Consider the following 576716-nt stretch of genomic DNA (forward strand, 5'->3'; position numbering starts at 1 on the left):
TTTGGCCCAGGGCACGATTCTGGAGACCCCGGATCGAGTCCCACGTCGGGCTCCCGGTGCATGGAGCCTGCTTCTCCCTCTGCCTGTGTCTCTGCCTCTTTCTCTCTGTGTGACTATCATAAAAAAATTAAAAAAAAAAAAAGATTTAGTCAATCATGACCCTGTAATGAAGCATCTATATAAACCCAAGAGTTCATTTTTGGGTCTTTTTATTTTCAGAGAACCTCCACACTTGGGGAACCAGAATGCTTCCGTGTGTCACCAAACACCACCAACTCCCATGGGGACAGAAGCTCCTTTGTTCAGGACCTTACCCTCATATCTGGTCATCTGGCTGTTGATTTTTATCCTTTATCCTATCCTTTAGTAAACTGGTAAATGTAAGTAAGTGTTTCCCTGAGTTCTGTGAGCTACTCTAGCAAATTAATCAAACCCAAGGAGGAGGTGGTTGGAACCTCCAATCTGTAGCTCTTTGGTTAGAAGCACAGGTGGCAGCCTGGGGCTTGTGACTGGTATCTGAAGTGGGGCTGGGGGACAGTTTTGTAGGACTAAAACTTTAACTTGTGGAATCTGATACCATGTCTGGGTCGATAGGATCAGAGTTAAGTTGAATTTTAGGATGCCCTGCTAGACACCCTGCTAGTGTCTGGAATTGCTTGGTGTTGTGGTGGAAATATGTGTGTGGGGTCTTTCCTTGCCATGTTGGAATTGGATCCAGAAACCTTAAGAATCCCACATAAAATTACCTTTACTTCAGATGCTAGCCACAAGTTTTAGGGGTTCTCTGTTACCCACACTTCTGGCCAATTGGCTTCAAATTCAGGGGTTCCCACAGCCTTCAACAGGTTTGATAACTCACAAGAATGATTTACAGAACTCAGGAAGCTTACCATTACAGTTTTAATATTAAATATTCACATAGAGGGTGCCTGGAAGGCACAGTTAGTTAAGCGTCTGCCTTTGGCTCAGGTCATGATTCATGATCTCAGGGTCCTGGGATTGAGCCCTATGTTGGACTCTCTGCTCAGTAAGGAGCCTGTTTCTCCCCCTCCCTCTGATCTTCCTTCTTGCTTGTGCTCTCTGTCTCAACTAAATAAATAAAATCTTAAAAAAAAAAATTCACATAGGGTGAAGTCTGGGAGAGTCCTGGATTTGGCCTTTCCATGTCCTCCCTCTGTGGAGTCCAGATACATTATGTTCCTGGAACATTAATGTGTTGTTTTTTGTTTTTTGTTTTTTTTTACATTAATGTGTTAACCAACCAGGAATCTCCATTGGGCTTCAGTGTCCTGAGTTTTTACTAGAATTTTATTATGTAAGAATGGTTGATTAAATCATCGACTGTGTGTGTATTTGTGTGTGTAAGTGAACTCAATCTCCAACCTACCCTCTTCTCTCGAGGTTGCAAGGACTAGCTAATATCCTGTGGCTCCAAGCCTCAGTCTTCTAATCAGTTGGTTCATCTTTGTGCTGACCAAAGTGTACTACATTACACATTTGACCCCCAGCCTAAAGCTGTCTGGAGACCCATCATGAGTCACCTCGTTGGCAAAACAAAACATCCTATTACTTAGAGAATTCCAAGGGCTTTTGAAGATCTTCCAGGAACCCAGGTCAAAGACCAGACAAATTTTTATTATACCGTAAAATGATGTGCATGTTTGAGCATAAGCTCAGAATTTCATTAGTGTTAATAGCTTCTGTACTTTATAATATCAGTACTTTCAGGACAGCAATTCTGTCCTCTTATGAAATTGGTAACCAGTTGGTGTTCTTGCTCAGATTGGATTTGCTTCCAACTCTTCAAAGAGCTGGACACTTCCCAAGCTAGAGAAAAGAGTTAAATCAAGGCTCAGATTTAGTGATTTAAAAGCATCAGTTTTGGAGACAGTCCTGACAGATGTTTACATAGCTAAGCACTGATAAAATTCTTGTCTGAATTAGGTCCTTCAGCCTATCCTTTCTTTTTTTTTTTTTTATTTTAAATATGATAGTCACACACATAGAGAGAGAGAGAGGCAGAGACATAGGCAGAGGGAGAAGCAGGCTCCATGCTCTGGGAGCCCGACGTGGGATTTGATCCTAGGTCTCCAGGATCGCGCCCTGGGCCAAAGGCAGGTGCTAAACTGCTGCACCACCCAGGGATCCCAGCCTAGCCTTTCTTAAACAAGAGAATGGCACAAGGAAACTGAAGTGATACCATGAGTTATTGGTAGCCTGGTTTACCAGATTCTTAATTTACACACACATACAGTATTAACATGATGAAAACAATTTAGGCGATCCAGACTTTAAGACTTCAGGAAGCATGCAGTCTCCATCCTCAAGAGTCCAGAGAACTGTGAGGTGTGTGAGGCAAGTTTTTGTGCAAAATGAAGAAGGAAGAGAAAAATTTTAAAAGGGACAAGGAAAACATTGGAGTTACTTGGTGTTCAGGGATCAGTCTCCTGGATAAATGTGGCTTCTGGGCAGATGGAATCCTTACAAGCATGTGAAATTTTGAATGTTAGGTTTGGGTTTGCGGATCTAATCTCCCTGAATTGATATTGCCTGGTCTACTGAGGAAACTAATGTTCTTAGGTACACATTAACTTAAAGTGGCTGCTCAGCCTCTGTTAGCATTTACCTAAGTTGTATTTCTATCATATAAGGCTCTCTGCCTTGCCTGCTACTGCTATAGTCACTGTTTCTATTGTCACTCTTATATCATCATCTCGTATCCTTGTATCTTTGTAGTCTCTTTGCTTTTGCATACTGATGTACTACATTACACTTTTTGACTATGAGACACTTCTTTCATTTCATTAATACAACTGACTCGCCTTTCCATCTGTTGCACTTTGCAATTTCTGTGCTGTATTAGATTGCATAGGCCCTTTCCATAGGCTAAATGTTTGAAAGACTGGGTAATGCTGCTTTTTTTCTGCTTCTCTCTTGGAGAGGTCTTGGGCCTTCTGTCTAAAAAGACACTTAAATGATGACCCCACTTTTTTTTTTTTTTTAACTATTCCATTTTGGCTTCCTGACTATCTTGAACCATTAACATCTCCTCCAATCCATTTTCCTGATTATCTCTGACCTTTGGATTTCAGTGTCCTCTTGGGCTTTGCACCAGCATTCTGAGAGAAGCTTTTTATTTGGTTCACATACTTAGGAGGTGAAAAATCAGGATATCTGAAGTAAAATTAACCCCAACAGGAAACAATGAACCCTTTTACAATCATTTCCTGTATTCATATTAAATATTTCCTATAGTAGCCACTTAAAAGTTCCCAGACTTGCATTCTCATGGTTTCAGCCTTGTCAGTATTTTCTCATTCTTTAGCCATTTCTATATCCCTGGATATATGTTATATACATATCCTGCTTAGACCCACTTGGCTTGGCAAGGATTTTAATGACACTGAAAATTTGAGATCTATTCAAACTCCATAGAAATCTATTTTGTTATCCTTATTCCCACTTGATAGCCTCTTTAATTTTTCTGAAAGTGCATCTTGGACAGTATCCCTTCTCTTGGACATTAATGAATTTGTCACAGTATGGTAATTGATGCATACCTCCTTGTGACTCATTCTTAGAGGAATGATGAAAAGAACAAGTCTGTCTAGAAGTCCAACAGAAAAGAGGCTGGAATGGCTATTAGATATACCAGTCATGGATACCACCATACCTATTGTGTGGTCATTGTGCCTTCATGGCATTTGGAAACTTAAAAAAAAAAAGTTTCAGAAAACAGAATAACCTCTTCTATTTGTGTTAGCTTTTCTGGTAGGTTACCTCCTGAGCAAAGAGAAGCCTCCATCTCCACAGAAGTCAAAGAGACTGTTCTGGGCTGATGGGCTGAATTGTGCTTCACCCTTTGCCAATTCAGATATTGAAATCCTAACCCCCAGGACTTTAGAATCTGGCCATACTAGAGATAGGTCTTTAGGGAGGTAGTTGAGTTAAAATGAGGTGATTGGGGTGGGCCCCAGTCCAGTATGACTTATGTCTTGAGAAGAAATTTGGACACAGACATGTGCAGAGGGAAGACAGTGTGAGGAGGTGGGAGAAGATTGCCATCTATAAGCCAAGGAGAGAGACCTGGGACAGGTCCTTCCTTCATGGCCTTTAGAAGGAACCAATCTGATGATACCTCCAGAACTGTGAAAAAATAACATTTCTGTTGCTTAAGCCACCCAGGCTGGGATACTCTATTATCCCCAAAACTAATTGGTTCTAGAAAACTAATACAAACTCCAAAAAAACTCCCCAGTTTGGCCACATTTCTCTTACCCCAAGTATTAACTTCTAAATGTTATTTGTTTTCCTAACACCAGTTTTTCAAGGCAGGTAAATGAAGTTCTGACAGGTCAGGACATCTGAGGAAAGTTACCCAGCCTTTGGTGGATTGCAGGTCAGCTAGTCACATCATCTTTCCCTTATGAACTTAGTTTCTTCAATGGGAGAAAGAAAAAAGCAGCTCATGATAGCCAAGAGTTGGCACTAATAACCAAGCTATAGTGTTCTAGGAACCATTTTAGAGAATGTTCATACCAAACAAAGCCACAGATGGAATTACACGTGCTTCCTTAACAGCACCCAATCCAGAGCAATTGCCTGCTTCCTTGATCCCCTCACTCCTGATCACCTAACACAAGCCCAAATCCTGTAATAAGTTCTTCCTAACATTTCTTGGGGAGATGCCTCCCAATTCCCCATAGTATGCTGTCACTCTTGTGGCAGTGAGCCAGCAAGCCTAATCTTGTTCCTAGTTGTCTTTGACCAAAAGGCATTAACAAGAGTATCAGATCTTGGATTTCATATATAATAATAAATAATAACATCAGTATTGGTAAATAATAATAAAATTTAATAAAATAAGCATGTATACAGTATTCTAAGTTTACTTTCGTTTCCTTATGATTTTCTTAATAACATTTTATGGTTAATTTATTGTAAGAATACAGTATATAATACATATACAAGATATGTGTTAATCAACTCTTTATAAAGTTATCAGTAATGCTTCTGGTCAAAAGGGAGTTATTAGTAGTTAAATTTTGGGAGAGTGAAAAAGTTGTACATAGATTTTCAAGTGCATGGTAGGGTCGGTACCCCTAGGCCTTGTGATATTCAAGAGTCAACTGTAGTTCTTTTGCCTTTATTGGGCTGTATTTCTAGTGCACTGTATAGTCAAAGTAATGAATTTAAGATTAATTAAAATAATTTTCTCTTGTGGTTATGCCACTAACTTGAAATGGAGTCAAGTATGTTTCTTTCAGTTTGCTTTTGGTTTTTAGGGACTGCATTTTTTTTCCTGTTAGATTTAATGTTTTATTTTTATTTTTTTTAAAGATTTTATTTATTTATTCATGAGAATACACAGAGAGGAGAGAGAGAGGCAGAGACACAGGCAGAGGGAGATGCAGGCTCCATGCAGGGAGCCTGACATGGGACTCGATCCCAGGTCTCCAGGATCACACCCTGGGCTGTAGGCAGTGTTAAACTGCTGAGCCACCAGGACTGCCCAGATTTAATGTTTTAAAGTTATATAACATTTACCAAGTTTCAAAATCAAATTTATAAAAAAAAAAGGTATATTCAGAAAGGCTTACCTTCCATCCCCATACTCTCCCTCCTTCTATAGGTAACGATTTTATTTTATTTATTTTATTTTATTTATTTTTTATTTTTTAATTTTTTTTTTATTTACAATAGTCATACAGAGAGAGAGAGAGAGGCAGAGACACAGGCAGAGGGAGAAGAAGGCTCCATACACCAGGAGCCCGACATGGGACTCGATCCCGGGTCTCCAGGATCGCGCCCTGGGCCAAAGGCAGGCACCAAACCGCTGCGCCACCCAGGGATCCCAGGTAACAATTTTATTACCTTTTGGTTTATCCTTATTTCTTTTTGAAAATATAAATAAGAGTACAATATACACATTCCTCCTATTACACAAAAGATGTCAGATTTTACACATTGGTCCTTACTTGTGCGAGTAGGGGTGGACATATTGGTGGGCAGTGGGAAAGGGAGAGAGAATCTCCAGCAGTATCCCTGCTGAGCACAGAGTCCTGGCTGAGCACAGATTCTGGCCTTGGCCTCAATATCATGACCCTGAGATCACAACCTGAGTGGAAAACAAGAGTTGGAGGCTTAACCGACTGAGCCACCCAGGAGCTGCGCTCACTTGCTTTTTTCACAGTGGTACATCTCACAGTCCCTGCATGGCAACACACTGAGAAAATCCTCCAGGGGAGGAACCGTGGAATTCGCAGAGGGAAGCTTAGCCTTGGACCAGGAATTTGTCTCTTGGAGGAGGGATGTGGAAACTCGAGCTGGCCTCAGAACTGACCAGTCTTGCTCTGGGGAGCCAGGGAAAGACACCATCACAGGTCACAGCTTGATTGTTTCCAAAAATGGGGATCCATGGGAATCAAGTCAGGAGCCCCTGATGTTAGATTGTCTGCTATGGGCATTCCCAGCGTGTGCCACTGCTCCCTGTGCAGTGGCAAAGGCTCCAGGGAGCCCACCGAGTCTCTTTGCAGACTTTGTCCTGGGAGAAAAGGAGGCAGATTCATCAGAGGTGACCCTGTAATGAAGCCATGGGTCTTTGGAGGGAAGGGCACTCCTGAGGACAGTGTGGTGGTTGTTTCTGGGATCTTTCTGGGATCCCTTCCCTTCCCCTAGACACATGTCTAGCTCCTGAGGTAAGAGAGGCAGTAAGGAAAATCTGCTTTCCCCATTGCAAGCTATGCTGGAGGGCCCTGGTTTGTTTGTTTGTTTTGGAGGGCCCTATTTACAAGGTAACAACACAAAGGGAAATCGTGTTTCCTGGCTCCCTTCTCCACATACCATCCAGGGTCAGACTGTCCAATGTGGGAGGCAGCAGACCTGCTCCTAGTCACATGGGAGAGACTCCACAGGGCCCCCAGAACCCTTGGCAAGATAGGAAGGAGGGGCTTATCAAGGGGTCAAGGTTTTGCATCAGCAGGTGATGTAAGGGTCAGGTAGTTCTGAGTTAGTACCGGTACTGGGTCTTCTGAAGTACTCAGATTGGGAAGAACTGGGCAGCATCTGGGACGCTATAAATCAGCTTCCCAAACTGCCCCATTTCCCTCCTCAAACTTTAGCATGGTGGCCAGACTACTCCATTAGAGGTCATGCCCTGCAGTGTCCTCATCCAAAAAGAAAGGACTGTCTGGACAAGTTCCAGGGTGCTCCCTCCCAGCACGGACATTATATGGTTCCATGATTTCGACAAAACAAGCTGAAGTCCCCTGAGAACAGTCTGTGTCTTACTCAGAACCCTGAGCCTTGGATTGTAATGTTCTTGCCCCCAAGCCTCCATAAAAAAAAGCATCCATAAAATTCACCGAGGCCAATGGGTCAGTTAGTCCTGTCTGGGTAGAGTGGGATGTAGGGGGTGACTTAGAGTCATAAAAGCCCTGGATCCTCTGCCCTGGAGAGCAGTGTGCCCTTGGGCAAGTCAGTTAACATTATAGTCACTCATCTGTAGAAGGAGCTAAAGAAACCTGGCTGTGTCAAGATCCAAAGAACCATCCCATATGGGAAATGCTCTTCAAATGTTCTAGCTGAGGGCCAACCTCTCAAAAAAGGGCCAAGGGTCTGAGAGCAGCACAAAGTAAAGCCGGCCATGGTTTATGGCCTCCCTCTTGTATGGAGGATCTAGGGCTATAGGGTAGCCCCCCGGGCACAAATCTAAATGCCATCCCCAGTCCGTGGTGGATCAGTGCATCTTTGTCAGAGGCCTGTGACCGCTGGGTTCCTTCATTTCCCTCTGAGGCCCAGCTGCGGGGACCCTAGCTCTTGCCTCAGCTTTTTTCTCCTTGGTAAAGGACTTAAAGCTACCCTGAAGAGTAGGCTGCTGTGGAGAGGGAAAGGTAGAGAAGGAGGGAGAGGGGGAGGAGAGAGCACTGGTGGACTTGGATTAGCTGGTCCCAGTTGTCTCTGATACCAGCCCTACCCCTGCCCTTCCCCAGTTGTGATGCCCAAGCCTGACTTATATTTTGGGAACCAGTACACTTCCATTTTGCTGAAGAGTTCAAATTGTTTTTTATTTCTTACAAATGAGAAAGTCCTGGCTCATCCAGACAGTCCGAGGGGAGGGGGCGTGTTTTTTTTTTTTTTTTTTCTCATCATGAGATACTCCTTGATCTCCATCACCTATACCTCCTATACCCCCACCCACTTCCCCTTTGGTAACCACTAGTTTGTTCTCTAGAGTTAAGAGTCTGTTTTTTGGTTTGCCTCTCTCTCTTTTTTCCTTTGTTCCTCTGTTTTGTTCATTAAATTCCACACGTGAGTGAAATCATACGGTATTTATCTTTCTTTTTTTTCACTTAGCATTATAATCTAGAGGAGCCACATTTTATGTCTTCTCCCTCCCTGCCTTCCATCATCTCTCTCTCTCTTTGTGTGTGTGTGTGTATAACATATATATATTTATGTACATGTGTGTACACACATACATGCATTACCTAGATTTACACAAATGTGTGGGTTTTTTTTTAAGATTTTATTTATTTATCCATGAGAGACACAGAGAGAGGCAGAGACACAGGCAGAGGGAGAAATAGTTTCCTTGCAGGGAGCCTGATGAGGGACTGGATCCCAGGACACCGGTATCATGGCCTGAGGCAAAGGGGGATGCTCAAACACTGAGCCACTCAGGTGCCCCCAAATAATGTGTTTATATACGTACATACACACAGCTTTTTCCTGACTTATTTGGAGAAAGTTACCCTTCTACCCCTTAATACTTCAATTTGCATACTTAAAAATAGGAACATTCATGTATATATTTACACAGTACAATTAGCCAAATCAGGAAACTAATAATGATAGAATATAATTTAATTCACCTCGTTTAAATTTTATCAATTGTCCTAATCAAGTCACCATCTACTGTGCAGCAAGGCTGTGAACCACCAGTCTAAGCCACCGGCTGTATGTTAGAATCACCTTAGGGGCAGGGGTTAAAAAATACAAATGCCTAATGTCTATCTCTAGAAATTGGTTTCATTTATTTAGCGTGTGTGTCCACTACCAAGCCTTTTTAAAAAACCCAAGGTTACTCTAAATGTGCAGCCAATGTGAAAACCAGTTATTTAAGCTGTTAGTGGTCATTTTCTTTCATTCCTTTCTCATGTTTTTGGCGATTGGTTTTGGATAGGTATGCTGGGTTGAATAGTGTTCCTCAAAAGTTCATGTCTACCTGGAACCGCAGAATGTGACTTTATTTGGAAATAGGGTCTTTGCAGATGTAATCAAGTTACGATGGGGGTCATACTGGATTAGGGTGGGCCTAACTTCAGTAACTCGTGTCTTCATAAGGAGAAGGAGATTGGAAAACACAGAGAGATACACAGGGTAGGTCATGTGACCATGGAGGCAGAAATTCAAGTGGTTCAACTATAAGCCAAGGCATATCACGGATTGCCAGGAGCCACCAGAATCTAGCAAGAGACAAGGAAGGATTCTTTCACTGAATCTTCAGAAGGAACAGGGCACATTGCTGACACCTTGATTTCTGACCACTTTTGGCTTTCAAGGACCATGAAAGAATAAGTATCTGCCGTTTTAAGCTACACAATTTGTGGAAATTTGTTAAGGCAGTGCTGGAAAACAATACAGTGGGCATTAATTTGACAACTCACCCTGAGAAATTCCTTCAAAGATTCACAGGTTCTAGAAGATTCCTTAGAGCAGGTTGGCAAGTACTGTTGATTTTCCCTCCTCTGGGCACCTGGGAGGGCTACATTTTTCTGTCACTTGGAGTAGGTGTGTCATGTGAAGGGTGGTGCTTGTCACTTCTGGGGTACCTTTTCAAGTCGGTGGTCAATTTGACCTAATTTTGTACTCTGATGCTGGGCCAGTGATGCTTCAGATGGGTGTTGCCGGGTCTGTCAGGCCCCAGAGTGACAGGTAACTTGCTGAGAACCCCAAAAATCCATCCAGAGGTCTTAACAGGGGTGTAGGGCAGACTCTTGTCATAAGGGGCAAAGGGTAGAGGTAGAGTTTTCTAAGTTTTAATTGGCCTTTGTTGGTCAAAACACTTCTGTTTCATCTTTTACTGAAAGGATTTGGGGAGCAGTTGCCTCTTTTGACTCTGAAAGTCCCTGGATTAGTGGACTCTCTCTATTCCCTTTCACCCCTGATTGCAAACTTCTCAGTTATTTCTAAGTTCATCTCTTTCTTATAGTAGTTTGTCAAACACAGCCAATAGCAGCCAGCAGCCAGAACAGACAATGATGACACTGTCTTCCCCACATCCTCTCCTGGAGCAGGGAATTCATTAGCTATGTGTCTGTTGGGTACAGTTTTACCAAATGTTTGACACTTCCTAACATGAACTTTCTTCTGTCTGGTTTTGGTTAATAGCATCCTCACTGCCCCTCCTAATCCCTAAGCACATTTTTTTTTTTTTTAATTTCAAAGCAACATTTTTCCAGTAGCTTCTAGGATAGACTAGGTTGCAGGTGGGTAACAAACAATGCTCCAAAAAAAAAAATCTTAGTGGCTTATAACAATAAAGATTTTTTTTTCCTCACTCAAGCTGCATGCATTTAGTAACATGTTGTTAGCTTATAGATCTCTGAGTCAAAAGGAACCACACCCTGACTTGATGGAGAGACCACTGTGCATCCCCCACTGGCCTGAAATTTGATTTTGTGACACTATGGGAATTTGGTTGCCTCCGTTGAGGAGTGGATAGTGTATTTGTCCATAGAAGGGAGAGTGAGACAAATATTTGGCTAGATTTAGTAGTCACTCGTGGGCACAAAGGGCAAATTTAGTCGTCACTACTGCTGCTCACAGATTATTTTGGGTGTTGGGTATCTGGGCATGTCCAGAATGGTACTTCCCTTCTCCCATAGAGTCAAGAGTGAACTGCACTGGCCAAAGGATTGTGAGTGGAGATTACATGTGTCATTTCCAGCTGGCTGCTCTAAGAGCCTTTGTGGCCACACGATGGTGGCTGTCCTGTCTGCTGGGATCTAGAGTGAGGGAACATTGGGATCCCTGGGTGGCGCAGCGGTCTGGCGCCTGCCTTTGACCCAGGGCACGATCCTGGAGACCCGGGATCGAATCCCACGTCAGGCTCCTGGTGCATGGAGCCTGCTTCTCCCTCTGCCTGTGTCTCTGCGCCTCTCTCTCTCTCTGTGTGTGACTATCATAAATAAATAAAAAAATTAAAAAAAAATCATTCTAGAGTGAGGGAACATGGAAGAGAACACTCATGTGCCATGAATAAGAAATAAATTCTTATCTTTAAAAACTCTAAGGTTTAGGGGTGGTTGTGGCCACAGCACACCTGGAATAGTTTGGGGGTTGTTTCTTGCTACTATGCTATCTTGACTCTCCTTCTGCCTGGCATCATGTGTTGCTTAGAGCTTGAGTACCCATCTTATGACTGAGGAGACAAGTTAAAAATAAATAAATAAAGATAGCACACCAAGAAAGGATAGAACAGAAGGATAGAAAGAAAACATGGTCCCTGAGTAGAGCTACTGAACTAGACTTTGGCACTCTCCTACCTCCAGGCTTCCCCTGTTATAGGAGAAAACACTTTTATCCATCACATTTGGTTGGGTATTGTTACTTGTGGCTGTACAGATGGCATGGTAGACAGAATAAAGGCCCACCAAAGATGTTCATGTCCTAATCCCCAGAAGCTGTATGCTGTCTGATGTGGGAAAAGGGATGTTGCCGGTGTGATTAAACTACTGATTTTAAGATAGAGATTACCCTAGATTATCTGGGCGGCCAAATGTAATCACAAGAGTCCTTATAAGAGGAGGCAAGAAGATCAAGTCAGAAGGAGGGAATGAGCAATAGAAAACACTGAAAATGGAAGAAGGAAGGAGCCAAGACCCAACCAATTCAAGTAGGTTCTAGAAGCTGGAAAAGATAAGGAAAGAGACTCCTCCTCCCCCAACACTCTCTCCTCCCACTTGGAGCCTCCAAGGAGTCTAGGTCCACTAACACCTTGATTTCAGTCCTGCAAGATCCATGTTTGACTTCTGACCTCCAGAACTATAAGAGAATACATCTGTGTTGTCTTCAGCCACTCAGTTTGTGGTCATTTGTCACACAGCCACAGAAGACTGATAGACAAGTTCTCCACTCACCTAATGACAGCGGACAGAATCAATACCGACTGCTTCACCCCCACCCCCCCAACAGGTCACCTCCTTGTAAGGGAAGAGCTAACATTTCCTTTGTATTTAAAAGGAGAATCAATACAATATGTGAGAGTTCTGCAGAGGAAAGGGATAAGGAATCACCACTAAGTTTCCTACTCCCCACAACAAAAGGAGGGGCCTGGGAGATGAGTTTAGTGTTCATGTTCAGTGTCCTGCTCTGTCTGCATATTCCAACTACTCTGCCCTGCAGTGGTTGCAGGCCTGGGCTACCCCCAGATTACAAATCATATTAAAGTTCACTGTAATGCCCAGTTTGGGCAGCATGGAATCGAGCTGAGCTGCAGCTGAGCCGGAGCCTGAGTGGGACCAGATCGTCTTGCATCCCGGGAATCGGCTAAGAGGCTGGCATGCAAGATCTGCTGAGTAAAATGTCTTGGCTCTGAGCAGCCAGGACTTCCCGTACCCACATCCACCTGACCAACTCTCTCTCTAGGGTTCTAACACTTGCTTCTTGTGCGCCCACAGACTGGAGGCACAATGGAGTATAGGACATGAGTGGTAGAAACTAAAGTTCCAGGGCAAGGCAGTAGACTGAGCTTCCTGGGGAGGGCGAGAGGAGACCACGATAGGAGCCCGGACTTCCTGGACAGCCTGTCCCTTGTGCCCAGGAAGCAGTGGGGGGGGGGGGGGGAAGGTCTGCTCGCGAGGGGTGGGGTGGGGGGAGGGGACAAGAAGATGAGGAGGGAGGAGACAGGCTCCGCAGCGCTCGCGGATAAGAGAGCGCGCTCGCCCGGGCCCCACGTGCGGGCAGCGGGGCGGAGGCGCGGAGGGAAGTGGCTCCGGGCCCCCAAGCAAAGCCAGAGGCACTGCTGCGCGATGGAGCCGACCCCCGTCCCGGGGCTCGGGGACTCGTCCCTGCACCGCTACCTGGACGGCGAGTTCTGGAGCCTTAAGAACGAGCTCAGCACGCTCCTGGGCGGCAGCCCGCTCTTCCGCCACAGGTACCGTGTCGCCGCCGGGCCGGCTGGCCGTGTCCCCTCGGTCACCGCGCTCCGGGGCGCTCCGGGGCGCTCCGGGCCAGGGCGAGGCAGCGCCGCCCTGCCCCGTGCAGATGATGACTCTCCTCCCCAGAGGTGCGGGCCCGCCCACGGCCGCCCACGTAACGCGCCCGCAGGGAGGGTGGCCTCGGGCCGCCCAGCTCCCTCCGCCCAGAGTCGGGGCGCCGGGCTGGGCCCCGCAGCGGCAGGCGTGGTGCTCCTCCGGGACTCGCGGCTGGAAGGTGGGGCTCTGCTCCTGGACCTCAGTTGCTGGAGCGCCCGCCTCTCGCGTCCCACACCGGGTGGTGGGAGAAGGGGCAGACAGACTGGGATGCGGTGGGCGTGGACGGCGCCCCGGGCCACCGTGCCGCAGGGTCCGGAACAGGTGCGCCCGAGCAGGTGCGCGGGAGCCCGCAGGACAGCGTCGGCCCCGTGGTGCCTGCCCGGAAGAGTGCACATTTTCCCGGCACGGGGATGGACTGGCCCTGCACAGGACATATTGGATGTCCGGGGTGGGGCAGGCTCGCAGAGGCCACCGAAGAGCACGGGGGGCGGGGGGAGGGGGAGCCGAGTGCACAGCTGCAATGCAGTGGGGGGACTTTGGTTGTAAGGGGGGCTCAAGTCTAGATCATTTGAGGCCACGACAGCCCTGAGAAGTGGGCAGAGGGGCTGGTGCTTCTCAAGTTTACACATGGAGAGGAGTACTCAGTGACCAGCGGTCAGGACCAGAACTCAGCATGTGTGTCCCCCTGGGGCTCTTTCTCCTGTGCTCTGCTGGGCAGCTGACCCCTTCGCGGCAGTCTGGAGAGCCCACCCTTATTTTTGGCTTAAGACTTAATTAATGAAACGCCAGTGTGTTGCAAAGGAGGATTAACTTGTTAGCCCGTGCCCAGTCAGCCCACGTTTAGCTTATCGCTCAAGAATGAGCTGGGCTGAGGCTGAGAGATGCCTTGCCCTTGCAGAAGAAGTCAGGGTTCGTGCCCTGGAAGGGGGTGGATTTAGGGAAGGTGAAAAGTGAAATGTGTAAGACCAATCTGTGTCCTGGAATGTCTTCCCTGCTTCTCTTTCCCTCTGCTTCATACATAATTCATTTATGTCATGGTTCTCAAAGTATGGTCCAGGGGCACCCAAGACCGGTTCAGGAGATTCAAAGTTAAAACCAATTTTATAATGATACTAACATGTTATTGGTCTTTTCATTCCCATTCCCCTATATAATATCCCAATAGATTAAATGCAGAAGCAGATATGAAAAGTCAGCTATCTTCTATTAATTCCTCCAATTAAAGGGATTTGTAAAAATGCAGAATAATGCCCACTCTTATCACTAAATTTTTTGGGGGGAGGGGTTGGAAAATATAGTTTTCTCATCAAAAATAATGAGTTTATTAGTTACTTTCAAATGATAATATATATTCAAATATTTTGTCATAATTTCTAATATGGTATATCAATAAATATTTGGGGGCCTCAATAATTTTTATGAGTTAATTTTTTTCTAGAGCCATTTTAGGTTTACACCACAATTAAAAGTATAGAGATTTTCCATATACTGCCTACCCCCACACATGCATAATCTCCCTCATTATCAACATCACCCACCAGAATGATACATTTTTCTTTTTTTTTTAATTTTTTTTAATTTTTATTTATTTATGATAGTCACAGAGAGAGAAAGAGAGGCAGAGACATAGGCAGAGGAAGAAGCAGGCTCCATGCACCGGGAGCCTGACGTGGGATTCGATCCCGGGTCTCCAGGATCGCGCCCTGGGCCAAAGGCAGGCGCCAAACCGCTGCGCCACCCAGGGATCCCATACATTTTTCTTTTACCAAGATTGAACATCACGATCACCCCAAGTCCCTAGTTACATTAGGGCTCACTCTTGGCACTGTCCATTCTATGGTTTTGGACAAATATACAGTGACATGCGTACATCATTATGGTGTATTATACAGAGCATTTTCACTGCCCTAAAGATCTGTGCTTTGCTTATTCATCTTTTCCCATAATTCACCCCTGGCAACCATTGAACTTTTTCCTCTACGGTTTTGCCTTTTCCAGAATATCACATGGCTGGAGTCATACAGTATATAGTCTTTTCAGATTAGCTTCTTTCACTTAGTAATATGCATTGAAGCTTCCTCTATGCCTTTTTGCAGCCTGATAGCTCCTTTCTTTTTAGTGCTGAATAATATTTCATCGTCTAGATGAGCCACAGTTTATTTCTACGTTCACCTACTGAAGGGCATCTTGGCTGCTTCCGAGTTTTGGCAGTTATGAATAAAGCTACTAGAAACATCTGTGTGCCAGTTTTTGTGTGGAGGCCTCAGTAGTTCTTAAGAGTGCAAAGAGGTCCTTTGAGTTTTACTTCTTTCTGCCATAGCCTCTCACATCTTGACACAAATCTGTTCCTGTATTTCTCTGTCTTCTGAGTGTAGTTCCTGGGCTGTCATCTCTTTGCCCTTTGCAATTTAGGGAACTGCAGTTTAAAATAGGGAACAGAATTCTAATATTCTAACTGATGACCTGGGCCAAGCAAAAGGTACTTCCTTGTGAATTGCACAACTTGCATAGGCATCGAGGGAGAGGCACACCAGCACGTCGGAAAGCCAGCAGGTAGCTTATTTCCCCTATGCTCACCATCAAGTCATTCTACCTTACTGAGCTGACATTTGCTCACCCACAGGATGGGGATAGTATCTGTGCTGCTAGGTTAAACAGCTGAGATGAGAAACTGATGAATAGGTGTTCAGTGATGCTGGCTGTGCTGTGACACCAATCCCCCTGCCCCGCCCACCCCCCCACAAAAAAACTCACCAAAAAAGCACCAAAAAAGAAAAAAAAACCTCCATTATCTTAACAAACACTTTTCCATTCTTTCCAGTGCTTGTTTATTGATTTCATAAATTTGGAGTTGTAACAAGAGGCTAGACTAAATTTCATATCGTTTTCCCCAAGTGATTCAAGATTCTGATACGTATTTGATAGGTCACACTGTACTCTCAGATTTGATCTTATCATGTGTTAGAAGACACCGATCCTGATTTCTTGGTGTTTTAACATTCTGCTGGAATAGAACGCTCCATAGGAGACCAGAAATAAAATTTCTCCATTCACTGGTTCACTGAGGCAATGTTGCATCTCCTGTGACTAGTCTTCCTCCCCAGGCCTTTGAAGTTAAAGTGGGTGTTGTGGGGTGGGGTGGGGTTTGTGGCCACAAGGTTCTGTGAGTGCTGTGTGTGTACAGTGGGAAGTTTGTACAGGGTCTGGCACTCCCACGACATGAGAGGCCACGAAATAGTTTTATGCCAAAAGAACAAAGATTGTGTAATTTCCGCATACATAATGGCTACCTCCTCAGCACGGGTTTACGACACTCTGCTCCCAGGTATGGTGTGAGCACAGTCCAGGTTCCCCTCCTAAGGAATGGCTTGCCCTCTTTCCTAAAGCTGGGTTACCAGACTGATTCCACACTTTCATTCTGTTAAAGAGTCCCCCAGGTCCTGGGGATTTTGCCCTGGTTATTGAGGGCCATGTGACAGCACCCTGTTTGTTGTGACAGCAGGAGGATTTGGGGAGACTCAGGGTTCCCCACTGGGGTTTGCAGGGAATGCTTAAAAGCAACATCTGAAATGAGACAAGCTTTTAAAATATTTTTGAGTTTTTTTCCTTGACAAACTAGAGCCCTTTCCTAAGGGCCAGGCTGGTGGATTGGTGTGCACATGTAAAGGCATGGCACACATCCTCAAGAAAACAATCTACAAAGCCCCATTTGATATGGTTGGTCTCCTAAGACCTTCTCCCTGCCCTGCTATGAGGCTCCCCTCCCTGGTTTTGCTGTGCTCGCTCCCATCACCCCTGCTTTCTCTCTACTTCTTTGGCTTTCCTTCCTTAGAACAATGCACATTTCTCCTCCTGACTGTTGATGGTTTTCCCCCTAAATATTATTCACATATGCAAGTATTCATGAAGACGTTCTCATTGTAAAAAGCCAAATAATATAGAAAACTTTAAGCTTTCCTAAATCATCCCCTCCCCAACTACTTTGTTCACTGTAGTAAAATGTACATATGATCAAATTTACCACTTTAATAATTGTTAAGTGTACAGCTCTGTGGCATGAAGTACACTCACTTCCTGTGCAACCACCACTATCATCTCCAGAACTTCTTCATCTTCCCAGATAGAAATTCTGTACCCATTAAACAACAGTGCCCCAATCCTCCCTCCCTGCCAGCCCCTGGCAACCACCTATTTCTATTTTCTCTCTCTTGACTGTTCAGGGAAACTCATATAAGTGGAATCATACAATATTTGTCATTGGCATTTGGCTCATTTCACTTAGGGTATTGGCATTGGCATTTGGCTCATTTCCCTTAGGGTAATGTTCTCAAGGTCCATCCATGTCATAGTACGTGTCAGAATCTCATTTCTTTTTAAGGCTGAATAATGCTGCATTGTGAAGGTATACCACATTTTGTTTTTCCATTCATCCATAGATGGACATTTGATCCCCCAACCACTTTTCATACTTTAGTGTGTTCTAGGGTTTTTTCCTGCTTCTTTTTCTATTTTTCTATGAGTTCATATAGACGTGAACGTTATGTCTTTCTATAAAGAGGATCGTGCTGTTTATTCTACTGCTTATTCTTTTACAATTTGATTCTTATTTTTGTTGGTGTGATGTATAAACATTCTTTTTTTAAAAACTTATAAACAGTTCACAATTTTATTTTCACATTTCATAATACAAATGAAAATTGCTTTTTTTTTTTTTTAAGTCCCACTACTCCCCTGCCAAAATTATTCCCTCTTTGAATAGGAAGGGGGAGCAAGTCTTCCTTTTTCATGTAGTTAGAAAACACCCAGAGTCACAGTACTGCGATCTGGTGAAATAGAACAAGTAATATAAAATGGGCATAAATGATTCCCATCTCTCCTAATCTGTCTGGTCGAGTCATTATTGACTGAGTGGGCACCATCACAGGGCAGGCAGGCAGGTGGGAAATCTCATTACAGGGGGCCCTGGCATCATTGGCATGTGGCCTCCCATAGGCAGCCTCATTTCAGGAGCAGGTCCCATCAGTGGCATCATTCCAGGAGGAGGAGGGCCCATCTTTGGCATCATGGCAGGGACCCCCATAGGGGGTACTGGCATCATACATGGCAAGGAGGACCTGGAGACTAGGGAGAGATGGAATCATTGCCCCTGCAGGAGAAGGCACAGAGAATGGAGTAGGAGGTATCTTTCCTTCTCAAAATGCAGTGGTTGTTTTGTCGATCAGGCTCTGAGCCTACTCTTCCATTTATTTCTGGTAGTAATCTTACACATTCTCTTCACGTTTCCCACCACTGCAGTGTGTCTTTCTCATGGATGGAGACTCATGGGTGAGGTGTGTGTCCCAGTAATCACAATAAAGCAGAGAACCAGATTGTTTCACCAGATTCTTATGTTATCGACCTCCATATTCCTAAATAAACATGCTCAAACGGCCACTTCTTGACTCACTATAATAGAAAGGGAAGATTCTCACTATTGCACCACTTTCTTTCCCTAGTCTCTGAATATTAGCATGTCACCATTTTTATTTAAATCAGTATCCAGCGTTCACATTGTTATGACTCTATAAATATTATTCCCAGCCATGCCCCATGACATATCCTATTTCATTACCTTTCTTTTACAACTTTTTATTTTCCTTGGAGATAGCAGTTCCCCCCCCCCTTTTTTTTTGCAGTTTCCCCCTTTACTCAATTGCTGTTTTCTATAAACTTATCATTCACTGACCCCACACTTTGGGATAGAACTATTACACTCCTCTCAACCTGGTCAAACCAGTCAGGTAATTGGCAGTTCCCCTTCCATGCCCCCTCCCGCCCCCCAAACCCCACAAAGAGCACAATTATCCTGGAGACCTCCTACTAGGGCTTCCATGTGGACTAGCTTTCTTTCTTTCTTTCTTTCTTTCTTTCTTTCTTTCTTTCTTTCTTTCTTTCTTAGATTTTATTTATTTATTCATGAGAGACCCACAGACAGAGGGAGAGACACAGGCAGAGGGAGAAGTGGGCTCCCTATGGGGAGCCCAATGCAGGAATCAATCCCAGGACCCTGGGATCATGACCTGAGCTGAAGGCAGACGCTCAACCGCTGAGTCACCCAGGCGTCCCCTGGACTGGCTTTCTACACCTCTCTTCAGTGTTATGTTGAGAATTTTCTTTGCATCTCCTCTGTAGTCAAGTCACTTTTCCCAGGCTTTCTTTCTCGGTTACCCTTTCTGGGGGAATGGAGGTGGCCACAAATTCCTTAATGCTACTCTTGCTGAGAGGTGTGATTGTGTTCTCTCTCTTTGAATCTGGGTGGCTTTGTGACTGCTTTGGCCAACAGGATATGGCTGTAGTTACAGTGTGCCAGTTACAGGACTCAGCTCTGAAGAGACTGGTACCTTTCATTTCCTGTCTCCTGACATCTGGAGCTACCACGTAAAAAGGTCTACTAGCCTGTAGCTGCCATGTTGTGAGGATACCCAAACTAGTCCATGGAGAGAGGCTGCAGAGAGAGAGGTAAAGAGTTGCCAACCCATTCCCAACTGCTCTAGCTCCCAGCTGTGAAGTCATCTGAGCTGGGATCCCAGACATTGTGAGGGAGAGACAAGCCATCCCTACTTGTTCCTGTGTGTCCAAATTCCTGATATAAAGCATAATGAGAATATTAATGCATTGCTATTTTAAGCTGCTAGGTTTTGGGGTACATTGTTACACAACTATGGATAACCAGAATAGTCTTTCATTTAATAGCTTCCTGAGAAAGAATACGAGAGAATTATATTTTTGGGATTTAAAAAAAAAGATTTTATTTACTCATGAGAGACAGAGGGAAAGGCAGAGACACAGGCAGAGGGAGAAGCAGACTCCCTGTGGGGAGCTCCATGCTGACTCGATCCCAGGACCCTGGGATCACACTCTAAACCGAAGGCAGACACTCAACCACTGAGCCACCCAGGTGCCCCTGTTCCTTTTTTTAATAGCGCTTGTTGTTTTCTGTTGCAAAATCTTTTATTTTTTGAGATGTTCTTTTCTGTTCTATGCTTTGTTTCCTTTGCCTCCACCCTCCCCTTTTTTTTTGGATTTGTACTTTTGACTTCTCTCTTTTGTGTTAGAGGCTTTCCTTAAATGTCTAATTCACTTTGGGCATTTGCTCATAGTAGGAGCAAAGTAAATAAGTAAAATGCTGATTATAAACAGGCAGGGGTGTTGGCCACAAGCTTCCCTCATCATAAGAATATTCTTTTCAGTGGCAGATCAGTTTAACTGTTTTTAGACTGAGTTAATTTCTCCAGAGATGACTCTTTGGGTTTCCTGAGGAATGGTGGGTGGTGAATGAAGGACAGGCAGGTCCTAATCCTGGCTGCCAGAAGTGATCGTGAGCAGTGCTCCTCCCTATGTGACTTTAGGCTGATTAAAAAACACTCCTCTCCCAAGACATTTGACTTCCATTTGCTGGAAAATACTTGCTAACTCTGATTTTGTTACAACAAGTCATTTTATGGTCATCTGCTGGGAAGTTGTCAAAGCTGCCCATGATATGCAGGCCATCTGTGAGGTTTGGTTAAGCCCTGTGTATTGGTAAGTGGGGCCTGAGGCTGAGGGGTCTCCCTTTGGCCTCTCTGTTTTTGGTGTGGGGCCTCTCTGTTGCCCTCATTCTCCTGACAGTGAACCCCCAGGCTTTGATGGGCTTGGGCAGGGACTTGGAGCCGTCAGAGGTGCCTAGAGCCTCCAATTCCCAAGTCTTAGTGGAGTTCTGTTGCACTAGCTGATTGGCTTCTCAGCCTTATAAACCTACCATTCTCTGTTCTAAGTCAGCTACCTGTGCACTTGCCTGTTCACTTTCTACCTGCCAATATGTTACTACTATTGCTTGTCTGCTGTTAGTTTCTCTCCAGTTCTTGATTGGCCCATATGGATAGTCACTCTTGTTTTAGTTGTAGAGAGGAATATGCAGCTTGCATTGGCTCTAGGCGTGGAGGCTGGAATTCAGGCTCATGGGTGATGCTGCCAGGAATCCCAGGCTCTGCTCTTTTCACATCCAGACAGGTCCTGTCCCCCTTGTGGCCATCAGAGCTTTGGGCTCAGCAGCCAAGTGGGAAGAGAGGGCTTCACTTGGCATCCAGCCTGGCCCAGGCCACCCTCACCAGCCAGCTGGTTGTTGCCATTGGCTTTCCTTGAAGTAGGCACTGGGGCATAGGACCATCAATGAGAACCATGTGGTTGGTGGAACAAATGGGAGACTGCTAAAGAAAAAGTGGGGTGATAGGGCTCAGAGAAGGGGAAATGCGTGCCGGCCAGACTAAGGTGCTAGGCACCCATTGTTGGCTTTTCCCTTAGTCTCTGGATGGTTGTAGGGATTGAAGTATGTCATGGAAGAGGCCCTGGGAAGTCACGACTCTGCCTTAAATGAGAAGTTGAGCTTCCCTCTCCTTGTTGGCATGATTTTGATCTGAAGATGAGCAGTATCTTGGCTTTTCTGGGTAGGGACTTGCTGACTGATTGCAAAAGCAAATGTTATAGTGCATGGGACCAATGTTTGTGTAAAGACATTAGGGAATATGGGCACTTATTCCTCACTGCTTCAGGAGGAACTGTCGAAATTTCTGAGGATTCCTGAGCCCAGTTTCTAACTGAACCCATTCTTACTGTGTTGTGAGATCTCTGAACTGTGAGCTGCTCTCAGAGCACCTTCCCATAGTCCGGGGAGCAGTTCAATCCTAGCAATGACCCCGAGCCTAAGAGGATAATAGACTATGGCTGCCCACCACTTTGGTCTGTCCAGCCTCTGTCCCCTTCTCTCTCTGCAAAGCTGTTGAGATTCTCCTGCAACCTCCTAATAGGGTGCATATTTATTTTTATTTTTTATTTTTATTCACCTTGTGTTGTGCCGAGTTATGATAGTATCTCTGGTCTTTTTAAGTTCACTTCTCTCCATCACTAACTTAAAATGTCAAAGTTGACAGCATTTATTCTCTGTCCTCTATCCATAAATAACACTTTGCCAGTGAATTGAATCCAGGAGATGAGAAAAGGTCTTACATGATTATGACTGTGGACAAGTGATGACATTTGAGCCAAGCAACAGCCTCTGATTACTTGTCTTTCTGTTCGTTTTTTTTTAAAGATTTTATTTATTTATTCATAAGAGACACAGAGAGAGGCAGAGACACGAGGCAGAGGGAGAAGCAGGCTCCATGCAGGGAGCTGGACATGGGACTTGATCCTGGGTCATCCAGGATCACACCTTGGGCTGAAGGCGGCGCTAAACCACTGAGCCACCCAGGCTGCCCTTGTCTTTCTGTTCTTAACGATGACTTTATGGACCATGTGGAAACCTCTGGTTATTTAGACACTATCTGTGGGCTTACTGAGAGGGCTGTGGACTCCCAGCGTCCCCGCCTTCCCACATGCTCCCCCCACCGCTCCCTGGCTTCCATGGGTGAGTACTGACTTAACCTCTTCTTGACCCTTCATGAATCTCAGGCTTTGATGTCTCAGTTGTAATTAGCCCCTGAGGGAATCTCCGTGTCTACCTTCCCAGTTCCCATTTACTTGTAAATGGACAGGAGTGGACAGGAGTGGCCAGGAGGCTTTCAGGGTCTAACAGGGGCCCCTGGCTCCTGTGCATATTGCTTGACCCACTGAGGGTGCTTCCTACTTAGTTGAATGGGTGCTTGATGAAGATGAGAGATTTCCACTCTAGATCCCTGCAACCTGTGTGTATTGGTGTTCTATCAAAAACACCCTTTGGTTAACCAACAGGAAACATGAGGCCTGGCTTGATTGCAGAATCCACCATTCCATGGGCAAAGCATGGCCTTAGGAGAGAGCCAAGGCCTGGTTATATCTGTAGACCACAGTTCTAGGCTCCTCCAGTTAAACTGAGTTAAGTGGCACCGCACACTAATTTCTGTTTCTCAGCTAACCTCTCTTGTGTTATTTCAGCTTCATGCACACTAAAAATATAACCCTCTATGTTTGAAGTATCAAGTCTCATTTCTACGCCAGATGCTGTTCCGGAGGTTGGGATCACCACGATAGCCTGGGTCTTTCAGGAATTGCCCCTTTGGCTGAGTGGATGCAGAACCCTCAGAATCCTGGGGTTGGGTCGGGGTGGTGGTGGGGAGGAAGAGTCAGAAGCAGTGTCTGCCACACATACCTTTACCTAGTGAGGAAGCCTGTCTGAGTTTGTTGAAAGTTTGTATTTTTGTCTTGGGAGATTTTATCTGTTTCTGTCCTCTGCTCATCTGGCCACATTTCTCCCTCTACTTCCTAGTCTCTTCCACCCTTTCTCCTTACATCCCCTCCCTGCTCCATCCCTCCTGAGGACTTCTCCCTGCCACAGACACCCCACTTCTCAGTGGATTGTGCAGAGAGACCAAGTGCTTGCTCCTCTGCCTTCTCATAGCCTCTGCAGCACCAAGTAAGGGTAAACACCCTTACTTGAATAGTAAAATAGTAAACCAGAATAGTAAAATAGAAACTGGAAGCTTTCTATTCCAGAAAACAACTATGCCATCCCTGGGGAGGCAACAACAGGCTCTGGCCTCTTGAGGGCTAATGATAATGTGTGACATTTTATTGTATCACATTGTTTGGGGACCCTCCATCTACCCTTGTGTCTTCTAGGCTAGAGTCTGAGCTCCTGTGGGGTAGGAACAGGCCTGACTTGTTTTGAGTTCCTTGTTTTTAAGGTGGCGGGGATGCTTGATGCAAGCTGGGGAAGGAAGGCAGAAAGAGAGGACTGAGAGGTTCAGTCACTGCCTGGCAAGCCAAGGATGTGGTATGTGGATTAGAAGTTCCTCCCGTCAGGGATTCCTGATGACTTTTGTCTCTGACTGAGAGGATCTTTTCTTCCTCTTCCTTCCTTTCTCTCCATCTTCATGCCTTCCTCAAGCTACTTGCCTAGACTTTGCCAATCAGAAGTAAGTGTACATCTCTGTGGTTGAGTGAACTTCACAGCTACAATGAAAACCGCAGTGCTTAGAAAACCCTCCCTTAGTATTTTCTGTCACCCTTGTAGGTTCAGAGCCCATAGTCTTTGACAGTTACCACAGGATGATTCTATGGTTTCTGTTTCCACTCAGGGTTAGGTCATCCAGGCTGTGCAGGGGCTCACAGGGGTGGGCGGAGGCTCTGGAGGTGGGAGGTCAGGTTGTGAGGTAGCTGTGGTATTTGCTAGAAGACGAGGGTTTCTCTGCTCACTGCCTCAGGGGATCTGTTCTTCACCACCTCCTCTCATTTGTGTGAGTGCTTGGCAGCCAGGTTGTACCTCACTTTCTAATGAAGATGAGCATTTTGATTTTTGCCATTTTCAACAAGAAGAGATTGATGGGGGAGTTTATCCTGGGCCCAGCTGGAGATGTCTCCTAAAGCAAAATTATAAAATTATAACCTGGACCAGAATGATGGTACAGGTTACTGAAGCAGAGCCATGCTGGGAAACCAGAGTTGATTTTCAAGTTCTTGTCCGAATTCATTCCAGCAACATGGTTGCTGCCTAGAATCACGTGATGGTCCAAGACTGGGCACCATGGATATTTCTTATCAGGAAGGCATTCAAATTTGGTGTATGAAGATGCACTTTCTATTACACCCAAACTGATTTTGAGAAAAAAAAAATACACAAACCACTTCTTTAAAGTGGTTTTTTTATTGGTTGGGTTTTTAAAAGGTTTTTCATAAAATGCAAAAGAACGTTTTTGTTGTTGATACTGTTGCCTTCTTTCTTATCTCTTTTCAAAATGGACTTTTAATTTTGGAATAATTTTCAATTTACAAAAAAAACTGTGAAGATAACACAGAGAGTTCCCAAAAACCCATAACCTCTTTCTGGACATGAGAGAAATAGCAGACAAGCCAAACTGAAGGATATTCAACAAAATACATGACCAATGCTTTTCAAAAGTGTTGAGGTGATGAAAAACATGGGAAGATTGAGGAACTGTCACAAATCAGAGGATGCTAAAAAATCATATCAACAGGGGGATCCCTGGGTGGCTCAGCAGTTTAGCGCCTGCCTTTGGCCCAGGGCACGATCCTGGAGTCCCAGGATCGAGTCCCACGTCAGGCTCCCGGCATGGAGCCTGCTTCTCCCTCCTCCTGTGTCTCTGTCTCTCTTTATCTATGATAAATAAATAAATAAATAAATCTTAAAAAAAAAATCATGTCAACAAAACGCAGTGTGGCATCTTGGATCCTGGAATGGAAACAGGACACTGGTGGAAGAAGTACAAAAATTCGAATGAAGTCTAGATTTTAGGGAATAGTAATGAACCAAAGCTGCTTTCTTAGTTTTGACAAACGCGCCAGGGTTATGTAAGATGTTAACAATATGGGGAAACTTGCTGAGGGGTATATGGGAACTCTCCCAGAGGAACCACTGTTCTGATTTTTTTCCTACTGTGTTTTAATTTTGTCAGTTTTAGAATTTAATGTATGTGAAATCACACAGTATGTTCACTCAGCATATTTTTGGTGGTATGCTAATTCGATTTAATCTTCTATAGCAGTGAAAATGAATGATTTACAGCTACGGTAGACACCAAAGATGAATCTTATTAGTCGTGTTGAGCAAAAGAAGTGACACACAAAAGAATACATAAGGTCTAATCCCAGTTCTTTAATATTCAAAAGCAGTCAAAAATAATTTACAGAGTTCCAAGTCATGAGAGCAGCTAGCAGTGGGCAGGAGAGAGGGAGTAATGATTGATAGGGAGACTCTGTGTGCTGAGATTCTGGAGAAGGGTGACTCTGTGTGCTGGAGATGTAATGTGATTCTCCTTGACTTGGGTAGGGATTGTACAGGTGTGTTTTCCTTGTGAGAATTCATTAGGCTATAATTTTATGATTCGTGCCTTGTTCTTGGTGTATTACATTATTATTAAAGTGTGTAAAAGTAAGATACTAGTTCATGCCCATCAGTTGTGTGTGTGGGCATGAATACACAATATTGTATGACAATACCTTGTGTATTATCTATTGATATGTAACAAATTACCTCAAAACTTAGCATCATAAACGGTAATGTGTATTATCTCACCTGGTTTCTGTGGGTCAGGAATTTCAGAGCATCTTAGATAGGTGGCTCTGGGTCCGTCATGAGGTTGCAGGTAGGATGTTGGTCAGGTCTGAAGTCATATAAAGGCTTAACTGTGGCTGAAAGATTCATTCTCAACATGGTTCACCCACATGACTGTTGGCAGGAGGCCTCAGTTTCTCCCTGTGTGGACCTCTTGATAAAGTTACTTGGGTGTCCTTATATCATGGCGGCTGGTTTCCTGAAGAGCAAGTGATTCAAGAGAGCTCAGCATAATGTTTTCTAGGTTTAATAGATGTCATGTATGTGTATCACTAGTACATTCATTTTTATTGCTAAGCAGTATTCTTTTCCATGACTATACAGGTTTCTTTCTCTGTTCTCTTAGTGATGGATACTTGGGCTGTTTCCAGTTTGGGACTATTATGAATAAAGGTGATATGAACCTTCTACTATAAGAATTTTGTGAGCATTTGGTTTCTCTTTGGTAAATATCTAGGAGTATAATTGTTAAATCATAAAGTTAGGTATATGTTTAATTTATGAGAAATTGACTGACAGACCTTTCCCCAAAATGATTGTGTCATTATATATGTTCACAACAAATTATGGGAGTTTTGGTTGCTCTACATTCTTGTTAACATATTATTTTGCTATTAAAAATTTTTTTTTAGCCATTCAGGTGGGTATATGGTGGTATCTCATTGTGGTTATCATTTCCATCTCCATGGTGACTAGCGTCGCTGAGCACTTTCTTGTGTGCTTATTGGCCATTTGTATATCTCTTTTGTGAAATGTTTGTTCATATCTTTTGAGAGGACATCTATTTGTGTGTATGTGTGTGTGTGTGTGTGTGTGCATATGTGTGTGTGTCATTCACGCATATAGTTTTGTGTAGCTACCAACACAATCAGGACATGGAACTCTTCCATCACCACAGGAACTTCCTAGGTTTCTCCTTTAGAGTCAGATTCTCCCCATTACTCTACCCACTGGTGGCCACCGATGTATTCTTCATTGCTATCATTTGTCATTTTGAGAATGTCATAAAGTTGGCACCGTATGTGATTTCTTGAAATTCACTTTTTTCCTACTCAACACAAAATCTTTGAGATCTCTTCAAGTGGTTGTGTGTACCAGTAGTTCACTCCTTTTTATTACTCAGTAGCACATTGTATGGCTATACCACACTTTGTCCCCAGTTGAGGGACATTTGGATTCTTTCTAGTTTTTGGCAACTGCAAATAAAGTTGCTATAAACATTCATGTATAAGTGTTCATGTAAGCAGATAATTTAATTTCTCTTGGGTAAATACCTGGGAGGGGGATTGCTGAGTTATATAAATCTATCTTTAATTTCAAAAGATGCTGTCAAACTCCTCCAGAGTGGCCATACCATTTTTTATTCCCACCACCAACAAAGGAGCAATCCAGTTGCTCAGCATCCTCCTAAAAACTTGATATTGTCAGTATTATTTCCTTTAGCTATTCTAGTAGGTGTTTATGATTAGATTTTTATTTTTAATTTATTTTTATTTTGTAGTTAGTACCTTGTAGTTTGGTCTTGATTACACATGTGAGACTTCCCAGAGAGGTGTTTTACTCATGCTGGATGTCTACACCTCACACCTCTCTCAGGGAAGATGAAATTAGTATCCCATTTCAGTTTTTGCTTGTGGCATACCCTGGCAGAGGTTTTCAAGTTTGTTCTTAGTAATGGCACTGTTCTGTTTTGTTTTGTTTTTTCCAAGCTAACTCCTATACAGAACACCAAAAGATAAGTCAGATGATGGTGATACTGCTAGGGCCCTCTCTATATCCCCACAGCTGTCCTCAAAGTGTCCCTCACCTCCTAATATTGACACTAATGCCATCCATCCAGGATCTTGCCAAGGCTCTTATTTTTTTTTTTTTTTTTAGGCTCTTAATTCAATAGGGCTTCTGTCTGTTACCTGAGTCATGGAGAATATTTGACATATCTTGAATCTTAGAGATTGGAGGTAGATTCGAGAAGAGAGAAAAATTATATATGTTAAAATACCAAAAAAACATTGTTTATAATTTCTACCCCATTGTTATACAAATAGCATCTGAGATGGCCTATTAAAATTGTTAAATGTGGAGGTTGATATTTAAAGATAGAAAACACGCAGATATTTATGTTGTGTAGGGGTTTAGAGAACTCGAGGAAGTGGGGAGTGTTCCTAAAATCCTGATTTTTTTCCCCATCGTAGAGATTGTTACCTTTTTTATTGAAAAATGTTAAGAATTTACATATCCTTATTAAGCTAATCAGGTGCTCAAGCTTTCAGGAAGTTTCTAAGACTTCTTCACCTAGCTTTAATTTTTTTGTTCCATGAATACTTTACGGTGGCAGATCAATGAAGAACAATTGCCATCTAGTGGTCATTTTAAATGTACAATTTAAAATATCTAAAAAAGATAATATTTTTAAAATGTCTTTTTTCAAAAGATATTTTAATATGTTTCAGAAGTTGGAACACATAAAAAGGTAAAGTACTATTTTCCATTTGCCACATTTCCCCCACGTCTGCCCCTCATATGCAAAAAGTAAACACTGTTAGTAGTTTATGGTGTGTCCCAGAAGAGAATAAAAAAATAGCAACAACATATACGCAAGCAAATATGTAGTCTTCTTCCCCATCCCTCCCTCACTTTGAATACAGAATTTCTTTAACTTGGGTATTTATCAGTAACCCAGTTTTTCTTGAGTTCTATTTTATAGTTTTCTAATACTTTCTCAGTTCCTTTGGCCAGTGTGTGTATCATTGTGCATTCACTGTCCTCACCTGATCTTGCAGTAAGTAGGTCTTATTTTTCTGCATAGATTAATGTAAAATAATTATTCAGACTTGAGTCCTATGTGATGCTTTGTATCAGTACGAGCACGAAGCTTAATTTAATGTGAGATAGATGTGAATTAAAATTTTAAAATAGATTAATAACAACCATTTTATCGAAAAGTTACTGGAATGGAAACATGAAGAAAATAGCTAATAACTTATGTTTTAGAATCTTGTCTGTATAACACACTTCATGGCATTCCCATAGGCTTTACTACCTACTCTTCATAGTGTGAAGTGTCTCTTGATCCACATTTTTCTTTTTTGACTACAGAATTCGTAATTAATGAATACTAGTTTATTAAAAAAGAGGATATGTAGTTTGTATTACTCTATAACCTATATATGCTCCTTACATGTGTGAGGACATCCAAAGAATAAGTTTCTAGAAGTGGAATTGCTAAGTCAAAAGGTTGGTTCATTTGTAATTTTGGTAGATACTGTCTAATTGCTGTGTGTATAAATTGGTACTATTTATATACTCCATTCTCATCTCCCCCCACCAGGCTAGTGCATAAAAGTATCTACTCTTCAAAACTTTGCCAACATGGTGTGTTATCACACTATCTGGATTTGTTCATGTAATAGGTAAAAATTGATATTTCAGTGTATCTTTACTTTGTGCTTCTTTTATTGCATATGACAGCAGAAATTTAAAATATATTTGTGAAAATAAATAAATAAAAATGTATTTGTGACATTTGTATTTCTTATTATGTGGGCCATCTGTTCAAATCACTTGCCTACTTGTTGGTCTGTTTTTAATAAATTATAGGAGCTTTCTAATTAGGGAAATTGGCTTCTATGCAACAACATCAGTAATAAATATTTTGTTCCATTTTGTCATTTGTCTTTTGACTAGTCTTATTGTTTTGTCATGCAAAAGTTTTTGCTATTATGAAGTTACATTTATCATGATTTTCTTTATGGCTTCTAAATATTATAAACAATTTTTTGCATTATGATTATAAAGCAGTTCATGTTTTATTTTAATACCTTGTGGTTTTATTTCTCCCCCATATGCAAATAATTGATCTACTTGGAATTTATTCTAGATGTGGTGTGAAATAGGAATTTAACTATTTTTTTTCTCCCTGTTGGCTACCCCACTGGAACATCTCAATGTCTTGTTTTTTCTAATAATTTGATGTCCTACCTTTGTCTTTACATATATTAAATTTCCATAATAAGCATTTACTTCTGTTTCTTGACATTCTATTTTTTTAAAAAAGGTTTATTTATTTATTTATTTACTTATCTATCTATCTCTCAGAGAGAGAGAGAGAGAGAGAGAGAGAGCAGGGACAGAGAGAGAATCCTGAAGCAAACTCCCTACTAAGTGCAGAGCCTGATGTGGGGCTTGAACTCAGGACCCTGAGATCATGACCTGAGCCAAAATGAAGAGTCCGCTGCTCAACCAGCTGAACCACTCAGGCACTCCTCTTAATTTTCTAGTTTGTTCATTGGCCTGTCTGCCTATTTTGCATTAGTTTAATTACTCATCTTATCTGATAGAGATCATAGCTCTGCATTTTTAGAGGTTTTTTTCTGGGTATTTTTGCTTTCTTTTATATACAAACTTCGTATCCTTTATTGGCATTTTTAAAATTTAGATCATATTGGATGTATAAATTAACTTAGGAAGAAGTTATTTCTTTATGGTATTGTCTTCCTATTAAAACATACAGTGGGAAAAAAAAAAACATACAGTGGAGTGGGCCTGAGTGGCTCAGTTAGTTAAGCAACTGATTTTGGCTCAGGTCATGATCTCAGGATTCTGGGATGGAGCCCCAAGTCAGAGTCAGGCTCTCTGCTCAGCGAGGAGTCTGCTTCTCCCTTTCCCTCTGCTCCTTCCTCAATTCATGCTCTCTCTCTCTCTCTCAAATAAATAAATAAAATCTTTTAAAAAACCCACATGGTACATATTTCTGTTTGTTCAAGTCTTTTCTTGTGTTCTTTAGGAGTGTTTTACAGTTTTATTCATATAAGTACATCTAAAAAGTTTATTCTTAAGTATATTTTTCTTTTATTTTATAACTTTTGCAAGTGGAATCTTTTCTTCCATGTATTTTCAAACTGATTGTTTACATATCCATATAAAAGCTACTGACTTTCATTAATTATGTTTCCTGTCAAACTCTTCTTGTTTTCAGTAATTTTAGTTGGTTGTCTTGAGGGTTCCAGGTATACAGTCATATTGTATCAGTTAGCTATGATGCAAAATGTAGTGCTTCAAAACAATAAGCATTTATTATTGATAATGAGTTTGTAGGTGGCTGAGAGGTTCTTCTGATCTTGGCTGGGCTCATTGATGAAGTCAGCTGTGGATAGGCAGCTCTTTTGATCTTGACCAGGCTCTTCCAATTTGGGCCTTGCCTGGAGGTACGCTGATCTAGAATGGCCTTGGGTGAGATAACTGGGCTCTCCTCACATGTCTCTTACTTTATATCTCTTGTCCACATGGCAAACTAGCCTAAGCATTTTCCTAGATTATTTTCCAAGCTTTTGCTTTTCTGAAATCTACCAGTATTTTATTTTATTTTTTTTATTTTTTTATTTTTTTTATTTTTTTTTAATTTTTATTTATTTATGATAGTCAGAGAGAGAGAGAGAGAGGCAGAGACATAGGCAGAGGGAGAAGCAGGCTCCCTGCACCGGGAGCCCAATGTGGGATTCGATCCTGGGTCTCCAGGATCGTGCCCTGGGCCAAAGGCAGGCGCCAAACCGCTGCGCCACCCAGGGATCCCTATTTCATTTTTTTTAAAGATTTTTATTTATTCATGAGAGAGAGAGGCAGGCAGAGACACAGGCAGAGGGAGGAGCAGGCTCCATGCAGGGAGCCTGATGTGGGACTCCATCCCAGGACTCCAGGATCACGCCCTGGGCTGAAGGCAGGTGCTAAACTGCTGAGCCACCCAGGGATCCCCACTACCAGTATTTTAATGATGAAAACAAATCATGTGGCCAAGCCCAGACTGAAGGGGTAGGCAAGTATACTCTGCCTCTTTATGGGAACTATAGTGTCATAGGGCAGGGATCAGAGGAGGTCTAGCATAGGGCCATTAATACAATCAATGAAACATATGGATCATCTGTACATAGTTCTGTTTCATTCCAATTTCATTTTCTCTAATTTCTTTCCCTTGTCAAATTGCATTGGCTAATACTATCAGAGCAATGTTTTTTGTTTTTTTTTTTTTTAAATCAGAGCAATGTTTAACAACCACCTCCTGTGCTTTTTTTTTGCAGAGCAAGATTTTGGATTTATTCATAATTTTTCTGTTTCCTAACTGATTAATTTTCTACTTTTCTTTTAATAATTTATTTTTTCCTTTCTTTTAATTATTTTTCTGACTTACTTAGTCATTAGCTTAGCAGGTAATACCCTACCCTGACACTCTACCAAACCTGTACACTCATCTACTAGCTGCTGTCAGTGTTGACTGGTATCAACTCATAGCTGAACTTCCATGGAATTGTCCTTGACTTATGAGAGTTACCTTCCCAGGAAATGGCTGTTATACTTTCTGCCCATGACTGAAGGACAGGATGGGACAATGCCATGGTGCCATTTATACTCCAGAATGTCCCACTGAATCAGGCTAAGGCTAGACTTTAGCTGAGCCCATATTTTACAAGCTCCCTGACACCCTGTGTGCTCTGAAGGCCTCCTGTCCTCACTGATGCCCAGAACCCTACTGGACACCTACATTGCCAGTTGCCAGTGGCTTGCTCTTTTTCTCTATTTTTCTTATAGAATTGTCTATGCTAGTATCTCTTTATTACTTATAATTGGATGATTTGAATATAATTGGATGATTTCTGGCTTGGCTTTTTTAAGAGGTTTCAGGGTTGGGGAGCCACAGAAGCTGAGATAGTGGTCTGGGATAGCTCCTTTACACAACATAGAGCCTTTTCCCTTCCCTGCTGCCACAGAGATAGGCTGCTTCTTTCAAACATGGGCTGTCCATGTGATTCTGCATGTTGCACTGACCCTAAACCTAGCTCAGGGACCAGTGAGCCTTCTTACTTGCCAGTTTGGTTTACCATTCCTGTCTTGCTGTTCCAGATCAGAGCTACAAGTTTTACATCTCAATGTGTTTACATCTTACGTTTAGAAAGTGAATTTTTACATGCATTTTTGAGAGTTGCCACCATTTGGCCCTTGTGCTGTGAGATCTCTTTCTGTGGTTCCTCTTGCCACTTCCTCTTGCCCCAATCCTGCATCAACTCACACAGGTTTTGCTTCTATGTTAGTATCTGGAGAGTTTTCCCGACTCCTAGTTTCATTGACAATGGAATGTTTATTTTCTGTTCCCTTAGGGAAAATGCTGATTTTATGCAGTAATGCTTATACTGAAATCCCAACTAGTTGTTCTGAGATCAGGTCTATTAGCTGACTCAAAAAAAAAAAAAAAGATTGTTTGGTTGGGTGATTTCTGTGTCCTTTCTTATTTTTGGGAGAGTGGGTGGGTATTTTTTCACCTTCAAGGATGAATGAATGGTAAGTTCCCCTTGGATTTTTTTGTTATCTGCCAACTGAATGGTTGAGAGAAAACTAGGATGGTTGAATTGGTTCTTTCTTGGTCTGGGGCAATTGGCCAACAGGTATTTAGGAAAAATGTTTAAATGTGAGACACTGCACTGGTCCTGAGGGGCTACACAGTTCAAGACTTGGGACCCTACACCCATGCAGTTTGTATTTCCTGTTGGAAATGAACTTTATATAAGGATAATATGTGTAGTTGGCATGCTTTTTTGGGACATACATGAGAACACTGTCTCCAGGATCTAGTCATGAAACTATAGGAATCAAAGAAATTTAAGTTCAAACACCATTTAATGGGGTATACTGTCTCCAGGCCGTGGATTTGTGCTGACACTGTAAATACAGATCTAACACAGTTCCTGCCCTTGAGGAGGAGAAGGAAGGGTATGGGTATGAATAGAGGTTTATATTATTGAGCACTTACTATATATATGCAAGCACTGGGAAAAGCATTTGAGGTGATAATTCTTTGAGTTATATATAATTATTATTCTCATCTTACAGGTGAGAGAACAGAGGTACTGGGAGGCCAGGTCTCTTGATGTTGGTTGCACATTGGTGACAGAGCCAGGAATCAAACCTGAGTGAGATTTCTTCCAGGCTCAGGCTCTACTTTGCATTTAAACATTTTAAGTAGGGATCCCTGGGTGGCGCAGCGGTTTGGCGCCTGCCTTTGGCCCAGGGCGCGATCCTGGAGACCCGGGGTCGAATCCCACGTCAGGCTCCCTGCATGGAGCCTGCTTCTCCCTCTGCCTGTGTCTCTGCCTCTCTGTCTCTCTCTGTGTGACTATCATGAATAAATAAATAAAATCTTTAAAAAAAAAAAATAAACATTTTAAGTGACAGAGTGGAACTTCCCCTCCTGTGTCAGTTTAAGTTCATTGAGAAGCAGACACCAAGATGGGACTAGATGAGCAAATGATTTATGGGGTGGGGAGTGGGGGAACACTCAAATCTGTGAAGGATGATGGGAGGGAGCTAGAAGAAGGTCAGGGGGAAAAGCTTCAGAACGTGTGTAGGCAGACCTGACACCATGAAATGAGAAAGCAGAGAGGGCACAATGCTGTGATAAAGTCTCAGTGGGTCAGTGTGGGGGTGGGGGGGTCTCCTGGTATAAGTTGCCTATTGGGCAGTAATTGACCTAATCTAGAAGCTTGCCCTACTCAGTTGCCACCAGCTGGGAACAGCCTGAGAGGAAAATCGCCTGGTGTGAATGCCACAATTAATTCCGAGGTATGGCAGCTGGAGGTTGTTGGAAAACTCTGCTCCCTACTGTGGGTGCTCTTGAAGGATACTCTAGGTGACACTTCTCATGGCTGCTACAGTCCACCCTTTGTGCCACACAGATCACTCCCTCCTCTCCCATCTCCCCAAATGCTGCTCTTGAGTCATCTCAGAAACATGAAAATCTTTTGCCCCTGCAGAAGGGATGTTGAAGTTTTGTTTTAAGGTCAGCCTGTCAGGAACTCCCTTCCTTCCTTCCTTCCTTCCTTCCTTCCTTCCTTCCTTCCTTCCTTCCTTCCTTCCTTCCTTCCTTCCTTCCACGTTGACCCCACTGTATTGAACACATGGCCTGTGTGTCCCACACAGCAGGTCTTCTTTGACATGCAGTATTGCAGTATTGCACAGGAGATGTAAAGAGATGTAACAAAGTTGTCTGTTCTATCATATACCTTGGTCCAAAGGCTCTACTCGGAGTTACCACGTCGATGTCTTAACACCAACTGTGTATCTGTTCTTCACAGGTATGATTTAAGTCTGGATGAAATGAGAGCATTGACATTTCAGAGAGTGAAGTTTATCATGGGTCTCCCTCTGTTAAAACGTGCAATTCAGGAACAGGTAAGCTTCATTATTACTTTGCTGTGATGTGTATATGAGTAAGAGAGAGAGAGAAAAAGATTTTATTGTTGTTTTGTTTGCTTTTGTGATTTGTGGAAACATGTTTATTTAGTCCCAGGGAAAACTGTCATCAGTATGGGGGAATACCTTCTTCAGCCCCCTTTTTTCTGCCCCATTCCCCAATAACTTAATTGATCTTCTTCCCTTGCCCTGCATATTCACGCCTCCCCAGATCACAGGCTAGGGGGTAGGGGAATTAGCAGAAGTAATGAAATATATGTTCACAAAACAAATATTATTGGGGGCATAAAATTTAAATATCTGAGAAATGTAATGAACTAATTTTATAGGCTTTTAAAGCATTTAGACTTGTCCAAAATGTATGAGCTTGTCTAAACATTGACATTCTAAACTCAGTTAAATTATTTTAGTCAACTTAGCCTCTTTAAAAAGAAAGAAGAAAGAATACGTGATTAGAGAACTCTTCCATGATGCAAACATTAGGAGCTATGTTTTTAACCAAGTTTAAATTGATTTCCATTTCATTCAGCTTCATGGCTTCCTTAAACCTAACACTTTAAACACAACGAAACAGGGGCGCCTGCGTGGCTCAGTCGGTTAAGTGTCTGCCTTCAGCTCAGGTCATGATCCTAGGGTCCGGGATCCAGCCACATAGTGCTCTCTGCTCAGTGGGGTGTCTGCTTCTCCCTCTTCCTCTGCCCCTTCCCTTTACTTGTTCTCTCTCTCTCAAATAAATAAAATCTTTAAAAAAAAAATTAAAAGAACCCACAATGAAACAAAACAAAATTCCTGGTTAGACCCCTAGGAGAGGATCTTGATCCAAGGATAAGCTTCAGCTTGTAGATAGCTGAGGAGTGGCAACTATTCTGCAGGGAGCCCGGCTCTCTTCCTGCCCAGCACAGTCTGTGAGGAGAGAGTCCGAGGACTGAGGTAGTGGGAGTCTTCCCCATTCAGGAGGCCACTGAAGGCTTAGTTCTCTGTGGAATATAGATCAGAGCCAGTGAGAGTGTGGTGGGGGTGAGGTCCATGTGTGAGAGTAGATCACTACCCTGTGTCCCCGCTTTGGTTGGCTGTCCTGGATGAGGCAAGGACAGAACTCAGCATTTTCTTGTCAAAAGGCAGAGCTCTGGCACCCCCTGTTGAAGTAGTGTAGCCCCCTCCAAGGTGCCTAGGGCATACTTAAATGGAGAGGAAGAGAGGAAAACACCCACATAATGTGCCTGCAAAGCCTGAAAAATCATTTCATACCAAGCAGTTTGGCAAAGTGGTTTTCAAGCTAGTAAATTGTCTCTTGATAGAACATACATTTAGAGCTGTGAATACAACCAATAATAATAATAATAATAATAATAATAATAATAATAATAAAAACCACAAAAGACCTCAACCCTTTTTGGTTTCAGCCACTTTATGAGAGTCTGGCCTCCAGGACATCTGGCATGAGGCTGATTGGAAGGTGAAATCTTGACATGTGGTCAGTCTCCTGGACTTTTAATCAGTTCAATATGTCCATGGCTTAACTTAGTGTCAATATTCAAGATGAAGGTTGATCCTTTAATGAAGTTTACTAATTGCTGCTTATCCCACTGAGTCTGAAGGATTAGCCTGTGTAGTCTTGCTCCTTATGAAGCTGTTGATCCCTGGATCCAATTATCTTCCTATTTTTGTGGTTCCCTTCGTGGTCTGAGGCAGCCCAGACAACTCTGTCCTGGATGATTAGATGTAGTTCCTGCAGGAGCCACAGGATTGGCCCTAGTCTATTTCTAGGATTTATTTCTAAATCCCCCCAGTCTATTTCTGTGAATTACTTCAGCCTATCTGGCGCTCCTCTCTGTGTGAATTTGCAAAAGCCAATGAACCTGAAGGAAATTAAACTAGTCGGTCATCAGTGTGGCAGGCTCATCTCTTTGGGTGGATGTCATGAAACTCAGCAGCACATCTGTGTTTGAAGGCTCTCAAATTCCACCCTGTAAACAGCTGGAGGAGCTGTCCACATCCAGTAATTCTAGAAGAAGTGTTACATGATTCATTCTGCCTCTTAATAAAAATATTGAGTCATGGCTGTACTGCCTGTCCAGAGAGCGTTCCAGGTCTTTCTACCCTTCCCTGGCCCCCATTTCGTGTTGCTGTTAGCTTTTTGTGGATGATCTGATGAACTCCAAGGCAGAATGCTGTGTGTAATGTGTAATGATGATGTTCTCAAGGACAAATGAGGAGTGAGTCTCATTCGTCCCAGATCTCTATGGACAGTCCATGGGCCAAGAATAAGCCATTAAAATATTTCCACTCTGCGTTTTCCCCTCTGCCATCTGCAATAGATTTGAGATGTTCTAATAATTTCAAAAGGAAAAACAATATCTGAGTGTGACTACAGAGTATATACACATGTGTGTGCACACACATAGTGTAAACATCATTGCATCTCGCTGGTTTTTCCCACACCTGTTTCCAGTGATATCACATTTGTGCCCTTCAGCCAACTGTTTTCTTCCTCTGCGAAAATCCTGGGTGGGTGGGTGGGGAAGTCACTGCCTCCCTGTGTTTCCAGAGATGGGGAGACAGAGGAGCCAGGTGGGAGATCTATTGGAGCTTCCAGAGGCTGCCCGCCTGCACCAAAATCACCATAACCAATATAACAGCTCAGACTTCCTGAGTACATCTCTTATGCCAGTCACAGTGCTAAGAACTTTAAGTGGATGATCTCATTTAATATCCACAACATCCAGAATGGTATTCCCATTTTACAGGTGAATAAGTTGAAAACCAGTAATTGGTCTGAGGTTATACAACTAGTAAATTGTATATATAACTAGTGGAACACAGATTTAAGCCCAGCTGGTCCTGCTTTCTGAGCCTGCTTCAAGCTGGTGGTTCTTGCCCTCTGGCTGCACACTAGCATTGCCTGGGGAACTTTCCAACCTCTGCTGTCCGGGCTTTCCCTCAGGCTGATCAAATCAGCATTTAAATTTCTCAGGTGATTCCGTGTGTGTCCTGGCTTAAGTACTATTCTCCACTCCTTCTTTCCTGGTACTCTACCATCTACCTCGGATTTTTCCCATTCAGCATTTGGTCTCTGCCAATCATGGTTCAGGGCTGACTTATAGGAATGTTCCATCCCAGCACTTCCTTTCCAGGAGGAAGACAGTTGGGATCAGGCTATTCCTGGCCAACAGGAGTGAGGAGTGGGAGGAAGATATTTGAATAATGAAGTACCCATTCCATGACTGACCCCCACTCACCCCCTCCCCATCATCCTCTCTCTCACTCTGAGTTCTGCTTGTCCTCATCCCCATGATCCACAGGAGTGTTGGGCATGGCATTATTATCTAAACCAGTGATTCTCAAAGTATGGTCTGAGGACCCCTGGGGTACCTAAGACCCTTTCAGGTACTATCTGAAAAGCGTATTTACAACTATATATGAACAACACCAGATTTTTCATCATAAACTTCAACCAAAACAACATATGGCAACAGATTGAGTATAGAAACAGAGAGTCTAGCTGTCTTTCATTAAGCCAGATGCTAAAATAATTTGTAAAACAGTAAAACAATAAAAAAAAGTAAAACAATGCCATTCTTCTTATTGATTTTTTTTGGTTTGGAAATTATGGTTAATCTTCATAAGAATTATGAAAATTATGTCATGGGTATAGTGATATTTTTAAGTGAATAAAAATTTTTAGAATTCTTAGTTTTAATTACTAGTCTGGCAAATTGATGGACATAGCCCACATAAACAAAAGCTCTTTGGAATCCTCGATAATTTTTAAGAATGTAAAGGGGTCCAGAGACCATAAAATTTGAGAACCACTGATCTAAATCATCCACTGTTTTCTCAAATTAGCTTAAAGGGGAACTGGCAGGAGATTTATATTTATCATACTATAACGTTACATGGCCTTATATTTATATTATGTTTATTATGCTATAATTATTATTTCAACCAGAATTTTAGTTTCATTTTGGGATGGTTTTTGTTTTTCTATTTAAAGAACTACCAGGTGAGTGATCATATCTAAAATGGAATAAGACTCTGAAGTCAGCTCACCTTAGAAGGCATTTGGAAATGGGCAGAATGGTTGCATTCCTAATTAACCCCTAAAAAAAGGAGCAGCCTTTCCCAGGAAGTTACACTGAAGCCATGGGTATGTTGTGGAAAAGGAGCTTAGTAGAGAATATGCCAAGCAGGTGCGTATGTCTTCTTTGCCACTAGCCCTTTATACCAGCCCATCCCACCAAGGCCTGCTTTGCTGCCCACAAGAACTAGTGCCAGTCCTGATTGGTCCTGCAGACCATGACCAAGTACACTTCCCCCACCCCATCCCAGTACTGGTTCCTGACCTATTTTGAGCTCTTGGCTCTAACACCCTAGCCTTGGCTCTGCCCTTGGCCCTCTGGCTTCTGTTTGTACTGGAACCCAGGCTTTTCCTAGTGGGCTGTGACAGGCTGCCCCTGGCTCTTGGTCTTGTATGCTGCCTTTGGCAGGAGTCCCTGTCCCAGCTCCAACTCTGCAGACTTGGACCCTGGCCACTTGGCCAGCACTCTAGCCAGGCCAGCCCTGGCCACAAGGGATGCCGTGGAGGATGTGAGCAGAGATGACAGGACAGAGTGGCCTGTTTACAGAAGTTCCTCTGTGTAGATTGGCAGCTGAACTGAGTTGTCATCTATCATGGCCACAGGAATTACTTGAAAGAGCATGACAGGGAGTGAGTTGGGATCCATGATCCACTGAGAGACTCTAGGGTAGCCGGAATCCTGGTGTTCTTTATTTACTGTACTGTAAACAATTTGGCTTAATGAAAACTTCTTATTTTCAGGGTTAATTATTATTCTTGCAGTGAAATGTGTAAAATAACAGTAATTATTACTGACTATAATTTCCTAAGTCCCTTCTATGTGCCAGGTGAGGCCATTCACTCATTTTACAACCATTTATTGAACACCTACTATGAGTCAGGCATTGTTCAAGAGGCAGTGATCCAAGCAGACAAAAAAAAATCTGTATTTATGGAGCTTATATTTTAGTCTGGGAGAAAGCAGACAATAAAATAATAAGTAAATCTGTGGGACATCAGATGGTTGTCAATGCTGCAGAAAAAAATCAAACATGGTGAATAATAAAATTATTGGAAACACTTAAAAAAATCAAACATGGTAAACTGGAAAAGAAGTGATATTATCTTTCTTCACAGACAACATGGTCTTAGATGTAGAAAACCTTTTTATGTTAAAATTAATGTAAAACAATGTACTTGCCGTTAACCTACAAGTAAGCTCATACATTAAGGTGATCATCAATATGATACATTCATCATTACATGCTGTCAATATTGATAAATTATATGATTACACTAATAATAAAAAAAAATCCAAAGCAGGCAGGAATTTAGTAGGAAGCATCAGCTGCCAAGAGAAGAGGTATTAAATTTAAGGCAAGAATTTGGAAAATCCTAAACTGTCAGGCTACTTCACTGATGTTGTAAAGGGAGAAAAAATATCCTTAGGCAGAGCCATGGGAATGTCACCTTTCATTGTTCCTGGTATTGGGCTTTCCTGGAGTGGTCAAGTACCCTGGGGAGAGCAGAAGTATAATGGCTCCATCTAGCCTTTGTTATAGACTTCTCCCAGTGCCCTACTATGTGGCCCCAGCAGAGGAAAAGCAGAGAATAAGGAAAAGCAGAGAGTAAAAAAAGACTGATGTGGAGGCCATGGTTAGATGTTTGGATTTTCTTGCAAAAGTAACTGGAGTCATTGGAGAGTTTCCACAATGGGGGCTTTTGGGGAAGCAGGGAGCCTAGCATGATGCTTATTTTTAAAATATTATAGTGCCTTGATCACAGTTTATAAATTGGTTCAGAAAACATATATGGAAATGCAAAAACCTGAAATTGTTAAAGCAGTTCTGAAAAAGGACACATTTGGAGGACTTCACACCTTGATTTCAAGACTTATTATAAAGCTACTCAGGATTATGTGGTATTAGCATAAGGAGAGACAAATCGATTAATGGGACATTATGGAGAGTCCTGAAATAAACCCATACATATACAATCAATTAATTTTTTTTAATTATTTATTTATTTATGATAGTCACAGAGACAGAGAGAGAGGCAGAGACACAGGCAGAGGGAGAAGCAGGCTCCATGCACCGGGAGCCCGATGTGGGACTCGATCCCGGGTCTCCAGGATTGTGCCCTGGGCCAAAGGCAGGCGCCAAACCGCTGCGCCACCCAGGGATCCCTAATTTTTTTAACAATGTTGCCAAGGCAACTCAATGGGAAAAGAAAAATCTTTTCAATGAATAGTTCTGAAACAAGTAGTTAAATATACATAAAAAAGCTAACCTTGATCCCTATCTCATACTACACACAAAAATAATTTGAGATGTATTATATACCTAAACGTAAATTCTAAAATTACAAAGTTAGGAGAAGAACAAAGGAGAATGTCCTGACTCTAGGATGGGCAGAGATTTCCCAAAATGCTAAACATGTCAAAGAAAAAACTGATAAATTGGTCTTTTCAGAAACTGTTTTTCATCAAAAGACATCATTAAGAGAATAAAAGGGCAATCCAAAAACTAGGAAAAAATATCTGCAATGCATTTATCTGAAAAAAGTTATGTTCAGATATAAAGGATTTGTACCAAGAATATATAAAGAATTCCTAGAGCTCAATGAGAAAAGACAAGCAACCCAATCTAAAAAATGGGCAAAGGACCCGAACAGACAATTTATAGAAGTATATAAATGGCCGATAAGCATATACAGATGTGTTCAGGATCTTTAGTCATCTAAGAGATGCATATTTAAGCCCATAACGTGATGACATTACACTCCCTCCAGAATAGCTAAAAATGAAAAGATGCACACTACTGACGAGAATGCAGAGAAACCAGAAGGCTTCGATATTGTTGGTAGCAGTGTGAAATTGTATAACCATTTTGAAAAACTGTTTGCCAGTTCCTTACAATATTAAATACAGACCTGCCCTTTAAGCCAGAAATTGCATTCCTGGGAATTTACAAAAAAGAAATGGGAACATATGTCCATAAAAATATTTTTACATGAGTGTGTATATCAGCTTTACTCATAATAACCCTAGACTGGAAAGAACACAAATTTTCATCAGTATGAGATTGGGCAAACTGTGGAATATTCATAGATGGAAGATTACTGAGTCATGAGAAAGAACTACTGACATACAAAACAACATAGACGCCTTATTTGCATGAAAGGAGGCAGCCACAAAAAGGTACATTTTGTGTGATTCAATTTATGTAAATTAAAGAACAGGCAAAGGCAATGGATGATGATAAAGTCAGAACAGTGGTTGCCTGTGGGGAGTGGGGACTCTTGAAAAGGTGCATGAGGGCACTTTCTAGGGGAGATGGGAACATTTTATAATCTTAATTGGTGTAAAGGTTACAGGTAGATAATTGATCAGAATTCATGTGCTTAGGCTCTGTGCATTTCACTATATGTAAATTTTACCTTAATAGTTATAAAAAAAGATCATGATGTCTGATTTTTGGGGCAGAATAGAAACAGGGAGGCCAGCTGGGAGGCTGTTATGATAGTCCAGCCACAAGACAGTGGTGGGAGACGTATGAAGTGGCTAGACTTGGGATCTCTTTACAAGGGAGGGTCAAGGACTGGTTAGTCCAGTTAGTCCATCTAGGGCCTTTAGAGCTAAGGCCCTAGATGACTGAATCCCTGAAGCCCATTTATTTTATTTATGTATTTTACTCTGACCCCTTCTCTTTCTAAAATAATTTTTTAAATTTTATTTATTTATTTATTTATTTATTTATTTATTTATTTATTTATTTATTTATTTTTTATTTTTATTTTTTTTCTGAAATAATTTAAGGCTAATTATAACAAAGGATATGTATTCGATAAGACTGAGAAAACATAACTAAAATAGAAAATTGAAACCAGGGATCCCTGGGTGGCGCAGCGGTTTGGCGCCTGCCTTTGGCCCAGGGCGCGATCCTGGAGACCCGGGATCGAATCCCACATTGGGCTCCCGGTGCATGGAGCCTGCTTCTCCCTCTGCCTATGTCTCTGCCTCTCTCTCTTTCTCTCTCTGTGACTATCATAAATAAATAAAAATTAAAAAAAAAAAAAGAAAATTGAAACCAGAAGGTAGAAGAAGCAAATAAGTCAGTTTGGGGACTGATAATAGAAAACTAAAGATCAGGAAACTCTGTCCAGTACCCTTGGCTGGGCTGCAAATGGATTACAAAGAGGGTGGTGAGGGTCTTTTATATCAGAGAAATAGATGGCTCAAGCAGTGCTGAGTCAAGATGATTTTAGTTGAAGAAGAATATATGACTTTTGGAGACTCTCTGGGCTTATAAAACCAAAATTTTATATTTTTGTAGTGAGAGGCAAAGGCAGGCAGAGGAAGAAGCAGGTTCCTCGCAGGGAGCCTAATGCGGGACTGGATCCCAGGACCCCGAATCACTACCTGAGCCAAAGGCGGATGCTCAACCGCTGAGCCACCCAGTTGCTCCTAGAACTTGATTTATAACAGAATATTGCATCACAAAAGCCTGATACATCAAGTGCTCTCCAAAGAAATAGGGGATATTTTAGGGAAAACTACCTTCCGTCTGTCTGGGACAATCTATTATGCAGAAATATAAATAGCATGGGTATAATTTAGGATAAAATACAAGCTTGAGCATATTCTCCATAATTTATGGAATTATCATTTAAAGTTAATACAAACTGTCATTCTGACATGGGAATTGGATTTGGTTTGAATATATCAAGTCTAAATAAAGGCAGCTATTGATACGTAGAAATACTGCAAAAATGTATATCAAAAAATACATGTTGATTATTTATTGATCATTATCAGTACAATTTATTAGGTTATCAACTGAATGAGAGGGGAAACTTGTCAATAATAGACATTCTTTAATTAAGAACAATTAATGAATCAGAAATGAAATAACTGAATAAAAGAATTTAAGTGTGGAGAAGATGTTAAAAATATATGCCAGTAAGGCAGTCAAATCCAATTAAGCCTAGTTTTAGTTCTGGAACTTTTGCTGGACTTCTTAAAATAGACCAGTCCAAATGAATGCTTAAATCACCATCAGAGAACTCATGGCAAACTCATATTGGCATTGCCCATCAGATCTAATAGCAAAGATTGCTGTCTCATGCAGAGACTGGGGAAGGAAAATAATCATCATAAATAATTCATAATGGACAAGATGGCTAAGTTTGGGGTTCTTTAGCAAATGTGATTGAATTTATTTCAAACTGGTGAGTAAAAATGACCACAGTTGGACAACATTAATGACAAAGGTATGTTCTTGCATCAACAGTATAAATGGAAGGAATACAATATGAAGAAAACTGTGAACAGTTGGGGATTCTGAGGGATTTACTTACTCCTGATGGTTTACATTTGGCCATAACAGAGCAGGTGGTTTAGGATAAGGAAGGGTTTGTTGTAATGATGTAGTATGGAATGACTCTAAGGAAGATCACTTGGTCATTGGAATGTGTTGATGTCAGGTGCCCTATGGGGATGAGGCTGATGGTACAAAAAAGGGGTGCGGTGGCAGTAAAGTCTGGGCCACCGAGAGTCACCTGGGGCTTCTGTAAGCTTAATTGTGAGGCGTGGGGGGAAGATGTCCATATGAGGAGCCCAAAGATCTTGTTCCAGGTTCTTGCTTTTCTATTTACTAGGTGATCCTGGTTGGATGAGTCTGTTGACCTCCCGAGTCCAGACTTTTCTGTTACATGGGATCTGTACTTCCTTTCTTGCTTAGCATCTCAAGGAGGGTTGTGAGGATCCACAGGACAGAGGATACATGGGCCCTCTGAAAAAGTCTGCACGTATCTGCTACAGTTGGTTTTTTGTTTTTGGTTTTTTTATTTGCTGGTAACTAACTCTCCAGTGTGAGCTGAAACTGGAGCCAGGCAATGGTTCATGCTTAAGCTGGAGTTATTTTAAGAAATAATCAATACAAGATGCATTGGGTTGGAGCCACTCTAAGAGTCATAAATCTTGACAGTCTTCTATTTGATAAAATTAATACTGTTTGAAAGAAACATTGTAAAAACCTGCAGGAGGGGAAAACCTAGTGCGTTCTGGGGAAAGAGCTTAAGCCATTGTGGAAACTGAGTCACTCTAGGAAGACTGGGTGACCATCCTGTTGCTGGTGGGGCAGTTTTCAGGCACATGTCCACACAGGCACGCACACAGGTGTGCATGCACCACACACGTATACACACGTACACAAGGGCAACAGGTACCAACTTTGTTGGCTGGGTCTCAGAAGACTGGAGAACAAGGCCGCCTGGCGTTAATTCCAACAGTGGATAATTGCAATTTGCGCACTCAGGGGCCTACCATCTTCTAAGGAAATGCCGCCTGCCTCTGAATTTTAAACATAAGATGGCCTCGGGTTTTTTGCCCTGTCTCATTTCTAGCTGGTGAAGCGCATGCCCTCCTAGCCTTGGCATTGGTGGCTGTTGTGTACAGGCGCCCCCTGTTGGTGGGAGCATTGGTTATGCGCGAGCAAGCCTCTGTTGCTAGGCAGGACCCGCGTTGCTAGGCAGGACCCGTGTTGCTAGGCAGGACCCGCGTTGCTAGGCAGGACCCGGGTTGCTAGGCCGAAGCGTGGGGGAGGGTATCAGGCTCCGGGAAGCTCAAGGGACAAACTTGGTTGAGGCAGCACAAGGCGCCAAGGGAGCCTGTCAGGACCCTGCCTTCCGTGGGGATGCAGCCGGCTCTCCTTGTATGCATGTGGTCAGGCCACGTTAAAAAAAAAAAAGAAAAGAAAAGAAAAAAAAACACAACAAAACTGGATGAAAACATTTATTTCAATAGGGTCATCAGAGTATTTCTAATTAAAAATTGTTTTTATTGTGTTGAATTTTTATTATAAAAGTAACATACGTTTATTATAAAAGATGTTGTTACATTAAAATGTTTAATTAATTTTAAAACCATAAGGAAACCTTGACATTGGGTCTGTCATGTTTTCAGGCAGAGAAAACAAAGAATTTTGTCAATCGAAGCCTGGTCATAGGAGAAGTCCTCTCCACAGCGGACATGGCCACAGGAGTGAAGGTGAGAGGCTGTGGGCACCGCGCGCCCTTCATGAGCTGATACTTAGTTTTAAATAACCCAGGAGTACAAAGTAGAACCCTGTAAGTATCAGGTGTTTACTGGAATAGATGTCTGTAAAATGGTACAGCGTACAACCCACCCCCCGACTTCCTCTTTAGCCATTATATTCAACCTCTTGCTCATTTGTTCTTTGCTTTTCTTTTTGTTTAGTTTTATTGCACTGTGTCAGACAATTATTTTTACTTGTTCTCATTTTATAAAAGCGGTTTCATAGTCATTCATGATTTAGTTTCTTCACTGAAATGTTATCACTAAGATAGATCTGTACTGTGGCATGCCACTGCATTCATATATTTTTTTGATCTTTTTATTTTGAAATAATAATGCTCACAGAAAGCTACCAAAATAGTACATAGGGTTTTATGAACTCTTCACCCAGTTTTCCTCTGTGGTGACGTCTTATATAGCTGTAATGCAAGGTAAACCAGGAAACCACCCCTGCTACAGTACTGTTCTAGTACGGTGCTAGACTACAGACCTATACTACAGACCTTCTTCAGATTTCACTAGCTTTTACATGCACTTCACTGTGTGTGTGTGTGTGTGTGTGTGTGTGTGTGTAATTCTATGCAGTTTGGTCCCATATATGGATTCATATGACCACCAGCACAATCAAGATCTAGAGTTGTTTCATCAGCACAAAGGAAGTTTTAGTGCTACCCATTGGCACCCAGTCCCCACCCTGTTCCTGTCCTTTGGCTACCACTAACCTATTCTGTCTCTATAGTTTCACCATTTTTTTTAAAGTTTTTTTTTTAATTTATTTATTTATTATAGTCACAGAGAGAGAGAGAGAGAGAGAGAGGCAGAGACATAGGCAGAGGGAGAAGCAGGCTCCATGCACCGGGAGCCCGACATGGGATTCGATCCCGGGTCTCCAGGATTGCGCCCTGAGCCAAAGGCAGGCGCCAAACCACTGCGCCACCCAGGGATCCCAGTTTCACCATTTTAAGAATGATATATGGATGGAAATTCATTTGTTTTTCATATTCCTTTATGTGAATTTGCTACAACACATGGAATTCTTAGACTTCCCCATTTTTGTTGTTCATATGGGTGTAACGTGGTATTGCACTGTGGGCTTGCTTTGCGTGTCCCACCTCACCAAGAATGGTGAACAGAATAGTTCAGCTGGTGTGATGGCCATGGCTCATCATGGTACCCTAAGTCTCCAGTGGAGGGTCATTTGCATGGCCCTGCATATGCTCTCTTTTCCTTCCTTGGCAACTGTGCCTCAAAATAGGTCCCTGCATCCAAACATTCAGTCCTGATGTCCCCGAAGGGGAGAAATAACTAGAATGCGAAGAGAGAATGAACAGACAGGAAGCCAGGTCAACTGTTGGTGAGTCCAAAATGGCAGTTATTTTTGTTTTGCAGTGTAGATATTTAAAAATGGGTAGGAATTAAAAACAAAGAAAATTGTTAGTTCATCTGTGGTGAAGGCACCCACCAGTACGTCCTTTGGGGGAGACTGGCTTCCATGTGATTTCAGCCAGGCAGGGTCTCTTCCCTCCTACTTGGGTTGGCTGTGGCTTCCAGACAGAAGAAATTCAGCTTAGATGCAACAAATAAATTCTCTTAGAAATACTAGAGGTTCCTGGTCTAAACTCATGATCCTCAGTTTATGTTGTTTCCATATTGCTCTCTACTTCCTTTTCAGCAAGCTTGTGGTAGGATGTGACCATGCAGAAATCACCATTGGGTGTTCCAGCATTCTAGATGGGGAGCTGTCTCCTTGGCATCTTTGGGTCTTACACTGACCCTAGTGCATAGAACTGCACCGGGAATGTTTGAATGAATAAGGGAGGGTCAGCCTGTGGTTTAAAGCAGACTTAAACATTTCAACCACTTGCAATGTGTGGATAGTATTTAGATTCTGGTTTAAACAAACTGTAAAGAAAAACTATGTACTAGTTGGGAAAATATAAACATTGGATATTTGGCGATATTAAAGAATTATTATATTTTTAGGTGGGGTAATGATTTTAGGGTTATATTTTTAGAAAGAGTCTTTATCTTTTACAGATGTATAGGACATAGTTAGGGATGAAATGGCAGGATGTCTAGGATAAACTTCAAGATTATGTGGGGTATAGAAGGGGAAAGTGGGTTGGGGGAAAGATGAGGCAAAATGGACCATAAGCTGGTCATTGTTGCATTCATTATACTCTTGTATTTTGGCTGAAATGTTCCAAAATAAAAAACTTGTAAAAAAGTTTTGCTCTGTAGTATCCTAGAAGAAAATATGAATAGATCTTAAGACATAGGTCTTGGGGCACTTGGGTGGCTCAGTGGGTTAAGTGTCTGACTCTTGATTTTGGCTCAGGTCATGATCTCAGGGTCGTGGGATCGAGCCCTGCATCAGGCTCTGTGCTCAGCAGGAAGTTTGCTTGAGATTCTCTCTCTCTCCCTCCCTCCCCATTTTCCCCTCCTGCCCAAATAAATAAATAAATCTTTAAAAAAATAAAGAAAGAAATAGGTCTTTAAAAATGCTACTCTGATCATGTCCCTCCTTTGCTTAAAACTTCTTTCCCTTATGCTTATAGAAGCCCTCCTAGGGATCCCTGGGTGGCGCAGCGGTTTGGCGCCTGCCTTTGGCCCAGGGCATGATCCTGGAGACCCGGGATCAAATCCCACGTCGGGCTCTTGGTGCATGGAGCCTGCTTCTCTCTCTGCCTGTGTCTCTGCCTCTCTCTCTCTCTGTGACTATCATAAATAAATAAAAAGAAAAAATATTAAAAAAAAAAGAAGCCCTCCTATTTTTGATATGGTCCACGGGTCCTTGTGTGGTTTGGCCCTACTCACTTCTCCAGATACCTATTGTCTCACTTTGTCTCCTCCTTGGGGGGCCTGACATGTTGGCCTTCTTTCGTTTCTCGCATCCACCTTTGGACCACTCTTGCCATCACCCTAGAATGGATTTTTCCCTCTCCTTCACCTGTCTGATACCTGCTCGTTCTTCAAGTCCCAGCCCAACTGTCCTCCCCTCAGGGAAGCCTCCCTCAAGTCTGCAATTTAAATCCTATCTACTCATCATCTGTCTTTGAACCTTTGTACCTTAGTTTGTCACAGTATGTGCTCTTTTGATCTTCCGAATTCATGTGTTTGAAAGATGTATGTCTCTTAGCACCACTAGAGGGCAAACTTCTTGAAGACAATCATCCCCTACATTTTTGTTATGTGGTATCACTACATGAGAATTAAATGAATACATAGGCCTTACTGGAAAGGTTAAGTGTAGAATTAGGGTATGACTCAGGAAATCCATTCCTCTGTATATACCCCAAGAATTGAAAAGAGATAGATACTTACTCAGATAGATACTTGTATGCCAGTGTTCATTGCAGCATTATTCACAATAGCTAAAGGGTGGAAACAAACCAAATGTCTGTCACACAAGAATGGATAAACAAAATGTGGTACACACATATGATGGAGTATTGCTCAGCCATAAAAAAGAATGAAGTTCTGGTACATGTTACATCATGGATGAACTTTGAAAACACGATGCTAAGTGAAATAAGCCACACACAACACAGCAAATATAGTATGATTCCACTTACATGAAATTTCTGGAATAGGCAAACTCATAGAGATAGAAAGTAGATTGTGGGTTACCAGAGGCCGGAGGAACAGGAGAATGGGGAGTAGTGGCCGGGCACAGAGTTTCTGTTTGGGGTGATGAAAAAGTTTTGGAGATAGGTAGTGGTTATGGTTATGCAACAGTGTGAATCTAAATAATACCACTGAGTATACTTAAAAATGGCTAAAATGCAAACTTTATGTTAAATGCATTGTGCTAAAAGGTTTAAAAAAACCTCTTAAAATTTAACAAAAGTTACGTTAATCCTGTTTGCTTTCACATACATCATTCGTTGCAGAGGACTAATTTTTCTTGTGCATGGATATCCTAGAAATTTGAAGGAAGGGGTAGATTTTGCTCCTGAGTCTAGCCTGTCTTTCCTGTGAGCAGGGGAGGGAGATGTGGTGTGCTCAGAACAGTCCCTGGGAACCCTGGGGTCGTCATGGCAGCCCCAGATCTCACTTCTAGCCCAAGAGCAGCTGGTGGCCTCTGCCTGCTTTCCTTTACACCTGCACATAAGCTGGCTATTGACTCAATGAGGGAGTGTCAGCAGCAGTTCTAAGTCATCTGTGCCCCACAGGCCTGGGCCCCTTTTCTCTCTTCCTCCACATCTGTGTTATCCAAAGGCTCTGGGTGTCCCTGAGAGCTTCAGACAAACATCGTTGGACTAACACAGCCAAGTGGTGGCAGGGCCAGGGGCTGGCTCTGAAAGTGACTCACAGTGAGGTTGAGGGGGGTGTAAAAGTGAGAGGTGCCAGGAAAAGGTTTCCTTTACTGAGGGCTTTGAATCCCTGCTTTAGCTTGGGAGCCAGCCCCAGGTCTTCTACCAGACACGCTGATGCAGTTTGAAAGGACTCTAGGGCCCAAAGAGATGTGACATGCTTCCTTTTCTTCTTCCCCATGACTGTTACCCTTTTTCTTTATTTGAACCACCCTACTATCTGTCCAAATTGCTTGGGCTGCCATGATAAAATACTATAGCTCATGTGGCTTAAACAACAGAAATTTATTTTCTCAGAGTTCTGGGGGCTGGTAATATCAGGCTCCAGCTGATTCAATTCCTGATGAGGACTCTTCCTATAGATGGCTGCCTTCTCACTGTTTTCTCACATTGGGATTCGGCATAGAGAGATAGAAAGAGAGAGCACTCTCTGGTATCCCTTATAAGGGCACTAATCCCATCATGAAGGATCTACTCTCGTGACCTCATGTAAACTTAATTAGCTCCCAAAGATCCCATATACTAATACCATCACACTGTGGGTTAAGACTTTAGCATATACATTTTGGAGGGAATCCAATGTAGTCCTTAACACTATTCTTTCTGGGGTCACCATTGTCTCAAAAACCACCTGCAATGCCTCAGTGTGGTTCCATTTGCTCTTGGAATGAAAAGAATCTGAATCCACTCGAAGGTTCTTTAGGGGACCCACTGTTGGACTATTGTGTAGAAAGGGACTGGAAGGGGGGAATCCCTGGGTGGCTAAGTGGTTTAGTTCGCCTTCAGCCCAGGGAGTGATCCTAGAGACCTGGGATTGAGTCCTGCATCGGGCTCCCTGCATGGAGCCTGCTTCTCCCTCTGCCTGTGTCTCTGCTTCTCTCTCTCTCTCTCTTTCTGTCTCTCATGAATAAATAAATAAAATCTAAAAAAAAAAAGGGGGGGGGCGGGGACTGGAAGGGCCTGAGAGACAGAATGATGTGGGTTTATGTCCTGTCTCTAGGACTTCGCAAAGTTCACTCATGTTCCCTCTACGTCTAAGCTCATGATGGGTGATCTTTATTTTCTCTTTTGTTTAGGTGGTGCAGCTAATGATCATTCATGGACTGTGTTCAGATTTAGATTGATGATGCCTATGAGGAGCTGCCTGCCATGGCTGGCATGTAGTAGGAGCTTGATAAGTGGTCGGGATGGTATCCCCCAAGATGTGGCCCGGAGCCATTCCTGGCAGTCTTCTAGGTAGTGGCTCAGTTACTGGATTGAGGTGAAATCAATCAGCATTCCAGCTCCAGCCCACTAACTTTCCCTGCCATGGTGGTACATCTTTCTTGCTAGTTATCATTTGGAAATTAAGAGGCCCCATCCTTGAACCCCTTCAGCCTGTCCTGACCACAGTTCCCAGCCCCCAGGTAGCTCTGACTGTGGCCTACAGAGCCTATTGCCAGCCATCACTGGGCATGTGGTGCTCATGACCTCATGTCCCTGATGTAACTGTCCTTTCACATCTTCCAGATAAGTGAGAAGGAGAGAGGGAGCTTTCCCAAACAAGCAACACAGGTACACATACATTTGGAGATTTTGTTAGGTGTCCTCTCCTTTGTCTTATTTCCTTGCCTCTGCTTTCTTTGGTCTTTCTCAGAACAAATGGGCTTATCTGGGTCTTGTCTGCTGAGGAGGCCTGGAGGTCAGGGTGCCCACTGGGCAATGATGACAGCAGTAGACACGGTGCTCCTGGGGAGGACGCTTTACCCTGCTCCCTTGTGATGGATTAGTGCCATTCTTCATTCAGTTTCTGCATCTCTGTCTTAGTGAATTCGTCCCTTCCTCCCTGGCTCCTCCTGCAAGCAACCCCTCACCCAGTCCCCACCAAGCAGGTAATGGGCCTCCATCCATTTAGAGGCTCAGGCCAAAAACTCAAGTGTCACCTGGAGTCCTCTCTTGGCTTCTTTTCACAATTCCAATCCATCAACTCTGTCTCCAGAATCTACTTTGAATGCCCCGCTTCTCTCCCCCTTCACCACCATGGTCTGACCACTGCTCACCGGTTTACCTCACTGGCCACTCGGTGGGCATTCCTCTCTGCTGACTGGGCTGAGGTCCATGCTCCTCCCAGGATGCACCTGGGGAAAGCTTGTGTCAGGCCAGGGAGTCATCTTCTTGGAACCCTCAGGTGCTCCCCCTGCTTCAGCCCCAGTGGGTCAGATTATCTGCCTTTCAGAGAATGTGGATTTGGCAATACACTTATGAGTACCACATTTTAAGTGACCATGTGGATTGGGATCATGCATACACCACCTATGTTAACTTCTGTGGTTTCTGCAAACCTAGAGATTTCATTCACCAGCCCAGTGCTCCTACTAAGGACATTTAATGAATGGAGGTTTTTAAAGTGTAGATGAAATATTCTCTCCACTCCCCCTTTCTAAAGAGGAGGAAAGGATTTAAAATCTAGAAAAGGAATATATTTGTAAAGAATGCATTAACCACCAGCCAGAGAGATTTAGGGGTGGAAAATTCAACCTGTTTTAGAAAAACACTTTTCTTTAACTTGATTTCCAAGATGGTGTATGGGCAAAAATTACTATTTGGATTGATTGCATCTTTCTGGGCTGGAATTAGCAATGTGATTTGCAGTGTGTCAGGATGATTTCAAGGATGCTTTATCGTTCTTCAAATGAAAGCACTTCATATGTCAGATGTGACTAATGAAATTCATCTGTCATGTCAGAGCTGTTAAAGTTGGTGAAGCATCCTTTCAGACAGCACCAGGCTGGTCACACATGTGGAGTGCAGAGACTAGTTCTTGCTAGAGGCTGGTGACAGCTCTTGGATGGGAGCATCTGAAGCTTCCATTCCCGCCATTTCCCTTCCTGCAGGGTCTTCCTTGGGGTTGCTGTGTCCACTAAAGCTCATTCAATTGTAGTGACCCCAGGAAAAAAAGATACCTATTGGTTGTAACTGAAGAGGTGAGAGTGCAGCAGGCTTCTGGCGTGGACCTGTGGGACCTGGTCTCTCTCATGTTTCTGCTTTGTCTCCTTCTCACCACATTGACCCCATGTGTTGTTTTCATGTACCAGCTCTCGTGATGGCAAGAGCAGCCAGCAGCACTAGGCCTCCATGCTTCCAGATTCCATTGCAATGAAAAGAGAGCTCCTTTTGCCTACCAGCTTACCCATGTGTCCCAGAGGATGCTCTGGTTGGACCTACCCAGGTTGTGTGTCTATGCAGAAGCCATCCCCTGCGGCCGTGATATTATACATATCATGTAGATCAACCACTTCTGGGTCCCAGGCTCATCATAGAGCTGGGGATGGGGGTCAACATCAGCCACAAACCACTGACTGTGGAAGAGGAAGGCTCCCCAGAGGAAAGCCAGGGTTGTGTGTCTGGGGGAGAGGAAGGCATTCTAACCTGCAGACCCAGTCAATGTCTATACACTTGAGCTCTTCTGTCTTTGTCATTAGTCCCCTACTCCCTTCAAATGGCCCTGTTCCAGCTACCCTTCCTTCTTGTCTTTCTCCTCATCTTTCTCCTCCTCTACTTCCTCCTTGCCAGCAACACTCTTCCAGGGTTTATAAAAGACCAAAGTACTTGGCACTTGACTGTCACTGAATTCTCACAACAACCTTATGAAGTGCTATTAGGCATTAGACAGCTTGGGTTTGGATCCTAGCCCTGCTTACCATCCTAGGGTGCAGCCTTAGGCATGTCACTCCCCTCTCTGAACCTCAGTGTCCTTATCTGTCAAGTAAGGGTGATGATGTGTTTTTCCCAGGGTGGTTGTGAGCATCAGTGGGCTTGTGTATATGAAGCTCAATGCTTAGAATAGTGACTGCTCAGTAAGTGGGAGCATTCATCCCTCACTGCATTTGTCACATGTGGAGACTGAGGATTGCTATTTGTCCCAGGTCCTATAGCCAGTGTGTAACTGAGCTGGGCTTTGAGCTGAGGCCATCTCATCCGAGGCATTTCCATCAGCTTTTCCTGTTTGTTGACTGTTTCTCATGGTCGAGCTCACTTTGCAGACTGGGCCAGTGCCTGGAAGCAGTGCACAAATACTTTGTGACACATCTTCTATATACCAGGCACTGAGCTAACCCCTGAGCAGACAAGGCAGACTGCACATTCAAAAGTGTCATTTGAAAGCAAAACAAAACTGGAGGTATCAGAATTCCAGATTTCAAGTTATGTTACAAAGCTACAGTGATTCAAACCATATGGTGCTGGCATAAAAATAGACATAGATCAATGGAATAGAACAGAAAACCCAGAAATAAACCCACAATTATATGGTCAATTAATCTCTGAAAAAGGAAGAATGAATATCCAATGGGAAAAAGTCTCTTCAACAAATGCTGTTGTGAAAACTAGACAGCCACATGCAGAAGAATGAAACTGGACCACTTTCTTTCATCTTACACAAAAATAAACTCAAAATGGATTAAACACATAAACGTGAGACATGAAACCATAAAAATCCTAGAAAAGAGCACAGGCAGTAATCTTTCTGACCTCAGCTGTGGCAACATTTTTCTAGACATATCTCTTGAAGCAAGGCACATATAAGCAAAAATAAATTATTAGGACTACATCAAAACAAAATGTTTCTCCACAGTGAAGGAAACAACAAAACTAAAGTCAGCTTACTGAATGGGAAAATATATTTGTAAGTGACACATTCAATAAGGGATTAAAATCCAAAATATATGAAGAACTAATACAACTCAATACCCCCAAAACAAATAATCCAGTTAAAAAATGAACAAAAGACATAAATAGACATTTCCAAAGATGACATACAAATGGCGAACAGACACGTGAAAAGATGCTCAACATCACTCATAATCAGGGAAATGCAAATCAAAACTACAGTGAGATATCACCTCACACCTGTCAGAATGGCTAAAATCAAAAACACAAGAAACAGGTGTTGGCAAGGATGTGGAGAAAAAGGAACCTTCTTGCACTGTTAGTGTGAATGCAAATTGGTGCAGTCACTGTGAAAAATGGTATGGAGATTTCTCAAAAAGTTAAAAATGTAACACCCTACAATCCAGTAATTGCACTACTGAGTATTTACCCCCAAAGTACAAAAACACTAATTGGAAGGGATACTTACACCTCTATATTTATAGCAGCGTTACCTATAATAGCCCAACCATGGAAACGGCTCAAGTGTCCATTGACAGATGATGAATGGATAAAGAAGATGTGGGGGATACACACACACACACACACACACACACACACGTATATGTAAAATGGATATAATGGAATAGTACTCAGCTATAAAAAGAATGAAATCTTGCAACAACATGGCTAGAGCTAGAGAGTACAATGCTAAGCAAAACAGGTCAGTCAGAGAAAGACAAATACCATATGACCTCACTCATAGGTGGAATTTAAGAAACAAACAAAAAAAAATGAGCAAAGGAATTAAAAGGGAGAGAGACAAACCAAGAACCAGATTCTTAATTATAGAGAATAAACTGCTGGTTACCAGAGGGGAGGTGGGTGGGGAGATGAGGAAAATAGGGGATGAGGGTTAAGGGGTGCACTTATCATGATGAAATAAAATAAGATGGAAAAAAAAGAGTCATTTGGTGAGCTGAACTGGGCAGCCCTGAGGATGGAGAACTGACATTTTTCAGTGTTAGGGTGGCCCCTCCAAGAGAGACAACCATGGGCTATGTCTGCAGAGAGGAACTGGAGCATCCCAGGCAATGGAGGGGAAGGGCATGGATGCCTTACCATTTGTGGGACTTTTGTAAAACTTGATGAGCTGAACAAATGCTCCTCGAATGGAGTTTGGCCAGGGGTTTAGTTGTCATTAACCTCTTGACTGTTGCTAACATTGGTCTATATTGTCCTTGTTTTCAGTGTGGAATAATTTATTGGCTATTTGGCGGTGCAGTCAGGAATCTTGGAAGCCCAGGACATGTAACTAAGTGGCTTCAGCCACTCCAGGTATGGCGTGTACCTCAGTAGATGTCTTCTTCTATGGAGAGCCTTTAAAATTCAAAGAAACAACATGTGTGTGTGTGTGTGTGTGTGTGTGTGTGTGTGTATGTTTGCAGAAAAAAGATAAGAGAATTAGTGTCAGCAAGAATCTTGTTCAGAATGAGAATTTCAAGACTGCCTTATAAAAACTTGTGTTTTTATCATATTAGCTGTCACCAGGCTGAACTCCTAGTTTATATCTCCAGCTCACCTCCCCTCTTTCTCACTCACATTCTTGACTATCAGAGGTCTGCAGCTAGAGCAACCATCTGACTAGCTAATTCCCTTCTAATATCTGGTGAACTCCAGGAGCAGAAATACACCGGGATGTTTGCCATGACTGAGAGGGGCCATGGGAGCAATGTGAGAGGGATCCAGACTGAAGCCACCTTTGACCTCTCTGCGCAGGTGAGGATGCTGCCCATCATTCCGCAGTTCCGGGCTGCGGGAAATCTGTTCAGAACCAGACTCTCCTCCTTCCTGGGGCCAAAGTCTCCATATCTTTAGCTTCTACTCCCCCTGAATAAAGAAACTATTTACTTATTTCACTCTCCTTTGCAGTTTCTCATTTGATATTGGGTTTTTCTAAGAACTACAAAGGAATAAATACATTTTGAAGTTATTTCTTGGCATGAGTTTGGGTCAATATATGTGTGCAAGCATGGGGCATGAGTGTAAGTGTGGCTATTCTTCCCATTTTCTGAGTTTGTTTTTTAGAATCTGAATTTTTGCTAGGAGGTTTTCCTGACCCACAAATGCTACTTAGAGGTGATTGGGGTCTAGAATAATAGATTCAAGTAAGGGTTGTATTGGAATATGTTCATCCTTTCCTCCTGCCCATATGCTAGTTCTCTACAATAGTCAGTGATGTCCAAGGTCATAGCAAGAATAATGACTGACATGTATTGAATGCTCACTATGGGCCAGGCTCTGTGTCAAGTACCTTCTGTATAGTTTACCGTATTCCCTTGCAATAACTATCCCATAAGGTGATGGTAAGCCACGTCTGGTAATTTAGCACGTGTGTGCTAGACATCAGGATAAGCACTCTATATATAACATTGTTTTAAATATCTTATAGTTTTCTAGGAAGATACTATTGTCCCTATTTTACAGGTGGATAAACTGGCTCACAGAAGTTAGGAAATGGTCTACGAATATGCAGCTCATGAGCCAGGCTGCTTCAAGTGGGACTGCCCCTAAGAGCTTGGCTTTCCTGCTAGTGGTGGTATGCTGACCGGCCATCTTTTGAGTTTTTGGTTGGTCAGTTTTTTCTTTCCCTAAACCATGATACTGAGGTTGCCTTGCTGTCATTAAAGGGGGAAAAAAAGAAACTCCACCCCAGAATTCTTATTTCTTTCTTATTACAGTTTTTTTTTCCCCCACAAAAATCATTTCCCTGGGTGGGTCCCATTTTCCCCAAACAACATAAATGATTTAGCTACTTGGTGTGTTTCGGCAGCTGTTGCCTTCTGCAGGGGAGTTGCAAAGTTGAAATCATAATGATGAGGAGACTCTGGTGAACACTCTGCCTCTGGTGGGAGTGAGAGAGAGAATAAGCCCATCATAAACTTGAGCCACTGAGAATTGACATAGCATTCATAGCAATGAATTCTCCTTCATTGCATTCTGTGTTTTCCCCTTCATTTCCCTTTTAAAATGTGAGAGCATATCAAATGAGCCTCTCTCCCTTGAGAACTGTTTCAATCTCTTACATTTTTTGGTTATTCATTGCTGTGGGTTGGCTGTTTTATTTTTTATTTTTGGACAGTGGTGCTGATAGTGGTAGGGATAATTAAGAGGTAAAAGAGAGTTTTATTTTTACATTTTATGTTAAATAGCAAAAATAAATGGAACTACGGGCTCTCTGGTCACAGCTTTTCTTTCTTTTTTTTTTTTAAAGTGCTTTACACTGCTGACCATTTTGTTGGCCTTCAACCACTAATTATGGTAAGAACCAACACACATGGTGTGCATTATTTAGATCCTGCTTCAATGCCAGCATTTTGGCTTATGCAAACTTTCCCAAATCAGTATTTTTGCCAGAAGTGACAAACCTCCTTTCCCAGAGTGTATCACATGTTAAAGGGGATGGATGGCCTCTTGTCTCTCTCCCTACCCCACCAGATCTTTTCTGCCAGGTCAATGTTACTGTGCTACTCCCCTTCCTACCCTCGAGGGTAAGGGTGCCTTTACCACATGTTTGTTTTTGTTTTGTGGTATTTTTGTTGTTGTTGTTGTTACTGCACCCAGCCTCAAATAATTCCTTTCTTTGAGAAATCCTGACTGGCCTGATAAGACAAGGGCAGTCTCCAGAGACTTCTCTTAAAAAGATTCAGCTTGTCCATTTATGTTTCTGAAAAGCGCTTGCACATGTTAAAAGTTTCCTTGTGCAAACATATGTCAGAGAGTGTTTTCTTAGGCTTCAAGAATGTATTTCTTGGCCAGCGGGAAAGTGTAGTCTATATACTTTAAAATCTGAACTCTGAGATAATTTTTACATGATCAATCGCTCGTTGGTTTAGTTCAGCCACATCTTCGATATTGTCAGCTCCAGTTAAACGTGCACTTCTGCTCCTTTGCCATTTTCCCCAACCTGTCCCAGGTACTCTGTATTCAGAGCTGGCAGTTATTGTCAGTTCTCCTTGACATGAGGTTTCAGGGTAACCTGGGTAATGAGCAAAATTAGAAGTAAAGGAGATGCCTGGGTGGCTCAGTGGTTGAGTGTCTGCCTTTGGGTCAGGGCATGATCCTGGGGTCCTAGAGTCAAGTCCTGCATTGGGCTCCCCGCAGGGAGCCTGCTTCTCCCTCTGCCTATGTCTCTGCCTCTCTGTCTGTCATGAATAAATGAATAAAATGTTAAAAAATAAAAGAATTAGAAGTAAAAGGGGGAACATTTACATTGTGATTCTATACTGGCTTCCCGAGAGGAGAAGAAAGAAGACCGAGGTTGAGCAGAGCCTGAAAACAAAAACCCTGCATCTTCTTAACCAATGTTAATTTCAGACTGTTTGGAGCTGGAATCCTTGGTCATATTATGGAGACAAACTGGGTGGCATATTCTAAGATTCTTTCCCTTATAAGGTAGAGAATTATTTACGAATGCTTCAGTTTAAGGTCTTACGCGTTTTAGGGGAACTTTTAGTTATTATATTCATTGATCAAGAAAGTAGAGAGGCAGGATCTGAAACAATGATCCAAAGGCTCAAATGAGGGTTTTTCCCTTTATAAAAGTCAGAATTGTGTGGGCTGAGATTCTAAGGAATGGTGGGAATAGGTCATGGTTGCTTACTAATCTTGCTTGCATCCTGGCATGCAGTTTTGGCCTTCATTTACTTGCTACTTAAACAACAGAGCCATATCAATGAGGTAGAGATTTTCAAAGCCTATACAAGAGTGAAGGGCATGAGGAACCAAGTGATTTGTCCAGAAGGGGCAGTGCCCAGCAGATAAGATAAAACACACAGACATGGATTCATCCAACTAGGGGCCCCAGATCATTAGATGAGCCATCCTTTCTTGTGAACCTTGCTGGTGGCTTACATGGGAGAGGCTGAGTATATATCACTAGGGGCATGGGGGTTTAGTCTGCTCTTCTGCTTTGAAATCTTCTGAGTGTGTCCTGCTACACGATGTGGATCTGTTTCACAGTATTCATTGCAGTGAGCCAAGGAATTGAGATGAGCCACTGGAAAGGAAAACTCTGTCATTCTTTTTTTGTGTAGGAGTTTGTGATTGACACACCATGTGAAAATGCTGAGAAGATGTACATCGGAAATGCGATGTATGGGAATTATGCAGCAGTCTTTGCTCAGCTCATCATAAATGGAAGATCACAAGGTTTGTGCTGGCACAGAAAGCTGGAATACTTTTCTTTACTCTTATGATTTTCCAGTAAGTACTTTACCTTGAAAGTGCACTGCACTGGTTTTATTTTGTATAAACTCAGTATCAACTTTATTTCTTAAATCTACACAATGCCTGAATTTATTATTACATTTTGGCATTACAGTAGTCCTCCTCCTTGCCCCCTTATCGACGGTTTTGCTCTCCACAATTTCAGTTACCTGCTGTCAGCTGTAGTGTGGAAGCAGATGATCCTCCTTCTGATGTATGGTCAAAGGGTCAATAGTAGTGTAACACTGTCACATTGCCTACCTCATTCGCTGCATGTCATCTCATCACATAGGCATTTTATCATCCCACAGTGTCACAAGAAGGGTGAGTGCAATGCAATAAGGTATTTTTGAGAGACAGAGACCACAGTCACATAACTCTTATAGCATATAGATGTAATTATTCTATTTTTTAAAAAAGATTTTATTTACTTATTCATGAGAGACACACAGAGAGGCAGAGAAGGAGAGGGAGAAGTAGGCTCCCTCTGGGAGCCTGATGCAGAACTTGATCCTGGGACCCCGGGACCATGACCTGAGCTGAAGGCAGATGCTCAACCACTGAGCCACTCAGGTGTCCCTAATTGTTCTATTTTATTATGAACTATTATTGTCCATTTCTTACTGTGCTTGATTTATAGATTAAACATGATTGTAGGTATGCAGATAAAGGAAAACACTTGGCATACCTAGGGTTCAGGACTATCTATGGTTTCAGGCATCTACCAGGGTCTTGGAACATATCCCCTGTGGACAAGGGGGTATCACTGTATACACTATTATGCACAGTGCACAGTCCTAGAACTGACTGAATTGCAGAATCAACACAACTGTATACTACTCCAGGAAATGAATAAAGCTTTAATTGTATCTTTAGAAAAGAGAGTTTGGCAACTGTCTCTTTGCCTTCCTCAGGCCCCCACTGTTTTATCGTTCCTATCCGCGATGAAAAAGGAAGCTTGTACCCGGGAGTGACAGCTATTGATATGATGTACAAGGAAGGTGAGTCCCCAGATGACACTCCTTCTATCCTCATTTGCACTTCCTGCCTGCTCTCAGCCCTACCCAAGGAGAGTCTAACCTAACTCACCAAAACAGTGAAGGCAGCAAAGACTCTCTGATTTTGAAGACTGATGAGTCTTTTATGTCAGAACTGTTGGGGAATGTTGAAGATTGCCATTTATGAATATACATTGGTCTTATTTTCTCCCAGCCTCTAGTGTTATCTAGTCATAAGGCAGCTTTGCCCTGAGTAATTTTGCCTCCTCTCCTCTTCTTGGACCAGTGGGCTCTCAGAACACAGATTGAGGTTCTCTCTTTCTTGCTCCTGAGCCACAGTCTGGTTTTGGTGCCTAGGAGGCCCTGATGAATCCCTAGGACTGACTCCGTGGATGAGTTTGCTGTGGCTCTTGTACCCCAGACCAAGTGGCTTAAACAACAGAAATGTATTGGCTCACAGTTCTGGAGGCTACACATCCAAGGTCAAGGTGCTGACAGGGTTGGTTCTTTCTGAGGGTTGTGAGGGAGAATCTGTGCCAGGCCTCTCTCTGTAGATGGCTGTCTTCATGCTTACATGGTCTTCTTCCTCCTTGTATGCATGTCTGTGTGCAAGTTTCCTTTTTGTAAGGATGCCAGTCCCTTGGATTAGGGCAACCCTAATGACCTCTCTCTAACTTGATTATCTCTGTAAAGACCCTGTCTGCAAATAAGGTCATATTCATAAGTACTAGGGGTTAGAACTTGAACATGTGAATTTGGAGTGGGAGACACAGTTCAACCAATAACATTGGTGAGAGCAGACCGTACCTGTGGGCTCTGCTGGTTGTCCCCAGCCAAGGCCAAACCAAGCCAAAGAAACAGGTGGGAGGAGAAGGAAAAAAGAAAGAAGAAAGAGAAGAGGGGGAATAAGATGATTCTTTGGTGGTGGAGGAGACAGTCTCACCTTGTTCAGCCCCTCAGTGTTTATTGACCACTGTCACAGTTGCAGGAATGGGCTACAAGTGGGGTTGTGAGTTCTCTAACTGTATCTCTCCGGATTGACTGAGGCCAGGAAGGCCTCTTGAGTCAAGTACTGCTGAGAGCAAAGGGCCCAGCTCTTGTGAAGTGGTGCCAGACATTTAAAACACCAGCAACTTCAGAAAGTCTGCTTTGGTTTCCTTGTAAGCTCCTAAGTGCAACTGTGTCCTTGTCAAGGGGTATTGTTCTAAATAAGGACATTTACTAAAGATTGTTTCCCCCTTAGATTAAATCTTCCTAAGTGTGAGATGAACAAAAAGTAGACCCCAGACTCTGACAGGTGTCATTAGGAAGTAAATCAAGTGGCTTTCAAAAACCTTCTGAGGAGTTGGGTCACCCTAGTCACTCACTGCTGTCCTTGTGGCCATTTTCTCTTGAGTCTTTCAAGGCATTTGACTTCACAAATTTACCCCTTGTTCTGGAAAGGAAGTGCTGGGAGGGAGGAGAAATTTGACTTCTGTATTACTGGGGGAGTAAGTAGCTTTGCTGCCTTCACTGCATTCAGCCTGACATTCCTTCTATTGCTTAGAGCTCTTCCTTTCCAAGTCGCAGCACCCAGATCTTCCACCTGAGCCCAGGAGCACAGAAGGCACAGTTCTTTAAGAAAACAAATACAGAGTGTTCCCATCCTTATCCTAATTAGAGAAGCATCAGCCATCCTGGGAGTAAAAGAAAGTGTTTTGGGTTTTAGTCGAGACAGGCCTGGGAAGTAACAGGAATCATAGTTCTGATACTAGCATGGATTTGCCTCCTGCAGCTGTTTTCTGCTCTCTCTAGGTCTTCATGGTGTGGATAATGGGATTTTAATATTTCACAAGGTTCGGATACCAAGGGAGAACTTGCTGGATAAGTGAGTAGTTTTCACTTTAACTTGGATTGGCTGTACCTATGATCTCATTACTTTCCCAAGCTAGGCCTGGCACCTGGGTCTCATGGGCTGCATATCCAGGCTGTCTTCCAGCCACTACTACAGATTTATTGACCATCCATTGGAAAATGTACATAAGAAAACAAAAAAAAAATTAAGGTTACCCAAAATGCTATTACCCAGACATAATGATTGTTATGCATACTTTAATGTGTAACTACCTAGACTTTCTTCCAAGCTGGTGTATCAACAGAGAGAGGTGTGTTTGCTTTTTACTGAATGAGATCCACTTATAAATTCTATTTCTTATAACTTGTAATTTATGTTTAACATGTCAAATGTGGGCTTTTTTTAAGATTTTATTTATTTATTCATGACACACACACACACACACACACAGAGAGAGAGAAAGAGGCAGAGACACAGGCAGAGGAAGAAGCAGGCTCCATGCAGGAAGCCCGACGCAGGACTCAATCCCGGGTCTCCAGGATCATACCCTGGACCAAAGGTGGTGCCAAACCGCTGGGCCATCAGGGCTGCCCACGTCAAATGTTTTTATGCAACAGGAAATACATATATACATTATAATTTTCAATATTGCCATAATAGGCTGTTAAATAAATGATCTATAATTTATGCAATCCATCCTCCTTGTTGGACATTTAGGTTGTTTCCTTAAAACTTTTTTTTTTTTTTTTTGCTATTACAGACCAGGTAGTGTTATTGCCTCCTTTGTGGGTGGCAGGAGGTAAGGTACCACCTTTTAGCTTAGGAGGCTCTTGTAACCAGTGCTGCTTGGATGGATAATGTCAGAGGTGCTCAGTGTCATTTCCCAATATTCCACTGATGTCAGGGTGGGTTAAACCGTGAGGGGAAGGCTACTTCTTCAGGTGCATTTTAGGAGTGAAGCTCTAGGGGTTCACATTACCCTTTGTGGAGGCAAGAAACTCCAATTGCCTTACTTTTCTCAAAAGCATTTCATTTATCCAATAAAAATCCTGACCTATAGTCAAACTGAAATCTGTGAAAAAGCAAGCAAACAAGCAAGCTCTGCATAGTCAGCTTTACTATAGATTTTCCTTTAACATTTCACTCTTTTTTATTGCCTGAAAGCTCTTGCCAGCAGATAGATGTCATAGATGCCAAAAGTTTAGGAAAAATGTGTGGGAAACAAACTTTAAAAGGACCATTCTGGTAAATTCTGCCCCCCTCCTGGCCCTGGGAATTGGTAGGAAATAAAATGGAAATAAAGAAAGCATCTTTGCAGTTATCCTGGTGTGTGGGGAAGCCCTTAGGGCCCCTCAGGAGTCACCAGCACCCATAACAGCAGGTCTGAGCACCACCAGCCTTCCTCAGAAGCATCTGCACATTTTCTGGTCACTTAGCAGCAGCTCTTCACTCTGGGAGATGGAGAAGATGGAAGGAAAACCACAGATGTAGAGCTCCTCATATGTGACCCACCCTCATGAGATCTCAGGGGCCTGACCAGTCTTCCAGAAGCTAGATTCATTGGCTTAGCATTCATCCAATATACTATAGATTAGAAAGTTAAATCCAGCCAGAAAGAAAAATGATAGTGAGCTACATGGTCCATAGAAGACATGAGAATATATAGATTTTTTTTGATAAGCAGGATTTGATTTTAAGCCATTCTATTGGCATATTAAGCTGCCCCCAATATGTCAGAGAGCAGTAGTGGCAACACAAGTATTTTGAAGGAGGCGCCCCATTTTTGGGATGTTGATAAAAAATGGACCAGTAAATAGATGTTCAGATTCATTGCAATCCTTGTCAAAATCCCAGTTACCTTTTTTTTTTTTTTTGGCAGAAATTGAGAAACTGATCCTAAAATTCATATGGCAGCACAAGAGAGTCAGAATAACCAAAACAGTTTTGCTAAAGAAGAACAAAATAGGAGACTCACTCTTCTGATCTGAAAATTTACTACAAATCTACAGTAATTGAGATGGTGTCATATTATAGTGGATCCCCCTGAAAGCAGGTGGGAAACAAAAAAGAAAGAACAAAGGAAAAAACCCACTGTAGTATTGGCATAAGGATAATAGGTGGGCAATGAAAGAGAATGGAGAGTCTAGGAATAAAGTCTTACATTTATGGTAAGTTAATACTCAACAAGGATAGTAAGACAATTTATTGAGGGAAAGAATAGTCTTTTGAACAAATGGTGCTAGGACAACTGGACATCCACATGCAAAAGCATGAAGTTGGACTCTTTTTTCATCCCGTATACAAAAATTTTCTCAAAATAGATCACAGATATAAATGTAAGGGCCAGAACTGTAAAGCTCTTAGAAGAAAACATATGTGTAAATCTCTGTGACCTTGATTTAAACCAAAAGTACAAGAACCAAAGAAAAAAAGAGAAAAATTGGACTTCATCAAAATTTAAAAACCTTTGCACCTCAAAGGACACTATGAAGGAAATGAAAAGAGAATGCACAGAATAGAAGAAAATATTTGGAAATTGTATATATTGTAATGACTATGATACATATATTATCTATATAATTTGCAATATACATATATATATACACACACACACACATATTATCCAGAATATAAAAGGAACTATTATAGCTCAACAATTAAAAGACAAATGACCCAGTTGAAAAATGGGCAAAAATGTGAATAGATATTTCTCCGAAGAAGATAAGCAAATGGCTAATGAGCACATGGAAAGATGCTCAACATCATTGTCATTAGGGAAATGCCAATCAAAACCACAATGAGATACCATTTTGCACCTGGTCAGATGACTATAATAAAAGAGGCCATGATAAGGGTTGGTGAGGATGTGGAGAAATTGAAACCCTCTTACATTGTTGGTGGGGATGTAAATGGTGTTGGGGATGTAAACGGTGTTGCTAATTTGGAAAAGAGTTTGGCACTTCTTCAAAAGTTTAAATTTTTCATATGAGCCAGTAGCAATTCTGCTCCTAGGTATTTGTGAAAACATTGTTCAGAAGAGGATTGAAAACATGTCCACACAAAAACATGTACACAATTTTTCACAGCATAATTACTCATAATAGCCATAAAGGGGGAAATGACCCAGATATCTGTCAACTGATGAATGGAGAAACAAAATATGGTGTTTCAATACTATGGAATATCACTGGGCCATAAAAAGAAATAAAGTACTGACATACCGTTACAACATGCATGAACCTTGAAAACAATGAGCTGAGTAAAAGAAGACAGACACGAAAGCCACATATTGTACAATTCCACTGATGTGAAACATCCAGAATAGACAATCCGTAGAGATAGAAAGTAGAGTAATGGTTGCCAGGGCCCGGAGTATGATGAGTATGGGGAGTGACTGCTAATAGTATGAGTTTTCTTTTTGAGATGATGAAATGTTTTGGAATTGGACAGTGGTAATATTGTATGAGTTTGTGAATGTACTAAAAACCACTGAATTGCACACTTTAAAGGGGGGAATTTTATGGAATGTGAATTATATATCAACAACAAAAGAGTGGATTGATGTGTGGTTTTCACATTCTAGTGTTGGTTTAATGATGGTGGTCCTCATGCTTTTTTTTGTGCCAAGGGCCACTGCTTAGTCACGAGCTGGTGGTGGCGTGGCATGAAACCTGCTTCTACTTTCCCTGAGTAAAGCCTTGGTCAGAATCTTCTGGGGAGGCTCTTGCTCTACTCTGATGTCTCAGGGCAGTTCCTGCATCTGGAAACCCTGTGTATGCATACGGCACTATTTCTAGTGGGGCCATGTTCTTCCTCTGTGTTAACTCTATCCCCCTTTTCCACCTACCTCTTCCCTCCCATAGGTTTGGTTCTGTGGCTCCAGATGGGCAATACCATTCACCTATTAAGAACAAGAGTGCAAGATTCAATGCGATGCTGGCAGCGCTGACTCCTTCGAGATTAGCTGTGACTTTCCAAGCTATGGGTGCCATGAAGGTAGTTGACTCTGATTTTAATTTACATCGCAGTTTGTTCTCTGCATTTTCCAGGGATGGGTAGGAATTTCAGAAGCTGAGCTTCCTGAGCCACAGTTGGTATAATGTAGCTAGGGCTAATGGTTAGATATGAGAGGTACCAGTTGGCCACACACAGAGAACATTTCTGCACCCTTCTTATCATGGGATCCTATCCATCTGTATCTCAGATGTGCTGCTGATTATGGGGGATAGAACATAGGCATTATGGTGAAAGAGCCACAAAAGATGACCCTGGAGGGACTGGGTCATTCAGAACAAATGCATCTGCTGGAAAAACAGCTAAGAGCTGACACATGAGGGAAGGCCAGCATGTCTCAGCTGAGTTCACTGGGGAGATTTGATGGTCATGTGGCTGTTTGGAGTGTGGCATTCAGCCTCACAACTTAGAGTCCATGAAACCAGACCCCCAGAAGACATCTCTAACCTCCCCTCTTCCCACACCTTCCCAAATACTGATTTGGAGAGGCCAGGAGAGGAAAGTTCTGGAAAGCCCTTCTCTTCTTCCTCTTCCTTCTCTTTCCCCATCTCCTCCTCCTTCTCCTCCTCCTCCTCAAGGCTCAGCATTGTCTGTTCTCCGGGCCTTTTCCATCCCTTTGCATGAGGGAAAAGCCTGCCTTAAGCTTCACTGAGCTTGGTGAAGTTGGAAGAAAAATTAAGAAACCCATGAATATACATTGTAACTTGAATCCAACGTTTTCCATCAAGAAGGAATAAATTTCATTCACCTGACTCCAGGCCTGGCCTCAGCACACAGTTTTCTGACTAGAAGGAAAATTCTTTTTTACTCTTTTCCACCAAGCTAATCCTGCTGTCTAGGAAGCCTGCCTGATAGGAGTTTCACTGTGTTTTGCTTTCATACCAATTGGTACAATTGTGATACTATAGACACCCACCCTGGGTATTATTAAGCCAATGTCCTCATGCCCAAGGCACTGCTTCCTGTACTTGTTTTCTGGTGGTTCTTAAGGGGTTTTGAGTTCTGAAGTCTTACATCAGGAATGGCTCAGCTGGTTGGTCCCCTTAGCTGAATTGTCTGGCAAAGGAACAAGATCCCCAGGGAAGCCTTGTGATGAAGGCAGAGAGATGAGGCCAAGGCTCTAGCACAGCATCAGAGTGCTAATGAAGACTTCTTCAAGTCTGTAGAGAAACTATTTCAGCCATGTCATTACTTCAGAAAAAGGCAAAGGGGGAGAAGTCATTGAGCTGAGAATGACATTGTAGAGAAGCTGGGACAAAAATCAGATCCGGGATTATCTGGTGCCTCAATGGCAGTATCTGCACATTAGCTCCTCTGCTGGTAGTGGCCTTGGGGTCTCTCTGAGGAGAGCTATCAGTGAACATGAAAGCACTTGCTCCTGGCTATAAGACAATGCAGAAAGCCAGTGCTTTATGTTTCTGAGTGGGTGATGGTGTGTGAAGGATGCCCACATTGCCATCAGCCCCATTAGCTCATCCAGGCTAGTAGCAGAGTCCTGAGGGAGCAGGCACAGGATAGCAGAGGCAGGGAAGTGGCAGGGCCTTTTGGAAGAGACTTGATTTTAAGTATCTCCAGATCTGGAGCTGGAAGAGTGGGAGAGAGGAGACAGGGGGGCTGATTTCTAAAAGGCACTCATTCTCCATTCTACTGAACATTGGCAACATAGAGGCCTTATCTTGATCATAGAACAGAGACCGGAGGCTTCAAATCTCAGCCTGGACATGACTGGCAGTGGGGTCTCAGCGAATCAGGAGGCCTCCTTAAGCCTCAGTTTCTTCATCTGTAAAATGGACATTGTGAGGTAAGGCATGAGTGAGTAGAGGTGTGTGCAGTGCTGGCACAGAGCAAATGTTTAGTAGCTCAGAGCTGTCACTGATGTGGTGCCCATTGCCATACTGCTGTTACTGGGAAGATAGGAGTTAGCTCTAAAAAAGGAATAAATGTGCTTTTGTTGAAACAGATGTCATCTTGGACTCCAGGTACCAAGGTAGTCTGAAAGGTTTTGCAGAAGTACATAGTTTCCTTCTGATCCTTATGTATCTGAAGCAAAACAGAGTGGCCATGAGTCAGCACCTGCCCTGCCGGGAAGTAGATTTGCCCTGTAACAGGGAGATCCCCTCTCAGAGCCTGTGAGCCCCGAAGGCTGCATAGTTTGGGCACTGCCGATGTGGTCCAGCCGTGATGGACAGCGACCCTGGCCACCGTGATCTCATCGCAAGCTTCTCGGGCAAGGATGATCTCACCAGTCCTCTTGGCAGCTCCTCCTCTCCTATGGCTCAAACACATGACAGATGTTTTCTCAGCTGAAACCTAAGATGGTCCCACTTGTTCTGTTCTAGCTGATGAGTGGAAAAATGGATCCTTTTCTCCTACGTGCATTCCTTATGTATTAGAAAACTGTCACCGTGGCTCCCCATGGTGACATTTGCTCAAGGCTGAGCATGCCCCGTCCTTTTAAACTTTGCCCAGATGCCTTATTTTTCATGGTTATCTCTCATTTTCATAATTCCTCAGTACTTTCTGATTTTTTTCTTAAAGGCTTGCCTTAATAAGCCTTCCTCCAATTTATGTTCCAAGTGCCCTGCCAGGTTAAATGATTAGCAGGAACAAAAGGAAAAGGAAACGGAAACCAAGACTTTTGGCTGGGGTGGGAGGTAGGGGCTTGGGAGAGCTCTGTAGCCGAAGTGGGGAGGCTGGGAAGCCTTTTTAGAAGGGGGAAGGAAGGGAAGGGAGAGAAAACTGAGTGAGAAAAAAATCAGAGAGGCAGACAAACCATGAGAAGCTCCTAACCCTGGGAAACAAACAGGGTTGCTGGATGGGAGGTGGGTGGAGGATGGGGTAATTGGGTGATGGGCATAAAGGAGGGCACGCGATGTGATGAGCACTGGGTATTATACACAACTGATGAATTATTGAAAATGACATCTGAAACTAATGATGTACTATATGTTGGCTAATTGAATTTAAATTTAAAAAAAAGAAAGAGGAAGGAAGTTGGGGAAGTCACTGGTGATTTCGGAGGCAGAAGTAGAAGGAGTGTGAAATGTGAAGGAGGTCTAGGCCATCGTGTTGGGTTGATGTTGCATGTAAGTAAATATTTCAGCGTAAGACAAGCTGGTTCCCCATTTTCAAAAGAGTCTCTGTAGTCTTTTAAAGTAGGTGCTACAAAGTAGCTGGGTCCCTCTCCCAGAGTTCTGAGCAGCTCTGGGTGATGCTGGCGCCAGTGAGTCTGCATTTCCAGCAAGTTCCCCGGTGATGCTGACATTACTGGTTGGGGATCACATTTGGAGAACCGCTGCACAGAGCAGATGGATACAGTCACAGATTTCTGGCCCCATCCCAGCCACCTTGTCACTGTTCTGGCCTCCTAGTTCCTCCATGGTCATGGCCCAAGTTCTTTTCCCATCTCCAGCACCTTGCATGACCTCTCACCCAGCCTTCTTCTTCTTCTTCTTCTTTTTTTTAATAAATTAATTTTTTATTGGTGTTCAATTTACCAACATACAGAATAACACCCAGTGCTCATCCCGTCAAGTGTCCCCCTCAGTGCCCATCACCCATTCACCCCCACCCCCCGCCCTCCTCCCCTTCCACCACCCTTAGTTCACTTCCCAGAGTTAGGAGTCTCTATGTTCTGTGTCCCTTTCTGATATTTCCCACACATTTCTTCTCCCTTCCCTTCTATTCCCTTTCACTATTATTTATATTCCCCAAATGAATGAGAACATACACTGTTTGTCCTTCTCCGATTGACTTAGTTCACTCAGCATAATACCCTCCAGTGCCGTCCACGTTGAAGCAAATGGTGGGTATTTGTCATTTCTAATGGCTGAGTAATATTCCACTGTATACATAAACCACATCTTCTTTATCCATTCATCTTTCGATAGACACCGAGGCTCCTTCCACAGTTTGGCTATTGTGGACATGGCTGCTAGAAACATCGGGGTGCAGGTGTCCTGGTGTTTCATTGCATCTGAATCTTTGAGGTAAATCCCCAACAGTGCAATTGCTGGGTCGTAGGGCAGGTCTATTTTTAACTCTTTGAGGAACCTCCACACAGTTTTCCAGAGTGGCTGCACCAGTTCACATTCCCACCAACAGTGTAAGAGGGTTCTCTTTTCTCCACATCCTCTCCAACATTTGTTGTTTCCTGCCTTGTTAATTTTCCCCATTCTCACTTCACCCAGCCTTCTGTTCACATGCCATCGTGCTGCCTAGCCAGCCCACTCTCGCTTTTCACATAGTGTTCATGTCCCCGTCAGAGCTCAGGCAAGTGTCTCTTCTTCAGAAAGGTCACAGCCTACATGGCATCCCTCTGTCATGTTTTCAAGGCATTGCACTTCCCCTTGAAGTGTTTCTTCACTTCATTAGCTGGTTTTGACCAGCTAATGGTGTGATAGAGCCATTTCTGTGTCCTTGCTAGCCTAAAAGATCCATGTAACCAGAGTCCTGCTGGCCGCATTTACTGCTGGGTATTCAGCTTCCCACATGGAGTAGGAACAGAGCAAATAGGAGCTGATGGAATGAATGGAGAATGAATCAGGGTTGCCTGGATGGCTCAGCCAGTTAAGCATCTGCCTTCGGCTCGGGTCATGATCTCAGGGTCCTGGGTTTGAGCCAATTGGGCTCCCTGCTCAGTGGGGAGTCTGTTTCTCCTTTTGTCCTTCCCCCTGCTTGTTCTTTCTCTCTCTCTCTCAAATAAATAAAGTCTTTTTTAAAAAGAATGAATCAAAATTCACAAATTGAACACCTGACATAGTTCTTGGTAGAGGTAAGTGTTTAATACATGTCTGTCTTGTGCCCCACACCCCAAACCCTCAGCCTATTCCAGGGTGATGGGAAAGAAAGATGTTGCTACCTCCTCCTTCTGACTCCACATGTAATATGTACTTTACAAGTGTTAACCCATTTCTCCTCATAACAGCTCTGAGAGGGTTCCATTGGTATGTGGGGAAACTGAAGCAGGAAGATGTTAAAGAAATTTGCCCAAGGTGGGCACTGAATATACATAGGTTGATTCTTCTGGTCTTTGTTAAGGGAGATGGCTCCATATATGGAAGGATGGTCATAGCATGTTGTGTAGATAAGACCGACATGTAGATGGTATTGAAAAATATGGTTGTATTCAATGGGAATAGGGACAGGGCAATGAAGTACATGAATACTAAGAAGCTGGAGATGCTTGGGCATGTTCATGAGCTGCTGAATTAGCTGAGTTACAACTTGAGTCTCAGAAGGCTACGAGCTGGCCTGTGAATCATTAGGTTAGGAAGACCCTCACCACTGCCCCTAATCAGGACTGTATCTGGTGCAAGCATCACTTTATCCTAGTGCCATTGCTGAAGCAGGCAAAGGGATGATGCCCCACATAAAGTTGTTTGGTTGAGATGTGGGATTGACATGGAAACAGCTGGAATGTTGTGCTTACTCTAGACCACAGCAAGACCATTAATAGCATGGACTCTGAAACTGGCCTCTTGGATTTGCAGCCTGCCTCTGTATGACCTCAGCAAGTTACTGAGCCTCTCCACACCTCTAAAAATAATGACAGCACTCCCTCATAGAGCTGTTGTAAGGCCTGAGTGGGTCAGTACCTGGAAGGGGCTTCTACAGTGCCTGCATGCACTAAATCATCAATACATGGAGACTGGTATTATGATTATAAGGGATAGGGGAGCTTATATAATTAAGTTTAGGGTTATTGATCATGAAAACAACATCTGTGAAGCTGTGAGGATACCAAACTGGGTTTATAACATGTACTCAGCCATCTGTGGTAGTGGTGCTTAAGCTGACAGTGGAGACTCATGAAGCTGAGCCTAGATGTGGCTGAAAAATGTCTGTGGTCACGGTTGGCTGTGGATATGGGATGGGGAACAGTGAGGTCTGTGCCATCTGGCTGTCTTCCTGGGGTTCAGTGAAGGACACATGGTCTTGAGAGAGGAGTGGAGGGAGTGAATGACCATCTTTGAGTCATAAAAGGTTGTGGTATGTATGATGGTAGATAGCTTTTCCTACTTCCTGGGGCTGAAGGGAGAGTAAAAGGCAGAAATTGGTTTCACGTGGGACACTCAGAACTTGTGATGGGAACATGACCTTTTCGACATTGAGCATTGTCGGACATGAAGAAAAGGCCTGAGGAAGGTGGTAGAGTCCACTTTTTCAAGAGAGTCTCCCTATTGATAGGGGTTTCGGGATATTGTGGCCTTGAATGACCTTTTCAGGACCTTCTGACTATAAAATTTCATGAAGCAGTAGAACAACAGCGAAGAGGAGGTGAGGGATATCTGAGTCTTCGGAATCAAAGATGGCTCTTCAAACCACAGGGGCCATGATGGTGCAAAATATTTTGTGCCCACGCTGTGTCGGGTGAACATAGAGCAGAGCTAGCTGTGTGTTCCTGCTGTTCTCAAGGTCTTACCTTGAGTCTTCTGCTTCACCCAGACTTTGGCACATCCCCAGAGATGTCCCAGATGTGTGTTCTCAGCCTGGTGTTTGGCTCCTGCCTCTGACTCTACAGGGCCAGGCCTGTGTACTTAGTCACTGGGTGGAATTGGGGCTGGGGCTGGGCAGCTGGTGTTGGAGTTTGACAGCCTGCCTACCCTGAAACCCATGAACCAGATGCTGTGACACCTTTCTCTGAGTTGAAGCTCACTCAGTCCCTTTAAATTAATAACCTTAATTCCTGTAGCTATCATTATAAAACTATCAAGTTTTTGTTTAATTCTTGCTATAAGGTCACGTACTTTAGTTTTCTTCTGGAAGCATTTTATGTTTATCTCTCCTTCTTGTGACTTCGTTTGATCTCATTTTTATCATTATTAATAGAATGTTTAGTGGGCACAGATTATGTGATTTTATTTAGTCTCAGTGTAGGGCCTAATACAGCACTAAATGTCACAAAGTATACTCTTTCCTTCCTTCCTTCCTTCCTTCCTTCCTTCCTTCCTTCCTTCCTTCCTTCCTTCCTTCCTCTGTTTCTTCCTTCCTTCTATCCATCCATCTATCTTCCTATCAATCTATACACTCATATACCAACCTGTCTATTCATCCTTCTGTCTGTCCATCTATCCACCCATCCCCTTCCATCCATTCATCCATCCATTTATCCACTGATCCACTCACTTATCCATCTATCCATCCACCCACCCACCCATCCCATTACAAAGACTCTGAACACAAGGGGGATCCATTCATATATGATTTAGTAGTTAACGGAGAGCTATGTAATGTTCTAAAGAAAAGCAGTCACCTTTTCAATGGACACATATTTTAGAAAACTCCCTAGGCAGGAGTGCATAAGGAGAGGTCAGATCCTGGTCCTCCAGAGCCTGGTCCTCTGGAGCCTGGACCTTGTCCAGCATTAAGGATAGAATAAGAAGCATCTCTACAGGGCTTTGTATGCATGAGGGCTTGGTGTGGGAACTGAACTGAATGGGATTGGATGGAAATGGAAGCACTCTGACAATGAGCACAGGGAGACCTCTGCTTCATCAAATAGTGTGGTGTAAGGGAGAGCAGAGTGTAGTAGGGTGTGGGGTCCCTAGAGCAATGTCTTGAAAATGTATGGTACTCACAAGTGTGTGTGTATCATTGAAATTGATGAGGTCAAATTGGTTGATGTTTATTCTATTGACACTTTTGTAATGTGGCCAGTCCTCTGTTATCACAGGGAGTTGTAGAGTTGAAAATGGGGCTCATCTTGTGTCAGTTGTCTGCTTCTTTTTAGATGCATTGCGTATGCTTTGAGGAAGCAGATTCACATTGCTCGTCTTGTTCTACTCAGGTTGACATTATTCTTACTTTAGTATCTTCACACACTCATACACAAGTGTAAGGAGCAGAGCAGCAGGACTTGCTCAGATGCTGGGGAAGTCCAAAGGGATAAAGGATTTGGTCTGGATGATCCTCAGAGGGGCCATCTGTGAAATAAATATGTGCGGTTTTGTTTTCCCGTGTAGAAAATTCCCAAGATTGACCACCAGAGGGTAGCAAATACCAATAATGACTTGCAGATTATTTTTTCCTTTATATATATTTGCTGTTGTATATAAGAAAAGGCTGGAATTTTGTTGTTCTCATCAGTTTAGCATCTTGTCAGCTCTGAGTGTTGATTGTTACAAAGTGGTCAATATAAGGACAGTGGGGGTGTATCAGCTGAGTAATTAATTGTCTGGCTGAAGACCAAGACTGTACATAGGATATAGAGTTATCTGGATGACTCCTCAGGATATAATTTGACTCACAAGTGTCTTAAAAAATAAGTTTGCAGCATTTTGGGTGGGTGTGAAAATAGTTAAATTTTTTTGTGTATGTTTCCATGGCAGTTTACATTTTTAACAACTGAAATTTAAACATTTATTTTTTAAAAAGTACGTCTGCTGCCTTTTTCCCCAAAGAGCAAATAGCTAAAGATCCAGTACAACTCTAGATAAGTAGCACATGACATGAATTTTTGAAATGCTTATTTTAAAGAATTGCCATTTTGAATTTACTTCAATTCTGTGAACACATGTTGGATGAGTCGCCGTGGGCAGTGAGCAAAGATATCCTGGAACAGGTGTGCACCTTCCAGGAGCTCATGGAGCATCCAGGTAACTGAGACACTACAGCGCTGCGAGGGACTCCACTGTGAGGTGGCCTCCAGGGGTTATACTGGCAGGAAGGGGAAGGTGGTGATGGTAGTATTGAGAATAACACTTTATAAAGAGAGGGTCCTGAGATTTCTGTGGTTGGAAACGACCTCAGAGATAAGAGTCCATTGCACATCTTTTATGGAGACATTTCTAAATGAGGCCCTGGGTCTCTCAGGCACAAAGATCTAGAAGTTGACCTCCAGTCCTTCCACCCTGGGCAGTCTCTAGTCACATCTTCAGATGGACAAGCCAAGAGCATGTGGTGGTGTTTGGAGTTTTCTGTACTATAGGAGAGGCATCCCTCCCCCTTTGGTGTGGCCTAGGGATATGAGATGTTTGCAATGATGATAACATTTCAAGGAACAGAGCTCCCTTGAACTAAGTCATCAGAGGCTGGGCAAGCCCTGTAGGAAACCCCAGTCTCTTCAAACCCTGCATTGTGGCCATGGCAGCTGTGAGAGTGGTGGTGAAGCTGTTGCCAGTGGAGACTGCTTCCAAGTTGCTCTGAGCCTGAGTCCTGCTTAAGAAGGGGGCTTGCCTATAGTAGTCTGCTCACCTAGGACTTCTAGAAATGGTGCCCAGCCTGCAGCTGTGAGGAGCTTCATCTGCCCTGTCGCCTGCCTCTAGGGAGCATCATTTGCACCACTCGAAAGGTCAAGTATGGAAAATTAATGGCTGACTTGCTGTCCTTAGGAGTTTTTACACCTGAAACTTGATATTCCATGTAGCGCAAGTGCTTGTACAGGTCACTGTCCCTTTTCCATACTCCACATTTCATGAACTCCATTCTTCCTCTGCCATGAATCCATCTGTTGGGAGTTTCTCTGAGAAAGGCGACTGTAGTTCAGGCTATCACCAAATAATAACTCCTTGTTCTGAGTGCTTCCTGGAGCATTTTAGGGATAATCACTCCTTTAGTCATCACAGTGGCCCTATGAGATGGATGCTGTCATGATCCCCGTTTTCTGTATGAGAAAACTGAGACATAGAAAAATGTAACAGTTTGCCCCAAATTTCCCAAGCCTTACAATGTGACAGCCTGGTGCTGGGACCCTGCCTTACCCACAATGGGATGGCTTTTGTAATCCTCAAGCAAGGAGTTCTGTGAGTCCATCACAGACCCTACTCACTGGCGTTCCTGGACCACTTTGATGCACAATTGTGTTTGCTTTGGTTAACCAAGTGAAACCAAAAATTAAAAAAAAAAATGTCTACATTTAAAAATGTGGCGATTCTACTCAAACTGGGATTTGGCAGATGCCAGTTGCTTAGCGGCTGGGCCAGAATCCCAGCTTCCTTCTCCACTGTGGCTTAGGACTTGATTTGTTTCTTAGTGGCACCACAGACTTTATATGACTGCCATGTGTCATCGTGGTCCTGAGCATCTATGTGTGGGGAATATGTAGGGTGAGGGAAGACAGGCTGGTCCAGCCTTTATTTAGAATGTATTTTTATGGGGAAAAAGTCTGTTTATAATGAACATATGTTGAGTGTGTACAACTCTGAGCTCAGTCCAGTGGGATGATTTTTGAATACCTCTGCGTACTCACATCAGATTTGCTAGTGAAAAGTCAGATATTCCCCTGTTTGAGACCTCTACTTGAGCTCTGGAAGTGGTTTGGCTTAGGTATATGGAAATTTCTCAATGATGTGTCTAGATCTGGTCTTTCATTTTATCCTGTGTGTCACTTGGTATCCTCTTTCAATTTGAAAACTTTTCATTCTGGGGAACTTTCTTCTACTAGTTCTCTGGTAGTTCTTTTTTACCCATTTTTCTCTGTTTTCTCAGAACTTGAATTGTTTGGAGTTTTTTTTTTTTAAGATTTTATTTATTCATTCATGAGAGAGAGAGAGAGAGAGAGAGAGAGAGAGAGAGAGAGGCAGAGACACAGGCAGAGGGAGAAGCAGGCTCCATGCAGGGAGCCTGATGTGGGACTTGATCCCGGGTCTCCAGGATCATGCCCTGGGCTGAAGGCGGCGCTAAACCGCTGAGCCACCCGGGCTGCCCTGTTTGGAGTTTTTGTCTTGATTGCCTCTCTCTTTTCCCCTTAGAGTTCTCAATAGGATTTGCCCTATGTTCTAGAACTTTACCTATTATACATTTTTTTATTTATACAATTACTTTTAATTTTCAAGAGCTCTCTTACCTATTTCTTTTCTACATTGTTTTTTAGATGCAGTTGCTTCTGTAATCTAGATCAACTGGAGTTTTTTTTTTTTCAGAGTTCTATTCTCTAAATTATCTTTTTTTTTCCCCCTATAGGCTCGGTTGAGGTCAATTAGAGAGAGAGAGGGTTGAGGGGCAGAGAGACTGGAAACCATCATTACAATCAATGTGGGGTCTGTGCTATAAGGGTGTTTTTAGCAGGACCAGGCCAAGGGACACCAGGAATAACTTAAGCTATTCAGAGGAGAGTTCCTCCAAAGACTTCACACTGATTTTTGAAGAGTAAGTAGAAATTGGTTGGGAAATAGAGTGAGGGAAGAACATTCCATGCATGATGGCATGGGGGGAGGGGTGAAAACCAATGAAGCCCATTATGGATAAACAGAAGGCTTATCATGGCCAGAGCTTCCATGGTTTGCTTGAGAAGTTGTGGTGGTTATACACCACACTGACCAAGCTGGCAGGTGAGTGAGAGCCATAATGGAAAAGGACTCAGGAGCTTTGGAGAACCTGTGAAGGAAGAATTACATGCAGGATAAAGACGTGACCAGAATTGCATTTTAGATAGAGTGTCATGGCAGATGGGTGGAAGATGCGGGGTGAAGTGTTGGCAATTGGGACTATGATAATGGTCCACATGAGACATAATGTGTGGAAGGGATGGAGAAAAGAGGAGAGGATATTGGGGCTGATTGGATGTGAGAGACCAAGGATGACAGCAGGTTTGGCTTTGGTGACTGTGTGACCTTCAACTCATTTAGGTAGTTAAGAAGGGGTCCCTTCCTATGCTTTCACCAATAGAAATTTTCCCTTAAATATACAACTGGCTTGACTCTAACTTTAACTTACACTACTGCAGGGGCTGTGAGGTGACCTACCTCACTGGGAAGCTACATATCAAGACCTTGGGGCTTTTGGAAACCTGCTCTCCACTTTCCCCCTACTTCAAAGAGCAGGTGTTGAGAGCTAGCCCTAGGGAAGGTGCCTTCTCATGGGGAGGCCACGCTGTGTGGCACTACCAGGACTGCATGGCAAGTGTGTCTAAGGCTGGACTGTGGTATTAGCAAGTCCTTCCTTCAGCCACTTCCTCTAGCCTAGTTTGAATCAATATGAAAGATGATATTTTGGCCTGTGTCTTCTGTTCCTTGGTTTATTCCTCAATTTGTATAAAAGCCAGGTGGGGGTGCCTTGTAAACCCCAATGTAGGGACCATAAATATGTTGTTCATATTTAAAACGTATAGGCCTGATGAGAAGCACAGTGCCCCACTTCCTTGAGGATATGTGGCCTGACTACATTATGACACAGTTTGGAGTTGAAGGGGGATCTTGTCTATGTTGTAGGCAATCACTACCCTCTGGATCAGACTTGACCAGAGTTTGGAGAGGTTGTAGCTGGAGCAGGAGAGGTAAACTGAGGGATGGGCACTCCCTGCCTACAAGGTTGGCCCTGGGTGGAGTGCCTGCTTGAGCGCTTCTGTGGAATCATCTTTAGTTGCTGCTCAGACTCAGAAGCAAGCAGGTCTTGCCTGGGGTACCTGACCTGTGAGGTCAATCATTGGGAATGTCAGCTTCAAGAGAGCAAGATTTGTGTCTTCTTGGTCTCTGTTGTCCCCTCTGGACTTAGAACAGGGCCTGACACTTAGTGAGCATGTAGTGAGTGAATGAATGGGTAGATGAATACATGAATGCCTATAGTGATGAAAGGAAGAGAATAAATAAATCAGTCCAAATCACAGCTCCATGGAGATCAGATGTATGTCATTTGGAGGCATTTTAAATGAATTAAGGGCACTGAACCCTGATCTGAATCTTTAAAAAATTAAAAGCAAGCATTCTCCATTTCTTCTGTGTATGTCCAGACCTTCATTTTATAACTTGGGAGTTGCCTACATCCGGGTATTTTCCATCCATGCAGGGGAAAGACTATACAGGCAGAGACTATTTTGTTTTTTATCTCCTGCAGAACTGACTTGCTCGCTGGCTCACCCCTTGCAGATTGCTCACGGGTGAGCCTCATGGGTCTGACGACATTGTCAGTGTGACTGGAGTGCTATTCTGGGCAGATGACGCACAGGTCTGGGGAAGGTCTCTCCTTCTCTGGAGATGGCGGTGTAACAGGATTAAAGCTTCGGAGAGCAGCTCTGGTCCCCGGCTGTGGAGGAGCTGGGTTAAGGGAGATTCTTTCTGGGCAACAGAAATGATCTCATACTCAGCAATATAGATCGGATTGCAGATCCTCAAACAGGTCACATCTTGTCACTTCTGGGCTCTGCCCATGACCTCCTGCTTTTCTTTCCTGTTCACCATTCTGTCTAAGGGTAGCTGTTCTTTCCTTGGGAAGCTTCCCCACTCTTCCTGCATGGCACTCTCATGGCACCTTGCTTGTCTGGCCCCAGGTGTGAATAGTTGCCTGCTTCTCCATCAGACTGTTAGACTGGCATCTAGGAGAGAACAGGGGTGTCACACAGCACCAGGTACAGAGGATGCCCTCAATAAATATTGTGAACTGATTCAGCCCTGGGGACTCCCCAGCCCATTACCAGCATGTTTGTTCTCAGGAAATCCAGGAGAAGGGAAAGGGAGCTGCCATGTGCTGACTGTTCACTGATGGGCCAGACATGTGATGCTCTATGTGCATTTGCTCACCAAGGGCTCACAACAGCTTTACCATGATTATCATTTTACAGAGAGAAGACAGAGGCTCTGTGAGGTAAGGTAGCCTGGCAAGGGCAAACAGCTCATGTGGGGCAATGCAGTGTTGTGCCCAACTTGCCAGAATGACTTGAGAGTCCCCCCAGAATAACTCTTGTCAAATGCCTCTTTTTCATCTTTTTCTTTTTAACTGAAGTATAGTTGATACATTATTATATTAGTTTCAGATGTACAACATAGTGATTTGACATTTATATACATTACTCAGTGCCACCACGATAAGTGTGGCTACTATCATTGACTATATTCCCTGTGCTGTATTTTCATCCCTGAGACTTAATTATAACTGGAATTTTGTATCTCTTAATCCCCTTCACCTGTCTCACTCACTCACTCATCTCCTGCACTCCTCCCCTCTGGCAACTATCAATTTGTTCTCTGTATTTATGAGTCTTTTTGTTTGTTCATTTGTTTTGTTTTTTTAGATTTCACATGTAAATGAAATAATATGGTGTTTGTCTTTGTCTGTCTGACTTATTTCACTTAGCATATTGCCATCTAGACCCACATCATGAATAGCAAGATTACATTCTTTTTGTGGCTGAGTAATAGTTCATTATGGTATATATATATATATATATATATATATATATATCACATCTTCTTTATCCATTCATCTATCAATGGACACTTAGGTTGCTTCCATATCTATTGTAAATAATGCTGTAATAATGGAATATATCATTTTTTAGCATATATCTTTTTGAATTAGTATTTTTGTTTTTTTTTGGCAAATACTCAGAAGTGAAATTACTAGGTTTTAAGTATTTTTATTTTTAATTTTTTTGAGCAAACTCTGTACTGTTGTCCATAGTGGCTGTATCAATTTCCCACCAACAGTGCACAAGGATTCCCTTTTCTCCAATCCTCTTCAATAGTTGTTATTTTTTGGTTTTTTGATATTAGCCATTCTGACTGGTGTGAGATGATATCTCATGGTGATTTTGATTTGCATTTTCCTGATGTTGAGTGATTTTGAGCATCTGTTCATATGTTTTTTGGCCATTGGTGTACTGTCTTCATTGGAGAAATATCTACTCAGGTCTTCTGACCATTTTAAAGTCAGATTGTTTTCTTTGGTGTTGAGTTGGATGAGTTCTCTATATATTTTGGATATTAACTCCTTGTCATAAATATCGTTAGCATTTGTCTTCTCCCTTTCAGTAGGTTGTCTTTTTTTGTTGATGTTGTGCAAAAGCTTTTTAGTTTAATGTAGTCACAATTGTTTATTTTTGTTTTTGTTGCCCTTTTCTGAGGAGATAGATCCAAAAAAAATATTGCTAAGACCAATGTCCAGAAACTTACTAACTATATTTCCTTTGGGGAAATTTATAGTTTAGGTCTCACATTTAGGTCTCCAGTCCCTCTGAGTTTATTTTTATGTAATAAAATCTCATTCTTTTTCATGTAGCTGTCCAGTTTTCCTAACACCATTTATTGAAGAGACTGTCTCTTTCCCACTGTATATTCTTGCCTCCTTTGTTGTAGATTAATTGACCATTAAATCGTGGATTTATTTCTGGGCTCTGTATTCTGTTATCAATGTATCTATTTTATTTTTATGCCAGTACCATATTATTTTGATTACTATAGCTTTGCAGTATTGTTTGAAATCTGGGATTGTGATATCTCCAGCTTTGTTCTTTTTCAAGATTGCTTTGGCTATTTGGGGTCTTTCATGATTCCATATGAGTTTTAGGATTATTGGTTCTAGTTCCATAAAAAATACTATTTTGATAGGGATTACACTGAATCTGTAGATTACTTTGGATACTTTGGACAATTTAACAGTATCAATTCTTTCAATCTATGAGTATGTTATATTCCATTTATTTGTGTCACCTTCGATTTCTTTCATCAATGTCTTATAGTTTTCAGAGTATAAGTCTTTCATTTCCTTAAATTTATTTTTTAAATTAAATTTATTCCTATGATATTTTATTCTTTTTGATGCAATTGAGAATGGGATTATTTTCTTAATTTCTCTTTCTGCTAGTTAGTAGTGTAGAAATATCTGTATATTAATTGTGTATCTTTTAACTTTACTGAATTCATGTATTAGTACTAATACATGAATTTTTTGGTGGTGTCTTTAGGATTTTCTATATGTGGTATCATATCATCTGCAAATAGTGACAATTTTGCTTCTTCCTTACTGATATGGATACCTTTTAATTTCTTTTTCTTGTCTTATTGCTATGTCTAGGACTTCCAGTACTACATTGAATAAAAATAATGAGAGTGGAAAATCTTGTCTTGAAACTGGTCTTAGAGGAAAAGCTTTTAGCTTTTTATCATTAAGCATGATGTTAGCTGTGGGTTTGTCATATATGGCCTTTAGTATGTTGAAGTATGTTTCTTCTTTGCCCATTTTTTTAAAAAGATTTTATTTATTTATTTATGTGAGACACACACACACACACACACAGAGAGAGAGAGAGAGAGAGAGAGAGAGAGAGAGAGGCAGAGACATAGGCAGAGGGAGAAGCAGGCTCCACACAGGGAGCCCGACGTGGGACTTGATCCCGGGTCTCCAGGATCACACCCTGGGCTGAAGGCGGCGCTAAACCGCTGAGCCACCCGGGCTGCCCCAGATTTTTATTTTTTTAAAGTAACTTCTACACCCAATGTGGGGCTTGAACCCATGACCCTGAGATCAAGAGTTTCATGCTCCACCAGTTGAGCCAGTCAGGTGCCCCTCTGCCCACTTTATTGGGAGTTTTTATTATGAATGGATGTTCAATCTTGTCAAGTTTTCTTTTCTGTGTACATTGAGATGATGTGAGTTTTATTCTTCATTTTGTTAATGTGGTATATCACATTGATTGATTTGTGGATATTGAATCATCCTTCCCTCCCTGAATAATTCTCACTTGATTGTGGTAAATGCTTCTTTGAATGTATTGTTGAATTAAGTTTGCTAATGTTTTGTTGATGATTTTTTGCATCTGTGCTCATCATAGATATTAGGCTATAATATTAGGCTATGCTCATCAGGGATATTAGGCTATAATTTTTCTTTCTTTTTTTTTTTTTTTTTTGTAGTGCCTCTGTGTGATTTTGGTATCAGGTAATGCTGATTTTGTAGAATGAATTTGGAAGCATTCTTTACTCTCTCTCTCTCTCTCTCTCTCTCTCTTTTAGAGAGAGAGAGAGAAAGAGCATGAGTGCAGGGGGGGAGGGGCAGAGAGAGAGGAAGAGAGAGAATCTTAGGCAGACTTCATACCCAGGATGAGGCCCAATGCGAGACTTGATCTTGCGACCTTGAGATCATGACCTAAGCCAAAATCAAGAGTTGGGTGCTTAATTGACTGAGGCACCCCTCCTTCCTTTTCAATTTATTAAATCTTCTTTAAATATTTGGTAGAATTTACTTGTGAAGCCATCTAGTCCTGGACTTTTGTTTGTTGGGAGTTTTAAAATTACTGGTTCAATTTCATTACTAGTAATTGGTCTATTCAGATTTTCTATTTCTTCTTTATTCCACCTAGAAGGTTTATGTTTTTAGAAATTTACCCATTTCTTCTAGGTTGCCCAGTATGTTGGTACAAAATTTTTTTAATAGTTGTCTCTTATAATCCTTTGTATTTCTGTAGTGTCAGTTGTAACCTCTTCTTTTATTTAGTTGCATTGTCTCTCTTTTTTTACCGATGAATCTGACCAATTTGTTTATCTTTTCAAAGAACTACCTTTAATTTTTACTGATCTTTTCTAGAGGCTTTTTTCAGCCTCTATTTAATTCATTTTTCACTCTAATCTTTGTTACTTCCTTCCTTTTACTAACTGTGAGCTTTGTTCTTTTTTTTCTAGTTCTTCTAGGTATAAGGTTAGATTATTTATTTGATTTTTTTGTTTCTTTTCTTTTTTTAATAAATTAATTTTTATTGGTGTTCAATTTACCAACATACAGAATAACACCCAGTGCTCATCCCATCAAGTGTCCCCCTCAGTGCCCGTCACCCATTCACCCCCACCCCCCGCCCTCCTCCCCTTCCACCACCCCTAGTTCGTTTCCCAGAGTTAGGAGTCTTTATGTTCTGTGTCCCTTTCTGATTTTTTTGTTTCTTAAGGTAGGCCTGTATTGCTATAAACTTTTCTCTTAGAGCTACTTTTGTTGCATCCCAGAGATTTTGAACCACTGTGTTTTCATTTTCATTTGTTTCAAAGTTTTTTAAAAAAAACTTCCTCTTTGATTTCTTCATTGACCTGTTACTTGTTTAGTAGCATATTATTTCATCTGCATGTGTTTTTTCTTTTCCAGTTTATTTCTTGTAGTTGCTTTCTAGTTCTATACTGTTTTGGTCAGAAAAGATACTTGATATGATTTCAATCTTCTTAAATTCATTGGGACTTGTTTTGTGGCCTGACATGTGATCTATCCTGGAGAATGTTACATGTGTATTTTAAAAGAATGTGTATTCTGCTGTTTTTGGATGGAATATTCTCTGTATATCTGCTAAATCCATCTAATCTAATGTGTTACTCAAAGCCACTGTTTCTTTATTGATTTTCTGTCTGGATTATCTATCCATTGATTTAAGTAGGATGTTAAAGTCCTCACTATTATTGTATTACTGTCAATTTCTCCCTTGATATCTGTTAATATTTGCTTTGTATACTTAAGTGCTTCTATTTGGGTGCATAGATATTTACAATTGTTATATCCTTTTTAGGGCTGATCCCTTTATCATTAGTAATACTCTTCTCTGCCTCTTTCTATAGACTTTGTTTTAAAGTCTGTTTTGTCTAATATGTGTTGCTACCCTAGCTTTCCTTTCTTTTCTTTTCTTTTCTTTTTTTGCTTGTATTTGCATAGAATATCTTTTTCTATCCCTTTAACTTCAGTCTGTATGTTTCTTTAGGCCTGAAGTTGGCAGCATATAGATGGGTCTTGTTTTTCTATCCATTCAGTCACTACTTGAAAGACTATTTTGAGGCTGTACTGGAGAAGGAGTGTTGGACATGGGCCCCTAAAGTGTAGTATCTTAGATTTCTGGGAACTTTCATGCCTCTTGCTTGGGTAAACTGTTTGAACCTTTGAACCCATCCTAGAATGTGATATTCTAAGGATTAGATTCTGTCTGTCTTTTGTGTTTGGGCAACCTTAGACTCAAACTGAGTTTTGTTCACTGGACATCATAGATCAAGTAGTTAGGGTGATGAGCATTAGCACCAAAGTGACCCTTTTGGGCTGTGTTTTCTTTATTAATTTTCATCTGATGAGAATGTTGTAGTGAGTAGACTTTTAAAAAATATTTGCATATCTCATTTCTCTGTCTAATTAGCATTGTAAGTAAAATGTCCCAGTTTTCATGCTTGAATAAATAACTGTCATGGTATAAGGCGCTAAGGGGCTCGTTCACTGCAGCACTTTCCCTTTCTAGCATTTGGCATCTCATCTAAGCTTTGTTTCAATGCACACTCCAAACATTTCTTTTAAAAAAACTAATCTTGTCAGCCAAATAATACCTTCTACTGCCATGAGATATTTCCTAAATTTAGAGGACACTTTTGTCATTGTTGCAGCATGACTCTAAGCATCAGCTCACAGGAGATGCTTAATCAAAAGTATACTCTATGCCTATAGTCCATTTTTAGAGTAAGTGGAATTTAAAAAGTGTGGGGGGGTAGGTTAAATATGGCCTTTCCTCTGACATAACCCCACATTTATATATGACCTTACAAATCCTCTGGTTTATTCACTTAATCCACTACATAGACTAAAGGCATGACAGTATTTTAAATTTCAGAGGATAGAACATAGATATCTATAAGTCCCTGCATGTAAAGGGTTTCAGTCCTGTTTGAAAAAACAGAATGCAGACTTGAAAGGATCCTACATTAAAATTGGTGTCCTGGGAGCATGATGAAGCTGTAACAAGCACAGGATCACTTGGCTTCAATGCTGTAGTTAGAAGCCTGCCTGACTTGGCCTACTGAGAAGGAATGAAGAGAACACACTGTTATAAGAAGCATATTTTTCAGAACACTAGAGGGGATAGTTCCACTCAGTGACTGGATTATTGTTGAGTTCTGGGTTTTATTTGTAAATAGAGACCCACATAAATGGAGCCAGTCTGGAGATGATACCCAGAATAGTAGAGGGATTTAACAAAATACCATTCTAGGAACTACTGGAACATCTTGGGATGCTTAGCTGAGAAAGAGAAGATCTTGGGATGGAGAGGCATGACAGCAATCATATAATAAACTGGGGATATTGGAGGCAGCTGGGACACTGGTTTGGCTTGGATGATGGAGGGGTTTTCTTGCTTTGTTAAATATTTTGCACTTTATTCTCTTGGCAATGAAGCTCTATTGATGATTCGTAAGGAAGGAAGCAGTGAGAAATAGCTTGTGGTTCAGGGAACACCTTGGTTTGGAATGGAGAACACAGAGGTGGAACAAGTTTAGGAAGGAAAGCATAAGTTTACAGAAGCTTCAGGCAGAAGTGTGGAGGCTCTGGGATGCATTGGGTAAAGCTGGGGGGAGTAGGTCACATCGTGCATGAGGAATTCTGGGAAAAGCCTACATTTAAAGTAGCTAAAGGACGTGATAGGAGAATGCAAAAGATTGGTCAGGGAAGTAGGAGGAAAACCAGAAGATTAAAGCTTCACTGAAGCCAGGAGGAGAGAATTTCAAGAAGGAACGTGTAGTTAGTGATTCTACAGTAATCATCACCATTTGTTGAGCTCATTCACTGAGTGCCAGTTATTTTGTTACATGCTCTCCATACATCATTTCCTTTAATTCTTATAGGAGTTCCATAAAGGAAACACTGATGTTGATATTCTGTAGGTAAGGGACTGAGGACCAGTCTTGGAAGACAAAATGTGAACTTTAATATGAAACAAACTGAGTTTGAGTTCCACCTCTGCTTTAATTAGGTGTGCATATTCATACAGATTACTTAGTTTTTCTTTTCTAAATGAAGTGCAATGACCCAGTTTCCTAAGGATGTTGATGGGATTCTATGAGCTATTGTCTTTTTGTAAGTGAAGCCCTTCACATGTGCCCAATATGCGGGAGTCCTTCCATAGATTTTAGCGTGGTCTTGGTTATTCCCCAGTGCTACCTAGCTGGTGAGTGGTGGATCTGAATTTGAACTCAGGTCTGTATGGGACCATATCCTGTGCCATGCCTTTAACCAAGGAAAGTGATGTGGGACCAGACTTTAAATGCCTGTGGGGTGGAGGAATGATGTTTTAGACGTAGGAATAACTTGAGGTTGTCTGATCTCAGAAGGGAAAGAGGAAGTATGAAGAGAGATATTAATGCTGCCAGAAAGAGGGGAATTGCCTGGTGGGAGGGTCATGGGGAGACAGATGACAAGGCATTAAAACGCAGATAAAGTAATGACCCTGAAATCAAAGCAGATGTTTCTTCTTCAGAGATAGGAGGAATGAAAAATCTGAAGAGAGGAGGAAACAAAGAATTTTCAAGTAGGGGTAAGAAAACTGGGAACACCCTAACAGATGATTTCTATTCTCTCAGGAATGCAGAGTTAGGTCAAGGTATGAGGAAAGGAAGCAGGGGTGGGGTGGAAACTTTGGAAGAGGATGTTCAGTGTTTACAGCCATAGAAGGTGATAGTGTGGGAAAAAGAGAGGTAAGGAAGAGGAGGGTTTGTAGAAATTGTTGAAAACCTCATCTTGAGTGGCTTGCTGTGGTGTAATGCACATTTATGACCAGGCAGTGTGATGATGGAGTTAGTACTTGGGGCATTGGTAGAGGAATGGATGATTGGGCTGGCCCAGATTTGGAATTGGGTTGTAGAAGGACAGAGTGTCATGACGGCTGTCATGTCATGACTCATGTCAGAGTGAGATGATGGCTGCTGGGAAGGTGTGAATTAAGGGAGTCTAGGAGATGAGAGTGAAAGGGAATGGGACAAAGGGACACTGGGGTCTGAGGGAAAATTTTCTTTCTTCTATTGTTGTTGAATACCCAGAATGATTAGGAACCTCTGATGAATAATATATATATGAGTCACTTTCAGATCTTGTGTTCCAAAAAATATAAGGCATCTGTATGCAAAATTTTATACCAAGAATTTTATCCCTTCTAAGCTGGATTTTACTCAGATTGTTGCCTCAAGTACAATCCATTAAAGCTGGGCTCTCAAAACCCCTGGTCCCATGGTCATGTACCCTAGTTTTAGGATCAGTCATTTTTCAAGGATTCCTGGTTCTTTTTGTTAGAGAATGGTTTTAGAAACCAAGATTTGAGTGCTAAGTACTTTTGTTGCTACTAGAGTGTTGTTACTTCTTTGTCTTCTCAGTTGGCAGAGCAAAGAAATGTATGTTTTTATACTAAGGTGTGTATATACATATCTATATTAAGCTAAAATAGAGTTCATACTGATGTCTCGACTCTAATCCATTACCACATAGATGATTCTAAACTTTTCCCCTACCTTATCTGTAACCTCCTGCTCCAATAGTGAGAAACCTAGCTTCAGTCATTTGACATCCCTTCACTTAATTGTTCAATTCCAGTATACGTGTATAGTGGTTTGAGAACTGCTAACTCATGCCCCTATGGGAAACAATTTTATCATCCAGAGTACAATGCTTATGTTCAATTTATTTTGCTTTTGGTTTTACAGTCTACACTTAATTCCAAAGTACTTACTTCAATACCTTTACCTCCCACCTCCTTCAGTGAGGTCATTTTATCATTTTATACGTTTTTGATAGGTTTTGTGATCACAGTCTGAATTCCATTCTGTAATCCCCTTAACTTTTACATGGTTGAAAAAATTACATACATTAAGTTTTATTCTCTGCGTTGTAAGTTCTATGGGCTTTGACAAATGTATAGTTTCATGTACCATTACAGAATATATAAGAATAGTTTCACCAGCCCCAAATAATACCTTATGCTTCACCTATTAGTTCTCTTCCCTCCCCAAATCTGGCAGTCACTAATCTGACTACCATTTATAGTTTTACCTTTTCTAGAATATCATGTAAATGTAATCACATAGGGTATAGCTTTTTTCAGACTGACTTCTCTCACTTAACAATATGCATTTAAGATTTATCTGTGTTTTTGCATCGCTTTTATTGCTGAATACTACTCTACTGTATAAACGTACCAGTTTGTCCATTCACCAAATGAAGGGCATCTTGGTTGCCTCTAGTTTTGGGTAATTATAAAGAAAGCTGCTATAAACATTTACACGCAGATTTTTGTGTGGATGCAAATCTTCAAATCATTTGGGCAAATACCTAGGAGTGCTATTGCCGAATTATATGGCAGAACTATGTCTAACTTTGTGAGAGACTGCCAAGCTGTGTTCCAAAGTGGTTCTATCAGTTTGTATTCCCACTGGCAATGCATGAGAAAGTTCTTGTTGCTCTGGATTTTTGACAGTTATTGTCAGTGTTTTAGATTTTAGCCATTCTAATAGGTGTGTAGTTGTATCTAATTGTTTTAATTTGCATTTCCCTGATGACATATGAAGTTGAGTAGCTTTTTATATGCTTATTTGCTCTCTGAATATATATACACACATATATATATTTGGTGAAGTGTCTCTTTAGATCTTTTGCCCATTTTTATTTTATTTTTTTTAAAAAAATTTTATTGGAGTTCAATTTGCCAACATATAGCATAACACCCTGTGCTCATCCTGCCAAGTGCCCCCCTCGGTGCCCATCACCCAGTTACCCCAAACCTCTTCCCATCTCCCCTTCCACTACCCCTTGTTCATTTCCCAGAGTTAGGTGTCTCTCATGTTTTGTCACCCTCGCTGAATATTTTCACTCATTTTCTCTCCTTTCCCTTTATTCCCTTTCACTAATTTTTATATTCCCCAAATGAATGAGACCATATAATGTTTGTCCTTTTCTGATTGACTTATTTCACTCAGCATAATACCCTCCAGGTCCCTCCACGTCGAAGCAAATGGTGGGTATTTGTCGTTTCTAATGGCTGAGTAATATTCCATTGTATACATAGACCACAGCTTCTTTATCCATTCATCTTTCGATGGACACCGAGGCTCCTTCCACAGTTTGGCTATTGTGGACATTGCTGCTAGAAACATCGGGGTGCAGGTGTCCTGGTGTTTCACTGCATCTGTATCTTTGGAGGTAAATCCCCAGCAGGGCAATTGCTGGGACGTAGGGCAGATCTATTTTTAACTCTTTGAGGAACCTCCACACATTTTTCCAGAGTGGCTGCATCAGTTCACATTCCCACCAACAGTGTAAGAGGGTTCCCTTTTCTCCACATCCTCTCCAACATTTGTTGTTTCCTGTCTTGTTAATTTTCCCCATTCTCACTGGTGTGAGGTGGTATCTCATTGTGGTTTTGATTTGTATTTCCCTGATGGCCAGTGATGCGGAGCATTTTCTCATGTGCTTGTTGGCCATGTCTATGTCTTCCTCTGTGAGATTTCTGTTCATGTCTTTTGCCCATTTCATGATTGGATTGTTTGTTTCTTTGGTGTTGAGTTTAATAAGTTCTTTATAGATCTTGGATACTAGCCCTTTATCTGAATATCTTCTCCCATTCTGTAGGTTGAGTTTTAGTTGACTGTTTCTTTTGCTGTGCAGAAGCTTTTTATCTCGATGAAGTCCCAATAATTCATTTTTGCTTTTGTTTCTCTTGCCTTCATGGATGTATCTTGCAAGAAGTTGCTGTGGCCAAATTCAAAAAGGGCATTGCCTTGTTTTCCTCTAGGATTTTGATGGAATCTTGTCTCCCATTTAGATCTTTCATCCATTTTGAGTTTATCTTTGTGTATGGTGCAAGAGAGTGATCTAGTTTCATTCTTCTGCATGTGGCTGTCCAATTTTCCCAGCACCATTTATTGAAGAGGCTTTCTTCCAGTGGATAGTCTTTCCTCCTTTGTCAAATATTAGTTCACCATAAAGTTGAGGGTCCACTTCTGGATTCTCTATTCTGTTCCATTGATCTATGTGTCTGTTTTTGTGCCAGTACCACACTGTCTTGATGACCACAACCTGAAATCTGGCATTATGATGCCCCCAGCTATGGTTTTCTTTTTTAAAATTCCCCTGGCTATTCGGGGTCTTTTCTGATTCCACACAAATCTTAAGATGATTTGTTCCAACTCTCTGAAGAAAGTCCATGGTATTTTGATAGGGATTGCATTAAACGTGTAAATTGCCCTGGGTAACATTGACATTTTCACAATATTAATTCTTCCAATCCATGAGCATGGAATATTTTTCCATCTCTTTGTGTCTTCCTCAATTTCTTTCAGAAGTGTTCTATAGTTTTTAGGGTATAGACCCTTTGCCTCTTTGGTTAGGTTTATTCCTAGGTGTTATCATGCTTTTGGGTGCAATTGTAAGTGGGATCGACTCCTTAATTTCTGTTCCTTCAGTTTCATTGTTAGTATATAGAAATGCCACTGATTTCTATTTTGCCCATTTTTAAGTTGAATTGTTTTATTATTGAGTTTTAGAGTTCTTTGGATATCAGTCCATTATCAGAGAAGTTTTGCAAAAATTTTCTCCTAATTTATGGTTTTTATTCTCTTAACAAAGTGTCTTTGACAGAACAGAAGTTTTAAATTTTAATAAAGTTCAATTGATTTATTTTTCTTTTACGGATTATGTTTTTGTTGGTGTGTCTAAAACTCATCACAAACCAAGGTTATGTAGATTTTCTCCTATGTTTTCTTCCAATAGTTTCATGGCTTTGGATTTTATTTTATTTTTTAAAAGATTTTATTTATTTACTTGACAGAGAGCACAAGCAGGGGGAGTGGGAGAGGGAGAAGCAGGCTCCCCACTGAGCAGGGAGCCTGATATGGGACTCAATCCCAGGACGCTGGGATCATGACCTGGGCTGAAACCAGATGATTTACCGACTGAGCCATCCAGGTGCTCCCATGGTTTTGCATTTTACATTAGGTTTGTGACCCATTTTAAGTTAATTTTGTTTAGCATTTAACGTCAGTGTCTTACTTTTTTGTTTTGTTTTTTGCATATAGATGCCTAACTGTTCCAGCCCCATTTATCAAAAAAATGATCCTTTTCTTAGCTGAATTGCTTTTGCAGCTTTATCAAAATTCAGTTGACTATATTTATGGGGAACTATTTATGAGCTCTCTATTCAGTTTCATTGACCTATGTGTCTACTTCTCCAATATTATTCTATCTTAATTATTGTAATCTTGAAATTGAATAGTAGGAGTTCTTCAGGTTTGTTGTTCTTCATCGTTTTTTGGCTCTTCTAGGTCCTGTGCCTTTTAATATATTTTTTAGAATCAATTTGTCAACATGTATAAAATAACTTCTTGGGAACTTAATTGTGCTTGTATGGGGATCTTAAGAACTAACATATTAACAATAGTGAGTCTTCTGATACAAGAACATAGAGCATCAAAAAAAAAGAACATAGAGTATCTCTATTTTATATCTTCTTTGATGTTTGTTTTTTAAAATCTTTTTTTCTTTTTTCTTTTTTTTTTTTTTTTAATTTTATGATAGTCACAGAGAGAGAGAGAGAGGCAGAGACACAGGCAGAGGGAGAAGCAGGCTCCATGCACCGGGAGCCCGATATGGGACTCGATCCCGGGTCTCCAGGATCGCGCCCTGGGCCAAAGGCAGGCGCCAAACCGCTGCGCCACCCAGGGATCCCCTTTTTTTCTTTTTCTTTTGGATAATTTATATTAATCTATCTTCAAGCTCACTGACTCTTTGGGCATTTCCTTTCTGCTGTTAAACCCATTCATAAGCCTGTTATATTTTCAGATATTGTGTGATTCCATACTAAAATTTTTATTCATTTGTTTCTGTTTTTATCTTCTATTTCTCTGCTGAAATTTCCTATATTTTCATTAATCAGAGCATATGTTTCTTGACCTCATGGGGTATGGTTATAGAGTTGACCCTTGAACAACATGGATTTGAATGGTATAGATCTAATTATATATGGGTATAAAAAAGTACAATACAGTACTGTAAATGTATTTTCTCTTCCTTATGATTTTTTTAAAATTTTTATTTCTTTATGATAGTCACAGAGAGACAGAGAGAGAGAGAGAGGCAGAGACACAGGCAGAGGGAGAAGCAGGCTCCATGCACTGGGAGCCTGACGTGGGATTCGATCCCGGGTCTCCAGGATCGCACCCTGGGCCAAAGGCAGGCGCCAAACCGCTGCGCCACCCAGGGATCCCCCTCTTCCTTATGATTTTTTTAACATTTTCTTTTCTCTAGCTTGCTTTATTGTAAAAATACAATATATAGTACATATAACATACAATATATATATTAATTGACTGTTTATGTTATTGGTAAAGCTTTCAGTCAACAGTAACCTATTAGTAATTAAGTCTTGGGGAATCAAAAGTTTTATGTGGATTTTCAACTGTGGAGGGGATTGATGTCCTTAACACCTGCATTGTTAAGGATCAGCTGTAATATTTTCTTGAAATATTATCTTATAATTTCAATATCTGGATCATTTTAGGGTAGACATTTATTATAGTCACATTTTCCTGGTTCTTCATAAAATGAGTAACTTTGGATTATATCCTGGACATTGTGGGTATTATATTTTGGGGACTCTATATATTCTTCTGAAGAAAGTTGGTGGTTTGAATTAAACTGGTTAGACTCAAGGCCTAACCTTGAGCTTTGTCTTATCTTCCATGGGTTTGTCTCAGTTTCATACTTTAAGCCTTTCCTGCACTGCTTTGTCCCTCCAGTGCATGCTCTGGAGATTCATCCAGAGTTCATGCACCGACTTAGGGTATCCTTTTCTACTCTTGCTTCTCAAAGATTCCTCCTCATACTCTTGTGACAACAGTTGCCTTTACTTATTTCTCTAGGTTCTTTAGGCAGAAAGACAACAGGTTTTCTCTCAATTTTAGCCACCTATACTGCACTACTCCTCACCCTTGGCTGGCTTTCAGGGAAAAAAAAAAAAATCCAGGAAAAAAATTTGGGAAATTCACCCTGTGCCAGTTGCTACTCTATAATCTGTTTGTTTTTACTCTCCAGAATTCTCAGTAGTTGTTTTGTGTATTTTGCCTAAAGTTTATAGCTGTGATCTGTGGGAGGGTGGATTTGGAGAGAGCTTACATTACCATACCAGAAGTGAATTTCTGCCTCCTTTTTTCACCCAACATTACTTCTTGGAGATCTTTCCAAGTGAACATATAGACAACTTCATCAAACTTTTTAATAGTAGTCCACTATAACCAAACCCCTCCTCATAGATATTTATATTATTTTCAAAGTTTCACTTTTAGAGATAATGCTGCATCAAAGGTCCTTGTACCCCTATACATTGCTCTGAGGTCCTAGTGAGAAATGTCTTGGGCCCTTCTTAAGGATTTTCTTGGAATCTTGAAGAACATTAATTTCCTTGGTAGCAGTATGATTTCTGTTTCCTCCTATGGTTGACTGAATCCTGGGTCATGTTTCTGGGCATTTCCAGTGACAGGAAGATGTGGAGGAGAGGAGAGATAATGAATGCCAAGTATTCCAGAAGTCTCAGAGCTTGCTCCACAGCACTCAGCTGAGAGGAGTTAGGCCTGATGGAAAAGGACAGTGACAACCTTAACCCACTCCCCCCAAAATGGGTGTTTTATTTAATTTACTATTTCTGAATTGGTTATTCATCAACAAAGGATAAAAGGAATCTTTGGACAAAAATATAGCACATTAAAACAAAGCTTTCTCTCTTTGCTTCTTTTTCTTCCAATTCTTCTTATGCAAAGGCCAAGATGAATTTTTCAGAAACATCACAGAGTTTGTCCCTACCTCATTTAGTATCTCTTGATTGTCACCAGGATCACGTTCGCAATGTCTAACATTGTACTCAAGACCAACCATACTCCAGTCCCAGATATACCCAGGCAATCACCTGATAGCCAAGTGACCTTAAGCAAAGTAGCATACTTTCTGAATATTCCTCTCCCCAACCAAAAATGGGAGAAGTCATGCTTTCTTCTCAGAGTTGTTGATAGGCTTAGATGAAGTGATGCTTCTGCAGCACTTGGCACCATATTTGACTTATGGAAAGTTCTCAGTGGATGCTGCCCAGAGGTGTAGTAGTATTGCCCAAACTTCCTGACTCACTCAAATTCCTTACTGCTAAGCTATTGCTGATGCTGAGGTCCTCACATGATGCCCTCCCCTATTCTCCATAGCTATGTGAATCCTGCCACTTCCGTGAGACCCACATCAAGCCCCAGCTCCTTTGTGAAGGTTTCTTGATCAGTCTCTCTTACAGCAAGATCACCCTCCCATGAACTCCTAGAACCTGGCACTTCACACAGTGGGTAGTGAAACTATTTTCTTGGTTTATGCTGTGCTTTCTGAGCTCAGGGACAATGCCATGTACCTCTTTATGCCCTCCTCAGTGTCTTGTACACAATGGGCTTTTTATAAACATTGATGATGGATTTGAAAACCTGCATTTCACATGCATTAAATGGACTGTTTTCAACGTAGAAAAACATAATACAACTTTGTCATCAGTGGCCATTGAACCAAAGCAATGCAATGGTCATGCTGGTGAAACAAACATGTCAGATTAAAGTTTGAAGACATCCAAACAGTCTTCTGAGTTTTGAGGATATTGTTTTGCTCTTTTCTCTCTTGACTTTTTTAAAATAGCAATTAGGATCTTTGGTGTACATTTCATCCTGTAATCTTTTCTTAGGTTCTTGGAAAAATAACCCAGTTGGGTGCTTATACAGACATGTCTCCCTCACCACGGTGAGGATACATAATGTTCTTGGCTGGTATGTGGCTGTATCAGAACATAGAGGCCACTGGGTTGGCTGTTCTGTTGGCTGTCCAAGTCTAGGGGGAAAATACAGATTTGATGTGAGTTAGAAACATAGACAACTGCATAAACACATTAAAGAAAAAAATGAAATACAAATATAAAGCCCATACTTTAAGCAAATGCTCACTGACCTCCTGTACATCTGATACTAGACTAGGCATGAGATGGAAGATAAATATTCCATCCTCCAAGAGCTTGCAGAATGGTGGGAAGAGATCGGTGTAAAGGTAGTAGCCCTTGCATATACCATGCAGAAGTAGCCAGATGATGAACTGATAAAAGCCAGAGTGGGATATAGAAGCCTCCTAGGCATTGTGATATCTCAAGGAGTGTATAGGATGAGTGGGAGTTTTCAAAAGTGAATGAGGAGAGAAGAGCATTGAGGGAGATGGGATGGAATATGAAAGGAAGTGAAACAGTACACTGTTTGGGAGTCTATGGTGATTTTATATCCTGGATAGGAATGAAAGAGATAGAATGGTTGAAAAAAGGGGCAAAGAGGCAGGTGAGGTAACCTTAGAATCTTGGTTTTATCACAGGCCCATTGGGAGTCCCACGTGGGACTTCCACAAGATTCCCTGGTGTGATCATTTCTAATTTTTCATCTGAAGTAAGGCAACCCCTTGAAAAGCTCTTGCTGTACTTTCTGTGAGGAAAAGTGACATTCTCAAGGAGGTGGCAAGGGGCTAATGGGAAGGAGCAGGGCTTAGAGCAACTCATTTGGAGTTTTTTTTTTTTTTAAATCTGAAGATATTGACTGGGGCTAAAGAGTGGTTAGGTGGGTGAACTGAGGATGAGGATGCTTTACTTTTTTATGTGGTTGTAACCTCAGTGTTGAAATGCTTATTGCTTATGTTCTGCCTTTTTTATACTACATCCTGAGCTTGTATCCCTTGTTGCTATGTGTTTTTTTTTTAATTTTAAGTTTTAGTGGCAACAAAATATTGAGTTAAAGTGTTGTATTGACTTAATTATTTTTGTAATTTTAGTATTTACATTATTTCAAAATTTTTTTTATCTTTGTACATAGGACTTTAGTGTTCATCTTTGGGTTTTCTCTTTTACATTATTTCCTTAGGGACAATCTGAAGGTATTAATAGTGTCATGACTCCTTGATCCATTTTGTCAAATTGTCTTCCAAATGGGCTATGCCAACAGGTGTGAATGTGCTCCTTCCACTACTGGCATTTGTTATTACCAGACTGTTTTTTTCTAGATAATTCCTATTACTATCAACAATGACTAACAGATACTGAATGCTCATTTTGTGCTAACTTTGTAGAGTGCTTTGAGTGCATCACCTGAGACAGTAACAATTGATATTCTCAGATTAGAGCAGAGAAACTGAGGCACAGAAAGATTGAGTCATTTGCCTAAGGTCATATGGTTCAGAAATGCTGAAGCTGTGATTGGAATTCAGGTGGAGTCTTTGGGGAGACCTTACCATGGGTAATCCCAACTTGTACTGTCTCACTGTTTAAATTTCCATTTGAGAGGTTTCTGATGAGGTTGAATATTTTTCTCTAAGTTCGGTATTTCTAATATTATTTTGTGACTTTCCCTTTTATATCTTTCAGAGTTTTTTATTTACTAAGCTTTTCACACTCTACTTCCATCCCAATTCGGAGTGCCAGTGCATTACAGTCTAAGTAGCACCCACTTCAAGTGCTAGGTTTGTGTTTGGGTCTTTGTTGGGTCAAGGTGGCACTTCACATTGGTCTCGCACCTCACTGATAGCCATTGTATGTGCTGGTCTCCCCTTAGCTGTGTCATTTGAATTGGTTATTCTTTGAGAAGTTTGTTCTTTCTCTTCAGAGAAAGAGAAGACACTCTGGAGTATTGTTCCTAGAAATACTGAGAAAACTCAGAATGTTTCTTCTGTCTCCCAATGAAGCAATGATGGGTCATAGCAATGTCTATAAACCAGTGAAGGTGTTTTTACTCTTGTGTCTTCTGCTCCATTTCTTCTCTGTGACCACATGATCACACTTCAGAAGGACTCTCTTTGTCTAGTTGTGTCCTTCCATTAACCTGGTCTGAGGCAGGGGAAAAGAAGAAAGATGTCTTTATCCTTCTGTGCTGGGTGTGTGTGTGTGCAGACATATTAGTCACTGCTTCTCTCACATCCATCATTTTAGACAAATTTACTTCTCTGACATCAAAGTCTGAGGTTATCCCCTTTAGATTATACTGATCTAAAAATTCAAATCATAACATGGAACCTTTGTGAGAATTTGGGGTGGGGATGACAAGCTTATTTGCAAGAGATTATAGCCATGGTCTTTTACTTACCTTCCTTCCTTCCTTTTCAGAGAGGAGGTGAGAATAGGGAAGGACAGAGAGAGAATCTCAAGCAGATTCCATGCCTAGCATGGATCCCAATGCAGGGCTCAATCTCATGACCCTGAGATCTTGACCTGAGCTGAAATAGAGTTGAATGCTTAACAGACTGAGCCACCAGCCTCTTTTACCTACTTTCTTGAGTCTTTGTTTTAAATTTTTGTCCTTTTTATCCAGTGTGAATATGAGTAAAGTTGGAACATAGTTTAATAATACCTCTCTGCCAAGGCATTCATGTTTTAGGCTGACAAAGATGGCATCTTAAGATAGAAATCACATCCAGGCATACAAAAATGCACATGGTTTATAGCATATTGCAGTGTTATTTTTCCCCATAGTTTTTCTTTATTAGATATTTTTTGAAACTCACCATTCACTACCAGCTTATGTTAAAACATTCAACTTATACACTAAACAAGAGTTTAAAAAAGTGAAGCTCCTTTTCTATACCGTCCCTTCCCACCCAATAATTTGGTAGTTAATCTTCCAGACTTCTTTCCTTATAATTATATAAACAATCATCTAATATCAACTATTGTCTCAACACATATATATTTACATTGTATCTGCAGTTGATTTGTTTTTTTTTTGTTTTTCACTTAAAATATGTTGTGTTTCTTTTTACAGTGAGTCTACTACACTTTTTTTAACAGTTGTGATCATGTTTTATGAAAAGCTTCATCTCTATATAGCCTATGCTCTCTATATATGTGGACAGAGGACCTGTTTTTTACATTTGTTTTGTGTAATATTTTTTGGTAAAAATTAAAGGAGATGGTATGGGGTACTTAGAAGGAATATAGATGTTTTTAAGTGAGTATTTGGCAAAATTCAACCTCCATTCATGATGAGAACTCTCAGAAAAATAAGAATAAAAGGGAACTTCAACTTGAAAAACCATCTACAAAAGAAACTGTAGATACCATTATACCTGATGACAAAGGCTAAATGCTTCCTCACTAAACTTGCCTTGTTCGGCAAGGATGTCTGCTCTCACTACAAAGAGAAAAGGGTGTATAGATAAGAATAGAAGAAGTAAAACTGACTCTACTTGCAAATGACATGATTGTCTACATAGAAAGTCCATGAAGCCTATAAAAAAAACTCCTCGAACTAATAAGTGAATCTAGCAATGTTGCAGAATACAAGATAAACATACAAAAATCAATTGCATTTCTATATATTAACAATAAATATGTGAACACTTGAAAAAACAATACCATTTACAATTGCTTTTAGAAAAAAGAAATGCTCAGGAGTAAATCTAATGAAATATATATAGGAATTATATGCCATTTAGCTTACAGAAAGGAAAACTTACATTCATGCAAATTCCTGCACACGAGTGTCCATAGCAGCTTTATTCTAAAGCTCCAGACTGGGGATCCCTGGGTGGCGCAGCAGTTTAGCGCCTGCCTTTGGCCCAGGGCGCGATCCTGGAGACCCGGGATCGAATCCCACGTCGGGCTCCCGGTGCATGGAGCCTGCTTCTCCCTCTGCCTGTGTCTCTGCCTCTCTCTCTCTCTGTGTGACTATCATAAATAAATAAAAATTTAAAAAAAAATAAAGCTCCTTCTTTCTTTGAAACAAGCTAATCCTCAAAACTGTTTTTGTATTTTATGTTAAAAAGAAATATCCTTTCCTGGGAGTTTTACTCTTGATCCTGATGGGACTCTGGGGGTCAGCAAGCTATGGTGGGATCTCTAAGCTCCTGTGACAGGCTATGAACAGTCTTTCATTTTCTTGTATTTGACAGCGCCAAATCCACCCTAGAAATGCCCTCAAATATTTTTGTTATTGTCTGCGTTTGAGGGCATCACCTATTTTTTTCCCTCTTGTACATTTCCTTTTCTTCTCTTCAGTCTCCTCCTCCTTGCCTCTCTAACTCTTTGACTTAATAATCAAGTTTTCACTTAAGTAGTATTTGCCATGGAAAGTTCCAGAGCTTTCCTGGGTTAGGTATTCTGTGATGTAGGCTGCACACAAAAATCCAAGTCCACTGTCATGCTGATTTAAATTGAAGTTAGGCTTTCTAGGAAAAGAGGGTGTGGTTTATGATATTATCGAATACTCAACCATTCATATCAAGAGAAGCAAAGAAACCAAAATCCACAATGATTTTGTTTGAAACCTATAACCTAAAAAATACATTCATGAACACACTGTAAGCATCAGAGGAACTGCCTAGAGTGAATTCAGTTGTTCGCGAAGCTGACTATTTGGCAGCCCTGTTTGTCCAGCTCTGGGTCCCAGGCACACAGAGAGGAATCAGGCCCTGCTGCACATTCACTGTGCTGTGACATAGACCGTGGCCACTTAATGACAACGACAAAGACAACAGCCAGCCTCCTGAAGCCCTTACCATTGCCAGACCCTGAGAGCTTCCTCCCCTGTGGCCCCTGGGGACTACAGTTCCTGTCACCTCTGCAGAGGAGGGCACTGAGATAGAGGGCAGGGGGTTCCTCCACCTGCCAGAGCCCCATAGCTCACGGAGCTCGGTCCCTGGAAAATGCCTAGCAGAATGGGTCCACGGTGCTATAACTGTGGGGCAGCAACTCGAGACTAATACATGTTTTCATTTTGGATGAAATGAGGACCAATGTAAGTCCTTGTGAAAACCCATCTACTTGTTTTTTAAGCAGTGTTGTAATGTTTAGTCCAAAAAGATAGCGTCTGGCTCAGGTTCTTGCGGACAGCGATGAGGAACAGCACCATCATTGCTTTTACCTTTTCAGTCATTTGGGGCTTAGAGTCTTAAAAACAACCTGTTTTCTTAGGTTGGTTAAACAACCGCTGCCTACATGTCAATGTTTGTTGTATGTTAATTTCCATTGATAGAGCAACTTATCTCTTACATCAGGTTTTGAGAGTTTCAGATCTGAATTGTTAGGTTTCTGGCAAATCTGAAAAGATCCTACACATTATGCATGTCTTTTTCTTTTCCTAAACTTTAGTGTCTCTTTTTGTGATTTTTTTTGAAGTGTTTTTTTTTTTAATTTTAAGGGACCATGGAAGGATAACATCACAAAATAAGCTCAGTAATGAAAAATATGTTGCTGTTTTTCTTCCTCCTGCCTTTCTTGCTGTTTTCTCACTCTTTCAAGGGGAATGGCATATGGAAGGGAAGAGCTGCAGCCTGTAAGGCTCACCCTTGGCCTCCAGGATACTGGCCCACAGCAAACAGTGGGTCTCAGCAAAGTGCACACACCTCTCCTTGCTGAGTGGGTGCTCACCTGGGAGCTCCAGGAGGCCTCATTTCCCAAAACATAACCTCAGGCCTGCCCATGAGCCTGCCTGAACTCCCAGAGATGACAATCCCTGAAGTTGAGTGTAGACTGAAAGGACATCAAAAGCATGTAAAATGAAAATAGCTTTACTATGTGTTATCATCATCATTATCATCATCATCATCATCATCATGGCAGTTAGTAATAGTCATCATGCCAAGCATATTGCTACATTCTTTCCATGTATCATCTCATTCAGTGCTTCTAAACCTACCCCTGGAGGAATGGCTAAAACACCCCCAGAGTTTCTGATTCAGTAGGATTAGGGCTGAAGAATTCGCATTTCTCACAGGTTCCTGTGAGACAAGGATCCTTGCTAGTCCTCATCTCTTAAATCTAAATTAATCTAACACAACCCCATTTTACATTGAGGAAAAGGCAAGAAAAACCAGGGAACTTGACCACAGAGCTCATGGTGGCTGACCGTTAGCATCTGTTCAGCGCAGTTAATTTTTTGGAGGATGTAGTAAGTGCCTAAGAAAGCCCTAGACAGACCCCAAGGCTAAGGACTAGTGAGTTGTGGCATGTATGGCATAGGTTTGAGAATCAGGCATCGGAGGCCAGGAAGATCTGGGGTGATGCCTGTGAAAAGAGCAGCCTTGGAGGGTGCTTTTATGGGGAGCATGGGGTCCTGCTATTATCAGGAGAGAACAGTGCTGGAAAGACAGCCAGGGAAGGAGTTAAGGACCCATTTGGTGGATTACTTTCTCCCTTTGCTGGCTTCCTGGTGTCAGCACACCATGGCTCTGTGTGGGATTCTGTCCACACCATGCCCCTTCTTCACCCCTTTAGGCTCCTCTTCCTTATTTCCCATAAAAGGGGAAGGGATAGTTGAAAAGTGCAGGAAGAAAGCAAACAACAAGTTTTTCTTTTTGATTTTGTGATAGACCCTTTGGACACATGAAATTTATTTTTATTTTTTTATGATAGTCACAGAGAGAGAGAGAGAGAGAGAGAGGCAGAGACACAGGCAGAGGGAGAAGCAGGCTTCATGCACCGGGAGCCTGACGTGGGATTCGATCCCGGGTCTCCAGGATCGCGCCCTGGGCCAAAGGCAGGCGCTAAACTGCTGCGCCACCCAGGGATCCCGGACACATGAAATTTAAAAAGAAATAAACTAAAGAAAAAGTTTCGCATAATTATAAGAAAGGAAAGAAGACTCATGAATAACATGAAAGCTTTTTCTAGATTTGTCACAAACTAATTAATTCAGATTGGAAGATTTGAGAACCCAAGGAAAGGCTTGGCAGTATGAAAAGGTATAAAGTGAGGTTGCAGACTGGTGGCCCCCTGGCCAAATTCCACTGATATGTTTTGTTTGGCTCACATTATTTGAAAAATATTCAAATCAGTTTACAATGTGGGAGTTTTCATACGAAAGCCTTTGGTTTACACCTTTTCATGAGGAATAGGGAGTGCTAGTATCAGGGTTGTGGCAGGTTGGTAGCTGATCCTGTGAAAGGATATGGTTCTTGGACCCAACCCTGGCCAGCATATCACCCTAGTCTAGAAAGTTCTCGACCCAGACTTGGAGCATCACCACTCACCAGCTGGGTCACTTTGGGGCCGGCATTTGATGGACTCTTCCTCCTTACCTGCCCCCAGCTGCCTTGTGTGTGTGACAGCACATCATAAACACGAAGCACAGTGGACCTGTAAGGGGGATTCGCAACAACACAGGCACTCTTGGTCAAGTGGGCATTAGGAAGAGATGCTTAGTGACAACCTGTGGACAGGGAAGGGAACCCACATAAGGGAAGTGCCCTGCTAAGACAGTGCCGTCCATTTATTTCCTTAAAAATTTTTTTTAAAGGTGTTTTAAAAATCTGTTTTCTAAAATTATTATGATTATTTTACAAGATCCATGCAGTCTACATGGTGCTTTATAGGGCGTATCCAGCTACAGCTGGCGCACTTCGGGGGGTTTTATGGCAAATTATTCTCGGATTACTCTTTAATGCAGCAAGGTCTGCCTGTTGTCTGAGCTCCCTGGGTCATATAGAAAACCCTCAGACTTGATACAAAACAGCTGCCTTAGTCAGCTGTTCCAAAAAAGGAGCATTTTTAGGGCAAAGCAGCAGGAAAAAGGTTTTTGTAACTGGTGGACATTTTGAAAAATGTTAAATTACTCTTTCCTTGCCATTAAAATGTGATTTAATTTTGTTATTAACAAATTGTGTAAATCTGAAAAGAAGTACTCTGAGTGGGAGTTTGTTAAATGCATTCTGGCAATACTTACAGTATGTTCTGAGGGGGTTGTTCTCCAGGGAGGGCACCAGCACAAAATTCCAGCTGACCTCCATGTCCCTGGGCCTCAGCCCTGGCTGGCCTGGGGTCAGGGGGCCAACCCCTCTGCCTCTCTCCTCTCTCTCTTCTGGGTTCCTGCTGAGACCAGCAACAAAAGGGTCAATTGTTTGAGGCCTCCCTTTGTCTCAGGGGGCTCTCTGGGCCTCTCTGAATGCCAAAGCATCTCTGTGCACGTGGGTAAGTGCATGTGTGCACCTCTGCATGAATGTGTGTATGTGCATATGTGCCAGTGCATACATATGTTTGCATCTGAGTACTGTGTAAGCATGTGTGCATGGATGTGTGCACATAACACATGCTTGTTGGGATATGTGCACACATGAGTGCTGTACGTGTGCATGCATATGTGCAAGTGGAAATGCATATGCATGCAAAAGTGTGAGAGCACACATGTGTGTATTGGGTCTAAGTGTGCACATGTGTGTATATCTGCATGCCTATGCGTGTGTAAATCAGTCATAAAGTGTGCACATGCGCAGGTTGCATGCATGTCTGTGCAGACACAGGCAGTAGTGAGACTTGTTTAAAGCATTTACGAGTTGCTGATGCTTCTTAGCAGGGCGGGGGCTCAGAGAAGCCTATCTAGCTAGGTTCCTAATGCCAGGGAAGAAGATTATCTCTGGCCCAACTCTCAGCAGATTACACAGTTGCCTTTATCTTGTATTTGCTATGGTATAGAAACCTCAGAGAATTGTCTACCTCCCCTGCTTTCTCTAGGGCCAGATAATATGTAGGAGTGAAGAAGAGCAGACATAAAGAGTCTCCTGACTCATGTTCCAACCTGAGATGTCATGGCAAGGCCTATTAGGACTTCTCTACACTGTTCCAGCATCTTGTCAGGGCTGCCTAATTGGATCCAATCCCTTTGCTTGGGGTTCGGATCATCTTGTTCCCTAGCATGTCTTTACCTGGCCTGTTCACACAGAGCCGTGCGGGATGCCATGGCTGGTCTGGTGACTCCATGATTTGTACTTTCTTCCTTCACAAAGATGTCCTTTTAAAAATGACAACAGAACATATTTGATTCTGAAGCCAGGAAAATATGAATAAAAGTGCTTAATTGAAATTTATCTCTCTGAAGGATTTATCACCCAGCTCCTTTTAACCAACACGGCCATCACCAAAAACTTCCTCTGCTTTTTTATTTTTGTCTCTTCCATGCCCATTTTCTCTCCCTGCTCCAGCAAAGTCATATCTTTCAACTGTGGAAAAGCCACAAATTAAGGAGTACTCTAAAGCTTATCAAAATATTCAGTTAGTAAAATTATCTTATAATTAGCCTAACTGTAAGCCAGAACTTTTTAACTCCAGGAAATGTAAAATTACATGGCATGTGAAATCGTAAATTACTCATCCTGACCTTTTGGCTGCAGTTTCTGTTTTTATTTCCTTCCTAAATAATTTCCTCCTTGTTCTTTAAATTCTTGATTATCCCTGAGGCATCTTCCTTTTTCGTTTGGCTTAAATCTCAAAAAACTATACTCCTGACTTAGTTGATAGACAATTGTATATATTCAGGCGAATGTGATGTGAAATCAACTTGATGTTCTATATTTCACGCCTTCACTTCTAGATAATCTTTTTGTAAAATTAAGCCTATCCTTTCTGAGTCCTGATGGTTCACTGATGTCGGTTCTGCATTTGGGGTATGCATAGTGATAACATACAGCTGAATCATTTGGGAGCTGAGCTATTCTGACAATAGTTGAGGGATTCTGCAATGTGTCTAGCTAGACAGAGATGTTGGGTTTCCTTTCTTTCTTTTTTTTTTTAAATTTAATTGAAGTATAGTTGACATATAATATTATATTCATCCCAATGATTTTACTTTTTCCAATTCTCCCTCTCCTTGCCTCTTCATCACCCCTTCCACCCTCCTCTGCCCAGGGACCCTTGTGTCATCCAGGGTCCAGGAAAACCCCATGGAAATAATCTCCCCACCCCACTACCAGTGGAGCCGACATCAGGAAACTGCCAGTGATGTGTTGGGGATGTAAGAGTTCACCTTAGGTAGACTTTTGCCCAGATGATGCTTGGATTTTTAACTGCTCTCAGTTCCTTAAACTAGTAGTGCCATAGTTCAGCCACAGTGAGTTGATGAGACATATATAGGCATGATTGAGGCTGATCATTTTTACATGATACTTTCTAAGTTCCAAAAATTAATTTAGAAATTAAATTTTGGAAAATGAAGAGTGGCTTAGTCAATTGAGCATCCAACTCTTGATTTTGGCTCAGGTCATGATCTCAGGGTTGTGGGATCAAGCCCTGAGTTGGACTCTGCGCTCAGCAGGGAGTCGGCTGGGAATCTCTTCCTCTGTCCTCTGTTCCTCTGCTCTGCAGTCTCTTTCTCTCTGTCTCTTAAAGTAAGTAAATAAATAAAATCTTTAAAAAAAATTTGGAAAATGAAAACATTTTCGTAAATGGGGTATTGCCTATATATAATGGTAGTAGTGGTAGTTACTATTTACAGAGTTTTTCCTACCTATATCTATAAGCAGTGTGCACATGCATGTGCATGCACACAAAAATAGAAAAACTGCTTAATCCTTACATGAGAAAATAATTATTTGCCCATTATATAGTTGCAGACACTGTGGCTCTGAGAGTTTAAATAACTTGATGCCCATGCAGTCAGCAGTTGAACTCGTGTGGCCTGACTCTTCTGGAATCTGCTACTGATCTTGCATGAACTAGCTGAGGTCCATGCCATATGATTGGATCCCCACTTATGCTGGAGAGGTTTCCATGACACTCTCACAGAGTAAAAAGGAAATCACAGTGTCACCTTGGTCTCTGCTTGTTGCTGTGTCCAGCGATCCTGTGCACTTTCTTTTGATGCCATATATGTAGTATGGGCTCAGTCTCTTTGCTGTCCTCAGAGGTGCAGTTTGCTGGCCTTGAGCTTATGGAATCAGTGTGAAAGTTGTACAGATCGCCTGGCAAGACTCTGGCCTGGGTAATCAGTCCCCCTCATGGCCTGGTCTCTACTCAGCACTCCTGGGGCAACAGGGTAGAGAAAGGGCTACTCCCGGGACCCGGGTATGGCAAACTTCAGAATCAGCCACACACTGAATCCCATCCTTTCACGGCTTTGTCTCAGAGCTGAAAGAGCCCTGTTTTGCTCATACAAACAGGGAGTAGAATGGTGGTTGCTGGGGGCTGGGGGTGGGGGAAGCAGGGAGATGTTGGTTAGAGTGTATAAACTTTTAGTTGTAAGATGAATAAGCTCTGGAGATTTAAGGCATAGCATGTTGACTATAGTTAACAATACTGTATTGTATACTCGAAATTTGCTAAGAAAGTAGATCTTAAGTGGTCTTACCAAAAAAAAAAAAAAAAAAAGGAAGAGAAAAGGTAACTATGTGAAGTGATGGATGTGTTAATTAATGTGATAACATACAGTAATAATTTCACACTGTATATGTATATCAAATCACCATATTGTATACATTGAATATATACAATTTATTTGCCAATTATACTTCAATAAAAATTTTTTTAAATTCAATTAAAAAAATGTAAAGAAAAAAGGGGAAAAAAGCAAAAAAAAAAAAAATCTCTTATAACAGGAAAGTCTTTCCAGATGAGAGACACATGAAATATTTTAGGTGTCTCTAAGACCATTTCAAAATATGACTATCTTTTAAGATCTATGTTGAAATGAAAGATCTATCATTAAAAGGTGTTATTTATGAAGCATAAACAGTAGGAAATTTTAGGAAATGTTTTAAAAATAACGGACCATAATAAGTTAATTTTCCTGTGAATTCATCATACTTTTAATATTATTTAATATGCATTTTCCCTCTCTTTTTAATTACAGCTTGGGTTGACGATAGCCATTCGCTATAGTCACAGGTAAAGTTAAATTTTTTTTTCTCTCTTAAGGGATAAACTTACTGGTTTATAGCTTTTGATTTGCTCAAGTCTGTGGGTTTTTGAGCTTCATTTTGTTTGTTTTTTTTTTTTGTTGTTGTTGTTTTTTTTTATTTATTTATTTACGATAGTCACAGAGAGAGAGAGAGAGGCAGAGACACAGGCAGAGGGAGAAGCAGGCTCCATGCACCGGGAGCCCGATGTGGGATTCAATCCCGGGTCTCCAGGATCGCGCCCTGGGCCAAAGGCAGGCGCCAAACCGCTGCGCCACCCAGGGATCCCTTGAGCTTCATTTTGATGGCTACTCTACCCATGGTATCAGTTCACAGCAATTAGAATTGTTCTAGTTGCTTGATTGGTGAGGGTTACTGGTAATTTGGAGGAATAGGGTTTTTACATAAAAGTGGTGGTAGGTAGTATATTTCTTTTAAAACAAAAATGTGGAGATCCCTGGGTGGCTCAGTGGTTCGGCGCCTGCCTTTGGCCCAGTGCATGATCCTGGAGTCCCAGGATCAAGTCCCACGTTGGGCTTCCGGTGTGGAGCCTGCTTCTCCCTCTGCCTGTGTCTCTGCCTCTCTCTCTCTCTGTCTATCATGAATAGATAAATAAAATCTTAAAAAAATAAAAATAAAACAAAAAATGTACTGCTGTAGGGGAGGGACACAAGTGATTTTTGGGTAACGTATTCCGTGTAGGAGTAAGAACAGAGATCGGAGATGTCCTGCATGAGAGATGGAGGCCAGGCAAACAGAAAGCTGGGTGAAGCCTTGTTAGTGAAGCCTCTGAGCTCCAATGGGGGCCCCCGTCTTGTCTTAGGTACATCTTAGAATGGCTAATAGCTCCATTTTTTGTCTTCATGATTTCTGCCTTTTTCTCAAGTGCATCAATCATGTTTATGAAAAACGTTGATTTCTTGTACTAATATTCATAAAAATGTATTAAGATGTTGAACTTGCTTAATATTCCGTCTCAATGGAGGGGCAACAAACAATGACCCTCCTGCCCTTACAACAAATTGCTCATGCCTGAGTGAAAAGTGCCACCCACTGATCAGTGTCATCTGGCCAGCTCTCCACAAACAAACCGTAGTTACTTCAAATGAGATTGCCTCTAACAGGTTGTATGTACTTGTTTACATTTAACTGTGACTCGAGCCATAAAGCGGGCAATCATAGAAGCCTCAAAAAGTTGCTGGTGCCCTGTGTGGGGTAAAGCGGGAAGAAGGCAGGACTGGGCAAGAACTACTCAGAACCGGGAATGAGTGTGTGGGAAGAAACGTGTTCGTGCTGGACATTTCTGGATACTCTTGGGAGAAAGCTGCTCCAGGGAAGCTCAAGATTTCTTTTATGCTTTGGGATCATAGGTGTGCCTGGGGCTTGCACATGGCCAGGCAGAGCATCCTGCAGAAGCACCTGTTCTCTGGCTAGCACAGCCAGGCTGCTCCCAGTGACAAGATGTACTACTGCTCTGCACTTAGGAAGCATGGTGTGGACAGTGGATCCTGAACTGCTGTGGGCTGGGTACTGGGTGGGTGTGTGTGTGTGGCGGGGACAGATATTACCCTTTCCATTCTTTTCCTTTGGCAGAACTTATCTCATATCTGCGTCCCTCTTATCATGAATGGTAGCTGCCTGTTTCTGCTTGAGAGCTAAAGGTGTCTCTTCCCTAAGAAACCTAAGGTCTTGCTCTAGTTCGGAGAACAAACGTGTGCTCATATCTGCAATGGTGAGGGTTACTCTGTGGCTCTGTGGAAAGTTCTAACTCGGGCAGAAACTTAGAGTATATATGGAGCTTGAGAAAAAAAGCTTTTTTTTTAATACTTGGTGAGGCTGAGGGGACTTTTGCCAACCATTGACCTTTTCGAATCAGGTAAGGTAGCAGAGCAGGGTAGACCTGACAATAAGATAGCAGGTCGGGGCAGAATGGTGCTTTTGCCCCCGTGCTTATATGGGGTCTGTGTTGTGGAAAAGATTCCTGCTCACCTTACTCTCGGCCACGGCAGGTGCCTGGCATTGTTCTGTATGGTTATCAACACCTCACTTCATTAGTGGGGACTATTCTCTGGGCTGAACATGTTCTTCATTTGGGAAGGGAAATGTCTTCTTACCCCTGATTGGGTAGTGATTTAGTTATACCTGCCTTACTGTGGGATTGTGGCAGTGGGTGGTCTCTGGAAGGAAGCCCTTTGCTAGGATTATGAACGGAATCTCCCTTTGGTTCTACCTTCCCCAAAGTGGCCCAGTCTTGCTGAAGAAGTGCAGTTAGTAGACAGTGGTTATGAGTAGAAAGATGGACACTCTGAGCCATGGTCCTTCAGGAGCTAAGGATAGGAGCTCCATTGCCAAAAAGAGAAAGAATGATGTTGGGGCAGTTAGCAAAAGTCTGTTTTAGAAAGGAAAGAACTTTGGAATTATTCATCCTGTGACCACATTTATGGAAACCCAGTTCCTATGGCTGCCTGATATCACTGAGCTACCATTAATCATGCTTGCATGTTCTGTGGGATAGGGGTTTGGAAAGGCAGTGAAGATGGCTTGTCTCTGTTTTGCAGGGTCTAGGGCCTATGTTGGAAGGCTCAGGGCTAGGGACAGAGACTTCCAAAAGCTCATTCACTTGTGTATCTGGTGGGTGATGCTGGCTGATGGCCGGAAGTCTCTGTTCCTCTCCACACAGCTCTCCATGTGGTCTCTACATGAGTTAATTTGGGCTTCCCCACAGCATGGTGGCTGGCTATCTCTGAGTGAGTGTCCTGGAATGGGAGAGCCTGGTGGAAGCTGTTTCCTTTCTGTGATCCAGCCCAGGAAGTCATATAGCATCACTTCCACCTTATTCTGTTGGAGCAGTCACAATGGCCCATTGGCATTCAGAGGGAGGAAGCAGAGACCCCACCTCTCAGTGGACAGAGTGTTGGTCACATTGTAACAAGAACATGAGATGGGAGGAGGGGGGAAAATCATGTGGCCATTTTGGGAAAATACTATCTGCCACAGAGCCCAGCTGACTGATGGAGTACTTATTTAAAGCCCTTGTGAAAGGAAGTTTTTAAAACATTTTATTTAAATTCAATTTGCCAACATATAGTATAAAATACAATGCTCACCTCATCATGTGCCCTCCTTAGTGCCCGTCACCCATGAAGGGAAATTTAAGACACTGTGCTGGCTACATGGTGCTTATGAGATGGGGATGCACAATGAGTATGTGTGAAGAAGACTTAAGGATAGACACAAATCTTATGAGAGAAGGCAAGTCAACCAAAGGAGGCTTCTTAGAGGAAGTGAATCCTAAACCATCCTCATGGAAGGCAGACTCAGTGGGCTCAGGCAGGTGCTCCTGCAGGCTGGTAATACTGGTCCCGGAGGCACACATACTCTTTAAATGACTGACACTTATTTGGAGGAGAAACAGTGTGTGAGGAGAGGTGTGGAGAGATGGAATAGATCCTGGCTGCCTTAGCTTGTCTCCAGTAGTTCAGCCCCAAACCCAAACTTAGGAGCTACCCCTCAAAACAAAAACCCTGCACTAAAGTGGATGGAATGTACGGGGCAGATTTGGCCACTGCCTGTCACACCTGGGCATACCTCTTTGGGGTCCAGGGATCCACCTGACGGTAGGACAATGTGCTTCTATTCTCTTCTGGCAGGCCACCTACTATGCTCTCAGGAGATGTCCCCTTACTGTGTTTCCAGAGAGGTTTGCCTTCAGCTCTCCTATCCCCCATCTTGATTCTGAGGTGTTCAGTTCAGAGCAGGGAGACATGGAAATTTATATAAATGCAGCAGACAAACAAAAATCTACATGAGTTACAATGGAAAGTAATGAGTTGAGGAGGAGAAGAGAAGACATCTGCTGAGACTCTCTTGCAGGCCCCAAGTTCCTTCATCATTTACCCTGGGGCCTGAGGACCCTGGAGACAGTGGAAGCCCAGCAAAGCCAGTATTCACAAAAGGCTCCTCACACCAGGTGGGTATCACCTGCGCAGAAGTCTAAAGACTTTAGGAGCAGAAAAAAATAACTGGAAGTGATTGCAGTAACTCGGACAATGTGGAGACTTTTTTTGGCTTGGGTGAGCCTCTGGCAAAGTGTAAATATCCTTTTCACACATCCTATTCACCTAAACATGAAGGAGGTTATTGAGGAGCATCTGACCTGTCCATGTACCAACATCTTAGACACAGTGGAAATGCAGAAGGCATTAGCAGAGGTTGTATTTTCCAGAAATGATTTCTGAAATATAAGGAATTCTTATGTTAAAGTTCCAGGAAGCACAACAGTATCTGTAGATCTGTGATGGTGAGGAAACCATCTTCTGGAAACCCCCAGTTTGCAGGAACCAATGACTCTTAATTAGGTATCATGAAGAGCCATTGGCAGGTCAGGCTATACCACCTGGCCCTCACCCCATGTTCTTTGTCTTGTCTCTGGAATCAGCGGCCACAGGAGGAATTGGCCTTCCTTCTCAGAAGCCTGTAGATCATCAGGTTACCTGGTGGTGGCGGCTCTTCTGGCCCTCTTGCTGCCTGGCCCTGTCACCCACTTCTGTCCTCAGAGAGAAGGAAGAATGTGAAGTGTGTGGGTTTTTGATTGTGTCTCTTCTTTAAAAAAATCCTGCTAGCTTATTAGATTAATTGAAGCTTCAATATTTTTGTTGATCACTTTTTTTCTGGTAAAATATACCTAACATAAAATTTATTATTATAACACTTAAAATAGGTTAAAAAGTATACAGTTCAGTGGTATTAAGTACAGTCACATTCTTGTACAACTGTCACCACATCCATCTCTAGAACTTTTTCATCTTCCAAAAGTGAGACTCAATAAACATTAGTGTTTTCCCCATCCCCTACTACCTTCAGCCCTTGGTAACCTCATTCTACCTTCTGTTTCTGAATTTGACTACTGTAGGAACCTCATAAAATATTTGTCTTTTTGTGTCTGGCTTCTTTCACTTAGCAGAATATCCTTAGGGTTAATTCATGTTGTAGCATGTGTCAAATTTCCTTCCTTTATAAGGCTGAATAATATTCCATTGTATATTGTGTGTGTGTGTGTGTGTGTGTGTGTCTATATATCTATGTATCTTTTAAGGCTGAATAATATTCCACTTTTTGCTTATCCATTCATCTGTCAATAGACATTTGGGTTGTTTCTGCCTTTTGGCGATTGTTAATGATGTTGCTAATAACATGAATATGCAAAAATCTCTTTGAAAATTTGCTTTCCATTCTTTTAAGTATATACCCAGAAGTGGAATTGCAGGATCATATGGTAATTATATTTTTAGGTTTTTGAAGAATCTCCACACTGTTCTTCTGTTGATTAGTTTTTAAAGTGGAGTTGTATCCTACGTGTATGTTGTTCTGTTCACTTCAAAAGCTCACACTTGCTATTGAGAAATGGTTTTCATTTTTATTGTCATGTCTACCCAGAATCCTGATGCTGAAATTGAGGGCTTCCTATGTCCTCATAGGAAAGTGGGTAAGGATACTTTTGGAAGCAAGTTTTGGGGCTTGAAGTTCTAATCACCAGGTCTGTTTCCCAAATTCTAATAGGAGTGCTAGGGCAAAGAGCGATGGTGTGACCCTCCTGTAGTAGATGAGGGTGCGATGAAAGGAAGGTAGTAGGTGAACGTGGCTCCCAATGGCATCATTGGAGGTGGGTTCACTTAGGAGTGGGTTGAAGGGAGGGACTTAAAGGACATGAGTGTGCAGAGGGGAGGAATTACTAAATCCTATAAACTTGGTGGGCAGGCAGTGCCTGCCTCTCAGGCTCCCATGGACAACTGGGGCAGGGCAGCCAGGAACAGGGGGCCCTTGTGTAGCAAAAGAGAGGCTTAAGGCCCAAAGGATATCTGGTTTTGTTTTTATACATCTGCATTTTTGCTATAACCATCAAATCTCCCTTGTTATGATGAACAGAGTTAGAATATCCTTTCCCCCGATTCCCATACTAACACTTGCACACCTCAACCACTCCTACCCCTGCCCTCAGACATGCTGGTTCAGCCTTTAACTCCTTCTAGACCAGTAACACTAGACCTGGTTGTGTGGTGTAGGAGTGTGTGTGTGTGTGTGTGTGTGTGTGTGTGTGTGTGAGAGAGAGAGAGAGAGAGAGAGAGAGAGAGAGATGTCATGTAGGGTCAGGTGCTAAGGGGTCAGGAGGTGGAGAATGACATAGTCATATTCTGATGGTATAGATGAACCGAGCAAGGAAGAGCCTTCATTGTCACCGACTATGCATTTGATAACAGGTCCTGGACACATTTCATTTATTGTCATGGTGTTTTAATTTATTTTTGTGAAGTCAAGTCATTTTCACAGAGTGGAAAAATTGTCTCTTGATGTTCATTCCCCACTGCTTGGCTTGAGGTTTTTGAGTGGAATCCACACAGTGGTGACAGCTGGGTAACCCCCAGAAGTGCCCTTTGCAGATAACAGCTCTCGGGGCCCCACCACCCACACAGTGGGGAAATTGTTCCCACTGTGTGGGTGTTTTGTTTTTTTCTTTTTCTATAAGTTTGAAAGAGAGTTTAGAAGTTCTTCCTGTCTGTCACTGTGCACTAGCCAGGAGAAACCTGCTCCCTCCTGGTGGGAGCTCCTGGGCAAAGATGAAGTGGCTCAGAAGTGATCTTCTTGGGGATCCCTATGTGGCTCAGGGTTTAGCACCTGCCTTCAGCCCAGGGTGTGATCCTGGAGTCCTGGGATCAAGTCCCGCATTGGGCTCCCTGCATGGAGCCTGCTTCTCCCTCTGCCTGTCTCTCTCTCTCTCTCTCTCTCTCTCTGTCTCTCTCTCTCTCTCTGTCTCTCATGAATAAATAAATAAAATCATAAAAAAAAGAACTGATCATCTTCCCTTTGACTCTCACTTCTCTGATACAATGGAGAGGCTCTGTAAACCCACAGCATGGCATTTTGGCACATGGCACTTGTGTCCACGTTTCTAAGAATAGCCCACGGAAGCAGGGTAGGAGAGCAGTGAACTAGCCCTTGACAGAATTAGTTTGTTATTTGTTTCTGTTGGTTGTTTCTTTAATAAACAAGGAAGGAAGCAAATTTTCCACTTGGCTCTGTTAAAATTGAATGGAAGTTCACAGAGGTTTGTCTTTTAGATCAAGCCTAAAGATGTTTCTTTCCCACAACTGACTTTTCCTGTCAGTCTCTTATAGGTCCTAATAGGGTCAAATTTGGTATCCTGTCACAGGCCTTTGACCTAACCCTAATTTTGGAGTTACAGGTGCCAACCCCCCTAACAGGCTTTGGTGTTCTCAGAGGGCTGATGAGAAGGAGGAAGGATTGGGGAGCTTGTGTGTTATCATCAGTCCCAGAGAAGTGGGCAAGTTGACAGTTTCACGATCCCTGAGCTGGACTTTGGAGGGCATGGCCTTACAATGAAAATGCAGACCCCATGATTAAATGTCATTCTGAGACTGCCTTAGGGTGTTTGCTTTGAATGAGCCAGAGGGCCTAGCAAGAAGTGAAGGGGTCATGTACTTTTGTGTTCTGATTTAGATTAGAAGTGGAGTTTGAAGTTCATAGATGAATCAGAATGCTTATTGAATGGACAGGCTGCCTCAATGAACAAATGAAATTGTCATCTTGAAATACAAAGGGAGGGAAAGACAAGAAACAGGGCCATCAGGCTTATTGGACTTTGATTTCAAGTGTTGGCAAATACTTAGCAACTCCCATTTGGAGCTGGTTTGATCTTGTGGAGACAGCTGGGGGACACTGTTGTTCTCCAAATTTTGTAAAAATAAACAAAGATGCCTTTCTGCCCTTTTTCCCCCTTCCAGGGAATAGTTGTTTCTGTCACTGTGGCTTTCTGGCTGACTGTTCCATCTGTCTCTTTTTTAGACTTCACAGTGAGGCCCCAGCCAGATTTATACACAGGGTTGCCAAGAAATTTATTCAACCCCAATGGCATAATCTTAAAAGCAAAGCCGTCTTTTGGAAGGTGGCATTTTTAAGATAACCTTAACACAAAATATGGCCCCTGAAGAGCAGAATATGCATACTCTCAGGGTGTCTGAATTATATGATCTTAGTGAGATCCTCCAACACTGCAGATATGTTGTTGGCATTTTATGGCTGAGCTCGGCCTGGGCATGTGGATGTGCCTGGAGAGTGGTAGATATCTTTAAGGTCCAGGGGAATAAGGGATAGGGAGATGTGCCTTCCTGGGCCTCTCCCATCCCCTTTAATCTTTTGTCTGGTTTTAATTTGGTGGCCTTGTTCTCCAAAGGCATTTTGGTCCAGGCTCTCAGCCATTTCCCCAGTCAAACCTGCTTATCATATGTCTGTTGCCACACCCATAGGATAATCTCTGGGAGGATATTTTGCCTGCCAGTAAGAGGATCTTTCTCAAATACATATCTAATTCTGCCCCTCCAGTCAAAAGCTTCCATAGGCCACCAAGCAGAATTCTGACCCCAGACTTCATCTCCAACCTGTCTCCTCAAATTTTGGAGCCCTGAGCGTCCTGCCTGTTCCACCCCTGGCTCTTGCTGTTTCCTTTGAAGAATTAACTTCTCTTTTCTCTTATGCATTTGTGAACTCCTCCTCCATTGGCCCCTTGGATAGGAAATATGTCACCTCATTTTTAAACATTTGTCAAAGAACCATGCTCCTGTCTATTGTTAGGGCTCAGGGCTGACCTCAACTTTGTGTCTTTTCCTTTCTATATCAGGGAGCAGGGTGAAGAGGCAGACTGCATTCTTGTCTCCCTCACACATCAGAACACATAGACTCAACAACCCTGCACTTAGAGCCAGGGCCATTTGGCAAAGCTATTTTGTATAGATGAGTTTGGAAGGAATTGGTCAGTCTTTCTTTTAAGAATGACCACTCCCTTTTTTTCAAAAGGATAAGGCACCTAACTTAAATTGATCCAGAGATTTGACAAAACTCCAATTCAAACATAGAAACATAAATGTAAATATTTTGCATAATGATAAGCTAATTCAAAGAATGACAATCTAATTAAAAAATTTATATGTAAAGGCAAAAACAATTTTGAAAGAATTGAAAGACTTACACTACCCAACTTCAAGATTTACTATAATGCTATAGGAATCAAGACAGTGTGGTGCTGATAAAAGGATAGATAGACCAGTCAAACAGAATGAAGATCCTAGAAGAAGACCCACACATAAATGATCAATTGATTTTCAAGGGAAGCCCTAAGATAACTCAATGGAGAAAGAATATAAATGGTACTAAACAACTGAACATCCTTTAAAGAAAAAAAACCCAAGGCCCTCAACCTTTACCTTACAACATGTATAATAACAAACAAAAATAGGTCATGCACACAAAATAAAACCTAAAACTGAAAACCTTATAGAAGAAAACATAGCTGCAGATCTTTGTGACCTTGGGCAAGGCAAAGATTGCTTTGGACACAAAGAGCATAAACTATGAAAGAAAAGTTGGTAAAATGGATTTTATCAAAATTAAAAACATCTGCTCTGTGAAAACCACTGCCTAGAAACTACAAGCCACAAACCAGGAGAAAATATTTTCAAAACATATCTGATAAAGGACTTGTATCCAGAATATGTGTAGAACTCTTACAGGTCTTTAAACAAGAAAGCAATTTAATACATGGGCATAAACTCTTGAGCTGATACTTTACCAAAGAAGAGACACAAGTGAGATGGCAAAAGAGATGGCAAATAAACACATGAAGAGACACTCAACATCGTTAATCATTAAGGAAATGCAAATTAAGACCACAATGAGATACCGTTACACATATATCAGAATGGCTTAAACACAAACACACACACACACACACACACACAAATCCCCTCAAAACAACAAAAACACAAAACCACAAAATCCTGACAATATAGTATGAAGGTGCTGATGAAAATATGGAGTAATGGTAGCTCTCCTACACTGTTGGTGGGAAAGCAAAATGGTGTGGCCACTTTGGGAGATACTTTGGTAGTTTTTTGTAATGTTAAACGTCACCTTACCATATGACCCAATGACTCCACTTCCAGGTAGTACTTACCCAAGAGAAATGAAAACATTAGCCCATACAAAGACTTTATGCAAATGTCTATAGCGGCTCTGTTCACAGTTGCCTGAAAGTGAAAACGGTCTCAAATATCCTCCACCTGGGAAGTGGATAAACCAACTGTGGCCCATCTACACAGTGAAATAATATTTGGCAATAAAAAGGCATCATGTTGAGTAGAAGAAGCCAGACTCCAAAGAAGCCAGATTCCTGTATGCTCCAATCATATAGCACATGCTGTATGATTCCATTTGCATGACATTCTAGAAAAGGGAAAACTCTGGGAAGAAAGTGGGGAAGGGGAGGGGTTAACTAGAAAGTAGCATGAGGAATTTGTGTGGGGAGTGATAGACATATTCTAAATCTTGATTATGAGGATTACATGACAGTTTGTTTTTTCTAAATGCATAGAACTGTAACAACACCTGAAAGAATTGAATTTTACTGTAAGTGAATTAAACCTCAGTGAACTTGAATTAAAGAGAGCTAAGATAGAGGAGAGCTTGGGCCATTCTTGTGCAAGACCACTTTTTCTGAGGCCACGTTAATAGTCCTATGTCCAAATGCTTCTGAGTATGGAATTGTGTTTGGTATGTCCAGGGTGAGGAGTCAATTTCATCGTTTTTCTCACATGATTGTTTTCAATGAACATGAGCTGTTGGGGTGTAACTGTATGCAGTCTAACTTGCTGGTCTTTCTAAGGTTTTCCATGTAAACCAGTTCACAGGTGCAGTTAGAACTTTTGTCAACCGTGGACTTTTCAGAGAGAAAGCTGCTCGACCGAGGCCCTCGTAGTGGGGGCAGTTCAGCCTGAGGTGGTTGGGTTTGACCTTATCCTTCACTCACTTGGTTGCTGCCAGGAAGGGGGTGCCCAGGAGGGGCTGCAGGGGGCTGCCAGAGCCCGCCCTCCATGCTGTGGTTCACTGAGCCCACAGGGGGCGCTGGGATGACATGTTGGGCTTAGCCTGCGCCCCTCTGTGGAATGGCGGTCCCCAGCGCAGGTGCCTGAGGTCACGTTCCAGGAGGCACTGCTCATCTCATCCATCTGGAAAACTCATCGACTGGCTGGTCTCTCCCTGGAGACTCAGGGAATGGGGTGCAGCTGTTTCCAGATCTCACCAATGAAAGAATAGTGAGAAAACAGCTCTGCGCCCTGCCCCCCTCTGGCTGCTGAGGCCAATGTGGCAGGTGTCACCCCAAGTCCCACTTGGTTGATTTCCCCTGAGCACTGGGCAGGGGGCAGGGCCCCAGACACCCAGTGAATGGGCTGTGCAATGCACCGGGGCTAAGGGCAGACAGGGAAACCAGCCTGGGTGAAGATCACCAGCACACTCCTCTTTGTGCTGAGAGGAGTGTCCAGTCACTGAGGGCCAGGGAGACAGCTCACAGTACACTGTCTAGGCTAGTGTTTATGACAGCCAAGCTGGGCGGGGGGAAGTGCAGGGTCCTTCTCTATATTCCCCTGACTGGGAACATAATGCCCTGGTCCAGCGGACCATCTATAGTGAACAAGCAATTGGTCATCACCCATTTTATGGGAGGAGAGTTTACTAAGGCCCTGGTCATGTTTCTGTTAAGTGGGAGAGGACAGAGGGGTTTTCTGATCAGCCTGATGTGTTGGGGAGCCTGGTTCACAGGCTGATTTTCTATGGCAAGCTTGGCTTAAGGTTCTACACCCCCCTCTTCCTGAAGACTGTTTCTCAAGTTTTAATGTACAATTAAGTTGGCAAGATATAATCCTGAGGCTCTGTTAAGCTAGCCATAGAAAATTCTAGATTTACTTCCCTTTAGTCACCAGGGTGACTCATTTATAGGTAGTTTTTCCTGTATGAAAGATGCTTTGGCCTCTTATGTGACTCAAACTATCTATGCATCTGGAACATTCTATACACAGAGGACTGGGCCTGTGGAAGACCTGAGGAGTCTCCGGAAGGGGATGGCATGTATGCCATCCGCTGTGGGCCCAAGGGGGAAGGAATCATGTGAGGTAGCTCTTTTTTCTGATGTATCTTATCACTTAGATTTTGCTTCCTGCTGAGGTTGGTAGAGCCTCAAGTGCCACACAGAGAAGGAAATATGTAAATATACACTCCTGGGTCTTGTAGATGTGACTGCTTATCACAGTGGCTTGTTCTGTTATACAAGACAGATTCTACCTCCTTTGAGTTTGTGGTGGGTGGAGATGGTGATGGGGTGTTAGCAGTACAGACAGAGCCACATTTATATCCTCATGTGTAGGCATCCACAGATGTCCACAGCATTCCTCCTCCAGAGAACTAATTGCTCCTTTGTCCACATTCCCAACTGTGTTGGCCTCTTACATGGTGGTACATCTTGTGGTTATTTATTTATACTCCTTCTAGACGGTAGTTCTAAATCAGGGGATTTTGTGCCCCAGGGACATTTGGTGATGTTTGGTTGTCCCAACTTGGGGATGGGTACTACTAGCATTCAGTGGGTAGAGGCCCAGAGATGCTGCTGAGCATCCTATAATACACACAGGATAACTCCTCACCACAGAGAATGATCTTTCCTAAAATGTGAATAATCCCAAGGTGGAGAAACTCTGCTCTAACCGAGAGCTTCTCAAGGTCAACGCAGTGTTTATTCCTCTTTCGATCTTCAGGGTCTGGCATGTGTTCAGTCAGCAGAGATTGATTCAAATCCATTATTAAGAGGCTCACATGCTATGTTGGCTTTTGTGTTGACAAAATGCTCTCCTGAAAACCTCTTTGTCCTCTTTTGTTTGCCTGTTTGTTTAAACATGGAAATCAAATCAGCTTTCAATTAATCATGCTAATGGGCAGGAGAGAATGGTAGCCTCTCTTACATGGCTATCACCCAGAATGCATTTATGGTTGTCTCTGCAACGGTATAGAAGTACAAATCAACAGTCAGACTCATTTGTCACTCTCTGGAGCCAGCCCCCTTCCACCTTAGTTTGGCTGTCATTGGAGACACATGGGAGGGCTCTGCCCTGTTGATAATCCACAAGGTGTGACAGGTAATCAGGAGGCAATTGATTATTTTACCTTGACTGTCCTATTTCCAGTCTTCTCACTTCTTCCCCTTTATAAAATATAAAATGAAAAAAAAATCCAGGACACTAAAAAAATTCCAATTGAATGTAAATTCATTTGTTTGTTCATTCATCTAATATTTACTGAGTATCTACCGTGAGTAGCTAAAGGTGAAAGCATACCATGTCTGCCTCTGGTGACTCTGGTGGGAACACTGTATGGTAAGGGTGCTAAAGGAAGCGTTTGATGTAATAAGGCATGAATGTATGTATGTGTGTGTATTTGGGGGTGTGTGTAGTCAGCTCTGCCAGATTCTATAGGATGGGCTGGAGGCAACTTCTGAAGGAGGAAGGGGAGATTGGCAGGCAGATGGCAGGTGGAGGATATGATTAACATTGCCAAATTCTAGACCCCCTCCTATCTGTAGCTGTTTGTGATTGTCCATGCAAAGACTATTTCCTCACAAAGGAGGTAGGATACAATGGTTTTATACTAAGTAGCTGTGGGGATTCGAACTCATGCCTCTCCCAGCAGAAGACATGTTTCCCAAAGTGTGTCACCAACACCACTAAAAGTCCCAAGGATGATTTCATGTGACCTCTAGCTCTATTTCAAACTCAACCCCAGAGAGGACTCCTTGTTTTCTGGTCACTCACAAGGGGTTTTGGTCTGGTGGGAGAGCAATTAGATGATGTTTGGGCTGGAAGGGACAGTTAATGCTGATGGAAAAAGACTTTCTGGGCAGGCTGTGGCAGGAACGCACCTGGAGGAAGGAGAAGGAGGAAAACCAACTGGGACACCTGGGTGGCTAATAGGTTGAGCGTCCGCCTTTGGCTCAGGGCGTGATTCTGGGGTCCTGGGATTGAGTTCCACATCAGGCTCCCCGCAGGGAGCCTGCTTCTCCCTCTGCATATGTGTTTGCCTTTCTCTGTGTCTCTCATGAGTAAATAAATAAAATCTTTAAAATAAAAAAATAAAATAAAATACATTTACTTAAGTAAAAGCTGAGTACATGGATAGAAGAGCATAAAGAAGACTTCAGGTGCTGTGATGATGTGACAGAAACAAGGGCCATCCATGTAGTGGTAGTCTGGAAAGTGCCCACTCAACCCCAGGGGAGAGGTCATCCAGGAGGGGCTAGAATTTTCTGCATTTTCATATTCTTACTTGAGAAAGAGGAGGGAGGCAGTGGTCTCTGTCCCACTAGTGTAGGGTAAAGGATTCAGATACCACTGCTCTCTGCTCAGCCTGCCCCCACCCCCAGTCCTTCACACCTGTTGGGCAGGCACTGGTAGGGTGGGGAAGACAGCTACCCACCTGTATTCCAAGAAATTCTTTCCCATTTGAAATAGTTGACTGAAGGGCCTATATTATTTGAAAGGAAACCATTTGGGATATTTTCTGTAATAAAATTTTTAATTATTTTTTATTGTGATTAAAGCACATAAAATTTACTATATTAACTATTTTAAAGTGTACAATTCAGTGTCGTTTAGTACATTCACAGTGTTGTGCCACCGTCACCACTATCTATTTCCAGAACAATTTTTTTCATTGAAGTATAATTGACATACAATAATCTTATTAATTTCAGGTATACATCATAGTGAACTGATTATTTATTTATTTATTTATTTATTTTTAAAGCTTTATTTATTCGTTTTTTGGGGGGGAGGGGCAAAGGGAGAGAGAGAATCTCAAGCAGACTCCCTGCTGAGTGTGGAGCCCCACTGGGGCCTCGATCCCAGGGCCCTGAGATAATGACCTGAACCGAAATCAAGAGTTAGAGGCTCACTTGACTGAACCACCTATGCACTCCTCAATCTTCTTTTTAATCACATATACTTTGTGATGAAAGCAGATAGGAAAAAAAAAAAGATATGTGAGGTGTTGGAAGTGAAACTAATAGAAATTTGTTACTTTTTTTTGGTATTCATGAAAGCAAGGGTAGAAGAATAAAACAGTGATTCTGTCAGTTGCCAACGGTTACCCTTGACCTTAAAACCAGTCTTGATGTGGATGAAATGGCACTGTGCCATGCTTTAGATGCTTCACTGCATGCTTCCCCATTTAAATCTCTCAGCTCTTAAAATGGGCATTATTAATTCTGTCTTACAGATAAAGACATTAATTCTCAGGAGGTTGAGGGATTTTTCCAAGACCACAGAGCCACTTAATGAAGTCCATGCTCTTTCCAGTATACAGGGAGCCCTTGCTGACCTGGGCATAGCTATGAATATGAGGTGCCATTTGAGGAAATGCTCCAAACAAATGGAAGAGCAACTTTACAGGAGAAGATACCAGGAAGTATCTGATTGGTTGGCAAAGAAATAAAATATACAATGTGTGCTGTGAAATAAGAGAGAAGATCCTATGAACTAAGGGGAAATGGAATGTTAATCTCAACTCCTATTTGGGATTACAACAACAGTGATTTTACTAAGACTCAAATGACTCAACTAAGACTAGTAATTCTCCCCATACGTCTGTCTTCATCCATTCTTTCCTTCATTCATTGAGCAGTTATTTTGTATCAAGTAGGATGCCTTTAGCTATGAGTAACAGGAAACCCTGGCTCAACTGTTTTAAACAGTAAGTGGGTTGTTTTCTCACTTAATGATTCCTGAAGTGAGGCAGTTTCAGGGTGGTTATTTCAGTAACTTAGTGACATCCTCAAAGACCACGGTTGCTTTGATCTTTCTTCTCTGCAACCCTCAGCAAATTGGTTTTGTCTTTGGCTGACTCCCTCCTGGTCACAAAATGGCTGCTGAGGTTCTTGCTGTCACATGCAGATGCAACAAATTTTAGCAAAAGAGGAAGACCTATCTCTTCCTATGTGCCACTTTGTAGCAGCATGGGAACTTTTCCCCCAGAAACTCTTCAAGAGAATTCCCCTCTTCTTTCATTGGCCACATAAAACATCTGTCCATCCCTAGGGTTAGCACTAGCAAGGAGGAATGGGATGACTGTGACTGGCTCAGTGAAGCACAGTGGCTCCAGAGAGAAGGGTGAAATACATGAACAAAATTGAGATTCTATTACTAAGGAGAGGGGAGGAGGAGTTGGTCCAACAACTGGAAATGCTGCTACATATTTAAAAATTATATTGATTATGGAAAATTTCAAACACAAGGAGAAATAGCATAGTGGATTCCCAATTATTCATCTCCTGGTTTCTACAGTTACCAACATTTTGACAATTTTAGTTTATTTTTATACTGCCCTTCATCTCCTGTTGAAGTATTTTAAAATAAATCCCAGATATTTCATTTTTTATGTCTCCATACATATATTAAGTACCTTCTATATGCCTGTTACAAATCCAAAAAGAAATGCCATATCAAGGATAACACATCAGTAAAGACCTGAGCTGGTATTAACTACTTTTTTGCTAAAGAAAAAAGATGTTAAACTCCCTGAAACAAAGGAAAATGCAACATCCAGAGAGCAGAATTTTCTCCAGTGCTTTTGTTTCGGCTGCATCTGGCATCCTTGGGATGTCAGGGAACAGGTGTCCTGTGAGGTTTGGGTGGGGGCATAGGGAGGTGCTCCCTGCCCTCTTAGTCACACATGGAAGATGAGTGGAAGTTCGGCATCTCGTTTGTCATTTCCACTCTCAGGCGGATGAGGTGAATGCTTTCTAAGAGTGGGTTTTGGTTTGATGACACCTGTTTCTGCATGTTAATAGATTTCTGGGGTAAGATAGAGTCTGGTGATGTCACCTGCAGGTGTGTGAGCCTGTGGTAGCGGTCTGCTGCTTGGCATTTGTTTCACAAGGCATTGCTAGCCACATCTGTCCTCAGCTGTGAGGGGTATATTCAACAGCAGGCTGAAGAAAGAGATGTTTTTAACCAGAACAGAAAGTCAGATGCAACAAGCTGTCTCTGGGCTGAGGTGTAAACACATGTACTTTCCCTATGGCTTTAGCTTATTTCATTTAGTTATGGAACAAAAGACAAATGTTATTTCTTTAAAATATCACAGTGGCTGTAAGAGTATATTTCCATGCACCCTTTTCTGAATTTCTTGAGCCCACCTGTTTTATGACAGGCTTAAAAGACCCCTCTTCCTCTGTGTGTATGAAACAGGAAGCCTGCCTTCTTATTTTCCTTCAGTTTTTAAACATTTGCTCCTTTGACGAGAGTTCACGAGCTTCACGAGGGGCGGTATCTTTGTATATAACAAAAATAAATTCACCATTTCTGTAAATACGCTTCTCTATTTCTACCCAACAACTAAAGGTCAGATTGCAAAGCTGAATCAGTTATAGCTTTGTGTGCAGTGTATACTCAACCTGAGCTGATTTTATCTGCCTGGGCTTTGTAAAATGTTAGTATTTGTACAGTGATTAAAAACAGAAGTCTTTTGCATGACTATATTTGCAAAAAATCTTTAAAAAAAGAGAAAGAGAATGGAGTCATGACATGAAATGATGCCATTTGACTTGGTACTTATGTAGCCCTGGTGGCTTTTGTAGCAGTTACAGTTCTTAGCAGAGCTTTCTAGAATGTGCATGTTGTGGTTGGGTGCCCTTTGTTTCATGCACTGTGCATTTCGGTGCTATGTGAGAATCTCTCCGACCCCAATACATTTTATTTGACATGCACAGCTGGGTCGCTGGAGCATAGTCCAGGCCATTAAAAGAATGCAAAAGAAAACACAGACAATCTATTCATCAGAAGGCTGTGAAAGGAAGACTTTCTGGGCAGGCTGTGGCAGGAACGCACCTGGAGGAAGGAGAAGGAGGAAAACCAACTGGGCGCCCAGGGAGCAGGGAGGAGGAAACACAGCTGCTGTTGACCTCTGATGCTGCATGTGGCTGGGGGCTTGGCCAAAGGTGAAACCTGATTCCATTTCCAACTTGTGGAATCTAATTTTAGGGTGCTCTGCAAACAGAGGGCTGGGCTGATCTTATTCATCAACGGGTATATGCTTGCTGGGCACTTGGCACTCAGTGGCAACCCAGGCAAAGGCATGTGTGAAGCTCACCTTGCATCTGAGGGTGGTTTCCGAGGTCCCCGACCTGTCAGACCATGCTAGGTCTCCCCAGGCACCCCTCGGCCTCCCCAAGGAAGGAAGAGAGGAGGCAGCTTCTGAAATCCATGGGAAGCCTTTCTTTGGCCATGGGACGTTCCAGTGACCTCAGCCCAGTTCATACAACCCTCCTGGCCTCCAACTCCATCTTCCTCTTCCTACTTCCTATTTGTGATTTTGCAGCATTGGTTTTACACTTTGCTCTTCTGTCCAGTGTAGCCAGGTTTCCTTTTTGTGGTCACCAGAACAGCCATTTTGTATTTTTGTCTAAAGGCTTTCCTAGGGGAAGGTCCCTCGCCACCTCAGCTGCATCCTCTTAGCAGCTGGCATGTCTCTGTATCACCTTAGTTGCTCAGACCTTTTCAGGGTGGCCACCCTGAGCCTGGCCTGAGCTGAGATATGACTTGCTATCCCTGGCTTGCTCACAGGAGTTTGGAGAACATTACTGTCTCATTAACTCAAGACCATGGATCTTGGTGCAAAGATGGAATGCTGATGGTACCTAAGAGCCTTCCTCTTGGGCCAGAATTCCACACAGGTCTGTACTGCAGAGACCAGGAGCTTTAGGAGACACAGACAGACAAACTTGGGTACAAGTCTGGCCCCTCCACTCTGTAGGTGGGTAATTCTGTGCAAGTCAAGCATTTTGCAGAGACTGTGGCAAAGATCACCCAGGAAGTAGCAGCTGGCCCCATCACCTTCTTGGGGGCTACACATGGAGCTGGTTGATTAAAATATCCTCCCTTTACCCAGTGGCTCCCATCTTCTCCGAGGTGGGGGTGATGCTAGAAGTGAGTGTAACTCCATTGAAGCAGAGCCCATAGTAAATTCTACAAGGGCTTCTACAAGTAACAAGATGTTTCTTTTTTAATGGCTGTGTTTGATTTTTGCAAAATGTTCATGATTCTCAAGCGAAACTAGGCTCCAGACTCATAAGGCATTTTCAGAAACCTTTACTTTAGGTTGCTTATAAAGCTCAATGAAGTTTTACAGCATATTAAAACAAGAACAAAACAAAAAAAAAGTTGGTCTAGGACTCAGGAAGGTCCTTGACAAATATCTGGACAAGACTACTTGAAAAATAAGAAGAACCAAAGCCCAAACCACCAAAAATACACATGGCTTTTCCCATTGGGATGGCAGTTCAAGGTGTCCGTTTGGTTAGCTGACCTCTGAGAAGGACCAGGATGAAAATGGCTCCTTGGCTGTTTCTGGTGCTTCGTTGATCCCCTTCCCCCACATCCTTCCTCACATACGTTCTGCTTCTTGACCTGGAACGGGAAACTCAAAATGTAACCCTGGCTATGTTATTAAATTGTAAACTTTTAAATTCACACAGGGCAGTTGATGGGAATTTCAAAACCCAGAGTGAAATTCTGCTCTTACAAAGACGGAACAAAAGCCCTCTGTCTTTCGGAGGTCACTAATCCGGTGTTTGCACCTTATTGTCACTACGTAATGTCTGAAAAACTTGGAATTATTTCCAATTAGTGGGTTTAAGTGGATCTTGCTCTCTGAGCCGTTGACCCCTCTTGTTTGTTTAGCAGGATTTTCTCACCGGTCTTCACCTTGCTGCACATTGTTTTGCTGTCAGGGCGTCTGAACTGCTCCGGGTGACCCCTGCAGAAATGTCCGTGTCGTGAGACTCGGGAGCTGTTGTGAATTTTGTGATGACAGATGGCAGAGGCATAAAAGGCACCTCTATGGGCTTTGTGAAAGGGGATTTGGGTTCTCAGAATCTTTTTTTCTCTCTCAGTTCTGGAGGCACCACTGTGATTGCTGTCAGAGCTGCGATGTGGCCCATTTAGAATCACGAGGCCTTGGAGACTGAGAACCCTCGCGTGTCCACACGCACACCTGCTCCCAAACACACGTGTCTCTCGCAAGAAAGCCTCAGCAAATCTAAAGGTCTCGGCCACTTGCCCGATTGGAAAAGCAGGTTCTTCCCAGAAAGCTTTGCACCCTGGAACATGGGGCTTTCATTTGACAGGAATTTCACCTGATTTCTGAAGATTAGAGGGCCAGAGTTAACAAGAAGGAGAGTGAAAAGGAGGCCTCTGTGATTCTGCTTGTGAAACAGGCATCTGTAACTAGCTCTTTTCCAGGCTCTGGCTGAGACTTAGAGGTTAGCGCTAAGGAGGTTTCCATGTGTAGGGAGAAGCCCAGAGGGGCACAGAAGAAGGAACAATAGAGTTTTAAAACTGATGCAAACTGTAAAACCCTATGTGTGGTCCAAGTGGATCACCCCCCAGGCTGCGTTGGAGCCTTACACCAGGACCCCGATGGGGATGAGATACCACTCATGGCCCAGGGAAATCCCATAGGCTCTCAGAAAAGAGTAACCCACTGTGAAAAGGTTGTGGCCAGCTTCTGGCCAGCCTGAAGGTGCAAGTAGACATCTGTCGCCAATATTTACACATTAGCAGAAATTCTGGACAGTCCAGCAGCACCCTGGCCCCATCCCACATGGCAGCCACCAACTGGAGCCCTGTGGCAGCTGCCACCTCCAATGGCTCACACTCACTAGTTTTTTGTTTCTTCCTCTTACATCCAGTCAACTGAATTCATTTCCCCAACTAACCCCAGGAAGCATTTGAGTTTGCCAACCTCTCATTTGTTATAATCTTTTCAGAGAAACTGAAATGTAAATATAAAACAAGAACCTTTAGAATCCATCCGAATAAAATACTCCAAGTGCAGAAAACATTTCACGCTACAAAGATGTCCCTCTCCATTTTTCATGATATACAAAATGGGAAGCAACATAACAATGGGAGTGGTTAACCAAATTATGATGTATTCCTATAATGGAATATTATATGGCTGTGAAAGTGATATTTAACTCAGAGTTCTTAATAATATGAGAGGATGCTCATGATGTGATGTTGGGTTAAAAAAAAAAAGCCAACATCAAATTGTTTTTGCAGTACACGCTCTGCTTATCTCCCAATATGTGAGAGCAGTTTTCCATGTGCATATACTAAGACCAAGAGGAAATTTGTCAAAATATTAACAGTGGTTGCTTCTTAGCAATGAAATTATCAAAATTATTTCCTCTTTATTTTATTCCAGGCTTCCCACATTTTTTACAGGAATGTGCATAGTTTTTATATTCAGGGGGAAATAACCCATAAACAATTAGAGAAAAAAAAAAAAACCCTAGAAGATTAGGGGATTTTCCCGGAGGCTCCAGCTGGGGGTGGGGGTGGAAGGTAAAGTCAGGACCCTAACCCATTTTCCGATTCTGACATGGATAGAGACTTGCCCCATTCCCAAGGATCAGGCTACTTATAGCTGTGCACCTGACATTTAGAACCCCAGAGATCTCACCCAGGACCCAAGCACTTTATTTGGATGTGCTTGTCTGTATGGGGACCATGTATAATTGTAGGTCCTTTTGTTTGCCTTCAATTACACTGTACTGAACAATCTTTAAGAACCAGACAGCTGTGCCCCTACACTAGATATTAGACCTCATTTAGATGTAACTCCACACTGGACAAACTTCACAACTATGTGACCTGTGGGTGAATTTCCTTGGGGCTGCACTGAGGCTAGATCTTCTCCATTTTCTGTTATTTCTCCCTCTTTGCTTTCTCTCCATTAGGGAGGACAAGTCAAAGCAAATCAGACCCCTTCATTGAGGCAGAGAAGTGATGCTGTGAAAAGCACTCGAGTATATCCATTGACTTTGCACCAAAATGGTAGCAGTTTCAGCAAGCACCTTGAGATCCAAAGACCTGAGTCCCCTTCCTGATTCTTGTCACTAACTGCTTTGGTGAGCCTGGGCAAATTTGTCCTTTCTCAGAACATCTCCCACAAAATAAAATGGGAAGGAGAATATTTTCTGTTGAAAGACTTTTTCTAAGGTGTGGGGGAGATCGTCTGATGGGACACTCAATAAAGGTTTTCATGGTTTCAAGGAAGAGTCCCCACATCTGAACACTAGAGGATTTCTACCTCACAAGGTTGAGGTCACAGGGACCCAAAGCTTTTCATTCTTGTCAGCAAAAAATTCATTATTCTGGTGATCCAGAAAAGCCTCAGGCAGACCCACCAGAACATTCCATCCCTGCAGATATGTCCTTGGAAGGTCAAATTCTCTTTCAGGCTGATTGGGTTACTGGATATTCAGAAGTGCCTCTCCACTGAGGGGAAAGCATGAGAAGTTTTCCTACACACATGGGAATAGTCTTTTCAAGGAGATCAAATGCTTGCTTGCCTTAGCAGTGACTATCTCTCCCAAGGAGAGAGTGCTGCTGCTTGCCTCAATGATTCAGCACCTGCTTGTTTTCCAGGCTGAATATCTTTCCTTTGCAATGCATCTCTGTAGAGTTAATCAGGTTTTCACTGACTATAATACAGTGTCATTCTTAGCTCTGCACCTGGAGAACAAGCCGACTCATCTGATTGGAGCTCCAGGGTTGGGTAGAAATTGCCAGTTTCATCCTAAGCAGCTTTGATCCAGATTGTTGAGGCTAGTGTCTCACTGTGGCCTCGTGATCAACAAATCTTGCTCTGATCAGGCACCTGATGGTCAGTTTTTCTAGCAAATGGATGGATGTGCAGATGCAGACTTAGGAGCAGTCGGGCACGTGAGGTATGGAGGCAGGCAGCTGCCTCCCTACTCTGCTGACTGATGGTTCTGTTTCTTACATACTTCTGCATGGCGGGTGATTTCTATTTTTCTGTGCTTCTGAAAGGTCTCCTAATATTGGGGCCTTCAGGAGAATTTCTGGTTGCTGGGGAAATGAGTACAAAGTAGAACTATGGGAATTAATAGCCCAAAATTAAATTTCTCTGTTGAAAAATGTAATTTCCAGTTGTATACGGTGAAGGAAGGAAGGGTCAGGTCCCTTTGCCTCAGGTCCCTGCGCTGTGACTGGCATGGGGTCAGAGCAGGGCAGCATTATGTGCAGGGTGGGGCTGCCTTTTCAGATCTACCTCCAAACCTTTTCATTTTTACTTTACCATAACTTTGCATTTCTAGATTGTTGAATTATGGCCTGATTTCACATTCTGAAACTAAGCATGTGTCTCAGTTCTGTGAAGAAAAGGCTATTTCAGAGGAGTGATGACTCACCTTTTATTTTGAGCCCATTGAGAAGAATCCAATCTAAGAGGCATTAACAGAATGAGCATTTGTTATATTTCACAATGATGATATCTATTTTGAAATTTTGATTTTAATATTATTCTTGGAACACATTCCTATTATAAAATTCAGAGTCTTCCTTGTGTGTGCCCCCCCCCGCCCCCGCATTCTGGACCCTTTCCCTGAGGTCACCATATTGACAATTTAATGTATATCTTTCTAGGTGATTTGTATGCATTTATTTGTTTGTGTGTGGAAAGAAATATATAGTTTTATTTATGTGTGTGTTATTTTTACATATAAGTGATAGCGTCATCAATACATTATTCTGCAACTTGTTTTTTCCACAGAACAATGTATCTTAGACAGCATTCCATATCATTAAAAAAAGATCTGCCTTATTTTTAACTGGTAACAAATATTCTATGGTAGATTTATTTAATCTGTCCCCTCTTGATAGATAGAAAACGATTGTATTTCTCAACTGTATCTAAGTGAAGCTCTGTTTCAATGACAAAATAAAATCAACTTTCTTTTGTCTTCCCCAGAGTGGTAGATACTCTTTTTTTTTTTTTTTTAAACAAAGGAAGAACTAAAGAAAGATTGATTCTACAGGTAAGGAGAAGCAGCCAGGCTTGTCTCCTGTCCGAGAAGGTCCAGGGCTGAGGTGTCCATGCCCCAGGATCCAGGAGTTGTGGTCAGTAAGACATGGGGCCTCATGGCAGCAGCATCAACACTGGTGGAGGGCCGAGCCAAGCACGGAGGGGCAGCAAGGAGGACTAGTTTAGCCCTGGCAGGCAGAGTGAGTTGGGGCTTGCCACTTCTGTTTCACCTCAAACAGATGAAAGTCTCTGAGTTGAGGAGGGAGAAACTTGAGGTGGCCATTGTCTGTTTGCCTGTCTTTTTAGTCCCTCACTCACTCAACATAAACTATCCAAAGCATAGGCAAGGCACTGGGGAACCTTTGCTACCACAGATTAGAATTCTATCCTTCACAGCCTCCCAACTGGACAGGGAGAAAGGTGTGTGAAGAGGTGTTACATGAATGGCTGCCTACAGTGTCCGTGAGGATGGTTACTTGTCGTTTGTCTGGCCTTGAAGGATGAACAGGGCTTTGCTGAGTGGAGAAAGGAAGGGACAGTACTGCTGTACGACATGGCAGTAGTGTCCTGGGATGGTGAGAAGCTAGTGTGGTTGAAGAATAATAAGGCCCAGATGGGCAGACAAGGGAGACAAGGGAGGTGGGCAGGAGGCAAAGCAGAGAGGACCTTAAGAACACAGAGCTGAGATTCTCCGTTCAGCAGATGTCAGTGACTGAGGTAGGGGAAGGTTGGGGGGGTACAGGGTGCTAGCACCTGATTAACCCCTGAAGGAAGAGGTGCTGGGCATGGTAGTAGATGTGCCAGAGCAGGAGCAGTGGACGCTGGGAGACTGATTGGAGTGTGCTTCTCTGTTCATCTCTCTGTATGTCCATCTGTCCATCCTTAGCATTTCCAGAGGACTTGTTCTATTCCAGATTCTGGGAATTCAGTGACTAAGAAGATGTGGCCCCCTGATCCATAGGGATCTATAGGCTGTGGAATGGCATCTTGCCCTAAATGGGTACCCATCCATCAGTGGTCTGGAAGGAAATGAGGCTCTAAACTGTGTCAGGTAAAAGAGGCATGAGGCCAGACAACAGGGCCACAGCTGGAGGAGGACTGAAAGAATTTGGAACTAAGAGAGAAAGGAGAGAGGGAGAGAGGGAGAGAGGGAGGGAGGACCTGCCTTACCATGAGAAGTAGACAGGAAATGGGAAGGTGAGCAGTTTTGGGTAGGGGTTGAGGGACCTCATAAGGATTTCTTCTGAATTCCAGGGTCAAAAGAATCTTTGTGATTTAGAAACTGGAGGAGAAATAATAAGTACTTTTTTATATGTAGCAAAAAGCCAACATAAAAAAGTAACTAAAAAGTTCTATTCCCCATATAAATGCCACGAAAGTGTTTTATTTACACTTGTACGTATCTTCTGCTCCCTAATATGTTTGTGAAGAATTCCATGTAGGCAGTGGAGAGAAGGTAGTTAAGCGGCAGGATTGTTTTAAGCCTGAAGTGACAGTAGCACCATAAAGATAGTTTCTGAATTGAACTTGTTCTAAACCTTGAATTTTTGCAGTTGCTTTATCTGGCTTTGTCATTTTCCCTAATTCTTCCGGGGTCTGCCTTCTGTGGGACTGGAGCTTTTTCTCTGGAGCTGGGCCTCTGAATCATGGTTCAAGATTGGCTGATGCCCCTTCTCTCTCTGGGAGAAAGAAGCCAACCATCGGCAATAAAAATAAGGGATTGGTTTCCTTTGATATGAATGCTCTACTGGATCCACCCAGTGACTCCCTGAAGGAATCTCACTTCTATGGGTTTTCAGATAACAACCACTTAACCTGGAATGGGTACTGCATCACATACTCTGTGTTCTTTGGGTCAAAGCAAGCCTGTGGCCTGCTCAGATCAAGAGGAGGGAAAATAGAGGCCCTCTCTTGATGGGTGGAGCGCCAAGAATGTGTGTATCTTTAATTTGCCACCTAGGTGCAGTTCGGGCCTGCCCCAGGTTAGAGTGGGCAGGGGAGACGTACCTAGCTCCTGGTCTCATGGGCGGATGAAGGGAGAGTGGCCTCCACAGATTGGCAGGCTTCTAGGAGAGCTGTGTGTCATTGGCCACCTGCCCTGGATTCTACGAGGCTGGAGGCTGCCCTAGTTCTGTCTGCCTTAAGACCTAGTCAGAAGCCCAAGTTTGAGTTCTTTGGAACAATGAGTGGTGTCATGACATTTCTTTTATCCTGACTTTTAGAAACCCTTGGCATGTGGATGTTGTAGAGGGGAATGGGATGAGGGGACAGCTTGTTGGGGAACCTCTAAGCTTCTGGACAGCGAGAATTTGTTCCTTGCTCCATTTCAGGACATGTCTCCAAGGAAAGGATGGAGGGATGCTCACAGAGCTTGGGGGGATAGTACTCAGTTGCCCAAATCATGGTCAAAATATATTTTACTTTAATGGTAAGAACTTATGTAGCATTTTTGTTTTGCTCTTTCTGTCTGCATTTGTTCAAATATAAAACCAATGTTTTAAATTGCTTGCCATTGAGTCACATGGGTACTCTAGGTGGAAGTGCTGTTTCTTAGTCACTGCCCCACCTACCTCACTGGGGCCTCATGTCACTGTGAAGAGTGACAAAGCTTGGGAAGTCCTTGTTATGAAACTGTTTTGTCCACATCAGGCCCACTGGAGGTGGCATTCTCTCAGGGCCCTGTCCGTGGCTTGTAGGACATCCCTCAGATGGTGAGGGGTTGTGGGCACCCGGTTTGTTGCCAGGGAGTCCAGTGGCAAGCCTGGGGCAGGCTCAGTGGCAGCTGGTGCCAGGTCTGGCCACAGCTGGAGGCCTGAGTATGGGCTCAAACATGGCTCTGGGGAACAGTGTCATCGATTGGGGTCCTTAGGATGCCATGAGTCCCAGGTAGCAGGGCATTTATTGAACCTGTTTTTACAAGCTCCTCCAAGTATTATCTTATTTACACCTCTCAACAACCTATGACAGAAATCCTGGAATCATCCCCATCTCTTTTTAAGGCACATTATGGGTGAAGGGGAGGACAGGATTTAACCCAGGTGCCGCCTCAACCAGATCCCACTGCCTCTCTCCAGAGCAGGCCAGCAGGGCCAGAGCAGGCTCTGAGTTCCCCTGCTCAGCCTACAAATGGCCCTAGCTCCTGCAGTGGGAAGGAGTGAGGGGGCCTCTGTTAGAGGGGGTGGGCAGGAGGGGAGGAACTCTGGCCTCACAGTATTGTCTGCATCTGGCCAAGAGGTCAAATTTATATACATGAGACAGACCCTCCCCCCAGTTTCTGGAATGTCCCTGGAAAGGTCATGCAGCCTTTCCCTCACCCCCGTTTGAGGCTGAGGGCAGGACACAGGGTAGCAGCTCTATGGTCTTGGCATCTACCATATGGGCTCCAGTCATCCCCAGGGCCCTATCTGTGCCCTCACTGTGCTGAGTAAGCAGCCTGATATCCGGAGTACTGCGTTTCTGGGTGGGAGAGAGGCTCTAAGCCTGGGAGGGGAAAAAAAACCCACTCCAAAGCAGGAGGGTTAGGGGATGCCCATGTGAGCAGGTGGGTGCTGCTTACCTTGGGAAAGAGGGTTGCAAGGAGGAGAATCCCCCCAAGACCACCTGCAGGACTGAAGGCCAGCAGGAGGTGGTGGAAGCGGCAGAAAGCTCTGAGGGGGCGAAGGGGCAGGGGGCATGGGCATGACATTTGCATGCTGCACATTGGTGGGCATCGACAAGACAAGAGATCGTTTTGTTCTGTAGTTGGTTTCAAACTGGCTGCAAAATGCATCTCTCCCACCCCAGCTACCCGCAGCCCAGCCCCAGCCCCTGGTTTCCCTGCAGGCAGCGCTGGGCTCAAACGCTGGAGGGCGCAACGAGGCAGGAAGACAGAGATGATGATGTCTCTGGGAGGCAGAGTGAGCAAAGAAATTGGAGTGGGAGGCCTCAAGAGCCCATCTCTGCCACTCAGAGACTATGACCTTTGGAAGATCTGTCATTGTCCTCATTACAAAGTGAAGGGGCAGACTTGATGGGCATTTCTGAAAGAGCCTCTGTGGATCACCTTGGGCCACCTGGGGTGGGGAGAGGTCATTAAAATAATGAGAAGGCATGTGCTAATAAATTACAATTCCCCACATCACAGGGATGTTGTAAGCAGGGCTCAGCGCATGGTGAAGGCCCCAAGTGCAGTTATTTATTTATTTTTTTTTAGAGATTATTCATTACTTATTGGAGAGAGAGGGAGAGAGAAAGAGAAAGAGAGCAGAGCAAGAGTGAGAACCCAAGTGAGGGGGAGAGGCAAAGGGAGAAGGAGAAGCAGACTCGCCACTGAGCAGGGAACCCGATGCAGGGCTCGATCCCAGGACCACGGGATCATGACCTGAGCTGAAGGCAGATGCTTAATGAACTGGACCGCCCAGGCACTCTCCTTGCCCCCTGAATTATTGGTTTTGTAATTTGCATTAGTGGACCCCTCCCCTCCTGGAATCAACCTCCCTGGGGGTGGGAGCTAGGAATCTGCCTTTTATGAAACAGGTGCTTCCAGTCCCAGGGCCCTGAGCTGGGAGATGGCTGCAGTCTCTTCTGTGTTCTCTCATGGGCTTCCCTCTCTTGTCCTGCCCTTTCCAGGGAAAAACACACCCCTCATTATTTCATACACGATGTAATCATGGCTCTAAGCTCAAGTTCGGCTACCAGCCTGCCCGAATGGCCTAAGTTGGGTTGTGTCTGCACCCCACCTGACAAGGCAGGGGAGTTAGAAAGCAGTTCTGCTTCCCACATGGGCACTTAGGGCTGGGATGTAAGCTTGGCTTTGTAGGGATAGAGGATGGCTCACCATGCAGAAGTGAATGAGTTGACAATGTCACCCTTTAGAGTATTTTCCTTGACTCCCTACATGGGAAGGCCCATAGTGAGCATGATTTCAGGTTTCTGCGAGCCAAGACACACTTCAACTCTTTTTTTTATTAAATATAGTTTTGGGGAGAGAAGAATGTAACTTTGAAAACCGGGTCACCACAAGCCACAAGATTATGAAAATCCTCCTCTTTACACCTCTGACACGCAAGACACAGATGCAGGAGAGGGGCGGGGCTGGGGCCTGGAGTCACTGACCTGGCAGGTGGTGTGGATGTGGGATGTGTGTGTGTGTGTGTGTGTGTATGGTCCCCGTGCATGGTTGTGTCAGTGTGCTTTCTGGATGCATCTTGTAGCTTCTTTCCCTGGGACCCCCGTCCTTCCCATCTCACCCTTTTCCTTCCAAGGCAGAATTGGAGCCTGCAGTGTACCCACCCCCATGAACCCTCATGGCCACTTTCAGCCTGGCCTTGGGGTGGGCAGTGTTCCCCGTGATCCTGGTGCTGTGTGATTTAGGGCTCTCTGAGCCCCAGGTTCCTCTGTTTGTGAAATGTGAATAGTAAACTCCACCTATTTCATACCTAAATAAGGCCTGCAAACGGTATTCTTTTTTTTAAATTTTTTTTAATAAATTAATTTTTATTGGTGTTCAATTTACCAACATACAGAATAACACCCAGTGCTCATCCTGTCAAGTGCCCCCCTCAGTGCCCGTCACCCATTCACCCCCACCCCCCGCCCTCCTCCCCCTCCACCACCCCTAGTTCATTTCCCAGAGTTAGGAGTCTTTATGCTCTGTCTCCCTTTCTGATATTTCCCACACATTTCCTCTCCCTTCCCTTATATTCCCTTTCACTATTACTCATATTCCCCAAATGAATGAGAACATACACTGGCAAACGGTATTCTTATTCTGTACAAAAGATGAGGAGATTAGGGCACAGAGCAGGTAAGTTGCTGGCTTGAGAGGACACACCTGGAAGAAATAGTAGAACTGTTTCTGGGCCTTCTGGCCTCAGAGCCCACATAAACCCATTCCTCTGTATTTTGTAAAGAGTTAGCTCACATCCTTAGGAAAAAGTAGGTGCATCAGGACTGCTTTCAAGGATACTGGCATCTTCATCGTATCCATGCTTCTTTCTTTGGGTTTGAGGTGCTTTAAAAAACGTCCCTTGCAAAGTCCTAAGGGCTGGACACATCCTATGGGGGTGGAGAGAGGCCACCTCTGAGAGGAGCATTTGTGAATTTGTGAAGCTGAGGTACCGGGCCTCCAGCTTGGGGCAGAAAGGACAGGGCTGCTTCCTGTCAAGGCAGAGGATCCTCTGGGAGGGCAAGAGTCAGCTGGGCTGTGGTGGTCAGGCTCGGGCCAGGAGCCTGCCTGTGTCAGATTCAGGGGAGGTTGCATGGTGTGGATCCCCCACACTCTGTTGTTTGTGGGCTGCTGGGGGCTTTCCAGCAGACCGTGGGAGCGTCTGCACCTAGGTGTTCAGGCTGAGCATGATGGGGCCCTCAGTCCTGGTGGTTGGATGTCTAGCCTCACAGTGTGGCGGCATGCTGACACATTTAACATAGTGGCACAAGAAGTCAGAGTGAAGGACAAGACTCTAAAAGTATTTTCCAGTCCATTCACTTATTCTTTCAGAAATTTTCGTTGAGGGCCCACTGTGCACCAGGCCTTATTCTAGGCACTGGGGATTCAGTGGTGAACAAACACAGATGAATATGCCTGCTTTTGGAGCTGTGATTCCAGTAGAGAAAACAAAAGCAGAAATCAGTAAAATATGAATTGTATATAGTGATATTTCAACTGCCAATGGGAGGCAGGAGTAATTTGGAAGCTCTCCACCTGGTTCTCTGCAGTGCTCCCTTCCCGGTGCTCCTATGGCATCTCACTCGCACTCCCCCTGATGGCAATGACCACCTCAGGCTGTGCCTTTCAGTGACTCTGTGGTCTCCCACATCACAGAACCTTGAAAGGTGCTCTGGAGATGACAGTTAAGTGAAGGAAAGAAAGAATGATCAAGTGAAGTTTAGTTGTTTGCTGCAGAGGGACCCTCCTGCCCTCCAAGTGGCCAGCACCCACAGATGTGTCTGTCTCACTGGTCCTGGCTCTCCAAGGAGATCTAGTGGTCAAACACACAGAGGATGAAGCTGGTTGCATAGGATCTTCTAGGTCTCCACCTCATGGTCAGTCCAGAGCTGGCTTTTGCCTGCCCTCTGTTTTACAGGGAGCAGGGCATCTCCACATTTTTCTTTTTACTTCAAAGATTTTTTAAGATTTTATTTTAATTCCAGTTAGTTAACATACATGTTATATTAATTTCAGGTGTACAATACAGTGATTCAACACTTCCATACATCACTCAGTGGTCATCACAAGTGCACTCCCTAATCCCCATCACCTAGTTCATCTATCATCCACCCCCCTCCCTTCTGGTAACCACCAGTTTGTTTTCTATATTAAGAGTCTGTTTCTTGGTTTCTCTCTCTCTGTCTCTCTCTCTCACTCTCGTCTTATTTTTTTCCTTTGCTCATTTGTTGTGTATCTTAAATTCCACATATGAGTAAGATCATATGGTATTTGTCTTTCTTTGACTGACTTATTGTGCTTAGCATGATACTCTCTAGATCCACCCATGTCATTGCAAATGGCAAGAATTCGTTCTTTTTTATGGCTGAATAATATTCCATCATATATATATCACATGTTCTTTATCCATGTATCTATAGATGGATACTTGGGCTGCTTCCATAATTTGGCTATTATAAATAATGTTGCTATAAACATTGGGGTCCTCCAATTCTGGAGAGAAACCTGCATTCCACAGCTGAATTAGTGTTCTTGTATTCTTTGGGTAAATACCCAGTAGTGCAATTAATGGATCATCTGGATGCAAGCTGCCCTTGACTTTTCAGCAACTCTGGAATCACTAGTATCAGCTCAGGCTTCTACTGGGGTCCACATGCTGGCTTTCTAGATATTTGCAAAAGGATCTATAACTTCTGCCCATTTTTATCTTTGTCTAATAAGAAATCACACTTCTATAGGATCTGCACAAATGGGTTTTTGTTTGTTGTCTTTTGAAACACTGTATATCTAGCTGAAAACAGAACTTAACCCTTTGAACATAACCACTAAGTAGATACAGCTCACAAGTACACAGGATTTCCTTTTCCTACACACTCCCACACCACTTGGGTCACCACAGAGAGTAAATGTTACCAGGTTATCTTGTCTTTTCAAAGGTCAGGCCCTCTACTGACATTGATGCTACACATTCCTTTGATAAGAGACTGGAGGCCAGAAAGTCCCCCTGGCACAAGATTGGCCATTGAGATGAAGACAGAATGGGAGGGGTGCCAGCTGGTGTCTTCCACACTGGTGATGATCACTTTGCTCTTGTGCACTGTGATGCTCTTCTGGAGAGAAACCTGCATTCCACAGCTGTGAAGTGATCCTTCTTTTAAAGCATGTGTTCCAGGTTCTTGATCTGAGGGGCACATATTCCAAGATCTCTCCTAGGTACTAAAAGGTTTGGTATAGGAAAACCAGGAAGCTAGCCAGGCAGGATAACTTTTTGGCTTATTTGGATTATTTCTCAGGCAAAGTGTTAAGCAAAAGCACGTTTCATGTATATCATTAATCTCTTATGTCAAAATTTAAAACAATTTTCCTCTTATGAAAATCATGAGTTTTTTTTCTGAGTTTTTGCTTTAAACAAAGGTTTAAAAACCTAGTTTTTACATAGTTTCAGCTTGTATTTAGAAAAAAACTTACACTAATGCCTTCTTCATGATTATCTTTCATGGCTAAGAGAGCGAAGAACAGCAGAAAGGATTGACATACCAGGTTCACAGGTTGGGAAAATAAATATACAACAGAGGAAATGTTTTCTTTCCAAGAACTTTCTAGTTCAGAGGTTGGTAGACTTCTTCTGGAAAGGGCTGGGTGGTAAATATTTTAGGTTTTGAAGGCTATGTGGTCTCTGTCACAACTGCTCAAACCTGCTGTTATAGCTCAAGATTAGTCACAGATAATAAATACATCAATAAGTGAGCATGACTGACTTCAATAAAGTAATATTTATATAAACAGATAACCGGCCTTGCCAGTTCTACCCTAGTTGATGGCCAAATGAGAATATCAGACTCTATGTATCCCCAGAGTTAAATACTCTCTCTATAGGTTGTGCATTATCCTTTGAAAACAGATTTCATTTGGGTGAATGGCAGACAAGATAACTTCAAACAGCCCTTCTAGAAAATAGTGGACACCTAAAAATGCTGGATAAATGTAAAAAGCATTTTTTAATGCTTTACTAAGATGCCAGATAAAGTGAGGTGAAGTAGTATAGAAATATCACTCCAGGTAAGGAGCTGTAAACTGAAGCTGATAGTGCCCTGTGAATATTTACTAATCCCAGCTTTACCAGGTCATGTGCCTGGGGAATGGGATACAAAACCAAGGGCCAACACAAGATTAGGAGGCAGGCTGAGAATTGTGCATAAAGCTGAGATCTGGCAGACTGATGTTGTCAACGAAAAGAAGAACCAGAATAAAAGATGGAAATGATAGGGAAATTTCCTGGCTTGACCTTAAATCTGATGGAGGAGCCAAAAACCCAAATGGAACCTGGGGAGAGTACTCCTTATTTAGTTTAAGGTCACCCTGGTTCGAGAATACCCCCAGGCCCTGGAAACAAATATAAAATCTTCTGTGGAGAAAGCACATTAAACCTAGATTTCTGGAGATAACATTCAAAGACACATGGGCTCACAGTCTAAAGTCACATAGCACACAAGGAAATGAGCTAAAATGAACAGGTCAGCAGAGATAATAAATAATAGTATCAGACCTGCAAAGACTGCAGATTTTACCAATGTAGAAAATGAAATGTGTTTAATATATGTAAATAAACAAAAAAGATATCAAAAACAATGACCAAGGACTAAGAAGCTATCAGAAATGACTAAGAACATTAAAAATAAACAAATAGAACTTTTAGAAATGAAATACATAATAATTGAAAATGGAAACCCAAAAGATTGGTTAAATAAATTAGATGCAACCAAAGAGAAAATTAGTAAATGAGAAGTTTTACCTGAAGAAATTATGCGTCATACTTTGTAAGGAGACAAAGAAATGGTAAATATACAAGAGGGGTTAGGAAAGCATGAGGAATTTTCACATATATTTCATTGATATTCCAGAAACAGTAGAGAGTGAGGGGAGGAGATATTAAAAGAAATATTGATTAAGAATGTGCCAGAATTGGGACTCCTGGGTGGCTCAGCGGTTGAGCATCTGTCTTTGGCTCAGGGTACGATCCTGGAGTTGCAGGATCAAGTCCTACATTAGGCTTCCTGCATGGAACCTGCTTCTCCCTCTGCCTGTGTCTCTGCCTCTCTCTCTGAGTCTGTCACGAATAAATAAATAAAATCTTAAAAAACAAAAAGAAAGAATGTGCCAGAATTGGTGAAAGACACAAATTCTGAGTCAGAAGCCCAACCAAACCCAAAGAGAATGAATAAAAAAAAATCTGCATCCAATCCTACTGTATTGATCTGAAGAACAGGTTGCTGGAGAGGTGATGGATATTCCAAAAGGATTGGAAGAGCCTTCTTAGCAACAGTTCAAGCAGAAGAATACCCCCAAGTACTTATTTTTTATTTATTTTTTCCATGCATATTCTTTCTCCCTCCCACAGACTATAAGCTTCTTGAGGGCAGAGACTGATTGCTTACTGCTATATCCTCAGCTCCAGGAAGTACCTGGCAGATGGAAGCTTCTCAATAAAAACTTATTGGTGGAATAAATGATGAAATGGTAAATCTACTTCTTTTCTTCAGGGAGACAGAAGATGGAAAGATGTACATAAAAGTTTTGTGTCTCAATTCAGTCAAAAAGTTTCTCTGCTAATGGACGTCTGCATGTTTATTTCTTCGGGAGCAGCACTTCCCACCTCTTCAGGACCCCTTTCCCATCCCCACTCTGTGTAGCTGGAGCTTGGTGGTGGTGTTCTATCAGAGGAGTGAGGTCACACATTAACTCTGCCTGCCTTATCCTTAACAGCATCCTGGTATGGTGTTGGACGGGTCAAGATTCCCATGAACCCCTTGCTGTTAAAACCTCCAACTTCAGTAATATTCATTTAGTGTCCAAATTCTCAGAGACTACCTCAGTCCATTAAAGCCTCTTCCCTTGCATTCAAGAAAAGGTAGGAGAATTGCCCAATATTGGTTCTTCTGAGGGAATGATGTAGATCACTCACAGTCTGGAACCACTTTTAAGCAGGTTAACAATCTATGTTTGCATCTGCCATAAATGTAAGGCCTGGTTCAAGGCAGCTCCTTGGAGTCCCACAGGCTGTACATGTAGGATTGGAATAAAAGTGACCTTAGGCATCATCCGATCTGGCATTTCTGAAAGGTATGCCCCACCATGCTAAAATTGTGCTCTGCAAAATTGGTGTAGATGCTCAAGTAACTTAAGAAAACTCTGGGGTAAGCAGGTTTCCTTACTGTAGTACTTCTCAGAGCCATTCTCAGAGCATAATGTGCTATTAAATATATACCAGGACTTTCTTGGTAAGTTGGATGTTAATTTCTGTAGCAGAAATTTCTCCTCTAGAAATGTACTTGAAGATTCCATATCCTTTATAGAAGAGCAAAATTGTATATTAAGGGATAACATTGCTTATCATATTGTAAAAATATTGTAAACAGTTAAATACCTATCAGGGGAAATTGATAAATAAAAAGTGTTAATCCATGTAATGAAACACTATGTGATTGTTACAAAGAATGAAAGATGAGGTGGCATGGTAATAGGCACTGATATGAAAAGAGCTCAAAGATACAATATTAAGTGAAGAAAGCGAGGTACAGAATAGGAGGTACTATGTGATCCTATTTGTGAAAAGGATGCATGGACACACACACACACACAATCTGATCAGATATATCAGAGATTGTCACTAGTAGTTGTAGGGTATGAGCAAGGATGGAGAAGGAAGGGGCATTTTTTATACATGTTTGAAAACCAAGTGCATATATTACTTTAATATTAAACTAGAGTTTAGCATTGTTAACAATTGATTGTCAGTATTGAGCAGGTGTGGCCTGTTGGCCATGACCTGTGTATCTTAGTATTCTTCTCCACCAGCCTGAACTTTCCCCCAAGACCCTTTGCATGTTTTACCATTCAACTGGATTTACCCTTGCAGAAGAACAGAATGCATTGTTATTTCAGATTTCTGTCCCAGAAAGCATTTTTCTAGGCCCAGACTCATCTCCCAGATCTGCTCTTTGCCTTTCAGCTGGTTTTTATTGAGCCCCTACTGTAGGCCAGGCCTGTTTCCTGAAAACTGGTTTTTGGTTAACATTTCTTTCACCTGCTCAGGAAATCTGCCAGTCACTGTGCTGGCTTTTTCCAGGATATATTCATTCAGGCTTGCCATTGCATTACCCCAAAAACTTTTTTCCATGTTTCCTGACCATGATCCTGAGAATATTGTTGTTTTGCGAGAGGTCTGCAGAATGCAATTCAGGAAATTCTGGCATGGTGTGAACAGGTCCTGCCATTTATGCTTCTCCAGGAAGATGGCCTGCCTCCCCATATTAAAAATGATCTGAAATGAGTAACCTTGATCTGAAAGTGAAATTGTTGAATATGTTAGCATGTTCTGAATTTTCAGATCTTGTTGTGAGGAGTGGAAATTTGGCCTCTTTTACAAAAATACATCAAAATGCTTTTGTACAGGACCAGACAACTGATAGAAAGGACAGGGCACTGACTCAGTTGCTCTGCATCCTTTGATCATGTTCCCCCCTTTCAATGAGAATGGAGAGGAAAAAACCGAGCTCCGGGCCCCAGCCTTGTATGCACCTCCAGCAGATCCTCCAGGTGAGTGCTGTGACACACGGTTGGTCCATGTTGGCCAATTATCAGGGGTCGTTTTTGGTATTTCAACATGGGAAGTTAATTTGCCATTACTTTAAAATTATGTGTTGCATTCTAGTTTGGGCAAAAAGTTCACCATTCTCCTTTTGGATGATATCCAGGTTTTCCTCTTTTTCATAATGGGAAGTTCTGTTCCCCTCTTTGATGACAATGGAGGGCATCTATCTACAATACTCTCCTTATAGGCACACAAAATTCCCAACATTGGTTTGAAGAGACAGATAATTATTTGAATAATTTGAATGAATAAATATTTTAAATTATTCCCCAAATCCTTTACCTACTGATAAGTATGTAGTGTACTTACAGTAATCAGATGTGCTGCATCTGTTTTGTCTCATTTCCAGCCAGAGTTTTTAGTCAATGAAGTCTCAGACATTTACTTCCCCTCAGACATGGTGGCCAACATCCTGGTCAGCAGCCATCAGGTCCAGTGCTTCCACAAAACCATGCCAGCACAGGGCTAGAAGGATGGGAAGATCAAGTTCCAACATGACCCGTGTGTGCCCTGGGGCCTCAGGCAAATGACTTAGCTTTGCTGGGATTTGGTTCTTCTAGAAATTTGAGTTTACCGATACCTGCCTGGATTAACTGCTCTAACCTATGCGAATGCACATGTGGCAGTAAGAGTACTTGCTCTGTAAATTCTCATTTCTTTATCCCCAGTAGGCTTACACATAATGACCCAGTAACAGCCAGAACCCTCTCCACTGCCTCCCTTCCTAGCCCCCAAGAGAAATTCAGTGGATCACAGACTAATGGGGTCAGGATCCTCACTCATGACCACAGTGTTAAAAGTTATTCTTGTAGACTCTGATTTGTGCCAGCCTTAAATCCTTCCACTTCCCCATTACCTGGGCTGCTGATTGTCTAAAGACATGTCTGCACCTGCAGGACAGGGAGGAAGAGGAACAATCTCATTGCAACTTAAGTTATTTTAGTGGCTTGCTTAGGAGGAGGAAATTGCAGATTCAAATTATAATAGAACTTGAAGGAAGCTTTCAGTGTCTGGGGGAAAACTGTGACAGAAGGTGCCATTTAAAACTTATGAATAATGTACGAGCAAAAGGAAATTCATAGTTAGGAGACCAAACCTGTCTGTCTAAAGAGAATTGAAGTAAAAGCCAAAGACGCCAGCCCAGTAGCTTTTGTTCAACAAATTAGCTTAATATGACAGCTAAATTTAGAATACGTTCTGCAATGGAGTGTTCCTGGGAGGGGGTGGTTTGTCTTACATTTCAGAAGCCTTCCGTTTTATCGTCACAATGAACACCTGGGAACATTTTAAATGCTCCTTTGCACTCAATTCTATAGGATCTCTAAGTAACTTGGGCATTACCACATGGCTGTGCAAACTGCCTCATGGATGTCTACCTGTGTACAATGAGATGCAGATAGTGCCTCGTCAGTAGCAGCAAGTTTCTGATTGTGTAGGATTAGAAATTAAGAGCTCATGATGAAGTAAAATGAACTGCTCCAACTGTTTATTTTTAAAGATTTAATTATTTATTCTAAAGAGAGAAAGAGCAAGCAAGAAAGCCAGGAAAGGGAGAGAGAGTCTTAACAGACTCTGCGCTGAGCATGGAGCTCATTGTGGGGCTCAGTCTCACAATTCTGAAATCATGACCAAAGCCAAAACCAAGAGTCAGACACTTAACCAACTGGACCACCCAGGAACCTCTGTTATTTTTTAAAACAGCTTTATTATTTTATTTTATTTTATTTTAATTAATTATTTTTATTTTTATTTTTTTAGTAATCTCTACACCCAATTTGGTGTAGGATCTAAAGATCCAGAGTCTCAGGGTCTCCAACTGAATCAGCCAGGCACCCCATTAAACAGTTTTATTGGGGAATCCCCGGGTGGTTCAGCAGTTTAGCACCTGCCTACGGCCCAGGGTGTGGTCCTGGAGTCCTGGGATTGAGTCCCACCTCGGGCTCCCTGCATGGAGCCTGCTTCTCCCTCTGCCTGTTTCTCTGCCTCTCTCTCTCTCTCTTTCTCTTTCTGTGTGTCTTTCATGAATAAATAAATAAAATATTTTTTAAAAAATATCTTTATTGATATATAATTCACATATTATAAAATTTTCCCACTTAAAGTATACAGTTCAATTATTTTTAAATGAAGTTGCCCATTTGTAGTATACAATTCAATTCACAGAGTTGTGCATTCCTCACTGCAATCTAATTTTACAAAATTTTTGTCTAAAGAAACCCTATGCCCATCATCAGTCATTTCTAGTTACCCTTACTCTTAACCTTAGACAAAAACTAGTCTACATTCTGTCTCTTACATATTTGCCTGTTTTGGCCATTTAATACTAAACAAATAATACAATACATGGTCTTTTGTGAGTGATGTCACTCCCCTAGCATAATGTTTTTCAGATTTATGTGTGTCACAGTACATATCAGAACTTCATTCCTTTTTATATCCAAAAATATTCCCTTGTGTGGATATACAATATTTTATTTATCTGTTCAGCAATTTATGGACATTGAACTGCTTCCACTTCTTGACTGTTATGAATAATGCTTCTATCAAGAGTCACACACAAATTTTTCCATGGATGTATGTTTTCATTTATCTACCTAGGAGTGGAATTACTGGATCATATGGTAACTATATGTTTAACATTTTGAGGGACTGTCAGACTGTTTCCCAAAGTGACCAGACAATTATACATTCCTACTAGCAGTATATAAGGGTTCCAGTTTCTCCACATCCTCATCAATACGTGTTATTGTCTGTCTTTTTTATTATAGCCACTTATTTATTTTTTAAAAAGATTTTATTTATTTATTCATGAGAGAGACAGAGAGAGGCAGACACATAGGCAGAGGAAGAAACAGGCTCCCTGCAAGGAGTCTGATGTGGAACTCGATCCCAGGACCCTGGGATCACAACCTGAGCCAAAGGCAGATGCTCAACCACTGAGCCACTAAGGTGCCCCTATTATAGCCATTTAGTGGGTGCAAAGTGGTATCTGATCCGGGTTTTGATTTGCTTCTCTAATGATTAATAATATTGAGCACCTTTCTATGTGGTTATTGGCCATTTAGGTATCTTATTGGGGAAATGTCTATTCAGATGCTTTACCCATTTTAAAAATTGGATTATTGATATTTTTGCTAGTGAATTTTAAGAGTTGTTTATGGATGCTAGATGAATTCCTACATCAGATACATGATTTGAAAATATTTTCTCCCATTCTGTGGATTGTCTTTTCACTTTCTTGATGATATCCTTTAAAGCAGAAAGTTTTTTGATGAAGTCTAGCTTATCTGTATTTTCTTTTGTTGCTTTTGCTTTTAGTATCATATCTAAGAAACTTTTGTCTTAACTAAGGTCACACAGAATCACTTCTGTGCTTTTCCAAGACTGTTATTATTTTAGCTCCTAGATTTAGGACTATGATTCATTTTTTTAAAAAGATTTTATTTATTCATGAGAGACACACAGAGAGAGGCAGACACACATGCAGAGGGAGAAGCAGGCTCCCTGAGGGGAGCCTGATGCGAGACTCAATCCCAGGACCCTGGGATCACGACCTGAGCCCAAGGCAGAGGCTCAACCACTGAGCCACCCAGGTGCCCCACTATGACTCATTTTAAATTAAATTTTCTGTATGGTATCCAGTAGGATTTCTACTGCATTCTTTTGCACGTGGGTATCCAATTGTCCCAATGCTATTTGTTGAAAGACCACTGTTTTGCTGTTGATTTGTCTTAGCATGCTTGTCAAAAATTCAATGGACACAAATGTAAGGCTTTATTTTTTGGCCTTCTATTCTTTTTTAACATAAAATAAATTGTTATTGACTCTTAATTCTATTCCATTGATCTATATGTCTGTCCTATGCCAGGATCCCACTGTCTTGATTACCGTAGCTATGCAGTTTTCAAATGGGAAATGTGAGTCCTATAACATTATTCTTCTTTTTCAGCATTGTTTTGGCTCTTCTGAGTCCCTTCTATTTCCATATGAATTTTAGGAGCATAATGTCAATTCGTGGGGCGGGGAGGTGGAAGGCAGCTTGGATTCTGATGGGGATTTCACTGAATCTTTAGATCAAGTAGGGACTACTTCTACCTTAATGATATTAAATATTCCAGCCCACAAACATGGGATGTCTTTCATTTATTTAGTTCTTTTCTTTTTTTTTTTGAATGAAAGCATTTAAAAAAAATTTTTTTTATTGGTGTTCAATTTGCCAACATATAGAATAACACCCAGTGCTCATCCCATCAAGTGCCCCCCTCACTTATTTAGTTCTTTAATTTCTTTCCATAATATTTTGCAGTTTTCAGTTTATGAGTCTTACACTTCTTTTGTTAAATTTTTTCCTAAGTTTTTATTCTCTTTGGTGCTACTGTAAGTGCAATTGTTTTTTAAATTTCATTTTGGATTATTCATTGTTAATGTACAGAAATAGAATTAATTTTAATATATTTATCTTTTATCCTACAACATTAATGAACTTATTAGTTCTAACAGGTTTTTAGTAGATTCCTTAGGATTTTCTAGATACAAAATAATGACATCTGCAAACAGAAATAGTGTTACATCTTCCTTTGCTATTTGGGTACCTAAAGTACAATTATAAAATGTTCCTCTTTATCGCTAGTAACATTTTTGTTTTTGGGTCTATTTTCTGATATTAGTATATACACTTAATCTCTTATGATTGCTGTTTGCAAGGTATATCTTTTTCTGTCTTTTTATTTTAAATTTATTTATGTCTTTGGTTTTTTTTCTTTTAAATTCAATTAGCAAACAAATAGTACATCATTAGTTTCAGATGTAGAGTTCAGTAATTCATCAGCTGCATATAACACCCAGTGCTCATCACATCATCTGTCTTCCTTAATGCCCATCACCCAAATACCCCATAACCTCACCCACATACCCCATAACCTCACCCACCTCCCCTCCAGGAACCCTCAGGTTTGATTCCTATAGTTAAGAGTCTCTCACTGTTTATCTCTCTCTCTCTGATGATTTCCCATCCAGTTTTCCCTCCCTTCCCCTATGATCCTATGCACTGTTTCTTATATTCCACATATGATTGAAACCTTATGATAATTTTTTTCTTGAATAGATTTATTTTACTCTGCATAATACCCTCCAGTTCCATCCATGTTGATGTAAATGGTAAGTATCCATTCTTTCTGATGGCTGAGTAATATTCCATTATATATATGGATATATTTCTTTAACTTCAACTTCTTATTACCTTTTTAGTTCACTTCATACAATAATTTGTATCTGTGAGAGAATTAAAAATTTATTGAATGAAAGGCACTTCTTATGATTTACAAAGCAATGAAATAAGTTTAGGAGGTAGATTTAGTGAATTAAATAATACAGGGTTTTTTGGATCTGTAATTGATATACATTTGATTAAAAAAAACCAAACAGTTTGTATTAGGTCACCACATAGATTTATTTATACAATAATCAAATGTGAAAAACATAAGCAAGTAAGGTTTTATGGGACCCCAACAGAGGTATCTTTTCCTTAATCCTGAGAAAACCAAACAGTTTTGGAAGCTAAAGCTACTAAGTTTACAGATGTGCAAAACATCAAAACACTTTAAGCAAAAACTCTTTATTTTTAAGAAAAAAGTATGTTTTCTCATTTTCTATTCTTGGCATAAATGTTAATTCTTCCCAGTAGAACCAAAACCTCCTGAACCCCTTTCAGTAGGGTTTATATGTATTTCACTTTAATTTCTGAAAGATAGTTTTGCAGGATATAAGAGTTTTGTTTGATTTTTTCCCCCCAACCTACAAACTGCCTCTGGGCCCCCATTGTTTCTGATGAGAGGTCAGCTGTTAATCTCAGTGGTATTCCCTTGTGTGTGATGAGGCATTTTTCTTCTGCTTTGTTAAGATTTTTTTTTGTCTTTGGCTTCAACATGTTTACTATGTGTCTGGGTGTGGATCTCTTTGATCTATCCTACTTAATGAAGTTCATTAAGCTTCTTCAGTGTACAGATTATTTTCTTTTATCAGATTTGCTTAAGTTTTTTGCCATTATTTCTTCAAATATTTTTTTCTACTCCTTCCTCCTTCCTTTCCTTTTGGTACTCCCATTATGTGTATGCTGGTGTGCTTAATGGCCTCTCTCATTACTCCATGCTCTGTTTACTTTTCTTCATTCTTTTCTGTTTTTCTGATTGCATAATCTCAATTGATTTATGTTCAAAAAAACTAATTATTTTTCCACCGGCTCACATCTACTGTTGAGCTTCTCTGGTGAACACTTTCATTTTAGTTATTTATTTTTCAACCACAGAATTTCCATTTGCTTCTTTTTTACTGATATTGTCTATTTGATTAAACATTCTCATCCTACTCTTTAACTCTTTAAACATTTCCTTTGGGTTTTTTTTTAAACATAACTGCTTTGAATTCTTTGTTTACTATGTTCAATATCTGGGTTGCCTCAAAGGCAATTTTTATTGCCTACTTCTTTCCTGTGTATGAGTCACACTTGTTTCTTTGCATGTTTTGTAACTTTTTTTTGAAAATTGGACATTTTAGATAAATATTGTAGCAACTCTGAATATTGATCCCCCTTCTAGGTTTGTTGTTGCTTGTTTATTCATTTGTTTAGTGACTTGGCTGGACTATTTAAGCGAAATCTATTTTCCTGCAGTGTGTGGTCTCTGATGTCACTCCTGAGAGGGTGCAGCCTTGAGCATGTGACTGTCTCCCTGAATGCCTTGGATGACTGTGGCTTTAGCTGAGCTCTATTTAACTGTATCCTCTCCTCATCTCCCCCATCAGCTTTTGGATGATCTACTAATAATGATCAACAATTATTAGCCCCAACTAATCACCAGCTGATTGCTACACTGTTTTCAGTAATGTCCTGGGACATATTTCATATCACAGTCTGTTCTAGTTAAAGTTGGGCTCCTTTGTAGAGACAGAGTGTCACCAGTTTTGAGGCTGTTCTACATAGGGCATTCTTCTTAGCTATCCATTTCCCTGATTCTTTCTGTTGACCTTCTGCTGATCTGCCATCTTGCTGAGCTTATCATGTTTTAGTTTGTTGCAAACAGAATTAAGAACTAATAGCAACTCTTAGTTTCTCACTTCTAAGATCTTCATTGTTTAAAATAACACTTACAGGCATGATCTTCTCCATGCTTTGTTCCAAATAAAGTTAGACTCCTCAGGCAAATCCGCAGAGCTCTCTGTTCTTATGACCTGCTTCTCTTTCTGGTCAGAAGCTCTGTACCACTGCATCAGAGCTGGAGGTGGGACAATGACTTGCTTTTCCCAAAGTGACACCCCTGCAAGCAGCACTCTGTACAAAGACGGTAGCCCCTCATCTTCTCAGTTTATCCTTCTTGGCATGAGATCTTCCCTTAAGAAGTAAGCTGGGACAGAGATGTTCAAAATCCAGTATTTTGACGTGGTTTCTGGAGTAGAGCTTCTGTCCTGTGAATGGGGGCCAAGTGGGGGGAGGGAACCTCAGTCCTCTTAGCTGTACCTTCTGGAATAGAGCTTCCAGATATGAAGCTGGAGGTAAAAGGGTGAAGCGAATAAGAGATGCCACTGCCTGTATGAAGTCATAGCCCTAAACTGAAAGCTAAGGAGCGAGGATTCCCCATCTTCTTGGCTGCACCTGCCCAGAGTACAGCTTCCATCACTATTGGGGGGTGAGAGATGAGGTGGATGTGGGTGGGTTGAGGCTCAAATGAGATTTAAGTTTAGATTTTCTTGAATAGATGTTTCTCCATTTGCTTAATACCAATAGGATAATTTCCAGAGACTATTGAAATGTTGTTTTATTAATTTTTATTGACTAAATGAAAAGCGTTTGGATATCAGTACCATTGTAGGCAGGTCAGCAAAAGTAGTGGAGTGAAAGCTAGGGATGAAAATTGAGTTTCCTTTTTTGAGCAAAGTTTATAAGTGTGCTGTTATCTCAGGTTCAGTCTTGACAGAAGTGGTACAAGAACCCTGACCTCTTGACTTCTGGCAGGATCTCTGTTGTCCAGCCTCCACTAGCCTCCCTGAAGCTCTTTGAAACATATTCACCCCAACCATCTCCTTGTATTGCATTCTTTGGCATCACATGATTTGGATAATTTCCAGTATCTTAAGATCATACATAAAAATTCAAATGACCTTGTGGAAGTTTATTTCTAGGCAGTTAGTTTCCCTGCAAAGCAGATGAATTATTTTTTTCACAGGTATAATAAATTGTTAATTTTGGATATCTTTCTTTATAAAGAAAACAACTGTCAGGTTATTTTCTTTTTAATTTCAATTATGTGCAAGGATACATCAGTACAAAGAAATGAGATAAGCTTGTCAGAACCTGGATGATGGCACTGTCCTTTGGGAATGCCCAGGAGAGGATTAGAGCCAGGTAACACATTAGGCAGATATTTCTGGGCAAAGTGTAGAAGAGACACCTGGGTGATGAAGGAAGAGTGTCCTGAAGTGAGGTCCTGGGGAACCTGCATATATAATTGGCACCATGCAGGTCTATCTGTGGTTACAGGCAACAAACCAATGGTTCTTTGGAAAACTCCATCTGAGGGGACATTGCTATGTTCTAGGCATTGATGACAGATTTGTTCATCCTACACCTGAAATCCAGATTCTGGACATAAATGAGGCCCAATAAATGGGGAGGTAGAAACTATTAGGTGGAGGATGAACAATTTAGGTTATGCTGGGGGAGGGGGTGGTTATTACAACATAGTCCTACTCAAAGAGATTTTTTTGCCCTTAAATAAATATTCCTTGAAGGCACATATCTTGTTGCCAACAGAAGAGCAAGGTTTGTTTTTACTATTATTTCAATTTTAAAATCAAAGATGAAAAAGGGTGCCTGGAAAGGACTGTGTTTAGAGAAGCTAAGGCCTTGCATTAATTTCCTGGAAGATTAGAAAATAAAGTGGGAGAGAGGTTAAAGCAAGGACTTGTCTGCCAAGTCAGTTGGAAGGAGGAAGATCAAGGGAATTGTCTGGGATCAGGAATGGCTATTTTAAGCATATATGAACAAGAACAGTTCACCTTCATAGATCCTTCTTGGGTCAGCCTAGTGGCACTTGCTACAGTTAACTATGTTGGTAGATTTATTCCTGTATCCCACTGGGGTAGACCTGCATCTCTCACCTCTGCTTATTTCTAATGTTGAAATAAACTACAAAATAACATAAATGAAGGGAAAAGGTGATTCATTTATTTGTGTAGTTAAAAAAAGTTCCAAATAGAAAAAAGACCCAAAGCAAATTGCCAAATTAAGTTGCTTATATAAAAATTTAAAGATGTGCATGTTTCAAAAACAAAGTTAAAAACATGGCACAGTAGAAAAATGGATGAACAAATATGACTGGCAGTAGTTTAATTTCCTTAATATATAAAAAGCCTCTGTAAATAAATAAGAAAAACACTAATATCAAAATATATAAATGGGTACCTGATCTATAACTATTTGAAGAACACCTAACTATAGGCCGGAAATATGTAAACAAACTAATTAAATTGTTAGTAATCAAAGAAAGTCAAGTTAAAATGAGATAATTTTTTATTTTGATAATTTAGCAGACTTTGAAAGGGCAATACTCAGATCTGAAAGAAATGTATAAGATGGGCAAGCTTATATGTTGGGAGAAAGAATGAAAATTCGTACAATTCTTCTGGAAAATGAGTTGATGATATGTGACAGGAGTTTTAAAAAAGGTTCACATTTTTTCAATCCAGTACTATTAGTTACCCTAGGGAAATAATCATTAAGACTGTAACTTCAAGGATATTTAATAACATGAGAAGTTGTATACAGTGAAATACTAGGTAAGCAGAAATCAGGATCTAGAACTCTCCATATATATTACTAATAAAATATATTAATACACATTGAAGATGTAAATTATTCCTTGATTGGGATAGTTTCATTTTATTTTTTCTGACATTGATATATCTGTAATTTGGCACGCATTAACCATGTCATATTTCCTTATTTATGGATATATTATTATTAAATTAGCAGTAATATCTTTAAGATATTTTTTATTGGAGGAAATATGACATTTATATTATTTATTAACATCTATGCATGATCTTTTTTTTCTCTGTCTCTGTCTTTTTTTATGTATATGGAAGCTAAATAAATCTAATGTTATCAGTCAATTATTACACTTTTCACAGACAAACTTACTGGAACTCAAATCTAAATATTTCATGTTTAGAAACTTGCAATAGGATTTTACATTTCTTGGTAGATAGAGTAGATATAGTTTTCTTTAACATTCCTACTAAGGACAACTGAAAAGCCTGGACATTTCATATAAAACAAACATACGAAGACTTGAAAAGTGGAGACAAGAAAGCAGACCAATTAGGACCTTGAAACCCAAGGAATGACACAGTGGGGAGTTCCCTCATTTCTTTTTGCTTCGTATATCCCAGACTGCATACTGATAAAACCTACAACCCAGTAACATGAACGATAACAAACAAACAAAAGAAAAATAAAAGACCCAACTAAATCTACTTTCTTGAGTCAAAGGACTAGGAAAGGACATTTAACAAGATAAAACTTTTAGGCAATATTGTTCTACTTTAGTCAAACACAACTGAAAGAACTGTGGTCCCACCCCACAAATGCCAAAAAGGCTAAATAGGGGGCGTAGAGTTGTACCAACTCTGCCACCATGGAGGTATGAGAAAGCTAAACAGAGAGCTGGGAATTTCATTCTTGCCTGGGAAAACAGGTCCTATCCCTGTTTTGTCAGTAGAGAACATGTGGAGAGCCTGGACATCTACCTCTACCCATCTTTCCACCTCTCACTGTACTGATGTTAGAGGAGGCTGAGTGGAAAGTTAGAACTTTCACTACTGCTCAGCAATAATGACACCCCACCCACTGTCATGTCAGTGGAGACTACCTGGGAAGCTATAACTCCCACCCCTACACAACAAGAAGAGCTCACTCCATCACTTGGGTGTCAGTGGAGGCCAGGTGGAGAATCTGTACTAATACCTCCACTTGTAAGTAATGACTCTTCCCTGCCACAGTAATTTCAGAGAAATTCAGAAGGTTTAAATAAGACCCAGAGTCTTGCAATATAATGTGAAAATTGCTTGTCATACCAAGAATCATGAAGATCTCAAACCAAATGACAGAAGGTAACAAATAGATGCCAGTACTAAGATGACAAAAGTGTTAGAATAATCTGAAAAACATTTTAAAGTAGCCATCATAAAAATGTTTCAAACAGCAATTATAAACACATTTGAAACACGAAAAAAAGAAAGTATTGACAAAGAGAGTCTAAGCAAAAAAACAGGAGATATAAAGAAGAACCAAGTGGAAATTTTAGAACAGAAAAAATAATAACTTAAGTAAAAAACTCAGTAGATGATCTTAACAGCAAGTAGAAGAGACAAAGAATTGGTGAACTGGGAGATAAAGCAATGTAAATTACCCAATCTGGGAAAAAAAAACCCTGTACAAATAACTCAAGAATGAATCTTTAGAAATGTTTAAGTAATCTAAAGAAAAGTAAGAAAAATGAAACAGAAATGAAAAAGAGGGAACAACAATAAGAAAGTCAAACTTAAGCCTTAACATACTAATAATCAAAATAAATGTAAATGATTTAAATAATTCAGTTAAAAAAACAGAACTTGGCAAAGTAGAATTAAAAACATGACCAAACTCTATGTCATCTGTAAGAAACTCACTTCACATATAATCAGATATGCACATTGAGTGCAAAAGAATGAAAAAAGATACATGATGCAAAGATTAACCAAAGAAAAGCAGGAGTGGCTCTATTAATTTCATATAAAGTAGACTTCAGAGAGCAAAGAAAGTTGTCAAAGACAAGACAGGACATTTAATAATGTCAAAGACATGGAAGGATATTTAATAATGATAAAAAGAGTCAATTCATCAAATATATATAGCAATCCTAGATCTGTTTGTTAAACGCAACAGGCTGAAAAATACCTGAAGTAAAAACTGATAGAACTGAAAAGAGAAATAAACTAATCCACAATTATAGTGGGAGATTTCAAAATTCTCCTTTCAACAATTCATGTGACAACTAGACATAACATCAGCAAAGATGTAGAAAAACTCAGCAGTGCTATCAACCAATAGGATCTAGTCAACATTTATAAAACACTTTGCCAAACAGAAGCAGAGCTCATATTCTTTTCAAGTGCCTAACATTACCAAGATAGATTATATAAGATGTGGCCATAAAAGAAACTGCAACCAATTTTTAAATGTTGAAGTCATGCAGAGTGTGTTTTCTGACTACAGTGTATTCAAAATAAAAATCTGTAACAAAAAGATAACAGGAAAGACCTCTAAAAACTTGCAAACTAAACAACACACTTCTCTATAGTAAAAAGAGTAACTTTTAAGCCCAATTTTTAAAAATACACTGAACCAGAGAAAAATGAAAATACAATATATCAAAATTTGTGTGACACAGCTTAAAGCAGTTCTGAGAGGGAAAGTTATAGCACTAAATGCATACATTAGAAAAGGGGAAAAGTCTCAAATCAACATCTAGGCTCCACCTCAAATTAATATCTAAGTACCCCTTTTAGCCTAGAAAAAGAACAAAATAAACTGAAAGGAAGCTGAGGGAATGAAATAATAAAGTTAAGAGAAGAAATCAATGAAATTGAAGACAGAAAAATAGAGAATATCAATGAAGCAAAGAGCTGGTTCTTTGAAAAGATCAATAAAATTGAACTCTAGCAAAGAATAAGAGAGAAAGCACAAATTACTAATATTAGGAATGAGATGGGATATTACTATACACAGTGAAAACATCAAAAGGGTAATAAGGGAATACTAGGAACCACTCTGTAAACATAAATGTGAAAACTTTGATGAAAGGGATTAATGCTTCAGAAAACATGAAATTTTACCCAATATGTAAGACATTTTGAATAACCCTATAATTTTTAAGGAAATTGAATTAGTAATTTTAAAACTCCTAAAAAAAATCTCTGGGCCAGCTGATTTTATTGAATTCTGCCAAACATTTAAAGAAGAATTAACAATATTTCTATCCACTCTTCTAGAAAATGGAAGAAGAAGAAACACTTTCCAAGTCATTTTACAAAAGCAGTCATATCCTGATCCCAAAACCAAATTAAGAGGATATAAAAAAAGGAAACTATAGAACAATATTCCTCAGAATATAGACACAAGAATCCTTAGCAAAATATTAGGAAATAGAATTTAGTAATATATAAAGAGAACTATATACCATGACCAAATATTCCTTTTTTTAAGATTATTTATTTATTTATTCATGAGAGACACAGAGAGAGAGAAGCAGAGATATAGGTAGAGCAAGAAGAAAGCTCCCTGCAGGGGGCCTGATGCAGGACTGGATCACAGGGCCCCAGGATCACGATTTGAGCTAAAGGCAGATGCTCAACCACTAAGTCACCCAGGTGTCCCCCAAATATTTCATTTAGATCTTTTATTTCTTTCATCAGTGTTTTGCAGTTTGCACCTAAGCATATAAGTTCTACATGTGTTTTGTTAAGTTTGCACCTAAATATTTCAATTTTTTAAAGATTGTATTTATTTATTTTGAGAGAGGGAGAGAGACAGCATAAGCAAGGAGGAGGGGCAGAAGGAGAGGGAAAATCAGACTGCCCACACGAGGCAGTCTCAGCTATAATTTATGGCTTCACGTCTCCTACCATTGTAATTTTGTTTTGCATTCATTAGTATAGGATTTCTTTAAAAGAATGATCTCAAAGAATCACAGTTCTGATGGCTAACATTAACCATATTCCAGGAATAGGATGCTGATTTAATATTTAATAATCCATGTAACACAAAATGTTAAGTAAAACTAGAAAACTCACAATCATTATCAATTGGTAAAGAAAAAGCATTTGAAAAATTCAACATACATTCTTGACAAAAATTTTCAAATAGAAATACCAAGAAATGTGCTAAACCTGATAAAGACCATCTACAAAATAATTTATAGTCCACATACTTAATGGTGAAAGGCTGAATGCTTTCCCCCTAATGCTGGGAATAAGGCAAGAATATTTACTCTCACCACTCTCATTCAATATAGCAATGGAAGTTGTAGCCAGTGCAATAAGGCGGGAAAAGAAAATAAAAACCATATAGATTGGGAAGTAACTAATACAGTTGTTTGTATATGATGATATGATTGTTTATATAGAAAAATCTCGAAGTATTTACAAAAAGTCCTAGAACTAAGAATTGAGCAATAGTTCACAGGATACAAAATAAGGTTACAGGATGCAAAAATCAATTGTATTTTTATATACTAGCAATGAATGCAAGGGTACCAGAATTTGAAATATGATATCATTTACAATTGTTTATAAATATTGAAATACCAGGTGCCTGGGTGGCTCAGTTGGTTAAGTGTCTGCCTTTGGCTCAGGTCATGATCCCAGGGTCCTAGGATTGAGTCCTGCATCAAGCTCCCTGGTCAGCAGGGAGTCTGCTTCTCTCTCTCCCTCTGCCCCACCCCCTGCTCATGCACGCTCTCTCTCTCAAAATAAATAAATAAAATATTTAAAAACTAAAATACTTAGATGCAAACTTAAACAGATGTAGAACTTATATGCTGAAAACTGCAAATGCTGAGGAAAAAAATCTAAGATCTAAATAAATGGAAAGACAAACCATGTTTGTAAATTGAAAGATTGCTGTTGTTTTAAGAGCCTATGGGTACCCTTTAACTTTAAGGCTATGGAATGAGAGGGAAAGCAGGGGCAGCAGCCAGCCCTTAAGCTACTTGGGTATGTCCCATTGCCAAGAACAGCCTAAAGCCAGACTAAAGCATTACAAAATGGATGCCAGCCCCTAAAGAGTATTTCATTACTTAGTTTTCCTCTCCTGATGATCAGCCTCGTGAAGGGGTTACCTAGAAAGTGTTAATGCTCAGTATTTGTCTTCTTTCTCTCACTGCACATACTTGGTGGTCTGGTTTGCTATCTCCAGGATGACAGTAGGCTCTGGATGGCTGTTGATGCAGGCAGGATGCACATATATCCTGCAGCTGCCATACGATGGAAAGGAAGGCTGGCTCCCAAAGTGGTTGGCCCTCCTGCTTCCTCACCTCTAATAGCTGAGGTGCTGGAGGTTCTGCAATATCTCTGCAGTGGTGCTGATGATGGAAGATTTATCTTTTGCTCTCTGTATGTATAAATTTTTAAAATATGAAAATAATTCAACAGTGAAATTATTAGCCCACCCCAGGCAGTCTCAGCTATAATTTATGGCTCCGTGTCTCCCGCCATTATAATTTTGTTTTGCATTCATTAGTATATGATTTTTTTAAAAGAACAATCTCAAGGAATCACAGTTCTGACGACTAACATTAACCACCATGTCACTCATAGATATTACTGAGGCTGTTATTCTGAAAAGTAAATTAATTTCCCTTGTGTGAGAACCATCTGAATAACATTCACATTCCTCTCTAGGGTAGGCTGATTGACTCTAGAAAGAACCTGCTGCTTCTATGGCAACATAATGTGCTGAAAGGCTCTGCCCACCCCAACTTCTCTGGCTCTATTTTGTCCATCTTATTGTCCTTCCCTGGAATTCGGGAAGAAGAAAATTGGCTGGTGTTTTGGGGTACATAAGTGTCAGGTGCTTTTAGGAAGCATCATATGCTTTCCAATGCACACACACACACAAATATGCACACACACACATAATTTTCCAAAACATCAGTAAACAGCTTATTTTCTTTTATGTCAGCAATTTCATTATTTTTAGTTTAAGGTTGAGTGGAAGAGACTTTCTCCTTCACCCATAACTTTTTTTTACAACAATTTAAGTGATGCAAAATACATTGGTGCCTTGTTTGGGTTAACAAGAGTGCTTTTTCGGGGGAAATGTTAAAATGTGTTTTCTAGAACAAGGATGACTAGAAGAGAAGATAATTTTAGGGACTTGGGAAAATGGTAGTGATTGTGATGATGACACCTGCTATGCCTGTAAGACCTAAATACATATGGGCAACATCTCACTTAGTTCTTACCATCATTGTCAGTAAGACAATGTCACTGCCTCCCCTTCTCTGATGCCTGGGGTGATGTGATGTTGACTTGGTCCCAGGATGGTCTCCTATGGGCAGCATGAAGCACAAGAAGTGGATAAGAACAAATTCAGTGAGAGGCAGCCAGGCTCACTGATGTTTATTCTGAAGGAGATTGAACCTTTGTGTGTTGGGTCAGATCTACTCTTGTTTATGTCATTGAACTGTCACAGAAGAACCTGGAATTGGCCAATCTTCAGATTCAGAGTGACCCAAGCCTGGTCTCCACTGGATGGTCAGGGTATAATGGTTATAATCCTGGATTATAAAGTTAGCCAGAAGTGGCCCACTCAATGGAAATATGGGGATGGCACTGCAGGTTTACTCTGCCTTGTGTTGTCTCTTATCTAAAGGGTTTCTGGCATCTCCCCTGGGGTCATCCATCCACTGGTGGGGGGAATGGCCTGATCCTAATCCCTTATGGTTCTGCAGCCTGCTCCATTTGGCACTACTATTCCAATGCTAATTTACAAGGTGGACAGTCTTTGTAGCCTGGGTAGCAGAATGTCAGTCCCTACCTGGCAGTGGCCATGACTTTAGACCTACAGGTTTCCTGTTGAGGAGGGCCTTTATAATTCTGGGGTTTTGATTTGGTGTAACCTTTGAGAAAGGAAAGAAAAAAGCAAAAAGCAAAAGCTCTTTCTGCACTCTCTGGCTGAGAAACTGTGGGCTCTAGTGTCTATTTGTGGATTTGGGGTGGCTGTCTCTGCACTCTCTATAGACTTTTTGACACTGACAAAAAAGCACCCTCATTTCTTTTCATATCTGAAATATTTTCATGTTTATAAATTTGTCATTGTCATGGACTCCATCAAACCATTAATGATCACCTATTCTATTCTGTGGTGGTTGGATTGAGAGACCGTTCAGAATTGGGAGAAAGAAAGGTGTTTTGAAGGTGCAAAAGTTATTTGAGATTGCCACAGGATCAGAAGGGTACTTTGAGAATTCTTCCTTGAGCCAATTTTGCACATTTAATTACAAGCAAGGCTACTGTTGAAAAAAACATTTACATATATGCTACACATACACACCTTCTATCTTGCCTATACACAGATTTGAAGATGCCCATTTGAAGAATTCTAGCTAAAACATGGTAATGTAGCATCTTGAGCCTGATGTTTTAATGCAGGATTGCTTTGTCGGAATCCAAGGACAAATTAAGTGCTCAGCTTTCCAATAAATAAATAAATAAATAAATAAATAAATAAATAAATAAATAAATAAATAAATAAATAACAAGAGTTATGTGGAGCTGGGACCCTTCCGTGATCCCAAGCTTGACCCCAGGGTGGGGTTGGTTGAGATTGGCTTGGGGTTGGGGGTCAGGGTGTCTGCTGACATTACTTGATAATAAGAAGCCAGATTTTTACATCCTGGTTGGATAGCTGAACCAAATCTGCTGGGTCTGACCTGTGGCATTAAAATATCCTGCTTTGTAACATAGTTTCCCTGTGGGTTTCTATGTCTAGGAGCATCCCAGGAAAGGGAGAAACAGGGATAGATGGTCTGTGGGCTCTCTGAGTGGTCGGACGGTCTCTGTTGGGGGCCAGTGGAAATGGGGTGGAGTGGTCCACCTGTGGGGCATTCACAAGCTCCTTTGAAGCCTGCCTGTGGCCGAGATTAATGAGGGAAGGTGGCCACAGGGAGTGTGGCCTGGGCCCAGATTTTGCTCAGCTTTTGTCTGCAGAGGTCAGCACTTTGACAGTAAAGGAGGAAGGTTTTGTCCTTCCTCTCTCTGGCAGCAGGGATGCCTGTGAACCAGCTTACGCCAAGAAGTCTCAGGGTCAAGGGCGAGGCCCAGCCACAAAGCTCTTCTCCTTCTTCCAATTTGACTGGATGTCATTCAGAATAGACTGATGCAATGATGCTGCAGAGCAGGAAACATGCAAAGCAATTATCTTTTTAGTAGGTCACTGGCCTCCTTTGGGAGAAGAGACCAGGGGGAGATGGGAAGGCGGGCAGCTCGGCCTCCCCCAGAGGCTGTGCGCGCAGTAGCTGCATTGGTGATTAATAGCCGTGTCACTTTCCATGAACGTTGCTTTAAGCAGCCGTGTTCAAAATTGAGTGGGAATGAAATAAAACAACTTAAAATAGATGTTTCCTCTATTCCTTATGAGTTGCTGGAATCCAGAAATAGCTTTTCAAATCTATAATTTTAAATGGCATCATTCACAGCATTCTCAGAGCCGTGGCTTTATTTTCACATGGATGTTGCTGTGTGCACATGCATCACTTCTTGTTTTTAAAGAGCATGAAAAATTTGAGCTTGGTGACTTTGAGGTTTTTTCGGCACTGAAATAAAAATCATGATCACAGAGAAAAATATAGCCTTTACATGTGTTTTTAAAGAAAAATAGTAACCTAGCAGAGGAAAGACAGGAAGAATATTGTGCCCATATAGATCATAAACTGGAGCAGTAAAAAGGTCTGGCAGCCAGTAATTGCTGGCCAGCTGCAGGGATTACAGCCCTGTGAGCTGTGTTCAGGGCAGCCTGCCAGGACGCTGGCAACCAGAAGTTGGGCCTGGACCATCATGACCCGCAGTGCAGTTGCTGAGTCCAGGAGTAAATAGGTGGGTGACCACACAGTGGCAGGGCAGGGTGCCTGCATTGGCCACACCCTCTCAGACACAGAGACTTGGGGCCCCCTGTCTCTGCTGCTTGTGTTGGAGCCAGGCTGCCAATTCGGAGGCTGATAGTGGCAGTCATAGGGATGACCTCTGGCTGCACCTCTGGACAGAAGGGTCACTAGACTTTAGTATCATTTTTGTCCTGGGGAAGCCAAAGAATGCACCTGATGGGTGAGAGACCAGCAGGAACCCTCAGCTCAAACCTTTGGGGACTGTCACTGTCTGGGGCCAGAGGGAGGGAGGGAAGGCGGGCGGGTGCTGTGTGCTTTCTGCCCACTTATTTCTTCTAATCCCTGGCAAAAACAAACAAACAAACAAACAAACAAAAAAAACACAACAAAACAAGACAAACCAGGGGTGGGATGGGCTGCTGAGCATAAAGGCAAGGTGGATTCCTCATCTGAAATTCTTCTTCCAGCCCTGTGCTAACTGCCTGGTAGCTCCCACTCAGCACTTCAGTGTCTGACCGTTGACCTTTTCTTGGGACATCTAGTAACAAGTAAATATTCCAAGGAGACATGGAGGGGTGGGTGGGTGAAGGAACTGGGTATGGAACTGCTGAGATGGTGGGACATTCTATCTGTCACCTTGCTTTCTTTTTCCTGAGTACTCCTACCCAGCCAGCCTTGGGTACATCAACACAGAACAGGCTGGCCTCATAGGTTTTGTTCAGGTATGGTGAGACCAACAGATCAGGGGACAACCGCCATTGAAAAGATAGCTTGTTGCAGTTCCCAGGAGGAGGGGGTATTCCATGGCATTCAAAAACATATGGGAAGCACCAGGGATGGTCAAGAGGCAATGGGAACAAGGGGGAAACATGGTTTATTGTGGTTTCTGTGAGAAGGAATGGGGGAGGAAGGACCAGCTGGCTAAGCAGGTTTAAGATTGTCTAGTATGAATAATTACAGAGGGTTATGGGGCATTGGGGCTTTGTTGTCTGGTACCTGGCCCTGGGGGACAGTACCCACTTTAAAAAAGTCTGGTAAAGGTTAGGGTTGTGGGCTCTGGACTGGTTAGCTTGCATGTGAAAGATTGACAGGCAGAGTAGTTCTTTGCTCTCTGAAGGCATTGGCTAGCCCTGGGAAGGCCAGTCCCTCAAGGGTCAGGAAAGACGGCTCCAGGTGGCAATGCATCAAAACATGTGGTCAGTACAGGTGCACCCTGTGCTGGCATGAAAGATAGAAGTGCTTCTACGGGGGAGGAATAACGGGTGAAATGCTCAGGGCATTCCAAGGAGAAGTAGCTCCCTCCTTTGATTGGCTTGGTTTGGTTTTTGAAGAGGCATGGCACGAATGGGAGAAAGTGTCAGTGGGAGGGGAGGGTATTTGGCTAAGCCACCAAAAATACAATGTGTGGCAGCCGAGTGAGGTTGGCTGAGAGCCTTGCCTGGACAGAGGCCCAGGATGGGAAGTGTCTGAAGGGCCTTAGCAGAAAAAACAGTTGGGACACTCAAGTTAGGCCAAAGTAGGCTTTTGAATGCCAAGCTGAAACATTTGGATTTCATGCTGTATGAGCTGGCCAGACCTGTTCTGTTTTGCCCCCTGGTTCTGTTAATGAATTCATAGACTCATAGAGAATGCCTACGCCTGGCCGTATATCATAATCCCAGAACTTAATTAACAGATTAGGATGCTGATGTAAATGTATTGTGGGTGAAAAAGAGAAATCCCCTGTGGCAGGGCTTGAAGACTCAGTGCCTCCCAGGCCTGCAGGTAATGTCAGCCAGCAGAAAGGGCTCAGGGGACCCTGGGGAACAGCCATGTCCTAAATGGAGGAGTCAGCAAGCTCTGAGCTCCAGTGGATCAGATCAAGGGAATGGAGTCCAGATTTACCAGATCTTCCTAGTTTTTGAGAAAACCTGGGAAGTCAGAGTCTTGTGTAATCTCCTGAGTTTTGTGAAATTGCCTGGTAAGTCTGCGGCAGCTCACCAGCGAAACTCTTTCCTCCCTAACAACACAAAAAAAAGGTCTGAGCCCTGCCACATGGGCTCCTGGTGGCCTCTTTCTGCTCTGCACCTGGCCTCCTAATTGAATTGTGAGAATCAAAGGGGAAATGTGACGGTTATAAGGTGTACCTGAATTAGGAAAGTAAGCCATACCAGGTCAGGGGTCAGACCTGGCATCCCATCCGAAGACCTTCCCTGAGGTCTTGAGAGAGCTATTGCATTGTGCTTCATCTCCATTTCCTTATTGGCAAAATCCGCCCATCCATCCATCCATCCATCCATCCATGCATTCATTCTTACTGTGTGTGGGGCCAAGACAAACACTTCACACACAAAAACATAATTTGATGGGATGCTTTCTAAAGTGGCATTGCTGTTGTAATTATTTTTTAGCAAAACAAAAGCTAAAAGGTGTAATGATCAGGGGCTTCTTTTCCTGGTGCTGTGTGGATAAAGTTCCCTCTAGCAGCACATTAGGAAATACTGATGGGCAGCCCCGGTGGCGCAGCGGTTTAGCGCCGCCTTCAGCCCAGGGCGTGATCCTGGAGATACGGGATCGAGTCTCACGTCAGGCTCCCTGCATGGGACCTGCTTCTCCCTCTGCCTGTGTCTATGCCTCTCTCTCTCTCGCTCTAAATAAATAAATAAATAAATAAATAAATAAATAAATAAATCTATCTTAAAAAAAAGAAAAAGGAAATACTGGTGATTGACAGAGTGAGATGGGGGTGGGGTTACATGCAAGGCTCTCCTGCCCACATCACCTGGTCTAGTTCTCTCTGTGTCTAGAGCTGTGAGCTCAACAGCTGGGCCTCAGCCTTCTTCACCCTGGTGGATGCCCAGCACCTAAAGTGGTGCTGACACAGAGCAGGTGCGAAGATGTGCCCCAGAGGAGTGAGTCTCATGTGTCAGTGAATGCCTTTGGTACACAAAATTTCAGCCGCAGCGACCATAGAAAAAGCTACAGTATAATCATAGCACTGAAAAATGGAAGTTAAGAGAACAAGGACAAATGGAATTTAAATTGACCTGACATTATGATGATGCCACTATTGGATCTGTGATTTTTTCTTACTGTTTCGCAGTGCTCCAGCAAAAGCTGAGAAGTTTCCCTTCAGGTTGTCAGGCCTCATTTGATGCCATGCCCCACTGTTGTCAGTGTACACTGGTGCAGACAGAGGGCAGACTTGGGTAGTGATCCTCAGACAACCAACGGTAGGATGGTTAGACTGTGCCTGGGGAAGCTCAAAAGCCACCCCCTGTGTGTCCCTCTGGTCATGTGTGTCCTTACCACCTCCCACCCACACAACAGGGACAGGTTATGAATTCTAGACATAGTATGCACGAAGAAGATCATGGTGTCCTTCTTTTAAGAACAAATAAAGACCATATTAAAGCATCAAATTATGTTTAAGAAGGTCTATCAAATATAAAAAAGTTTTTAAATTTCTGTTTCCCTTTTCTCCTTGTGATGGATAGATATCCTCCCTTCACTGGTGTCTGAAGCAGGAGGTTGCTCTGCTTGTTAGATAATATAGTACCCTGTGTGCACGTGTGTGTGCATGCATGTGTGTGTCTGTGAGATGGTCTTTCAGAAATCAATATGAAGGTCACAGGTGTTCAAAAATAGGATCTGCCAGGCCCAGGGCTGGGAAGCATCACAGGGCTCGGGAGGAGGTGACTTCCAAAAGGCCAGGCTCTTTGCAATCTGCTGCCGAGGGATTCTGTAAGATTAGTCCCCGGGTGTTGCCTATGGGGATAATCCCAGGCCACTTCAGGAACCACACTGAGGAAGGTTACCATCCGCCCCGATGCCACTGATGCCACTGCGAAATGCAGCAGCTGCTCACAGAGCACAGGATTTACGGCAGGATGTGAACGCCCTTCTGTGTGGAACTGCAGGGGAGATTTAGGTGGGCTGAAAGTAATGGCCTGCCCATGAATCTGACAGGAGCACTGGGGTTAGCTTTGCCTCCTTGTTGAGAATGTCCTTTTGAAATATGTTCTAGGATATTGCGCTTGTCCTATTAATTATGTCACAAACTTCGTAAAGCTGAATAATTAATGATCACAGGGCACTTGGAACTATAAAATGCCATGTAAATGTTAAGGCATAAAAATTATTCTGTGTATTAATTAAATAGATAGGATGCTTTAAAAATATTCCATGGTGGGAAAATAAATTTCCAGAAGAGCTGAAAAGCTTTTTTGTTGGATTGTCCTAAGAAACTTTTGATATCTAATTATCTTAATCACATTTTAGGAGACTTGGGCATTCCTTATTCTGAAGCATTTGAAAGGCAAAATGGTTGCTTGACATGTTTAGCTCAGGAAATGAAGTTGCCTATTGAATTTTGGTAAAAATTGTGTCTGCTTGATTCTCTCTAGCCGGAGGCAGTTTGGTCCTAAAGCCAAGGAAGAAGTCAAGATCATTGAGCACCAAACACAGACGCTTCGGCTGATGCCTCACCTGGCCACAGCCTTGGCCTTGACCTTCGCCAGCAGGTGAGATGGCTCTCAGGGTTTTCTCTCTGAAGATGAGTGTGAGCTCCTGCCTGGCATCAGTAAGGAGTGAGAGGGGAGAGGCAAGCAGGGGCTTCATCTTCTAGCTGGGAGTAGGAAAGAGTCTGTGTTTGAAGTCTAATGCTCAGGTTAAAAGTGATGTCTGACTCTTGATTATCTGTATATCCAGGTGAGAGAAGCCTCAAACCAACATTTCTCCACAGTTTCTGAAAGAAACAGAACAACACTCTTGGCTGTTAAGAGTGCTCTACCTCTGATAAAGTTTCTAATTTAAAGTTTTCAAAAATAGGTCAAGGTGTATGCATATGCGGGTAGGGAGGTAAGAGTCAGGCTATTGAATAACATAGTAATCATACTATAAATTTACATGGAGTTTTGCATTTTATAGCAGGCTTCCATCTATGCCTCTCAGTTATTCCTCCTCAAAGCCCTGGGAGGTTGTCTAGGCAGCTGTGTGTCATCACCACCTTCTAAAGGTCAGAAAATTGGAGGATTTGCCTAAGATCACAGGGTCTGGGAGTAGACGTACTGGGACTATAACTCCAGACTTTGGACCTTTATCCTGTGTTCTCTCGTCCTTATGCAATCCTGCTTCTTAGAGTATTCACTTCTGAGTAATTTAGAATCAGTGTGTGTTTGAAATTTACTGCACAAATGGCTAGACTGGTGCTGGGATTTCTAAAAGTAAGGTAATCGAGAAGCCCTGCCAGTCTGGTGTGCTGCTGGCTTGTGTGGCTGCCTGGCTCCTGCAGGCCTGGCCACACTTCTGCACTGGGATTCCGGGCTTCTCAAACAACAAGTCCTACAGACTGAACTTCTGGTAACGCTAACATCAGTCAATCCCAGCCACCCAGAAGAAGATGTGAATCCCTCACATCCAATATCTTACTTAAAATATTTTTGAATGCTTTTAGAGATTTAATTAGCATATGAAACAATGTACAGATTTTAGGGTATAGTTCAATGACAAACATATACCCTTGTGTAATGAACACTCCAACCAAATAGAAAATACTTCCCTCTTTGCAGTTGCCCCTCACCTCACCACCACAGCCCCACCACTCACAACCACCTTTCTGAACTTTATCCCCAAAGCTTAGTTTTGTCAGGTCTTGAACTTCATGTAAATGGCAACATATAGTATGAGTATGTATTTTTTGTGTGTCTAATTTATTTTGTTCAGCATAATTAATGTCTTCATGTTCCTCAGTGTTGTTGGTAGTTTGTTAATTTTTAGTGCTGAGTTGTAACATTAAATGAATAAACCACAATTTTTAAGTCCATTTTCCCAGGGCTGAACATTTGGGTTGTGTCTAGTTTTTTAGCTGCTAGGAATAAGACGCAATGAATACTCTTGTACAAGTCTTTCATTTTTCTTAGGGTAAATACCTAGAGAGGATTTGCTGGGTAATTAGATATGTGTATGTCCAACTTTATAGAAACTGCCATTTTTCAGAGAGGTAGTACCATTTTATACTCATTTGAGCAGTGCATGAGAGTTCTGGTTACTCTATCCTGAGATATGTTTAGTATCTCAAAAGTGTTACCAAAAAAAAATCAAGTTGTATGAGTCATCTAAGTCTGTTCTTTTTCAAAATTGTCTTGGCTGTTTTGACTTGTCTGGGCACTTTGCATTTCCATATACAATTTTGGACTTGATTTTCAGGTTGTGTGTGTGTGTGTGTGTGTGTTTAAACAAAAAGTCTGATTGTATTTATCTGTGATTGCATGGAATCTCTTAAGCAATTCAGGCAGTGCTGGGTCTTTCAAATCCAAGAAGATGGTTTATCTCTCTATTTATATAGGAATTTAATTTTTCTTAGCATGTTTTATAATTTACAGTATAGATATCTTTCACATTTTTACTAAATTTATTCAAATGGAATTGCTTTTAAAATTTAATTACTGTTTCTTAATGTTATATGGAGATGTAATTGAATTTTTTATATTGACCTCTTTATTCTCACTAAATTCACTTATTAGATCTAATATATTTTCTCTATATATAATCATATCACATGTACATGAGGAGAGTCTTACTCCTTCCTTGCCAATATTTGTACCTTTTAAAAATCCTTTTTCTTGTCTTGTTAGACTGGCTAAAGTCTCCATTACAATATTGAATAGCAATGGTGAGAGTGAACATTCTTATTTTGTTCCTGATTTTAGAGGAAAAGCATTCAGTATTTCTCATTAAGTGTGAACATTCACTGTAGGATTTTTGTGGGTGACTTATTAGACTAGGGAAGTTCCCCTATACTCTTAGTTAGCTGAATGTTTTTAACATGGATGTTGGATTTTGACTTAATTTTTGCCTCTATTTAGCTGATTATATGAGATTTCTTCATTATATTAATGGAATGAGTTACATTGATTACTTTTCAAATGTTGAGCCTGATTTACATTCTTTGAAATCCTTGGCCATAATGTATTGTAATACCTTTATATTATTGGATATAAATTGGTAATGTTTGTATAAGGAATTTTGTGTATGCTTGTAAAGAATATCATTTTCTTTCCTTTGAGATGTCCTTGTTAGGTTTTGGTATAAGGGTTATGCTGTCCTCAGAGCATGAATAGGAAAGTGGTCCCTTCCCCTATATTTTCTCAAGGAGTTTTTATAAGATTGATATTATTTCTTCCTTAAATTTGATAGTATTTACTAAGAAGCCATCTGGGCATGGTTTTGTTTTTAATAGGAAGATTTTTGATACTCTGTTAATTTCCTTAACAAATAAGGATTCTTAAGATCACCAAGTTCTTCTCTGTCAGTTTTTGTTAATTTGCATTTTTCAAGGAATTTGTCCTTTTCCTCTAATTTGTAAAATATATCTGTTGTTATTAATATTTCCTTATTATAATACTAATGTCTATAGGATCTGTAGTAATGACCCTTCTTATTTCTAATATAGTTTTGGGCTTTGTTTAAGGGTCAATTTTGCAAGATGTTTATCAGTTTTGTTAATCTTTTTAAATAATATACTTTTGTCTTGAGTGCTTTTCTTACATTTTTGTCCATTTTCTGTTATTGATTTAATTTCTGGTCTTTATTATTTTCTCACTTCTATTTAGCTGGGAATTAATCAGCTTTCTTTTTCTAGTTTTTCCTAGCTCATTGGTCTAAAACCTTTCTTTATAAAATAAAAATGTATTATTAAAAATTTTCTGCTCATTTTGTTTTGTGTATTTTTAAGCTTTGTTATTTAGAACATGCAGATTTTGGGTTATATCTTCTAAAGGAATTTAGCCTATTATATTAACTGTTTCTCTTTGTATCTGGCAATTTTTTTTGTCTTGAAGTTTACTTTCTTTGCTATTGTTATAACCATACCAGTTTTCTAATGCCTAGTGTTTTCATGTTATATCTCTTCCCACCCTTATATTTTAACCTGTCATTGAATCAACCTACATGTACCATTATGAGATTTTTATAAATAGCCTATGGCAAGGTCATGCTTTTTATCCAATTTGATAATCTTTAACTTAAAATGTTAAGGTCATTTGTATTTCCTATAATTCCTAGTAAGTCTACCATTTTGCTACTTGCTTTGTTCTGTCTCCATTTCTTCATTCTCTTTCTTTTTCCTAGTGAACACTTTAAGTATCATATTATGCATCATTATCTTGCCAGTACCCACCTTGAATTGGTATTATACCACTTTATATATAATGTAAACTTGTAAGACTATAATTCTTTCTTTTTGGGGGGAGCTATTGAGGTTGTTTTTAGTATTTCATTTTATCTCCACTCAGATTTTACCTGTACTTCTTTTCTTTTTCTTTTTCCCAAAAAATCTGGAGTGTGTATATTTCAGCTACTTGGGTGATTCTAGTTAATGGACAGAGTTAAGGACTGCAGCAGCTTTTTAGGAAGCTTCCTAGTGTAACCTGGAAATAAACTTCACTAACAGATAAAAGACAGCAGTATTAAATTTCATGAAAATTTAAATTGGATCAAAATAGCCTGATATAAAACCTGGTAATTTTTCACATTCATGGCAATGGAAAATACAATTCTTCTTTGAATTTTTTGCCCAGTGGTAAAAAATTACAAACTGTTAACTATTACAAAGAGGCTAGAGTATCTACACATTTACCTCTTTGTTCACTATTCATAATCCATGACACAGGAAGTTAATAGACCACATAACAAAGAGTTGCCATATATTCCACATTTATAAGTTTCTACATACACACATATGTACTTGCATCTTTAAGTATAACAGAAGTGTGATATGTACAACATGTTTCCTTTTTCTTCAGCTCTATTTCTTTTTTAGCTTGATTTAAACTTAATTTACCTTGATTTTTCTAAGTGCTGTATTGCTGCTATTAGTAAACAGTATTTTCTCTTGATTTTAGGGAGATACCTTCCAAATGCCAACATCAAAGAAATAGAGAGATCACAATTCTAGCTTAAGGTTTCAAGGGGAGAAATGAAAGGTTATTAATGGAAATTAATTAATAAAAAATCATGGAATCCTAAAAAAAAAGTCACAAAATCCTTATCATGTACCATGCAAAAGTAACATAGTACTGAACAGGACAGGGGCAGGTCCATGCCTCATCAAACTATCAATCTAATTGACCCCAGGACCTTCCATTTTCCTGGCCTTCACTCCTTGCACCCACTGTGGTTTCTGGCCTGGCTCAGGGTCCGCATTGTGGTTCTATTGCTTCTTCCTCTTTGCTTCTTTCTCCCTATCCCCCATTGTAGCAGGGGGTTGACTCACTGAAAATTTGGTTATTGGAGGGTTGTCTGTGTTTTAAAACAAGCCCGGGGAGAAGCCGGTGTTTTCTGCAACATATTCTGGCTTTCCTGTTTCTCTCTAGTTTATAGCCCCTGGTGCACCTTCTCTGACTTGTACATAAAAAGTTCAATGAAGCTGATTGCAACTTGACAAAATCTTATGCTAAGTACCTCTGCCCACTTCACACACATTTTTTTAAAAGGTTATCAAACCTTGCTTCTAGGCCCCATTTCCAAATTCCCATGGATATAATGCTGCCAATCAACTGGCTTTAAGTTTCAGGGTCTGGGTAACCTCAAGTTTGTTGAGTTACATGTTTATTCAATGTGCTGAATCCTCCTCAAGTACAGAGAAACACTCATGAGAGTAGTCTACCATAAGTGTATGAGTCTAGAGTTAGGAGAGCAGGAAAAACAGACCACCAGCTAGGTCAGCTGGCCTTGCCTCTCCTCCTTTCTAATGTGACAAGACATGAGTAGTTAGAGCTCACTTCATGGTTAAAAGGCAAGTAATAGAAATGAGGTGGGATGGCTTTTTCCAGTGCGCATGTGTTTATATATTCAGTAATTACATGATACCTTGCTAATAGGTTTACCAGGTAAAATACAGTCCTCAAATGCATAATTTTTTATTCATTTTTATCCAATGCATAATTTTTTAGTCTAAGTATATCTTAATACTTAAACTAAAATACTTAAACTAAAAATTATGCATTGTTTATCTGAAATTCACATTTAAACGAGTCTCCTCTATTTCTGTTTATTAAATCTGGTGGTCCTACCTGGTAGGCCCTGGACACATGCTTGTGCTTGAGTCAGACACAGTACCTGTCACATGGAGCATGTAGTGCCTTATCTGGAGCTTGACAGTAGAAGGTCAGCAAGCTACTTACCCTCGTCCTTATCCCCTTTCTTTCCCATTGCCTCCACAGGCCTGGAGAGAGGGAGGACTCCTCTAGCCCTTAGGGAGCCCAACCATCCTTATCCCCTTTCCTCCTCATTGCCTCCATAGGCCTGGAGAGAGGGAGGACTTATCTAGCCCTTAGGGAGCCCAACCATCCCCACCCTTCATCACTCACATTCTCTTGCCTTTAACAAGGAGGAGATGGAAACTCAATGTCCTTTGGAGCTTGTTCAGTCCAGGAAGAGACGGGACCTTTCTTCCCATTGACTGCTCAGCTGCTGGATATCGGGACTGACTTGATGAAGCGAGGGCTGGCATGGTGGGGGCCTCTGAGAAGAGATGATGGGCTCCTGAGAAGCCTGCCAGGGCTTTTCTCCTCCCACCTGTCCAGAGATGGCAGACATGTCCCTTCCTCCTTTTATTACATCACCTGTGTGTCAGGCACCTTTCCAGGCCCTGAGGACTCAGCAGCCAACAGTCCTGTCTAGGTGGGTCACATGGCCAGATAGGTTTCTTGTTTTCTGCCTTTGGGCATAGGTACCATCCTTAGGTTTCTTAATTAACCTCTTCCCATGGGGCCTAGGGCATCCAAGGCCTGCTTCTCACTGTCGAGTGCCAATGTTGCCCTGGTCTGGGGGCACACTGGTGGATACGTGGCATGTGGGGTCTTCCTGGATATGTGAACCGCACCCTGGCTGATACCCTCTGTTCTTATCCACTGACTGCTGGCCATTAATGCTCACAGTGCCAGTTGTTGTTGCCTGCCATCACCTCTGAGACTCAAGTGTCCTGCTCCCACCCCACCAATTGCCACATTCTAGTGAGTTTGCCTCTCTCGTGGGAATTATTCAAGCCCCCCCCTCCTTATTACCTCACTGGGGCCCTCCCCAGCCCCCCTTCCTGTGCCCTCCCCCACACACACAGCCTGGTCCTCATCAAATCCATTCTCCACAAGCAACCACACCTAAATAGAATCTGAACTCTCACTTGACTGCTGGGACCCTCCCAGGGCCTTCCAGCCTCCTCCTTTTTTTAAAAAAAAAAATTTATTTATTTATGATAGTCGCACAGAGAGAGAGAGAGAGAGAGAGAGAGGCAGAGACACAGGCAGAGGGAGAAGCAGGCTCCATGCACCGGGAGCCCGACGTGGGATTCGATCCCGGGTCTCCAGGATCGCGCCCTGGGCCAAAGGCAGGCGCCAAACAGCTGCGCCACCCAGGGATCCCTCCAGCCTCCTCCTTACTGGATAAACTTAAGCTCCCTCCTACAGCCTTGGAGTACCTTCCTCTGCCTGGCCCCTGCCAGCCTCCACCCCACCTCCATATCTTTTCTCTTCCACATTGAGGCTCTGTACTCAGCCCTTGCCCTGCTTTGGCCTTCCTCACAAGCACCATCCCCACCTTGCCTCCACATTCATCTCTCACATCTTTGTTTTCCTTTACCGGGCAGTTCATTGTCATCTTTTGAGATCTAGTTCAGGCTATCATGTCTTCCAAGACACCTTCTCTGAGTCTCTCCTAGAATGAGGAGCCCCCTGATAAGCTCCTTCGAGCGGCTGGACCCCTCTTATCATTGTACCATTACTCTTGATTTGTGGTTGTGAATTCTTCATGCATAGAAATTGTGGATTCTTAATTTGGCATCTCCACATCAAAGAGTGCCTGACTCTCTGCACAGGTTGCTTCAACTGACCTGAATGAAATTGCCTTGTGTAATCACATCACACTTGGCCATGAGGTTATGTGGAGCTTTGCTTCCACACTTTCTGTTGGTCCCTAAAGCAGAAGTTCCATGATGTGAAGGAGTTAGTCCAAGAGCTAGCTGGCCAGGGTAGTTGGTAGCTGATACCTCTCCTGGGAATCATTTGGTGGGATTTGCTGCAAAAATGCATTTTCTAGCTTTTAACATCACTATTTTAAGTGTACCAGCCAAAGGGAGTATTTGGGGTCTGCCTCACCTCTTATTTCTTCCAGGCCAAATGGGTAGCTTAGGGAGTCCAGGCCGGGTTCCGGGCCAGGAGGGGCCACAGCACCATTGCTGTTAGCTTTCAGTTGGATTCAGTCATTATCTCTGGCAATCTCTTTTTATCCACAATCTCTAAGAATAAAATTATGATGATAACTAGCACATATTTAATTGCTTATCATGTATCACACACTGTCTTCAATAACTTCTTGAACACCACAAGACAACTCACCAAGTTTCTCTCTCTCTTTTTTAAAAGTTTTATTTATTTATTCATGAGAGACGGAGAGAGAGAGAGAGATTGAGAGAGAGAGGAGAAACACAGGCAGAGGGAGAAGCAGGCTCCATGCAGAGAGTCCAATGTGGGACTCGATCCCGGGTCTCCAGGATCACACCCCTGGCCAAAGTCAGGTGCTAAACTACTAAGCCACCCAGGGATCCCCTCTGTCTCTCTCTCTTTTTTTAAACTGATGTTTCCATAGCACCTAGAACTGTGCCTGGCACAAAGTAAGGTTTCATTTATTTTCGTGTGGAATCGCTGAGTGGGCAGAATGATATTTCATGGTTTCAGAAATTTACCAAAGACCTGTCCCTGTCAAAGAATGGAGTTCAGGATAGTTAAGGACTTAAGATATTCCTTAGCAAATGAATGCCACCATTTGTTCATTGAACTGTGTTTTTAATACAATCCTGAAATCTTATTGCCCAAAAGTCTTACTTTGCTGTTTTTATGTAAATCACACTTTTGTAAATTGAATCCTGCCCTCTCACTGACTTAACGGTTTTAGAGATACTCTGCATTTCTCCTGAATCTTACCCTGAGGATAGGTTCTCATAATTCAAGTGGCTGTAACTTGTAAGCAAATACTTCGCATTTCTAGAGGCATTGCCTATAAAGTAAACATATTTAGAAATGGGAATATATTTTCCTATTATTCCTGATGTAGGAATATGTTTTCCTATATACTTCCTATCATATTGAGGAATAATTTTTCGACATAATCCCTACATCTTAATTTATCTTCTGGGTCACTCTGAATTTCTTATATCAAATTTTCATAAGATATGTACTTTCTGGACGCCAACATACTCTGCATACAGAAGGCTTCTCAGTTCCCCTTTGCAAGCAGAAATGGAATATGATAAAGAATAAGAGTCACTGGATGCACCTCTCGTCTGGCAGATGGAGGCTCTCATCTGGGCCCATGTCCTATGAATTTTAAGTAAAGTGGGAAGCCAGTATTGCAAAGAGATTTCACCAGCTCTTTGCTAGGAGAGAGTTTCATGAGTCTTTCTTTCTTTCTTTTTTTTTTTTTTAAGATTTTATTTATTTATTCATGAGAAACACAGGGGGAGAGGCATAGACACAGGCAGAGGGAGAAGCAGGATCCATGCAGGGAGCCCGATGTGGGACTCAATCCCAGGACTCTAGAATCACTCCGTGGGCTGAAGGCAGGTGCTAAACCGCTGAGCTACCCAGGGATCCCCCAAGTCCTTCTTTTCTTAAAGCCTATTTTGTTTATTTCTCACCCATTTCTACCATAGGGAATGATTAGGGCTGTGTGTGTGTGTGTGTGTGTGTGTGTGTGTGTTTAGGGAGATCAGCAGGGAGTCATATGTACATTTTTTAAAAATGCTCAGCTCTGAGATTCTCTGAGAATCATTGTAGGGCAGTCACAGCATGGGAGTTGGGTGATAGTACTATAGCATAGACTGAGAATGATGTAAACTTTCTCAGGGCACTGATACGCACATTATTTATCATGAAAAGAGCATGATTTTAGGACTAGGAAGTCCTAGGTTTGACTCCTAGCTCTGTCCTATTCTGGGAGACCTTGACTTAGGTATATGACCTCAGTTGGCCCTCTGTTTCCCCATCTATCAAGTGGGGATATGATTTCCTATTTCATGGGGTTGTTGTAAAGATGAAGTTAGATAATAAATGTAGAAGCTCATTGCTTATAGTAGTTGCTCAATACAGTTAGGTTTTCTTCATCTAAGTGCCAATTAAACAAATGATGGTTTCCCTGTTTTTCCGTTTGTCCCAGCTCAATGGTTTCAGTTATGAAGTTTGATAGCAGACTTGCCTATTTGCTGTAGAATGAGGCCCCAATGCAACATTTTTTTTGCATATTCAGGTTTCACTGAGGAAACAAGGATATTCAGACATTGTGAGATTATTCTATGGATGGAAACAGGTAAATAAATACCTTGAGCCAAAATTGATTTTGTCATTAAGGAAATGAAAAGGCAAGCAACAGAATGGAAGGAAATGTTTGCAATACATATATCTGAAAATGGGATGTTATATAGAATATATGCTAACACTGAAAATATAATTCAACTAAAAATTAGATGAGCAAGCCAATAGATTTAAAAGATTCAAATAGACACTTGACAAAAGAATATATATAATGATCAGCCAATATATAATATATACATGAAAAGATGCTAGTTATCAGGGAAATGCAAATTCAAACCATGAGGATACGCTATTCTGTATCCACTGGATTGACAAATTTAAAAAGACCAAAAAGACCAATTATTGGCAGACATGGAACAACCAGAAACCAGAACTCTCCTACACTGTGGGTAGGAATGTAAAATTGCACAACCACTTTGGAAAACTGTTTGGCAGTTCCTTAAAAAAGTTAAAAATATATCTACCATATGACCCAGTCACTTCCCTCCTACATATTTACTGAAGAGAAATAAAGACATATGTCTCCCCTAAGATTTTACATGAATTTCCATAGTGTTTTCTTTGTAATAGCCCTAAACTGGAAACAACCAAAATGTTCATCAACAGTGAATGCAAAAATAAAGTGTGATATATGCATTGCATAGATGGAATTCTAGTCAGCAATAAAAAAGAGCAGCTACTAATACATGCTACAGTATGGATGAATCTCAAAACAGTATGCTGATTGAAAGAAGGAAGACATAACATGCTGTATAATTTTATTTACATAAAATGTAAACTACTTTCTAGTGACAAACAGCAGGTTAGTGGATGACTGGAAATGAGGATCAATCAAGGAAGGGATAGACTGTAAAAAAGCATGAGGCGTTTTTTGGAAGGTGTTGGAAATGTTCTGTAGCTTGATTGTGGTGTTATTCTCATGGGTATGTACAGTTGTCAAAATTTGTTAAATGGCATGCTTTGAATGAATGCAGTCTGTTGTAAAATAAATTACCCTCAATAATGTTGATAAGGAAAAAAGAGAAATTATTTATTTAAAGCAAAAATAGCAATGAATTTTATAACATATGTAGAAGATATAAGTAGATAGGTAGATAGATAGATATTAAATAATCTCAAACAGTAGCACAATAGATGGGTGAATGAAATGGTAGTATATTGTATTATTGTAGGGTTCTTCAATTATCTGAAAAGTGTTACAACATTATATGAGGGAAGAATGTGTTAGGTTAAAGATGCATATTTTATACTATAAAAATCACTAAAAAGTATACAAGTAACATAGTTAAAACTCTAACAGTGGGATACTAAAACCAATGCAATTAATCAAAAGAAGACAGAAGCAGAGGGAAAAGAGAACAAAGAACATATGGGATAAATAGAGGAAAGATTGCAAGATAATAGTTTCAAACTCAATCATGTTAATAATTACATTAGATGTAAATGGTTTAAACACTCCTACTTAATTTACAGATTGTCAGACATAATAAAAAAATCAAGACTGAACTAGATGCTTTCTATTAGAAATGCACTTAAAATATAAAGACAAATTGATTAAAAGTGAAAGAATAAAACATTTACACCTGCAACCATTAACCATAAGAGAACTAGAGTGGATATATTAATATTAGATAAAGTAGGCTTCAGAAAAAAGAATATTACCAGAGATAAAGAGGAACTCTGTAATGATAAAGCAGTCTACTCATCAAAAAGGCATAACAATCTAAATGTGTATGGACTCACAAAATAGCCTTAAAATACTTGAAGCAAAAATGGAAAGTATTGAAAGGAGAAATTAACAAATCCAAAATTATAATTGCAGACATTAGTCATTCTCTCTGAGTAACTGATATAATAAATAGTAATTGATATAAAAATTCATATAATAAACAGCAATATGAACATTACTAATTAACTTGACTTAAATGATATTTATAGAATACTCTATCCAACAACACAGAATGCACATTCTTTACTTATTTTTTAATTTTATTTAAGTATAATTAACATACAGTGTTTATTAGTTTTAGGTGTATAATATATGTATGATTCTTCAATTCTATACATTTCTCAGTGCTCATGAAGATAAGCATACTCTTCATCCCCTCACCTATTTCACTCATATCCCCCAGCCACCTGCCCTTTGATAACCACAAGTTTGTTCTTTATTTTTTTTTAAGTTTGTTCTTTATAGTTGAGACTCTAGCTTGTCTCTTTTTCTTCTTTGTTCACTTGTTTCATTTCTTAAATTCCACATAAGAGTGAAATCTTATGGAATACATCTTTCTCTGACTGACTTATTTTACTAAGCATTATACTCTCTGGGTCCATCCAGGTTGTTGCAAAAGGAAAGATTTCATTCTTTTTATGGCAGAATAATATTCCATTATATGTATATATATCACATCTTCTATATCCATTCATCTATTGATGGATGCCTTTGTTCCTTCTGTATCTTGGCTATTGTAAATAATGCTGCAGAAACTCAGAGGTGCATATATCTTTTGGAATTAATGTTTTCATTTTCTTTGGGTAAATGCCCAATAGTGGAATTACTGCACCATATGGTATTTCTATTTTTATTTTTTGAGGACCTGCCATACTGTTTTCCACAGTGGCTGCACCAATTTGCATTCTCACCAACACTGCACAGGGGTTCCTTTCTCCCCCTATCCTTGCCAACACTTCTATTTCTTGTGTTTTGTGTTTTAGCCATAATGTGATATCTAACTGTGGCTGTGATTTGCATTTCCCTAATGATTGTAATGTTGAGTGTCTTCTCGTATGTTTGTTAGCCATCTGTATGTCTTCTTTGGAAAAATGTCTATTTTTTTCAAGTGCACATAAAACATTTATCAAGACAGACTATGTAAATTTAAAGGATTGAAATCATACAAAGTATGTTTTCTGTTTAGAATGAAATTAGAAACTAATAACAAAAACATCTGGAATAATACTATGTATTAGGAAATTAGACAACACACATAATTTATAGGTCAAAGGAGAAATCACAAGGGAAATTAGAAAATATTTTGAATAAAATGAAAATGAAACAGAACATATCAGAATTTGTAATGTATAGCTAAAGCAGTGCTTAGAGGCATACTTATAATTAAAATACATTAGAAAAGGATAAAGGTAAAGAATCAATGGTATAAATTTTCATTTTAAGAAGCTAGAAAAAAAGAACAAATCAAATTCGAAGCAAGCAGAAATAATATAAATGAAAGCAGAAATCATTGAAATAAGAAATAGCCAAAAATAAGCATAATTAAGGCAAAAATAATTTTTTCTTTAAAAGATAGATAAAATTTATAAACCTTCAGCTAGATTAATTAAAAAAAGAAGAGACACAAATGATCGATATCTGAAATAAATGAGAAGACATCACTACAGATCCTATAGATATTGAAAGGATAAAATAAGGGACACCTGGGTGGTTCAGTGGTTGAGTGTTTGCCTTTGACTCAGGGCATGATCCTAGTGTCCTGGGATTGAGTACCACATCAGGCTCCCCGTGGAAAGCCTGCTTCTCCCTCTGCCTATGTCTCTCCCTCTCTCTCTGTGTCTCTCATGAATAAATAAATAAAATATTTTTTAAAAAGAAAGGATAAAATTAAATATTATTGTTATTATTATTGATGTAATGTCAATGTAATGCCAATATGTGTGACAATATATATGAAATAGAAAATTTCATGAAAGACACATATTACCAAAAGTGACTCAAAAAGAATTGGAAAATTTGAATAGCTTCATCTGGCGTTGCTGGTAAAATCTACCAAATACTTAAGAAAAGAAAACATATTAACTTTACACAAATTCTTTTGGAAAATGAAGGGAAGACTTTGTAACTCATTTTAAGAGCATTAATTACCCTGACACCAACAAAGATATTATGAGACCAATATTCCTTGTGAACAAAATGTTATAGATCACATATAGTATATTTTACTGTAAAATAATACACAAAGATCAAGAGGGATTTATCTAGGAATGTTAGGCTTGTTTAACATTTGAAAATCAATCTATACAATTTGCCATATTAACATTATAAACGAGAAACATCATATAATCATCTCAATAGATGACACTCAATTGATAGAGAACAGTCAGTGAATCAACAGCTCCAACTGCCATCACTCTTTGCGATCTCCAGAGTCTGAAGCATCAGTTGAGAAGACCAGACCAGTATTTTTCATGAGTTTGAGGGGCTTCGAGGAAAGTACCCAGCTCAGTGTGTTTACCACCCTTGACTTTAGAGCCTGATCCTGGAGTTTGGTTGAACATAGAGAGAAAGAGTTCACTAAAGATTTTATTCCCAGCAGTTGTTAAAAACAATAACTCATTTTAAGAGATTTTAAAAACAAAGTCAGTAAGAAGGTGTTCAGAAGAAGGGAGAGAGAAGGAAACCTGTACTTTCCATTATAGTATTCTGAAACATGGTGAAGAAAAAAACCAAAACTGAGGGGGAGGTGTGCAGATGCAGGAAGGCCAATAGATATTGTCTGCACAGTAGTCATGACCACAGGTGGCTGAGAGATGAAGGAAATCAGTGACTCTTACCACGTTGAAGGAAGATATTATTCATATCTGTATACATTTCTATTGGTGCTATAACTAATTGCCACAAACTTGGTTTAAAATAACACAAACTTGGGCAGCCCAGGTGGCTCAGCAGTTTAGCGCCGCCTTCAGCCCAGGGCCTGATCCTGGAGACCCGGGATTGAGTCCCATGTCAGGCGCCCTGCATGGAGCCTGCTTCTCCCTCTGCCTGTGTCTCTGCGCCTCTCTCTCTGTCTCTCATGAATAAATAAATAAATAAAAACTTAAAAAAAAAAACAACACAAACTTGCTGTCTTATAGTTCTGGAGATCGGAAGTCTGAAATGGGTCTCAATGATAAAAATCTGTGTCAGCAGAGCTGTATTCCTCTTGGAGGCTCTAGGAAAGAATTGACTTCCTTGCCTTTTCTAGCTTCTGGAAACTACCTCATTACTTGGCTTTGTGGCCCCTTCCTCCATTTCAAAGCCAGCAATGGCTGGTTGAGTCCCATGTTGCATCTCTCTGACTGCTTTGTTGTCACATCTCCTTCTCCTGCCTCGCTCTCTTATAAGGACCCTCATCATTACATTTGAGCTCCTGGATAATCCAGGATAATTTCTCAATTTCAAGATCCTTGATTTTTTTTTTAAAGATTTATTTATTTGAGGGATGCCTGGGTGGCTCAGTGGTTGAGCATCTGCCTTCAGCTCAGGGTGTGATACTGGAGTCTTGGGATCAAGTCCTACATTGGGCTCACCGTGGGGAGCCTGCATCTCTTTCTGCCTGTGTCTCTGTATCTCTGTGTCTCTCATGAATAAATAAAATCTTGAAAAATAATTTTTTAAAAAAGATTTATTTATTTGAGAGAGAGAGAGAGAGAGAGAGAGATACAGAGTGATAGCAAGAGTGGAATTAAGAGAGAGGGAGAGAGAGAAACAGACTCTCCACTGAGCAAAGAGCCTGACATGGGGATGGATCACAGGACCCTGAGATCATGACCTGAGCCGAAGGTAGATGCTTAACCAATGGAGCCACCCAGGTGCCCCTTAAGATCTTTGATTTAATTGCATCTGAAAAATCCCTTCTGCCACATGGGGTAACATATTCTCAGGTTTCATGGACGAGGACCTGGTCACTTTGGGGGCTATTATTCTGCGAGCACACTTTCAATGAAGTAGAATTAGAAAAATTAAAAACATGAGAGACACGTAAAACATTTCTGTGTGAAAGGAAGAGGGATATAGTTTGGATTATGATCTTATACACTAGACTGCAGCAGGGAGAGAGTTACATTGAGTGCCTGCTTTTTATGGGGTCAAGGGGTGTGGAGACGGATGCCAATGTGAGCAATGGGGCCTCTGACGCCTGGACAAAAAGCAAGGGTGAAGTTTTCCAAGGGGAAGATGGCATGGGGGATCCTCATGGAGGCAAAGCGCAGAGTGACAGTTCTGCAGGGCACATGGAGACTTTGGTAGCATCTGAGGAAGGTGCAGAGGTCACCCTGTGCTTGGCTCAGATGCGCCTGTGCCCTGGTTCCTGGAGCGGGGGTAGGGGTGCTGCTGCGTCCCTCTCACGTCTGTTCTTCCCTTGCTCCTCTCGCTCCTCTCGCAGGTATGCCGGGATCCTCCTGGACGAGGACATCTTCCATGGGAAGGAGCTGGCGGACAGTCGGCCGTTGCAGGCACTCGTGGCGGGGCTGAAGGCCTACAGTACCTGGGAGAACGTCCGCTGCCTGCAGGACTGCCGGGAGTGCACAGGAGGCATGGTGAGCCCTGCGGGCCCCAGAGCCCCCCAGGCCCCCCTGCTGCAGCATGCGCGAGGCCAGCGCTGTGTGCTCACCAGCAGGCCACCAGCTTTAGGCAGAAACTTGTCAGCTTTGTGACCCTGGGTGCATCAGCTAGCCTTACCATCTGTGCGGTCTGCCTCCTATCATGCTGCAAGGACTGATGGGGATGACTACATTTGTAAAATGTAGCCCAGAGGGCCTGGCCCACACAGGTTTACAGTATGTGTCATTAAACTTGGTGGTGGCCATTGTTGGCAGTATGGGAAAGGGCCAATGAGGGTCAGATGATGACAGCACTGCTCCAAAGTTTGAATCCCTTGGGAAGAATGCAGGAAATGACCTCAGAGGTGTCCAGCCCCAGGAAGAAGGTAGACAGGGATGTGCCAAGCATTTGGAGACTGCTTAGGGGGTCCCCAACCCTGGGCCTCTGGCTGGATTGTGCAGTGAGGGGCACGAGGTGTGAGAAATCTCAGTATGAATCTTTGGAGAATTGAGGGGGACTCTGAGGACAGCTGGAATATGTGCCCAATTCTCCTACAACCCTGAGAGCAGAGGCACCTTCAAGATGCAGGAAACAGGATATGGGGAGTTTCTGCACCCTTGTTGGGGCTCCGAGCTGATGAAAAGCAGAATCCACATGGGGTCTGTGAGGGCATGGCAGGTGGGGTATGGGGCTGTGGACCTGTGACATGGTGCCATGGCAGGGCTGTAGGGATCAGCTATGGTGGCAGCTAAGTTTTATCCCCAGATGACAGCCCTGCATTGGTGACCCCCAGAGACTGCACTTCTTCACTGGCATGTAGGCTGGATGCAGGCACTGCTGGAGCCTCCAAAAGACATTCTCTGGAGAAAGAGGGCAAGAAGGATGCCCTGTTGGGTTTTTGGCCCGAGTTTGATCCTGAACTTGGCTGAATATTGGCCTGTAAACAGCAGTTCTGAACCTGCAGGGGAGGATTACGAGTTTTACCCTCAGTGAGAAGGGGTCAAGAGCAAGTTAAGGGCAGTGGTAGAAAATAAAGAGGGAAGGATAAATTTCCAGAAACTCTGCTGTCCTGCTGCTCTGTATCAGAGCTGGGGCATTTGGAAGGGTGAGGAGTGAATGATGAAGGGCAAGGAGTGAGGAAGGGCTGGCCCTTCAGAGCAGGCCCAGCCCAAGAGTTTCTTCCACATGAACAATATGGATGGGAATGAGGACCTCCTGTGTTCTCATTTGAAAGCCAGTGTGATCATTTCTCTTAAAGTGGCTAAGGAAAGATGTGCCAATGATGTAGGGAGGGTTCAGTTAGTTAGGTGTGCACTCTGTATCTATGATGATGGTGGTGAACATGCCTGCTTTCCTCCTGTGGATGTTGTGTGGGAGTCCACATGGAAGGAAGGAGAATGCAGAACAAAGTAACAGCTGGCACTGGAGCACAGCGGAGCCAGGAGCTGAGGTCCTCTGAGGCAGCCAGGTACAATGGCTCAATGTGACTTTTCTTAGTGACCTGACAAGGTGGGAGACTCCTGCCACATGGCTGGTTTCCACCTATAACTCCAGGGAAGTGGCTATCTCTTGGAATCGGAGTTTGCTGGCAGCAGTTAGAAACAGAACTCAGAGACTCTGTGGTAGAGCAAGAAAGTTTAAGTTAGCAGGTAGGAGGTAAGACCAAAAGTGACCCCTCCAGCAGAGGCAGCCCACGTAGGGGAGAGTTGGGGCTCTGCTAGCAGTGCTGAGCAGATGCAGATACTGTGGCTTCTGATAGGTGACTCAACCCAAGAGTGTGCTCAAAACTACCTGTGGTCTTTTTGTCTTCCTCCTTTGGCTCATTCCCTTTGATGCATTTCTTAGGCTGATGTGCCCAGTGGTTTCCTGCCCCTGGGCCTTCATACCCTCCCAGATGACCTGATAGACAGGATGGTAGACAGGTGGACTGATGGCAAATAAGATGATGGATAGATGGATTCATTAAATTTTTGCTCTGTGCATTCATTATCTCTGATAATTTAGTTTCACTAGAATGTTACTAATTTGGCTCTTTGGGATTTATGATTATGTATTTGAAAATGGGAAAGGGAAAAAAGGCTGTTAAATGTCTTGCAAGCATCGACGCTGATAAAAATGATCAGTTCTTCCTGTCTGCTTGGCTTATCTCGGTCCCAAGGGGAATATTCTTTTTTTTTTTTTTTATAAATTAATTTTTATTGGTGTTCAATTTACCAACATACAGAATAACACCCAGTGCTCATCCCGTCAAGTGTCCCCCTCCGTGCCCGTCACCCATTCACCCCCACCCCCCGCCCTCCTCCCCTTCCACCACCCCTAGTTCATTTCCCAGAGTTAGAAGTCTTTATGTTCTGTGTCCCTTTCTGATATCTCCCACACATTTCTTCTCCCTTCCCTTATATTCCCCTTCCAAGGGGAATATTCAAGACACAGCAGCCTCTAGCATTTGGTCTAGGTGAGAGCTCACCATCCCGGCATTGTTACTCTTTTTTTTTTTTTTTCCCAGCATTGTTACTCTTAAGCTATTCTGTGCAAACCTTTGGATTCAGAGGTTCTTTCTCTCCACGTTTATTGTTTCCATAGCACTTGGTGGTCTTTTTTTTTTTTTTTTTTAAGAAAATGGAAGCCCGCTTTTATTGATGCACACATTGACGGATCTGCAATTGGAAGGGGCGGTGACGTTAACATGACACTGGTGGTTAACGCAACGGAAACATGAGGGCAGGAGATGGCTTTGCAGGGACATGATGCCCTCATAAGTTAGGGAAACGGACTGCTAGCTGGCTGCCCTTTCATTTCATGTTCTTCACAAACTCCTCTCCCTTTTTGATGGAGGCCTTCAGCTCGGGGATGGCTTCTGCTATCATCTTCTCTTCAAAAGGGGAGATCTTGCCAATGCCTAAATTTTTCTCGATGCCCTTTTTCCCCAGCAGTAATGGTGTGGAGAAATAGGCGCAGTCTGCTTCCTGGGATTTAACAAAGGAACATTCGACAACTCCTTCCTTCCCATTCACTGCATCCACAAGGGAGAAGACAAACCGGGCTCCAGTGCATGCCATGGACAGGGTGGCAGAGCCTGCTCCAGCTTTGGCCTTCACCACCTGCGAGCCGGCCTCCTGGATCCGCCCAGTGACGGCTGTCAGCTGGTCCTGGGGAAGGTCCACCTTGGGAGTGCACTGAGAGATCAGGGGGATGATGGTCTTCCTGGCATGACCGCCAATGACAGGAACATTGACTTGCGCGGTATCCAAACCCTTTAGTTCTGCAATGAAAGTGTTGGCCCTGACAATGTCCAGGGTCGTCACCCCGAAGATTTTATTGGGGTTGTAAGCTCCGTGTTTCTTGAAAACCTCCGTTGCAATTGGGATGGTGGAGTTGACCGGATTTGAAATGACGCAGATCATGGCCTCGGGGCAATGCTGGGCGCAGGCCGCAGTCAGGGTGGCCACAATTGAGGCATTGGTGTTGAACAGGTCATCCCGTGTCATGCCTGGTTTTCTTGGGACTCCGGCTGGAATAACCACCACATCGCAGCCTTTGAGGCAATCCGGCAGCTGCTCGGGTCCGAGGTGGCCTTTCACGGTTGCTCTGGTCTCGATGTGGATGTGGCTCAGATCTGCGGCCACTCCGGGTGTATGAGCAATATCGTGGAGGGTCAGGCGGCTCACTAAGGGGCTGTTCTTGAGAAGCAGCGCAAGGGGCTGCCCAATTCCTCCGGAAGCCCCAAGCACAGCTACTTTAGCATGTGCTGGGCCGAGGTGCTGAAGCTGCGGCGGAGAGCGGCGCCGGCAGGGCGGGCAGGGGCAGAGAGCAGGCGCAGGAGCCGGCGGCTGGCAGGTGACACCAACGACCTCCACACTGCTTGGTGGTCTATTTAATGGTATTATCACTGTGCCTCAGGAAGCCGTGAGAAAGTCTTAGGTTGGCTCTTTCTACAGAAGCCTCAGCAACTGTTGCTTTCTTTGGGTGATAGCTTGAATGTTGCTAGAGTGACATGTAGCTGCTAAAAGAACATTCTTAGCAATGAAGTAGATAAATGCAGAGTACAAGTAGAAACATAGTCTATCACTTTTTGTGCATAAAACCTGGGCTAAATGAGATCTCGTACAAACTCTTTCTCCAAAATTAGATCGTCAAGTAAACAATACTGGTTGGAACTTTTCATAATTGGTGTTCACGCAAGCATGTCATGGTCTTAATGACTGCTGATTAAGAGTCATTGTTCCCTCTTTCTAAATTCTGTCTGTGTGCAGAGCAGTGTACGAGGTACACATTCCCTGTCCTGAGGGCCAGGTAACGCGAGAGTGGACAGTATACATTGTGCGTGGAACTGAGTGACCCTAGAATTCAGTCAAATGAGTGTTCAGGGACTGCCAGTCTGACCAGGTTGAAGTTACATGAAGTCACCCTCCTGACTAAAACAGCAGGACCCTGAACATCAGGCAGTGAGAATGAGGAAATAAAATAAAACCAGATGAGCTTTACATTTTTCCCAGTTTACTACCTTGAGAGTTTCCACACCATGCCTTAGGAGGGGCAACCAAGGCAGAGCCCAGTGAACTTGCTGATTTGAAGACACAAAGCTGAGAGTCAAGGGAGACCAAAGTAGCTGAAATTCACTGGCTAGAGTAGGAGACGGAAGAGAACTTGGTCAGTCAGAGAGAGAACTCAGGCATCTGCAGTGGTCCCCTTCAGACATTCAGATGAGCACCGATTATTGCATGTGAGTGAGGGAAAGAATCACCTGGAAGATTTGGAGGGAACAATATCTGGTCTTCACACGGGGCTGGGAATAGTGCCTTTTCCCACAAGCCAGGCTGGAATACCTCAAGACTCAACCTGAGGAAAAAAGAAATGTGTAAAAAAAAACAAAGTTAAGGATGACAGCAGATTGCTCTCTTAATATATAAGATTTTTTTCTTAGTATTTAAATCTCTTTAAAAGGGAATTGAGGGGCACCTGGGTGGCTCTGTCAGTTAAGTATCTGACTCCTAGTTTTGGCTCAGGTGCTAATCTCAGCATTATGGGATGGGGCTCAAGGGGTAGTCGGCTTGAGAGTCTTCCTCTCTCTCTTCCCGTCCTTCCCCCTGCTCGAACACACACACACTCTCTAAAATAAATAAATCTTTTTAAAAATTAGATAATTGACTCTCTTAACAAAAGTAATTTCAGTGTAGAGTCAGTTTTTATAACATATATAAAAGTAAAATGTATGACAATAATCACATAAAGGCCAGAAGGGGAGAAAAGGAAGTATACCATTGTAAGGTTCTTACGCTACACCTGATGTCTATATCTCCCGAAAGTAGACTGTGGGAAGTTGAAGACCTATAAACCCTAAAGCTACCACTGAAATAATAAAACAAAGAGTTATAGCTAATAAGCCAACAAAGGAGTTAAATGGAATTCAGCAATACTAAGTTAATCCAAAAGAAGGCAGGAAAAGAAGCAGGGGATAATGAAGAGATTGTTCAAATAAAACACAAATAGCCATATGGTAGATGTAAACCAAACCATGTTCATAAACGCTTTACATGCAAATACCCCAATTAAAAGGCAGAGATTGCCAGATTGGATTAAAAAACCAAGACCCAACTATAATGCCTATAAGAAACACACTTCGAATATAAAGACACGAAGAGATTAAAAGTAAAAGGATGAAGAAAGATATGCCGTGCTCACAACTCATCCAAAGAAAGCCAGAGTGACTATTAATATCAGACAAAGCAGATTTCAGAGCCAAGAATGTTGCCAGGGATAGTAAGTCCATTTCATAATGACAAAGGGACCACTTCGAGAGGATATAATAATCCTAAACCTAATAACAACCTTAGCAGGTTAACAATAATCGGGTTAATAACAGCCTTACCTACTTTGGTTATTCCCACTTTGCAGATGAAAAAATGGGGGCTTAGAGCAGTTGGACTTGTCTGAGCTCCCACAGGTGGCTAGGGGATTTAAAGCCGGATTCGCCTGACCCCAGAGCCCATATTGATATTGTGAAGCTGTGCCCCAGGGAGGGGTGGGAAATCATACTGAGGTGTCTGGGAGGCTCTCCAAGGAGGAAGGCTCACCTTTGTTGTGTGGAATGGACAGATACCCCTGGGTAAATGGGACCCCATTGCACACTGCATTTGCACACAGGTCCTGCTTCAGTTTAAAGAGCCTCCTAATCTTTTGAGGCCCACACTTAACCAAAGATGAGGTCTGAACTTCTTGGGGCTTAGTGTCTCTGGTACTGCAGATCTGCCCTTCCAACTGATTCTTTATGCTGATGAAAGGCAGCCTCTTCCCATATCAGACACAGTATATGCAGGGACCCAGGATCCAGGGGCTGGAGTCTCTTTGCTTTTTACTTGTTTTAGTTAACAGTCATTAAGCACTTTCTATAGATGTAGGCAACTTTATAAGTGCTCTGCATATAGGAACTTAGCTAACTCTCCTATTAGATGAATACTATTATCAGACTTACTTTCCAAAGGCAGGAACTGAGGCCAGAAAGAGATTAAATAACTGGCCAAGGTTAAGCAACTAAAAAGTGGCAGAGCCAAGCTTTAAGCCCTGAAAATCTATCTCCAGAGGCCATGCACCAAACCATTGGGTCATATGCAAATGAAGTGTGCCCTATGCTCCAGAAAATAGCTGAGTTCATGTTAATGGGATGAGCAAAGTTTGAATCTAGCATGCCACTTTGCACCTGTGTGACCTTGGTCAGGTCTATTTTATTCCTGAGCCTATAGACTCATGTTGCTGAGCTGCCCAGAAGTTGGCATTAAACTGGATTCTCCCGTAATGGGGGAGGTTGACTGGCGTGGCCAGATTCTATTCTTCTTAGACTCTCTGAGGTGATTCCTGGCTCTTGCCCTCTGTTGTACGGCTGAGGGAAGGAAGGTGGGATGTGGCTAAATTACTCACCCCAAATCTCTTCAGTAAGTCAGGGAGGGGTTGGAACAGGAGCTGGTATGCTCCTGCTCCTGGCATGCAGCCGGGCACCATTCCCAAAGGCCAGGGCTTTGTGCTCACACATGTTCTGCATTTTGGCTTCTAATCTCAGTATGTAAGTGGAGAATCCAACTGGCCTCATTTGAACATGATGAAAACCCTTCACCTGCCCATGTGGGAATACCCGGTGTCAATTCTGCGGTTCTGGGTAGTCACATGACTCAGGCCTCAGCTGCTCCTCTCTGCTTCCACCTTCTTTCTTTAAGGATTAATGGGGTCAACCAAGTTCTTAGGACCATCGCTATTTAACTATACTTGGACATTGTCTCTTTTCTCCATACCCAAGCAAACTCAGATTGAATTTCCTACAATTGTCTGAGAAAGGAATAGGGAAACAGGACCTGGATTATAGAAACCTCTTATGAGGCTGAATGGTGAAGAGGAGCAGTGTGAGAGGTAGGGAGGAGCACTCATCACAGAAGGGGTGGGATCTCCTGGTCAGGGCAATGTGACCCTGGATCTTACCACTGGGAGCCTTGGTTTCCTCATCTTTTAAAGCCTAGCACGTGATAGGCAGTCAGTAAATACTAGAATCTCCTCTTCTTTTTTCCTGGATGTGATCACATTGAAGGATCCCAGCTCTCTTGCCCTTCCCTTTCCCAATGACCCATTAGACACATGTGGAAGCTTCCTGGTTAGCGTTCCTTGAGGGGCAGCCTTGGAGAGTACAAGCAAGTCACATTCTCAGCATATCTGACTCCAGATCATCAGGGTCTGCAAAAACAGGCTTGGGGCCTAGACTGGCTGCATGGTTCCTGCTGCTCCCTCCACTGGAGTGAACTTAACAGGACCCCTAGCTTTTGACCTTGGCCCTGACAACCACATTCTTCACAGGGACTTATTACAGTATCCCTGGCCTTTGCATGTTTCCTGTACCTGGATGCCTGTGGCCAGAAGCTGTGCTCTCTATGTTGTCCCCTTTGATATCAACACTGGAAGATACCACTTCTAGGCTCACTGAGCCCTGAAGGTCACTCTCCACAGCAGAATTTTAGGGTCCCTCCATTGGGGCCTGTGAGAGCCTTCTCATCTCAGCCCCTGCTCCATTTGTCCTCATTGTGTTTCAGAATCCTACATGGAAAAGCAGACCTGGCTGAAGCAGAATAAAGAAATTTCTGTACAAAATTGGAGCAAGGAAAAGTCTCAGAAGAGATCTATGACCCAGCATGATGATAAGGTTATCAGCAAACATGCATTGACCATTTCTTTCATGTTGGACACAGAGCTGCTGTTTGCTGTTTGGAGATGTCATCCAGCTGGGCCATGACTGAGTCATTATATTTTAAAGATTGCATAAGAGAACATTAAAACAATTATAAGTGTTTGTAAATTAAAAAAAAAAAGTGGTGTGATGCGGAGCCCCTCCGTTATTTATTAGACTTAATCCCAAGACTAATTCCACAGGGACATTCAACACCACCTCATTTATCTGGCATTGACCATTTCTTGGAACAAAGCCAAAGGCCTGAAATAAGCAAAACAGAACTCTGGGAATCCCAGTGAGATGACATGAAGTCTGCGTGCTGAAGCTCAAACCCTTAGTCATTCCTAAAGGAGCCTGGCCAGCTTCCTCTGGAGCCTGGTCATGCTTGTTGACTCTCACACATGGTTCCTGGTTTCCTGAGGTGCTGCTGCAGAGTGGTAAGGATAGAGGGACTCTGAATACAAGCAGCTAAGAGTGCTGGTGACCAAAAAAGAGCCAGAAGAACTAGAAAAAAACAGACTCAAAAATCCAAGAGCACAGTGGACCCCACTTCAGGCCCAAGAAAGAATCAAAACTCTTATGGAACATAAAATCCTCTCAGCAGAGTGGGTTCTGTGCAGCCAGGCAGGCTGGTGGCTGGTGCAAGGAGGATAGTCATTTGAAGGCCACCCCTCTATCCTGGGTGCTATAGGTTTACTATTCCCTGGAATAAGATAGGTAATATTTCTTTAACTGCTCAACTTTTCATAGTAATCCCCTGGATACATATCTCTCAGAACAGATAAGTAGGTCAGCCTGACTTGGATCTAATATGGCAAAGACCATTTTGCTCCCCATCCAATTTCTTAAGAAGAAACAGAGCCAAGAAAAATCCTGGCTGGTGCCTGGGTCATGTGGAGCTAGCAATGCTGGTGGAGGTTTCTAGGTATGGAGGTCATGGATCCAGCTGGCTAGTATTGCATGTGTGGGCAGGGTAGGGGTAAATTGGACTTCACCCTAATGCCAAGTAACTGGGAAACATTACTGGGTAATGCCAAGTACCTGGAAAGGGTTCGGGTGTAGCCCATACTCAGAAACAGTCCCAGGATCTGGCAGGCCTGAGAAAGGACTGGCTGGGATCCAAGTGTTGATCCTCGTAGAAAGGTCCTCTCTGTGGCTACTATGACAGTTTCTTCATCTAGACTCTTTGCTCAACCCCAGTTTTTCTAGAACACCAGTGGATCTCTGATCAACTTCTTCCCTTTCCATTTCATTGATTAGAGAATCCTTTCTCTGGACAGAGTTAGGGCCTTCAAGAAGAACCTCAACATTTTGGGACTCTGGATTAAATCCTAGGCTTCTCTTCATTTCTGCTGTCACTTTCTGATCATTATGCAGACAACAATCAGTTTGATTGTAGGGATTTAGAAAAATAACAATAAAAACACTGCATAATGATAAATTATTTCTCAACTTTGAAAAAAACCTTACTCCAAGATTAGAGGACTCAGCTCTTTTTTTTTTCCCCCTCAAAAAAGGTTTCTGTTTTTGACTCCCTGACATTCTCTGAGTCCCTGCTAGGTAAAGTGCCAGACCCTATATAGGCGTTGCCACCTGTATTCCTCCAACAGTCCTATGAGTAAGAATTATTATCCTTATGGTTTTCCCATGGATTGAAGAACCAAGGCCAGAGGGGAGATGCTATTTCTCCAGATCTAGTAGAAGGTGGAGGCAGGTTCTGATTCAAGTCTCCCAAATCCAAGGCTTTTGTCCTTAATTCATGATCTTACTTTGTTGGGGGTGGGGGATGGTAACTTTGTTTCTGGATCCTGGGTTCCATGTTAATCAATGTTCCATACTTAGCCCCTTCATTTAACATAATCCACAATTTTAAAACAAACCTCTGTGTTTTGCTGTGGTCACTAGAAAGAATAATCTCCCAGTGAGAAAATCCACATGTCATATTTGTGAGTGTCTTATGTTAGCAGGTCTTATCTTGTCAGGTAAATTAGAGTGGGAGAGTAGCAGGCAATAAAACTGACCCTCATCACTGATAAAGAAAAGAGAGATTACTAAAATGACCCAAGAACAATCCATTTTATTGGCAACATTCCTTTGAAGATCTCAGCCCAAACTTCTTAAGGGCATAAAGAAGGCAATTGTAAACTTTATGCGAAATGGATAGCATTCAGACATATGAGAGGATAATGGATAAAGTTGGCATCAATCCTAGGCCAATATGCCAAATTTTGAATCTACTGTATTCTTGTTTTACCCTCCCTTAAGATTGTTCTTAACTCTCCAGATGGATTCACCCATCACATCAAGAAAATAAGGAGGGGGAAAAATGAAGCTTCACAGGTTGACTTCTGATTTTGTGATCATCTTAGTTAAAATCCTTCTGGATGCAAGTTAGAGAGACTCATTACCGACTTGCTCAATCAGGGAAGGAGAAGAGAGAGAGAGAGTGAGAGAGAGAGAAGAGGGAGCCAAGAGATGTGTTCTAGAATCCAGATCTCACAAGGACCAGGAACTGGAAGGGGTGTGAAGTGGAGGCATCTCCCTCTCTTGGGTCCCATTGTCTCAGCCTTTGCTGGGTGTCTGCTCATTCTCCTGTTCTTCTTCATTTGTGGCCACCCTTTAGCTATAAAGTTTATAGCATCTCCAATCCAGCTGTGCTCCAAAATGATGTCTCATAAATCTAGCAGTGAATCCCTGGCTCAGTTTGAATTGTAGTACTTCCCAACTCTGTCATTTTTGGTTCAGGAATGTGGTTGCATATCATGAACATGCCTACTGATGCTTCACTAGTATAGGTGGTGAGACATTGAGCACATACCTATTATACAGCACAGCATTTTAAAATATAAAACATTTTAAAATATTTTCCAACTAATCCTTTCAGGCTTGTATATAGATATGGATCTCAACTTTAATGTTGATCTTATATCCAGCAACTTTGTTGTACTGCCTTAATAATTCTAATAATCTGTTTGTAGTTTTTTTTTGCATTTCCTGTGTAGATAATCATATCACAGGTGACAAATGATGGCTTGTTTCTTCTTTTATCATTATTTACATTTATGTCTTTGTTATATTATTCAAGTGGCAAGGACCTCCAGTGCAATGATTGAAAGAGGTGATTGATAACAAGCACCTGAATTTTATTCTTGACTTTAAAGAGCATGTGCTCATGGTTTCACCATGAAGGATGTTATTTGGTGTGGGTATGTTGCAGATATTCCTTTTCCCCCAGTTTTATTGAGAAATAATTGCCATACATATTGTATACATTTAAGGCATATAGCATGATGTAGTTTGATTTGTGAAATGAGTACCACAAAGGTTCACCTAACATCCATCTTCTCATGTAGATACAAGAAAAAGAAAAGAAATTAGAAAATTATAAAGAAAAAGATTTTCTCCTTGTGATGAGAACTCTTTCTTCTTTCCTGTATATCATATAACAGTTTTGGCTAGAGTCATCATGATTTATATCACATCCCAGTACTAATTTATTTTATAATTGTCTTTTTGATGATGGCCACTCCAACTGGCATGAGGTGATGTCTCACTGTGATTTTAATTCACATTTCATTAATGACTAGTGATGTTGAGCACTTTTCATGTACTTGTTGGACTTTTGTATATCTTCTTTGGTAAAATGCCTATTCAAGTCTGCCCATTTTTAATTGGTTTATTTGTTGTTTGGGTTTTTTTTTTTTTTGCTGTTGAGTTATATGAGTTCTTTATGTTTTATATGTGAGATATTAGCTTCTTATCAGATATATGATTTGCAAATATTTTTTCCCATCTATAAATTACCATTTCATTTTGTTGATGGTTTCTTTTATGCCTCAGAATCCTTTTGATTTGACAAAATCTCCCTTATTTATTTTTTATTTTGTTGCTTGTGCTTTGGTGTCTATCCAAAAAATCTTTACCAAGACCCATGTCAAGGAGTTTTGTTCCTATATTTTCTTCTATCATGGTCTCTCATCTTATATTTATGTTTTTAATCCATTTGGGGTTAATTTTTGTGAGTGATGTAAGAGTGGTGGGCCCAGTATTGTTCTTTACATGTGAATATCCAACTATCTCAGCATCATTTATTGAAAAGGTTATTTTTTTCTCCATTGAGTATTCTTTGCTCCCTTGTCAGATATTAGTTGATTGTATATGTTTGGAGTTCTTTCCTGGGTGCTCAGTTCTGTTCCATTGGTCTATTTGTATGTTTTTATGCCAGTACTATACTGTTTTGATGACTGTAACTTTATAGCATAGCTTGAAATCAGGAAGTGTGATACCTCTCGCTTTGTTTTTCTGCCTCAGGGTTTCTTTGGTTATTTGGGGTCTTTTGTTGTTCTATATAGAAGGAGTGGTTTTTTTTTCTACTCTTGTAAAAAAAATACTATTGGAAGCTTGGTAGAGATTGCACTGAATCTATAGATGGCTTTTAGTAGTATTAACATTTTAACAATATTCTTCCAATCCATGAACATGGATACCATTTTATTTATTTGTGTCTTCTTTGATTTCTTTCAGAATATTTTATACTTTTCAGTATAGAGAGCTTCTACCCCCTTAGTTAAATTTATTCCTAAGAATTTTATTGTTTTTGGTGCTGTTGTAAATGTGGTTGATTTTTTATTTCTTTTTTAGAAATTTGGTTGTCAGTATACAGAAATGCTATTGATTTTTATATCTTAATTTTGTATCTTGCAGCTTTATGAATCCATTGATTAGATCTAACAGTTTTTTGTTGAATATTTAGATTTTCTATATATAAAATCCTGTTGTCTGCAAATAGAGACTAAATTTTACTTCTGTTCCAATTCTGAAACTTTTTACTTCTTTTTCTTGCCTGACTTCTCTATCTAAGACTTCTAGTACAATGTTGTATAGGAATGATGAGAGAAAGGACCCTTGTCTTGTTCCTGGCCTTAGAGAAAAGGCTTTCATCCTTTTATCATACATTAAGTATGTAACTATGGGCTTGTCATATACAGCCTTTATTGTTTTAAGATAGGTTCCTTTTATGCCTAATTTGTTAAGAGTTTTATTGTGGATGAATGTTGAATTTTGTTAAATGATTTTTCTGCATCTATTAAGATGATCATATGATTCTTTTCTTTTATTCTATTAATGTGTGATGTATTACACTAATTGATTTGCATATGTTGAACTATCCCTGCATCTCAAGGATAAATCTCCACTTGATCATGGTGAATGATCCTTTTAATGTGCTGCTGAATTCATTTTGCTAGTATTTTATTGAGAATTTTTGGATCCATATTCATCAAGATATTGGCCTGCAGTTTTCTTTTCTAGTAGTGTTTCTTTTCTAGTAGTAGTTTTCTTTTCTGATTTTAATATCAGGATAATACTGGCCTCATAAAATGAGTTTGAGAGTGTTCCTTTCTCTTTGGTATGTCTGGAAGAATGTAAGAAGGATTGGTGTTAATTCTCCAGATGTTTGGCAAAATTCACCAGTGAAACTGTCAAGTTTAATCCAATCAGTAGTGAAATGAGATAGCGAGGCCAGGCAAAAGTTGGTCAAATCAGGCTTTTAATGGGACAGGCTCTCGCGTGAGGTTCCGCAGCCCGCAAGGGAGAGAGAGAGCAGGGAAGTTGCGGGCCAGGGAAGTCACCCCCAGGCAGGTCGCAGGAGGGTTTATAAGGAGTTTTTGGCGGGAGAGTTGGTAGGGAAATATGGGGTGAGGTTTCCTTATTTGGTGGTGTTTTTCAGGTTTTCGGTTTTTTCCGGGTCGGGTTTTTTTTTTTTTTTTTTTTTTTTTCCAGTTAGGGCAAGGGTTAACTGGTTTCATAAGCTAAGTTAGGGTAGGGCGGCAAGGTGGCATTGGCGGGAAGATGGGGGTAAGGCAGCGTTATTGGGAGGTTGCTGGCCTCCGGTTGGCCATTTTGAGGTCCCCAGTCTCGCCAGCCCAACAGAAACCATCTATTCCTGAGTTTTTCTTCAATGGGAGGTTTTTTATTACTGACTTGATCTCCTTACTAGTAATCGATCTATCCGGAATTTCTATTTCTTCCTGATTTAGTCTAGTAACTTCTCGATTTCCAAGAATTTTTCCATTTCTTTTATATGTCCAATTTGTTAGCATATAGTTGTTTATAGTTACAGATATTCTTTGTCATGTCAAAGAAAAGTCCGTTTTGCCCTTAGTTTCGGAAGATACTTTTGTCTGCAGAAGTACTTTTGTTGACTGTTTTTTAGCAATATAAATAGATTAGACTTTTCGGGAATTATGTGCATTTATTTTATTGAGATAATTGTACCTTTTCCTTCTTTTAATCTGTTAATGTAATTGATTTACATTAATAGCTTTTCTAATGTTTAATAAACCTTGAGTTTGAGGATATAAACTTAATCATGGTGTGTGTGTATGTGTGTGTGTGCGTGTGCGTGTGTTCAATATACTGTTGATTCTGTCTGCTAAGATTCATTTAGGACTTTTCCAGCCACAATAACAAGTGAGGTTGACCTGTATTTTTCCTTTCTAGCACTGCTCCTGTCCATTTTGGATTTCAAAGTTATACCACTTTCATTAAATAGCTTGGGCAGGGGTGTTCCATATCTTTTCCTATTTTCTCAAAGAGTCTGTATAAAATTAAATTATCTGTTCCTTGAATGTTTGGTGCAAATACATGTAAAGCTATATAGGGTTCATGCTTTATTTCTAGGAATATTTTATTTTATTCTTAAATAATTTATTTATCCATGAGAGACACAGAGAGAGGCAGAGACACAGGCAGAGGAAGAAGCAGGCTCCCTGCAGGGAGCTTTATGTGGGACTTGATCCTAGGACCCCAGAATCATGACCTGAGCCAAAGGCAGACACTCAACCACTAAGCCCCCCAGGTACCCCTTACGAACATTTTAAATGATTGATTCTCTTTCTTTAGTAGTTATAGCTATTTAGGTTTTCTATTCCTCTTGAGTCTGTTTTCATCATTTATATTTTTCCAGTAATTTTTCCATTTATTCTTAGTTTTAAAATTTATTGGAATAAGTTCATAATGCCCTTTCAATCCCTGCTGTATCTATAGTTTTGCTCCCTTTGCCATTCCTAATACTGTTTATTTTTCCCACCCCCTTATCTTGTGCTCTATTTTTGTGTTTTTTTTTAAATAATAAACTTTTGGTTCTGTCGATCCTGTCCAGATATTATCTAGTTTTTCTATTTAATTTATTTTTATCTTTATTATTCATTTTATTCTACTTTCCTTGAGTTTATTTTCCTGCTATTCTTCTAGCACCTCAGCTTGAATATTATCTTGTTAATTTCTGCAGTTTCTCCTTTTTTATTATAAACATTTAAAGTAACATTTCTTTTTTATTTTTTTTTTTTTTTTAAAAGATTATTTATTTATTCATGAGAGACACACACAGAGAGAGAGGCACAGACACAGGCAGAGGGAAAAGCAGACTCCATGCAGGGAGCCTGACGTGGGACTTGATCCCAGGTCTCCAGGATCACACCCCAGGCTGCAGGCGGCGCCAAACCGCTGCGCCACCCGGGCTGCCCAGGATGCAGGATTTTAAATACAATCAAAAGATCAAGCTTATTTTTGGCATTATTCAAATATTCCCTATTCTTACTGAGGTTTTGGCATGTCTGATCTATCATTTATTGAGCAGGCTAAAATCTCCCTCTGTTATTGGTAGGTTTGTCATTATCTCTTTATAATTCTGTTAACTTTGGTCTCATTAGTTTGAAGTTGTGTTATTTGATGTTTACAAATTTGTAATTGCTCTATCTTCCTTGTAAATTGAATATTTGGTCCTTCTGCAGTGACTCTTTAAACTCTAGCAATGCCTTAAAATATATTTTGTCCAATATTAATATATGGGCAGAAGTTCTATTTAGTTGGTATTTATCTGTTATATCCTTTTACTTTATACTTTTATGTGTTATTGTGTTGGATCTTTGTTTCTTATAAACAACATTTATCTGGTTTTTAAATTTAATTTGCTATAACAACCTTTTTTACCCTTTTAGTCTAAATATTTATTGTCATCACTGATATATCTGAATTTATTTCTTCCATCTTACTCTTTGCTTTCTATTTGTTGTGTCTTATCTCTGCCTGTTTGGACTTCTTACTTTCTTTCAGATTTATTATTCCCTCCTTTCATTCTTCCCTCATCTGGTTTTCATTTTATTTCTGTTCATTTTGTGGTCACTCTAAGGTTTTTTGTTTTTGTTTTTGTTTTTTGAGAGAGAGAGGGAGAAAGAGGGAGCGGTGAAGAGGAGCAGAAGGAGAAGGAGAGACAAAATCTTAAGCAGACTCCATTCTCAATGTGGAGTCCTAAATGGGGCTCCATCTCATGGCACTGAGATCATGACCTGAGCTGGAATCAATAGTCAGACGCTTAACCAACTGAGCCACTCAGGTGCTCCCACTCTGGCAGTTTTAATATACACATTTAACATACAAATCTAGGGATGCCTTGGTGGCTTGGTGGTTGAGCATTTGCCTTCAGCTCAGGGCGTGATCCTGAGATCCTGAGATCAAGTCCCACATTGGGCTCCCTGCAGGGAGCCTACTTCTCCCTCTGCCTATGTCTCTGCCTCTTTCTCTGTGTCTCTCATGAATAAATAAATAAAGTTTTTTTAAAAAAAATCAACATACAAAGTCTAAAGTTAATTATCATCTTTCCTTTCTTCAAACAATAAAGACTTAGACTGCTTTCCCAAACTACCAGCTCCCCACCCTCTGTGCTATCATGTCCATTACTTTAGTACTACATTTTTTAATTCCACCAATTAGCCCTTGTATTTATTATTATATGGAACCAGGGTTTCTTAGAACTACCGCTTTCTACCCACATCTTTGTTTACAATTCCTCCTGGCATCTCTTTAGCCATTATCCTTATTCCTGGAATACCTTTGTCAGAATACCATTTAGTGTGGGTCTGTGGTAGTAAAGCTAAGTTTTATTTGTCTGAATATGTCTTTATTTTATGTCCAATCTTAAAAGATTAAGTGGTGTTAAGTATGGAACTCATGTTTGACAGCTATTTCTCTCAGTACTTTGAAGTTTTTACTATTATTCTGGATTCCCTTGTTCCTGAGGAATCAACTGTCTAATTATAATTTTTTATGACACTGTATTGTGGAGGAGTCTCTGCTTCTTTTAAGATATTTTATTTTTTGGTGATATATGGTTTTACTATAATGTGCTTAAATATTAATTTATTTTTAAGGTTTTCCTATTTATAGTTATTTGAGTTTGCCAGATATGTGGATTTGTGTCAATTGATCATTTTGGAAAATTTGAGGCCATTTTTATTTTTATTTATTTATTTATTTATTTATTTATTTATTTATTTATTTATTATGAATTTATTTTTTATTGGCATTCAATTAGCCAACATATAGAATAACACCCAGTGCTCCTCCCCTCAAGTGCCCACCTCAGTGCCCATCACCCAGTCACCCCCACCACCTGCCCACCTCCCCTTCCACCATCCCTAGTCTTTCATGTTCTGTCTCCTTTTCTGATATTTCCCACTCATGTTTTCTCCTTTCCCCTTTATTCTCTTTCACTATTTTTTATATTCCCCAAATGAATGAGACCATATAATGTTTGTCCTTCTCCGATTGACTTATTTCACTCAGCATAATACCCTCACATTAAGATCTTTCATCCATTTTGAGTTTATCTCTGTGTATGGTGCAAGAGAGTGGTCTAGTTTCATTCTTCTGCATGTGGCTGTCCAATTTTCCCAGCACCATTTATTGAAGAGACTGTCTTTTTTCCAGTGGATAGTCTTTCCTCCTTTGTCGAATATTAGTTGACCATAAAGTTGAGGGTCCCCTTCTGGATTCTCTATTCTGTTCCATTGATCTATGTGTCTGTTTTTGTGCCAGTACCACACTGTCTTGATGACCACAGCTTTGCAGTACAACCTGAAATCTGGCATTGTGATGCCCCCAGCTATGGTTTTCTTTTTTAAAATTCCCCTGGCTATTCGGGGTCTTTTCTGATTCCACACAAATCTTAAAATAATTTGTTCCAACTCTCTGAAGAAAGTCCGTGGTATTTTGATAGGGATTGCATTAAACGTGTAAATTGCCCTGGGTAGCATTGACATTTTTACTACATTAATTCTTCCAATCCATGAGCATGGAATATTTGTTATTTTGAATACTGTCTCTCTATGTTCTTGTTTTTATCTACTTCTAGGTATTTTAGGCTAATATCGGTATGTGCTACCTTTGTAGGTCCAATTCCATTGTTGCCTGTCTCTTCTTTTGATTGTTCTTTATTTAAATCGAGCCCATGGTATTTGGAACTTTATTTTGGAAGTTCTTTCAGGCCAGCAGGGATCCACATTTACCTCTGCCAGCTGCCTGAAGATCCTACTTTAATCTGGTTCCTCTGCTTGAGGCTCTGATGGCCTCATAGGAAGTATGGATTCTGACCTTAGAGCCACATAAATGCAGGCCATAGTTGAAAACTCTAAAGAGAGATGTTTTCCCTCCTCCACCCACAGCCAGAGCTGAGCCTAACCAACTTCCTCGTTATGTCCTTGGGTGAGGAGTGGTATTTTTTTCCTTCTTCCATGGTAGGTGTTGTTTTCCAAGAGACCATGTTTCTGTAGGCATCTTTATATAACCTCTTATCTGGCCTCAATACCTGTTACCCTTTTGGAGTCCATGCTCTTTCATTGTGTTCAGCCTGTGAGTACTTCTCTTTATTAGCTTAACTTTGCCTTGACAATAATTTTTTAAAAATATTTGGTGAATGTATTTTTTTATTTCTACTGGAGAGGTTTGGTTTTTTTTTAAGATTTTATTTATTTAGTTGAGAGAGAATGGGGGATGGACAGAGGGAAAGGGACAAGCCAACTCTGCACTGAGCATGGACACTCATGCGGGGCTCAGTCTTACAACCCTGAGGTCATGACCTGAGCTGAAACCAAGAGTTGGACAAAACTGACTGAGCCACCCAGGCACCTTTCTACTGGAGAGTTTTTTAAAAGAATATCTAGTCTGCCCTATTACCAAAAACAAATCTGGGTTCCCCTCCTCTGTGCTACCTAAACAGTTTTAGTCCAGTTGCTGTTGATTCCCTGTGGCTCAGTCCAAGGAACCCTTCTCCGTCCTCACCTGCTTAAGGGCTCAGCAGTATTCCTCACAGCAGACCTCTCCCTTCTGGACACACTCTCTCTCAGCTTCAGGACACTATACTCTCTGGCTTTCTTCCTGATTCTCTGTCTTCTTTGTCTCTTGTGCCAGTGTCTTCTACATGACCTGTTGGCATTCTCCAGAACGTGAGCATAAGTCCTCTCTTCTCTGTGTATTCACACTCTTGATGATTCTTTCTTTTCCTGAGGCTTTCAATACTACCAGTATGGTGAGGACTCTCTAATTTACATCTCCAACCCAGACATCTTTTCACATGTCCAGAGTCTCATATCTAACTTTCATTTTGACCAGTTCTCTTGGATAGCCTACAGACTCTCTCTCACACCTAATATTGACACATATGAAGGTTTGAGCTTTCCCTCAAACATCCTCCTGCTCCAGGATTCTCCAACTCAGTAGACATCACACCATACACCTGTTCATGTGGCCCAGACTTCCTCCTTCTCATGCACATACTCATGCCCTTCTCCCTCTACCTCCATGCTGCTGTGTCTCCACTACCACTTTGTCCAAATTTTCTCTTGCCTGCTATGGGCTGTGCTCACTCAGTAGCTATAGCCACATTTTCAAATCACAGGTCATCTTACTCCAAAGCTTAAAATTCTTTTATGGCTTTGTACTTGAACCAACATAAAATGAATCCCCAAATGGCTCCTCGGAGTCACTTGATCCCTCTTTACTTATCTTTGGGCCACTCTCCCCCAACTTAGCACCTCCAGCTCAGTCTTCTTCCCAGTCCCTGAACAGTCTGTGCTCCTTCATGGCCTCAGGGTATTTGCACATGCTGTTCTCTCACCAGGAGCAAGCTTTCTCCCATTTCTGGCTTGGCTGACTTCTCTTCTTTAAGGTTCCAAGTTAAACAAACTCTCTGAAAACATTCTTTGGCATCTAGGTTAGAAGAGGTCTTTCTTGTTCATTTTTTTCCCATGGAAGCCAGATCTTCTCCTTTCTGGCACTTACTACAGATTTTTTAATTACCTATTTTATTTGTCTACCTGACCAACACCTATCTCTCTCCTAAGGACAGGACCATGTCTATGGTTGCAGTGTGTAGCTGCGTAGTGCCTGCGACGTGAGACTCTCACTATACATATGGTGGCAACCCACAAATGAACTTCTTCCCACCCACTCTCCCCAGTTCATATGCACTGACAATGTAGGGTCACCTCAAAGCAAACAGGGCAGGGCAGGACAACTTGTCATCACTTCCATAGGAACATCCATCATCTGCTGAGCCTTGAACTTTAGCTGTCAGAAGACTCTGCTCAGACCTTGGCTGTCTCAGGAAAGAGTGCAGGAAATCTCACACACATCAGCTGCCCACATGTACAGGCTTTGCCCCATTTGAGGTGGTGGAGGTGCATAGGTATAAATTAACACCCCCCTAAGACACAGTCCCTCCTATTTGGTGGGTCAGTGTCTGTATTTCCAATTGACTCTCCCCTAACAAATTTAAGATAAGATTGATTTTGTCTGTTTCTTCTTCTTCAAATTAACAAAGTTTACCCTCAATTTGTTTAAAAGGAGGAAAGAAAGCCTGTTTCTAATTTGTTCTGATCCATTTATTAAATGTAATCATACAGTTAAAAAATTCAGAGATGTTAAAAACAGCAGGAAAATATTAAACTTTCAGTGTACAAAGCTTGAATCATAAAATATGTTTCATGGGGCTCTTAGTGAAATGGGACACAACCTTAATGACATTCACAATTACTTGTTAAGAGGCTCGATGTAACCCAGAAGGCAGAGATAGAGTAACACATCTACCCAGTGTGCTCTTTCTTCACGGAGACCAGATTCTGGGCTGCATCACCCCCTGAGGATTCTGTTGGCTTTGGGAGCGTGGAGTTTAACGTTCCCTCTGTCTATTCTATGTTTCTTTTTTTAATTAAGAGTGAAATAAGCTAATGGAAAATATTATTCACGTTTTGGGGGATGAAACCTGTTTCTTCCCTTACTTCCTTCTTTTTTCTCATCTGTCCCCTTACCCCAACCAGAAATATGTAAGTAAATGCTCCTCCCTAGGAGTCCAATGTGGAAAAAAAGAAAACTTATGGTACTACTATTTCATCTCCCAAGGTACTCTTTGAACACCTTGAGATAATGGCTTAGAGAAGGATTTCCTTAGACTCCAGAGGATTTATTTGTGTTGGAGAAGTGGTTCATGTTGATTTATCTCTGTATGTGCACACACATACACGCACTGTGTTAGTCTGCTCAGACTGCCATAACAAAGTACCTCAGACTGAGTACCTTTTTATAAAAATTTTTAGACTATTTATTTATTTATTTATTTATTTATTTATTTATTTAAGAAGAGAGAGAGACAGAGATTGAGCCAGGAGTAGGCGACAGAGGGAGAAGGAGAAGCGGATTCCTCACTGAGCAGGGAGCCCAACATGGGGCTCAATCCCAGGACCCTGAGATCATGACCTTAGCTGAAGGCACATGCTTAACCCACTGAGCCACCCAGGCATGCCAGACTGAATGCATTAAAAAAACAAATTTATTTTCTCACAGTTCTGGAGGCTAAAAGTTGAATATCAGGGTTTGGCAGGGCTGGTTTCTTCTGAGGCAACTCTGGCTTGTAGATAATCTTCTTCTCCTCCCTGTGTCTTTATATGGTCTTCCCTTTTTGTGGGTCTCTCCTCTGTTTATAAATATACCTGTAAATGCTATAAAAAATTAATTGAAGTAAAGAGATAGGGAGAGAGGGTAGAGGGTGAGGCAGCTGTTTTAGTCAGAAGGACCAGGGATGGCCTCCCTGCAGTGCGAACTTCAGAACAGAGACAGAAATGAGAGGAAGGAGAGCCCCATGGAAATCTGAGGGGATTGTTCCAGACAGGGGCAATAGCATTGCAAAGCCCCAGAGCAGTGGGCAAGGCCATTGTGTCAGGTGCAGAGTAGGAAAACCTCACTGACCCTCAACTTCCTTATCCCCAAACAGGGGTGCTGAGATGTCATCGTGAAGGGTAGAAATGAAATATTGGATGTAACACAGAACACAGAATTGGTCTTCTGTAATGATCATGTCTGTCCCATTCCTCAGCTGGTGCTGGTTTATAAAGCCTTGTGAAGATAATAAGTGCTTGGTTGTGACCTGGTATGGAAAGTGTCTCAGGCTGCAGAGCCCAGGACTGCCCATCAGCTTGCCACCCATGGGTGCTGTGGATGACTATTTCCTCTTTCCCCAAATCCAGCACTCTTATTTTCCTGTCTTGTTCACCCAGTACTGGCTTTCCTCACATCCAACTCACTCCTCAGTCTTCTCTAACTGTAACATGCTCAGTCATGTTCCTCCTCTCTCTAGAACACTCCATCTGCCCTTTTGGCTTCCCAGTCCCTCCCCCACTTTCCTCTTCCTAACACTTAACTCTGTCTTAAAAGTCTCAGCTCCTATTCCAAATCTTTTTCTTGGGGTCTTTTTTGCCCAGGCACCCTTTTATCTCCCACATCATGAGATTACAGATGACTTTATTTTTCTTCTGTTGGTTTTTCTTTTTGTTCTAGTTTTTTAAAATAATGCCTATGTTTTGCTTTTAGTAACGAATTTTAAAGCCCAAGATCATTTTTAATTAGAAAATCACACACAGTGTTTATAATCATTTGTCCCCCAACAAATTCAGGGATCCAAATTTAGAATTTAAGGCCCCCAAGAAGATGGCTGCAAGTCTGAATTCAGTAGCCCTATGTTGTGTGTCTTTCTCTAGACTTGTATACACCTTCACACAAAACACAGATACGTAGGACTTCTTGAATCTTGTTAGTTTCTCAACAGGTCACCTCAGATATTTCAAAGATTCAGATTTTTATGAGGATTGGCCTCTCTGGCCTATTCTAAGGAAATGAGATCATAACTATGCCCTTGGTAGTTTCAGAAGATTGGAAGCAACGTGCTGGCCACAGCCATGCCTTGCACGTGGTTGGCTTTGGGTTTTCTCTTGGCTGTTTCATTTTCTGCTGTCTGCAAGCTCTGTGAGGGCTATGAGCCTCGGCTCAGTCTGGGCCCTGGAGAGTCTGGAATCTTTGGGAAAGCAGTCATGTGGTTTTACTCGATTTTCAAACATGAAGAGGGCTTCAAAGTTGAGTTTTGCCATCTAGAAGAGAAATATATTATATTGCATTGGAAGAACTAACATAAGATAGAGCATCTGTATGCTCACAGGAGTCTATTGCCCCTTCTCTAAGAGACTGTTGATGTTCATTTGCTGATTCTGCTACATTTTGATCAGATTATCTCTCAGGTCATTTTTTTAAGAAGATTTTTTTTTATTTATTTGAGAGAGAGAGAGAGCAGAGAGAGAGGGAGAGAGAATCTGAAGCAGACTCCGTGCTGAGCCTGGAACCCTATGCAGGGCTCAATACTATAACCGCGAGATCATGACCTGAGTAGAAACCAAGAGTCAGATGTTTAACTGACTGAGCCACATAGGCACCCCTCTCAGGTCATTTTAGAGCCCTGGTTTCCCTAGGCAGAGTGTGAACAAATTTGAAAACATCAGAGAACAGCAGAAAACCTGACACTCCCACCCCTACTGGGGAGACCAGAGTAAAATGATGGAAGAAAAACTATTTTTTTCTTCAAAATCATTATTTTGATCACTTAAGCAGCTATGCCTTTTAAGTATGAATGCTTCTTCCCATAACTGAGGTGGTATCCATTGTGTTAATTTCTTCCACACCAGAAATTGATAGATTATTTAAGAACATTCCAACACAGTTCTCAAGCCTCCCTTTCTTCTTCTGTAAGATGAGTTGATGCCTACCTCACAGGGTTTTAAGAATGAAGAGGATTATGTGGATTAACAAGTGAAGTTTGAGTATAGCACCCAGTCAAGAATCTGGCTTGTGGTGGGTACTTGATCAATGATAGCACAACAATGATGAAAATGAGTCAGCTATGGCCTTGTGACAGGGAAACACTCTGGGGCCTGGTCACATTCAGTCAGAACCTAATTTCACGTGGTCTGCCTGTGGGACAGGTTTAACCCTGTGGTTATGGGGTAGGGTCGCGGGAGGTTGAAAACATTACTAATTTGTTTTTCCATAAATACAATCTGTTTACAGTTATGAAAGTAATTAAGCATTCCTGCAGATGAGAACACTGTGCAATTTGGCCTGCCCAGACTGCCGTGTTGCTGACCTGGGTGGCGGGGAGGGAAAGTAGGGGCATCCAAGGAAGAAGGCTCTTGGGCCAGGAAGGAAGCACTGATGCTTTGGGACTTCAGGGTTCTGCAGGCAGAGGCCCCCAGGAATTCTGGCTTCTGTGACTCAAGTGGCTATTTTCAGAAATAAAGGAGGCTCCCCAAGGCATTAAGGTACCTTGAGACCGGAGTGTATGGCTGCCCATGGGAGTACCCCTCTGTGACGCTCTGCATGACCTGAACATTTCAGCAGGGGCTATATCTTGTCATTCCCTTGTCAGAGTTGAAGAGCTAAATGCATATACTCCTGGGAGAAGTAACATGACAGTTACCTCTGATATAACTTACTTAGGCAGGATTGATTTGTGGAAGCAGATTTTGAGAGTGGGAAAGATTCTGGGGATTTAATGGGGAGAGCGATGAACTGGAAGAAATACAGCACAGGGGCCTTCAGAAGGGGAAGGCAAACAAAGGCAAACTTTGCTGCTTCACGTTTTGCCTGGGGCTGATCCACTTTCTCTTGAGCAGCTGCTTCTCCTAGTTTGTGTGCAGAAATACTGTCAACACTTTGAAAATGAGCAGCAGGCTACTGCCATTTAAATAAGGATTTCAGAAAGTTAAAGAAAGAGAAAAAACTAGCTGGAAACTGGAGTGTGGATTTATGATGCACAGTATTTAATGATATTAACATGCAGAGTGGCAATTTAGGATTTGTATGTTGTGTCCCAAGAATCAGGTATATTTGTTAATTTTGAAAGGGTTGGGATGGGGGAGGCATCATTCTCCTGCACATTGTAGGGTATAATCACTAATTTCTTGACATTTATTAGAATTCATAAGATTTGGAAGAGAGATAGAAAAAATCAGCACAGTTTGTTGAAATATTTTGGAAGAATGTAATATGACTATTTTCAAATGTTTTTACTAATAGTGAAGGCAAATCCAAAATAACATTTATGGATCAAAAGCAAATGTGATGGTTCAGAATTCTTAGAATGGTTATTCTGGGAGGGAGAACTATAGTTATTTTATTCTTTTCCATTTTATGTATTTTTGCTTAATTTCAAAGAAAATGTTAGTCCTTTATAACAATGGAATTGAAAATTGGAAATGTTTCTTTTCTTTTTTCTGCAATAGGGTTATATGATGGAAAACCGAATCTCGGGCCTAAAATGTGACACAGATGTGTTTGTAACTTTTGAAGGTGACAATGTTGTTATGCTGCAGGTAAGATTCAGGAAATGTTATTCTTTCTTAAACGGCCTGCTTTTCAAGATCAAGAGTTATCCAAAAATCTGAAGTATTTCATATGTTTTATCTTCATCTGATGTCTTTATTTAATTGGCAGGTGTTTTCCTGTTAAGCTCTTGATTTTTGCAGTAGTTGAACAAGGGATTAAATTATTTCTCTCCTACCTGATCTTTGACATTGAACTATATCCTTTTTGGTTTTAGAAAACTTCTTGTACGTATTTAGTTAGAGTCTTCTATTGGGAAGGCTATTCCAAAAGAATACGTGAGGACCCAGAAGATGAATAGACAAAAGACATGAAAAGGCAACTTATAAAAGGAGGGCAATTGATCAATCTCCCTCGCAATCAGAGACCTGCACATGAGGGCAAACTACACTACTGTTTTTTCCATCAAATTGGTTCATGTTTAAGAGCATATTGAAGCCCCAGTGTTGGTGAGAACAAAAGAGGCACTCTTCCATGTTGCTGTTAGGCTGTGTGTGATTCCACTTTTGGGAGTATCTAAGGTAATAATCCTAAATACAGAAAACTTTAGGGCACAAACATTTTCATTAGTACATTATTTATTATAGCAATAATGTTGGAATCTAAATTTTCAACAATAGGAAAATGATTATGTAAATCATGTTCTGGCCATTCAGTGGGGAATTATATAGCTTTTAAAATTGTACTTAGAGTTTATTGCAGAAATTAAAAACTTATGATATGGTAAGTAAAAATGACATAAAGTTATATATACAATGTGGTCACAGTTTGATGTTTTTACAAAAGAAAAACAAGGACTTATGGTTCTGCTAAGATGGAATGACTCTACTCTTCCCAGTTTCTCCCCCTTAATAACTGAACCCTCTGGATGCAACACAACAAACAAGCATAGGAAGACCCTTAAAGGGAGAAAGAAAGAGGCAGGCTGCCTAGGGATCTTGGAACTGGAAGAAGGAAAAGGCAGTAACGTGTCTGGGTTTCCTTATTGCTTCCCATAAACCTGGATAGGGGCATATCCAGTAGGCACAGACAAACTCCAGAAAAGCCTGTTCCCCCTAGCCAAAGGACAGGGAAGATGATGGCCTAATAACAACAACAACAGAAACCTTTTCTAGCAATACTCTTTCTACATTAGTCAAACAAAACGGAAAAACTGAACAAACACACACACCAATTTCAGCAGGGCCTAGCAGGAACTGATCTTTCACCTGACTTCTGATCCATGGAAGTAGCCAGAAGCAGGTGGTAACACTCCCATTACTCAACCTGGTGTTGTTGGTGGGGCTGAGCAGGGAATTAATCTTCTATCCTCTGCCTAGTGGAAGCAAATGGAGCTTAGAGTTTTTACATCAGAGTAATGTCAGCAGGGCCCACTGGTGAGCTAATTCCCCACCTCTACTCAGCAGCAACAAGACCCTTTGGGGTCATGTAAGGTGAAACAAATCACCAGTATCCTTTAACCCTATACCCAGTGTCAGCAGGATCCAATGGAGAGTTGAGCCCCTACCTCCACAACTAGAAGGGAGTTCATCAACTAGACCAACACAGGAGGTATGATAAAAAACAAGAAGACTCAAACAACCAATAATAGGCATGAAAATGGGTATATCATTAGTTTAGTTATCTTGTAGAAACTAAGAGAATGATGAAGGAACACTAGAAAATAACTTTACATTAATAAATTTGATGACTTAGTCAAATTAATCAATTCCTCAAAAACTGCAAACACCCTATCCTAACCAGCTTGAATAGACAATCTGAATAGTCACAGAAATTGAATTTTTGATAATTATAAAATGCTTCTCCCAAAGAAATTTCTGAGCTGAGGTTTCATTGGAGAATTCTATAAAACACTTAAGGAAGAAGTTTTTGGAATCTCTTCCAGAAAATAGGAGAGACAGGAACACTACCTAACTCATTTTTTAAATTTTTATTTTTATTTTAGAGAGAGAGAGTGCATGAGTGAGGGGAGGTACAAAGGGAAAGGGAGAAAGAGAGAATCTTTTCTCTTTTTTTTGTATTTTTTTTATTGGAGTTTGATTTGCCAACATATAGCATAACACCCAGTGCTCATCCCGCCAAGTGCCCCCCTCAGTGTCCATCACCCAGTCACCCCATTTCCCCGTCCACCTCCCACTACCCCTTGTTCATTTCCTAGAGTTAGGTGTCTCTCATGTTCTGTCACCCTCACTGATATTTCCCACTCATTTTCTCTCCTTTCCCCTTTATTCCCTTTCACTATTTTTTATATTCCCCAAATGAATGAGACCATATAATGTTTGTCCTTCTCCGACTGACTTACTTCACTCAGCATAATACCAAGAGAGAGAATCTTAAGCAGGCTCCATGCTGGGCATGGAGCCCAATAGGGGGATCAATCTCATGACCCTAAGATCATGACCTGAGTGAAATCAAGAGTTGGATGCTTAACCAACTGAGCCACCCAGCTATCCCCAGCTCATTTTATATAGTTTGTATTATTCTGATACAAAAAGTAGACACTACAAAAAAGGGAAAACTGCATATCAATAATTCTCATAAATATAGATATAATAATATTCAACAAAATATTAACAAATTGAATCTGACAGTGTATAATATGAATTATACACCATAATCAAATGGTATTTATTCCTGATATGCAAGAAAAAATCAGTTGATGTAGTCCATTGTATCATCAGACTACAGGAGAAAGAAATCATATGATCATATTGGTTTACACAGTTAAAGCTTTTGGCAAAATGATGATGTAAAATCTTATTAAACTGGGAATAGTACGGAGTTTATTCAACTTGATAAAAAGTGCTACAAAAAATATATCTAACATCATGCTTACTGGTGAAACGCTGAATGCTTTCCTTCTAAGATCAGGATCAAGTGAAGGATGTCCACTTGCACTACTATTATTCATCATAAAGCTAGAATTTTAATCAGACAATAAGGCAAGAAACAGAAATAAAAGACATAGATATTATAAGGGAAGAAATAAAAACTTTCCCTGTTTGCACATTATCTGATTGTCTACATAAAAAATCTGTGGAATCTACCCCAAAAGTCCTAGAACTGAGTTTAACAAGACTGAAGGATATAAGATCAATACACAAAAATCAGTCTCATTTCTATATACAAATAACATATGTAAAAACTGAAATTAAACACACAATAACATTTAAAATTGTTCCAGAGAAAATGACATACTTAGGTGTAAATCCAATAGATAGGCATAGTATCTATATGCTGAAAATTACAAAATGCTTGAAAGAAATTTTTTAAAGTCCTGGGTAAATGGAGAGACATACTATATTTATCAGTTGGATGACTCTGTGTAGGAAAATGTTGATTCTGTGCAAATTGATCTATAGATTTAATAAAATTCCCATAAAAATCACAACAAAATTTTTTGTAGACACAGAAAAGCTTATTCTAAGACATCATCAAAATGGTGAAATAGGAGTTTTCTACCATCTTATGCCCAAAGAGCACCAATTCTGATAATCATCCAATGATGATAGTGCTTTTGTGTAAGTCCAAGAGTCCAGTGAAGTTCCAGCACACTGTTGGAGCAAAAAATAGTGAAATTAGATGCATTGAATAGGATAAAAAGAAGAGTTTCACTTTGCCCATGTCAGCCCTCCCTCAACACAGCACAGCTCAGTGACGAGAAATCTTAAGGCATGTGATTTCTCCCATGGGGTAAAGTGAGAATATGTGAGTGAGCACCCAGATTCCCCAGCTGTGGGGGACGCTGCCCAAAAGGCCTATATCTTTCTCCTCTCACTCAGATTTCTGAGGTATGTTGCATGACATGGAGTGCAAAGAGCAACTGGGAGAATAGCAGCTAGGGCTCTCAGAGGACAGTGATTGAACATGGATCCTCCTAACTGCTTTGCAGACTCCTTCAGGAAACCCACTTACAAGCCACTGGGGACACCTCACTGACAGATCCTCCATGTTGGTCCACAGGCACCCACAGTACTCTTTTTGCCTCAGTCACGCATGTCACTATTCCATGGCTAGTTGTCAATGTACACTCCCAGGGGCAGCAAGAGCCAGCCTTTGCAGACTGCTATTGAGCACATATAGAAAGCCAGCCCAAGTCTGTGGGATTGGAAGAAAGCATACCAACTTGAGCATTCAGTGCCACCCTAGGAAAAGTAAACAAGAAGCTGCAAGCACTAATCCTGGTTTTGCAGGATCAGAAGAAGTCATACAATCTTAAGATCTATTCCCTAAAAGGGAGTAAGAAGTATGGAACATGTGTATCCATAGAAGGTCTGAGAAAGCCTCAGAATTCATACAGGGTTGATGAGAGATATTTCTCTCCCAAAACCAGTCAGTAAAGACTGGAGGAGGTGACTGCTTCTTCAAATGTGAAGACAGCAGTGCAAGACTTCAAAGAACATGAGAAATGAAGGAAACATGACACCACCAAAAGGGAAACAATGATTTTCTAGTAACTGATCCCACAGAAGTGGAGATCTGCAATTTTCCCAAAAGCAATTCAAAATAGTTGTTTTAAGGAAGCTCAGTGAGCTACAAGAAAGCACAGAAAGATAATTCAATAAAATCAGGAAAGCAAGACATGAAAAAAAAAGAGAAATTTCACAAAGAAATGAAAATCATCAAAAAGAATCAAATAGGATTACAGAGTTGGGGAATACAATGAATGAAATGAAAGATGCAATAGAAAACATCAACAACACACCTGCTTGAGCAGGAAATGAATTTGTGAAGAAGAATACAGGTCATTTGGAATTATCTACTCAGAGGAGAACAAAGGAAAAAAAGAAAAAGAGGGAAGAAAGCCTACATGAACTGTGGGACACCATTAAGAGATGCAACTATGCACTCTGGAATCTCAGAAGGAGAAGAGAGAGAGAAAGGGATAGAAAGTTTATTAAAGAAATGATGGTTGAGAATGTCCCAACTCTGGATTTGGATATCCAAATTCATGAAGCTTGTAAGTCCTCCTTTTCAACTCAAGAAGATCTTCTTCAATGTATATTATAATAAAACTGTCTAAAATAAAAGACAAAGAACTTTAAAAGCAGCAAGAGAAAAACATTCCTCAAAAACAAGAGAACCTCCATAAGGCCGTCGGTGGATTTGTTAGCAGAAACATTACAGGCCAGGAGAGAGTGAGATGATATATTCAGATGCTGAAAGAAAAAAAAAAAAAAAACCACCCTGCTAAACAAATATTTAACCTGGCAAAGTTTCCTCCAAAAATGAAGGAGAGTTATAGACTTTCTCATGCAACAAAAGCTTAAGGGAGTTCATCACCACTAGACCTGCCTTGCAAGAAATGATGAAAGGAGTACTTCAAGCTGAAATGAAAGGACACTAATTAATAAAATGAAAACATATGAAATATAAAACACAAATGGTAAAGGTAAGCATATAGCCAATTCAGAATATTCTAATACTGTAATATCGTGGTATGTTAAACACTCAACCCTACTATAAAGGACAAATTTTTAAAAACTACTGTAACAGGCAGCCCAGGTGGCTCAGCGGTTTAGCACCATCTTCAGCCTAGGGTGTGGTCCTGGAGACCTGGGATGGAGTCCCACGTCAGGCTCCCTGCATGGAATGGAGCCTGCTTCTCCCTCTGCCTGTGTCTGTGCCTCTCTCTCTGTGTCTCTCATGAATAAATAAATAAAATCTTTTAAAAAATTTAAATAAATAAAAATTTAAAAACCCTACTGTAACCACAATAATTTATTAAGGGACACACAATATAAAAAAATGCAAACTATGACATCAAAAACAAAATGAGAGGAGCAAAAAGGTAGAATTATTTTTGTATGTGATGGAAGTTGTTTTAAGCTCAAAATAGACTGCTGTATCTATATAATATTTTATGTAAGCCTCATGATAATTACAAAGCAAAAAGCCATAGCAGGCACAAAAGATAAGGAAAAGAGAATCAAAGGGTATCTCTGTGGAAAATCATCAAATCACACAGGACAATGGCAAGAGAGGGAAATAGGAACAAGGGAGCTACAAAACAGTCAGAGAACAATAAGATGGTGGGTGCAAATAAGTCTTTTACAAATAAATAGTTATTTAAATGTAAATGGATTAAATTCTTCAGTCAAAAGGCATAAATTGGCGAGTGGAATAAAAAAAAAAACAACAATACCCAACTATATCCTGTGTATGAGACTTGCTTCAACTTTAAAGACATATATATGCACAAAATGAAGGGATGGAAAAGATATTCCATGCAAATGGAAACCACAAGAGAGTAGGGGTAGCTACACTTATATCAGACAAAATAGAATTTAAGCCAGAAAATCCAATAAGAGACAAAGAAGGTCATTATATAGTGATAAATAAGTCAATTCATTAAGAGGTTGTAGCAACTGTAAATATAATGCACCCAACATTGGAGTATCTAAGTATATTAAGTAAATACTAATAGACCTGAAGGGAGAAATAGACAATGCAATAATTGTAGGGAACTTTATTTTTTATTATTTTTTAAAGTTTTTATTTATTTATTCATGAGAGACACACACAGAGAGAGGCAGAGACACAGGCAGAGAGAGAAGCAGGCTCCCTGCAAGGAGCCCATTGTGGGACTCGATCCTGGATCCTGGGATCACACCCTGAGCTGAAGGCAGATGTTCAACCACTAAGCCGCCCATGCGTCCCTGTGGACAACTTTAATATCTCACTTTAAATAGTGGATAGATCACCTAGACAAAAAAAAGGTATAGGGAAACTTTAGACTTGAACTACACTTTAGACTAAATGGATGAAACCAACATATACAGAACATTCCATCCAATAACAGCAGAATGTGCATTCTCTTCATATGCACATGGAACAGTTTCTGGGATAGGTCATGTTAGGTAGCAAAACAAATGTTTGCACATTTCAGAAGATTGAAATCTTACCATCTATCTTTTCTAACCACAATTGTATGAGACTAAAAACCAATAACATACTCTACATAGTGCTGGAAATCCTTGCCAGAGAAATCAGGCAAGAAAAAGAAAAGGCATCTAAATTGGAAAGGAAGAAATAACATCATTGCAGGTTATAGATAATGTGATCTTGTATATAGAAATCCTATAGAATCCAGCAAAATTTGCTAGAACCAATAAAGGAATTTAGTATATTTACAGGATGCAAAATCCATGTGCATTTCTGTACACTAACAGCAAAATATCTGAAAAAGAAATAAAGCTATCCTATTGATAACAGCACTAAAGACAATAAAATAGCTAGAAATAAATATAACCCCAGAAGTGGAAGATCTGAACACTGATAACTGTAAGACTTTGATGAAAGAAATTGAAGAAGGCACAACAAATAAAAAAATAGTCCACGTTCATAGATTGGAAGAATTAATATTGTTAAAATGTTCATCCTACCCAAAGCCATCTATAGATTCAGTGTAATTCCTATCACAATTCCAATGGCATTTTTCACACATAGAAAAAACAATCCTAAAATTTGTATGGAACCACCAAGGACTCTGAACAACCAAAGCAATCCTTAGGAAGGACAAGCCTGGAGGCATCACACTTTCTGATTTCAAGCTATATTACAAAATTATAATAATCCAAACAATGTGGTCTGGCATAAAGAAGGACATTTGGACCAATGGAACAGAATCGAGAGCCCAGAAATAAATCCATTCATGTGTAGTCAATTAATATTGGACAAAGGAGCTGAGAATATTCAATGGAGAAAGGATAATCTCTTTGAGATGTGGTGCTGGGAAAATGAGATGTTGACATGCAAAAAACTGAAATTGGACCCCTACCTTACACCATTCACAGAATTAACTTGAAATGGATTAATACCTAAACATAAGACCTGAAACTGTAAAATCTCCAAGAAAAGAAAAACCTCCCTACACATTGGTCTTGGCAACAATTTTTTTGGATATGATACCAAAACACAAGCAACAAAACTGAAAGTAAAGAAGTGGGACTCCATCAAACGAAAAAGCTTCTCTCAGAAAGAAACAATGAACAAAATGAAAAGGCAATGTATGAAATAGGAGGGAATATTTGCAAACCATATATCTGATAAGAGGTTGATGTGCAAAATATATAAGGAAATTATACAACTCAGTGGCAAAAAAGAAAATAACCCAATTTAAAAAAGAACAAAAGACCTGAATAGATATTTTTCTAAAGAAGGTCTAAAAATGGCCAACAGGTAAATGAAAAGGTACTTAATTAACATCACTAATCACCAGGGAAATGTAAGTGAAAACCACAATGAGATCTCTCCTCATACCTGTTAGGATGGCTTTTATAAAAACAAAACAAAACCAAAAGATGAGAAATATTGGCAAGGATTCAGAGAAAAGGGAACCCTCATGCACTGTTGGTGGGATTGTAAATTGGTACAGCTAACATAGAAAATGGTATGGAGGATCTTAAAAAATGAACCTCAACCTAAGTTTCATACCTTATAAAAGTTTTAACTCAAAATTAACTACTTAAATATAGAACATAAAATTATAAAAAAAACTTTCCTAAAAAATTTTAAGAGAAAATATTTGAGAGCTTGGACCAGAAAAAAATTCTTAGATTTGACATCAAAAGCGTAATTCATAAAAGGAAAAATTAAAAAGCTAGCCTTATCAAAATTAAAACCTTTTTCTTTGTGAAAGACTATGAAGGGGATGAAAAGACAAACTAAAGACTGGGAGAAAATAATTCCAAACCACATATCTGATGAAGTACTTGGGTCCAGAAGATATAAAGAAGCTTCAAAAATGCAACAGTAAAAAACAATCCAATTATGAAATAGGCAAAAGACATGAACAGACATTTCACTGAAGAGGATATGCCAATGACAAATGTGAACATGAAAAGATATGCAACATCCTTAACCAGTAGGTAACTGCAAATTTAAAGCACATTGAGATGCCACTGCAAACCTATCAAAATGCTAAAATTTAAAAAATAATATTTTTATTATGCCAAAGGAAGCAGAGACACTGGATAACATATACATTACTAGTAGGTTTATAAAATGTTACAGTGCCTCTGGAAAAAAGCATGCAGTTTCTTAAAAAACTAAACACATGCTAACCATAAAACCCAGCAATTTTACTCTTGGGCATTTACTCTCAGAGAAATGAAAAACCTGCACATGAATCTTCATAGCCAGTGTATTTGTAATAACCCCGAACTAGAAACAAGTTAAATGTCCTTCCATAGGTGACTGGTTGGCCTGACTGATGTGTCCATATCATGGGGTACTACCAGGCAGTAAAAAACAAACAACTGTTGATACCTTCCACAACTTGGATGCTGAGTGAGAGAAACCAATCTTAAAAGGTCCCATACTGTGTGATCGTGTTTATATAACATTCTAGAAATGACAAAATTATGGTGATGGAGATCAGGTCAGCATTGTCAGGAGTGAGAAAGGGAAAAGAAAGAGAAGTGGCTGTGATTATACAAAAGTAGCATGAAGGATCCTTGGAATGCAACCGTTCTGTGTCTTGCTTGTGGTGGTGTTCATGTCATAAAACTGCATAGAACTAAATACACACACACACACACACACACACACACCACAACTACACGTAAAACTAGCAAAAACTGAATGAGCTCTATGGATTGTACCAGCATCATTTTTCCTGGTTGTGACATGGAACTGTAAACAATGCAGTGTTTTGTACAATGTTATGGTAGAGGGTACCTGGGGTCTCTCTGAATCATTTCTTAGAGTTGCATTCTTATAAGCACATAAAAATAAAAAGTAAAAAAAAAAAAAGAAAACAAACAGAAACCTTTGCATGGATAAATTTAAAAAGAAATATATCAAAATATTGGAGATAGTAATCTTTATGTTAGGCTCTGGATGATTGAAAAAAAATTTATAATGAAAAAAATTTTATCATGAAAAATTGACTAACTTAAAGATAAAGGCAGACATTTTTGGAATTCAGTCCTAAGTTTAGTCCACTGAAAACTAAAATGTTAGGTGGTACTTAGTGGCAGCTCTCCCCTGACCCCTTATTATTTTAGCTTTTAGAGATATCTATAGTTAAGTAAATAATTTAGGGGGAATTATTTAAGAATTGCCCTTTAATTTAGGTCTGCTCTTTTGTCTCCTTCCTACCTAAATATTGTTTTTAAAAAATCTCTCCTTAAAAATATTCAATAATCAGAGGGGCATCTTGGGTCCCTTAAGCATCTGACTCTTGGTTTCAGCTCAGATCATGATTTTGGGGTCCTAAGACTGAGCCCCGAGTTGAGCTTTGCCTTCAGCATGGAGTCCATTTGAGATTCTCCTTTTCCCTCTTCCCCTCTCATTCATGCTCCCCCTCTTTCTCTAAAATAAATAAATCTTTTATTTTAAAAAAAGAATATTCAGTAATCAGACACTGCACTAATTCACATTCTCTATCTCAGCAGGTGATTTAAGTGTGTGAGGTTTTTCAGGAAATTTCTTTTCTAGGAGTATGTTTTAAACTTTAGCATGTAGTTCAGCATTACCTGAGTCTGAAATTATGATTTAGTGCTTTAATTGCAGGCTCTAGCTTGCACCATGGACAGATTGTTTAATTTACTTACAGGATGGTCACAGTTTCTAACTATGAATTAAAATGGAAGCATAGGGAGAAATAGGGACTACTTGCTGTTTGTCATGTGAATGGGAGAAGAGGCAACGAGAGTGGGAGATTATGGACCACAGTGGGCAGTAATGCATGGATGCTGGGCATCAGGGAGGCTGAGCTGCCTGCCCAGGAGGACATGTGCCAGCACAAAGAGGCAGAGCAGTCTTGCAGTAAGAACCCATAGAAAGATTTTAAGGTTCAGGCTGAGAAAGGAAGCCAGGAATGTTCAGTGTACTAGAAAGGAGATAACCAATGACTTGAAAACCATATGATAATGACCTTCTTTGGCCAATTTTCCAGACAGACATCTTTTAGATGCCAGAAAAATACTACCTCAAGCCATGATTGAATTTTATTCTTAGGCAGAAACACTTATTTTATAAGTAGTATGTGTCAGGAGTCCCCAGATCACCTTCAGGTTTGACAGTTCTCTAGGAGAATTCACAGGACTCAGCATATAGTCATACTCATGGTTGGGATTTATTGTAGCAAAAGGATAAAACACAAAATCAGTGAAGGTAAAAGGCACTTGGGGCAAAGTCTGAAGGAAACCAGACATGGGTTTCTGAGATTCCTCTCCCACTGGAGTTACCCAAGACATACTTAATTTTTCCAGCAATAATTGTGACAGTATATGTGAAATATTGTTTACCAAGGAAGTTCATTGGACACTCAGCATGCAAGGTTTTTATTGGGGGCTAGTCATGTAGGTATCCTTTGCTTAGTGCACATGGAAACTCCAGACTTTCAGAAGGAAAACAGTGATTAGCATAAACCACAGTTTAGGCACAGTGAACCACCTATCAGTCAGGAAATCGTGGGAACTCTCCCCAAATCCAAGTTCCCAGATGCCAGCGAAGGGCCATCCTTGTAAGCAGGCCTTTCCAAGAATAGCAGTCTCTGGCTTGCTGTGCTCTTTTCTGCAGTGATGCCATAGATAAGGCAAATGCCCTCCCTAATTTCCTTGCTAAGAAGAAGGAAGATTAAAGGTGTGGTGGGTGGGAAAGAAATCCCAAGGCATCCAGAATTAGGAAGAAAGAATAAGATGCTTAGACATTGCAGCGTAAATAGAACTACTGATGACATGAACACATGCATTACTACTCCTCCCTCTTCAAATCCTATTGAAATAACTGGAAGAAAGAATAGAAGGGAACAGATCTGCAGGCTTACTGGCAGCAGGAAAGAGGCCATCAGAGGACCAAGTAACTTGACCTGTTTTCTGGAGAATGGAAAGCAGATGGGATAGAAATGATGGGTCAACCGAAGTGGACAGGGCTAAAGGTGAGCGTTGTTACTTTTGTGTATCTCTGGAGAGATGCTGAGTCACAGGGATTGAGACCTGGTGAGGGATTGGGGCAGAGAGCCAGGGATTTCTGTAAAACCCTGCCTAGCCACAAGATGGCTGGGCTCCCACATCAGAACACTTGACTACACTAGTAGCATCTGCTACAACTCTGGAAACTGCTCTGGAAAGGACATTTGATAGCCTTCCCAGGGAGTGATTGGTCTCCTTGGGTGAGAGACCAAGACCTCTAAGCACATTAGCTTTATGCTGGGGAGGTCAGCCTGCTTGCTTGCCACTAGTTGACATACCCTATAGGAAACCTACATGTCAACCAGTTGACATGTCCTATTTTGTACTTCAGGCTACCTGGCATCGCACAATAATGGGGAAGGAGGCTCTGGCTGCTGGCACTAGTCAACCTGGCCTTCTACTTGAGTGTTGGAATCTGCCCATATTGAGGAGACTACCTTTCTGTGGGCTGGATTTTGCTTTGATTCTACTTCCTGAAGTAGATATAGAAAATTCAAGAGACTAGGGGATAGCAGAACCTGGTCAGTGAGTTTCACAGTATTCCAGTGTTATCTATAGTGCTTTCAACCTTCTGCATGAAGGTAAGACTCTAGTGGTCTTGAAATTGGTGGGGCTGCTGTTCAATGATTGAGGAGATGGAGATAGAGTAGGCATGCACTATAGAGTTTCTATAGGCTTTACATATTTCCCTTTAAGCAAGATGGAAGGTCCTCTGACCCTTTCATTATTTTCCTGGGGCAGAGGTTGTAGACCCTTGGTGAAATTTAATTATATCCTCCACCAAATCCAATTACTACCCACACCCATGAAATCCCATTATAATTTTCTTTGCTTCACTAGAGATACAGCAGAACAGGTGCCTTCCTAATCTACTCTGGCAGATATCCTAAAGATTATCAGTTAGAGGCTTTGCATACTTTGTTCATTACTCTGCAAGCACAGCAAATATGCAAAAATGCAAATGACTATAGTCTAACTTGATTAAAGACTTTGTGTCTGGTTTCCTATAAGAAAGCTGATTCCTTAGAGATTTTAGGCCCCCAAGGATATTCAGATATTTTTATTTTGTTTTTCTTATTTCCAACTTTTACTTGGAAAGTTTTCAAGCAGAAATTTCAAGAGAAAAATGGAAAGACTAGTACAATAACACTTGGATTATACTCTCCACTTGGGTAAATTCTCCACTTCCAAGTGTTAATACTTTGCTATATTTAAATGTCCTCTTTCTTTTCTTCTTTCTTTTTTTAAGAGAGAGAGAGTCTATGTGCATGTGAGGGGGGAGGGGAAAGGTGGAGAGGCAGAGGGAAAAGAAGAGAATCATAAGCAGGTTTCATGCCCAGTGTGGAGCCCAACACAGGGCTCAATCTCAAGAACCTGAGATCATCACCTAAGTAGAAATCAAGAGTTGGATGCTTAACTGACTGAGCCACCCAGGCGCCCCTAAATGTCCTCTTTCTTATTCTCTCTGTGTGTGCATGTCTAGCCATGTGAAAGTAGATTGCAGATATCTGTAAAAAGTTCATTCATTTTCTAAAATAAAGACAATTTCTTACTGTCTTACTATCATCATACCTAAGCAAATGAACAATAATTCCATAATATTTTCTAATAAGGATGATTAGACATTTAAGGAAAATCAACAAATGAAAATGAAGGATCAAGATGAACAAACAGAACTGCTGGCACTGGAAGGAACAAAATAGAGAAAGGAAAACTAATTAGTATCCTTAGAGATTGTGACAACATTACATCCATAAAACAAGAACAGTCTGCTATGAAAAATGAGCATTACACTAAACCATAGTAACCATAGTGTAAAGAAACATAGTAAAGTTAGATGTTTATAAAATTTTACAATTTCGCTAAAGGATAAATGTGAGAAAACAACTTTTCAGAATGAAGATCTGAAAAAAACAAGTGAAAGGAAATAAAAAGGAAATAAAAGATATGGATGATCAATTTAGGAAATCAAGACATTCCTGGAAGAGTACATAGAGAATACAAAGAGGCAGACAAAATTAGAGAAATAAAAGAAGAGAATTTCCCAGATCTGAAGAAATGCTTAAGTCTTTAAATTGGGGATCCCTGGGTGGCGCAGCGGTTTGGCGCCTGCCTTTGGCCCAGGGCACGATCCTGGAGACCCGGGATCGAGTCCCACGTCGGGCTCCCGGTGCATGGAGCCTGCCTCTCCCTCTGCCTGTGTCTCTGCCTCTCTCTCTGTGTGTGTGTGACTATCATAAATAAATAAATAAAAATTTAAAAAAAAGTCTTTAAATTGACAGGACCCACTGGAAAGGGTCATAGCCTAAAAACAGCCTGAAGAATTTCAGATAGCTGGGTAAGGACAAAGAGAGGGCACCCAAAACTTAGCCTGAAAAAAAAAAAACACTTTACATTATTTGCCAAGAAAAGAGATCATATTGACTTAGCCCTTTTAGTAGCAGTGCTGAAGGCTGGAACAGCACTTCTCCAGTCTAATGTACCCACACATCCCTGGAGATCCTGTTCACGTTCAGATTCTGGGGTGGCTCTGGGGTTCTGTGTTTCCAAAAAGCTCCTAAGTGATGCTGAAGCTGCTGGTCTGCAGAACTCATTTTGAATGGAAATGGCCTAGAATAAAATGGAAGAATGCCTTTAGAATTCAGAAGAAAGTTATCCTGAATGTAAAATTTCATAGCTAGCCAAACTATCAAATATGAGACAAATTAAGACTTACAGATATTCAATTGCTCAATAAGTTTACCCACTATACACTTTCTGAAAAACATTACTTGTAGATGAACTGCAGAAAGGCATAAAAGGAATTAAGAATTATAAAGACATGTATACTTTCTGGAGCTAATCCGGGAGGAGTATGTATAAATACCTGGATAATAGTGGTGTGGTGAGCCTTGGACACAATTAATCCCAATTAGAACAGGAAGTCAGAGGGATCAAAAAGAATGTCTTCAGAAGGCAATGGTTTCATTTCCACAAATAGAATGATTAAAAAGCAGGAAGAGCTTAGTGATGTGATGGAAAAGGCACATGTTTCTTCTTGAAACAAAGCGGTGGTAGAGGGAGCAAGTCCATTAAGAATTCAGGAAAAACAAAACCACTCAAGAAAAGCATGCTCCAGATATGAAGCAGACTAAAACATGACATGAGAATCTGTTTCAACTTGACGCTTAGAAGCTTCTTCTAACAGAACAAACCTCACTTAAAAACAGTTATTTCTGGGGCATCCCAGGTGGTTCAGCAGTTTAGCGCCACCTTCAGTCCAGGGTGTGATCTTGGAGTCCTGGGATCGAGTCCCAAGTCAGGCTTCCTGCGTGGAGCCTGTTTCTCCCTCTGCCTGTGTCTTGGCCTCTCTCTCTCTCTCTGTCTCTCATGAATAAATAAATAAAATCTTTAAGAAAAAAAAAACCCAGCTATTTCTGGAGTGAGGTTCTAGAAGAAAGGGATTGATCAAGAGACTTTTACTTTTTATTTAAGACTGTTTAGTATGCCTTGAGTTTTAAAAATCAAGTATATTTAAAAACTATTTTCTTTAAAATCTCTCCTTTAAATATGAAAGTGAAGAAAGAGAAGGAATGAAGAAATAACACAGAAAGGAAGTCCTCTCTGAGAGAGAGAACAAAGGCCAGTGTCTCTCTCTTTCTCTCAAACACACATGCACATGCACGCACACGCATGCACACACATGCACACACATGCACCCCTCACCCTCTAGCCTTGGTGTTCTCCCCAACCCCACCACTGGAGAGAGTTCCACATTCTTCTCCCAGACAAGCAGGATCTCGGGTGCTAGAATGGGGCCTTGGGACCAATATGATGTGAAGTGAGGACAGGACCTCAGGCTGCTGAACCTGGACTGAAAACAGTAAACCACAGTAAACCAGAAAGAACATCCTTTCTGGGGCCCCAACCTTCCGGTTGTAGTTGAGCAGCAGGTAGAGGTTGAGATGGCAAAAGGAGAAAAGTGCAGATACCCCTAAAATCAGAGGTGAAATTTGGGTCAAGCCCAATCACAGGGCCATGGAGCATCAGTTCTAAAGTGCCTGAGATCTGAATGGCAAGAGGAGCCACTGGTACAGAGTTGATGGGGCTATGGATGACATGTCTATTTACCTGAAGGATCAGCTGCCTGCCCAATCTGAAGGCTCTTGGAGAGAGAGAACAACGGGGTAAGCTGAAGACCTGCTTGACCTCACAGAATCAGCAGGAGATGATTCAAGGGACTTCCCTAAGACCTACAGATGGGAAGTTACACCTAGAATCATCTCCAATGATGGCAGCAAAAACTAAGGAGAGGTGTGTGAAATAAGACCAGAGAGGCAGGCAGGGGCTGGCCTAGTGAAGACTGTGAAGGCCATGGGTGGAGCAGCCAAGAGTGCGCTTGGAACTGAGTTTCACCCTTGAGGAAGATGGTGGTGTCCAGGCCAGGATGGTGTCATTGAAAAGGAGTGAGGAGGACAGCCTGAAGATCTGCTTAGGGGATAGAACTGACATGAAGCATTTACAAAATGTGATCATTTTGGGGGAATTTGGAAAGACTTTGGGGTGATGCACTCTTAGGAAAGCTAACCAAACTAACTCAAACAGGCATTCTATTTTTCTATTTCTAAATCCAATGACCAATACACAAAGCTGGCACCAGTTTTTTTCAAAACCAGATGTTTTAGCATCTAGATATTGAAAGCTCTCCCCAAGGACCCCATGTGTGAGATTTTGGAGAAAGGGAGCCTTCTGAATATGGCCCACTTGTTTAACTTTACTTCTCCACTCTCCAAAGTGACTTCATTTTCTGTACAGTGAGATTGGTTTTGGCACTATTTTTCAAGTTGATATCTATGAGTTCTGTATGAGAATGTGTTAATTATTTGTTTTGATGATAATCTAAACAGAAATAGTCTAAGTGAGTTATGTAGATTGTCTGGATGACAACTACAACCAGGGACTGCCGTAGGATTCTGGGCTCCATCTTTATATTTACAAGCCCTTTGGCAACAGATAATATCACCTTGGTCACTAGAAACCAACTAAGAAAGAAGAGATGTAAGTTTCCTATGACTAAAATAATGAAGGCTGAGGGGTGCTATGATGTGCTGCTGAAGGAGGATTTCATAGTCAGAGGCTAGAACAACTAGGGCCTCTTTCCCCCCAGCCGTCAGAGGCGTGAGCATAACCCATCCAGGGAACCTGCACAGTCCGGGAGGGCCAAGTTATGCTGCAGAACAGTCTGCCACATGTTATTAGGGCTGTTAATGTGAATCTCATTAGTTTTATAGTTTTGCTTGTATTTAATTTCATAGTTTATAATTGAACAAGAGCCACAAACATAAGGTGTTTATATCTAGTTAAATGTTTTAACATGTTTAAGTAACATTATGATTTGAAACAACTTAAGTCAACATTGAGGATTAAGGAGAATTTTTGTTTTCCTTCAGAAAGGGTTTGTGCATTACTCAAGACATAGAAAACTTCATAGGATTTCTTTTTTTGACATCACCATTTATTTATTTAGTCACAGATTTAAAACTTCAGTTACTTTTCCATTTGAATAAAGGAAAATAAGTATACCAGTAATATCTACTCCAACTACAGTAGACATTACATTTTTGCTAGGGGGTGGGCTTCAGGAGAGGCCAGACATGTGTATGCACTACAGGGAAATTAGCTGCTAGAGGCAGAAAGGTGTGCATGGAGCAGGAGGGAAGGCAAGGGGGATGGGGCTGAGAAAACTTGGGACAGCGGCAGCAGCCCCTGCACTGAGGAAAGTGGACTAACTAGGGTCCTGGGTGGCTTAGTTGGTTAAGCGTCCGTCTTCAGCTCAGGTCATGATCCAGGGCTCCTGGGATCAAGTCCCACATCGGGCTCCCTGCTCAGCCAGGAGTCTGCCTCTCTCTGCTTCTCCTGCAGCTTGTGCTCACACTTGCTCTCTTGCTCTCTCTCTCTGTCTCTCTAGCTCATGTTCTCTCTCAAAATAAATAAATAAAATAAACAAATGTTTTTTAAAAAAGAAAGTGGACAAACTAGAGTCAGAGAGTTCAACTTGGACCCAATGACCAATGGGGTTACCAGTCAGGACACAGTTGGCTGCATGTAACACAACTCCCACCAATATGGCCTAAACTCTAGGAACATGTATCATCCTCCTTGGTAACCCCAGAGCTGCCCTTCAGGCCTGAGCCTATTTCCAGCATTCCACTCCAACAACATTGGAGTGGTTCCTGAGAGGTCTCATCTGCATCTTAGGGGGCATTTGGGAAACCTTGCCCAGAAGCCCTCAGCTGAATTCCTCTGAAATCCAACTGGCCAGGACCTGGCTGCATGGGAGCTGGGGATGAGCACTGAGCATTTTTCACCTCTTTAGTGACAGAAAGTGTGGGCCAGAAAGCAAAGCTTTTGTGCAGGCCAATGGCAGCTAGTCACAGACAGCTAACAGGTAGCATCTGTCCTACAAAGTAGGTATCCTCCTGAGCTGGGCTCCACCATTCAAAGAGGGCTTGCCACAGATGGCTGATTTACGAGGACAGGAAATAGGAAAGGGCAGAGGTAGGGGGTCAGGGGTCCACTCCCAGGTTCCTTACACTGGCTGCATGGGGATCCTTGGGATCCTTGGATGAACCCACACCAGGATTATCAGATCAGATCAGATCAGGCAAAGACTCAAGTAACTGAAGCAGGCCACTTAAATCTCAGAGCTCAGTGGGGACTGGGACAGATGGGGAGCCCTGCCATCTCTGGGGAGATGCTGTTGCTTTCTTCCCACTGACTGCTGCCTCAAGGAAACATGAGTTCAGGCTTCCCAGAAATTCCAATTTTTCAAGGAAAGAGAAAACATATCATTTGTTTTTACTGTGGAAGGGTGGGAGAGGGAGGTCAAAGAAAATAAGTCTGTAGGGTGCACTAAGCTATTGAGCCACAGGGCCCGGCACTCAGTAGGTGCAGACCTCTTAATCCTAGCTTGCTTACCTCCTTTGAAAGCTTCTGCTTTAGCAAACATGGCCCCAGAAGCTGATGGATGAGGCTATGGCCATCCCTGGGGAGGAGTGAGGAGAGGGAGGGGGTAAGATTTAAGAGTTCCCTTCTTGCAGTCCAGCACACTGAGAGTTTGCCTGCTAGGCTTGAGGGTTTGGGACTGACCTCTGGCTACACAAAGTCCTCACATAGGATCTGTCACTACAAAACCTGCAAAGGAGGGGCTCTGGAGGAAAGCCTCCTTGGCGACCAGGGAGGGAGGCCTCCCCACACTGACGGATTGTGAAACCCTTGACCTAGCCTCTTTGAGCCCCCACCTGCACCCTGAGCATCATCCACACCTTGTAGGACATTGTAATTACTCCCATCACATGCTCAGCACACAGTAGGGGCTCACTCAAGGCTGTGTCCTATTGTTGCTTATTCTCCATTTGATTACAAATTCCATGGTCAATGTATTCATCAATTTATTTATAGTTTATTTAATATAATCCATATTTATATAGAGGTTTATGTATATAACATGAAATAGAGACACAAGTTCCTTGTTTCTTTGAGGCCTCCTTTCCACATTTTAAAAGTGGGGGTGATAACGAGGCTCTATAATAGAGGTGTTATGAGGATTAAATGAGAGAGCACAGGCAAAGTCTTAACTGTGGTTTTGGCACATATACCAAAAAGCTCAGTAATGCTAACTTGTTGCCAGTATAGTATAGGGCATGTAATAGATGCTCAGTAAATGCATCTATTTACATGTGATGCAAAAGTGGGTACATGTGATGCAAAGGGCCTGATCTGGGTTGCACCAGGCAAGGGGCTTTCCATGTAGCTATGGGCAGTGTTTCCAGAAGCAGAGTCTAAATCAAGGTGGAGGCAGGAAGCAAGAAGGCTCTGTCCAGCACCAAAGCAGAAGACTGAGTCAAATCTGTGGAAGGAGAGCCTTGTGTGGCCTGGGGCTATGGCAGTCCAGGGTGAGAGCCACAGTACATGGCAGGAAGAGCCTGATTTAATGTGGTCCAGGTGCATGGAGTGGCATCAGGCCTGGTGGTTTAAAGATGCTTTTAAAGGCAAGTCAGTAAGCAGGTATAGAAGGAGGGAAGGAGTGGGGGGTGGAGAGGGGGAGGAGGAGGGGGAGGAAGAGGAGGAAGTCAGGGAGGGGAAGGGGAAGCCAGAAGAGGGAAGGGGAAAAAGAGAGGTAGAGAATGGAAGAAGAGGATAAAAAGTGAATGGGGACCAGAAGAACTTCCTGTCCTGTTGTCTGTTGCTGCTTAACAAACTAGCCAAACTTCCAACCCCAAGCACTTCATTGCACCCATGGGTTCTGAGGGTCAGCAATTCCGACAGCAGGGATGGCTCATCAGGCAGCCTCCTGCTCCTTCACTTCAGCCTCCAGGTCCACCGCTCTGGTCACTGGGCTCACCATGCACCACCCTCTGCGTGGAGCTGGCTCCTTAGGCCGGTGGCCGAGGCTCTTGGCATCCAGCCCTTGCTGGCTGCATGCCTTGGGCGGCCATGCTTCTCCAAGCTTGTCCCTTTAAAGGTGCTCCTTCTGCAGTGTGAAAGCCCTCATCTCTGCTCCCCAGTTCCTTCTCAGTGGTGGAACTTTCGCATCACGTCACATCTGAGGGGTTTGGTTCCTAGTGACCCTCTGTGCACTGCCTGACACTGTACTTGGTGAACTTTAGGTTTACCTCTGTCACCCTCATCACATTATTCTATCTTATTGACTGTCTCCCCAGCACACTGGGCTCTTGCATTCCCTCAGTACCCTCAATGCCCACCACAGCGCCTGGCACACAGGAAGTGCAGTGTAGGTGTGGAAGTATTAAAAGCATGGACTCTGGGTGTAAACTCTAGCTCCACTGCTTCCTAGCTGTGGTAGCCTGGCAACTTGCCTAACCTCCCTAGGCCTCAGTTGTCTTATCTGGGCAATGGGATGATTCTGTTAACTACTCAAACTTGTCAGGAGGATTAAATTAATCATTTCACATAAAGAGTTTGGAACAGATCTTAGCCTTCGTAAGTGCTTTAAAAAAAAAAGGCAGCTGTTACTATTAGGTATCAAACACATGCATGAACAAATGAATGAAGCTTATCTGTGCCACTTGAGGGATAGATGTTTCTTATTCATCTTTGTAATCCTCACTTTACTCAATATAGATGGTAGGTGCCTTGCACACAGTGCATGCTCCATAAATGTGGGTGGCATGAAGGAAGGAAGCCACAGGGATGTACTTTATTTCCTACTGGGAGGAAACATTGGGAAAATAAGTTAAATTTGACCCAGATTTAACAACAACAACCAAAAACAAAAACAAAACAAAAAACCCAAACCAAAAAACTGATATCTCCTCAAGTTTTACTGAGCAGTGCACCAATTTTTGCTGGGCTTACATCACTGCTTTGGATCTATCCATTCTCCTAAAGTATAAAGCTCAAATCCATGTTTAAGGCCCAACAATTACTCAGAGCATTGTACTTGTGGGTTTCTGTGTTAAAACAGCTCTTCCTCTTCTCCTCACCTCTCCTGTCCCTCCCTTCCTCCCTTCCTCCCCCCTCTTCCCTCCCCTCCTCCTCCCTCCCTTCCTCTCTTCCTCCTCTTCTAGCCAGAGAAATTTTAAAGATTCTCCTCAAAGAAATTTCACCATGATGGGATGTCTAGCACCTAAAAAAGGAAAAAGTTAAGGGCTTGGAGAGTCATGTCCACTTGGCTTTTTCTTCAGTCTCATACCCTGAGTGACACCTGAACTGCCCTCAGGAACCTACGGTTGCTATATGGTGATGCAATAGAAATATGGGACTGGCAGCCTTACTGAGATCCTGAGGGCTGGATCCAGCCTCATGGGGTGAAACCTGGACAGTCATATGTGATCTCGCACTCAGAATGGCTTGTGCTGGATTTAACACTCTGTTCTCAACATCTTAAAATGCTTCATTATTTTTGAGCAAGGGGCCCTGCATTTTCCTTTTGCACTGGGCTTTGAATTACATAGCCAGTTCTTCCTAGGGCATGATTTGGGACCCCAGTGCCATCATAAGTACTGCCACTTTGAATGGTTCCGTCACCCTATGTGGTTCAAGCCTAAGTGCAGCCCCAATTCCTGGCTCCTCCTTGTTACATAATGGATGATGTCTGGTGGCTTTTCCTTAGACACCGTGTTTTCTATTCTAATTGGCTCTCAATATTTCTCTCTTGGCAGCAGATACCACTTGTTAAGACTTTCATCCAAGTTTCATTGTACCTGGCATAAATCAGTGAAATACTTAGTATGTAGAAATGCTAGTTGCTTCATAGGTGCCTTGAAAAGCCATTTGATCTAAAAAAAATAACTTTTATTGATGTTATATAATCAGTGTTGCCTGATGCATATGATATTCATTATAAATGTATGTTTATGATGTCATTATTCTGCACAATTGCTTAGACTCATAGTTTCCAAATGTTGGCTGTAGATTAGCTTGATTCCTCCTACAGATGGGATCTTTTTAAAAAGGCAAGCCCATGCCTGTTCTGACTACCCAGTCTCCTAGTGTTCCCTTAAGAAAGGGGCTCCTGAGGGCAGCCCCAGTGGCTCAGAGGTTTAGCGCCGCCTTCAGCCCAGGGCATAATCCTGGAGACCTAGGATCGAGTCCCATGTTGGGCTCCCTGCATGGAGCCAGCTTCTCCCTCTGCCTGTGTCTCTGCCTCTCTCTCTCTGTGTCTCTCATGAATAAATAAATAAAATTTATAAAAAAAAAAAAAGAAAGAAAGGGGCTCCTGAGCAGGTGCACTGGAGATTAATAAAATATATAGAATAAGGGAGGGGCAAGATGGCGGAAGAGCAGGGTCCCCAAATCACCTGTCCCCACCAAATTACCTAGATAACCTTCAAACCATCCTGAAAATCTACGAATTCGGCCTGAGATGTAAAGAGAGAACAGCTGGAACGCTACAGTGAGAAGAGTTCGCGCTTCTATCAAGGTAGGAAGACGGGGAAGAAGAAATAAAGGAACAAAAGGCCTCCGAGGGGGAGGGGCCCCGCGAGGAGCCGGGCTGAGGCCGGGGCGAGTGTCCCCAGGACAGGAGAGCCCCGTCCCGGAGGAGCAGGAGCTGCACCAACCTTCCCGGGCGGGCGGAAAGGGGCTCGCAGGGAGTTGGAGCAGGACCCAGGAGGGCGGGGATGCCCTCGGGCTCCCGGGGACACTAACAGACACCTGCGCCCCGGGAGAGTGCGCTGAGCTCCCTAAGGGCTGCAGCGCGCACGGCGGGGCCCGGAGCAGCTCGGAGGGGCTCGGGCGGCGGCTCCAGGGAGGGGGCTGCGGGGCGGGAGCGCGAATCCCACAGCGCAGGCCCCGGAGCACAGGGCGCCGGGACACAGCCCAGGATCCGGCCTCCCCCGGGACAGGCAGAGGCCGGGAGGGCCCAGGACAGCGAGGACGCTCCTGCCCGGAGCTGAGCAGATCAGCGGCCCCGCCCCGGAGCCTCCAGCCCCTGCAGACGGGGAGAGCGCCCCGAGCCCCGTAGTTCCTGCGGAGGCTGAATCCAGGCTTCCAGAGTTGCCATAGCAACTGCGGCTGTTCCTCCTGGGGCCCCACAGGGTAAACAACCCCCGCTGAGCCCTGCAGCAGGCAGGGGCAGAGCAGCTCCCCCAAGTGCTAACACCTGAAAATCAGCACAGCAGGCCCCTCCCCCAGAAGACCAGCTGGACGGACCAGTGATACTCCCCCGTGTTCCAATACAACTTGTTTTTGGCCACTCTGCACTGAGCAAAATGACTAGAAGGAAAACCTCACCTCAAAAGAAAGAATCAGAAACAGCCCTCTCTCCCACAGAGTTACAAAATCTGGATTACACTTCAATGTCAGAAAGCCAATTCAGAAGCACCATTATACAGCTACTGGTGGCTCTAGAAAAAAGCATTAAGGACTCACGAGACTTCATGACTGCAGAATTTAGATCCAATCAGGCAGAAATTAAAAATCAATTGAATGAGATGCAATCCAAACTAGAAGTCCTAACGACGAGGGTTAACGAGGTGGAAGAACGAGTGAGTGACATAGAAGACAAGTTAATGGCAAAGAGGGAAACTGAGGAAAAAAGAGACAATCAATTAAGGGACCATGAAGACAGATTAAGGGAAATAAATGACAACCTAAGGAAGAAAAACCTACGTTTAATTGGGGTTCCCGAGGGCGCCGAAAGGGACAGAGGGCCAGAATATGTATTTGAACAAATCCTAGCTGAAAACTTTCCCAATCTGGGAAGGGAAACAGGCATTCAGATCCAGGAAATAGAGAGATCCCCCCCTAAAATCAATAAAAACCGTTCAACACCTCGACATCTAATAGTGAAGCTTGCAAATTCCAAAGATAAAGAGAAGATCCTTAAAGCAGCAAGAGACAAGAAGTCCCTGACTTTCATGGGGAGGAATATTAGGGTAACAGCAGACCTCTCCACAGAGACCTGGCAGGCCAGAAAGGGCTGGCAGGATATATTCAGGGTCCTAAATGAGAAGAACATGCAACCAAGAATACTTTATCCAGCAAGGCTCTCATTCAAAATGGAAGGAGAGATAAAGAGCTTCCAAGACAGGCAGGAACTGAAAGAATATGTGACCTCCAAACCAGCTCTGCAAGAAATTTTAAGGGGGACTCTTAAAACTCCCCTTTAAGAAGAAGTTCAGTGGAACAATCCACAAAAACAAGGACTAAATAGATATCATGATGACACTAAACTCATATCTGTCAATAGTAACTCTGAACGTGAATGGGCTTAATGACCCCATCAAAAGGGTTTCAGACTGGATAAAAAAGCAGGACCCATCTATTTGCTGTCTACAAGAGACTCATTTTAGACAGAAGGACACCTACAACCTGAAAATAAAAGGTTGGAGAACCATTTACCATTCAAATGGTTCTCAAAATATACCCTAAAAACTATAGAACACTTCTGAAAGAAATTGAGGAAGACACAAAGAGATGGAAAAATATTCCATGCTCATGGATTGGCAGAATTAATATTGTGAAAATGTCAATGTTACCCAGGGCAATTTACACGTATAATGCAATCCCTATCAAAATACCATGGACTTTCTTCAGAGACTTAGAACAAATTATTTTAAGATTTGTGTGGAAGCAGAAAAGACCCGAACAGCCAGGGGAATTTTAAAAAAAGAAAACCATATCTGGGGGCATCACAATGCCAGGTTTCAGGTTGTACTACAAAGCTGTGTTCATCAAGACAGTGTGGTACTGGCACAAAAACAGACATATAGATCAATGGAACAGAACAGAGAACCCAGAAGTGGACCCTGAACTTTATGGTCAACTAATATACGATAAAGGAGGAAAGACGATCCACTGGAAGAAAGACACTCTCTTCAATAAATGGTGCTGGGAAAATTGGACATCCACATGCAGAAGAATGAAACTGGACCACTCTCTTGCACCATACACAAAGATAAACTCAAAATAGATGAAAGATCTAAATGTGAGACAAGATTCCATCAAAATCCCAGAGGAGAACTCAGGCAACACCCTTTTTGAACTTGGCCACAGTAACCGGAGAAGGACAAACAGTGTATGTTCTCATTCATTTGGGGAATATGAATAATAGTGAAAGGGAATATAAGGGAAGGGAGAAGAAATGTGTGAGAAATATCAGAAAGGGAGACAGAACATAAAGACTTCTAACTCTGGGAAATGAACTAGGGGTGGTGGAGGGGGAGGAGGGCGGGGGGTGGGGGTGAATGGGTGACGGGCACTGAGGGGTACATTTGACGGGATGAGCACTGGGTGTTATTCTGTATGTTGGTAAATTGAACACCAATAAAAATTAATTTATAAAAAAAAAAATAAAAAAAAAAATAAAAAATAAGAAAAAAAAATATATAGAATAAAATAGAGTATTCATATTTAGAACCAGAGAACTGTAAATAACCACAGAAACAACATGACCACAAAAACAGTCACCTAGAAAGAAATAACATCACAAGTTGTCATAAGAAAATATGGTGTGAATATTCAAAACACCAGACTTGGATACGGATGTAATCACTTATATTGCAAAAAGATAATATTTCACTTTACAAAATGATCTACTATTGGGTTCACTCTCAAATAATGAAATTTCTACTATAAGTAAAATTGTATTGAATTTCCTGATTTTGGTAATCACTATTGCTGTGTAAGATATCACTCTGAAGGGAAGCTGAGTGATGACTAGATAAAACCTCTCTGTACTATATCAGGTTTTCAACTTTTTGTGGGTCTAAAATTGTTTTAAAATAGGAAGTTAAAAATGTACATATGTATATGTGTGTATTAAAAATGTATATATACGAGTGAAAACAAGCACATTTTTGTTGCATGCCCAGTCAAGAGGGTGACTGATCTCTTTTCCTCTCTCTAGGTCATTTATCAAATAAAGTATTGGATTTAGAGACTGTAATGCCCAAACTCCATGGTAGCTGATAGCTTCAATCATTTAATCTTTCACTAAGGGAGTATCAACAGCAGGAAATAAACTCATTTTTAAAATCATATTTTGTCTTATGACCTAGAAAAGGAGGAAAGATGCCAAGAGCAAGGAACAAAAAGGAAAGAAAAGGGAGCAAAGATCTAAAATGACTAATCTGCTGGAGCCCAATTTGTCTATCTTTTCCCTAAAGTGTTGCATCTGAACTGGATTACTATATCATTCTAATTTTAATTCTAGCTAGAGTGAATTTTTTTTCGGATTTAAGTTGCTTAAATCGGAAAGGTAGGAGTAGTGACAGTAGCTAAAAGAAATTGTTAAGGAATTGAATAGATTGGATAATATATTGAAAACAGGAAGGGGATTTATTTATGTATTCATTCATTCATTCATTCATTCAAGAAAGATTCCTCTGCTCTCAACTCTGTGTCGTCCGTTGTCTGACGGCCTAAAAATGAACAAACTGTGACCTCCTGTCGCTTACCTCCCAGGCAGTAGAAAGACAAGAGACAAGTTGCTTTGCTCCATATCATCAGGCAGCAATAAATGCTATCAAGAAATATAGACAAAGGTAAAGATATGGGAAGGTGGAAATCAGAGAAAGGATTTTTTAATGGTTGGAATTATGTTGCTCTTGTAACAAGAGAAAGATGGAGTGAAAGCCATCATAAATGTAATAGATTACCAAAACCAAACAGTGTAAATCTTAATCCTAATGTTGTGTCAGTGAAACTTGATTGCTATTTAATTTTAATTTTAATTCTAGTTAAAGTTAGTTAATTTTCCACTATTTTCTGGGAGTGTTTTGATTTTTATACTTATTTTCTATAGCAGCAGCCATAAAAGTGTTCACATCCTCTGACCCATAATACTATACTGTGATCCTTTTTTAAAAAAGATTTTATTTATTTGAGAGAGAGGATCAGGGGGAGGAGCAAGAGAGAGGGACAAGCAGACTCCATGCTTAGCACAGAGCCCAATGCAGGGCTCAGTTCCACAACCCTGAGATCACTATGTGAGCAGAAATCAAGAGTCAGATGCTTAACTGACTGAGCCACCCAGACACCCCTATACTGTGATTCTTAAACATACTGGACATAATGCCCTCTTTTTTATAAAAAATATTTTGTAACACCCCCTTTACTATCCTGAAACAAAGTCATGAATAATGTAACTTATCTAGAGATATAATTTCAAGAATTCAACACACTACTGCAAAGAAACAAAAGCAATTTATAATAAAATTAACAATATAGAGGACAATGCATGCATCTATACCTAGGATTATTGTGGCAGCCTCCAGCAGAGACTGAAGCCCCGGGTTAGGGACCTGTCACAACTGGGAACATCACACCAGCTTGCATGTCACAGGTTTAAAGCCAGTCCTACAGCCATCTCTAACTTTTGGGGACAGGGAGCTTAGTTCTTCCAGCGGCCGGGATGGGAAGAACCTGAAAGCTTTGGTGTAACTGAGTTAGGCTCTGGGCTATCAGTTGACTGCATGGGTTTGACTACATGACTTTGAGAAGGACACTGGGTGCCATGTAGTCCTCTGCGAGTTGAGACTGTCCCATGAATTGCATGACTAGCTCTACTCTGCACTGCTAATAAAGCTCCCTTAGGCAAATATGCCTTGACAAGTTTCCAGCATCTCTCTTATATGTGAGGTGGCCCTTTATAAGGAACTTTGCATCAGTTGGGTTCATCAGATTTATTTTCGGGTAATAACCAAAAAAAAATGGGGGAACAATAACTTCCTTTTGCCTGAAAATATTGATATCAAAGTAGTTAATGACAGTATAAAACTGAAAATGAGCTAAATGTTTACATGAATGGGAATGTTTAATTAGCTATGATGGTTCCAAACAAAAATATTATGCACCCATTAAACAGATAACTAGAATCAGAGACAGCAATGTAAACCAAAAATATCATTGAAGATATACTGTTGATTGAAAGTATATAACATTTTATATAATCTCTATAAAAATATAAATGTATCTGAAACAAAGAAGGAAACATTCTAGGGTTAGTTTTGTGTTTATTGAATCAGCTATTTATTGCTATGTAATGAACCACTCCAAAATGGGGTAACTTAAAACAACACACAATTGTTATCTTATAGTTGTGTGGGTCAGCAATTTGGGTTGGACTCGCATGGTGTCATTCTTCTGCTGGCCTAGCCTGGGCTCACTCATACCATGGCAATCAACTAGAGGCTTATAGGCAGACTGGTCCAAGGTAGTCTCACAGAAATGTCTAACAGTCGCTGCTGTCAGCTGGGCCTCTGTCTGTAGCAGGCTAGACATGGACATCTTTTTAAAACAAAACTGGAAAAGCATGCAGTATTTTAGGGCCAAATTGTAACTTTAAAGCTGCTGAGGGAGAAGATTGATGGCGCTTGTTTTATATATACATTTTAATACTGTTTCCCAAAGGCCTAATCAACCAGAGAATATTAGAGGCAAAAAAGAAAACAGACCATCCATCTGTCTGGCTCAGGGAAAGCAAGTAGGTTTGATTTGAAGTGTCATCCGAAATACTTCGTCCCAGGACTGACATGAGAGGCTGATGTCTTGGGCAAGAGAGAGAGCAGTAAGTAGGTAGCCAGTTGGTCAAGTTGGCAATAGGGGAGGGACTGATAGTGGTAGGGTGAGCACCACACATTTGCCATGGGAAACAGAGGCCTCCGGAGGATGGGGTTTATATTTGATTCCTTCCAAGGAGTTTGCTAAAAGCAACTAGACCTTATCTGGCTATAGCATTTAAAGACACTCTAGCACTTTTTTATATTGACAAACGACTGACAAATGAACTGTCTGTACAGGTTGTAGTGCGGGAACTGCTGGCTCAATACACCAAACAGCATAAAGAGAAACCACTCTTCAGCTGCCTCCAAAACTGGGCTGAGTCTGGGAGTGACAAGCTGAGAACCAGGTATGTAACTGCTTCGGCTGTCACTATCCTTGGCCCACAGTGTCTTATTACTGAGCCTGAGTGCATGGAAACTTCTCGTGGCACAACTCACTCTTGTTGAAATTTTAAATATTCCAAATATGCAAAAGATACATGAATATGTAGCATCAGTGCTCATGTACCCACTCCCTAACCAAAGAACCAGAACATTGCTAATTCTGTTCTTATTCTTCTCCTGTTCCTTCTTTATTATGTGTTCACTATTCCAAGCACTTGAGAGATTTTAGTCCTAAAGACCCCATGAAGCAGATTATTATTTCCATTTCACAAATGAGGAAACTGAGGCATAGAAGTTAAGTATTTCACCTGAGGGCATATGCTAATGAGTGACAGAGCTAGGATTTGATCCCAGGCAGTTTGGCTTCAAGATCCATGTCTTAGCTTGTTTTTATTGATTTTTTTTTTTTAGTATTGTCTTTATGGTTGATAAATAAGGGGTAATGTATGTGGTATTCTGTAGCTTCCTGTTTTCACTCTATTTTGTTTCTATGATTCATCAAAGTTGTGATATGCGTAAAGAACTGTTCTCTTTGTTTATAATATTTCATCATGTGTATATGCTCCAATTTACTTATCCATTCTAATCTCCAAAATCAGTGGACATTTGAATTGTGTTTTTGATACTTGGCACAAAGCTCTTTTGAAAAATCTTGTGCTTTCTCTGGGGAATATGTATAAGAGCTTCTACAGGACCTTCAAATTTAGTTGCTGTGACTCAGAATTAGAAATAAATTTTACACCAACCACTGACGCCCACACATTCATAGAGCCCCCGCTACACACACACACCCAACAGACACCACTGAAGCAAACTTCTCACAAAACAATGCTGAGCCTACTACTTGAAATTGTCTCTGATAGTCTTCAATTTTGTTTTTTAAAAATACTGATCTCAGTGCTTTAAACTGATTTCATGACTCATTAGTGATTTGTGGTATGCTGTTGGAAAAACACTCCTCAATAGTACATATTACCTAGGAGTGAGCCTGCTGTGTTGTGGGGTATGTTCAACTTCACTAGATAGTAACAAATTATGTTTCAAAATCATTGTACAAATTTAAATGGGTAGGAAATATCAGAAAGGGAGACAGAAGATAAAGACTCCTAAATCTGGGAAAAGAACTAGGGATGGTGGAAGGGGAGGAGGGCGGGGGGTGGGGGTGACTGGGTGACGGGCACTGAGGGGGGCACTTGATGGGATGAGCACTGGGTGTTATTCTGTATGTTGGCAAATTGAACACCAATAAAAAATAAATTTATTATTATTAAAAAAAAAACAAATTTATACCTTCCCTAGCAGCATGTGTCCTGTGGAACTGTGTCCTCACCCACACGTGCTTTTTATCAGTCTTAATTTTGTCAATACTGTGTATGTATGTATATATATACATAAAGGTCTTGCCGTGCTTTAAATTGCATTTTCCTTATTACTGTTAAAGTTGAACATGCTTTCACAGGTTAATTTGCCACTTATATTTCATCTCATGTGAAATTCCTGTCCATGTGTTGTGCCACTTTTTCTTTTTTTTCTTTATTCTTACTGATTTTTAGGGTGGTTTTTTTTTTTTTATCCTTTGTTGTTGTAGATGTTACACCTCTTTTCTACAAGTCTGTGCCTTGTCTTATATTGTCTTTGTGGTGTCTTTTAACGTAAGTTCTTAACTTTCAGTGGAATGTATCAATCTTTTATACTCCACACTTGCTGCATCTTGTCTACTTTCAGACCATGAAATATATATATTTTAAAGCTTGAGAGTTTCATCTTTCACATTTAATTCTTGAATCCATTAGAAGTTTTTGTCTATAGTATGAGAAAGGGATCTAATTTCATTTTTTTCTCTTTTAGTGATTGTCAGTTGACCCAGCACCATTTACTGAATTGACTGTCCTTTACTAGTGATCTGCAGTGCCAGCTCTGGCACTCATATAAATTTCTATGTATGTGGGAGTCTATTTCAGGGTTACTTTGTTCCTAGTCTATTTGTGTATCCTAATCCAACAATACACTGTTGCAATTACACTAGATTTATAATTATTATATTATTATGTCTGAAATATAATTCAGAGTTGTGTTGGGTATTCTGGGTCTTTTGCAATTCTTACATATAAGTTTTGGAATCAGTTTGTTAAGTTTCTTTTGTTTGTTAAGTTTCTCAAAAAAAAAAAAAGAAGAAGAAGAAGAAGAAGAAGAACAAAGCCTGCATGCACACAAGGAAAATATTCCATGACCATGGTTTTATGAGGTATCTAGGGTAGTCAGATTCATGGAGCATGAAGTAGAAAATGGGGGGCCTGGGAGGAGGAGAGAACAGGGTGTTATTATTTAGTGGGGACAGCATTTCAGCTTGGGAAAATGAAAAAGTTCTGGAGATGGATGGTGGTGATGGTTGTACAACAGTATGAATGTACTTAATGTCATTGAACTGCACTCTTAAAAATGGTTAAAATGGAACTGGAGGGTATAATGCTGAGTGAAATAAGTCAGTCGGAGAAAGACAATCATTATATGGTCTCACTCATATGTGGACTATAAGAAATAGTGAAAGAGGCCATAAAGGAAAGGGGGAATCTGAGTGGTGAAAAATTAGAAAGGAAGACAAACCATGAGAGACTCCTAACTCTGGGAAACAAAGGGTTACAGAAGGGGAGCTACATGGGGGGGATGGGGTAACTGGATGATGGAGCATTAAGGAGGGCAGGTGATGAGATGAGCACTAGGGTGTTATAGTATATGCTGGCAAATTGAATTTAAGTACAATTTTTTAAATGTTTAAAGTGGTGGATTTTATGTCATGTATATTTTACCACAATTTTTAAAAATCTGTAATTTTCTTTGAAAGTGTATTAAATCTATAGATTTGCAGAAAAATTGACATTACAAAAGTGATCCTTGCCTCAAAGATTTTAATCTTCTAAGTGTTTTCTAGAAATTTATAATTTTCTCCATACATAGTATATCCTTTGATAGATTTACTACTAGGTACTTTATGATTTTGTTGTTATAAAAGAAATACTTTTTAAAAATTATGTTTTTGTCATTGCTCATTTATTATAAATGCAGTTGACTTTTGCATATAAACCTGACAATAAAAAATAATTTCTTCTGTGTCTGTAGATTCTTTGAGTGTTTTTTCCATAGACAATCATACCATCTGCAAATGATGATTTTTTGTTTCTTTCCATTTGCTATTCCTTTTATTCTTTTTTATGTAGAAGATGTTCTTTTGTCTTATTCCTGGTTTTAAAAAGAATTAGCTTAACATTTCACTATTAAGAATGATGTTTGAAAAAAAAAAAAAGAGTGACCTTTACTGAAGTTTCTGAATCACCTTACTTCCTAAAGAAGCTCCACTTACTGTTATTTTAAACATATTTTTGTCATTACGAGGTGATGAATTTTACTGCAAATGATTTTTTTGCATCTACTGAAATATTTTTTCTTTAGTTTGTTAATGTGATAAATAACCCTCATAAATATATTTTTTTAAGATTTTATTTATTTATTCATGAGACACACAGAGAGAGGCAAGACATAAGAGAGGGAGCATTAGGCTTCCTACAGGGAGCCTGATGTGGGACTGGATCCCAGGACCCTGGGATCGCAACTTGAGCCAAAGGCAGACGCTCAACCACTGAGCCACCCAAGTGCCCCACCTCATAAATCTTTTACTGTTAAGCTACTCTTGCACGCTTGAGAAATGTTCAGTTTTGTTATGCTGCATTGTCATTTTTATATTTCCCTGAGTTTGACTTGTTAGTGTTGTTTTTAGGGTTTTTGTTTACTTATTAGCTTACTGTTTTCCTTTCTTGTAGTTCCCTGATTTGAATTTATATCAAGTTTTGCTGGTTTCATAAAGCTATTTTGGGAGTAGCTTCTTATTTTGTGGGAGAATTTGATGAGTTATCTAAAAACTATCTGGACCTGGGGAAATATTTAAACTACTGATTAATTTACAGTTGACCCTTGAACAGCATGGGTTTGAACAGCACAGGGCCACTTACATGTGTACTTTCTTTGATAAATAGAGTACAATACTATAAATGTATTTTCTTCCCTTATGATTTTCTTAATAACATGTTCTTAAAAAAATAATATGTTCTTTAGCTTACTCTACTGTAAGAATACAGTATATAGTATGTAAACATACAAAATATGTGTTGACTGTTTTGGTTGTTGGTAAAGCTTCCAGTCAACAGTAGGCTATTTATAGTTAAGTTTTGGGGAAGTCCTAAGTTATATACAGATTTTTGATTGCACAGGAGTCAGGGCCATACTGTTCCGGGGTCAACTTGTAGGTTAATTGTCTTAAGGCCATTTAGGCTTTCTCTTCTTGTGTTGGTTTTCATAAATAATATTTTCTAAGAATTTACCCATTTGGATTTGAATTTATTGGCATAACGTTTTTCATACTGTTCTCTGATTATCTTTTAAACTTCTGCTAGATCTGTAGTTAGGTCCCACTTGTCATTCCTAAATTTATTTTTCATGCTTTCTCTCTTCTTTATTATTGCTTAATATTACCAGATGTTTGTCTGGTTTTTTGTTTGCTTTTTCAAATAATCAGCTTTCCTCTTTGTTGATCCTCTCCATGGTACCTTTGTTTTCTACTTCATTGATTTATGCTCATAAATATGTTGTTTCCTTTATTCTATTTTTAAGGATTTTATTGTGGCTTTTAAAATTTTGTGTGATTTTTAAATTGTAACCAAAATGTGTTGAACTGATTTCCAAGGGAAGTATTATTAGAATATGTCATCTTAAAATCTTGATTAAAAACATAGGAAACACTAAATAAATAATAGTGTGTGGGACTTTTCATATCTGTTGGCATGAAGTAAAATTAGGAAATCTGTAGTCTGTCCTTTTTTCTTTTATTTTCTTTTCTTTTTTCCTGCCCAGGTTCCTGTTTATTCAAATTGTAGTCCACCTTTTTTTTTTTTTTTAAGAGGCAGTGAGGGGCAGAGGGAGAGGGAGAGAAAGAGTCTTAAGCAGGCTCCATGCCCAGTGCTGAGCCCATCATGGGGCTCAATCTTACAACCTTGAGATCACAACCTGAGCTGAAATCAAGAGTCAGATGCTTAATCGACTGAGCCATCCTGGTGCCCCAAACTGTAGTGTATCTTGAAGCATGAAAACATCAGCTCCCATACTCTAGGACTGTTTCACTTGTCTCTATTAGTAATAGTGTCTCAATTTGTCCTTGCACACTGGACAAAATCAGTGCATCCTTTTAATATTTCTAGCCCTACACAGGCATTACGTAGTCCTGTTAGCTTTCCCCCCAATTTATTAGTTTGAAAATTTTCCAACATATAAGGAGTTGAAAGAACTGTACAATTCCCATCAGTATCAGTTCTATCCATTCAGGAAACTTGTTCCCAAACTGGCAGCAAATCATCTGCCCTTTCATTTCTTTTCCAGATAGCAGAGCAGGGCTTGTTTCCATCATTTTGAAAGCAAAACAGACCCTCACCCATATGCAAATCTATATTCCTAGCAAATTTTCCGGGATAGACTTTAGATGTGCCAAAGGCAGCATTCCAATTGTAAATATTTGGAAAGTTCCAGTCCATTTATTTTTGTCTCGGTTATTAACCTCCAAAACAGGACACATCTCTCTCCCACACATCCAGGTTTTACTGATTCAGTCTGTCTGTGTTTATCTACTTAAGTCTCAAAACCTTGCTCTGATTTTTATGTATATTAGGGAAAGCCTTTTCATCCAACATGGTCCCAGTGTACAGGGCACTTCACCTTCTCTACGGGGCTGCCACTGGAGCTCTAGATGCTCTCATCACCCCATGGATCTTTAGGAGATTGTGGAAGTTGAGGAAAGATTCTGCATTATACTTGAATGTTTTGCCATATAATATTATGAACACTTTCACATATCAAGCAAAATTTTTAAAAATCTTAGTGAACATTTATTCATCTACCATCTAGATTCTGCTATCAACATGCTACTGTGCTTGTTACATCCCATATATATCCATGTATCAAATCCTCAACCCACCTATCGATTCATATTTATTCTCTGATGCATTTCAAAATAAACAGCAGACATCAGCATACTTCTAAGTATTTCAGCATGAACATCATTAACTAGAGTTCAAAATTTGGCTATAGTTTTTTTTCTTCTTTTGTAGAATTTACATACAATGAAATATACAACTCTTCAGTGTGCATTCACTGAATTTTGACAAATGTATACACCTATATAATCAAAACTCTTGTTAAATTACAGGTCATCAGTATCACTCCAGAAAGCTCTCTTATGTCCCTTTTCAGTCAGTTCCTGTGACCACCCAGATGCAGTCACTAATCTGATACTATTTTACCACAGATTAGTTTTTCCTGTGTTAGAATTTCATATAAGTGGAACCATACAGTATGTGCTCTTTTGTAGTTGGCTTGTTAACAGGGCATAATGCTTTCTGAGATTCATTCATGTTACTATGTATATTAGCGTCTTCCTTTTTATTACTGAGTAGTATTCTATTTTATGGATATATTAGGATTTCCTTTCCCTTTTGTTGATGGAGAGATACCTGAGATGTTTTAAATTTTTCACTCTTCTGAGTAGCTCTACTGTAAATATTCATATATAAGTTTTTTATGAATATATGTTTTTATTTCTCTAAGGTGAATAGTAAGGGTGGAATTGTTGGGTCATAGGGTATGTATTTGTTTAGTTTTATGAGAAACTATGAGAACTTTTTCCAAAGTGGTTTTGCCATTCTACACGTCATCAACAAGTATAAGAATTCTGGTTGCTCTGTATCCTTGTCAACATTTGATGATGTCAGTATATTTACTTTTAGTTATTCCAGTGGATATATGATGCTACCTCACTGTGGTTTTCATTCACATTTCCTTGATGACTAATGACATGCATTTGAATTTAGAGTCCATTTTGATCTTGTAAAATACAAGGAGGTTGCCATAGCAATATTCCTACTTTTAAGAGAGTTTGCACAGTCTTTGATGCTGGGTGAGTTCCTAAAACTACATGATGTGGTCATGCTTGGCATGTGATTCATGATACAGTGGCTGGATGAGATCCACTTTGTGTAGCCCATGAAATTGCCAACCTCAGGTGGACAGTATTCTATAGTTAACATTCCAAAAAAGATAATATCTAATAACAAAATTCACAATCTCCAGGCTTCCTAGTAACAGTCTCCGGAATGACTGAAACATACTTTTCAATACAATATGACAGTTCTTTACACTTTTTGTTAAATAGACTAGGAGAGAAGCTCAACCTTCTAAATACCAGATTCAGAGTAAATACTGATATAATTTAAATTTCCTGGTGCTTGACATATAAATGACTTCCCATCTTTCCTGTCCTATTGAAGGGCAATTTTTAATTCGGTGCTTGGCATTCTCAAAAGCACTGCATCAATTGCTTTGGGGCACCTGACTGAGCAATAGCAACTACTACTTGTGACTTTAATTTTAATTAATGAGAATCACAGTTATTTGGGTCTTATGATAACTTACTTCCCAAGGATATGGGGTGAGGGGAAGGCAAAGGGTGGTTAAGGTATGGGAAACCATAAGTGGGAGGGAGGGGCAAGATGGCAGAAAAGTAGGGAAACCCTAAGTGTGAATTAACCCCTTTGCTGTCTGTCTAAACAGAAGTTTCATGGGGGGCGGAGGAAGGGATTCAAAATTAGCACAAAAGGCAGAGCCACAGATTGAAAAGCCAATGGGGTTTTTAGGGAGACTTGGGTGTTTTGAGTCTCTTTGCGTCTAAGTCTCTTAACTCCTCTGTGCCTCAATTTCCTCATTGCCAGACAGGAAGATGGAGATTACTACCACTGAAGAAAGTCATTATCTCTGTAGAACACTCTACCCTGCACTTGCCCACAGCCCTCTCACTGCGCTCTGGGGCTCCTCTTCCCTTAAATACAGGGGTCCCTAAGACAAAACCCTATCTGAGCATGTTCTGCCCATGTGACCTTAAGCAGGTTGCTGAAACTTGCTGAGCCCCAGTATCCCAAACTATACATTGAATTATTATGGTATCTGCATCCTAGAATTACTGAGATTGTTGAATAATGCACAGCAGTAATTAGCACAGATCCTGATACATTATGTATTTAAGAAATATTATTCATTGACAAATACTTTGTGACTGATGTATTTGGTTGCTAATACTCATTTGTAATCATTATTATAACAAATGCCCAACAATGGTTGAGAAAATTATTATAAACCCAATGGATGGAAATTATATAGCTCTTAATGAAGAAAGACTATGTAAAATCTTGAATAACTACCTATAATACAATAGTAAGTGAAAAAAAGCAGGAAACTAAATTTTCTTTATACCACAAGGACAATCACATTGGATCAACTCAAGCCAAGCATTCATCAGAAAAATCCTGCAAGAAGCATGAATACAACAAGTGAGAGATGTGAGGGGCTGAATTGTATTTACACTGCTTTTCTATTGGAAGAAAATTCTTTTTTGACAGAACAGACCCTGTCTGTTTTTTTCCCATGGAATTCTTTGGTGAGGACAAAATAATAATAATGGTCACTGTGTTTTTCCTTCAGCTTCCTGGCATTTAATGTGGACATAGTCAATAATCTCGCCTTTCTGTTGAAAGCAGTGAATTTTCGTGAAAGGGTTCTTCAGCGGAGTTTGGTGGCCAGAATTTATCATAAGGTAAAGATATATTGCAGTTTTTTTTTTTCTTTTTGACACGTGTTTAAGGTATATTCTTGCTGGTGGATTATCTGCTAAATGTAGTAGAGGATGAGTCAGGGTAATTAAAGCTTCTGGAAAGGGCTAGAGTTCCTACAGGGCATTTGTATGACATGACAGCCCTGCTTGCTCTGGAGGCCCTAATGCTACTGTTTAACCCTTTTGTGTTGTCTTTTAGAGTTCTGCCCACAAGCCATCATTGGGCTGCCATGGGAGTTGATAAGTAGAGAACTTTTTAGCACTTATTGGAATTGGAAAATCATTGTCTCTATATACAATGAATACATTGTTCTCTGGGGGGCAAAGGTACATCAGGCATATATAAAAAATAACCATCGAATTAGCCTGAGATGCACTCTCTTTTCTTTTTTATTATTAGTAGATTTTTTTTGCACTTTCTTTTCTATTAAAACACCCATTACACCCTGTAAAATATAAAACCTTATATTAGCATTGATAGAAATCTAGAGGGAAGTTCACCAAGTGCCAATGGGACTGGTTTGGGCAAACACCCCCCACCTCTGCAATATGTTGCATCTTCTAATCCCAGCACTAGTAAACAAAAAGACTATGAGAGAAAGTTTTACTTATCCCATTCTCTGCCTAGGCTCACAGATTCAGGGCTCTTATAATCTGAAAACAGACCACTGCTCCCCTTTTGCATGAGAATTAAGTTCCAAGGAGGCCAGAATTGGGCCCCATGCAACTTCCCTCCTTTAACTCCTCTCTTTCATAATGATTCTAAGATCATACCTCCTAGTATAACCACAGAGAGAGTAGAAGGGAATAAGATGAATAGCACATGAGGATGGGTATTCTCTTAGGAAATTCTCTGGAGACAGAAGAACCCTGGGAGCAGAATGTGGTCAAGATCCACCCTGGTGAAATACAAATCAAAACCATGATAAGATACCACCTCACACCAGTGAGAATGGTGAAAATTAACAAGACAGGAAACAACAAATATTGGAGAGGATGTGGAGAAAGGGGAACCCTCTTGCACTGTTGGTGGGAATGTGAACTGGTACAGCCACTCTGGAGAACTGTGTGGAGGTTCCTCAAAGAGTTAAAAATAGAGCTACCCTATGACCCAGTAATTGCACTGCTGGAGATTTACCCCAAAGATACAGATGCAGTGAAACACCAAGTCTCCTGTACCCCAATGTTTATAGCAGCAATGTCCACAATAGCCAAACTGCAGAAGGAGCCTCAGTGTCCATCGAAAGATGAATGGAAAAAAAAATTTTAAATAAAAAATAAATTAAATTAAATTTAAAAAAGAAAGATGAATGGATAAAGAAGATGTGGTCTATGTATACAATGGAATATTACTCAGCCATTAGAAATGACGAATACCCACCATTTGCTTCAATGTGGATGGAACTGGAGGGTATTATGCTGAGTGAAGTAAGTCAATTGGAGAAGAACAGACATTATATGGTCTCATTCATTCGGGGAATTTAAAAAATAGTGAAAGGGATTAAAGGGGAAAGGAGAGAAAATGAGTGGGAAATATCAGAGAGGGTAACAGAACATGAGAGACTCCTAACTGGGAAATGAACAAGGAGTAGTGGAAGGGAAGGTGGGCAGGGTGATGAGGTGACTGGGTGACGGGCACTGAGGGGGGCATTTGACGGGATGAGTACTGGATGTTATGCTATATGTTGGCAAATTGAACTCCAATAAAAAAAATACACACACACACACACACACACACACACACACACAGAGAGAGATCCACCCTGGTGCTACATAGCCAGGCTGATTGAGTACCTGGAAGCTGGGTCAGGGTTGTACCAATCAGTCCATCCTCCAGGTATAAGTATGAGGTGAGGCTCTGTCAGACACCAGGGTCACGTCGGAGTGGCTTTAGTCACCCTGAATTATTTGCCCTTGTCAAACATGGAAACAGGTGAAATAAGCGAAGGATGTAATCACAAGCAAAAATGCTAGAGATGCACTAGTGAGCAGAATTAACAATGGATAAAATGTAGTCTATGAACTAGCTTTCCAAAACTGTGGAAGAAAAGGATAAAGATGCAATGGCAAGAGATGATGAGAGACAGAGTGAATATAAGTAAAAATCCAACCTGTGTTTAACAAATTCCTGGAAATGCTGGAAAAAGAGGAGCAGAAATAATAATCACAGACGTAATAGAAAAATATTTTCCTTAGCATAAAAAAATCAAACTATTGATAGAAAAAATATCCATACTTGGACATAGTCTGCCAATCTAGCATAAAGAGATTATCATATAAACCCCCAGACAGAAAATAATAGTTTACCAATAAAGGGGAAAAAAATAGCTCCTGCTTTTATTCACCAATTCCGAATGGAGTGATGTCTCCTTCCTTCTCTACAGAGGGAACTTCATGATCCAAACATACTATTCCAAGCCAAATTTAATTCTGGGTACAGATACAAAAACTCAGAAACAATTTTACTCATTTGGCCTTTCTTAAACATTATTCAGAATTCAAAAATATAAGACACTTGGGGCGTTTGGGTGGCACAGTTGGTTAATAAGAGTCTGCCTTTGGCTCAGGTCATGATCTCAGAGTCCTGGAATCAAGCCCCTCATTGGGCTCCCTGCTCAGCAGGGACTCTGCTTCTCCCTCTCTCTCTCTGTCTCTGCCCCTGCTTATGTGATTTTTCTCCTTCTTGCTCACTCTCTCTCTCAAATAAATAAATAAAATCTTAAAAATATATATATAAGGCATTAAGAAATCAAAATTAATAATTCAAACATAAGGAAGTCAAGATATAAAAGGACTTATGGTCCCCCTAAATCCAACCAGTAGGTGTGTATTTAAAAAAAAATGGTTACAAAATTCAGGGACACCTGGGTGGCTCAGTCAGTTAAGCATCCAACTCTTGATTTCAACTCAGGTCATGATCTCGGTTGTGAGATCCAGCCCATTGTAGGGCTCCACACTCAGCAGGAAGTCTGCTTGAGATTCTCTCTTCCTCTCCCTCTGCCCTTCCCCCTACTCATGCTCTCTCTCTTTGTCAAATAAATAAATCTTTTAATAAAAATTTTAAATGGTTAAAAAGTTCAGAATCTAAAAATATTTTTTTGGGGGGGTGGGGAACATGAGTTTTAAAAAACTTGATTCTGGAGCACCTGAATGGCTCAGTTGGTTAAGCACCTGCCTTTGGCTGAGGTCATGATCCTGGGATCCTGGGATGGAGTCCAAAGTGGGGAATCCCTGCTCAGTAAGAAGTCTGCTAATCCCTCCCTCTCTGCCACTATCCCTGCTTATGTGCTCTCTCTCTCTCTCTATCTCTCTCATATAAATAAATAAAATCTTTAAAAAATCACCAAAAACTTGATTCATTGTTTCTATAATAGATTGGGTTTATAATACATTTTAAGGAAAGATAGAAGCTAGAGTAAAAACATTTTCAATTTCTTACTTTAATTGCAGGGTAGGCAAAAGACATTGTTTTGTTCTAACCTTGATCCTTAAAGAAACTTAGGTTAAAATACATTTCATTACATTGAAAGTTAACATGAGCACCAAACTCAGGATGCCTGTTACCCAAATCACTAGAGAAGACACAGCAAAGGTAAGTAAGTTACCAGAAGTGTGTGTAATCAGAGATAGAGCAAGGAACAAACCAGGGAGTATGTTCTTAGCAGCCTCAAAGATTCTCCAGTGCTGCTTCTTTATACATGCCTACAGCATATGAGGGTGGAGGGCTGAGTTTTTTTTTTTTGGTTTTGTTTTTTAAAGATTTTATATATTTATTTATGAGAGACACTCAGAGAGAAGCAGAGACATAGGCAGAGGGAGAAGCAGGCTCCCCATTGGGAGGCTGATGCAGGACTCAATCCCAGAACCCCAGGATCACAACCTGAGCCAAAGGCAGATGCTCAACCACTGAGCCACCCAGGCATCCCTGGAGATCTGTTTTTAGAAGGCTCTTTGGTTTGAGAATTTCCCCAGGATTGCTTCTCAAAATCTGCTTCCTATTCATTGTGACATCTCCTTGGACTCTTGGCTAATTTGGCTAAGTACAAGTCCCCTCTCCCTGGCCCCAGAAGATTAACAATTTGCTTTTCAACTGCGCTAATCTGATAATTCCTTGAAAACAACTTTTCTGTTACAATATGATCCCTAAATTCAAGGCACTTGATGGGATGAGCACTGGGTGTTATTCTGTATGTTGGCAAATTGAACACCAATAAAAAATAAATTTATTTAAAAAAATTCAATCCACAATAGGCCATGGAGAGCATCTTCTGATACAGTTCCATTGTGAGAGACATAAATCCCCCGAGCTTCCACCTCTAAAATGTAGAGCATTAGATTTAAAATGAAAGTTTCAGTTCTCCTAATGAAAGCATAGATTCTCAGTTTAGAAACAAATCTCATCATTTACACTTTATATAGAAAAAAGCTCATTATATATATTAATGTGTAGTTTTCTACATCAGAACAAAAATGATTTTTAAAAAATACAGAGTGGGCAATAGCAAGATATTTTCAGGTATCTTTCAGAAGATTGGTGTATTACTCTGCTTGGGCTGCTGTACTAAAATACCACAGATTGCTTGGCTAAACAATAGGAATTTATTTTCTCATAGTTCTGGGGATGAGAAGTCTAAGACCAAGGAGTCAGCAGGGGTTTCCTCTGAGGTCTTCTCCATGGCTTACAAATGGCTGCCCTCTTGATGACTTTTCACATGGTTATCCCTCTGTGCATGGCCTGCCTGATGTCTCTTCCTCTTCTAAGGATACCAGTCACCTCTTTAAAGATTTAATCTCCAAATATGATTACAATCTGAGGTTTGGGAGATTGAGATTTCAAGTATGAATCTTGGGGAAAGCACAAATCATCTCATAATAGTTAGTGATGTTGATCTTTAAAAAAATTCAGAAGTATGAAAAAATACACAGCCAAACTGATGATACCGTAACTGTGAACTTTCATGTGCCAAATAACAAATTTCCATGATAGCCAGCTTCCAACATAGCCCTCAGGAATTTTCACCTCGTGCTATTCAAACCCTGTGTAGTCCTTTCCCATATTGTACCAGAATTGGTCTGTGTGAAATACAGCAGAAGTGATAACATGTTCCCTCTGAGATTAGATGATTTAAAAAACATGATGACTTCAATGTTGGCCACTCTCTTGCTCACTCTTTCTTTGTCTCTTGGATTACCCATTCTGTGGGAAACCTTGTCATGAGCATGCCCTCTAGAGAGGGCCCTGAGGTAAGGAACTGAAGCCTCCCACAAACTACCACAGGAATGAGCCTGGAAGTGTGCGTACCCTTCAAGCTGGGCTCAGAGCTCAGAGATGGCAAGACCTGGGCAGTTGGTAGCTTGCTGACTTGCTACGCTGAGCCACAACTCTCCTGCTAAGCGACTTCTGCATTCCTGACTGTCAGAAACTGTGTGAATGAGTGTTTGTTTTAACCTGTCAAATCTGGGGGCAATGTGTTACGCAGCAATAGATACCTAACACAGAGGTGGGCACCTCAAGCCAGATGATAATGTAACAAAAACTCAAAATGTGGGAGTGGCCTCAGAGTCAGGCAGTGAGCTTTGAGAAGGTTTTTGGTAGAAGCCTAAAGCCTGGGTGGCTCAGTGATTGAGCATCTACCTTTGGCTCAGGTCATGATCCCGGGGTCCTAGGACCGAGTCCTGCATTGGGCTCCCTGCAGGGAGTCTGCTTCTCCCTCTGCCTGTATCTCTGCCTCTCTCGGAGTGCCTCTCATGAATAAATAAATAAAATCTTAAAAAAAATACCTTGAAGAAATTGTTCTTTGAAGCCTTTGGGCTTTGATAATGCTGTGAGTGAGGACTTGCAGGAAAGGGAGTATTATTAGAAGCTAGGGGAAGGGAGATTCTGGCTAGGTGGGGGCAGAACTTCAGCAACACTGTTGCCTGCAGTTACAGAGAAAGGAAAAAATGTACCTCATCAACTGAAATTGTTGACAGTGCCTGCTTGCTTATGGCTGCCTACAGTAAAATGTCAAAGACAGAAGCTGAAGGAAACAGTATTGAACACAAAAGAACTGAGACTTGCTGTGGTTTTGAACATTCCCAAGTTCTCTGTGTGGTAAATATATTCATTTCTTGTGGCTGCTGTAACAAAGTACATGGTGGTAGCTCTTGGCAACTGGTGTTCCTTGGCTTGTCTCCCCATCACTCCAATCTCTGCTTCTGTCACCACATGGCATTCTTTAGTCTGTGTGTCTGTCTTGTCTGTGTATCTGTTGTCTTTTCTTCCTATGAGGGAAACCAGTCCTTCTGGCCTAAGGCTCACCCTACTCCAATATGACTTCATCTTAACTTGATTATACATGCAAAGACCCTGTTTCCAAATAAGGTAGCATTCACAGATACTGGGAATTGGTGTTTCAATCTATCTTTCTGGAAGACATAATCCTACCCCCAAAAGAACCATAGAAAATGGCTTCAGAGCAAAGATACCAGAGCACTCTCAGGAATGTATGGCCTAAAGATATGAGTAAAATCCTTTAAGAGCTGAGAAAGATCAAAGATGGGTCTTCAGTGGGGCAAAAGGCCCTCTGAAGAGATTAAGAGTATGCCTCACAGATCTTTTCAATCACACCATAGGGCCTCTAGGATGCTTAAGGGCATTGTACCCTAGCCTTCTTCATACTCCAAAGGCCTATCTCAAAGAGATTTGTGGATGTGGATTTTTTTTTTGTCTAATGGGATGACCCCCAAAAAGATCCACAGAAGATGTATAAAGTTTCTAAGAGAATTATATCAGTCACATTTTTTTTAGTTTCTGCTGAAAGGTACAGGGATAGCACAAAATGCCTTGAACCATCAAACTTCTACAAGCTGGGAGCAGGCTAAGAAAACTACTCAGTCACAAACATGTGGACATTTCATGATAATGGAAAGATGCTTCAGAGGGTAGAACCATGAGCCCAGAGGGTGAAGCCAAGGGCCATGGAGAATAAAAACTCCCGGACATAAGTAAGACTGAACCTTAATAAAAAAAAATTTGACACTTGCTTAGTTGGATTTCAGAATTTCTTGGATCACTGACCCCTTTATTCCTCCCATTTTCTTCCCTTTTGAGCAAGAATATGTATAGTGGTTATCCAATCCTATCCCATGATTATACATTAGCCATGAAGGGGATAGATAACTTGTCCCCTTAAAAGCCTTCAAACCAAAAGGAACTGCACTTAAGGAATGACATCTGGGGAACCTGATCTGCACCCAGACTAGAATGAGATGATGGGATTCTGGAATTTGAATCACTGCTATAATGGGATGAGATTTCAGTGGACCATGGAAAGGGATGAGGCTGTGATAGAATCCAAGATGGCCTTCAAGGATCCCTGCATCCTGCTAGTCACATCCTTATACATTGTACCAGGGCTGGTTTGTGTAACCAATAGAATACAGCAGAAGTAATGGTGTGAGTCTTTTCTGACACTGCGTTATAAAGGCACTGTGGCTTCTGTCTTAGTTTCTCTCTGTCTCTCCCTCACTCTGGGAGAAGCCATGTCATGAGCATCCCATGTGGCAAAGAACTAAACTGTCTTGCCCAAAGCTATGTAAATGAGCAATGTCTCCTGCAGCCCTCTTCAAACCTTCAGAGATGCCAGGGATTAGGGCAGTCAACAGCTTGACTTGAGAGCCTGAGCCAGAAACACCCAATCAAGACATGATCAGGTTCCTAAACCCTCAGAAACCATGTCAGATAACAAAAGTTATTTGCTTTAAGATGCTAACTTTGGAGATAATTTGTTGCACAGCAATAGCTAATTAATATAGCATCTGAAAGCAAGAAGTGTTTATTAGTTTTTGCATTGATAGACACATTTTTTGGAACAAAATATAAATAGATTATAATCTCTTTTTTTATATAAATTAATTTTTATTGGTGTTCAATTTACCAACATACAGAATAACACCCAGTGCTCATCCCGTCAAGTGTACCCCTCAGTGCCCGTCACCCATTCACCCCCACCCCCCACCCTCCTCCCCCTCCACCACCCCTAGTTCATTTCCCAGAGTTAGAAGTCTTTATGTTCTGTCTCCCTTTCTGATATTTCTCACACATTTCTTCTCCCTTCCCTTATATTCCCTTTCACTATTATTCATATTCCCCAGATGAATGAGAACATACACTGTTTGTCCTTCTCCGGTTACTGTGGCCAAGTTCAAAAAGGGTGTTGCCTGAGTTCTCCTCTGGGATTTTGATGGAATCTTGTCTCACATTTAGATCTTTCATCTATTTTGAGTTTATCTTTGTGTATGGTGCAAGAGAGTGGTCCAGTTTCATTCTTCTGCATGTGGATGTCCAATTTTCCCAGCACCATTTATTGAAGAGAGTGTCTTTCTTCCAGTGGATTGTCTTTCCTCCTTTATCGTATATTAGTTGAGCATAAAGTTCAGGGTCCACTTCTGGGTTCTCTGTTCTGTTCCATTGATCTATATGTCTGTTTTTGTGCCAGTACCACACTGTCTTGATGAACACAGCTTTGTAGTACAACCTGAAATCTGGCATTGTGATGCCCCCAGATATGGTTTTCTTTCTTTAAAATTCCCCTGGCTGTTTGGGGTCTTTTCTGATTCCACACAAATCTTAAAATAATTTGTTCTAAGTCTCTGAAGAAAGTCCATGGTATTTTGATAGGGATTGCATTATACGTGTAAATTGCCCTGGGTAACATTGACATTTTCACAATATTAATTCTGCCAATCCATGAGCATGGAATATTTTTCCATCTCTTTGTGTCTTCCTCAATTTCTTTCAGAAGTGTTCTGTAGTTTTTAGGGTATATTTTGAGAACCATTTGAATGGTAAATGGTTCTCCAACCTTTTATTTTCAGGTTGTAGGTGTCCTTCTGTCTAAAATGAGTCTCTTGTAGACAGCAAATAGATGGGTCCTGTTCTTTTATCCAGTCTGAAACCCTGCGCCTTTTGATGGGGTCATTAAGCCCATTCACGTTCAGAGTTACTATTGACAGATATGAGTTTAGTGTCATCATGATATCTATTTAGTCCTTGTTTTTGTGGATTGTTCCACTGAACTTCTTCTTAAAGGGGAGTTTTAAGAGTCCCCCTTAAAATTTCTTGCAGAGCTGGTTTGGAGGTCACATATTCTTTCAGTTCCTGCCTGTCTTGGAAGCTCTTTATCTCTCCTTCCATTTTGAATGAGAGCCTTGCTGGATAAAGTATTCTTGGTTGCATGTTCTTCTCATTTAGGACCCTGAATATATCCTGCCAGCCCTTTCTGGCCTGCCAGGTCTCTGTGGAGAGTTCTGCTGTTACCCTAATATTCCTCCCCATGAAAGTCAGGGACTTCTTGTCTCTTGCTGCTTTAAGGATCTTCTCTTTATCTTTGGAATTTGCAAGCTTCACTATTAGATGTCGAGGTGTTGAACGGTTTTTATTGATTTTAGGGGGGGATCTCTCTATTTCCTGGATCTGAATGCCTGTTTCCCTTCCCAGATTGGGAAAGTTTTCAGCTAGGATTTGTTCAAATACATATTCTGGCCCTCTGTCCCTTTCGGCGCCCTCGGGAACCCCAATTAAACGTAGGTTTTTCTTCCTCAGACTGTCATTTATTTCCCTTAATCTGTCTTCATGGTCCCTTAATTGATTGTCTCTTTTTTCCTCAGTTTCCCTCTTTGCCATTAACTTGTCTTCTATGTCACTCACTCGTTCTTCCACCTCGTTAACCCTCGTCGTTAGGACTTCTAGTTTGGATTGCATCTCATTCAATTGATTTTTAATTTCTGCCTGATTGGAACTAAATTCTGCAGTCATGAAGTCTCGTGAGTCCTTAATGCTTTTTTCTAGAGCCACCAGTAGCTGTAGAATAGTGCTTCTGAATTGGCTTTCTGACATTGAAGTGTAATCCAGATTTTGTAACTCTGTGGGAGAGAGGGCTGTTTCTGATTCTTTCTTTTGAGGTGAGGTTTTCCTTCTAGTCATTTTGCTCAGTGCAGAGTGGCCAAAAACAAGTTGTATTGGAACACGGGGGAGTATCACTGGTCCGTCCAGCTGGTCTTCTGGGGGAGGGGCCTGCTGTGCTGATTTTCAGGTGTTAGCACTTGGGGGAGCTGCTCTGCCCCTGCCTGCTGCCGGGCTCAGCGGGGGTTGGGTTGTTTACCCCGTGGGGCCCCAGGAGGAAGAGCCGCAGTTGCTATGGCAACTCTGGAAGCCTGGATTCAGCCTCCGCAGGAACTACGGGGCTCGGGGCTCTCGGCTCTCCGTCTGCAGGGCCTGGAGGCTCCGGGGCAGGGCCGCTGATCTGCTCATCTCGGGGCAGGAGCGTCCTCGCTGTCCTGGGCCCTCCAGGCCTCTGCCTGTCCCGGGGGAGGCCGGATCCTGGGCTGTGTCCCGGCGCCCTGTGCTCCGGGGCCTGCGCTGGTGGATTCGCGCTCCCGCCCCGCAGCCCCCTCCGCGGAGCCGCCGCCCGAGCCCCTCCGAGCTGCTCCGGCCCCGCGGTGCGCGCTGCAGCCCTTAGGGAGCTCGGAGCACTCTCCTGCGCTCGCAGGTGTCTGTTAGTGTCCCCGGGAGCCCGAGGGCATCCCCGCTCTCCTGGGTCCTGCTCTAACTCCCTGCGAGGCCCTTTCCCCCGGGAAGGTTGGTGCAGCTCCTGCTTCTCCGGGAGGGGACGGGGCTCTCCTGTCCTGGGGACACTCGCCCCGGCCTCAGCCCGGCTCCTCGCGGGGCTCCTCCCCCTCGGAGGCCTTTTGTTCCTTTATTTCTTTTTCCCCGTCTTCCTACCTTGATAGAAGCGCGGACTCTTCTCACTGCAGCGTTCCAGCTGGTCTCTCTTTAGATCTCAGGCCGAATTCGTAGATTTTCAGGATGATTTGAAGGTTATCTAGGTATTTTGGTGGGGACAGGTGATTTGGGGACCCTGCTCTTCCGCCATCTTGCCCCCTGAGTCAGATTATAATCTCTTTAATCAGTATCTCCATTTAATAATAGAAGATGGCATTCTTTCAGTGTTGATAAGAGTATGATTGTGCAATATTCCAATGCTTCTTGTTTTTCAGTTATTATAGACAGTACCACAAGGAACATTCTTAACAGCATGCAGTTTTTAGACTTTACATACTGCCACATTGTTCTCTACAAATGTCGAACCAGATTGTACTTCCGCAGACCCACATTTCTCCACACTCATTTTTCTAACACATTACTTCTCCAACTTGCTAACTTTTTTATCTTCAGGATTTGAGAGTCTGTCATCTTCTTCTTCTACTTTTTTTTTAAATTTTACTGACATTAGAAAAATAGACTCACTGTAAAATACCTACTTTTTATTCTGTTTTTGGCATAATATTTGATGCTTTCTGGTACTCACTAAATTTTCAGAACTATTTTTTTTTTTGCTTAGAATTGTTCTCTGCAAAAGAACAAATTGTCCACAAGTATTGATTTTCTAATTTTAAGAAAAGAAAACCTTTGTTCATACAAGTGTGTTTTCCGAACATTAAAAAGAAAAAAATAGGCATGTGGTATGGTGAAAAAATACAAGGGTTTTAGAATTAAATAAATGTATTTTACTGCTTCTGAACCTCTGCTTCTATATTTATATATTTGAGATAATAAGAGTGGCATAATATAAACTTGTTGCAAGGATGGAATAAGAGAATATATTTTTTAAAAACAGAAGAATTTTTGAAAACTGATAAACTTTGCACTCATGTTAATTATCTTAGTTACTGTCATTAACATAACCATTTTAATGGTCAATTGAAATATTCAGTAAGCAAAACGGTGTTCTAGGTCTTAGTCATGAGAAGACCAAAAAGATTATTAAGATATGCTTCTGCCTTGGGGTAAGTCCACTAGTTTTAGCCCAAGGCAAAATGAAAGAAGGGCTAAATTATAACAAAACCTACAAGTTTAGAGGAAGGAATATTGACTTCTATATCATAGTTTGTATTTTTGAGTAGGCTGTTTATTCAGCTAGCTGTATGTTGGCTTATGTCTACCTATATTAATTCGGTGTGAGTTGAAATAAAATGATATGTTCAATTTGAACATCAAACTCATGGAGCCTGGACAGTAGTCTTTGGACAATGTCCAAAGGTAGGTGATTTCATCTAGAATACCAACATCTTGTAAAAATAACCAGGTGTTTTGGTTCAGAATCTTAAAGGGGCTTCAGAAATAGGTTTTTCTTCAGTAATGCTCTTTAATTTTCTTCAACTGCACATTTTATTTTAGAATTACTTGACCAACCCTTCTCCTCACATTTTACAGCCCATTGGCCTCCTACCCTGGAACACAAGTTTAAGGAACTAGTAGTTCACGTTCAGAGCTGGGATGTCCTCGCAAAAGAGTAGAATTGTACTATCATCTCTGGTAATGCTTTCCCCTCTTTTATGCACCCAGAATTAAACTGAAAATGGGGCTAGGAAATTCCTTCAGTGTGCTGGTGGCTATGGAGGGAACCCAGCCCTAAAGTTTCCCTTGAAGCCCCACTTCTCTAATTTTCCAAAATCATGCTGCATATCTTGCTCATTAAGACTGCTACATTATTTTCCCATTGTGGGAAGGAAGCACAAGCCAATAAACACTGGCTTGTCACTTTGAGAATATTCTATTAAGGACTTCTGTCATTGTATGGAGAAAAATCTATGGAGGAAAATATAGACCCTCTCAGTAATCAATATGTTTAACAAATGACTATTTCTTTCCAAATATGCATAACAAAAATTGTGCAAGCAAAGGGATGAGAATCCAGATGGGATGATAGTCCTAGTTAAGTGAGGGATGATTCATGTTCTATCTCTTAGCACCCACAACCTACTTCCACCACACTAGTATTCCCCACCCTTCAGGGTATATAAGAATCACCTGGAAAAGAGTGATTTTAAAAATCTGATTCATGGTGCCCTACACCACACTGCAAGGCTGAGTTGAAAGGAAAAAGGAAGTGGTTTGCAAATGAACATTATGAATCATCCTCAAAATCCAGAGGCAGTAAACTAAGTTGGAAACAACTACCCTAAGTTATTTTTCCTTATCAGAATTTGAGATTTGGATAGAGTAGAACTGGTGGAGGCTGGAAATAAGGTTATCGGAGATGTAACATTCTAGAGCTTTCTGTCTAGAATGCTGTCTACAGTTTTTATTGTTGTGGTCAATGTTCCACCTGACTATTTGTCTGTGTGTGTGTGTGTGTGTGTGTGTGTGTGTGTCTTTAAAGCTCTTAATTTAGGTCTTTAAAACATAATAAAGCCAGAATACTTATGTAAGGACTGTATTCCTAACAAATGATGCCAGCTATTTTGTTTGTTACAATTTTAGACTGATAGCATCTTTGCTCAGGTCACCGGGTTGGGGTTTAAAATATTCTCTGAGTTCTAGTCTGTGAAAAATGAGAACTTATTGGATGACACACACATGGCGCATGCTGGAGATAGGGCTGTCATAATCTCCCATCAGTCAGAGTCTTCAAGGGCTTTGGTCACCAGGTAGTGGGTAGATCCAGAGAGGGTCTTGGAAATACCATTGTTGCCGAATCCAGAGAGAGGAAAAACTCTGGTGCTGCTTTGCTTGTATTTCTCTGAGAGTTTGAGGGTGGAGACAAGGAACAGAGTAACAGCAGCTGGGTTGTGTTTGTTACATTTTTAAAAGCCAATACAGTGGCCTGAATAGCAGATGTTTTACTAAAGATCTCCCGGCACAGAAATGCCAAGAGCTTTGTTCCAGAGACAGATCATCAAAGATAGGAAACAGGATTAGAAACCAAATTTCCTGAGTTCATACTTTGCATTGCTATTGATGCATCGTCTTACTCCTGTGGTCAAGTTGAGTTGGGATGATCGGAAGACCAGGGCAATCTGATGGAGGGGCCTTTGTATCTTTTAGAGTATGGATGCTGCCTATGCAAAGGCACCTTTACAGAAGTGTGGCTCGCTCTTTGCTGACTGGTACTTGAAATTCCATTAGTAAGGAACGTGTTCCCGTTTCTCAGTGAGAGATAAGGCTTAAAGTTCTGTGACTCCGGAGAAGGAGAAAGGGTAACTGACTGCACTTCTCAGTAAGCTATACATGGTGGCTGAGGAAGAGGCAGATACTGGTCTGGAGGGACCCCAGAGTAGACAGGCAGGAAGATCCGAGGCTGACTGCGCCAGCTTCCCAGGTGTACAGTGCTCCCAATCCTTAGCTTGGCACTTTCCTTTTTGTTGCTGCTGGTCATAGGTAGTGTTTCTGGCCTGTAATGTTTTCCTGTCTCTCACTTTCTTCTCCACCCTGTAGCAACCCAGTTATATTTTCTCTTTTCTCTCACTTCTGACTTTTTCCACCTTTCCCTCATAGAGAGCACCCTAAATTCTCTTCCTAGGGAAACCTATTATAGAGAGGGAATAGAAAGGAAAGAAGGAAGGGGAAATGAAGAAAAAGGAAAGGGAAAGGAAATAGAATTCCTGATTACTACATAGGGGGTGCAGTAGTTTCCTTTGGAATGTGAGAGCTGGAAGGGTCCCTCAGGGTGAACTAGTCAAACCCACTCATTTACAGATAGGAACCTGAGGATAAAGAAGGTTAGTGCTTTCTTCAAGGTAACACAGTCACCAAGATTAGGCTGATACTTGATTTTGCAAATATCCAATTTTTTCTCAAACTCTTACACACTATTTTTAGTATCCATTTATAAATCTTCCTGGAAACAATGAATACTATGGTGTTTGCCTGGTGGGGATTTTCTATTTCCCTCATCTCAATTACAATAGTTAATTAGAACCAAGAGCTGTCTCTTCACTTGCTACTGTTCAATTAATTATTATTTATATCAGTGTAAACTCACAGATATTTATTCTGTGTTTGAGCTACAATCCAATACTATCATTATTTATTTTCTTGCTCAAATTGTTAGTTTTGGCCATTGAGAACTCCTTCAGGTTACCCATTAAGTCCCTTTGATATGTCTCTCTTCTTTTTTTAAATTTTATTTATTTATTTATTTTTGGTAAGCACTTCCTTATTTTCTAGTACCACAAAATGTATTGTATCTTGTGTGTTCCCTGTCAGACCTACCATCGTTTTCCCAAGAATCCCTACTTCCTTTTATTGGAAAATGGTGTTTAAAAACCAATATCTGGTTGCTGGGTGTGCTAATTATTGCTGGGGTATCACTACTTCTAGCTGTTCTAAGTGAGAAAATAAATGTATGTTTACTAACTCACACATTCTCATCACATAGACCTGTATGTGTGTAGATTAGAAACCAGGAGTTTATACTAGTAGCTCTGATTCCAGTCCAAAACTATAAGGTGCATTCTAACCTTCTGTCTTTCCTATTTGTGACTTCTTTCTCTAAGAAAGTGAGAAACTTGGCTTTCGTTGTCTAGTATATGTTTACTTATTTGATCTTCCTTAGTATACATAGTAAGTAGTTTCAGAATTGCTAACCAAACCTCTGTGAGAAACACATTTACTAACTAGAACAGAGTATTCTTCTTTTAGCTTATATACTATCTAAAATAGTATATTTAAAGTTACTTTTATTTTGTTTCCTTTTCCACACCCTTTAGTGAGATTAGGTCATTTATTTGTAACATGAGTTCATTTGTTTCTGTTTGTTTCTACTTTGGGAATCTCCCTACATACTGGTTGAATTTTGTCCATTCATGGGTTTGGCTATGCAAAACACCCCTAAGTTTCTAGGACTTAGAGCTTTTATTTATTTTTTTAAAAGATTTTATTTATTTATTCATGAGAAACACACAGAGAGAGAGGCAGAGACACAGGCAGAGGGAGAAGCAGGCTCCATGCACCGGGAGCCCGACGTGGGACTCAATCCCTGGTCTCCAGGATCACACCCTGGGCTGAATGCAGCGCTAAACCGCTGAGCCACCTGGGCTGCCCGGACTTAAAGCTTTTAGAAAGGTATACTTATCACCATTTCTATTTCTTTCTCTTTTTTTCTCCCCCGCCCCCCTTTACACACCTCCTATAGGTGTCATTTTTTAAAAATGTACTTTTGGCTTATCTTTCCTTTATTTCTGTCACCCTAATATGCAGGAACATGTATATATTCTTCTTCTTTTTTTTTTCTTTGTTAGAACACAAAGTTTGCTTTAAATATTTTTATAAGTGAAAGGACACCAACCACACTCCTACTCAATTAAGAGAAACACGTTTACAATCCTGAGGTCTTTTATTTTCTTTACAGTTATCATGCCATGAATTCATAGGGAATGGGTTCCAGCAGTTCAGGCTCCTTTTCATTGGTTCTCACAAAGTGTGCTTCTCTGGGTGGGGCAGGCTGGCTCTTCAGTTGGACCCAAGTACCTTTCTCTTTGGCTTCCTTCTTTTTCTGATCATTTTCCTTCACACGCTTCAGGAAGCTATCTTGGCTCTATGAGTGTTTAATATGCTCAATGTGGACATTAATTCTCTTGGCAAGAATCTTGCCCTTAACTTGTTTGTTTACAACAATGCCAACAGCATGCTGAGTAAAATTGTAGACTCTTCCACTTTTGCCATGGTAACATTTGTGGGGCATTCCTTTTTGAACAAGGCCCATTCCCTTGATGTCCACAATATCACCTTTCTTATAGATTCGCATGTATGTGACCAAAGGAACAACTCCATGTTTTCTTTTCTTTTCTTTTTTAAGATTTTATTTATTTATTCATGAAAGACACACACAGAGAGAGAGAGAGAGAGAGAGAGAGAGAGAGAGAGAGAGGCAGATAGAGGAAGCAGGCTCCATGCCGGGAGCCCGACACGGGACTTGATCCTGGGTGTCCAGGATCACACCGTGGGCCAAAGGCAGGCACCAAACTGCTGAGCCACCCAGGGATCCCCAACTCCGTGTTTTCTAAAAGGCCTAGAGAACATATAGCAGGTACCTCTCCTCTTTCCCTTTGTGTTGGTCATTTTGGCGAATTACTGAAAGATGGTGGTTCTCAACATGTATATATTCTTATATTGCTTTCTCTGTTACGTGAAGGATAGCATGCCATAGATACGCCTCTGTACTTTCCCCCACTTAATAGTAGTCTGTCTTGGGAATTACTCTGTATCACTTCATAGAGATTGATCTCATTTTTTTAATAGCAGCAGAATAATACATAATAATTGTCCTACTACATTGGTTAGTAATCTCCTAACCCCTCTCTACTACATGGGCATTTAATCTTCCTCTCAATATTTTACAACTAAAAATAATGCTACAGTGAATAACCTTATACATATATGTTTTAGTATTGCTTAATGTGTATCTTCAGGGCTGATTTCCCAAAATTTGACTGCTGGATCCAAAGTAAGTGCATATGTAACATGGTTAGATATTATTAAATTCTGCTTCAGAAGAATTGTACCAGTTTGCATCCCAACCAAAATGTTTATTTTTTCACAGGCTTATCAACAGACCATGTCCTGGGTTTTTTTCCCAATTTGATGAATGAGAAATGGTATCTCTGTGTTGTTCTAACTGTGAGTCAGTCTGGGCAGTTTTTCATCAGGGCAGAGACCATTTTAACATATGTTTTATGTATTGTCTACTTATACCATTTTCCCCATTTATCCATGGGGCTTTTGATATTTTGTCCCTCCATTTTTTTTAAAGATTTATTTATTTATTCATTCAGAGAGAGCGAAGAGAGAGGCAGAGACACAGACAGAGGAAGAAGCAGGCTCCATGCAGGAAGCCTGATGTGGGACTCGATCCTGGGTCCCCAGGATCACACCCCGGGCTGCAGGCGGCGCTAAACTGCTGCGCCACCGGGGCTGCCTTTGTCCCTCCATTTTTAAGAATACTTTCTATGTTAAGGATCTTAAGCCCTTTGTCACATTGCAAAGTTTTTCTCCCAGATTGTCACTTGTTCTTTTGACTTTGTTCATGGTGATTTTTGCCATGCAAAAAAAATTTTTTTGATTTTTATGTAGTTATAAATGTAATCATATTTGCTTTTATTGACTCTGAATTTTAACAGGCAGAAAGCCTTTCCCTGAATTTGGGTTAAAAGGAAGTTATCACATGGAAACCTCAACCTTAATGTCATGAGGAGTCCAGCAGATGGAGTTTGGGACTGTCAGAAAGATTGAAAATCAATGAGAAAAATCCAAAATAAAGGAGGGAACAGCAGAGAGGGAAACTTCACAATGTGTGTATGAACATTACTCAAATCAGTAACTTTTATCTGAAATATGCATGCATGGACAAAGAGGTCCAGGGATTTTTAATCTGTAAGGCTTAAAGAACTGAGCAGAAATTTCAGCTGTTGCCTACTACATAGGAAGCAGAATTTGTAGTTTGAATCCTGCCTGCCAAGTTAGAAGGGTAAAGACAATGGCTTTCCGTTGAAGCCCCAGAAGGGCCATAGCTTATGTGTAAGACTATGACTATGACCCAAGAAAAAGGATTCACCCAAGAACCAAAGGTAAAATTAAAACAAACTAAAGATAAAACCAACAAGATTCTTTTTGACAAAGCGTAAAACAGCCTCCACAAATTCAAGTTTATCTGCTAGTGATTTAACTGGGAAAAAACTCAACGCTCTTTAGAAGAAGATAACAGTATCCAGAATGAGTATTATTCACAGAGTCCAATATAAAATAAAATGTTATCAGACTTGTGAAGAAATAGGAACATGTGATGCATAATCAGGAGAAAAAACAGTCAATAGAAAAAGACTCCTAAAATAACCAAATGTTGAAATTAGAAGAAAAGGTTTTTGAAAACATACAATGAATGTATTAAAGAGTGGACAGGTTGGGGATGCCTGAGTGTCTCAGTCAGCTAAGCATCTGACTCTTGATTTTAGCTCAGATCATGATCTCAGGATTGTGAGATGGAGCCCTGTGTCAGGCTCCATGATCAGCATGGAGCCTGCTTGAGATTCTATTTCTCCCTCTCTCTTTGTCCCTCCCCCAGTTTGTGTGCTCTCTCTCTCTCAAATAAATCTTTTTTTAAGTATAGATAATTTTTTTAAGATTTTTTATTTATTTATTCATGAGAGACACAGAGAGGCAGAGACACAGGCAGAAGGAGAAGCAGGCTCCCTGTAGGGAGCCTGATTTGGGACTTAATTCCAGGACCCCAGGATCACGCCCTGAGCTAAAGGCAGACGCTTGACCAGTGAGCCACCCAGGTGCTCCAGTATAGGTAAATATTAATGACACTTTTCCTTCTTATCTTAAACTTTTTATAATTCAACTGGCTGTTTAAAGCAAAAATAATTGTTTATAAAGTGCATAAAAATATACGTCATATGTTTTTATATGGCAACAATAGCACAAAAGATTGCATGTAGTGTTCATGGAATTATATTATTCTAAACTTCTTATACTATACATGAAATGTTATTAATTCAAGGCAGGGTATTATAAGAATATATATTGTAATAGATAAAATAGACTGAGAAAAAGGAAACTCTTTAGTTAATCCAGAAGAATTCATGGAAGGAAGAACAAAAATTAAAGACCTAAGGAGATTGTCTACAAGTAGACTTATACCCAACACTATCAATAATTATATTACACATAAATGGACTGAACATTCCAATTAAAAGGCAAACGTTAGGGGCACCTGAATGGCTCAGTATGTTAAGCTTCCACCTTTAGCTCAGGTCATGATTTCAGGGTCCTGAAATGGGCCCCACATTGAGCATCCTGATCAGCAGAGTATGCTTTTCCCTCTCCCTGTGCCCCTCCTCTCCACTTGAGCATGCTCTCTCTCTCTTTCTCTGTCTCAAATAAATAAATAAAATCTTTAGAAAAGAAAGAAAGGACAAAAATAGTCACAGAGTATTAAAACTAAACAAGCTCCATCTATATGCTGTAAAGGTAAAGACAGACAAGAAAAAGATATAGCTTGCAACTAGAACATAAGAAAGCCTATATTAATATTAGATAAAGCAAACTTTGAGACAAAGAGTATTACTAATGATAAAGGTCATTTCATGATAATTTAAAGGTCACTTCATCAAGTAGAGAGAACAGGGGCACCTGGGTGGCTCAGTTGGTCTAGTGTCCAACTCTTGGTTTCAGCTCAGGTCATGATCTCAGGGCTGTGAGATTGAGCCCTGTGTGAGGCTCTAGCCTAGGTGTGGAGCTTGGTTAAGATTCTCTATCTCTCCCTTCTTCTTCCTCCCCCCACACCCTGCCCCTAGCTTACATTCTCTCTCACTCTCTCTCTCTCTTTTATCTTGTTCTCTAAAGAGAGAGAGAGAGAATAACCTGAAATAGATATGCACCATAACAGGCATTTAAAATACTTGAAGCAGAGAAGCCTGGTGGCTCAGTGATTGAGCATCTGCCTTTGGCTCAGGTCGTGATCCTGGGGTTCTCAGATCAAGTCCCGCAGCAGGCTTCCACAGGGAGCCTGCTTCTCCCTCTGCTTATGTCCCTGCCTCTCTATGTGTATCTCTCATGAATCAATAAATAAATAAAATCTTTTGAAAACAAAATACTTGAAGCAGAAATTGACAGAACTCAAAGGAGAATAGACAAATCCAGTAATTGATGGAACAAGTACAGAAATTCTGTAGAGCTAAAAAATGTGAAAAATGCTATCACCCAACTTGACCTATTTAGCATTTATAGACATTTATTGAAAACTAGACCCAGAGACTACAGTGCTATCCATAGACAATTCTCAGTAATTTCAGTCAATAATTTTTTAAAACATTTTTTTTTGAGAAGGGGATAGTGCGTGAGTGGGAGAAGGGTAGAGGAAAAGGGAGAGGGGAAGCAGACTCCCTACTGAGTGAGGAGCCCAATGCCACCCAATCCCAAGACCCTGAGATCATGACCTGAGCCAAAACCAAAGTTGGTCGCTTAACCTAATGAGCAACCTAGGCACTGCTCAGTCAATAATTTTTTTTAAAGATTGAAATGATCATGTTTTTTCTTTCAACAATAGAATTAAATTAGAGAGCAATAACAAAAAGCTATCTGGAGAATCTTGCAAATACATGAATATTAAGCAACACATTTCTAAATGATCTGTGAATAAAAAAAAAGAATCACAATAGGAATTGGAAAGTATTTCAAACCAAATGATAATAAAAAACAACATATCAAATTTTGTAGGGTGTAGTGAAATATCCTTACAGGGAAATTTATAACTTGAATTGTGTATCTTAGAAAGTAGAAAAGAGAAGCACCTGGTGGCTCAGTTGGTTAAGCATCTACTTTCAGCTCAGGTCATGATCCCAGGGTCCTGGGATTGAGCCCCACATTGGGGTCCCTGCTGGGCAGGGAGCCTGCTTCTCCCTCTCCCCTCTGCTCCTGCTCTCTCTCTCTCTCTCTCTGTCAAATAAATAAATAAAATCTTAAAAAAAAAAAAAGGAAGGAAGGAAGAAAGATCCTAAGTAAAAGAGGTAAGCTTCTACCTTAAGAGGCTAGAAAAAGAAGAGCAAAATAAGTAGAATAAAGGTAACAATAAAGATTAGGAAAAAATTAATAAAGTAGAAAACAAACTATATAGCAAAATCAAGAAATCTGAAAGTATCTTCTTTAAAATGGTTGATAAAATCACTTAATCCCTAGAAAGACTGATCAAGAGAAAAAGAGAAAGTACTAACAATATTAAGAATGAAAGAGAAGACATTGCAACATACAAGACAGATGTTAAAAATACAAAAAAAGGAATATTATGAACAATTTTATGCAAATAAATTCAAGAACTTAGAACAAATTCCTGGAAAAATACAACTTTCAAAAGCAAGCAAAAAATGGAAGATCTAAAAATATCTATTAAATGAATTTAATTTGTAATGGAAACATTCCACAAAGAGAGCTCCAGGTCCAGATGGTTCTTCGGTTGAATCCTATCAGAATTTAAAGATAAAAAAGTACCAGTCTTACACAAAACTCTTTCAAAAACCATATAACTCATGATACCAAGAACTAATGAGTACATTACAAAAAACCTTTATAAATCAATATTCTTCATGAATATAGAACGAAGGGTATAATAAAATATTAATGATTGAATCCAGCAATATATAAAAAAGGAAAATGCATCAGCAAGTGGTGTTTACTCCAGGAATGTAAGGTTGATTTAACATTCCAACATGTTTGTCAATGAAAATTACAATATTGACAAAATAAAGGTGAAAAATTACATGATTATAAGTGCAAAAAAGAATTGTGGCAATATCCAACACAAATTCATGCTTAAAAAGTCTTAGGAATAGAAAATGGTTTCCTCTTTTGAAAGAGCATATTTATAGTAAACCTATAGTTGGCATCATAGCTAATGAAGAAATATTGCACATTTTCCTCCTTCAGATAGAGAACAAGGCAAGAATGTTCACTTTTACCACTCCTATTTGACATTACATCAGATATTCTAGCTGTGCAACAAGGAAAAGAAATAAATGACATAAAGCTTGTAAATGAAGAAATAAGCCTAATTTGCAGATGAAATCATTGTTTATATAGAAAATATGAGAGAATTTACCAAAAAAGAGAGAAAAACCCAAAATACTACAAGAACTAATAAATTGATATGAAGTTACCGGATACAAACTTAATATGCAAAATACATTTTATTTTTATATGCCATCAATGAACAATTGGAAAACAAAATGTAAAAATTAAATATATGATATTTTAAAAACATGAATTCTTAGGAATACATTTAATAATAAAAATTCAAGCAATGCAAGACCTGTATTTTGAAAACTAGAAACATTGCAAAAAGTAATGAAAGAAAGCCTAAATAAATGAAGAAGTATATCATTTTTCTGCATGGAAAAATTCAGTATTGCTATGCTGTACATGCTCCTCATATTGGTCTATAGATTCAACACCACTTCAGTCAAACAAAAGTTCAGCAGGAACTTTTCTAGAAATTCACAAGCTGATGTGACAATTCATAGGGAAATACAAATGGCCTAAAATAACCAAAACGACTATCAGAAAGTTGAAGAATGTGGAGGCCTTGCATGACCTGATTTCAAAGTTTCTGCTAATGCTCCTGTAATCCAGACAGTATGGGACTGGTGTCAGGATAAACAAACAGATCAATGAAACACTGGAGAGTCCAGACATTGATTTTGACAAGGGTACAAAGAAAATTAAATGACGAAAATGTAATCTTTTGAACAAATCGTACAGGAAACTATACATCTAAATGGAAACTAGATATCTGAGTGGGGGTAAAAATGAGCCTTGACTTACCCCCTATATAATGCACAAAAATTAGAGATTGATAGACTCTAGGTGGAAGTGCAAACTCTAAAACTTGCAAAAGGGAAAAACATAGGAGGATATTTCTGTGGAATTGGAGTAAACCCAGATTTCTTAAAAAGGAGGTAAGAAGGACTGACCATTAAATTAAATATTGATTGATTGAACTTTTTTCAAAATTAAAAATGTGTAAGAAAACAAAAAGGCAAATCTTAACATTGGAGAAATTATTCGCAATACATGTACGTGACAAAAAACTTTTATCCAATATATATGAAAAACTACAACTCAATGATAAAAAGACACAATCCAAAAAAAAAAAATTTGCACAAAAGACTTGAAAAGACACTTCACAAAAGAAGATAAAAGAATGGTAATGAGCCCATGAAACCTTGCTTAACCATATTAGTCATCAGGGAAATAGAAATTAAAACCACAGTGAAATACCACGATGCACCCACTGAAATGGGTTGAACTAGAGCCAGTTGATGACACTCGATCCTGGTGACAGTGTGGAACAAAGAGAAAGTGCATTGCTGTTGGTAGTGTAAAAAGCCCAGTGACAGAAAACACAAGTTGCTACCTTATGGCCAGCAATTCCCTCCCTAGGTATTTACCCAAGAGAGATGAAAGAATGCTCACAAAAAGATTTATGCAAGAATGTTTACAGCAGCTTTATCAGTAATAACCCCAAACTGGAAACAACCCAGATGTTCATCAACACGACACCTGGATAAACTAGTTGTGGTATATTCATACAATGGAATCTTACTCAGCAGTAAAAAAGGGATAAACCATCGTTAATATGCGACAGCATGAGTGAATTTATAGATGTTATGTTTAGTGAAAGAGGCCTGACATGAAGGAGTTCATAATATATGACTCCATACATATGACATTCATTTAATAAGGGGCAAAATTAGTTGATGGTGATATGGGGATCACAGAGTGGGAGAGTATGGTATTGACTGGGAGGGAGTACAAAGTGGGATACGGGAAATTTCTGTATCTTTGTCCGGGTGGTTATATGGGTGTATACACAAGTTAAAAATCATCAAGCTGTAAACTTAAGATTTATGCATGTGGTACATCTGACTGTATGCATTTTCTACCTCAAAGTATTTAAAGATATAACTTAAATAGTGCCTCACAGCATTTAGACAGACTGTTTATGTTATAGGCACTTCATCATCTTTTCATATATGAAGCTGGAAACTTAGTAGTTTAACAGGAGGCCTCAACTGCTGAATCTTGGTATACTAATTGAGGGAAAGAAGAAATGGCTACTGGCAACGACAATTACCAAGTGTCCATTTTGTGCTAGACACCCTTCAGTGTCATACCAAAACACAGGGGTAGGTGCCCAGGCCAGCCACCAGCATGTAATCTGGAGAGGATGGTGACAGATGATGGGTTTTGATCTAGGCCAGTGGCCAGGATCATAGGGGTCTGGCAAAAGGTGAGCTGTCAAGAGCTGGCTCTGAAGGCGAGCAGATTCACCATAAAGTTCTAAACTTTCTATTCAGAGATCTTTATGTCTGGGAGACTGGGCCACAAGACACAGGCAGGGTGCTGGCTAAGGTGGAAGGCCCAGTCATGGACAGTTGGGCAAGTGACCCAGAGAACTTGCATTCGGAGAAGTCAGATCTATGCAGATATGTGCCAAACTCTGGGTTCATGTTTGAAGAGCATAGCATAGAAATGGTATTTTTCTAGTGTATGGCACGTTGATTAATGGTGAATTTGACATGGTGTAAGTGGCTGAATACTGAACAGCAGTTTTTCACTTTTGTCTGTTTTGGTTTTTTTCTAGCTCTATGTAACATCATATAAGTTTAAGATATATAATGTGATGATTTGATATACGTATATATCATGAAATGATTACTTTTGTGAGGGGCAGGGGATATGAGACATTTAAGATCCGGTCCTTTAGCAACTTTTCAGCATGTAATACAGTATTGTTAACTATAGTCACTGTGCTATATATTAGATCTCCAGAGTTTATTCATCTTATAACTGAAAGTGGTACCCTGTGACCATTGTCACCATTTCCTTCACCCCAACCCCCGGTATTCACCATCTACTCTGTTTCTGTGAATTCAGCTTTTCTATAGTCCACATATAAAGTCTGTACAGTTTTTATCTTTCTTTTTTTCTCTTAAAGATTTTTTTAAATTTATTTGAGAGTGATCAAGAGAAAGAGAGATCACAGGAGAGGAAGAGGGAGAAGCAGACTCACACCGAGCAGAGGGCCTGATGTGGAGTTTGATCCCAGGATCCCAGGATCATGACCTGAGCTGAAGGCAGAACATTTAACTGACTGAGCCACCCAGGCATCCCTAGTATTTGTCTTTCTATGTCTGACATATTTTACTTAGCCCACAAGTTTCACCCATGTTGTTGCAAATGGCAGGATTTCCTTCTTTTTCATGACTGAATAATATTCTGTTATCTAGATATACACATTTTTGTCCATTCTTCCATAGATACATGCTTAGGTTGCTTCTATACCTTGGTTAGTATGAATAATACTGCAGTGAACACAGGAGTACAGAGATCTCTTCAAGATAGCAATTTCATTTCTTTAAGATACAGTCCAGAAGTGGGATTGCTGAATGATATAGTAGTTGGATTTTAAATTTTTTAAAGACCCTCCATACTGTTTTCCATAGTAGCTATACTGATATACATTCCCACCAACAATGCATGATGATTCCCTTTTCTTGCCAACACTTGTTATCTTTTGTCTTTTTGATAATAGCCATTCTGACAGGTGTGAGGAGATATCTCATTGTAGTTTTGATTTGCATTTCCTTGATGATTAGTGATACTGAATATCTTTTCATGTGTCTGTTGCCCATCAGTATGATATGTCTTCTTTGGGAAAATGTCTATTCAGGTCCTCTGCTTATTTTTAAATAGAATTTTCTTTTTCTTTCTTTCTTTCTTTTTCTTTCTTCTTTCCTTCTTTCTTTTCTTTTTTACTATTTTTTTTGTATATACATAGGTAGCAGCTTTATTTGTTGCAGCCAAACATTTTTACTATTAAGTTGTATGTGTTCCTTATGTGTTTTGGATATTAACCCTTTATCACACAGATGGTTTGCAAATATTCCATAGACTGCCTGTTCATTTTATTGGTTGTTGTGGGGTTTTTTTTCCTGTGCAGAAGCTTTTAATTTAATGTAGTTCTATTTGTTTATTTTTGGTTTTGTTGCCTGTGTTTTTGGTGTCATATCCAAAAAATCATTACCAAGACTAATGTCAAGGAGTTTTTACCTCTATTTTCTTCTAGTAGTTTTATGTTTTCAGGTCTTATATTTGATTCTTTAATCCATTTCATATTAATTTTGTGAGAAGTCTAGGATAAGGGCCCGATATCATTCTTCTGCATGTGGTTACCCAGTTTTCCCAGCACCAGTTACCGAAAAGAGTATCCCTTTCCCACCAAATATTCTTGGCTCCTAGTCAAATATTAGTTGACTGTATATGATGGTGGGAGGGGTGTTTTCCAGTCTCTTAATTCTGTTTCATTGGTCTATATGTCCTTTTTTATATCAGTACCATGCTGTTTTGATTACTATGGCTTTGTTTGGAATCAGGAAATGTCTTATCTTTAGTTTCTTTCTCAGTATCACTGATTATTCAGGGTCTTTGTAGTTCCACATGAATTTTAGGACTGTTTTTTCTATTTTCTGGGGCAAAGGCCATTAGAATGTTCATAGGCACTGCATTGAATCTAGATGGCTCTGGGTAGTATAGACATGTAAACAATGTTAATTCTTCTGATCCATGGATATATGAGATCACCTTCTTTCCATTTATTTGTGTCTTCAATTTCTTTCATCAGTGTCATAGAGTTTTAGGTGTACAGATCCTTCACCTCTTTGGTTAGATTTATTCCCGAGTATTTTATTGTTTATTTGATGCTACTGTAAATGGGATTGTATGATTTATTTCCCAGATATTATGTTGTTAGTGTATAGAAATACAACTGATTTCTGTAACACTTTGATTTTGTATCCTTCAATTTTACTGAATTCATTATTCTAATGTTTTTTTTTTTTGGTGGAGTCTTTAGGATTTTCTATATATGAGATCATAATATCTGCAAATAGAGATACTTTTACTTGCTGTTTTCTAATTTAGATGCTTTTCATTTCTTTTTCTTGCCTAATTGTTCTGGTTAGGATTACTAGTATTATGTTCAATAGGAATGATTAGAGTTAGCACTTGCCTTGTTCCTGACCTAAAACTTTCAACATTTCACTATTGAGTACGATGTTAGTTTTGGGCTTGAACAACAGTTTCTTGAGGTTCTCTGTGATTAAGAAGTAGATTTATCCAGAAGCTCAGTGCTGCTGGAGACTATAGAATTGGGGTAAATAGGAATGAACCTATTATTCTATTTCATTCTGCCTTTCCAAAACGCCAGTAGGTGGACCCCCATGGTTATCTGGGATCAAGGACATTTGTTAAGTTCCTACTGTGATGAACGGTAGCCTAAGGCCCAGTGCTTTGCCATACAGCCAACAACTTAATTGCAAGAAAAAAGAAGTGGTAAAGTTGTCAGACTACAAGGGCCTTCATCAGGTTGAGGCACTAGGGACCAAGCACACAGGTGGTATGTGACATTAAGACACCATTTCATGTGGTATCCTAAGAATGTAAAGGAAGGAGTCAGATATGTCCTTTAAAGAACTAAACGTCTCCCAGTCTGGCCTCTCCACTGAGGCAGTGCTAAGTCTAGCCCATCCATGTGTCAGCTTCTTGGCTTGATGGTGGGAATAGATCATCAGTTCCTTATAATTTCATGTGGCAGCTCTTGGTGACCCATTGCCCTTCCTTTCTTGCTGGGCAGCACCTCAGGCTGTTGGAACACACTGTTTTGTTGTTGTTTGTTAATTTCCAGTGTTAATTCACCTCTTTCTCACAAGTACCTTAAATCCCTCTCCCTCCCAAACACCAAATGTTGTCTCAACATTCTGAAAAGTGTGCTGTTTCAGGAATCCTAAAAGGTTAGCCAAAAATAAAAGCTTCTTACTGACAGTGAAATAAAAACGCTTCCTTGGAACTTCAGATATGTATTTAAATAAACAGTTGGAGAAAAAGAGAGATGACCTGTGAAGATTTTTATTTTTACTGAATAGTTACTTGTTTATTTTTTTTTAGATTTTTTAATTTATTCATGAGAGACACACAGAGACAGTCAGAGACACAGGCAGAGGGATAAGCAGGCTCCCTGCGGGGAACCTGATGTGGGACTCAATCCCAGGACTTCGGGATCATGACCTGAGCCAGAGGCAGTTGGTCAACTACCTAGCCATCTAGGTGCCCCTAGTTCCTTTGTTCAAAAGTTGTTGCTCCCTGGTGACCTGGTACACCAATCACTCTGTGAGTCTGGGGCTGTAGAGATGAGAGGCGTGATGGCTGTCCTCCACAGACTCAGCCTGGGAAGAAGAGTGGTGGCAGGAGTATGGGTCAAGGGGAAGTGCACCGAGAGGGGTTTGGAGCAGAGGGAGGGCTACCACATTCTGTAGGTAAGGGTAGCCCACAGAATGGAATGTCCCTAAGCTGAGTCTTGCATGGTAAACAACAGAGCTTGCCCTATCAGACCATCCCCAGGCAGAGGTGGTCAGGACCTTCCAGGCAACGTATGGGATGTGAGTGAGCAACTGGTATGTTCAGGCTGAGCCTCAAGCCAATCCACATTCTGGGTCCTGGGCTAGAAAAGCTAGCCAGAGAGTGACTGTGGTGGCCAGTAGGCCCTCACTACAGTGATCCTTGTGTACCCTGCTTGCAGGCCCAAGAACCCTCTACCCTCCCTGCAGGTGACAAGACTGTGGCCTGAGCACATTGGTGTCAGGAAGATCATTCTGGAGTCAGTGCTGTGAGGGTGACCCTTTAGAAGGCCACAGTACCCATCATCCCAGAAGATATAAGACACAGCCTGAGCAGTGGAGTGGTGACAGTGAGCATGAAGGGTGGTCAGTGAAACTTGGGATAGTTGATGGGGAAGAAAGCCCCATCCCAGAGCTCCAGCTTGTGCACCAGGAGGATAGGATGCTGTTACTGGAGAAGGAAGCATGGAGCTCCAAGGAGTTCCAAACTGCAGTGGGTTCTATGCTCTCCAAATCCCCCATGAGGTGGGCCTTCTGTGTGCTCTGTGTACCCCTTGTCTTCTACTCGCAGCCCTGAGAATGCCTCCTCCAGCTGTCTCACGGGTGAAGCACCAGGTGAGCTGCTGCAGAGATTCAGGAAACAAAGATCTTGAAGCCTCATGTCTTTCACATATTAAATGTACATTGTTCTGCCTTCTGTCAGCTTTAAGCAGTCACTAAGGGAAGTCAGGTTCCATAACACAGTCTTCGGCTAAATGTGAAGATTATATTATTGAAACAAGATCTTTCTAGCTGATCGTACTCCAAATGCATGCTTTGGTGCCTGTAAAATCTATTTAAGGACCCCTGATTTCCCCCTTCTATTCCTCCATCCACCAGAACTGTTAGAAGGAACTTTTAAAATAAGGAAGTGGTTAAGAAAGGAAGAAGGTATCAAACGTTTGTTTATTTACATATCTGTTGTTGGAAATTACCAAGATCGATTTCAGGAGCATAGAGTTCAAATGCATGCTGAATAACCAAAGAGAAGGTATCATCCAACAATCATTTTCTATTCTGAAAAGTCAAGTAATGAGAAGCAGACTCTTAATTTAACCCAAAAAGGAAAAAGGAGGAGAAATTAGGAAGTAATATATTCAATTATGGGAGCTCTTTGCCAAGACCCTATTGATTTCATGTTCTGACAATTTTAGTTAAGCCTTAGCAGTGAAAAGATTTAGCAACAGGTCAGATCAAACATGTGTGGCCTCCTGCTCCTGGAACTCATGTGTGTGTGACAAAAACAGTCAGGTCTTCACTAGGAATGTGCTCCATCTTTGGAGTCTCTTTGGGGTTTGTTCATATTGCCAGGCCCAAGACCAGAGCTTGGAGGACATTGCAGGTGAGAGAAGGGGTTGCAAAGACCCTGGCAGGCCCCAGAAAACCCAACAGACACCGTAACTGCAGAGTAGCAGGGTGCTGACCTGGAGCCTTGTATCCTGTTTTTGCATAGATCCCACTCTATTGAATTCCCTCTTGCAATTTCTCTGTCCTCTGAATCTAGTTTCTTTTCCACTCCCTCCCTCCATGTCCACATCTACCCTGACTACCCATCTGTCTGAAGGGGCTCCCTGATGTGGTCATTGGCCCTGACCACTGTGATGGGTGCTGGGCTGGTCGCAGTCCTGCCCTGGTCAGAGCCCCGCTTACACCACAGCGTGGGAAGGAAGGGGCTTCCATGGATAGATGTGCTGCTTGGCGGGGGCCCAGACCACATACAGGAGGAGGTGCTATCAGGAGACTTCCTGAGTCAGGAGGAGGCAGTCAGATAGGGCAGAGGGCAGATGGAGAGAAGTACATGTGAAAATATATGAAGCAAGAGAGGGAGTGTGTCCTGGGACTGGATGTAGTTCAAGGTAGAGAGGAGCTGTGGGGTGTGTGTGCACGCGTGCATATACATATGTCTTCGAATGTATGTTTATTGAGAACCTGAACCCAGCACCATTGGGGAAAGAGAGCAGCTGTCTGTAGGGAAAGCCCCTGTGTGAACAATGAGGGCCGCGTGGGGTGATGTCTTTGCTACCCAGGATGTGGGAGGATGTTAGTAAGATAGGTTTCTCTGGCTGTCCTGGAATTGCAACTCAGGTTCAAAAGACAGGTGCAAAGAATCTACTCCCAGTTCAGAAAGCTGCCAGCGGGCTGCCTGACTCAACACCCTGCTTTCTGTGAGGCACTAGTAGGGAACTGACCGACACCTGGCCATCGATGCAGGAAGAGGCTGGGCGCTTTTGGAGAAGGCAAAATTCAGCTTCCTGAATGGCTGGGGTGGGGTGGAGAGGGGTCTCCTTCCCAAAGCCAATCAGAGGAAATCAAGTTAAACCGGGAAAAAGTTCTAAAGAGAAAAGGAAGAATTAATTTGGTGTGCAAACATGTAAGAAAGGGGAAGCAGTGCATTTAGCCCAGGAAAAAAGATAGAACAATCTTTTTTTCTTTTTTTTTAAATTTTTTTAAAAATTTTTATTTATTTATGATAGTCACACACACAGAGAGTGAGCGAGAGGCAGAGACACAGGCAGAGAGAGAAGCAGGCTCCATGCACCAGGAGCCCGACGTGGGACTTGATCCTGGGTCTCCAGGATCACGTCCTGGGCCAAAGGCAGGCGCTAAACCGCTGCGCCACCCAGGGATCCCCGAACAATCTTTTTTTCTGGGGTGAGGGGGCAGCGAGGGAGACCAAATAACAGAAAGGAAAACTGTAAAAGGGCAGGAAAAGCCTAAAAAAATAAAAACACTAGAAAAATAGAAAAATATGGAACATCAGAAAAATACAGAAAAATTTAAAATATTAAAGGCTGAAAGTGGTTGAGTAAGGCTTGAAACAGAGGCAGAAAGAAGAACGAGAGAGAGAGAAAGAGAGAGGGGGGAACTATACAAAGATTTTTAACAAGAAAGATATGGGCAGCCCAGGTGGCTCAGTGGTTTAGCACCTGCCTTCAGCCCAGGGCCTGATCCTGGAGACCCAGGATTGAGTCTCACGTCGGGCTCCCTTCATGGAGCCTGCTTCTCTCTCTGCCTCTATCTCTCTGTCTCCTCTCTGTGTATTCTCATGAATAAATAAAATCTTTTTTTTTTAAAAGAAAGATATAAAAATAAAATAAAATAAAAATAAAGACATAAAGGAGCACCTGGATGGCTCAGTCGGTTGAGCATCCAACTCTTGGTTTCGGCTCAGGTCACAATCTCAGGTGGTGAGATCGAGCCCCGTGTCAGGCTCTGTGGTAGGTGTGGAGTCTGCTTTAGATTCTCTCTCTCCATCTGCTCCTTCCTGCCCCTGAAAAAAAAAAAAAGAGAGAAAGCAAAGGACAACATAAGAAATATAATAAGGCAGAAAAATATATAAATGTCCCCCTAACCCCCCAGCCCACTCCTGAAAGACAAAACAGAATATCAGGTAGGAGGAGCAACAGGAAGGCAGAGATGTAGGCTGATCAGGTGGGGAGTGGCCCTTCCTGACCTGGACATTAACTCTGTGAGGACACCCCTAAAGAGGCAGAGATGCCTGTGGCAGGAGCATCGCCCTGCTGACACCTTGATTCTGACTTCTAGCCTTTAGAACTGTGAAAGTGTAACTGTGAAAATATACATTTCTGTTGTGTTACATCACCAGGATTGTGGTCGTGTATTACAGCAACCTTAATGTAACTCCTTAGTGTGACTTTACCTGTTCCTATGCTCACAAGCTAGGTAAATTCCAAGCAAAGAAATAGGAGGACAAAGATGAAAAGGCTAGCTCAGGGGATCCCTGGGTGGCGCAGCTGTTTGGCGCCTGCCTTTGGCCCAGGGCGCGATCCTGGGGACCCGGGGTCGAGTCCCATGTCGGGCTCCTGGTGCAGGGAGCCTGCTTCTCCCTCTGCCTGTGTCTCTGCCTCTCTCTCTCTCTGTGTGTGTGTGTGTGACTATCATGAATAAATAAAAAATAAAAAAAGAAAAGGCTAGCTCAGACTGTATTTTTTTTTTAATTGGGAAACCCAATAGCTTTCATAGAAGCACTACCCGGTAGATTTCTCCCAATGCTCCTTGGCCATGGGGGCTACACATCTAACTCTACCTGTAAGGGAGTCTGGAGAGGTGAGCATTTTTTAAAATCAATTTTTATTTTATGTATATATAATCAATATATATTAAAATTGACCAATTTTAAGTGTAGAATTAATGAGTTTTGAAAAATGCATATAGTCCTATAGTCACCAGCATAGTCTAGATATAGAACATTTCCATCACCCCAAAAAGTTCCTTTATGCTCCTTTGCAGTCAAATCCTCCCCCTGCTCTGACTCCTGGAAATCACAGATTTTTCTTCTCAAATAGGATTGCCCTTTTAAATAACTTAATATAAATGGAATAGCATAGTATATCGTCTTTTACATTTGAGATCTATCCAAGTTGTTGGGTTGTATTATTAATTTGTTCCTTTTTATTACATAGGAGTATTCCTTTGCCTGGCTGTACTATAATTGCTTTATCCAATTGGTGGATATAGGATTGATTCTCGTTGGGCTATTATGAATGAAGTTCCTATGAACATTCTCATACAAATCTTTGCATAGACATATATTTTTATTTATCGTGTGTAAATGTCTAAGAGTGGAATGGCTGGGTTCTATGGTATGTATGTGTTTATTTATAAGAAACCACCAGACTGCCCTCCAAAGTGGCTGAACCATTTTGCCATTTTACCATTCCCACCCACAATGAGTTCTAATTGCCCCACATCCTCACCAATATTTCATATTGTCAATCTTACTCATTTCAGCCATGCTAGTGGATGTGTAGTGGTTTCTCATCTTGGTGTTAATTAGCATTTCTCAAATCTATTTCATGTGATTATTTGCCATTCATTTGTCTTCTTCAGTGAAGTGTCTGTTCAAACTTTTTGCCTATTTGTTAAAGTGGATTTTATTTTTTTACTATTATTGAGTTGTAAGCTGTCTTTGTAAATTCTGTCTAGACATACTTATTACTATACACAATTTTTCAAATATTTTCTCCTAATCCATTACTTGTCTTTGCATTTCCTTAACAATGTCTTTAAAGAGTAGAATTTTAATTTTGATGAAATTCAACCTTTTTGTGTCTTATCTCACAAAATCTTTGCCTATCTCATTGTCATTAAGATGTTCTCCCATGGTTTCTTCTAGGATTTTATTTTAGATTTAGCTCTTACATTTAGGTTTGTGATCCACTTCAAGTTAACTTTTTAATGTGGTATGAAGTAAGGGTTGAGGTTCATTTATTTATTTGTTTGCTTTTGTATGTGGATGTTCAGTTGTTCCAGTGCTGTTGAAAAGACTTTCTCCCCCCCATTCAATTACATTGGTACCTTTGTTGAAAATCAGTTGGCCATGCATGCATGGCTCTTTTTCTGGACTCTCTTTTTTTCCCATTCATCTATATTTCTATTCTTATTCCAGTACCATACCGCTGTGTTTACTATAGCTTTATACCAAGTCTTGAAATAAGTTAGTGTGAATCTTCCAACTTGTTTCTTTTTCAAAATGGTTTTGATTATCCTAGGTCCTCTGCATCTGCATATAAGATTTGCAATCAGCTTGTCAAGTTCTGCACACAAAAGTCTGCTGGGATTTTGCTTGGCATTGTGTTACTCTATAGATCAATGTGAGAAATGACATCTTAGCAATGTAGAGTTTTCTGGCCCATGAGCACAGTAGAGCTCTCTCTTCATTTGTGTGCTCCTTTTCAATTTCTTTCTGTGACGTTTTTTTCCTTTCTGTGTACAGATATTGCATGTGCTGTGTACAATGTATCTGTGAGTATTTCATAGTTTTGATGCTATTGCAATGGTATTTTTATTTCAGGTCCTAATTGTTTATTACTAGAATGTAGAAATTCAATCGATTTTTTTCTTTTTCAAAATCTTGCATCCTGTGAGTTTGCTGCTTAATTTGCTAATTAGGTTTAGTAGGTTTGTGATACATTCCTTAGGATTTTTTACATAGAAAATCATATGTTTTTTTGGATGAAGCCAATTTTACTTATTCCTTTCCAATCTCACACCTTTAATTTATTTTTCTTGCCTTATTGTCCTGGCTGGAATCTTCAGAACAACATCAAGTAGAAGTGATGACAAACATCCTCATCCTCCCAATCATAGAGAGGAAAGCACTCAGTCTTTACTATTAAGTGTGATGTTAGCTGAGGTTTTTTTGGTAGATCCTCTGTAGGGAGATAAGTATTTTTAATTGGATATATTGCTGCCCAAAGCTACTGGGGGTATTTCTAGAAAAGAAGGGAGAATGGACATGGGCATCCATCAAAAGGGAGGCTAATGGGTTTCTTTATGGTCTCAGCCCTGTTTTAATTGTGTGATGATTTATTAGGAAGTAAGCATTCATTTCCATTAGAGGTTTTAAGTGCGGAATATGGTTCACATTACACATGACCGTGTGTGACAATGCATCTTTATAAACTGCATTTGGGGGGGACAGGTGTTGCCAGGGAACCAACTCCCCATTAGTCCATTGGGAGGCAGTGTAGCCTGTGGTTAGAAACATGGGCTCAGAAGCCTCGGCGGCGCCTGGTCCCAATCCAGCTCTGCAACCTGGGGCAAATTCCTCAACCTGTGTCAGTTTTCCACCTGCAAAATGAAGATATCAAAAGATATCAGTAATTCCTACCTCAAGGGCTTCTTAAGACTCAATGAGCAAATGCAATTAAGAGCTTAAAACAGTGTCTGTTGTCTGGTGCATTTTAAGAAGGCTTTAGTTTGCGTAAGTCTAAGTCACACAACTTTTCAGTAGCAGGTTTACTTCTTGAAGTAAAGAACAGCCATTCATTTCAAAGAAATCCAGAATCTCTGGAAACCTCCTATTAAGGTTTTGTAAGGAGAGAGAGTTAGATACTTGATTTTGCATATTGTTGGTGCGATAATAACATTTAAAAATATTGTACATCGCATAGGCAATTATCAGCTGGGTTACAATTGTGGGCATTGACACTCCAGAGTTCACATTGAGTCTGCACCTAAAGGTTGAACCAGAGTTTGACCTTCTGATCTGCTTGTTTTGATCACTTTATAGTGAGCCCACACACTGTTCCGGGCTGCCCCACCTGACTGTGTGGACTGTGCAGCTTCCAGTTGACTTCAGTCTATTATTTCTTGCCAATTCTCAGTCAGTCTGTCACTTTCCTGGGCATCTGCCTTTCTCTCAACATGTTCCAAGTCATGGGTCCCATCCTTCACTGGAGGGTGAATCATGCCAGCCTTCCTATCTGGAGTGGGGTACAAGGGGACAGTTGCCAGCAGGGATAAGTGTACTTACAACCTGTCCAAGTGGGTTCCGCTGCAGCACTGTGATGCTGACATATAAGGAAAAGCACTTAGGAGCAGGCTGGCAGGCCTTCAAGGGCCTTTCTCCTTAACTTGAAAACTTGAAATGGCCTTTTTTTTTTTTGTCTTATACTTTTTGGAAAAAAAAAAGATTTTATTTATTTACTCATGATAGACACACACACAGAGAGAGTGAGAGAGAGAGAGGGAGAGAGGCAGAGACACAGGCAGAGGGAGAAACAGGCTCCATGCAGGGAGCCCGATGCGAGACTCGATCCCGGGACTCCAGGATCACGCCCTGGGCCGAAGGCAGGCACTGAACCGCTGAGCCACCCAGGGATCCCCTGTCTTATACTTTTTGAGGGTTACAGCAAGTTTTGTAAAGGGCCCTCTGTAGCATTTTCTCATCTGAAGTACCATCCTCATACAGGGTCTACCTTGTCCAGCCAATTGTCTGTTGCTGGTTCTCTCTAGATCTGTCCAGTAAAAGACTCCACTGTATATGCTCAGTTTTTTAAAAATTTAAGAGTGCCCTCAGTTCTGTTTGGACACATCTGCACAATATCTTACCCTTCCACTCTCCTTCCCATCCAATGGTGGAGGGCAGCCTACACATGTTTAGGAGAGTCTGTCCACCAGGCTCCAGCATGGATTTCCCAGCGTTTTCATCTACAGTGTGGTGGGTAGAGCTTTGAGACAGGAGTGTTTGGCCAGCTCTTGTCCTCACCTCTGCCAAAGATGTTCTATAGCCTGTTCCTTGGGAATGGCATTCTCTCCCACACCTTTTCAGCTGTCATTTCAATACCAGTACAGAGGGATATTGATTCAGGGAGCAATACAGACATCATCCTCTCCCTTGACTGTCATGAGATGCCTCAGTTAGGTGGGGACTCCAAGACATGTGTGACATGGTCCTCCAAACTGTGCCTGCTGCCCCAGGTAATCATGCTAAATTATACATGAGTAGAGGCTTTCCGCAGTGCTGTTTTTCCACTGCAACACAAAGCACTCTGTTGTAGGAGGACTTTGACAAAGCCAGTCCTCCAGGCTCTGCAGGAGCTATGGAGCTGCAGGAGGCAGGTTACTTTCCAACCATAGAGCTCGGTGTGTAAGTTTAAAACAAATGGGAAGCAGATGCACAGAATCCAACTTTCTGAGTGTTATTTCTTTGGCCAAAGTGCTGAAATTTTAAATATCAAACTGTTAGGTTTTTGAAACAAAACAAAACAAAAAAAGGTAAGAAGAAACAGAAAAGTCAGAAGTGACAAATTTAACACTCTCTCTGGTCAGATAAAAATCTGCCCTTAGCTCCACCTAAATGACTAACTGCCAGCTGCGTGATTTGGCATCTTTCTCTTTGTGCATTTTCTTCATTCTTATCTTCTCCGAGATACAGTGCCTCACTTCTGGCCAACTTAAAAAAAAAAAAAAACATGCAGCAAAACAACTCCCTTCATTAGAGTGATTGAAAGACCATCTTACACAGAGTAGACCTGCTAAGGGGACCCGTCAGATGGATGGATAACGTGGAGGTGCTGTGAGTGAACTGCGCGTGCTGGTGTGAGCCCCTCATGCACATCAGACATGGCCGCTGCCGGAAGCCAGTTGTGAAGACCTCGAAGGCATTTAAGAAACAGCTTGAAGATGATGTACCTGCCTACAATGGAAGGGCGAGGGGAATGAGGGCAGGTTAGTTTTGCTGCAGATTAGATTTATGGAGTTAGTTCTGGTATTCACAGATCTTCAGGCGGTGAGTGGCCCAATTAACACAGTGTCACTTTATCTGTCGCTGCACTCTCCCCTTCACATTGTTTCCTGAATGCCTGTTACACCTCAAGAATTGGCAGCTGGCAGTGGCCGTGTTTGATATGGGTGAGGAATCGCTATAAACATATGAACTGGACTCAGTACATTTACGGCATTTCTTCATCCAACAAATAGCTTCTGTGGGGCGTAGAGGCCAGCCTTGCAACATACCCAGGCTTACAGTTGTACTAAAAATGTGCACATTTGTCATCTGCCTTGCTTCTGAGTTCTCTTCTCTGAGGAGATCACCAGTAGTTATTTTTATTCTGTCGATTTGACAGGTGATGACCAAAAAAGAGGACTTTTTCAGTGCCTGGAACTCGTGTCTTCATCATGTTGCCTCCTTGTCTCTGGCACACATTCACAGAGGTCAGTTGGCTCTCATTGAATGTTTGTACTTGGGCAGCTAGGAGGGCTGCAAGTTATCTGGGAATAAGACTGCAGATGAAGGACAGTCCCCATACCAGTCAGAGCCCTTGTGTTGAATGTAGAGGCCCAAAATAACTTAACCCCCAACTTACCAAGGACACTGACTAAATGACACCCACAAAACCCAATGCTAAACTCCAGGAAAAGGGCATCTAACACTACCCGACAGCTGCCAAGAGCGCTGGCTTGTTAAGAGCCAGCTGGCAAGTGGCGGCCCTCGCAGCAGTGGCCCTCTGCCCAATAGGGACTGCCATTCCCAAGCAAACAAACCAGAGGGTGCACACACAGATAAAGGGAGGGAGTTTTAATAGGATTGCTGACCGAAGAATATCAAGTACTGCAGCTAACTGCTTAAACCAAATCCTCGAATTAGTGAGAAACTGGTTCAGCCTTTTAAAGCTGTGGTTCTCAACCAGAGGTGATTGCGCCCTCCTGGGAACATTTAGTGATGTTTGGAGACATTGTTTGTTGGCACAACCCAGCAGAGGTTGCTGGAAGATAGAGGCCAGGGATTCTGCTGAACACTCCAAAGGCTGTGGACAGCACCTATAGCACAGTCATCCTGCCTAGATGTCAGAAGTGCCAACACTGAGAATAACCTGAGTGTCCATTTTGACCTCAACAAACCCAAATCACATAAAATAAAATGAAACTTTGAAAACAAAGTAAGATCTATCAAGACATGACAAATTATCCTTGAACATTTTGTGTAGCATCAAGAATCATTCGTTCATTCATTGTATACTCTTATTCCATGGCGGGGGGGGGGGTGTCTTAAAAGAAAAAGGCTTTTGCTGTGCTTGTTTGCCATGTGAGGTTTTCCATCACACCAAGTTTACTGCTGGCCCTGGGAAGGCAGGGTCAGATTTGGTCCCATCATAACTCTGGGGCCGAGCTTCCAATCCTGGTATGTCCTCAGGGCACCATCTTATGGGGTGGAATTCCTGGACGGGTTCTGTTAGGAGTCAAGCCAGCCACCCTGAAGTGCCTACATCCCACCCACCTCACAGCCTGGCCACCACCCTCCTTCCCCAACCAGGCAGTAGCAGGAGAGCAGAGAGCCATGTTATTTATCACTGTGGGGCTGCCCAGGCCCCTCCCTGAGAGCTGACAAGAGCCATATTGGGGTGAGTAGACTGAGCCTGGCCTCTCTTCTCCCTCAAGGCACGGTCCAGTGCTTGGGACCTGGTGAGCCTCATGACACATTGCTCAAGAGTATGGACAGGAATAAGAATATGCAAGTGAATGTGCCAGGAGCACAGGTTCCTCATGGGGTCTGAGGGCATCATACCCAAGGAGCAGCCTTTCTACACAGCGACCACATTCTTTTATAACCACAGCCTCATTAGCACCCCAGACTTGAGTTGATTTGCCCCTTCTCCCTGGGGAGTGAAAGGAGGAACACAGAGTGGGTCTCAGAGGGGCAGAGGAAGAGCGAAAGATTCCCTCCCCACAGGTCACTGGGGCATGGGATTTCGTTCCCTCATCTGTGCATCCAGAAATTTTCATTTGTCTGCACATCCACAGCATATGAGGCTCAGGGGAATTGCCTCTCCTTAATCAAACTCAAAGGTGACAGCTCTATAAACCAGAATGCCAGTTTATTCATTACGAATAAAACCCCAACTTGCTAAATCATCCATACAGGCTCCGTCCTGTGGGGAAATCTCCATGTGGAATTTAGTTACAGTCATAATGTTGCAGAAGGTTGGGCTGTCCGGACAACTCTTGGAGGAGCATCTGAGTGTCTGTGCTGGCCTGCCTGCCACCAAGGCTGGGTCCTGGAGACCACAGGTTTTCTGCTTCCTGGACTGTCCTGGTGTGCTCAGCCCCAGCTTCACTCCCTAAGGAATTTATACAAACCACTTCTCTGTTGGTGGGTTATTTTTTCTGATTTGTTGATGGGGCTAAAACATACTTGGGATATAGAGCAGCACACGAGGCACCTTTACTGATGGCAGTTACGTCCCAGGCCACCTTCTTTACTCTGCGTAGACATTTATGGCTTTGCACTCAGAGATGCTTGGGCTCCTCCCTCTGTTCCTCTGTGGACTGGCTGCAGATATTACCCTTTCCAGAACATGAACAGGAACCATGTGGAACCCCAGGTGAAACACTTCTAAACATTAAGAGATGGTATTAAATTCAAAAGGGGGGCATCAAAGAATCACTGAACTCATGCCTTTGCCTTGGAAACACTGACCATTACGCCTTGAACCACTCATCCCATCTGTTGAGAGCATAATTAAGTTTAGCGTGAGGGTTGGGAACTCGGGCTCCAGAGTCAGGTTAACTGAATGCAGAGGCTTTATTTACCTCTACCCTGCTGTGTGACTGTGAGTGAATTAATCAACCTCTCGGAGCTTTAGTCTCATCTTCATTTATAAAATGGAGATAAGGTGGTATTTACCTCATGGGGCTATTGAGAATATACTCAAAAGCCCTTATCTTAGCACCAGATCCATAGTTAGGGTTCAATAAACATTTTTTACCACTGTTAATTACTACGCTATGAAAACTGAGTAGTTGCCATTACTGAAGTGGAACATTTAGATCCTTGTTTGTTAAGAGTGAAAACAAGAGAACAATTAGGCAAGTTAGGTACCAGCCTAACTTGTAAGACTAGGAAGTCTAACACTGGCAGGAAACATCAAGAATTTAATATTGCTGCAGCACAAAATAAATCTAAATTGACTCCCTGCCTCTTATCGGTTAATAACCACAGTAGCAAAAGTGATCATTTTCAGGAAATTGGCCCCCTTCGGTGTCAGAGGAAGACATTTTGCCTGTATAAAGTGACAGGCTAAAAATAATAAGAATTAGTTCAATGACAGCATCTAGAAATCCCAGGAATGTTTGGAGATAGAGAAAGCCATCCGTAATGAGGAGACCTGAACAGACACAGGATGGGCTCTCATGGTAGGAATGCGCCAGCGCTCAGTGCGCAAGGACAATGCAGGCGGCATATCATTACATTTAAATAGCGTGCTGCGCCTCTGCCAGAGGTCCCCAGGGGATGGGAGAAGAAGTAGAAGGAGCCCATCTGTCTTCGGTGACCCGGTCCAGATGCTGCCTTTGGAGACTTTCAAAGAAAGAGCACAAAGGAGAGAAGGGAAGGATCAGTCTGCGAAAGCACAGACCTTAACGTCACCCCAGATGAAAATGAACTCAGAATCTAGCCATTTTTATTAGGAACAAATGGAAAAAATGCCTCCTGGCATCAGTATCCGTTGTCACCTCAAGACTTGGGAAAGCCATGTTTGAAATAAAAATGTTAAGCAGTCTCTAGTGGTTTCTGAAGTGGGATGTAACCGTTACAATGATAAATTGTTATTTTTCTGTGATACACATTTTTATCTTGCCCTAGAAAGAGCAGTTCTGAAGCACAGTGCTGTCTGAACCCCTAAGGGTGTACCGATTCCTAAACAAAAAAGAGAAACTAAGCACTTTTATTAAATAAATTACATCTACCACTCTCCAGCTCCATGCAGAACTGTCTCTTGGTTTTTCCCTTCTCTAAGCCTGTAAAGTGTTCTCATTATGCTACAGAAGTCCTTTTCCTGGTTCTTACTAACATGACTAATAATTTAGAATGTTCTCATTAAGAGCACATTGTAATTATGATTAGAATATATAAATAGTGTGGCTTTCTGCCTATCAGAGGGTTAACTTCAGACTTCTCTCAGGGATGATTTGTTTCCAAACAAGACTTCCTTTGTTAACAAAAATGTGATCATATGTGTTATTAAAGCATTATTTTGGTATTTTATCCGCGAGTGCTTGTTCCAGTATTCTTCATGGGATCAGCACTTTTTGTCACCATTGTTAATGGGGCTAGGCTTTAAACAAACTACATTCACCTTGATTTCATTTTAACTTTGGCATTGATCTTCCAGGAAACTGTGGGAATATACTTACCACCTCACTGAATGTGCATTTCATTATTCCAGCTCAGAAAAATAAAATGCCATAACTTCATCCAGGAATCCGTGTGAATTTAGGTCCTTGTCACTCGCCTTACATTCAACGACAGAAGTGCCCCAACACCCTAAATCCTCTGCACTTGAAGAGCAAACCTGCCCCCCTGGGGTGGAACCAAAGTTGAAAGTCAACACATCTTATTCAAATACAGAATTCTCCAGTGTGTTTTGCTATTGTTGCTGGGGATGGAGGTCTGGCAGGTGGGGAAGGAGAAGAGGTACCACAGGTATTGTGTTGGCTGGGACGACCTGTGTGCCTTTTTTTCCCCATAGGGACTCTCTGAGTAGGATGATCTTTAGAAGCAGTCCTAGTGCACCCTGACAGGTGGTCAGAGGTGGGAGGGAGGAGCTTTGGGTACTGCTGCCCCGGATGCTGGCCTTCCTCTTCATCTAGCACCCCTTAAATATGTAGGTGGGAGAAGCAGTTGAGGGCATCTAGAGAGCCAAGAATGGGCAGGCATGATTTGCATCAGCATCTTGGCAACCCCAACACTGGGGAAGAGAAGGACCATCTCCAGCTTTGTTCCCTCTGTCAGATCACGCGGCTGAACATTAGACCCATTAGCTCCTGAGAGCAAAAATTTCAGTGGAGAGTTGAGGCCCCCCCCCCCACTTCAGAGCACGTGACCTCCTCTGCAGGAGGTGCCAGGTCTCTAAAGCCCAAAGTCTGGGATGGCAGAGAGGGACTGTCTGGAATGCCAGGCAGTGGCAACAAACCTGGAGAAAAGAAAGTGAGACCTCGCCTTCCCTGAGCCGGCACAAGATTGCTCCAAGGCACAGAGATGAGAGTGGAGGCTCTTGCTGAGGGAGGCACCCAATGAAATGGAGACCATTTTAAGTAGGAGCATCGGGCTACTTTGGGCTAATGTAGATGGTGGCTCTTACAAAAAAGAAAAGAAGAAATGCAACTGAATTTGAAGTGTTGCTGCATGCCAACCCTTGGCAGAGCATGCAGCACTAGTTTCATGAGCAAATGGACACAGGAAGAGAAAGTTCTACGATGCAGACTGCCCAGCATCATACCACATTCCTAGCCTTTCCTGTTCTGGGAAGCTGGGTGAGATGAAGCGTGGCTCCCAGGCTTCTGTGAATCCACAGAATAGTTCTTCAGCATCATAAAGGTTGCTCCTGTCATTAAAATGCTGGGGTTTCTCCCCCACCCACCCACCCCCCCCCCGCCACCCACCCATCCTTGCCTTCTCCACATGGCTCCATAAGTAAATCTGCAGTTTGGATAAGCCCAACCCAGAGACCCCAAGTACTGTTCACCCAAGAAATGCTGTCACACTGGCCTTGCTAGAAAGTCTGAGCCCCTGAGGCCCCGAATCACCCCCTTGGGACTATGTCACTAAGAAAGCCATCTTGAGAGGACTCTGCTAACCCTTCTTTGAAGGAGGTGACAACTTATGAAATTGTTTTATGACAAATGACCTGAGGATTCTGTTGCACTGGGAAGAAGGGGACACGTGGAAAAAGCAAAGTCTAACTCTTGGATAATATCTGTTCTGTGGAGAAGACTATTACGAACAGAATTTAGCTGCAGTACCTGACCCAGATGCTAATAAAATGTCACTTATCTCTGGAGCGCCAGCATCTTGGCCGACTATAAGAATCACTGCAGCCTCCATCTGTTGAAGCCTTCCCCTGTACCAGAGCCATTGTCATTTCTTCCATCTCCAGACATGCTGACAGAGGCCATGGAGAAACTGGCTCAGAGGAGAAACCAATTGCCTAGGATCACATCCAGCTAAGCTGTGGAGCTAGGACTTCGCCCTCAGGCTGGCTAACCCTAAAGCACTGCTCAGCAGAGCTTTCTAGGCATCAGATATTGAGGGAAACCCTCCCACCACCAACTCTCCAAGGGCTTTCCTTCCCACAGATAAACACCAGAGGCTGGGAGTCACAGCCTTCTTGAACATTTGGAGATTTTTCTTTGTATATTTATTTAACACATACTTTCCTATGTTAAAGTTGGCCTGTACTGCTTTTTCACTACTCTTACCAAGTTTGTCTCCAAGTAGTGCATCTTATATTTTCTATCTCACAGATTTTCTGTGGGGATTAAATGAAAAATCATGTGAGGAAGCACTAGGGTCCTATAATCATGAGGACAGCTAACATGTAGGGAGGGCTCAGTGTTTCCAGCCCTGTGCAAAATGTTGTGGCGGGAATATTAATTAATCCCTCAACTGAAGCAGTGAGGAAGGGGCCACTGTCTATCCAATTTCCATCTGAGGAAACTAAGCACAGAGAGATGAAGTAAGTTGCCCAGTGTCACACAGCAGAAGGAGGATTCAAATCCCAGCTGATTGCCCACCTTGTGGGACCCATACATGTTGCTTGGATCTGAATCTGGTTACTCAGCATTGCTAAAGAGGCACAAAAAAGAAGCCCTCCCCACCTTAAACGTGCTTGTGGTGAGGGTCTCCTTTTTTCCCCATCCTATAATTGAAAATGTACCTTATATTTGTACTACAAAGATCTGATATGCAGTACACACTGACTTTACAGCTTCTGGCACCTAAGTAGTTTCAAAATAAGATTAATTAGTACCCAAACTGGCGGGTGAAGGCAACACAAAAGTAAAAAAGAAACCATTTTTACGGCCGAACTCTGTACTGTGAGTTTTCCTGCTAGGAATATGATTAAGAATAATACCTTCTAAACTGTGAATAAAAATAGGATAATCACACAAGGAACCCTTGTCTGATCATAGCAGTTCTAGGTATGATTTTCTATTTTAAAAATATGATCCCATATTCTAAAGTGAAACATATTTGCAACAAACATAAATTTAAATTTAGATTTTAAAGGACAACATGTTCTAATCTCACAAAACATTTAGCAAATAACCTTTGAGTTCACATGAGCCACCCACACAAAAACCAAAATGAACTCAGAAAAAAACATAGAAAAAGCAACTGTCTGTTGACAACCAGATTTTCTTTCAGCTCTCAGGGTTTGTTTTTTTTTTTTTTTGTCTATAAATAATCTGTATGTTTCAAATGTGACCATTTTTTTAAGGTGTCTCTTGGCATGTTCTCACTTCAATGTGTTTTAAAAACAAGAAATAACTGTATAAATCATAGGAACTATTGAGTTTTTGGAGGGGAGATCTTTAATATACATGCTCTTCAGATACCAAAAGTGTCACAATGAAACATTAAGATGATATATGCTTTCCTTAGTGCATCTGTTTATCTTTTATGGAATCTGGAGTTTGATAAATCACCAGAGATAAAAATATCATTTTTAACCTATTGTAGATCCCAAATGTCAGGAGGAAAAATAGTGCTGTGTCTCCTCTTTATGAATTTACCTCTCTCTTTGCTTGAGAGTTATGGGATTTTATTTGCAGAGAAAACATAATGCCCTATTAACTTGAAAATGATGGCTTTTACTCAGAAATGTGAGAACTGAAGAGGAAAAAATGCAGCATTCGATCCTGAGATATAATCAAGTAACAAGTTGTAATATATACTTAAAGTGGCCTAGAGTGTTAGATAGGGAAGTGATTACAAGATAACTAACAGCAAGGTTTTCATCAGAATATTCACCTTCCTTTACTGACATGTAGGATTCCTAATTTGCTTATCAAAGTGGACATTGAAAACCCACCAGGGAAAGTTTATTTAACATCAGGGTAAGTAGAGACGGAGGAAGCTTTTTATTGTAACTTTTTTTTTTTTTCACTGAAAAAGCACTCGGAAATCTCTCTTAATTGGAAGCCTGGAAAATAAAGAAATTCCCCCAGATTTCTATAATTATAGGTGAAAAGTATTCTGTGCCCAGGAGTGGAACAAAAAGTTCATGTGGTAGAGATAGATGGTGTCTAACCACTTCTTGCTGTGATCTCGAGGGTCAAAGTGCATGAACCAGAAAGTAAGCTAGTCACAAAAACATAACATGGAAGAAAAAATGACTTTTTATAATGTTAGAAATAGCTATTTCTTATTATGTAATGCACTTTCTGGATACAATAACATTAAAGTTCCTTGTCTTGTGCACATTTTATAGTTCTTCATTCCTGAGAAGTTTAAGACAAATTAAATTTTATGCAAATCCATTCTGGGGTATGGACAGATGGTTGAATTTTTCTGATAATTGACACAAAAAGCTTCTGTCAGCAGTTGATTAAGGAGACACTCGGGTTCTGATCTATGCACCAGAGATGCCTCAAGTCCCAGCTTCACAGGACCAGTTAAAGCTGTGAGGACTTGACTTTGGTTTGCTTTAGTCATTCTTGCAAGGAACATGAAGACTGTGTTCCTAAGGAATAGGATGAAGGTATTGCTTCAGACTGTGGGACAAAATGGCGGGATGTCCCATGGAAGTGGAACCTTGCTCTGTCTCTCAAACTCAGTCCCATGAAGAACAAGCATTTAAAATCTAGTCCTGCCCTACCTGAGTCCAGCATCTACTCCATTGTCATTCAGAAACAGTATGGATGCAGAGCCCTCTTCCTTCACTCCTTTTTCAGCCCTCCTCATCCAATGTGTTGAAGGCCTACCGTGGCCCAGGAACTATGTTAAGTTCTGGAGATGCAATATCCAGTAGGGAATGGCCCCTGCTCTCAAAGAGCATTAGTCAGAGCTGGAATGACAGTCTCCATAGACCAGATGTTCTGAGAGAACTTGGGAGATACTTAAGTATGGGGTTCACATGGCTCCCTATGACGTGCTTGGCAAGACAGTTAGCATTTGAGACCTTGCCTTTTGAAGGATGAGTAAGATTTACCTATATTACAAAGGTGGAAAGGACATTATAAGCAGAAGGAAGAGCAGAATGAGAAGCATGAAATTCATAGATGATTTGGGAGAGCACTTGTGATTTGGTGTGTCTGAAGTGCAGGGTACACGTTGGGAACAAGAGTCGGGATCCCACAGGGCCTCCGTAGGCCTAGTCTGGGAGGTTTCACTGTCAACCTCCACAGTCAGTGGGGCTCTGGGAAAGATGTGGAACAGGGGAAGGCATGACCAGATTGGGGCTGTAGGAAAAGTATGCAGCTGTGATTTGGAGGTGAATTGTGACCACGGGAGGCCAGGCCAGGGTGTCCAGCACACAGCTATGAGGATACAAACTGAGAAGCATTGGTGGCAAGACTGGTAGGGGCCGGGGAGCCATTCGGGAGATGTTACAGGGAAATAATCTACAGAACCTTGAGAGTGATGAGAGGCAAAGGGTGAGGTAGGAGGAAGCATAAGGATTGTACAGAGAGGGCTGGGCTGTCTGGCACCAAGTTAGAGCAGACAAGACCAAATCCAGCCTGGATATGTACAGTGTGGGGGGAATCTGGGGCCTGTGAGTAAGACCCTACAATGGGGAATGGCAGAGAGGCCTGAGGACATAGAGATACCCAAGTTCTGAGCATGGCATTATGTTAAATTGGGAGGCAAACCCCTCAAAATGGAACACCTGAGTTGATGCCATACCCCAGGCAATTGCTCACAGCCATCATGTCTATTATCTTCCTGATTGAAATGCTATATCTGGAGTCCACAGCTCTTGCTTTTCTAAAACTTGTCAACTTCTATTCTCTTCGTGGATCAGTGAGGGGGTTAAGTGTGACCTCCAGCTGAGTGTCATGGTTGGAGTTATCTTTACAACAAGGGATCTGCAGTGGATGGGGCAGTCCCATGGGGAAGGTTGTCTGCCAGGGAGAAGATATGGAAATAGTGGCCACCACTGGTGTACACCTTAGTAAGCACCCATTGGCCATGGTGAGGTGAGAGCCACATTGAATAAGCAAGAGAGTACCCCATCTATCTGAGGGTAGGCAGCCTCTCCACCCATGGAAAGATTGCAAGTTCCGGAGAGAGGGGTTCCTTAGAGCTATGCTTTTATCTTTTGCTGAGTGAATGGTCACGTTTGGCCCAGGCTGAAAGGACTCTCTCTGGGAAGTCAGTGACAAGTGTGCCTGCTTCCTCTTGTGACTATGTGCCAGACCTGAGCCAGAGGTCACAGCTGGCTCTCTTTTATAACCAGCTTCACAGACAGGGAAGAGCCCTGAGAAGGAAGATCAGATGGGCATGTGATATCACAGGCATGGAGAAAGGGGAGCCACTTGCTTCCCAAGGCCTAGACACTGCAGACAGGATTTGCCCTGTCCCGCGGCCTGCCCCTGCTCCCCACAGGAAGTGCCCACATTTAGCCCTTGGCAGCAGTCATCCACATGTCACTCCCATGGCTTAGACTATGGTTAAGGATTCCAAGATGGCAGGGAGGACCCACTGCTGTCCCCATCCGGCGCCTGGCCAAAGTGACATGCTGCCTGCTAGAAAGATGTAGTCTCTGCTACACCATGCTCTCCCCTCTTCGGGCACAGCTCCTACAGATTTCAAAGGAGTGGGCAGGAAATACTTGGCAGTTTATTTGCTTATACAATTTTCAGGACCTCCTCCTTGTAAGACTTTGGGCTAGGATGATATATGACCCTTCTCAGTGTAGGAGAGAAATAAGATATGAGTACATGTGCCCTCATACGTGTGGAATGTGATGAGCCCATGAGAGGTACAGGGAGCTTGCAGACATCACAGTACTCTGAGATGACTTCCAGAGGTTCCCTCGGTACTGGGTCTTGAAGTATTAATAGGATCCTAATGTTAGAAGTATGGCAGTGCATTCTGGGAGGAGGCTACAGTGTGGACAAAGGTGAAGGTGACAAAGTGAAGGCCTTGTTTAGGGAATGGCAAGGCCCCTGTTCTACCATAAGGGGAGAAGGCCAGGAAACAAAACTGAGTTTTGAAAAAGTGGGCTGAACAGGGTTGTGGGGTAGGCTGAACGCTGTTACAGCACTTGACCTTTGCTGGGTAGACAGTAGGAGGCAAATGAAGGGACAGCCAGAGAGTGACCCTCAGACCCAGGGTCACTTGAGGGTCACTTCCCTGGCCATGATATACTGGGGAAAGAGACCCAGAGTGGGTGGGAGCAGAGAGTAAAGAATAAAATATGGGGGTGTGGCCAGCAAGCAAGAGGCTGAAGACCTTCAGTGCGGAGGTAACAGAGGGGGTTGAAATGAGGATTTGTATTAGAGAAGCAGAAGTCCCCCTCTCTGTCCAAAAGCTGTCCCTCTGATGGTGCTGTGGTCCTAGTACTCAGGCAGAGTCTTAGTCACAGAGAACTAGTACTTGTCTGCCCGGAGGAGAACTTGGGCCCTGTGAGCTCCTGTCGTGCTCCCAGACGTGGGCACGGAGCCAGGGGCAGGTGACACGTACCGTGTTCTGTTTGCTCTCTGGAATGGGCCACTTGAGCCAGACCAGGCTAGGGGACCAAGCAGTGAGCGTGGCACCTTGCCGAGCATGGAAGTCCCCTGTGGGCCAGCTCTACACCCTTTACCACATTTCAATGGGCAGGAGGCTAGAACTGCCCAAACTGCAAATTGACAAGAAGTTAAAATCCCCTGCTCACCCTCCGTGTTGATTCTGAAAACAAAAGTAGAGGTTTTTTTCTGAAAAAAAAAAAAACAAAAAAAAAAAAAAAAAACCTGAAGGCCTGAAGTTTTTTCTGAAGGCCTTTTGTCTCTCTCTCTCTCTCTCTCTCTCTCTCTCTCTCTCTCTCTCTCTCTCCCCTTTCAACATTTCCCTGTTATGTTCTGATGAATAGGTATGTGGGGGACTTCAGAAACCTGGAGTGCTAGTTCTACAAAATGAGCTGACAGCAGGCTGTCACATACAGGTGAGAGCAGTGGGTTGAGGGACAGCCACCAGCATGCTCCATGTTGTGCCACAGAGTAAGTGGAGGACCCTGGACCAGAAGCCTCGGGTGTAGACACCATGTGAACCTGACCCTCAGACCCTCAAGGGTCTGGAGATGTGGGACCAGCCGCCCCTGGTGCCAGGGAAGCATTAGCAAGGGAGCACTGCTTCCAGAGCACAGTGCCCAGCCTCCAGGGTGCTTGGCTGTCACATTCCTCCAGGTGGAAATCTGTTTTGGGGCAGATGTCTGCCTCCCTATTTCTGATTTCCTTATCTTCATTGTAAGTATGAAAGGTGAAAGCCTCCTTCTCCTACCAGAGGGGAGATGCAGCTGGGACCTGTGTCCTCTTTCCAGAGATAGATGGAAGGGCCTGACTTTGAAGAGGTTTGGGTGAGCCTATATTTTAGCATCAGGTCTTGTTCCGTAGCACAAGTCTGCCCTGCTGCTATGTGTGGGGCCTAGGGGAAGTGTGTAAAACAAGCTGACAAAGTGTTGAAGAAAATATACTCTGTCCTCCTGCCTGAACAAATGTAGCTTCATTCATCCAGAAGGCCAGACTCCAATTTACAATTCAGGCTCAGAAGTTTTGTGCGCTCAGCAGCATGGGGAGAAGCATCCCCATCGCAGATCCCTGACTATTCCCACCCCCAGATCCATCCCACACCATGTGGATCATCTAGTCTAGACATACGAGGTCAGTGTCCCACCCTGCCAACGGCTTCCCTTGGCTACCCCATGAGTCTAGGGATACACACACCAGATGGAGTCCATTCCCAGGAAAGAGACTCAAGCTTTTACCCCAGGATCCTGGGTACCTGGAGAAGTGAGGGGCAGACTCCAGGTGGGCACTCCTCCATTGCCCCATGGAGAAGGCTGAAGCCAGACAAATGGTAGAGTTAAAGCTTGGCACCTGGGGCAGGATCCCAGTTCTCCAGGGCACGGTCACAGGGTTTGTGAGAGAAGCTGAAAGAACATTCTGAGACCTCATTCCTGAGCAACAGAGTGCCCTGTTATCTATTAAGGTCACTTGTGCCTCCTGAGTTAGCCTTAGTTCCTCAACCTTAGAGCCGTAATTCAAAGGGAAACACAAGTTCAATGCTCTTGTACATTTGGTTTGTTTAACTCTCCCCCCTTATTTGCATTAACATGTCATAATGAAAGATATTCTAGGTACAACCATTTCCTTGTTTTAGGGATCTCCCACATTGAAAAATCCTGTCTACCTTTCAGAAATGGCAGCAGGGGTGAGGCTGTTGTACTGCACATCTGAGCCCATGGTGGCCCATAGCCACAAGAGGAGACATCTGTATTTCACGCTGGCCTCTAAGTGTTTTCTCCCGAACTACCATCTTCCTACTTCAGCCCAGTCACTTTTTTCTAGGCTCCCCCCACCACCGCAAAGCCGACTTGTTATCTCAAAATCTGTTGTTCTCCCTCTACCATCAGGCCATCTTTCTGTCACACAGAGTGGGTGGATCGAACCAAGAGAACTGTCCTCAGGCAGGTGGAAGCCTTTGCAACCCCCTGCTGACATGAACCACCCCGGGGACCCTTAAGAGGCATTAAAACAATCAATGTAGAATCAAAAACATTTCACCCAGAGTCCTTGAAGGAGACTCGCGCTGCTGCCACGAGCCTTGTGTTTTCCTGCCTGCCTTATTTTCATCAGGCAGTCAGCCCGTTGAATCAGCAGCAGGGGTAGAGGAAGGTAGATACCACAGATGTTTTCATTTTTAGAGGGTTTTTTTCTTTTTTTAAAAAGACTTTTTTTTTTTTTTTTAAATTCATGAGAGACAGAGACAGAGAGGCAGAGTCACAGGCAGAAGGAGAAACAGGCTTCCTGAAGGGAGCCCAATGCAAGACTCAATCCCTGGACACCAGGATCACACCCTGAGCTGAAGGCAGAGGCTCAACCACTGAGCCACCCAGAGGTCCCTCTTTTTTTTTTTTTTTCTTCTTATTTAAAAGTCGGGGAGGGGAGTGGAAGGGGGAATGAAACATGAACCTTGTTCTGGTGCTTCTCAGCAGTCCTTGTCAATGAGTTAGGCAGCCCAGGCACAGAGGCCACCAGACCTGGAGAGGAGCTGGCAGTGTTTATACCCTCTGTCTTCTCTTGCAATTTGGTAGAAATCAGAGTGGGGTGAGGTGAGTGGTGAGCCCACTGTTGGCATGAAAGCATAGGTCACACTGACATCTAAGGCAAGAGGAAACAGCTGAGAAATCCCTGTGCTCTGCTTCTGCTGGTGCCCAGTTGTCGGGGTTGGCTTTTGTTGCTTGTGTGGATGGGATGAGAGACGCCTCGTGAACTCGAGCCAACCAGTTAGGGGGAAACTCCATCTGTGGGCCCCGTATTCCCACGGGGCGCTCCAGTCCAGTTCCACAAAACTGGGTGGTGACTTTGGCATGTTGGACATGACAGGCATAGACCAGAGTTTGGGAAAAGACACAAGGCTGTCTCTGGAGTACAGAGGCTCATTCCTCAGACAAGGCAGTGTGTGCACCTATAAGCCAAAAAATGATTTAAAGGAAAGAACCCAGGGGCGCCTGTGTGGCTCTGTGGTTGAGCATCTGCCTTTGGCTCAGGTCATGATCCCTGGCTTCCCTTGGGGAGCCTGCTTCTCCCTCTTCCTATGTCTGTCTCTCTGTCTCTCTCTCTCTGTGTGTGTGTGATGAATAAATAAATAAAAACTTTTTTAAGAAATTTAAAATTTGTTTAAAAAAAGAGAAGAATCCAGAGTGTAATGTGTCCCACCAAGGCATGAAATGGGGAAGAAATCCATGTGATGGGGAAAGAGAAAACTTCTCAAGGGTGCAGTGGGGAGCCAGTGCTGTGCTAGACACAGTGCCATAGCCTATGGCCTCTCCACTCATCCCCACACCACTTCCACGAGGCAGGCACTGGTCTCCACAGGTGACTGTAGGAAACTAAGGCCCAGGGAGAGCATGTGGCTCGTCAAAGGACACAGCTGGGAGTGGAGGTGAAGACCTCAAGTGAGAGCTATCTGACTCTACCTTGACCAGTTGGGCCCAGAAGAAGGGTAGGGTTTGAGCAGATGGAAAGAAGACTGAGCAGATCATGTGGCCAAGAACCCAGCCATGGATTTATGATAGCAAGGGGCTGGCAAAGGGGGCTTTCCACCAGAGAAGAGGAGCTGAGACGCAGAGAGAAGGAGGTGTGTGCAGAGATGTGGCAGTGCTAGTTCTCCTGTGGTGGCAGCAGTGGGCCCAGGGCCTGGAGAGGGGGATGGGGCATCCATGTTGGGGAATGAGGCAGAAGCATTATGCAGAGTCAAAGTGGCACCCATGCCATGAGAAGGGGTGCACTGGGGAGACATTGTGCAAGAAGGGTCAGCAGGCTCGGTGGCAGAAGGAAGAATCAGAGATCTGGGCCTACTGGCTGGTGGAAGACAGTTCCACAAAAATGGGAAAATTCAGGGAAGGGTTGGCTAGGCATGGAAGTCAACTGGTTTGGATTGTATGTTCACAGTTCAAAGAAATAGCTGCCTTGGCTGGTTGCCACGTCTTGTGAACAACTAAAAGTGTCACAGTGGAGTCCAGCCACAGGCAGCTGGAAGTATGTCTCTGGGGTCACTACAGAGGAGGAGAGGTGGGAGCAAGAATCTAGGAACCCTCCAAGGAGGCAAGTAGCAAGCATTTAGATTCCCATGGCCTGTGCTCAGGAAGATTCCAAGTCACAGCATAAACCTTTACTAAGTGAAATAGCTACCTTCAGAAATGTCTAAAGAAAACCTAGCATCTAAATTTGTAGATGCTTAAGAATTTGTATTCTTTACTCATCTTCAGACAATAGAGTTCAATATTTTGTCACACCAAACTATATCACAGCAAAAGTCCAAAACAGAGCTGATGACCATGTTCTGGGAGTGGGGTTGTTGCTTCCAGGGTCTTCCATGGGCTGGTGAGTTCTGAATGGGTGAGCAAATGCATTCATATGAACTCAGCCTCACTTGGGCTCTTATCTCAAGCTGAGTTCTGTTGAGCTCCTCTTACAGGGAAAGTATTATATTTCAACTCTCAACTCTTAAAATGTTTTAATTGTTTAAAAAGAATTTAAGATTCTGTGTAATTAATATTCATTTTAGCCAGTTGAATATAGCTAAACTGATGAGCATATAAAGCAGGCAACACTGACTCCCTCTATTGGTTCTGAGCACATTTTGACTGGATCAGAGCAAAAATTTAGACTTGGAAAAAGTCATCAGCACAAGATACAACTGATAACAGTCACAACTGCACAGAATAACTTAGTCATAGATTAAAAACTAAAGGTTTGTGCTTTATAGGTAACATTGAACACAACACAAAATAATTACCGAGACAATGCTTTCTTCATGAAAATTCGCTCTTAATGATACAATTATCTTCAAAATATCTGCATTTGTAAACATAACATCCAGACATCCTTGGAGTCAGAACAGTGGAGTCAGGCTGTCCCCTAGTCATGAGGCTGGGTGTAGCTCTGCGTACTTCTGTGAGCTCTGTGGAAGTTGGGCTGGCCCCAGAGGTGGTCAGGGGCTTTGAATGGTTGGATGGGCTGGCCTGCGAGGTTCCAGGGGAGGGATGGCCTTTGCTCTGCTCAAAGGCAAGTGGTAGGACGGTACCCAGCAGATGGCAGTGAAAGGTTATGGCAGGTAGAAGAGTGAACACTGCTTTGAGTCTAGAAATAATAGGCTCATCTAGATGGTTGACCAAGTTAAAGCCTTAATGCCTGTCAAAAGAAATAGATTTAAATCTGAGGGTGGTAGGGACTCATGGGAGCATTTTAAAAAGTGAAATAACATAGTCAAAACAGTATGCAGGGAAGGCAGCGTGTGGTTTGGTGTTTAGTTAGACCAAAATAAAAAGGGGGTGGCCACACAAGTGGGCTCTTGATGGGAGCCCAGCCACCGTGACAGAAAAGGGAACGTAATTTGTGTGAATTATCAAAATTAATATTCCTAGAACTCTTGTGGCCAATTTAAATGGGTCCTTAAAGTTGTTGGGTTTTTTTTTTTTTCAAGCTTTCCTGAGTTTCTCTCTGCCATTCTGTTGGACAAGAATAGCTGGAAAACATGACTTGAAGTATAGAGAGGAGTTTGGGGGATTTGCCTGAGGGTCAACACCGGGGGCCGTTATCATGTTCACACCATGAGAGGCCTTAAATCCATGGGAATCACAACAGAAGGCAGACAGAAAATTTACCATAGCCAAATTTACAAAGGCAGGTGCTTTTCTAAATGGAGATCATACAAAACAGGGATATGATGTGGTCCTTGGGGGACCAGCTGGTCATTGGTGGCTGAACCCAGGACCTCCTGGAGGTTTAGGATAAAGCTCTATTGATGGTCATAGCCCTGTGCTCTAATGTTAGTCACCCCAGCTCACAATGGTACAGAAGTCCCTGTGTGCTGGCCCCGACCCAGTCCGGGGACAGAGGGAGCTCTCTCTATCCTATCACCAGGGAAAGGCAGGTAGCATGCCCCCTGTGTCCATTATAACTGCAGTGTTCCTCTCCATACCAGAGGAGCTTGGGAGCTGAAGGGAGGTCATTCACCTTTTCGGTTTGTTTCCTTCCAGTGACTTTAGAGCAGTTCTCCCTGGCAGTGAGGAGCTGTCCTGACCAAGAGGACCAGGCTTTGTTAATGAAGGTAAGTTATCAGACAAAGTACTGATTTCCTTAAAGGCTTGCAGCACTTTTATTGCCCTGAGGAGAGTTTCATTTTTACAAGCAGGAGTAAATTTATCATCCCCGAGTTCTGTGCTCCGCGGGGATAAACTTGTCATCGGCGGGTAGGAGGGTTGCTGGTTAATGAGCACACCCGCCGTCCGTGGAGTGCAGCAAAGTGACAGGAGAGTGGGTGTCAACTACTAGCAGGGAATCTATTTAATTCTCCAGAGGGCTCAGTTGGTTCTATTTAAGCTTATCTGACAGAGTCTTGATTCTTTTAGCAGATTTATGAGGCTTGACCAAATTCCATGACTCTCACTGTACTTTCTAATTAAGACAAAGGATTCCATACGTTCTGTGCCTGCCACATCCTCGCTTTCGTCACCATGGGGAACACTACACAAATGAGACCGTTCAGATTAACCGCTGGAGTGGGCATCTTATGTCATAGATTCCTTGCCCTTGAGCGGAAGAAAAACTTCACCATTTCTGGGTAACAGTTGTTTTATTTCCTTCTGAATGACAAAGGAGCACAGGTGTGGTATAACCTACATTTACGTTGTACATCTAGGTGAGCCAAAAGTGTGGGAAAACTTGGCCTGCAGCCTGCATGAATTGAATTAAAACTTTGTCTTTGAAGGCAGAGAGCAGTAGATACCGGCAAGTCACAAAGGCACACAAATACCTTCCCACCAATGACTAAGACACATGTTTTCACCTAGAAACTATACTTAGAGTGACCTTGAGACATATGCATTTCCATGACGTCACTTCAATTCTGTACCATCAGGAAACTGTGTGGTCCAAGAACTGTATCTCTTACCTAAACACCATACCAGGTGTCCTCCGACTTTAGAGATGGGTGGAAAAAATAGGGCATCACTATAAGGGATTTCCAACTCATTTGCCTAAGGTGTGATATTTTTGGTCTGTCTTATTTTTTTTTCTGAGCTTTCAGTGATGTTAATTTTATAATAAAGAAGAACTGATATGGAATAATGGATGTGTCTGGGAGACCTGCTCCACCAGAGTCCCGGGTGTAATATACCAACTCTGAACCGCACAAAGTCAGGCATGTGAGCTTTTCTCAGTGTTTTGAGGTTTTCCAGTTAGCACTCAATCCCCTGACCTGACACTTATTTCCAAAGACTTGTCCTCCCAGGTATGGACTGTATTTCTGTGGCCTTGAAGCAGCTCTTGGGCCCCAGACACTCACTTCTTTACCCCCTGACACTATTCAAGGGGACAAGGCCCAGAGCCTTTTGGCTCTTCCTTCCTACTCTGTGCAGTGTTTTCTCCTGATATCTGCTCCTTCTCTCTTCTCTCTTGTTCTTCTACTGTCCCTCCACCCCCCATTTTCCCTCTCCGCAGTGCCTCTGTGTGCTGAACGCACTCCTGTGTGCGGCTTGGTAGTGCTAGTGACTTGGAATGCCCCAGTCACTCTGAGCTTCTTCACATCCATAGCGAGAGGGTGGAAAAAGATGCCACCAAAATCCTGTGTCTCCTCTCACTTTCTCACCTTCCTGTTGACTCTTCTACTTCCCCAGCCTGGCTTCTCTGGAACATTTGCTCAGACACCAGCAGTTGCGGGTGGCAGAGGAAGGTTAAGGCAGCCTAAAGTGTCCCGGCATGTGCATGATCTCCAGTGACATTCAGTATCTTATGTCTTCCCTGTTAGTTTCTGCAAAATGTCCTGTGGCAGCTGAGGATGATGCCTGTGGGAGTTTTCTCAATATTTATAAGTGTTTGAACAGGCATCATCAAAGAAGTTTCACTGAACAAAACGTGTGCTCAGTTCATATAAACTGAAACTATTTTATGATTTTTTTTCAGGAGATTGAGGTTTCTAATGTCACATATCAGAGAGCACTGTGTGGGTGTGACAATGGTGCACAGGATTTTTTGTAGATGTTATGTGGGAGAACTTGCTCTGGGTCACAGGAGATCATTTTGATTACAACCATATATCATCCAGTATACGTTTACTAGGGTGAGCTATTCACTTTGAAGATGATCCGCAATAACGTCAATATTTAATTCAACTTCATTGGGGGAAGATTTGTTGGAGGCAAAAACTATAGATCTGAACCAGATACACTGGGTTGTTGGTTTTTTTTATGATATTTGCATGTGATGCTGTTGTATCCCGACAACAGAGATATCTGAGACCTAGGGACAAATATTCCATGCAGACCTGTGAGTGTGCTCTACACAAAGACCACAAGAAGATGCAAGAGGTGAACATGTAGCTAAGCCAAGGTCAGATACCGATTGAGCCAAGGTCAGATATCTCTGGAAAAACACAGCCAGGGCTTGAGACTTTGGCAGTGGCAGAAGCCAGAGCCTTCATCTGACAAAGAAGAAAAGTAAAGGAGAGAGAGGAGCAGTGTCTCTACCATCACATGGCTAATTAGCAGGCAAGAGAGCTGGGACCAGAAAGCCAGGTCTCGGGAGCATCACGCTGGGCATCCTCCATCCAGATGAGTGTATTCACAGAAAAGTCTACTGCCTCACCCCTCCGCCACAGCAGAGCCGCCTGGGAGGTCATACTGCAGTGAAACCACAAAGTCACTCTTGTGGCTTGTCTCATAGAATCGCTCTTGTGGCTTGTCATTAATCACACCCCATTTGCTGAGAGCACCATGAGAAAGAAGGAATCTGGCTTCTCCATGACTCAGTTTCCTCATCTACCAAGGTGAGGTCAAGACAGTTACTGACATATGATTTTCGCACCACTGCAACCCTCTTAAGGGGGTGAGAAAAAATGTGCCAAAGGGGTAAGGCAGCTGTCATTAGGGTTTGCCTCTCTGTACAATTGCACTGCAACTTGAACCAAAAAGATTTCAATTCTACAAATTACTCATTTGAGCCCATTCATGTCCATACCTACCTGTTTCTTCACCTGTTCTTGGTTCTACTGGCCAATTAATGTCTTTGGTCCTTTGTGGTCACTGCCCTGGAGAGCGGGTTACCCCTCAGCTCCATCCCCCACTCTCTTGTGGCTGCAGACCTGTGCTCCAGCCCCACACCCCACTTGTGCCCAGCAGGTCTGAACCTCACCCTCTTTGCTATCCCCTCCTCAGCCTCAGGTCCGAGGCACAGCCTGTGACTCCCTCTGCTCTGGGGCAGCCACATCATATGCAATACAGCTATTTTTGGGGGGGTTCCTTTTTCCCATTTTTTTTAATTGAAGTTCAATTTGCCAACATATAGGTAACTGGGTGACTGGCACTGAGGAGGGCACTTGATGGGATGAGCACTGGATGTTATACTATATGTTGGCAGTACAGCTATTAATCCTCTGTGGCACCTTTCAGAGACACTCTTTCCCTCTCTTCCAGAACAGAGCACCTGGGCCTGACCCCCCCAGGGGAGCCTGGTCCCCACAATGCTGGGATCCAGGTGTGACCTTGGGCAGGCTCACTGCTATCTCTTTTAGCCCCATGTCATCTTGTGGTGAAAGAGGAAATGAATTAGGTTACCCCCAGAGACGCTTCCAGCATCCACACTCTGCAAATCTGTGCCTGGACATGGCCAGCAAACCTGTGGCTCTGAACATGTTTGAGAATGGGCCAACCTCTACTGCCTCTACTCTTTCCTTAAGGCTCAGCAAAATTAACTTTCTCAGAATCCCCCATCCTACTTGTCACTCTTCTGGATTCATCTCCAGCCCTCTCTCACAATCTCTCTCCCCTTTGGCATAGAGTGGTCATAAAACTTATCAACCGAACCTGAACTTTTCTGAAAGTGAAGGGGGCACCAAAAATTAAACGTGGGTGGCATGACTGTCCCAGGCAAACCAGGGCACTAGGTTAGCCTATTTATTAATCAAGTCCAAAATCCCTCCCTCAACTGAAGGGATCAATCTTGCCTATGAGGATTCACTCTCACAATAGGTCCAGATTCTCCTTGCCTCACTTCCCTCAATTGTCACATCTTAAAATTGTGCCCTGGTTTCAGTGATGGAAATTGGCAGGAAGACAGACCTCTTGCTGCCAATCTGCATTTGGACCTTCATTTTCTAAATCAAACATAAATGATCACACTTCCTCATTCTGTCCTCCAGGGAGTTTCTTACACACCTGGCAGCAGTCATTGCCAATTTGGGTAGGAGACAGCAGCCTCAGCGAAGATCCTCACTGGGACAAATGCTCCCTGAGGTAATCACCTGCTATGCCTCCCTGCTTTCCTTGGAAAAGCAGGAAGGATGTTCCGGGGAAAGTGATCCTTCCCGGTAAATGCTGCTCCCCAGATCAGGAGACTGAGCTCGTTGAAGAAGCTCTGGCTGATTGGTTATAATTGGAGCAAGGCAGTAGAACAAGCCTTCTCCGCTCCAGTGATGCTAAGTGAGTGCCTGGAACATTCCTTACCCTGCAGGCCTGGCTAGCCTCTCTGTCTAAGGTTCCAGCTAGAGGTGCCACGTGAAGTTCAAAGTAGCCCTTTCTGTAGGTGGGACCCGATATCATATCACATCTACTATAGAAAACAGCAACAAGAACTGAGCTGCCCACATGAAAATAAATAGCACATCTTGAATCTTGGCTCCCCTAATTGCAAACCTTTGGCAGGGCTGTTGTGCCAGCAGCAATGATGCCCCAGTCCAACCTCCACGGAGTGCTGGTGGCGGGGGGGGGGGGTGAACTGTCCATAGCAAGGCAGATGATACGTTGGTCTAGGACACAAGCAGAGCAGCTGTAGTATCTGTGGGCTGCCCAGCTGGCATGTGCAGGAGCCCATCAGAGTTGGTGGGCACAGTTGCCAGGCTAAAGTAAAAAAAACTTACCGAGATGATTCCCTAGAAAGGCTCCATTGACCCGAGGTATGCTGGGCTGGCTGGAGGGCTGCCAGAAGCTTCCTTAGCATTTCTTAACAGCTGCCAAGTATTAATGCTGCCCCACAATGCACAAGTGAAATGGGCAGATATGGAAGGAGGCATGCCCAGCCTCTCTTCCACATGTTCCCCTCACCACTGTGGTCTGGCCAGATCAGGCCCTTTCTCTAATGATGTTCTCTCAAATTGTATCCACTTGAGTCCTTCTTGAAATCAGAAGATGTCAAGTGAACAACATGACCCAACCAGTCAATCCTCCCAGTTTACACAAATGCAGCTTCTTCCCAGAAACATGCATTTTCTGCTAGCCTGATGGGATCCCAGCCTGGTAGGGATGAGGGTCTACCTTAGCGCGGGAATGGCTGTGCGTTGAAGAGAAAGGGGATTTTCCACATGACCACTCCACTGACTCACCTCCTCTCAGAAGGTTTAGAAACACCCAGCAGGCTGGTTATCTAGTGTTCCTTAAATTGTCATTGTCACGAAGATTCTTTCTGCTTCACTTCTCCCATAGTCCCGTGCTTACCCTAACCACTCCCCTCCGTGTTGCTTGGCCCAAGGGGCAGACACTGAGCCATTCCATTTTGGGAATGGCCAACATATCCTTGCAGGGCCTCTTTTTGTGCTTTTGCACGGTAGGCAAGGCCTCAGCAACTCCAGCTCTAATGGGGTGCTCACCACGGCAACCCCAGTATCTAAGGGCGTTTGTAGGGGACTGTCCCTGCCTCACAGGCGGCTGGCAGTGGCAGTTTGAGCCTGTCAAGTGGGCGAGGTGGGGTTTTTCCCTTTTTCCTGCATTCTAACTGCTCTTTCTTCCTTTTCTCAACATGTGTAGGTGGTAGCTAGTTTAAGCACCAGACCTAGCAGCCAAGAGTTAATTGTAAGCACCTCCCATCAAGTGCAGGGAGGACTGTGATGTCCTCCTTTCTGCAGGAGGCCTTTTAATACCCACAGACCCTATCACAGCCCCTTGCCTTTGAAAGTAGCCTAGGCCCCTGGGCAATGAGCAGGAGCAAATATCCTGTGTATGCACCACACATGCCCACAGCCACCGCTCAGTCATCTGGGGCTGGTCATGGGAGCAGGCCTACCACACAGAAGGAGAAGGGTTCTCATATGGGGCTTGACTGCATTTCTGAACCCAGTCCAGGGTGAATAGAGTCAATCCCTGTTTGAATTCTTTAGCACAGATGGTGACGAGTGGCAGGGGTCTGCAGTGTTGACATTCAGTCCATATCCCCTGTCTTTTCCTGCCACCATCTCTGTTTCTTGCGAGCCAGTGCCTCATGGAAAGAAATGAATGTGTGGCTACCAATGTTTCTAAGGTTCCTTGTTCCACAAGAGCCTATGGTATGGCAGGTAATGTTTCTCTAGTACCTGGCTCTCCTGAAAATATATATTTCTATTTTTTCTTATATTTAATAAGGGAACAGAACTACTACTGATATAGGAATCAAGCTTCAGACCTAGTCTTTGGGTAGTAACTGGTTTTCTCTCATGCCTGTACCTCTGTACCATTGATGCCCTGGAATGCCTTCATCCCTTCAATCCTGGTACTCTCATCACAAGTTCCAAGTCTGCCCCAACATTCTGCAGTGCTCATCTCAAACCACCCCCTACAATCTCAGTAACAATTATCCTACCCCATGACACTTTAATTGTGGGAAGGGCTCTTTGGTGCATAGGACTAACTTTTTAACTTAAAAGAACAAATACCTAATGAGAGAATCTCAGATTTCACCATAAGTCAACAGAAGGGTGATTTTGGTGACTGCAGATACCTCTCACAGTCCCTCTTCATAAACATTTATGAGTGCTTATTTTGTGCCAGGGATTGGGGATGCTAATATCAACAAGACCTGACACTCAACCTCACGTAGCTCCCTGACTAATAAGGTTTGATGGGTACTTCGTGCACCCCAGAAAGCAAGCATGTCAGGGTGCACTGAAAGGGAGGAAATCCAGGTTGCTAACAGAGCACTCAGCTGATGTGCCCAACTCAACATGGGTTTCAAGAAGACTTCAGAGGAGGTGGCATTTGAGCTAAGTTTCTATGGTTCTGTAGGAAATTAAATTTAACCAACTGTGTGGGTTCCACTGTGCTTACTGGTGGGGTCAATGTGAGTTGTGTTCTGAGCTTTCCATTTTTAGAGTGTTTCAGGTGCACTGGTGCATGCCTTCAGCTCTGGCTGCCAAAGTTCTGTTCTTTCTGGGCCCAGACAGCTGTCTCTCCAGGGTAGGGGTATCCAGAAACATCTATTCTTATTGTGCTGTGCGTGTTTTCTCATTGTGCCATAGCTATCTTGGAATTACACCATTCAACATTTCTTCCTTCAGCTTGGAAGATTTCCCTCACTTCTAAAGGTTAATGTCAAAGTGAGGCATCTCTGAGAGGGAATGTAGCAGAGCCATCCTCAGCTAGCTAATAGGTGCTCTAGAGTAGTTCTGAGAGCATGGTCTCCAAGGCCAGGGGCCAAGGATAGAGCATGAGATGGGTGTTGGGAAATTAGGAAGAAAAAGGCGGAGGGATTCCCTGTCCTGCAATAAGAGAACCTGCTCTACTATCTAAGAGTCTGACGAATGTGGCAAAGCTCAGCACTCACAGTCATGCAAAGCTCTCCCATTAAGGTAAATGGACCAATGTTTTTCCAGACTAATGTCATCAGGTGCGAGTGTTACATGTACATGTGCCTGATCATCATCTAAGAGGATCATACGATCAAAAATAACATATTCAGGGATCCCTGGGTGGCGCAGCGGTTTGGCGCCTGCCTTTGGCCCGGGGCGCGATCCTGGAGACCCGGGATCGAATCCCCACGTCGGGCTCCCGGTGCATGGAGCCTGCTTCTGCCTCTCTCTCTCTGTGTGACTATCATAAATAAATAAATTTAAAAAAAATTAAAAAAAAATAACATATTCATCAAATGGATGGCAGCAGTTGGTGAAAACATTACACCTGCTCTGCCCCTTGATAGTTCTTTGTCTAAATAAATATCTAAGTGGAGCAGCAGCTGGAAAGCAGACATCCCAGTGTTCAGAAAAGCGGTGACTCTCTCCCAGAATGGAGAACACAATCATCTGGGAACTTCTGGCCCCACAATTCTGGCTCAGGACATACAGAGGAGCATTTCTCCCTGAACACTCTGCCCTCCATTTCTTCCATGCACAGCTCTGGGAGGGGTACAGATTTCATTTCGTTCTAGATGATGGGGGAGAGGGCAGAAGAGGAAATCACTTGAGACAAATAAGAGAAGTGGAAGGATTTGGTAAAAGCCATCTGTGGGAAATGAGAGCAAAATTTGGCCCTCGAGGCCTAAACTGAGAGGAGAGAACAAGGCCCAACCCAAACCTATTATTTTACCATTTGAATAAAGAGGTCAAGACACTGAGGTGCCTAGGAGACTTTTTCTCTTTCTTTCTTTCTTTCTTTCTTTCTTTCTTTCCTTTCTTTCTTTCTTTCTTTCTCTTTCTTTATTTCTCTTTCTTTTTTTAATATTTTACCCATTTATTCATGAGAGACACACACACACACACACACACAGAGAGAGAGAGAGAGAGAGGCAGAGACACAGTCAGAGGGAGAAACAAGCTCCATGCAGGGAGCCCGATGTGGGACTCGATCCCGGGACTCCAGGACCACGCCCTGGGCTAAAGGCAGACACTCAACCACTGAGCCACCCAGGCATCCCGAGACCTTTCTTGAGTGACTTACCCAGAATATGGAGAAATTCTATCAGGCGGTTTCAGTGATAAGAATGCCAGCTAGGCTACCGTACATTAATGGAATTACAGAGTGGCCGCAGGGGATGACAGATTTCCCACCACACGGTGAAGGGGACATGAGCACTAAAAAGTTATGTGGGTGTCATGCTGGACCAGGCTGAGGAAGGTGGCAAAGCTCAGCGCTTCCACTTAGGCAGCTCCCCTGCCTGCAGCTGGCCATGTGTGCACCCTGACTGAAAGCTGGAAATGTTAGGAGACTTGAAGATTTCTGTTCCCTGCCCCTTCTCAACTCTCTCTTGCCCTTTCTAAATTTAAGCCACTCTGGTTTTCATTAATTTTACGATGTTCTTAAGTCTACTCAAACACACGGGCACACACACCATGGATATCAACTTGGAGATGAGGAAAAAAGAAAAAGATTGGTTAGATCAACTCCTAAAAGAGAAAGGAACTTAGTCTTGGAATAAATGCCAGGAAAATAGCCAGCATGAAGGCACCAGCCAACCAATTACTGCTTCTTCTCAAGTTCCTCAGAGGAAATGTGTCCACCTTTAGGAATATCTTTCCACCTTCATCTCTTCCAGGACTGTAAACTAAACAGGACAGGATGAAACAATTCGATATGTTCTTGAAACCCTTGCCTGATGGGAAGGGCAACTAGGAATAGCCTATTGATAATGGTTTGATGAATATGTTATTTATGAAACTGCTTTGACAGAAAACATGACACTGTCAGGACACTGTCAGGATTAGGACCAGTTGTATAAATGAGGTAAACAAACCTATTATTAAAAGTGAAAGACTCTGAGCAGCCTGGGTGGCTCAGTGGTTTAGCGCCACCTTAGGCCCAGGGTGTGATCATGGAGACCTGGGATCAAGTCCCACGTCAGGTTCCCTGCATGGGCCCTGCTTCTCCCTCTGCCTGTGTCTCTGCCTCTCTCTCTCTCTCTCTTAAATAAATAAAATCTTCAAAAAAAAAGTGAAAGACTCTCAAATCGGGTGAGAGTTTTGACTGTGTGACATGTGCAGATGTGTAGACTTCTGCTTCCAGGAAGACAGAGCAGACTCATCCCTGTTCTTTCTGGTAATTTCAGCTAAAAACACTGGACATTAGCTATAAAACTAGCATAAGAAAACTGAAAGCAGAACAGCTAGGGGCCTCAGGAATGATGTGGTGGGAGCCCTCTGGGTTTTCTCTATGCCTCGTATATCCTATGTTTGGAGCTGAAGAAGCTAGAAACCTGGAAAGGGCTAACCAGAACAGACACTCCCCCTCCAAGAAAGCTTATTCTAGCCAAAAGTTGAAGGCCCAGAAAAGGGCCAGGCTGGCAAGACAGAAAACTTGTAGATAATAATTGCTCTAATCCAGCCAAACACTACAGAAAAATCAATGGAACTACCTTCATCCATGCTGGGAAAATCCTTATGGGAAGCATAGATTTCCATGCTCATGAGGTCATAAAGAGGAAATGCAACCTCACCAATGGGATTATATGAGACAAGGCCTAGTAGGGAAGTAGTTTTCGTCTCTACTTGGCAGCAAGAAGACCTCATCCTTACCCCACTGCAGTGTCTTTGGGAAACATAGGGAGCCTGGCCTTCCTCATCTAGTAGTAAAAAATCACCCCTCCCTCTTTGTGCTATGGTGGTTTCAGAGAAAGCCAAATGGAAATTCAGGCCTTTCACCACCACCCAGTGGTAATGACACCAGTGAAGGCAATGAAGATCATGTGGAAAGTAGAAATGAGGGACTCGGGGCAGCAGTAGCTCAGCGGTTTAGCACCGCCTTCAGCCCAGGGCATGATCCTGGAGACCAGGGATCGAGTCCCACATCGGGCTCCCTGCATGGAGCCTGCTTCTCCCTCTGCCTTTATCTCTGCCTCTGTGTGTGTGTGTGTGTGTCTCTCATGAATAAATAAATAAAATATTAAAAAAAAAAATGAGGGACTCCTATGTTCCCAGCCACAGTGGTTATCGATGAAGACCTACTGGGGAGCTACCTACCTCTCCCCAGAAGTATTGAGGAACATCTCCTCTACTTGGCTATTAAGAGTGGCTGCAGTGCATGCCTCCCTTCCTCTGAGGGGCCAATATCACAGAAAGTTAGCTAAAACAAGGTTTAAATAAGATCCAGAGTCTCATAATATAATATCCCAAATGGTCAAGTTTCAATAAAAAATCACTTATAATACCAAGAACCAGGAGGATCTCAATCTGAATGGAAAAAAAAGGCAATCAATAGACATTTCACTGAAATGATAGTAATGTTTAAATGATCTGAAAAAGATTTTAAAATACATCATAAAAATGTTTCAATAAGTAATTACAAACATGCTTCAAATAAATAAAACAATAGTGTCTCATCAAATAGTCTCAGCAAGGAAATAGAAAATATAAGCAACCAAAAGGAAATATTAGAATTGGAAAATACAATAACTGAAATAAATATCTCAATAGATGGTCTCAACAGTAGGACAGAGGGGACAGAGGAAAGACTAACTGACCTGGAAGATAGAACAATAGAAATTAATTGAATCTAGGGGCACCTGGCTGGCTCAGTCAGTGAAGCATGTGACCCTTGGTTTTGGGGTGTTGAGTTTGAGCCCCACATAGGGTATAGAGATTACTGGAAAAAAAATCTTTAAAATTTTTTTTAAAAAAATTAAGTGAATCTAAACAGCAGAGTGAACATAGAGGAAGGAGGAAGAGGAGGAGGAAGGGGTGGAAGAAGAGGAGGGGGAAGAGAGCATCAGGCACCTTTGGGACTATAAATGATTTAACATTTGTGTCATTGGAGTCCCAGAAGGAGAGGAGAAAGATGACAGGGCTAGAGAAGTACTCAAAGGAATAATGTCTGAAAATTTTTCCAAATTTGGCAAAAGACATAAACCTATATATTCAAGAAGCCAAATGACAAACAGCATACCCCAAAGAAACCCACACCAAGAAACATCACAATTAAAATTCTGAAAAATAAAGACAAAAAAATTTGAAAGTAATAAGAAGAAAATAACACCTTTCTAAAGGGGAAAATCAATTCAAATGACAGCAGATTTCTCATCAGAAACCATGGTGCCAGAAGGAAGTAACACATTTTCAAGTGTTTGGGGGGAAACCCATCAACCCAAAAATCCTATATCCAGTAAAAATATTCTTCAGAAATTAAGGGGAAATCAAGATATTCTTTTTTTAAAAAAAAGATTTTATTTATTTATTCATGAGAGAGAGGCAGAGACACAGGCAGAGGGAGAAGCAGGCTCCATGCAGGGAGCCTGACGTGGGACTTGATCCTGGGTCTCCAGGATCACACCCCGGGCTGTAGGCAGCGCTAAACCACTGAGCCACTGGGACTCATACAGTAAGCAAAAATTATGAATTCAAACTACTTTCTCCTTTTGAGTTTTCTCAAAAGTTTAACAAATGATGCAAAAATAATAACACTGTTTCATATGATGGTAAATGCATACAGAAAAAATATCTAAAACAATTATATTGTAAACAGAGGAGGGTAAACAGAAACAAACACTTAACTCAAACTGTTGTACCACTAGACTGTGAGACTGATATCTATTTTTATATCTCTTCCTCCCTCACTCTCTCTCCCTCCTCTTTCTCTTTCTCTCTCTATATATATATTTCCAATCTTTTATTTTCTATCTATATGATTCCATAGACAGCATATAGTAAGTTCCTGTTTTTAATCCACTCTGCTGGCCTCTGTCTTTAATTGTCACATTTAAACTATTTACATTTGGGACCCCGGGGTGGCTCAGTTGATTAAGCATCTGACTCTTGATTTTGGCTCAGGTCGTGATCTCAGGGTAATGAGAACAAGCCCTAAGTTGGGCCCTCATTGTGTTCCATGCTCAGTGAGGAGTCTGCTTCTCTCTCTTCCTCTGCCTCTCCCCCTGCTCCATGCTCTCTCTCTCAAACAAATAAATAAATCTTTTTAAAAAATATTTACACTTAATATAATTATTAATATGACAGGACTTAAGACTGCAATTTTATTTTTTTTCTTCCTCTTTGTTTTCTCCATTTGTCATTTCTGTTTCCTTTTCTTTGCCTTACTGTGTATTACTTGAGCATTTTTTAGAATATTATTTTGATTTATCTATGCCATTTTGGGGTGTGTCTCTCTAAATAGCCTGTTTTAGTTGTTTTAGCAGCACCTAGAAAAAATATAGTGTGCTAACATTAATCAAAGAAAGTGAAAGAGCCTATATTAATATCTGTTAAAGTAGATATCAGAGCAAAAAGAGTTATCAGAGATAAAGAGAGACATGACATAATGGCAAAAGGATCAATCCACCAAAAAGATATAATGTTAGTTGTCTACGTAGCAAATATCACAGCTGCAAAATATGTGAAGCAAAAACTGATAGAACTGAAACTAAAAAAAATATACAATTATAGTTAATTTCAACACCCCTCTTTCAACAGTTGATAGAACAATTATACAGAAAATTGGAACATAGAGAAAAACTCAAAACCTTTGACAAACAGGATCTTGTAGACAGTTACAAGACACTCCACCCAACAACAGTAGATTACCTTATTTTCAAGTGCCCATGGAACATGTACCAAGATAGACCATAACGTGGAGCAAAAGCAAACCTCAGACATGTCTAAAGTTTTAAAGGAAACTAAAAGAATACATTGATCTGGATGAAAATGAAAACACAATATATCGAATTTGTGGAACACAGATAAAACATTGCCAAGAGAAGAATTTATAGCCTACAAAATGAAAAGCAAAGAAACCCAAAGAAACCAGAAGGAAGAAAATAATAAAGGCAAGAACATGAATCAATTAAATTGAAAACAATAAAAAATAAGAAAGAAGCAAAAAGTTAGACTTTTAAAAAGAGCAATAAAATTGATAATCTCCTAACAAGACTACCAAGGAGAAAACAGAAATTGCTAGTATCATAAACAAAACAAATGGTATCAGTAGACACCCTGCAGATATCAAAATAATTAAAAGGAGATAACTAAGAAAATTCTACGCACATAAATTTGAAAAGAAAAAATGAAATAAAGCGTGTTAGCAAGGACATGGAGAAACTGGAACACTAGTACACTGTTGGTAGGAATGTAAAATGATACAATCATTATGGTAAACAGTGTGGCAATTCCTCAAAAAATTAAAAATAGAGGCACCTGGATGGCTCAGTTGGTTAAGCATCTGCCTTCAGCTCAGGTCATGATTCTGGGATTCTGGGATGGAGTCCTGTTCAGCAAGGAGTCTGTTTCTCCCTCTCCCTCTGCCTGCTTGTTCTTGTTCTCTGTCTGTCTGTCTTTCTCTCTGAAATAAATAAACAAAATCTTTAAAAAATTAAAAATGGAATTACAGTGTGATCCAGCAATTCCACTTCTGGGCATACCCAAAAATATTGAAAAAAGTCACTCAGTTTATCTATACATTCATGTTCATAGCAGCACTATTTGCAAGAGCCAAAAGGTGGAGGCAACCTAACTGTCATGATGAATGGATAAGCAAAATGGGGTCTATGCACGCAATGGAATATTTTCAGTGTTAGAAAGGGAAGGAAATTCTGACATATGCTGCCACATGGATGAAACTTGAAGATACTTTGCTAGCTGAAATAAGCCAGGCACAAAAGGTCATGTATTGCCTGAGTCCACTTATCTGAGGTACCTAGAGTAGTCAAAATTGTAGAGACAGTAGAGAAAGTAGAATGGTGGTTGCCAGGGACCATGGGGAGGCAAGAAGGAGGAGCTATTTACCGGTATAGAGTTCCAGTTCTGCAAGATGAAAAAATTATGAAGTAATGGTTGCAAAGCCAAGAGCAGATAAGGAATTGGGAGTAGCAGGAAGTTAAAATCTATTGTGGTTAAAATAAGTCAGAAGAGAAGAGCATTGCTGAATATTTTATTACAAGTTGCTTAACCTGTCTGCATAAGCAGGGATATGGTACAGTTCTGAGCCTGTCTAAATAGTGGAGTGTGTAAGGAGCCCCAGAGGGAAAGGCCTCATCTCTGCCTGCACAGCTTTGTTTTCTGAATTTTCCCACTTCCACTGAATATGGTAAGGCCAGTGCACTGCAACACCACAAGAGAGAGAGTGGATTTGCCAAAGTCTGGTAATCACAAGATAGTGTGAAGTCTGCAGCCAGCTATAAGGCCTCCCAATAAAAGAAAAAGCATTTTCTTATCAGTCTACCCTCAGGGTTCAGAAGCATCAGAGCTCTGGTATCCCCTGTGTCCAAGTGCTGGTATTCAGCATGCTGCTGAAAAGATGTCTCAGGGTTACCTTCTCCAGAGCTTTTCGCTTGTCTCCTTTTCAACTTGTCGAGCTTTTGTTTCCTGCGGATGATTTTCTGCACTCTTCGTTTCCCAGTGTTTGAGGAGGCCAGGATATAAGCTATGTCTAGACTTTTCTAATGAGGCATAAAATAGGACGTGCCTTGGGTCTGGCTGTCTGTGGCTCATCCCTCCCTTCTACCACACCCTCTGTGTTTGATCCACCATGACAACAGCACATGGCCCACCATCACTTTACTGTGATACTCATCTCCCATGAATAAAAACTTGTTCCCCTGCCACAGAACGTGGTGGTGAAGAACAGGCCATCCCAGCCTCCTCTGTGTCCAAAAATTCAAAAATTCAGAAAGAAAAGATCACCTTCAAAAAAAAAAAAAAAGAAAAGATCACCTTCGTCCTCAACTCTCTTCTCCCAGAGCACTTTGAACTACAAGAATGATTTAGCTGCCACTGCCTGCCACCTTTTTAAGAAGAGAAGCATCTAAGACACAAGACACAAGAAATACTGAGCAGATTGGATTTTTTTTTTAATTTAAATTAACATCTCCAGGCAGTTTGGAAGGAAAAGATACTCTGATCTTGAACAACTTCCGTGGGTGACCAAAGAAAGAGACACTAAAGTTGCCTCTCCCTGCTTTTCCAGTTAAATATAAATAAGACTTCCTCTCCTATGGAAGCTGATGTACTCACACCTGGAGCTGATGGCTTGGAGGAGGCTAGGCAGGTGCACCAGAAGGATTAGAGATGGGCATTGTTCCAGACTGGTCCAATTTTTAATCACTTTCCTATTGCAGGGAATGCCCTTAGAAATTGCAAAGCCCATGCTTTTTGCTAATGCTGGCAGAAATTTCTTACACCAAGAGATGGTGCCACTGCCCATCAATTTACAAGGCAATAATGCAGATCCCAAGTGGCTAAAGTCTGAGGCAGAAGGCAGAGCACTTCATCACAGTGAGAGAACTGGGTTGTTGCTGGGGAAAACTGTTCTGATATCATGCTGGTATTACCATGAATTAATAAGCTTTGTTTATCTTCTCTGACACTAGAGGTCCAAGTTAGTCCTTTTGCTTCATCTCCTTGCTTATTATGCAGCTCAGGCCATGGATATAGGCTGCCTACTTGTCATAAATTGCAGGCAACCTTTCTTCTTTCTATTCTTGGTCCCAGTGGGCTTATGCTCCTGGGAACCAAGGCATTATGAACTCTTCAGTTCCACAAATGCATACCGAGCCCTGATGTTGTGCTGGGTGCTGCAGAAATTCCAAGACACATGAACCACAGCCCCTGCCTTCCTGATCACCTTGTGGTCAGAGAGAAAGTCACAAAGGCAAATGATTATGCCAACAAGCAGAATGTGTAACAGAGGGCAAAACACACCTCCGTGGGAACCCAAGGGAAGAAGAGGTAACATTCAGTAGAGGAAATCAAGGAGGGATACTCAGACAAGGTTTCAATACAGGGAACCCTTAGAAAACACAGCTGTTTCAGCTTGGAGTTAGCCACAGTGAAGAAGGAGGAGCCTGGACAGAGGAAGATGATACATTTCAATATAGGCTGAGCCACCCAGGCGCCATCGGAGAAGGACAAACATTATATGTTCTCATTCATTTGGGGAATATAAATAATAGTGAAAGGGAATAGAAGGGAAGGGAGAAGAAATGGGTAGGAAATATCAGAAAGGGGACAGAACATAAAGACTCCTATCTCTGGGAAATGAACTAGGGGTGGTGGAAGGGGAGGAGGGCGGGAGGTGGGGGTGAATGCGTGACGGACACTAAGGGGGGGGCACTTGACGGGATGAGCACTGGGTGTTGTTCTGTATGTTGGCAAATTGAACACCAATAAAAAATAAATTTATTATTAAAAAATATATATAGGAAGATGATATATTTCAATATAGCAAAATGGCCTTGTTTAAAGATGTGTAGCTCTATGCAGTTTAACACGTATGAAGAATTGAGGAAGCACTGCCACAATCAGGGATACAAAACAGTTTGACCATACTAAAATCCCTAATAGAATGGCTTTATATTCATCCTTTCCTTCTTCTGATAACCCCTACCAACCAATGTGCCATTGTCCATACTATAGTTTTGTCTTTAGAGAATGTTATATAAATGGGATCATACAATATGTAATCTTTTGATATTGACTTCCTTCATTCAGCACATCATCTTTGAGATTCAACCAAGTTGTCGCACACATCAACAGTTATTTCTCTTCATTGCTGAGTAGTTTCCATTGTATGGATGTACCACAGTTTGTTTATCTCTTTACCTGGTGAGGGTTATCTGAGCTGTTTCCAGTTTTGATGATTGTGAATAGGCCTGCCATAAATGTTCACATACAGATTATTATATTTTGTAAACATAAATTTACTTTCTCTAGGGCAGTTTCTCAAATTTAGCACTACTATAACATTTTGAGCCTAATATTTCTGTGTGGTAGGGGACTGCCCTGTGCATTGTGGGTTCTCCAAGTTACGACAACCAGAATGTCTACACACATTGCCAAATGTGCCTGGAGGACACAAATCATCCACAGTTGAGAACCACTGCTCTAGGTTAAAAACCTAGGGGTGAGTTTATTGAGTCATGTGGTAAATGTCAGTTTAATGTTATAAGAAACTTTACATCCTTAGTGTATGAGAGATTTGATTGTTCAGTATCTTCACCAGCACATGATATTATCAGTATTTTTTTTTTGCCATTCCAAAAGGGATACAGGAGAAACTCATCATGGTTTTAATTTCCATCTCTCTAATAGCTAATGATATTGAAATTTTTTTCACATACTTTTTTTTTGCCATCTGTATATCCTCTTTAGTAAAGTCTGTTCAAATCTTTTGCCCATTTTAAACTGGACAATTTATTTTCCTACTGTTGAGTTTTGAGAGTTCTTTATAAATTATGGATACAAGTTCTTTCTTAGATGTGTGATTTGCAAATATTTTCTCCAAGTCTGTAGCATGCATTTTCATCCTCTTAACAGTGCCCTTTGCAAAGGAAAAGTTTTTGGTTTTGATGAAACCCAACTTTATCAAATACTCTTTTATGGATTGTGCTTTTGTTGTCTTGTCTAAGAACAAATAATTTAACCCCAGGTCATGGAAAGTGTCTCCTGTATTTTTTTATAAAAGTTTTATATTTTTATATTTTACATTTAGATCTTTGATTCATTTTTAACTTATTTGTGAACAGGTGTGAAGCTTAGTTCAGATTTATCTTTTGACCATTGATAACCCAATTATTTTTGCACCATTTGTTGAGAGACTTTTTTTATTCCATTAAATTCCTTTGCATCTTTATCAAAGATGAAAGCATATTTGCATGGGTCTATTTCTGGATTCTCTATTTTGTTACATTGATCTATGTGTCTATCCCTTGACAATACCAAGCTATCTTGAATACTGTAACTTTATAAGGCTTAAAGTCAAATAGAGTGGTTCTTCTAACTTCATTCTTCTTTTTCACATTGTTTTAATCATTCTACTTTCCTTGCCTTTTCATATAAATTTTTAGAATTAGTTTGTCTATATCTACAAAAAAAATCTGTGGTTTTTATTAGAGTTATATTAAATCTATGAATTAATTTGGGGAGAATTGATAAATGTACTATTTGACTCTTCTATTTTATTAGTTCTTCCTTGATTTTCTTCCATCAGCATTTGTAGTTTGTAGCATAAAGATAACGTGTATGTTTTTGCAGATTTATGCCTAAGTATTTAATTTTGGCGCATGCTATTGTAAGGGATATATTGTTTTTTTTTTTTAAAGATGTATTTCTTTGTGAGGGAATGAGAGAGAGAGAGAGAAGAAGAGGACAGAAGGAGAGGGAGAGAATACTCTAGCAGGCTTTCTGCTGATCATGGAGCCCATGAGATCCTGAGACCCTGAGATCATGACCTGAGCCAAAATCAAGTCAGACACTTAACCGACTGAGCCACTCAGGCATGCCAAAGAGTATATTATTTTAAATTTCGGTTTCTAATAGTACATTGCTAATATCTAGAAGTACAATTGATGTTTTTTGTATTGACCTTATATCCTGTGATCTTGCAAGGTCACTATTAGTTCTAGAGATTTTAGATTTTTTTTTGTAGATTTCTTATATGTTTCTTTTTTTAAGGTTTTATTTATTTGAGGGAAAGAGAGAGAACATGAGTAGGTGGAGGGATAGAAGGAGAAGCAGACTCTCTACTGAGCAGGAAGCCCAACTGGGGGCTTGATCCCAGGATCCTGAGATGATGACCTAAAATAAAAGCAGATGCTTAACCAACTGAGCCACCCAGGTGCCCCTCTTACAGGTTTTCTATGTTTGCAAGCAAACAGGACAGTTTTATTTTTGCCTTTCCAACTTGTAGTTTTTCTTTTCTAATTTGTTTGCCTTTTTGTTTGTTTTTTGGTTTTGAGGCGTTTTGTTTTTGTTTTGCCTTATTACATGTACTAAACTTCTAGTATGTCAGTGAATAAGAGTGATGAAAACAGACATCTGTGCCTTGTTATGGATCTTGGGCAAAAAGAAGTTAGGTTTTTTGGAGACTGGCAGGATGGCAGTAAAGTAGGGGTCCTCAACTCATCTGGTCCCACACACTTACCTAGATAACTTTCAAAACATCCTGAACACCTACAAATTCGACATGAGATGTAAAGAGAGAACAGCTGGAATGCTACAGAGAGAAGAGTTTTCACTTCTAACAAAATAGGAAGACGAAAAAAATAAAAAAATAAAGTAGGGGAGGGGAACCGCAACTAGCAGGGCTGAAGCAGAGCAGTGAAAGCATCTGGGGCATGAAAGCCCAGCCTTGGACAAGCAAGAACTTTACAAATCCGCTCCTGAGTTTTCCCTGATGGATAAGTGCTTAGTAGGGAAATTGGGCAGAATTGCAGGAGGGGCAGTGAAGCACCAAGATTCCCAGAGTCACTATAAGACTGGGGCACCCTCGAGAAAATTCACCAAAAACCGTGGTCCAATCTCGGTAAAGGACTGGAGCACTGCAGTCCTCCAGGGCATTTGGGAGATGCCTGCCAGTTACACAGGCTGGCCCCGGAGTTACCCCTACCCTAGATAGAGCCCGGCAAGGGACCCAGGTGGCTGTGTCTCATTCACTTCGGGAGAGGGGGTCCCCAGGAGCATGGGTTCAGCAGTGGAACGCCCTGGATCCAAGGGCGCCAAAGTGGACAAAGCTGGCTATCCTCCATTCCCCCCTGGGACAGGCAGAAGCGGGGAGGGCACAAGAAAGTGAGAACTCTCCTGCCGCTAGGCGCCCAGCAAGCTGTGCAGATCAGTGCACCCGCACCTGCCCCCAGGACCGTCTAGGCCAGCGAGGACTGGGAGATTGCAGTTAGTTTCTCATGGGAAGCTCAATGGAAACCTGGCCACGGTCATTTTTTTTTTCTCTTCATTTTTTTTTTCTCTTCGTTTCACCTTGCACCTGGGAGAGGCGAGGCCTCTAGGGAACAAAGACCTCACAGGATAAACAGCTCATTCTGAGCCCAGCACCTGACAAGGGGCGGAGCATCTCTGCCCAGGCACAGACACCTGAGAATCAGCACAGCAGACCCAGGAGAACTGCTGGAAGAACAATGAAAAAGCAAGTTTACTGAACAAGCAGCACTGGAAAGCTCCAACACTGAGGGAAAATAGTATATAGAACTAGAGGGTCCTTTGTTTTATTTTTATTTTTTATTTTTTTCATTATGACTCCTTTTTATATCAGACTAAAAAATCTCCAATAGTTTGCTCTTTTCCCACCTTAACTACAATATTTTACGAACTCTTCATTTTTAAGTCTTTTCCTTTTTGACTTTCATATTTCTACAATTACATGTCTTAGATACATTTTTCATTTCTGGATTCCCTTCAACGTATTCAATTTAATTTTGGTAGATATATGAGATATGGGATGTTGTTGTTTTTTTTTTTTCTGTCTCATTTTGTTTTATAATGGTGGAAGTTAGTACCTTCTAACACACAACCAAACTACACTCAAAAACAAGTGGAACACCATGTTGTTTCATTCTGTGAGTTTATATCCCCTCTTCCTTCCTATTCTGTCCCCCACTTTTATCTTGTTTATGTTTTTATGGTTGATGTTGGGTCTTTATATAAGTATTGCTGGCTTATATAAATTTGGGATTGAGCATCTTCTAACATACAGAACAAAATACACTCAGAACCAAGGGGATCACCCTCTAGGTCCCCACAGGGAGACTATATTCCCTCTCCAGTACCACTTCCTCACCACGACCATTCCCCCTCCCTTTTTTTCTTTTTTCTTTTCTTTTCTTTTCTTTTCTTTTCTTTTTTTTTTCTCCTTCTTCTTTGTTTTTGGTTTTTGGTTTATTTTTACTACTTTGTTTTAAAATTTGTCTCTCACTTTAGTGGTCCTTTTGTTTTATTTTGTTCTGTTCTTATTTTTCTTTTATTTTCTGGTTTCTGACCTCTTCAGAATGATCTAGGGTGTATTTTATTTAGGTCATGATTGATATTTTTGACTCAGCTCACTCATACAGCCACTCTGCATTGGACAAAATGACTAGAAGGAAGAATTTACCACAAAAGAAAGAATCAGAAACAAAACCCCCTCTGCCACAGAGTTACAGAATCTGGATTTAAATATGATGTCAGAAATTCAATTCAGAAGTACAATTATAAGGTTACTGGTGGCTCTGGAAAAAAGCATAAAGGACTCTAGAGACTTTGTTACTACAGAATTGAGATCTAATCAGACTAAAATTAAAAATAGTTTAACTAAGATGCAATCCAAACTGGATGCTCGAACTGCTAGGGTTAATGAGGTGGAAGAGAGAGTGAGTGACATAGAAGACAAGTTGATGGAAAGGAAAGAAGCTGAGAAAAACAATTAAGATTCCACAAGGAAAGGCTTAGGGAAATAAATGATAGCTTGAGAAGGAAGAATATAAGTTTAATTGGGATTCCAGAAGAGGCTGAGAGAGAGAGAGGACCACAAAGTATATTTGAATGAATCATGGCTGAAAACATCCCTAATCTGGGGAAAGAAACAGGCATTCAGATCCAAGAGATAAAGAGGACCTCCCCCAAAAAATGTTTTAAAAAGTCAACACCTTGACGTTTAATAGTGAAATTTGTAAATTTCAAAGATAGAGAGAAAATCTCTTGTCTCAAAGCAGCTTGATACAAGAGATTCTTAACTTATATGGAGAGAAATATCAGATTAACAGCAGATGTCTCCACAGAGACCTGGCAGGCCAGAAAGGGCTGGCATGATATATACAGGGTCCTAAATGAGAAGAACATGCAGCCAAGAGTATTTTATCCAACAAAGCTATCATTCAAAATAGAAGGAGAGATAAAGATCTTCCAGGATAGGCAGAAACTGAAAGAATATGTGACCACCAAACCACCTCTACAAGAAATATTAAGGGGGGCCCTGTAAAAGAAAGGGGGAACCCAAAGAAACAATCCATAAAAAGAGGGATTGTATAGGTAATACTATGACACTAAATTCATATCTGGCAATAGTTACTCTGACTATGAATGGACTAAATGATCCCCTCAAAAGACGCAGGGTATCAGACTGGATAAAAAGGCAAGATCCATCTATATGTTGTCTACAAGAGACTCATTTTAGACCTAAGGACACCTCCAGTCTAAAAATGACAGGGTGGAGAACCATTTACCATTCAAATGGCCCTCAAAAGAAAGCTGGGGTAGTAATCCTCATATCAGATAAATTAGAATTTATACCAAAGACTGTAGTAAGAGATGAAGAGGGACACTATATCATACTTAAAGGGTCTATCCAACAAGAGGACCTAAAAATCATGAATATTTATGCCCCTAATGTTGGAGCCACCAAGTATATCAATCAATTAATAACCACAGTAAAGAGATACTTAGGCAATAATACACTAATAGTAGGAGACTTCAATATGGCACTTTCAGTAAATGACAGATATTCTAAGCAGAACATCACCAAAGAAAAAAGGGCCTTGAATGATACACTGGACCAAATAGATTTCACAGATATATACAGAACATTCCATCTGAACACAAGTAAATACACATACTTCTCAAGTGCACATGGAACTTTCTACAGAATAGACCACATACTGGGTCACAAATCAGGTGTCACCTTATACCAAAAGATTGGGATTGTCCCCTGCATTTTTTCAGACCATAATGCTTTGGAGCTAGAACTCAATCACAAGAAAAAATTTGGAAGAAACTCAAACACATGGAGGTTAAAGAGAATCCTACTAAAAGATGAATGGGTCAACCAGGAAATTAGAGAAGAATTAAAAAGATTCATGGAAACTAATGAAAATGAAAATAAAACTGCTCAAAATCTTTGGGATACAGCAAAGGCAGTCCTAAGAGGAAAATACATCGCAATACAATCATCCCTCAAAAAATTGGAAAAAACTCAAATACACAAGGTAGGCTCACACCTAAAGAAACTGGAGAAAGAACAGCAAATAAAACCTACACCAAGTAGAAGAGAGTTAATAAAGATTTGAGCAGAACTCAATGAAATAGAGACCAGAAGAACTGCAGAACAGATCAACAAAACCAGGAGCTGGTTCTTTGAAAGAATTAATAAGATAGATAAACCACCAGCCAGTCTTATTAAAAAGAAAAGAGAAAAGACTCAAATTAATAAAATCACAAATGAAAGAGGAGAGATCACAACCAATACCAAGGAAATAAAAATGATTTTAAAAATATATTATGAGCAACTATATGCCAACAAATCAGGCAATCTAGAAGAAATGGATGCATTTCTGGAAAACCACAAATTACCAAAATTGGAACAGGAACAATTAGAAAACCTGAACACACCAATAACCAGCAAGGGAATTGAAGTAGTCATCAAAAAACCTCTCAAGAGGGATCCGTGGGTGGCGCAGCAATTTAGCGCCTGCTTTTGGCCCAGGGCGCGATACTGGAGACCCGGGATCGAATCCCACATCGGGCTCCCGGTGCATGGAGCCTGCTTCTCCCTCAGCCTGTGTCTCTGCCTCTCTCTCTCTCTCTCTCTCTCTCTCTCTCTCTCTCTGTGTGTGTGTGTGTGACTATCATAAATAAATAAAAATTAAAAAAAAAACCTCTCAAGACACAAAAGTCCAGGGCCAGATGGCTTCCCATGGGAATTCTATCAAACATTTAAAGAAGAAATAAGACCTATTCTACTAAAGCTGTTTCAAAGGATAGAAAGAGAAGGAATACTTCCAAACTTGTTTTATGAGGCCAGCATCAGCTTGGTCCCACAACTAGATAAAGACCCCACTAAAAAGGAGAATTATAGACCAATATCCCTGATGAACATTGATGCAAAAATTTTCACCAAGATACTAGCCAATAGGATCCAACAGTACATTAAAAGGATTATTCACCATGACCAAGTGGGATTTATCCTTGGGATGCAAGGATGGTTCAACACTCCTAAAACAATCAATGTGATAGAGCATATCAACAAGAGAAAAAACAAGAACCATATGATCCTCTCAATAGATGCAAAGAAAGCATTTGACAAAATACAGCATCCATTCCCAATTAAAACTCTTCAAAGTGTAGGGATAGAGGGAACATTCCTCAATATCTTAAAAGCCACTTATGAAAAGCCCACAGCAAATATCATTCTCAATGGGGAGAAACTGAGTACCTTTCCCCTAAGATCAGAAACATGACAGGGACACCCACTCTCACCACTGCTATTCAACATAGTACTAGAAGTCCTAGCCTCAGCAATCATACAACAAAAAGAAATAAAAGTCATTCAAACTGGTGAAGAAGAAGTCAAACTCTCCCTCTTCACAGATGACATGATACTATATATAGAAAACCCAAAAGACCCCACCCCAAGATTGCTAGAACTCATACAGAAATTCAGCAGTGTTGCAGGATACAAAATCAATGCACAGAAATCAATGGCATTTTTATACACTAACAATGAGACTGAAGAAAGAGAAATTAAGGAATCCATCCCATTTACAATTGCACCCATAAGCATAACATACCTAGGAATAAACCTAACCAAAGAGGTAAAGGACCTGTACCCTAAAAACTACAGAACACTTCTGAAAGAAATTGAGGAAGATGTAAAGAGATGGAAAAACATTCCATGCTCATGGATTGGAAGAATAAATACTGTGAAAATGTGTATGCTACCCAGGGCAATTTACACGTTAAATGCAATCCCTATCAAAATGCCATGGACTTTCTTCACAGGGTTGGAACAAATAATCTTAAGATTTGTATCGAATCAGAAAAGACCCTGAATAGCCAGAGGAATATTGAAAAAGAAAACCAATGCCAGGGGCATCACAATGCTGGATTTCAAGTTGTATTACAAACCTGTGATCATCAAGACAGTATGGTACTGGCACAAAAACAAACACATAGATTAATAGAACTGAATAGAGAACCCAAAAATAAGCACTCAACTCTATGGTCAACTAATATTCAACAAAACAGGAAAGATTATCCACTGGAAAAAGGACAATCTATTCAATAAATGGTGCTGGGAAAGTTGGACAGCCACATGCAGAAGAATGAAACTAGACCATTCTCTTACAATATACACAAAGATAAACTCAAAATGGTTGAAAGATCTAAATGTGAGACAAGAATCCATCAAAATCCTAAAGAAGAACACAAACAACACCCTTTTTGAACTTGGCCACATCAACCTCTTGCAAGATATATCTATGAAGGCAATGGAACCAAAGCAAAAATGAACTATTGGGACTTCATCAAGATAAAAGGCTTCTGCACTGCAAAAGAAACAGTCAACAAAACTAAAAGACAACCTACAGAATGGGAGAAGATATTTTCAAATCACCTATCAGATAAAGGGCTAGCATCCAAGACCTATAAAGAACTTATCAAACTCAACACCTAAGAAACAAAAAATCCAATCATGAAATGGGCAGAAGACATGAAGAGACATTTCTCCAAAGAAGACATAGACATGGCCAACAGACACATGAGAAAATGCTCCACATCACTCGCCATCAGGGAAATACAAGTCAAAACCACAATGAGATACCACCTTACACCAGTGAGAATGGTGAAAGTTAACAAGACAGGAAACAACAAATGTTGGAGAGGATGTGGAGAAAGGGGAGCCCTCTTGCACTGTTGGTGGGAATGTCAACTGGTGCAGCCACTCTGGAAAACAGTGTGGAGGTTCCTCAAAGAGTTAAAAATAGATCTGCCCTGCGAGCCAGCAATTGCACTGCTGGGGATTTACCCCAAAGATACAGATGCAGTGAAATGCCGGGACACCTGCACCCCAGTGTTTATAGCAGCAATGTCCACAATAGCCAAACTGTGGAAGGAGCCTCGGTGTCCATTGAAAGATGAATGGATAAAGAAGATGTGGTCTATGTATACAATGGAATATTACTCAGCCATTAGAAACGACAAATACCCATCATTTGCTTCAACGTGGATGGAACTGGAGGGTATTCTGTTGAGTGAAGGAAGTCAATTGGAGAAGGACAATCATATGGTTTCACTCATATGGAGAATATAAGAAATAGTGAAAAGGATTTTAAAGGGACAGGAGGGGAACTGAGTGGGAAAAATTAGAGAGGGAGACAAACCATAAGAGACTCCTAACTGAGAAACAAAGGGTTGCCAAAGTTGAGGTGGGTAGAGGAATGGGCTAACTGGGTGACGGGCAGTGAGGAGGGCCCTTGATGGGATGAGCACTGGGTGTTATACTATATGTTGGAAAACTTAATTTAAATTTATAAAAATGTAAAAAAAATAGAATTGGGGTGGTTTGTTTTTTTTTGCCATTAAGTAAGATATTAGCTGTGGAGGTTTTTGTTGTTGTTTTGGGATTTTTTTGGCATGTGTGTCTCTGTGGTGTATGGTGTAGCTATCCTTAATCAAGTTAAGAAAGTTCACTTCTGTTCCTAGTTTCCTAAGAAATTTTTATTTTGAGTGGACGTTGAATTTTGTCAAAATTCTTTTTCTGCTTCAATCAACATGATCATGAGGATTAAAAAAAATGTAGGTTATTAATATGAATTATAGTGATTCATTTTTTCTTCTATTTTTTCATTTATGTATTATAGTTTCTTTTGTAAATTTGTCTTTTTCATTTAAAAATATGTCCTGCACACCACACCATATTGGTCCACAGATCTTCCTTAAACTCTTTTCCAGTTGTGAGACACCTTGGTGGCTCAATGGTTGAGCATCTGCCTTCAGCTCAGGTTGCGATCCTGGCATCCTGTGATCGAATCCCATGTCAGGCTCCCTGCAGGGAGCCTGCTTCTCCCTTTGCCTATGTATCTGCCTTTCTCTGTGTCTCTCATGAATAAATAAATAAAATCCTTTTTTAAAAATTACTTTTTCCAGTTGTGTAGTACTCCATTATTTGGATGTGCCATGTTTTATCCAATCACTTTTCTACATATGTACAAGTATTTACTTGTTTACAATATTTTTCAATTAGAAATAATGCTACAATGACATTGAATAGCTATATATATGTATTCTTATTATTGAAGGTGTATCTTCAGTGTATGAATGCTAAGTACATATATAGTTTTGTTAAGTATCACAAAATTTTCCTGAGTAATTTTAATATATTTGAAGAAATACTTTTTTGAATTTTCTGTTTATGTCTTTTTCTCATTTTTCTATCACATTTTTGGTTCTTTGTCCTTTTACTTTTAATTTTGTATTGAGGCATAATTGACATGCAACATTATATTAGCTTCAGGTGTACAATATAATGATTTGATATTTGTATATATTGCAGAATGATTACTTTAAGTTTACTTAAATCTCTCAAAATTCATAGTTAATAGAATTTTTTCCTGTGATGAGAAATTTTTTAAAGTGTTTTTTTTTACTTTTTTAAAAGATTTTATTTATTTAGTCATGAGAAACAGAGAGGAGAGAGAGACAGAGGCACAGGCAGAGGGAGAAGCAGGCTCCATGCAGGGAGCCTGACGTGGGACTCGATCCCGGGTCTCCAGGATCACGCCCTGGGCTGAAGGCGGCACTAAACCACTGAGCCACCCGGGCTGCCCTGTGATGAGAAATTTTAAGATCTATTCCTTAACATCTTTCAAATTTACTCTACAGTATTATTAATGTAGTTGTCAAGCTGTGCATTATATCCCCATGACTTATTTGTTTTATAACTGGAAGTTTGTACCTTTTGACTCAGTTCACTCATTTTGACCACCCTGTAGCCCCCACCTCTATAACCATCAATTTGTTCTCTGTGTTCATGAGCTTGGTTTGTTTTTTGTTTTTTGATTCCACATATATATGTGAGATTGTATAGTATTTGTCTTTGTACTGTCTTTGTTTGATGTTGGTATCACAGTAATTCTGGCCTCATAAAAATGAGTTGGGAAGGGTTTTCTCCTCTTCTATTTTCTGGGAAAGGCTATGTAGAATTGCTGTTATTCCTTATCTAGATGTTGCATATAATTTGCCATTCTCTATGGAGAATGTTATTATTTTTGTGTTAGCAGCCAGCACACTTGGTTGTTCACTGTGGTTCATTGTGGTTCTAGTGTCAGTATCATCTTCATAGCCTTTGCAGTCCTCTTCTGTTCTATCCCACATATACACCATCAGTGCCAGTCTGGCACCTGCATTCTCACTTATGTACTAGTTCGATTCTCAAAGTATTATGTAAGATAATTGACATTAGATTCATGTATGCACACTAGAGACTTAAGCCCAGTTTATAAGCAACTTTATGAGGTTACTTTGCCAAGCCCTTTTTCTCCATAACCTTCTTGATACTTTCTGGTTCCCTGGAGCTACCTTTTTTCATCCTCCAGCAAGAAATCTAGGATTTAATTATCCCAGCCTGCTACATAAACCTCCAGGAACAAGCAGCTTCAGGGCTAGGAAAAAAATAAAAGCCACCATTGGTTTGGTGGTACTTTGAATGTTAGTCCTCTTCCCCAGTTTTTAGGCCACTGTTTATTTTTCAGATTTCTCAAATGGCTTTTCCATTCACTCTGTCCAGGAGTTATGGCTACATTCAGTGGGAGAGACGGGATGAGTCTTTTATTTCATCTTACTAAGAATAGAATCTATAGCCTCTATTTTTTGAAAAAGTTGTCTGTTTTGGTTTTTTAATTCTGAAAAGTAGAGGAGTGCTATGGTAGATATAAAAAATATATTTGAATCCTGAAAACCTTAGTTCTAACCTTGGCTCTGTAATTCAACTTTTTTGAGCCACTGTGTCTTCATATGTAAAATGGGACCTGTGACAGGGGTCTTCAAGATCACCCTCAGGTTTGATGATTTGCTAGAAGGATTCACAGGACCCAGGTATTTTGTGACATATATATCACAAAAGGATACAGATTAAAATCAGCAGAGGGAGAAGGCACAGAGGGTATAGTCCAGGAGAAAACCAGCAAGGCTTCCAGTTGTTTTCTTTTTCTGGAGTTCCTATAGACAGCACTTAATTCTCCCAACAATGTAACAATGTAACCATGCGCAAAGTGTTGCTAACCGGAGTAACCCAACTTTGATGTCTAGGGTTTTTATTGGCCAGCTACAGAATATTATCCTGACAATATAGTAGGTACAGGAAAAAAGTTGTGATTTGGGACACACTTAAAAAAAACCAGGCCGAGGATATACTCCTTGATGCACAGGTCCAAGATAGCCGTATATAAGCAATGAGGGAAGAGGTAATGGGAGGAAGATTCTTGTCCAAGGATAAATACAAAAGGATAACATTTAATAAATGTCAGGATGGCTAAATTCCAGCATAACCATGAGGCTTGACATAATCTGATGAAGATTTAAAAGACCATTTTTAGCTACATTTGGAGTTTGAAGAAACAGGCTTCTGTTTTGGGGAAGAAAGCTCTGGTACTAAGGGATGGTGAAAAGAACGCAAAACTTTTCATTCCCTATAATGTTCTCATCTTCTGTCTGAATTGGGAAGGACTTATAGTTTTGTTTTGTTTTTTTAAAGATTTCATTTATTTATTCATGAGAGGCACACAGAGAAGCAGAGACACAGGCAGAGGGAGAAGCAGGCTCCATGCAGGAAGCCTTCCATGGGACTCAATCCTGGGTCTTGGGGATCACGCCCTGAGCCAAAGGCAGACACTTAACCGCTAAGCCACCCAGGCGTCCCTTAAAGAAGCATTTAATTTGCAGAGATCTTTTTTTTTTCCAATTTTTATTTATTTATGATAGTCACAGAGAGAGAGAGAGAGAGAGAGAGAGAGAGAGAGAGAGGCGCAGAGACACAGGCAGAGGGAGAAGCAGGCTCCATGCACCGGGAGCCAGACGTGGGACTCAATCCTGGTTCTCCAGGATCGCACCCTGGGCCAAAGGCAGGCGCCAAACCGCTGCGCCACCCAGGGATCCCTAATTTGCAGAGATCTTATAGTTGTTTTGAAGACCAAAAAGGACAAGAGATAGATGTCAGAAAATTAGAAATGAGCAAATGTGAACATTTTTTTTTAATTGGGGAAAAGTAGATCTGGGAAACTATAGAATTTAAGATTGATATAAATCCAAGTTAAAATTCTAGAAAAGACTATTCAGGATAGCTTATGAATAATTAGAAGAGACAGTCACTAGGAGCCTCTCTGTGTTTACTATGGTTAAGTATTGTTAAACGAATCTCATTTCCTTTCTTAATCAGGTTACTAGAAGAGAAAATCTGAAGAAATTGGTATATCTTGATTTTGGTGAACACTTTGCCAGAATCTCGGGATATCCTTATGGACAAGCCAGAGAAATATGAGTTAGAGAACACTGCATTAAATAGATTCTCAGATAACTTGAATCAGAAGACTTAGACCTGGGTTCTACTGCATAAAGACATAGATGGGATTTGATACATTTGTAAATGACACAAGTGTGTCAAGTAACTGAGTCAAGATTCATAGAGACTTTGGGGACTTGAGACAGGTCATATCAACAAGATGATACTGGAAAAGAATAAGGAATCAAAGAATTTTGCTTTTTTAAAGGAACAAATTTTAGGGCACCTGAGTGGCTCAGTTGGTTAAGCATCTGCCTTCAGCTCAGGTCATGATTTTGAGGTCCTGAGATTGAGCTTGTGTTGAGGTCCCTGCTCAGTGGGGAGCCTGCTTCTCCCTCTCTTTCTACTACTCCCCCTGCAAGAGCTTGCTCTCTCTCATAAATAAATAAAATATTTTTTATAAAAAGAACTAATTTTAAATCATCTCTTTAAGGATGTATATATATGTATACCCATGTTGGTTGAAACAGTTCATGGGTGAAAAGACTTAGTTGGGAGTGTCAATTGAACAAATATTTGAGGTTGAACCAAATATGTATGATATGGTTTCATTTTTTTCAAAAAATGTTATGTGGCTGTTATAAAAGCAAACTCCGTCTTAACTTGCACATAAAAGTATAGAGTCTCAATCCATGACAATGATGGTGCTGCTGACACTATAGTGATGAGAGAACATTGGGTACTCTGTTCACTTTTCTGTGAGACACCTTAAGAGAATTAGCATCTAGAAGAGGCCCCCAGGCCCAAGGTGGCACAAAGGCTGGAGTGGTAACAGGAAGATAAGGATCTGTGAAGTTGATCATCTTGAAGAATGAAAGACTAAGAAGAGATGTGAAACCGATCATTAAGTTTGTTAAGGGCTGTTATCTGGATGCTTTCATCGATTCCTGTTTTGTCCTTAGGCAGCCAGAGTTACAGAGTTAATAACTATGAGTTATAGGCAGTGGAGTTTCAGCCAGTTTCTTGCAGCATGTCAGCTCCTTTACCAGACCTTGAGCATACAGAGATGAGCAGGACCAGATCACTTTCCTACAGTTAACAATCGATAAATTCATATTCTACAGAGAGAAGTGGCTCAGTGTGCCATGGCTCTTCCAACAGTGAGACTCCTTCCAGAGCCAGATGCCTCTTAATGCACTGAGCTCCTGTCTCTGGAACACAAAAGGAAAGACATTCAGGTTCTGTTTAAGGGCCTGAGGCTGGTCTGGTGGTATCTGGACCTAGATGTGGTGGTCTGGTAGCCACTGAGAAATAAGACCCATGTTTATCAGACAGGCAACGAAGGTTGCTTAAGGAGAGTCTGAACTGTGTTCAAGGAGAAAAGCAGAAATTTCAAAGCCAATAAAATGTCCCTGAGCATCAGATATACAAGAGCCATGAACTGACAACAGGAGGACAACTCAGGAGTCAACAGAAGGGAGGAGCAGACATAGTCAGGAAGCACAGTGTGAGACTAATTAAAGCCAGCAGTCTGGAACAAAGCTTGACAATGGTGTTAGCAATCAGGACTTTGTTAGGAACTCTGTGGGACCAAGTGGGCCTGGGCTTGAGTCAGATAGGACTAGTCTAGAGGCTGGATGGATCACCATCTTTCAGGGGTGTTAGAGAAGGGATTTGTGTCAGATACCCTCTATTTGTCTCTCCCCCTCTACACTCCACCCTTCTCCACCTCCTACATAACTTGCTTCAGTAGAATCCTTGACCTCTGGATCTAGTTAGCTTCTGAAAATAAGAAGCCCTAGTTAGAGATTGGAAAGAGGAGGAAAATGAGGTCGAGCTATTCCCGTCCTCTGCCTGCCTCCCTCTGGGGTTACCTTGGGATTTCTGTGTTCCTAGGCTGAAGGTCATAATTCCTCTTAAGATATCTCTGTCTATACAGCTCTCTCTTCCAGGATCCAGTAGTCACTCCCTGTCCTCCTCCCTTGAAACCTAGAGCTGGTATCAGTTCCAGACATACTCCCTCTGGGGTACTGCACTATCCCCTTGTGGCTCTCCTACAACTTACCCACACCTTTAGGGAAAAAAAAATTCATTAAACTCTCCTTGAATCATCCCAATGTGAATATGTCATCTGTTTCTTGGCTGTACCTTGGCTGACACAGGATTCTGGATTGAATGAGAAGATGAGTTAGATTATTTAAAAAAATACTTATATTTCTGTGGCTCTGAATTTCTTTTCACTGACCTTATACGTTTATAGACCCAGGACTGATGAGAATTAACTTTCTATACCTAGGAATCCACAATAAGTATTTTTGTGGTGGATATGAAGTTCACCTAGAGACTTGCGATTCAGGTTAGCCATGTAAGCTATACAAGTTATTATTTTTTTTAAGAATTTATGTTACGAATGTATGTATAACAGTATTTTTCAGTTGCTTTCACTATGTCTGCAGGGTCAATTAACATTTTTACTGCTGTTATATAAAAGAGCCAAAGGGAGCTTACACTAGCCAAGCAGAACATTGGCAGGGTCATAAAAGAGCCATAATTAATCTTAAATATCTCTCTTAGACAAGCTACTAAACCATACTGTGACCTTTTCTGGGAAGATTGAATAGTTGAGGCTCTCCATAATGATGCTGGTTCAAGGAATTCTCAGAACCTCAGGAAAAGAAGGAAGAGCCTATATAGTCTATGTGACTTCAAAGTGTGATTTCTGAGTCTCATGAGCCATAGAAAACATATTGTCATCTGGCACGCAGATCACTTCCATTTGACGCTGAATAAGAGGGTTTTGTTATTGTCACTTGAGTGGACTTTATTAATCTTACTTCTAAAGTGTCATTATCTTTTAGAGATACACAGTGAAAAGCTGTGGATGAAATGGTATGACCAAGCTTTGCTTCACAATAATGCAGAAAGAGGGGAAGAGATAAAACAAGATTGGTCATGAGTTAATGGCTGTGGAAGCTGGGTGATAGAGACAGAAGTACATTATACTACTCTCTCTGCTTTTGTATAATTTAAAAATGATTAAGTATTAAAAACAAAATGAATAGTTAATTAAAAAGTTGCTTCTTGATACAGGAAAACTCATCATTACTTGATGTGATTGATGTTGTGAAGGAGTTCTGTGTTTAGGTTTCAGGAGTATAATAGGAAAAATGTATTGAAACAAATGTGAATGAGGAATGCTATTTTTATGAAAGTTTAGTGACACCAGGCTCATCAGAAAATATCAAGATGATGTTCAGAATGTTCAGAATATTGGAATATTCTTTCATTAATTGAGAAGGAAAGCAAATAAAAATACTACATTCATGTTTTAAAATGTAGTATATATGAATTTTGCTTCTAAATAACCTGGGATTAAGGAGAACTGGGTGAGGTTATAGATGAAGCAAGATTGGTCATGAATTAATATTTGTTTGGGGGGAATGGCCATATGGCAGTTCACTATGCTATTCTTTCTACTTTTATATATGCTTTACATGTTCTATAGAACAGTTTTAAAAAATAAAACATATACTGCGCATCCAATATGTGACCATTTATATTGAGACAGCATTAAATTTTATGATTTAATGAAATGTAATACTATGCTATTTCTCTTTCTCTTCCTTAGATTCTTTATTTTCTAATATATTACTATTTGTTCATTTCTTCCTCTTCCCCCACACCTTAGTTTTGTCTGTTATATGCAACCAAGCTGGTGTTCCAAGAGCGAGCCTGGTACCTAGAACATAAATATTTGACTCCCATGGCCAGCACGAGGATTAGGAGTCAGGTAAGAGTCCCTGGTGTGCAGAAGAAACCCTTTGTGCATCAACTGTCAGCTCTTTGCTTTCTTAGAAAACAATCCTGTCAATCTTCTATCGGTTTCCACTCATGGATTTTTATGCCTCTGGGACTTCACGTACATGTTTTCATTGCCTACCATGATCATATTACACTTCAGAGTTTAAGTGACAAGGAAATGATTCACTGTGCATGAACTTTCTGACATGAAAAGCAGAAAAGGGAATCAAAAGCATTTCCTCTGGCAAAAAAAAAAAAAGTATTAAATGATTTTAATTTTCCTACTTCTTACTAAAACCTATTAACTTATTCTTCATATTCTGAAAAGAAGACCTGTGGTATTTTTATGTAAGGAGTAGTAATGGAAATTCAATGTTATAGCTACAGAGCACCTGAAAATGAAGATAGAACCAGTGAATCACCACCAAAATGCTTCTTTTTTTTTTTTTAAAGATGAAAGGTTTCATTTTTTTTTATTTTTTTATTTTTTTTTATTTATTTATGATAGTCACAGAGAGAGAGAGAGAGAGAGAGAGGCAGAGACATAGGCAGAGGGAGAAGCAGGCTCCATGCACCGGGAGCCCGACGTGGGATTCGATCCCGGGTCTCCAGGATCACGCCCTGGGCCAAAGGCAGGCGCCAAACCACTGCGCCACCCAGGGATCCCCAAAATGCTTCTTTAAAGAAAAAAATATATAAAACAGCATAATTGGGTCACCTGAGTGGCTCAGCGGTTGAGTGCCTCCAGTTCAGGGTGTGATCCCGGGGTGGCTGGATTGAGTCCCACATCAGGCTCCCTGCATGGACCCTGCTTCTCCCTCTGCCTCTGCTTCTCTCCCTCCATGTCTCTCATGAGTAAATAAATAAAATCTTTTTTTAAAAAAAAAGCGCATAATCATCTATAAAACACATTTCCTGAGCATTTTCTGAAGACCCTGTCTTTCAGGCCCTCCGTTAGATACTGTAACATAAACAAGTCTATGCTCAGTCTCTACATTCAAAGGAGCTTATTATATTTGAGGACACAAAACTGACTTTAAAATGCAAATAACATGGAGGGGGAGGAGGGCGGGGGGTGGGGGTGAATGGGTGACGGGCACTGAGGGGGACACTTGACGGGATGAGCACTGGGTGTTATTCTGTATGTTGGTAAATTGAACACCAATAAAAATTAATTTATTAAAAAAATAATAAATAAATAAATAAATAAATAAATAAATAAATAAATAAATAAAATGCAAATAACAGGGATGGCTGGTTGGCTCAGTGGTTGAACATTTGCCTTTGGCTCAGGGGATGATCACAGGGTCCTGGGTCCTGGGATCGAGTTCCGCATCAAGCTTACCTCAAGGAGCCTGCTCCTCTCTCTGCCTCTCTCTGTGTGTCTCTCATGAATAAATAAAATCTTAAGAAAAAAAATGACATTGACTCCTAAGTGATCTCTGTCCTCTGTACTCTGGACTTATTCACTGGAAAGGCTCTGCTCCCTTATGTTATTTGCAATTTTTTTAAAGATTTTATTTATTTATTCATGAGAGACACACATAGAGAGAGGCAGAGACATAGGCAGAGTGAGAAGCAGGCTCCCCATGGGGAGCCCAATGTGGGACTCGAACTCAGGACTCCCGGATCATGACCTGAGCCAAAGGCAGACACTCAACCACTGAGCCACCCAAGTACCCAAGGAGTGATCTCATTCCTGTATGATTTCAAGAGTGAATAATTACAACCAAGCGGTGGTATGATTGAGGGGGAGTGCAGTTGGGCTTTCAGACATGATTGGTGAAGTCAGTAAAATCATAGAAATGGGAATACTCAGGACAGACATGTTAAGAAATGACAAGAAGGGGATCCCTGGGTGGCTCAGCGGTTTCGTGCCTGCCTTTGGCCCAGGGCGCGATCCTGGAGTCCCGGGATTGAGTCCCACATTGGGCTCCCGGCATGGAGCCTGCTTCTCCCTCTGCCTCTCTCTCTCTCTGTGTGTGTGTGTCTATCATAAATAAATAAAAATAAATCTTTAAAAAGTTTTTTCTAAAAAAAAAAAAAAAAAGAAATGACAAGAAGACCAGTTTGGCTGATGTCTCAAGTGAAAGCCAGGAGAAATCTCCAGGAGCTGGGTGGGCTGCAGTGGACACTGAATAACCTTGGAGAATCTTTTTCCTTCTTGGAAGAAAAATGATCATGAAGAAAAGGAACTGTAAAGATGTTTCAGTTATCTGTTGCTGTGTAACAAATGAACCCAAAACCTAGTGGCTTAGAACAACCAGTTACTATTTCTCATGGTGCTACATCTGAATGGGGCTCAGCTGCATGGTTCTCCTGCTACATGAGGTGTCTGCCGAGGCTGTGACGGTGGTTTCTTCACTCTCATGGTGGTCACCTTGTCTGGGGTAGCAGGATCAAGTGGGGGGTGATGGGCAGTTGTCTCCTTTGCTGTGGCCCAATGTGAGCTTCCTCACAGCACGGTAGTGTCAGAAGAACTGACTGTTTTACTTGATGACTGGCTTCCAGAGAGGAAGTGGAAGATGCCAGTCATGTCAAGGCTTGGCCTACTGCTAACATAGTGTTACTTCAGCTGCATTCTGTTTGTGCAGGGGAGTCCCAAGGCCAGTATAGATTTGGGCTAGAGAAAAGACTTCACCTCTCATTGTGTGGAGGAGCATGCACCTAGAAGGAGGGAAAAATTGATGGCAGCTATCTTTGGAGATTGACTATCTTCTACAAAGAAAATACCCACTTTGGGGAGAGGATAAAAGAATACTTTTAATTTAAAAAAAGCTACATGAAGATTTCAACTCCACGTGATTAGGTTATTCAGTGATATAGATTAGATAAATAATACATCAAAAGAATGTTGAGTAAAAGAAACCAATTTTCACATACAACATTGAAATGCTTTGCACTCTATTAGTGCAACATACTTTCCACACTTTTCATTTACTAGTTACTTATAGCAGCCTGGGAGATAAGCAGAGAGCCGCCAGACATTTTGGAACAAACTGTCTGTGGGGCTAGATGTGGGTTGCTGAGATCTATAAGACCTCTCAAGGCCTTCTTTTGCCAGTCTCAGTGCTACCAGCCATGAGCACCTCACCCCTACTCTCTGCTTTCCCAGTATCCCCAGGGGGAAGAGTGTAGTGTAGCTAGCACAGATACTTCCCTTCCCACTTCTGACACACCCCTTTGTGGACTTTTCAAGGTTTCAGAAATGTTACTAGTAGCTTCTTTTCTCTAAAATGTCTGGGCCAATTTGCAGTGCCTAACAGGAGTGGACTTGTGAAAGGGTGGATCAGAGACAGGGATGATTGATATTACTGAAACTGATCTAGATGCTTTCACATGAGAACTCTTCAAAGTTACTGATTCTTTCTTTCTTTAGGTGCATCTAATGTGCTGGTTAATTCATCCCCTAAATTTTTAATTCTGTTTGTTAGGATTTTTATCTTAAAAAATATTTTTTTTTGTTTTCTGTTTTATATCATCTATATAATTTTTTAGTTTATTATCCCCTAAAGATATATTCAATTTTGTCTTTGATTTCTCTATGCATTGAAGCATATTTTATAGTCTATAGCTAATAATCCCAATATCTTAAGACTTTACCAGGCTATTTCTTTGTCTATAATTTTTGCTATGTGTATTGTTATCTTTAATATGTGCTGGTCATTGTTATTGAAAAATGATTTGTGAGATTTATATGAAGGCCAAATTGAAGTCACCTTTTTCCCCTTTTAAGGCATCTGAAGGTCTCTCTTTATGACCCAATTTAAACCAAACTCAAGACTTATGACTTCCTATAAGACTCAGATAATTCAAAGAAGAAGAGTAATTCCTTCACTCTTCCCTTAGGTTATAACTGTTCGGCATCCAGCTTATTGTAGCAAGGGTCTCTATTAAAATTCTTGCCTAGTGCTGGCCCTGGTTTTGACTATCATCACCCCTACTGCCACCCCAGCCACTCTAAGGCTGTCAAAGTAAAAATAAAAATTGCTGGACATGGCAAATGCCTTCAGAGTAAATGCAATTTTCTTGTTTATTTCCTTTGGTTCCTACTTTCCCATAATTTTTGCCATTATTATTTTGTCAGATCATTGGTACTTTGAAGAGGATTCCTATATTTTCTCTAAGAATTTTGCTTGTTTTCAGCAGAACAATTGGGGGGAGGGGATCTAGCTCTCTAGTATCAGAAACAGAAAGTTCCTTCAATATTTTACCACTTGACCCCACAATAGCCCTTTACATCATTTTCATTATCCTTACACATAGATGAGAAAATGGAAACCCAAAGTAACTTGCCCAAAGTAACACAGCTAGTAAAAACCTGTATTTCTCTGACTCTAAACATTTTCATTTATTTTATTTGGATAAAAATCAGCATTAGCTATCAATAACAAGTACACCCAGTGTTCAGTTCTTGGTTTCTAATACCATTTTCCAATAAAAGGAAGCAGAGTCCTTGGAGAAATGGTTGATTCTAGCACAGGGGCAATGAATACATAAGATGACCCTGGAGCATCTTTCAGTGCTAGAAAGTGAGAAAGTGCTTCAAATGGAAACAAAAACAAAATACCCCACAATTGGGTTATGCCCAATTGGAAAGAGATAACCAGAAGAGCTCCTAATGACCAATGCTGGAATAATTTGAGCAACAAAATAAATAACATAGCATTGGATTGTAAACCAAAGTTATAAAAGAATTAAACAAAAGTCCATAATGATATAAATAAACGATTAAACAATAAACATACATAAATGTAAACATACATGGGGTAAAAGAGACCAATCTTTCTTACTAATGTATGTCGATTCTTCCCCCTTCCCTTGAGTGTGGGTTGGACTCAGTGATTTTCTTTTATTTTAAAGAACAGAGCATTGAAAGGAAAAGTTACTTTACAGTAGAGCAATCTGTAAAGATCCTACCTTAACCAAGTGTGTGGAGTGAATATCACTAATAATAAATTGTGTTGATGACATGTACTTTTGATATAGTATGGTGAGAAAAGCACTTCCCTCTTCCCCCAAATCCATGACCCCAATCCAATCCTGAGGGGGAAAAAAGTCAGGCTGTACCCATGCCCAAGATTCTAGCTGAGTTTAGAAACCAGAACTCCTAATCCCAAATGGAGGTGGATTAAGCATCATCCCACTTGTCTGCATGGAGTGCTACAAAAATCTGAGTTCAAAAGCTTCACAGAGGCCTGTCTGATGTCCCAGAGTGAGTTAAATCCATCCACATATTGCAAAGGCAGCACAAGTGCCCCGTTGTCCAACAGGCAGCCCACAGAAGAGGCGGTTGGGCTGAGGTTTGTTTTCTTTTTAAACTCAAGCCAATCCCCTCCAGCCCTTCATAGTGTGATAACTAGCTCCTTTTTTTGGGGGGGGGGGGGGACTGGAATTTAGCTGTTGACAGAGCTCATCCACATGCATTATCCTGTGTAATCCTCACAAGCACCTTTAATGTGAATAGCTGTTAATCCACTTTAGGATTGGAAGTCTCAGGCTGACTTGCTGCTGATTTAAGGAGTGGTAGATGTGAGGCTTGTGGACTCTAGTAACTTGACGTTCTCCTGTTCCCAGGCCTGAATTGGAGGATGAGTCAGCTCTACCTTTTTCCCCTCAAAGTAGGTAGCTCAGAGGCCATCCTGTGGCAGAGCCCCCGGGCCTCCATTGTAACAAGGCCCCTAAGTAAAGTATTTCCCTTCCCTTTTCATTAGGTACTTTTGCAAGGGTATGCATAGAACACTTGGGCAATTGTGTACTTTGTTCTTGGAAAATTTAGTGCCCAGGCATTAGTCTTGCTTCATTCTTCATTAATCTAGACATTTGTATTTATTTTGCTTCAGGTAATTATCAGCATTAGGGAGTAACAATCAGCCAAGGCTCATCTTAAGAAGGCAAGCCTTTCAAAATAGTCTTAACGGTTAATAATTGTGTGTCGCCATTAAAACTAACTTCATTTTGCTTAAAAAAAAATCAGCTTCTTAAAATTATGTATTTTATTGCAAATGGCCTTAAGTCCTCTACTTTTTATGCCAGCCCTTAAAGTAAATTTCCATATTAGATAGAGTAGCCTCATTTTTCTCCTTGGAGTATTTGTTCCCTGAACTCCTGGGCACAACTGTCCTGTTTTGTCAGTGCCCACCAGCACTGGAACAGTGAGTCTTGGTGTCTTATAAAGAAGAAGCAAGTATATAGACATGTGGTCAGCTCACGCCAAGAAATCAACACAGGAGGAAGCTTTAAAGTTTATGTGTGTTGAGAGAACCACAGCCCAGCTGTGGGTTACAGATCAAAAAAGACCCTATTCAGTGTGGTGAAAATAATACTTAGCAAAATGTTTAATCAGGTTCCATTTCCTGCCCCAAACCCAAATAATGGAACCACGTGAGAAAGCATATTATAAAGGATCTGCAGGGAGGTCAGGGAGGACCACATAACCCAGTCCAGAGGTAAGGAAGGCCACTCTTTGCACCTTCCAGAGGCTATGGGAGATTGCCTATAAGAGTAACAATGTTAAAAATCAAAAATTCATTCAAGAAGAGAGAAAATAAATACTGATCATGACCATGTCCAAGCAGTCTTAACACTCCCCACCGGCCCCAGTATTCTATCGTATTACACCCAAACATTGCCTTAATGTCCTATTTGAGTCCTGTCCTATTGAGAAACCTGTCAGTTTCTGCCTAACTGCACAGCTTCTGCTGGAGCAACAGATGCCTGGCACTGTGTCCCCCCTGAATCGTTCTTCCATGCCTTTAAGACTGTTTTCATTTTGGAGTGTCCACTAGATGTGCTAGGGTGAAGCCCAGATGCACCAGGACAAGTCCCCTCCTATACCTTTGCCAGCAAATGCACATAGGAACAGACACAGCCTCTAATAGCCTTGGTGTGCAGCATTGAGAGGAACCATCCTTCCTCTCCCTGAGGGAGAACTGCTCTTGGGGAGTCTATTGATAGCAAATGACCCCTTAGGCTGTATCTGCTCAAGTCTATAACAACCACTAAGGTTTGGGTTTTAGTTTCAGTTTAGCCAATCAAATGGTTGAATCATCAAGAGGGAAAAACATTCAAGCCCGTGGATTGATGGGTCATTCAAGTAGTTTAGATGTACCACGTTGATTTCAGTGACTCATTGATTTAGTCTTAGGAAAAGTGGCTTGGAGTAAGAATGTGCAGAAGTGTGGCAGACACCAGATCCCAAAAGCCAAGACACTACTTGGCTCCTTCAAATTTAGAAGATGGATCACACTCATTTGGTATTTTGAACTAAATGTAGAATATAAACTAAGTCAAAAGGCTTGAGGTAGAAGAAACAAAACAGGAAGAAAACTTAGGCAGGAATTCCAAGCTGGAAAGATGGGGTTGAGATGTTATCCCTTCTCTTCAGATCTCAAATTCCAGAACATGTACATCAGACCTGTACCTGTGAGGCTTAGAAACAGTATACATCCCCTTTACTTCCTACAAGTGCTACTGCAGGGCTGCTTTCCATGCTGCCTCTGTTAAAAGTCCCTTTCTAATGGGCACTCAGATTTCCTATTCTTTTACTTCCCTTTAGCCAAACCACGTGGATCAAGGCAGCTTAAGAGATGCTCAGATGCCAGAGTCAAATGTAACGTGAACTGGGTTTTTAGGCACAGGATGTTAAAAACACACTTGGACCGGGAAAGGGAGGTTGAGTTTCTCAGTTCAAGCTTGGCCTCATTTACTACAAAGACTCTTGCTTTTCTTTGTAAGAATTTGAGAAGGAATCTGTGGTTCCTTCACCCGCCGCTGTCCTACCCATGCAGTAAGGCTTATCTGACTTGGCTATAAGCAGGTGACAAGGTTGTGACATTTGGCTGTGTCCTTTAGGCTGAGTGGAGAAGATAATGTGGAATGTAACCCCAAGAATCCATTCTATTAGGGTGGAGGGGGACCTCTCCTATTTGGTGGCTTTGGTCAAGAAGCTGGGGTACTGGGGATCCCTGGGTGGCTCAGAAGTTTAGCATCTGCCTTCAGCCCAGGGCATGATCCTAGGGTCCTGGGATCGAGTCCCACATGGGGCTCCCTGCATGGAGCCTGCTTCTCCCTCTGCCTGTGTCTCTGCCCCCTCTCTCTGTCTGTCTGTCTCTCTCGTGAATAAATAAATAAAATCTTTTAAAAAAAAGAAAGCTGGGGTATTATGAAATTATAGTACAATGGAGTGGTCATACAGGGAATGCAACTGAATCAAATTTTAAAGTCTTCAATAGATTTGAAAACATCCCCAGAACTATTTTTAACTTCCTTTCACTTCTGTAGGACCCTCTGGTTCACCTTCTGGAGACAGTAGGAACCAACTAGAATATGGATGCATCCTGGTCCACCTTCTTTTTCCAAACCCAGAGAACTCAGAGAAGAAAAATAGCAATACCAACAGAATGCCACTAAGAAAGTGGGAAATCTCTTTTCCCTTCCCCCTCCCTCTAACCCTGGCCAAGTCTGTTTTTCAGCCACATAAAATATATTGTTGAACCTATGAGTGCAAGCCACTCAACTAAGGTTAGGAAAATATAAGTGGGATTTAGATTTCTTCAGTTTGGCCAGGGACCCTGAGGTCACCACTCCTGCCATCCTGGTTTCCGTATGGCAACCACCTGGTCAACCTCATGCTTTGCCCCACAGTAAAGCTTTGTATATTTGGAGAATGCACTGGGATCATTCCATTTCCTTCATTCAAGGATAACATGTTAGAATCACAGGAAAGAGAATTTGTTTTGCTGAGCTCCAGCCTCTGAGTTTTTCTGGACCCTGCATTATCCTAGGTTCCTTGGGGTGATCTTTGTAATGCCTGGTAACTGGAGCATCCTCCATAAAAGTCTCTGGGTTCATCACCTTACCTCAGGATGTACAGCAACGATTTCCCAGTGGTGAAGTTGTTCCTAAGAGTAGCTGTGTTACATCAAAAAGACCTTTCAGGAGATGGAATTTAGCTGTCTAAGGAGACTAGGGCAGACCCTGTTGCAGTTGAGGACAAGTTGGGTTTTATTATGATTCCATAATAATAAAATTTAAATGAATTGCTGAACTTAAAACAGGATTGGTCCTTACTATATCCATTTTGGTAGAAATTAATATTCCAGCTAGAAATGAATTTTTTTACAAAATAAAATGTGTTTGTAGTTGCTTTTCTTTTTTCTGAGTCTGTCACCTTTTCCCTTTGATTTTAAAGGCTAGATACTACTGTGTCCTTCTCTACTTCTGGGGAACTTAAAGCACTTGGTACTTAATAACTGTACAAAGACAGCAAGTCAGGGTGGCCCCATTTTAAAGCACATACAATGGACAGGACTCACTTGTGAGATCCCATAGGTCTGTAGAAAACCAAGACTCTTTTGTATGCCCCTTCCCTGGATAGCTGGTCATTCACATCACAGAACTACCAGGCATTCATTCTGTAACCAAACTGGCTATTGCTTAGACAATGTAAGAAAAATACCCAACTCAAGTATATGACTTTTTTGCAGGGTCTTTTGAGACACAGGTGAGCTATTTCTCAATCTGGATAATATTACATGAGTATGTTCATTTTGTGATAATTTAGCAAGCTAGAACATACTCATTCCTTGTATCTCTGTGTGTACATTATGCTCCAACCAAAAAGAATAAAAAGAAGAATCTTCCCTTATGCTTATGTAAAACATTTTATTAAACTTAATCTGAAATTTATGCTGACTATGGTGGGGGGAGGGTAATTTTTACTTTGAGAGAATCCTAGATCCACATGCACTTGTAGGAAATAATATGAAGAGATCCAATGCCCTTTTACCTAGTTTCCCCCAATGGTATCAGCTGCAGAACCATATTATAATATCACACCAGGATTTTGACATGGATGCCACTAAATACACAGAGCTTTTTCATCACCACAGAGTTTCCTCCTGTTGCTATTTTATAGGCCCACCCTCTTTCCTTCCCTTGCCTCCCTTGTAATCCTTAGCAAACATTAATCTGTTCTCCATTTCTATAACTTTGTCATTCTGAGATGTTGTGTAAATGGGATCACATAATATGCTACGTTTTGGGACTGGATTTTTCCATCCAGCATAATTTCCTAGAAATCTATCCAAGTTGTTGCATGTGCCAGTGGTTTCTTTTTATTGGCAAAGTAGTACTCCATGGAGTGAATGTAGCACAATTTGTTAAACCATTCACTTTTTAAAAGATATCTGGTTTTCTTCCAGTCTATTAGGAATAAAGCTGTTATAAACATTCATGTGTAGGTTTTGATGGGAATACAGGTTTGTTTGTTTTTTTTTATGATAGTCAGAGAGAGAGAGAGAGGCAGAGACATAGGCAGAGGGAGAAGCAGGCTCCATGCACCGGGAGCCCGACTTGGGATTCGATCCCGGGTCTCCAGGATCGCGCCCTGGGCCAAAGGCAGGCGCTAAACCGCCGCACCACCCAGGGATCCCCGGGAATACAGGTTTTAATTTCTCTAGAAATTAATTTAATTTTTTAAATTAATTACATTTAATTTCTCTAGAGTAAATACCCAAGACTGAGTTTGCTGGGTCAAATAATTGTGGGTACATGTTGATTTTCTTAAAAGAAATTGACAAAAATGTTTTTCAAAGTGCCTGTAACATTTAACATTCCCAACAGCGATATAGGAGTGGTTCAGTTTCTTCATGTCCTTACCAGCATTTGGTGGTTCACTATTTTCTATTTTAGCTGCTCTGACAGGTATGCAGTAATATTTAATTGTGGTTTTAAATTGCATTTCCTTAATGGATGATGACTTCTTTTCATGAGTTTTCATGCCATTTGTATATCCTCCTTGTTGAAATGTCTGCTCTGGCATCTTTTGCCCATGTTCTAATTAGGTTGTTTGAGATTTTTTTTAACTGTTGAGTTTTTAGAGTTCTTCATATATTCTAGATACTGGTCCTTTTTCAGATACATAGTTTGTAAATATTTCCAGCTGGCTTGTCCTTCCATCTTATTAACATGGCCTTTTTCCAGAATAGACGTTCTTAGTTTTGATGAAATCTAATTTATCAGTTTTCTTTTTGTATTTTTGGTGCCATGTCTCAGAACTTTTCACCTATCCCTAGATCCTAGAAACTTTATTCTATAGGCTTTTTCCAATTTTTTTTTTTTTACTTCTACGCTTTACATTTCAGTCTATGAAGGTAGTAGAAGGTAGAAGACTGAGGTTGAGATCCATTTTTTTTTTGGTAAAAAATGTCCAGTTGCTCCAGGAATAGTTTATTGAAAGGTTATCTTTCCTCTACTGAATTGCTTTAAAATCTTTATCTAGAATAAGTTTGGTGTATTTGTAAATGGTATTGCATTATTTGATTTTAAGTGTCCATGTGTCCATCACTATTATACTGAAACACAATTGATTTTTATATATTAATCTTATATCCTACAATCTTGCTTAATTCACTTATTAATTCTAGGAGTTCTTGCAAATTTCTTGGAAATTTCTTCATTTTAAGATTTATTTATTTATTTGAGAGAGAGAGCACAAGTGGGAGGGGCAGAAAGAGACAGAAAGAGAATCTCAAGCAGACTCTGTGCTGAGCATGGGTTTTGATGTCATGATCTTAAGATCATGACCTCAGCTGAAACCAAGAGTTGGATGCTTAACCAACAGGTGCCCACCTTGGACCTTTCTACATAGACAAGCATGGCATCTGAAAATTGGGACAGTATTTTACTATATATAGGATTCTGGGATGAGGGTTCTTTTCTTTCAGTACCTGCAAGCATTTTTGGCTTCCATGGTTTATAATGAAAATCCATTTTTATCCAAATTGCTTTTTTCTCTGATAAGTAAAGTGTGTTGTTTCTCTCTGTTTTCAAGATTTTTTGGAGGGGTGAGTCTTTAGTTTTCAAAAGTTTATCTATGATGTGCCATGTGTGGATTCCTTTGGGTTTATCCTGGGTGAAGTTTGCTCAGCATTTTGAATTTGTTGGTTTGTGTTTTTTGACCAAAATAGGGTTTTTTTGGTCATTTCATCAAGTTCTTTTTAGTCCTGCCCTCTTTTCCTTCTCCTTCTAGAACTCTGATGATACCTGTTAGATCTTTTGTTATAATCACACAGGTCCCTGAACCTGTTCTTTTTTTTTTTTTTTTCAGTCTATTTTCTCTCCATTGTTCGGAGTTAGTAATTTCTATTGTTCTATTTTCCAATTTACCAGTTCTTTCCTCTGTTTCCCACAGTCTGCTGTTGAGGCTATCCACTGAGCTTTTATGTTGGTTATTGTATTTTTCAGTCTTCACAGTTCTATTTGTTGTTTTTTTTTTTTATGTTTCCTATTTCTTTGCTGAGATTTTCTTTTTTTTTTTTTTCATTTGTTTCAAGTGTAGTCATAACTGCTTGTTGAAGCATTTTTATGAGGACTGCTTTAAAATCTTTGATAATTCTAGCATTTTGGTCATCTCTGTGTTGGCACCTATTGATTGTATTTTTCTTCAGTTTGATTTCTGATTGAAACCTAAACGTTTGGGGTATTAAATTATGAAACTTTGGGTTTTGTTTAAGCCTTATGTTTTTGATCCAATGCTCCAGTGAAAGGAAAAGGAGCATACCATCTCATTACTACCCTATAGAGACAGAAGTCAATTCTCCATTCAACCTTTGCTGATCCAAGAGATGCTATTTGTTCCTGGTGAATGAAGACAGAAGTTGCCAACTCGGCCTCCACTGATACCTTCCTGATGGTGAGGAGTAGGAGAGTTTCATTGCTGCTCCCCATGTGGGGTCCATTAACACTGGTAGTGTCTTTGCTATCACCATGTGATGGTTAGGTCTTTCCTCTCACTAGACCTCCTCTGCAGCACTCCATCCAGAAGGGGAAGGACTGCATCTCTACCGCCAGGTAAAGGTGGAAGGCCAGGTTCCCCATATGGTCTCCACTGACATGATGGCAGACACTTCATTTACAGCCTGGTAAAAGGACTGGAAGACTAAACTCACTAGTCAGCCCGAGAGACACAGGTGGTGTGGAACCATGGGTTATCTGTGGTGTTTGGCTGGAGGAGGATGGTTATTGTCTAAAATTCTGTCTTGCTTGATTGCCCCTTTTGATTGGAGAGATCATCTGTTCATGTTCCTGGATTGCCAGATTCTTTAGCTCTGAGTGTGGGATATATGAGGTAAAAATAAAACCCAGGGAATTCACCACTGTGTCATTCCCCAACTCCCAGTGTCCCTAAAGAGTCTGTCTTCTTCTCCTCATCTTTCAGAGTCTTCTTATGTTTGTTATATATCTAATGTCCAGGGTTTTCCATTGTGTTTAGTGGGAGAATAGGGAAAGGTGTATCCATCCTCCTGGAAGTGAGCTTTCACTAATTTTTGAGAAGAAAAAATGGTATCTGATAGAATGCTTTCTGGAGAGCTTCCTGGGTTCATTCGAACTCAGATTGGTGGTCTCCCTGGATCTTCCATTTGTTGAGTCCTTTTTCACTTGAACCCTCCCCAGTCCTTCTGTTCTCATGTTGAAGAGTCTGCCTGCAACTGTTCCATCCAGTGACAATGCTTGATTTTATCTAGAGGATCCTTTCCAGTCCTTGCTGGATTGAGAAACAATCCTGATGTCTATAAGCCCAAGCAAGGAATTTTCCCTAGGAAAAGAGTTAAACTATCTGGCAAAATGAGGAAAATAAAACATACTGAGTTTTTCATAATGAAAAATAACTTTTCATTAAAAATGTTATTATGTTCTTCCTACTTTTTACCATTTAAATAAAAGTGATCATGGCCCATTTTTTTGATATCCTTACTTGACACACACCCAAAAATGTTTCAATTACATGTTGGTTCTCCCCATATTGCCTTTTTCCTTTCCTTTTCTCTTAATTTTTAAAAAATTGAGGTCTACTTTACATACATTGAAGAAAACAAATCTTGGTGAGTTGAGTGAGTTTTGGCAATTCCCATGGTAGGTTTTATAATGTATACCCCATCACTGAAGAAATTTCCCTCATCCCTGTTTCTTTTGATCCCTCTCCTTCATCCCTGGGGTTCTGACTTTGTCACCACTCTAGTCCATTCCTGACTTCAGAGGAATGGAAACAGATAGACTCTACTTTTGGTCATTATGATGTCTGTGATATGTTCAGTAGTTCATTCTTTCCTTTTTTTTTTTTTCCTAAGTGGTATTTCATTGTAGTCACCTCTCCCAACCCCTTCTCCTTCCCAAATGTTGATCTCTCTAGGTCTCTGCTATATCAGTCTTGAGGAATTGACCTTGTTACTTCCAATAGACCTCAGTTGCATCATTCCATGGGTATTGCAGTACATTGTCTTATTTTTTTTTACATTGTCTTATTTATATGCATTGTGGGAAGAAAAAAATAACTGAAGACTTTAAGACTTTTAATTTTTTTCTTGCATTACAGAAGTTTGTGCTAAAAAATTATTTATTCTCCTGTTGATAGACATTTATGATATCATGGACCAGGGTTACTATAAATAAAATTGTCAGGATCATTTTTATACAAGGTTTTTTTTTTGACATATGTTTTCATTTCTTTTGGTAAATACTTAGAAGTAGGATTAATGGGTGGTATGTTAGACATTTATTTAACTGCCTAAGAAACTACCATAAACAGTTCTCTAAAAGTGGTTGTATTAGGCGCCTAGATGGCTCAGTCAGTTAAGTGTCTGTCTTCAGCTTGGGTCGTGATCCCAGGGTCCTGGGATAGAGTCCCACACAGAGCTCTATGCTCAGTGGGGAGTCTGCTCTCCCTCTGCCCCTCCTCCTGCTTGTGCTCTCTCTCTCTCTCTCTCTCGCTCATGCTCTCTCTCTCAAATAAATAAATAAAATCTTATTTTTAAAGTGGTCATATCATTTTTTAAAGATTTATTTATTTGTTTTAGGAAAGAAGAGCTTGTGTGTACTTGTGGGGGAGGGGCAGAGGGAGAAAGAATCTCAAGGTGACTCCATGCTGAGTGTGGAGCCTGATAATGGGGCTTATCTCACAACCCTGAGATCAAGACCTGAGCTGAAATCAAGACTCAGATGCTTAACTGACTGAGCCACCCAGATGCCCCAATTGTAGCATTGTACATCTCCACTTGCAATATATGAGGATCCCATTGTTCTATCTTCACCAAGAAGATAGATAGATATTTGGTGTTTTCAGCCTTTAAAATTTTATCTATTCTAGAGGTGCATAATAATATCTCATTGTGTATTAATTTTCATTTCCCTGATATTTAATGGTGTTGGGTATTCTTTCAAGTTTCTTACTGGTTATTCCTAGGTCTTAGTCTTTTGCCCATTTTTAAATTGTGTACTATTATTGGTGTTTTATTATTTTTATTTTTTTTTTATTATTGGTGTTTTAATATTGAGTTATAAGACTTATACATCCTATACACAGGTACTTGGATTTTCCCCACCCAGTCTGTTGCCTATACATTTTTTTTTTCTTTTCTTTTCTTTTCATTTCAAGATTTTATTTATTTATTTATTTATTTATTTATTTATTTATTTATTTGAAATAGAGACCGAGAGCATGAGTTGGGGGTGGGGCAGAAGGAGAGGGAGAAGCAGACTCCCCACTGAGAAGGGAGCCTGGTGGGGCTCAATCCCAGGACCCTGAGGTCATGACCTGAGCCAAAGGCAGATGCTTAACTGACTAAGCCACCCAAGTGCCCCTTCATTTTCTAAATAGCATCTTTCAAGAAGCTGAAGGTTTTAAAAGTTTGATGAAAAAAATTATCAACTTAAATTTTTTTGTTAGTGTCTTTGGGCCTTGTCTAAGAAATCTTTGCCTAACCCAAGGTTGCAAAGATATTCTCTCTTGCTTTCTTCTAGAAGCTGTGTGGTTTTTACTTTTACATTTTGACCTATATCCTATCTCAAATAAATTTCTGAATACAGTAAGAGGTAGGGGTTGAGGTTCATTTATATAGTTATCATTTGTTAAACAGATCATCTTTTATCCATGGAAATAGTTTGGTTTCTGTATTAAGAAATTTGACCATGTAGGTGTGGGTCTATTTCTGGGCTCTCTATCCTATTCCACTAATGTATTTGTCTCCTATTTTGCTAATTCTATCTTGATTATTATATTAAATTTTATACCAGAATATTTAAGGCCTCCTGATCTTTTATCCCTTTTCAAAATTGTTTTTATTATTCTGAAAACTATGTATTTCCATACATATTTTAGAATTTGCTTGTGAGTTTCATAGGTTGAAAAAAGGGGCCGCTGGTATTTTGATTGTGATTGCATTAAATCTATCAGTTTGGGGAGAATTGATATTTTAATAATCCATGAACATAGTATATATCTTCATTTATTCAATTCCTTCTAGCAGTGTTTTGTAATTTTCAGTAATAGAGTTCTTGAACATGTTTCATTACATTTAGCGCAAAGTGTTTTTTAATTTTTTAAAGCTATTGCAAGTAATACACAATTAATTTTATATATGTATGTTCCATGTTTAGTACACACACAATTAATTTTATATATGTATGTTCCATGTTTAGTACACACACAATTAATTTTATATATGTATGTTCCATGTTTAGTACACACACATAAGCTCACTAACCCACCATATAGTTCAAGTATTTTATTTGTAGATTCCCTGAGATTTTCTTAAGTACTCGATCATGATGTATAAGAATAAAAAAGTTTACTTCTTTGTTTCAATCTGTATCTTTTATTAAGATTCCACCAAGACTCCAGTTGAGCAGAAGCTGCTTTAATTAGACTAAGGTCAGGGTGCCTAGCCCAAGCTCCACCCCCACACCCATAGTGCCTTCTTTGTCCTGTCAGCAGTTGACCTGGGAGGATGTTAGACTACAGCCTGGGATATCTTTGAATCTTCACTGAGTTCAACTTCTGGTTGTTACTATGGGAGCAAAGTTCTCTTAAATCTTTCTACATCCTAACTAGAAGTCCTTCCAAATTACTTTGAAATTCTCTGGGTCCATGAAATTCAAAATTCCAGAACTGACTGCCACAGAATTTCTCCATAATAATTTAGACTCTTACTGTACATTTAGTTCTGGCAGTTTGTGGGGCTTCTGTCTCGAAAAAAATTTTGGACTGAAAATTATTCCCTCTTGAATATGCTCACATTTCTTTAGGTTTGGATTTACAAGGTTGAACTATTAGTTGATTAAAAAATCGCATTCTTTTGTATGAAAAGGTGTGAACCTAATAGTGAAGCTTTATTTATAACCACCTAATTTAATATTCTCTCTAGTTTCATGTAAATGTCTTTGTAGAAAATGCTACCAAGAGCGGCATTGTGGTTACTTTAATTCCATTGCCAATACTTTTATATGGTTTCCTGTATTCTAAAGGGAAAGCTAGATGTACTTTTCTTCTTTTAAAACTTTTCCTCTTATGAATCAGTACCAGTATGAATAAATGTCAGAAGTTCTTATTAAGTGGTTAAAGTTGATGTCTCTGTCTCAGCATCCGTGTTTTAGGTAATGATGATTAAGCAGACTTCATAATGGAAAATGCCAAAGTTATAAAGAAATTGTTCTTCTTACTAACTAAAGAACACATGATAATAATAATGTTTGTAAATACTCACTTTGTGCCAAACTCACTTAATCCTTACATTTTAATGATAAGAAAGGTATCGTGGTTTGGAAGTCAGAACCCCAGGGTTCCAAGTCCTACTCCTTTACTGAAATAGGCATTGTCATTAATATTTAGGAAATAATAGGATCGTGCACACTCTGGTTGAAAAGCATTGCAATAGGAAGGACATTTTGGAGGTTAATTTGTCTCTCCTCAAAATGAACTCTTTGGTTAGGCAAAATGAGGTGTTTTGGTTTTGGTTGGTAAGGAAGGCAATTTTTCTATTCTGACATTTCAGATTATACTAAATATTTTTATTAGCTGAAGAAATAATCAAATAAAATATAATTTATATTGATTTAGAGAAAATATGAAGCTAGAGTCCTGATTATTTAATAGAACCACAGAATTTCATTTCTTGCTAATGGAACTTGGTTGTAGAGAAAGCCATGAAAATGTACATGTTCTTGGGATCAGAAAGCCAAATTAACTAAGGTCTGGCTGCCTTGAGATGCAAGTGGTCAGTACAAGAGTAGAGTTCCCCTTTCCAGTGATTATGTAAATCAAGACAGCTCAAATCATAACACATAGTGTGCTATTATGCCCCCATGTGAGTGTTTCAAGTATGTTTTTCTTTATCTTTACCACTAGCCAAGCATTTGGAGCTAAGGTGGCAGATTACCTGATACAGACCTACCATCCTGACCCTTTGTCTTCAGGGGTTGGTGACTCTTTAGGAAAGGTGAACAAATGGGAAAGAAGTAAGGTCACAGCCTCTGAGAATTCAGAGAGTTTGAAAGTCTATAGTAGCTGAAGATTGAATTCCTTGATTGTGGTAATTTTCACTGACCATTATTTGACAGTCAAAAGTTGCTCTTCTGAAGGGATTTGAATTGTGTTTGGTGACTTAAGGTATGGACAGAGGAAGAGGGAAGGCCTGAAGACTTGTCCAGCAGAGTTCATCCAACTTCCTGAAGAAGAATCTGCAGAGCAAGACAGAAAATCTGTTGTTTCTCAAATACCCTTGTACCTGAGCCTCACTGGCCTAAGCTTAGTTTCTGAAGACTTGGAGTCTTATCTTTCTCAGGAAGAGCATCCAGATCATTGGGCTGGCCCTTTTGCATCATGGCAGCTGGCCCTGAAGCCAACATCCCCAGCGACTCCCTCTAGTGGCAAGATCCTAGAGGCCCCCAGGGCTGCCCATGGCACCTAGTCCTCTTGGGGAATGTGAGCTAGTGTGACTGGCCAGACCATACTCAGCACATATGGAACATCAATTCTGACTTAGGAAGAACATCAGAGGTCAAAAATTTGGACAGGGATAGAAGCATTCCCTCATTGAAACACCTTGTACCCTCCAGGGATAGAAACATTAGAGGAAGGGGGAAAGATGGAGGAAGAATAGGTAGATGGGGCTGTGAAAGCAGAAGGCTCTGGGTTAAAACCCTGGTTGTACCAGTTATGAGGTATGTGATTTGGAGCAAAGTTAAATGACATGTCCATGTTCTTTCAGCTAACACAGGAACTATTTCACGAAGGCTATACTTGGTAGGTAATCCATATCCAAGAACAGAAGGCTTGAAAGAGGCCTAATTAAGTTAGAGTGTGTCAAGTAAAGAAGAATGGCAAATGTGGTGATTCAGTTAATAATAAAGATCGTCAGGTGGAAAACAAGATAAATTTGGTTGGCCTATGGTGAAGGGGCAGACTGTTCTTGGGCTGTAGGTAAGGAAACTAGTTGTCGGAACAGAAGAAATCAAATACTGTTAAAGGACTCAAGTTCACAATCAATAATTTTACTTTAACCTGAGAAGTAAGTGGAAGTGATTCTGGGCTTTTTGGAAGAAAATGATCAGATCAAAACAATACTCAAGTAAGGTAATCTTGTGAGGTAAGACTCTAAAGAACTTGGTGAGGGTCTGAATCAGGGGGCTACAGAACACACATGTGCACACATATACAATCATTATACAATCATTATAAAAGGGACCAAATCATACAATAAGAAACATCTTTGTACCTATTCCCTAGTTTGTCATTTTCAGGCTGCCATCACATCACAAGTGGAGCCCACCTACTAGCTGATGAAAGGCATATGTGTTGATGTATACCTTCTCTAAGAAGGAGACTCTTTAAATCTATTTTAAACAAGAAACACCATAGGCATCCTAGAATAAAAAGAGAAATCCATTTGGATAGATGTGGCAAGTCATGTGTCCATGTGTGTGGCTAGATTTCCATATACTGTCACACTCCGTCTCCAAGTCTCTGTGTAAAGGGACAGATGCACATTGAAACTTACTGAATATGAGTTTCTTGGAAGCCTTTAAAGGCCCTAATGATGATATTTGGGGGATAAAGAATCAACGACTTTCTTTTGCTGCCTTTTGCAACTTACAGTGTAGCCTTCACATAACTACCTCATTCCATCTTCCCAACCAATTCTGAGGTCAGACCTCTAACCGACACTTTATAAGTAGACAGACTCCAGGCCTTGGAGACAAACCCCTGTTGGCCATCCTTGTTTAAGAAATCTCTGAGAGCAGGGAAATGCTACAGTCCCATGAAAGAAAGTGATAGAAATGTGCCAGTCCATTCCATCACACCAGATGACTCTGGTTAGGTCTAGCTGGGCCCCATCTGTTTCCCCTCTTCTTTTTTTTTTTTAAGATGTTATTTATTTATTCATGATAGACACAGAGAGAGAGGGAGGGAGGCAGAGACACAGGAGGAGGGAGAAGCAGGCTCCATGCAGGGAGCCTGACATGGGACTCAATCCCAGGACTCCAGGATCACACCCTGGGCGCTTAAACCACTGAGCCACCCAGGCTGCCCTGTTTCCTCTCTTCTAATGGTGCAGGAGAACCTAAACATTTACAAGACTTGGAATCCCCAGTTGCAAATATTTTCTGCCTTTTCCCCCCATCCTTGACACTTTGATGTTACTGAGTATTTTTTTTTGGAAGCTAAAGCCCCTTGAAGAGATGATGAAGGCATGGCAGATGGTTACAAGGCAAGTCCTGGTGATTTGCCTTCTAAACCAGATTAGGAAAGCAGAGTGGGTGGTGGTCTACAGTGGGACTTCCAGCCTGCTATTCAAATTCTTTCTCAGATACCTCACTGACTAAACAGTCATTTGGCTTTATAAACTATGTTTCTACAACTGAAATTCTCCTTCAGTTAAGCCAATCAGTGAGTTACACCTCACTGTTAACTGCTTTAATTGTGTAATTATAGAATTTGGCCTCAGATAATTAAGAGGGTAGAAGTATAGCTGAAGATGACCCACCCCACTGCTAGTGAATGGCATTTGAATTTTAAAAGGAAGATACCTGTTTTAGTTACCTTCTCCACATGGCCCTGGGCAACATCCAGTGAGCTAGACCTGCACAGCAAGTGATCTCAGGGTCCTAGGAAGCAAGAGTGGGCATTGCAAAGCTTCTTGAGACCTAATCTCTGGAATTCACACAGTGTCACTTTCTCTACATTACATTGGTCAAGACAAGCCACAAGGCAGCCCAGGTTCAAGGGATGGAGAAAAAGACTCATCACAATGCCCAAGCAAGAAAAGGGCTAATTGAGGGACATTTCAAGTTGGGGTAAGAGATTTGACACAGAGAATACCAGGAGGTCCCCTGTGCTGGGAACAGAGGTGGGAGATGTGGGAAGAGTCAAGAAAAACTTCTGCACAGGGTCATAAGAATAGCTGGGGCGTGGCAGCAAGTTCACTGGACACCTCACACCTGGAGCATCTGTATTATAATTAATACCAACATGAGAAAAAAACAGGTTTTTTGTTCAGAGTGCTGTAAAGCTTAGATACTGCCCATTCTAAACCATCCTAGTCTCCCAACTGGAATAAGAAAATTGCTAAGACTTTCAAAGGGAGAAGAAAAAGAGAGAACCTATAGCAACTAGGTGGGGGTAGGAAGCCAAATTGATGTTATAAATCTCCTCCTGAAAATCCATATATTAGCCTGTCCACCTACTGTCCCTCAAGTGTTGAATGCTTCCACTTTCTTCCGAGTAGTTATTCTCAAATTTCACTCCCTGAATAGTTCAGTAGATCCAATGTTCTTATTATTTTAAAGCAATACTGCCAATGCTTTAGGTCTATCCTTGAAAATTTTACTTAAGAATTTACAACTTTGTTCATGCTCTTTTATTTTTAAGGGCACCTATTCATTGGTGTTTCCTCAAAAGCTGGTGAGTTTTCTTTGTACTGAGATGGGTGGGCTTGGGATGCTTCATCTAGCACAGTAGGGTCACATACTGGCAGAATGGGGTGTGGGTCGGGGAGCGAGGGGGAGGTTACAACATGTGCTATTTTTGTGCTTGTATTATGGGGGTGTATGTTTGGTAATAAAGCTAAACTTTAATACTACAGGCATACCTTGTTTTATTGTGTTTCATAAATAGTGCAGTTTTTACAAATTGAAGATTTGTGACAACCCAGTACTAAGCAGATCTATTGGCGCCATTGTTTCAACAGCATTTTTTCACTTTATGTCTCTGTGTCACATTTGGGTAATTCTTGAAATATTTGAAGCTTTTTATTATTTTATTACTTATTATTATAATGTTTATTATGTTGATCTGTGATCACTGAGTATGACTAGCTGGAAGCTCAGATGATGGTTAGCATTTTTTAGCAACAATATTTCTTAATCAATATATGTTGTTTTGAGATATAATGCTATTGCACACTTAACAGACTACACTATGGTGTAAACATAATTTTTGTATGCACTGGGAATCCAAGAAATTCATTTGACTTGCTTTACTGCAATATTTGCTTCGTAGCCATGGTCTGGAACTGAGCCTGCGGTATCTCTGAGGTATGCCTGTACTTTGCTTAGTCCTATGGGGCTGCCTGATAATAAAAAAATATATATTGTATACATAATAATAAATGTTATAGTAACTACCTAAGTTTACTTTGTATTAAGGAGAAGTATTTATAAAAATCCTTTAATATTTTTCGATATCGGGCAGCCCAGGTGGCTCAGCGATTTAGTGCCGCCTTCAGCCCAGGGCCTGATCCTAGAGACTGGGGATCAAGTCCCACATCAGGCTCCCTGCATGGAGCTTGCTTCTCCCTCTGCCTGTGTCTCTGCCTCTCTCTCTCTCTCTCTCTCTCTTTCTCTCTCATGAATAAATATATAAAATCTTAAAAAAAATTCTTCAATATCTCCTTAATAGAGGAGGCCTGGGGCCACAGTGTGTATTACTAAACCTCCCAAGCCCAGCAAAATCTGTACCATAGGATAGGACTCCAGCCATTGGATCCTTTTTTAAAAATCTATTTTATTCTTATTTTTAAAGTTGTAAAAATGTTGAACAGAAATCTGCCTCCTGCAATTTCTGTCTCTGGGTACTTGTTCTGTGTTTGAACAGACCAAACTCATACTCTCTTCCACTTAACACTCATTCAGATAATTGAATCCTCCACCATTGTTGAATGTATGACAAAAACTGGTTGAGTCTAATGATGCAAACCTAAAGGGAAAGTTATCTTGAATAATGAAATTACAATATGTAGAAGGTTTAAGGACTTATACACCATCTCATGGTTTTGAAGTATGTGGTTAAAGACTTTAAGAGTTGACAGATTAGTCAGGGATTTGTCAAGAGTATTAATTACAAACTTTGAAATCTTGGTCAGTGAAAGTTCATCACAGTGCATCTTGCAAATATGATCAAAGTCTTTTCACTACTGATTTTATGATGCTTAACCAGTGTGTAAAGAATGAAGGTTTTTATTAGAAATGACTGATGTAATAGAGCACATTTAAAGGAAGATGTATTGTTAGACTATTTCCCCTACCTTACCCCAACCTCTGTTTTGGGGACCCCTCCCCTCATTGTCTCTAAACACCTAAAATGGCATTTGGGGCTCCTTTAAGGGAACTGTGCTCTTTACAGTGTTAGTATAGCTTAGTGATGACCACCACTGTGAGGGCAGCAAAGGTGGGGCTGTTGTTAAGTGATGTTTTTCAAACCATAAAAATGAACCATGAAAACTGGGGACTAACTGTGATTTGGTGAGTGAAAGAAATTTATGGCTGGCTGAAAACTTGAAAATGGAGGGGTAAAGTATGCAGCTGGTTATGGGAAAGGAAAGCAGTCCCTCTGCCTTGTCCTTCCTTGTTGAGTTTTAGGGAAAAAAAAACAATCTATTATTTTGATAGCTTTATTTCCACTACCAGCACCCCTCCCCCACACACACACCAGAATTAAAAAAAAAAAAATGCACTGGCACTCAAACCACGGACAATGAAATTAAAATACACCCAATGCAGCTCCCCCCAAATCACTAGCTTCTGTTTTCCCCTCCCTTCTGCTGAGATGTCTTATCTATGCCTTCCAGAATACATGAGGGTATCTTCCAGGTTCCTTGGTATTCTCCTTAACTGCAGGTTGATTTCCTGCATCAGCCAGGTGGAAGGTGCAGAGATGCCAATGCTTGGTGTCAGTATCCCCAGTCCCACCTCGCGGGCATTTCAGGAACCATGGCCTGCTGCCAGGCAGGGGTGAGAAGGTGCTAGTCTGGGGAAAACTTGGGGCATGTCTCCACTAGTTCACCTGTCTCATGCTCTTCCTGTTCAGTTGCCTCTGCACGCCAGAGGGTGGCACCCCAGGCACTCCAGAGGTGGAGAGGAGGGCTATGGTGGGGACTGGAGTGGTGGGGTGGGCAGGGCAGACAAGGGGACCGGGGATAAATTCTCAGACCTTGGTCTTGAGATTCCCATATAATTTTTGGAGCCTGCCCCCAACCCTGTTTGAAGGGAGCCGGCTTCTGCCAGACAGGTGGCACAGGTTTAGGAATTTCTATGATAAGGTATTGTGAAGGTTATTCATGACCAACGGCCTCTACCCTCCTGGGTCCCAGAAAATCCAAAGGCAAACAAGTTTCCCCTGTACCTGTAGGGTGGGTGGGGAGTGGGCGCAAAGCCTACGCACGCCACGCTGCAAATGAGCCAACATCTGACCTGTCCCTTTGCGTTGTGTTTTTCAGTTGCTGGATCTGTGCGACTCGGTGAAGGATGATGCCCTGAGGGTGATCTCTGCCTTTAACATTCCAGACACCTCCCTCCACGCCCCAATCGCAGGCATCACCAATGCGAAGGCCGCCTGGGCCTTCTACCCTGCACCGCTGCAACCCGAGCCCCGAGAAGCGGCGCGCACTCAGCGGCGCAAGCTGGAAGCCAAGTTATAGCGGGCGTGGTGCGAAGGGTGGTGCTCGCTCGCAGCTGCCACGACACTAGCTTTTATGACGCCTGGAACTAGGGCCAAGGCTGGCCTGGCATGCGCTGGGTCCCGGCTCTCGGGGCTCTCGGGGATTTGGGTCGCAGAGCAGGGTTCCCACAGAGGCTTGAGAAGTGCGCGTTGGGCTGTTGGGACAGGAAACCAAGCGGCAGCCCCGGAACATGCGGCTTTATCAGATAACCCTGCCGGAGCGGCAGCCACCTCTCCCAGCTTCCGCACTGGATCTCCCTAGACACTGGCTCCTCTGCGAACGCGCCTACACCCGGGTGCCACCAAAGGTCTCCTGCTGTCAGCGGTGACTCAGATTTACAGTGATTTTGGGAAACGGATTGATGCTGCGTAAAAAAAAAAAAGAAAATCAAACACTCGTGGGCAAAGTTTCAGTTCAGCAAGTGATGCTTTTCCAGTGAATCAGACCCTCTTGGGGTCTTAGAGGAGACGCACGGACGGGGAAAGCGGAGTGAGCGCCCGGAGTTTTGCTCTCGGCAGAGCGCAAACTCCGGCTTATCCTCCCAGGCAGGCGGCTTCCGGACCGTAAGACAACGCGCGGAAAATACTTTTACCATATGAAATTGTAATCTGTTCTTTAGAGGAGCATAGATACAAAGTTTAATAAAGACATTAACGGATGGAAAGGCGTTGCAGCTGCTTGCCGAGGATGGGGAGACGGGCTGGGGCAGTACACGGCAATAAGGTGATTTCGGAACTAGGGGAGACCACACTGGCAGCCTGTAGTCCGGGCAAGGGCTGTAGATTCCCTCCCTGTCCCGTTTCTCGGATCCCCCTTGCCCCACTTGATTCTTGCTCCTTTCTCAGCCCCAGCCGCCCTCTTCACTCCCTCTCCACATCTCGTGGGGCAGAGGCAGGCGTGAGCTCAGCTCTGCTCGTGTCCGCGAGGGGACAGCCAGGACCGGAGCAGAGACCTAACGCCCACCTACCTGCCCCTCCCCCACTGTCCCTTCTCTGGACGGTGGCCCAGTTCCCAGAGGACCTCCAGACCCGGTAGGAGAGGGCGGGCAGAGCCGGAGGTCGCCCGGCGCGAGAGGTCCGCCAAATCTCCCCAGCACGGTCGGGGCTGCGGGAGGAGCAGACTCCGAGCCGACCTCTCCCATGCGCCCCAAAATAAGAGTGTTTAACGGGTTGCTTTCCCTGTCGCCTTTGTTTTTTAAAGTGTTCACAGGGTCGCTAAAGCAGACGACGCGGGGGCGGCGGAGCTGATAGGACCAGATGACAACCACAAGGGCTCTCTTCTGCGTGGTTCTTTTCCTGTCCCTGTCTGCATCGCCCAACCCCACGGAGAGCTCGGAGCACCCGGGCGGGTTTCTGGCTCCCAGCGGGTGCAGTTTTGTAGTTTTCTCCCCCCCCCCCCGGGGGGCGATACGCAGGGCGGCTGAGGCTTAAGAGTTTGTCCGCCGGCGGCTGCCACCTGAGGTCCAGGGCAGCAGCTCCAAACCACGGTCAGGGTGGACATCTGGGCTCTGCGCCCACTTCGCCGCGTGCACGCCCTTGTCCTTTCCCTCCTGCAACGAAATTCCGGGGCAGAACCGGGCGAGCGTTCTTGAGTCCCTCCGACGACCCCTGGCCGCCTGCGCTTGGCTCAGGACTCTTTAGAGACGCGCTGAGAAGAGTTTAACGAGGGGCCGTGCAGTCTTCTGGACGTTCCTGACCTGCTTATGCAGCGTAGGACACCGAGCGAGGTGGCCAGCCGCGGGACAACGCCTCGCTGATCTGCTCCTCTGAACTGAGGTCCCTTCCTTCTTGGTTCGGGGGCGGGGGGTGGGGACGTTAGGGGATCCTTGAACTCGGTTTCTTTATGCCATCTAACTAACCAGGTCTCCCCGCCGCAGGATGTTCCATCTCCCGAGCGCCCTTGCCCCCCTACTTCCCCGGCCGCGGCGGTCCGCTAGCCCCGGGAGCGCAGGAGGAGGTAAGGGTGGGGACCCAGCACCCACATTAGGAGAACAGATGAGGGTGTGGACCCAGAGGAGTACGTCCCGGAGTGGGAGTGAGGCCGTCGGCACCCAGGAGAAAGGGGGTGGGGGCGCGCAGGGAGAAGTGGTAGGGGGTACTTCGTGCCCCACATCACTCCCCAGGCTCGCCTTCACTGGCCTCCGCGCGCCTCCCGGGCGGGTGGGTCTCTGCTCTGAGAGCCCGACCAATCTTTAGGATCCCGACCCAGCAGTGATACCACCCCCTCTCCCACCTGAAGGCCGAGATCCCTCTGGATCTTTTCTTTTCTTCTTCTTTGTTTTTTTTTTTTTTTTCCTGAAAGGATTTTTGTCGAGTTTTTTCATTTCCCTATTTTTACCTGCTCTTCGCGCAGTGCCTTCCTGCCTCGCACCGGGGCTGCGGAACAGACGCCTCTGGGGATCCGCTCTTTGCCCTTGCCTCCACTGTCCCCACTGAGGGCTCTGCCTCTTAACCGTAGGCGGTCCGGCCCGGGAGAAAGCGAGGTGCCCTGCTAGGGGGCATAAGGAGGGCGCCTAAGACTACCGCGTGAGGCTGGGGCGAGCAAGATGAGCAGCCCGGCACGTCGGGGACTCGACTCACCCAGTACCCCGGACTCTGGGAGAGAGGAGAACCCAGAGACCCTCTGCCCAACCTTGGCCCCTCGCGTTCTCGAGGCTCAACCCAGTCCCCGCGCCTGCCCCAGAGCGGCTCAGAAATTCCCGCGGCCGATCGAGGGCTCAGCGGCGCCTCCTGAGGCTTTCCGCCGGCGGCAGCGGCCCGGCCGGGTTCAGTGTGCCCGGAGCGCCCCCTCGGTTCCACGCGCACGCACTGGCCCTGCTGGATCGGGGCGAGGCCAGGGTACACTGGCGGGGGCGGGGGCGGGGGTGGGTGGGGGTGGGGGTGGGGGGCAGGGGGCGGTACCGGAGCGCTCAAGCCCTCAGGCAGCCTTAGTCACTCCAGTAAACACGCCCGGCGGGGGGCCGGGCCGGCGGCGCGCGCAAGGGAACCCGTCGCGGCCACCCCCGCCTTTACCTGTTGGAGCCTGAGCGCGCCCGCCGCTGCGGCGCGGCGGGGCGGGGCGGGGCGTGCTGGCCCGCGCGGCGGGGCGGGACCTGGCGGGGCGGAGCTCGCGGCGATTGGCTGAGGGCGCTGGGCCGCCCGTCTGAGCGGAGCTGCAGGGCTGTGCAGGTTTCACTTCGCTCCGCGCAGCCTCCAGGTCTGGGTCTTGCGAGAGGGCTCCGTCCCGCGCCGCCGCCGCCGCCGCCGCCACTGCCACCGGATTCTCGCAGTCGCCCTACGCGCCCCAGCCCAACTGCGGCCAGCATCGCCACGGGCTGCTCGCTTTGCCCCGCTCCCGCCGCCACCCCTTTGGCGCCCTTTCCTTGGCCCTCGTCCCCCCCAATGTCTGACTCTGACTCTCGGACTGAGAAGCGCAAGGTAAATACATCCGAGCCCCCGGGAGCGGGCGGGGTAAGGACGGAAGACAGGCGCCGGAGCCAGGTGGGCGCCACCTCCCGCTCCCTTCCCGAGCACGTGCAGGCAGCTGCGTGTCCCCGTCGCACTGTGGTCGCCGGGCAGGGGGCAGCGGTCCGGCGGGCGGGGCGGGCTCCCTCCCCCACGCAGGTCCAGGTGGGCGAGGGGGCGTGCGTGCAGAGCTCGGGGCGCTCGGCCGAAGTGCGGCTCGGGCCGGGATTCCGCGCGCCAGGGAGCGGAGAAGCTTCTCGCGGCCGGCGGGGAAAGGCAGCGCGCGCTCTCGGCGCTGTCCCGGGAGCTGCGGCCCCGCTCCGGGATACTAGGCTGCGCGGCCGGCCGGCAAGTGTCGCCGCCCTGTCCCGAGACGCCCCCCGCCCTCCCCGCCCCCCCCCCCCCCCCCCGCATTCCCCAGGTAGCGGCCGCGCCGTCGGAGCTGGTCTGGCGGCTTGGCTTTCCTCGGGTGCTCGGGCCCGTTGCGGAGGATTTGCGGAACTGCGGCGATTCCTTCGCTGGCGAGACTCGGCTTTTTCCTTGCACCGGTTGAGGCGGAGGTTTCAGGGCGGCGGCAGCGTTCGCGCTCTTCTGGACGTGTCCGGGGGCGCCCTGCCCTGCCCGGGCCGCGGCTGCGCTGCAGACACCAGCAGCCGCACGATCCCGACGGCGAGAGGCCGAGGGCCGCCGATCGCCGCCGATCGCCGCCGATCGCCGGCGCCACGCGATGGGCGAGCCTCGGGCCGCAGGACCTGCCCCATCCGTGGGGCACCCCCACTCACTCGCAGTGCCGCCGGGCGGTGCGGTGCCCTCGGGGGCCTGTTACTCGGTGTCCGAGCCCGTGGCGGAAGACCCGCCGGCCGCGGGAGACCGGGGCGTGGATGTGTTCCTTGTCTGCCGCGCTCGCGGGTGCGCGCGGACATGCGTGCCCGTGGCCAGTGGCGGCGGCTTGGATTGGGAGCGTACGCGCCGCGCTCGGGGAAGAAGGGGGAGGAACTTGTGGAGGACGGTGGGTGCCCCGGCTGGGGGAAGGGGCGGCCTTTGGGGTCGGCGGCCAGCAGCCAGCACTGGGGTCCGAGGACGGCTCTGCGGGTGCGGAGAGCGCGGGGCTCCTGCTTTGTCTCCAGGTGACCGGGCACTTGGCGCGGCGGGAACCCGGAGGCTCGCGCGGCGTCCGGACGGGCACAGGGGCGGGGCGGGCCGGGGGGCCCCTGGGCAGCTCGGGTCCGCGGGACTCCCGCCGCGGCCGCCGCGGCCGGGGCAGCCTTCGGAGGCGAGTTTGTCAACAATCGCCTCGCCTTTGGCGGCCTGACCCGTAGGCGCCGCCCCCGCGGGCGGCGGCTATTGGCTGCGGCGGGGAGCGACCGCGCGCGGGCCAATTGGGAGCGCGGGCACCCGGCGCCAGCGGCGCGGGGAGGTCGGCGGTGCCGGCGGCGGCGGGCGCAGTGCGCGAGGGGAGGAGCGGGAGGAGGCGGAGGATGTTCCCGGCGGCGGCGGCCGGGGCAGCGCGGGCCAGAGGCGCGGCGCGGGGAGCCCTGGGCTGCCCGGCGGAGCGCGGCGGCGGCGGCGGCGGCGCGGGCGGGCGGCCGGTGGTCGGCTCTGCGCGGCCCCGGGGGCTCTGAACGCGAGTCCCGGGCTTTGTCTCCCGCGCTCCCTTCGTGCTGACGGCCAGGGGGCTCCGGGTCGGCGAAGGACGCGGGCGGGGCGCCGCGGGGCCCGGGCCCGGACGCGACGATCGGAAGGGAAGGGGCGGACGTGAGTTTCGGCCCAAATACCTTCACAGGGGAGGGTCAGTGGGACGAAGGGGCCGCGCGCCCCGGGGAGCCGAGTGTGCGGAGCTACTTGGGCTCTTTGCAGGGGGCGCCCAGGGACGGCTTCGGGGGTCACGGCCCCCCCACTTGGAGGTGTGCACCTCGCTGTGCGGGTACGTTCCGGAGAAGCCGCGTCGGGCCCCGTGCGGCGCGCTGCCCCCTGCGGGAGGAGGGGCGCGCGGGCGGGGAGCGGGAGGGACCGCGGGCGGGGAGCGCCCGAGCCCCGGCCGCGCCGCGCTCCGAGTTACAAACTCTATTGTGACGCACTTACTACGACTGCCGGCCCTTGCCAAACCTTCCCCAGACTTGCTGCCCTCAGCACTTTCGGCAGAACAATGGGGCCGGAGTGGGGAACGCGGCCAGCCGCCTGCAATCGCTGCATCTGCGCCCGCTCCTGTGCTGCAGCGCGGTATCTGATCCCGGGAAATCGGAGCCTGCGGGGAGTTTCCGACTTATTCAAGTCGGCCCTGAGCAAAGAGTGCATGTGAATACACTGGACACAAGCGGCTTCTGGAACGTGTGTGTGTGTGTGTGTGTGTGTGTGTGTGTGTGTGTGTGTGATGCAGCACCAGTTTCACGTTGACCTTGTAATTGTGTTTTGTTTGGTGGCAGGAAGTTTAGTCCCACCCCCTCCCCTCCCCTCCCCCCCCCCCCCGCAAAGATAGAGGTACCTTTGTTATTTTAGGTGTGTTTTTATTCTTATTTGGAAGATCCTCAGAGAAGTGTATGAACCAACAACTTAAAGTATTTGCTGTTCTAAAAGCTTTGAAGGAATCCGCGAAAGTTAGCTAAATTTACTTGTAATTATTATTTTGCTTAAGATAATCTTAGTTTTTGTTTTATTTGCAGAAAAAAAGACCAAATGGCAAAGCAACCTTCAGATGTAAGTTCTGAGTGTGACAGAGAAGGCGGACAATTGCAGCCTGCTGAGAGGCCTCCTCAGCTCAGGCCTGGGGCCCCTACCTCTCTACAGACAGAGCAGCAAGGTAATCCTGAAGGCGAAGGGGACCGCTGCCCCCAAGGCAGCCCTCAGGGCCCGCTGGCCCCACCAGCCAGCCCCGGCCCTTTTGCTACCAGATCCCCGCTTTTCATCTTTGTGAGAAGATCCTCCCTGCTGTCTCGATCCTCCAGTGGGTATTTCTCTTTTGACACAGACAGGAGCCCGGCACCCATGAGTTGTGACAAATCAACACAAACCCCAAGTCCTCCTTGCCAGGCCTTCAACCATTATCTCAGTGCAATGGGTAAGCAGTACCTGGGTAAGAGGTAGTTAATGTGTGGTTGCTTGAATATCTGTCTAAAGGCTGTGTGTGGCATTTAAATTAAACTCTCTTTTAGAATCCTTTTATTGATTTAGTCCATATTTTGATGGAGATGTCAAATAAGACCTCAAAACCAACATTTTTTTTTATACATGTTGCACAAGTTTTGTGGCAGTGATAAAATGTATCTAGTATCACCTATTGATCCTGGCCGCCTGCCTTCATTAAAGTGTGTGTGTGTTGTTCTAACCACTAAGACTTAACTATTAATGACCTTGTGCTTGAAGGGGACTCTGTCAAATATAGCAAATAGCTTAACGACATAACCAAACATGAAGAAAGATGAGACAAGTTCCCCATTTTCAAAAATGACACTTAAAAAGTGATCTAATTAATCAAGGCAGTACCAATATAGCATCACAAAAATGGTTTGTTTTCCACTTGATTTCTCTTTGAGCTGATTTTTTATTTGCTCAGAGGTTTTGGATATAGAACTAAGAAGATGAGATTGTGGGATTTTATTTCAGGGGTTAAAGACTGCTCTAGGGTCTAAACCAAGAAAACCTGACAGTACGTACGATCAGTGAGGAAACTGAACTGGTAAGGACTGTGGCAGATTGGAGAACGTAACTGCCCCCGACTGTGGGCCTGTGGTCTCAGAATGGTAGGTTTTCCTATATTGTAGCCCAGGAGTGCAGATTGACAATTGACAATTTAGAGCAAGCCAAATAAAAACATCTGTTTGCTAGATTTGACCCTTGAGCCCCCAGCATGTGACTTTGAGCATGTTCAGTTCTGGCAGCCTCAGTAAGGGAATAAGTCTGTGTTGATTCAAATCACTTTTCCCCACTAATAGAAAATGTCTTGGTCAGGATTCACCAGAATCTTGCTTACCATTTGGACAGATAAGTCCTTCCTTCCTGCACCCATGAGATAGAAGTTGGCAGTATTATTCCTTAAGGATCCAGTATAGATTTTCTTACAACGTAGATCACACTTTGGCCAAAGGCTAACTAAAACCAAGTCCTGGAAGACAATGACAAATCTTGAATTTGCAGATACTATTGGGCTCTGTGTCTTGGCCTTCAGAGAGCTGCAGGTCTGTCCCTATTTTACCGTTAGAACCTCAGAGGAGGGATCCCTGGGTGGCGCAGCGGTTTGGCGCCTGTCTTTGGCCCGGGGTGTGATCCTGGAGACCCGGGATCGAATCCCGCATCGGGCTCCCGGTGCATGGAGCCTGCTTCTCCCTCTGCCTGTGTCTCTGCCTCTCTCTCTCTCTCTCTCTCTCTCTGTGACTATCATAAGTAAATAAAATTAAAAAAAAAAAGAACCTCAGAGGATTGGTTGCTTGTCTGGTTGGGGATACCTGGGAAGTAGCAAAGAGGGATGGTAAAGACAGTAGCTTCATGTTGGCTAGATATCTTCTCAAAGTTGAGATAGACTTTGTTAAGATCCCTCCTTAGGGAAAGGAGCTTGAAGTTTATTGCTACTATTGCTTTGATAATTAGGACCATCCTGAATTCATTTGAACCTTCTTAGTTGGTACTTGCAAATGTTTGCCCATGAAAGTTCTCCCGAGTATATGAATCTACAGCATTCTTGCTCACTTTGAGTGAATAGGGCTTTATGGTATGTGTTTTTGAAAACCTGTGTATTTTAAGGATCCTTTGGAAGCCTTGTAATTTTTCCTGCAGACCTATAAATCTGCCTCTACAGGTGGTGGCTTCATGCACAAAAATAGTTTCTCTTAATCAGGAAGAGTGGGTGAGATAGTGTGTTTTTTTTTTTTTTTAAGTATGTACAGTGACATACTGTTTTCAGTGAGCTTATTATAAGGTAAGCACCGTTACTCAAGATGACAGATGTAATTCTTCAGAGATCACAATCTAAGTTATTAAGTAAAGTTATGTTTGTACCTGTGAAGTCGAGTCATGGGTCCCAAGGTGTAATTTTATAGTAGTAACTACATTCTAGTAGATTGGCATGGTAACTGAGACTTGAATGGAGAGGATTAAATGATAAGGTATAAGGAGTTTGGGTTAGTGCACCAAGGTAAGTTTTCAGAATTAGGTTCTGGGGAGATTTGTTTGTTGGGGTGGGGGACAAATGGGGAACTGGAGAGGACTTGGTCAGATGTGAGTTTTATCAAACTGAAGCATAAAATTGACCCTCTCTGTAGTTTCTAACTTTTTTCCTGCTCATTCTTCTAACAGTTCCATGCCTAAAGACACCTGAAATATGCCGAGTTGATACATTTGGGTTCTTTTCTCTAGTTTCTAATTATGTTTAGAGTGTTTTTTACTGAATCATATCCATGAAGATCTTCAGTGAAGCTTTTGGTAATTTATTGCAAAATACATTTTTCATGGAGAAATCTTTATGATTGGTTTTAGCTGGGACACCACAAATGTGAGATTATAAAGAGGAACTCCACTCAGAAGAGTTTCTGCTCAGCAAGTTGGGGTAGATAGCAGTGGATCTTGCAGTTCTGACCTTGTGTCTTTGTTCTAATGAGAAAGTGAATTCTTGTCTAGGATGTACATGTACATCAAGTAGATGTTAATACTAGAAATGCCTTCATATTTTCCTCCATGTCCCCTATTTTTGGGGTACATTCAAACAATATTATATGCTTTCCATGAAAAGGAAAGCTTTCCCGCCCCCGCCCCCCACTTGTACCAACCAAATCTTGGTCTCTGTATACCCTGGGTGGATTGATTAATTTGACAAATGCTCTCTTTCTTAGTGATTAACTGATTACTTTAGTTAAAATCATTGACAGGTATTAGGTTTCTGAGTGCTTTCTCTAGTGTGTGTGTGTGTGTGTGTGTGCGCGCGCGCTTATGCCATAATGTGTTTTTAATACAAATTGTGTGCTAAATTCTGCACAAATTCATACTTTGGAGGTGTAGGTGTTGCAGTTGGAAGTAAGAATTGAGAAAGGTCGGAATGTGCTAGTGAACATTATGAACAGAGTGAGAGCTAGTTCATTAACTTCATGCTAGTTCAATAACTTAAACATTGGTTCCCTCGAACATCAGAGTTTATAGGTAGGAGTTATGTTGTCCTTTATTTTCCTCCGCATCTTGTGCATACTCCTCTTGCAGCTGATAATTGTCTGACCCACCTTTTAGATTGTGAGCCCTCTGAGGAGAGGCACGACATCCTGGAAATCCTAATGAGGGCATGAAAGGAAATGCTCAGGAGATGTTCAGAGTTTTGAGTCTTGCTCATCAGTCTTTCATAAGAGCCAACTGAGGACAAATAAGATTTCAGAAAAAGTCTGGTAGCAAGAAAAAGACCCTGAGCAAACCCCCCCCCAAAAAAAATATATATATATATTTTTAACTATTTGGATCTAACTGTAAGATTTGTCTTGTGGGGGTGACAGATGAGGTTTGGCTCAGCCCAGGCACAGTAGGGAAGCTACAGGTGAGTACTGAGCACTTGCAAAGCAACTAGTGCAATTTGAGATGTGCTTGTTAGTGTCAATCCACGCTAGAGTGTGAAGACTTAGTATGTAAAGAAGAATGTAAAATATCACGCTCATCTTCACATTAATGATATATGGAGATAATTTTAATATATTGGGTTAAATAAAAACTTTTTTTATTGTAGTTAAAAAAAACCTGCATAAACCTCATAAAACTTAACCATCGTAACCACTTCTAAGTGTACATTTCAGTAGTGTTAATAAGTATATTCACATAGTTTGCATCCCACTCCCAAAATTTTCTCCTCTTATAGAACTAAAGCACTATACCCATTAAACATCCACTCTGCAATTCCCCTCCTCCCAGCTTCTAGCACATTGTATCTGTGTCTATGATTTCGACTGTTCTAGATAGCCTGTGTAAGTATCTATCTTATGTGACTGGTTTATTTCACTTAGCATTGTGTCCTCAAGGTTCATCCTTATTCATCATCATTGGCCTTCTCTTCCTTTTTAGAGCTGAATAATAATCCATTGTATTTATGTAACACACTTTTTAAATTCATTCATCCATCAGTGGACACTTGGGTTGTTTCCATCTCTTGGCTATATTCTGGAGTAGTGTCACCCTAAATATGAGTGCGCAGACATCTCACAGGTGATGCATTCAGTTCTTTCAGAAGTATGCAAACATCTCTTCAGAATCACACTTTCAGTTCTTTTGGATATCTATCCAGTATTTTTAATTTTTTGAGGGACCTTCATACTGTTTTCCATAGTAGCTGCACCATTTTATATTCCCACCAGCCATGTACAGGGGTTCCATTTCTCCAAATCCTCACCAACATTTTCCTTTTTTTTTTTTTTTTTTAAATAATAATGATCTGTGTGAAGTGCTTGTTGTAGTTTTGATTTTAGTTTCCTGGATGAGTGATAGTGAGCATCTTTTTATATGCTTGTTGGCTATTAAATAAAATATGTTTTTTATATTCATTTTACCTGTTTCTTTTTACTTTTTAAAAGTGTTTCTTCTAGAAAAATAGCAAATTAGATCTGTGGCTGGCATTCTGTTTATCTGGATAGGTTGCTTTGCAGATGGAGGAGCTAAAATGTTCAGGGGGGCACTTTAGCCAGCGAGACCTTACTCTTCCCACTCATCATTTCCATGTAATTTACTCCTTTGGTTGCTTTTGTTGACTTTATAGTGAAAGTACTTAGCCTGATCTTGTAAGCATCTTAAATAAGCTTTGTTGATAGCTGTGTTCTTCAGGCAAGTATAAATACCAGTTTGGGTTTACTTTTTCAAAACTCCAGCTTTTTTGAAAAAGTTGAAGGTGGGGTGGTTTAGTTCTTCAGGCATCTCAAGGCTGCCTAGAGCTTCTGATGATAGTCTTCTTTGCTGAAGACCCACTTCTGGCTTCTAGACTCAGGGTCACTAATTTGGAAACCAAGAGAAGCAAACCTACTTTACAGGTCCTGAGTGGGGATAGAAAGTGAGAAAAATGAAAGTTTTTTTTTTTCTAACTCATTCCAAACAAAATTTAGTAATTGATAATACAGATACCATATATGCCCTTTGCCTAGTTTCCCCCAATGGCAACATATTATAATATAGTACAGTTCACAACCTGGAAGTGACATTGATAGAAGCCAGCTACCTTATTCACGTTTCACCAGTTCCCCATGCACTCCATTTTGTGCGTGCATGTGAGTGTGATTTACTCCTATGCAATTAATCAGATGTTGAGATTTGTGTGATCACCATTAACAGTCAAGATACAGAACAGTTCCGTTACAAGGAGCCCTCTTGCTTCCTTTTTGTACCTCCCTTCTGTTTCCACCCCCCCTCCAACAACCCACTGATCTGTACTACATATCTCCACTTCTGTCATATGTGACCTTTTGAGATGGGCTTTTTCACTCAACATAATTCCACAGAGATCCACCCACGATGTTGTGCGTATCAGTAATTGCTTGGTTTTTATTGCTGAGTAGCATTCCCTAGCGTGAAGCGTTGATTGACCCGTGGAAAGACATTCAGGTTGTTTACAAGTTCTGCGGGGGGCCCTGGCACCCCAGGCACTTACTGGAGGGCTAGCCAGCCCACGCTGCAGGTTGTACGTTATTCCCTGGTACGTCTTCTGGGAGCTGCCATTTGAATGAGGGCACAGGCTTCCTGGTAAAGCCACCTCACCAGGTGACTGGCCAGGATGCCACACACCTTGACAACGAACTGCTGCTGTAAATACTCCCGTACAGGTTTTTGCATTTATGTGAGTTTTCATTCCCAGAAGTACAGTTGTTGGATCATATGGTAGTTTAGTTTTTTAAGAAACTGTTGTTTGCCACAATGGTTATGTTACCATCAGCAATGTAGGAGGGGTCCAGTTTTTCTAAATCTTAGCCAGCATTTGGTGTCATCACTATTTTTTTTAGCCATTCTGACACATGCCTTATTGTAGGTTTAATATGCATGCCCCTCATGGCTAATGGTGTTGAATATATTTTCATGTGCTCATTTGCATATGTATACACTCCTCCAGGAAGTGACTGTTTCTGTGTTTTGCTCATTTTTTCAATTGGTTTGGTTTTTTACTCTTTCACTCTTTTTGAGAGCTTTTATGCATTCTAGACTCAAGTCAGATATGTGATTTGCAAACATTTTCTCCCATTTTGTAGCTTCTCTTTTCATCCTTTCTATAGAGCAAAGTTTTAAATTTTGGTAAAGTTCAGATACCAGTTTCAAGTTTTTGGTGTCAGTTAAGTACTCTTTGCCAAGCCTAAGCCCCAAGATTTTTGCCTAGTTTGTTTGTTTTTGCCAAAAGTTTTATAGTTTCACATTTTACATTTGGATTTGTGATTCATGTTGAGTTAATTTGTTTATAAGGTATGACGTATAGATCAAAGTCTGTCCTTTCAACTGTAGATCCCCAGTTGCTCTCGCACCATTTATGGAAATTGTCATCCTTTTTCCACTTATATTAGCTCTTGAACAACATGTGGCGAGGGGCACCATGCACGGAAAATCCATGTGTAACTTGTGACTGCCCCAAAACTTAACTACTGGTAGAATACTAATAGCCTGCTGTTGACCAGAAGCCTTCCCAGTAAGACAAACTGTTGACAGACACACGTTTTGTATGTTACGTGTATTGTATACTGGATTCATACAATAAGCTGGAGGAGAGAAAAGGTTATTGAAAAAATCCACCTATGAAAAAATTCAGTGAACCTGTTGTGCAAGGGTCAACTATAATTGCTTTTGCACCTTTGTTCAAAATCAGCATGTTTTTGTGGATCTATTTCTGGATTCTCTTCTGTGTTCTCTTGAACTATATGTCTGTCCCTCTGAAGTCAGGACCACGCTGCCTTCATTACTCTGGTTACATATTGGACCATAGTAATGGATGGATACAGTGATTCCTCAGACTTTATTCTTTTTTCTTTTTCTTCAGAATTGTTTTAACCTGGGTCCTATGCCTTTTCATCTCTATTTTAGAGTGGGCTTGTCTGTGTCTACAAAACCCTGCTGGGGTTTCCATAGGAATTGTATTAAACTTACAGATCAGTTTGGGTCAAGAACTTGCACCTTGATTGTGTTGTCTTGCATTCCATAAACAGGTATGTCTTCAAATATTTCGGTTTGTAGGTTTTTTATAATTTTCAGTGTACAGATCTTGTAGATGTTTTGTTGGACTTCATTCACTTGGGAACAATTAGTAATGGTATTATTTTTAAATTTATTTTCAACTCATTTATTTTTAATATGTAGAAATACAGTTCATGTTTGTTTGTTCTTATATTCTGGAGCCTTGCTGAACTCAGTAGTGAGAAAATTTTTTGTAAATTTCTTGGGAGTCCAATGAAGACATGTTATCTGCAAATAGGAAGTTTTATTTCTTCCTTTCTAATAATCTGTGCATTTTCTTTCTTTTTCTTGCCCTATTACATTGATTAGAACTTTAGTTTTGTGTTGAATGAGAGGTGAGAACAGACAGCCTTCCTTGCCTCATTCCTCTAGGGGGAATGCTTTCAGTCTTTAATCATTGAGTCTGACATTAGCTGTAGGTATTTTGTAGATTCTCTTTTTAAAAAAAAATGAAATTTCTCTATTCCTAGATTGCTGATAGTATTTATCATGAATGAAATAGTTATAAAATGTTTACTCTGCATCAACTCATGTGAATGTATGAGTTTGCTTATTTTAGAATCTGTTGATAATGGTGAACTACATTGATTTAATCTATCTTGCAAGCATGGGAATAGCCCTACTTGGTCAGGGTGTAGTTCTTTTCATACATTGTTGGATTGAATTGGCTAATATTTTCTTGAGGGTCTTTGTGCCTAAGTTCATGAGAGTTATTTATCTGTTGTTTTCTTTTTAAACTGTTCTGGTTTTGATCAGGGCCTTAACAGAGGTTGGGAAATGTTCCCTTCTCCTCCCTTTTCCAGAAGAGATTGTGTAAAGTTGGTATTCTTTAAATGTTTGGAAAAAAATTATTTAAAATGTTTGGTGGAACTGTCTAATGAGACCACGTAGACCTGAAGGTTTCTTTCTTGGGGAGCGGGGGAGGAGTTTAAGTTAAAAATTCAGTTTTTTAGTGTTTGTAGTACTATTCTGGTTGTCTGTTTCATCTTGGTTGAATTTTAGTAGTTTATGATTTTCAACTACAAGGAATTGATCCATTGGTTCTAAGTTGTTGAATATTGAGTGCATAAAGTATTTATGTTGTTCTTTATTATCTTAAGTGTGTGCAGGATCTGTTGTGATAGTTCATTTCATTCTAGATATTGGTGGTTTATGTTTTCCTATTTTTTTATCCTTTCAGGAGGTTTATCAGCTTTATTTTTTAAAATCAGCTTTTTTCATTTTTCTCTATTTTCCTATTTACAGTTTTTTTGTTTAGTATTTCTTTCCTTTGGTTTGCTTTATGTTTATTTTGTCTTTTCTAGTTTCTTGGGGTGGGAACTTGGAGGAATGTTTCGAGACCTTTCCTCTCTTCTATTGAAGCATTTAGTGCCATAATCTCACCACTGCTTTAACTGCATCCCATATGTCTAGGGAGACTGTTTTCATTTTCATTGACATTCATGTGTTTTTATTTCCTTTGAGATTGCTTCTCTGACCCAAAAACATTTAGAAGTGTGTTGTTTCATTTCTAAGTGCATAGCAATTATCTTGTCTTTCTGTTACCATTTTCTTGTTTGATTTCATCATGGTCAGAGAATAACTGTGTTATTTTTTCAATTATATTAAATTTGGTAAATGATCCACAAGAGCTTCAAGAATATCTATATTCTGTTGTCGGATGGAGTGTTCATAATATATTTGCCAATTAGATCTTATTGATTGTGTTGTCCAGGGACACCTGGGTGGCTCAGTTGGTTAAGCATCTACCTTCGGCTCAGGTCATGATCCGCAGGGTCCTAGGATCAAGTCCCACGTCAGGCTCCCTGCTCAGTGGAGAGCCTGCTTCTCCTTCTCCCTCAGCCTCTCCCCCCACTCATACTGTCTCTCCCTCTTTCTGTCTCTCTCACTAGCTCTATCTCAAATAAAGAAAATCTTATTTTAAAAAAATTGTGTTGTCCAGCCCTCCTATATCTTTGCTGATTTTCTCTGTGGTAGTTCTGTCAGTTGCTTAGACAGATGCTGTTGAAGTCTCCAACCAGAAGGATAGTTTGTCTTTTTCTCCTTTCAGATCTATCAGATTTTGCTTCATGTATTTCTGAGGCACAGTTGTTTGGTGTTCACACATTTTGAATTTTTAATGTCTTCCTGTTGGATTGATCCTTTTATCATTGCTAAAAAGTCTACTTTATGTGATACCAACCAATATAGCCACTTCTGCTTTTCGTAAAAAATACTAATAATGGTACATCTTTATAGGGTGTATTTTTTTCCACTTATTTACTTTCAAGCTACATATATTGTATTTGAAGTAAGTTTTTTTGTATAGAACATATCTTCAAATAATACTGCTTTTACTCACTCATCAAATTTTTTAAATGGTGTATTTAGATCATTTACATTAAAGGTAATTGTCTTAAGTCTGCCATTTTACTGTGTTTCTGTTTCTGTGTTTCTTTGTTTAAGAAGAATTTCCTGGACCGCCTGGGTGGCTCAGCAGCTGAGCGTCTACCTTTGGCTCAGGTCATGATCCTGGGGTCCAGGGATCGGGTCCTGCATTGGGCTCCCTCCGAGGAGCCTGCTTCTCCTTTTGCCCTATGTCTCTGGTCTCTGCCTCTCTCTGTGTGTCTCTCATGAATAAGTAAATAAAATTTTTTTTAAAAAAAATTTCCTTAGTGGTTGTCTTAAGTATTACAGTATACAAATGTAACTTGTTAAGATCTATTGACATCGATGATAACCAACATTTTTTGTTTGGTTTGGCTGCAGTGTAAACATCTTACATCCCTTCAGGTCTCTTCACCTGCCCCACATTTCAGATATAATTGTCTTAAACATTTCCTCTATATACATTGAGCACCATAAGTGATGTCCTATTTTGTGCTTCATCCGTCAAATGTAATTAAAGAAGCTCATGAGAAATAGGCTGATTTAGTATATTTCCTCCTCTCTTCTCTACATTTCAATAGTCTTTCCTTTCTGAGGTTCTCAGTCTTCTGTTATTATTTCCTTTGTGTTCAGAAGACTTCCTTCAGTCATTTCTAAATGATAGGCCTGCTAGCAACAAGCCTTGGTTCCTGTGTTTGAGAATCTTTGTTTTTTTCCTTAATTCCAAAAGGATATTTTCAGTGGATCTAGAATTCATAGCTGGTTAGCTGTTTGTTTGCTTGTTTGTTTTGTATTTTCCTGAACTTAAAAGACTTCTGGCTTTCACCGTTTCAGATGAGAAGTCTATCTTTCAAATGTTCTTCTGTAAGTATTGTGTTATTTCTGCCTGGTGCCTTCCAACGTTTTTTCTTTGGTTTTTAGTTTCCAGAAGTGTAATTATGATGTGTTTTGAATATTTTTGGGTTTCTCCTTCTTCAGATTCACTCCACTTCTTAAATATGTGGTTTTATGTTTTGTGCCAGATTCAGGAAGTTTTCAGCCATTATGTCTTTGAGTATTTTTTCCTTTCTTTTGGGACTCTGATGACAAGAATGTCTTTTCGTTGTGGTCCTTGAGACTGTTTAGTTTTCATTCTGTATTGTCTGTTTGAACTGAATAAATTCTGTGGATCTCACATCATGTGCATGGGTTCTGTCATCTGTCATCCCCAATCTATTACTGAGCCCAGCCAGTGAGGTTCTTTTCCCCCTCTTTGTTTAGTTGTATTTTTCTGTTCTAAAATTTTTGCTTTCTTCTTCCAGGTGAGGTAGAAATTCAGATCCCTCCTCAGCCTTGCTAATACTTTCCAGCAAAAATGCAGCACCAAATTACATGGCTTTGTTGAATTATTTTGGGGGTGTATGCTTGGCTCCCCCATAGCCCCTGCTGACACCTGGAAGGGGGAAGTGGTGGAGGGCTGACTCACAGCCTTGCTTCTGTAGGGTGGAGGCTAAAGCTCAGCTCCTCTTGGCTTCTTGTTTACACTGGACTAAGCGTGAGGGGTAGACTACCAGCCCTGCCTCCCACCACCCTGTTCCTCTCATGATGCTGGATGGGAGTTCCCAGGCATTATCCTTGATGCCAGGTGGGAGTGGAGGCTTGGTGACCCACTGGGTCCCACAGGCACCCGAAGCTAGGGAGGAAAAAACGTATGGGCCACTAGCCCTGTTTCCTACCACCTCATTCGGTCTTGTTGCTGCCAGGTGGGTATGCAGGCTCAGCTCCTCACTGGGCCTTCCCCCAACCAGGGGTGGGGGAAGTGGTGTGCTGACTTGCTCTGACTTGTTCTGTCTCATTGCTCATTGATGCTCGGTGGGGGTGGTGGCCCAGCTTCTTGTGGGTGCGTGCGTGCGTGTGTGTGTGTGTGTGTGTGTGTGTGTGGAGTGGCAGCTAATCTCACTTTGTACCACCTCCCTGCTGCTTGGTAGGGGTAGGAGGGCCAGTTTGCTGCCGGGCCCCACCAAAACTACCTTTGAAAGGGGAGTCTGCATCATCTGCTACCCCTGAGCAGAGGATGAGAGAGAGCTCCCCACGTGATTTGTCCAACACTGCTCTGGCAGGGCAGCAGGATTGGCCCTGCCTGCGTCTGCCAAGGAGAAAGACTGGCAGATCTGCTCTCCCTTAGCCTCGTTACACAGCCTGCTGGTAGAACCACAACACCGACACCGCCCCCTGAGCTGGGGATGGGTGAAAGATCAACTCCTTGCCTGGCCACACTGAAACTACAGCTGGGGTCTATAGAATAGGTACGGCCAAAACGGTTTTCCGTTGTGAGGCCACCCTTTCCCTACGGCTTTACTGGGAAGAATAGGCTCTCCTGGGAGCTCTTTCTCTCTGTACGTTGGAGACCCACCATTGGAGAACTCTGTGGGACCCCGTCCAGGATGTATGGAAAGTAATGAGGAAACCAGGGACCTCTCGGCCACATCATTCCTCAAGTCCAAGGGACCCCAAACGGCCCACCTCTTCTTTCCCCTTTCAACAACATCTTGTTTGTTGTGCTCTCTCTAGGATTTTTAGTAACACAGGGTGGGGCCTGGGGGGATTTGATTGACCCCACCTTGGTGGGATTGGAAGTCTGTATCTTGTAACGAAATATTTATAATGAGTTGGCTCTGACTGCAGAGTACTACTTGGAATTTTAGCCACCACCTGTTTCACTCTCTGATTTTACACTCTGGAATAATAATTGACTTTTAACTTTGGGGGAGAGATTTAGCAGTACTCTTAGCCACTGTTTTCACGATTTCACTGTGATAATTGCAGTGTTTCTTGTCCTAACTGCCTTGTATGTGACCCTGGTGGTGAGCCTGTGGGGTGTCCACCCTGCTTTGCTCACATGTCCTGCCTGGAAACCAGAAGGGTGATTCCAGTCAGATTCCACGGGCTGTAGGGAAACTTCTTATTGGAGAAAGTAAGCCCTGTGGTCCTACATGATTGGACTATAAGAAAGAAAAAGAGATCCCATCATGTATTCATTAATTTGTGGTTTAGATTTGACAATGTGCATAGAACTGAATGCTAGGTGGTCTGAGACCTTGCCTCCTGATCTTTTATACCAGGGAACTGGAGCATTTGCTCAGTGCTCGGATGCCCTCATGCCCCTGATCTGTGGTCACCCTGCCTCTTTTTTGGGGGGGGGTGCTCCCCATGGACCACCACCTCCCACACCAGAATTCACTCGTCTTCATTCCTCCTTTGTGGGAGCAGCCTCAGTCTCTCAGCATATTTCTTATGTGACACAACATTCAGCCTCTTTTTCATCTGGTCAGTGTCCTCTGATGGTTCTGCTTGGTCTGCGGCTGGGACCTGTGCTGAGGCATGTGACCCAAGTTGGCTTTTCTTCTCTGTGGAGGTCTTGTTGACACAAACCAAATGCCTGTCCTATAAGACCTTGTGGGCTCGGTCCTGTGCTGTGCTCTGGCTCTAAGCACCATGCCACCCACCCATCCTCAGACCCTGCTCTGAGGCACAACGGACTGTCTGCCGTTCCTTTATTCTGCTGAAAATGCTAGGAGAAACATGTGCACTGGACGGTTGATCAAGGCATTATTTGTCCCAGCCAAAAAAAATATGGACTGTCCTAACTGTACAGGGAAAATCTCAGTTATTACACATCCTTTTGACAGACTGTGGTGCTGTATTCTTAATGACTTTAAGAAAAATGATGGCATGGAAAATGCTGCTGGCATAAAGTTCCATTACAAAAGGTTACAAAATTATTGATGACATCTATGTCTAAGTCTGTTTTTGCTGAGATAGCAAACATACCACAGATTGGGTGGCTTAACCAAGAAACCTTCATCTCATACTTCTGGAAGCTGGAAGTCTGAGATTAGGATGCTAAGCATATCCCAGTTCTGGGGAAGGCCCTCTTGTATCCTCACGTGATAGAAACCTCTTACAAAAGCACTGATTCCATTCATGAGGGCTCCATGCTGGTGATCTGACCACCTCCTAAAGGTCCCATCTCTTAATACCATCACACTGGGGGTTAGGTTCAGCATATGAGTTAATGGGAGGCAAAAACATGGGTATCCAAGAAGTTTGTAAGTGTAAATGGAAAATAGCTCAAAACATTAAAAGCAAGTATTTTTGTTTTCAAGTTTCAAGTGGTCTTATTTGTGTGCCATTTTGCGTTTCCAAAATCATCACTAGTATTTATAAGAGAATAAATCTAGTATATAACACATGTCAGTTTTTCTTTTAATTTGAATCTTCGTATTTTTGGCATGCCCAGGAGCTTGTCACTGTGACATGTACATCTTATTTGTGTGATTCAGTAGTAAGTGTCATGCCCTGTGGCATTGGTAAGTAAAAATCTGGAAAGCCAAGCTCATGGCCCGTCACCAGAAGTATTTGTAGATGGACATTAGCCCCTTAATAAAAACCTGGGGTTCGCTTTTTATTTAGCAGAGTGAGTGATTTGTGAAACATCTTTGTCCAATGAGGTTAACAGGTTGTTTCGGCACTGGCGGGCTGCTGCTGCTGTGTGTCCTGCAGGGCTGGGCATAGGTCTGGGGCAGGATCTAAGTGGAATCCCAGCTCCCTCAGACCCACTGAGTGACCTGGGCAGACCTGTTAATTTTAGTTTGTTTTCTCATCCATCAATGAAGACCAAAGTGCTTACCTTAGAGGGTTGTGGGAGCTTCCACATAAACCAATAGAAAGCATCTGATGGGAACCCCATCACTAATTTATAAGTTTTTCTTCTTCCTCCATACCCTGTTGTAGCCATGGCATGTCCAGAAGTGTGACAGTAATGAAGGTTCTCCTACTTTCTCAGGAAAGAAGCTGTTTCAGGAATATAGGAAACTCACAGGGAAGTGAATTAATTTGGAAATGCCACTATAATTCTAACTCCCCCAGGTCCCAGAACAAACCAGCAAAAAAGATCTTTTTCTAGAAACTGGCCTGCTGGGGATGGGGAGGGAAGGTCTGAATCACCCCTAACCTGCCTATGACCCCACACATCACCCTGAAAAGAAGCTTGGCTTCATTGGCAAATCTTTGGACCACGGAGAGACATCTGGAAACCATACTGTGTCTAAGGTGAGCCTGTGTTGGGGACACCTGTGGGCGATGGCCCATTGCACTTGGCAGAAACTTGACTGTAGTTTAGTGTGTGTATTTGGAGAAAGAATGGTCTTGAGACATAAGACACAGGCTAAACTACTTTTTCCTGCAGCCAGATGTTAAGCAACCTTTTTTGAAATGAGATATTTTGCTTTTTTGGTTTAACATTAGAAATATTCATTGAGTACAATGAAAAAATTTTTTAAAACAGATTTTTTTTTCCTTTGACAGAATTTATGCTTATTTAGCCATCTGTTAAATTTCAGGTTTTATTTCTGAATGAATGAATCATGAATGCTTCTTGGGAACTTTTTCTTCACATTGCTATGAGGTGACCAATGCCAACAGTTAGAACAGCGTTTTCCTGGTGGTGGATGAGTGTAAACTCTGTTCGTATGAGCCTGTGCTTTGGTGGTTTTGAGTATTTATTAGAATACTACTAGAATACTAGAATACTAGTTGGTATCCCCAGAGTCCTGTATATCCCCTCCTAGTCTAGAATATTAGAATACTACTAGAATGCTAGTTGGTATCCCCAGAGTCCTCTGGGAAACCCAAATTCAACTTTGTATTTCCTCTGTTGTCTGCCCTGGAGCAGATCCCTGGGGTTTGTGAGTAGAGTTATCACTCAGCCAGACAATGGTGGAGAGAAGCAGTCCCTGAATCTGGTCTTCTGCAGCCCACAGGCCTGAGTGAGGCTAGGGTCTGTGCTCCAGTTAACAGCCTGAGCATGTCTCTCCTTCTCTCCAGCATCTACACTCGAAGAGGACACAGGCCAGTTGACTGCATAGATTGAGTTTGCAGCCCTGAGAGCTGAGACCTTATGTCCTCTTCAGAAGTAGAACTCTGGGGTGTTGGACGTGCGAACACAGGCCTTTGGTACTGATGAGTTGCTTTAATTTGGGCTTTGCTGACCTTCTTTAGGAATGAAAATGTTTGTTTTTAAGATTTTATATATTTATTCATGAAAGAGAGAAACTGAGATATAGGCAGAAGGAGAAGCAGGCTCCCTGCTCAGTGAGGATCTGCTTCTCCCTCTTCCTCTGCTCATGTTCTCTCTCTAATAAATAAATAAAATCTTTAAAAAAAACTAAAATTTTTTTAAAACATAGAATCAATCACTTCAGTCTGCAAAGGATATGTGTTCAAATTGAAACAGGTTCAACATGATGATTCTCTACTATATGAGTTGCTCTGGGCACTTCCCCCTTCCCAAATATGTCACATTCCTGGACCAGAGCATTTTTCCTAATCCATTTACTGAAATATTTTGATATGACCAAGTAATAGATTTAATGAGTAATTTGAGACTTTGTAAAAGAAGCTGGCTTCAGCAGAAAGGAGCTACTTTTTTTCTTTCAAATGTGTGTCTGTGAACAGTATATTAGGTGAGTTGAGCTCGTCAACCTTAGTTTATTAGGGGTTACTTTTCTATGAAGTAAGTGTGTTAGCAGACAGACTAATAGATTTCTTGTGGGGTTTTCTGTTTGCTTTTTCATCTCTTGAGGAATTTCTCTTTTTTAAAGACTTGTTTATTTGAGAGAGCGTGGGGAGAGAGAGAACCTGAAGCAGCAGACTCCCAATGAGTGGGGACCCTATAAGCCCCTTGATCTCACGACCCTGAAATCATGACCTTAGCAGAAACCAAGAGTCAGACACTCAACTGACTGAGCCACCCAGACCCATGTGTTCCTCCTGAGGAATTTCTTAACACAGAGTAGTCTAGAAAGGATTCTGGATATATGCTACTTAACATGTATTTGCATTTAGACCTCAATCTTACCTTATACCTTATACCTGGGCATAACTTCTACCAAACTGGTCAAAACCACTTACCAACTTAAGAAAATAGTTTGGTACGTAATGGCAGGAGCCCAAATATTTGTAGATTTAATGACAACTCAAGCAATATTTATTGTAACTTATGAATGTCCAGCTCCCTCTTTTTTTTTTTTTTAAGATTTTTTAAATTTATTTATTCATGAGACACAGATAGGTAGAGGGAAAAGCAGGCTCCCCATGGGGAACCTGAGTAGGACTCAATCCCAGGAAACCAAGATCATGCCCTGGGCCAAAGGCCCAGGCTCAGTCACTGAGCCACCCAGGTGTTCCTTCATCCCTCTGTTTTCACTTGAATTTTCCCTTCATTTGAAGCTTAGAGCTGTTTTCTCTGTAAAGAAAGCCTGGCAGATTGTATACATCAGCTTTGTTTTCTTGGTAGTCCTTTTTACTGAAGTATATCATGAAGGATGGGAGTGGAGAGTTAGGGAGGGTGACCCAGTCCAGCCCTGATCCTTCCATTGACCCATTATAGCTCTTTGGGCTCATACCTCAACCTGGCTAAGCACGAATGTCCTTTCCTGTTGTAGAAAGGTGTGATAACGATTCAGTAGTGGTAAGACTCAGTAGTGGTAAGACGGGAGGGGTGGGGCTTATGCTAAATTAGAACAACCCCAGTTGAATCTGTATTGCACAGAGTTCCTAAGTCCAGGGGTAGCCAAACCATTTTGCCCAGTTTATGAACACATAGGCATCAGAGTTGGGCCAGAGCAGCCATTCTACCCTGGAGGGTAATGAGTACCGGGGAGGAGGAGGAAGGATGTGTGAACCAAAACAGATAAAAGACCTTCAAAACCACCAGACTTGATGGTCTTTCGGCACAGAATTTCATACGACTTACACTTGGATTTGCGTCAGTGGTAGCCCTAGTTTCCATGCTTTCTCCATCTGGAAGAGTGTGGCACATAGGTTACATACCTAACATTTGTGTAGTCTACAGGCAAGACCTGGGATTCTCCTCTATAATTGCTGACTTATGCAAAAGTTATGTAGTATCTTGAACATTAGTACAGGCTGGTCAGTGGATAAAGGAACTTGAGGCTCGACCCATGTTTCTCACTGACCACGCACCATACCACTCCAGTGTTCCACTGGCTTGAGCCTTCCGGTATCCTTATTTTATATGCAACATTTAATTCTTAGAACATTTCTTTTTATTATTGTGTTTACTACAAAAAGCTGTGGGCCATGTATTCACCTCTGTTCCTTAGAGGTGGAACACACACTTTCAGCATAAATGGGCTTGTGCTCAATCAGGATGCACAAGCTTTGTGAGTTTTCTAGGGAGGAGTCACACAGCACTCAGAGTGTGACAGACGTAGGTTTTAAGAACAGATTGATAAACCATTAAGTGTCTAAGCACAGCGATTACATCTTTGTGATTACACAAAAGAGTGTCTGGAATTGAGGTGTCAAGTTTGTCTCTCTTTTCATACGATGTGCAGCAAAAAGAGGAAGGTACCTTTCCTGAATTTGTTTTAAGTGAGAAGCTTTCAATGCGTGCCAGACTTCTGGTGTGTTACCCCACTGTCTATGTTACATCTATGTCTATGTTAACAGGTTAGTGCCTCACTTTGTGTATGGCCATTATAAATTCCAACTGTGGAAATAAAATTGATAGAGTTTTGCATGTTTTGATTTAAAAACTGCTTAAGAGGGGCAGCCCGGGTGGCTCAGCGGTTTAGCGCCGCCTTCAGCCCAGGGCCTGATCCTGGAGACCTGGGATCGAGTCCCATGTCGAGCTCCCTGCATGGAGCCTGCTTCTCCCTCTGCTTGTGTCTCTGCCCCCCCCCTCATGAATAAATAAATAAAATCTTGATAGATAGATAGATAGATAGATAGATAGATAGATAGATAGATAGATAAAAACTGCTTAAGGGGTGCCTGGGCGACTCAGTTGGTTAAGCATCTGTCTTTGGCTCAGGTCCTGATCTCAGTGTCCTGGGATCAAGTCCTAAGTCTTGCTCCCTGCTCAGCAGGCTTCTCCCCCTGCCTCTGCCCCCCCTCCCCTCATGCTCGCTTTCTTTCTCTGTGTCAAATAAATAAAAATCTTCATAAAAATAAAAGTAAAAACTATTAAAAAAAATAAAAATAAAACTATTTTAAGGTGTAGCTTCTTGGGACTCTGTTTTTGCTCCAGGTCTTGGTCTTCACTATCACTGAGATGAAATACAATAATTCTAAAGCCCTGATGTGAATTAGAAGAGATTTTTGTCACCTGTTTCCTGCTGGCAGTGTTAAATTTCATAGAAGCCACACTTACTCTGTAGTCAGGAATTTTTACTTTTGTGATTTAAATTTTCATTTCCTCCCCAAGATCAGATTTTTGGTTGGGTATAGCATACAAGTTACTGAAAGGTAGTAACTTCAAAAATTTTAACGCTTTATTCCTAAGGAATGGTTTTAAGTGAATTAATGTACAGAATTATGTATTTACTTTTTAAAAATCCCTAAAAAGCACTTTTTTTCTTTATAGTTGTGATGAAGTAAATTGTGAAATAAACTGTCTAGATAGGAAATTCCTGCGTTGTCAGTAGAAGGTACCTAGGGTCTATGTTTCTGTCTTAAAGCGAGCTCAGAGTTGCTCTTCATTTGACTATACATAGAGTTTTGGGGTTATTTTTAATTGTTTTTCAAAATAAGATTGCCAGTCAAATCCTCTAATCCTCTAAAAGGAATTTACTATAGAAATAGAGCTGCAGCTGTCTCAGAGTCTTGGTGCAGCTAGGGTCAGTGTAGGGAAAGCAAAAAGCAGAAGTAGTATCCTGTGTCCTGCATCCTGTCAGACCTAATAAAGACCCCTGCTATGCACTATTCAGGGCAGCACATTTCAGGAGCACACTGGGCGGGGGACTAGGATGGTGATGGTGGGTCTTCCCACTGTTCATCATAAAGGGCACATGGAAGGAACTGGTTCAGGACCAGGTTTGGAGCATGTGGTGGCAGCTTACTTAATGAAAAAGAAGTGAGGGGTGCGTGGGTGGCTCAGTCAGTTAAGCATCTAGTTCTTGATTTCAGCTCAAATCTTGATCTCAGGATCATGAATTTGGGCCTGAGTTGGGCTCCACACTAGGCATGGAGCCTACTTAAAAGAAGAAAAGAAAAAAATAAAAAGGGTAATGACCGAGAGGGATTATATTATAGATTGTCTGTATAGGCCCAGGGAATGGAAGGAAGATTGGGTTGGGGGTTGGCAGGAGGACATTTCAGTTCCCTATGAAAAAGAACTTTGCAGCCTCTAATGCCCTTCGGTGAGGACTGCTCTGCTTTAGGAAAACAGCATGCCACCCATGCCAGGCAGGCAGTGGGCCCACAGGCCAGGAGACCCAGCATCATATTTCAGATGGCCCCTGTACCGGGTCTCCCACCTGCCTAGGATACTGGACTTCCTGCTATGGCTAAGAGCCAGCGGGTATGCCCTTGGACAGAAACCTAACCACAGGTGTGGGTGTGCTGGGCATGTCACTGGCTTCTCATAAAGATGTAAATTGGTGGGTGGGGCGGGGGAGATGGCTCAGGTGAAATGGGTAAGCAGGTCTTCTGACCTTGAATGTAAATGGGTGAATTAGGTATTTAGCACATTGGACTTAACGCCTTAGATTGGAATTTCATTGTGGGAAGAATGATGGTGGAAGGGCATAGATTATGCACGCTGCTTTCCAGACTTCCGACCCAACTTCACAGCCTTGGTTTACTGGCAGTTTCCAAATGGTCAGCCTGGAAATGGATCAAAGCAGCTTGTTTTGACTTTCTTGCTCAAGGCCACATAAAAGCACAGGCAACACGCACTGAAAAGGAGTAAGTATAAAACCCTGGCTTCCTCTCCTGAACTTTATTATTTGTAGTGCTGTCTCCTAGCAGCTGTGCATAAAGTGCTGTCTTGAATTCACACGACTGCCCAGGCTCAACACCGACAAGTACGAGGGGAAAACAGATGGAGGAACTTTCTGAGCACCGGTACTACGGTCACTTGTGTTTTATTTCTAATTACTCTCATGATCCTCCAGGGGCTCAGTGGAATTGATAAAAAGATTTATCAACAAATAAAACAATGCATAGGAGAAACAGACCCGGGGTTGGGGGAGGAGGGGAGTGTGTGCTAGCGGTGAAATTGAGTTCTGGCTGGCTTCATTTCTGAAGAACCGCTGGAGTTTCTGAAGGTGATTCTGATAGCATTTTCTGCAGTAGAACTTAAGGAGAGCAGCAGATGCTCTGGAAATCCTGGAGCCTGATCACTCAGGTGGGTTTCCTAAGGAACCTTTAGCAGGCCAGCTGGCTGTGTCCTTTGTCCTCTTATTAGCTTGTGGATAACTGACTCGAAGATATTTCTGAAGATACTCACTTAAATAAGGAGACTATTGGCTTGAATTGGCATCCTAGAATTTTTATTTCCCCAAATGAATATCGAGCTCATGAGTGGCCACCTGCAGAGGCAGTGCTTCCTCTGAACATTTTTGGAGTATCTCTTTTTGATTTGGCACTAGTTTCAGAGCTGAAGAGAAATGGTCTTTTAGAGGGTCCTTATGGTTTTTGGCTAAATTAGACTCCTTGGGGAATAGACATGGATGACCCTAAGATGTTGAGAGGAAGGGACCCCACAGTTCCTGATAAGTGCTGGGCAAAATGCACACTTGTCCAAGTAAGATCTGTTGTGTTTTTTTCCTCTGTTGTGTGTTTAAAATAAAAATGATTGTGTCTTCAAAGTCATACATTCCATATCTGTTCAAGGACTGAGAAATCCTTTCTCAGCTCTGAGTTGCATACATATTCAAAGCTTAATTCATGCTGACTGTTTTAAAATCTAATCTTCATTCTGCCTAAGTATTTGTGGATTACTGCACATCTGAAAACAGAAGAGAGTATGACGTATTTCCATGAATTTTAATTTGGTTTCTGGTTCTGCACTTGAAACTCCAGTAGGGACATTCAAGGGAACGAAAACAGTGGCCGCCCCTCAGAAGTGAGAGCTGCACCAATCCTGTCGCTCAGAATGAGCACAGTCACATGAGCTCATGTGTAGGACGTGGTACCCCCAGCACACATGCACGCCCCACCCAGTGGTGTTTCTCAGCACCCTCACAGAGCAGGACAGCTGGGTGTAGAGACAATGGCAGTGGCATTGTAATGGAACCTCTGTTTCTTTGACACCTGCTGTTGGTGACAGTGAGGTGGAGGCAGTTGGGTGTTCAAGAAAAATGGGTGTTCAAGAAAAATGAGGTTTGGTTTGGCTGACATTGAGTTCATTATGAATTGACGACCTTTCTCTCTCTCTCTTTTTTTTTTTTTTCATTTTCCCACCCTAGCTGGCAGTACTACAGAAAGCCCTTTCTGAAAGCCCCAGCCTGATTTCACTATCAGCCACTTAACCACGACATTAATTTTTTCAATTGCTGAGCTTCTTAAGATTTGAAATTACCATATGGGTTGGAAAATGTTCTGTAGCTGAACCAGAACGGTCTTTTCACAACTCAAAGTTCTTTGACATTAAAATTGTCCTCCTTTCCATCCGTCCCCCCTCCCCCCACAGTGGTATGGAAAAGTGAATTAATTAGAGCTCAGTATTTTTTTTTTCTATAGCAAATACTGTTACCAGTAAATTCTGAATCTCAAAAAAATTGTTTCTGAGAGTTCCGATGAAACTTCATTTATCATCTCACAGTTTTGACAGAATTGGTGGCTTTGGTTAGAAAATCTGGACCTAGCAGATTCCCCCAGCTAAGTCTGGTGCTTGCAGAATTGGAGCTGGCCTTCCGTGGGCTTTAGGTTGCTGCTGTGGAGTGGTTTTACATTTAGATCACTGTCTGTTTTATTCTCCCCCCGCCCCACCCCAGAGTCTTAGTGTCAAGCTTATCGAGTGAGAAATGAATTCTTAAAAGCAGAAACTACATTTTCTGTGGACAAAAAATACGCCTCACCAGCATTTTCCCTTTGAAGAATTCTTTACGTTCATTGCCTTATAAGTTAAAATTTTTATCTTCCTGACTAGACATAAAGAATTTTTGTTTCAAAGGCACATTTTATTGATCAAGTATCCATATTTATGGTTGTGGAATATATTACGGGTTAGAAAGTAAAATATGTATGTTTGATATTGATAGGCCAGAAATATAAATGTAAATGTAAGTTATCTTTTTGATAGGTGGACTAAATTGTTATAAAGGGAGTAGTTGGATCAGTATCTGGGTAGAATGATAAGGGGAGACCAGTATGTTGAATATTCCCTGACTCTGAGCCCCACCTGCTTCAGGTACACCTTTGGAAGACCATACTGTGGATTCACCATTCTGGTGGTTCATTCTCTGGGTGACAGTGGCACAGAATTAAGCAAATTAATTTGAGCTTTGACCAGCACTACCGTGGGGCTGTTTCTCTAGGGCCAACCAGACGCATTTTTCTGTTCTGGTTTCTTCTCCTGTGACATGAGACCAAATACGAGTCACTAAGATGAAACTAGTGGTGAAGTTAAGAAAAGTGTCCTCTACCCCCAAAAGGGAAGATATTTTTATCACTTCAGAAATCATCTTTGAAATTTATGTTGAAACATGCAGTGGACTGGGATTAAGACTATCTTTTTAAAATACAGGAATAGGGGGTACACAGGTGGCTCAGTGGTTGAGCGTCTGTCTGCCTTTTGCTCAGGTTGTAATCCTGGAGTCCTGCAATTGAGTCCTGCATCGGGCTCCCCATGGGAAGCCTACTTCTCCCTCTGCCTATGTCTCTGCCTCTCTCTGTGTGTCTCTTGTTAATAAATAAATTAAAAATATGTTTAAAAATATAGGAATAGGATACCTTTTAAAATATTCCAAATAGAATTTTTGTTTTAAATCTTACTTTATAACTGTCTATTTTGTGTACATGTTAGGTAGGTTTTACTGCAGGATAAATGATGGTCATGTATTGTAGCTTTATAGATTAAAGGAACAAGAACAAAAAAAAAAAAAACCCAGTTTTTCAAAAGCCAAATGGTGACATATGCTGTGTTAGAGTAGTCCAGGCAGATCCGTCTCCTAGGCAAAAGTTAATTTATATTTTTATTATTGGTTATATTGTATTGTTATTTTTCTAAGTCAGCAAACAAAAATATATACCTACGTACAGTTAGATATCTCTAATCTGTTGTTCTCATCAGTTTGTGTATGCTTAGCCTGGTCTAATCTGTTATCTTTGGTTACTTAAAATTCCAGGATGTCCCCAAGGTCTCTTTCTTGCCTGTTGCTCAGTGTTCTCGGGGTCTGGTCTGTGCAGCATCTGCTCCAGAGTTGCCTAGGGAACTTGTGAGTGGGCGGCCTCCTGGGTCTCCTGGGCCTCCCACAGGCTCTCCCACCCTTTTTGTCTCACTGCCACACACCTTTTGGATATATTTGGATCTATATGTTTGTTTAAGCGACTGAACTGTTCTTTTCTCGGGGAAGAAACATCTACTTACCTCCTTTGCCTCCTTTTCCAAAATATAGCAGAGCCTTTATCTCTAAGATGGACAAGTTGGATTTGGCCACCAAGAGTCCATATTTTCTTCTTAGCTGCTGGCTAGGCTGACATGTTCACTAGGTGCTAGTTTGATGATCAGCCGACTTCTGACACAGACTGGCTCCTTTGATGGTTGCCAGCCCAAGCATAAGCCAGGAAGAACCTTCTAAACCACACACACAGTAAGTAAAGTGAGGGTGTTAAATAGAATGCAGTAGACCTCATCTATGGTTTGGGGGGAAATTAACTGGGGGAGTTATTCTTGTTTCATGTTACAACAGGTATAAAGTTCACTTAGAAATGTTGTGTCCAGGGATGCCTGGGTGGCTCAGGGGTTGAGCGTCTGCCTTCCACTCAGGTCGTGATCTGGAGTCCCAGGATCGAGTTCCACATCGGGCTCCCTGCAGGGAGCCTGCTTCTCCCTCTGCCTATGTCTCTGCCTCTCTCTGTGTGTCTCTCATGAATAAATAAATAAAATCAAAGTGTCAAGTCCAGAAAAATTTACCATTTAAATGTTGAAATTTAATCCACAAGAATGTAAACTCCCCGGAAGCAGGGCTTGGCCTATTTGGTTGCCATATCCAGATCATCTCCTAGAAGAGTGTCTAGCATATGGACATTCAAATTCATTGGGTATATTAGTGAATATGTTGATTGATTAAATACTGGATACCTTGCCTGCAGTTTTTAACTTGTCTACCATTTTTATAAGACACATAATCTGTATTTCACACATTTTTTGGACAGTTGGTATGATTTTCATTTCTGACTCTAGAATTGAAAGCCAATAGATTACGCATTTTTTTAAAATTTATTTTTTAAGTAAATTCTACACACACAGCATGGAGTGTGAATTCACAACTCCCGAGATCAAGTTACATGCTCCACCGACTGAGCCAATGAGGCATCCCTGAAAGCAGTTTACTCTCAAGAGAGCCTTGTATAATGAGAAACAGGTAGAGCTCTGAAGCCCAGAAGAAGTATGTGGTGGTAGCTCTGAAGTGGCCACACGGTGTCCTGCTGGTCACCTGGCATCTCCCTGCAGGGCAAGTTAGGAGGATGGCGTGAAATAACACACGAAACCTTGCAGGCTCTGATGTGTAGTAGGCATTCTAAGAAAAGAGCTTTCTTTTCTCAGGGTGAGTTGACTTTTTTTTAACGCTTCTGAAGTTGGGGGAAAAAACCCACCTGATTGCTGATAGTATAAAAAGAATAGTAATGATTGCTGTTATTGACAGACTAAATCTTGAAAGTGCTATAAACTAATGAGAAGGAAATGAACTATTACATCATCACCTGGCATCACATCTACCCTGAAAATTTGTGTTCTGCCAGTTTTAGCCATTTAAAACTTAATATTTATAGGCTTTTACAGAGTAATGATAAAAATATTTGTGTGGCAAAGATACAGCCAAAGTAATTTTTTTATTTGATGGGTATATTCAGGGTACATACCTGGCTTATCCTAGAAGCTTCTCTGTGGTCAGCCTTCATGTTCTCCCCCAGGGCTTCCTTTAGGAATCTTCCCTTGGCTTACTCACAGAGCACAGATAATTTTGGAGAGGATCCATGTGTGTTCTTTGTGCACACACACATACATGCATCCACGTACACCCACACACTCAGTGCCCACCCTCTCTCGGGCACTCTTTGTGGGGGGGGATTATTGTTGGATTCATTTGGGTGGGAGTTGGGCAAAGAAGATGGGGTAAAGAGTTTTGAGAAGACTTGGTAAAAACTCAGTTTATTAGGCTTTTTTTAGAGTACACTTTTAAGTGCTTTCATAGAGCTATGAATCAACATCAGTTTTACATATAATGATAAAATTTAGAAACCCCACCTACAAAGTATTTCTACAAAAATACAAAACAGCCATATGTATGGTATTGTGAAATCTGATCATTGTGGGTTTTTAAACATTTTGCCGTGGTCAGAACATAACACGTGTGTTTAATTGGGAGTGCAGCGTGGCCCACTCGAACAGTAAAGTTAACACATCACAAGCCCAGGAACCTCATTTCTTTTCATGAGCCCACAATGCTGAACTGTTCTGTCCTGAATGGGGAGGATGCTGTCTTCCTGGCTCTAGTGAGATCTTCTGACAGCTCCCATTTTTTGCTTCATTTTTAGCCATTCACATGGTTTTTAAATGGTTTCATCAACAAACGGATGAGTGGACTGGACATGAATGCTAGTGACAATGAAAAACCAAAGGTCCCTCTTTTTTCTACTTTCAAAAATGCCTTTACTCCTTCACCCAAAACATTTCTTCTTTCCATGGGAGGTTTGCAGACTTGAATCCACCCTTATTGGCTGCGTTAATACTGAGATGAATCGTACAAGTATGCCTTCATCTGGCTACATGGTAGCACTTGTGAAGACTGTCACTGTACCTATCCCCGTAGAAACAAGCTTTCCCGGACACCTGTGTGGCTCAGGGCATGATCCTGGAGTTCCGGGATAAATAAATAAAATCTTTAAAAAAAAAAAAGAAAGAAAGAAAGAGAAACGAGCTTTCACGTAGCATGCTGTTTCTCAGATTTTCCCTCATTTTACAGCTTTATTTTTTTCAAGATTTGTATTTATTCATGAGAGACAGAGAGGCAGGCTTCCCAGCAGGGAGCCCGATGTGGGATTCAATCCCAGGACCCTGGATCACACCCTGAGCTGAAGGCAGACACTCAACCGCTGAGCCACCCAGACGTCCCCATTTTATAGCTTTAAATAGGACAACCACTTCATCTCCTATTTCTATTATGATGTTTGAAATTTCCCTAGGAATTCCACCTTGTATTAGAATCAGTTATTTTACTGACAACCTAAATTTTTATATTCTCCTATGTGTTTCAAGTATGAATTTTTATTTATTTATTTATTTTTTTTGGTGATTTTTATTGTACCATTTTGGTGTTAATTTATCTTCTTGAAATGGAAGCATGTAATTAAGCGGCTGGGACATTTTTAAGTTTTGCAATTCTGAGTCTCCAGTTTTGAAAAAGTAAGTTGTTCTTATCTGTTACTTTCTAAGCAAATTGGGGTAGCAGACCCTGCCACCATAATATAGTGCACAGTCCTGGAAGTTAGGGAGATTCCAAAAACAAAACAAGAATGTGTGAGAAGAGCTTGCTTCTAGAAACTTACTTTTGAACATGCTCAATGATCTATGAAAAACAACATGATTTTTGTTCTGTTTGTTCTGCAGCTTCCATGAGGCAGTCTCAGGCTGTACCTGCAGATATGCGCCCGGAGATATGGATTGCACAAGAGTTGCGGCGTATTGGAGACGAATTTAATGCATATTACCCAAGGAGGGTAATGATGTTTTATTTACTACTTCTCCTCACACCCTCGCCCTCCCCACAATTTTTTTTTCTTTAAGGTTACTAGTAAAAATTCCATACTTATTCTGGAAATGCAAGGTATTACCTATATGTGACCTACCAGTGTTTCTCCTTGTCCATTTTCCATTTGAAAACGTTTTATGGATGAATTTACATGATGGTAATTAAGTAGAATATAGTACAAGGTTGCAGAGGGATTTCAGTGAGCAAAGACCTTAAAGCATTCATGCTAAGAAAGGGGTTAGTGATATGCCTTGACATATTCCCACATAAATAGTAGCATAGTTTTCAATCTGTATAGAGGGTTTCTGCGTTCCTGTTGGGCAGTTGGGGTCAAAGTTAAAAACCTATTAAAACTGCCATTTTCGCTCAGCCAGAGGGGGCAATGCCCGCAGTAGTCCTGTAATGGTGAGCCTGGAGCTTGGCAGGTGATGAGTCAGAGCAGGAGAGCTATTGCCCATTAGTCCATGCTCTGTCCTTGAGTTCTCTCAGGAGGCCATTAACCAATAGTCTGGGATCCAGGGTATAAAAATTGTATATGCCAAATTGACTGCCACTTAAATTTTGAGGTGTGCTATTGGTTAAAAAGAAAAAAACTGCTCTTTGTTTTCTGTAGACACAGTATATTTTGTTGGTTTTGCCTATTGGGGCAGTAGACATTACCGTTTGGACACCTTTTGCCCATGGAAAACATCTCAAAATATATAGGCTTGAACTCTGGAAGTCAGGGCGGTTACGAGCATATGTGAGTATTTCTTGTAAAGGATGCACCAGCAGATGTGTGATAGAACGTAATTTTGGCTTGTTTTACACTTTTTCAAACAATCAAGTATGAGGATCTTTCTGTTGACTCATCCAAAAAGAAGATACATCTTCTTTTGTAGAAAAAGCTATAATTGTAACTATCATTCTCTCTTACTGTGTCACTGGTCTGCTGGCTCCTTTTTTTTTTTTTAATAAATTAATTTTTATTGGTGTTCAATTTACCAACATACAGAATAACACCCAGTGCTCATCCCGTCAAGTGTCTCCTTCAGTGCCCGTCACCCATTCACCCCCACCCCCCGCCCTCCTCCCCTTCCACCACCCCTAGTTCATTTCCCAGAGTTAGGAGTCTTTATGTTCTGTCTCCCTTTCTGATATTTCCCACACATTTCTTCTCCCTTCCCTTATATTCCCTTTCACTATTATTCATATTCCCCAAATGAATGAGAACATACCCTGTTTGTCCTTCTCCGATTGACTTACTTCACTCAGCATAATACCCTCCAGCTCCATCCACGTTGAAGCAAATGGTGGGTATTTGTCCTTTCTAATGGCTGAGTAATATTCCATTGTATACATAAACCACATCTTCTTTATCCATTCGTCTTTTGATGGACACCGAGGCTCCTTCCACAATTTGGCTATTGTGGACATGGCTGCTAGAAACATCGGGGTGCAGGTGTCCCAGTGTTTCATTGCATCTGTATCTTCGGGGTAAATCCCCAGCAGTGCAGTTGCTGGGTCGTAGGGCAAATCTATTTTTAACTCTTTGAGGAACCTCCACACAGTTTTCCAGAGTGGCTGCACCAGTTCACATTCCCACTAACAGTGTAAGAGTGTTCCCTTTTCTCCGCATCCTCTCCAACATTTGTTGTTTCCTGCCTTGTTAATGTTCCCCATTCTCACTGGTGTGAGGTGGTATCTCATTGTGGTTTTGATTTGTATTTTCCTGATGGCAAGTGATGCAGAGCATTTTCTCATGTGCGTGTTGGCCATGTCTATGTCTTCCTCTGTGAGATTTCTCTTCATTCATGTCTTTTGCCCATTTCATGATTGGATTGTTTGTTTCTTTGCTGTTGAGTTTAATAAGTTCTTTATAGATTTTGGAAACTAGCCCTTTATCTGATAGGTCATTTGCAAATATTTTCTCCCATTCTGTAGGTTGTCTTTGAGTTTTGTTGACTGTATCCTTTGCTGTGCAAAAGCTTCTTATCTTGATGAAGTCCCAATAGTTCATTTTTGCTTTTGTTTCTTTTGCCTTCATGGATGTATCTTGCAAGAAGTTACTGTGGCCAAGTTCAAAAAGGGTGTTGCCTGGCTGGCTCCTTTTTTTCCTGAATGTTACAGCTTCATATAAGCATCTCTTTAAGATTTTTTTCACTTTTTTTCTTTTCTGGAAGAAGTCATGCTTAGAATACCCCAGTATTCGTGTCCTGCTTTATTTTTTTTAATAACAAATTTATTTTTTATTGGTGTTCAATTTGCCAACATAGAGAATAACATCCAGTGCTCATCCCGTCAAGTGCCCCCCTCAGTGCCTGCCACCCAGTCACCCCCACCCCCACCCACCTCCCCTTCCACCACCCCTAGTTCATTTCCCAGAGTTAGGAGTCTTCCATGTTCTGTCTTCCTTTCTCATATTTCCTACCCATTTCTTCTCCCTTCCCCTCTATTCCCTTTCACTATTATTTATATTCCCCAAATGAATGAGACCATATAATGTTTGTCCTTCTACGATTGACTTATTTCACTCAGCAGTGTCCTGCTTTAAACATTAGTCTGTCTTTTAGCTAGCTGTCGCTGTTAATGAATGAGACCTGTTAATTGCCTTTAGTCCCTTTGTTTTACTGTCCATACGATGCCTCTCGGCTTTTTTTAGAAACACGTGGAGACATCTTCCCATTGGCAGAGGGTCTTTCCTTTATTCCTTTAGTATAGGGTCTCTGTGAGGGAGCCAGGGATGTTCTGAAAATTCACATTGGATCCTCTTCAGACCTTCCTATGGGGGATGTGTGTGTGTGCGCGCGCACATGTGTGTATGCACACATGTGCATGCATGTATATTTGATGGGAAATATGCTATAGTGTGATTCTGTTATTAAATGAGAATTGTAACATCTATGAATAGGTTTAGGAATTTCTCATGTGGCCATCTTGAGCTGGCAAGAATATCTAACATCCTACCTCTGACATTCCTGGTGTATAAATCCCTTCTCAGCCTGGCCCTGAAATGGTAATTGTTTTTGCAAAGTTGACTGTTTCATAATTTGCCACCATAGTTACTCTCCCTCTACCCCCCAGCTCCTTTCCCTTGGTTTCCCTGAAGAGATTTCAGTGTTCCTGTGTGTGACTGGACTTGACCGTCTTAGTGACCAGGAGAGACTGGTCGGAAGCAAGACCCCAGTGCATTCGTGATGACTTCATGCTGGGGTGGGAGGCTGGGGGGCATGTCCATCATTAAGCAGGAAAAGATGGCGGAGTGGCCTCTCAGGGTGAGCCTAAGCAGCAAACTGACAGGCATGCTGGACCTGCCTCTTTCTCCATCTTGAAGGGGTTTATAGATGTCCTTAGCCCAGAACTGGATGGGGCTGCCCAAGAAAGAGGAAGCTGTGGACCCTCATGCCTTCAGAGCCCAGAAACTCTGGATGCCAACATGAGCCCACATAGCTCCATTCTCAGGGATTAGACCAGGGCCTTGGCCACAGAGCTAGATGTCTTGTGAGGATATTGTGTATGTTTCTCTTTAAACTTACATGAGGTATCAGTGACTTTGTAAGGTTTCCCCTTGGGCCTGTCCAGATGGACCTGGTTGATGCACCTCCATGGTGGCCTGTGTGGTCAGCATTAAGACATGGGCCAAGTGTGGCATGGTGGTTGGTGCAAAGCATAGGCCATCTAGGTGGATGGTTCTAGTCACATGCAAATGGGACACATACTATGGGATTATGTTCATTACCTTGTCTGTCCATGGGAGGTGAGAGAACAGCATCTAGTGGATTACATCCTTCTTCCCCTAGTCTTCTCCCAGTGTTACTTCACTGTAATGTTTAAGAGGACATTTGAGATGACCGTATCTATTTATTCAAATGAGATGCGACCTCTTTGTTCTTACTGCTTCTGGTAAAATAAACGTAAGTTAATTTCCTTGCAGTATCACACTATTTTCTGGTTATATAAACCTTATTTTGTATCTCTTTAAAAATAATGAGCCAATGGGAAAATGCAGTCACTAATAATTTCAGGGACTCTAGCTTTCCTAGTAGGCTGGGGATGTTGGGAGAGGTGGAAGGACAGACTCTAGCTTATAACCTGATTTTTCTCTAATGAAGGCAAATACATTCTCCAGATTTTATTAATTGCCCATTCAGAACACCAGACTCTAAATTGTGACACCGTGACCCCCAAAACTACCGACAACCTGTCTTGCTATTGTTGGTTAAAAATAATTCATAGTCTGCAGTGTCACTGGTTGGTCTGTTGTTGAATACCGGGGATAGAAATCTGGGGAGGAAATGGGAGGCCATAGTGGAAAGTCATGCATTCATGTCACTTGCTGTCTCCATGGGGGGAGTTCCTTCTTGGTGAGTGGCGTGCATCCCCACCTTGCTTTATAATGGTTGCTTTATAATGGATTTTTAGCACTTTAAATATTTAGTGTCTTTATTTGCTTAAAACTATTATAGTACCTTTTCTAAAGTGTTGGTCTTTTACTGCCATGAGCCTTTCGAAGCCTGACAGGATATTTTCCCATTTTTTCAGTTAGAGCAATAGAGGAAGGTGTCGTGTAGTTGTCATGTGTTCAGTCCACTTAAGGGCAGTGGGGAAGCGTATGACACGGAGCTGTTGGAGTCTGAATCCTTGAAGGAGGAGGTGAGAGAGGCACAGGTGAGCGCAAAGTCCCAGTGCATGTTCCCCCTTTTTCTTTTGTGACTCCATGTAATTGCCCCCAAACGACCCTGCCAGGGCAGAGTGACCCATGTCCCCCTCTGGTCTGGTAAGTTCAACTGCTCCAGGTCTGGTGTATTTTTGTAACTTTCTGTTTTGAAATCATTTCAGACTTACCTATAAAAGTTGCCAGAATGGTACAAAGAACCCTCTTATCTCTGCCACTGTTATGACCACATTGCCACATTTGCTTCACTGTTCTCCCCCTTTATACCTGCATACGTATTATTTTCTGAACCCTTTAAGAATAAATGACAGGTGTGGTGTTCTTTTCCTGTTAAGTACATCGATGTGTATTTCCTAAGAATAAGAATATTTCCCTTACATAACCACAGTGTAATTCTCAAAATCAGGAAATTAGCAATGTTACAGTACTGTTACGTAATCTGTGGACTCCATCCAAACTTTACCAGTTATGCCAAAAATGTCCTTGATAGTAGGAGAAAAAAAAGTTGTTTTCTGGCCCAGGGTCCAGTTTAGAATCACATGTTAAATTTAGTTGTCTTATTGCTTCAATGCCATTAATTTGGAGCCATTCCCCTGGCTTGGTGACCCTGACATTTTTGAAGGGTCAGGACAGTTCTTTTATAGATTCTCCCTGAATTTGATTTGTCCAATGTCTCCTCATGGTGACATTCAAGTTTTGGCTCTAGGGCAGGGATACGACAGGGGGCAACATTGTATCTTTCACCCTTAACTTTGGGAGGCATGGGTAGTCCTTCTGTCTCAATACTGGCGATGTTGACTCTGGTCAAAGGGGACATCTTCCATGCTAATGTCAGTACATTTCCATCTCTCATGGAAGGAAAATGTTTGTAAAGAAGAACTTCCTTTCCCCATTATACGTTCATCTCCTTCATCAACCTAAATTTACGGGTCTCTGTTTCATTCTACAGGTTACTGTCCATTACTCTCAGTGCTTATTTTGATCCTCAGATTGGCCGAGATCTGGCCAATGTCAGCACCCTGGTGTGTTTTCACCTGTCATTAAGCATTAAAGTAGTGCAGGCACACATAGAACATATTACAGGGCAAAACCCAAGAGCCCTTGGAGGTAGTATAACTCCTAGAAGGCCTATGTTGCTGAAATGCCTATACCCGCATAGTGCCCTTTACTGTTCCAGCTCCCCATGCTCCAGCTCACAGTGAATGCTGGGGAACATGGATGTCGGTGGGCTTATAGGGAAGAAGATTTCTCGGAGAAGTTGGATCTCTAGCTTTATGAAGAGGGCGAGTGGCTTTCATGTAGCTGAGTGGTGCAGCATGGAGCACAGTGTGCTTACCATCCGTTCTCAAGGCAATGGTGCCCACTTGGATTGGATTCTTAGCCATGGGCCAAGGGTGTAGTCCAAGTCCAAGCACAGGCCAGATGCTTCTGAACATCAGAACCTGTGCTCTTGGGGTAATTAGACCCATCATCTACCCCATGTGTGTCTCCCCTGTGCCTTCCAGCCAGGTGGTCCAACCTAGGTTGCTCTGTGCACAGGAAGACTGCTCTTGGTTGACAATGACTTGGGGATGTCCTGCCTGTGGACTGCAGTGAGCAGCATGTAAAGCTACGTCAGATTCTCTAGATGGGCCAAGAAGTGAAAGAAAACCCTTTCATTGTTGGATCCTAAGAAAACAGTATGTCTTTTGTTGACACTGCCTACTTCCATGTCCCAGGCATGTGTGGGCATGAATAGACCGAGCTGCAGGCCTATTGAAGTATAGCACTAAAGCAGACCAAGTAGAGCGAGAGAGGTGGCTTGCAGACTGGTCTAGATGGAAACAAGAGTTTAGTGGAAGTGTCACCCATTAGCATTCTCATATACTACATGCGACTTTGAAATCTTCCTCTGCTATCCTTCTTACGACATGAATCCTCTGTGCTTATTCTCGGATTTATGATATTATTCTGTAGATAAGGTACAAGGAAAAGCATAAACTGAACATAAACTCAGGTATGTGTGTTCTCTGACTACATTTTGAGGCCCTCATTAATTGAACGTAGAAGTTAATAAAATAATCCACTTTTTGTTACTGTCTGAGCAAAGAGTAGTGGAAGATGTGCATATGAAATATTAAAATTAGACCTATCTCGTGAGCTAGTGAGTTGCCCATGAGGTGATAGAATAAGTTTTCATTGCAAAAACAGTTGTGAGTAGCTTAAATGAATTAGTGCCCATCATTCATCTGTGATACAGTTTGCAGGTTCAGTGAGCATTTTCCTTGCCTTTGAAGGATGTAGTGCAGTGTTATGGTTTCAGGAGCCTTCGATCAAAGATGATCGAAGAGTCGCCCTTCATGTTTCTCCCTGGGACCTTTGAGACAGCACGTGATTCAGATTATCGTGATGGTGACTGGATGGCAGGTTTTTTTTTTCTTTGTTTCTTTCTTTTTTGATGGCAGGTTTTCTGAGCAAAGGTTTGACAGGACTTAGGGATAAAGCGTGACCTTACAGGAAAGCAGGGCTCACGAACAAGTGTGAGAACTTTGGAGTGAGGCCTTGAATCCTGACTCCATCCATCATATTCTCTAGGGCCCCCATTTTCTCTCCATCTCCTAAGGATGTGGTGAAGGTCACAAATATTAAGGGATGGAGCTAAAAATTGCTGTCCTCTCTTGTCCAGCAGTTCTGGTGTCTCTCTGAAATGTGTCAGTTGGTCTTCAGAGTTCAGAGAGATGCTACTAACTGTGTTCGCCTTTCAGTACTCTCTGTCTGGGGCACAAGTTGTATTGGACCTTACTGATGCATGCTGTGTCTGTCTGGGTGTACACAAACAGGAGACGAGACTGGGTCGCTGGGGTGTGTTCACATGGCTGGGTGGGCATGGCGCTGGGCATGACGGTGTTCGTTCGCCCTGCCTGCGGCAAGTGCTCCATCCGTCTGTGGCAGGTGCGCACACCTGCATGGCTGTCTTGCAGGGAGGGGGACCCAGGCCATTCACACATAACCATTCAGAGGTGCAGGTGCCCAGAGGGGGACTTCAGAAGTCTGACTGGGGTTTTTTAAATTCTTGAGGAGGAAATGCAGATGCACATGAGGCGAGGCAAGGCTTGACCTGATGTCTCTCACCATCCTTCGCTAGACTTATCCCAGCTGAACCAGAGCAGAGAGGTTTGGGTTGTGGTTACAGTGCATTACATCTCATCAGCATTTTACTGAGGCTGGGCCATTTCGGGGTGGTGTATTCCTGCTCTGACACTTGCATTTTACCCAATTCCTAAAATTAGAGCTTCACATGAGCTGTAGGAACCATCTCTGGCTTCTCAGTGGTTGGCCACAGGGCAACTCCAGGGTGATGGTTGGGGCACAGGGTAGAGGGTCCTTCACAGCAGCCAGCCTGAGGTCTGAGGTCTGAGAGCCGATAAGTTAGAGATCTACCTGGTTGAGGGGTGTGCTGCCCTGCTAGAAGAAACCCAGTGTACCCCAGGCCTGAATGGAAGTTAACCTGTGAAGCGATTGTTTATTCTACAAAAAGCCTGAGCTATAACACTTTCTTTGAAATGATGCATCAAAAATGGAGAGTCGGATTCATGCAAATGGGAGTTTTCTGTGACCGCACTGCCGGAGCAGGTCAGTGGCAGCCGGGAGTACTGTGGGAGCGCACACTCCTGCTGGTTGAGTGGGAGCACCACATCCGGGGGAGGGGCTCCCGGCCCCCTTTCCACAGCTGTGTTGACATCATAGAGCGCTAGGCACAAGCTATGCAAATACCCCGTTGCCGTGGTGATGAATAGAAAGTGAATTTGGTGTTCCGGGCAGCCCTGCAACTGCAGCAGCCTGACACCTGAAATCAGTAGGCTATCAAACCTGCTCTCTAAGATCTGGGGCAAAGTGGAAAGACCCCCACCCCATATCTTCATAAAGGTCGTCCACGTGGCAGTCCCCTTTCTTCTCTGATCTTTGTCTCCATCACTTGTCATTTAAAATAACTATTTAGAGGGCAACCTGGGTAGCTCCAGTGGTTTATTGCCGCCTTTGGCCCAGGGCATGATCCTGGAGACCTGGAATCGAGTCCCACGTCGGGCTCCCTTTGTGGAGCCTGCTTCTCCCTCTGCCTGTGTCTCTACCTCTCTGTTTCTCTTGAATAAATAAATAAAATCTTTTAAAAAATTAAAATAAAATACTATTTAGATTGATGGAGGTTCTGAATGGGCAGAGGTGGTCTTCCATCCATCATGATCAGTGGGGCCATACTCCGTCCCCTACCCACCCTGTCACCTTTGATTATGGCAGCACTGTCCCAAAGATGCCTTATCAGCCCCTAGGGGAGCAGACACCATCCAGACATTCACGTGACACATCCTTCCTTGCTGATCTGGAGCAGACATTCCCCCGTTTGTCAGAGTCTCACAGTCAAGAATTCAGTCTCTTTTAATATGTTATCACTCAAAGGTACAGCCTTTTAAAAAGAGAGAAAAAAAAAGGTTTAGGACCTTTTAGGTATTCTGTGTTGAAATTTTATAAGGAAGGGGTTTTTGAACATGTTTAAAAATTGCTCTGTGTCTCAAGAGTTCTATAAGTATGCCTTGCTTTTTCGTTCATCTCTCTTAGAATTTGCTGTTGAGCTCTCTGCTAGGATGGTGATCATCATTCCACATTTCTCTTGTTACTTTGACTGCCAGGAAATTCTTGGCCAAGCTGTGGCTCTTTGACAGTAGACCTTAGCCCTGCTTCCCAGGATAAGCCTCTAAGTCTCTCTTTCTTGAAGTTGTTTCTGATCTCTCTTAACTTTTGTGTTTTTTGCACCGTGCACATGTGTTTATGGGTCAGCTCCCTTGAGTAATGTTGAATGTATATATGTGTTGTACTCACTGAGTCGTTTGGCCCAGCCTTTGGAGCATGTATTGGTGAGCTTGTGTGTTCCGTCACCTCATCTGTGAAATGTGGAGGAGAGCTAGACTGGCCCACAGCATTGTTGCAAAGACTGCAAAGGTGTGTGGCATGTCATTTTGTTGAGTGGTGGTGGTGAGTGATTCCTCTGAACCCCAGGCTAGGGCGCACAAAGTCTGAAGGCCTGATGTATCTTGGGGGGGCTTTTTAGAAGCTGGGCTCACGTCGGCCTGGGGGGAGCGAAGCCGAGTCCAGAGCTGCACTCTACAGGTGTGTGGTGGTTACTCTGACCAGTCCTCTGGGCATCCTGAGTTTGGGTTCTTTTTTGTATCTGCATACCTGCTTCCCTGGACTGGCAAGAGAGGATGTTTTGCCCTAATCATTTTCGCTTTTAAATGTAATTAAATTCTGATACTGCGTTGGTTGTCTTGAGCGTAAGTTGAAGATGGTCCTTGTGCAGACACCACCAGGGCAGCTGGTACTGTATATCCAGTCATCCTCTCTCTTCAGCTGCTATAGACAGAGTAGTCCCAGCCCCACCCCCAGCCTGAGTCATGTGTTTCAGGGCCATAGAGGCTCAGAGTGCCCCAACTCCCACCCTATTGTATGCCCTGTATGCCGTCGGCCCAAATAAGTCTGCCTGGACCCTGCTCAAGGACATTCCCTTGGCACAGCCCCACCTCCAGCTGCCACCCAGGTTGAACCCATGTTCTCTGGATATAAGGGGATGTAAAGGAACTATTTGGGGATTCCTTGCTGAATGTTCCTGACACTATCTCCAAGGACACTTTTCAGATCTTCCAAGAAGAGTACCTGAGTCTCAACCAGGGAAACTTGTCTCAGCTCTGCACCTTCCCGCCCATGCTCTCCCAAGGTCCCACTTACCCCTCTGCTTTCTCTGCCATTTTATTTACTGTGTATTGCTATTGTTCTGTTACCTGTTTATTTGTACAGCTCCTCCTCATCAGAGTGAAGAGATGCTGTTGCATTTTTCTTGCTACAGGAAGGACCCTCGGCATCTTGATGCTGCTCTGGCACAGGTCTCCCATTTTACTGGAATGTGTAGGTGTCCTTTGCCTGTAAAGTAAGGACCTGAATCCTGATTCTAGAGGCAGGGCAGTGACAATGGCTTTCTTACTGACTGCTGTCACCATTGGTAGCACCCATGGGTAACCCTCAGGCTGGGCTGTCTGTGCATTGCTGTTCTGCACTCATTACTCATGACACAGGTATTGCCTATCAGATCTAATGGATGCAGACATGGCTTTCAGAGTCGGGGGCTCCAGGAGCCCCTGGCTCAGATAGGATCATAGACTGTCAAAATTGGCTTCTGGAGGGTCAGAGCTGAAGGTTGAAGGAATCCTCTTCTAGACACATGGGATGGCCATAAAAGTTAATTACCACAAAGAATACAGTTCCTGGTCTAGATCACGGTGATAAAAAGACCCAACAGGATGGGGTCCTACACTTCAAGCATTTGTGATTGTGTGGTGTGCATGTGTATGTGTGCACACACACAAGAGTTCACTGTAATGTATAAATTGTTTATATTTAGTTTTTTTAATAATCTCCTTTACCCAAATGCATCCTATTAATGTATCTTCCTAAAGTACTTTACTGAGTTAGATTAAAATAGCATTACACCACTCTGATCTAAGAAGTGTTGTTTTTCTAAAGAGGGAAGGACCAAGAATGTTCGTTAAGCATGAGAGGGTGTATTCGTTTGCTAGGGCTGCTGTAACAAAGTACCGTGGGGGCAGGGCGGGAGGGTGGTGGCTGGGGAGTGTGTTAAACAACAGAACTGTGTTTATTCATAGTTCTGGGGGCCAGAGGTCTGAGATCTTGGGCTGGTTGTGTTGATGGCAATGTACTTAGAGCTGATCGCTGGGGCTTGGCTGGGCCACCTCACTTGCTGGCACTCTCATGCCACCTGCCCCACGCTGGTTTCACTGGACAGATACTGTGTGCTCCCCTGAACAAGCTCATTCGTAGGGCTGCAGGTGCTAGAGGGCAGCGAGTCTGCAGGAAACAGGAGCTGCCCATCCTCCAGCTGCTGCGCAATGGGCCGTACACGCTGAGCTGCGCCAGCTTCAGCCAGCTGTGCCAGCCGTCAAGGGTTTTTGGGACTGGCGTGGCCTTTGAATTTAGTCGTAATGGCTTCCTCCATTGAATGTTGTCCAAAAGCAGTTTTTCGCTGGCTTAAAAGCGTGTGCCATGTTGTTATGCTTCCCAAGAGGGCAGGTGTCTGCCTGTCCTTCCTGAGTTGTATGTAGCATCTTCTTGCTTGTCAAGGATCAGGTGTTTCTTTTGCCAAAATCTCCAGCCTGGCCCCTGCCCCTGCCCCTTGCCCGGCTTCCTTTAAACACCACCACCACCACCACCCCATGTCCTTTACTTTGAAGATACAAAAGCAGAACTCTAAAAAACTTGAAAAGACTTGTGTCACGATGGGACTCTGATCTACTACTGTCACAGCCACCCTCATTCACCCAATATCTTCAGAGGGTGGCTGGAGGATTTCTCTCAGACGCTGCCAGTTCTGGTATATAAAATTAGCTAAATGTAAGCGGTTGGGGATCTGTCCCTGATGTGACCCTGTCCCCTCGCTGGTGTCCTTTTGACCCCATTCTCTGGTCTCACGGAGGCTGGCAATGACACCTGGCTGACAGGCGATTTCCCACCTTGAAGTAATTGCTTAGCTCTGCATGCACTTTCTTCATTTTAGTAAGCCGTGGTTTTATTTTGAATAAGCCTCTTTCAACCTATTAATATTAGGCTCAACTAAAATTAACCTTCCCCTAAATTATTCTCACACAGAAAAAAGCACAGTAATTTTGAAAGTTAAATCAAAACAAAGCAATCTTGTGTGTAAAACAGATAAAAATCACAGACTGTGGTTACAGAGCGCCTGTACAGGAATCGCTTACAGAAAGCTGATTTCCTCCAGTCTGGTTATGGAAGGAGAACGGGAAATGCCCGGGCCTTATCACAATCCCATTCTGTCAGACAAGTGCTTGAGAGCTCGTGTAAACAGTCGCAAATGGGGGGCTTTGCTGGCAGCTGGTGTCTATGGGCAATGTTGGCCTGTGACAGGGGACACAGATTCCCAGCCCTGCTGGTGGCCGGCAGTTCCACGGTGGCGTGTGGGAAGTTTCACCTGCCCAGGGCTCGTGGAGAGCCCGAAACAGCAGAGAGCTGGTCTCAGGAGTAGATGACTCTCGTGAAGGAAACGACCAGGATAGACCTGAATTGTGAAACCGGTTGTAGCTCCTGGCATAGAGGCAGGTGTGTCCCTTGCTGCCTTTCGCTGCTCGAATGTATACCTTGCACTTGACCTGCAGAATAGATTAGAACTCCAAGGCAGGCCGCCCAGAAGACCTGAGGACCCCTGAGACCTTTAATCTAGCAATTTCCTTCTTGAACGGTTTCTCAGTTTGTCATAAACATCTGGTAGTCACTGGCCAAGAGGCCTTTTTTAGATTTTTAATTGCTCTTTGCTACCTACAAGGGTTGGGAGGCTGGGGGTTGACCCGTCGTGTCTGTGACGGTGGACACAGAGCTGTGCCACCAGTGTTTATATAGCAGAGCCACCCACCAGCAGCCAGAGGCACAGCGGCGCATCAGTGCTCCGCTTGATTTAGCTTCTTAGGACAAATTACCCCAAATCACTGGTTTCTCAAGTAGACTGTAGTTACCAGAAATTCACCCTTACGGGAGTCAACATATTTGAACATTATTAACCTGGGTAGTGAAGACCGTTCCTTCACCTCCTTCTGCCCCCACCGCCACCCCTCCCGCTCCCCAGGGCACCAACTCCAGTGACTTTTCTCAGCACCTGCACGCAGGTCGATGGTGTTTCCCAATCGAGGTAGTCCTGGCCAATGATGACCTCGCCTGTAGAAAAGAATACATGTTTTTAAAGGGGCATACAGAGATTTGGGGATTCTCTTGGTGGTTCCAAGCATTCTTTTGGTTGCTTTTTAAAGAAGCACATCACGTGGTGTAGTGTACTGCTCCTTACGCAGCGACCTCTCCCTCCGTGGGGGGAGGTAGGGGGAGGACTCCCACCTCGCAGGCTCAGGGGAGGACCAGTGCGGAGGGCACAGCCCTCGCAAAGGGGTGCCCTCCTCCATAGCTGTTACGGTGGGATGGGCTGTTCGCTTAATTATAGGCATCCCCCGCCCAAGAACAACACGAGGACTGAGAAACTAAGGAGCTTTCCTATTGTTGTTTCAGGTCTTTTTGAATAATTACCAAGCAGCCGAAGCCCACCCCCAAATGATTATCTTACGACTGTTACGTTACATCGTCCGCCTGGTGTGGAGATTGCAGTGACGACGGGCTCCTTGCAGAGCCAGATGCGTGCAGACATTTCGCTTGTTCAGAGCAACAAGCCCCAGCGCCACGGTGTCGGGGTGCCACTGATTGCCGGGCGGCCTGCGGTTCTCTCCCCGAGAGGGCGCGCAGGGAGGCCGGCCCACGCGTTCCGAGGACACCGCGCTGCATGTGGACTTGCCCTTTCTGTTCACCACACGGCAGAATTTCTAATGGAAGTTTGTTGTGAATGTAAATGAGGGAGGATTCTTCTTTTTTTTTTTTTATTAATGTAAAAATCATGGTTCTTTGGAGCAGGATTTTATGCAAGAATGGTGTTTACACACGGTGTGGGTTTTTTTCCACCTTCTTTAGTAAGAACAGGTTTTTCAAAAAGGAAATGGAAACTTTTTAACCAACTTGTGAATGATTTTTGTACTAAGATTTTAAGAACCTATTGCCTACTCTCAGAGGATTATGTAAACTCTGCAGTGGAAACTGAGCCAGCTAATTGATAAAGCTGCCTTAGTTTATTTTTAGAGATTACTGTACAGAATTTTTAAACGGGAGAGATATGAGATGGTGCCCTCCCTTCCCTGCCATTGGCTCTTTGACATGCTTTTTTTTTTATCATTAATACCAAAAAAGTTCTTATGAAACGAAACTGATTAAAGGGGCGGGGGGGGGGGGGTCTGTGGTCAGCCTGTATTGATATGCCACTCCGGATTGTAAATATTTACCTCCTTAAATTCGATTGCATCTGTGGCAAAATTTTAAAACTCTGTTTTATGTATTCCTCTTTGCTTCCTCTTGTGATGCTCCTCGAGTCTGTCCGGACGCTGATGCACATATTTGGTCCAGTGTATTCTCATGATAAAAGGTAACTGGGTCAGAACGTGAATTAGGATCTGCCCGTGTCAACCACAGCCCAGTTGGTCTGTCTTTTGGTAGCGTACTCACTGGGACGTGCTTGGTGTTGGTTTTCGCCTTTGATGGGCTCCTCATTCACAAGTGTCCTGGGAGAAGGAGTAGCAGTACTAGCACAGACAGGTACTGTACCCCTCGGCACTGTGGGCTTTTCTGGTTGCAGACTTTCCCAGTCACAGATGCATTGTCAGCACGAGGCCACAGATGGTGAATGTGCCCCCTTGCAGCTGAGTTCCTTGGGTTGCAAGTGTTGGAGCTCCCGCCCTCGTGGGAATTGGCGGACGCTGTGGGCGGGGCTTTAGGCAGCATTCCCTGGGCATCCAGGCTTTTTGTCCAACTCCAGGTTTATCTGGCTTTTGATGCCTGACATTTGCTTCCCCTTAAATCCACTTTGAAATAAAGGCTTTAATTCTGCTTTTAGCAGAACCATAAAAATTGGGCATCGGAGCACGAATCTGAAGTGACCTCTCAGCCTTCTGACAGATGTCTCTCTGGCTTGTTCCGTAACTCGGGACAGTTGGGTTTTGTTGGACCATCCTTTGTGTATCCACCTCTGTTGGGGTGCTCGTTTTCTCCACACCTGCCTAGGAGGAATGCAGCGAATGGAGTCACCATGAGTTGGCCCATCATTTCAAAGGCATTAAACAATTTGGAGAGACCCAAAAGATCAGGAAGTGGTGAAAGAGGAGAGGTAGAGATCATTTCGTGAACCCTATAACTCTTTACAGATTTTGAAACCTCAGATCATTAAACAGCTTTTAAAAAGAAAAACGTGATTTTTTTTTTTTCAAACAAATCAGTGCCAACAACTATTGTTTTGCTTTTGGCTCATAGAGGACCAGTATTTCCACGTGATTAAATTAAGGGGGGTCCTTTCATTTGTATCTTCATAATTCTATATAAATATATATCTATATATATCTACAGCATATACACATTTTCCTTTAGGTAGAGATATTTGATTCCAAATATTCTTCCTTTTTTAGAATTTTCTTTTACCACCCCCAAATCTTCTTGGGGTCTTGAATATTTTTAAAGCTGTGTTGAGTGTCAGCTTGTGTTCTTGATGTGTCTTGAACCCCTTTATAGGGTCATAAAGTCCACACGGTTGTAAGGCGGTGGTGGACCTGCTGGACACACACACCAAAGACGTATTTGGTTCTGGGTGCCCCACTCCCACCCCTCCCCAGGATCTCCGTACTCAGTGCCAGTCTCTCTGACTGGAGCACTTTACTCTGTTTCTTCGATACTGCGGCTCCCTGGGAGCGGTGCCCGAGGGCTGTGTGCTGGCCACATAGGCAGGTTTACCTCCGGCTCGGTGGCCTCGTGGCCTCCAGGCTGGCCATGGAAGCAGCTTGTGAGGAAATAAGAGATTCTATGAATTGTAGTATTAAGGAGCAGGATGTTGCACCAGGACTTAAGAGAGATGACTGGACGTCTCTGTACTGTACGTATCTGTTTATCAAGATGCCTCCCTGCGGAAGGTGTGCCTACTATGGTAGACCTTTGATTTTTATTTTTTATTTCTTTTACTTTTTATAGGAAAAAAAATGACTAGATCCCTTTTTGGAAACTGAATGCGGGTTTTGTGCCTTGACCACCTCTTCTCCCGTGAGGTTTGTAGAAAGTGTCCTGTGACCTATCACAGAAATGCAATAAACACATAATAAAGAATCCCATGAGTAATTCTTCCAGTTACCTGTACTCCCACCCCGAAATGAGTTCACGAAGAATTCTCTTTGGGGTTTCAGAGGAACCAGGTCAGACATCCCTTGGATTAAAAAAAATCATACACCGTAGAGAACAGCTTTCTCCTGTTTGCCCTTCTTGATACTGTATATATTTTGACTATTTATTAGATTAGGATTTTACTTACCAACTGAGCCAAATGTCTGTGTGCAATTGTGCTTCCTTTACCTTTCTTGTAAAATTTTGTACAGCATAAATGAGTAAAGATCACTGTTTTTACTAAACTTTTTCAGAATTGAAGACTGTAAATATTGTAGATTCTTTTTTCTGTGTAATGTGTCCTACTGTTTCATGATGCTGTAACTTGTAGAAATGTTGTATATTTATTTCTTGCTTATTTAACGTCTTACGTTCTGAAAAGTGTTGACCTCCCTGCTCCTCACCCCACCCCCCTGCTGTACCATTAGTTGCTTTAACCCTGAGGTGGTGACTGAACCACACGGTCTTCCCCAGGCTGGCCCTCTAGCCTTGTCTCCTGGTCTTTCTGGTCACGCGGATTTAGATTCTTGGGGTTTGCTATCCTTATGATGCAGTTTGTGTTTAGCCACCGATGAGAGACCATAAATATGGCCAGCTACAAAATTCTACAAGAAATAGCCAGTTACTTTCTGTTCCATAAGCGCTAGCTAGCTTCTCATGGAAGCAAATTGTATGAATGCCAGGCCATATCTCTTTTACTATTATTAAAGTATTATTGGAGGTTGGGACAATTTTTTTTCTATTGAAAATTTATCCCTGGCCATTCAGTGTTCAGAAAACTAAAAACAGGCCCCTTCTGGAGGTGCTGCCAGGAGTTCAGGGCAAGAGGAAAGGACAGGTGAGAGAGGTTGCTCCTGCCTCGAGAGTGATGTCAGGTCCACTTCATGCCGCTAATCCCTTTATGGCAACTGGTGAGTAGTAGTTGAATTATCCCCCACCCACCACTGTCCTGTGCTTTGAGGTGTGGACTTAATGGTAATTGTACAGACCCCGCCCCCCCACCCCCCACACCTTTTCCCCCAGCCCTGAGCCGTGTGGTTCCTACATTTGATCAGCCTGCTTCAGGTTGTCTTCCTTCTGCTTCTTTCTTGGCTTGGAGAGAGATTGGGGGTCCCACGATACTGGATGTGAAAATGTGGAAGCTGTAGAAAGACTTCCTAGTGGGTCCCATGTCAGTAGATGGTTCTATCATCCCTGCTGATTTAGCCTGGTGCCTGTGTGTGTCCACTCCCCACTCACATGTGTGCAGGGATGTGACCACACGTGACGCTAAACCAGCTGAGGTGACTCCTGTTCTCCAAATGGCATTGTATTCAAGAAGCATCCTCAAGCTCCCAGCTAGGTAACTTGACTACTTTTATTTGGGAATCAGACTTTAGAAGCTCCCCTAAGTTGTATGTCTAGGTTCTGTGACCACTAGTTACTGTATCAGGACTCATCAGGTACCCATTTATAAATAGCACTGATCTGTCTGTATACTGACCCGTCACTAACTTGTTTCCTAGGACCCAGCGTATGTAGCATTTGTATTGCGATTTCCCTGGCTTACTTGTGTTTTGCACTGATGAATTTTGACAGGGTAATTGCCACTTTACTTGTGCAATACTGCTGTAAATAACTGCAGATTTTTTTTAAGAAACTTAATCTTTTATGTTCTTAATGAAGTTTATATAAATAAAACTTTCAACTAATTTTGGTGAGCTGTTTGATTTGTTTCACAGAGCGGTGGAGACACAGCTGGCTGTTCATGAATATCTACACACCCACACCTCTACCCTTTATCAGTCACAGAATGCATTACCTGTGTGTAGACTTTGTGAGTTCTCGCTTGAAGACAATTCTGTGTAGCATACTTAAAAGCAAACCACTCTTAAAAGTTTTGAAGTGGCTGGCAAGACCTTCTGCACACTTTTCTGCCCACATAGTCAGATATGACTCAGCACCTGGGGGGTAGGGGAGGTGGAGGGTGGGGTACTGGAGCCAGCTCTGCACTGATTAGTGATTAGGGCAGATTCCCTGCCATCCCATCCTGTCTCCCACTTGGAAGAAAAAAACAAAAGATGGGAAGTCTGTTTGACTGCTGGAGAGGACTTGTCTGCAGAGCCAGGCGATGGTCCACAAGTGTCTGGAGCCCTGTTGTGTGAACTTGGTCACAGCTGCCTTGTTAAGTGTTCCCTGAGTGTTGGGGGTGCTGTGCCACATGATGGGTTCGTGAGCTGATTTAAGGATGACAGAGAAATTTAAAAAGCTCTGTTTGGAGGGTATAGGCTATAAAGTCAAATCCGTGATTATATAATTTACCACCTTTGCTCTGAAATAAATCCTGGGAAAATTTAAGATTAGCTGAGCTTTGTTTTAAACTGATAATCTGTTAATGCTTTTCATTTTAATTAGGCAATCAATACATGAATACGGTCTTGTAACTATAGGTATGTGTGTGTATCCATTTATTCCAGATCGTATTTACTTCAAATCCAGCTTGTTTTGACTCCCATCTCCAATCCTACTTCCTCACCAACACACAAGTTTGAATTTTTCCAGATCCTTTTCGTTGCTCTGTGTTTACTTACACCACATTGGTTTTGCCTTTTCTATAAATGCCGTAATTTGTACGGGATTCTGACTTAGCAGTAGGTCTTAGATCTCTCATGACTCCACTTCGTTCTAACCTGCATGAACGAAGCACACACCTGTGCGCTGCTCATCGCCTGGTGTCCTGCTTCTGGCGCTTCTGGATCTTCAGGGCTGCCTGGTGCTGCCAGGTGCTGCCCGCTGCTCCTCGCCAGCAAGCAGGAGGGTTGCGTGCTGTTGGTACGGGAGGCGGGGCATCAGCTTCAGTGGACTCGGGAGAGGCTGCCAACCTGGCTCCACTCACAACCACGAGCAGCACGTGAGAACGCCTGCTTCCCCTCAAACTGCTGCCAAATGTTCGCATGTTCTATCAGCCTGGAGGGGGAAGAGGAGTAGTGTTAGTTGAATTCAGATTTTTCTGTTGACAAATAGGATGATCTTTTCAGCTATTGCTGGCATTTGCCTTATTGATCAAGGCCTTTGCTTAGGGTCAATTGGGGTTTTCGTTTTTTCTGTTGATTAGCTCTATAGAGCAGGAGTAAAAAATCTTGTTTATGTCAGAAATGTCTCTCCTTTTAGTCTGTTGCTACTTTTCCCCCACGTTGTATTATCAGGATCTTTAAATATACGGAAAAGGTGAAAGAATTCTACAGAGAACCCCAATACCCCATCCCCTAGGTTCTACCTTTTGCAATTTGCTATGCTATTTTTAATGTCACCTATCCATCCATGAATCCACCTTACTTTTTGGTGCCTTCCAGAGTAAACCATAGTCCTCGGTACTCATCCCTAAATTCGGCACACATATTACATAGAGTTGTTTTTTTTTTTTTAATAAATTTTCGCTTTTGTGACAAAATTCACACACAATAAAACACATCTTAAGTGTGCATCTGCTACATTTTGGCCAAGGATAAAGCTGTCACCCAAACCCCTATGAAGATGAGGAACATTGCCATCATTCTAGAAAGTTCTCTCATGCTCCTTCCCAGGCAGTCCCTCCTATCCCGCCCCCAGGAGTTAGTTTATGTATTATTGGAGGTTGGGACAGATTTTTTCCTATTGATTTTTTTCCACCATAAATTAGTTTTTGTGGATAGTTTGCAGTCATGCAGTAGGTGTTTTTTGTGTCTGGTTTCTTTTTTGCTCAGTTTTTGAGACCCAAGTTATAATCAGTAACTTCCATTTTATTAAGCCAAGTATTAATTCTTCTGTATGAACAGACTACACTTGGTCCATTGCCTTGTTCACGAACACTGAGCTCTTACCAGGTTGGGGCTAGGAGGAATAAAGCTGCTGTGAATATCCTTTATGTCTTTTTGTGAGTGTTTTATTCGATCATGTGTCTTTTTACTGCCCGTGATGCACTTGGTATATCTGTTACCACTTTAGAAGTCAGATTTCATCTTATTTAAGCTTCTGTAGTTAAAATCTTAAAAGACCTTCACTTTATTTTCCACCCCCAGACAGCTAAGACTCCTCTTTTCTGCACCAGCCTGAAATGGCTTTTGACATCCACCAATTCTCATGTAAGTGATTATTTCTCATTCTTTTTTTTCCATTGATGATTTTGTTTAGTCTACATTATCCTGATTACTATAGTTTCTCTTAATTGAAGCATAGTTGACACATTATACTAGTTTAAGGTGTACAACAAGAGTGGTTCGAAATTATAAACATTACAAAATGCTCACTGCAGTAAGTATGGCCACCATCTGTCACCATACAAAGTCACCACACCATGAGTGTATTCCCTATGCTATACTGTTCATCCATGTGACTTTATCTATTTGACAACTGGAAGCTTGTGCCTTTTAATCCCCTACACCCATTTTGTGGATCCCTCCACCCCACCACCGCCTTTGATTACTATAGTTTTTATGTTTTAAATTTCTTATCCTTAGTTTTCAAGGTTGTTGTGGCCATTCTACATCTTGTCTTAAATGCTTTTCAGAACCACTTTAAGCTTCTCGAAAAGTTCTGTGGGGACCTTGTTTGGGATAATGGTGACATATTAATTTAGGGGAGCACAGTCATTTTTCCAAGATGTTTTTCAAAGTGGGTAGTGTTTATATCCATCTATGAGACTTGCTATTTGATGCTTTTAATACACTTGATTTTTCTTCCATATATCCTGCACACTTCTTTTTTTTAATATTTTATTTATTTATTCATGAGAGATGGAGAGAGAGGCAGAGACACGGGCAGAGAGAGAAGCAGGCTTCATGCAGGGAGCCTGATGTGGGACTCGATCCTGGGACTCCGGGATCACACCCTGAGCCAAAGGCAGATGCTCAACCGCTGAGCCACCCAAGCATCCCTATCCTGCACATTTCTTGTTAGCTTTCCTTTGTGGGAGAGAGAGGGTTGTCCAGCACCCACCACCACCCCCATCCTCTCTTATCTGCACCACGATTTCCTTTTCTCTCCTACCCCTGGTAGAGCTGGGGGCAGAACCATGTCCTAAGCTTGGCCAATCCAACACTCTGAATCTGGAACAAGCGAGGCAGAACGAGGCTGTTGGGAGGGCATGTTGGCGTTCCCTGGCAGCAATGCTCTGCCACCCAGCAACCAGCATACCAGTCCCTGATCTCCCAGCTCCCTGTGTGTTCTGTGAGCCCAGTGCCCACCCCTCCAGTAAGTTCTCCAGGAGCTGAGTTAACCAGAGTGGCTCTCCGTTACTAACTCATTTCCTACCTGTCAGAAAGGACTGAATAAAAAGGTGGTAAGGAGTTCTCTCTAAAGAAAACAAAGTCAGAAGGTGAGAGGTGACAAGCTGATTGTTAAAATTCTCCACTAGGCAAGACCAGATAGGGTCTGTGAGAAGATGGAAGACGACAAGGCAAAAATTCTCCAGCTTGCCTCATTTCTACCATGGCATCTACTTTCCTGAACACTCTGCTTCCTGAGACAAGCACTGAGTCCTTAAAAGAATTCGTGACCAGGAAGATATATTAGAATGTTGCAGGCCCGTTCTAGAATGTGCTGCCATATAATACCTATGTTAGCAAAAGGGACTCGGCAAGGAAAAATCGTCACAACCACTCTCCTTTGTCTCCTTAAAGCAGATTTGGGGTGGGGAGAGCTGGCTCTACCATAATCCCTTATCTGCTAAATAAATAAGATGGAACCTGGACAGACACTCTTAAAATAACACCCTAAAGATGGCATGTTCCATTGTTGACTTTCTGGCCCAGAAGGACATCAGAGACTTTATGCAACACCATTTCTCTTTTAGTAAGTTAGATAGTAGTTTTCCTAAAACATTCTCGTTCAATCCAAGAATGTAGTAAGACCCTACTGTATCCCAGGTACAAATGAAAATATAAAAATGCTTCAGACGAGGACATGCTAGGGAGTTATGTTGCTCCTGGTTTCACAGTCAGTAAGCAGAAAGACCCCTATGAAATTCTGTGGTGGAATCCCAGGGAGCCAGCTGTTTCAGGAGCTGGGAGAGGTGTGGGGAGAAATGTACAGCTCCACCCATGTCTTCCCCGCCTCCCACCCTGAGCCCCCTGTAATGACACCCATAACAACTGGGCACATATGTGTGAGGTCCTGGTCAAAGTAGCTCATCATCTCAAACAGCCCTTTGAAAAAACTGCCCTTCTAATACCCATGTGTCCAGATAGGGAAACTGAGTCACAAAGCATTTAAGCTACTTGCCCAGGGCTACCGAGCTCATCGGTGGCAGGGCCAAGATGAGAAGCCAGTGTGGCTCTCCCAGACCACATAGGAGTTCTCCCTTCTTCCTTTCAGGTCCCAGCAAAGAAGGAGCAGGAGGCTTGAGGCCAGGCAAGGTCTGCCTTAGATGGGATGCCCGGGAGGCCTGCCTTGCCTCAGAACAGTTCCAGGCATTTTGGAGGCTTGTGCCACTGTGGCCTGATCCAGAGCACCTTGAAGGGGCAGGAGGGGGCAGGCACTGGGGGCCCCGTTGCTCACTTGCATCTCTGGCACCAGGGCATTTCAGCTTAATCAGTGGCACCCCTTAGAGGCTCCAGTCCTATGCTTCTTGTGGCAGACCTGCAACTCTTGGTGACCTTGCCTGATGGCCTTTTGTTGACATGTGGGTTGTCTCAAGAGCCCTGGGTGTGGTCTGAACTTCCAGACTGCTGCCTGCGGCTCTGCAAGGTGTGGCCTCTGTCTGAGGAAGCTGTGGGCCCCTCCCACAACCTGCTGCCCCAGCTCAGGCCAGCACTGCAGCTTCCAGGAGTTTGTTCCCAGGCAAGGCCATTTTGGTAGTGGCCTCCCGGTGCTGGGGTGATGGGCCCTACAAAGGTGGTCTCCCTCCTAGGAGCGTAGAGTGAGGTCAGTCAGGGAGGGCCTGTTGCGCATCCATTACGAACAGAATCTGCTCACTCCCATTCACACCCGGCCCTTCAACCTTTCTTCCCAGACCTGATGTAAGTGGCTGCTCTGAGCCCAGAGCCTCCCCAGCCTTCAACATCCTGCCTCATCCACCACACAGCACTGGGACTCTGCACTGTGTCTGAGCCCAGAGCCCCAGCGGGTAACAAATGTTCCTTTTGCTTGCCTCTGGTGCTTACCCCTGGGTGCCAGGCCAGGGTGGAATTTGGGGTTCAGGTCATCCGGGTTCCCCATCTACCCCATGCTCCAGTGAAAGCTGCATGGCAGCTGTCAGGGCTGGGTTCCCTGGGGGCTCAGGCAGGCTGTCTCCAAAAGCTGCTGCTCTTTCAGAGAGCCAAAGCTGCCCCAATTGTCTCCTTTTCTCTTAAAAAAAAAAAAAATTACAGGGGTACAGGTACATACAGTGAAGTGTACAACTCGCTTTAGACTGACGTGTCTGGGGATCCCTGGGTGGCGCAGCGGTTTGGCGCCTGCCTTTGGCCCAGGGCGTGATCCTGGAGACCCGGGATCAAATCCCACGTAGGGCTCCCGGTGCATGGAGCCTGCTTCTCCCTCTGCCTGTGTCTCTGCCTCTCTCTCTCTCTCTCTATCATAAATAAATAAAAATTTTTAAAAAAAGACTGACATGTCTGGAACTGAGGAGTCTGCTCCCCAAAGAGGGTGCAGAATGTGTCTAGTTGTGAGCAGGAGCAGTTTGGTCCTGGCTGCCCAAGGCCCAGGCTCACCCCTGACCTGTCCACCTGCTCTGTGTGCCCCAGGCTGGGAACTGTCTCTGCAGAGGCATGAGGAGAGGCTGGGGACCTGGCTGGGGTCTTCCAAGGGCATTCGGGGCCTCTCAATGCTCTTCTAACAGGAAAGGGAGCCCCCATTGCAATTTGAGTGGGTTCCAGGCAGCCTGTGGCTTGGTCAGAAACTCTTCCCCACGTTACTCAGCCATGACCTTCATGTCGGTATGTGTCACTTATTTCTGCTGAGAAGCCTGTCATGGAAAGCCCTGGATGTAGACAATCTGGCACATTCTCTCAAAAAGTAAATCCATTCTATCATCTTGACGTCTGGACTATTAGAAGAGGAGAGCAGTGGCGCCAAAGCTTCCTAGGTCATTGGCTGACATTTTGAAAAGCCATCTAAGGAAGAAACGTTTTTGTCTTCTTCATTCAGCTTCTATAAAATCTCTAACCCATTTGAGTATAGATGAATGGATTTTATTGTCTTTAATCCAAGTAGTCTGAAAACGCTTGCACTCCTTCATTCACTCATTCCCTCATTCACCAAATGTTTATTGAACATCTGTTACATACCAGGCCCAACCTTTTATCAAGTGCTCAGGACTCAGCCAGAACCAGACTACGAGCCCCTGGCCCTCATGGGCTCATCATCCTCAGTGGGGGTGGGGGACAGAAGAAAAACAGAGGAACAAATGGGCAGACAATAAAAGGTAAAGGAGACAAACAGGGCCGAGTGTGGTAGAGCAGGTCAGGTGGTGTGGCTAGAGCAAGGAGCAGCTGTCCAAAAGCTCAGAGTAGTTCCAGACTGAGAGACCAGAGACATGAAGGCCAGCATGGTAAGGAGGCCAGTGACGCTGCTTCCAGAAATGAGTGAGTGAGTGAGTGAGTGAGTGAGTGAGTGAGTGACAGTGAGCCAGGCCCAAGAGGTGGGGCTTCCTCCAATTCTACAGGACAGTGGAGGGCTTTCATTGCAGAAGCAACATAAGCTAGCATAAATAATTTGGGGAAGATTCTTCTGAACTCTAGCCTAAGGGAGGCTGAAGACATGGTGATGGACTGTCATGTGTCATTTGAGATTTCCATTTATAAAGGACATGATTGGGGGGGCGCTCAACTGACTAAGCATCTAACTCTTGATTTTGGCTCAGGTCATGATCTCAGGGTCCTGGGACGGAGCCCTGCGTCTGGGGTCCTTGTTTAGCAGGGAGTCTGCTGGAGATCCTCTCCCTCTGCCCCTCTCCCTGCACACACAATCTAGGTCAATTTCCTGGATTTTGATCCTTGAACTAGTAGGTAGGGTGGTTTAAGAGGATGTCCTTGTTCTTAGGAGACACACACTGAAGTAATTGAGGGGAGGGGCACTGCATGTCTGCAACCTACACTCGAACATTCAGAAAAGCATAATGTGCATATATGGGTATTATATCTTGGGGTCAAAGAGGAAGGATAAAGCAAATGTGGCCAAATGTTAACATTTGGGGAATCTGGGTGAGGGCTGTAAGGGAACTATTTACACCATTTTGCAACCTCTTTATAAGCCCGAGTTTATATCAAAATGAAAAGTTAAAAATTCAAGATCCCTCTGCGGTGCCTGGGTGGTGGTACTGAGAAGTGTTAGATGCAGGGGACAGGAAGCCTCCCAGGAGGGCGGGGACCTGGAAGAGGCAGAGACACTCTGGAGGGAAGGGAGATGGGATCTCCCAGTGTGGAGGAACAGAAAAGAAGGGGACTAGAAGGTCCTAAGGGGGACTAGGGACAGAGCAGTTGGGAGGCAGGGGGGGGAAGCACTTCCTGAGAAGAGGAGCAAGACTGGGGGAAACAGAGGTGGGGGGAAGCTGGGGGAGGGGAGGACTCATGGAGAGTTCTGTTTTGTTGAGCAGCCAACTCAAGCCAGGGCTGATCCAGAAACAAAGTGTGATCAATCCGTTTTAAAGGGAAAAATTGGGGGGTTTTTTAGAAAGGAATCCCAGCACTTGGACTGCAAACCACTGGCCGACTGAAGAAAGGTCACAGCGTCAATATTTAGGCATTTACTTTAATGAAACACTTTTAAAAACACAATCTGATGAAATGGGGTCCTTCATCGTGAGAAATGCAGGCTGGCCCATACCATCCTCAAGACCTCTGGGGGAGCATCTGTTGAGCATGGGCCAGACACTGCCCCAGAAGTGGGGGGTGCGGAGGCTCAACCCTGGAGACTGTGAGGCTTTTACAAAGTAACGTGCAGCCAGGGTCCGCCTCTCCCTGACTCCAGTGGGATTCGAGTGTTGGATTCTTTACTGTAGCCTGTGGAGGGACTGCGGAGCTGCTGACTCAGCTTCCTCAGGACTTGCATGGATAACTCCAGAAACTGTGTGGCCTGTGACAGCATCACGGGATCAAGTGTCTCACCAGCAGGAAGAATGTTCTGAAGGACAGCACTCAATGAGGTACCTTCTGTTTGTTTCCATTTTTGTCGTATTTGCAAAATGTTCAATCCTCATTTCTCTTTCCCTCTGTCAGTTTGCCCTGGCACTGGCATTCATGCCTCCTGCTAAATCCAGGGTGAGCGGGAGGACAGACACAGTGGGCTGGAGGGCCCAGGGCCAAGGCCAACGCAAGGTGTGGGTGGGGCACTGTGCCCTGGGAGAGGCCAGTTGATCAGGTAAGACAAATCCAAAGTGCTTGGCAAGGTCAGGCAGAAGGGGCCGCTGGCTGGGCTGTGTGGGTGCGTGTGCATGTGTATGGTGAGGATGGGGTAAGAAGTGGAGTGGAGGGGCACTTGGGTGCCTCAGTGGTTGAGCATCTGCCTTTGGCTCAGGTCATGATGATGCCCGGGTCCTGGGGAGGAGGAGGGGAGCCTGCTTCTCCCTCTGCCTGTGTCTCTGCCTCTGTGTGTCTCATGAATAAATAAAATATTTTTAAAAAAGAAGAAGAAGAAGTGGAGTAGAATGCTCAGCGTGTAGAACAGGTAACGAATGGCAGTGAGTATTGTAGAGTGCTTGATCCTGGCCCTCACAGCACAAGTGGGCGCAGCATGTGAGGGAATCCCAGAATCAGGGAGACAGTGTCACAGCCCCCTGAAAAGCAAGGAAGGCACACAACAGGCCCTGAGAGCACGCGTTCAGGCATGGATACTTAGAGGGGGCACACAGTCACTTATACTGGGGAAGAGATTCCCAACCCCCATTGCCCCTGTTGGAAAAGAAGCTCTTTAGGGGAAGCTTACCTTACCCTTGCTCCATGCTGTGCAAGGATGCTGGGTCAGCCCACCCACAAACTGCCTCTGTGTGAGCCCCTCTGGGCCCAGCCTTTACTCCCCCAAGACCTTCCCAGGGCAGGACTCCTGCCACCCACCTGGCCTGGTGAGGATTTAGGCCAGCAGAGCTCCCAAGTGACTCAGCCCGACTCAGGCTCCCAGTCACCAAGCTCTGGGGCTGGACTTCCGTTGGCTTGCAGGTTGATGCTCTGGTCCCCGCCCAGGAGTGTTAATAATCCCATTTGAAAGTGGTCCCTCTGCTTTCTGGGTTGTAAGGGTCAAGGCAGCATCCCTCTGATCCAGCAGGATCTAACATAGTGCCTGGTGCCCAGTAAGCACTCGCCATATGACCCAGGGATGCATGGGTGATAATGAAACATCTGATTAGGATTCTGTGGTCCATTATCTTTCATGAAAGCCCAAGTCTGTTCTTGGCTACTTGACCATGATTTGCGCTTTTTGCCTTTTAAGAAACAATTGTGGGAACAGTGGCCAGTTCAAATTACAAACTTCTTTCCTAAGAGGCAGGTCCGAACTTTGGCAAAATGGTTCTTTGGTTGGGGGCGGGGAGGGGGTGCTCTTATATTTCATGGGGGTCCCTTCCTCCTTCCACACTGCGCCTGCTCGGGCCCAGGGCCACAAAGCTTCCTCCAAACCCTTTCCCTTCAAAGCTGCTGCCCAGAGCCATGGCACTGGCAGGGTGCTGATAAATGAAGTCCCCTGGGGGACAAAGGCCTGGTAATGCCTTGATGAAGTCAGCCTCTCGAAACGCTGGCAGCGTGGGCAGTTAGGTCTCTGTCTAAACTCGGTGGGTAGCATAAGAAGCAGTCTTAGTAATCATAAGAAAATGACATTTGAAGAAATCAATCCCAACAATATGGGCTGTTTCCCAGAATCTCCCCAGGAATGCTCGCTCCTACATCACAGTCTTGCTGTCCCCTCTTTCCGCAGTGCTCTTCCCTGATACCCACAGGGCTGGCTTCTTCTGCAGCTTCAGGTCTCTGCTTACATGGCCCCTTCCCAGTGTGGCCCTCCCCAAGGGCACATCCCTCAGTCCTGTTCTCTGGACGGTGAGGCTTTGCACACCGGGAGCTTTGGGGGCTCCCACTCTGGTGTGTTAGAACTTGAGGGGTTGGGGCACCTGGGGTGGCTCAGTCAGTTAAGCATCTGCCTTGGGCTCAGGTCATGATCCTGATCCCAGGGTCCTGGGATTGAGCCCCGCCTCAGGCTTCCTGCTCAGCAAAGGGGCCTGCTCCTCACTTGTGCTGTCTCTCTCTCACGCTCTCTTTCTCTCTCTCAAATAAATAAAATATTAAAAAAAAAAAAAAACAAAACAAAACACAGAACTTGGAGGTACTTTAGGACAGTGGGTTGGGACTCAGGCCCTCATCTCTGGTGGTTCAGTGATTGGCAAGCCCTGGGCTCTGTGCTCCCTGAGAACTGTCTGGGCCCTGTTCTTGCATCAGCACACAGTGGGTGCTCAAGGAACATCTGTGGAAGGATATAGTTCTTTTTTAAGGGAAAGCATGTGGCTACCCTAGCTAGCACCTTGGACAAAGTGGGAGAGTACTAAATTGGGTGGGAATGGGAGAGGTTCCCCCCATCTCCCTCCAGGCCCCTGAGAGCTTCCCTCTGTGGGACCCAGTCACGTGTGGGCTTCTACTGTGCACAGATGTGGGGCAGCAGGGCAGAAGTTTCTCAGAACTTCCTCCTAGAAGAAATCAGGCTTAAAATACTTGCCCACCAGATGGCTGGGGCAGCCCTGGGGCACTGCGCCTTTTATCTGATGGCCGTCTGCGGAGAGGCCTCTGGGAGCTATTCTCAGAGCATCAAAGGAACTGGGCTGTTGGCCGCCCTCGTGGGTCACAGCACTGTTGCGTCTACTAGAGTCCAACCCATGGGACTGACCTGCCTAGTGAGGCCATGAAAGTTTAGACAGAAAGACAGACAGGCAGACAGACAGACAAGCTGAGATGGAAAAGACACACTTGCCCCCCTGCTTCTCCCCATAGCTAGAATCCAGTGTGTGGCCAGTGCGACCAATTGATTACACATGGACTGAGGGAGGGGGAGGGAGGGAGGAGGGGGAGGCGGGGAGGGAGGGCGAGGGAAGGAGGGCCCACAGGTAAAATCTAACACCTGGAGTCTGAAACAGTGGGAAGGAGCCCTGTTTGGACTAACTGAACACATTCCCGGACCGCAAATCTCCTTTTCTAAAAGCATAAACACCCAAGAAGGCAGATGAAGGACTTTGGCCTCAGGGAATCGTGTATGTCACTTGTATAAATAATACCACACTGCCTTAAAAATAATCCACAAAGCAGGAACAAAACACTTTCATTGTTATAAAACTGGACTAAGATTGCATTTTTTTCCCCTGAAATTACTTTTTGGAGTTCATAAATATACCTTATGAGGAGGAAGGAAATAGCATTCACAAGATTGAGTACAACATTTTTTTGGATTATTTATGCTTTTGTGGGTGTCTGATTCTGAACCCTTTGAAGAACTGAAAGACTATAAAGTAAGTCGAATGGTTTCTTTCCAAGAAACATCAAATAAAACTCCAGTTTCAGAGAGACAGAATTCTTTACCAGAGTTCCCAAATGCCAAGAACCTTCTTTTTCATGTTTTCTGTAACTGAAAGTTATTTTCCATAAGCCTGCACAATTTTCAGTTGAAAATACCCAAGATGGAAGCCAGCCTTGCCCAGTATGTATGAGTTTAGTTAAAGGAGGAGTCCCGTCGCCCATGACTCAGAGGAGGAGGGGAATGTGACCCCAAATCTGCCCGGCACAGACTCGGGTTCCCAGGGGGTCAGCGTCTGAAACTGAGGGCACACTGACCTGTGTTGATTAATCAGACAGCCTGGAGCCGCCTCCTCTTCCCCTTGGGGGCTGCCTCTTCCCCACCTTGTCCCGGAGTTTCATTCTGATTAAAGCTCTCGAATGACAGGAAGCTCCACAGCAGGCTGGCCTCTGTCCCCACCGAGACGCCGGGCTCCTTGAGACCCGCGTGGCCCTCGGGCCAGCCTGTGTTCAGCAGAGGACAGGAAAGCTCCTCAGTCCCATTGTCCTCACGGTGGACTGTAGGCCGTCTGATGACACCCCGCCCTCTCCATCCCCGCCATCACCACGTGTGAGGCTGGGGGGCTGCTCCGGACATTTGTCCCTGTGTGTATTTATGCGCTCAGAGTGTGCATGTGTGTGTGTGTGCACCCACAGGCACACGTGCACACGGGTGTACATATACCAGGGTGGTGGAGATTGTGGGGGACTGCCGGTATTTATTGGTCACCTTCACTGTATCTGAAATTCTCATGCACTTTCTTCTTTATGCCCGTGTCAGTCTCTAAAGGTAAGGCTTGGGGCACCTGTGTGGCTCAGTGGTTGAGCCTCTGCCTTTGGGTCAGGGCATGATCCCAGAGTCCCCGGGTCGAGTCCCACATCAGGCTCCTGGCATGAAGCCTGCTTCTGCTCCCTCTGCCTATGTCTCTGCCTCTGTGTGTGTGTGTGTGTGTGTGTGTGTGTGTGTCTCATGAACAAATAAATAAAATCTTTTAAAAAATAAATAAAGGTAAGGCTTATAGAGGCCCAGATACATTAGGAATATATATTCATTTTCAAGGGCCGCCATGACAACTTAACTACAAACTTGGTGGCATAAAGCAACAGAAATGTACTCATTCAATTTTAGAGGCCAGATATCCAAACTCAAGGCTCCCTCTTAAGGCTCCAGGGGAGAAGGCTTCCTTGCCTCTTCCAGCTTCAGGTGCTCCAGGCGCCCATTGGCTTGTGGCCACATCCCTGCCTCTGTCTTCAGGTGGCCACCTCCTCCAGTGTGTGTCTCTCCTCTTCTTTTTGTCTCTGACCAGGGCCTTCGTGATTCATCCGGGATCCTGTCATCTCCAGATCCTTGACTTAACTACATCTGCAAAACTCCTCTTCCCAAATAAGGTCACATTTACAGGTTTTGGGGGCAGTGGGCTGTAGAGTGTAAACCTATCATGGGGGCAGGAGGAGGCTATAATTCTGCCTACTATAAGGGGTCATATTTGACACTTACTGGCAATCGGTATGCGCCAGGCAGTTTTAGGTGCTTTGTCTGAATGATCTTCAATCTTTGTAGCAGCTGCAAGAGGCACAGATGAATTATTATCCCCATTTTTACAAGTGATACCAAAGCATTGAGAGGGGGAATAAGTCTTCAGATCACTCATCTAGAAAGGGGCAGAATCTGGGCAGTGGTGGGAAGTGCAGGTGCCCTGCCTGACTCTCAGAGCTAATGCAGGGCTGCACCCATTCCTGGTCAAAGCCTTCACTTCCCCCGCTTCTGTCATCATCCTTGGTGACATCTGCATCCAGTCCACTGGACTATGTAGCACCGTACCCCTCCCTCCTCTGGGGGCCAGGGAGCCCCTTACCATAGTTATACCTGGGCCCCCTCATCCCTCTCGCCCTCAAATCTGGATTCCCAGCACCTCTCCCCATCCTCCCAGCCCTGCAATTCAAGCTCCCTGCTGCCCATTCCTTGGTTTCAGTAAAACTTTGAATGCCCGGAGCCCCACACCCTACCCCGGGCCTCCTCCAGCCTTTTCCTTTCCTCCCTGTCCAGCCTCTGCTGCTTGGTTTGTCCTAAATGCCACAATGTGAATTCCCTCAGCAACTCTGCCTTTCTTTCTTTTGTCATAGCCCCTTGGCAAAACCCCAGCCCTGGATGAGCCCTCCCACCCATTTACTCCATGTCTGCAACAGAGTTGTTGACAGCTTTTAGAGACAGTCACACAGCAGGGCTGGCTGCCTTGCTTTCAATTCTTGGTCTCCATCTGCACATCTGCCCTGTAGACTGCCTGGCAATCCCACTGTTCCATTAGTCTGCTCCCCACTTCCACCTGCAGCCACTTCCAGGGCTCCTTACAGCATGTCTGGTCCATTCCTTAGGATCCTTCAGATCCTGCTAAGCCTTCAAGATCCAGCCCCAAGCCCCCTCCACAGGCCCCTATCCAGCCCTTTCTGAGCACCTTTAGTTGCTCTAGCCTGGCCCTACCATCTGTCATCTCAGGATTCAGCTTTGTCTCACTAGCTTCTCAGGATGAGCTTGCTCATACTGCAGTAACAAATAAACCCCACCACTCAGCGACCTCACACTGCGTGGTGGGCATGAACCTGCAAAGGGGATGAAATTTCCTACTAGCAAGCCCCCCATGGTTCGTGGGAGGCCGTGCTCCCCATCATCTCCATTCAAAGACACAGGCTAATGGAGCTTCTACCGCCTAGGGTCATCATGGTGGGAGGAAGGGGGTGCGGCGTCAGCGCTTCAGAGCATCCGTGTGGAAGTGCTGCCTGTCACTTCTCCCATCTGATAGGCCAAAGCCCACACGTGGCCACACCTGACCCAGGAGGCAGGGAGAGGTGGAGGGAAGAAAGTGATCCTGTAATGTGCTCAGAAGCAGAAGTAATGGAAACATAGTGAACAACCCTCATGGCCACCATCCTAAATAAAGTTCAAAGGTCAGAGGCCGTATCCTACCTTAGACTCTCTTCCCCAAATGCCCAGCCTAAGCCTGGGGCAAAGCTGCAGGAGGAGCAAGGACCACTTCTAGACCCAGCAAAGAATCTCCCTTTCCCCTAAGAAGGTTTCTGCTGCCTGAGGCAATTGGGCCCAAAGAAGCTCTGCTCTCTCTGTCACTCTCACTTTCTGGCCTCTGGTGGAGAGGCCAGAAATTCTGGGGAGCTGACCTCTGTGTGAGCTATGCTGTTTGTCAGACTGCCATTTCTTTCCCAACTAGTGCTCACACCCCATCTCCACTCCCACCCATCCCGAGACTCTTGCCTGGTCTCCCTAGAACTCAGGCCATGTCCAGCTTGTGCCACATCAGAGGTACGGTTTGAACCCCCAGACAAGACAACTTCTCTCTGTTGGCTGCTGTCTGTTGAACTCTTCTCAGAAGCCAGGCCCTGGGTTAAGTGCTCTAACCTATCATTTGATTACTTCCTGTCACAAGGCAGTGAGGAGGCTCCTATCATCAAGTTCATTGTGCAGATGAGGATATTAACACCCAGAAAAGATTAAACACTTAACCAAGGTGCCCAGCTGGCAGATGGGATCTCTGGGGTCTTCCCTACCTGTCTGGCTCCCCACTCTCGCCTGACTGGGCCCTTGGCTGAAGGGGTAAGTGGTGCCAGAGGTCAATCTTTGGAGCACGTTACCAGCTCCTTGAGGAACTCAGTGTTCTTTGTGGGGGCCGGAAGGCACAGATAATGATGGAATTTACCACTCAGGATGGCATGGCTAACTGTGACTTTCATTTGATAAGCTTGGATTTTAGGTCTTTGGGAGCAAACGAGCAAACCATAAAATGGCAGTGTGTTTTAATGGACAGTTTGGAGTATATTTCAGTTGAGTCTGCACCCAGGGGTAATGCTTGGGGGCTCTGCCCGAGGAGAAGAATGAAAGAGGCACATGGGGAGGTACATGGGAAGGGGTGGAACGTGGCTTCCCACCCACTCACTACCCAGGCTCTAGAGCTGGGTGTTTGCTTCTTAGATCTTACCTTTTTCTCATCTGAAAAGTAGGGAGGAGTCAGTCACATTCCCACCCTTTAAATCAGGTGCTGTGGTAATGATCCACAGCATCTCCGCTTGGAAGGCTCATTATGATAAAAATAATAACGTGACAACAGTAGCTAACTTATGCTGACACCATGTTCCAGACAGGATGCTGAGAACTTCATATGTATGACCTTTTAAAATCATCTTATTTTATATATGAGGAACATGAGGCATAGGCAAATTTTTTTTAAAGATTTTATTTATTTGACAGAACACAAGCAGGGAGAGTGGGAGAGGGGGAAGCAGGTTCCTCGCTGAGCAGGGAGCCTGACTCAGGGCTCAATCCCAGGATCATGACCTGAGCCATAGGCAGATGCTTAACTGACTGAGCCACCCAGGCGCCCTAGCGTAGGCAAATTTTGAAATGTGCTCAGGCTTATATGGTTAGTGCCTAACAGCGCTGGGATAGTGACCCAGCAAACTTCCCCTGCCAAAGTCTTCACTACCAAGCTCTGTAGTGGTGTGATGACCACAATGCCAGAGGTGATGGCAGGGATGAAGGTGGTGCCAATGGTGGAGACAATACTGACAACCGATGCCCCCAAACACTTGGCTAAGGAGGCCCTACCCTGTTCTAGCTTCTTCCATAGCTCCCTTGGCCATGTAGCCAGGGGTTTACTTGCAGGGGAAAGGAACTAGACGAACATAAGCATCCTCCCTGTGCAGGCCCATTTCCTCCCCCAGGGAACACAGTGAAGCCACAGCCTGGGAGACACCCAGGTTGGCTGGGAAAGATTGCATCCCAGGGCCCAATGAGGCATCGCCCACTCGAGGCTCTGGCCAGCTCTTTTCCTCCACCCTGGCACAGTTCCACGTGCTCATCTCCCCTGCCCAGCCTGGAAGGGCTTGCTTGTCCTCTCTGCCCCTGCAGAGCGCAGTCATCCCTCAAGGCACACTTCAAGAACCGGGAGTTGGGCAGTTCTTTCATTCATTCATTCATGCTCATTCTTTCATATTTGCCAACAGTGTGCATTAAGTGCCTGCCACATGCCAGGCCTGTATGGTGCAAAGGATGAGTACAAGTGGGTCAGACACAAGTTCAATACCATCCTTTCTCAATTGTGTGATTGGGTGAGTAGCCTCCCCTAGCTTCGGTTTACACTGCTGTGGAATGTGATCATCGATGACACTATGTGAAATCCTGGCTCGTTGTGGACACTCGCCCCTCCCTCCAGTCACCTCCCATCAGTGATGTGTCCTGCCCTCACAGGCCCCCTCACACCTCCTCCACACATGTGGCTCTCCCTGGCCCTGCACTTGAAGGGGAGCATGCTAATTCAACCTTCAGTCCTGGCCACAGGAAGGTTCTACAAGCCCCAGGCCGGGCTTCCCATGATTCTGTGGCCACTGAGGCCTGGATTAGGTTCAAGGCAAAGGCCTGGCAACAGCTATCTCCTTCCCCGGACCACTGAGCCTTCCTGGGTGTCCTGCCCAGAGGGGCGGTGGGGCGGTGGGTGGAGAATGAGCCATCTCGGGTTGTAGCAAAGGAATACTGGGGCTCTGTCGTGCTGAGGAGAACCTCTTTGCTCATCCTGATTTGTCCCCTGTGGAGTTTGTAAAGGGAAGAGCCTACTGTGAAGGCTCTGCTCTTGGCCTGGTGGAGATTGGTACCTCTTAGAGATGCCCTTGTCCTTGAAAGGGTTGACGTCCCTCATTGGGATATCAGGTGAGACCAGCACTGGGGGCCTGTGCAGCTGGACACCACCCAGCAAGTGTATGTGTGTTATGTGTCAGGGGTATGGGTTGGTGCAGAGACCTAGAACAAGTAGTCCAGGCCCTTTGGCCATAACGCCCGCATGCTAACCACTGAGAGGGGCTTCTACATGGCCTCCAGCCCTGGGGCTGATAAGGTATTAACCAGACTAGTATTTTTTGTACAAGTCTTCAGATAAATCCAGAAAATAATTTAGCAAGCCTGCCCCCCCCCCCGCCCTAATACACAAACATGTGCCTAACCCCTCAACTCCAATCTCTTGAGCAGAAGCGGCTAGAGAGGGACATTGTCTTGACCTCCTCCTGCAGCCAGGGGTGCTCCCTCCCCACTGACCATATAACCAGGGTAGCAGTCAAGCTTAGATTCCCCGCCCCCCGCCCCACACAGCCAGACAAGCTTTGCAGGAGGGGACCCCCAGACACCTCAGACTGAGTCCTCTTTTCTCCCATGTTGGTCATCATTGTCACTTCCATTTAACAAGTGGTCACCCATGGCCTAGTCTTTCTAATATACCTGTCCTCCCCTCTCCTCTCCATGTCAGACATATGGGACAAAGACACAGGAAGCTAAGAACCTAATGAAAAGCATGCAGGGAAAAGGACAGTGGGGATGAGAAATCAAGACAACGAGGATGTGGGTATATATTCCGAGAATTCCTTCCAAAACAGACACAAGGGACACCTGGGTGGCTCAGTGTGAGCGTCTGCCTTTGTCTCAGGTCATGATCCTGGGGTCCTGGGATCGAGTCCTGCATCAGGTTCCCCACAGGGAGCCTGCTTCTCCCTCTGCCTGTGTTTCTGCCTCTCTCTGTGTCTCTCATGAATAAATAAATAAAATCCTAAAAAAAAAAAAATAGACACAAGGAGAGACGGGGCAAAAGGAAGGAAGGAAAAAAAAGAGAGATCAAGACAGGAGGAGACTAGGAAAGGGAGAAAGCAGGCCTGCCGGAGCATCCAGAACCCTCCTAAATAGGCTTTGCTGTTTGGGCAGATGAGATAAGGCCTTAGCTTATGAGCAGAGGAGGAGAAGGGTTCAAGGCAGCTCTGGGGCTCTAAGTCAGCATCCTCATGCCCTAGCGGGTATCCCCAACCTTGGGAGAAGGGGGAACAGAGGAGAGAATAGGCAGGCAGAGGCTGTGGCCAAGGGAGCCTCTTGACCCCATTATCAAATCACACACAGATCACATACTAACAGTGCATATGCATGTGGCAAGCGGGAGAGTCTTTTTAACATTTTATTCTCTCTTCCTCATTCATTGAAGGCAAAGACCACTAAAAGTGAGGAATATACACAGCCTGCACTGACTTCCCCCTCCCACCAGGCCTCACGGTGTTGAACCCGGAGTCCTCAAGGCCTGTGTCCCTGCCTTGGGTCCCAGGACTGTAACTGGTGTGTTCCTCATCTTTACTCTTCCATCTGGAACAGCACGGTGACAATGCTCTGCGGGCTGCAGACTCAGGTGTGATATCGTGTCTGCATTTACTCCTTAGCCTCCTTCTCCATAAAATGGGCATGATAATCTCAAGCCTTCAGGACCACTGAGTGGCTGAAATGAAAGAATGTTGACAAAACACTCAGCACATGGCGAGTGTCTAATGTTGATGAAAAAATGAGGGGATCTCCCTCCCACCTTGTGAATTAGGCAGGCCTCCTTATTACCATCATCTGCACTCTGTGCATGGTGAAGCCAGGCTCGGCTGGGTCACTGACTTGTCCCAAGTGCTCTCACATCAGTGAGTGTGGCTATTCAGCCTGGTCCCACGTGCTGGGCTCAGGGCCAAGGAGCTCCTCACATAGCCAGAGAGCTGCCTCCTCCACATGTTGAGCAGGGACCAGGCTGGCTGGCTTGCCCCCATGGGAAAGGCTCAATACAAGTGTGTTGAAAGGAAGAGTGAAGTCCCTTGAGACCAGGATGTCCAGTTGGGGAGCTCTGGCTTTACACCCAGCTGCTGGAGGGCTCCTTTTCAGAACCAGCTCCACAGACGGAGTGAAGATACTAATCTTTAGACTCTGTGTCTCGGCCCACAATTGCTCTATACCCAGGGCATGTCAGGAGCTTGTCTGTGTCCAGAAGTGAGAGCAGGCAGGTGCATCATCTGGTTTTTCCGTGTGGTCCTATCACATTGAATCACTTAGAGAATTAAAATGCAGATTTCTGGAACTCAAATTCCCCCAAGAACCTGATTCATCAGATGTGTGTGTAGGTGGAGGGGAGGGGATGGGCATCTATGTGTCAGATCTCCTGGGGATCCCTGGGCCAGCCAGGCTTGGGAAGCCCTGGGGATCCCCCTGCACAGCCTAGCAGAGTGGTTGTCCCCGTGGGCCCCACAGCTGGGTTAACATCCTGGTTCCCACACTTTTAGTAGCTGTGGCACCTTGGCAAATTATCAGCCACCCTGTGCTTCAGTTCCTATATCTGTAGAATGGAGCTAAGGATGGTAGTGAGACCAGAGTGTTATGACAAAGATGAAATGAGTTACTACACCAGAACCTCAGTTTGCGAGACATCCTCCAAAGCAGGCTGGGGGGATGGGGTGTCTTCATTTTGGCTACCTCCTGTGAGTTCCCCAGAATCATGAATCTAGAGCCTTGGCCTCACCTGCATAGGCAAGTCTGGGGCCTCTCTCAGACTCCCTTCTAAGACATAGATCTCTACCTCTGGGAGCCCACAATTCTATGGAGACAACAGAAGCCAGATAGACACACGGGAGGGATTTTTTCCAAAACACCAGTGAATGCAAAAGAAGGTTTCTATGGTTACTACGCACACACTTTAAAATAAAACTTTCAAAAAAACAGATTTTTTTGTTTTGTTTTGTTTCGTTTTAAAACACAAGACAGAGCCCAACACAACCTAGTGATTGCCGGCAGTGTCCTGGCCACAGTGAAGACAGGGAGGCTGAAAGCCAAGGTAGGGTGTGGCTGCCACCACAGTCCCCTCGGTATGGCCTTGACCTACAGCCACTTCCACGGCTGACCCAGGAAGCCAGAAGCCTCATCTAGTGCTTTCAGCCACACTTCTAATGGCCGAAGCCAGATCGAACCAGAGAGAGGGATGTGCTTCTCCCGTTAATTTGATCAGCTATGAAAAGGTGTGTCGTTCCCCACTCCCGCCCCCAGTTTTGGACAGAGGAAGAAATTAGCATCCATGTGGCCAGCGACCATCCTGCATTTCCTAAAATGCAACATGTTTACCTCTTTACTCTTCAGTTTAAATGACCAAAGGACAAGTGATTCCTTTGCCCTGGAATGACTCCCTGGAGAGGTGAATGTCAGGGCCCCGAGGGACAGCAAGAAGCTCACTGCAGCCCTGGCTCCATGCTTCCTGGTGTCAGTTCGTGATGTGTGTGTGTGTGTGTGTGTGTGTGTGTGTTTTCAATGTCAGAAGGATTTAAGAACATCAAAGTCGTCAGTAAGACAGGCAGATTCAGGAATATACTTGAGGCCCAGCTTCCTGGTGCCCTGACAATTTCCCTACATTGTGTGGAGGGGTCTGGAGCTCTCTCCTCCGACGGGTTGCAGATGTCTTACCAACTCTGCCCCTCTGCACCTTGAAAGCTATCTGTTTGCTCTTAAACGGGTCAGATTCTCTTCTGAGCATGGGCTGTGAGTCTTGCGAAGCATACTTGCATTAACTCTGACAGTGAAAAAATTAAAAAAAAAAAGGGGGATCCCTGGGTGGCACAGCCGTTTGGCGCCTGCCTTTGGCCCAGGGCGTGATCCTGGAGACCAGGGATTGAATCCCACTTCGAGCTCCCGGTGCATGGAGCCTGCTTCTCCCTCTGCCTATGTCTCTGCCTCTCTCTCTCTCTGACTATCATAAATAAATAAAAAATTTAAAAAAAAAAACTCTGACAGTGGAGATCTCCGAAGAGTTTCGCATCAACATTTGCCCTATGTTCATTTTCTCAATGTTCTATATTCTGCAAATTACAGACCCACTAATTCACTAGGTTTCTAAGTCACTTAATGGATAAGCCACAGGTATGTGACTCTCTATCTAATCCAGGAAAGGTGGTCGGAGTGTAGGCCCAGCTCTGTTGGAATGCAAATGGTGACAGTACCCTTCCACATGCCCAGAGGATCTCTCAGAGAACAGCTGCATTCCTGTTTCCTGAGGTGTCTACATCTGCTCACACTGACTTGTCACATGCCTGAATAGCTAACCATGTGAGGCTGGCATGGTGACAGCATCCCATCCTCAGATGGGGATATGGAGGCCTATTGGGGCAAGCAACTTGCCCAAGTTTGTAGAGCTAGCAGGTGATAGAATGACACTTCGCACCCAGCTTGTTGGTCTCAGTGAGCTGTAATCCCCTGGGCCTCCTGACCCTTTGCTCTGCTTCCTGTGAAGCTAAGAGCAGGACAGCAAAACTTTGCAAAGCATAACACAGATTCTTGCTCATCTTTGCATGGAGCATATACCCATCTGTAAACTCAATCTAAATGTGTTCAGTATAGATCCCAGCCACTAATACCATAAAGCAGTGGATCTCAATCCTGCCTGTGTCTAGAGTTGTGAGCTTTTAAAATTTACAGTGCCCTGTATTGTTCACCAGACCAATTTAATCAGAATCCCTGGAAGAGGGAGCCAGGGATCAGTGATGTTTAAAGCTCTCCAAGTGATTCTGTGTGCAGTGAGATTAAGAACTCCCATCTCATGCTGGATCAGCAATTATCAGGGGTTCTCCACGGGATGTACCCCCTTCTTAGATTTTAATAACCTGATACCCCTCGTAGATGAACTGGATACTGCCCTCCTGCAGTAGGAAGGGAAATGTGCCTTGATGCACGCATGGTTTTACCATAAAGAAGCAACTGTAATGCTTATTTAACCACTATGAGAAAGTGTAACTCGATGCCTGCTTTTCCAAGATCCAAAGTGGTTATTTCTGGCAAACCTTCTCCAACCTGTGATCAGACAGTACTAAATAATGTTCCCACAGCAGCACTTGTTTAATACTTAACAATGAATGACCCCATGGCAAACTGTGCTTTAAAACCTGTGCAGCTCTGCTGTTCAGTGGCATGACACCTAGAAACTGGGGACCCACCTGAGCTGAGAGGGTGTGGTAGTGATGGACCATTCTCGGGAACAGTGAAAGTGGGTGAGTACCTTGGGCCAGTTGCCATATATATGAGCTTACTGGCGCATGGTGTAATGGAAACAGGTCTTATTTGGTTAAGCTCTTTTTGGTTAAAATGACAAAATTGAGAGGGAAAAAAATCCGTAAACTTTCCATCCTTCCAGGCTTTTCCCAAAAATATATTTTATGGTTGCACTCATTGTATATGGACACTTTCACATCCTGCTTTTTTTAATTACCACTTTGCTACACTGCAATCCAAGCCTCAATAACCACAAATTATTTGACCATCCCTATTGCTAGCTACTCAATTGCCTCCATCTCTTTTCTATTATAAACTACATTTTAAGGAATCTTTTACAAATGCACTGTTTTCCTTTGGTTTATTTGTTTCACATAAATTATAGAACTAGAATTACTGAATAGGAAGTTTTATTTTTTATTTTATTTTATTTTACTTTTGAATAGGAACTTTTAAATGACTCTATTAAGGAGCACCTGGGTTGCTCAGTGGTTGAGCATCTGCTTTTGGCTCAGGTCATTGATCCTGGGTCCTGAGATCTAGTCCCACATCAGGTTCCTGCAGGGAGCCTGCTTCTCCCTCTGCCTATGTCTCTGCCTCTCTGTGTGTGTGTTTCTCATGAATAAATAAATAAAATATTTAAAAAATAAAATAAAATAATAAATGACTCTATTACCAGATTGTTTCCACAAGAGTTATAAGACTACATTTTGCTATTAATACTAGACACACGGCAGGCCTCATAAGATTTCGCCAGTATTGTGTATTTTTCACACATTATTTTCTAGCAGCTTAATATACAAAATAATGCCACATTACTACTGTGATGTACATTTATTTGATTACTAGCAAGTTTCATTCATTCATGCACCCAATGATGAATTTATGTATTGGACGCCCATTCTGTGCCAGGCAGTGTTCTAGGCATTGGCGAGACAGCAGTGAACAAAACAAACCCAAATCTCCACCCCTGAGGAAGTCGTCTTCTAGTGAGCTTTTTCCTGTTTGTCTGTAGTCTGGCAATTGTGTGACTCACTTCACAGTAGGGGCTGGACATTTGGGCAGTTTCCATACACACCTTTAATTGGTGCAGCCTAGCACTGCAGAGGCTTCTCTGATAGCCCTGTGCACAGGTGATGCAGTGAAGACTTGCTTGCCTGCCATCCCTTCTGCCCCCCTGCACCCCACCCAGCTCCCTGGACCTCCAGTCCCTTCTCTTTCTGGCACTGGATGCCCTTCCTGTGTAAATGGAAGGCCAGCAGAGCTGAGGGGATGAGGATAGGTGAGCTGGCCACTGCCCAAGGGCTGTGTTATGAGGAGTGCCATGTCAGGCCTGCCGTGGTCCAATGGCTCACTCGCTGGAAGGCCTCCATGTGTACCACCCCCAAAACAGTGGAATGTCACAACCCCTGCCAATGAAAGCTGCATAGTGATGGGAATGATGTCCTTCTGCAGGGCCACAAGGATTAGCCTGTTCAAGGTCTTTCCTGCCTGGGTGTAAGCTGGAGTTTCCTGATTCTCCTAGCATAAGTGGACTTCCCGTGCTGATGTCTGGTTCTGAACACTCAGTCATGCTTTCTTTCCAGAAAGTGAAATGAGAAAATATGGATGGGAAGATATCACAAATATTCTCAGTAACTGAGGTTGATCATTAGAGCCAGTAGGAGGGGTGTCACTCTTATGTCTGTACTTGGGGTAGTCAGGGGAGCAAGTGGGTCTCCCTGTGGGCTGCCTGCCTGAGAGGCTAGGTCTTCAAATCATGATAGCATATTCCCCTGGGGTTCTCAGGTCTTTCAGTGTCTCTTGCTAGCTTTTTAAAAAACAAACAAACAAAAAAAAAAACTTGTTAGAATTCACACATCTCTAGGGATGCCTGGGTGGCTTAGACGATTATGCGTCTGCCTTTGGTTCAGGTCATGATCTCAGGGTCCTGGAATCAAGCCCCACATAGGGCTCCCTGCTCAGTGGGGAGTCTGCTTCTCCCTCTCACTTTGCCCCCTCCCTCGTGTGCACATGCTTTCTCTCAAGTAAACAAAATCTTAAAAAAAAATTCATACATCTCTAATACAAAACCTAGAAAATAATATAAATGAGAAGAAGGAAATAAGACACTCAGAATGGAAAACAGACACACACAAACTTTATCCACAAGAGACAGGTGGAATTAAATCAAAAGCCTTCAATTTTGTACCCACATTTCTTGGCACCGAAAAAAAAAAAAGAGATGGTCACGATGATGGTGATTACTGGCTACTATACTTGTTCTTTGCAAGTTCCTAATCCTCATGTTCCATCAGTTCATCATGGAAGCACTGAGTATGTGCACAAAAATCCTCTTGGATCTGGAGAAGGGGTCAGCTTTGACAACCTGTCACACTGGGTCCTGCAGCTGTGAGTTTGCTAATGTGGCAGATCGTTTTGTCACCAAAGACAAAGGATATTCATTCCTTCATACCTCGTTTCAAGTAAACCGGTGCCAGGGCCTGATGATCTCTTTCCTTCAGGAAACAACATCTCTTTATACATAAAAATCCTTTAGTGCCTCTAGCAAACAACCTGATGCTCCAACGTTGTTACAAAATATGTGTGCTTTGTTTCCATCCTGCCCCAAATGCCCCTAAGGAAAGAACACAAGAATTTAGAAAAAGTGAGAAGTGAAGTTTGGGCATTATTTTAAAAAAACTTTGAAAAATAAAATTTGTGGGCGCCTGCATGGTTCAGTTGGTTTTGGCTCAGGTCATGATCTCATGGTGGTCTTGGGACCGAGCCCCGGGTTGGGCTCCCCATTCAGTGGGAGTCTGCTTCAGATTCTACTTCCCTTTCCCTCTGCCTCTCCATCCCCCTCTACCCCTCCCTGCTCTCTCTCTTTCTGTGTAGAATAAATAAATAAATAAATAAATAAATAATAAATAAATAAATAAATTCTTAAAAAAAAAATTGATGCATCTGGGTGGCTCAGTTGGTTGAGTGTCCAGCTCTTAATTTCTGCTGAGGTCATGATCTTAGAGTCCTGAGATTGAGCCTGGCATCAGGCTCCACTGCTGGACATGGAACCTGCTTAAGATTCTCTTTCCCCTTTCACTTTGCCCTTCCCCTCTCTCTAAAGAAAGAAAGAAAGGAAAGATGGAAGGAAGAAATTTGTGACACTGTAGTTACAAAATTTTATTCTTGTGATCATTTATGTCATAATGTGTACAAATATCAAATCATTATGTTATACACCTAAAACTAACATAGTGTTATATGTCAGCTATACCTCAGTAAAAGAAGAGGCTTCTGAGTATTGCTCAGAGGTTGATTCTTACAATTTAAACAAATAGTGCTTACATTATTTTAAAAAATGATAAAGTAAAATAAAATATGAGTTTTCAAACAATAAAAGTATTGATAAAATCACACAGCTGAAGATAAATACACTCTCATTTACCTCACCAGTGTTTCCTGTTTTGGTTAACACATTTTAATTGCCTTCTTTGGGATTTCCGCTATAGCTCTTTTACCTTCATGTCTGGACTGAGTGTCACATGCGCACTGTCCAGAAACCCAGAGCTCAGGGGTTCCAGCAGAGCTGGGAGTCAATCATTGCCTGTCTTGCTCAGCTATCTGCTACCTGGAATAAGAATCCTGACTTACCATGAGGGTGGAAAGCACCAGCACGTGAGAAAGAAAGCTCTAGGTTTGAAGCCTAGCCCAGTGTGGCCCATAAGTAAGAACTGTCTCCATTGCTGCTAACCCCTGGTTCTGGTTCTGCCCAGGGAGACCTGCAGGGGCAGGTGGGTCTGGCTCCATTCACAGAATCTCAAAGCAAGCCTACTCTCCCCTGAGAGGTCACGCTGCTGTCATCTCACTGTGGCCAAGCGTGGAGAGTCCTGTGGGCTTTGGTTAATGCTATCAATGATTTCTAAGACCTGCAGAGGCTGGCCAAGTAGGTGGCCACACCACAGGGAGGGGCAGCCTTACAGCACTTTGTACAGAGAACCTGTCATCACTTGCTGGGGTTGGGCTGCTCTGTCAAGTGGAGAGAGGCCCTGTTCCCTTGGCTGAAGAGAAGACTTGCCTAACTTTGGCTCTAGGCCAGCTCTGGACCACCAAGCTGCTAGAGCCTCAATCCACCCCCCCCCCAGCAGAGATCCTTCTGACACACAGTCAAAAGTAGAAAAAGCATATCTCCCTGTCCCCCACTAATTTCATTCTACATTTACTAAACTTGAGATATAAATTACATGCAGTAAAATGCACAAATTTATTTATGTATTCCCCCCTTCCACAACTACCAGGATCAAGATCAAGATCTGGAGTATTTTGGAGATCCCTGGGTGGCGCAGCGGTTTGGCGCCTGCCTTTGGCCCAGGGCGTGATCCTGGAGACCCGGGATCGAGTCCCACGTCGGGCTCTCGGTGCACGGAGCCTGCTTCTCCCTCTGCCTGTGTCTCTGCCTCTCTCTCTCTCTCACTGTGTGCCTATCATAAATAAATGAATAAAAAAAATAATTAAAGATCTGGAGTATTTCCATCACCCCACCATCAAAGGTGACCACTATCTGATTTCTATCGTCCTAGTTCTCGAACTTCATAAAAATGGAATCATGCAGTATTCAGACTTTTTGTGTCCAGCTTTTTTTACTCAATATCATATTTTTGAGATTCATCCAAGTTCATACGATTAGTAGTTTGTTGTTTTTCAATGCTGAGTAGTTTTCTGCTGTCTGGCAGCCAACTGGATTGTGTCTCAGTAGACTTTGGATAGATACGTAGGTTGTGTATTGTTTTTAGCTATCACAAAAAAAAAACCGATAAACATTTTGGTGGACATTTGCAATCATTTCTCTTTAATAAACACCTAGGAGTGGGGTTGCTGCATGATTCAGAAGATGAATACTTAATTTCACTAGAAAATGCCAAAAACATTTCCAATGTTACTGTTCCATTTTGCATTACAACCAGCAATGTGAATTCCCCTTGTTCTACATCTTTGTCAACACTTGGTATTGTGTCATCTTAACTTCAGCCATTTGAGTGAGTGTTACTTCATTTGTGGTTTTACATTTCCCTGATGAATAATGGATTGAGAACATTTTCATGGGCTTATTTGCTATTTAGATATCTTCATTTGTAAGGTACCTGTACATTAAAAAAAAAAGTTTTTGCCAAAATAAACTGGCATGGTTTATTACTTTTCTACTGGCAGCAATATGAAACTGGGTAGCGGGGATCATGGGGGAAACTGTGACTCAGCGGTTTGGCGCCTGCCTTCAGCCCAGGGCCTGATCCTGGAGACCCAGGATTGAGTCTCGTGTCGGGCTTCCCGCGTGGGGCCTGCTTCTCCCTCTGCCTGTGTCTCTGCCTCTCTCTCTCTCTCTCTCATGAATAAATAAATAAAATCTTAAAAAAAAAAAAAGAAAAAGAAAATTGCTAGCACTTATACTTTTGTCCCTTCCAGATTATCAGCATTGAAACCATAATTTTTCAAATAATTGGTACAAAAGGTAAAAAACAAAACTACAGAGCACCTGTGCGGCTGAGTTGGTTAAGTGTCTCTTACTCTTAGTTTAGGCTCGGTTCATGATCTCAGGGTCATGATCTCAGGGTTGTGAAATCAAGCCCTGCATCAAGTCCCACATCTGGCTCTGTGCTGGGGATGGAGTCTGCTTAGGATTCTCTTTCTTGGGGCACCTGGGTGGCTCAGTGGTTGAGAGTCTGCCTTTGGCTCAAGTCCTGATCCCGAGGTCCTGGGATTGAGTCTCACATCAGGCTCCCCACAGGGAACCTGCTTCTCCCTCTGCCAATGTCTCTACCTCTCTCTGTGTCTCTCATGAATAAATAAATACAATCTTTAAAATGAAAAAAAAGATTCTCTTCCTCCCACTCCCACTCGCTCCCCCCTTAAAAAGATATTCGGTATTAAAAAAAATTCTCAAAGCAATTAGGTATCAAAACTAAAGACAAATTTCTTGTATTATGATGAGATGAAATAAGATACGGTTTAAACAAGACCTGACATTAAAAATTAAGTCTAGGGATCCCTGGGTGGCACGGCGGTTTGGCACCTGCCTTTGGCCCAGGGCGCGATCCTGGAAACCCGGGATCGAATCCCACGTCGGGCTCCCGGTGCATGGAGCCTGCTTCTCCCTCTGCCTGTGTCTCTGCCTCTCTCTCTCTCTCTCTCTCTCTCTCTCTCTCTCTCTCTCTCTCCCTGTGTGACTATCATAAATAAATAAAAATTAAAAAAAAAGAATTAAAAAAAATTTAAGTCTAAAAAAAATTAAGTCTATAACTGGGCAAAAGATCAAAAGTTAATTAGAACAATTTTGAGATACAGAATACGATTTGTGCCCTTTTTAGATCATGACAGTAGTTATATTTCCAACAAAACCAACAAGAATTCTGAGATGCAATGTAAGATAATGGAATTTGGGCAAACAACTCCTGCCCTCACTTATTTAATCTACATTATGTACATATGTGCAGATGGGGGGAAATGAGGGGCCCACCAGAAGGTCCACCAACAGGCACTTCACCAAGCATGCATCAGATGCTGAAGTTTCCTCTTCAGGGAGCTTCCTGAGTTTTCTTTGCAGTTTGTCTCACTTTTGCCATTTCTGGCTGGTGTTCTGCTAAAACTCTTTATAATCCTGAGAGGAAAGACAGACCATTGTGCAGTTTCCTTGACATGTTTAATCTTATATGATGCTAATTTTTGCTTTTCTCCAGTAGCACCTGGTTTGGGTCAATCTATGACTGACCAGCACTTAACACATTCTTGGATTCCTCCTGAGTAGGCTGCCTTTGTTACATGCTGTCTTCATTCATACACCAGTTTCTACTCAGACACAATGGCCATCAGGCAAACCTAATTTTGTCTCCCTTGTGCTTTTATATTCCTTCTACTGAAAACCTCACAAGGCTGTCCCGTTGTCTTGATTTTATGTACCTGAATCAATCGAACTTTTCAAGCCACCAGAGGCACACAGCCTTCCACCGACAAGAGCACATCTCACAAAGCTGAAAAGCATCTTTCCTATTTATCGGCCTCAACTCCCGACATCTGCTGCCTGACAAAAATGTTGTCGGTTTGTCATAGCTCCATACAGACTCTGAGAATTCTTCAGTCTTTGATCATGTCTCCCCTAAGTGGGTACAGTTCAGGTGTAGGCTTGGTGCAGTGATTAGTTTTGTGTCAACTTGGTTGGGCTACAGCACCTAGATACCTGGCCAAACTTTATTCTGGATGTTTCTATAAAGGTGTTTTTTAAGATAATATTTACATTTTAATGGGTGGACCTAGAGCAGATTGCCCTTCATAATGTAGTTGGCACCTATTTGATCAGTAAAGGTCTGAATAGAACAAAAGACTGGCCTGCCTGGAGCAAGATGGAATTTTGCCAGCAGATTGACTGCCTTCTGAGTTGAACTACAGCCCTGCTTCTTCCTGGATCTCCAGCCAAGAGATGCCAACCCCTCCTACCAGCCTCCATAATCATGTGAGTCAGTTCCTCAAAAATAAGTCTCTTCATGGGATGCCTGGGTTGCTCAGTGGTTGAACGTCTGCCTTTGGCTGGGGGCATGATCCTAGGGTCCTGGGATCAAGTCCCCCATTAAGCTCCCTGCAAGGAACCTGCTTCTCCCTCTGCCTGTGTCTCTGCCTCTCTCTCTCTCTCTGTGTCTCTCATGAATAAATAAAATCTTAAAAAAAAAAGTCTTTTTCACACACACACACACACACACACACACACACACACATTATTAGTCCTGTGTCTCTGGAGAATCCTGGCAAAAAATATCAGGGCAAGTCTGGAGTCCAGAACCACAGAGCCTGCTGGTTCTTCTCCTGGCTGCCACTTGCAAAGAAAAATGAACCTATGAACTGGTTTTAATTTTTCAAAATTCTTTATTCCTAAGCTCCCCGTCTTCTTGAGATCAACACGGCTAAGGGAACATCGGTGGTTAATGTGAAGAAATTCTTTATACATTCTGGATTTGAGTCGTCAGCCAGCTACATGTGGAGTGAAGAGATTCTCCCAGCTAAAAGCAGGCCTTTTCTCTCTTGTAATGATGCCTTTTAATAAACTGAAGTTTTAATTTCGATAGAATCAGATTTACCTCTTTTTTTTTAAGATTTTATTTATTTAAAAAAAGATTTTATTTATTTATTCATGAGAGACAGAGAGAGGCAGAGACACAGGCAGAGGGAGAAGCAGGCCCCATGCAGGGACCCCGATGTGGGACTCGATCCCGGGACTCCAGGATCATGCCCTGAGCCAAAGGCAGATGCTCAACTGCTGAGCCACAGAGGCGTCCCACGTTTACCTCTTTTTAAAATTGCATAGTTACTGCTTTTTTGTGTGTCCTGAGAAGTCTTTGCCCACCCAGCATCACGAAGACATTCTCCCCTGTTTTCTTCAAAAGCATATAGTTTTAGTTTTTACACTTAGGTTTATCTACCCTCTTGAGTTAATTTTAGTGTGTGGTGTGAGGTAGGCATCAGAATTCTTTTTCCCCTGTATGATATCTAGTTGCTTTAGAAGCATCTATTGAAAAGAATTTCCTGTCCCCCATTGAATTATTTTGGTATCTCTGTCTGTGTAGGTATAACCATTTTTATCTAAGAGTCTTTGGGTGGGTGGCAGTGGGCACTTGGTCTGAGTCTGCGCTGTCTGGATAAGAAAGCATCAGGCTTAAAAAAAAAGAAAGCAACAGGCTTGTCCTAAGTGCATCTATATTTCAGATGAGTGGTCCTCCTTGTGTTTAGATGCCTGGTCCTTGGCCATTTCCCAGTCATGTTCGGGAATTTCTGTGTAGGAGTTTCATGTTACAGTCAAGCCTTGGCTTTGTCACTGAAAATCTGAGGCATATCTTGACCTCCCCCTGCCTCAGTTTCCTTATTGGTAAAATGGCAAAATGGCAATAACCAATGTACCAAGCTGTTGCAGGATCAGTGAGATAATAAAGCAATGAAAATACTGATTATTGCCTCTTTCTTCCTCATCACTGTTAACTCCTTGAGAGCAGAGAGCATATCTTAGGAATCTCTATATCCCAGTGCCCGGAAAGACTATCTGGCACAATAGGTACTTAAGTAGGTAATAAGTAGGTACCTATTACATGTATGGACAATAAATAACATTCTTTTAGATAGCTTAGATATATCCATTTATGTGACAGTGTGCTGCAGTGTCTGGGGTTCATTTCCCACCCTGCTTTTCTTCTCTATGCACACTGCCTCCTTGGTGATCTCATTCACTTGCGCTATTTAAAGTGCTATCTCTCTGCTCCTGACTCCTGAATTTCTGTATCCATCCAAGCTCCATACTCACAAATGCATGGTCTTCTCTTCTTTGATTTTAACGGGCATTTCTAATTCATATTTATCCCAAGCAAAGCACAAGATTTCCCCAAATCTCATTTTATCTCATATTTTCTTGTCTTGACTTTTCAAGTTTTTCCAAATAAAATCCTATGAGTCAGCTTTGGTTCATCTCTCTACCCTCATTCCTCACATCCAGCTCTTTATTAAGTCTAGTTTGCCTGTACCTCTAAAATGATTTCTGAGTGTATCCACTTCTTTCCTTCTTATCAGGACCACCCAAGTCCAAGCCCCCACCTTCTCTTGCCCGAGGTACTGCAATGGACTCTGGGCTGCTGTCGCTAAGCTTCTTTTCTTGGAGGACCAGATCATATCACTCCTCCTGTGCAAAACCTTGTCTTAGACTGAAGTCCAAACTCCTTACCCCAACCTGAAAGATTCTATGTGAAGGTCCCCGGCCTGCCTCCTTGACTTTGTAGACCAATGGATTTATCTGTAGGAAAACCCAGAGAATGAGGACACAGCATTCCCGACATCCAGGAGGCTCAGCCTTCTCTAGTTATGTCATATTTGGCAGGTTCTAGAGACATCCAGTTGAATCTGGGTCTGTCAGTTCCTCCAGAAAGTATCCAGTGGAAATTGCATGTCTTGCAACTGAACATGTATCAGTTACCTAGAAAATACTGTTGATCCAAATCTACAAGTGGTTATCAACATGATTATAAAGCAGCAGTGATTAGTAGGTAGTAGTGGGGAATAGTGACCTGCCAGTAGTGGGGGGTGATGACCAGGTGACATGGTGAGTGATGGTCACCTAGCAGTGCTGGTAAGTGGTGATAGCACAGTGGTTGTGATTGGTAGTGACCAGGCAGTCATGGTGAGGTGGCATGTTGAGTTGAAGAAAGCATGTGGGTCCTCTGGCCAGACTCACATGGGTTTCTTTCTTTCTTTCTTTCTTTCTTTCTTTCTTTCTTTCTTTCTTTCTTTCTTTCTTTCTTTCTTTCTTTCTTTCTTTTTCTTTCTTTCTTTCTTTCCTTCTTTCTTTCTTTCTTTCTTCTTTTTTCTTTCTTTCAGATTTTATTTATTTATTCATGAGAGACACAGAGAGAGAGCAAGAGAGGCAGAGACATGGGCAGAGGGAGAAGCAGGCTGCATGCAGCGAGCCTGACGTGGGACTTGATCCTGGGACTCTAGGATCATGCCCCGGGCCAAAGGCAGGTGCTAAACCCACTAAGCCACTCAGGGATCCTGGTTTTTTTGTTTTGTTTTGTTTTGGTTTTTTGTTTTCTGTTTTTGTTTTTGTTTTTTTCTGGCATGGGTTTCAATCCTTGCTCTGCCCCATCTCTCTGAGAGCTGGGGCATGTGAGCTGCTGAAATCTTTGAGACTTGTCCATAACATGGGGGTGATACTGACCTTAGACGTCTACTGGAACAGTGCTCTGGCATGACATCCTTTTTCAGGAAAAAGACAAGAAATGCAGTCGGGGCCCTCCTCCCCTTCCCCTAGACACACAAAGTCCAGGGGTTCCCTCAGGATGCTATAGCAGCAGAGATGAGGTGCAACGCTAATGAGGGATTCTATAAACCCAGGCCAGCTGGCTTTCTGCCTCACTGCCCCCACCTCCCCTCAGTGTGGTTAATTCTAAGGAAGCTCTTGCAAAGGCACCAGATTTTCCAGCAAGAAGTAGACTGCTGCTTCAAATGGCTATGCCCAGACTGGACCACCTTAGTGACAAGACCTGGCACATTTGGGTGCTAAGAACAGCTCTTCATTGTGGGCCCCTTCACAGTGGTTGGATAAGGGAGGGCTGCTCAGGGAAGCAGAAGAGGGAAGGAGAGACTGAGTGTAATGTCAGAATCATTCTCTAGTGAGACAAGATCTCCCAGAGTGAAAAAAGCAAAATCTTAAGTTAGGAAATTATGAGAACAGAAAAGAAGTATCTCCTATAGAGTATTTAGAAATGTTTGAAGTAAAGACCATGGGATTTTTTTCTTTCTCAGCAAACAAGCTAGGATGCAGCAGTTCGTTTTGACACTGATATAGTCGTAGGGAACTAGCTTGTGGTCAGCCATAGGTACTTTCCACACCCACGAACCGCCACAGGGATTTAACTCCAGCAGAGCTCAATTTCAGATTCTCTAAACCAAAGAGAAAAGCCCCACGTTGGGTTAACTGGCAGCCACGTGCTACAGACAACCCAGATCTGAAAACGAAAAAAAAAAAAAGGTGTGTGGAAACAACCATGTTCTGGTGGTTTCGAACATGACTATTGTCTCTTTCTCAGTGATTTGCATAATGCTGCAGAGGTGTTGTCAAGCCAGCTCCAGTTCACTGTGTAGATTTTGTGTGCACCTGTTTGCAGGCCAAAGAGAGAGCAGTCCTATGACAGCAAAGTCTTGATACTCTATTGCCTTATTTTCTTGAAGCAGCTTTATTTATGTGTAACTGACATACAAAAAGCTGCACATTCTTAAAGCCTACAATGTAAGTTTTGACATACGTGTATATCCATGAAACCATCACAACAGTTAATACAGTGAACATCGCCATCACCCCAAAAGTTTCCTTGTGCACCTTTGTAATCTCTCCCAGGCCTCCCTTCCTTTCCCCCTCCATCCCTATTTCTTTGTTTCATTTCACTATAGCTTTTCATTTTTTATAATTTTACATAAATGGAATATGCAATATGTAGCCTTTTGGGGGGATGGTCTGGCCTCTTTCACTCTACATAATTGTTTTAGAGGTTTTTTAAAAAAAGATTTATTTATATTTTTGACACAGAGAAAGCACGAGCAGCAAGGGATGGGGGACAGAGGGAGAGGGAGAGGGAGAATTTCAAGCAGACTTTCTGCTGAGTGCAGAGCCCAACACAGGGCTCAAATTCACAAAGCTGAGATCATGACCTGAGTGGAAATCAAAAGTTGGACGCTCAACTGACTGAGCCACCCAGGCATCCCTGTTTTTGAGATTTATTTATGTTGTGTTTATCAATAAATCATTTTTCTTTTTTCTTTTTCTTTTTTTTCTTTGTCAAGTAGTAGTCCATTATATGGATGCACCACAATTTGTTCGCCATTCCTCTGTGGGTAGACATTTGGGTTGTGTCCTGTTTGAAGTTATTACAAATAAAGATGCTATGAACATTTGTGTACAAGTCTTTGTATGGACATCTACTTCCTTTTCTCTTGGAATTAAATGTTTGAGACATATGGTAGGTGCATGCTGAACTTTCGAGAAGCTTTAAACTGTTTTTTCAAAGTGGTTGTATCATTTTCCATTCTCACCAGCAATGTATAAGTTCTTCCATATCCTTGCTAACACTTGGCACGGTCAGTCTTTTTAATTTTAGCCATCTTAAAACATGTGTAGTGGTATCATATTGTGATTTAAATTTGTATTTTGGGGAGCACCTGGGTGGCTCAGTGGTTGAGCGTCTGCCTTTGGCTCAGGGCGTGATCCCATATCAGGAGTCCCATATCAGGCTTTCCACAGGGAGCCTGTTTCTCCCTCTGCCTATGTGTCTGCCTCTCTCTGTCCTCATGAATAAATAAATAAAATCTTTTTAATTAATTAATTAATTAATTAATTTGCATTTCTCTAATAGCTCATGGTACTGAGCGTGTTATGCCATTCATAAAACTTCTTTGGGAAAATATTCAAATAAGGTGGAGACTGTGAAAGGTTATGAGGGGACTTTTTGACTGATGAGGATGTTTTGTATTTTGATAAGGGAATAGGTTGCACAGTCCTATCTATTTTATCAAAATTTTAATGTTAAGATTTGTGCATTTTATGGTATATAAAATGTACCTCAAAACTAAAAAAGAACTGTATATAGATTAATTTGGTTGAGGTGCCAGTGGAAGATAGATGAAGAAAGTAAAGATGAAATCAGAATGGTGGAAAGTGAGTAATTATGGGAACTGATGGGGACATGGGGGTTGAGTAGACCCTTTCGCTTACTTTGTTTGAGATTTTCACAATATGAAGTAAAAATAAATGTATAGTCCCTCTCATCTAGAGAAGATGATGACCATTTCATTTCCAGGAAAAACAAAAACCCAAGGAAATCAAAGTAAATTGTGATAAGAGACAGTGTGTGTAACATAACTAGGAAGATATTTATTTCATCACTAGGAAAATCTCCCCTGCAAAGAGTGTCTTAGTGTCTGATCATCTTTAACATTTGTCTTTATTAGTTTTAATTGCAAAAGTAATATAAATTCAATGTAAAATAATCACACATTAGCGGAAAGCAAGGTTTAGAAAATTACTATCTTCTATGAGCCATTCAGATTTTTACGTGTGTGTGTGTGTGTGTGTGTGTGTGTGTGTGTGTTGACAGAACCGGCATTATAGTATGCGGATTATTCTGCTGCTTCCTCTTTTTCACTTAGGCATTCTATGTCGAAATCCTTATCAAACAGAACAAAACTGTTTAGAAGCAGAAGGTAGGGGCACCTAGATGACTCAGTCAGTTAAGTGTCTGCCTTCAGCTCCAGTCATAATCCCGGAGTCCCCACATGGAGCCCCACATCAAGCTCCCTGCTCAGCAACGAGTCTGCTTCTCCTTCTTCCTCTCCTCTCCCTCTGTGATCTCTCTCTCTCTCTCTCTCTCTCTCTTAAATAAATAAATAATCTTTAGAAGCAAAAGATAAAATCAGGGCAGCCCAGTGGCTCAGTGGTTTAGCACCACCTTTCAGCCCAGGGCGTGATCCTGGAGACCCTGAATGGAGCCCCACATCAGGTTCCCTGCATGGAGCCTGCTTCTCCCTCTGCCTGTGTCTCTGCCTCTCTCTCTCTCTCTCTCTCTCTCTCTCTCTCTGTTTCTCATGAATAAATAAATAAAATCTTAAAAAAAAAAGATAAAAGCAGATGAAACATAAGTTTCTTTCTCTTTGGATTCCAAGATTATGCCAATTTTATCCATAGTCTAAGACCTGACGTGATCTTAAATATGGATTTTTACCTAAATGTGTAATTCTACATTATGCTTTTTTTCTAAGGTCAACAGCAACAACAAACCCCTGACAGCAGTGAAAACAACACCAATGGCAAGACCCTAAAGCTTGGTGGTTGCGGGCAGCCAGCCCTCCGTGCCTCTGGTGAGCAGATGGCTGCTGGGCTCCTGGTCTGAGGGGCCTTGGTTAGCGGGATGACTCAGCAAAGCAATGGCCTGGGGAGCATAGAGAAGGCTGGCCAAGATTAATTGCTGTCAGGAGGAACATTCTTTTTAGCTGGCTAATTGCTCTTTTAAGATAATGAAAGTGTTTTAGGTTTCTTTTTGTCCATATGCAAATAAACTGGTGAGTTAATGTCACTCCCAGTGCAAAAGGGAGTGTAAAACACACATCATGAAGATGAAGTGGTTTCCCCTTCATTTTGCATATTTTCTTGTCTGCACTTGACTAAAAGATACTTGCCTTCGCCTGATTTACATTCAGGTTGGTTTCTCACTTTGTGGAGTATCCCTTCTCTGTTGCCCAACAGATTATGGATTCTGGCCATTTCAGCTACGTTGCCCTGATTTTGTAACATTCGCCCTAAAAGAACATCAGATGAGACCCCAAGAATAAGCACCTTTGTTGGGGGTAGGGAGTAGATGGGACCTCCCTGGGATAACAGAATTCTTTGTTGGACTTCTTTTGTAGTGTACAAAGTGTAAGGAGCTCACGGTATCTCCATTCGTGATTTCTGGTTGATCGGTACATTTTCTCAGTAGGGATTACAGACAGTTCCTGATTTAGATCATTTGACTTACGATTTCCAACTTTAGGATGGCCACCAAAGCAATAAGCACTCAGTAGAAACCATACTTGAAATTTGGAATTTTGATCTTTTCCTGGGCTAGCGATGTACCTGTACATGCTCTTTCGTGATGTGGGGCAGTGTCAGGGAGCTGTTGCTCCCAGTTAGTCCCGCCAGAAGGGTAACCAGTGGAAACAATCATTTGGTTTTTCACTTTTGGTACAGTATGCAAGTAAGTGATATGAAATAATCAACACTTGATTATAAAATAGGCCCCATGTTAGATGATTTTGCCCAACTATAAGTTAATGTAAGTGTTCTGAGCACATTCTGAGCTCAGAATGTTCTGCTTGGTAAGCTAGGTGTATTAAATGCATTTTTGACATGATGTTTTCTATTTATAATGGGTTTATCGGAACACAACCCTATCTGAAGTTGAGGAAGATCTGTATCTAACAAAACAATTTGATATTTCTAAGAGCTAGTTGCAGTGACACATGCGAGTAACATAGGTGGATTCTGATGGGACAATGGTGGATCCAATTGAGACCATGTCATTACACCCCAAGAAAATGTAAGGGCCTGTCCTTTCTTCTGTACCCAGCCTGCACACTGTCCAGTCCACACCAAAGCAAAATGCAGTCCCTCAAAGGTCAAACCACCCTGCCCTTCCTGAAATGCTCCTTCCTGTCTCCCTGGGGAGGGTTCTCAGGTGCCCTTTTTTTTTAATATTTTATTTATTTATTAGAGACAGAGAGGCAGAGACACAACACAGGCAGAGGGAGAAGCAGGCTCCATGCAGGGACCCCGATGTGGGACTCGATCCCAGGTCTCCAGGATTCTGCCCTGGGCCAAAGACAGTGCTAAACCGCTGAGCCACCCGGGCTGCCCCTGAGCCACCCGGGCTGCCCTCAGGTGCCCTTTTTATCTCCACTTGGCAACCCTCAAGTCTCTAATGTAGAAGTTGTTTTTTTTAAGATATTATTTATTTGTTTATGAGAGACACACAGAGAGAGGCAGAGACACAAGCAAAAGGAGAAGCAGGCTCCTCGAGGGGAGCTTGTTGTGGGACTCCATCCCAGGACCCTGGGATCACTCCCTGAGCCAAAGGCAAATGCTCAACCACTGAGCCTCCCAGGCATCTCTCTAACATAGAAGTTTGATTATCACATACTACATTTGAAAAAGAAAGAATAATCCCACACCCAGACACAACCACAGTTATCATTTTGGTGGATTTACTTGGGTTTCCCTTTCCTGGGAAGGCTGTTTCACTCACTTGTCATCCTTGTCTACACACGGTGTCATATCTTCTGATGGCCACAGCCACCCCTCCTACATTGTTCTCACAGTCCTCATTTCAATATACAACACAGAATTAAAACATTTGTCATGAACTATAACTTGAGTGCTTGATACGTCTATCAAAATGACAGTTAACACTCTGATGAAGCTTTCCTCCATATCTTGGGTTATTTTCTTGGAGAGAGGGTCATGAACTCTTGCAGTTCTTGACACATAATGATAAATTGCCCTCCATGGGAGATTGTACAAATATACAGTGTCAAGAGCAATGTGCGAAGATAGGAGTTTTACCATATCCTTGCCAACATACAAATTATCATTAAAATGTTAAATTTTGTTAATGTATGAGGCCAAACATGGTTCTTTGTTGATATTTCAATTTGATTACTAATGTGAATGTTGAATACTTTCCTTAGACTAGTTAAGTCACCATGGCTCTAAGCCAGTAGAGTGCTTTGCTATCATTCCCTTCAGTTTTTAGACCTTTGGAAACTATTTTTTTACAGAATTTCTGCAAGTTCATCACCTCTAGCCATTGATGCCAAGCCTGCCGTGCTTCAGAGAGCCTTGACAGACTTGTCCCTTTTACTCAGTGATGCCAGGAATGCCATGTCGTATTGACCCAGCTTTATTTTTGTTTTGAAGTGGTTACCCCCTCTCTCAGAGAGGACTTGGCAAGGGTTCTATCCTGTCATGGTGAATTAGGTACCCATCTCCCTTTTCTTTAGGGATTGACCTGTTGGGCTGGACTTGGACACCAGATGCCACCTCCATCTTGGCTGTCCTTTTTGTGACATTTATATCTGGACTACCATGTGGGCACTAGCCTGGGAAAACATTTGATCCACCTGGACTATGTCTGGTCATTGGCATTTAAGGGGTGACCCAGAAGCAAGGCTGCTCAACAGCTGGTGTCCTCACCAAAGAAAACTCTAAACCACTCATACCTTCCAACTGCCACCATAGCCCCAAGCTTGACCCTCAAGTGCTGAGAAGAGAAGCCAAGAAGGGACCAGAGTCTCTCTAATTCAAGCAAGATGGGGCAGAAGGGAAGTTCTTGCCATACAAAATGTGTCTGCTGCTTGAGGCAGAGACAACTGCACTTTCTGTGTACCATCAACAAATGTTTGCAGTACCTTTATGCTGTGCAAGCACTCGCTGACTACCTTCACAGCAGGACAGACCCTTCCAGTAAAACCACCTTCACTTGCTGGGATAGCCACCTCTTTGAGCAGAGTACAGAGGAGATAGAATAAAAGAAATTACATCTTCCCCAATTAGAAGGAAAGGCTGTACATCCTTAGATTGCCTTTGCCTTAAGTAGTTGCTCAGCCACACTGTGGCTCCTTTGGACTTTGGGGATTCCCTCTAAGGCATCCTAGCTCTTCCTCCCACACATTGTCAAAGTCTGTACTGGGATATCATGAGCTGAGAAGTCTCATGATTTTCCTGTTCTCTTTATGAAACTTTATCAAATTTGTACTATGTGCTAGACTCTGGAGATGAAGCCAAGTTAAACTTGGCCTGCCCTCTAGAAGCTCACAGACAACGAAGTCCATGACTATGGACTTCGTGTGGGCTGAAGGAAAGGCGAGTTTCCAAGAAGACATGGAGCCTAGGCTAAATCCTGAGTTGGAGAGAGAAGACAGATGTTAAGTTACAAAAGGCCCTGTGTGTTTGAAAGGTTATCTCAAAATCTCTGATCCTCATAAAAGATTTCAGGCAAGCCAGGGGAGAGAGGGTATGGCTAACTCTGCATTTAGGAAAGATCAATTTGGTAGCTGTGTTGGGTGTAGTTTAGAAGATGGAAAGGCCAAAGGTAATTGTCTTACCCCAAGGAAGAAGTGATGAATGCCTATGCCCAAGCAGAAGCAGTGGTAGGGAACATGGAGGGAACATAAGAGTTGCTTTCATTAAGGAAGAGAGCTGCCACCCTGCTTGTATTTGGTGGTGATAGAAAAAGGATCTTCTTGGTTTAGGCAATGGACACGTATTTGGGGGAAAGAGGATGAATTCAGTTTTGTATATGTTGAATTCTAGACAACAAGGAGACAACCAAGCATTGTTCTGAGTTGCCCAGAGACTGGGAGAATGACCAATAACCCAAGACCCCATAGCAGCATGTAAGACGTAGTTAAGTACCTGGGTAGATGGAAACACTCAGGGCCTGCTCATGTAGGAAGTGAGTCCTAAGGTGGAAGCCAGGGTCCCTGACCTCTAAGAGGGTAACAGTAGAAAAGGATAACACAAAAGAGATCAAGAAGCCGTGGTCAGAGCAGCTAGACAAAAAGTTTCTGGAAGTAGGTGTCTACTTAGTTCAAATGTTGCAAGGAAGTCAGGTAAGAAAAAGATCAGGAAGTGACAACTCCGTTGGGACAAAAAAACAGTGAATATTAGTCTAGGAAGCCTGGCTGGTAGAAGTCAAGATGAGAGGGGAAGATGTGAGGCCAAGAAAGAGGTTGTGTAGAGATGGGGGACTTCAGGGCATGTAGAGATGGAGGATTTCTTTAAATTCCAATATATAGAAATACAGCCACCTTTTCCATCTTGTAGGAGTGTGGCATGATTTCTTTTGCTTGGTGCAACAGCTTCAGAAGCCTGGTTGGCTCTCAAAAGTGAATTTTCTGAGATGCCCGGGTGGCTCAGCGGTTTAGCACTTGCCTTCAGCCCAGGGCATGATCCTGCAGTCCGCGGATTAAGTCCCACATCAGGCTCCCTGTATGGAGCTGGCTTCTCTCTCTGCCTTTGTCTCTGCCTCTCTCTCTGTGTCTCTCATGAATAAATAATAAAATCTTAAAAAAAAAAAGTGAGTTTTCTCCTATCTGTGTGTGGAAATAGAGAGCAGGACAGAGTGAGGGTGTTCTACAAAAAAAATCTTTTTTTTTTCCTACAAAAAACTCAACATGGAAGGGGTGAAGAAGGACCAGAGGGAGGAAGAGTGAGCGGCGAGGAGGAGAGCCTGGTAAGGGTACAGCCCAAGCAGCATGCTGGGGAGAGAAAGGGGGGATGAGAACAGCCCAGGGGCCACCAAGCCAGGCCTTGGAAGGGCAGGATTGACTAGGATTCTACTTAAAGTTACCTGCCTGGCCAGGTAACCTCAAATCTCAGTAAGAGCCAGCCATGCCCACTCACTTTTTGAGAGTAGAATTCAGAGGTCTCAGTTAAGGACAGGAGACCTTAGATTAATGTGAGGAGGAGAGAAAGAAAAACAAAACAAAAAAAACACAGAAGCATTAGGATATGAATGAGGGGTTGTTGGTTGAGCAGAAGAGGTTACAAGGTGCTAGGTCAAAAATGCTTCCTTGAGCACTCCATCAGTGACAGGGTGGCTGAGTCCCTCTTCCCACTACCTGGGAAGAGAGCCCAGCACAATTCATGGACTGTAACAGGCAGGTGTGTGAGCCCTTGATACTTGATGCCTACCATCCGAGGAAAGGTGGAGAGGTGGAAGAAAATGGATCAATTTGCCAAATAACCAATTTGTTGAGAATCAATTTGCTGGAGAACTAATTTCCCTGATAAATGATCCCTGGAATTCACCCAAAAGTTGTTTCAGTTAATTACTTAAAAATTATAGCAAAGTGTGTGCTAGCTATGGTTTCCACAACACTGAAAATTTCCCCATAGATTGATTTTTCTATTTCCCGTATGTCTAGCAGTTTCTTTCTTTTGGTTTACAAGTTGTCAGGTATATTTTCACCAGATGTTTTCCTATAGATATTTCAATCCATCTCTGGTAAATGTCAGTTTTATGTGGGTTTCCATATTTCAGAAGCAGGGCACTTCTTGAGTGCACAATATGTTTTTGGTGCCAGTAGATGGGCTTTCCCTTAACCGCATTTACTGTCAACTCTAATTTTAAAGACTTGTGCCTAAATTGAACTATAACTCCCGCTTTGGGATTTTTGCCACTGCGGGAGTTGTCATGGATATGTGAAAATTAACATGCAGGAGAAACTTTTATCTGGCTGGCTGCCAAGCCACTTTAACAAAATTGAGAAAATGCAAATTGGTGTAAAATTACACTTGAAGGACAAAACCACTTTTTTTGCAAACCAAAGGTTAAAATTTACAAAAAAGAGGGAGGGGGCTCATGCATCACCCAAACCTTTATCAGTAACTTTTGAAAAGTAGGCAGCTTCAGAAACGTGAATCTCATGCCTATAAATCCAGTATAAAACAGTGGTGGAGGAACCAAAAGTAAAACTTATGAACTAAATAAAAACCAAAGGCCAAAATATTGAGAAACATCGTTAACAGCTTTCAAAACTTCCAATGCAATACATATTATCACACATTTTGTTATATATATATATATATATATATATATATATATATATATATATAAAAGTTTGGGGGGATTTAGCAATCTGTGGAATTGGTCACTTGGCAAGTTGATTGTTAGCACATCGCCTTGGGGAGTGGGTCACTGTGAGATGTGGCGTTTGGCAAACTATCTTTCAGCAAATGGCTCTGTGTCTTTTTTTCTTTTGTTTCCTTTTCTCTTCTTTTTTTTAGAGAGCGAGATGCATAAGCATGGGGAGGGGCAGAGGGAGAGAGAGCATCTCAAGCCAGCTCCACGCTCTGCAGAGAGCCCAACACAGGGCTCCATCCCACAACTGTGAGATCATGACCTGAACTGAAACCAGGAGTCGGTCGCCTGCTTAACTGACTGAGTGCCCCATCAAGCATCTCTGTTTCTTTCTTTCTTTTTTTTTTTTAAGCATCTCTGTTTCTGAAGAGGGTGAGAGGTTGAGAGACTAGCTGGTTCTGAGCAGGGGGAGGGATACGATCCAAAGGTTTTGACTCTGCTGGAAAGGAAAGGAGGGAAGAAAGTTGGGTTCTGCACAGAGATGGGCGTGAGAGGAATTCTTTCCAGAGAGTGGAGAGCTGAGCATTTTGCAAAGGACAGAGGGCCTGGGAGAGGGGGTCCCTGGGGCCACAGAGGAAGCACTGAGGTGCCGTCCATCTAGGGCAGGAGCCTGGAACCTCAGCCCCAGCCTGGGGTGACTTTCTTCAGCAGAGCTCCCCATCCTGAGGGCAGCCAGCAGGATTGCTTCTGGGGCTTGGGGTCTCTCTGAGCAGGTGCTTTGGGAAGACAAGAGAGAAATGAGATTTTAGGAAGATGGAGAGCTGCACTGGAAAGGAGAGGCCCTGGGCGGGAGCGGGGATGGTCAAGAACACAGCAGGGACCTGGTGAGGGAAAAACCAGTGTGGCCAGGACCAGGGTGGGAGCAGAGCAGGAGCAGGGCTGCTGGGAGCTGGGCCGGGGAAGGGAGATGGGTGAGAAAACTGGGCAAGTGGCTCCGACAGACTCTCACGGGGGTGCAGGGTGGGGCTCAAGGTTCCCCCGGGGCCTGGAGGTCTGGGGACACTGGAGGGGGACCACAGACCCTAAACTTGCTGCGTTAAGGCTGAGGAAGGATACTTAGTGCTGTGCACGGCGCTTCCCCACTTCCACACGACACTCGTAGCCCGCCTCCCCTCCACCCTGTCACCCTGGCCGCCAGCGCGGCCACCGCCACTGCCACCGCGAACCCTTCTCCCACAGAGATGGCTTTGAAACACTCGAACCCACCCCCCGCCATCCCTATGTCCTTCTTCCCTGTCCCCCCGGATGGCAATTAACACAGCCACAGCTCTGGAACCTGCTCTGTTTCCGGGCAGACACGGCCATTCATCCATGAGAGAAGAATAAAATTAATCTATTCCTGGCTTTGGGCCGCCCATTCTGTCTTTCCTCCCACTCCTAGGGGACAGCCCCCCACTCCCACACACCTCAATTCCTTCCCAGCGTCCGCTCCTCTGCCCCCCCTTCCGCACCCCCCGCACCCCCCCAGGCGGCATCAGCCCTCTGCAGGTGACTGGGCGCGGCTGGGGGCCTTGGACCGCAGCACCTCCCATCTCCTCTCCTGTGGTGCAGCAGTGACTCCTGGGGTGGGGGACTGGAAAGCCCTATTAAAATGCTAATATGGCATCTGGAACAGGAAAGCGTTAAGAGAGCATTGAACATTCCATCCGGAGGCTTCCTCCGCTCTGAGCTGTGCTGTGCTTCACACTCAGAGTGACATTTCTAACCGTCCTTCCCCCGGTATGATCCCAACGTGGGTTCTCGTCTCTCACCAGGCCTCAGGGCCCTGCCAGCTGCCCTGTCCAGTCTCAGAGCCACAGTCTCAAGTGGTGCCAGCTCCAGGACTGCAGGAAGTTCAGTGATTTCCAGCACCTTGAACCTGCATCCCTGCCCTGCGTGGCCCACTCCTCTGCCCCCACTGGTCCTGCTACTTCTCATACTCCAGGCCCCGCGTCCAGCCTGCTACCGAGATACATCACGCCGTACTGCAGTCCTGGAGGTAATGCACACTTCCTCTCCCGTCTGCTGCCTCTGAGAGATGAGGACATGCCCGTCCCGTTCACCACTCACACCCAGCTTGATGAAACTGGCTCGGTTGGTGATTTTAAAAGTGCAACACTTTAGGGGATCCCTGGGTGGCTCAGAGGTTTGGCGCCTGCCTTTGGCCCAGGGCTTGATCCTGGAGTCCCGAGATCGAGTCACGCGTCGGGCTCCCGGCATGGAGCCTGCTTCTCCCTCTGCCTGTGTCTCTGCCTCTCTCTCTCTATGTCTATCATGAGTAAATAAATAAATCTTAAAAAAAAAAAGTGTAACACTTCAAGACTTCTACTTCTGGAAAGATGAAGCAGATACACTTTTCTCTATTCTTCCCACTAAGTACATGAAAACCCAGGGCATCAAATAAAACAAACAGGAAGACCTGGAGAGGTTTAGAAAAGAAAGCAGACTGCCTAGGACCTCTGCACCCCCAAGTCTCTCCCCCGCCCCCAACACACACACCTGGGGAGGTGTCACAGAAGATCAAGTGAGGAACCAGAAGTTAGGAATTTCATCCCGGCAGGGCTGTATAACAAGATGTGCTGACCTTCCTCCCTGGCAGGGCAGGTGGAAATCACATTGGGGAGATTGGAGGTCCAGTCCTCAGCTGAGAAGGAGCATCCAAATTCTGTGAGGCAAAACAGATAGAACTGAGGAGAAACAGAGAAATTCACTGTGATGGTTGGGTGCTTCAGTACCTCTCTCTCTGTGACTGATGGAAAAACCAAACAGAAAATCAGCAGAGACACAGCTCAGCAGCTGACCAAGAGGGTCTAGGTGACATTTATTGAATACTTTATTGAAACTAGAAGAGCAAAATAATTCCAAACTAAGCAGAAATAAGAAAATTAAAAGATGTAAACAGAAAGCAATGAATATGGAAGACAAAAAAAAAATAGGGAGAGAGGCAATCTATGAAACAGAAGCTGGTCCTTGAAAAACTCAATAAAGCCAACAGATTTCTAACAAAGCTTCGGCAGACATCCGCAGTTGATATCACCTGTTTCATTCCTGGGATTGGTAATTTATGTCTTCTCTCCCTTCTCTTACTAAAGGTTTTGTTCCTAGACTTGCAGCTAAGTATTTCTTTTTTTCTTTTCTCTGTGTGTGTGTGATTAAAAATAGCATTGTATTTTATGGGGTTCCTGGGTGGCTCAGTCTGTTAAGCTCGTTCCTTCAGCTCAGGTCATGATCTCAGGGTCTTTGGATGGAGTCCCCATTGGGTTCCCTGATCTGCGGGGAGTCTGCTTCTCTCCCCTCTGCCCCTCCCCTTGCTTGTGTGTGAGCTCTCTCTCTCTCTTAAATAAATAAAATCCTTTTTTTAAAAGATTTTATTTATTCACTTGACAGAGCGCACAAGCAGGGGAGCAGCAGGCGGAGGAGAGGGAGAGGGACAGACTCCCTGCAGAGCAGGGAGCCTGATGCTGGGCTTGATCCCAGAACCCTGAGATCATGACCTAAGCCAAAGGCTGATGCTTAACCCACTGAACCACTCAGTTGCCCCATAAATAAAATCTTTTAAAAAAATAACATTATATTTTTATTTTTGCTTTCTATGGGCTCATTGCCAGTATATAGACATCTAATCGACTTTTGTAATGTTAATCAATCTTGCTGAACTCACTTATTAGTTCTAAGAGTTTTTAGGGAAATTCCTTGGGATTTTCTACACACACTTTTATGGAATCTACAGAGAGACAGATTTATTTCTTCCTTTCTCATGTCTTGTATTTCCCTTTCTTGCTTTGTTGCACTGTCAAGAACTTCCAGTACTGTGTTATTAGCCTCGACTTGTTCATGGTCTTAGGTGGAAAGCATTAAGTTTTTCATTGCTAAGTAGATGTTAGCTATAAGTTTTGGGGGATGTTTTTTTATCAAGTCGAAGTTTCCCTTTATTCCTGTTTTTTGAGAGCTTGTCACAAACAGTTATTGAGTTTTGTTTATCTTACCTGCATTAATTGAAATGATCATATGATTTTCCTCTAGCTTTGTTAATATTGTGGATTACGTTGGTAGATTCTAGAACACTGAACCAGGGGAACCTGGATGGCACAGCGGTTGAGCTTCTGTCTTTGGCTCAGGTCGTGATCCCGGGGTCCTGGGATAGAGTCCGGCATTGGGCTCCCACCATGGAGCCTGCTTTTCCCTCTGCCTTTGTCTCTGTCTGTCTTCTCTCTCTGTGTCTCTCATGAATAAATAAATAAAAGTCTTTAGAATACTGAAACAGCTTGCATCTGTGGAATAAAACCCACTTGGTCATGGAGTATTATTCTTTTTTATGGTGATGAATTCTATTTGCTAATATATCCTTAAGAATCTTTTTGTGCCCAAGATTGCGAATCCGAGAAACCACCAAGGAGCCAACACCGATGCAAACACACGAGAGTACAAGCTCGTGCTTGGGTCCAAGTATACCTGACACAGTGGAGCAGGGACTTGGACCCCAAAGTGGGTTACAGCTGGGTTTTTATAGGCTGGTCTAGGGGATTTTTCAGAAGGGGTGGAGGAATTCCTCAAGTTCTGTTTACATTCTGATATGGGGCTTACAGTCTGATATTAAGCTCTGTTCTCATTCTAATATGGGGCTTTCTACCATGGGTGTGGGCTCTGTTGTCTTTCTAATATGGGATTCTCTGCCGAGGGCAATTCTGAGCTCTATCGTCTTTCTGATATGGGATTACCTGCTGAGGACATTGAGGACATTCTGCAGTTTTCCCCATAAAGTTCAGCTCTATTAGAATGTGGTTGTTTTTTTATTTTTTATTTTATTTATTTATTCATGAGAGACACAGAGAGAGATAGAGGCAGAGACATAGGCAGAGGGAGAAGCAGGCTCCATGCAGGGAGCCCGACATGGGACTCAATCCTAGGACTCTGGGATCACACCCTGAGGCAAAGGCAGACGTTAAACCACTGAGCCACCTGGGCATCCCTAGACTAGTTTTTTACACTCTGTCTGGTTTTAGTATGAGGATACTATTAGCTTCATAAAATGAATTAGGAAGTATACCTTCCTTTCTCTACCATTTTGGTGTTAATTTTTTCAGTATTTGGTAGAATTTTCCAGTAAAGCCCTCTGAGACGGGAGATTTCTTTCTATTTAATTTTTAAATAATGAATTGAACTTTTGTAATAGTCGTAAGGATGTTCACATTGTCTATTTTATGTTGGTGAGTTATGCCTTTCAAGTAATTTGTCTATTTCATGTAAGTTGTCAAATTTATATAGAGTGAATCATAGTATTTTTGTGGTCATGGAATAGTACTATATCTTGATTACAGCAATGGTGACAGTAATCTACATCTATGATAAAAAAGGCATAGAACTACACACACACACACACACACACACACACACACACACACTTTACCAATATTCGTTTCCTGGTTTTCATATTATACTATAGTTAGGTAAAATGTCACCCACTGGGGGAAATCGTGGAGAAGAGTACATGACACACTATCATTATGACTTCACACGAATCTGTGCTTACTTTCTCCATCTCTTTTCTGTTGATTCCTATTCCCTTTGTCTGTCTTTTTTTAAAGTTTTTATTGAGGTATAATATGCATACAGGAAAATGTATAATTCTTAAGGGTAGAGCTTGATGGATTTTTACACAAACATATATATTTGTGGCCACCACCCTGAGGGAGATCTAGAACATTTCCAGTAGCTCCGTGGTATTCTCTGTCAATCCACCACCCTTTCCTGCTCCTCAGTAATCAGCATGGTATTTCTTAGCCAGGTCTAGAACTTAATACAAATGGAATCATGTCATATACGCTCTTTTGTGTCGTTTTGCTTTCACATATGATGTCTAGTGGATTCATCCATGTTTTCTTGTCCATCTGTAGCTCATTTATTTTTGTTGGTAGGTAGTATTGCTCTGGGTGAATATACTGTGATTTGTTTATTCATTCCTCTCCTGACAGACCTTTGAGCTTTTTCCTCTTGTTTTGAAAACCCTTCAGTATCTTGTCTTCATTTTTCTTCAAGGTATCTCACTTTTCTTTAAAATGGTCCAGAACAATAGGCATTCAGCCCTCCTGGGAACCTACCCTTTCCTGAGGCAAGAGCCGGAGCTGATCCACATTCTGACATCAGAAGGTTAAGTCAGGTTATCAGTCAGAAAACACAAGGAGAGGAAGTGGAAGTAAGTACGAAGTTGTGTGTGATCAAGCAGTCGGAGGCTGTGGGAGGCTCCATGGCGAGTCTCAGGGCCTGCCTCCAGAGCTCTAAGTTTCTGTAGGCCAGAGTCTTGCACCAAGGGGGTGCAAGCAGCAGCAGACAGCCCATTGCTGGCATTCCCTGAAGCTCTGCAAGTCTCTGGCTGGACTTGGGCTCCCTGGCCTTTTGCCCAGTGCCCTGAGGCAACCAAAATGAAGGCCCAAAGAGCCAAGAGCCACAAAGTTGTTTTTCTAAGACTTAAAGGGATTATGTCATCCCTCCAGTCTTGTTTGCCCCAGGGAAGAACCTCAAGTCTCCTCCTTCGGGACACTCTCAGATAAGTCTTCCCTGAGAGGAGAAGAGGAAAGAGAGAGGAGGAGAAGGGGGAGTGGCAGGTCAGGCTGGAACAGCTGGGAATAGATGTCAAACAGTGGACAGGCAACAGCACAGGGCCCAACTGGGCACTGCTCAGGGAAATCCAGATGGGTAAACTGAGCTCTGTTTGAGAACGCCTTAGGGCTACAAAGCTGAATGTTTATGTGAATATAATCAAAGGAAAGGAGAAGGGTTTGGGATAGAGACACCCGAGAAAACCCAAAGAAAGCCACAAGACCTAGACAAGAACTACCAATCTGGTAATGATGGGGTGTGCTGTAGGGTTAGTGTTTATGCTGGACAAAGCCAGTGCTTTCCTGAGATCTGGTGACAATTTGGGGCACATATAGTTAGGAGGAATGGCAAGCCCTGGGGAGAAGCTTTGAGTCAAGAGACCAGGGTTGAGTGTCAGCCTAGTGTTCCTCTGCTCTCTCGCCCTGAGCAGCCCTCTCTGTCCCTTGGGCCTGTAGAGTCTGCCTATGAATGGCAGCTGGACCAGCCAAGTTTTGTTGGCCTTGTGGGCTCAAGAGATCTGGCTTCTCGAGCCCAGACACTTGCTAAGGCACTGGCCAATATCAGTTGTCAAGACCCTGAGCCACCCCCAGTGCTTTGGAGATATACCCAAACCTCTGGCAAGGTTGGCTTTGGTTTCTAAACTCTTACTACAGAAGAGAGGAAGTCACTTTAGAATCAAATCCTCATAAAACCTTTCATAAAACAGGGCATTGATTTGCCTGATGATTTTGAACAATTTATTCAGAAGCACAAGGTCTGGTCTGGGAAAGAACTATTGGCTTCAGCATCTAACAAGACTAGTTTTAGACACTGATAGGGGCACTAACAGAAGGGAGACACACACACGTGCGCGTGCACACACACAGAGCCTGGCAGTTGAATATGGTAATTCAGCCTTTGAGGATCCATTTATTTATTTATTTGGTTGGTTAGTTAGTTAGTGAGCTAGTTAGTTTTATTTAAGTAATCTGTATACCCAACATGGGGTTTGAACTCACAACCCCAGGATCAAGTCAGATGCTCTTTCTTCTGACTGAGCCAGCCAGGCACCCTTTGAGGATCCTTTTGAAAGCCATGCAGTGAGGTACTGTTACAGTGCAGACAACCACTGAAAACCTAAAGGTCAAAGGCAAAACTCAGTCACCCCAGTGCTCCATCAATGGCCATGTGACATGGTCTTCTTGGGGTACATCCTTCAGACTGTGAGTCTCTGCATTTTAAATGATACTACTAAAGTGAGCTATTTGTGAACAAACTGTGACACAATCAAAAAGGGAGGGCAACCCTGGTGACTCAGCGGTTTAGCGCCGCCTTCAGCCCAGGGTGTGATCCTGGACACCTGGGATCTAATCCCATGTCAGGCTCCCTGCATAGAGCCTGCTTCTCCTGCCTGTGTCTCTGACTCTCTCTCTCTGTGCATCTCTTATGAATAAATAAATGAAATATTAAAAAAAAAATAATCAAAAAGGGATCTGATTAGGCACCTGGCTGGCTCAGTTGGAAGGGCATGTGACTCTTGATCTCGGTGTTGTGTTTGAGCCCTATGTTGAGTATACAGATTACTTAAATAAATAAACTTTTAGAAGGAGGTATCCAGTGATGACAAAGATGCTGGTATGAGTATGGAAAAAGCAACATTTCTTTTTTTTTTTTAATTTTATAAATTAATTTTTATTGGTGTTCAATTTACCAACATACAGAATAACACCCAGTGCTCATCCCGTCAAGTGTACCCCTCAGTGCCCGTCACCCATTCACCCCCACCCCCCGCCCTCCTCCCCCTCCACCACCCCTAGTTCATTTCCCAGAGTTAGGAGTCTTTATGTTCTGTCTCCCTTTCTGATATTTCTCACACATTTCTTCTCCCTTCCCTTATATTCCCTTTCACTATTATTCATATTCCCCAAATGAATGAGAACATACACTGTTTGTCCTTCTCCGGTTACTGTGGCCAAAAGCAACATTTCTAAACTCATATTATTTTAAATACGTATATGTCACTATATCACCAGTTAAACAGATAACTGACTCCTCTCCACATTCCTAAATGTTGATCAAAACATTGCTTAAAAAAACTCAGGGGATCCCTGGGTGGCTCAGTGGTTTAGCCTTTGGCCCAGGGCATGATCCTGGGGTCCTGGGATCAAGTCCTGCATCGGGTTCCCTACATAGAGCCTGCTTCTCCCTCTGTCTGTATCTCTGTCTGTCTCTCTCTCTCTCTCCCATGAATAAATAAAATCTTTAAAAAACAAAACAACTGTGACCAAGAAAATCATATACAGAGTTGATCTTCAAATCAGCATATGTCATATTCTTTAGTCTAGAAGAAGATGGTCAAGATTATATTAGACCCACCTGTGAAGCTCACTAGACTCTACCTGAATAAGCTACTACCCAAGAAGAAGATCCTACACATCAGGTGGACTGAGCCCAGCTTGCCTCTTGACCCAGGCCTTGGTGTACCAGACTTCAGTGTAGACCACTGCCTAGCCATCAGCTGGCTTAAAGTGGTCTTAGGATCATATCCCTGCAGGCCCTGTGGCAGACACTGTGCAGGTTGCTGAAGGCAGATACTCAGATGACTCAGTGCAGGCTCATGACCACCTGGATGTGAGGTGGACGGTCATATACCAAACAGGGGCCATGGGACCAGAGTGCAGATGTGTGCATGTGAGGTTGGAGTGGTAGAAGGAAGGCAGATTGGCCACCCCGGAGTGCCTGGCAACAAAGAACGACAAAACTGCATTTTGGTTCTCTCCTTTCTCTTTCCTCATTGGCTACTTCTATCCATTAAAAGCTCCAAGGCCTCATACATAGAGGGTGTTCAATGTGAGGAGGCCAGGTCTCTGCCCTGGGGGAGTAGTACCTGTCTCCAAAGTTCAGAGACCCATGACTTATAAAATGAATTTTCCCTTCCAGCTTTTTCTTCATAATTGCCTGGCTGCCCCTGAAATGTCACTGATTCTTCATTTTGGGGGAGTGGGGAGGTAAAATTCTAGATGGAAGGGTGGAAGAGAGGGATAGGATTGTATGAAGTGTTGTTCTCTATTTTCAAAATAAAGAACTTTAGCCTCTTCACTTCCTCCAAATGAGGTTTTCTCTGTAGGCACATTTTCTGGTTCAGCAGCTGCTCAAGAAGAACAGGAGGTCATCTTGAATCACATCTCAGTGTTCTCCAAGATATGGCTTCCTAGAGATAAGGAATGGTCATCTAGAAAGCAGCCTGTTGGACAAGTGAAGTTCTACTGTAACACATTCCAGAAACTCTTAGGATCCTTTGTTCCTCTGAGATGGACTCCTATTAGCAATTACTGGAAACAAGCAGGCAGTCAACAAGGCATGGCCAGGGGTATGGTGTGGAGTGGAAGGTGTCATACGTTAGGCCATTGGTGAGTTGTAGAAGTTAAGCCAGAATCCGACAAGGCAGCAGCCATGGGCCTGAAAGGATCTGAGGATTCCCTTCCAGGTGCTCTTGCCCACACAAGAGCTACCTGCAAAGATTTGGGCATCTATGTGTTCAGCATTGAGAGAGTTCAACCTAAGACCTAGATTCTTGTCCATCAGAGAAGCATGGGAACCCTAGCTGCAGAAATCAGGCAGGGAAAGCTGTAGCACAAATCATGAGAAGGTTTCTGAAAACATCTAGATGCTTGCTTCTGAAAAACCATGCTGTTCTCTCTTTTGAGTGCACCCCAAAAATAGCCTGGGTAGGTCCTGTGTCTTTCTATCTATGCCAAAGTCTAGATGTCTGACCACTGTGAAGGCATGCCCTGCACACTGCTGAAGGACTGTTTACAACAGAGCAGCGCATCCTTTCTGAAGCCAAAACTGAAACAACAAAACAACAACATAAAAACCCCTTTGTGAACCACAACTCTGGCTTAGAGTGTAATTTTTGAGAATATACTTCTCCATTCTTTGAACCGTTACGTTTGTCTTTATGGTCCTGCTATTTATGTGTTCTGAGAACTCTCTGGAAATCCCTTTTCCAAGAAATGAACAAGTTCTTTAGTGACCATGTTTACTGGATCTCCTGTTTCAGTCATATCTGGAGGGGCTGGCAGGTTGAGGGCACTTCCAACATGTCAGGGGTTCTGAAGAGTCTTGTGAACTGATGTGTCTCATTAGCACACCCCAGCCACATGGACCTCTCACATAAAACTTCGAAACTTGGCCCAATCCCTTACTCTGATATTTTTTCCCCTTTCCCCCAGAGCCACAGGTGTGGTCTATGAATAGGCTGTTGGAAGGATGAAGATAATGTGTGATCACGGGTGATGGGATCAATAGGTGGATGCAGCTATTGGTGACGATGTCATTGCGATCACTGTAATTGGCATTGTTGCCTCTACTAGTAAGCCTCAAAGATCTTACAGAAAGAGTTCCTGAACTATTCACTGTAATTCCCGACTAAAATCTTTACTGAGCAAAAATAATCTTAGGTCTGAATCTTTCAGGCACTGGATCTGACTCTAGGGATTTTGAATGCTGCCCATCACTGTCAGCAAAGGCTGTACTCTTCCTGTATGTGAATGCATGTAAGTATGTACATGAGGCCCTCCACAGAGAATGACAAGACCTGCTCCTGCAGCTCCAGTTAAAGAAAGGAGAGTGAAAATTTTTATTTGCTCTTTTCAAGGCTCTCACCCTCAGATGAGTCACCATTTGACTCCCAAGAAATGTCAGAGTTTGAAAATAATCCACTCACACACACACTGTGGTGTTAGATTTTATTCTGAATAATATATATTTTTTAAAAAGGTTAAAATACTCAGGATTCTATTTAGGGTGAATCTTTAATTCAAAAAATAATATAAACAAATCTTACTAAGAACTTTAAAATCATGAACTTCCTCATAGGTATTAAGTGGCAGATTTTTTTCCTTTTATTCTTCAGATTGAGTTTTTCTTTTTTTTTTTTTTTTTAAGATTTTATTTATTTATTCATGAGAGACACAGAGAGAGGCAAAGACTTAGGTTGAGGAAGAAGCAGGTTCCGTGTGGGGAACATGATGCAGGACTGGATCCCAGAACCCCAGGATCACAACATAAACCAAAGGCAGATACTCAACCACTGAGACACCCAGGTGTCCCAAGTTTTTCATTTGAGATTTGAGAGTTAAAATAACTCAGAAGAGATCATGCCTTCAAAAGCAATGATGAGAACTTTATTTAGCACCCAAAGAAATACCATATCATAAAGCTGATCTAGGACTCACGTCATTGAACCTCTGAGCTACCCAGGCATCCCGATGAGATGCACTTTAAACAGAAAAAAAAATCTACAGACACGTTGAGAGAATGAATGGATAAAGAAATGCCAATCCTGAGACCCAGATCGAGTTCTGCGTTGAGCTCCCTGCGTGGAGCCTGCTTCTCCCTCTGCCTGTGTCTCTGCCTCTCTCTCTCTCTGCGTCTCTCATGAATAAATAAATAAAATATTTTTTAAAAAAGAGAGAAAAATACCATGAAGACAGTAAGTGTTAAGCAGGCTGCAGTGGGTATATCCACAGCAGATGAAGCTTGCTTTGAGATAGAGTGCTACCGATACTAAGAGGGACATGTCCTAATGATAAACGGACATGTCATATGGATGATGTTATAATTATCAACCTGTATAAGCCTAGTAACAGAGCTTCAAAATACATGAAACAAAGATACTAAAGCTCAATTCCATAATCACAGTTAGAAATGTTAACACCTTCCCTTCCCAGTCACTGATAGAAAAACTAAGTCTAAAATCAATAAAGACATAGATGATCCATACAAAACCATCACCACCTTGACCTACTGATAATTATAGAACACTATACCCAACAACTACAGAATAGACATTCCTTTTAGGTATATCTGGAGCTTTTGTCAAAATAAACCATATGAGGTTTATCATAAAATAAGTCATGGTAAGTTGAAAATGATTGAAATCCTACAGAGTATTTTCTCTGACTGCAAAGGAATTAAATTAGAAATCAGTAACAATGAGATATCTCAGAAGACCTCAGATATTTGGAAATCAAACAACATACTTCTTCTTCTTTTTTTTTTTTTAAAAGATTTTATTTATTTATTCATGATAGTCACACACACACAGAGAGAGAGGCAGAGACACAGGCAGAGGGAGAAGCAGGCTCCATGCAGGGAGTCCGACATGGGATTCGATCCCAGGTCTCCAGGATCACACCCTGGGCCAAAGGCAGGCGCCAAACCGCTGCACCACCCAGGGATCCCAAACAACATACTTCTAAATAACCTAAGGCCCAAAGAAGAAATCATAAGGAAAAATTTAAAAATTTTTGAGCAGAATTATAATGAAAACAACATATTACATCCATGAACTGTAGTTAAAGGAGTATTCAGAGGGAAATTTATAGTTTTGTATTCTTGCATTAGCAAAGAACAAAGATCTGGGATGCCTGGGTGGCTCAGAGGTTGAGCATCTGCCTTTGGCTCAGGGTGTGATCCGGGAGTCCCAGGATCGAATCCCACAACGGGCTTCCTGCAAGGAGCCTGCTTCTCCCTCTGTCTGTGTCTCTGCCTCTCTGTCTCTCATGAATAAATAAATAAAATCTTAAAAAAAAAAAGAACAAAGATCTAAAATCAGTGACTTAAGTTTCTACCTTAAGAGTATAAAAAAATGAGGACAGGAAGAGAGAAAGAAAAGTAAACCCAAAGTAAATGGGAAAAAAAGAAATAAAAAATATTAAGAACAGAAATAGGTGACATAAAAACAATTGGTTCTCTGAAAAGATCAACTCTAGCTAATCAAGAAAAAGAGAACACAAGTCACCAGTATCAGAATAACATTGAGTGTGCTACACACTAAAAGGGTAATAAAATAATATTATAAAAATCTTTGTTAACAAATTTGACAACTTAGATGAAATGGACAAATTCCTTGAAAGATGAAACTTACCATAACTTACATATGATAAAACAGAAATCTGAACAACCCTAAACCAATTTAGGAAATTGAATTCATTATTAAAAAAAAAAAAAATGTGGGCAGCCCGGGTGGCCCAGTGGTTTAGCACCACCTTCAGCCCAGGGTGTGATCCTGGAGACCCGGGATTGAGTTCCAGGTCAGGCTCTCTGCATGGAGCCTGCTTCTCGCTCTGCCTGTGTCTCTGCCTCTCTCTCTCTTTGTGTCTCTCATGAATAAATAAATAAAATCTTTAAAAAAAAATTCCACAAAGGAAACTATGCCCAAGAGGGTTTCGTCAATTCTATCAAACATTTAAGAGAAAAATAATGCAAATCCTTCACAAACTCAGAAAACAAAGGAGGCAGGAACCATTCCCAACTTATTTTATGAGGCCAGCATTGATTCTAATATAAAACCTGACAAAGAAAAAAAAAAAAACCTGACAAAGGTTCTAGAAAAAAAAATGTAAAAACACAGGTGCAAAAGTTTTTTTATAAAGATTTATTTACTTTTTAGAGACAGAGCACGTGCAAGTGGGGGGAGGGGCAAAGGGAGAGAGAGAAAGACCTTCTCCAGCCGACTCCCACTGAACATGAAGCCTGATGCGGAGCTCTATCTCATGATCCTGAGATCATGACCTGAGTAGAAATCAAAAGTCCAACGTTTAATCAACTGAGCCACCCAGGTGTCCCTGGGTGCAAAAACTTTTAACAAACATTAGTGAGTTGAATCTAGCCATCTACGGAAAGGATAATACATGCTTAAATAAAATTCATACCAGAAATGCTAGGTTGGGTTAATATTAGAAAAATCAATCAGTGAAACCCACCATATTAACTGAATGGTGGAAAAAAATTGTATGATCATTGCAACAGAGACAGAAAAAGCATTCAATACTCATTTATAATAAAAACTCGGGGATCCCAAAACTCAGCAGTTTGGCGCCTGCCTTCAGCCCAGGGCATGATCCTGGAGACCTGGGATCGAGTTCCCCACATCGGGCTCCCTGCGTGGAGCCTGCTTCTCCCTCTGCCTGTGTCTCTGCCTCTCTCTGTGTGTGTGTCTCTCATGAAAAAATAAATAAAATCTTAAAAAAATAAAATAAAAACTCTTGGAAAATGAAGAATAGAAGAGAATCCTTCAATCTGATAAAAGGCATTTATGGAAACCTACAGCTAACATTGTATTTAATGGTGAGATATTGAATGACTTCCCACAATATTAGGAACAAGACAAGGATATCTACTCCTATTCCCACCTATTCCATTCAATAATGAACTGAAAGCCTCAACCACTGCAGTTTTGCAAATAAAGGAAACAAAGGCATAAAGACTGGAAAAGAAAAAGAAAAAAAATACTGGAAAAGAATTTTAACTCCATATTACATGATTGTTTATGTCAAACATCCTATGAAATCTAAAACAACTATTAGAACTAATAACCCAATTGAACAAGATTAAGATTGCTGGATACAAGATTAATGTTAAAATATCAACTGTATTTTCATATAGTAGCAGCAAAAGTTTGGAAAATGAAATTAGAAAAATAATTCTATTAATATCTTCAGAAAGCATAAAAGAGGGGCATCTGGATGGCCCACTTGGTCCAACGTCTGACTCTTGATTTTGGCTCAGGGTGGTTGAATCAAACTCTGTGTCCGGCTCTGTGCTGAGTGTGGCATCTGCTTAAGATTCTCTTTCTCCCTCTCCCACTGCCCCTTCCCCTTGCTTACATGCACTCTCTCTCTCTAAAAAGTAGATAAATAAATCTTTTTTAAAAAGCATAAAAGACTCAGGAATAAATTTAGCAAAAGATGGGCAAGACATTTATATTGAAGACTACAGAACATTATTGAGAGAGAGATTTTAAAAGACCCAAAGAAATGGAGAGATACATTCATGTTCACAAATTTGAAGACTCAGTGTTGTCAACATGTCCATTCACTACAGATTGATCTACAGAGTCACTGTAATCCTGCTACTCTACTAGTGGGAATCTTTTGTAGAAATTTACATACTGATTTTACCTTTACATAAACATGCAAAGAGTCTAGAATATCTGAAATGATCTTGAAATAGAAGAACAAATTTGAAGTGCCCAGCTACTTGACCACTATTTGTGGTTTTATACCACAGTACAAGATAATGTGATAGTGATGTAAGGATCGACAAATAGATCATTAGATCTAAACAGAGAACCTGGAAATAGGCCACACTTACAGAGTCATTTTGTGTCTGACAAAGGCGACAATCTGTCAGGGAAAGAAAAGTCTTTTCAAAAAATGGTGCTATATTAATTGGATGTTCATATGGAAACCAACAAACAAAACCTCAACTCCTTTCTCACACCATAAACAAAGAATAATTTGAAATAAATCATGGACTGAAATGTAAAGCCGTAAAGCTTTTTTAAAATTTTTATTTATTTATTCATAAGAGACACAGAAAGAGAGGCAGAGACAAAGGCAGAGACTGAAGCAGGCTCCCTGTGGAAAGCTAGATGTGGGACTCGATCCTGGGACCCCAGGATCATGCCCTGAACCGAAGATAGGTGTTCAACCACTGAGCCACCCAGGCATCCTAAGCCCTAAAGCTTTTCAAGAAAAACATGGGAATATCTTCATAACCTAGAGATAGGCAAATGTTTGATAAGCAGGTCACAGAAAGCAAAAAGAAAAAAAGGAAAATCAATACTTTAATCTCTATCAAAATTAAAAGCTTCTGTTGATAAAAGATTCTATTAAGAAAATAAATAGGCAAGCATTTAAGGAGAAAATATTTGCAAAACCTCTGAAAAAGGTTACAATGACTCTTTTAATTAAATAATGAAAAGACAATGCAATTAAAACAGACAAAAGAGTTTAGAGGTGCCTGGGTGACTGAGTTGGTTAAGTATCTGCCTTCAGCTCGGGTCATGATCTCAGAGTCCTGGGATGGAGCCCTGAGTTGGGCTCCCCGCTTCTCCCTCTCCCTCTGCTGCTCCCTCTGTTTGTGCTCTCTCTCTCAAATAAATGAATAAAATCTTTGTAAAAAATAAAAATAAAATACAACCGACAAAGGAGTTGAATGAACACATCATGAAAGAAGACAGACAAATGGCTAATAGGGACATGAAAGGCACTCAGCCGTTACTCAGCAGAGAAATGAAAGATACCACTACAGACTTACCTAAAATTTCAAAAAAAGACTGGCATTACCAAATATTAGTGATGATGTGGCAACTTCTTATAAAGCTGTATTACCATCTACCCTGTGGCTTAGCAATTCCACTCCCTCGTATTTTCCCAAAAGAAATAGAAACACCTTCACAAGACTCAGACAGGACTCTTCACAGAAACTCTGTTCATTGGAATGGAAAAACTGGGACATATCAGCTGTTCATGAACAGGAGAATAGACAAGTGAATTGTGGTATCTTCATAAAATGGAATGCTACATGGCAATAAAAAGGAAATGGGCATTGCGAGCATAGGAAGGATGGATCCCAGAAGCATTATGCTGAGCAAACTAAGGCATACACAAGGGACGCCTGTGTGCTCAGCGGTTGAGCCTTTGGTTCAGGGCATGATCCTGAGGTCCCGGGATCAAGTCCTGAATTAGCCTCCCCATGGATTCGGGGAGTCTGCTTCTCCCTCTGCCTGTGTCTCTGATTCTCTCTGTGTGTGTCTCTCATGAATAAATAAATGGAATATTTAAAAAAAATGAGTATGCCTATGTTTATAGGAAGCTCTAGAACAGGCACAGCTAATCTACAGTGGAAGAAAATCAGAACCATGGTTGTTCCTTGGAAAGAAAGGATTAACTGGAAAGAAGTACAGAATTTTTTCAGGCAGCAGCAACATTATTTTTGTATTTTTTAAAAAAGATTTTATTTATTTATTCATGAGAGACACGCACACACACACACACAGAGAGAGAGAGAGAGAGGCAGGGACATCGGCAGAGGGAGAAGCCGGCCCCATGCAGAGAGCCTGATGCGGGACTTGATCCCAGGTCTCCAGGATCATGCCCTGGGCTGAAGGCGGTGCTAAACCGCTGAGCCACCAGGGCTGCCCCAAACGTTCTTTATTTTGATATTTGTCAAAAGTCACCTCAGGTACATCTAAGGTGCATGTACATCAGAGTTTGTAAATTTTGTATTAAAAAGACCCTAAATTTTTTTTAAAGATTTATTTATTTATTTATGATAGACATAGAGAGAAAGAGAGGCAGAGAAGAGGGACAACCAGGCTCCATGTTGGGAGCCCGACGCGGGACTCGATCCCGGGACTCCAGGATCGCACCCTGGGCCAAAGGCAGGCGCCAAACCGCTGAGCCACCCAGGGATCCCCAAAAGACCCTAAATTCAACTTGACCAAGTATTTGGGGGACTACAAAAATATAATAAAAAGGATATAAAAAGCAGACATGGAAGAAATGACAATTTAAGAGAGGAAAAAATAAATTCTAGAAAATGAGTAACTGTCAATTTCACCAAGGTAAGTCAAAGTTTATTGTATTGAAGTCTGAAGTGTTAACAGTGGTACCTCTGGGGAGTGTAATGGGGGAAGAGAGGGCCTTGATTTTCCCACTTGTCTACTGCTCATTCACTGGGCATTTATTGGTTTCTAAAAATCATTTATTTTAAAGTTAACATGTTGCAGTTCCTAGATGCATAAACCATGCACAGTCTTTGCCCTAATCACCTGCCTGAAAATAGTAAGACATTTTTAGGGGATCAGGCAGGTCTTTGATTTACTTATTAAGCATTTGATTGTGTAAGATGGATACGACGCAGTGAAGTTCGTACATACACACAGTGGTCCCTGCTTTCCGAGAACTTAACCGCAGATGGAACCAGCAAACTGAAACCACTGATTTAAATGATGGGCTTTACGAGTGTTATATGCATCTGTTATGGAGAAAAAAACCAAACAGGCCTCATTCTTGGTCTCACTCACAATCCCCTTCCTGTCTTTTTCCCACCCACCCATCTACCCATCGCTACCTCAGCTTTGCTGGGTACTAATCTCATTGCTCTCGTGATTCGGGGAGCTGCCTATGTGGCGGGATGGGTGCCTCCTCTTCAGTGGATGTTTGAGTGGGCCCAGGACCCTCTCTGGAAACATGTTGGCATCCTCGAGGAAACTTCTGGCCTGTGTCCACATGCAAGGCTATGAACTACAGCATCGCTTATGGCCTTCCAGACCCTGCCTGCAGCCTGCTTGGGAAGGAATTGCCTGGCAGAGATTGTGTTCCTTTGTTCCAAACACACAGCTGTTTTCCCCTACTATCCAGGTTCAAAGACATGATGTTGGTCTTGTGTCTCCCCAGAGACCCTGATGCAGAAGGCTGCGTGGTTGGGATCCCTGGGTGGCGCAGTGGTTTAGCGCCTGCCTTTGGCCCAGGGCGCAATCCTGGAGACCCGGGATCAAATCCCACATCGGGCTCCCGGTGCATGGAGCCTGCTTCTCCCTCTGCCTGTGTCTCTGCCTCTCTTGCTCTCTCTGTGTGACTATCATAAATAAATAAAAATTAAAAAAAAAAAAAAAGAGAAGGCTGCGTGGTACTTGGATTCTCAGGCTGCTTTTCACTGGAGGCTCCCTGTTCTCCCTGGAACGTGGGCTTGGGAGGGTGCAGGAGCCCCTGAGGGAAGCTCCTCCCAATGTCCTGTGGTTGAGGGAAGAGGAATAGGCTGAAGTCAGACCTACAAAGGCCAGGCCCAGTGGGATAAGGGATGTCACCTGCCTATCCCTCATCACTGGGTCGGCAGGCCCCAGCCCAGATGCACAGAGATGCACAGAGAGATGCACACAGAGATGAACAGTAACAGCAGCTGAGCACTTGCTGTATACCAGGTCTCAGGCCAACTGCCGGTCGGGGACGGGGATGCTGTCTTATGGGAGGCTTCAGAGGTGACGTACCCTGCGTGAGGGAGTTAGGCTGCCCACTCAGGCCAACGGATTTTCGAGTATGCTGGCCCAGTATAGTTAGGGGCTGAAATTATAAAAGTGCCTATCATATAATTTTTGTTGGTTTGGCAGCTGTGGGTGCTGTTTTTCCACTGTAACTACAATCCTGCTGGAAGTGCACAGCATGGGAAGGTATTACACAAGCCGCTTCAGCGTTTGCCCCTGGTGGCCACCATGTGCCTCTTAGAGGCTGCCTGCGCAGCTTTAACAAAGCAACAGAACTGAAGAAAAGAATGTGTGTTGCTTTCTGGGTAAAATATTGTTTTTTATTCCAGTTTGCTCATCTTTTATCCTTTTAGGATTGTAGCTTTTTAAAAATGCACCTGTGATTTATATTCCCTTTGAGGGTAAGGTGGAGTCCTGCATTTCTGGGCCTTCTTCTGTGTCTTGCACACACAGTGCTTCAAATGAAAATGCAGTGCAGGTGGGCTGGTGCCCTCACCAGGGTAGCAGAGGCCCATGCCGGGCTCAGAGTCAGTGGGTGATAAGGAAGGAGGTATTGACTGGGGAATCTGGAAAAGAAACAGGCAGAAGTAGAATGAGCCAGTTCTCATTAGTGGGGTGCTCTTGGGGAGAGCATGGGCTCTACCCAGTGATTCAGAAGGGGTCTTGAGCCCTCAAATGAATTACATCCTTCATGCCTATCACTTGCAGCTCCTCTCTGAGGCAACCAACTCATCCAGACTTGCTTCTCCTGGCTTTAAAACCCCAAGACTTGCATCCTGGGAAACCTTTCTGTGCCGGGCAAACAAGGACCAGCTGGCTATGGAGTTTCACAGCAAGATGATTCAAGAGCCTTGTGGTGACCTTGGGGGTGTGAATGTGGTGACCTGAGCTGCAGTTTCTTCTCTGGAACCCCGGGTTTTTTTTTCAGTGACAGGATTTGGGAGCCTCCTGAATGCCATCGTCCTTCCTACCTGTGGGTGCTGTCGGCCCTGCATAGGCTTGGGGAGGTCCTTTCTGGCTAAACAAAGCAGGTGCAGATGGTGCCCCTGCTTCTGGTGGCTGGGGTACAGGGACTGTCCTGAACCTTACGTGCTCCACCTTTTTGATCTTGGGCCCGTGGCCATGAAACAGAGAGAATTTGGAGCCCTAGCCAGAATGGAGTTGGCCTCACACCTCCACTCCTTGATTCTAGAAAAATCAGTCTGGGCCGCCGCAGTGGCGATTTTTAGTGTGTATGTGGTGAACAAAGCTGGCGGCCTGATCCACCGGCTGGACAGCTACGCACCAAGGGCTGAGGCTGAGAAAACTTCCAGTCACCCTCTTGATCTGCTGCTCAAGCTGCATGACGAGCGTGTCCTAGCTGCCTTCGGCCAGCACGACACCATCTGGGTGGGCCACAGCGTTGGCCATCAATGGCGTGGACGTGAATGGCAAGTTCATGGCTGATGGGAAAGAGGTGCTGGGGTACTTGAGCAATCCTGCCAATTACCCGGTGTCTATTCGATTTGGCCGACCTCGCCTCACCTCCAATGAGAAGCTTATGTTGGCCTCTATGTTCCACTCACTGTTCGCAATCGGTTCCCAGCTGTCTCCAGAACAGGGCAGCTCAGGCACTGAGATGCTGGAGACCGACTCGTGCAAACTGCACTGCTTCCAGACACTGACAGGGATCAAGTTTGCGGTGCTGGCAAATCCTAGGCAAGCGGGAATAGATTCTCTTCTCCAAAAGATTTATGAGATCTACTCAGACTTTGCCCTCAAGAATCCATTCTACTCCCTGGAAATGCCCATCAGGTGTGAGCTGTTTGACCAGAACCTGGAGTTAGCCCTAGAGGTGGCAGAGAAGGCTGGAACTTTTGGACCTGGATCACAGGCTGAGCCTGCAATGGATCCCCCACATTTTGGGATATCCTGCAGCAGGGATCCTGCTGTTTCCGTTCCAATGGAGAGGCCCACAGCTTTGTTAGTGCCCTTGGAGATGGGAGGATGCTGAGCCTGATGACATGTACTGATCCCTGAGCCTTAATACACGCTCTCTGCGCTCCTGTATTTCTTGTGGGCTACTTCCCAACTCTGTACAGGTTTATTTATGGAGCCATTAGGCCCATAAATGCTAAATAAATAAACATTCCTTTTACCTGGAAAAAAAGAAAAAAGAAAAATCAGACTGAAACTTAGGCACATTGCATAGCACCTGTTCCCCACGTGATCATGTGTTTGTTAAGCACTGGACCTTTTCTTTATTGTCCAGTGAGAGCCATCTTTCCCATTCCCCAAGCTGTCCTGAAAGCTGGAAAGGCCCCTGAGAAAGCTGACTTTTGACAGTATCCCTTTCTAAGGGAGCCACAGTATTAGACAGGGTTCTCCAGGGAAAGAGAATCAATAGGATGAATATCTATGTATGTATTTATAATTACAGAAATGGGTTCACACGGTGATGGAGGCAGGGAAGTCCCACAGTCTGCCATCTGCAAGCTGGAGAACCAGGAGAGCAGGTGGTGTGGTTCTGTCTGAGTCTGCAGGCATGGGGGTGGTGGGGTGATAGTGTAAGTCTGGTCTGAGTCTGAAAGCCTGAAAAACAGGAACAGTGATATCCAACAGACAGAAGATGGATGTCCCAGCTCAAGCAGACAGAATGGATTCATCCGGCATCCACCATCTTGTTCAATACAGGCCCTCATGGATTGGATGAAGCCCAACCCGTGTAAGAGTGATCGTCTTTACTCAATCTGCCAATTCAAATGCTGATCTCTTCCAGAGACAGCCTCCCAGACACACCCAGAGAGACTGTTTCACCAGCTCTGTGAACACCCTTAGACCCAGTAAGCTGACACATAAAACTAACCACCATAGCCATTCTGTATCCCTGGAAGCAAGAAACGTCGACTGGAGAATAAAAAAGTTATCAGTGGACCTGCCTGAGTACAGTACATTCATACATACAAACACAACATTAATCTTTATTTTTTTTACAGATTTTATTTATTTATTCATGAGAGACATAAGTAGAGATATAGGCAGAGGGAGAAGCAGACTCCATGCAGAGAGCTCAGTGCGGGACTCAACCCCAGGACCCCAGGATCAGGCCCTGAGCCAAAGGCAGACACTCAACCACTAAGCCACCCAGGCGTCCCCAACATTAATCTTTAAAACATTAATCGTAGTAAAAGCATTTGTAGCTTTAGTCCTCAATTTAAATCTTAAAAAGTATATAAAGATACTCTGTGCAGGAAGAGGAGTTGCCACCATTTAAATAAGCTTAAACGTAAAAACCCCATCTGGATTACTCCAGGAAAAACCCAAGTCCTTTTACAAAGAGCACAGCCTCTACTTCCCAAATAAAAAGACAAGATTAGGTCAGAGATTTCACAGCCTCCTTGATAAAACAAAGTTAAAGACAATATCATTTAAAACCATGTATTGGGGATCTCTGGGTGGCTCAGCGGTTTAGTGCCTGCCTTTGGCCCAAGGCATGATCCTGGAGTCCCAGGATCAAGTCCCACATTGGGCTCCCTCCATGGAGCCTGCATCTCTCTCTCTCTCTCTCTCATAAGAAATAAAAAAATCTAAAACAACAACAACAACAACAACAAAAACATGTATTGATCGGATTATTGGGATATGGTTCAGGTTATGAAGTCATGGTGCCTGTTGAGAAATAATAGCCACCAGCTTCTCCTCTTCATGGGCCAGTAGGGTCAGAATGGGGAGATATAACAAAGTCATATTACAAGGTCACATTCTGATATACCTAGCCTCAGACTAACAGAAGTATATTTAGTGTGATGTTGGGTTTTGACTAAGCCAAATCATTAAAATTAATGTTCAGGCAAGTAAAGTATAAATTGGCCTCAGTATTGAGGGCAATTGCAAGGAGGTAAAGGGAAAGAGAACAGTCATATCCCAGGCATCTCAGATAGTTTTCAGTGTGTGGAACTAAAAACTATGCATTTATGTTTGTCGATTGGTGAATGGGGTCATGTATTTCCAATTTGGAAATTCAGGTATAGTGTCAAACCACTGAATAAGCGGGCCTTGCCAGCTCCATCCTCTCTTTCCAAACTGTTTATGTTCTGCTAGAGGAACTAACCAGTTGAGGAACAACTAGACCCAACTCACCCATGTCATTAGGGTACAAGGAATATGTCAGCCAGTAGAACTCAAGGAATCTGGCCTTCTCTGAGACCCCCACAAGAAAGAAGTGCAAACTGCACACGTGTAGTGCCTCCCGACCCAGATCTAAGGGCATCCAATCCAGACCCAAGACTCTCAGGCACAATCAACCAAACCACCATGTGGGCAGAGTGTGCCGTCTGCTGCTGTATGGCTCAAGACACTCCACACTGGCTTAACTTGTACCTCATGACCCTTTGCTTCCTTTGAAGTTTAAACCATCTTTCTTCTTCCTGCTATGATTCCTTCAGGGGCTGGTTTAAGGAATGTACAGTCAGAGTTCTTTCACTCCCCTCAGATCATGCTCTTAGCTGTCATCTGCTTCTCCTGTCCCCAACACTGGCCCCTTTTCTGGATTCACTGTGATCATGGCAGTGACAGTATATGCCAGATATCACCAGTTCTCTGTCTTCTGGATCCTGCCACCATGGGCTTAGTCTATTTTTAATCATGTGCTTAACTCAGCACAGGACTCAAACTCTCTTTGAGACCCTGGTGATAACTTTTCCAAAACCTGTGGAGGAAAGCATAGACTTTACAGATGATGTTGAGGAGCCCAAGAAAAAGGTTAACCTCACACTTCAAAGCCAAAACGAATTGCCTACTGGATAGATTTCTTTTTTCCCAAAATTCTTTCTCTTTTAAAACCTCATCCCTGACTCTCCTCCTTCTGGAATCCCTATCTTCACCCAAGAAAATGAAGTTTCTACTCTCTTATATAGAGTAGCTTTTCTCCCTCGGAGGCCGAGGTGCCCTGCCCTGGTTTACACCCAAGTGAGCTCCTCATTACACCTGCTCAACAAATGTGAGTCTGCCCCAGAGTCTCTAGAGTCTTCCCTGAAACATCACCTCCACCTCCACCACCACCATTTATTGAGTGCTTATTTTGTGTCAGATAGAAAACTCAGCATTTACAAGTATTTTTCCAGTGATCTTATTATGAGTCAATCAATACAACAATGGTACAACAAAGGTAATACAACACCTGAGTTCTGAGAATCACTTGACAAGAGGTAGTGTTCACTCCACCATGATTCTCTACCTCAGGTGGGCCCTTCTTCTTCTTCTTCTTTTTTAAAGATTTTATTTATTTACTCATGAGAGACACAGAGACACAGAGGCAGAGACACAGGCAGAGGGATAAGCAGGCTCCATTTGGGGAGCCTGATGCGGGACTCGATCTTGGGACCCCAGGATCATGCCCTGAGCCAAAGGCAGATGCTCAACCACTGAGCCACCCAGGCATCACTCAGGTGGGCCCTTCTTGCAGCTGCCAAGCAATTGATTTCCTTCCAGTGTATTCCTTATTGCGTTCCCTCTAATAGTTGCCCCAGACCTTCACAAAGCTCTTAATCTGAGGCCAGATGGCCTCTGTGGTTTCTGCAAAATAGTTTCCTCGATGGGCCTTCTCTTCTGTAGACAGCTGTTTTGCTCCATGTTCTCATTGCCAAGGCCAACACTTCTTGAGTAGCAGCTGTTCTAAGCACATTTGGTACATGACTGCATTATTTCATTAATCCTCTCTACAATGTGTGGGCTAAGGGTTATTCATATCCAGAGCCTCTGCCCTTGATTCTGTCTCTCCAGCTTTTAAACCCCACAGCATATTTGACTCCACCCCCTTCCAAGGCCCCTTATCCATGCATGGGAGGAAGTCCTGCATTCCTCTCCTGCAGGGCTTAGTCACTACCTGGAAGAGGGGCCAGCAAGACGGCATGCTGCTGGCACCCATGGCGTTAGGGCAGAGAGACCATCACCAGGAAATGACCTGAAAGCCTGATGAGAACACCACTTGGGATACATGTCCCACTGACTTATTTAACCAGAGAATGGGACATTCTGGGGCCCTTCATTTAGAAGCACCAACAGGAACAAGGGCAGCAAGAGTCAGAGAAGAGAAATGGACCAGCTGAAGCTCCCTGGTCAGTGGTTTTTATACAGAAATTTCTATCATACAGATGAACAAATGAACAAAAACTGACCCTAAGACCTCGATTCTAAAAGATTTTAAGGAGTCCAGCACAAAATGAGCCATCTAATCTTAATGAGAGCAGCAGGGGGCTTGTTCTGGAACTTGCTGCTTTAACTCATAAGCTCTGGGGTCTGTGGGCTTCCGTGCAGGGCCACAGGTAACCACACACAGCCCAGGCTTGGCAGCGCCCCAGGAGGGGGTTTCCAAATGTGGTCCTTGGCTGTGTATTTGGTCTTTGTTGACTGTGGCCCAGGGCAGGTCAGACCATCTCTTTACCTACCTGACTCAATTTAAGCAGTTCTCTCAAGCGTCTTCAGGAACAAAAATGTTCAGAGAGTGAAGGCTCACCTGTATGTGTATATCTTCACCAGGAATCATATAACCACAAACTCTTCTAAAAACAAAATCCCAGGCAGATACTGGGGTGCTTTGGCCAAGACCCAGATTCCCCAAGCTCAGATGAGACTCAATTTAATTCCAGTGCCTTAATCTGGATTGGACTTGATAAAGACTGCTTACTGATGATGATATAATACAATTAAATATCATCATGCTAATACTTATTATAGACAGCTACCTCATGTTAATCTGTAGGGTGTGTTAATCTGCAGTAAACTGTTCCAGAATGTATAATATTAAAGGGGCTCATAGATTGTAGTCAAGAACACATGCCTAAGAAAAAAGCAAAATTCAAAGCAGTGTGCAGAGGATAAAAAAGGCAAAATAAGTGCATAGAGCTACATCTCAAATAACAAAAAACTTTCTCCTTGATGAGCACATATGTCCAAAGGGCTGCAGGGGTGATGGGCAGCTGCTCTCAGAGGAAGAAGGAAGACTTTTCATTGCTGACTTTTGTGTCTTTTGAATTGTGAACCATTAGACTGCATTATCTTTTTTAGAAGATGAAGATACACATACTATAGCATTCACCCCTTTAAAATATACAATTCAGGGCAACCCGGTGGCTCACCGGTTTAGCGCTGCCTTCAGCCCAGGGCGTGATCCTGGAGACCCAACATCAAGTCCCACGTTGGGCTCCCTGCATGGAGCCTGCTTCTCCCTCTGCCTGTGTCTCTGCCTCTTCCTCTCTCTGTGTCTCTCATGAATTAAATAAATAAAATCTTTGTTTAAAAAAAATAATAAATAAAATATACAATTCAATAGCTTTTAAATTCCCAAGGTTGTGCAATCATCACCACTACCTAATTCTGGAACATGTACATAATCCACAAAAAAAATCAGTACCTATTAGCAACCACTCCCCATTCCCTCTCTTCCAGCCCCTGACAACTAGGAATCTACTTTCTGTCTCTAGGTATTTCATATGAATGTGACCTCTTGAGACGGGCTTCTTTCACTTAGCATAAGTTTTTCCAATTTCATCCTTGTTTTTTTGTTTTGTTTTGTTTTTTTGTTTTTAAGATTTATCTATTCATAAGAGACACAGAGACAGGCAGAGATATAGGCAGAGGAAGAAGGAGGCTCCATGCAGGGAGCCTGGTGTGGGATTTGAAGCCGGGACTCCAGGATCATGCCCTGAGCTGAAGATAGACGCTCAACCACTGAGCCACCCAGGCGTCCCCAATTTCAAACTTGTTTTAGTAATAGACATTAGAACTTCACCCCTCTTTACGACTGAGTAATACTCCATTATATATGGATATATCACATTGTGTTTATCAGTTAGTTGATGGACATTAGGGTTGTTTTGACCTTTTGGCTATTATAAATACTGTTGCTATCAACATTCATGTACAAGTTTTTGTGTAAATATGTTTTCACCTATTTTAGATATATATATATAGGAATGAAAACACTAGGTCACATCGTCACTCTATAGTTTTGAAGAACTGTCAAACTCTTTTGTAAAGTGGCTGCGCTCATTTTACATTTTCCACTGATTTACTGAAGAATCCTCTCCCTGTACCTCAACAACACTTGTGTTTATGTCTCTTTTAATTGTCTTAGTGCATATGACATGACATTTCATTGTGGTTTTGACTTGCATTTATCTAATAATAATGATATTAAGAATTTTTTCATTTGTTTTTTGTATATCTTCTTGGGAGAAATGTCTATTCAGATCCCTCCTCCACTTTTTAAATTGGGATAATTATCTTTTTATTGTTAAGTTATGATAATTCTTTATATATTCTGGATGCTAGACACATTATATATTCAAATAATTTGTAAATGATTTTTGCAAATATTTTTCCCATTCTGTGAGTTTGCTTTCTACTCTCTTGATAGTGTTCTTTGAAGCACTAAAGTCTTTAGTTTTTATGAAGTTAAATTTATCTATTTTTTTCTTTAGTTGCTTGTGCTTTTGGTGTCATATCTAAGAAATCATTGTTGCCTAATTCAAGGTCAAAAAGACTAATACTTATATTTGCTTCTAAAAGTTTTATAGTGGGATGCCTAGGTGGTTCAGCAGTTGAGCGTCTGCCTTTGGCTCAGAGCATGATCCCAGATTCCTGGGATCAAGTCTCCTATCGGGCTCCTTTCATGGAGTCTGTTTCTCTTCCCTCTGCCTCTCTGTGTCTCAAATAAATAAATAGATAGATAGATAGATAGATAGATAGATAGATAAATAAATGTTTTATAGTTTTAGTTTTTACATTAGGTCTTTGATACATTTGGAGGTAATTTTTGTGTATGGTCCAAGGATGAGGTGTAAATTCATTTTCTCCATATGGATATCCAGTTGTCTCAGCATCATTTGTTAAAAAAGCTATTCTTTTCCCAATTGTGTTTTTTTTCCCAATTGTTTTTGAACTCTTCTTGAATATCAACTGACCATGAATATATGGGTTTATTTCTAGACTATCAATTCAATTTCATTGATTGATACACCTATGCTTATGCTGGTACTACATAGTCTTGATTATGGTAGTTTTGTAGTAAGTTTTCAAATCAGCAAGTACAAATCCTTTACCGTTGTTCTTTTAAAGATTATCTTGGCTATTCTGAGTTCCTTATGTTTTCATTTGAATTTTAGGGTCAGCTTGTCCATTTCTTCAAAAAGTCAGCTGAACTTCAGTAGGGATTGTATTTAATCTGTAGGTGTCTTTTATCAGTTTAGAGAATGCCCATCTATTCCTAGTTTGTTGAGTGTTTTTGTCATGAAAGGAAGTTGGATATTAACCAATGTTTTCTGTGTGTTTGAGAAGATCGTGTGGTTTTTGTGCTTTATTATATTAATGTAGTGTCTTATAGTGATAAGCTTATGTATACTTAACCAATCTTGCATTTCTGGGATAAATTTGACTTGGTCCTCTTTGGATAAATCCTTTTTATTTGTTGTTGGATTCAGTTTGCTAGTATTTTATTGAGGTCTTTTGCATTGGTATTCACAGAGGTATTGGTCTATGGGTTTTTACAGATGTCTTGCCTGATTTTGGTATCAAAGTAATATTGGTGTAAGAATGATTTGGGCAGTGTTCTTACATCTTTCATCTTTTGGAGTAGTTTGTCAAGGACTTGCATCATTTCTTCTTTAAACATATGGTGGAACTCACCAGTAAAGCCATCTGGTCTTGAGTTTTTTCTTGTGGGAAATTTTTTGATTTCTAATTCAATCTCTCTACTTGAGATAGACAATATAAGTTGATATTCTAAAACCAGTTTTGGTAGTTTATGTCTTTCTAGGAATTAGCCCATTGCATCTATGTTATCTAATTTGATGATGTAGATTTGTTCATAGTATTTCCTTACACTTGATTTTGTTTCTTTAGGATTGGTAGTAATGTCCCTTCTTTTATTCCTGATTTAGTAATTTGAGTACTCTTTTTTTTCTTTTTTCTCTCTTTTTTTCTTGGTAGATACAGATAAGGTTTGTCAGTTTTCATGATCTTTTCAAAGAACTAACTTTTGTTTCTATGATTTTCTTTATTGATTTCCTAATCTTTCTTTCTTTTCTTTCTTTCTTTTTTTTATTTCTTTAATCTTTATTGTTCCCTTCCTTCTGCTTGCTTTGGGTTTGATTTTCTTTTTTTTAGCTTCCTACAGAAGATTACTGATTTGGAAGTTTCTTTGTTTTTTTTTTGTTTTTTTTTTTTTTTAATATAAGTGTCACAGGTACTAATTTACCGCTAGGCACTGCTTTTGCTGCATCCTGTAAGTTTTGGTATGCTTTGACTTTCATTTATCTCAAAATAGTTTGCATTTCTCCTCATTATTTCTTTTTTTGACACATTGGTTATTTTCAAGTGTCTTGTTTAATTTTCCTATTTTGTGAAGTTTCCAGATTTCCTTCTGTTATTGATTTCATGTTTCATTCTATTATGAGCAGTGAAGATACCTTAGTGATTTCAATCCTTGTAAATTTACTGAGATGATTTATGATCTCACATATGATCCATCCTGGAGAATGTTTCCTGTGTACTAGAGAAGACTGTATGTTCAGTTGTTGTTGTTGGGTGGAGTTTTCTATAGATGTCTGCTAGATCTAGTTGGTTTATTGTGTTGTTCAAGCGTTCTGTTTCCTAGCTGGTCAACTGCCTAGTTGTTCTATTATTAAAAGTGAGTTATTGAAGACTCCAACTTTAATTGATGAATTGTCTATTTTTCCATTTCTGCCAGTTTTTGCCTCAGTATTTTGGGGTTATATTGTTAGGTGCATATATGTTTATATTGTTAGGTGCATATTATATTTATATCTTCTTGAAAGATAGACCTTTTTTATCATTATAAACTGTCCTTTTTGTCTCTATTAATAATTCTTATCCTAGAGCCTATTTTATCTGATATTCAAATAGCCATTCAGCTCTCTTTTGATTACTGTTTGCATGATATCTTTTTTCCATTCTTTACTCTCAACCTCTTTGTGTCTTTCAACTTAGGTTGTGTCTCTTGTAGATAGCATACAGTTGGATCATGTTATTTTTTAAATCTGGCCTGCCATTCTCTATCAGTTGAAATGCTTGCTCAAGTTGTAGGGTTTACTACTACTATTTTGCTATTTGTTCTCTATATGTCTTATGTCTATCTTGTTCCTTTATGCCTCCATTATTATCTTCTTTAGTGTATCCTTAGAATTCATGGGTGAATTTCTTGGGTGTGTTGTGTAATGTTTTTGACAAAACTTAAGTTTACAACATTGGGGCACCTGGGTGGTTCAGTTAGTTGAGTATCCAACTCTTGGTTTCAGCTCAGGTCATGATCTCTTGGTTGTGGGACTGAGCCCCATGTGGGGCTCTGTGTTCAGCATGGAGTCTGCTAAAGTTTCTCTCTCCCTTTCCTTCTGCCCCACACCCATTCACAAATTCACTCTTTCCCTCTCTCTCTCAAATAAATAAATAAATAAATAAATAAATAAATAAATAAATATTTTTAAAGAAGTTTACAATGTTATTTCTTCAACTCTTTTTTTTTTTTTTTTTTTTTTTTTGCCCCTTTCTCTTTCTCTGATCTTTCTGGGACTCCCCATTATGTGTATTTTAATATGCTTAATGGTGTCCCACATGTCTCTCAAGCTCTGCTTATTTTTTTTCATTTTTTTCTTTCTGTTTTTTTAGCATGGATAATCTCAATTGACCTCCCTCAAATTTGCTGATTCTGATTCTTTTTTGCACCGAGTCATATCTGCTGCTGAGCCCTTTTAGTAAATTTTTCATTTCACTTAACTGTACTTTTCAACTCCAGAATTTTTTTATTCTTTTTTATATTTCCATCTCTTTATTGATATTCTCTGTTAAGTGAGACATAATTCTCATGTTTTCATTTAGTTCTTTAGACATGGCTCCCTTTAGCTCTTTGAAGTAGGTTTAAGATTTTGTCTAGTAAGTCCTATGCCTGAGTTTCCTCAGGGACAGTTTCTATTGATTTCCATTGATTACTTTTGTTTTCCTTTGTATGGATCATACTTTTAAATTTCTTTGCATGTCCTACAATTTTTTTAATCAAACAAGAGACATTTTAAATAATACAAGATGACAATTCTGGAAATCATTTTCTCCCTTCCACTCCCAGGATTTGTTACTCTTTGTCCAGTGACTTTACTTTTCTTTTCTTTTTTTTTTTTTTTTAAGATTTTATTTATTTATTCATGAGAGACACAGAGAAAGAGAGAGAGGCAGAGACATAGGCAGAGAGAGAAGCAGGCTCCATGCAGGGAGGCTGACATGGGACTTGATCCCGGGTCTCCAGGATCATGCCCTGGGCTGAAGACAACGCAAACCGCTGAGCCCCCCAGCTGCCCTCCAGTGACTTTTCTGATGTAATTCTGTAAAGTCTGTAGTCTTAGTATTGTATAGGTACTAAAGTTTCTGGCTTCGTTAGCTTAATGGTCCGCTAAGGATTGGACAGAGATTTCCTTAAAGGTCTAGAACCAATAAGTCTCCCAGTCTTTGCTGAGGGTTCTGTAAGCAAGTCAGCCAAACAGTTGACAATTCTACTCTGGCCTCTGCTTGTGCTGAGTACCAAGATAGCCAGAGGTGAGAGGTTAGTGCCCTCTTGGTTTTTTTTCTGAGTATACACACAGCCTTGTTTATATGCAAAGTATTACTCATCCTCATGGCCTTTGAGATTCCCCCAGAATATGTCAGAGCTTTTCAGAACCCCCTAGGCACATCCCATTTCCCAGTTTTTACTTTAAATTTTTGGATTAGTTTATTGTTTGCCTCAACTGTTATCCCTGGCCTCAAGTATCTGTGAAGTTAAACAATTGCCTCTAAATGTTTTTAACAAATGCACTAGAGGAAATGGCTTTTCACACTGAGCAAACTTCAAGTCAGATTAAATGACAGATTTTCAAGTGGGGTCTTCCAGAGAACCACCAGATTGGTTTTTTCCATGATTGGAAGCAGTTGGTTTTCAATTCTACTATGTAGTTAGAGAGAGGGTGATGGGCATGGGGAGAGTTAAAATGCCACAAAGCTCACTGTTCTTAGTGAAATACAACTGCTTTGCTTGAATAAACATTCTCTGGATGGCTGCAAGCCTTTGGTTAATTTCCAGAGTTCTGAAAAAGCTGATTCTAACTTTTTTTTTAAAATCAGTTTTATTATTGCTTTATAAGAGAATAAAATTTTCAAAGGTCCTTACTGCAGGATTTTTGCTGATGCCACCAGATTGCATTATCTCTTCAAACACTATAAATGAAATTTAAAATTAAAAAGGCCTTAAACAGGATGCCTGGTCCATATGAACAAACTCTATGAGTTTCAGTGTCAAGTGACCCATATACCTTTTCTGACCAACATCTTTGGCTACTCTCTTGACCTCTAGTACCTCCGCAGTAGTATGCTTATGTCCCCACTCACCTGTCTGAATGCTCATCGAGTAGCACCAAGCTGGAGTGATGCCTCCACTCAACTGTAAGTTATCAAATCTCACAGATATTAAAATCCTCTGAGGGGATCCCTGGGTGGCGCAGCGGTTTGGCGCCTGCCTTTGGCCCAGGGCGCGATCCTGGAGACCCGGGATCGAATCCCACGTCGGGCTCCCGGTGCATGGAGCCTGCTTCTCCCTCTGCCTGTGTCTCTGCCTCTCTCTCTCTCTCTCTCTCTCTCTCTCTCTCTCTCTCTCTGTGACTATCATAAATAAATAAAAAAATTTAAAAAATAATAAAATAAAATCCTCTGAGAATTTAATGTAGAAGAGTTCACTACACATTCACACACTAGACATTCAAGAAAATTTCACAAAGAGACCTTTTCATTTGGAGGGGAACTGTCCTAATTGTTAGCAGGCTTGGAAATTTCCATACACTGTGGGCTGCAATGTTAATGCTGCAGGATTATGGTGGTGTGGGATAATGATGCTCATTCTTAAGGAGCTGGGTACTGAGGAGGCCTTCAGGGTTCGCCTTCTAATTCCTAGTCCACATCTCTCAATTATTTCACTACTTTGATGCACATGTACTATATCAATCCATAAAGCATTGTGCAAGGGCAGCCTTGAGGCAACCTCAAGCTCTCCTTGTTAAGGATGCCTTCTCAACCCCTGCCAAGCATTCCTTCTTTGAGAAAATTCAGCCTGCCAAAAGACCTGTATTATTATTAATTCTGTTTCATGTCAATTTTAATCAATTCATGTGAACTGTATCACCTATACATGTATTTTTTTTTTTTTTAGATTTTATTTTTTTATTCATGAGAGACACACAGAGAGAGACAGAAGCAGGTTCCCTGCGGGGAGCCAGAGGTGGAGCTCGATCTCAGGACCCTGGGATCACACCCTGAGCCGAAGGCAGAGGTTCAACCACTGACCCACCCAGGCATCCCACCTATACATAGTTTTATGGAACAAAATAAAACCTACTGAGGTTTCTGTTCAGTATAACCAGGTCTCGGGGCAGGTGGCTGGTTTAGTCAGTAGAGCATGTGACTCTTGTATCTTGGGGTCCTGAGTTCAAACCCCATGTTAAGGGTTTACTTAAAAAAAAAAAAGATAACCAGGTCCCTCGCTAGCTCTGAAGAAAGAAATGTGGCAGTAAGCTGTACCACATTCTTAGGGTTCAAGTCACAGTTTCTAGCAGGTGTATTCTTCAGTGTAGTAATTCAAACCTACATGAAAATGAACCTAGGCTCAACATTTGTCAACCGAACCGGTGGCCCATCTTTTGTATCACCCTTGTATTGATGTCACCACCCACTTCACAACCTACTCCTGTATTATCTTGAAGCAAATTTCAGTCTTTAGATAATTTTGTTTGTAAAACATTCAGTGTATATCTCCAGAAGATAAGCGTTCTTTCTTTTGTGACAGCTTTATCAAAGTGTAATTGCCATATAATAAACTTTACATAATTAAATTGTATATTTAGAAGTTTTGACATATTTATACATCTCTGAGACTATCATCACAATTAAGATAATGAACATATACATCACCCCTAAAAGTTTCCTTCTGCCACTTTGTAGTTCCTTTCTCCAGCTCTACAACCCTCTGCCCCGGAGAAGCAATCACCAATCTGCTTTCTGTTACTATAAATTATTTGTATTTTTTAGAATTTTATGCCACTAGAATCATAGTATGTGTGTACCTTTTTTGCCTGTCTTCTTTTATTCAGCATAATTATTTTGAGATTCCATCATGCTTCTATGTGCAACAATAGTTTCTTCCTTTTTATTGTTGAGTATCATTCATTTGTATTTATATGTCACAATTTGCCAATCCATTCACCTACTGGAGTTCATTTGGGTTGTTTCTTGTTTCTGACAATTTCAAATAAAACTATTATGAAGTATTTCTGTGAGTATATGCTTTCATTTTTGTGTGTGATGTGGAGTGTAAATAACTGGGGTGGAATGGCTGAGTCATATGGTAGATATATTTTTAACTGTTTAAAAAAACTGACAAAAACGCTCTTCAAAGTGGTCATACTATTTTCCATTCCCACTAGCAGTGAATGAGTGTTCCAGTCGCTTCACACCCTAGCAAACGCTTGGTATGGTCAGTCTTTTTCATTTTATCCACTCTAGTGGGTGTTCAGTGGTACCTCATTGTGGTTGTAATTTGCATTTCCCTACTGACTAATGATAGTGACTTCAAGTGCTTATTTGCCAGTCCTATACATTCTTTGGTAAAGTATCTGTTCAACTCTTTCGCCCTTTTAAAAAAGTATGTCTTCTTGTTTGCCTTCTTATAAATAACTTCTTTTTAATATTCTAGATATAAATCCTTTGTCATATATATGTTTTGCAAATATTTTCTCACAGTCCATGGCTTTCCTTTTCATTTTCACAAATGTCTTTTGAAAAGCACAAGTTTTTTTATTTTGATGAGATCCAGTTAATAAATTATTTTTGTGATTTGTGCTTTATTTGTTGAATGTAACAAATTTGTACCAAAAACAAAGTCACTAAGTTTTTCTCTTGTCTTTCCTTCTAGGAGTTTTATGGCATTAGCTCTTACATTTACGTCTATGATCTACTTTTGAGTGAACTTTTATATGATGTGAAGTAAGGATCGAGTTTCTTTCTTTGAAGAAATATGCCTATTCTGGTCTTGAATTCATCTGACCACCAATTTTTTTTTCACATTAACACCCAGAGTAACTAGCACCCTGAGGAATATGCTTTAGGAAAAGCTGCTTTAGAATACACAGGAGTTTGGCAAGAGGATCTTCGCTTTGGTGAAAATATCTTTGGCACGGTCGGGGTACATCATTTTCTATTTTATTTACGTTCCACGTTTCTATGTCTTGTGTTTCTCATGGCTTTATAAACACTTTAGGGAAGGCAAGTGTGATTTCTGGTGTCCTGTTGAATCCCTGCCCCTTACCACCCATAATGTAGTATTCACACTAGACACTCCAAAAATATCCAAGTGGGGCTAATGATTTAATTCAAATATTGCAACAAAGTAAAAAAAAACAAAAACAAAAACAACACTTACGAAGGTGACTGAAGTGCCAGGCACGGTCCTGGGTGCTGGGGATACAAGAAGAAGGAAGCCAGGGTGGAGCTGCCTGGAGCTTACCATCCAGTGGTGGAGATTTAGCTAAGAGCCACACAGTGGAGGCACCTCTGCCTGAAGCCTTAAGTTCTAAAGTCATCCAAGGCCCATTTCTCATGTAGCCAAACTTCTGAAAACCTTAACGGAGGCAACCACGTTTGAGACAAACTTTCTTGCTGCTGGAAAGTCCACACCACCCGTCTATTCTCCAGTGTCAGGTAGGAAAGGTGCTTCCTCCTTGCTCGCAGGTGCAGATTTGGTACTTGGGAACTACAGTGGCCAATACTAGGTCTCCTGAAAGACGCGCCTGCTGCTGGCGAGCAGAGCAAAAGTGTGTCGAATTTGCTTAAGTGACAGTAGGAACCTGTAATGTGACTCCCTATCCTAAGAGCCCGGCCCGAACTGCAAACACTGGCCTTTGAGGGAAGAAAAGGGCCCTGGAGGCCAAAAGAAGGACAATGGCTGAGGAGGTGGCCGAGGCTGGCTGGAGGTGGGGGCAGGTAACAGGTGGCTGACCGGGGCAGGTAACAGAGGACAGAGAGGACGCCGACCTCGGGTCTCAGGAGACCCCCCCGCGGACACGCGGGAAAGGTACCCAGGGAGAACCACGACAGAGGAATGTGAGTGTGAGCAGGGGGCCCCGCTGAGGGCATCCGCAGGGGCGGCCTCCTGCGCCTCCGAAGCAGCAGGAAGTGCCCCCTGCCTCCCGCCGGCTTAAGGGTAAGGTTTCCCGCCTCCGGGCCAGTACCTGGGGAACCGGTCTTACCGGCTTCTGCAGGGTCAAGGGGCAGTCGTCCCCGCAGGCTGCCTGGCTCTGGGGAGGCTCTAGGCTCCCCCCGCCCCCCCCCCCCCCGCAGCGGGCCCGGGGGCGCGGGAGAAATGCAAACGCGGCCCGGCGCCGGCGCAGCCTTCCCGCTCGGCCGGCTCCGGGGGGCACCTGGCCTCCGGGCTCGGGCCCCGCACGCCGCCGCGTTTCCCGGTGATAAAGACCCGAGGGCGGGCCGAGATTCAAAGCCCGGAGTCTGGGCTGGAGATAGGAGGCCTTCCCCGTCAGATGGCTTTGTTTTGCTTTTCCGCAACATATGGGCCTTAGAATGTGCCAAGAAAGGTTACAGAGGCTGAGATTGTTTGGTTTGGAGAAGAGAGAGCTCGAGAATGACTGAACTACTGTCTTCAAATATGCAGAGGCATTTATTACAAGGAGGGAACGGCTGGCTATTTCCTTCCGACAATGCGAGAGGAGAAAGCTCAGCGGGAACCCTAAGGAAGGCCCGCAGGCTGGGTCCTCCTCCGAGTGCCTTGCGGAGAGCAGGCGCCCCTAGCCCAGAATCCCAGGAACCCCGGGCCTTGAAGGTTAGGCCTTCCTGATGTCTGAGCAAGGGGGGCCCAGCGTCTGTTTTAGGTGCGGCCAGTAGGTTCCGCCTGGTGCCTGGTAGCCGGGACCCTGAGTCTGGGGCAAAGAATCTTCCCCCCACCCCCCAATAAGCCTCTTTGGCATAAGCTTTATTTTCTAGCTGGTTCTTTTACAAAGGAAAAAACAAAAAGCAAAAAACAAACCTCCAGCAGGCTCTGGAGAAGCTCTGAAAACCAAATCGAAGTTATCCTTTTTGTAAGGTCATTTACATCTACAAGGGAAATCTCCATTTGTAAGGGTGCCTCCCTGTACCAGGAAGTGGGGGCCGACTACATCTCTAAAGACCCTTCTCAGTGGAGAGGATGTACTTCATCTGCATGACAATCAACCCGGTGGTGACAGTGCTTTGCCTGAAAACCTCCCAGACCTGGTTCTCCCACCGCTCAACGTCTTCTTTTGTCTTTAGCTGGAAATGGTAGCTGAGGTGATTTGCTTGGGCCATTTTGGGGAGTTAGCTCCGCTTTCCTGTATGTCCCCCAGGTGTGCAGGAGGTATACAGGTTACTAAACTTCTGTTCTTCTTCGGTTAATTTTTTATGACCGAGGTCTTAGTTAACAGCCTAGGATAGAGGGAAAATTACTTTTCCCCTCCGAACAGAGGCATGGTGGGAGCCTCAGTGTCACTGCTCATCTGCCTGTGCCTCTGACCAAGGCCACGTTCCCGGTCCCCACCTTTTCGTGGCGGACCATAGGAGAGAGGCCTCATTCCTGGCTGAGGGGCTGGGCAGACAGTTCCAGAGCGGAGGCTGGAACTAAGCTGACCTACTCTGAATGGTGCGAGTGGGAGGCACGGAAGCTTGCGGTTGTGGGGGAGAACGGGGAATTCAGGAGGATCCCTGAGTGGCCTGGGAAGCTGGTGCTGGCAGAAGGGTCACAGACTTCTCTGGTCAGTAAGAATTTCTGGTGAGCCACTGAGAAAGGACTTCAAATGACGGAAATGCTTTCTAGGGATTGCAGCCTATCGCCCCCACCCCCACCTTGAGTTCCTCTCCCACACAAGGTCCTAGTGCACGGGACCAGTTGTTATTTCTTAGTCCAAAGTAGTTCGAGATCCTTCACTGAGAGCGAGTTTTGGTGTGGATAGAAGAGGGAAGAGTTTTGTGGAGGGAGAGTCATTGTGGCCCCCTGTAGATGGTTAGCATCAACGGAATCACCCCCCAGAGGACAGCCCAAAATCTGTTTGGTCAGAGCGCAGCCCCTGCTCTCCAGCAGACAATACTGGGGTTAGGAGCTGCCCTGCAACCAGCAGAGTGCCTGGCATGTGGTGGGGAAGAGAAGTATGGGCATGAAAAGTGAGTTCCAGACCTCTTTGGTGTTGGGGGAGGGGTTTTAAGTGGGGGACTACTTGGAAGGTCAGGGCCAGGGCCTGTGGTTGAGTCTGTGGCCCCCTCTCCAGCTCATCTGCCCCCCCATATTCCCTATATTCCATCTGTACCAGGAACTAGTGGCCTGACCTTGAAACCACTTCTCACTTCCAACTGTTTCTCTCTTTTCCTCAGGGATCAGTTAGGTCTTTGGGGCCTCTGCCCAGCTATTCCACAGGATCTGCTGTTCCTTTTTTTTTTTTTTTTAAGATTTTATTATTTATTCATGAGACACACACACACACACACACACACACAGAGAGAGAGAGAGAGAGAGAGAGAGAGAGGAAGAGACACAGGACACAGGCAGAGGGAGAAGCAGGCTCCATGCAGGGAGCCCGACATGGGACTCGATCCCGGGTCTCCAGGATCACACCCTGGGCTGAAGGCGGCGCTAAACCGCTGAGCCACCCGGGTTGCCCAGGATCTGCTTTTCCCAAACAGATTCTATCCCTCCTTCAAGATGCAACTCCAGTGTCCTCCTCCCCCACCACACCCCACCCATGCTGCCCAGCTGCAGCCACATACCGAAGGTCAGCTCTTCTGCAGGTAGGATTGGATATAGGGGCAAATGGCCATTTACTTTGGTTTTGCCTTCCCAAATAGAGGTCCCTTGAGATTGGTCATATCTGGGCTCTCCCTGGGACTCCAGCTGTAGCTGGGCTCTGAGCCCCTTATCTCAGCCCTGATTGGTTCTCAGATTCTCATCCCACATTTTCAACTGCCTATTGAATATCCCCAGAGAAATTGTATTCTTTTTTTTTTTTAAGATTTATTTATTTATTCATGACAGAGAGAAAGAGAGGTAGAGACACAGGCAGAGGGAGAAGCAGGTTCCATGCAAGGAGACTGATGTGGGACCTGATCCTGCGACTCCAGGATCATGCCCTGAGTCGATGGCAGACGCTCAACCACTGAGCCACCCAGGCATCCTGAGAAATTGTATTCTCTTTCAAATTTGCTCTTGTCCTGAGGTTTCTGCTTAGAAATCTCCCATGCCAGGGTCAGGTCTTCCCCTTCCTCTCCCTGGCTGCCCCTGGCACGCCCTGGTTTCTCTCTCTGCAGTCTCTCTCTCCTGTTCCAGTGGGCCCCCCTCCCACTCCAGAGCAGCCTTCCCTCCTCCCCTGGCACTGCGGGAATGCATCACTTCTCCCACCAGAAACTCATTTCCTATAGCGCCACTCTGGAGCTCTCAAGTGTGGTTCTGACGGTGTCATTGTCTGGTTTAGAAACTGCGGTGGCTCCCATCCCCTGCCAACCCGAGATCCTGCCTCTGTGTTGGGCAGCTCAGGCCCCGACCTGATTTCCTGGAGAGGAACTCTCTGCTGCAGCCCACAGCAAATGTTTGGAGTTGCCTCTAGGGGCCCCCTTCAGTTATGTCACATTTCTTCCCTCTGTTTCTCCACCCCGGAAGCCCCCAGGATCCCTGGAGTCCTCTGTGAGCTTCTCATGAGCCAATCCTTCCCACCCTGCATTCAGGGGCAAGTGACACCTGCTGCATGAAGTCTTCCCCGATCTCCCCACGGGGAGGGAAGCCAGACCCTCAATTTTCACAGCACCTCTGCTGAGTCTGCCTCTGTGCTTGAGGTTGTGATGTCCCACCCCATAAGGAAGGGCTCATGTTGTTGGAGGCTTCCTGCTATAGCTTCTTGGGACTGCCTCCGACGTAGAGAGCCAAGGTTAGACCCCTTCCTATAGGAGTATAAATGCAAGCACATTTGGGCCCAGTTTGGGACAACTCTGAAGGGTCATTCTAGCACGAGAGTTCCCTTTGGGGTCAGCTGAGGCTCTTGGCCTCAAATAGTCTTGTTCTATTCTCTCACCACCTATTCTGATTCCTCCCCCTCTTTCCACAGGCATTAATCTTGATGATGACACATGGTAAACATGTGGCTGCTAACCTCTGTTGTGCGTTGAATATTGTCCCTCTCAAAAACCCTATGTTGAAGTTCTAACTCCTAGAACCCCAGAACCCCTCCACATGTAACACCATTTGGAGATAGGTCTTAGTGAGCTAATCAAGTTAAAATGAGGTCATTAGGGTTGGCCCTAATCCAACATGACTGGTGTCCTTAGTAAAAACAGGACATTCGACATAGACACACATACAAAGAGAACATTGTTGAGCACAAAGAGGGCCACCTGCAAGCCAAAGAGAGCAGTCTACAGCAGGGCCTCCCCTCACAGCTCCCAGAAGGACCCGACCCTGCCAACACCTTGAGTTCAGACTCCTGCCACCAGAACCATCAGACAATATACTTCTGTGGTTTAAGCCATCCAGTTTGTGCTACTGTGTTACGACAGCCCTAGAAGATTCATACAATCTCCTCAGAGTCCACTGCCCACAGAGCTCACCCTCCAACGCTGTGTGTATCTGTGGTCAGCTTGACCCTATGACCTCAAGTGCTGGCTCCCTGAAGGGCAAGGTCCCTGCCTTCTTACTATTCATTGTATCTGCAGCACACATAACAGATGCTCAATTAGTAATGTGCTGGTGGCTTGAGAGTCCACAGAAAGAAAGATATAGCTGTCCAGAATGAAAACTGACTGAAGCTTCAGAAATCACCATATGTTCACATCTTTGCCTTTAATTGAGTAATTACTGCCTTTTCTGGTCACGTAGCAAACATTCACGTAATACCGAAGCTGTGGCAGACTCTGCTAGGTTTTATTGGAGACAGCCTATTAATTAGACACAGGTCCTGTCCTTGAATCACTTCCACTGCATTAGAGGCAGTAAGACCTGCACACAGGGTCGTAGCTCATGCTGAAAAGGCTGGTGCCCCAAGAGAGGGGAAGACACCACACAGAGTGTCAGGGGGACAAGAGATGGCTTTTAGCTGGGGATGGAGTGGCTAGCCCTTGGGGTGGAGAATGCAGAGCGGATGAAAGGATGGCACTGTGCCAGGGGCTAGGATCCATCTAGGAATAAAACCAGCCAGGAGTCCATGGGGCAATCAGAGGAGTAGCCGCAGTGAGTAATGTGATGGGAGGGCGCCAGGTCTGGTGGGAGCCTCAGCCTGGCTTTCTAGTCTAAATTATTCCAACATATAAAATTTTCTCACCATCTTCCCCTGAACTTGGTGATTTCTGGGGGAATTTTTCTCAGCCATTCCTCCTGATTTCACAAGTTGATCAATTTGACCCATTGTTGGTTTTTTTTTTTTTTTTTCGATTTTTGTAGAAGGGATTTCTCTCATTGTTGCTTCCTATCCTTTCAGTTGCGTGCAAAGGCAAATCCTCCAGCCCATTCCCCACTCCTTGCATTTGACATTTCCTGCATGGTGAGGTCAGCTGCAGCCTCCCTTGCGGTGTGCCCACATACACGTGCTAGCTCATTCAACCATGTGCAAATGAGAATAATGAGCAGAATGTTCCAGACAGGCTAAGCCTATGTTCTGGACCACCTCTTCCGTTTTTCCTCCTTCCTTGAGCCCCTCCATTTCTGCAGTGCCAGGACCTTCCCAGGCTCTCCTGAATAGTGAGAGCACTTCTGTGCTCAGAAGTGTGGAAGGAGCCAGGGAAGACCAAACATGTGAATCATAATCACTGTCCCCTCCCCGCCAGCAGCAGGAAACCAGGAATGCGGTTTCTTTCTAAAGGTTCCCCAGACCCAAACATCCTTAGCTTTTTCTGCCCTGAAGTCTTTCTGGAAAGCCTTTCAATGTGTGATCCTTGAGACTATCTTAGAGGTAAGACTTTTTCCATGCTGGGTTTGCAGCATCTTGGATGGTTTCTGCTCCTCTCTTTTGAAAAGGGTGCTCTCACACCCGACTTTCCACTGAGGCCCAGTACCCCATCAATGCCAGGGATTGTGGCTCAATCTCTGTGCTCTTCACTAGGAGTTCATTTGAAATCTCGGATGTCTCTGAGTAAGTCACACAGAAGGGGCTTTTCCTACATCACCATTCTTCCTTCTGTTTTCCTATAAGAGCTGCCCTCTCAACATTTATGATGGACCTGCTGTGTGCAGGGAGCTAGTGGGGGTGGCAGGGAAATGAAGTCTTTGTTCTCAAGGAGCGTTGGGGTTAACACACTTTAGAGGGACAGGGGAAGGAAGAGGGCGAGAGAGTAAAAATTGATTGACGGCCACCGTGCGCCAGATGTGCCTGTCTAGTCTTCCAAACCCGGGTCACCCATTCCAGCCAAGACACACTCCTCCTTCATCAGGTTAATGGGCAGGACCCATGTGGATTTCTAGATAGTGAGACTTCAAAGATCTAGTTATGTGTCTTCCTTTTTTCCAGTTTTACAGATACAAACATTCGACTAGGATGCTTTCTTGCCCTTAGATTTCTTTGTTTTTGAATTGGGCTCCTCTGCCAAGTCTAGTTGCTCAGTCAAATCCCAGGGGATGGTCTCACCAGGGATTTCCATCCTGCTGACTGCTACAGAGGGTGGAGACAGTCTAAGAATCAGCTCTTCCGTAAGATCCTGCCTTCTCCTGCCCCACCTTTGACTCACTGTTTAGTAGGCTTGCTCTGCTGGGCTGTGTCCTGGCTGGAGGCGCGGGACAGCAGAGGCCAGACAGCAGGCTCCCTGGGCACCCTTGGTCCTGGCTAGCAGATGCAGCCTTGGCCTATTTCCTGCTTCCCAGTTCTGTTTCTACTGGTTGCTGGACATAGGCCATGGCATTGCTTTGCATTCTATTATCTGGAACTCTCCATTCTTTTGGCTCATCCCATCTCCAGCCCTATGGCACTCTATGTGGGTTGCATTTGCCAGGCCCAGCCCCCATGGCCAAGGAAGCCTGCCCCAAGTGCAGGGATTTAATACCCAAAATAATCTCAGTATGGGGAACGGCAGGGGAGCAGGTTACATTGGGAGAGGTTGTATTGGCAGTGACACAGCAGGCATTCAGAGAGAAACTTTGAGAATTCATAATGTATTGGTAAGTGGAAAAGAAGCTTACAAATAAATGTACAATAGGATCTTGTGTATTTATATGCATGTGTCTATATGAATATATATGTGTATGAATTTTATAAATGTGTGTACATATACATCTGTATCTATGGGATGAATGCATCACTCTGTAATTACACACCTCTCAGATACATAAGCAGAGGGGAAAAAATGCCTGGGAAGACTCTAGAAAGATACAACAATTTACAACAGTGTAAATGTAAATAACAATGGTTAGATTATAGGTGACTGTAATTTTTCTTTTTATGTAGTTGTATTTTCTAATTTTTCTGAAAAGAATATTTATTACATAACATAAAATTGTAGGAGAAGAAAAACCAAATTTTTTTCTATAGTATCTCATCAAATTCAACCATGGTTCTTGTGAATGTGAGTTTTGTGTCTGGGTCCAAGGCCAGGTGGTGGATGTGGATAGGAGAATAAAAGGGAGGCTGTGGCAGGCAGTTTTTGACTGCTTCCTGGGAGAGTCTCTGTGAGCTGCTCAGGCTCCCATGTAGCTGATCTGGATTCTAGATTATGCCCTGCTGCTGAACTCTGGCCCTCACTTTCCCCTGGAAAGAGAGCAGATTCAGCTGGAATCCCAGGATGGCAAATCAGAGCCGATGTATAGGAGCTTCTCAGGTAAGCTGAGAAGGATGCTGAGCTTGCTCCAGCTTCCTTGGGAAAGAATGCTGTAATTGATTAGTGATGTCTGCTCCAGATGTGGTAAAACAAATGCCTCAAATCTTCCCAGCTCACCAGATGGTTGCAAGCTTGCCTTCTCAACTTTCCCTGACTCTCTTTCAATACCTTGATTTTATCTTTATTTATTTATTTTTAAGGATTTTATTTATTTATTCATGAGAGAAACACACACACACACACACACACACACACACATGGAGAGGGAGGAACAGACAGAGGCAGAGGGAGAAGCAGCTCCATGCAGGATGTGGGACCCGATCCCGATGTGGGACCTGATCTCGGGTCTCCAGGATCACACCCTGGGCTGAAGTCGGTGCTAAACTGCTGAGCCACCGGGGCCGCGCAATACCTTGATTTTAACTGTCATTATGGTTAGCAGTTACTCAGTGGGAGCTCTGTGTTATTTATTTTGTAAGTGGCAATACCAGAGTCTGGCTCACATGGACACTTAGAGATCAATGAATGATGGATGGATTACTCTGAAAGCAATTACTAAATATGAATTCAATCACTAGATATAGGTGCACAGCTTTCTTTCTTTTTTTTTTTTTTTTTGTGCGCAGCTTTCTAAGGTACTTGAGATTGTTGTTTGGGTGTGTGAATTCTGCTGTATTAGTATACCATTTAGTGCACACAGGATTGTAAAATGAACATGTTAGAGACCAGAGACCACCAAATGCCATCATTCTAGGTGGGTTCCAGCAAGTGTAGGAGGATGGTGTGGGCAGACTCATCATGGAGAGACCACTGGCTGCCAGTCCACCTTCTATCTTTATCATACATATTTTTTGAGGTATAATTGAGATTATATATGTTTCAGGTTTACAACATAATGATTCAATATACCTTTATCATATTTTTGAACTGTCTTATTATAACCTAGTGGTTTGAACTAAGGGTTTGAATTCAGGCTGGATTATTTGGGGCAAATCCTTTTAATGTCACTGTGATGTCCCCAGGCCTCATCTGTCTCATTCATGAGAAGTGCCTCAGGCTCTGAAAGCAATAGCACCCTGAGCCTGTTCTCAGCCTCCATGGAAACATCATCTTCCCTCCTGAGACCTCCCAGGCCCATTCGACAGATGGGTAAGATAGTGGCAGCCTCTCAGGTTGTGGCTTTTTTTTAATGTTGAAGCCTTAAAAATTTTTTTTAAAATATTTTATTTATTTATTCATGAAAGACACAAAGAGGGAGAGAGAGAGAGGGGCAGAGACACAAGCAGAGGGAGAAGGAGGCTCCATGCAGGGAGCCCAATATCAGGACCCTGGGATCATGCCCTGAGACAAAGGCAGATGCTCAACCACTGAGCCACCCAGGTGCCCCGGTTGTGGCTATTTTAATAAGAGATCATTTGCACCTGAAAATTTGAGAGGACCTTTAGAGATCTCACATCTTTCCTTTCCTCTCACATCCTGCACACTCCTCTTCCTTTAAGGGGCTTTTGCCCACCTGGACCTGGACGTGTGTCCCCCGCCACGCTCCTCACTCACTCCCCCCACGCATCTGTCTCATTCTTCTTGTTCCTTTTATCCATCCCTCCCCAAGGCCCCCAAGCTGCCTTCTCTCCCCAGCTCCCCAGGGAGGGAATGCTCTTGTTCTACCCTGCTACAACAACAGAGCCTTTCCACTCCTAGTCCCTCGCCTCAGGCTCCTCCCTCAAGAGTGCTGGCTCCTCACAGTGGCCTTTCCTCCTTGCTGTGTGTGTTGCGGGGGGGGGGGGGGGGGGGCGGGATGGGTGCCCGGACCATGTCTGGTTAGGAAGAAACAGCTCAGCCAGAAGCCCCAACTACTGTAACTGCTTTCAAGTGTTTGAATGTTTGAAGGATGGGATCTGGGCCATGGGCAGGGGCCAGAGAGCTTTGCATATTCACAGGATGTACTTGGACAAACAATCTAGGATGACAAAGGCCTCCTGGCTGCTGGAGGCTGGAGAGGGATCTCCTGGCTGCTCCCCGCCCCCCACCCCCCACCCCAGCCTCATCGACCTGGCACTTGTCAGGTCTGTTTCAGCATGAAGTGGTGTTCTTTCTTTTTCTTTTAAACAGATTTCCAGTATCTTCAAAAAAGATGCTGGCGCAAGATTCAGGTTTTCAGTATCTTCAAGGTCGCTGGAGCAAGGTTCAGCAGCTAGGGATTAATGGTCCCCTCCATGTGGGGCTGCTTCTGGAGGATGGCTAAGCCCCCACACCTGCAGGGCAGTGTGTGTAAGTGGAAGCTGGGATGTGGGCACAGGACTCCTATTCTCCTCAAGTCCTGATCGAAAGGGCGCCTGGGATTTTTTTTTTAAATGAGAGACATTTTAATGAGAGACACAGAGAGAAAGAGAAAGAGAGAGCAGCAGAGACACAGGCAGAGGGAGAAGCAGGCTCCATGCAGGGAGCCCAATGTGGGACTCCATCCCTAGTCCCCAGGATCATGCCCTGGGCTAAAGGCGGTGCTAAATCGTTGAGCCACCTGGGCTGCCCGCTCCTGGGATTTTGTAATAAGCCTAGCAGTGATCCTAGGGACAGAGAAAAAATAACAAAATGACCAACTTGGCCTGGGACACAGAAGCTTCTGGGAGAGCAGAATGGCTCAATGTATGGCATACTGAGAGGCCATGGGGAGGCAGGGTCAAGAGCTACCTGCTGCCTGGGACCATCCTGAGACATGGGGACTGGGAGCTGAGGGGTCACAGTCAAGCTTTTAAGTGGCTTGGGTGGGTGGGAGAGTGTAGGCTTTTCCCCTGGTGGCTGGACCCTTATAAAGGACAATGCTTCTCTGCAGAAGCAGCCAGGAGTTCCCTGACCACTCTTTGGGGTGTGTAGCTGTGCAGTAGATGAGATGAAGGAGCTGCCCCTCAGTCCTATCCCTGGAGCCTAACTCTGCCCATGGGCCCATTGCCAGCCTTGCTCCCTGCCTGTGGTCAGCAGAGACTCTGAATTGTCAGGGATTGCCAAGCCCCAGACCTGAGCCCAGCCCACCTATGTGTCCCTCTCTGAGACAGGGCAGAGGAGCCACAGCTCTCCCACAGGGTGAGGATTCAAAGAGCAAATGTGTGTGAAATACTCAGCCCAGCCCAGAATGAGACAATAGTTGTTAATATCAGTATTAAGGCAGTGGCCTGGGGCCAATCACTTAACCTCTGTGAGCTTCCATTTCCTCATTTGCAAAATAGGGAAATAAAAATAGCTGCTCCACAGGATTGATGTGAGCTTCAGAAGGAAAATATTTGTATGCTGTTGTAGATGGTTGGACCTCCAGTGGCCGCTGATTCAAATCTTCTCCGTGCTTTAAATGGCCCAGGTAGACGCTTGCTGATCATTTCCCAAAGCTGAGCATTATTGTGCATTGGTATCCTGTTCTCTGCAGATTTTTTTTTATTAAGATTTTTTAAAAACTGGGACGCCTGGGTGGCTTAGCAGTTGAGCGTCAGCCTTCGGCTCAGAGAGTGATCCCGGTCCGGGGATGGAGTCCTGCATTGGGCTCCCTGCACGGAGCCTGCTTCTCCTTCTGTCTATGTCCCTGCCTCTTTCATGAACAAATAAATTAAATATTTTAAAAAAAGATTTAAAAAAAGTTTATTTTTAAGTAATCTCTCCACCCAACCTGGGCTCGAACCTACAACTGCGAGATCAAGAGTTACATGCTCTACCAACTGAGCCAGCCAGGTGCCCCCTGTTCTCTGCAGATTTTTTAAAGTCCCCAGAAAATTGTGCCTGAAAATGTAGTCCCTACCCCATTCCCAGCTTTCCAAGTTGTTGTCCTTATGGGCTACCTAGTCCCCTGTGGCCAGTGGAAAACTCAAACACAATGCCAGGGAGAACTGACAAGCAGGGCCACCTCTCATCCAGGCATCTGTGTGTGAACAGAAAAAGGGATGTCCTCTAGGACTGACACACCAGGCAGCATGGACATGGGAGCAAGCTGGACTTTACCCCTCCAGGTCCCTCCTGTGTGCACATGATCTGCATCCAGACAACAACCCAGAGTCTGTGGGCCAAGGCAAGGGTATAAATGCATGACAACAGCCGCCTGGGGGTGAGGCAGTCAGAAGAGTAGGGAGTGAGGAGACTGCAGGGTTCAGTCTCGGAGTCATAGGAGCCACTGTGACGGGCTCTGGCGTGTACAGCCAGGTCCAGGCCTGTGAGGTCCAAGACTTTTGGTTGTTCAAGAGAAACCAGAAATCTAGGTATCTGTACAGTTTTTCTGGTTTTAAATAATCATGGTGCAGGCCAGGAAAGCACATCTGTGCTGGAATACTGTGTGGAGGCCACAGTGGGCCCCCTGCTCCATGCAGACCTGCATCCTGTAGCCCCACCACCAGGGAGGGGGTATGCTTCCCCTCCTGCTGCCGCCGCTTCTCCTTGGCTTCTGCTGCTGATCCGAGACCTATGGGCTGATTCCTAGACTTCTCCCTACCCCAGCTCTCTCTGCTCACGGGCTTTCCTTTCACAGCCATGCCCTCCTCCCCATTAAAAAAAAACGGCTGCCCCACTAAACTCTTTGCCCACATCCCCCTCTTCTGCCGAGATATCCTTAACCCCAACCCAGCATTCAGTGGCTCCCTCCTGACTACAGGCTTCCTGAACCCAAGACACCTGCCTAGCATAGCATCTGGTACCAAAGAGAGTCCTCTATGAGCAAACCCACACTCCCTCACCTGCTGTCTGCAGCCCAACGCCCCACTAGAATCCCAGGACTCCCAGTCACCAGGCCACTGCCACTCGAAGAACAAAGGCTACTGTCCTGCTTCCATGCTTTGGCTTTTGCTGTGCTCACTGCTGGCAGTTCCCTTCTGCGCTTGCCTATCAACCCTTCAAAACTTAGCGTGAGTCTCAGTTCTTCCACCACGTCTCCTGGAGAGACCTAGCTACTCTTTCCCTGAATCCCTGCTGCCTCCATCTCCAGGAGGCTGTGAATGAAACCAGGGATCTCTTGCACCTGCAGTTCCTACCTTGCCAAGTCTGCAGCCTTTTCCCCACTGGAGGTTGCTGGGCATTGAAGACAGGTTTGCAACCGAAAGGACTCGGTAGTACTTTTTGTCCTGCTCACAGTAGACGGTTACCGAGGGCTCTTTGAGAAGCTAACACTCAGGACTTGCTTATCAATTAGTGTTTCCCACTATTTTTCCTTTCAAATCTCCAGGGAACCCGAAGCAGCACCTGGTTTTCCCTAATTCAGGGAACACCAGCTCCTTACCCCATGCCCTAAAGATCTGTCCTGGGTGTGCAGGAAAAACCTTAGAACTACCCTTGTGGGTGAGCATGACCTTGTGTTTTGCTGTTGTTTTTGTGTGTGCAAGTTCCTGTTCAAGCAAAACCCTTCTAGAAACCACTGGGCCCATGTGCCAAGACCATGCTGGGTGCAACCACCTGGCTTGCACACCTGTCAGGCCAGTGCTGGCAGCCCACAGCCCTGGGGACACTTGTGAGAGCCAAAGCCAACTTCCTGAAGGAGGTCAAAAGAGGGCAAATGGGGCCCCCAATGCATTTCTAAGCCCAGGGCCATGGACTGGGGCCCCAGAAAGAATCTCTTCTCTAGTGTTGCCTTTCACTGCCTCACTCTCTTTTCTCCTTTCCATGATCAACTAGAGAGTGATAAAAGTGGCTCTCAGTTCCCAATGGTTCTGATCAGATAGGACTGTTGCACAGTGGCTAATCTGCAGAAAATTCATGTCTTAAGATTTTATAAGGTGTTACTTAAACAACAGGGTTCTGTGACCAAATAGGGTTGGAAAATACTACACAAAAGTTCATCATGTTTCTTTACTGCAGGACTTCTCAGTGCCTTTAACATATATGGTTGTCCAAGACAGTGACCGGTCATATAGCACTCCTGTGCTTTTTGAGAACCTGAAATGCATTTGTTTAAGGAAAATTTGAGGGAGTACATGGTGAAGAGCATACTCTGGAAGATGTGGTTCTGCAGGACATGCAACCAGCACCCAGACCTGGGCCTGCTCTCAATGCTGGTTCCTCATGCGACTTGCCCTCTTCCCCCTCTAGCCACATTGGCTTCACTTTAATTGTATTCCCATGTGTCCCGTCTGGCTCAGTACAACTCTGGCCACTGAGTTCCGCAATTCTAAGGCCTAACAGAGGCCTGTGTCCTGAGATTACCTCTCATCGCTGGCAGCCATCTCTATGAATTCCAGAATGAGAGTACAAAAGCTAGTGGTGAGACTGGCACAGCTGACCACATGTGGGCAGGGACCCGGAGACTTTCTTCTTCATGCATCCTAAGCTCCTGGCATGGCCAGGGGACCTGTGGGGTTCCAGCAATCCAGTCACTCTGGGTTCACACCAACAGATATTTAAAGCAGAACAAAGCACGATTTTCACAATGGCTCCTAGGAGTCTGACATGGGTGGACCATAAGCTGCCACCCCATGATTTTAACTACTATTTTCTTTGATTCTAAGATGTCATCAATTGTAAGACACACCATTGTTTTAAGAACTGCTATTTTGTGTGTGTGTGGGAGGGAGAAGGAAAAAAGAAACACCACATGTAGTACACCAACCAATTGTAAGACATATCCTGATTCCAGAATAATTAAAATCTGAACAATTGTGTGCCTCGGAATTGAGGAAATCAACTATTTCTACAGGTCAGGGTTGGCTTCCTTCTTCATCACTCATGAGGAAGCTGGGATATAGGCTTTAAGGGAGAAGGAAGAGGACTGGGGTGCTGGGCAGGTGTCTCATCTCAATAGTCACTGAACCCCCCGGGTGCCAGGCTCTGTGCTAAATGGGGGGCCAGTGGGGTAAAACATGCCTTGTCTTCACCCACTCGCATGCAATCATGGAATCCTGCCAAGAGGCGATGTGTACCACGTATCAGCAGGAGAGGTGGTTGGTGCTGAGTGCCTGTGTTTTGTAACTCTCAGAAACAGAGTGGGACTGTCCAAAGGTACATGAAGCCAGTTCCATGAACTGTGAGCCAGACCATCCCTCTTTTTTTCTGCAATGACTAAAATCATCACTAATCATGAAGATAAAATCAAAATGGAAATTTTGCTAGGAGTATTTTGTTGTAATTCTGAGCTGACAGTGACAACCCTCTGGTGGTTCCACATCACAGGGAAACCTGCCTCTGCCTCATCTGGGGAATCGATCCCCTGCCTCTTTGCCCCACTTCCCACAAACACTTTGGCACACTACAGACCGGAAGTGGGTCTGGAGAACTTCCCAGGGACCCGGGCAAGAAGGATTGGGGTGAAGGCGTGTTCAAGGGCAGGAGAAAGCCTGGGTGGAGTGACCAGCTGCCCGGGGGAATCCCCAGGAGGATGGGAGTCTTTATGGAGGTGGTGATGGTTGAGGAGGTTCTTAGAAAACAAGTGCCATGGTGGGGCTGGGGAGACTTTAGATGGAGAAATGGGGGGCCGGAGGGGAGTGGGAGAGCAGAGAGAAGCTTGCTACTAGACCATGCAGGCTGGGGTTGGGGACACTAGGAGACAGGTGAAGGGGGACAGTGGGGCATGGCGCTGGAGCTTGGCTGGGCCATGAAGAGAGCTTGGACTTTGACTTTTGTCCTGTTGATCTGCATTCCCTTCTTGCTGAGTGATTTTTATACTTTATTTTCAATAAATCAGCCAAGGCCCCTTTAAAAGCTGCCAGGGGCAAGTGTCTCCGTAGTGCCATGAACACCCTGCACTGTCCCATGGATCACACCGCCTCCCCCAGGGCAGCATGCTCACATTGACCTCATCGCCACACATACCCTCCACCTCAGGAACCTGGCTGTTCCTTGAGCTGGAACATTCTTTCCCCAGGTAAATGCATGGCTCACTGCTCATCTCCTCCAGGTCTGAGCCACCTTCCTTCCCAACCCTCTTACTGAACACAAACTCTGCCCTCTCCATTCCGTCTCCTCTGTCTGCTTGGTTATCCTGCAGATTGCGACTCATGCATTTGTTTGTCCTGCCTTCCTGCTAGAACGTGAGCTCTGTCTTGGCTTTGTGCTCAGGACACAGCCTGACACTTAGCAGATGCTCCATGTTTATTGTTGGTGAATTACACTGTTTTCCAAGTCCTTCTACATGTATCATTTTGTCAGATTCTCAATATTTTTCTGATTTATAGTTGGGAAGAATATCTAAAAGAGACTAAAGGAATTATCCAGGATAGTATGGGCTAGGAGGAGGAAAGGGGTGCAGAACCCCACACATCTCCCCCCGCCCCCACCATGGCATTAACCTTTACAATGACACGCCTTGATGCTCACTTGGCATTGGCCTTGTGCCTTCTGCCTCCTGGGGAAGCCCCACATCTCAGGCCCTACCAGCCTCTGGCTCTAGCCCAGCAAGCCACTGCCCCTTGGGTGGGACTGAGCTTGATGCAGTAGTATTCCATCACTTGGGAAACAGGACCCAAATGTGATGTGAGGGGCAAGATTTGGAGGAGGGTAAAGGATGGAAAACTGATGAGACTCTATGGCAAAGGCTAACTATGGATCTACCCAGAATTAGCCACTCTTTAAAGGGTTTCTCCAGCTAGGAAGAAGTGGCCAGGTAACTCACCCCTGAGAAGGGTTACAGGAGGTGGGAGTAAAGCAAGAAAATATATGGAGATGACTGGGATTGAACCTGGCCATTCTTGTTTGTACTACTCTCCCCTTTTAGACTTTGGGAGAGCTGCCCAACGGAGCGATCAGGCCCTGAGCCCTGATGTGGCCCACTGTGGCCCAGCACCCACTTGTACTTGAACATGAACCCCGGGACAATCACTCCCCATTACAACTCCTCTCTAGGGATGCCTGGGTGGCTTAGTGGTTGAGTGTCTGCTCAGGGTGTGATCCCAGGGTCCCTGCAGGGAGCCTTTTTCTCCCCTGCCTTTGTCTCTGCCTCTCTCTCCGTGTTTTTCATGAATAAATAAAATCCTAAAACAAACAAACAAACAAAAAAACCTCTTCTCTAGACCATGGTTCCTGGCCACTAGGACTCCTGAGAGCCTCCTGTAGAGGCTAGGATAAATGTGTGCTCAAACCTCCACCAGGATCCACTGAGCCCAGTGATGAGACATGGTCTTAGAGGGTAATCTACCTTCTAGTACTCCCATCTAGTGCATTGTACACCTACCTAGAATATTCAGACTCCAGTGTGACTTTAAGGGAATCACAGACATAATCTCTCAGTTAACTGAAAGACTAAGTTAGACTTTCTAAAGGCCAAGTAACTCCCCACCAAATCGCTGATAGCACTGGGGAGAAGACCCTGATACGTTGACCCCTCTGGTCTTCTCTCAACCATCACACTGGGTTTTCCATGGAACCCAGACCCAATTTCCTTGGATATCTAGCACTCCCAAAGCCAGGCAAGCTTGGAGCCTGGTATACAGCAGGCACTCAAACTGTTTTTCATGAGGCCCTTCCTCTCTCTGTTTTTAAGCCCATGGGTTCCAACAGAGGCCCCTTGGGAGAGCCATCCACCCCAAAACAGCTCTGGAGAGGTCTAACCAAATGAGGTATCAACCAACTGAGGTACCAAAGCATCCTTGAAAGTAATTTCTCTCTTCATGTGACCATTTGAAAACCACACAGTGAAGTGAGACTGTGAAAATAAACACTAGCCCTGCTGCCAGGACTCAGAGGGAAACAGAAACATACAATATTGTGTCTTCTTCTCCCCCCCCCCCCCACTTCCAGAGATACTAGGTCATAAAAAGACTGTGGCAATAAATAAATAAATAAATAAATAGTGCCTTCCACCTTGGGTGCTCTCCCTGGGATCACACAGCCTGGGGGAAGCCACTCCCAATGTCACCAGGCAGTCTAGAAATGACCAGGTGATGAGGGATGGAGGCCTAGGAACAGTTACATGTGTGAGCTTGAAAGAGGCCCTCATATCAAATCTTCAGATGAGCCCACAGCCCCCAGCTGACAGCCTGAATGCAACCTCATGAGAGCTCTTGAGTTTCAGATACCCAGCTAAACTGTGTCCACATTGTTGACCCACAGAAAGTGTGACAAAATAAATGTTTGTTGTTTTATTTTTTTTGTTAAAGAATTTATTTATTCATGAGAGACACACACGCAGAGAGAGAGAGAGGCAGAGACACAGGCAGAGGGAGAAGCAGGCTCCATGCAGGGGGCCTGACGTGGGACTTGATCCCGGGTTTCCAAGATCACGCCCTGGGCTGAAGGCGGCACTAAACTGCTGAGCAACCTGGGCTGCCCAAAATGTTCATTGTTTTAAGCTGCCAAGGTTTAGGGTAATTTGTCACAAGGTGTGAGATAACTAATACAGCTTCTTAGCCTGGCAAGAAGTAGAAGGGGATGAGGAATTCAGAAAGGGTGATTCCGATAAAAATGAGAATGGGGCAGATGCCTTGGACAAGCATCTAACACCTGAGGGATTCAGAAGAGGATTTCCAGAGCAACTCAGGGTTAGCATAGAGAGAAGGAAGGCCATGTGGAGGCACATGTTTGAACCAAGCACTCAGGGTAATCCCAACATGGAGCCACTCTGCTTCGCCCTTGGCTTTGTAGTGGGGCTTCCGTTAGCAATATTTTCCACCCTGTGGCAATGTGACATCACTGAGGAAACTTTTAAATCAGACTACCGCCCCACCAGATTAGATCAGAACTCCAAGCAGTGATGTCTGGGCATTAGTGTTTTGTTTTGTTTTGTTTTAAGTTTTATTTATTTAAGTAATCTCTACACCCCACGTGCAGCTTGAACTCACAACCCCGAGATCAATGTTGCATGCTCTTCTGACTGCACCAGACAGTGCGAGTTTCGTTTTGTTTTTTCCTATCTAAATGCTATTTTAATTTTCTTATATCTTTCTTTTAAAAAATGCATACAGCTCACCGAAAGGTGTGTGTGCGTGTGTGTGTCTTGTACGTGCACACAAGTGCATGTGTATTCATACGCCCAGTGCTACTACTCCTTGTCCAGGAAATCACTATTCTGATGTCTACCACCATCGATCAGTTTTGCCTGTTTTTAAGCTTCATATAAATGCAATTTCACAATAGGTGGATCTGCTTGCTGAGTGATTGACGATGAATTGGTGGCTTTCAACGCCTCTGTTTCCTTGTCTATAAGGAGATGATGGGAGCACCTACCTCCTGGAGTCATTGGGATGCTTAAGGTGTTAATCCTTAAAAGCACTTAGTCATGCCTGGCAAGCAGTGAGCACTCGATATATTAACTGTTAGTGCTCATAAGCTTTAAATTGTTTTCTATTTTATGTGACAAGAAATCCTACCTCTGATGCAGGTGGTTGTGTGTCTGTCCACAGCAGCTTCGTGGTGCTGTAGTTGGTTAGTCTCTGCCAGTTTTCTGACAACAGGAGAGCTTGATGGGACGTACAGGAAGTTGGAATGAGAGCAGCAGGGATGGCTGACATTGATGGAGCCCTGCCATTAGCGGGTGGCCAGGGCCGCCCACGGTGGTGTCTGCACCCTGCCCAGGCAATGCGTGCATGTGCCACGTGTGTTGCCGCAGGGTCCCGGGAACCCCCTGTGACACAGACATTATTGCTGCCATTTTACTGACAAGGAAGCAGAGGCTGTAAGAGGCTAAGTAACAACCTCAAAGTCTGTAAGTACAAAGGGGTGAAACCATGATTCAAATCAGTTCTTTCTGGCTCATTCTAAGATGAAGAGGTTTCCTCCTCATTATTATTTTAAAGTAACCTTACAGTTGTCATTTTGAGCATGTTTTCCCCACACTTTTTTTTTTTAAGTTTTTATTTATTTATTCAGGAGAGACAGAGAGAGAGGCAGAGACATAGGCAGAGGAGAGAGTCGGGCTCCCCGCTGGGAAGCCTGATGCAGGACTTGATCCCGGGGTCCTGGGATCACGACCTGAGCCAAAGGCAGATGCTCCACCACTGAGCCACCCAGGTGTCCCTCCCCACACCTTTCTGCAGTCTTTCAGTCCTGTAAACCAAAAACAGAAATGGCAGGAGACACTACAGCCTCTCTCATCGCCCTGGTGAGCATCAGGCAAGGGATTGGGCAGTGTCCTTGCCTTCACAGCCACAATCCAGTGACAGAGAAGGTGAGGGCAGGAGGCTAGGGCTGGAGGCGAGCAGCTTTTCACATTTCAAGATGTTGAAGAGCAGGGGTGCTCGGCTGGCTCAGTCGGAAGTGCATGTGATGCTTGATTTTAGGGTTATGAGTTTCAGCCCCACGTTGAGTGTAGATATTACTTAAAAATAAATTTAAAAAAATATGTTGAAGAGCAATGGATTGAATAACCCTCCGAGAAAATTAGTATGCCCAGGTTTTGTGAAAATTCAGAGGTTTTGAAGAACACTATAAATGAATGGATGAATGAATGAATGAGAGAATGAAGGAATAAATAAATATGTATATGTATTTTCTTTTCTTTTTTAAAAATATTTTATTTATTTATTTAAAGAGAAAGAGTATGCTCAAGCAGTTTCCTTGCACTGAGCTAGGAGCTCTATTCGGGATTCGACCTCCTGACCCTGAGATTATGACCTGAGCCAAAATCAAGAGTCAGATGCTCAACCAACAGAGCCACCCAGGTGTCCCTGTATGTACTTTTTTCTTAAAAATCAGAGAACACATAGCCATACTGGAATACCAAGAAAATCATAAATAATTTCTCCAAAGAGCAAGCAGATTGTGGATTCTCTGACCACCATGGAATGAAGCTTGGGTCCACTACAGAAAAGACCGTCAAGTCAATAAGCAAAACCAAAGTATGACATAGTTCCTGGTGACATGAAAAAATACTTGCAAAGCTGTCAGGTCTACCTATGATAGTTAAGCTAAAAGTGACCCTAAGAATCTAGGCACTGATGAGTTTGGGAAGCCCATGCCTTGATGAACAGGAACTGCATTTACAGAGGAAGATGAAAGAAAGAAAGAAAGAAAGAAAGAAAGAAAGAAAGAAAGAAAGAAAGAAAGAAAGAAAGAAAGAAAGAAAAAGAAAGAAAGAGAAAGAAAGAAAGAAAGAAAGAAAGAAAGAAAGAAAGAAAGAAAGAAAGCAAGCTCTTTGTCCTTCATTCCTGGCACAGAGTTCCTAAATAGGGTTTACTGTCTATTGTATGTTCCTGAGATGAGCCACATGGAGGCCCTAGATTGCTTCAGGGTGGGGCTTGTCACCCAGAAAACCCAAATATCAGATTAGAAGGTTAGAATTTTCCAACCTCTGGTGACCTCCAGGGAGGGGACGTGGTTGGAGACTGAATTCAGTCAGCAATGGCCAATGGCTGAATCCATCATCTCTGTGTAATGGAACCTCTCTAAAAGTCCCTCAGCAGTGGGGTTTGGGAATTTCTTGGCTGGTGAACACATGGAGGTGCTGGGAGGTTGTCGCTCCCAGAGAGAACATGGAAGCCCTGAGTCCCCCCTACCTCTTCAATACCTTGCCCTACACGTCTCTTCCATTTCTTTGTTCCTGAGTTTGTGTCCTTTATAATAAACTGGTAATTGTCAGCAGAGCAGTTTCCTTGGTTCTGTGAGTGCTTCTAGCAAATCACTGAACCTGAGGACGGGGTGTGGCGGCCTCTGACTTTGCATCAGCCAGGCAGAAGTGTAGATAGCCTGGACACCTCATTTGCAGCTGGCATCTGAAGTGGAGGTGGCCTTGGGGGACTGAGCCCTTCACTGGTGGTCTGGTTTGCCTCTGGGTGGTTCGTGTCAGAATTGAATCGAATTGCAGGCCCCTCAGTTGGTGTTGGAGAGCTGCAGAGCAGTGCTGGAGCAATGCATTTGGTGTCAGAGAACCACACGGGGAGACACAGGCTTCCCAAACACTGGTGGGTGAGGAGGGGGTGTGACTGCTGGAGGGAAAGAGGCGGTTGTCTGGTCCTCGTTCCTCTAAAACACCCGTCAGAGCCAAGACAGCACCTCACAGCCTCCCTGCTGGTTTCTGTGTTTGATCATTTTCCAACTAGGCACTTTCCAGACATATAAACGGGCATTTCTACAACAGAATTTGTAGGAGAATTCTTAATATTTAACCTTGATGTTCTCATCTTAAAGCGGGTGTTCACTCCCACTATTGTGAAGAGCCATGAAAAGAATGGCTTAGGGCTAAAATTTTGGCTTTGTTTGCATTTACTGTGCTGTGTGATTTGAATGAGACACCTTTACCTCTCTGAGGTGTTTCCTTATCTGTAAAAACCCAGGCAAGAGGCCCTCCCGGGAGATAACGTTTGCAGGGGCTCCATTCAGTATCCTGTCCATGTACAGAGCACCTGTGCTTGCTACCATGGTCTTTTGATTACAAAGTGCTTGAAATCTTTTTTTTTTTTTTTTTTGAAATCTTGTCTGTAAAAGGAATTCCAACCTACAGATGGAACTACACGACACACGGAGGTGATGATGTATTAATACTGAAAGTGTCTGCTTCCCCAGGGATGGGTAGCCTCTGAGGTCAGGACTAAGCAGAAGGGGTCATGTCAGCGGGTGGAGAGGAGCTGCCTCGGCCCGCTCCCACTTCAGCGAAGGTCCCAGAGCCCCAGGCTCAGGGACAGCTTTCCCTCTAGGTTTCTGCCCATGCACCCTAGAAGGCCATCAGATGACTTCCCTAAACAGGACCTGAGTTCTGTGGGTGTTTTTGGTGCTTTGCACACTTCCACTTAGGTCCAGCATCCTCTCTGGCCCTGTAACACACTGCAAAAGTCTCACTAGCTGGCTTTCCCTTGCTTCTTGAGATCTCCCCATTCATTGGGAAGCACCTAGAGAGGCTCCATTCGCTCATTACTGGCCAGTTTCTTGGTTTCCAGACTCAAAGCAATTGATTAACATCACCTGGTTTACCCTCCAGATACTCCTGTGACTTCTGCGGAGTTGCACCTCTGGGTTCATGGTTTTGGAGAAGTTCCCCAGCACTGGCACTGACGGCAGCAAGGCCCAAACGTGGGGCCTCACAGTGTGGACATGGGCTGGGTGTCCGTCTTGGGTTTGTTTGATGCCCACTTTTTTTTTTCCAAAAGATTTTATTTATTTATTTATTTATTTATTTATTTATTTATTTGAGAGAGAGAGAGAGAGAGAATGAGTGGTAAGGGGGAGAGACAGAGGGAGAAGGGAAGCAGACACCCCAAGGAGCAGGGGGCTGGATGCAGGACTCCATCCCCAGACTCAAGGATCGTGACCTGAGCCAAAGGCAGATGCTTAACCGACTGAGCCACCGAGTCGCCCCTGATGCCACCTTTTAATCAATAATGACAAGGCCAAAGGGGGGTAACTAGGGCCAGGCGTCTGACTCATCTGAAGGTCCCTGGTCCTTGTGTTGTCCCTCCTTCTCTCATTCCCACGGTCAATCTGAATGCAGTAGGACGCTGGCTTTATCCAGGAGACTCATTGCTCACAAAACAGAATTCACTGTTCTTGTGTGCCTTATAATAAAGATGTTAACAAGTTGCTGCTTGTTACCTTTAAACTCACCTTGGGTCAGCAACTGTTTCCCCAGCCCGTCCCAGCCCTGATGGAGGATAGGTCACCCCAGCTCAGGATGAGGATCCCAGGGGACCACAGGGAGGCAGAGAGACAGCTGGCTTCATAGTACAACTGAGACAAAACAACACACTTTAAGAAAACACGTCTGGATACTCTGAAGTGTCTGTCGCCTCTGCTATCTGCAAGGGTTGGAGATGAACATAAACAGCTCTGATTTTGTCCCTACTGAGTGACTCACCTGCACAAAAAAAACCCCACAGTGCTATCCTTTTTTTTTTTTACTTTTTTAAAATTTTTTTTAAAATTATTTATTTATGATAGTCATACAGAGAGAGAGAGAGGCAGAGACAAAGCAGAGACATAGGCAGAGGGAGAAGCAGGCTCCATGCACCGGGAGCCCGACGTGGGATTCGATCCCGGATCTCCAGGATCGCACCCTGGGCCAAAGGCAGGCGCCAAACCGCTGCGCCACCCAGGGATCCCCCCCACCTTTTTTTTTTTTTTAAAAGATTTTATTTATTTATTCATGAGAGACAGAGAGAGAGAGACAGAGACAGAGACAGAGACAGAGACACAGGTAGAGGGAGAAGCAGGCTCCATGCAGGGACTCGAGGACCACACCCTGGGCCGAAGGCGGTGCTAAACTGCTGAGCCACCAGGGCTGCCCCCACAGTGCTATCCTGAGGGACCTGTAGCCCCACAGGAAAACCTGGCTTATTTCCTGCTACCACCATGGGCCTCTTCTCATTTCTCAAACCCATTAAAATATCAAACCCATGTTGGAAATATTTCATACTGTCAAATAAATACTTTTCTTAAAAAGCACTTTTTTTCCCCAAAAACAAAGCACAATAGTAAACTCAGAGCAAGAGAGGGCACAACTCCCAACCTGATATGATAACCCCTATTTCCCCTCACACCTCCTTTCTACCCCTTTGCTGTCACCATCTCTGGGTTCCAGAGCCACACAGAATGCCAGATGAGGCCTAAGACCGGGTTGCTGGGAATAACCGGAACCTGGGAAAATGAGATGCTGACCAGTTCTCGGCAGAATCACACCATCATACCCTTTAGAGTTTTACCAGGCCGGGGTCATATGGGTCAACCTGCACGTGTCACTCAAATCTTTTCTGCCAGTAGGACTCTCGGGAGGGGGAACATGAACTCACTTGAACCGATGGGCCAACCCCTCTCTGGAGAAAATACTGCCACGGTGCATAGTAGTAAATTCCCACGGCCCCAAAGCCTCATAAATGGTGCCCCTCATGGACTGTGTCCAGCTACACGGGGCCCCTCCTTTGCATTCTTATCTATGTGAGGTCACTGGGCCCTGGGCTCCCACAGCACCAGACTCAACGTACCACAGGGAGTTGATGGCATCTGTCACCCCTGTGTTTTGCTTGTCCTTGCCATCCTGGAGCTCCCGCAGTGCTACTGCTCTGTGAGCATTGTCCTTAGCATGTAGCAGCACAGGGTCACAGCCTGGCACTGGGGGCACTTACTCTACCAGGACCTTCTGTTCCTACACATGTCTTTCCTGGAATGCCTCACCTGATGCATAGCACTCTCCGAACACTCCTTTGGGGGTAAATATTTTAAACAAGTGTACAGAAGAATGTACCAAACATCCACCCACTCCCATGGTTTCATTAAAGTCTGAATATTTTGTCACATTTGTTTCAGGCCTTCAAAAAATAGTACATAAAGCAGTGTAGACACTGCTGATGGCTTCCTTGATCTCTCATTCCCCATCCCTACTTCTCAGAGACATCACAGCCTTGAATTTAGTGTTTTAATCTCAAGCATGCTTTTTACTCTTCTCCTACAGTTCTCATCCATAAATAATACAGTACTGTTTTGTATGTTTTAAAATTTTATAGAAATCTACCCTTCTATATATCCTTCTGAAGCTAGGTTTTGTCACCCACCATTGTTTTTAGGTTTGTCCATACAGAGACATATTGTTCTAACTAATTTATTTTAACCGTTGTATAAGGTGCTGTTGTATCAAAGTATCACAATTCACCTATTTCCTATTAATGGTTTTCTAGTTCCTTTTTTTTTTTTTTTTTAATTTTATCTAATTGGGACGCCTGGGTGGCTCAGGAGGTTGGGCATCTGTGTTTGGCTCAGGACGTGATCCTGGAGTCTTGGGATCCAGTCCCACATTGGGCTCCCTGCGGGGAGCCTGCTTCTCTTTCTGCCTGTGTCTCTCTTTTTCTCTCTCATTAATAAATAAATGAAATCTTAAAAAAAAAAGAATTACAAAAAAAAGATTTTATCTAATTGAAAGAGGGAGTAAGAGAGCGAGCATGGGGCGGAGGAGGGGCAGAGGAAGAGGGAGAAGCAGACTACTCACAGAGCAGGGAGCCCCACTCAGGGCTCAATCCCAGGACCCTGGGATCATGACACAAGCTGAAGGCAGATGGTTAACCAGCTGAAGGCGCCCCTCTAGCTCCTTTTTAACTTCTCATAGACAAGGCCATGCTGAATTTTTAGGCACATGTGTGTGAGTTTCTCCAATGTGGATTCCCACACTCCAAAGGGATGGCCCCATTCTATATCACTGGTACTGTGTGAGTTCCCAGTGCTCACTAAGTGCCAATACTTGGCACTGGCAGACAAACATTTTGATTAATCTGATGCATTAGAGAGTTAGACAGCTAATTTTATGTGTCAGCTTGGCTGGGCCCATTCTGGATGTTTCTGAGAGGGTGTTTCTGGATGAGGTTTACTCCATAATGTGGGTGGGCCTCATCCAATCAGTTGAAGGCCCAAATGGAACAATAGGCTGGCTTCCTCAAGCAATAAAGAATTCTCCAGTAATCTGCTCATCAGATGTCATCTGCAACATTAGCTCTTCAGACATGAACTATAGTGGTAGTGCCTCCTTGGGTTTCCAGATTGCTGGTCTACCTTACAGATTTTGGAATTGCCAACTTCCATAATTGCATGAGCCAATTCCTTGTCTTTTCCCACATATATACACATTCTATTGGTTTTATTCAGGAGAATTGTTATTAGTACAGAGATGGTATTTCCTTGTTGCTTGAGTTTGCATTTCTTTGATTACTAATGAGCTTGACCACCTACTCCAATGTCCATTTAACATTTGGATTACCTCATCCATGGCTTGTTCAAGTCTTTTGCCCATTTTTTCGTTGGGCTATTGGGTTTTTTCCATTGATTTGTAGGTGTTCACATATTCTGAATTCTGACTCCTTGTTAGTTATATGACTGCATTGCAGATATCGGAATCTGGGAGGAGCCTGCTTCTCTCTCCCTCTGCCTATCTCTGCCCCTACTTGCTTGCTCACTCTCTCTGTCAAATAAATAAATAAAATAAAATAAAAAAGAAAATTTGATCTGTGTGACTTTGGTGAATTCTAGACATTTGTTGAGTCTACCTACTATGTGGTCATATTTTTTAAAGATTGTAATTGATTTATTAATTTGAGAGAGAGGGGATCCCTGGGTGGCTCAGTGGTTTAGCGCTTGCCTTTGGCCCAGGGCCTGACCCTGGAGTCCCAGGATCAAGTCCCACATCGGGCTCCCTGCATGGAGCCTGCTTCTCCCTCTGCCTGTGTCTCTGCCTCTTGCTCTCTGTCTAAAGAAATAAAATATTAAAAATAATAATAATAATAATAATTTGAGAGAGAGAGGGAGAGAGCAGGAGCAGGAGCAGAGGGAGAGGGATAAGCAGACTCCCCACTGAACTCAGAGCCCCACACAGGGGCTCTGGTCCCTACTCAGGACACTGAGAAAACAAAAGTTGGACACTTAACCCACTGAGCCATCTCAGTGTCCCTGGTCAAATTTTCTTTTCTTTTTTTTTTTTTTTTTAAAGATTTTATTTATTTATTCATGAGAGACAGAGAGAGAGAGAGAGAGAGAGAGAGAGAGGCAGGGACACAGGCAGAGGGAGAAGCAGGCTCCATGCAGGGAACCTGACGTTGGCCTCAATCCCAGGTCCCCAGGATTACACCCTGGACTGAAGGCAGCCCTAAACTGCTGAGCCATCCAGGTTGCCCTCTGGTCAAATTTTTAAATGATCTATGTATCTCCAAAGAAAATGATGACTATTTTTAGTTGAATGCTTTTACATACACACACATACACAACCAATTGATAATGCCTGTTAATTTTTATTTTCCCAAATCTTTCATATCCTAATATTTTATTTCAGGTGCTTGGTTTATCAATGTCTGATAAAATTAGATGAGTCAAAATCTTTGGCTTAGAATTCTGTTAGTTTGCTGCCTGTATTTTGAAGTGTGCATGTTAGACACATATACATTTAGAACTATGCTGGCTTCTGAAAGAATTGGAGTCTTGATTATTATGTGGTTCTCTCCTTGTATTAGAATTTGTGTATTATTACTAGCATTTACATGGTGTATATTTTTCCATCCCTCTATCTTTAGCCTTTCTGTGTCGTTTTGTCCTACATGGTCTCTCAGAAATAGGATATAGTTGGATATTTTAGAAATCCAATTTAATTATTTCTCTCTTGGAGTAGGGTACGTTTAGGTCTATTTATAGCAGTTGTACTGATATATTTCAAAGTATTATTATTTTACTATTATGTGTTTTGTGTACTTTTTAAAACATTTTTTATTTCGTCTTTCCTGCCTTTCTATTATTCTGCTGCCTAATGAGTAGTGGAGTGAAGCTCCATGAAGAAGAGTATGTCTGGAGGGTTTTGTAATCATACACCTGGCACACCAGGAGAGCCTACCCTCCCCCTGGGCTGAGGGCAGTTGAGCTGCCTGCTGTTAATACTTATTCCTTGATTAAAAATGATGTCAATTCAAAACTCATCCTGGCTCCGTATCCATAATTTTATTTCTAAAGTCTATTTTGTCACTTGACATTACTGAGCACCTAGGTTGTGCCGGCCAGCAGCAGTGGGACCACTGTGTTGCCTTTTGACAACCACTGCCTGAAGCTGATTGGCAGCCATCCCTTTGGGTGGATCCATGCTCCAATTCACCACTGTCCCCAAAAGGTTCAGACCAGGGTGAGGCAGATGAAGCTGGAGAAGTAAAAGTTAAGGAGGCAATCACTTTAACGAGCCGACCCTGTACTTTTTTTTTTTTAATTTATGATAGTCACACACACAGAGAGAGAGAGAGAGAGAGAGAGAGAGAGAGAGAGAGGCAGAGACACAGGCAGAGGGAGAAGCAGGCTCCATGCACCAGGAGCCCGACGTGGGATTCGATCCCGGGTCTCCAGGATCGCGCCGGGCCAAAGGCAGGCGCCAAACCGCTGCGCCACCCAGGGATCCCGACCCTGTACTCACAGGACTCTGAGAGTGAGTTCCTCCTTAAAATATGCTGGGGTGGGGCACCTTGCTGGCCTTGCCCTTAGTCCTAGCTCTGGTCCCCACCACTCCCTACAGTCTCCCCAACAAGGAGGCTATGGGGAAATGGTCACACTGTGCTTGCTGTGTTGTTCTACCATTAGAGTGAAGGGGAAAGTAAACTTTCTGGTATGTTTGTCGCCGTCAAAGTTGAGCAAACAAAAACTACACATCTCTTGATGAATGCTGAGTTACGTATGGAAGTGTTGAATCACCGGATTGTACACCTGATATTAATATGACAGGTATGCTAACTGCACTGGAATTAAAATATGAATAAATAAAGCAAATACACGCAAATCAAAAGAGAGACACCAGAGTAATTGAAATACCAAAAAGAAAGAAAAGAAAGAAAGAAAGAAAGAAAGAAAGAAAGAAAGAAAGAAAGAAAATAAATAAAAAAATCAAGGAAACAAAATATAGATCAAAAGAGCCCGGGGCTTCCCCTGTCTTGATCTCTGTCTTACATCCCCCAGCGTCTTGATTTTGGGACCCTAAGTCCCCAGCCGGACTGGGCAGGGCCTATAGTCTGAAGAGCAATTGGAACAAATAGGCCTTTCAGGGAAACCCTGGCTTGCGAGGTCGGCCACTGATGTGGGCTGAGAAATCAGAAGGCTCGTGCAAAGGTGAGGGCGGATGGAAGGCCTTCTGAGGGGTCGCTGGGCTCCCGGAGGGGTCCAGCACGGGGTTGATGGGCCAGGCCTCAGGAATCACTGGATGGTGTTACCAGGGTTTCTCCATCAACTGGGGGGTGGGGTGGGGTCCTTAAGCAGGAGGCGGTGGCCTGTCTGCTTGGGCGAAGCTGGGTGGAGGTCAGAGGGCTGGGTATCCCGGAATACCGAGGGCCTGGGCTGGGGGGACCCCTCCCCACGCCCCCATTCCGGGCTCCCCCCCATCCGTGGTCGGAGCCCCGCCTGCAGCAGCCCCGTGGGGAGCCGGCTCCTAATTGTTAGCCGGCTGAAAAGGAGGCTGTTCTTCTGCAGCAGAGATAAAAGTTAATCACAGATTAGGCCGCCCGAAAATATTGATGACTTCATCCACCTGAGGCGGCCCGGGGCCGGGGAGGGGGGGGTGCGGGGGGGGCAGCGCTCCCCAGTCCCCGGACCGGTCGGGCGGGTCCCGCCCCCAGCGCTCCCCCGACCGCAAACAAAAGCCCGGGCTCGGGAGTGGAGAGCGCTCGGGCTGCCGCGGAGCCTCTGCCGACCTACTGCGCGCCCCGCCTTCTCCCCGGACCCCGCTCCCACCCACCCCCCCTTCATTACAGCCTTTATCTGGTGGCACCATCACCCGGGAGACTCCCAAACAGAAAACCAGACGTTAAGGAGCGGAGACAGGAGTTGCAAAATAGAAGTGCCTGTGTTGGGAGGCGGGGCGCTCGCTCACTCTGGCCCTCGGGGTTAGCGCCAGGAGACTGTCCCCGTGGATAACACGAAAATGGGGCACGATTCGAGCTGTGTTTGACATAAACATTTAACGAGTTATTCTCGTTTGTCCTGAGGTGTAAAGCAAATACTGGATACTGTAGTGGCTCATCGAGAGCCGTGGGGGAGAGCGAGGTCCCCATCCCCAGCCCCGGGCGCAGGCACCGACACCCCCCACACCCCCCACCCCTGAACCGGGAGGTCCTGATCCTGCATTCAAGTCCTGAGCCCCCCTGGGTTAGCATGCACGCAGCAGAGCCTCAGCTGAAGCCTGTGGGCATGCCCCAATCCCACCTCCTGGTTTTGGCTGGAACAGGACTGGCTTGGATGCCAGGAGAGGCCACCAGAGAACACTGGGGGGGTGGGGGGTGGGGGGGGGTGAGAAACAGCTTTCACAGAAAGGCCGGAGCATAATTAAGGCCAGGAAAAGGAGGGTGGTAGTATGCTTAAAGAATATGGAGAAGCTTTTCATAGAGGAGTCGTTGACTGTGCAATTTTGATTCCCAAAGATGGGAGAAAAAATAATCATAAATTACAGTGAAAAGGATTCCTGTTCTAAGTCCTCCTCGGAGGCGCTCATGGCCACTTGTAAAGGTCCAAGCCAAGCCCCTCAGGCAAGCTTTCCAGAAGCCCCACAGCCTGCAGCTCCTCCAGTGCTTTTCCAAGCTTTTTCTGATTACCGCCCGGGCCGGGGCCTGCGCCTTCTAGCTGCTCCAAGCCTCGTGTCCCCATGCTCCAGGGAGCTGGCGCTCTGCCCCACTCAGAACATACCCTCTCAGCCTTCTAGCTCCTGTCAGGCTCCAACACAACCCTGCTCCTCTGAGAGGGCCTCTGTGGGCTTGCAGCCTCCTGGGCCTTCTCTCCCCGGAAGCCTCCCCCCTCCTCCTGACCCCAGCACACACACCAAGCAGAGCCCTAGGCACCAAGTAGCAGAGAGTACTTGTATTTGTGAGGGTGCCCTGCTGGGAAGATAATGGGCTGGAGGCGGGGAGCAGGAGCAGGATCTGGGAACTGCGGATGGGTGGGCCAATAGGCCCACGAATTTATCTGGTGTGGGTGTTACTACCAGATTGGAAAGTCTTGGACTATTGAGAACCAAAGAGGTGGCATTGGAGAATTAAGGAGAGAGAGAGAAATGGAGAGAGAGAGAGAGAGAGAGACCCCAGAGTGAGGGCAGCTCAGAGAGTGCAGGGGAATCTGACATTCACTTTGAATTCAGAGGCTAAAGGGATCTCAGGAGAAGACAGGGAGACTAACATGACACCCTCTAAGGCAGGAAGTGGAGGAGCAGAAATGGAGACAAGAGGATCAGTCAAAACACCGCTCTGTTCTTGATCCATCCCAGGTCCTTGGACTCCTGAGAACAGGTGAGGCAGCTGTGCATAGGTACTGAGCCTTATTGATAGGATGGTGCCCAGGACCCCAACTTCCAGTAAGTGAAAATTATAAAAAAAAAAAAAAAAAAAAAAAGGAGAAGCTAAGATCTAAGGGCCACACATTTCTACATTTTACAGATATGGGAAGAAGGCCCAAACCAGATTTTTAAAAAAGATTTATTTATTCATTTGAGAGAGTGAGAGCACAAATGAGTGGGAGGGGCAGAGCGAGAGAGAATCCCAAGCAGACTCCCCCCTAAGCACAGAGCCTGATGTGGGCCTTGATCTCAGGACCCTATGATCATGACCTGAGCAGAAACCAAGAGTTGAACACTTGGTTCAGGGCTCTAAACCAAGAGTTGAACTGACTGTGCCCCCCTGGTATCCCCCAAATTGAATTTTAAATGTGATTCTTGTTTTTCTGGAATGATAGATGAGCTTACTCCTAGTAACTCTTGAAACCCATGCCAAAGGTGGCCTCTTCACTGGAAAGAACACTGCTGCTTGATAGCACATGCTGTGTCACTGCTGGCAAGTCCCATTTCTAAGCTTTAGGGAATGACAGGACTGTTTTCTCATGTGGGCTCCTTTGTAGACCTCCCATAGTCTGTGCTTTATTGTAAAAGAGAAAATGCATCTCTTAATAGAGCCCTGGAGATGGAGTATGTCACGGAGGGGGAGGAGACTGGATTGATATGGGAGGCAGGGGAGGGGTTGGTATTTATAGTAAGACAGTTCTCAGCACAGAGCCGGGCTCAGAGAGTGTTTGTTTCCTTCCAGAGAAGCCCCAGAGCCTTCCAAGTTACCTCAGTTGGTCAAGGATCAGAGTTTGCTTTTGCAAGGATCCCAGAGCCTGCATGATATGGACTCTGCAGCTGCTCTGGGGCCTCTAGGGCAGCTCAGCACCCTTTCCTAGAAGACCCCAGTATCTGCCGGTGTCATCCTCCCAGTGTCCCTTACATCCCTAGCTCAGAGCCTCCCCTCTGCTGAGTCCTGAAATCAGGGACAAGGTGGCCACTATCTCCTGGAAGCCAGCACAGCACAAGTCTTGGAAGATGCACACAACTCTTTATTAAAAGAACTGTTAGGGATCCCTGGGTGGCGCAGCGGTTTGGCGCCTGCCTTTGGCCCAGGGCGCGATCCTGGAGACCCGGGATCGAATCCCACATCGGGCTCCTGGTGCATGGAGCCTGCTTCTCCCTCTGCCTGTGTCTCTGCCTGTCTCTCTCTCTCTGTATGTCTATCATAAATTAAAAAAAAAAAAGAACTGTTAAATGGGTGAATGGGGGGGAGGGGAAGGATGGAAAAGATGGGTGAATGGAAAAAATCAAAGAGCAAAAAGGGGGGCGAGACTAGGATTATGGCTGAAGCTTTTTGAGTTTGAAAGCTGAGGTCACTCAGCTCATTCTAGCCTCTTTCTAAGTGGAACTTCAACACTGATCATTCAAATGTGGGTTTAAAATTGTACATTGGAAGAGAGGAATAAAATGCTTTCAGTTTTTTTAAGGCTCGCCCCCATCTACTGAGGCATGTATGGTAGAATGGTGATCAGAGGGTCTTACATTTGGAGTCCTCTTTCCCAGCACCCTGGGCACAGGTAAGCCCTGGGCAGGCTCCCAGGCACAGACCCACCAGGAGCTGGTCTCCCTCTTGAACCCTGTTGCCTACAGCTTCCCTGCCTCGTCTGTGTGGCACTCTGGCTTTGCTGCCCTGTGGTTGCTTAGGTTCACACAAAAAGGCTCATATTTTATAGACCAAGAGCTCCTTTCCTATGTGTTGGCAGACTAATAAATCACATTGCTTGGGGCACCTGGGTGGCTCAGGCATTAAGCATCTGCCTTTGGCTGAGGTCATGGTCCCAGGGTCCTGGCTCCTGTCTGGCTCCCTGCTCAGCAGGGAGTCTGTTGTCCCTCTGCCCCGCCCCATGCTCATGCTCTCTCTCTCTCTCTCAAATAAATTAATAAAGTCTTTTTAAAAAAATCACATTGCGTGGGTTTCATCTTCAGGTAATTTTGTCTTTGTTTTTCTTTATGAAATGTATATAAGAATAAGCTCTCATTGGAAACAATTTGCACTATAGAGATAAAGCAAGAACTCTGGATCTCCCCTTCCTATTTGGGTTTTGTTGTGAATTGGTGGGTCATCTCCTTATCTGCTTTTCCGTAAGGTTTTTGGTTTTCATCTGTTTTCTTTACAGATTGATAGAGTACTTGATAGAGCCAGGATAATAATCCAGAATTTACATATATGTGAATATATTTCTGTATATATGCAGATGTATGTGTCCACACAATTTATATTATGTTACAAATATCTTCTCCCATTGCGCTGCATCTCAGCCTTGTTCTCAGTTTTGTTGTATCTCAGCTTCTAGTGATTTCTGATTTTGAATCAGAAGTTCCACATTTCGATGAAGCTGACATCATTCTCCCTCGGTGTGCCCTTGTGGTTTTGTGTCTTGCTTGAGTTGAAGCCTTGCACACTCTGACTCCTGGGTCATAAACACATTGTCCTCTCTATGTTTTGATTCTTCAGTCTTTCTTCAGTGGGCAGCCAAATGCCCCAGCACATTTGTTGACCATCCCTCCCTCCACGATGGGAAAGGCCACCTCATCCCCAGATCTCAAGGGTCTCCCTTCAGGGGAATTTTGAGGTTGTTTTTGCTGCAGGGAGTCCAGAACTTCTTCTCTTCTAATTCCTGGAAAAGGTTACTGTTTGCTGCTTATTTTGGGGTCTCCCCTACCCTGCCTGGGTGGGGAGTGGCAGGTAACCTGAGTCAGTCCAGAGGTTGATCCTTAAACAAAGGTTTGCCTTCTCCCCAGTCATTATTTGCCAACTCCTTTGAGGATCTGCCAGAGAGGTACCCTCCTATGGTTTACCCAGTCTGCTCATTGGAAAACTAGGGCATTTGTCTGCCCTGCTTTTCCAGCATTTCTGAGAGTGACCACTTGAGACATGACCTTTCTTGGCCAGGCTCCCCAAAGGAAACCATCCACCAGCAGAAAAAGTTGCCTCCCTTTCTGCAGTGGAAATGCATAGCAGAAAGCAAACCTGGACACAGCTGTGACTTTAAGAACATGGCTCTTAGAATCCGAGAATTTACCACTTTTCCTCTACCCAGCCACCTTTGAGATTCTGATTTCAAATCCCACTTGGCATTCACAGGCCATTGTACTCCTGGGCCACTACTTTTGAAGTTTCATGTATGTGGACTACTTAGCTATTCTGCAGGGGGACATGGATATGCATCTACCTCTCTCTTTTAGGGGTATACACTCCCACCTCTGACAGGTCAGCAGGGTGTCTCTCCTCCTGCCCCCCAAATCTCTTGGTACCTTTTCTGGTCAACCCTTCTTCTGAGGATTTTTAATTTAAAAAAAAGATTTTAGGGATCCCTGGGTGGCGCAGCGGTTTGGCGCCTGCCTTTGGCCCAGGGCGCGATCCTGGAGACCCGGGATCGAATCCCACATCGGGCTCCTGGTGCATGGAGCCTGCTTCTCCCTCTGCCTATGTCTCTGCCTCTCTCTCTCTCTCTCTGTGACTATCATAAATAAATAAAAATTTAAAAAAAAAGATTTTAATTAATTAATTAATTTTGAAAGATTTATTTGAGAGAGCGAGAGCATGGGAGCAGGGGAGGGCCACAGGGAGGGAGAGATTCCAAGCGGACTTCATGCTGAGCACGCGATGTGGGAATGTCAAGATGCCCTACAGATCCTGACGTAGTGGAAGAAATAAATGCCTCTTCCTTTAGGGTTAAAGCAGAGCTTGTCATTTCACCCTTGAATGTGCGGACCAGCTCCACTGAAATTACGTTGTGGCATTACATTTCTTCCCCATGTAAACATGCCAGGAGGACAGCATTGTTCCTGGAAGGCACGGTGTGACAAAATGAACAACAGGAGGTAGGGTCAGAAGACCTAAAGGTGAGAACCCTTGCTCTGCCCCTTATTCTTCTGGGCTTCAGTTTTCTCGTCTGCAAATGGAGAAGATCTCATCTACACCCCTGAGCTTAGAACATTAGACAAGGTAACGTGAAAACTTCTGCCAATGAAAAGATACATGGGATCGTGGTGTGACTTCTTATTTGAGATCCAGGCCACAGTCCTCACCTCAGGGACTCTGCTGCTGCCTCATTAACATAGCGCCTCAGGGCTGACTCCCTCCTGGCCTCCTAGTCTTAATGTTCTTCCTCATTTGGTATAATATTGACTAAGTATACCACTTTTGTTTTTTAAAATAAAGGTTTGAGGGGCACCTGGGTGGCTCAGTAGTTGAGCATCTCCCTTCAGCTCAGGGTGTGATCCCGGGGTCCTGGGATCGAGTCCCGCACAGGGCTCCCCATAGGGAGCCTGCTTCTCCCTCTGCCTGTGTCTCTGCCTCTCTGTGTCTCTCATGAATAAATAAATAAAATCTTAAAAAAAAATAATAAAGGTTTGAGATATGACACTTGCCAAACTTTCATATGTTCTTAAAACTTTTATAAATGATAGAAGGTCAAACCCCACATTTAGATGCCGGTAGAAATGTCTCTTGTGGTTTATGGTTTTCTAAAACTAAGTCTGGGGAAAGGCTCCCTCGGCATTAGCCTTTGGGCGCAGAGGTTCCACAGCCCGGGTTAGAAGAGCACAGTTAGAAACGCCGAGCGTGGATCTGCGCGCTCCTTGCCCGCGGGCGCAAGCCGGCAGAGAGAAGGCCTTCTCCTGTGGATTCTCTGTCTCCCCACAGGCTTAAGTACCTCGGAAAACCTGCCTGACAGGTAGACTCTCAAAACTGTCAAAACTTGCCAAAGTGGCTCCTGCCTGAAACCGTTTGTTGAGTTTGTGTTGAGCAGAGCTCCTGATTGTGGAGAGCGTGGTTTTTAGACACGCTTGTGAGGTGACTTTGAAAGCCAGTTCTGGAAACTGGAAAGAAGTCATTCTTAGAATCCTGTGTGACTGCTGGGTTCACTTACAGTTTCTAGTGCCAAGACGGACCCGAGGTACCGAGGAGCTGATGACAGGAGAGTCTTGCCAAATGAAGAGACGGGGGCAGGGTGGGGGGGAGGCCGGGCTCTGTGCCCGATGTGGGGAAGGAAGCTTCTGGAAGTCCTCTGGGACTGTGCAGGTTTCTTTTGCTAAGTCCGTGTTAGCAAGGGTTGCAGTTCTGACCCAGCCACACCAGGTCTTCCCTCTTCTGTGCGGGCTCAGCTCTCCCCTGACTTCAGTGCCTTGGCAGGGACTTCTCTCCATCTTCCCTCCCAGCTTCCCCTCAGATTCTCCTCTTGCATTTCTATTTTTCCCCTTTTCTGCCACATGCAGTGTGTTGTCTCCCTCCCTTGCCAACTCCCCCGCCCCCCCCCACACACAAGTGATGTTAATCAGAGCAACTGCATCCAGAATGGAGGGGCTGCAGAGGGACACAGGCGCTGGTGGGGAGTCCCCTCTCCTAGGCTGGGAAGGACAGCTCTTTCCACCACCTCACCTGCAGGGTGGGGTTACTATGCCTCCCTCCCAGGCTGTGTTGGCCACACAAAGGCAGAAGACTCAGGTTGGAAATATTCCCCAAGGTGCTTTCCAAATGAATCCTAAGGACTGTGAATAAAATGTTAATCTTCCTCTCTTCCCTGTCTCTGCACATGCAGAGATCATGCCTCATTTTTCCTTGCAAGTAAGTCAACAAGTGTTTCCTGGAGGCCCAACTTCTGGGTAGCTCAGTCATCAGGGGGTACCTTAAAGTATATGAAGCATGTTATTCTTCTAGCATTTTCAGTGACTATATTTCTAAAGCTACATGTTTCCTGCTTTTAGAAACAGTGCCCCATGATGGAAGGGATTTGGGGGGACTTAGGTCCAATTTGAAGCAGGGCAGCTGATGTACCTCTACCTGAAGTGTAATGCAAATGAGCCCCGCCCACCGGGTGTGGCCTCACGCCCCGCCCACCGTCCCCAATGCCCTTCCCAAAGGCAGACCTGGCCTCCCACCCCGCTGTCAGAATTCTCCCATTTGCTTTTCAAATCCCTCTTCTTTCTGTACAGCTTCTTGCAGCTGGCTGGCATCTCTTGTCTCTCTCCGGGCCTCTAGCTCCCCGCCCCTGGTGGCTGAGTTCTGGACTCTTAACCTTGAGGGAAGGCTCGCTGGAGAGAAGGCCGTGGTTGTATTTGTATAAAGCACCTCCCACTTTGTGGCTGGGTGTGTCCACCAGATTTATTTTAGAATAGTCATTTTCTGTTTCCTTAGGGAATTGTGCTACCAGCATGACCAGTTTATTGGAAGGATCCAATAAAGAAAGCAGTGGGTGGTCTTTTGAATTTGGGTTATAATATAATCATAGAAGGCAGCATAGTTTAGTGGCTCAAAGCTTGGGCTGCTCAGTTTGAATCTCAGTTTTGCCGTGACTAGCTCTGTGCAGTTTGACCTCTTTAAATGATTTTATTTGAGGAGAGGAGGAGGGGCAGAGGTGCGCATCTTTGCTGAATCCCGATGGGGGCAGGGGGCGGGGGACAGTGAGGACACCAGCTCCCCCAGGAGGAGAGGGGGAAGTGGTCACTTCCCTCTGGAAGACTGGAGGTGGAAGAGAGGGTGCTTTTGTTTCATTGCATATATAGCCCAAAGTGGGGCTTTTGGGGAGCCAATGGATTTCTCAGGGGTGTTTTGTAAGATTCAGACCACTCTGAGCTAAGAATAATTCCTATCTGTAAAACAGAAATAAAATAATATTAGCAATTACCTAAGAGGGCTATTGTGGAAATGAAATGAAGTACTGCGCATAAAGCACAGAGCCAGCACCCAGGCCAGGGTGAGTCTCAGCCATGGGGGCTCCGTGCCATCTGGGGGAGCATTTCCAAAATCATTTTCAAAATTATGTTTCCTTTTCTTTCTTTCTTCTTCTTCTTTTTTTAAATCAAAGAATGTTGCAGTAGCCACCAGGCACAATGGGGGCATGCATCTTTTTTGTTCCATTTTCACAGTGCAGCCTTCCTAGCCGGCTCTCTGGCCTCCTCTAGAATGGCCTCGGGACAAAGGGACAAAGTTTTGTTGGATCTGAGGGATGGATGTCTGAGAGGCCTTCCGTGTCTGCTGACACTTCCCAGGGACTCTGGGCAGGGGAAAGACAGCGGTGGCGGTTGCACTTTTCCAGAGTTCTCTGTAACACCCCAAGAACCCCTGTGTATTATCCTGCAGGGAGGTCTTCAACACTACAATGAAGAGGTCTTTACACTACTCATTCTTGTGAGACCTGGAAGAAGTATTCAATAACATTCTCTGTATATTTAATAGTCTTAAGTCAATGTGAGAATTATCTTTAATCTGAGGGGAATCTGGAGTTGAATGGGGCCCTGCCTCAGCTCTTAGCATGGGGCTGCTGTTTGGGTCAGAGCCAAACTATTAATGGGGGCACGGTGTCAGCAAACTGAATACAGTCAGATGCTCACAGACTGAAAAGCCCATGAGAAGTTCTGGTCAGGTGTGAAGAAGATGGATTTATATGCAGAAGCAAAAGAGGTGTGTCTTGTCTTTAAGAGGTTTTTATTGCAATGTGTCATTATGACTTTGTGGTTAGGTCTAAAATTTGAGGAAGGAAGTATTTACCATCTCTTCGGGCAACCCCTCCCCAGAAGATCTTCTTGGGAGTGAGCAATGGCATGGGGTGCCATAGGTGGGGAGCCAGCTGTGCTCTGAGGGAACAGTGTGGCCCTGGGAGGCATTAGGCTTGGGGCCATTTTTTGAAATGAGATGTGACTTAATGTTGCCAAAGAAATGGGAGCTGAGGTAATGGGGGTCTATTATTATTATTATTATTATTATTATTATTATTATTAAGATTTTATTTATTTGAGAGAAAGAGAGAGAACATGTAAGAGAGTGCAAGCAAGGGGAGCATCAGGAGAGAGAGAAGCAGGCTTCCCACTGAGCATGAAGCCCCCTGTGGGGCTCAATCCCAGGACACTGGGACCACGACCTGAGTTGAAGGCAGATGCTTAACCAACTGAACCACCCAGCGTCCCATGAGTGTCTCTCCTGAGAAGAGGCCTGTAAGTCCAGAACTTGACTCACCATGTTCCCTCCTTCCTGTCACAGAGACTGATGGCACTCCTGGGGGGATCTTCCATCATCCTGCTCCCCTGAATGATGGTGACATTGAGCAAAGCCTCGCTGATCCAAGACAGGCAAGTGGCACGTGCCACAAACAGATAAACCTGGGCTGATGCTAGACACTGAGTTTTGGGTTTATTGATTACCAGTCTATCCTGATGGATACAGTTGACAGCCAGCCCTACTTTCTAACAGCCACATTTTACATATGTCTGGGGAAGCCTCATAAACATGGTGGCTAGGAGTCCTATTCCATCTGACAGACCAGGAAGCGGATGCCTTGAGAGAGGAAGTCACATAGCTGACCCTGAAACTGGCACCTGAAACACCCACCACTCCACAGGCTGAGTGGCTTATAAACAACAGAAATTTATTTCTCACCGTTCTGGAGGCTGTAAGTCCAAGATCAGCATGTCAGTGTGGTCAGGTTCTGTGAGGACCTTCTTCCGGGTGGCAGACTGCCATCTTATCATGTCCTCATGGCAGAGGGAGGGCAAGAGAGCTCTTCTAAGGGCAGTAATCCCATTCATGAGGGTTCTACCTGCCTGACATAATCATCTCCCAGAGGGCCCACTTCCTGACACCATCCCATGGGGATTAGTGTTTTGACATATGAATTTAGGGGTTGGGGAAGTAAACATTTAGTCCATAATAGTGACACCCAGAAGAAAATGGCTATCCAAATGGAGACTATGGCAAAGAAGAGACCATGCCCCCCCCCCTTTCAGTGAGGGTGGCTGCTATTCTGCTCAGCCGCCTCAGGTGGGAAGATGACCCGGTGTTGCCAGATCATCCCATTTCCAAGAGAACTTGGAACACACGGATTTTTTTATGTGAAAGGTGAGCTCCTGATTTTCAAATCTTGGCAAATAATGAAAAAAACTGAAAATGCATGTGTGCCAAGCAAAACACAGCTCCAGACTGAATGTGGCCCACAAGCCTCCAGGCTGTAACCTCTGGAAAGATCTAGAATCATTTTATTGCTTGGGGGCATGTTACTGGGGGCAGAAACATGAAGTACGTCTGGAAATGCTCTCGCTCGCCTGACATGTGGGTGGAATCAGCTGCCGTCTGCCTCTTAGAACCACCACCTGCTGCAAGGTATCTGACATTCCATACCTAGGGACTTAGCTCTTCTTTGGGCTTTGTCTCCTGGTTAAAAATAGATTAATCTTGACTGCCTTCTCAATAATTCTTTGCTTGGTTATAAACAATAAGCCTGAAGACAAGACCTTGAAATAAGTTCAGGGAGTGGGTACGGTGGCAAGATGGCTCCCTGGATGGAGCAGGGAGGAAAGGGAAGTTGAGGTTGGGTACATCCGGAAGCTAATGTGGCCTACTTCATGGATGCCATTCTGGCCCACCTGGTACCCAAAGTTGGCCTCCAAAACAGGATCTCCAATTCCCTGTAATGCCTGAGAAAGATCAGCAAGCCTTGATGCAGACTTCAGCTGGCCCAAAGGAGCAGTTGATGCAGAACCCCTCAAATTCAGGTCTCTTAAAAGCATGCTGAATTTCCATCTGTGGCTCTTTGTACAACAATGACTTTCCCTCCCCGACTCCCACCTGTTCAACTTATTGATTTCAGGTCGATTCTGGGAAAAGAGTCTTGTATACACTCTAAGCAACTGAATATACAAATGGATAATGGCCAGACCATATATAAGACCCACAATTTGCAGCAACCAGCACAGGAAGCCAAACAGCAGCTCCTATAGCAACTTGACTCCAAATCGTTAGGACTTGATTAATAGATTAATAGCTGATAGTTTCCCTAATTCTTGTCCCTACTTCCAACTTAGGATCCACAAGAGAAAGCCAAATGTGCACCCCTAATCAATGACATAGGTCACCATTCATACACACTAGCCTACTACAGCTTCTCCCGCCAACAGCCTCCAACCGGGGCACACCTGGAGCCTTCCTTCTTTTCCATCAACACTCTCCCATGCCCCACCCTACCCATCTCTGCTGATGGTGGTTGACTCCCTTGCTAGAGCAAGCTCCAAATAAATAGGCTTTGCTCATTCTCACTGGGTGATTTGCTCCTTTCCAGGGTTCACACACTTTCACACACACAGTTTGGTTGGAAGTTGGGGTTGCCCCTAGTCAGGCCCAATGGTCAACATGGTGGCTTAAAATACATCTCCATGTACACACCAACTCCTCTGCAGAACAGATTCGGAGGAGGAAGCAATTCTGAAGGGACTGGTGGACTTGTCTGTCCAGATGTAGGGTAAAGAGGGCCAAGGGATGTTTGAAATCATTGTGTTTTGACCAAAAACTTCATTAACCTGGAGACAGTGGAGCAATTGTCTTGTGGCAGACAAAGCAAAATGCTCTAGACTTTGCCAAGCAGAGCTGCTTGAGTGGACTGGGCACAGATCCCCACAGCAATGCTGTCAGTGGAGAGGGCCACAGTGGCCACTGAACGAGGTGGGTGGGACCCATACACAGGCAGCCTTGTCACCTCTTTGCCACCAGAATGTGTCAGGAAGGCAACAAACATCTCATTCTTTGAATCTATGAAAATGAATGAACTTTCCACCCTCAACAAGTCACCAGACCTACATTAGACCCAACTAAAAGAGATACATTTTGGGAAGGGGACAGAATTTTCTAGTCTAAGAACAAATGTCATGGATGGAGGGCTTTAATTACATTGTACCTGCATTTTGCAGAGAGAGGCAGTTGGAAATTAAAGAAGTAGAAATTTATAATACTAATTAAAAAGAGAACTTGGCTTGTATTCCTGGCTCCCTCTCTCACCAATGTCTGATATTTTAAAAGGTTCAGAAGAATTAGTTTTTCCTCCAGACATAACTCTACAAAGAGAGCATTTAGAAGCGCTGTTTGTAGCTCAGCAAATTAGGAGAGGGGGGAAAGGGAGACACTACACTGGAGGCCCCTCCCCATCCTGGCACAGGAATGGGAAGAGAAGGTGCTAAAGTATCTTCATTCTTCCTTAAGAACATCTGCCAATGACTTAAACCAAGGTCTCAGTTCTGGTCCTGTTAATTAGTCTGACCTCATGGAATCTACCAGAAGAAAAGCAGTCTGGAAAGCAGCTCTGCCTCTGTCTCTACCGCTTCTGTGTCATCACGTGACACAGCAGTTGCTATGGAGATTATCAGTCGTGAGTGGATTGTCCACAAGTTGAACTTGCATCTGACAAGTCAAATTTGTCACTTTGGGGGAAAAGTAAAGAGGCTTACTATTTTTTGTTGTTGTTCTTAAAAAGATTTCCTTGGCTCTTGACAATGCCCTCTTCCCCTTTCCAGCTCGGTAGGCTATTTTCCACATTGTGGTCCTGAATTAAAGAAAAGTTGTTTTATTCTCTCATGTTCTATAGCATCTAGAAAGAATCTACAGAGTTGGCACCAATGGCCCTCCATGATAATTTCTGTATAACATAAAATGCACCCTGTGATTCAACTTCAGAACAGGTCTCTGTTTTTTCTGTGATGGGAATGGTATGCCAGTGACTGGCTCGCTCTCCAGCTAGTGGATCTCATGTCCTTCACTGGCATGAAAGCCCTCCCACCACACACTGCTGATCCTGTGTGTGCTTGCATGTGTGTATGCACATGAGTGTATGTGTATTTTGCCCTGCTGCTCTTTGTCCTTCAGCAGGTAATGACTTTCATGGACAGGCTTTATCGGATTAAAAGTGAAACAGCCATTTGGTAAAGGCCACCCCATCAAGCCAACTGATGACAGGGGGCTGGGTTGGAGCCATGGAAAGAAGAGAGAGGCAGGCTCAGCACAGCTTTAGTGGGAGGGTAGGGAAGGAAGCTTCTACACTGGATGAGCCTGCCTTTCGTCATCCCCAATGTCCTTGTTTTGCCTTGTTTCTTCTTTGGTTCAGCTCCTAACCAGGGCCTAACCTTATAGGAATCCTTAGAAGCAGTAGCCCTCCTAAGATGGATAACATGGCATTTGAAGGGCTCCCAAGTTTGAGTGCTGTAGCTTGGTGTGTGGGTGCCATTGTCAGGCCTGGCCAACAACTGTCAAGGTCCTGGTCTCAGATACATGCCCCTGCCTCTTTGAAATCTTCCTAATCCCCCAGATGAGCCCAGACCTGAACTGGGAAGCTGGGGCCAGGGCCTCATTCCCAGACAGAACCAGAAGAAGGCCTCAATGAAGAGAGATTGGTGTCTGAACCGGGCAGTGTCCCTGGCCCCTGTTCATTATAGGGGCCAATAGAGGCCCCTTTCATCAAGAACAGAAATGTTTCCAACAGATGTAGACATTTTCCCCCTGACAATTCAGCTGCAGGATTGCCAAAGACCAAACCAGAAGCAATTCCTCGAGAAGCAGCAGCAGGAAAACCAGGAATTGCCATTTGATTCTATAGTTCTTTTTTTTTTTTTTTTTTTTTTGAGAGCAAGCAAGCAAGAGATTGGGAGTCAGGGGAAGGGCGAGAGAATCTTAAGCAGGCTGTACGCTCAGCACAGAGGCCAACTCACTGCTCGATCTCACTGCCCTGATATCATGACCTGAGCTGAAGTCAGGAATCGGATACTTAACCAACTGAGCCACCCAGGTGTTCCTGATTCTATAATTCCTTTTTTTAAAAAAAATACTATATTTATATATTTGACAGAGAGAGAGAGAGAGAGAGAGAGCACAAGCAGGGGGAACAGCAGAGGCAGAGGGAGAAGCAGGCTCTCCGCTGGGCAGATAGCCTGATGCAGGGCTTAATCCCAGGATCCCAGGATCATGGCCTGAGCCAAAGGCAGATGCCTAACTGACTGAACCACCCAGGCTCCCCCGATTCTAGAATTATTAAGACAGACCCACTTAATTTGAGCTCACCTGACCAGTGGTCACACCTCAGACCTTCATTCTGTTGCCCCTGCCAGGTATCTTTCATTCTCAACTCCAGTGAATACCAGTAACCTCTAGTTTTAACCTCATTTAAAGGCTTAAAAATCACCCTTGGGATTCTCTCTGGCCAAGGATAGAAGAAGTCTTGCTTAATAAGACTTTGATCTGAAAAATATTAAAGAAAAAAAACCCAACAAAGCAAAACAAGAAAAAGCATGCATCTGTCTCTTTTTCCCTTTTTAATAATAGCTAAGGTGGGAGGCTCCCTTTGTTCAGCAGAACACCTTAGTGCATTTGGGGAGATGGACAGGAAGGCCTGGAGCTCTCCCTTCCATGGATCAGAACTGAGCGCGGGGGTTAGGAGCTGGGGAGGGAGCGAGGGAGGTGGTCCTCAGCACAGGGGCAGGCTGGCACCAGAGGGAGGACAACCAGGGAGAGTGGGGAAGTTACTGGTTTTTCTTGCGCCTTTTCCAGTAACTGACCCAGTACCTCTGGCCACATAGGAGGACCTGCCTGAGGCTGGACTATCCCAGAGCCTCTTTCTCCTGGGGCAGGACCTGGCATAGTTGTGTGTTTGGGGGGTTGGGGAGGGGACAAGACAGAGAACCCGGGGCCTGGGAAGGGATAGTGACCTTTCCTCACTAGAAATCTGCCTTGCACAGTGGCCTGTAGGACAGCAGGGGTGAGCACTGGTCCCCTCACCTGCTGTGGGCTCCAGAGGGACAGTCCACTGCCTCCCGCAGCTAGAGCCCCGTGGCTGGTGGCTCGGGAGAAGATGGCCCACGACAAGTTCCAGTGGGTGACCTGCACTCAGTATTTCATTGTTCTTTCCTGTGGGCCACAGATTCATCACAGGTCTTTTCTCTGGGCCTCAGCCTAACTCATGCCAGGTCCTGGAGCCCGGAGAGTGAGGCTCTGAGAATACCAGTCTGAGTCAGAGTCCTCCTATGGCCAGAGGTGTCAGGTCAGGGAAATCAGGGAGGACAAGTGGCTTCCACACAGATGGACAGATGGATGTGCCTTGCCAGAGCATTCACTGCAGTGTGCCGAGTCTACACAATGAAGGGCCCTATGCCAGCAGGTATAAGCAGGCAGTCCTTGATGGCTGAGCTCCTGCCCGGGAAAATCACCTGCCTAGGACTCTGTTGTTCTAAGGCTGTGCTGAGCCATGGCCGTTGGTATCAAATGGGGACAAGAAGGGATGATGGACAATGATCTGTTTCTCTTAGCAAGGCCAACCCTTGGTATTGGCCAAGTACTGTTGGTGTGTGAGTATATGTATGTATGTGTGTGTACACAGTGAGTGTAAGTGTCTGTTTTTTTTTTTTAAGATTTATTTATTTGATAGACAGTGAGCATGCATGAGCAAAAGGAGGGGAAGAGGGAGAGAGAAAGGGGTAGAGAATCTCAAGTAGACTCCCCACTGAGCAGATCCTGATGTGGGCCTCATCTCATGACCCTGAGATCATGACCTGAGCTGAAACCAAGAGATGGATGCTTAGCCAACTGAGCCACCCAGGTGCCCCCTGAGTGTCTGTTTATGCCTATATATGTGTGTCCATGTCTGAGTGTTTGTGTGTATGTATATATGTATGAATGTATGTTTGTATAAATGTGTGCCTGTGTGTACATGTGTATGTTCATGTGTGTATATGAGTGAATGTGTATAAGAATGTGTGTGCCAGGGTGCCTGAGTGGCTCAATTGGTTAAGCATCTGCTTTCAGCTCAGATCATTGATCTCAGGGTTGGGGGATCAAGCCCTGAGTCCTGCTTCCTGCTCAGTGGGGAGTCTGCTTCTCCCTCTTCCTCTGCCCCTCCCCACTCTTAATCTTTCTCTCTCAGATAATAAACAAAATCTTAAAAAAAAAAATGTGTGTGCCTTTATATGTGTGTCTGTACACAACTATGAGTTTCTGTATATGTGCATGAGTGTGTGTACATGTGTGTCTCTGTGTATGTATGTGAATAAGTGTGTGGATGTGCATACATGTGTGGATGAGTCTGTGTATGTTTACATGTAGGTGTGTGGCTGGGGTGAGAGGTGGTTCAGTTCTGGCTCAGTTCCTGAGACTTGAGCTTGTTGTGGGCTGGGATCCCCAAACCCCATGTTCCTAGCTGAGCCCAGCCAGTGTCTCTCCACTAAGATGGTAGGATGTTGGGCTGTTCTGGGCTCCCAGGGGCTATTAAATTAGTAGAATAAGGACCATGTTTCGTAGCCTAAATTCAGCTCCAGTCCAGGTGGCTGGGCCCCAGGCTGAGCCCCATCACCGTGCGTTATGAATCTGAATCCCCCAACCATCCTGCGGAGCCTGGCACCATTAGCCCATTTTATAGGCATGGCGATGGGGACCCCTAAGCATGAGGCTGAATTCCCCACAGTGTGCAACCCAGTTCAGGTCCGAACTGGACTTGGACCCACAGGGGCTGCACTTGCTCCATGCCTTCCCATACTAGCCTGCTAGGGCTCCCTGGACACACGGCCTTACGGGACCAATGTCTGGTGTCAGCAGGGCCAATGGTTTTTCATCCTCTGTAACCTAGGAAATGTGGAGTCCTCTCCGTTTCTTCTCTTTTTTTCTTTTTCAAAGATTTTATTTATTCATGAGAGACACAGAGAGAGAGAGAGAGGCAGAGACTCAGGCAGAAGGAGAAGCAGGCTCCATGCAGGGAGCCCAACGTGGGACTCAATCCTGGGACTCCAGGACCACGCCCTGGGCCAAAGGCAGCTGCTCAACCACTGAGCCACCCAGGATCCCCCATTTCTTCTCTTTTCTTTTCTTTTTTCTTTTTTTTCTTTTTAAAGATTTTATTTATTCATGAGAGACACACAGAGAGAGGCAGAGACACAGGCAGAGGGAGAAGCAGGCTCCCTGCTGGGAGCTTGATGTGGGCCTTGATCCCAGGACCCTAGGATCATGACCTGAGCCAAAGGCATTACTCAACCACTGAGCCACCCAGGTGCTCCCCTTTCCATTTCTCTATGGCTCCATGTGTGCATCCCCTTTATAGCAGATAGGGTGAGAGTCTTCGGGCCCTTGTGCTCTGCTCTTCGAGTGGGGCCTGGCGCCGGAGGGAGTAGAGAGGGTGCCTTCTGCTTCGTCTTCATGCCCATCTCCTTCCCTGTTGGCCACATAATGATGAAAGGCATCTTCAGGGCGGTCGGGAGTGAGGGGACAGCATGGACACGACAGAGAAATAAAGGCAGAATCAATCACTACCTCTTGTGTGTCTTGCCAGGCATTACAGAGAACAAAGAAAAAAGTCGACTATGTCCAGTTCTCTTAGAAGGTCCAACTCAGGGACACCCAGGTGGCTCGGTCGACTAAGCATCTGACTCTTGGTTTCAGCTCAGGTCGGGATTTCAGGGTGCTGGGATCGAGCCCCACGTGGAGCCCTGCATCGAGCCTTGTGCTCAGCTCAGAGTCTGCTTGTTCCTCTCCCTCCCTCTCTGCTTCTCCTTTCACGAGCTCTCTCTCAAGTAAATAAATACGATCTTTTTTTTTTTTTAAGGCCAACTAAAATACAAGGTTTTTGTAAAAGCAGCACAAATTGCCCCCAAATGATTGCAACATTGTATTCAGGGGGAAAGGCAATGCCGTGGGACTGCCCAGCCATGTCAGGCTGTCCCTCCATGCCACAGGAGCAAGCTGCAAGCACACGTACCCTGCTACGAGACTCTAATTTTATTCTCCTTAATGCTGCCAAGCACATGGCTCTAGCAACGCAGCACCTTAGCTTTTGTGTGTGCAGAGAGATGCAGGCCACGAGCCAGAACCAGAGAATAAATACATAAAATCAGAAACCTCATGTGCTGATGTGGCTGAAAGGTAACAGATATGGGCCTTACCGAGAAGGAGGCTCTCCAGAGCCATCCAGAAATGCACCCTACTCCCAGCCCCACCTCCAGAGGCACAGTCACAAGCGGCCACTAGCTCACAGAGGGCCATGTGTGCAGTGCTCGCTGCAGGCCAGCCTGGTCTTGCCCACTGCCTTCTTCCTCCTTTCAGAGAAAGGAAGTACCTGGGATCTGGCCATATCTCATCCCTCCCAGGCCACCCACGGATCTGCTCCTTCCAAGTGTTTGCCTCGTTCTTAATTTACATGAGGGCCCATCTTTGGGAAGCACTTCGGTGACAATGGGCTTGGGTCACAGGGTCAGTCCTCAAGGGGCCATTTTCTCCTCCAGGTCATGGTCACTGGACATACCAGGTGTTGCAGACTCACACTGTCTGTTGCCCAGGGGGCAGCCAGGACCTCTAGAGGCATGTGTATCCCCTTGTCTGCCTGGCCCACTGGCCCAGGCCCAGGCCAAGATACATTTGCCTCAAGTTTCCCGTGAGGTGACAGGGACTACAGTCATTCGCATGACACGCTGTGACCATTCTTTTTGCCTCCCTGTTTGGGGTGAGTGCCATCGCAGAGCCTCAGGAGAGGCCTCCAGCTGTCCACCCTGCTTAACCCACAGCAGAGGGTGGGAAGAGTGGTCACAGTACAGCCCTGAGCCAAAGAGTCTGAGCTACATGCCCAGCTCCTCAAATTGGCACCTGGCCTGGGGCAGCTTAGCTCTCTGGGCCTGTTTCCTCACCTGTGAAATGGGGATGAAAACAGTGCTACCTCACACGATTGACCTAAAGATTAAATGAGGTTTCCTGTGTGTACATAGACATACATCCACATCCACATATATGACATTACTTGTATCACTGTCAATGAATCCTATCTATTCGAGTGTGTATTTGGCCATGAGATGTTAAATACAGATAATGTTTCAAGTAGAACAATGCTGGGCACATAGTAAAGGCTCTATAAATATTAACTATCATCGTTGCTCTTCTTCCTCTGGTTATTACAGCCCTTATGACAAATACCACTTTGGAATCAGGCAGCCTGGGTTCAAGTCTCTGTCCATCCCCTTAAAATCCCTGTAAGCAGAGGTGATTTTTCCCAATCTATCCAAGCCTTACTCAATATCAGCATTTTCTTTTATTTTATCTTTAAAAAGATTTTTATTTATTTATTCATGAGAGACATGCAGAAAGAGAGAGGCAGAGACACAGGCAGAGGGAGAAGCAGGCTCCATGCAGGGAGCCCGATGTGGGACTGGATCCCAGGACTCCGGAGTCATGCCCTGAGCCGAAGGCAGATGCTCAACAGCTGAGCTACCCAGGCATCCCATAGCATTTTAAAATTAACTAGCCGGGGACCTGGCTGGCTCCGCTGGAGGAGCATGCAACTCTTGATTGTGGGGTCGCGAGTTTGAGCCCCACGTTTGGTGTAGAGGTCACCAAAAAAGTAAATAAATAAACATAAAAAAATGAAAGAAAATTAACTAGAAATTGTGGACCATAAAACGTGCACTTAAAAATGGTCAGTGTGGTTAATCGTATCTTTTGGATATTGTATCAAAATATGTAGCACGTAAATTAATATGAGACACTTGTCACCCAAATATTATATCAAACAAAGCCCTTAGTTTTGTTTTGTTTTGTTTTGTTTTGTTTTTAAAGCAGTGTCCATCCCCAGCACAGAGCTCAATGAGGGGCTCAAACTCTTGACCCTGAGATCAAGAGTCAGACTTTTAACTAAGCCACCTGGATGCCCCACAAAACCTATTGTTTTAATGATGGTATTACTTGGATAGCCAAAGTTATGGGGAAAAAAGTGAATTAATTTAAATCAGTTAAAGAGGGATGCCTGGGTGGCTCGGCGGTTGAGCATCTGCCTTCATCTCAGGGTGTAATCCCGGGCACCATGGATTGAGTCCCCCACATCAGGCTCCCTGCTGGAGCCTACTTCTCCCTCTGCCTGTGTCTCTGCTTTTCTCTGTGTGTCTCTTGTGAATAAATAAATAAATTCCTAAAAAAAAAAATCTGTTGAAAAAACTTTAGTATTTGATAGCATAGGAGGTACCATGGGGACAAGGGGGATCCTGCAGGGGTCCCTATAGTGTGTACCTGAGTCTAGCATTTCCATTTGGAAGAGACCTTGGGAGTGGGCCTGAGAATCTGAGATGTGTCCAGGTGAGATGCAATAGTGCCCCGTGGCTCTGGAATGGAGCAGCTATGTGTTACTGCACCAACGGCAAGCAGGCTGCGCTGTGGACGCTGCACTCGGGCCTCTGGACAAGACATTCATCATGGGGAGATGTCTGGAGGAGGACCTTTCTAGCACTGTCTAGACAAGAGGCCTTCCTGCCTTCTTCCCAGAATTTCCCAGACAGCATGATCCAGCACAATCTTATAAAAGCAACAGGTGTCCCTCTGCCCTGCTCTCTGCCAGGGTGACCAAGATGCATTTATCCCAATGCTTCAACAGTGAAAGGATGGTTTTAATGTGATGACTCCAGGAATAAAGGTGACCAGGGCTAAGCAGAGCTGTCCTTCATCACGAGGTACCCAAATGCCTTCCTCTTGTTCCCAGGCCACACGACAGGACCTCTGCATTCCCACCAGGACAAGCCTGCACTTCCCTCTATCCAGACAGGGTTCTGGGCAGATAAAGATGGGAGTGGTGTGGACCATGAGTGGGAGCCCTGCTGGGCACTGCAGGAGGGCCCTCACAGGATGATGGCAGGACCCATGGAGAGAATAGCTCGTTCGCTGAGTATCCTCATGTGCTGAGGTCAAAGATTCAACAATTGCCATGGGATCTCCACACCAGTAGGAAAAACAGAATTTGAACCCAGAATTGTCAGGCCCCCCAAACGGTGCTGTTTCTTCCACTGCAATATTGCCCAAATTTCAGCAATTCACATACCAACAGGTACCGTATTTACTTACTGTTCTCTTTATGTCAACTTTAACTCCATCTTCCCTTAGCCTTATCCTAAGCAATAATATTCATGAAATAATGAATTTGTTGTTAAAGTTATACTTTTTCCAAATCTCATTAACGTGATGTATGACTGGGGGATCCCTGGGTGGCTCAGCAGTTTAGTGCCTGCCTTCGGCCCAGGGCATCATCCTGGAGACCCGGGATCGAGTCCCACGTCGGGCTCCCTGCATGGAGCCTGCTTCTCCTTCAGCCTGTGTCTCGGCCTCTCTCACTCTCTGTCTCTCATGAATAAATAAATAAAATCTTTTAAAAAATAAAAATAAAATAAAATGATGTATGACTATTATAATCACACACACACCACCTGCTGCCATCTTGCCAGTGTACTGTACCCACCATGATCTGGGAAACACCACAGCTGGGACATGAATATGAGAAGAATTTCATATGCAACACTGGAAATGGGTCCTGACACTAGTCTTGAGTGACCAGAAGCAGATGTTAGGCTGGTTTCTAGAGGCAGCTCTGAGAGTCCCCTGGCCAGGGTGGTACAGTCTGAAGGGAGGCCTGTGAGAGGCAGAAGCGGTGCTAAGACGTAAGCTGTGTGTGTGAGCACACCGGGCCATCACACAAATAATCAAAACCCGAGTGACTAGAACAACAGAAATTTATTCTCTCACTATTCTGGAGGCCAGAAGGGTGAAACGGGATGTTGGTGAGGCTGTGATTTGTCTCTGAAGGATTCTCCTTTGCCTCTTCCAGTTTTTGGTGGTCTCCAGCAGTCCTTGCCTTATGACCACACTGCCACAGTCTTTGCTTCTGTCCTCAATGACTCGTGTGTGTGTGTGTATGTGTGTGTGTGTGTGTGTATTTCCAGGTCTGTTTTCTCCTAAAGAATCCAGTCATTGAATTAGGGTTCACACTACTCCAATATGGCCTCATCTTGACTAATTATATCTGCAAAGACCTTATTTCCAAGAAAGATTGCATTCTGAGGTTCTGGGGGACGTGGATTTGGGAAGACACTATTAACCCCTGTACTGACAATGTGGGCTGTGCATGAGTGTGTTACTCATGGCAGTGCTGGGAAGGGACATGAGGATGACTGGGTCCTGGTCATGAGAGACAGCTCAGTGGGGGAGAAACCCCGAGGCGAGGAGATGCTGGGGATGCTTCAAGTGTCTCTGGCCCTTCACTGCTGGCTCTGTGCATGTTCCTCTAGAACTTTCTACGTTTGTCAAGGGAGGAGCTCAGACATCACCAGATGACTTCTGGGCTTTAAAACTCTATGGCAATGCAACTAAAGTGGATGGAGCCCGAAACTATCCAGAACTGTAAGATCAGAGACAGCAAATGCATGATCTGGCTACCCCCAGGGTCCACACCTAGCTGTTCACCATTCAGTAATTCACTGAAGGTGGAGACACGCTGATGGGAGAAAGAGGCAAGGTTCCATAAGAAGAAGCAGAATGAGGGAAAGCCCCACAGCAGAAGGACGCTGGGCTGAGGACACCTGTCACTGCCTTCTTCTTCTTCTTTTTTTTTTATTGGAGTTCAATTTGCAACATATAGCTGTCACTGCCTTCTGAGGGACAAACTTGTTTCCTGCTGATACTGTTGGACCCTGGCTCACGGGTGCCAACGTGTCCCGGTGGACGCCCCAGAGACTCAGACCCCAGACAGGCAGATGCAATCAGCAAGAGGGTTTATTGAACGTTTGCGCAAACGGGCTCTCCGCCTCCGAGGAGGAAAAGAGCCCCGATTAGCAATTACAGGGATCTTTTAAAGGCAAAAGGAAAGAAACCTCCTAAAGGCAAAAGAACCGCGGGAGTCGCATAGCATCCAGGTTGATTTCACAGAGGGTCCACATGAACCTATTCAGGGACATTCCAATCAGGGTGTGGGGGGAAATGGTTTTCTTATTGTGAACAGAATGCTTTTAGTTGCTAAAATTTCAGGAAGGCGCCTGGATGGGCTGCCTCTGGGTTAGGGCTGGCCCTACTTACAAGGGGGGAGGTTTCTTCAATACCACATCCTACTGCAGTTAGGATGGTGCTGGGCTCTGAACAAGGAGTTCTAGAAATCAGGGAACAGAGGGAATGCCGCAGTCCAGGCAGGGACTATGCAGGACGAGCAGTGGCTCGCTGGGGTACGCCCACTGCTGACGGATACTGCCCTGGGGTTCAGCTGGTGTTCCTCATCCACAGGTCAATCTTGCATGAAAGGGAACATCACAGTCCTGCCGTGGCCCCTTGGTTCCTACAAGTTTTAAAACCATTTGAAAGTGGCAACCATATGCCCTGATGCCAGGCTCAGAGGAAGCCTGCCTGGAGTCTTGTGCCGCCCAGTTGGGTAGCCCCCTCCCAGTGCCACACAAGCTGCCTAGGAACCTGGGGACACTGAAATGCTTTAACTCAAAGCAGGAGGCAATGGTGTGGCTTCTGCAGGTGTACTGAGGGGGGGATATCTGCAGTGCAGGCCCTTTCCGGCATTACTAGTCAGAATGGCTTGAGATCTTCTTTCTCCATGTGCTGGCTGCCACTTGAGTCCAACTAATTCAAAAGCCATGCTTGAGCATTGTCCACAGGCAAGCCTTGGGCCAGGCCTCAACATACAAAGGCTTAAGGGCTGTCCAAGGGATGTACCACTAGTCTTATGGAGTGTAGAGATTGTACACACACACACACACACACACACACACACACACACACGGTTACATGGATGTGTATGCAGCATGCTTCTGGAACACAGAGGAAATCTCCTGCTACTCGTGGTGTGAAGTGGCCATTGTAGACCTATTTGAGTGTCCACTGGCTTCACAGGGTCCCCTTGCCTGGGAATTGCCTCTTCTCTCATAGAGAAGCCTCCATAGCCACATGTGTTCCCTGGGATCTTGCATTTGTCAGGTTCTCCAGGAAAACAGAGCCAATAGGATACACATACACACATATCCCACATACACATGAAGTGGCTCATATAATACGAAGGTTGGGAAGTCCCAAGAACTGCAGGTGGCAAGCTGGAGACCCAGGAGAGCCAAAGGTGTTGTTCCAATCTCGAATCAGAAAGCCTGAGGACCAAGAGAGTTGATGGTATGAGTTCCAGTGTGAAAGCCAGCATCCTCGAGACCCAAGAAGGGCTGATGTTTCAGCTAGAGTGTGAAGGCAGGAAAAGACCAACGTCCCAGCTCAAAGGCAATCAAGTAAGAAGAATTCCCTCTTATTCAAGAAAAGGTCAGCCTTTTTGTTATATCCATGCTTTCAATTGATTGGATGAGGCCCACCCACCATAGGAAGAACAATGCGTCTTACTCAGTCTATCACCTTAAATGTTAAACTCACCCAAAAATGCCCTTACAGAAACACCTTACACAGAATAATGTTTGACCAAATATCTGGGCAGTCCATGGCCCAGTCCAGTTGACAAAAGACTAACCATTGCAGACCTCAAGCCGATCAGATTCTCTCTTCTGAGGAGTTTGCCAATGGGACAGACAGCTGGGTTATGCCTTGCAAGAGTTGGGGCCCAATGGATAGAAGGTTTTTTTCCCTGACATCCTCTCAGTTTCTTCCTCTCTTGTATCCTGTAAGACACCACATCTGCCTACCCCTGTATGATGACCATCTGCACACCTTTTGCCTTAAATGAGCTTGGGCACACCCTACATGCACCACCCCCTGTGAACATCACCTCCTCTCTCTCAGAGCCTCCATCCCCTGTAGGGTCTTCAGGTACTCCTCCTACATGTTGTTACCATGTCCCAACAAACTGGCCTGACAGGGTCAGTCCCAACAGAGAGTCAGTCCCAACAAACTGGCCTGACACAGACTCTCCCACCCTCTGTATTGTTATAACAATCTGAAAACTTCAGACTGGGTGATTTTTTGTGTGTATGTTTGTTTTTATAACTAGTCATTCACTCTTGGAGACACGTTTCCACCTGATGCCAATTGACCTGCCATGTGGCGGCACCTCTGGGAGACTCCTTCAAGGCAGGTTTGAAAGATTTTCACAGACTTAACCATTCTGCGGGTTGGAGTTTCCAGAGATGCCAGTGTAGTTAGATGTACGGTTTTGATAACAACTCTAGTTATGGAGGCTTCTCCTTCAATCCTTGCCCTGGTACCTGTGATATAATTAAAACGTCAAAGAGGAATGATTTAAAGTGAAGTTCTGGCCAGAAAGTGGGTCGGGAAATCTGCCTTGAGGTGCTTTGTTTTACTTCTGGAGGAGAGAAAAGCGGAGTAGGCAGGGCAGTCAACAACACGTCGACATGGCTGCATTTTTGCAGGGCACATGGAACTCCGTGGAATGATTTCATCACCACACAGGAGTATCGCTGGTCACAGGTTGAAGCCTCAGAGATGACCTAATGTAACCTTCTCAGCGGCCAGGTGGGGGACACTGGGGACCAGTTTGCTCTGAATCACACAGGCAAGCAGTAGGGAGCTGGGCTTCACACGGAGTCAGGTGCACATTCCACATGAATTAAAGACCTAAATGTAAGAAATGAAACTTTCCAACTGTAACAGAAATATCTTTAAGACCTCATAATGAGGAAGGATGGATTTCTTAAGAAGTATAAGTCAAAGGACAAAAGATGGGTACGCTTGAGCACATTAAAGTGGAGGACTTCTTTCTATCTTAATCCAGAGGAAAGGAAATGTCGAAAGTCTAAGTTTCCTGGGTTGCTTTCTATCTTAATACAAAGAGGAAAGGCAATGTCGAAAGTCTGAGTTTCCTGGGTCGTTAGTAATTCCTATGAAAAATGAGAAGGCAGGTCTCGTGGGAAAGAACCGGGCGCTCCCTCAGGCCCCTTGTCACCGTATCTCCCTCGCAGCAGTGCTGGGAGGGGACTGTCACATGGAGGACTGAGAGGCTGGAGGAGCCCGCTGCTTGGCTGCTGGGCCAGAGGCACCACCCTGCCGGCCTCCGCAAGCCACCGCTGTGAGACTGCCAGCTTCCCCTCTCTCCCTCCAGTCAGCCCAGTAACCCTGGGTGCGCTTTACAAAATGCAGGTCAGACCGTGTTCCCCAATCACCAGACCCTTCAGTGGTGCCCGACACACATCATGTAAAATGCAAACTCCTTCCCAGCCAATAGAGCCACCCTGGTGACACTTCATCATGTGGCCCCCCTCAGGGCCTGTGTGCCAGCTGTTCCCTCCCCAGGCCCGCTCTGCTCCCTGCCGCAGTGGCCAGCACTCCTCACCGCCTCCTGGGAGAACCCTCCCCCGAACCAGGCACCTGTTCTCTCACCCATGTATATAGTTCAATTCCTATTTGTTTGTTTAATCTTTGTTGCAACAGTAATAGATTGTTGTGCTCTAGAAGGGAAAGGGAATGGCTATTTTATGCTTGACTGTACCTTTAGCTCCAACACAGTGCCTGGCACGTAATATATGCTCAATAAAGAGGTGTTGACTGAATGCTGGGTCTCTCCTGCACCGCTGTGAGCAGTTGTCCCTAACTAGCTGTGTGACCTTGGGCAATTTACTAATCCTTTCTTAGCCTCGTAAAATCTGAGCAAGCCTACATGCCTTCCAGCTGCGACACGCTCAGCCAGCTACGCAAAGAGAGACAGCCCCACTGTGTACCAGGCAGGGCGCCAGGCTCCAGGGATGCCGCACTGGGCAGCCCCGGGTCAGGTGGCCTCCGGCACGAGTCTAAATTCACGTGATTCTCTGTCTCCAGCCTCCCTGGAGGTGGCTATTGTCTTCCAAATGGTGGTGGCCTCACTGGCTATGGAGGTCACCGGAGGGAAGCGTTCCAGAGTCCTGGGAAGTACACCAGATGCCCAAGGCTGAGGTAGTAAAGCAGCGGCAGCCAGTGGCCGGCGAGGACGGGAGACACCTGTCCCTGCGGCCCACAGACATGACCACGGCAGTCCAGCCTGCCCCGAGCACCCTCACGTCGGGATGTGGTTCCTGCATAAATTCTATCCATCTCCTTGAGGACTCTTTGAGGCAAGAGAACATTTCCCCATCTCTCAAGCTTTGTAGAAAACCATGACCAAACAATCACATCTCTGGCTGTTTCTTGGTGGGGAAGAGAACCTGCACCCATGGGTGGGTGGGGTGAAGGCATGTTTCACCCATGCCCCGCACCACACGCAGCCAGCTTGGTGGCCACCTCGACAAGCCCTGCCAGCACCTTCGTGGGACCCCTTGGCTTTCTCACCAACAGGCTCCCTCCTCAGTCTTTTCTTCCCAGTGTGGCATTTTCTTTTCTTTTTCTTTTGTTTTTTTGTTTTGTTTTAATTTTTATTTATTTATGATAGTCACACACACACACACAGAGAGAGAGAGGCAGAGACACAGGCAGAGGGAGAAGCAGGCTCCATGCACCGGGAGCCCGACGTGGGATTCGATCCCGGGTCTCCAGGATCGCGCCCTGGACCAAAGGCAGGCCCCAAACCGCTGCGCCACCCAGGGATCCTGGCATTTTCTTTTCTAACTAAGATTCTGAAGTTTACTTGGCTTGTCTTAGGAGCTCAGTGAGCTTCTCAAAGGAAATAACCAAAAGGAAAGGATGTTGGGCAGGAGATACAGTGTGGTGAAAAGGTGGAGCTACATGGCTTCTGTCCTGGGTAACCTTGCTGACAAGCTGAGCAACCCAGGGCAGTTGTGCTGCCCTCTCTGGTCTGTTTCCCCCTCCGCAAAATGCAGGGCTCAGGCTGGGCCAGGCCCCTGACTCCCACCTGCTGTGGTTTCAGGGATGAGTAGCAAAGCACAAACCTAGCTGGGCCCTACGGTAGGGTTCCCTCAGATGGAGGAGTTCCCTGAGAGCCCACTGGGGTCGCTGAGTGAGGGGCGGGATTGGGTCCTGGGCCAAGGACTACCTGGTTCCAGGGATCAAGGGAGACATTGGCCAATACAGGCTGTTCTTTGAGGTAGCCTAATATTACTTTCCAGAGTTAGTACTCCCTGAAGCAAAGGAAGATAGAAGAAAGGAGAAAGGAAGTAGCAAGTACTGAGAGCCATTGAAGTGCCGTGCCCCATGCTAGTGGCTTACCTCCATTATCTCATTTAAGCCTCTGTCAACCCCATCAGGAAGAAATCATCACTCCTTCCAATGCTTGAGAAAACTGAGGCTCAGACAGACGAAGGACCTCGCCTAAGAGCACATAGCTAGAAAGTACCAGGGGGAGATGCATCCAGGCCCGTCTGCAGCGTTCCCACTGTGCTGCCTCGCATGCAGGAAGGGATAAGGATGGTCTGGGAGAGCAAGTCTGAATGGCAATGTGGTGCCCTGTCCTGACCGACTTGGGATCCCCACTACAGATCTGCAGACACACGGGGCAGCTATGCTAGTTAAAATGTCTTCAAATGTTTGCCAAAGTAAGCACTTGCTGCAACCAGCAAATATTCATTGCACCCCTCCAGATAGCCCACACGTTCGTTTTGGCTCAATATGCCTACCGTGCAGACCGACACTTCAAAGGGAAGGCATGTGTCTGGCCCGTAGAATCAAAAGCAGCTTCTGAATCCAAAGGGCGGGGAGAGTAGTACCCTTGGCACCGGCTCCATGGCCAGTTGTGCGAAGTTGGAGACAGTAGGTTGATGTGCATTCCCCAAGGCTTTTCCCTGGGCGGTGATGTTTGCAGAGGAGACTCCACAGACTGTCAGGATGGATTCACTAAGCTAACTTGTGGGAGCAAGGCAAAGCTAGGGAGGTACACAAGCAGGCGACAGCGCAGGACAGATAGTCCAGGGAAGCCGCAGCTGACAGGTGGCGGAGGAGTGACAAGAGCAATGAAGCCCAGCTAGGGGCCTGGGGAGGAAGAATCACTGGGGATGGGACTGGTAGGCCAGCTCAGCTCTCTGGCTCTTCCGTGTCACTCAGTCCCCTGCAACACATGGCCTGGATCAGAAAGCACCAGTGCCTTTCTGAACAGATCCACCAGCAGAGCTCAGGATGGAGGTGGAGCCGAGCTCCAGCAGAGCAGAGCTCTCTGCAACACGTTCTTGCTTATAGTTTCTATGCCGGGCAGAATGGGTGGGAAAGTAGAAGCCGCCCAGAGTATCCATAGTGTGGCCATCGGACAGTGGTCACAGGTTTTGGGAACCAGGTCAGGATGTGGCTTGGGTCGCAGCGGAAGGTAAGGAAGGCAGCAGCTCTGGCAGATGGGGGTCCTCCCAGCACTGGATCTGGCAAAATGGCCAGGGAGAGGTAGCCAGGGCAGAAGGGCTTCTTAAGGGTGGTATTTATTGTGGAACATACCACTCACTTTAGGAAATGTATCACATTTTCACAAGAGTGCAGAAAATATATTGGAGCGGTTTAAGGAATAATCATAAATGAACACTTGAATGTCCACACCCAAGGTTGAAAATAGTAACAGCATCTTACAGAAAAGTTCTGTGCCCCCTAGCTCCCTTCTTCCTTCCCTCCACCAGAGGCAGTGCCCCTCCTGACTTTTATGTTAGCCACTCTATTGTAAGTAAACCTTAGAAGTTTACTATTTAGGTACGATCCCTAAAAATATGCTTAGTTTTGAGGAAGTGAGTAGCAAGCACAAACCTAGCTGGGTGAAGGAAAAGCAGCATGGCCCCAGAGACAGAAGCCCCCGGAAGATCAGATGCATCAGAGGCTGGCCTCAGCTTCCCTGATAAGGACCTGGTGTCCTGGGAACTGGGCCAAAAGGCAGCCCCTTCGGTCAGAACATCACCTCCAGCAGAGAAACCCAGGCGATGCAATCCAAGGGGGAGCAGTGTTCTGAGAAACCCACCACCTCCTTCCCATGCAGCCACTTCATCCCCTCATGCCCTGGTGATGAGGCGAGGGGAAGGGTAGAGGTGGCTCCCAATGCAGACACAGCCCCGGAGCATTTGGGATGGAGGAACGGGATGATTGAGTGCATCATCTCAGCTGGCAGGACTGGAAGAGTGCCAGGATTTATTGAAACCAGTAAGGAGTCAACCCAGCTCATTTGTGGCACCAGCAAGGAGAGCTGTGCAGCAGCCCCCAGAGAAAGATCCTCATGGATGAGGGTTGGAGACTTCTAAGAGCAACGATGTCTACATTAATGTTCAATTTGGAGTCCTTGGACTAATTCTTCTGATAAACATTTGTTGAATACCTTCTATGAGCCAGGTGTCCCCATGCACCATTCAGTAAAGTCTGTTACATACACAAATGTCTTTTTGAAGAGTTTTTATGGGACCTTGGGAAAGGGGCTGGCATTTGTCTCCGGATTTGAAACCCTGGGAATATGGGAGACCATCCATGCATGGAACCTAGTGGAAGCAAGAGCTTGGAGCTCTGAAAGTTGACAGCAGTTTGAGGTGTTCTCCTCCAGAGGTCATTCCCTACCACCTGGGCTCCTCTCTCCTTAGCACCCTACCAGCCATCGGTTCTTGTCATGTGTGTCTCTCTGGACTGGCTGCCTTTCTGGGTGATCATTAGCTACCCAAGCGCAAAGATCCAGCTCAGGTTTCTTTACCCCACCTTGTGCCTGGTATAATTTTTAATCACGGTCAATGGATTAGAAAGAACTTTTGGAAGAGACTGACCATGACATCATGATGCAGCTTTGCTTCAAATCCCCTCAGTTCTTTAGAGGAAGGAGGACAAGAGCAAGAAGGTAGGCAGCAAATAGTTGACATCTTTCTTAGACGGAAAAGAATTATCAGTCTGTATTCTTCTATTTGTACAGCCAGTTAATTCCCTCAATTATAGTTATGTAAATATTTTTTAAATATTTTAATTTATTTATGAGAGAGAGAGAGACAGAGACAGAGACATAGGCTGAGGGAGAAGCAGGCTCCCTGCAAGGAACCTAATGTAGGACTCGATCCCAGATCCCATGATCATGCCCTGGGCCAAAGGCAGATGCTCAACCGCTGAGCCACCCAGGTGTCCCTCATTATGCAAATATTAATGTGGGAAGAAAATTAACACATAATGAGTGCCTACTGCCTGCATTATAACTTTGACTCCTCCCTGGGATTAAAAAAAAGCGGGGGAATGCCTGGGTGGCTCAGTGGTTGAGCGTCTGCCTTTGGCTCAGGTCATGATCCCAGGGTCCTGGGATCGTGTCCCACATCCAGCTCCCTGCAGGGAGCCTGCTTCTCCCTCTACCTGTGTCTCTGGCCTCTCTCTCTGTCTCTTATGAATAAATAAATAAGGTCTTAAAAAAAAAAAAAAGGTATCACTGAGGTTTAGCAATGCTCCCAGCCCTGGAAGTTCTCTGGTTGTAATGGAACCTTGGGGAAGGGGAAGAAGCCCTCTGGGCAGAACAGGATTCACCTCTGGCTCACTTCTGGTTCCTTTCCTGTCCAGAGGGAAGGCTGGGGTCACGGTGGGCTGCTGTTACTGGGTCTGTGCACCTTGTCCTGATGTAATGCTGAGTAATGAGCAGGGCTGGGCCCAGATAAGTGCTTTTCCGGTCCTGGCCAGGGTGGCTCCTTTTGGGAAATTGAGTCAGGACGTGACGTTTAAACAGAGGAAAACCCCTCAGCAGGGGCAGAACATGAAATTCACTCAGCTCGCCCAAGCACCAGACCAACAAACAAAATCCCATTTGAAAGATAAACAAACAATAAATAAATGTCACATGCTGTGTGAAACATCGACATCTGCTTTTTCTTGAGACTGTGAGTCCAAACCATCTTACGTTGTTATGATGAGAAATCCTCATGTCTACCCCCAAACAACAGACTTCACCAAACAGAAATGACAATTAGCCTCCAGATTAATAAATGTCAAACAGTCATCCGATAAATATTAAATGAGCTCAAAACAAGTTTATGAGGCTGGAATCATCTCCTTGAATTGACAGGAGGACATGACAAGAGTGAAGAGTCCAGGGAGCAAGGAGAGACCTGAGAGCCAGATGTGGCTTCTGCAGATGGGGCTTTTTGCAGGGACCCCAAAACCACCTCCAGGACACCGGGACCCCTCTGAGGGGAATAACACTAGATAGTTCATTATATTAAAAACTCCAACACTTTGTGAGATTATTTGGGTAATTTGCATGTAAGGATTATACCTCTAATTCCTTCAAATTCTGATTTTGGATCTCGGATTCAAACACACACACACACACACACACACACACACACACACAAAACCCCAAACATATAAAGATGGAGGCATTTGTAATAGTTGGAGTTTAGCCACTATGGGAGGTGGAGGGGGAAAAATTTGATAAAAAATTGCACTAGAAAGTGAAATTGGATTTTGAAAAATCAATGAAGTAACCAGGCTATTAAAATGGAAAATAAGTCTGATGTCATTCTGAAAAATAAAAGGGTTGAGTCACCTGCAGAGCCACTTAATTAAGCACAGGAAGTAACAAGAGAGCTTGAGTGATTTTCCCCGTTAATGTCAGTATTTCAAAATGAGTGAGGCGTTAGGCCAAGAGCATTCCTTCTAATCAGAGTTAAATCGGTTCTTTTGCCCTCAGGACATCTTGATACATTTGAAGTTGATGAAGAGCAAAAAGGAATGTATTAAAAATGATCCCAAATGCACCCTAACAGGCAAAAAAGTCAGCTTTCTACTTGAGGTCCCTGGGGCAGTGTGTGATGGGGGCCATCAGGCAGCGGGACCCTCCTCTGGAGCTGGGAGGGACACTGGGTCAGGTGCGGGGCGGGGGTGGGGGCGCTTACCTTCCTACAGGCAGAGGAAGGAGTGGGAGCGTCTTTCCAGTGTTCCTAAGGATTGTAGCAGCTGAGGGGCAGAGGCAACCAGATTTGGGTTTTAATAAAAGTGACTTGGGACACGCAGGCAGCTCTGGACAAGGCACTCCATTCTCCATCTGAGTCGGTGGTGGTGGTGAGGGTTTATGGGGCCTGGCCAGGCCTCCCCTCCCACCTCTGCCAAGCAGATGCCCAGCCACCGTCAGCTACAGCCAGCTCCTAAGTCTGGGGTGCACTCCCCCGCACTAGCAGCAGCAGTGAAGGGTCCCAATCCTACCCCAGGGAAGTCTGAGGACCATCCCCAAGTGCACATGGAGGCTCGGAGTCTGGTTTCTCCACCTGTGGAGGAGCTCCTAGGTCACTGTCAGACCCCAGACTACAGACAACCAGGGTCCGTCCTGAGACCTAGTGCTCAATGCATGACCCCCCACACACTCCCTCTGTGCCATTATCAACGGCCAGCTTCCCTTAGCATAGTTCACATTTAGGTCTTCTGATGTTGGTTGGTTGTTTTATATTCATTATTATCATTATTTAACTGTGCTAATAGGGCAAAAACATGGAAATTTTAATCCTTAAATCTGACCTGGTTTGGGTAGGGTGGAGACTAGGCTTGTCCAGAAGAGCTGAGCACGAAAGCAGTGCCTGGCTGCCAGCAAAGTGCAAAAATCAAGGGGTCCTGGACACGCAAGCAGGGCCTCTTTTCCCGCAAGCCTGGAGTCTCTTTCTCCTGGTCAGGAAGGCAGTCTGTTCTCAATAAACTGAGCTTAATTAGTGGTTAAAACCAAAAATTGGACACAGCCCGGCAGCTGCAGGTTGTAGGGAGCACCCTACCCCCTGAGGACAGCTACACACTTGCCGGACGTTCATATGGATGATGATCCATTTGTAACATCATCCAATATCAGAGGTGATCCCCCCTCCCCAGGATGTTTCCCTTCAGAGCCTCATCTTGAAATTGACAGTGTGGAGCTGGGTTTCCACTTTAGCTTTTTCAGTGTCTCCCCCCCCTCCCATCTCACTCCAAATAAGGCTGCTCAGTAAAAACACAGCAAATATGTATTTGGTGTTCACAATTTTTAACCACTTAACCAACTGAGAACCAGGTAAACTAATCCTAACCCTTTTTGGAAGATCGTCCAGAAGGCAATAGTTGCCACACTCATTTATCTAACACCAACAGAGCGCTGGGCTGCAATGCTGGGAGCTTTGGGAATACTGGGATATTATGGGCAAGGGTGGAGTCTGACAGTTAAGTTTATCCTCAGTAATATTGATTATTCTCATTTGAAAACTCTTTCCTAGTTTAAGAAATCACCAGGATGGAGGGGGAGGGGATGGGGCGGGGAGCTGAAGGGAGGTGGTAGCAATTACATGCAAGTGAAAATAGAGAATGCACTGGGGATCCAACACTGCAGATTCATTGCCCTGTGCTGTCTTCCCTTTCTTTTCTTTTCGTTTTTTTTTTTTTTTTTTTTTTTTTTAGATTTTTATTTATCTATTCACGAGAGACACACAGAGAGAAAGAGAGACAGAGACACAGGCAGAGGGAGAAGCAGGCTCCATGCAGGAAGCCTGACGTGGGACTCGATCCCGGGTGTCCAGGATCACACCCTGGGCTGAAGGCAGCACCAAACTGCTGAGGCACAAGGGGCTGCCCTCATCTTCCCTTTCTGGGGCTTAGTTTACTCATCTGTTAAATGGGATCAGTAACAACCTTCCTTGTAAGGTCATGATGAGACTCCCAGAATAGTCCTGGGAAGAGTTCAACATGGTCCCCAGCATAGGATATCATTTGTTTGTTTGTGTCTGTTTGTTTAAGAGAGCTCTCAGCCCACTGCAAGGCTCAAACTCATGACCTCAAGACCAAGAGTCGCAGGCTCTACTGACTGAGCCAGCCAGGCGCCCCAAAGTAATTCTTATTCGTAGCTACTGTATCAACTATTTTGTTCTTTTTTTAAAAACAGATTTTATTTATATATTCATGAGAGACACAGAGAGAGAGGCAGAGATATAGGCAGAGGGAGAAGCAGTCTCTCTGAGGGGAGCCTGATGCGGGACTCGATCCCAGAACCTCAGGATCACACTCTGAGCCAAAGAGCTCTGAGCTCAACCACTGAGCCACCCAGATGCCCCCAACTTTTTGTTCTAATTCAGTTCTTGTTTTAGACTCTGGGTTGAGAAGGCAAGAGAGGAGATACAGATTGAACTTTAACAGATGTTGGTCTACTCCAATCTGGCCTCAGATCCTGTACCACATCACTCAGAATTACCTTCATCTTTGCATGACCTCAGTTATCAGGGGGAAAGGGGAGCATCCATCCACAAGAGAAAACATGAATCCAGGACCGGTTGGAGAACACAGTAAAATATTCTCTGCAAATTGCAGCGAGTGTTTCTGCAGAAGACAGGCTCAGATGATCCCACTCCTGACTCAGGTGCTGGCAAGGGGCAGCAGGACCAGTCCTAGGCCGAGGCCCACCATTCCCTGCCTGCCTTCACCCACTGGGTGGGCACAGCTGGAGGGCAGGGGACTTGCTGGGAGGGGGTGCTGTTGTGATTTGTAATAAATATTTGTAATAAATATATTTTCCTCTTAGGCCCTATTCCAGACATAGAGCTCTAAACCCATGGAATTTCCCAAGATAAGAGTGATAAAGGTGTCTTTGTTATGTTAATAAGATATCTACTGGAAAAAAAAAAAGAGGTCTACTGGAAAGCCATTAGGTAACCCAACCAAAGGGGCTGGTTGCCAGGAGAACCAACCAGGTGATCAGAGAGTTGGAGCTCTCTGCTCTCCCTCCAGGGAGGGGAGAGGGGCTGGAGTTTGAATCAATTGCTGATGGCCAACAATTTAATCAGTCATGGCTATGTAATGAAGCTTTCACAAAGTTCCCAAGAGGACCGGGTTCAGAGGGTTTCCCAGGGGGTCAAAATGGGTTGATTGGTACACCTGGAGAGAGCATGGAGGCTCCCAGCCCTGCCTTCACACCTGGAGTGTGTGCTTGCGTGTGTGTGTGTGTGTGTGTGTGTGTGTGTGTGTGTAAGGGGGAATCTTGTGGAACATCCTGGTGTTGTCTGAGAATTGCTTGGTGTTGTGTAGGAAGCACCTTGCCACGCAACCCCCCCCCCCCCGCCCCCTGCCAATACACCAGAGTTGGGTCCAGGAACCCAAAAAACCAAGTCTACGGTGGAAGGGGTGGCATCGAACGCTGGCCATCAGGCCTTATCAGAAACTTTCCTGAGGCTCCCCACAGGAAACCTGCTTCTCCCTCTGCCTGTGTCTCTGCCTCTCTCTCTCTCTGTGTCTCTCATGAATAAATAAGTAAAATCTTAAAAAAAAAAAAAAAACTTCACCATCCAGCCTGAGGAACTGTGTCAAGCTGTGAACTGGCTTTCAAGTCTAGTCACCCCTGCAAAGTTCACTGAGGTGACACCTGCTGCCATGGGGTCAAAGTTCAAATGTCACTTTGAAGTGGTTGACATTCAGTAATTGTAGAAGGAGGTAGGAAGATGAGATACTCGGGGCCCTGAAGCTACCCTCCTCTCCCCGGGAGTAGCAATACCTAGTCGCCATTCCAAATTCCCAGGAAGGCCTCTCCCCACCGTAAGCTAATCTCCCACCCAGCCTCATTGCGTCCTCCTTGCTGGTTCCATCTGACCAGGAGTGACTGGGGCTGAGTCCCTGGCCCTTCAGCTCACCAGCTGCATGTCCCGCCTTAGGGCAGATTAGTGCCCTGCCCGCTTTCTCATCTGTTAAATGGGAAATGTCCTAGGGTTGGCATGTTTCCGCTGGTGACAGGTCTGGCATGGAGTCAGCCTACTTCTTTTCCCTCTCCAGATCACCGGCCTGGCCTGACCCTGGCCTGCTTCCCACACCCCACCCACCCTGGTCCTCTGCGTCCTCCTCTGCCGGCTGGACCCTGCCCCTCCTCTTGGCCTCCCGCCTGCCTGTGACCTGGCACCAGTACCAATGCTGCAGATTGCCGAGATCAGGAACAGGTCGCTCTTGTCACTCATTCCAGGAGAGTCCTATGTCCTGATGATCAGCTGCATGGGAAGAAGGGTGTGGCGTCACCAGACTTCAGAGTCTATCCCAGGGCAGGGGGCGGAGAGGGGGTGTCCCTCTGCACATTTGCCCTGGGGACACATCTCCCAACACCCCGACTGAGAGGCCTAGAGCTGCTTTCTGGAGGGTCTGCAGTCAGAGTGGCCAAGATCTTGAGAGGAGGGCAGTGGGGTCATCCTTTTATTTGTGGGAAAGCAGAGGGAGCTTAGGCTGTGCTGCCAAAATTAAAAGCCCATGAATTTTCTATCAGGCACCAGCCACTCCAGATGCACAGACATACCCCAAAGATTTGTAGAGAGGAAATGTTTACAAAGCCTTGTGTGGGTCCTGCCTCTTGATTTTTAGTCCAGTGGGGTTTGGACGTTCATCCAGGAGGGGCACGGATTTCACATACGTGTGAGGCTTTAGGCCCCTAGGCTGTGCCTCATCTGTTCCCTTTTGGGGATGACTTTTCCCCAGGGGGTTGGGTATCAGAGAGAGAATGATCTTATGCGCCACCCTCCACAGGGGAAGTCTGGGCAGCAGAACCCTGCTCTCCTCACCCTGGGCTGGTCACAGAAGGGGATGTGACCTAATCCTGGTTTGAAGGCCCTCCTCAGGGGTGGCATCTACAATGAGTAAAGCAGGAAGAAGGGTCGGCGGATCCAGCTGACACATGGGACAGACGGCCCCCTCCGCCAAGCCAGGCTGTACTTCCTGCTTTCCCAGCACCCCCTGGAGCAGTCCTGGCCCCCTACAGGCCCTGACTCCTGGAGCCCCTCTTTGTCCCCATCCACTGCATTTTCTCATTTGAGCTAGCTCGAGTCTCTTTCTTGCCATGATGAAGTCCTGATACTACCAGGGTGGACCCTGCCTAGCTTCCGGTGAGCTACCTTAAAACTCCAAGGAGTCCCTGATGGCAGCCAGGGTGCTTGTGTCAGTGGAGAAAGAGACGAGGGGCTCGGGACTGTGAGCGAGCCAAAGGGCGTGCTCCTTCTGGAGCGGGGACTCATTGCTAGTGCCTGTAAGTGTTGTCTCTTGTGGGCAAGGCTCTGTGTGTGTGCGCGTGTGGGTATGTGTGTGTGTAAGAGTGTTTCTTTCTTACTAGTCAATTAATAGACTGTGGTTTCTTTTGTTGTTGTTGCTCCTTGAAAGGGTGAATATTTTATGCCTGGAGGATACTGCCTCCCTGAGAGACACCTGCTGCTCCAAAGCACACCCGTGGCCAGCAGCTCTGGGTTGGCCAGAACGGGCGTGGCCTTTCTGTTTTGCCTGAGGAATGTCTCCAGCGGCCATACTGTTGGCACCCCGGACCGGTCCCCGCAGAGCCCGAGGCTCACCGTCACCCTCCTCGTATGGATCGCAGGGGCGCCTCCATGGCCGAGGAGAGGGCCCTCCACTCGGGAACACCGTGTCCCACAAGGTGAGGACTGAGGCTCTGGGACAGTCAGTGGCCTGCAGAGCCTCGTGGTTCATCCCATTATGTTCCTGATAATCTGTGATGAGATTATAACCCACATATGTTTCTCTCCATCTTTTTTTTTTTTGAAAGATTTTATTTATTTATTCATGAGAGACACACAGAGAGAGGCAGAGACACAGGCAGAGGGAGAAGCAGGCCCCCTGCGGGGAGCCCAATGGGGGGGGGCTGGACTCGATCCCAGGACCCTGGGATCATGCCCTGAGGCAAAGGTAGCTTCACTGAGCCCCAAGTGCCCCTCTATCGTTCTTATTTAAAAAAAAAAAAAAGTGTGCACCTCAGTGGCTTTCAGCACTTTCACAACGTGGTGCAACCATCGCCTTATCTATTTCCAAAGCGTCTTCATCACCTCAAACGGAAACTCTGTCCCCATTAACGATAGCTCCCCACTGCCCCCCCACCCCCAGCCCCGGTGACCACCATTCTACTTTGTCTCTCAGGACTTTCCTGGGCGAGGCACCTCAGCTGAGGGGAAGCACACAGTGTCTGTCCTCTGGTGTCTGTTTCAATTAGCCCCGTGTTCCTGAGGCCCGTTCCCGCCGTAGCCTGTGCCAGCGCTTCATCCCTTTGTACAGCTGCATGATATTCCATGGCGCGTAGAGACCACACTTTCTTCCTCTAGACATCTGTTGATGGACATCTCGGGCGCGCCCACGTTTTAGCTATTGCGAATAATGCCTCAAGGAACAGTGGTGTACAAGTATCTGTTTGAGCCTCTGTTTTCAATTCTTTTGGATTTATGCCTCGGACTGGAATTTGCTGAGTCATATGGTAACTTCATGCATTTTGAGGGATCACCAAACTGTTTTCCACAGCAGCTGCCTCATTTTACCTTCCCATCAGCGGTACACAAGAGTTCAAATATCAGTACATCCTTTCTAACACTTGGGGATGAGGTAGCATGTCACTGTGGTTCTTGTTTGGCTTGGTTTTTACTTTTTTTGTTGGTTTTACTATGTAGTACATTAATACAGTGCATAACCTTCCAGAAGGGGTAGATGAGCATAACCGAGTTATTTTTCATCAATCAGGAAAATGCTTCTTTGATCGATATTCTCCAAACCCCTTGACACATGGTAACGATTAACTCCACAGACGCACCATTTTCCATCAAACTCCACTGACATGAGTAATTGGCAAATCTTTTTTCCTTGCCCCCATTAGTGAATCTGTAGATATGTGCAGTCGCTATGCTGGGGATGAGCAAGCGCATGGCCATGACGTCGATCCCTGGTAGCATCTCGAACCACATTGGGCCAGGCTGTGGTTGCCAAGGCCAAACCCTTCGTCATTGTGGTTTTGATTTGCATTTCCCTAACTAATGATGGTGAACATCTTTTCAGGTGCTTAGTGGCCATTTGTATATCTTTTTTTGAGAAATGTCTATTCAGACCTTTTGTACATTTTTTTTTAAAAAAGATGTTATTTATTTATTCATGATAGACAGAGAGAGAGAGAGAGAGAGAGAGAGAGAGAGAGAACCAGAGGCACAGGCAGAGTGAGAAGCAGGCTCCATGCAAGGAGCCTGATGTGCGACTTAATCCGCGGACTCCAGGATCTGACCCTGGGCCAAAGGCAGGCACTATACCACTGAGCCACCCAGGGATCCCTGACCCTTTGTACATTTTTAAACTGAGTTTGCCTTTTTGTTGTTGAGTTGGAGTAGTTTATATATTCTGGTTATTAAATCCTTATCATATATGTGATTTGTTAAATATTTTCTCTTATTCTCTTGGTTGTCTTTTTACTTTCTTAATCATGCCTTTGGGGCCCCTGGGGCTGGCTCAGTCGGTGGAGCATGTGGCTCTTGATCTGGGTTGAGTTCAAGCCCCACGTTGGGTGTAGAGATTGCTTAAAAATAAAATCTTAAAAAAAATTATGTCTTTCAATGCACAAAAGTTTTTAATTTTGATGAAGTCCAATCTAACCATATTTTTCTTTTGTTGTTTATGCCTTTGTTGTCAAATCCAATAATCTGTTGCCAAATACGACATCATGAAGGTTTACGTCTGTGTTTTCTTCTAAGAATTTTATGGTTTTAGCTTTTATATTAAAGTCATTGATCCATTTTGAGTTAATTTCTGCATATGGTATAAAGTAGAGGTGCAACTTTGTTCTTTTGCCTGTGGAAATCTACTTGTCCCAGCACCATTTATGGAAGAGATTATATTTTCCCCACTGAACGGACTTGGCAGTCTTGTCAAAAGTCAATTGGCCATAGATGTGTGGGTTTATTTCTGGACTCTCAGTTCTGTTTTGTCGATCTATGTGTCTATTCATATGCCAGTACCATACCATTTGGATTACTGTAGCTTTGTAGTAAGTTTTGAAATCAAGAAGTGCAAGTTCTCTGATTTTGTTTTTCTATTCATTTATTTAAAGTATAAATGATACGTAGTATCCTATTAGTTTCAGGTATATATCAGTGATTCGATATTTTTACACACAGCAAAATGATTCCCATAAAACTCTGTCAAGGTTTTTATAATATTATTGGCTATATTCCCTACGCTGTACATTATAATTATCCTTAGGACTTATTTTATACCTGAAAGTTTGTGCCTCTGAATCCCCTTTACCTATTTCACTCATTCTCCAAATTGTCCCTTTCCCTGGTAACCACCAGTTTGTTTCCGGCTTCTGAATCTGTTTCCAGTTTGTTTCATTTGTACATTTGTTTTGTTTTTTAGATTCCACATATAAATGAAATCCTACAATATCTGTTTTTCTCTGACATATTTCGCTCAGCATAATACTCTCTAGGTTTATCCATGGTGCAGTAAATGGCAAGATTTCATTCTTTTTTATGGCTGAGTAATAGTCCATTGTATATGTATACCATACCTTCTTTATCCATTTATTTATCAATGGACATGTGGACTGCATCCATATGTTGGCTGTAAATAAGGAGACTTTGTTTTTCTTTTTCAAGATTGTTTTGGATATGTGGGACCCTTTGACATTTTCTATGATTTTGGGAATAGGGTTCTTCATTTCTACAAAAAGAGGGTTGTTGACATTTTGGTAGGTACTGCATTGAATCTGTAGATTGTTTTGGGTAGTATTGCCATTTTAACAACATTAAGTCTAATCCATGAGTGAACACAGCATGCCTTTACATTTATTTAGGGCTTCTTTAATTCCTTTCAGCAATCTCTAAACCTTTCTTGAACCTATTTGTGTCTGTGACTTACATAACCTCTCAGGATAATGAGGGCCATATGTTTCCCTTACCCACTACATAAATTAGTGTTAAAGCCAATAGAACATGCTGTCTCTCTCAATTTTTGCAGGCGTTCTTAATTTCAGTATTTTCAGTTTTGGTAAGCAAATCCCAGTGTGTGCTATTGATAAACTTTCATGATTTCCTTGATATTATATATACATATGTTCTCTCAGGCACTATTTTCACTGATTAAAAACTCTCACTCTTTTAGGTACCCCTCACATGGGATTTTATTAGTTTCCCTTGTCTTAAGGTTCTATTACATTTCTGATCCAATAAGCAAACTTATACTCAACCAACTCATGTACTGCTCAACCTGCTTTAACACTTGGGTGGGAGAGACCCAAATGTCCAGTGTACTGAACAGACTCATAATGTTGACCCTATCTCCAGGTACTATGGCAAGGAGTACTGGGAACCCATGGCTTGACCTCACAGAGTGAGGAGAGAGACCCAGTGAAAGGAAAGGGATTTCCAGCTGGAGGTTTAGGGAAGACCCCGTGGAGGAGGAACCATTTATTTTATTTTATTTTTTTTAAAGATTTTATTTATTCATAAGAGACACAGAGAGAGAGAGCAGAGACACAAGCAGAGGGAGAAGCAGGTTCCATGCAGGAAGCCTGATGTGGGACTCGATCCCGGGACTCTGGGATCATGCCCTGAGCCCAATGCAGACCTCAACCACTGAGCCACCCAGGTGTCCTGAGGAGGAACCATTTAAATAGAGGGATCAGAGTATGGGGTGCTTAAACTCACAATTAATTGAATGTCAACAGAAGCAGAGTTGGATATTTATGAATGAGTTTCAGGAGGAATCTGAAACTTCTAAGAAATGAATGCTAGATTTTAGATGCATTAGGAGATCGCATTTATTTATTTATTTACTTAAAAAATATTTTATTATTCATTCATGAGAGACACAGAGAGACAGAGACATAGACAGAGGGAGAAGCAGGCTTCCTGCGAGGAGCCTGACATGGGACTTGATCCTAGGATCCCAGGATCAGGACCTGAGCCAAAGGCAGAGGTTCAACCACTGAGCCACCCAGGTGCCCCCAGGAGATTGCATTTAGATGCATTATATGGGGGTTGGGGAAATCCATGGCTTTCATTAGATTCTCAAAAAAGTAGGTCAAGCTCAAGAAAGATCCTTCCTAATGAGGGACTGATCAGAGGGCTCATTCCCACTTGTTGCTAGGAAGCTCCATGTGGATATGGAGAATTAGTATTATGTACGCAGGCCAGAGGCTAATGCATCCAGAGGCTCTTAACCTAGATTCAAGATGCCTTCATTGTTCTAAAATTGTATATTTGTTTTGTTTTTATTTTAGCGCATTTTTCCAGAGACGACAGTCATCTGATTCTTAGAAGTCATGACCCCAATAACTAAGCAGTGGGGACCCTAGAAGGCAAGTTCTCTTAGTGTGGAGACGCGGGATGTTGCTCTAGAGGGAGACGTGGAGATGGTGCAAAGGAGGGAGGTCCAGGTGGTACAGAGAACAAGAGGCTTTAGATATCAGAGAATAGTATTGAGTGCCTGGGCTGCTGAAGGACCAGGTAAAGAAACCCTGAAATTGAGGGAAAGACAGAGGAAAATGATTCAAACTGGGAGGCTTCAGAGTCAACTTTGAAAGCTTAGTGCAAAAGTTCATTTCCAGGGGCACCTGGGTGGCTCAGTCCTTTGAGCATCTGCCTTGACTCAGGTCCTTATCCCAGGATTCTAGAATAGAGCCAGGCTTAGGGATCCATGCTCAGCGAGGAGTCTGCTTCTCCCTCTGCCTCTCCCCACCACTCATGTGCTCTTTCTGTCTCATAAATAAATAAATAAATAAATAAATAAATAAATAAATAAACAAAATCTTTTTTAAAAAAGAAAAAGCTTATGTCCAGGAGTGCTTTGGTGGCATCTGCCTTTGGCTCAGGTCATGATCTCAGGGTCAGATCCTGGGTCAAGCCTTGCATTGGGTTCCCTGCTCAATGGGGAGTCTGCTTCTCTCTCCCTCTGCTGCTCCCTCTGCTTGTGTGCGGATGCTCTTTCTGTCAAATAAATAAATAAATCTGAAAGAAAAAGAAAAGAAAGAGAAAGCTTACATCTGGATGGCCGGGCCTGATTTCCCAGCCTTGCTGACAGTTGCCAATGCGCCTGTCACCTGTCCCTGAGCCTCTGAGCCTCTTACTCTCTCTCCAGACCAGGCATTCTTCAGAGCTGTCAGAGAGTCTGCTGGGCATGGCACATAACAGATGTCCGGGCTTTCTACCCTTCCCCAAAGGCCAACCCCCTCATTCTTTTTTTTTTTAATTTTTGTTTATTTATGATAGTCACAGAGAGAGAGAGAGACAGAGACACAGGCAGAGGGAGAAGGAGAAGCAGGCTCCATGCACCGGGAGCCCGACGTGGGATTCGATCCCGGGTCTTCAGGATCGCGCCCTGGGCCAAAGGCAGGCGCCAAACCGCTGCGCCACCCAGGGATCCCCAATCCCCTCATTCTTGGAAGGTGATCCACTGAAAGACTGGGCCACCACATTAGTTACAAGGGCATGGTCACCTCTGGGTGTATTCAAAAGATAAACTGTGCCAAATGTTCTTCCTCCCCTAACTGTGGTCATGATGACACACAGACAGGATTCCCTGGAACTCAGATCGCCCTGGTCTTCAAGATGTACCAGAGCTCAGACTTCTAGTCAATTCTACATTGCCATGGCTTGAGATGGCAGACCCCCCCCCCCCCCCGTTCCCTCACCTTATGGGCTGTTTGTTTTCTAAGCAGGAAGGAGGACTATTGGCAGAGCAGGATCCTGGGAAAGCCTGAGAAGGGGCACAGAACAGTTAGGTTCCTGGCTGAGACTTCCCTTTTGGCACAGTCTCAAGTGATCCTGGTGCTTGTGGCAGGAGGAACTCTGGTGGGTAGGTGCAGATACAACCATGGGGGTGCTCAGCACGTGTGTGGAGGAGGGTCTTCTCTGGGCCAACAAGACCTCCAGATAGCATGCGGGTCCTGGCCAAGAACTCTAGAACATGCAGCTGCTTCTGCCTTTTCCAGACTAACTGGGACCTCTGCCTGCCCCAAGAAGCAACTATTTCCATTTTACCTGACTTGATTGGAGAGTCCTACAATTCACACCTGACCAGTCGCATGCACTAGAATCATAAAGCAAACATATCATTGTGTCTTGTCATGGACAGGCTGCCCTTTTGTCTTTTTTCTGCTCTCCCATGATGGCATCTGTTGGCTGCTGAGTCACAGAGCAGGTGACGTGCAGCCCACCCCACGTGTGCGAGTTCTGTGGCCATTTGCAGCCTGTGGTTCCCCCATGAGTCAGTAGAATTGGGACATCACTGAGCAGATGTTACAGAGGTGACACAACAGTCACAGAGTGTGTGCTGAGGGTGAGTTCTGAATCTTTGAAGAGGAGAACTACATTAAAATTTATTTTGAATAAGCTGAGTCATGGCTACTTCAAGGACAAGGCTCAGCCGTAGAGACCAACAGCAAGTCCAAACCCTGGGGCATATTGTCTGGTGAAAATTCAGAAGTTACTATAAGACGTTATCTCGGGATCCCTGGGTGGCGCAGCGGTTTGGCACCTGCCTTTGACCCGGGGCACGATCCTGGAGACCCAGGATCGAATCCCACGTCGGGCTCCCTGCATGGAGCCTGCTTTTCCCTCTGCCTGTGTCTCTGCCTCTCTCTCTCTCTCTGTGACTATCATGAATAAATAAATAAAATCTTTTAAAAAAAAAAAAAGACGTTATCTCGAGGAGAACTAAAACATTTTTTTTCTGCAACACTTGCAATCGTCCGTAAAACTTCAAAAATGAAAATATAGAAAAATTAATTCCCTACTCATGCTAACATAATAGGCAGTGGTTCATGTATCGAACATTTATTTTTTATTTATTTTAAATTATTTTTATTTTTTTGAAAGATTTTATTTATTTATTCATGAGAAACACACACACACACACACACACACACACACACACACGGGGCGGGGGGTGGGGGTGGGCAGAGACAGGCAGAGGGAGAAGCAGACTTCATGCAGGGAGCCGGACATGGGACTCATGGGACTTGATCCCGGGTCTCCAGGATCATGCCCTGGGCCAAAGGTGGCGCTAAACTGCTGAGCCACCCAGGCTGTCCAATATATCGAACATTTTAAATCAACTTTCAAATTTATATATTTTTATAAGTTCAGTCCAGAAGGAGGAGGGTACACAAGAGCAGGGAAGACCCAGCATAAGAGATTTTATAACTCATTGCAAGTGTGACCAAAGTATCTATTCTTTGAGTGTCTGTGAAGATGTTGACTCTTGCAAGTTGGTTGGTTGGTTGGTTTTGGACAGAGCATCTTTCTAAAATCTCAAAAGAGACGAATTAGGCATCTTTTAAGATGCCTTTTCTGTTTTCTGAAGCATCTTTGTTTCTTCCAGGGTGCTGTCTCCTCAGCCACGCTGAGTCCTGTCCAGTCCTGGGCAGCTGGTTGGGTTGTGCTGACATGGTAGAGCGAAGGCTCTGTGGAGGCTGCTGGAAGGATTTACTAGTACGCTCGCCCCTGGTGCAGGGGGCTGACTCACAGCTCTGGAGGTGTGAGCGTGAGGTGGAAGGTGGGCTCACTTCAAGTAGTGCAGACAGCTCCTCCACTCCACACCCATCCAATGCCCTGGCAGGAGGCCCCACTCAGGGACCAAGACCCTTGGAGCACAGGGGAGCCTTGGTGGGGAGCACCCTTGAGCTTCACTGGTGGCTAGAGAAGTCGGAGAACAGAGAAGCCAAGCTGACCTTTCTGTCCTCAGACATCCCGGCCAGGTAGAAGCTGCACGTAGGTTCCTTACTTCAGCCTTCAGGGGTGCCACCTTGAGATCCAGCCCCCTCCTCTCTCATTCGTGGCCACCTTGAGATCCAGCCCCCTCCTCTCTCATTCGTGGGATAGACAGACACTTAACTTGCTCTTTGATCTCTGAGCTTTCTCTCCTCTCCTCCCCACAGATTTGTCAGACTTTACTCTGTGTGTGGCAATGGCTTTGTTTAAGAAACAAGGGCAAGTCACACACAGAATCACACGTAGCTGTCACAAATCTCACCTCAGCCCAAGCTGTGCCTCCAGCCCTTCACAGACGCCCTTAGGGAATACTTGGCCACAACGCTTTGTCTTGCCTCACTCTACCAACATGGCAACCTGGAACTTCCGTGGACCGTCAGTGTCATGGAGGCCAGCTCCCAAGATCCCATTTAATATTATTATTATTTTTTTAATTTTTTTATTTATTTATGACAGTTACAGAGAGAGAGAGAGAGAGAGAGAGAGAGAGGCAGAGACACAGGCAGAGGGAGAAGCAGGCTCCATGCAGGGAGCCCAACGTGGGACTCAATCCTGGGACTCCAGGATCGTGCCCTGGGCCAAAGGCAGGCGCCAAACCGCTGCGCCACCCAGGGATCCCCCAAGATCCCATTTAGCCAATTTTCCATGACCGCCCTGGTGGTCAGTTTTTTACTTTATGAGGCCCTAAACCAGACAGCAGAGAAAGCAGAACTCCTAATTGCAGCCTTGGCCTGACACACATTTCATTGACCTCTGTCCTGTTCTCTATTCTCCCAGATTTCTGCCTCTCCCTCCCCCTCTCTTTCCCCTCTTTTCCCCCCTCTCCCTCTCTTTCTCTTCCCTTAAAGCACCACTCTTTCAGCCTTGACCCAGAACCTAAAGAGACTAGAAAGTTCCAGGGAGCAAACCCACATGTTCTTGTTGTCTCTCAGGATAGACACCGGACCTCTCACTGAAGCATGATGGAACAGATGGTGAAGTCATGAGGTATATATGGTCTTTGTCACCGCCCGGCCTCCACCTCAAATCCCTGGGGGTCGTCTTCCCAGCTCCCTCCCTCATTCTGAGCAACATCCTGTGATGGGCCTTCCAACACTGGACCAGTAAGACAGCCCAGTCCCCCTCCCAAGTGCATGACTGGAATTTCCAAGGCCCTCCAGACTAGGTGGCCTGCCTCCCAACACAAGGATGTTCCCCTGGAGCATTCTGTCACATAAATTCTTCCAAGAACTTGTTGCCAGGAAAAAAAAAATTCCCTGAAGAATATTTTCTTTTATTAGACAATAAGAGCTGCATACCACACTGTTTTCCTTTTTTTTTTTTCTTCCCTTACCAGGAAGTTAGAGCTATGCCAGTGCTGATTCCAATGGCAGTCATCAGCCTCCTTTCTGTCCCCTTCCTTTTAAAAAATTTTTTTTTGAATTTTATTATTATTTTTTAAAAAGATTTTATTTATTCATTCATGAGAGACATACACACAGAGAGAGAGAGAGGCAGAGACACAGGCAGAGGGAGAAGCAGGCTCCATGCAGGGAGCCCGATGCAGGACCCGATCCCAGGACTCCAGGATCATGCCCTGGGCTGAAGGCAGGTGCTAAACCACTGAGCCACCCGGGGATCCCCTCTGTCCCCTTCCTACTGCCACTAGTCTAGTCTATTCTGGGTGTGTATCCCTGCGTGGTCATCATGAATGGAGTGCCAGCCCCTATACTTGTGATGGAAGGCTGTCCAGGCAGCCTTGTGGTCTTGACACACTGCCCTCACCCTCACCCCTTTTCGATTCCCCCCCAGAGTCATACCTGCCACATAGTCCCCTCTATGTATTGGATTTGGGGTTCTGCACGTCCCAGGCTCCAGCTTTGGGGTCACAGTGCCATCCAGAACAATCTTTGGCCCCCTTCACTTCATGAAATGGGAACTTCCCAAAGAAAGAGAAGGCATTTCATCTGGATGATAATACCTGGAAGCCGGCAGAGGCTTCTGGCCAGGGGACCGGGTTTTCCCCTCTGCTATCACTCCCCATTTTGCATTCCATCTGGGGCAGCCCAAGGGAGAAGGTAAGGAAGAGGAAATTTTGGTCTTGCAGGTGGAGGAAGGGGATCTTGGCGGCGAGAGAGGCCAGTAAATGTCAACCGGCGTCAGTAAGTACAAGTACCCCTGGAGGTGGTTCTTATTCCATCTTTGGGCAGGGCCGAGGTGGGGTTTACAGTGCAGGTGGACAGATTCCCCTCCCCAGGCCCCGAGGGTTCGAAGGCATTTCTGCAACTTCCTTCTGTCTACCCAGGCTTCTGAACAGAACAATAAGTAAGATCAAAACTCGCAGTCAGCAGGGAACCATTTCTTTGAGTTGGCAGCTGAGCCTTTCACCAAGCCTCACTATGGACCACAGGCTCTTTTGTCCTCGGGGAGAAAAGCTGTTTCCTGGAAGCTTTGATTATTTTATCCAGCAGGACTTTGTACAATTACAGTGGCAGTTTTACCTTATGTGATAACTTGTGTCCTGACGTTGAAACCACTCTGTTTTTTTCGTTCACAGGCACACCGCAAGGGCAACAGAGATGTGCAATAGTTTTAAAGCCAGTGTGAGTATGGATGGCATCGGAGCCACTAACATAGCCAGAAAAGGGCTTCAAATGAAGTGCAAAGTTGACTACTGGTACCTGTGGCCTCCAGTACCTCCACCAAATACTGGAGGGGACGGACGCCAAGGCATCGGAGGTGCCCAGACAGCTTGCCATCCCACTGGTTTGTTGGGTGAGGGTGTGAGTTGAGTAGAGTCATCCTTTTATTCCAGACTTGGCGTCAAACCTGCTCATGGGATTGAAGGCTCCATTGTCTGCAGTCCGGAGTCTGCCGCCACATCTGCCCATCAGTCCCCTGCCAGCTAGGCAGAAAGACAGGCTCGGTGTCAGGTCACCAAATGGGTGACCAAATCTGAGATGGCCTAATAAATAAGCTTGGGTGTTGAGGTCTCGGGGTATGCATTTGCTGAGCACTGGCTGTCTCCGCCTGGGAGCCGGTGGGGTACTCCTCATACCAGCCAACCCCTGGCTCCTGTCAGTGGGGAGAGAGATTTGAAAGATGCAAGAGGCAACCCAGCATGAGTCCCCTGTATGCCATCACAGCACCTAAGAGGGAACTGTAAGCGCAGGGGATGAGCTGAAAATTGGTTCATGCTTGTCTGCCTTTCTTGGACTCTTCTGCCTCAAACTGAGACCAGAGTTTGGGATGAGGCTTGGGACAGCTTCAGCCCTTATTCCTTTGGTCCTTACCCCTGATATATTTTCAGATCCTTGGGCCAGGATCTCCCTTGCACTGACTCTTTGCTCATGCTGGGACTCCTTGTCCTCCACCTTGGCCTGTGTAGTAGTCACAGTTCTTCAGAGAAACAGAACTAAAAGGATATGTCTAAGAGGACATTTATTTTTTTTTTAAAGATTTTATTTATTTAAGGGAGAAGAAATGTGTGGGAGATATCAGAAAGGGACACAGAACATAAAGACTTCTAACTCTGGGAAATGAACTAGGGGTGGTGGAAGGGGAGGAGGGCGGGGGGTGGGGGTGAATGGGTGACGGGCACGGAGGGGGACACTTGATGGGATGAGCACTGGGTGTTATTCTGTATGTTGGTAAATTGAACACCAATAAAAATTAATTTATAAAAAAAAAAAAGATTTTATTTATTTATTCATGAGAGACACAGAGAGAGAGGCAGAGACACAGGCAGAGGGAGAAGCAGGTCCCAGGCAGGGAGCCCACCCAACACGGGACTCGATCCCAGGTCTCCAGGATCACACCCTGGGTCGAAGGCAGCATCAAACCACTGAGCCACCCAGGCTGCCCTAAGAGGACATTTAGTATAGGACTTGGTGTAAGGCCCAGTCTGAATTGGAAATACCAAGAACCAGGAGCTATGTCTGAGGGAGGGAGAAGACGGATGGCAGCTCAAGCAAAGAGAGAATGAATCCCCCCACTCCTCTGCCTTTTTATTCTATCTGGGCACCCATGGTGGGGGGCAGGGGGCGATGCCTGTGCATACTGGGGAGGGCCATCAGCTCTGCCCAGTCCACCAATTCAAATGCTAACATCTTCCAGAAACACCTGCCAGACATACTCAGAGGTTATGTTTTCACCAGCTATCTGGGCATCTATCCCTTAGCCTAGTTAAGTTGACACATGAACTTAACTATCCTGGCTGGTCTACTCCTTCCTCTTTCCCATCCCAATCTGGGGTTTCTCCTGTCCCTCCACGACTGGGTTGGGGCCTCTCAGATGACCCCAGGGTCCTCCCCCTGGTCCCATCACTGCATTGTGGTATTCCTCTTGTGGGTCTTCCCTGGGCAGAGACAGGGTCTGTCTGAGCCACTGATATATCCTTAGTGCCCCCCACAGAGTCTGGTGATAGTGGACCCCTCAGAATACTCATCACATGACAATACCCTCAGGTTACTGAGTTGGAGCCTCTGACTGGACAGAAGCAGTAGTTCAGTACAGAGCAGTTGGCAGGCAGGGGTCAGCACCATGGGAAGCACAGGTCCTCCGAATCTACAGACCTGGTCAGTTCTAACACGTGGGACAATTTTTGGTGGTGGTGGTGGGTCTGTTTTAGTAGAGCCACTCAGATTTTAGGTCAACTATAAACAGGTGGACAGAATGTGACGGACTCTTTCATTTTTCCAGATTGGAGTTGCCAAGGCAAGAATATTCAGGTGACCTCCACTCTACCATCTCCATGAGGCAAAATCATCTGGGCAGCCCTCACGTCCCATCTACACAAAAGCAGAGCACCGAGGCACCTCCAACCCTGCATTCTCTACAAACCTCCGGGATTTGGCTCACATTGCTTCCCAGACCCAAGGTAGCTGCTCAGCCATGGTTGGTTGGGTGAGTGAAAGAAGCAAAGAATGAGCTCATGGACAAAGAAATCTTTTCTTTGAAAACTGACAATGTAGCCCCAGCTGTATACCTGGAGACGTTTGCATACAAATTAGGAAAAAAACCCAAAACTCTCCTTTTATATATTTATGATTTTATATGTTTTTTAAAAAGGATCTTATTTATTTATTCATGAGAGGCACACACACAGAGAGAGAGGCAGAGACACAGGCAGAGGGAGAAGCAGGCTCCATGCAGGAAGCCTGATGCGGGACTTGATCCTAGGACCCCAGGGTCTTGCCCTGGGCTGAAGGCAGGTGCTAAACCGCTGAGCCACCCAGGGAGCCCTCCTTTTATATATTTAAAGGTGATTTCCCACTCCTGATATTCCTTCACCCACCTGAGCACATGGAAACACTGAATGG

General features: G+C 43.1%; 3 protein-coding genes and 3 pseudogenes across 6 annotated transcripts; 3 read left to right on the top strand and 3 right to left on the bottom strand.

Annotated features, from left to right (window-relative positions):
- The first annotated feature begins 12988 nt into the window (after window positions 1-12988).
- On the top strand, window positions 12989-364460 carry ACOXL (acyl-CoA oxidase like). The gene is made up of 19 exons (XM_055327355.1): window positions 12989-13159; window positions 35439-35535; window positions 46578-46661; window positions 56903-56989; window positions 57332-57430; window positions 60748-60862; window positions 61834-61920; window positions 63712-63784; window positions 67615-67747; window positions 108832-108866; window positions 168536-168652; window positions 184648-184801; window positions 210450-210539; window positions 239717-239826; window positions 248435-248546; window positions 286751-286838; window positions 304151-304221; window positions 338481-338582; window positions 363145-364460. Exons 1-19 carry the CDS (start codon window positions 13035-13037, stop codon window positions 363343-363345), a joined length of 1980 nt encoding a protein of 659 aa, XP_055183330.1. The 5' UTR covers window positions 12989-13034; the 3' UTR covers window positions 363346-364460.
- Window positions 18068-21457, bottom strand: LOC129511149 (U1 small nuclear ribonucleoprotein C-like; annotated as a pseudogene).
- LOC129511150 (malate dehydrogenase, mitochondrial-like) lies at window positions 187565-207328 on the bottom strand (annotated as a pseudogene).
- A 2050-nt stretch (window positions 364461-366510) lies between the features above and the next one.
- Window positions 366511-415283, top strand: BCL2L11 (BCL2 like 11). 4 transcript variants are annotated; one of them, XR_008664715.1, is made up of 5 exons: window positions 366511-366782; window positions 369470-369864; window positions 396955-397064; window positions 401618-401743; window positions 410859-415283. XR_008664715.1 is itself a non-coding variant. In XM_055327213.1 (5 exons), exons 2-5 carry the CDS (start codon window positions 369483-369485, stop codon window positions 410955-410957), a joined length of 423 nt encoding a protein of 140 aa, XP_055183188.1. In that variant the 5' UTR covers window positions 366513-366782; window positions 369470-369482; the 3' UTR covers window positions 410958-415283. The 4 variants fall into 4 exon arrangements, 3 of the variants coding, with proteins under 3 accessions (XP_055183186.1, XP_055183188.1, XP_055183187.1); XM_055327213.1 differs by lacking the exon at window positions 401618-401743 and having other exon boundaries at window positions 366513-366782; window positions 369470-369606; window positions 369775-369864; XM_055327211.1 differs by lacking the exon at window positions 401618-401743.
- A 62645-nt stretch (window positions 415284-477928) lies between these two features.
- Window positions 477929-480314, top strand: LOC129510968 (trafficking protein particle complex subunit 4-like). The gene is given in 2 exon segments (XM_055327354.1): window positions 477929-479452; window positions 479454-480314. Coding segments are annotated over 2 exon segments (870 nt in total). The 5' UTR covers window positions 477929-479174; the 3' UTR covers window positions 480046-480314.
- Window positions 480315-564382: 84068 nt separating this feature from the next.
- LOC129510865 (NADH dehydrogenase [ubiquinone] 1 alpha subcomplex subunit 1-like) lies at window positions 564383-564633 on the bottom strand (annotated as a pseudogene).
- Between the last annotated feature and the right edge of the window lie 12083 nt (window positions 564634-576716).

Source organism: Nyctereutes procyonoides, unplaced genomic scaffold, assembly GCF_905146905.1.
Source record: "Nyctereutes procyonoides isolate TBG_1078 unplaced genomic scaffold, NYPRO_anot_genome, whole genome shotgun sequence".
In the NCBI taxonomy this organism is placed as follows: domain Eukaryota; kingdom Metazoa; phylum Chordata; class Mammalia; order Carnivora; family Canidae; genus Nyctereutes; species Nyctereutes procyonoides.

Bases quoted from the DNA above. Each gene is read 5' to 3' on its own strand.
- BCL2L11 (XM_055327211.1), top strand. From the start codon at position 369,483: ATGGCAAAGCAACCTTCAGATGTAAGTTCTGAGTGTGACAGAGAAGGC. The intron at 369,865-396,954 runs GTAAGCAGTACC...TTTGTTCTGCAG, and splicing joins CCATTATCTCAGTGCAATGG to CTTCCATGAGGCAGTCTCAG. The intron at 397,065-410,858 runs GTAATGATGTTT...TTGTTGTTTCAG, and splicing joins ATGCATATTACCCAAGGAGG to GTCTTTTTGAATAATTACCA.
- ACOXL (XM_055327355.1), top strand. From the start codon at position 13,035: ATGGAGCCGACCCCCGTCCCGGGGCTCGGGGACTCGTCCCTGCACCGC. The intron at 61,921-63,711 runs GTGAGTCCCCAG...TGCTCTCTCTAG, and splicing joins TGATATGATGTACAAGGAAG to GTCTTCATGGTGTGGATAAT. The intron at 63,785-67,614 runs GTGAGTAGTTTT...TCCCTCCCATAG, and splicing joins AGGGAGAACTTGCTGGATAA to GTTTGGTTCTGTGGCTCCAG.